This window comes from Bos indicus, chromosome 15, assembly GCF_029378745.1.
Source record: "Bos indicus isolate NIAB-ARS_2022 breed Sahiwal x Tharparkar chromosome 15, NIAB-ARS_B.indTharparkar_mat_pri_1.0, whole genome shotgun sequence".
Lineage (NCBI taxonomy): Eukaryota > Metazoa > Chordata > Mammalia > Artiodactyla > Bovidae > Bos > Bos indicus.
The window spans coordinates 45,120,064-45,592,304 of NC_091774.1; the positions used below are offsets into that span (position 1 = coordinate 45,120,064).

The 472,241-nt window shown below is 43.0% G+C and overlaps 13 protein-coding genes, 1 non-coding gene and 1 pseudogene across 30 annotated transcripts; 3 read left to right on the forward strand and 12 right to left on the reverse strand.

The window, feature by feature from the left end:
* The first annotated feature begins 11,931 nt into the window (after positions 1 to 11,931).
* LOC109568839 (olfactory receptor 5P6) lies at positions 11,932 to 12,859 on the forward strand. The gene has a single exon (XM_019974216.2). The coding sequence runs from the start codon at positions 11,963 to 11,965 to the stop codon at positions 12,857 to 12,859; it is 897 nt and encodes a 298-aa protein (XP_019829775.2). The 5' UTR covers positions 11,932 to 11,962.
* Positions 12,860 to 35,565: 22,706 nt separating this feature from the next.
* Positions 35,566 to 44,695, reverse strand: LOC139187142 (olfactory receptor 5P1-like). Its single transcript, XM_070803146.1, has 2 exons — positions 43,788 to 44,695; positions 35,566 to 35,593 (listed from the first exon to the last, which is right to left on the reverse strand). The coding sequence occupies exons 1-2, from the start codon at positions 44,693 to 44,695 to the stop codon at positions 35,566 to 35,568; spliced, it is 936 nt and encodes a 311-aa protein (XP_070659247.1).
* Positions 44,696 to 48,346: 3,651 nt separating this feature from the next.
* Positions 48,347 to 49,279, reverse strand: LOC109569441 (olfactory receptor 5P1-like). The gene has a single exon (XM_019974796.2). It carries the CDS (start codon positions 49,277 to 49,279, stop codon positions 48,347 to 48,349), a length of 933 nt encoding a protein of 310 aa, XP_019830355.2.
* Positions 49,280 to 63,002: 13,723 nt separating this feature from the next.
* On the reverse strand, positions 63,003 to 63,953 carry LOC109569430 (olfactory receptor 5P1-like). Its single transcript, XM_019974783.2, has one exon. The coding sequence runs from the start codon at positions 63,945 to 63,947 to the stop codon at positions 63,003 to 63,005; it is 945 nt and encodes a 314-aa protein (XP_019830342.2). The 5' UTR covers positions 63,948 to 63,953.
* A 19,060-nt stretch (positions 63,954 to 83,013) lies between these two features.
* Positions 83,014 to 83,946, reverse strand: LOC109569450 (olfactory receptor 5P1-like). The gene has a single exon (XM_019974808.2). It carries the CDS (start codon positions 83,944 to 83,946, stop codon positions 83,014 to 83,016), a length of 933 nt encoding a protein of 310 aa, XP_019830367.2.
* An 18,352-nt stretch (positions 83,947 to 102,298) lies between these two features.
* Positions 102,299 to 103,854, reverse strand: LOC109569431 (olfactory receptor 5P1-like; annotated as a pseudogene).
* Positions 103,855 to 121,732: 17,878 nt separating this feature from the next.
* Positions 121,733 to 122,665, reverse strand: LOC109569459 (olfactory receptor 5P1-like). Its single transcript, XM_019974821.2, has one exon. It carries the CDS (start codon positions 122,663 to 122,665, stop codon positions 121,733 to 121,735), a length of 933 nt encoding a protein of 310 aa, XP_019830380.2.
* A 14,942-nt stretch (positions 122,666 to 137,607) lies between these two features.
* Positions 137,608 to 138,724, reverse strand: OR5P2 (olfactory receptor family 5 subfamily P member 2). The gene has a single exon (XM_019974217.2). The coding sequence runs from the start codon at positions 138,696 to 138,698 to the stop codon at positions 137,736 to 137,738; it is 963 nt and encodes a 320-aa protein (XP_019829776.2). The 5' UTR covers positions 138,699 to 138,724; the 3' UTR covers positions 137,608 to 137,735.
* Positions 138,725 to 156,955: 18,231 nt separating this feature from the next.
* On the reverse strand, positions 156,956 to 158,609 carry LOC109569262 (olfactory receptor 5P4). The gene has a single exon (XM_019974575.2). The coding sequence runs from the start codon at positions 158,052 to 158,054 to the stop codon at positions 157,116 to 157,118; it is 939 nt and encodes a 312-aa protein (XP_019830134.2). The 5' UTR covers positions 158,055 to 158,609; the 3' UTR covers positions 156,956 to 157,115.
* A 12,550-nt stretch (positions 158,610 to 171,159) lies between these two features.
* LOC109569216 (olfactory receptor 5P4-like) lies at positions 171,160 to 177,828 on the reverse strand. The gene has a single exon (XM_070803724.1). It carries the CDS (start codon positions 173,768 to 173,770, stop codon positions 172,832 to 172,834), a length of 939 nt encoding a protein of 312 aa, XP_070659825.1. The 5' UTR covers positions 173,771 to 177,828; the 3' UTR covers positions 171,160 to 172,831.
* Positions 177,829 to 200,321: 22,493 nt separating this feature from the next.
* OVCH2 (ovochymase 2) lies at positions 200,322 to 224,611 on the forward strand. The gene is made up of 16 exons (XM_019975838.2): positions 200,322 to 200,471; positions 203,771 to 203,880; positions 205,815 to 205,906; positions 207,689 to 207,861; positions 208,218 to 208,313; positions 208,545 to 208,696; positions 209,786 to 209,975; positions 211,110 to 211,133; positions 213,296 to 213,386; positions 214,041 to 214,165; positions 214,926 to 215,066; positions 215,440 to 215,570; positions 221,115 to 221,208; positions 221,931 to 222,062; positions 224,196 to 224,277; positions 224,500 to 224,611. Exons 1-15 carry the CDS (start codon positions 200,384 to 200,386, stop codon positions 224,270 to 224,272), a joined length of 1,716 nt encoding a protein of 571 aa, XP_019831397.2. The 5' UTR covers positions 200,322 to 200,383; the 3' UTR covers positions 224,273 to 224,277; positions 224,500 to 224,611.
* Positions 216,496 to 416,764, reverse strand: PPFIBP2 (PPFIA binding protein 2). 14 transcript variants are annotated; one of them, XR_011570863.1, is made up of 28 exons: positions 416,552 to 416,764; positions 383,470 to 383,563; positions 360,968 to 361,182; positions 328,484 to 328,576; positions 324,213 to 324,326; positions 312,551 to 312,682; positions 303,561 to 303,743; positions 300,223 to 300,315; positions 294,974 to 295,085; positions 291,089 to 291,150; positions 289,659 to 289,734; positions 288,467 to 288,570; positions 286,373 to 286,440; positions 284,739 to 284,796; positions 283,805 to 283,846; positions 280,779 to 280,917; positions 279,587 to 279,619; positions 279,029 to 279,167; positions 278,246 to 278,374; positions 270,265 to 270,415; positions 269,871 to 269,982; positions 269,569 to 269,657; positions 269,159 to 269,281; positions 267,810 to 267,935; positions 266,970 to 267,158; positions 265,887 to 266,063; positions 221,843 to 263,798; positions 216,496 to 221,129 (listed from the first exon to the last, which is right to left on the reverse strand). XR_011570863.1 is itself a non-coding variant. In XM_070803729.1 (28 exons), exons 2-28 carry the CDS (start codon positions 383,531 to 383,533, stop codon positions 262,579 to 262,581), a joined length of 2,961 nt encoding a protein of 986 aa, XP_070659830.1. In that variant the 5' UTR covers positions 383,534 to 383,563; positions 416,552 to 416,763; the 3' UTR covers positions 261,567 to 262,578. The 14 variants fall into 14 exon arrangements, 13 of the variants coding, with proteins under 13 accessions (XP_070659830.1, XP_070659826.1, XP_070659835.1 ...); XM_070803729.1 differs by lacking the exon at positions 216,496 to 221,129 and having other exon boundaries at positions 261,567 to 262,650; positions 263,733 to 263,798; positions 416,552 to 416,763; XM_070803725.1 differs by lacking the exon at positions 216,496 to 221,129 and having other exon boundaries at positions 261,567 to 263,798; positions 383,470 to 383,560.
* On the reverse strand, positions 230,935 to 231,041 carry LOC139176189 (U6 spliceosomal RNA). Its single transcript, XR_011560645.1, has one exon. It is a non-coding gene; the product is annotated as a U6 spliceosomal RNA (small nuclear RNA).
* CYB5R2 (cytochrome b5 reductase 2) lies at positions 246,020 to 256,558 on the forward strand. 4 transcript variants are annotated; one of them, XR_011570865.1, is made up of 11 exons: positions 246,020 to 246,146; positions 247,956 to 248,102; positions 248,346 to 248,418; positions 251,391 to 251,497; positions 251,771 to 251,900; positions 252,418 to 252,501; positions 253,192 to 253,277; positions 254,297 to 254,396; positions 255,282 to 255,364; positions 255,974 to 256,076; positions 256,327 to 256,558. XR_011570865.1 is itself a non-coding variant. In XM_070803739.1 (10 exons), the coding sequence occupies exons 1-10, from the start codon at positions 246,126 to 246,128 to the stop codon at positions 255,989 to 255,991; spliced, it is 849 nt and encodes a 282-aa protein (XP_070659840.1). In that variant the 5' UTR covers positions 246,020 to 246,125; the 3' UTR covers positions 255,992 to 256,558. The 4 variants fall into 4 exon arrangements, 2 of the variants coding, with proteins under 2 accessions (XP_070659840.1, XP_019830423.2); XR_011570864.1 differs by having other exon boundaries at positions 255,282 to 256,076; XM_070803739.1 differs by having other exon boundaries at positions 255,974 to 256,558.
* A 3,188-nt stretch (positions 416,765 to 419,952) lies between the features above and the next one.
* Positions 419,953 to 450,306, reverse strand: OLFML1 (olfactomedin like 1). The gene is made up of 3 exons (XM_019975544.2): positions 449,739 to 450,306; positions 446,711 to 446,999; positions 419,953 to 421,762 (listed from the first exon to the last, which is right to left on the reverse strand). Exons 1-3 carry the CDS (start codon positions 449,865 to 449,867, stop codon positions 420,972 to 420,974), a joined length of 1,209 nt encoding a protein of 402 aa, XP_019831103.2. The 5' UTR covers positions 449,868 to 450,306; the 3' UTR covers positions 419,953 to 420,971.
* Between the last annotated feature and the right edge of the window lie 21,935 nt (positions 450,307 to 472,241).

Genomic DNA, 472,241 nt, shown 5'->3' on the forward strand with positions numbered 1-472,241 from the left:
TAGCTAGTAGGAACTCTGAAAGAATCCATCCAGAGGTGAAGAAAGAAAAAAGCATGACATAGAACAAAGAAAGATGATGTGATCTTTGGGATGCCATCAAATGTACAAATATTAGAATAATTGCAGTTCCAAAAGGAGAGAAGAAGGAGAAGAGGGGAAAGAAGGTTTATTTTAAAATATAATAGCTACAGGCCAATATCACTGATGAACATAGGTGCAAAAATCCTTAACAAAATTCTAGCAAACAATTCAGCAACATATTAAAAAGATCATACATCATGACCAAGTGGGCTTTATCCCAGGGATGCAAGGATTCTTCTATATCCTCAAATCAATCAACATAATACACCACATTAACAAATTGAAAAATAAAAACCATATGATTATCTCAATAGATGCAGAGAAAACCTTTGACAAAATTCAACATCCATTTATGATAAAAACCCTCCAGAAAGCAGGAATAGGAGGAACATACCGCAACACAATTAAGCTATATATGACAAACCCACAGCAAACATTATCCTCAATGGTGAAAAATTGAAAGCATTTCCCCTAAAGTCAGGAACAAGACAAGGGTGCCCACTCTCACCACTACTATTCAACATAGTTTTGGAAGTTTTGGCCACAGCAATCAGAGAAGAGAAGGAAATAAAAGGAATCCAAATTGGAAAAGAAGAAGTAAAACTCTCACTGTTTGCAGATGACACGATCCTATACATAGAAAGCCCTAAAGACTCCACCAGAAAATTACTAGAGCTAATCAATGAATATAGTAAAGTTGCAGGATATAAAATTAACACACAGAAATCCCTTGCATTCCTATACATTAACAATGAGAAAACAGAAAGGGAAATTAAGGAAACAATTCCATTCACCATTGCAACGAAAAGAATAAAATACTTAAGAATATATCTACCTAAAGAAACAAAAGACCTATATATAGAAAACTATAAAACACTGGTGAAAGAAATCAAAGAGGACACAAATAGATGGAGAAATGTAACGTGTTCATGGATTGGAAGAATCAATACTGTGAAAATGAGTATACTACCCAAAGCAATCTATAGATTCAACATAATCCCTATCAAGCTACCAATGGTATTTTTCATGGAACTAGGACAAATAATTTCACAATTTGTATGGAAATACAAAAAACCTCAAATAGCCAAAGCAATCTTGAGAAAGAAGAATGGAACTGGAGGAATCAACCTGCCTGAATTCAGTCTCTTTTACAAAGCTGCAGTCATCAAGACAGTATGGTCCTGGCACAAAGACAGAAATATAATCAATGGAACAAAATAGAAAGCCCAGAGATAAATCCATGCACCTATGGACACCTTATCTTTGACAAAGGAGGCAAAAATATACAATGGAGAAAAGACAATCTCTTAACAAGTGGTGCTGGGAAAACTGGTCAACCACTTGTAAAAGAATGAAACTAGGACACTTTCTAACACCATATACAAAAATAAACTCAAAATGGATTAAATATCTAAATGTAAGACCAGAAACTATAAAACTCCTAGAGGAGAACATAGGCAAAACACTCTCTGACATAAATCACAGCAGGATCCTCTATGACCCACCTCCCAGAATATTGGAAATAAAAGCAAAAATAAACAAATGGGACCTAATTAAACTTAAAAGCTTCTGCACAACAAAGGAAACTATTAGCAAGGTGAAAAGACAGCCTTCAAAATGGGAGAAAATAATAGCAAATGAAGCAATGGACAAAGAATTAATCTCAAAAATATACAAGCAACTCCTCTAGCTCAATTCCAGAAAAATAAAAGACCCAGTCAAAAACTGGGCCAAAGAACTAAACAGACATTTCTCCAAAGAAGATATACAGATGGCTAACAGACACATGAAAAGATGCTCAACATCACTTGTTATTAGAGAAATGCAAATCAAAACCACAATGAGATACCATTTCATGCCAGTCAGAATGGCTGCTATCCAAAAGTCTACAAGCAATAAATGCTGGAGAGGGTATGGAGAAAAGGGAACTCTCTTAAACTGTTGGTGGGAATGCAAACTAGTACAACCACTATGGAGAACAGTGTGGAGATTCCTTAAAAAACTGGAAATAGAACTGTCATATGACCCAGCAATCCCACTGCTGAGCATACACACAGAGGAAATCAGAATTGAAAGAGACGTGTGTACCCCAGTGTTAATTGCAGCACTGTTTATAATAGCCAGGACATGGAAGCAACCTAGATGTCCATCGGCAGACGAATGGATAAGAAAACTGTGGTACACATACACGATGGAATATTACTCAGCCATTAAAAAGAATACATTTGAATCAGTTCTAATGAGGTGGATGAAACTGGAGCCTATTATACAGAGTGAAGTAAGCCAGAAAGAAAAACACCAATACAGTATACGAACGCATATATATGGAATTTAGAAAGATGCTAATGATAACCCTGTATGCGAGATAGCAAAAGAGACATAGATGTATAGAACAGTCTTTTGGACTCTGTGGGAGAGGGCGAGAGTGGGATGGTTTGGAAGAATGGCATTGACACATGTATATTATCATATGTGAAACGAATTGCCAGTCCAGGTTTGATGTATGATACAGGGTCCTCACATCTGGAGCACTGGGATGACCCTGAGGGATGGGATGGGGAGGGAGGTGGGAGGGGGGTTCAGGATGGGGAACACGTGTACACCTGTGGCGGATTCATGTCAATGTATGGTAAAACCAATACAATATTGTAAAGTAATTAACCTCCAAAAATAAATAAATAAATAAAATAATAATAAAAAAAATATAATAGCTAAGAATGTGCCAAACCTGAGGAGAAATATAGACATCCAAGTTCACGAAGCTAATGGAGAACCCTATTATCTCAATGCAAAAAGACCTTGTACAAGGCATTTTGTAATGAAACTGTCAAAAATCAAAGATAAACAAAATACCAAAAACAACCAGAGAAAAAGATTGTAACCTTCAAAGGAACCCTCATTCCAGTAGATTTCTCAGCAGAAACCCTACAGTCTAGGAAAGGATGGAATGATATATTCAAAGTATTGAAAAAATTGCCAGTCAGGAATACTCTATCTGCTAAAGTTATCTTTCAGAAATGGAGAGATAATTTCCCAGACAAACAAAAGCTGAGGGAGTTCCTAACCACTACATCTGCCTTGCAAGAAATGCTGAAAGGAATTCAAGCTAAAATGAAAAAGTATCAGTTAGTGACTTGAAAACATATGAAAATATAAAACAAGCTGATAAAGATAAACACTCATATCTAGAAAACTCGAACTATAATATGATAGTGTGTTAACTACTGAACTATAGGATAAAGATTAAAGGAAAAGATTATTAAAAATAAATCTAGCATTATAATTTGTTAGTGAATACACAGTATCAGTTAAGTTCAGTCGCTCAGTCATGTCACACTCTTCACGACCCCATGAATTGCAGCACGCCAGGCCTCCCTGTCCATCACCAACTCCCAGAGTTCACCCAGACTCATGTCCATCGAGTAAGTGATGCCATCCAGCCATCTCATCCTCTGTCGTCCCCTTCTCCTCCTGGCCCCAGTCCCTCCCAGCATCAGTCTTTTCCAATGAGTCAACTCTTTGCATGAGGTGGCTAAAGTACTGGAGTTTCAGCTTTAGCATCATTCCTTCCAAAGAAATCCCAGGGCTGATCTCCTTCAGAATGGACTGGTTGGATCTCCTTGCAGTCCAAGGGACTCTCAAGAGTCTTCTCCAACACCACACTTAAAAAGCATCAATTCTTCGGCGCTCAGCCTTCTTCACAGTCCAACTCTCACATCCATACATGACCACAGGAAAAACCATAGCCTTGACTAGACGGACCTTTGTTGGCAAAGTAATGTCTCTGCTTTTGAACATGCTATCTAGGTTGGTCATAACTTTTCTTCCAAGGAGTAAGCGTCTTTTAATTTCATGGCTGCAGTCACCATCTGCAGTGATTTTGGAGCCCAGAAAAATAAAGTCTGACACTGTTTCCACTGTTTCCCCATCTATTTCCCGTGAAGTGATGGGACCAGATGCCATGATCTTCGTTTTCTGAATGTTGAGTTTTAAGCCAACTTTTTCACTCTCCTCTTTCACTTTCATCAAGAGGCTTTGGAGTTCCTCTTCACTTTCTGCCATAAGGGTGGTGTCATCTGCATATCTGAGGTTATTGATATTTCTCCCGGCAATCTTGATTCCAGTTTTGTTTCTTTCAGTCCAGTGTTTCTCATGATGTACTCTGCATATAAGTTAAACAAGCAGGGTGACAATATACAGCCTTGACGTACTCCTTTTCCTATTTGGAACCAGTCTGTTGTTCCATATCCAGTTCTAACTGTTGCTTCCTGACCTGCATACAGATTTCTCAAGAGGCAGGTCAGGTGGTCTGGTATTCCCATATCTTGAAGAATTTCCCACAGTTTATTGTGATCCACACAGTCAAAGGCTTTGACATAGTCAATAAAGCAGAAATAGATGCTTTTCTGGAACTCTCTTGCTTTTTTGATGATCCATCGGATGTTGGCAATTTGATGTCTGGTTCCTCTGCCTTTTCTAAACCAGCTTGAACATCAGGAAGTTCATGGTTCACATATTGCTGAAGCCTGGCTTGGAGAATTTTGAGCATTACTTTACTAGCGTATGAGATGAGTGCAATTGTGCGGTAGTTTGAGCATTCTTTGGCATTGCCTTTCTTTGGGATTGGAATGAAAACTGACCTTTTCCAGTCCTGTGGCCACTCCTGAGTTTTCCAAATTTGCTGGCCTATTGAGTATAGCACTTTCACAGCATCATCTTTCAGGATTTGAAATAGTTCAACGGGAATTCCATCACCTCCACTAGCTTTGTTCATAGTGATGCTTCCTAAGGCCTACTTGACTCATATTCCAGGATGTCTGACTCTAGGTATGTGATCACACAATTGTGATTATCTGGGTCATGAAGATCTTTTTTGTACAGTTCTTCTGTGTATTCTTGCCACTTCTTCTTAATATCTTCTGCTTCTGTTAGGTCCATACCATTTCTGTCCTTTATCGAGCTCGTCTTTTCATGAAATATTCCCTTGGTATATCTAATTTTCTTGAAGAGATCTCTAGTCTTTCCCATTCTGTTGTTTTCCTCTATTTCTTTGCATTGATCGCTGAAGAAGGCTTTCTTATCTCTTCTTGCTATTCTTTGGAATTCTGCATTCAGATGCTTATATCTTTCCTTTTCTCTTTTGCTTTTCGCTTCTCTTCTTTTCACAGCTATTTGTAAGGCCTCCCCAGACAGCCATTTTGCTTTTTTGCATTTCTTTTCCATGGGGATGGTCTTGATCCCTGTCTCCTGTACAATGTCACAAACCTCATTCCATAGTTCATCAGGCACTCTATCTATCAGATCTAGGCCCTTAAATCTATTTCTCACTTCCACTGTATAATCATAAGGGATTTGATTTAGGTCATACCTGAATGGTCTAGTGGTTTTCCCTACTTTCTTCAATTTCTGTCTGAATTTGGCAATAAGGAGTTCATGATCTGAGCCACAGTCAGCTCCTGGTCTTGTTTTTGTTGACTGTATAGAGCTTCTCCATCTTTGGCTGCAAAGAATATAATCAATCTGATTTCAGTGTTGACCATCTGGTGATGTCCATGTGTAGAGTCTTCTCTTGTGTTGTTGGAAGAGGGTGTTTGCTATGACCAGTGCATTTTCTTGGCAAAACTCTATTAGTCTTTGCCCTGCTTCATTCCGTATTCCAAGGCCAAATTTGCCTGTTACTCCAGGTGTTTCTTCACTTCCTACTTTTGCATTCCAGTCCCCTATAATGAAAAGGATATCTTTTTTGGGTGTTAGTTCTAAAAGATCTTAAAATGTAACATCAAAAATATAAAAGTAGGGAATAAATGATGGAACTTATGAATGTGAAAAAGTTATCAGCTTAAAATGGATTGTGTATAAACTCTGTGATAATCTAAAAAGCAGAAACTTAGAGTAGGTTAACAAAAGATAGAGAAAGGGAAAACAGAGCATGGAAAAGCACCATGGAAAAGCACCAGTTTATAAGGATAAGCAGAAACAAAGGAAAAAAGAAACAACTGAATTACAAGAGTGCCCATAAGCAATTAATAAGAGAACATTACCAAGTCCCTACATGTTAATAATTACTCTAAATGTAAATGCGTTGAATTCATCAACGAAAGCCACAGAGTGACTAGATGGATTAAAAAAAAATAACAGGCAAGTACATGCCGCCTGTAAAAGACTCACTACAGATGTAACGACATGCATAGGCTCAAAGCGATGAGATGAAAAAAGATATTCCATGCAAGAGGAAACCGAAAGGAAGCAGATATAGCTCTGCTTCTATCAGACAAAATAGATTTTAAGCCAAAAATAATAACAAGATGCAAAGAAGGTCACTATACAATGATAATGCGATCAATTAGTGAAGAAGATGTAATAATTATAAGTATACATGGAGCACCTAAATATATTCAGTTCAGTTCAGTTCAGTCGCTCAGTCGTATCTGACTCTTTGCGACCCCATGAATCGCAGCACACCAGGCCTCCCTGTCCATTACTAGCTCCCGGAGTTTACCCAAATTCATGTCCATCGAGTCGGTGATGCCATCCAGCCATCTCATCCTCTGTCATCCCTTTCTCCTCCTGCCCGCAATCCCTCCCAGCATCAGGGTAAATATATTAAGCAAGTGCTAACAGATCTGAAGGAAGAAACAGGCAACAATACAAGACTAGGACAAGATTAATACTCCATTTAAGCAATGGATGGATCATTCAGACCGAGTATCAGAAAGGAAATACTGGACTTGAACCATATGTTAGATCAAGCAGACATATATAGGCTAAGACAAATATAGAAATTGGAGAAGGAAATGGCAACCCACTCCAGTATTCTTGCTTAGAGAATCCCATGGACAGAGGAGCCTGGCAGGCTACAGTCCATGGGGTCACAAGAGTCGGATATGGCTTAGCAACTATATCATCATCATCATATAGAACATACCATTCTATGGTAGCAGAATAACACTCTTCTTAAATGCACAGAGTATTTTCTAGGATAGATAATTTGGTGGAATAGTCTTATCTATCCTAGATCTATCACAGTTCTGAAGGGAGAAACAGGCTCTGGCATTGCAAGCAGATTCTTTACTGCTGAGCCTCCGAGAAAGCGCCTGTACCATCTAGTCTGCGATTAATTCTTTCTAGTGTTTTTTTTTTTTTCTTCCTTTCAGCTATTGTATTTTCAACTCTGATCAGTTCTTTTTATATTTTCTAGTTCTTTGTTGAAATTCTCAGTATGCTCCTCCATTCTTTTCTAAGTTCAGTGATCATTTTAATGACCATTGCTTTGAACTCTTTATTAGGTAAATTACTTATCTCCATTTCATTAGGGTTTTTTTTTTTTCCCCCTTCCTTGGGGTCTTATCTCATTCCTTCCCTTGGCATCTCTAATTTTCTTGAAGAATTCTCTAGTCTTTCCCATTCTATGTTGGGTGGTCTGAAATACCAGACCTGTATGCAGGTCTCCTGCGAAACCTGTATCTACCTCAAGAAGCAACAGTTAGAACCAGACAAGAAACAACAGACTGGTTCAAAATAGAGAAAGGAGTACATCAAGGCTGTATATTGTCATACTGTTTATGTAACTTCTATGCAGAGTACATCATGGGAAATAACGGCTTGGATGAAGCTCAAGCTGGAATCAAGATTTCCGGGAGAAATATTAATAACATCAGATATGCAGATGACACCACCCTAATGGCAGAAGTGAAGAGGAATTAAAGAGCCTTTTGATGAAGGTGAAAGAGGAGAGTGAAAAAGCTGGCTTAAAACTCAAAATTCAAAAAACTAGGATAATGGCATCTGGTCCCATCACTTGATGGCAAATAGATGGGGAAACAATGGAAACAGTGACAGACTTTATTTTCTTGGGCTCCAAAATCACTGTGGAAGGTGACTGCAGCCATGAAATTAAATTAAGATGCTTAATCCTTGGAAGAAAAGCTATGAAAAACCTAGACAGTGTATTAAAAAGTAGAGACATTACTTTGCTGACAAAGCTATGGTTTTTCCAGTAGTCATGTGTGGATCTGAGAGCTGGACAATAAAAAAGGCTGAGCACTGAAAATTGATGCCTTCGAATTGTGGTGTTGGAGAAGACTCTTGAGAGTTCCTTGGACTGCAAGGAGATCAAACCAGTCAGTCCTAAAGAAATCAACCCTGAATATTCATTAGAAGGACTGATGCTGATGTTGAAGCTCCAACACGTTGGCCACTGATGCGAAGAGATGACTCATTGGAAAAGACCCTGATGCTGGGAAAGATTGAAAGCAGGAGGAGAAGGGAATGACAGAGGACGAGATGGTTAGATGGCACCACTGGCTCAAAGGACATGAGATTGAGCAAACTCTGGGAGATAGTGAAGGATAGGGAAGGCTGGCATGCTGCAGTCCACGGGGCCACAGAGAGTCGGGCAGGACTGAGCAACTGAACAACAGCAACAACATATCTCATTCTTTAATTTGGAACATATTCCTCATATTTTCATTTTGTTTGACTTTCTTTGTTTGTCTATGAAATTAGGTGAAACATTACCTATCCTGGTCTTGAAGGTGTGTGCTTCTGGGGGAGCATCCCTTTGCAGTCTGTGTGTGCTCAGTGGCTTTGATGGGAGATCTGGATCTGAAACTAACAAGGACCATGACTTCTCCTGGCAGCCACCACCTTGGTGGGAATTAGAGCTGGAGACAGAGGGGCTGAAGTCAGAGCCTGGTGTAAGCCATGGATTCTCCTGTGGCATGATGGTGGTTGCTGCATTGGTGGGATATGACTGGAGCCAGAGGGGCTTAAACTGCAGCCTAGAGAAAGCTGAATCTAGTCTTGAGACATTCTGGCAGTCACACATTGGTGGGGGGTTGGCAGAGAGGCTGTAGCTGGATATGGGGTGGAATGTTCTGGGGCAATCTGGCAGGTTAGCCAGAGCACCAGGAACTTTTCAATCTTCTACCTTTGCACTGGGATGGAGAGCAAGTGAGTCTGTGGGTGTACTCTTCGAGAGCAGATCTCCATTTTCTACAGCCTTCTGGTAAGCCCCCCTGGTTTTCAAAACCAGGAAATGGGGCTTATCTTCCTGATGCTCAACCTCAGGGCTGGGATGCCCAATGTGGAGCTGAACCCCCTTCTTTTTAGGGAGAATCCCTGAGCCTGTGATATTCTCTTCCTCCTCTGGGTTGCCCACTGCGGGTGTGGGTTCCAACTCGAGCACTTCTCTTGTACTCGACTCTGTGTGGTTCTTTGTTTGATCATAGAGTCATTCTTCTAGTCTTCAAGTTGTCCTCAGAGAAAATTGCTCTATTTGTATTTGTAATTTTGATGTGTTTGTGGGAGGAGGTGAGCTCAATGTCTTCCTAATCTGCTATCTTGATTGCACCTTCCTCTACCATTTTATATTTGAAGTTTAGTTCTTAACCTGATATATTAAACTTAGAACCAATATTTAGTTATGAGATAATTGATTATATTTCCAATAATTATCAAATGGAAGTGTACAACTAGATAAAAACAAACAAACAAAAAATTTGATTGCTTGAGAATTGACAGACCCCTCAAAGATCAGTTACATTTGTGTGAGGTGCACTGTTCAGTATTCACTTGAGACTGTGATAATGACCCTAGGTGCTGTTGAATTCACATTTGAATCCCGAGAATCTTCAGAGATTTATCCTCAAAGGCAAATAATGAGATAGCACAGATGTTATATTACAGCAATGAGTTTGAATTTATTACTGCAAGATGAATGAGTTCTCATTTTAAGAGGTAAAATTTTTGGCTTTTATAAGTTAATCAGTTATACTGATTTAGCACGCATGAACTGATTTTCCAACACCCACTTGAGAACATTTTACTCTCTGAAGTTGTATCTGTACTTACAAATCACAGTGGAGAAATTGGGCAGATGTTATCCAGCAGTAATGTAGCAAATAATCTTGAGTGAAAGTTGCTCAGCTGTGTCTGACTCTTGGTGACCCCATGGACTATACAGTCCATGGAATTCTCCAGGCCAGAATACTCGAGTAGGTGGCCATTCCCTTCTCTAGGGGATCATTCCAACCCAGGAATCAAACCCAGGTCTCCCATATTGCAGGTGGATTCTTGAGCAGATGAGCCACCAGGGAAGCCAGCAAATAACGTTAGTTGAATTAATCTAAGTTTCAGTCATCTGCTTAGTGTATGTGCTGTGCTGTGCTTAGTCACTCAGTAGTGTCTGCTTCTCTGAGACCCCCATGTACTGTAGCCCACCAGGCTCCTCTGTCCATGGGGATTCTTCAGGCAAGAATACTGGGATTGCCATACCCTGCTCCAGGGGATCTTCCCAGCCCAGAGATCAAACCCAGGTCTCCCATATTGCAGGTGGATTCTTTACCACCTGAGCCACCAGGGAAGCCCGAGAATACTGGAGTGGGTAGCCTATCCCTTTTCCAGGGGATCTTCCTTACCACAGAATCAAACCAGGGTCTCCTGCTTTGCAGGTAGATTCTTTACCAGCTGAGCTACTGGGAAAGCCCACTTAGTATATAAATAGGCTTAATTCAAGTGATAATGATTCCTCATTTTTTCACGCATAAGACCAGAAAATTACATAGTCTTTCAGTGATATTTAAACTTGGTATTTAGCCAATAAGTATTTTTTTTTTGCCAATAAGTATTATACTATAAAATTCACTAACTTTAAGATGCTTTGAGGACTTAACTGTTTGTAAATATCTTGGAAAAACTTCCTTTATTTATTGTTTGGAAGACTTAAGCTTAGAGGCAACCAGAGGCTTTAGACAAAGTTGGAAATATAAAGTCAAAGAACTTGCAGATGAGTTTCAAGCTGGCAACTTGCTGGGTGAAACTGAGCACACTTCTTATCTAACCTGGAAACTTATTCAGCAGTATATTATGTTGAAACTAATATTATTTGTTCTATTTTACTCCAATGTAACATCATGACATTAGGAAATAATCGGATTTCTTTGAATGTGTGTAGTTTAATTATGTCCTAGATATTAAACATGTAACATTTTGCCAAGAGAGTATATTGATGTTTCAAACTAATTGAAACACTTAGTTCTTAATTATAAATGTTAAATAAACATAATACATTTATAATAGCTGATTTCATTTATAACTTTAAACTTCCTTTCCATTTCTTCTTTGTCCTATTAAGAAAATTGTGTTTCTCCATTTAAAAATGTGGTCTTGTTTTCAGAGAAATTGTAAACTTTGTAATTAACTAGTTATCTCATTTATACTTTACCTTTCTGAAAGTAGGAAAGTAATTTGCTATCCACCCATATCCAAGAGACTTGACTTCATCGTAAGTATTCTCTAATTTCATTTATAGTGTACTATATAGTTACTGAAGGAATGGACTGGATTCAAGCTACCAAGATGAGTCACATCTTGATTTTACCACTTGCTGTGCAAACTTAGCTGTTATATTGCTAAAGTCAGTTTCATCATCTATACATGAGATAAAAATACATATTATTTTATATAAATTAAAATAGAACTATATAGAAAATTATTAACCCAAGCCCTGCCATTTAGTAAATATTCAATAAATGTTAACTATTATATAAAAAGAAAAAGATACACATTATTTGAAGCAGGTTTTCCAGTGTTACTACTGAAAACAATGTTTAGCGTATAGAATATTCATTATATAAATAAATAAACTTTTCTACTCTAAAATTTATATAAAGATAAAAGAATATACTTTTTTTACTCTAAGGTAAAAAAATTCGTCCAAAACCATCTTGAAAATAATTTATTTCGATAATAACCTCTGTGTATTAAGAACAAGGAAACCATCCAGTTAAAAATGTCTTTAATGTAATGTTTCATCGCAGGTTCATTACAATAGGAGCTACCTTTTCTCATGGATTCCCTGGGGCATGGGAACAGTACTGCAATGACAGGGTTCATGTTACTGGGCTTAACAAATGATCCAGTCCTTCGAATCATCCTCTTCATGATCATCCTCTGTATCTACCTGGTGACCATATGTGGGAATCTCAGCACAATCATTCTTATCAGAATCTCTTCTCAGCTCCATCATCCCATGTATTTTTTTTTGAGCCACTTGGCCTTTGCTGACATAGGCTATTCATCTTCTGTTACACCCAATATGCTTGTAAACTTCCTGGTGGAGACAAATACCATCTCCTATCCTGGATGTGCAGTCCAGCTTGGTTCCGTTGTTTTCTTTGGGTCATCTGAGTGCTTCCTTTTGGCTGCCATGGCATATGATCGCTTCGTGGCAATTTGCAGCCCGCTACTATATTCTACCAAAATGTCCACACAAGTTTATGTTCAGTTACTCACAGTGGCTTATGTAGCTGGTTTTCTCAATGCTTGCTCTGTTACTATTTGCTTCTATTTTTTACTTTTCTGTGGACCAAATCAAATCAATCATTTTTTCTGTGATTTTGCTCCTTTGGTGGAACTCTCCTGTTCTGACATCAGTATCCCTGCAGCTGTCCCCTCATTTACGGCTGGCTCCATCGTTGTGATCACAGTGACTGTCATAGCTGTATCCTACACCTACATCCTCATCACCGTCCTGAGGATGCACTCCACCAAGGGGCGCCACAAAGCCTTCTCCACCTGCACGTCCCACCTCACAGCAGTCACTCTGTTCTACGGGACCATCACGTTCATTTACGTGATGCCCAAGTCCAGCTACTCAACTGACCAGAACAAGGTGGTGTCTGTGTTCTACATGGTGGTGATCCCCATGTTGAACCCCCTCATCTACAGCCTCAGGAACAATGAGATTAAGGGGGCTCTGAAGAGAGAGCTTTGTTAAAAAACTTCTCACTTCCTGCTCTGTGCATCCATCCTCCTAAGTTTTTTAATCATTCTTAGGATCATTACTCTGAACTCTTTTTTGGGTAGATTGCCTATCTTCACTGGAGAAGGCAATGGCAACCCATTCCAGTACTCTTGCCTGGGAAATCCCATGGACGGAGGAGCCTGGTAGGCTGCAATCCATGGGTCACGAAGAGTCTGACACGACTGAGTGACTTCACTTTCACTTTTCACTTTCATGCATTGGAGAAGGAAATGGCAACCCACTCCAGTGTTCTTGCCTGGAGAATCCCAGGGACGGGGGAGCCTGGTGGGCTGCCGTCTATGGGGTCGCACAGAGTTGGACACGACTGAAGCGACTTAGCAGCAGCAGCAGCCTATTTTCACATCACTTCTTCTGCAGTTTTATCTTGTTTTTTCATCTGAAACATATTCCTCTGCTGCCTTATTTTAAGCTGCTATTTATGTTTTTATATCTGTAGTGCGTGTGTGTATGCTAAGTTCCTTCAGTCGTGTCTGACTCTATGCAACCCTGTAGACTATAGTCTGCCAGGCTTGTCTGTCCATGGGATTTTCCCATGGGACTGGAGTGGGTTGTCATGCCCTCCTCCAGGGGATCTTCCCTACTCAGGGGTCGAACCCATGTCTCTTAGGTCTTCTTCATTGGCAGGCAGGTTCTTTATTACTAGTGCGTCCTGGGAAGCCCATATCTGTGGTTGAACCTTGGAGAACTGGCCCTCTGTAGGAGGCATCCTACGCATCCCAGCAGTGCATGCTCCTCTCATTCCCCAAGCTATATGCTCTAGGAATCCCCCTAAGAGGGTTGCGTGAGTCCTTCTGTTGTGGTGGGCTGACTATGCCAATAGTCTGGTTGGCTGCCAGGTTCAGCCTTGTATGGAGGCTGCTGGCTGCTGTTTAGCAGGATCTGGTCATGAGATGGCTGGCTGTGGAACCCTATGGGGCCCCAGGGCTAGCAGTGGCTCACTGGTGGGTGGATCCAGGGTCCTGAAGACTCTGGGACTGTTGTCCACCCACTGGGAGGTGAAACCAGGCCCTGGGTTAGTGCTGGTCTACTGGCAGCCACACTCCAGGGTCCAGGGGTCCTGGATCTGATTTCAAATCATTGGTAGGGGGATTTGGGGGTCCTGAAGTTTGCATTGGTCAGCTAATGAGCAGGGCCATGGCCTAGCTTGTCTCAGGTTAGGATCTGGTCTACATTCTCATGTCTGTATCCATGGGTGAGGCTAGTCTAGGGGCTTATGCGGACTTTCTTGTGGGAGGGGCTAGTGGTGAGTGGAGCTGTGTCCTGGGCTGCATCTAGAGGCAGCTGTGGGCTCTTTAGTCTTTAAGCAGCCTGTCTGGAGAAGGCTGGGGCTGTGTCTCCACCCAGCTAGCTGCTTGAACTCAGGTGTCTCAGCACCTGTAGGCTGTTGGGCTAATGAGCTGGAGGAAAATTTCCAAGATGGCGCTCGCCAGCATCAGCCACTACCAGCACCAGCATCTACATGATAGCGTCTGCTCCCAGGAGAGGCTGCTGCCAGTGTCTTTGTCCCCAGAGTGAGCCACAGCTGCCTCCACCGCCTCCAGGAGACTCTCCAGGATCTGCAGGTAGGTCTGGTCCAGGCTCTTACAATTACTGCTCTTGCCTGGGGTCCTGTGGAATTTTGTGGGCACCCTGAGAAGAGTCTCTGTTTCCCTAGCTCTGAGGGGCTCCTGAAATTAAACCCTGTTGACCTTCAAAACCAAATGCTCTGGGGGCTCATCTTCCTGGTGCTGGACCCCTAGGCTGGGGCTCAGAATTCTCGCTCCTGTGGAAGAACCTCTGCAATATAATTATTCTCCAGTTTGTGGGTCGTCGCTCAGCTTGGGGGGTGATGGTGTTTGGTTATATTTTGAGTCTGCCCTTTTTACCTATTTTGGTGCTTTCTTTATATTGATACTTTTAGTTGTAGAAGATCTTCTCTGGTAAGTTCTAGTCTTTCTCACTGATGGCTGTTGTGCAGATAGTTGTGATTTTGGTGTGCTCCTGAGATGGAAGTGAGCTCAGGGTCCTTTTACTTTGCTGTCCTGGCTGCTCTCCCTAAGGTTGAAATGACCTTTGAAGTCATCTTTTCCTGTGTGATGAAGACTGCTTTGTTTTCCTTTGTGCTTAGCCTCTCTCCACTTACTTATAGTCCAGAGACCTTGTACCTAGCCCCTCAGACCACAGTTTCTGCTGTGCTGACAACTCAGCTTGGGGGTGAAGAGAGAGCTTGCTAGAAATGTGTGTTCTTAATTTGTTTTTTCTTTTTTTTTTTTTTTAGTATTTGATATAATGATGTACCATAAAATAATAATGAAAGGACAAAGAGTGTCTCTGGTCAAAACATATTGGTCTATATGTTATTAGCTAATGTGAAGGCTCTTAGTAAAGGTCGGGGCTAGATTTTTCCCATATCAGAGAGTAAACTAGAGGCCCTTAAATAAACTGAAATTTAATTCTTAATTAGTAACCCAAACTGGTTAACATGAAAAAATAATCCTTTGAAAATTCTTTAAAGTTTTATTCATATTTTTTCAAAAGTTGTATTCTGGTACAAGTCAAGGAAAGCTATTGGACTGTCAAAACTTTAAGACTGGGTCCATTTCAAAAGTAGCTTGTCCTGGAATGAGTATGAAAGTTATAGTTATGACTGAGTATATTCTGAGAGGAGACAACCAAGTGGAGCCAGACAGTGAAATTATTAGAGACATTCTTTTTGCATGGATATCTGTTGGAGATGGTGTTTTTGGACCCCCCCAAAATCTGTTCTGTGTTCTTAGGTCTGACTCCAGCCTAGTTATAGGAGACTTCATCAAGAACAGAGTAGATGCTCCTGACCAAACCTGCTGTGAATTCTGCCAGGTCAAAAACAGGTGATTTCTTCGTGGAAATAAGCAGGGTTCCTGAATTCCTAGGGAGTGATAAACAAGCTCTTTAAGTGACTTGTTTGTGGTCAAATGCACAGCCTAATTTTATGTGTCAATTTGGCTTGGCTACAGTGACCAGTTGTTTGGTCAAACATGAGTCTAGATATTGCTGGGAAGGTAATTTTTAGGTGTGACTAACATTTAGACTTTGAATAAAGCAGATTACTGTCCAAAATGTGGGTGGCCCTCATCCAATCAGTCGAAAACCTTAGGAGAAAAAACTTAAGTCCTCTTAAAAAGAGGGATTCTGTCTCCAGGCTGCCTCTGGATTCAAGACTGTGACATCAACTCTTTCTGGAATTTCCAGTTTCCTGGACTGTCCCTTGCATTTTGGAATTGTCAGCTCTCATAAATGTGTGAGCCAGTTCCTTTAAAACCACCACCATCACAGTGGCTCTGTTTTCTCTGGATAATCCCAGCTAATAGAACTCTAACCATCTCTCCTTTCCCCTCTCTTATTGTCTTACTACTCATTCTCCATATTCCAACCATGGCATAAATCTAACAGATTAATTCCTTTGTTAATATCCCCCAAAGACTTTAAGTAAAGGCAACAATTCTTAACATGTCTTACAAAGTCCTGAATGTGGCCCCTGTTACACTTCTCTCTCAACACTCTTCCTGCACTCCCCAGACTCTCAGACTCTATGTATTATTGATCTTCTTTTAAAACCCATAAATATATCCACATTCTTTGCCACCATAGGACCCTCTCACGTGCAGTAACTCTACTTGAATGCATTTTCCCCCTCACCTGGGTAACATCTACTTAGGCTATCCATACCCACTTAAATGTTTTCCATCCTCCTGGAAACCTTCCTCAGGCTTCAGACCAAATTAAATACACCTGTTACCCCTCTGAAGCACGCTGCATATTTTTAAGAATACTTGGTGCACTTGCAGCTACAGACTCAGTATTTGTTTTCTCCAAAATGCTGGACTCTTCATACCGACACCTTTAATGTCTTGCTTTTCCTCTGTGTCTGTTTTTACATGATTTCTGGAACATAGTAAGCATCAATGTATATTTAAAATGCATGAATAAAACATTAATAAATGAATGGATGAATGAGGTTTTTGCCCTAACATGAACCACTGACTTGGCAGCCTTTGAATCAATTGAATGTCAGCCTGATTCAAATTGACTGAATGTTTGTGTCAGATCCTGCTACACCTATAATAGGCCTTTACACAAACCCATGCGCACCACAATTACACCACTGCCTTGACCCTGTTTAACTCAGATTGGCAACTATCGTTTCAGCCTGTCTTAGTAAAAGCTATGTAATCACTCTGCTGAGTAGTGTCTCCCTTTTGTCTTGGCATGGTTGGAGACACAGAGGAGAGTTAGAATTTGTACAAGGCAAATGTTAGCGTAGCAGTAGCAAGAGTGTTAGCAAAGGAGCTAACAATAGGAGATTGTTCATTACCTTCCAGTTACGGTTCTTAGTAATTTACAAGTAGTGACCCAATTAATCCTCAGAATAACCCCAAAAGGTGTTTTTTAATTCATCCTTTTTAGAAGCTGTAACTGAGACACATAAAGGTTAAGCAAAATTTCAGGGTTACAAATATCCTCTTAATATTCTGATTTCTTTTAAGGTACATACTTTCTGTAGTCAGGCAGAATGAGGGGCTCTTTGAAAAATACTTCACCGCTAGAGGGACTTTCATTTGTGACACATTTCATTTCTTTCTGTTCAAAGTATGCAGACTTCTACATCTGGATATGTCAGGTGAACTTGTATTAGACCAAATTTCTGTCACAAAATCAATAAGAAGCTAGAAAAATATTGTTAAATGTTTGAAGGCATAAACTTCCCATTTCATAGAAGATGAAGTTGCTGTATACCCCTTAGGTTCTCCCTCTTATTAAAAACATCCCTAGATAAAACAACAAACAAACTTAGGAAGATCATAAAGAAGATGGAGAAGGAGGCAGACTCCTAGGGACTTTACACCCGAGGAAATCCCATAGGCCTGAGTCCCTGTGTTTTCCTATTGCTTGCATACATCCTGGACAGGATGCTGCACAAGCCTCCAACCCAGAACCACAAAAAGACAAAAAGTGTTCAAAGATAAGTCTGTTCCTGCTAGCCAAGGAACTGGGAAAAGGGTGACCTAACAGAATAGAAAACCTTTTGGCAATACCTGCCCTACTGTAGACAAATGAGAGGAAAACCATACCTGTCTCCTACCTGCAGGATTCACTGGGGCCAAGTAGGGAGCTATTTTTTACCCGCCTCCCCAACCTTTGATTTGTCTGCTGGGGTATTGTCATGGGGATCCAACAGGGAAATGAACCTCGCCTGGTCATCTGGCAGCAGTGAAAAAATGTGAGGGGGTACTAGTTGGTACTCTACTTCCCTATAATGATGACCCTACCCTTGTAAGTGAGGGCTGAATGGGGATCTGAGTTCCACCACTACCTTCAACAACAGAGCAGTGTGAACCAGCTCTCCACATCCTCCCTTCCCTAGACGCAGGGAGTCCAGCGAGGAACTGACCTTACTTGGGAGAGAGGAGATGTGCAAGGCAGGGGGTGTTACCCTATAATGGGGAAGGAGACAACAGGGCAGTGGGAAAAGCTGAGCTTGTCTCTCACTCAACTGCCAGGAGGCAGTGGGGTCAGCACTCCATTTTTGGCCAAATCTGTGTGCTCAGCAGGAAGCTGAAGTCACACACACATACCCACACCCTAGTAGCTGCTGTGATGGGGGACATCCTTCTATAAAAAGACTGAATCTGATCCAGAGTCTCTTAATATGATATCCTAAATGTCTCTGTTACAATAAAAGTCACTGTCATACCAAGAACTAGAAAAATCACAGTTGGATGAGGAAAGGCAATGTATGCCTACATCAAAATGAAAAGGATGCTGAAATTATCTGACAAGGATTTCAAGGCGGCAGTAAACAAAGCTTCAACAAGCAATCATTGAAATTCTATTTCTTTGTTTAAAACATTTCAGCAAAGAAATAAAATTATAAAATATAACCAAGGGAAATTTCTAGATCTGAAAAACATAATCACTAAAGTTAAAAGGAAACAATGGGATTAAGCAGAAGTGTCAGTACTGTATATGCCATCTGCATATCTTCACAGACTGAGTCACTGCCCTGGGCCTCAAATAGACAAAGCCAGCAAATCCATAGTGTGTGCACACCACAGTGAGAAGCAAGTTGAGAAGGCCTTATACCTCCCCTTGGCAGAAGGCATCTTCATGACTATGAACCCAATGAAGACATAGGAAATCATAATTAAAACAAAGCTGCCCACCAACACAAAGTCAGCATAAAAGTAGCCATTTCACGAGAGAGTGTAGTCACAAGCAAGGCAGACCACAGCCAAGACATCGCAAAAGAAGTGCAGGATGGTGTTGGAGTCACAGAAAGACAAGTTGAATACAATGGTGATGATGCACACAGAAACCAGGAACCTAACCACTACCCAGTCTGCCAACATCAGTTGAAAGTAGATCTTACTGGTCATGAGGATGGAGTAGTGGAATGGGTTGTAAATAGCAGTGTACCAGTGATAGGCACGGCAGCCATGATGAAGCAGTTATTGCCGGACAGGAAGAACACCTGTGTGGCACACTCAGGAAGGGAAATGGACTTGCTGTCTGATAGCAAGCCCAGCATGTAGGGGATGATTACCGTAGTGATACAGGTTTCTTTAAAAATTTTTTTTTAACTGGAGGGTAATTACTTTACAATATTGTGATGGTTTTTGCCATACAGCAACAGGAATTGGCCATAGGTATACATGTGTCCCCTCCCTCTTGATCCCCCCTCCTGGCTCCCTCCCCACTCCATCCCTCTAGGTTGTCACAGAGCACCGATTTTGGGCTCCCTGAATCATACATCACACTCCCACTGGCTATTTTATACATGGTAATGTATATGTTTCAATGCTATTCTCTCACCCCCCTCTCCTTCCCCTACTGTGTCCAAAAGCCCATCCTTTATATCTGTGTCTCCTTTGCTGCCCTGCACACAGGATCATCAGTACTATCTTTATAGATTCCATTGCTACTGCTACTGCTAAGTCACTTCAGTTGTGTCCGACTCTGTGCGACCCCATAGACGGCAGCCCACCAGGCTCCCCCGTCCCTGGGATTCTCCAGGCAAGAACATTGGAGTGGGCTGCCATTTCCTTCTCCAATGCATGAAAGTGAAAAGTGAAAGTGAAGTCGCTCAGTCATGTCCGACTCTTAGTGACCCCATGGACTGCAGCCTACCAGGCTCCTCAGTCCATGGGATTTTCCAGGCAAGAGTACTGCAGTGGGGTGCCATTGCCTTCTCCAATAGATTCCATATATACGCTTTAATATATAATATCTGTCTTTTGCTCTGACTTACTTTATTCTGTATAATAAGCTCTAGGTTCATCCACCTCACTAGAATCGGCTCAAATGCATTATTTTTTGTAGCTGAGTAATATTCCATTGTGTATATGTAAGTGGTACAGGTTTCTGAAAATGAGAGACCACAGAGGAAAAAATACATGGGGGTTTAAAGGTTGTGATTGAGCTTTATGGCCACCATTATGGATGCATTTGTGGCTAGGATGGTCATATGGGAGAAGAAAGTCATCACAAAGAGGAGATTTTGCATGTCTGAGAAACTGGAAGATTCCCCACAGAAGGAATGTGCTCAGTGTGGTTTGATCACCCATCCTCCTGGTGCACACAGCAACTTTCCTCTAAAGTTACAGGATTATTGAGATGAAGACTCTGAGATGAATAGAAACTATCCTATATACCAACGTCACCTAGACTTTAATCAAGGGGAGGGACCTGAGCTTCAGGGCACCTCTTCGTGGGAGAGTCTTGAGAATGTGATGCTAAATGCAGTTGACTGAAGTCAAGTTCAGGAATTAGAGTAGTGAGACTGATTCTAGTGTGGGAATCTGCATAAATGACATAGAGTGAGCCCAAATGTCTTCTTGGATTATACTCACAAAAGCATTCTTCTCTCTCTTTTCCAAAATGTATCTGCATGTAAGAGGGAAATATAATAAAATTACTTTGTTCTCACCCACAGGATTTTGTAATGCTACATTTTGCAAATGCTCTGTCAGATGGAATGGTAACCTGGAACTCAGGAGTGCTTCATAAACTATTGACTGAATGAATAATTAAAGCATTTAAATCACTTATAATATAACTTAAAAAAATTAGGGAGATAAGTGAAAATTTTCCAAAAGAACTTTGAGTTTTCCTTCAATGAAATCCTCTCCCATCAGTTTCACCATGCAGTGACTCTGAAAGTAATGATTGTGACAATGACCTGACCACATAAATGAATTTAACATATTGTGACTTCTACTGGGCTTCCATTCATGGTAATATTTAAAACTTGAAATATATTTAAAATATCATTAGTTCTTAATATATATCAAATATATATCAATAACTTTAAATTCTTAATAATTTCTAATTGAAGGTTTTTTCCAGATTCCTAATACAATATTGGAGAAGGCAATGGCAACCCACTCCTGTACTCTTGCCTGGAAAATCCCATGGACGGAGGAGCCTGGTGGGCTGCAGTCCATGGGGTTGCTAAGAGTCGGACACCACTGAGCGACTTCACTTTCACTTTTCACTTTTCATGCACTGGAGAAGGAAATGGCAACCCACTCCAGTGTTCTTGCCTGGAGAATCCCAGGGACGGCAGAGCCTGGTGGGCTGCCATCTATGGGGTCTCACAGAGTCGGACACGACTGAAGAGACTTAGCAGCAGCAGCAGCAATACAATATTAATGGACTAGCTTGGAGTCAAAATGATTTTGAAGGTAATGTCTCAGAGTGGCGTATTCTGGTCATAATGTTCTAATCAAATTTTGGCTTTTTAAGCAAAATCTCCAGGACATTTTCTAGCAAAGTGGTTTGCTTTGAAGTGCAGACCAGAATGGAATAAACTCAAATTCCTCAGATCAATTTTGTAAATAATATTTCTATTTCAATTTTTCATTAAACATTTGCTCTCATAAGAGGTGAAGACAGACATGAAAACACTCTGTAGAATTTTGATTTTAACTTCAGTCATTGTTGAAGGGGAAGGGGAGGGGAAAAAAGGGAGGAATCAATGGTGGAAAATGAAGGAGTGTGCAAGAGAAATAGAGAAACACCAACTGGATTATTCTATAAGACTAACACATTTGAAGAGTTACTTTTTTTTTTTTTTTTTTGCACTGTAGCTATGGGCAAAGGACAGGTAACCAGCACCCACTTAATATCCATAATATGTCAGACAATATGCTGGGGCTAGACAGAGCTGCCTGACATAGTCCTCACAAGTCTGGGAGCTTAGAATTTCTATCTTGATTTTATAAACATAAAATGAGTTTTAGAGTGGTTAAGTGATTATGGAAGTTGTGAATTTATTCAACACATATTGATTACATGCTTATGATGGGCCAGAATTTACACACATGAAACACAAAATGTAACCAAACACGTAGGATCTCTATGATGAAAAAATGAATGGCTACTTTGGATTGTGGAGTCAGGGAAGCCCTTGAGAGCATTAACCGCATGGTTCACAACCAATTCAAACACCCTAAGGTGGGAAACTCATCTACCCAAGCAATCTTTCTAGACCCATGGCTTGTCTCTGAGACCCTTCCAGTCTCCTCTGAAGGTTTTTGTCTGTTTACCTCCAAAGGAAACATTTTTCCTTTATTGCTTTAACTATCACTTACCTTGTACGACTCTCTAATTCTCACTTCTACCGTATAGGAAGCTCCCATTTCCTTTGACACATTTCCAGGCCAAAATGTCCTTCATGTATTGAATGTAAGATTTTCAGAACAGAATTGGTCATATTTCCCCCACATGTCAGAGTTCCCTCCTGCACTTCCTGAGTGAGTTACTTGCAAACATCAGAGAACTCCATCAGACCCCAGTTTTGGTTTCTTTCTCATATTTCTGTATTTAAATTCAGGGCCAAAATTCCAGGTGTCCTTTCGCCATCACCTTTCTGTTGTTGCTCTTTGTTTTTATTCTCTCTGCTCTTGTCCTAGAAGTATCCAATAGGGTAAATATGATACCTAGGTAGTTTTCCATTAGTCACAAATTTGTTGCATTTTTATTCACTGCATCATGACCAGATATTCGATTCCTAAACAGAGGATATATTAAGTCACTAATGGTATCCAAAATAGTGAATAGATACACACTGATTATAAGAGGAAACCAAACACCCCAGTATGATATCTGATGCTCAGCACAAATGGATCCCTAGATACTGCTCCTGGCTGTTGCCACCACATCCCCCTGCCTACTCCACACTCAAACCAGACAGCAGTGCCCTCTGTCTTCCAAACACACCACGATCCTTCACGCTGCTCTGTTTTTGCGTGTGGTGTCCCCTCTGCCTCAGCCTCCCCTCTTCTATTTTACTTCTATTAGACTTTTGCTCATTTTTCAGAAACTAGCCTGAGTTACTTTGATTTTTCATCCTCTCTTGTTCACATTTTCTAGATTCCAGGAGCCTAACTAAAAAATGTCTCCTGCTTTCTACTCCATCACTCAAATGGATTTTTGCCACAATCTCTATTCTTTCCCTCTCCTGGTCCTTCACCTCTTACCAGCTTTTCTATGTTCAATCTGCAATCACTGTACATCACATTTTAGATTTTTAGATATCGTCTGCTTACAAACTAGGTAATTCTGCTGCTGCTGCTAAGTCGCTTCAGTCATGTCCGACTCTGTGCGACCCCATAGACCGCAGCCCACCAGGCTCCCCCATCCCTGAGATTCTCCAGACAAGAACACTGGAGTGGGTTGCCATTTCCTTCTCCAATGCATGAAAGTGAAAAGTGAAAGTGAAGTCACTCAGTCATGTCTGACTCCTAGCGACCCCATGGACTGCAGCCTACCAGGCTCCTCCGTCCGTGGGATTTTCTAGGCAAGAGTACTGGAGTGGGGTGCCATTGCCTTCTCCAATTATGATGTTTGTAGTGAAGAAACTATGGCCTTAGCAAGTTACTTAAGTTGCCAGAAGTGATACAGCTGGTAAGTGCACATGTTTTACATAAACGCAGAGAGGCAGTGAGAACCTAGAGAGTCACTTACTTGTGTGGCTAATTAATTTTTAGGCTTCCCTCAGTGCAAATGCCCTCACTTCATCTGCCTCCAACCTCTCCTACGTGGGGACCATCCCCCTGTTCCAAAAAAAAAAAAAAATTGTATATGCTTCATGACTCTTCTACTATGCACATGTTTTCTTATAGTGTTCTTCCTGCCCTTTTCTGACTGCTAAAAGAGCATTCTTAGAAAGACAATTAAAATGTCACTTCCCTTGAAATTCTCCTCAAACCTTCCTATGTGTGTTAGCCATTTCTTCTTCTTCTTCACATCAGTTTATTGTGAGGAGGTTAGGTTTTTGCTGTTTGGGGTTTGTGCACGTGTGTCTGCATGTATGCTTAGACAGAGCAGAGAGTTGCTTTAAAATTTTGTATGCCCCAACTGCATCTAGAGCCTAGTGACTGTAGAATTTTTACTAAGGTTAATTCGGAGGCTACAGGGCCAGGGTGGGGGTGCGGGGGCGGAGGTGTGGGTCAGGAACAACCATATTCTTCAGAAAGCCTCCAGTCTTATACTTCAGAGCATTTATTAACTCCTCTTCAATACACCACTTGCTCTACTTAGTACTAAAGATCGTTGATTTCTTTCTAAATGGTTTTAAGAATACTGTCACGTAGCATCGTGAATACATGTATAGATGCTTTCTGCATTCTTGCTGAACTTGATTTACAACCACTTCTCAAAACTCCAGCTATGGTTGTTTAAAATCTGGGAGAAAGAAACTACCATTTTTGAATTCTATACATGATCCCCATTTACTGTAGTATCAAATTACAATTGACCTGTATAAGTGGTCATCACCAAGGGCCATAGAAAGAATGGCTAGGGGAGTTTTATGCAAACAGTGCATCGCCACCCATATTCGTTACAAGTTTTTTGCAAGCCTCTCCAAGGGGAAATGTCTGCAGAATGAGGGTTAGGTACTCTGCATAATCTTTATTAATTTTGGATGAGAAATTTTGACTTTTATCATGCTCTTCTTTTCAAATTGAGAGTCCCTTGGACTGCAAGGAGATCCAACCAGTCCATTCTAAAGGAGATCAGCCCTGGGTGTTCTTTGGAGGAAATGATGCTAAAGCTGAAACTCCAGTACTTTGGCCACCTTATGCAAAGAGTTGACTCATTGGAAAAGACTCTGATGCTGGGAGGGATTGGGGGCAGGAGGAGAAGGGGACGACAGAGGATGAGATGGCTGGATGGCATCACTGACTCGATGGACATGAGTCTGAGTGAACTCCGGGAGTTGGTGATGGACAGGGAGGCCTGGCGTACTGCGATTCATGGGGTCGCAAAGAGTCAGACATGACTGAGCGACTGATCTGATCTGATCTTTTCAAATATGCTGATAACATTTTTTTTTCATATATTTTACAACAGTAATAATAGAAAGTTATGTCAGCATGGCACTGTTTCCATTCTCCCCTATCACCCTGTCAGGCACTGGAGAACAAGATTTATAGGTTTTCTCAGTCTTTCTGTTTGTTTAACCAAGTTTTACCCTCTCTATTCACCTGGCTTTTGCCTTGAGTTTACCATTCTGTTCTCTTTTTTGTTCTTGAAAGCCTCCCCCATACAATTTTCTGGGTTATGTCTCTACCAGGAGGAGGGAATTGAAAATTCCCTGTAATTTTACAGGGAATTGTAAACACTGTAAATTTCAACACTGTAAGTTTCCAGCTTATCCTTGCTTATAGTTTCTTTAATATAACAGGATGTTAATACCAAATGGGCACTTGATTATTAGAAGATATAGAATATTAGAAGATATCAGATCAGATCAGTCGCTCAGTTGTGTCCGACTCTTTGCGACCCCATGAATCACAGCACGCCAGGCCTCCCTGTCCATCACCAACTCCCAGAGTTCACTGAGACTCATGTCCATCAAGTCAGTGATGTCATCCAGCCATCTCATCCTCTGTTGTCCCCTTCTTCTCCTGCCCCCAATCCCTCCCAGCATCAGAGTCTTTTCCAATGAGTCAACTCTTCCCATGAGGTGGCCAAAGTACTGGAGTTTCAGTTTTAGCATCATTCCTTCCAAAGAAATCCCAGGGTTGATCTCCTTCAGAATGGACTGGTTGGATCTCCTTGCAGTCCAAGGGACTCTCAAGAGTCTTCTCCAACACCACAGTTCAAAAGCATCAATTCTTCGGCACTCAGCCTTCTTCACAGTCCAACTCTCACATCCATACATTACCACAGGAAAAACCATAGCCTTGACTAGATGAACCTTTGTTGGCAAAGTAATGTCTCTGCTTTTGAACTTGCTATCTAGGTTGGTCATAACTTTCCTTCCAAGGAGTAAGCGTCTTTTAATTTCATGGCTGCAGTCACCATCTTTAGTGATTTTGGAGCCCCAAAAAATAAAGTCTGACACTGTTTCCACTGTTTCCCCATCTATTTCCCATGAAGTGGTGGGACCGGATGCCATGATCTTTGTTTTCTGAATGTTGAGCTTTAAGCCAACTTTTTCACTCTCCACTTTCACTTTCATCAAGAGGCTTTTTAGTTCTTCTTCACTTTCTGCCATAAGGGTGGTGTCATCTGCATATCTGAGGTTATTGATTTTTCTCCCGGCAATCTTGATTCCAGTTTGTGTTTCTTCCAGTCCAGCGTTTCTCATTATGTACTCTGCATATAAGTTAAATAAACAGGGTGACAATATACAGCCTTGACAAACTCCTTTTCCTATTTGGAACCAGTCTGTTGTTCCATGTCCAGTTCTAACTGTTGCTTCCTGACCTGCATACAAATTTCTCAAGAGGCAGATCAGGTGATCTGGTATTCCCATCTCTTTCAGAATTTTCCACAGTTTATTGTGATCCACACAGTCAAAGGCTTTGGCATAGTCAATAAAGCAGAAATAGATGCTTTTCTGGAACTCTCTTGCTTTTTCCATGATCCAGTGGATGTTGGCAATTTGATCTCTGGTTCCTCTGCCTTTTCTAAATCCAGCTTGAACATCAGGAAGTTCACGGTTCACGTATTGCTGAAGCCTGGCTTGGAGAATTGTGAGCATTACTTGACTAGCATATGAGGTGAGTGCAATTGTGCGGTAGTTTGAGCATTTTTTGGCATTGCCTTTCTTTGGGATTGGAATGAAAACTGACCTTTTCCAGTCCTGTGGCCACTGCTGAGTTTTCCAAATTTGCTGGCATATTGAGTTCAACACTTTCACAGCATCATCTTTCAGGATTTGAAATAGCTCAACTGGAATTCCATCACCTCCACTAGCTTTGTTCGTAGTGATGCTTTCTAAGGCCCACTTGACTTCACATTCTAGGATGTCTGGCTCGAGGTGAGTGATCACACCATTGTGATTATCTGGGTCGTGAAGATCTTTTTTGTGCAGTTCTTCTGTGTATTCTTGCCATCTCTTCTTAATATCTTCTGCTTCTGTTAGGTCCATACCATTTCTGTCCTTTATGGAGCTCATCTTTGCATGAAATGTTCCTTTAGAAGATACAGTGTTACAGAAACCAGTACTCAAGAAACCAAGCACCACACTCAGAGAGTTGGAGAACTCAGGTTTATTTACACTGGCAGGCCCAGAGGAGTTAACACTCCAAGCTCTGAGCCCCAAACAAAGGGATTACAGAGTTTTTATAGACAGACTATAGTGGGCAACACTAGATGTTAATAGGTTGGTTTAAACTAAGGGGTTTTGAGTGTGTGAGAACAGCAATCAAGATGGGAGGGGAATGCCTGACCTTTACACAGACAGGCATGATTAAGCAAGTTTGCAGGGGCCAGGCGATTGCAAAGAGCAGGACAAGGATGAGTGAGATAAACTCCAGCTCCTAGTATTGCAAGTCCCCACTTTCTGAGACTACGTGACCTACGTGACCTACGTGATCTAGACTTTGCAAGGGGCAAGCTGAGTTACAGAGGCAGAGGGAGAAGGAGATTATGCAGAATTTTAACTTTTCCTTTTCAATAGAATAAAAATTAGAAGATATACAATAATCCTAAAGAGAAAAAGCTCTAAAATTCCCACCTTTCACAGCAGGATAATCACCTTCCAATTCCTTAAAATCATGCGTTTATTAAGCTGGAGGAAGAACTGACAGTCTTGCAATTCAGGTGTGGCTTTCTGCAGTTCTTGTGATTTCATGTATTCCGTAATTCAGGGGAAAGTTTTAAGGCTGCTTTTTTCCTTTGAATGTCTGTGAGTATTCCCTCTGACATTAGAGCCCGTATAACATAAAGGTTGTATTTTGCATTCCTTAAAAAAGATTTTAAAGAGATTCCTCAGGCCATCAGAGACCATTATTTTGAGACTACTGCTTTAGATACCAGGCATCTTGTGCTCTGGCGATCTGTTATCTCATGTGATGTTGTCAAAAATGTTTTTTAAATCCTGACATACCATAGAGAATTTTTTAGTGATGCTTCATTTACGATCCTGAATAACAATTGAAGTGGTGGAAACTCAACTTGTTTTTAAAAAAATATTGGGATGTAGATGGTTCCCTCAGGGATATTTTGTCTCCTACACAATATTGTTTATGTTATAATTCTAAAAATTTGCCATCTCTCAGGTTTCCTCTTCCTAACACACAGGGCAAGGGAATGGCATGGCATGAGAAGCTATTGCTGGGGGAAACATTCAAAAAAAGAAAGTAGAAGAGAATGAACACACAATCTGAGCACTTTCTAATGAGGTGGCTCTGCTGGGAAAGACCTTGTTGAAAAAGAAAATACTCAGTTATTGATTGCCTGTGTGACATCCACAAATTGCTCCTGTTTGCCTTTATCATCAGCTTTGGCTTTTAGAGTCTTCCCCACCACCATGTGTTATCTTCTGCCTAATGTACTATCAAGTCTTGTCTCTAATATCTGCTCTCATAACCTCAAAGTTGTGGCAAGCCACTCAATGTACCATCTCCTGATTAAATTCTACACCTTCCTTGTTCTGAAGTCTGTTATGTCTGAAAATTCCTTTACCTATCCTGCTTCTCTCTTCCTTACAGTTTTTCTCTGAGATTATTCCTCACCAAATAACTTGCATACAATTGCTGGCTAAAACTCTGGTTTTGGAGAATTTGTCCAGGGACAGTCTCAGTGCATACATAGGAATGACGACAGCATGCACTTCATTATTCACAGCCAAATTTTTTTTTTAAACTTTACATAATTGTATTAGTTTTGCCAAATATCAAAATGAATCCGCCACAGGTATACATGTGTTCCCCATCCTGAACCCTCCTCCCTCCTCCCTCCCCATACCATCCCTCTGGGTCATCCCAGTGCACTAGCCCCAAGCATCCGGTATCATGCATCGAACCTGGACTGGCATCTCGTTTCATACATGATATTTTACATGTTTCAATGCCATTCTCCCAAATCTTCCCACCCTCACCCTCTCCCATAGAGTCCATAAGACTGTTCTATACATCAGTGTCTCTTTTGCTGTCTCGTACACAGGGTTATTGTTACCATCTTTCTAAATTCCAGTCCGGGTTCGATGCACGATACTGGATGCTTGGGGCTGGTGCACTGGGACGACCCAGAGGGATGCTATGGGGAGGGAGGAGGGAGGAGGGTTCAGGATGGGGAGCACATGTATACCTGTGATGGATTCATTTTGATGTTTGGCAAAACTAATACAATTATGTAAAGTTTAAAAATAAAGTAAAATTAAAAAAAAATAAAGATGAGAAAACTAAAAAAAAAAAAAAAAAAACTCCATATATATGCGTTACTATACTGTATTGGTGTTTTTCCTTCTGGCTTACTTCACTGTGTATAATAGGCTCCAGTTTCATCCACCTCATTAGAACTGATTCAAATGTTTTCTTTTTAATGGCTGAATAATACTCCATTGTGTATATGTACCATAGCTTGCTTATCCATTCATCTGCTGATGGACATCTAGGTTGCTTCCATGTCCTGGCTATTATAAACAGTGCTGCAATTAACATTGGGGTACACGTGTCTCTTTCCCTTCTGGTTTCCTCAGTGTGTATGCCCAGCAGTGGGATTGCTGGATCATAAGGCAGTTCTATTTCCAGTTTTTTCAGGAATCTCCACACTGTTCTCCATAGTGGCTGTACTAGTTTGCATTCCCACCAACAGTGTAAGAGGGTTCCCTTTTCTCCACACCCTCTCCAGCATTTATTATTTGTAGACTTTTGGATCGCAGCCATTCTGACTGGTGTGAGATGGTACCTCATAGTGGTTTTGATTTGCATTTCTCTGATAATGAGTGATGTCGAGCATCTTTTCATGTGTTTGTTAGCCCTCTGTATGTCTTCTTTGGAGAAATGTCTATTTAGTTCTTTGGCCCATTTTTTGATTGGGTCATTTATTTTTCTGGAGTTGAGCTGTAGAAGTTGCCTGTATATTTTTGAGATTAGTTGTTTGTCAGTTGCTTCATTTGCTATTATTTTCTCCCATTCTGAAGGCTGTCTTTTCACCTTGCTAATAGTTTCCTTTGATGTGCAGAAGCTTTTAAGGTTAATTAGGTCCCATTTCAAATATAAGCACTGGGTTCTGATTACTGGCCCAGATTCCTTCTCAGTGAGGAGCTAGTTGAAACCCTTATCTATCATTGCCAGTCATACAGACTGAATTTCTGTCTATGAGACTAACTGCATGTATCTTTTGTGGTGCTAGGATTTCTGCCTCCAGCTAAATAGCTCTAATTAGTAGAGTTGGTACTTTTTTCTTATGCATCTATTCAGAGGACAGTTATGAATTCTGAATTAATATAACTGATTTTCTATGGATGTCTGTGATATGATCTGCTGAAGGCAGAGGAGGCTGCATGTTGTGGCTGTTTTGTCTCTCTATTTAGATCATCAGTCTATTTTTGCTGTTATTTTCAGCCACTACTCTTCCAAATGCAATGTAAGTTAGCTACAGGAAGGGTAATAGGAATAACAGTGTCATTTCCTGTTAGAAAATGGAACTACAGTCATGTAATTCTTCCCAATTATGAGGAAATGTGTATGTCAGATTTTTTAACTAACACTTTTAACCATCTTCCTAGAAATGGAAAGAGAGCATTAATCAAGAACCAGTATATATATATTTTTAAAACTTTTTTTTTGTATTGAAGAATACCAGTTAACAAGCAATGTGATAGTTTCAGGTGAGCAACTAAGGGACTCAGCCCTATGTGCACATGTATCCATTCACCCCCAAACTCCCCTCCCACTCAGGTTGCCACATAACATATTGAGCACAATTCTACATGCTACCAGTATATTTTTCAAATTGAGCAGAAATTAGGAAATAAAGCAAGACTCAACTTATTTTAATAGCTTTCAATAGCATTCTCTAAATGTAATGCAATAAAGCTGGAAATCAACAATAAAAGACAACTAGAAAACACTCATATATTTGTAAATGAATTAGCATACCATTAAAGAACACCTCAATCAAAGAAAAAATCAAATGGAAATTAGAAAACAACTGAATCATACATATAAAACATATATATTTAGATATATTACTATATATATATATATATATATCAGTTCTTGGAAGGAAAGTTTTAATAGAAATACTAGACAAGAAAAAAATTAAAATCAGTAACATCTGTGTTAATTTTCATTAGTTGAAAAATAAAACCCAGGATTGTAGCATAAAAAAATGATAAAACAGCAGATATTAAAAGAAAAATCAACACAATGAGACTTCCCTGGTGGTCCAGTGGTTAAGACACCACACTTGCAAGGGACATCAGTTCAATCTCTGGTCAGGGAACTAAAATCCAGCATGCCATACAGTGACCAAAACAAACAAACAAAAAAAGAGGGATGCATTTGTAGGTCCTTTAAACAAAATCAACCACACAATAGAGAGGACCAAAAATGCTAAATATTCGATTTTTATGGTGCTGTATTAGACTTATTGTGCTAATTTTTTTTAAAGAATAGAAAGTCTAAATAACCAATACAAGGAAGGTAAAAGTGGATGTAAGTACAGATTGGTGGATATTGATAGTATTATGAGTAATGGTGAATCCCAGAGTAATTAGGCAAGAAAAAGAAACAAAAGACATCCAAATCAGAAAGGAAGAAGCAGAACTGTCACTGTTTGCAGATGATATGAAATATAAAGAAAACCATAAGACTCTACCATGAAAATGTGAAAACTTTAAATTTTGTGTTGGGATATAGCCAATTAACAACGTAGTGATAGTTTCCGGTGAACGGTGGAGGGATCCAGCCTGGTATATATTAATACATGTACCCCTTCTGCCCCAACTCCTTTCCCCTCCAGGCTTCCACAACAGTGAACAGAGTTCCATGTGCTATACAGTAGGTCCTTGTTGTTTGTCTATTTTAGATATAGCAGTGTGTACATGTCCACTCCAAACTCTCTGTCCCTTCCCCTGACTCTTCTCCCTGGCAACCATAAGTTCATTATCTAAGTCTGTGAATCTATTTCTATTTTTTAAATAAGTTCATTTCTATCATTTCTTTTTAGATTCCACATAAAAGGGATGCCATATGATATTTCCCCTTCTCTGTCGTGCTTCACTTACTATAACAATCTCTGGGTCCATAAGTGTTGCTGTAAATGGTCTTATTTCTTTCATTTTAAGGGCTGAGTAATATTCCATGGGTGAATTTAACTCAGATGACCATTATATCTACTACTGCAGGCAGGAATCCCTTAGAAGAAATGGAGTAGCCATCATGGTCAACAAAAGAGTCTGACATGCAGTACTTGGATGCAATCCCAAAAACGACAGAATGATCTCTGTTCGTTTCCAAGGCAAACCATTCAGTATCACAGTAATCCTAGTCTATGCCCCAACCAGTAATCCTGAAGAAGCTGAAGTTGAACAGTTCTATGAAGACCTACAAGACCTTTTAGAACTAACACCCAAAAAAGATGTCTTTTTCATTATAGGGGACTGGAATGCAAAAGTAGGAAGTCAAGAAACACCTGGAGTAACAGGCAAATTTGGCCTTGGAATATGGAATGAAGCAGCTGCTGCTGCTGCTAAGTCACTTCAGTCGTGTCCGACTGTGTGCGAGCCCACAGACGGCAGCCCACCAGGCTCCCCCGTCCCTAGGATTCTCCAGGCAAGAACATTGGAGTGGGCTGCCATTTCCTTCTCCAATGCATGGAAATGAAAAGTGAAAGTGAAGTCGCTCAGTCATATCCGACTCTTAGCGACCCCATGGACTGCAGCCTACCAGGCTCCTCCATCCATGGGATTTTCCAGGCAAGAGTACTGGGGTGGGGTGCCATTGCCTTCTCCGTGGAATGAAGCAGGGCAAAGGCTAATAGAGTTTTGCCAAGAGAACGCACTGGTCATAGCAAACACCCTCTTCCAACAACACAAGAGAAGACTCTACACATGGACATCACCAGATGGTCAACACCGAAATCAGATTGATTATATTCTTTGCAGCCAAAGATGGAGAAGCTCTATACAGTCAGCAAAAACAAGACCAGGAGCTGACTGTGGCTCAGATCATGAACTCCTTATTGCCAAATTCAGACTTAAATTGAAGAAAGTAGGGAAAACCACTAGACCATTCAGGTATGGCCTAAATAAAATCCCTTATGATTATACAGTGGAAGTGAGAAATAGATTTAAGGGACTAGATCTGATAGATAGAGTGCCTGATGAACTATGGAATGAGGTTCGTGACATTGTACAGGAGACAGGGATCAAGACCATCCCCATGGAAAAGAAATGCAAAAAAGCAAAATGGCTGTCTGGGGAGGCCTTACAAATAGCTGTGAAAAGAAGAGAAGCGAAAAGGAAAGATATAAGCATCTGAATGCAGAGTTCCAAAGAATAGCAAGAAGAGTTAAGAAAGCCTTCCTCAGCGATCAATGCAAAGAAATAGAAGAAAACAACAGAATGGGAAAGACTAGAGATCTCTTCAAGAAAATTAGAGATCCTAAGGGAACATTTCATGCAAAGATGGGCTCGATAAACGACAGAAATGGTATGGACCTAACAGAAGCAGAAGATATTAAGAAGAGGTGGCAAGGATACACAGAAGAACTGTACAAAAAAGATCTTCACGACCCAGATAATCACGATGGTGTGATCACTCACCTAGAGCCAGACATCCTGAAATGTGAAGTCAAGTGGGCGTTAGGAAGCATCACTATGAACAAAGCTAGTGGAGGTGATGGAATTCCAGTTGAGCTATTTCAAATCCTGAAAGATGATGCTGTGAAAGTGTTGAACTCAATATGCCAGCAAATTTGGAAAACTCAGCAGTGGCCACAGGACTGGAAAAGGTCAGTTTTCATTCCAATTGCAAAGAAAGGCAATGCCAAAGAATGCTCAAACTACCGCACAATTGCACTCATCTCACACGCTAGTAAAGTAATGCTCAAAATTCTCCAAGCCAGACTTCAGCAATACGTGAACTATGAATTTTCAGATGTTCAATCTGGATTTAGAAAAGGCAGAGGAACCAGAGATCAAATTGCCAACATCCACTGGATCATGGAAAAAGCAAGAGCATTCCAGAAAAACATCTATTTCTGCTTTATTGACTATGCCAAAGCCTTTGACTGTGTGGATCACAATAAACTGTGGGAAATTCTGAAAGAGATGGGAATACCAGACCACCTGATCTGCCTCTTGAGAAATTTGTATGCAGGTCAGGAAGCAACAGATAGAACTGGACATGGAACAACAGACTGGTTCCAAATAGGAAAAGGAGTTTGTCAAGGCTGCATATTGTCACCCTGTTTATTTAACTTATATGCAGAGTACATAATGAGAAACGCTGGACTGGAAGAAGCACAAGCTGGAATCAAGATTGCTAGGAGAAGTATCAATAACCTCAGATATGCAGATGACACCACCCTTATGGCAGAAAACGAAGAGGAACTAAAAAGCCTCTTGATGAAAGTGAAAGTGGAGAGTGAAAAAGTTGGCTTAAAGCTCAACATTCAGAAAATGAAGATCATGGCATCTGGTCCCATCACTTCATGGGAAACAGTGGAAACAGTGTCAGACTTTATTTTTTGGGGCTCCAAAATCACTGCAGATGGTGACTGCAGCCATGAAATTAAAAGACGCTTACTCCTTGGAAGGAAAGTTATGACCAATCTAGATAGCATATTGAAAAGCAGAGACATTGCTTTGCCAACAAAGGTCTGTCTAGTCAAGGCTGTGGTCATGTATGGATGTGGTCATGTATGGATGTGAGAGTTGGACTGTGAAGAAAGCTGAGCGCCGAAGAATTGATGCTTTTGAACTGTGGTGTTGGAGAAGACTCTTGAGAGTCCCTTGGACCTCAAGGATATCAGCCCTGGGATTTCTTTGGAAGGAATGATGCTAAAGCTGAAACTCCAGTACTTTGACTACCTCATGCGAAGAGTTGACTCACTGGAAAAGACTCTGGTGCTAGGAGGGACTGGGGGCAGGAGGAGAAGGGGACGACAGAGGATGAGATGGCTGGATGGCATCACTAACTTGATGGACGTGAGTTTGAGTGAACTCCAGGGGTTGGTGATGGACAGGGAGGCCTGGCGTGCTGCGATTCATGGGGTCACAAAGAGTCAGACACAACTGAGCAACTGAACTGAACTGAACTGACTAATATTCCATTGTCTATATGTACCACATCTTCTTTATACATTCTTCTGTCAATGAACATTTATGTTGCTCCATGTATTGACTATTGTAAACAGTGCTACAATGAACATTGGTATACATGTATCCTTTAGGAACATGTTTTTCTCTGGATATGTGCCCAGGAGTGGGATTGTAGGGTCATAAGGTAGCTCTATTTTTAGTTTTTTAAGGAACCTCCATACTATTCTCCATAGTGGCTATACCAATTTATATTTCCACCAACAGTGTAGGAGGGTTTCCTTCTCCCCACACCCTCACCAGCATTTATTTTTTGTGGATTTTTTGATGGTAGCCATTTTGCCTGGTATGAGGTGCTATCTTATTATAGCTTTGATTTGCATTTCTCTAATAGTTAGTGATGTTGAACATCTTTTCATGTGCTTCTTGGCTATTTCCACAGCACCTCTGAAGACTGACCTGAATCAACCAGTTTAATAATCATTTTGAAGGCAATTTTACTGTCTCTTCTCAGTATGAGCTCCTGCCACATAATTCACTAACCAACTTGCCTAGATAATAAAATCTATGCAACTATCATCACTTAAATCTAACTCATTCTTAAAATATACTGAATAGATAAAGATTATGTTTCCTGTTTTTTAAATGGGAAAATAGTAAATGCAGTCCAAGTCTATGTAAAATTTCACCTGAAAGAGATTTTGTTGTAACAGAAACCAAAATTGTGTCATTAGCTTTGGGACTGAACTAAGGGTAGAAGTGGAAAGAGCCTTGGGGAGACTTTTATTGACATCTGGAAGGTTCTTATAGATAGTGTGGGTTTGAAAAATAGTGAGGAAAATATTTTAAGCATTAAAGAAAAGACACTTGACAGGTAGTGGTGGAGTATTTGTCAGTATAGTCACTTGAGCTTAAATGGAAAATATAAAGGATGCCTTATATACTCTTGAATTTGACTGAGAAGATTTCTAGGAAGAATGTAAAAAATTCTATCTAGTGTCTTATAGTTGCCTGTGCTAAAATGTAAGAGAGTTGTGAACTACAGAAGGATTTTTTGGTTCTTTTGAAAAAATTTAAAAACATAAAAGGGAGCCATATCTTGCTGAGTTTGAAAATAAGGCTATTTCTTACTCCCATTATCTTCCAGAAAAATATTCTCAAGGTAAGAAATGGCTTTAGATCAAAGATCAGATCTGGTTTGAGCTGTAAGAGCCTTTGTTAAGACTTCAGAAAGATCTAAGACCTCACTGACTCAGCTATACGAAAGTCATTCTAAGAATCTTAATGGCATGTTTCATAGACTTTTTTTTTTAAAGCAGTTTAAAAAATCTCAAGGGGATTTTCTCACAAAATACCAGAGGAAGAGTTATTTGAAAGAGATTTATGGGTATGGATTTTGTATAATGGAATCAATTTAAATCTGATACACAGAAAGCCCACAAAGTTGTTTTTAATAGCTGTGTTGACATATAATTCACATTCCATGCTAGTCCCCAATTTAAAGTGTACAAGTCAATGATTTTTAAATATTCACAGATATATGCAGGCATCATCATGGCCTATTTTAGAACACCTTCATCACCTTCTATAGAAATCCTGTATCTTTTAATGTCATCTCAGATGCCCCTGGCCATAGGCAACCACAATCTATTTCTGTCTCTATATATTTCCTTATTATGAACATGTCATGTGAGTAGAATCCTATAATATGTGGTCTTTTGTGACTGGCTTCTTTCACTTAGCATAATGTTTTCAAGGTTTATTTATGTTGTAGGATGCATCAGTACTTCAACACTTTGAATGGCTGAAAAATGTCCCGTTGCATAAGACCACTTTTTGTTTATCTACTCTTAAGTTGATAGACCTTTGACTTGTTTCTTCCTTTTTTTTTAATTAATTTTTTAAATTGATGTTTCTTCCTTTTGTATGCATGCTAAGTTGCTTCAGTGGGTAGTGTTTGACTCTGTGCGACCCTATGGACTGTAGCCTGCCAGGCTTCTCTGTCCATGGGATTCTCCAGGCAAGAATACTGGACTGGGTTGTCATGCCCTCCTCCAGGGGATCTTCCCGACCTAGGGATCAAACCTGCATCTATTGTGTCTCCATTGGTAGGTAGGTTCTTCACCACTGTGCCACCTATCTATAAGACTCTACTGATACAGGGTAGAAAATCTGCAGTAAATACTTCTGTTCATAAAGATGGAATACAGGAGTCACATAGAAACACCGGCCCATAGAAATTTTAAAATCCACAAGACACATGTTGCTATTTTTCTGATCAGAGTCCAATCCTACTCCCTGTAATAAGTCTCTGTGGCTCTTAGCTCTTCCTTTTGGGCTTTTAATTCTGTCCTCTGAATCACTCTTCCTTTTCCAGGGGTCGCAAAGAGTTGGACATGAATGAGCAAGTAACCACATACACACAGAAGTCATTATTGAAGAAATGAGACAAATGGAACCAGAATTTCTGCCTCGCAAAATAATGCGTATAATAATATGATTTTGAGTGACTTGTTACACAACTATAGTACATCACTTTCCTTCAGCTAATGTAATTCCCAAAGCCTCCAAATTTCAGAGATATCTTCAACTCTTTTTATTTTTAAACTTCCACACTAATTCATCAGCAATTCCTTTTTGGTCCTTTACATAAACTGGATCTTGACCAGGTGAATTTCTCTCTAAGTACACTGCAACCCCCCTAGCCTAATGCATCATCATCTCAGATCTTGACCATTAACCTTATTGGTCCTCTACTTCCACTTCCCTACAATCAACTTTTGAAAACAACCAGAGTAAACTTTAATAATATATTCACATTAGGTTAGTAGTTTCTTTTTTAAAAAAATTATTGGCTTCCTGTTCCTTTTACAACAAAAGTCAAACACTTTGCCATGGTTGATGAAGCTCTCCATGAACTGTTTCTGTGTATCTCTTTCCTCCTGGTTTACCATGGCCTCTCTATTGCTTGAGATTGTCAGAATCTTTGCACTAGCTGTTTTCTGTCTAGCAGTTTTTCCTCTGGTCTCTATATCAGTGGGTCTTTCTTATATTTCAACATTCTACTCAACTACCACCTGCAAGTGGCCTTCCTTGTCATACTCTCTAGGAAATCACTCGCACCGTTACAATTACCGTCTATAAATTATACCATCCCAATTTACTTGTTTCTTCCAACCACTTATATGTTCTATATTTATATGGTTTATTTATCCTCTAGAGTCTCTCCCTTCAAAATCTAAACTGCATGAGAACTCTGTGCCATTACACATTATATATCTGTTCAATTTATCAACATATCTTCAGTGCTTACTCAGTTCTTAGAATATAATAAAGGCTCAGCAAGTGTGGATGAATGCCTATCCCACATCTGCACATAAAATAACCTAAAGACCTTGATCAAATGCTCCTTTTGTATACTGAGGTCACAATGTCAGGAAATTATCAATGTTTGAGGTCCCTCCTCCACTTCCCCCCAGCATTTCTCCTAAAGATGCCAAGAGATATATGTAAATTTTAACTGATCAGGAAATTATTTTTTGTCACAGTAATTCCCATTTAGCAAAGCTCGGATATCTGATATGAAATACAGAGACCTATGAACGCTCTGCGGAGAAGGCAATGGCACCCTACTCCAGTACTCTTGCCTGGAAAATCCCATGGACAGAGGAGCCTGATGGGCTGCAGTCCATGGGGTCGCTAAGAGTCGGACACGACTGAGCGACTTCACTTTCACTTTTCACTTTCATGCATTGGAAAAGGAAATGGCAACCCACTCCAGTGTTCTTGCCTAGAGAATCCTAGGGATGGGGGAGCCTGCTAGGCTGCCGTCTATGGGGTCACACAGAGTCGGACACGACTGAAGTGACTTAGCAGCAGCAGCAGCATGAACGCTCTGAGATATGGGTCCAAAATATCCAGAGGGAAACTGGTTCTATATTCAGGACTTTTATTTTATTTTATTTTTGCTATTATTTTCTTTTTTTTAATTAATTTTATTTTATTTTTAAACTTTACATAATTGTATTAGTTTTGCCAAATATCAAAATGAATCCGCCACAGGTATACATGTGTTCCCCATCCTGAACCCTCCTCCCTCCTCCCTCCCCATACCATCCCTCTGTTGCCCTGAGTGTCTTTTGAGGTGTAAATGTAATATTGGATTTACTATAAACACCATTTCTAATTGTCCTGTAAAAATCCCAAATGCATCCTGACTCCCATGACTTTTTGGAACTTAGTTATGTTACATAAGTAACATAAGTTATGTAACATAAGTTATGTTACTAAGTTCCAAAAAGTCATGGGAGTCAGGATGCATTTGGGATTTTTACAGGACAATTAGAAATGGTGTTTATAATAAATCCAATATTACATTTACACCTCAAAAGACACTCAGGGCAAGAGATGATATCGATTAAAGGTGAAAATGTGAAGCCATATATTGCTGAGACTACTCCTGTGTTTAGAATGTGACAAGATCAAATGGAAGCTTGTAAACCTGAATAGCCTTACCCTGGAGGACCTTTTCATATGTTATGGTGATGGACTGAATAATTATCAATGACCCAGTGAAATTCTAACTTCATTCGTTTATGATCATTTCTGTGAGGGGTCCATAGCCACATACAAGGGTGTGGAATGTGACATAATAGAAATAAATCTTTGGTCTCTATCCCCAGTTCCTAACACAGGGCTCTAAAACTCTTGTAAGTTCCTTAAAGACAGGGGTGCTGGATGCATCCTTTGTTCAAATATTTGTTCTTTAACCCTGGTTCCTGACACAGGGCTCCAAACCCTTGGAACTTCTAGTGGGTATCATTTGTTTGAATGAGGAGACCCTCGGTGGGATTCTGTATAGCTTCTGGATGAGGGCTGGTCATCAAAAAGACCAAACCATGATGAGAAGCTTTGAACTTTATGTCCACACCCTATTCTGCAGGGAGGATGGAGAGGATGAAGACTGATTACATAGCCTCCACGAAAATACTAAACTGTGTTGTGCTTCCAAGTTGAACAGATCCACATGCCAGAAGGGTTGTACGCTCTGACTTTCTGGTGATGGAAGCTCCTACCCTGAAACCCTTTCAGACCCGATGCATTATATCTATCTGACTGTTAATTTGTCCTTTATAATATCTTTTATGATAAACTAGAAAATGTAAGCAAATGTTTTCAAGAGTTTTGTGAAGCCATCCCAGCAAATGATCAAACCTGAAAGATTGTTGTGGGCCTCCCTGGCTTTGTAGCCAAGTTGGACAGAAGTGGGAGACCTGGAGACCTGTTGCTTACAGCTGGTGTCTGGAGGGAGGGCAGAGTTGTGGAACTGAGCCTTATATCTGTGAACTCTGACAGTACCTCCAGACAGTCATGTCACAACTGAATGAAAGAATAGAGCTTCAAGTTCATATCTAGATATTTAAGCTACATATTATTTTTCAACTGGTTGGTATGGAAGGCAAAATCACTACATATTTTTGTAAAATGTGCTGTGAGTGGAGAATAATGGATCCCATTAACCATTATTTAATAATTTTATGTGTTTTAAATGATCTTTGTTACCTTTTATTATTTGTTATATATTTTCCACTTAAAATTTGTGATATTATAGATAGAATACACTTTATTGTGGTACATTATAAATATTTTCCATTTTATTAGTTTTTAAATTATGTTTTCCATGCCTCACTTCTCTTGCTCCATTTTGCTGAGACAAGGGCTTTTATGATCAAAGTGTTGCTTCCAGGTGCTTTAAAGAGTTGCCTCAGTATTTGTTCTGATAGGAATTCCTATACTCCAGAAAAATCTCTCCTCACCTTTCCAGTTGTGATGTTAATATGGGTGGCTTATTATATAAGAAATACACTTTAGTACAATCTTAGACAACATTTCTAGCCTTTAAAATAGATTCTAATCTCTTAATAAATCTAGATTGTGGAACTATAGCTGTTGTTAACATATTAATTGCAATGCTTAGAATTAAAAGATGCTCTTTAAAATTCCTACAGATAAGGAAGACTACATTGTACCAGATGGGAGTGTTTGTTATTAACGTGTTTAAATATGAGTAGACTTCCAGTCAAATCATGTGATTGTGGTGTCCAGACCTTATTTTCTATAGATAGATAGAAATCAATCCAGTTTTCACATTCATTTCCTTTTTTTTTTGGAGTCTTCACAACCTAGATCTTCTTGGGGTAGAGTTTGTTCAGAAGACTTAAGAAAGGAACAGTTTAGTATTGCTGATCCTGCTCAGATCCTTTAGATCAGTGACAGTGCTGAGGTCATTGGACTGATTGTGGCTCAGATTTTAGATCAAGGGCATGGAATCCAAGGACTTGATGCTGTTAAATCTAGAAGAATTGAGTTCACATCTCTCCAAACTCTTGGTACTCTCTAGCACTCAATATACTCATCTGTAAATTGAGGCAAATTTATGACACCAGGAACATGGGATTACTGTGAAAAATTAAATGGAGAAGCATAGTGCTTTTGGATCTAGGCTTTCTAGATTCAAACAGTGGTCCCACAACTTCCTAGCTGCATGATTTTGAGTGATCTACATGATGTCTCTGTGCCACAGATGATTCATTTGTAAAATAGAAATAATAGTACTATTTCACAGGGTTTTGGGGGCTTCCCTAGTGGCTCTGTCAGTATGCAGGAGATGTTGGTTCAAATCCTGGGTCTGGAAGATCCCCTGAAGAACGGCATGGCAACCCACTCCAGTATTCTTGCCTGGAAAATCTCATGGACAGAGGAGCCTGGTGTGCTACAGTCCATGGGATTACAAAAAGTTGGACATGACTGAACCAACTGAGTTCCCAAAGGATTTCTATGAGAAGTCAGCCAGTTAACATCCCATGTGCTTAGAATAGGGTTTGGCACATAGTTAAGTACAAATTTTGTTTGCTAAATAAATGAAAGAAAAAATCCTAGAAACCCACAGGTGGGTTATTATAATTATACATAATATTGATAATTATTAATATCATTTTTACTGATTTAAAGTCTCTCCCAGCTGGTTTACAAGTGTATAAAATTGAGAGTTAGAAGTAATATATTTTTAGTACAGCTATTGTGGAAAACAGTATGGAGGTTCCTCAGAAAACTAAAAATAGAGTTGGCATATGATCCAGCAATCCCCCACCTGGTCATATATCCAGACAAAGCTATAAATAAAAAAGATAATGCATCCCTCTGTTCATAGCAGCACTATTTATAATAGCCAAGGCATGGAAAAACCCTAAATGCCCATTGACACATGAATAGATTAAAATGTGATGTGTGTGGGTACACACACACACACACACACACACACACACACACCCCAAATAATACCAATTAAAAGGTGCTTACTCCTTGGAAGGGAGTTATAACCAATCTAGACAGCATATTAAAAAGCAGAGACATTACATTGTCAACAGAGGTCCATCTAGTCAAGGCTGTGGTTTTTCCTGTGGTCATGTATGGATGTGAGAGTTGGACTGTGAAGAAGACTGAGTGCTGAAGAATTGATGCTTTTTAAGTGTGGTGTTGGAGAAGACTCTTGAGAGTCCCTTGGACTGCAAGGAGATCCAACCAGTCCATCCTAAAGGAGATTAGTCCTGAGTGTTCATTGGAAGGACTGTTGTTAAAGCTTAAAACTCCAATACTTTGGCCACCCGATGTGAAGAGCTGACTCATTTGAAAAGACCCTGATGCTTGGAAAGATTGAGGGCAGGAGGAGAAGGGGATGACAAGGATGAGATGGGTGGATGGCATCACCAACTCAATGGACATGGGTTTGGGTAAACACTGGGAGTTGGTGATGGACAGGGAGGCCTGGCGTGCTGCAGTCCATGGGATCACAAAGAGTCGGATACAACTGAGCGAATGAACTGAACTGAACTGAATATCAATTGTATGTGGAATCTAAAATATGACACAAATGAATATATCTGTGAAGCAGAAACAGACTCTCAGACATTGAGGACAGATTTGTGGTTTCCAAGGGGGAAAGGGAGCAGAGGAGAGAAGGATTAGGAATTTGGGATTAGCAGATCGAAACTAGTATATATAGAAAGCGTAAACAACAAGGTCCTACTGTATGGCACAGGAACTATTAATATATATAATATCCTGTGATAACCATAAAAGAAAAAAAATATGGAAAAGAATATATATGTATACATGAGTCACTCTGCCGTACATCAGAAATCACCATAACATTGTAAATCAACTATACTTCAATAAAATTTTAAAAGTATTATGATTTCAATTTAAGCAATTGGTGTGATGCTGCCAAACAGAAATTTCTAGATCACCTGAAATGTTAAGAATGGATCCTAAGAATATATTCTGACACTTGCCTTTCTCAGGACCTCCTTTACATCTCTGTTCCTCAGACTGTAGATGAGGGGGTTCAACATGGGGATCACCACTGTGTAGAACACAGACACTACTCTGTTCTGCTCAGTTGAATAACTGGATTTGGGCATCACATAAACGAAGGTAATGGTTCCATAGTAGAGAGTGACTGCGGTGAGGTGAGAGGTGCAGGTGGAGAAGGCCTTGTGTCTCCCTTCAGTGGAGCGCATCTTCAAGATGGTGTTGAGGATGCAGATGTAAGAGAGAGCTATGACAGACACTGTGACTGCAATGATGGAGCCAGAAGAGATGGAAGGGATAATTTCAATGATGGAGACATCTGAGCAGGAAAGTTTCAACAGAGGGGAGAAGTCACAGAAAAAGTGGTCTATCTGATTTGGCCCACAGAAAGACAGAGTCAGTAAGCAACTAGCAAATGTGCAAGCATTGACACACCCACCCAGGTAGGATACCCCGACCAAGTCGACACAGACTCTGGGGGACATATGGGTGGAATAGAGCAGGGGCAAGCAGATGGCCACATAGCGGTCATAGGCCATGGCAGCCAACAGGAAGCACTCAGCTGTCCCGAACATGACGACAGAACAGAGCTGGGCTTCACAGCCAGCAACAAGGAGGGGCAGTCTATGTCTGAGGAATCCTATAAGCATTATAGGTGTGACTGATGTGGAATACCCAATGTCTACAAAAGCCAAATGACTGAGGAAGAGGTACATGGGGGTGTGAAGATGGGAAAAACTTCTTATTAAAGTGATTATGCTGATATTGCCTATTAAGGTGACAACATAAATGCCTAGAAATACCACGAAGAAGAGAACGCAAAGTGTAGGATCCTCTGTTAACCCCAAAAGGATGAACTCTGTCACACTGGTGTGGTTTCCAGCCTCCATGTCCTCTGGGAATTGTTCCTGTTGAGGGAAATGTGAATGTTCATTTGTTTAATGCATTCATTCTACACATTTCCAGTTTTCTTTGGCTGTTCCTAAATTTCTTTGGTTATTCCTCAGAGCTACTCACACTGATTATTTCCTCTTCCTAGTCTGTAAATATGGCACTGTGGATGATTTTTTGATTATTTCTAAATCTACAATTTAGCTCCCCACTTTATTCATTTTTATACTTCCACTGCTAGTGTCCCTACTTTAGCTGAGATCCTGTTCATTTTTCCTTTACATTGATCTCTTTACCTCCTTGTCTTCATACTTGTGTTCTTATAATTCACAATGTATTTGCCAAAGAAATCTCTTCATGAAATTAAGAGCAAGTTTTGCCAAAGGGATTCTTTTAAGAATGTCATGATTTTTTCAGGCTTTAGGAGGAAACCTAACCTCTCTAGCAGAGGAAAGTGTACACTTTCTGATGTATCCTCTGCATATGACTCTTTGCTTTCTCTGGATATTTCCATCCAACCCTTGCACTAATCCAACCTTCCTGAACTCTTTAGAGTCCCCTCAGTGAACTCTACTCTCTCTGGCCTTTAATCCTTGTTCTCCCACTTGGATGGCCTCAAACCTCCCACCGTCACACCCTGGGTGGCTTCTGCTCATCCTTGAGATTGATTTATCTCCAAATCTGCCTCTGCTTTCTAAGAATTAATCAGAAAACTTTCCTTTGTGTTGATATCACACTTTGAAGATGTCTAGACTGACATTATTTATAATAGAGTTATGGGTTTTGTTGTTGTTGTTGTTTGTGTGTTTACATTTCACCACCCCCAGTTAATACAGATTCTCCTTAACAATGGTGTGTTTTATCCCTGTGTCACAAATGAGTAGTGCTTGAGAGCAAAGTGTGCTGAAGAGAAACTTGTTAAATGAATTCATGCATGATTTATACAATATAATGATTATACCATGGGGAACCAGAGATGAATAAAATTTAGGTTCCCTGTTGAGAGAAACCAAGTCTTATAGAAAAGAAAGAGATTAAATATGTATTAGTATATAGAAAGTCTGTTAGTGTGGCATAAATAAAATAATTGCTTATGTTGTTTCTAAATTGAATAATTATATTGGGGAAAAACACTTGGAAATTAAAAAAAAAAAATTCCTCTCAAACTGGCTACTGTCACACAAGTTAACTATTACAAATTTGGTAATTATTTCCAGGAACTTTTTTCCTTTGTATATTTTAATATAACTATTATAACATTGCAGATGAAAGTTTAATGTCATTATTTTTCTTTGCATTTCATATAAAAACTTTGTTGTTTAGTTGCTAAGTCATGTTCAACTCTTTTGTGACACCGTGGACTGTAGCCCACAGGCTCCTCTCTCCATGGGATTTCCCAGACTGGGAAATTCATGTCTCTTACATTGACTGGTGGGTTCTTTACCACTGAGCAGACAAGGAAGCCCATAAAAAGTTTATTACATTATAATTCCTCACATAGTGTTTGAGAGCTTCATAATAATGAGTCACTAGCCCCCTGGTGGCTCAGACAGTAAAGAATCTGCCTGTAGTGCAGGAGACCCAGCTTCGATCCCTGAGTTGGGAAGATCCCTTGAAGAAGTGAATGGCAACCCACTCCAGTATTCTTGTCTAGAGAATCCCATGGACAGAGTAGCCTGATGGGCTACAGTCCATGAGGTCACAAAGAGTCTGAGACATGAGTGAGTGACTAAGACTTCTACTTACAGCCCTTAATTTAATCACCCACTGTTTTTGGACACATAACTGTTCTTAACTTTTAACTATAGGAACTATTGTAATCCCACATGTTGGATAAAGTAATAGTGAGGCTAAATATTGTAAAATATGACACATTCCTATTTATTTAAGGCATAATTCAAAAGTATGTTCTGTGTTCTCCATTGAGTATCTCCATGATTTACAGTAATGAAAATATTAAATCAACATGTTAAACTATCTTCATTGTTTTGTTTACTTCTTGGCTGTAGTTTCACTAAAAAGCTTAGTACTGTCTCCATGTTTTGCCATTGTGTTGTGACAAAGGCAAAGTTCTTCTGTTTTGAGACAGTCCTGAGAAAGTAGAATTAATGATAAATTATTAAGAGAATAAACAGAAATCACTACAGTCCAATGTAACATTTGGAGCTGTATTAAAGACTCAATGAAAATATTAAAAGGTTATACTTATTAGAATGAGAAGTATAGAAATAATTTTAAAATGTTTCTGTAAGAAAGTATTATAAAATGAAATAAGTTAATCTGAGATTTACTCTCGAGATTTGAAAACTTCACTTATGTACACTTTTCTTTCCATTAATTTCAGCTAAATGTAGTTAAATTCTGAAGATCTACAAATTCTTTTTACCTGCATTTTCTTTTAATTTTTCACATATAGTTAAAAACAAAAGAGAATTTTACCTACTATTCAACTTTAACAATCATCAAAATCCATATGGATTTATTTTAATTATGAGGCATATGTTAATAGTATTGACATATTTGGGGCTTCTGAGGTGGCTCATTGGTAAAGAATCCACCTGCCAATGCAGGAGATTTGGGAGACACAGGTTTGATGTCTGAGTCAGGAAGATCCCCTGGAGAAAGAAATGGCAACCCACTCCAGTATTCTTGCCTGGGGAATCTGACAGAGGAGCATGGAAGGCAACAGTCCATGGTATTGCAAAGGGTCAAACATGACTGAGCATGCATGCAGGCACACATTGACATATTTGTAATCATGTATATATTACATTTTGTAATTTGCATATTCACTTAGTTGTATCAATCAAGTATGAAGAAAGCTGAGTGCCAAAGAACTGATGCTTTTGAACTGTGGTGTTGGAGAAGACTCTTGAGAGTCCCTTGGACTGCAAGGAGATCCAACCAGTCCATCCTAAAGGAGATTAGTCCTGAGTGTTCATTGGAAGGACTGTTGTTAAAGCTTAAAACTCCAATACTTTGGCCACCCGATGTGAAGAGCTGACTCATTTGAAAAGACCCTGATGCTGGGAAAGATTGAGGGCAGGAGGAGAAGGGGATGACAAGGATGAGATGGGTGGATGGCATCACCAACTCAATGGACATGGGTTTGGGTAAACACTGGGAGTTGGTGATGGACAGGGAGGCCTGGCGTGCTGCAGTCCATGGGATCACAAAGAGTCGGATACAACTGAGCGAATGAACTGAACTGAACTGAATATCAATTGTATGTGGAATCTAAAATATGACACAAATGAATATATCTGTGAAGCAGAAACAGACTCTCAGACATTGAGGACAGATTTGTGGTTTCCAAGGGGGAAAGGGAGCAGAGGAGAGAAGGATTAGGAATTTGGGATTAGCAGATCGAAACTAGTATATATAGAAAGCGTAAACAACAAGGTCCTACTGTATGGCACAGGAACTATTAATATATATAATATCCTGTGATAACCATAAAAGAAAAAAAATATGGAAAAGAATATATATGTATACATGAGTCACTCTGCCGTACATCAGAAATCACCATAACATTGTAAATCAACTATACTTCAATAAAATTTTAAAAGTATTATGATTTCAATTTAAGCAATTGGTGTGATGCTGCCAAACAGAAATTTCTAGATCACCTGAAATGTTAAGAATGGATCCTAAGAATATATTCTGACACTTGCCTTTCTCAGGACCTCCTTTACATCTCTGTTCCTCAGACTGTAGATGAGGGGGTTCAACATGGGGATCACCACTGTGTAGAACACAGACACTACTCTGTTCTGCTCAGTTGAATAACTGGATTTGGGCATCACATAAACGAAGGTAATGGTTCCATAGTAGAGAGTGACTGCGGTGAGGTGAGAGGTGCAGGTGGAGAAGGCCTTGTGTCTCCCTTCAGTGGAGCGCATCTTCAAGATGGTGTTGAGGATGCAGATGTAAGAGAGAGCTATGACAGACACTGTGACTGCAATGATGGAGCCAGAAGAGATGGAAGGGATAATTTCAATGATGGAGACATCTGAGCAGGAAAGTTTCAACAGAGGGGAGAAGTCACAGAAAAAGTGGTCTATCTGATTTGGCCCACAGAAAGACAGAGTCAGTAAGCAACTAGCAAATGTGCAAGCATTGACACACCCACCCAGGTAGGATACCCCGACCAAGTCGACACAGACTCTGGGGGACATATGGGTGGAATAGAGCAGGGGCAAGCAGATGGCCACATAGCGGTCATAGGCCATGGCAGCCAACAGGAAGCACTCAGCTGTCCCGAACATGACGACAGAACAGAGCTGGGCTTCACAGCCAGCAACAAGGAGGGGCAGTCTATGTCTGAGGAATCCTATAAGCATTATAGGTGTGACTGATGTGGAATACCCAATGTCTACAAAAGCCAAATGACTGAGGAAGAGGTACATGGGGGTGTGAAGATGGGAAAAACTTCTTATTAAAGTGATTATGCTGATATTGCCTATTAAGGTGACAACATAAATGCCTAGAAATACCACGAAGAAGAGAACGCAAAGTGTAGGATCCTCTGTTAACCCCAAAAGGATGAACTCTGTCACACTGGTGTGGTTTCCAGCCTCCATGTCCTCTGGGAATTGTTCCTGTTGAGGGAAATGTGAATGTTCATTTGTTTAATGCATTCATTCTACACATTTCCAGTTTTCTTTGGCTGTTCCTAAATTTCTTTGGTTATTCCTCAGAGCTACTCACACTGATTATTTCCTCTTCCTAGTCTGTAAATATGGCACTGTGGATGATTTTTTGATTATTTCTAAATCTACAATTTAGCTCCCCACTTTATTCATTTTTATACTTCCACTGCTAGTGTCCCTACTTTAGCTGAGATCCTGTTCATTTTTCCTTTACATTGATCTCTTTACCTCCTTGTCTTCATACTTGTGTTCTTATAATTCACAATGTATTTGCCAAAGAAATCTCTTCATGAAATTAAGAGCAAGTTTTGCCAAAGGGATTCTTTTAAGAATGTCATGATTTTTTCAGGCTTTAGGAGGAAACCTAACCTCTCTAGCAGAGGAAAGTGTACACTTTCTGATGTATCCTCTGCATATGACTCTTTGCTTTCTCTGGATATTTCCATCCAACCCTTGCACTAATCCAACCTTCCTGAACTCTTTAGAGTCCCCTCAGTGAACTCTACTCTCTCTGGCCTTTAATCCTTGTTCTCCCACTTGGATGGCCTCAAACCTCCCACCGTCACACCCTGGGTGGCTTCTGCTCATCCTTGAGATTGATTTATCTCCAAATCTGCCTCTGCTTTCTAAGAATTAATCAGAAAACTTTCCTTTGTGTTGATATCACACTTTGAAGATGTCTAGACTGACATTATTTATAATAGAGTTATGGGTTTTGTTGTTGTTGTTGTTTGTGTGTTTACATTTCACCACCCCCAGTTAATACAGATTCTCCTTAACAATGGTGTGTTTTATCCCTGTGTCACAAATGAGTAGTGCTTGAGAGCAAAGTGTGCTGAAGAGAAACTTGTTAAATGAATTCATGCATGATTTATACAATATAATGATTATACCATGGGGAACCAGAGATGAATAAAATTTAGGTTCCCTGTTGAGAGAAACCAAGTCTTATAGAAAAGAAAGAGATTAAATATGTATTAGTATATAGAAAGTCTGTTAGTGTGGCATAAATAAAATAATTGCTTATGTTGTTTCTAAATTGAATAATTATATTGGGGAAAAACACTTGGAAATTAAAAAAAAAAAATTCCTCTCAAACTGGCTACTGTCACACAAGTTAACTATTACAAATTTGGTAATTATTTCCAGGAACTTTTTTCCTTTGTATATTTTAATATAACTATTATAACATTGCAGATGAAAGTTTAATGTCATTATTTTTCTTTGCATTTCATATAAAAACTTTGTTGTTTAGTTGCTAAGTCATGTTCAACTCTTTTGTGACACCGTGGACTGTAGCCCACAGGCTCCTCTCTCCATGGGATTTCCCAGACTGGGAAATTCATGTCTCTTACATTGACTGGTGGGTTCTTTACCACTGAGCAGACAAGGAAGCCCATAAAAAGTTTATTACATTATAATTCCTCACATAGTGTTTGAGAGCTTCATAATAATGAGTCACTAGCCCCCTGGTGGCTCAGACAGTAAAGAATCTGCCTGTAGTGCAGGAGACCCAGCTTCGATCCCTGAGTTGGGAAGATCCCTTGAAGAAGTGAATGGCAACCCACTCCAGTATTCTTGTCTAGAGAATCCCATGGACAGAGTAGCCTGATGGGCTACAGTCCATGAGGTCACAAAGAGTCTGAGACATGAGTGAGTGACTAAGACTTCTACTTACAGCCCTTAATTTAATCACCCACTGTTTTTGGACACATAACTGTTCTTAACTTTTAACTATAGGAACTATTGTAATCCCACATGTTGGATAAAGTAATAGTGAGGCTAAATATTGTAAAATATGACACATTCCTATTTATTTAAGGCATAATTCAAAAGTATGTTCTGTGTTCTCCATTGAGTATCTCCATGATTTACAGTAATGAAAATATTAAATCAACATGTTAAACTATCTTCATTGTTTTGTTTACTTCTTGGCTGTAGTTTCACTAAAAAGCTTAGTACTGTCTCCATGTTTTGCCATTGTGTTGTGACAAAGGCAAAGTTCTTCTGTTTTGAGACAGTCCTGAGAAAGTAGAATTAATGATAAATTATTAAGAGAATAAACAGAAATCACTACAGTCCAATGTAACATTTGGAGCTGTATTAAAGACTCAATGAAAATATTAAAAGGTTATACTTATTAGAATGAGAAGTATAGAAATAATTTTAAAATGTTTCTGTAAGAAAGTATTATAAAATGAAATAAGTTAATCTGAGATTTACTCTCGAGATTTGAAAACTTCACTTATGTACACTTTTCTTTCCATTAATTTCAGCTAAATGTAGTTAAATTCTGAAGATCTACAAATTCTTTTTACCTGCATTTTCTTTTAATTTTTCACATATAGTTAAAAACAAAAGAGAATTTTACCTACTATTCAACTTTAACAATCATCAAAATCCATATGGATTTATTTTAATTATGAGGCATATGTTAATAGTATTGACATATTTGGGGCTTCTGAGGTGGCTCATTGGTAAAGAATCCACCTGCCAATGCAGGAGATTTGGGAGACACAGGTTTGATGTCTGAGTCAGGAAGATCCCCTGGAGAAAGAAATGGCAACCCACTCCAGTATTCTTGCCTGGGGAATCTGACAGAGGAGCATGGAAGGCAACAGTCCATGGTATTGCAAAGGGTCAAACATGACTGAGCATGCATGCAGGCACACATTGACATATTTGTAATCATGTATATATTACATTTTGTAATTTGCATATTCACTTAGTTGTATCAATCAAGTATGAAGAAAGCTGAGTGCCAAAGAACTGATGCTTTTGAACTGTGGTGTTGGAGAAGACTCTTGAGAGTCCCTTGGACTGCAAGGAGATCCAACCAGTCCATTCTAAAGGAGACCAGTCCTGGTGTTCTTTGGAAGGACTGATGCTAAAGCTGAAACTCCAATACTTTGGCCACCTCATGCAAAGAGTTGACTCATTGGAAAAGACTCTGATGCTGGGAGGGATTGGGGGCAGGAGGAGAAGGGGATGACAGAGGATGAGATGGCTGGATGGCATCACCGACTTGATGGACATGGGTTTTGGTGAACTCTGGGAGTTGGTGATGGACAGGGAGGCTTGGCGTGCTGTGATTCATGGGGTCACAAAGAGTCGGACACGACTGAACAACTGAACTGAACTGATGTCCCAATTTCCTGAATAATCTTCATAATTGAAATGCTGGATAGAATATATGTTCAACTCAAGTGTGGTGTTCATGGAGCTTCATATTCAGTCTCTAATAACTTTTCAAAATGTATGTCCTTATATCTTCCTTTCAACTTGTGCTTTAGAGTCATGAACATTAACATTTTCTATTCAGTGTTATTGGTTCTAATTTTTGTAAAGAGACAATATTCTGCTTAAAATATTATTTTAATTCTTAAAGCGTGAAACACTTAGCAAAAATGACAAATATCAATACAAATGTCTTCAAAATTCTTGAAAATTTCTTGCTTTAGAATAGAAGAGTATTTAGTATTTCTATTGGTGGGTCTTAGTTCTTTGACAGAATCTCATCTGAGGACTGAGCCAAGCGCTGAGCACGTGTGCTCTTTGCCTTCTGATTCAAGCAGAGTTCAAGGAGACTAACTCTGCATTCACTGTGCACAGAGTGTGAGCTTCAGTCTGTGCTGAGAACAGTCATGGATACTGGAGATGAAAAACTCAGATCCTTCCAGTGTCCATCTGTTGTCACTTCCACATAACACTTAAATCTCTCTGTCATTTTTTTGTTTCTGTTTTTTGTAAAATGGGAATAATTGTTCCCATAAAGCAACTTTGCTGTGAGATTAAAAGAAATGATATCCATCTGCAAAATCTTTAAAGGTGTTTGGCCAAACATTAGAGCTAAGTAACTATTTTCATTAAGTAAAAATGAAGAGTGGATAGATTTTCAATTATTTAAAATTTTTATGAGAAGCATAAATTTTCTTTCAACACATGTCAGAAAATTTTTCACAAATCCAAAAGAGGTCAGGAAGCATGGTATCTGATGCCTTCTTAGTTCTGGACCATGTCATTCATAGTTATATGCATAATCTAGCAGCTGATTCTTGCCCTTTCCTTCCTCTCCACTGACTACCTACCAGTCTTTCTAGAGCTCTGTGGCATCCCATTTATGCTTCCCTATTTGGCTCAGGGATTCTGACTCTTCCCAAAAGTTTCCCTCAATGAATGGGTTATGTTTGATAATGACCAGGGGGAATAGGGCTAAGAGCCTCATAAACCTGAATATCAAGTCATTTCTTTCTTATTTCTTTTTCATAGCTGCAGTTACACAAGCTTAGCAGTGGCTTTGACTGTAAAGACCCTCCACACTGCACTTGGGGTTCTAATGGGAAGTCTGCTTTGGGTGTCCAGATGACACCCAAAATTCTGCAGTGCAAATATATTTTTTTCTCTTAAAATTTTTTTTTAATTGGAGGATAGCTGCTTTACAATGATGTGTTTCTTCCGTACAACAGCATGAATCAGCAAAAAGCATACATACGTCCCCTCCCTCTTGAACGTCCCTCCCACTCCCCATGCATTCCACTCCTCTAGGTGTAACGGAACACTGAGCGGAGCTCCCTGGGTTATGCAGCATCTTTCCACCAGCTTTCTGTTTTACATTTGGTAGTGTATATGTTTCAGTGCTACTCTCGTGATCTGTCCCACCCTCTTCTACTCTCAGCTGTGTCCGCACGTCTGGTCTCCATGTCTGTGTCTCTGTTCCTTGCAGTGCAAATCTTGCTGAGGCCACAGTTTCCACAGGGGTCACAAAACAAAGTTGTTGAGTTTCTTTCATTTTTAATTTCTCATAGAACAAGTGAAAATTTAAATTATTTAAATAAAATCCATGATTACTGCACTCACCTTTTACAGCCGGAATTGCTGATGCTGATTTCCAAAGAGAACTGTGTGAAGCAGATGTTTTCCACTTACGTGTGTAGTAGTTGTGCACTGAATATCTGACAATGTCAATTAACCAGTGAATGCTCTCCTCCATTAAGGAACATGGTTACTTACATACATTCTGTGAGGATGAGTGCCTTTTTTGTGTGTTGGGAGAGAAAGGAAGGCTCTAATAGAATCCCCTAGGACTGTTGTTGCTTGTCCCTTTGAGATGAATTCCTGGAATTGTTCTCCAGAAATGACTCTTGGAGCCAGGTATCTCATTAAGGTGGCATAAGTGGAAGGTCCAGTTCCTAACAAAAGGTGTATCTCTGAGGATCCTGTTGGAAGCTTTGTTCAGAAACTTGGAGAAAAAAACCAAGTTTGAAATAGAAATTTGGTGGGAGATGGGGACCAGAGTCAATGCTATCAGGGCTCTAATTTCCTCTCTGTAGCAAAAAATTTCCTTTAGTTGAGAACATCAGGTAGTGGGGAAAGTCCTGGAGTAATATGAGTATGCAAGAAGAAAGTAAGCAGAGCAAAGCACAGTCCACTATTACTCGGTGTATTTATAGTCCTTGGGCTGGTGCTGGTTGGCAAACTACTTATTGTCAGTCCAGGACCCAATAAGAACAGGAGTTGTGGGGAACCATTTATATTCTTTATAGAAATTTTAGAAAGTAATTTTAAGGGTGTTGGCTTCAGTAATTTTTTAATATGGGTTTATAATTTGTATTTTAGTTTTTTTTTTTTTCAATAGTCCTCATTTTACTGTTTTCCTAAAAAGTACTGACTCATGGATGCTTGGTAAAAATTGATCCTTTATTTAAATAGCTTAAGAAATACTAGGTATGGCTTTTGTATCCAGGAGTCCTGGGCTGCTTTGGTGCCTCAGATGATAAAGAATCCGCCTGCAATGCAGGAGACCTAGGTTTTATCCCTGGGTTGGGAAGATCCCCTGGAGGAGGGCATGGCAACCCTCTGCAGTATTATTGCCTGGAGAATCCCCATGGACAGAAGAGCCTGGCGGGCTACAGTCCATGGGGTCACAAGAAGTCCAACATGACTGAGCAACTGAGCGCACACAATCATGGGTTCAGTGTGAGGTGTATGAATCCTTTAAAATTGTTTTACTTCTTTGAGACTCAATTTTATGATTTGTAAAATGAGGTTAATAATTCATATTTTATAGTCTATTCATGAGATTTCAAAGGGATAGCACATAATTATCCGGAAAAGTTATCTGACGTTATTGATGTGTCTCAAATATGTGACAAATGGAATGAAGTGCCTAGAAGTATAGACTGTGATAGGTCACACTCGCCAGATTTGGGAGGAGCCCTGTTACCTTTTGCAAATTGTTCTATTTTATCCTCAATCCCAACTACTTCCTCCTTTGAGAGTCATGACATTCCAGCTATGGGACCTCCTGTCTGTTATTGATCTCCCTGTTTTCCTCGTCCCCTGAGGACTTTAACACCTCCATGATCATTTTCTTTTCCATCTCTATCTTTGTCATGAGTGAAGGCAACTTCTAATCATTTGAATATTTCAACTGACAACTTGACTTCAAATTTCTTCTACTTTCTTGATTTCAATTACTTTCATTTATCCATAGTCTCCTTATGAAGCCTATCATATTCTTATCCTAAATTTCACTACTTTTCATTTTTGTTCCACAAGTTCAATCTAAACATGTGAAATTACTGCGTTTAAGCTTAACCAAAGGTCACTAGAAATAAAGGTACAGTCCAACAAAATTGAGTTTACTGAGTCAGTGTAGAAAGGGAGGACTCTCTTAAGTAACTACCACATGTCTCCTGACAGTTGACAGAAAGCACATGCCTTCTGAAAGATTTGGATTCTTAATGAAGGGAGAATGGCATTGAAACATGTGTAATATCATATATGAAACAAGTCACCAGTCCAGGTTCGATGCACGATACTGGATGCTTGGGGCTGGTGCACTGGGATGACCCAGAGGGATGGTATGGGGAGGGAGGAGGGAGGAGGGTTCAGGATGGGGAACACATGTATACCTGTGGCAGATTGATTTTGATATATGGCAAAACCAATACAATATTATAAAGTTAAAAAATAAAATTAAAAAAAAAAGGATAACAAGGAGGGATTAAGTGCTGTGGGGTTCAGTTCTGAACAGGTTCCTGATTCTGTGGTGAGAGTAAGAGGAGGGACTAATCTGAAGTTGAATGCTGTCATGAAATGCTGGCAATTTAGCAATTGAGTGCCTCTTGCATTAGGTAGGAAGAGCATTTCAGGTTTGGGTATATTGTTGATTACTGAAAAATTAGATCATTATGACATTGTTAAAATTGCTGCATAAAAGTTGAATAAACAATGTTTCGGACTAAATTTATTGCTAGATTATTCTATGTCCATCCTCCCAACCTGAAGAAAGACATATTTGTTTTTCTTTTCTAGTCTTTTTCTTTTTCTCATTGTGTTTTTCTAGAAAATATTTACTTCTCATTATTTACTAAATCTATTAATATAAACTGTTCATAATATCTGTTTTTAACCATCTTAATATATATAGAATGTGTAATTATGCCCCCTTTTGCATGTGTTATTTAGATAGTTAAAATTTTTGGCTTTTCCTTGATAAATACTCCTACGGGTTTTTCAATGAATGAAACTGCAAATTTATGAGTCTGAATGAACTCCGGGAGTTGGTGATAGACAGGGAGGCCTGGCATGCTGCGTTTCATGGGGTCGCAAAGAGTCGGACATGACTGAGCGACTGAACTGAACGGAACTGATGGAACATTTTTCTTTTTCTTTGATTTATATTTGTTCATTACTCATATATGCACATATATTTTTTGCCCATGCTGTGTGGCTTGTGGATCTTACTTCCACCACCAGAGGTTGAAACTGTGCTCCCTGTATTAGCAGCACAGGTCCTAACCACTGAACCGCCAGGGAATTCCATATGCTTTTTTCTTATTTATTGTTGTTCTTTTATAAGCTTCCTGAGATGAAGCTTATATTTTTGTTCTCAGTCTTCCTTGAGGTTGGTTTCCAACCCTTTATCTTGAGCTATGTTAAGTCACTTCAGTCGTGTCCGACTCTGTGTTGACCCCATAGACGGCAGCCCACCAGGCTCCCCCTTCCCTGGGATTCTCCAGGCAAGAACACTGGAGTGGGTTGCCACTGCCTTCTCCAATGCATGAAAGTGAGAAGTGAAAGTGAAGTCGCTCAGTCATGTCCGACTCTTAGTGACCCCATGGACTGCAGCCCACCAGGCTCCTCCATATTTCCCCTTCTCCAGCTTTTTTTTTTTTTTTTTAATTTCTTAGCAGTTTTGAATGACGTCATGAATATTGTGAATGACAGGTTACAGATAGTCTGGATGGTGTTATAATCCTCTCAAACATATTCACTACATGAAAGTAGAACCTATACCTGTTTAGTCAGTGATGCATATTTGAGGATTTTCTGTTTTTTGGCAATTATGAGTAAAGCTTCTGAAAAATCTCCATATAGGTCTCTGTGTGGACACGTGTTTTCATTTCTCTTTGACAAAATCTTAGGATTGTAATTGCTGGGTGTTATGGTTAGTGTATGTTTTTAAGATACTGCAAAACTTGTTTTTTTTTTTCAAAATGGCTATACCATTTCACATTCCTACCCGCTTTGTATTTCAGTTCTATTTACTCTGGGTCCTTAACAGGATTGCTATTGTCACTTAAAAAAGATAAGCTATTCTAATATGTGCATAGCATTAAGTCTTTTATTTTAATTTACTTCCCTTTTGACTGTGTTAAGAATCAATTTCAAGTTCTTCTTAGCTCTACTTCTCTGTTGATGGTAAGTTTGTTTTCAATCTTGGCTATTGTGGAGTGGCCACAGGACTGGAAAAGGTCAGTTTTCATTGCAATCCCTAAGAAAGGCAATGCCAAAGAATGTTCCAACTACTGCACAATTGCACTCATCTCACATGCTAACAAACTAATGCTCAAAATTCTCCAAGTAAGGCTTCAACAGTACATGAACCATGAACTTCCAGATGTTCATGCTGGATTTAGAAAAGGCAGAGGAACCGGAGATCAAATTGCCAACAAGTGTTGGATCATCAAAAAAGTGAGAGAGTTCCAGAGAAACATCTATTTCTGCTTTATTGACTACGCCAAAGTCTTTGTGTGGATCACAACAAACTGTGGAAAATTCTTAAAGAGATGGCAATATCAGACCACCTGACCTGTCTCCTGAGAAATCTGTATACAGGTCAAGAAGCAACAGTTAGAACAAGACATGGAACAACGGACTGGTCCAAATTGGGAAAGGAATACATTGAGACTGTATATTGTCATCCTGCTTATTTAACTCATATGCAGAGCATGTCATATGAAATGCCGGGCTGGATGAAGCATGAGCTGGAATCAAGATTGCCAGGAGAAATTCCAGTCCTGTGGCCACTCCACAAACACCCTTATGGCAGAAAGTGAAGAGGAACTAAATGAACTTGATGAAAATGAAAGAGGAAATTTAAAAACTTGACTTAAAACTCAACCTTCAAAAAACTAAGATCTTGGCTTTTGGTCCCTACATTTCATGGCAAATAGATGGGGAAAGAATGGAAACAGTGAGAGATTTTATTTTTGGGGGCTCCAAAATCACTGCAGGTGGTGACTGCAGTAATGAAATTAAAACATGTTTCCTTGGAAGAAAAGCTATGACCAACCTAGACAGCATATTAAAAAGCAGAGACATTACTTTGCCAACAAAGGTCCATCTAGACAAAGCTTTGATCTTCCCAGTAGTCATGTATGGATGTGTAAGTTGGACCATAAAGAAAGCTGAGGTTGAATAATTGATGCTTTTGAGCTGTAGTGTTGGAGAAGACTCTTGAGAGTCTCTTGAACTGTGAGGAGATCCAACCGGTCAATCCTAGAGGAAATCAGTCCTGAATATTCATTGGAAGGACTGGTGCTGAAGCTGAAGTTCCAATACTTTGGCCACCTGATGCGAAGAACTGACTCATTGGAAAAGACCCTGATGCTGGGAAAGTTTGAAGGCTGGAGGAGAAGGGGATGACAGAGGATGAGATGGTTGGATGGCATCACTGATTCGATGTACATTAGTTTGAGCAGGCTCCAGGAGATGGTGATGGACTGGGAAGCCTGGCATGATGCACTCCTTGGGGTCACAAAGAGTTGGACATAACTGAGCAACTGAACTGAATTAAATTTTATTCTTTTTTGGTCATTTGTTCTTGTGAAGGGTCCATAGCCACAAACCATGGGGTGAACTGTGACATAATATAAATAAACCATTGGTCTCTGCCCCCAGATCCTAACATAGAGCTTGAAACTCCTGTAATTTTCTGAATGACAATGGTGCTAGAAGCATCTTTTGTTCAAATATTTGTTCTTTAACCCTGGTTCCTGACACAGGGCTGCTAAACCCCTTTGAATTTCTGGGTGGGTGTCTTTTATTGGAATCCCCCTTGGTGGGATTCTGTATAGCTTCTGGATGAGGGCTGGTCATGGAACTTTACATCCATATCCATTTCTGCAGTGAGAATGGAGAAGCTGGAGATTGATTACATAGCCTCCATAAAATACTAAACTATCTGGTGGAAAGCTTTTAAGTTGGTGAACAGATCCACTTGCTGGAAGGGCTATATACTCCAACTTTTGGTGATGGAAGCTCCTGCCCTGGGGACCCTTTCAGACCCAGTGCATCATGTCTCTCCATCTGGCAGTTAAGTTTTAATTATCTTAATAAAGACATTATTATTCCTTTATAATATCTTTTATGATACACTGGAAAAATGTAAGCAAATGTGTTCAAGAGTTTTGTAAACCATCCCAGCAAATGATCAAAGCTGTAAGAGAGTTGTGGGACTCCCTGACTTTGTAGCCAAGTTGGACAGAAGTGTGGATACCATGGAGACCCATTGCTTGCAGTTGGTGTCCGAAGGGAGGGAAGAGTTTTGGAACTGAGCCTTAAATCTCTGAAGTCTGACACTACCTCCAGGCAGTTAGAATTCACAACTGAATGGAAGAATAAAGCAGTAGGTTGGTATCTGGATATTTAGACTATATATTATTTTCCAATTGGTTGTTATGGAAGGCAAAAACACCACACATTTTGTAAGGTGTGCTGTGAGTGGAGAATAATGGGTCCCATTGCCCATTTAATAATGTCATGTGTTTTTAATGATCTCTGTGGCCTTTAATATTTGTTTTATATAGATAATATATGCTGCTGCTGTTAAGTCGCTTCAGTCGTGTCCAACTCTGTGCGACCCCATAGATGGTGGCCCACCAGGCTACCCTGTCCCTGGGATTCTCCAGGCAAGAACACTGGAGTGTGTTGCCATTTCCTTCTCCAATGCATGAAAGGGAAAAGTGAAAGTGAAGTCGCTCAGTCCTGTCTGACTCTTCGCGACCCCATGGTCTGCAGCCTACCAGGCTCCTCTGTCCATGGGATTTTCCAGGCAAGAGTATTGGAGTGGGGTGCCATTGCCTTCTCCAAGATAATATATAGCAGTATATTATAAATATTTTCCATTTTGTTAATTTTTCAATTATGTTTTCCAGGCCTCACTTCTCTCACTCCATTATGCTGAGACAAGGACTTAGGATCTAAGTGTTGCTTTCAGATGCTTTAAAGAGTTGCCTCATATTTGCTTCTGTTGAGAGTTCCTATATTCCAGAAAAGTCTCTCCTCACCCTTTCCAGTGGTGATGTTTATAAGGGTGCATTATTATACAAGAAATAACATTAGTACAATCTTTGGCAATATTTCTAGTTTTTAATTAGATTATAATCTCTCTATAAATCTAGACTATGGAACTATGATTGTTGTTTACATATTAATTGCAATGCTTAGAATTAAAGATACCCTTTAAAATTCCTATATATAAGGAAGACTACATTGTGCAAAATGGAAGTATTTGCTTTTAATGTGTTTAAATAGGGATGGACTTCCAGTCATATCATGTGATTGTGGGGTCCAGACCTTATTTTGTATAGGTAGCTAGAGATCAATACAGTCTTCACATTCTTCTCCTTGTTTTGTAGTCCTCACAACCTAGATCTTCTTGGGGGTAGAGCTTGTTCAGAAGCAAAGGAACAGGTTAGGCTTGCTGATCCTGCTCAGATCTTTTAGATCAATAACAGTGCTGAAGTCTTTGGACTGATTGTGGCTTGTAGAGTAGGTCAAGGGCATGGAATCAGAGGACTTGATGCTGTTAGACTTAGAACAGTTGAGTTCATATCTCTCCAGCTAGAAACTATTGGTACTTTCTAGCACTCGATATTCTCATCTGTAAATTGAGGTAAATTTATAACAGTGGCATCATGGGATTACTATGAAAATTAAATGGAGAAGCACAGTGGTTTTGTAACCAGGTTTTCTGGATTCAGACAGTGGTCCCACAACTTCTTAGCTGCATGATTTTGAGCAATCTATGTGACGTCTCTGTGCCCCAGATGATTCATTTGTAAAATAGAAATAATAGTACTGCTTCATAGGATTTTTATGAGAAGTCAACCAGTTAGTATCCCAGTGTGCTTAAAATAGGGCCTGGCACATTGTAAGTACAAATTTTTGTTTGAGAGACAAAGAAAAATCCAAGGTAACTACAGGTGTTAATACATAATAGTAATAACTATTACTATCATTTTACTGATTTTAAGGTGTCTCCCAGTTGATTTATAAGTATATAAAATTGAGAGTTAGAAGTGATAATGTTTTCCATACAACCATTATGAAAAACAGTACAGAGGTTCCTCTGAAAACCTCCTCAGTATGGAGGTTGCCATATGATGCAGTTGGAGAAGGAAATGGCAACCCACTCCAGTGTTCTTGCCTGGAGAATCCCAGGGACGGGGGAGCCTGGTGGGCTGCCATCTATGGGGTCGCGCAGAGTCGGACACGACTGAAGTGACTTAGCAGCAGTAGCAGCAGCATGTGATACATCAACCCCACTCCTGGGAATATACCCAGACAAAACTATAATTCAATAAAATAATGCACCCCTATGTTCATAGCAGCACTATTTACAATAGCCAAGACAACAATGTAAATGTCCATTGACAGATGAATAGATAATGATGTAGTATATATACCAAATATATCAGTTATATGTGGAATCTAAAATATGACATAAATGAATGTATTTATGAAACAAAAATAGACTCACAGGCATAGAGAACAGACGTGTGCTAGCCAAGGGGATGGGGAGTGGGAGAGGGAAGGATTTGGAGTTTGGGATTAGCAAGCAGATGCAAACTAGTGAATATAGGACCACAAGGTCCTACTGTATAGCCCAGGGAACTATATTCAATATCCTGTGATAAACCATAATGGAAAAGAATATGAGAAAGAATATATATACATATCTGTGAGTCTCTCTGCTGCACATCAGAAATTAACATATTATAAATCAACTATGCTTCAATAAAATTTTAAAGAAGAGGTATTGTGTTTTCAGGAGACAGCAATGGCACCCTACTCCAGTACTCTTGCCTGGAAAATCCCATGGACGGAGGAGCCTGGTGGGCTGCAGTCCATGGGGTTGCGAAGAGTCAGATACAACTGAGCGACTTCACTTTCACTTTTCACTTTCATGCATTGGAGAAGGAAATAGCAACCCACTCCAGTGTTCTTGCCTGGAGAATCCCACAGAGTCAGACACGACTGAAGCAACTTAGCAGCAGCAGCAGTAGCAGCAGCAGCATTGTGTTTTCAATTTAAGCAATTGGTATGCTACCGGTAAACAAAAATTTATAGGTCATCTGAAATGTTAAGAATAGATCCTAAGAATATATTCTGACACTTGCTTTCTCAGGGCCTTCTTTACATCTCTGTTCCTCAGACTGTAGATGAGAGGGTTCAACATGGGTATCAACACTGTGTAGAACAGAGACAGCACTTTGTTCTGCTCAGTTGAGTAGCTGGATTTAGGCATCACATAAATGAAGGTAATCGTTCCATAGTAGAGAGTGACTGCAGTGAGGTGAGAGGTGCAGGTGGAGAAGGCCTTGTGTCTCCCTTCAGTGGAGCACATCTTCAGGATGGTGTTGAGGATGCAGATGTAAGACAGAGCTATGACGGACACTGTGACCACAATGATGGAGCCAGAAGAGATGGAAGGGATAATTTCAATGATGGAGACATCTGAGCAGGAAAGTTTCAACAGAGGGAAGAAGTCACAGAAAAAGTGGTCTACCTGATTTGGCCCACAGAAAGACAGAGTCAGTAAGCAACTACCAAATGTCCAAGCATTCACACACCCACCCAGATAGCAAGCCCCAACCAAGACGACACAGACTCTGGGGGACATATGGGTGGAATAGAGCAGGGGCAAGCAGATGGCCACATAGCGGTCATAGGCCATGGCAGCCAGCAGGAAGCACTCAGTTGTCCCAAATGTGACCCCAGAACAGAGCTGGGCTTCACAGCCAGCAACTGGGAGGGCCAATCTATGTTTCAGAAGTCCTATAATCATCATAGGTGTGATGGATGTGGAAAACCCCATGTCTACAAAAGCCAAATGACTGAGGAAGAAGTACATGGGAGTATGAAGGAGGGAACAGCTTCTTATTAAAATGATTATGCTAATATTGCCTATTAAGGTGATGACATAAATGCCTACAAACACCACAAAGAAGATGACACAAAGTGTAGGATCCTCCGTTAACCCCAAAAGGATGAACTCTGTCACACTGGTGTGGTTTCCAGCCTCCATGTCCTCTAGGAATTGTTCCTGTTGAAGGAAATGTGAATGTTCACTTGTTTTTTGTTTTTTTTTTTTGATGGAAAAGTTGTTCAGTAACTATGTTTGATAATTCCAGATTGAGAAATAATGTTGAAATGCTAAAGATAATTTCCCCTACTTTACTACTGGTGATTCTACCAATGAGAAATTACAAATAAAGATATATCAAAGCTGCACATGCTTGTCTCTCCCACACAAGCCCTCAGAATTGAATTTTATTCTTCTGTGTTAACACTATTATTTGATAAAAAGGCTTGTTTTCCTTTTGTTTTAGGAGCTAAGATGGTAAACAACTGCTCATACTACTTAGATTTCCTTCTGCAAATAGGAAACAATAAAGGAATGAAGGAAAGGAGAAACAAGAAAGGAGAGAAAGGAAGGAAAGAAGGAAAGCTAGGTTAAAAATCAGTAAAAGTATCAATATTACCAATTCTTTGCATTAGATTTATAAGGCAGTGAATTATCACAATGTCATAATGACCGTGTTATGTCTGAAGGACAGAAAGAGTCTACCTGTCGTAGTTTCATGCGGGAGACACAGAACTCCTGGATCAGAGACAAAAACTTTTACCCACAGCATAGCTGGCAGCCACTTTCTATTCCCAACAGTTACTCGTGTTTTTGAAGTCCTATGGGACTCAGGGAGATGTAGGCCAAGGTGGATGCTATGCATGTAGTACTTTGGCTTCACAGCGTAAAAACCTGTGCTTCATAGACCCCAGTCATAAAGTACTTTAAAAAAATGCCTGAGATTTCCCTAGTGATCCAGTGGTTAAGAATGCACGATACTGGATGCTTGGGGCTAGTGCACTGGGACGACCCAGAGGGATGGTATGGGGAGGGAGGAGGGAGGAGGGTTCAGGATGGGGAGCACATGTATACCTGTGATGGATTCATTTTGATATTTGGCAAAACTAATAAAATTATGTAAAGTTTAAAAATAAAATAAAATTAAAAAATAAAAAAATAAAAATAAAATAAAATTACAAAAAATAAATAAATAAATAAAATAATATGCTAAAAAAAAAAAGAATCTGTCTTCCAATGCAAGAGACGTAGGTTTGATCCCTGATCAAAAGAACTAGGATATCACATGCTGTAGGGCAACTAGAGAGCCTGCATACAGTAACTAGAGAAGACCCCAGCGTTACATTTAGAGAAAACCTCACATCTCAATGATGACCCAGTGCAGCCAAAAAGAGAAAACCAGAAAACAAAACAAGCAAACAAACAAAAAAGCATTCTTAACTTTGCTCCATAGGAAGACATTATTCACTTGTTTTATGCTTTCTTCCTACACATTTCCAGTTTTCCTTAGCTGTTCCTGAATTTATTTGGTTATTCCTTGGAGCCATTCATAGTGTTTTCTTCCTCTGCCCGGTCTGTAACTATGATGCTGTAGATGATGTTTTGATTTTTTGTTTCTTTGCTTTTTACATAAAAAAGAATGATTTAACCTCACTCTCTGGCAGTCTCAATTTTATTCTTTTATTTATCCACCATTTACTTTAAAACACCTCTCTAACTCTGAATCTTAGAACTCTCTTCTACTATCCAGATACATAGTTTCAATAATTGTTTGGAAGTCTCCAGTTGAGGATCCAAGAAATACCCTAACTCAGCCTCCTCCAGACCAAACCCATCCCTTCCTTGGACCGCTCCTCCTGTGTTCTGTATCTGTGGAATGATACCACAATCCACCCAATCTCTTGTGTCTGAAATATGCAAGTGGTCCTCATCTTATTCCTCACATTGGACCACATGTAATAAAATCCTAATGATTCTATCTACAGTTTTGTTCCCCATTTATTTATCCATCTCCATACTTCCACTGCTAGTGTCCCTGCTTTAGTTGAGACTGTGTTCATTTTTCCTCTTTATTTTATTCATCTATTTACCTCCTTGTCTTCATTCTTGTATCCTTATAATTCACAATACATCTGCCAAAGTGATCTCTTGCTCAAATCAAAGGGTGATACCGAAGGCATGCTTTTAAGACTCTCATGGTTTCTCCAACCTGCAGGAGGAAACCTAACCATCTTAGCAGAGGACAGTGTACACTTTCTGGTGTGTCCCCTGCCTCAAACATTTTGCATGTCTCTCAGGGTGTTTCCATCCAACACTTGCACTAATCCAACTTCCTGAACTATTTAGAGTCCCCTCAGTGCACTCTACCCTCTCTGGCCTTAATCTTTGCTCTCTCACTTGAATGGCTCTCCAGTCTCCCACTGTCATTACCCTGGATGACTTCATTCATCCTTAAGATTCATTTATCTGCAAAGGTTTCTTTGCCTTCTAAGGGACAATCAGAAAACTTCCCTTGGTGTTGATATCACACTTTGAAGTTGTCTAGTTTGCCACTGTTTATACCTGGGTTATGGTTTTTGTTGTTGTTTGCATTTTTACATTTTGCTACCCCCAATTAATATACATTCTCCTCAACAATGATGCATTTTATCCGTGTGTCACAGATAAGTAGTGCTTGGGAACAAACTGTGCTAAAGCAAAGCTTGCTAAATGAATTCATGCGTGATTTGTACAATACAATGAACACACTGGGGAACCAGAAATGAATAAAATTTAGGTTCCTTGTTGAGAGAAACCAAGTCTTGTAGAGAAGAAAGACATTAAACATATTATTAATGTATAAAAGGTGTAAGTAAAATAACTGTGCTGTTTCTAAATGAAAATCATATAATTACATTGAAGGTGAACACTTGAAAATTCAAAAGAAACATTCATCTGAAATCTGGCTACTATTACACAAGTTAATTATTACAAACTTGGTATTTATTCCTATGAATTTTTTCTTCTAGTATATTTAGATGGGCTTCCCTGATAGCTCAGTTGGTAAAGAATCTGCCTGCAATGCAGGAGACCCTGGTTGATTCCTGGGTTGGGAAGATCTGCTGGAGAAGGGGTCGGCCACCCACTCCAGTATTCTGGCCTGGAGAATTCGATGGACTATATATAGTCCATGGGGACACACAGAGTTGAACATGACTGACTTTCACTTCACTTAATCCCTGGTTTGGGAAGATCCCCTGGAGGAGGGCATGGCAACTCATGCCAGTATTCTTGCCTGGAGAATCCCATGGGCAGAGGAGCCTGGTATGCTACAGTTCATAGGGTCTCAAAGAGTTGGATATGACTGAAGTGACTGAGCACACACACACACACACACAATATATTTTAATACAACTTCTATGATATTGTATATGGAAGTATAATGTCATTATTTTTCTTTGCATTTCATGTAAAAGGTGTGTTGTTGTATAGTCACTAAGTTGTGTCTGACACTTTTATGCCCCCATGGACTGTAGCCTGCCATGCTCCTCTGTGCAAGGACTTTTCTAGGCAAGAAAACTGGAGTGGGTTGTCATTTACTTCTCCAGGTGATCTTCCCAACCCAGGGATCTAAACTGTGTCTCCTGCATTGGCTGGCAGATTATTTACCAATGAGCCACCAGGGAAACTCATAAAAAGTTTATCACATTATAATTCCTCACATGATATTTGAGATCTTCATGATAATGAAGTTACTAGTAATAGTGAGTTACTAGAGATGATGATAATGAGTTACTAGCCCTTAATTTAATCACCCACTAATTTTGGACACGTAACTGTTCACAACTTTTAACTGTCAAAACTGTTGCAATCCCACAAATTGGATAAACATCAGGAGGATAACATTACAAAACACACATTCCTAGATATATAAGGCATAATTCAAAAGTATATTCTGTGCTCTAATTTGAGTATCCCCATGATTTACAATAATGAAAATACTGAATCAACCTGTTAAACTATCTTCATTGTTTTGTTGACTTCTTGGCTGTAGTTTCAGTAAAGAGCTTAGTACCTTCTCATGTTTTGCCATTGTGTTGTGACAAAGGCAAAGTTTTTGTGTTTTGAGATAGTCTTGAGAAAACAGAATTAATGATAAATTATAAGAGACTAAACAAATTACTACACTCCACTGTAATATTTTCATGGTTACTAAAGAATGAGTGAAAATTATAAAAGAAAGTTATATTTATCCAAATGATAAGCTTAAAAATAAATATCTAAATAAATAAATAATATCTAAAAAATAAATAAAACATCTCCTTTAGCTTCCTTTAACTTGTGCTTTTAAGAGTCATATAACAATGACATTTTTTATTCAGTGTTATTGGTTCTAATTTTCATAGAAAATTTTCTGTTGACAATATTTCAATTCTTAAAGATTTAAATATTTAACACAAATGATAAATATCAGTACAAATGTCTTCAGAATTCTTAATTTCCTAAAAATTTCTTACTTTACAATAAGAAAGTATTTTGTATTTCAAGTGGCAGAACTCAGTTGTTTTACAGAATGAATTGTGAGATATAGTGAACCAATAGTTGAGAATCTATGGCTCATTAAAGAATGTGTTCTGATTGGTCTACATTAAACACATTTAAATTACTCTAGTGACAAGCAAGCTTACTGCCAGGGGTGTTAGATCTATCATGAAAAATATGTTTTTAGTTTTATCATTTGATCCTCAATGAGTTTTAATGGCACAAATCATCTCCTTTCAGTATCAAAACACCAATATACTTGAATATAGCCGGCACACCTCCACTGCCTTCCATTCTCCAAAATTAACATTCATAGAATCTCTGCCCATTCTACCTGTGGCATGCTTTTCCCATCTGTTACATTTCTCCTCTTAGCCTCTGAACATACGCTTATCTGAGGATTGAGCCAAACACTGGGCAGCATGTGTGCTCTTTGCCTTCTGACTCAAGCAGAGTTAAGGGAGGCCAATCCTGCATTCACTGTGCACACAGTGTGAGCACAATCTGTGCTGACAGTAGTCATGGATATTGGAGAAAGAAAACTCGGATACTCCCAGTGACACTTGCACATGACACTTAAATCTCCCTGACTTCCAGTTTGTTTTTTTTCAATTTGTAACATGAGAATAATTGTCCCCATATAGCATCATTGTTGTGAGATTAAAAGAAATGACATCTGCAAAGTATTTAAAGGTGTTTGGTCATACATTAGAGCTAAGTAACTATTTTTCATTAAGTAAAAATGAAGAGTGGATAGATTTTAAGTTATTTAAAATATTTATGCGAAGTATAAGATTTCTTTTAACACATGTCAGAAGATTTTTCACAAATCCAAAAGAAGTCAGGAAGTATAGCATCTGTTGCTTTCTTGGTTCTGGACCATGTCATTCGTAGTCATATGCATAATATAACAGCTGATTCTTGCCCTTCCCTTCTTCTCTACTGGCTGCCTATGGGTCTTCCTAGAGCTCAGTGGCATCCCACTTATGCTTCCCTATCTGGCTCAGGGATTCTGACTCTTTCCAATACTTTCCCTCAACAAATAGGTCACATTTGAAGACGATCAGTGGGCATAGGGCTAAAAGCCCCATAAACCTGCATATCAAGTCATTTCTTTCTTATTTCCTTTTCATAGCTACAGTTACACAAGCTTAGCAGTGGCTTTGCCTGACAAAGACAATCCATACTTCTCTGGGCTCTCCTGGGAAGGTCTTCTTTGGGTGCCCAGAATGATCATTCTATGGTGAAAATCTTTTTTTTTTTTTTTTTTTTGCTCTTAATTTTTTTTTTAATTTGAAGGTAGTTGCTTTACAACGTTGTGTGGTTTCTGGTATACAACAACACGAATCAGCCAAAAGTATACATATGTCCCTTCCCTCTTGAACCTCCCTCCCATCCCCTACTCCATCTCACCCCTCTTGGTTATCACAGAGCTCTGAGCTGAGGCCCCTGTGTTATACAACAACTTCCTATTAGCTATCTGTTTTACATATGGTAGTGTATATGTTTCAGTGCTACTCTCTCAGTCTTCTTCCCTTTGCTGGGTCCACATGCCTGTTTTCTATGTCTGTGTCTCTATTCTCTGCAGTGCAAATATTGCTGAGGCCACAGTTTCCACAGGAATCATAAAGTTGAGTTTCTATTATTTTAGTTTCTCATTGAAAAATAAAAATTTAAATAAAATCTGTGACTACTGCATTCTCCTTTTAGAGCCAGACTTACTTATGCTGAATTTTGAAGAGAATTTTATAAAGCAGATGTTTTCCACTTACTTGTATAGCAGTTGTGCACTGAATCTCTGACAGTGTTAACCATTGAATGCACTCCTCCGTTTAGGAACACAGTTACATACTTTCTGTGATGATGAGTGTCTTTTGTGTGTATTGGGAGGAAAAGAAAGGCTCTAATGGAATTCCCAGGGCTATTGTTACTTGCCCCTTTGAGGTAAATTCCTCGGACTGTTCTCCAGAAGTGACTCATGGAGCCAGGTGTCTCATTAAGGTGGCATAAATGGAAGGTCCAGTTCCCAACAAAAGGTATATTTCTGAGGATCCTGATGGAAGCTTTGTCCAGAGACCAGGAGGAGAAACTGTTGAAATAGAAATTTGGTGGGCAATGGGGACCACAGTCAGTGTCACCAGGGCTCCAATTTCCTCTCTATAGACAAAACAGTTTCTTTAATTGAGAACATCAGGTAGTGGGGAAAGCCCTGGAGTAATATGGGTCAGTTAGCAGAAAGTAAGCAGAAGAAAGCAGAGTCCACTTTACTCAAAGTATGCTAATAGTCCCTGGGCAGGTTCTGGTTGGCAAATTATTTATTGTCAGTCCAGGTCCAAATAAGAACAGAGGTTGTGGGGAACCATTTGTACTCTTTATAGCAATTTGAGAGAGTAAGTGTGTTGACTCCAGTAACTTTTTAAAATTGGTTTATTCTGTTGTATTTTAGTTTTTCTTATTTTGTTAGTAGTTCTCATTTTACTATTTTCCTAACAAGTATTGACCCATGGACACCCAGGGGAAATGATCCTTTATTTATTTTAAATAGTTTGAGAAACACTAGATGTGGCTTTTGTACCCAGGAGACCTGGGGTCAGTTTGAGGTGGATGAATTGAGTGAAAGTTTTTAACTTCTTTGAGACTCAATTTTATGACCTGTAAAATGGGGTTTAAAGCTCACATTTTATAGGCTATTCATGAGATTTCAGAGTTAACATATAATTATCTAGAAAAGTTACCTAAAGTTATTGTTGTGTCTCATATGTGACAAATGGAACAAAGCTCCTGGATATGTTACATTTTGCAACTTATTCTATTTTATCCTCAGTCCCAGATACTTCCTCCTTTGAGATTCAGGGCATTCCAACTCTGGCACCTCTGGTACCTAACCCTAATTGATATCCCTGCTGCTCATCCCCTGAGAATTTAGCACCTGTGTGACCATTTTCCTCTCCATCTCTGTCTTTGTCATGAGCAATGGCAACTTCTAATCATTTGAATATCTCAACTGACAACTTGATCTCAAATTTCTTCTCATTTCTTGATTCTAATAATTTTATCCATAGTCTCTTTATGAAACCTATCATATTCATAAATTTCACTAATTGTCTTTTTTGTTCCACAACTTGAGTGTAAACGTGTGATGACCATGTTAAAGCTTAACCAGCCAAAGGCCACGAGAAATAAACCGATAGTGCAACAAATCAAGTTTTTTGGGTCAGCACAGCAAGGGTGGTGGTTTAGTTGATAAATCGTGTCCGACTCTTTGCAACCCCATGGACTGTAGCCCACCAGCCTCCTCTGTCCATGGGATTCTCCAGGCAAGAATACTGGAGTGGGTTGCCATTTCCTTCTCTAGGGATCTTCCCCACTCAGAGATTGGACCTGGGTCTCCTGCATTGCAGGCAGGATTCTTAACCAACTTGAGCCATCAGGGAAGCACAGTAAGGGAGAACTCACCAAATAATTACCACATGTCTCCTGACAATGGATAGAAGGCACATGGCCTTTTGAAAGGTTTGGATTCTTATTGAAGGATACCAAGAAGGGATTAGGTGTCGTGGAGTTCAGTTCTGGACAGTTTGATGATTCGGTGGTGAGATTAAGAGGAGGGACTAACCTGAGGTTGAAAGTTGTCATGAAATTATGACAGTTTAACATTTGAATGTCTCTTGTATTAGATGGGAAGAGCATTTCAGGTTTGGGTATATTGTTGGTAAGAAAGCAGTAATTACTGAAAAATTAGATCATTATGACATTGTTAAAATTGTTGCATAAAAGTTGAAGTAATAATGTTTTCTACTAATCTTCTTGATAGATTATTCTATGTCCTCACAGACTGAAGAATGACAAGATTTTTTTTTTCAGTCCCACAAACTGTGTTTCTCTAGAAAATATTTCAATTCAGTTCAGTCGCTCAGTTGTGTCTGATCCTATGGACTGCAGCACGCCAGGCCTCCCTGTCCATCACCAACTCCAGGAGTTTACTCAAACTCATGTCCATTGAGTTGGTGATGTGATCCAACCATCTCATCCTCAGTCGTCCCCTTCTCTCGCCTCTGATCTTTCCCAGCATCAGGGTCTTTTCCAATGAGTCAGTTATTTGCATCAGGTGGCCAAAGTTTTGGAGTTGCAGCTTCAACATCAGTCCTTTCAATGAACATTCAGGACTGATTTCCTTCAGTGGACTGTTTGGATCTCCATACAGTCCAAGGGACTCTCAAGAGTCTTCTCCAATACCACAGTTCAAAAGCATCAATTCTTTGGTGCTCAGCTTTCTTTATAGTCCATTCTCACATCCATACGTGACTAATGGAAAAACCATAGCCTTGACTAGACAGATCTTTGTTGGCAAGGTAATGTCTCTGCTTTTTAATATGCTTTCTAGGTTGGTCATAACTTTTCTTCCAAGGAGTAAGCATCTTTTTACTTCATGGCTACAGTCACCATCTGCAGTGATTTTGGAGCCCCCCAAAATAAAGTCAGCCGCTGTTTCCCCATATATTTGCCATGAAGTGATGGGACTGGATGCCATGATCTGTGTTTTCTGAATGTTGAGCTGTAAGCCAACTTTTTCACTCTCCTTTTTCACTTTCATCAAGAGGCTCTTCAGTTCTTCTTCACTTTCTGCCATAAGAGTGGTATCATTGGCATATCTGAGGTTATTCATATTTCTCCCAGCAATCTTAATTCCAACTTGTGCTTCATCCAGCCCAGCGTTTCTCATGATGTACTCTGCGTATAAGTTAAATAAACAGGGTGACAATATACAGCCTTGACATATTCCTTTTCCTATTTGAAACCAGTCTGTTGTTCTATGTCCAGTTTGAACTGTGGCTTCCTGACCTGCATATAGGTTTCTCAAGAGGCAGGTCAGGTGGTCTTGTATTCCCATCTCTTTCAGAATTTTCCACAGTTTATTGTGATCTACACAGTCAAAGGCTTTGGCATAGTCAAAAAAGCAGAAATAGATGTTTTCCTGAAACTCTCTTGCTTTTTTGATGATCCAGCAGATGTTGGCAATTTGATCTCTGGTTCCTCTGCCTTTTCTGAATTCAGCTTGAACATCTGGAAGTTCACGGTTCACATAATGTTGAAACCTGACTTGGAGAATTTTGAGCATTACTTTACTAGCATGTGAGATGAGTGCAATTGTGTGGTAGTTTGAGCATTCTTTGGTATTGCCTTTCTTTGGGATTGGAATGAAAACTGACCTTTTCCAGTCCTGTGGCCACTTCTGAGTTTTCCAAATTTGCTGACATATTGAGTGCAGCACTTTCACAGCATCATCTTTTAGGATTTGATAGCTCAACTGGAATTTCATCACCTCCATTAGCTTTGTTTGTAGTGATGCTTCCTACGGCTCACTTGACTTCACATTCCAAGATGTCTGGCTCTAGGTGAATGATCACACCATCATGATTATCTGGGTCATGAAGATCTTTTTTGTATAGTTCTTCTGTGTATTATTACCACCTCTTCTTAATATCTTCTGCTTCTGTTAGGTCCATACCATTTCTGTCTTTTATTGAGCCCATCTTTGTATGAAGTGTTTCCCTTGGTATCTCTAATTTTCTTGAAGAGATATCTAGTCGTACCCATTCTACTGTTTACCTGTATTTCTTTGCATTGATCACCGAGGAAGGCTTTCTTATCTCTTCTTGCTATTCTTTGGAACTCTGCATTCAAATGGGTATATCTTTCCTTTTCTCCTCTGCTTTTGTTTTGAGAATTCTTTATATATTTTAGATAGAATTCTTTTTTTTTTTTTTTTTAACTTTACAATATTGTATTGGTTTTGCCATCCATCAACATGAATCCGCCATGGGTGTACACGTGTTCCCCAATCTGAACCCCCCTCCCACCTCCCTCCCCATACCATCCCTCTGGGTCATCCCAGTGCACCAGCCCCAAGCATCCTGTATCCTGCAACGAACCTGGACTGGCGATTCGTCTCTTATATGATATTATACATGTTTCAATGCCATTCTCCAAAATCATCCCACCCTCACCCTCTCCCTCTCCCACAGAGTCCAAAAGACTGTTCTATACATCTGTGTCTCTTTTGCTGTTTCTCTTCTTTTTATAGCTATTTGTAAGGCTTTCTCTGACAGCCATTTTGCTTTTTTTTTTTTTTTTTGCATTTCTTTTTCTTGGGGATGGTCTTGATCCCTCTCTCCTGTACAATGTCACAAACCTCTGACCATAGTTCAACAGGCACTCTGTCTATCAGATCTAGTCCCTTAAATCTATGTCTCACTTCCACTGTATAATCGTAAGGGATTTGACTTAGGTCATACCTGAATGGTCTAGTGGTTTTCCCTACTTTCTTTCTTTTTTTTTTTTGAACAATTTAATATTTATTTTACAAAGCTGACATAACACTGATATCAAAACCTAAAAAAAGAAAAAAAGGGTTCAAATAGATCAAATCTAGCAGTAGATACAGAGAATAATACACATGGCCAAGAAGGGTTCATTCCAAGAATTTAAAAGAATGGCTTTATTTATTTTTTTTTTCTTTGGGGGATTGTTAACCAGGTTTTTATTCGAGATATTCCTCCTTTCTATTCTTTTTTTTTTAATTTTATTTTTAAATTTTACATAATTGTATTAGTTTTGCCAAATATCAAAATGAATCTTTAAGTCTGAATTTAAGTGTGAAAATATTTACTTCTCATCGTTTACTAAATTTCAGTTCAGTTCAGTTGCTCAGTCGTGTCCAACTCTTTGTGACCCCATGGACTGCAGCATACCAGGCTTCCCTGTCCATCACTAACTGCTGGAGCCTGCTCAAACTCATGCCCTTTTAGTTGGTGATGCCATCCTACTAAATTACTAAATTTATCAATATAAATTTTTCACAATATCTGTTTTAACCATCTTAATATGTGGGCAGAATGTGTTTCTATATCCCTCTTCGCAAGTATTATTTGAATAATATTTTACCTTTTCCTTAATTAATATTTCCATGGATTTTTCAATTTTATTAATCTTTTCAATGAATTAAATTACAAATATATTTTCTCTGTGGGGCATGTTTTCTATTTCTTTGATTTATATTGTTTATTCATTACTCATGTTTTTTTGGCCACGTTGTGTGGCTTGTGGATCTAACTTTCCCCACTAGGGAGTGAACCCATAACCCCAACAGTGGAAACATGGGTCTTCACCACTGTGCCGCCAAGGAATTCCATATGCTTTCTTCTTATTTGTTTGTTGTTCCTTTTCAAGCTTCCTGAGATGGAAGCTTACATTTCTGATTTCAGTCTTTCCTTGAGGTTTGTTTTCATCCGTATCTTGAGTATAGACAATATATCCCCTCTCTTATCTGTAATTTGTCAGCAACTTTGAATGATGTGCTGGCTATTGTGAAGGACAGGTTATAGTCTGGACTGTGTTATAATTCTTCAAACATAGTCATTGCATGAAAGCAGCACCTTTACCTGTTTAGTCAGTGATGCACATTTTCTAGGATTGTCTAGGTTTTGGCAATTAGGAATAAAGCTTCTCTAAATATCTCTATGTAGGTCATTGTGTAGTCGTGTGTTTTCATTTCTCTTTGACAAAATTTAGGATTGTAATTGATGTGTGTTATCGTTAGTATATGTTTATGCTGCTGCTGCTGCTAAGTCACTTCAGTCATGTCCGACTCTGTGTGACCCCATAGACAGCAGCCCACCAAGCTCCCCTGTCCCTGGGATTCTCCAGGCAAGAACACTGGAGTGGGTTGCCATTTCCTTCTTCAATGCATGAAAGTGAAAAGTGAAAGTGAAGTCGCTCAGTCGTGTCCGACTCTTAGCCACCCCACAGACTACAGCCCACCAGGCCCTCGGTCCATGGGATTTTCCAGGCAAGAGTACTGGAGTGGGGTGCCATCGCCTTCTCCAAGTATATGTTTATAACATACTGCATAACTTGTTTTTTCAAAATGGCTGTATCATTTGCATTCCTACCAGGTTTGTATTTAAGTTCTATTTGCTCTGGGTCCTTTCCAGGATTGCTATTGTCAGTTAAAAAAAAAAAAAAAAAACCCTGTTCTAATATGTGGGTAACATTAAATCTTTCAATTTAATTTGCACATCCCTTTTGACTGATTGTGTTAAGAATCAGTTTGAAGTTCTTCTTAGCTCTACTTCTCTGCTGATGGTCAGTTTGTTTTCATATCTTGGCTATTGTGGAGTAATGCTGCAATAAACGTAGGAGTGCACATGTCTCTTCAAACTCCTCTTTTCATTTCCTTTTTCTTATATACCCCAAAGTGGAATTGCTGAATCATGCATAGTTCTAATTAAAAAATTTTTTTATACCTCTGTGCATTTCAACTAGCAGTCTACAAAGATTTCCTTATCTGCATATTCTTGCCAACAGCTGCTATCTCTTGTTGATAGCCATTCTAAGAGATGTGAGATAATATCTCATTGTGGTTTTGATTCACATCACCTTTGTAATTAGCAAACAGCATGTTTCATGTTACTGTTGGTCATTTGGATGTCTTATTTCCTTTAAAGATTTTACTTTTAACTTTATTATTTTTTATTAAAGTATGGTTGATTTATAATGTTGTATTAGTTTTAGGACAGCGTAGTGATTCAATATTTTCATAGATTATATGTTCATTTGAAGTTATAAGATCTTGACTGTATTTTCCATGCTGTATAGCTTATTTATTTTAAAAATATAATTTCTGTATTTGTTTTTGCTCTGCTGGGTCTTTGTTGCTGTGCATGGGCTTTCTCTAGTTGTGGCGAGCAGGGGCCACTCTTCATTGTGGTGGCTTCTCTTGTTGCAGAGCATGGGCTTTAGGGCTTTATCTAATTGAATGAGTTATAATTTGACACACTGAAAGCCATCTAAGTTTTTAAAAACAATTTTCTTGAGATATAACTCACATACCAACAATTAACCGATTTAAAGAATACAAGTGAATAGTTTATAGAATATTCACAGATATATGCAACGGTCACAATGGTCAGTTTTAGAACAGTTTCATCACCTGATAAAGAAATCCTACATCCTTTAGAAACACCCCACACACCTCATTTCTAGAATCTGAACTAGCTTTAATAATTTGTTTACAAATAGATGACAGTGTAAATAACATCTGGGGTCCTGAGGTTGGGTCATAGGAAACACCGCACCTTCCTTTTTATTCTCTTGGGAGACTTGCTAGAGTCCTAAGACACCATGTGAGAAATTCAGCTACTCTGCTGGTAAGACCATAGAGAGAGATTGTAAGAGTTGTGGAGAATGAGAGGCTTTTAAGCCTTCCCGCCAAGATACCAAGCATCTGAGTGAAGCTACTTGGACTCTTGACCAGATGCCACTTGAATATCACCTAGTGACTCCTATAAATGCATGTGGGGCAGGTGAAGTGACTCACAATATAATACAATAAAATGGCTTTGAGTGACTTGTCATGCAGTCATAACCTACATATTACTTTTCTTCAGCTAATAAATGATATACCATTCACATTCACCAAATAATCTAAACCCCCAAACTCCAGAGTTCTAAACTCCTTTTAATTTTAACCTCTCACACTAACACATCAGCAAGTCCTTTTTGATTCTTTACCTAAGTGAAAGTGAGAATTGCTCAATGGTGTTCAACTCTTTGCTACCTCATGGACTATACTACATGGAATTCTCCAGGCCAGAATACTGGAGTGGGTAGCCTTTTCCTTCTCTAGAGGATCTTCTCAACCCAGAGATCGAACCCAGGTCTCCTGCATTGCAGGCAGATTCTATACCAGCTGAGCCACTACAGAAGCCCAAGAATATTGGAGTGGATAGCCTATCCCTACTCTAGAGGATCTTTCCGACTCAGGAATCAAACTGAGGTCTCCTGCATTGCAGGGATAAACATATAGTTTAGGTAAAGAGGGCTTCCCTTGTGGCTCAGCTGGTAAAGAATTTGGCTGCAATGCAGGAGACCTGGGTCCAATCCAGGGGTTGGGAAGATCCCCTGGAAAAGGGAAAGGTTACCCACTCTAGTATTCTGCCTGGAGAATTCCATGGACTGGATAAACCATGGGGTCACAAAGAGTCAGACACGACTGAACGGCTTTCACTTTCTGCTTATGCAGTGTTGTTCTTCACAGAAACTATGTTGAATAGGTGAATTCCTCTCCAGCAAAACTGCAACCACCCTAGTGCAATGCGGCAGCATCTCAGATCTTCACTAATAACTTTATTGCTTCCTGTTCCCCCTTATCTCTCTCATGATTAACAACAAGAATGATCTTTAAAAAACATTCACATTGGAACTATTTAAAAAACATTTAATGGCTTTCCATTCCTTTTATAGTGGAATTCAAATATTTTTCCATGGCTAATGGAGCACCTCATGATTGATCCTTTCTGTGTATCTCTCCTCCTGGTTTGCCATGGCCTCTTTATTTCTTGAGCTTCTCAGAATCTTTGCACGTGCTGTTTTCTGTCTGCAACTTTCTCCCCAGTATCCATGTCAATATGTCTTTCTTATCTTTCAGCATTCTACTTAACTGCTACCTCCTCCCAGTGGCCTTCCCTGTCACACTCACTAAGGATTCACCACCCATACCAGCAGTTACCTTTTATAAGTCATATCAACCCAATTGATTTGTCTCTTCCATCCACTAATGTGTTCTACATTTATAATGTTTATTTATTCCCTAGTGTCTCTGCCACTAAAATCTAAACTACATGAGAACTCTGATCTGTTACACATTATATCTCTGTTCAGTTTATCAAAATATCTTCAGTGCTTACTCAGTTTCTAGAGTATAATAAGAGCTTAACTAGTGTTTTTGAAATAAATGAATGAATGACTATCCCATATGCTGTGCTGTGCTTTGTCGCTTAGTCGTGTCCAACTCTTTGTGACCCCATGGACTGTAACCCACCAGGCTTCTCTGTTCATGAGGATTCTCCAGGCAAGAATACTGGAGGGGGTAGCCTATTCCTTCTCCAGGAGATCTTCCCGACCCAGGAATCGAACCGAGGTCTCCTGCATTGCAGGCAGATTCTTTACCAGCTGAGCTACCAGGGAAGCCTGACTATCCCATATATACATGTAAAGTAACCAAAAACCCTAGATTAAATGTTCCTCTTGTAGTTGGAGGTCACTGTGGCAGGGAATTATCAGTGTTTGAGGTCTCCTCTTTAACTTTTCCCTAGAATTACCATAATAAATATGACAAGAGATATCTATAGATATTAACAGATCTCAAAATTGTTTGTCACATAATTCCCAATTAGCAATGCTCACATGATAACTCAGGTAAAATACAAAAGACCTATGAACACACTGACCTCTGAATTATGGGTCCAAAATGCCCAGAGGGAAGCTAGTCTTGTATTCAGGACTTGAGAGTTCACATAATTAAAGCTCCAGAAGTCATGTGAGTCAGTATGCACTTGGGATTTTTACAGGACAATTGCAACTGTTATTTATGAAAAATTCAGTATTCTACTAAAGCCTTGAAAGAGACTCAAAGCAAGTGATAATTCTGACTTCTAGCTCGATTAAAACAGATGCCTGAAAGAGTGCAGCCATGTATTGCTGTGTTTAGAACCTGACAAGATAAAATGGAAGCCTGCAAATCTGAATAGCCTAACTTTGGGGGACCTTTTCATATGTTATGATGATGAACTGAATAGTTATTAATGACCCAATAGAATTCTAATAATATGCCAGTAGCTTCATTCTTTTATGGTCATTTATGGAACCCTATGTGAGGGTTCCGTAGCCACATAGCAGGGGGTGGAATGTGACATAATAGAAATATCTGTGGTCTCTACTCCCGTATCCTAACACAGGGCTCTACACCCTTGTAATTTCCTGAATGACAGGGGTGCTAGAAGCATCTTTTGTTCAAATATTTGTTCTTTAAACCTGGTTCCTGACACAGGGCTCCTGAATCCATTGGAACCTCCTAGGTGGTAGGAGTGTCTTTGTTTGAATGAAAAGACCCTCGGTGGGATTCTGTACAGCTTCTGGATGAGGACTGGTCACCAAAAAGATCAAACTATGATTAGAAACTTGGAACTTTATGTTCACATGTGTTTCTGCAGTGAGGCTGGAGAGGTTGGAGACTTTTTACATGGCCTCCATAAAGATCCTAAGCTATGAGGTGGGGAGTTTCCAATTTGGTCAACAGATTCATGTGCTAGAAGGGTTAAGTAAGTGAAAGTAAGTGAAGTCGCTCACTCGTGTCCGACTTTTTGCGACCCCATGGACTGTAGCCTACCAGGCTCCTCTGTCCATTGGATTCTCCAGGCAAGAGTACTGGAGTGGGTTGCCATTTCCTTCTACATTCCAAATTATACATTTCAGCTTCCTAGTGATAGAAACTCCTGCTCTGGAGACCTTTCCAGACCTGGTGTGGTGTGTCTCTCCATCTGACTGTTAATTTATCCTTTATAATATATTTTATGTTAAACTGGTAAAGGTAAGCAGATGCTTCAGAGAATTTTGTTGAGTCATTCTAGCAAACTCTCACACCTGGAAGAGGCCTGTGGCAATCCTTGACTTTGTAGCCAAGTTGGACAAAAGTGTGGGTACCTTGGGGACCCATTACTTGCAACTGGTGTCAGAAGGGAGGGCAGAGTTGTGGAACTGAGCCTTAAGCCTGTGGAGTCTGGCCCTACCTCCAGGCAGTTGGTGTCACAATTGAATGAAAGAATAAAGCATCAGTTTGATGTCTGGATATTTAGAACATACCAGTATTCCAGCTGGTTGGTATGGGAGGAAAAGACCACAAAGTTGGTGTCAAGAGTGTTGTGGTTAGGGAAAGTTTTCTTTACCCATTATTTGATCATTGCACATGTTTAATTTATCCTTGTTTCATTTAGCCTTTGTATGTTTCCACTTAATTTTGCGATTTTATGATAGATACTCTACATTTTAACTTCAGCTTCTCAGTCATGTCTGACTCTTTGCAACCCCATGGACTGCAGCACACCAGGCTTCCCTGTCCATGACCAACTCCTGGAGCTTGCTCAAACTCATGTCCATTGAGTCAGTGATGCCATCCAACCATCTCATCCTCTGTTGTCCCCTTTTTCCTCCTGCCTTCAATCTTTCCCAGAATCAGGGTCTTTTTCAATGAGTCAGTTCTTTGCATTATGTGGCCAAAATATTGGAACTCCAGCTTCAGTGTGAGTCCTTTCAATGAATATTCAGGACTGATTTCCTTTAGGATTTACTGGTTTGATCTCCTTGCTGTCCGAGGGACTCTCAAGAGTCTTCTCCAATACCACAGTTGAAAAGCCCCAATACTTAGCAGAATTAACTTAGCAATGTATTATAAATAATATCCCATTTGCTTCTTTCTATGTTTCCTAATCCTTACTTGTTTCACCCCATTATACTGAGTCAAGGACTTTTATAATCTGTCTTGCTTTCAGATGGTCTAAAAAGTTGTGTCAGTATTTACATTGAGTTGGGAGCTCCTGAACTCCAGAAAAAAGCCCTCTTTGCCCTTCTGGTCTCACAATCTTGGCAACACCTCTAGTTTAATGAATGGGTATTAATTTTTTATATGTCCATGTTATGGAACCATGAATGCTGTTAGCATATTAATTGCAATGCTTAGATTTAAGATACCCTTCTAAATTTCTACAGCTAAGGAAAGCTACATTATGCCAAATGGGAGTATTTGTAACATGTCCTTAAATATCATTAGAAGAAAGTGTTAGTCGCTCAGTCATGTCCAGCTCTTTACAAGTCCATGGATGGTAGCCTGCCAGGCTCCTCTGTCCATGTGATTCTCCAGGCAAGAATACTGGAGTGGGTTGAATTCCATTCTCTAGAGGATCTTCCCATCACAGGGATTGAACCCAGGTCTCCTTCATTGCAGGCATATTCTCTACCATCTGAGCTAAATATGGTTAGACTTCCAGTCAAATCATGTAATTGTGGTGTCCAGACCTTAATTTCTATAGATATAAACCAATCAGGTTTCCATTCTCATCCTTGTTTTTGGAGTCCTCACAATCTAGACTAACTTGGTAGTAGAGTTTGTTCAGAAGACTGATTTAAAAGAACAGCTATAGGCTTGCTTGTCCTAGTCAAATCCTCTAGATAACTAACAATGCTGAAGAAAGGCATAGAATCAGAGGACTTGATTCCAACTGAATTAGAGACTTGAGTCCATATCTCCCAAGACAAGCTATTGAATATCTCTGTGACTCAGCAGTTTCATCTGTAAAATTGAGGTAAATTGTTAATAATCAGCATCATGAGATTTCTGTAAAAATTAAATAAAGAAACATAGTGGTTTGAACTCAGATTTTCTGGATTCAGAAACTGATTGCACAACTTTCCAGCTGCATCATTCTGGGCATCTACTTAACCTCTCTGTGTACCAGATAATTTATTTGTCAAATAGAAATAATAGAACTACGACTATATGGTTTTTATGTGAAATAAGCCAGCTAATATATCATTGTGCTAGAACAGGGCCTGGCATATTATAAGTAGAGATTATTGTTTGCTAAATAAAGTCCTAGGCATCTAAAGATGTTAATACGTAATAGTGAAAATAATTGCTGTCATTATTACTAATTCCAAGATGCCTACCAGCTGGTTTATAAGTATATACAAATGAGAATAAGAAATATTTTGATTTCAATTTAAGCACCCAGTAAAGCAGTATTTAGTAGGTCCTAAGTGTGATACTGGTAAACAAAAATTTATAGGTCATCAGAAATGTTAAGAAGAAATCCTAAGAATATATTCTGACACTTACCTTTCTCAGGGCCTCCTTTACATCTCTGTTCCTCAGACTGTAGATGAGGGGGTTCAACATGGGGATCACCACTGTGTAGAATACAGACAGCACTTTGTTCTGGTCAGTTGAGTAGGTGGATTTGGGCATCACATAAATAAAGGTAATCGTTCCATAGTAGAGAGTGACTGCAGTGAGGTGAGAGGTGCAGGTGGAGAAGGCCTTGTGTCTCCCTTCAGTGGAGCGCATCTTCAGGATGGTGTTGAGGATGCAGATGTAAGAGAGAGCTATGATGGACACTGTGAATGCAAGGATAGATCCAGATGAGATGGAAGGGATAATTTCAATGATGGAGACATCTGAGCAGGAAAGTTTCAACAGAGGGGAGAAATCACAGAAAAAGTCATTTATGTGATTTGGTCCACAGAAAGACAGAGTCAATAGACAACTAGTAAATGTCCAAGCATTGACACATCCACCTAGGTAAGATACCCCAATCAAGAGAGCACAGACTCTGGGGGACATGTGGATGGAGTAGAAAAGGGGCAAGCAGATGGCCACATAGCGGTCATAGGCCATGGCAGCCAGCAGGAAGCACTCAGCTGACCCAAACATGACCACAAAACACAGCTGAGCTTCACAGCCAGAAGCAGTGATGGTCACTCCTTGTCTCAGGAATCCTATAAGCATCATCGGTGTGACGGATGTGGTACACCCACTGTCCACAAAAGCCAAATGACTTAGAAAAAGGTACATGGGGGTGTGAAGCTGGGAACAAATTCTTATTAGAATAATTATGCTGATATTGCCTACTAAGGTGACAGCATAGATTCCTAGAAATACCACAAAAAAGATGCCACAAAGTGTAGGATCCTCTGTTAACCCCAAAAGGATGAATTCTGTCACACTGGTGTGGTTTCCAAACTTCATGTCCTCTGGGAATTGTTCCTGTTGAGGGAAATTTTAAAATTGATTAAAAAAAATGTTTTCATTCTACACATTCTTGGTTTTCTTTGGTTATTCATTACACTTATTCATAATAATTTCTCCCTCTGCCTAGCTGTAAATATGGTGCTGTATAGGATTGCTTTGTCCCTTTACACAAAAGAAGAATGATTCAACCTCACTCTCTGGGAATTCAGTTATATTCTTTTATTTATCTAATGTTTATTCTAAAACCCCTTTCCAAACTTTATTTGTAGAAAGATCTGTCTCCCAAGATCCAGGTCTATAGTTTCAGTCATCTTGGAAGTCTTCAGTTAGAAATCCCACAAATACCTCAAACTCAGCCTCCCCCAGACCAAACTCATCCTTTCATTAGACCATTCCTCCTGTCCTGTGTTTGTGGAATCCACAATCCACACAATTGCTCATGTCTGAAACATGGAAGTTGAAAGGTTGTTGCTGAACCATGAAAGATGCTGGGATTCTTGTGCTCCAGAGGAGAAGAAGTCAATTTGGGACCAGAGACAAGGTTTGATCATTCAGTTTTTGCGTAATAAAGTTTTATTAAAGTATAAAAGAGATAGAGAAAGCTTCTGACACAGACGTCAGAAAGGGTCATAAAGAATGTCCCCCTGCTATTCTTTAGCCAGATGTTATATAGCTACTAGCGGTCTGCTAATTAGAGAATGGAAATGTCTCAAAACTCAGAGACTGGCACCAGGCCCCTCACCCACAACATGCTGTGGTGGGTCATCCAGGGCCATAAAATGATTGACAGGAATCTTGAAGAAAGGTAGATTTCCATACAAATATATAGTTTCATTAACATAGATTGGGAGAACAATGTATAACATATTGGTTTGCCAAGTCTGTTCTGAGCCTTTAGGCAGAACCGACTTGAAGACAGAGTCTCGGGTAAATGCATAGTACATTAACATAGCTTAAGACAAACATTTCCATGAGAAAAATGCATTGGTTAACTCAAGGTTTGAGAAAAATTCACTTGGAACCAGGTATCATTATGGCAACACAGAATTTTAAGATAAACCTCTTTTTAAATTTGTATAGAGATGGGGAAAAAATATAGCACTAATATGTTTCCTCCTGCCACGTAAGAGAGAGAGAAAAAATGTCTGACACTTGCAGCCTATGTCCTCCATTTGGAGACCCCTGGCCTTCCAGCCTGTTATCCTCTCAAAGTGATCCTAGCCTTCTTCCTCTCATTGTACCACATCTAATAAAATCCTATTGATACTATCTACAATTTAGCTCTTCATTTTATTTATCCATTCCTATATTTCCACTGATAGTTTTCCTACTGTAGGTGAGGTCCTGTTCATTTTTCTCTTTTATTTTATTCATCTGTTTGCCTCCTTGTCTTCATTCTTGTGCCATTATAATTCATGGTACATCTGCCAAAGTAATCTCTTGCTGAAGTAAAATGGTGATGCCAAAGTGATCCTTTCAAGTCTTTCATGATTTCTTTGGCCTCCAAGATGAACCTACTCTTCTTAGCACAGCACAGTGTACGCTTTCTGATGTATCACCTGCATATGACTCTCTGCTTCTCTCTCAGGATGTTTCCATCCAGCACTTGCACTAATCCAACCTTTTTGAACTATTCAGTCTCCTCCGTTCATCTGTCTTATTTGGCCTTTAATCCTTGTTCTCCAACTTGGATGGCCCCCAACTTTCCATTATCATTACCTTGGGTGACTTCTACTCCTCCTTCAAGTTCATTCTCTACAAAACCTACTCTGACATCTAAGGTATAATCAGATAAATTTCCTTTTTGTTGACCTCATGCTTTGAAGATGTTTAGATTGTGTTTCTTTGTACTAAATTATGGGATTTTGTTTTGTTTTTTGCTTGCTTACATTTTATTCCTCCCAATTAATACATAGTCTCCTCGAAATGGTGTTTATTCCTGTATCACAAATAACTAGTGTTTGGGACTAATATGTGCTGGAGAAAACCTGTTACTAGAATTTATACATGACTTGTATAATGCATATGCCAGGTGGAATATACTTCCCAATTCCTTTGTACAATATTTATGGAGCTTTATATTCTATCCTTAGTTACTTTTTGAAATGTATCTCCCTATATACTTCTTTGCTAATGTTAGGTAGTTAGAATAGGAAAAGGAGTCCAGAATGGTGGTGGCTAAAAGACAAGGAAGGGAAACACTCATGAAAATAGAACAAAGGAAGGTCCGAGGACCAAAGTGAAGACCTCAAGTAGAACAAACAGCACTCCTGGCTAGCCCAATTTACATAGGGAAGGCCCAGGGGGAGGAGGAAAAACACATAAAAAGAGGAACCAAAAGGCTGGGGTCTCTCTGAACTGCTCGCTCACTTGCACGTGCTCTCTTTTGCTGTCACGCGCGCTCCCTCTTTTTTCTCTTCACGTCTTTTGGGTTGGCATGCTCTCACACCTCGAGGATGTATTTTCCTTTATTTTCTAAATAAAACTGAGCTGTAACACGGAGCTGTAATACTGGTCCATCCAAGAGCTGGTCCCTTGCTTCAGATTTTTGTTGTGATGAGACAGAACCCAGGAAATTACAAACTCCCACGACATCTACTTTTGTGCTTTTAAGAGTCAGGTTAACCCAACCCTGTGATTCAGTGTTATAGTTTCTAATTTTCATAGAAAGACAGTTTTCTAACAGCATTATTTCAATTAAGGTTTGAAACATTTACCATAAATGATAAATATAAGTACCAAATATCTTCACAATTCTTGCTGCTGCTAAGTCACCTCAGTTGTGTCCAACTCTGTGTGACCCCATAGACAGCAGCCCACCAGGCTGCCCCGTCCCTGGGGTTCTCCAGGCAAGAACACTGGAGTGGGTTACCATTTCCTTCTCCAATGCATGAAAGGGAAAAGTGCAAGTGAAGTCACTCAGTCATGTCTGACTCTAGTGACCCCATGGACTGCAGCCTACCAGGCTCCTCCATCCATGGGATTTTCCAGGCAAGAGTACTGGAGTGGGGTGCCATTGCACAATTCTTAATTTATTAAAAATTCCTCACTTTAGAATAGAGCATTTAGTGTTTCCAGTGGTGGAGCTTCAACAGAATGAATCATGAGATATTATGAACCAACAGCTGAGAACCTACAGCTCATTCTTCCTTAAGTGCACTTAAATTACTCTAGTGACAGGCAAGGTTACTACCAGGCGTGTTAATTCTATGAATTCTATGTAAAAAAAAAAAAAATCTGTTTTTGGTTTCTCAATTGCTCTCTATGAGTCTAATGGCACAAACCACCTCCTTTCAGAGTTTAATGACACAAACCATCTCCTTTCAGTGCCAAAGCAATGATACTTGAATACAGCCAGCACACCTCCACTGCCTTCCCTTTACTAAAATTAACATTCATAGACCCGTTGCCCATTCCACCTGTGGCATACTTTCCAGAGCCCTCCCTGTTTTGCTCTCAGCTTCTGAACATACTCTCAGTTGAGGACTGAGCCAAGCACCGAGCAGCATGTGTGCTCTTTGCCTTCTGACTCAAGCGGAGTTAAGTGGGGCCGATCCTGCATTCACTGCGCACACAGTGGGCTTCAGTCTGTGCTGACAGAAGTCATGGAGACTGGAGATGGAAAGTTCAAATCCTCCCAGTGGCCAATTATTTTCACTTGTACATGACACTTGAATCTCTCTGATTCTCAGTATTTTTTTTTTTTTTGTAAAATGGGAGTAACTGTCCCCATATAATATCTTTGTTGTGAGATTGAAAGAAATGACAGCTGCAAAGTATTTAAAGGTGTTTTGTCATACATGAGAGCTGTGTTTTTCATTAAGTAAAAATAAATAGTGGATAGATTTTCAGTTAGTTAAAATTTTTATGAGAGGTATAATATAAATTTTCTTTGAACACATCAGGAGATTTTCCACAAATCCAAAAGAAGTCAGGAAGTATAGGATCTGATGGTTTTTAGTTCTGGACCATGTCACTAATAATCATATGCATAATATGAGAACTGATTCTTGCCCTTCCCTTCCTCTCCACTGACTACCTAGGGATCTTCTAGAGCTCTATGTCATCCCATCCATGCTTCAGATTCTGACTCTCCCCAATCCTTTCCTTCAATGATTGGGTCATATTTGTTGATGATTAGGGGTCATAGGGCGAAGAGCCTCATGCAACCTGAATATCGGGTGGTTTCTTCCTGGTTTCCTTTTCTTTTTTTTTTTTTTAAATTTTATTTTATTTTTAAACTTTACAATATTGTATTAGTTTTGCCAAATTCCTTTTCATAGCTGCAGTTACACAAGTTTAGCAGCAGCTTGGCTGCCACAGACCATCCACACTTCTCTGGGATCTCCTGGGAAGTCTATTTTGCATGCCTGGAATGACCTTTCTGCAGTGCATATCTTTTTCCCCTTAAAAATAGTTTTTTTTTTTTTTTTTAATTAGAGGATCATTGCTTTACAATGTTATGTTGGTTTCTTGCATACAACCTTATGAATTAGCCATACGTATACATACGACCCCTCCCTCTTGAACCTTCCTCCCACTTCCTACCCCATCTCACTCCTCTAGGTTATCATAGAGCACCAATCTGAGCTACCTGTATTATACAGCAACTTCTCACTAGCTATCTGTTTTACATATGGTAGTGTATATGTTTCAATGCTACTCTCTCAATTAACCCCACCCTCAATTTCCCTCCTCTATGTCCACACATCTATTCTCCATGTCTGTGTCTCTAGTCCCTGTAGTGTAAACCTTGCTAAGGCCACAGTTTCCTCAGGGGTCACAAAACAAAGTTGTTGAGTTTCTTTTATTTTTAATTTCTCATTGAGCAAACAAAAAAATTAAATTATTTAAATAAAATCCATGATTACTGCACTCACCTTTTAGAGCCAGATTTGCTGTTGCTGAATTTCAAAGAGAATTTTAGAAAGCAGACATTTTCCACTCACTCTTAAAGCAGTTGTGCACTGACTACCTGACAATATTAACAAGAAATGCTGTCCTCCATTTAAGAACATAGTTACATACATTCTGTGATAGGGTCTTTTTTGTGTATTGGGAGGAAAAGAAAGGCTCTAATGGAATTCCCCAGGGCTGTTGCTGCTTGCCCCTTTGAGGTAAATTCCTCGGACTGCTCTCTAGAAGTGACTCATGGAGCCAGGTGTCTCATTAAGGTGGCATAAATGGAAGGTCCAGTTCCCAACAAAAGGTATATTTCTGAGGATCCGGATGGAAGCTTTGTCCAGAGACCAGGAGGAAAAACTGTTGAAATAGAAATTTGATGGGTGATGGAGACCAGAGTCAGTGTCACCAGGGCTCCAATTTCCTCTCTGTAGAAAAAAACATTTTCTTTAATTGAGAACATCAGATAGTGGGGAAAGCCCTGGAGTAATATGAGTCAGTTAGCAGAAAGTAAGCAGAAGAAAGCGGAGTCCACTGTTACTCAAACTATACTAATAGTCCCTGGGCAGGTGCTGGCTGGCAAACTATTTCTTGTCAGTCCCTGTCCAAATAAGAACAGGGGTTTTGGGGAACCATTTGTACTCTTTATAGCAATTTGAGAAAGTAACTTTAAGTGTATTGACGCCAATAACTTTTTTAAATGGGTTTATTCTGTTGTATTTTAGTTTTTCTTATTTTGTTAGTAATTCTCATTTTACTATTTTCCTAACAAGTATTGACCCATGGACACCCTGGGAGAAGTGATCCTTTATTTAAATAGTTTGAGAAACACTAGATGTGGCTTTTGTACCCAGGAGACCTGGGGTCAGTTTGAGGTGGATGAATTGAGTGAAAGTTTTTAACTTCTTTGAGACTCAATTTTATGATCTGTAAAATGGGGTTGATTATTCACATTTTATAGTCTATTCATGATATTTCAAAGGGTTAATACATAATTATCTAGAAAAGTTACCTAAAGTTATTGTTGTGTCTCAAATATGTGACAAATGGAACAAAGCTTCTGGATGTGTTACATTTTGCCACTTACTCTATTTTATCCTTAGTCCCAGATACTTCCTTCTTTGAGATTCAAGACATTCCAACTCTGGCATCTCTCGTACCTAACCCTAATTGATCTCCCTGCTGCTCATCCCCTGAGAATTTAGCACCTGTGTGACCATTTTCCTCTCCATCTCTTTGTCATGAGCAATGGCAACTTCTAATCATTTGAATATCTCAACTGACAACTTGATCTCAAATTTCTTCTAATTTCTTGATTCCAATAACTTTTATCCATAGTCTCTTTATGAAACCTATCATATTCATATCATAAATTTCACTAATTGTCTTTTTTGTTCCACAACTTAAGTGTAAACATGTGTAATGACCATGTTAAAGCTTAACCAGCCAAAGGCCATGAGAAATAAACCTATAGTGCAACAAAATCAAGTTTATTGGGTTAGCACAGCAAGGGAGAGCTCTCCAAATAATTATCACATGTATCCTGACAATGGAGAGAGGGCACATGACTTTTGAAAGGTTTGGATTCTTATTGAAGGATACCAAGGAGGGATTAGGTGTTGTGGGCTTCAGTTCTGGACAGGTTGCTGACATGGTGGTGAGATTAAGAGGGACTAATCTGAGGTTGAAAGTTCTCATGAAATGATGACAATTTAACAAGGCTATGGTTTTTCCAGTGGTCATGTATGGATGTGAGAGTTGGACTATAAAGAAAGCTGAGTGCCGAAGAATTGATGCTTTTGAACTGTGGTGTTGGAGAAGACTCTTGAGAGTCCCTTGGACTGCAAGGAGATCCAACCAGTCCATCCTAAAGGAGATCAGTCCTGGGTATTCATTGGAAGGACTGATGTTGAAGCTGAAACTCCAATACTTTGGCCACCTCATGCGAAGAGTTGGCTCATTGGAAAAGACCCTGATGCTGGGAAAGATTGAGGGCAGGAAGGGAAGGGGATGACAAAGGATGAGATGGTTGGATGGCATCATCGACTCGATGGACATGGGTTTGGGTAGACTCCAGGAGTTGGTGATGGACAGGGAGGCCTGGCATGCTGTGGTTCATGGGGTCGCAAAGAGTCGGACATGACTGAGTGACTGAACTGAACTGAACTAACATTTGAATGTCTCTTGTATTAGTTTGGGAGAACATTTCAGGTTTAGGTATATTGTTGATAAGAAAACAGTAATTACTGAAAAATTAGATCATTATGACATTGTTAAAATTGCTGCATAAGAGTTGAAGAAACAATGTTTTCTACTAATTTTGTTGTTAGATTATTCTATGTCCATCCTCCAAGCCTGAAGAATGACAGGGATGTTTTTCTTTTTCAGTCCCACAAACTGTGTTTCTCTAGAAAATATTTAATTCTCATTATTTACTAAATTTCAGTTCATTTCAGTTGCTCAGTCATGTCCAACTGTTTGAGACCCCATGGACTTCAGCATGCCAGGCTTCTCTGTCCATCACCAACTCCTGGAGCCTGCTCAAACTCATGCCCTTTGAGTTGGTGATGCCCTCCAATTAAATTACTAAATTTATTGATATAAGTTTTTCATAATATCTGTTTTTAACCATGTTAATGTGTGGGCAGAATGTGTTTCTATGCCCCTCTTTGCATGTATTATTTAGATAATTAATATTTTACCTTTTCCTTAATTAATACTCCTATGGATTTTTCAATTTTATTAATCTTTTCAATGAATTAAATTATAAATATATTTTCTCTATGGGGAATGTTTTCTATTTCTTTGATTTATGTTTATTCATTACTCTTTTTTTTTTTTTGGCCATGTTGTGTGGCTTGTGGATCTTACTTCCCCCACTAGGGATTGAACCCATGACCCCAGCACTGGAAACCTGGGTCTTAACCATGGGTCTGCCAGGGAATTCCATATGTTTTTTTTGTTATTTATTTGCTGTTTCTCTTCAAGCTTCCTGAGATGGAAGCTTACATTTCTGATTTCAGTCTTTCCTTGAGGTTTGTTTTCATCCGTATCTTGAGTATAGACAATATATCCCCTCTCTTATCTGTAATTTGTCAGCAGCTTTGAATGATGTGCTGGCTATTGTGAAGGACAGGTTATAGTCTGGACTGTGTTATTATTCTCTCAAACATAGTCATTGCATGAAAGCAGCACCTTTACCTGTTTAGTCAGTGATGCACATTTTCTAGAATTGTCTAGGTTTTGGCAATTAGGAATAAAGCTTCTCTAAATATCTCTGTGTAGGTCATTGTGTAGTTGTGTGTTTTCATTTCTCTTTGACAAAATTTAGGATTGTAATTGCTGTGTGTTATGGTTAGTATATGTTTATAAGATACTGCAAAACTTGTTTTTTCAAAATGGCTGTACCATTTGCATTCCTACCAGGTTTGTATTTAAGTTCTATTTGCTCTGGGTCCTTTCCAGGACTGCTATTGTCAGTTAAAAAAAAAAAAAAAAAGCTATTCTAATATGTGGGTAGCATTAAGTCTTTCAATTTAGTTTGCACATCCCTTCAATTTGAAGTTCTTCTCAGCTCTACTTCTCTGTTGATGGCCAGTTTGTTTTCATATATTGGCTATTGTGCAGTAATGCTGCAATAAACGTAGGAGTGCCGATGTCTCTTCAAACTCCTCTTTTCATTTCCTTTTTCATATATACCCCAAAGTGGAATTGCTGAATCACACATAGTTCTAATTTTCTTCATACCAATGTGCACTTCAACTAGCAGTGTACAAAGATTTCCTTATCTGCATATTCTTGCCAATACCTGCTATCTCTTATCTTGTTGATAGCCATTCTAAGAGGTGTGAGATAATATCTCATTGTGGTTTTGATTCGCATCACCTTCGTAATTAGCAAAGAGCGTGTTTCATGTTACTGTTGGGCATTTGGATGTCTTATTTTTTTTCCTTTAAAGATTTTACTTTATTTTAACTTTATTTTTAACTTTATTATTTTTTATTAAAGTATGGTTGATTTATAATGTTGTATTAATTTAAGAACAGCATAGTGATTCAATATTTTCATAGATTATATTTCATTTGAAGTTATAAAATCTTGACTGTATTTTCCATGATGTAAAATATATCCTTATAGCTTATTTATTTATTTTAAAAATATAATTTCTGTATTTGTTTTTGCTCTGTTCGGTTTTTGATGCTGTGCATGGGCTTTCTCTAGTTGTGGTGAGCAGGGGCCACTCTTCATTATGGTGGCTTCTCTTGTTGCAGAGCTTGGGCTTCAGGGCATGCAGGCTTCAGTAGTTGCGGTCAAGGACCTAGGTTCTCCAGGGCATGTGGGATCTTCCTGGTCCAGGGATTGAACACATGTCCTCAGCATTGGCAGGAAGATTCTTAAGCACTAAACACCAGAGAGGTCTCACTTATTTATTTTATACATAGTAGTTTGTGCCTCTAACCCCCTACTGCTATGTTGCCCCTCCACCCTTCCAAACTCCCACTGATAACCATTATTTTATTGTCTATGAGTTTGTTTCTGCTTTGTTATATTCACTTGTGAATTTTTTAATTATTATTATTTAAAATTTTTTTTTATTTAAAAGTAAATTTTATTTAAAATTTTGCTTATTTTTGGCTGTGCTGGGTGTTTGTCGCTGCATGCATGCTCTCTGGTTGTGGTGCGCAGGCTTCCCATTGTGGAGCCTGGGCTCTAGGGTGTGTGGGCTTCAGTAGTCGTGGTGCAAAGCACAGTAGCTGCAGCTCGCGGACTCTAGAGCATGGGCTCCGTGCTTGTGGCATATGGGTTTAGTTGCCCTAAGGTGTGTAGTATCTTCCTGGAACAGGGAACCCATGTCCTCTGTAATGGCAAGGGGATTTCTAACCACTGAATCACCTGGGAATTCCTATTATATTTCTTTTTTAAGTGAAAGCAGGTTTATTGAGAGAGATACATACCACATAGGCAGAATGTAGTCCATCTCAAAAGATGAAAGCAGCCTATTTTATTTTTTAGATTCCATGCATAAGTGACAGCATACAGTATTTGTTTTTCTCTGCCTTATTTCAATAAACATAATACCCTCTCAGTCCACCATGTTGCTGCAAATGGAAGAATTCCATCTCTTGTTCTGACTGGGTAATTTTTCATTGTGTATATGTAAATGTGTGTGTATGTATGTGTGTATACACACATACATATATATATATATATTATTCTTTGAACCCTTTTTCTGATAAATTATTTATCTGTTTCATTGAAAGTGAAAAGTGAAAGTGAAGTCGCTCAGTTGTGTCCGACTCTTTGCGACTCCATGGACTGTAGCCCACCAGGCTCCCCCTCCATGGGATTTTCCAGGCAAGAGTACTGGAGTGGGTTGCCATTTCCTTCTCCAGAGGATCTTCCTGACCCAGGGATCGAACCCAGGTCTCCTGCACTGTAGGCAGACACTTTACCGTCTTTTTTTTCTTTTTTCCTTGTTCTTTGGTACAAATTTCTCTGTCTTCTCATCTTGCTTAACTTTCTCTATCTCTATGAAATTAGGTGCAACAGTTACCTATTCCTGATCTTGAAGAGGTGTCCTTGTGTGGGAGTGTCCTTATGTAGTCTGCGTGTAACCAGTAGCTTTGGTGCAAGAGCTGAATCTGAAGTGGGCACATGTCATATCTTCCCTCAGAAGGTGCTGGCAGCTACCACTGTCGTGGGATGTAGGGCTAGAGATGCAGGGGCTAGAGTTAGAGCCATACATGAGGAGTGATGTCTCCTATCCTCAGTGGCTGTCACTACCCTACTAGGGGCAGGGTCAGCTCCCAAGGTAGTTATGGCTGCTGTAGTCTTGTTCAGATGCTGCATAGATCCAAGCCAGCTCCATCCTCTCAGACTGCACAGTCTTATCAGCAACCACAACCTTCACCCTAGTGTGGAACTGTGCTGGAGCCTAGGGGTGATGGGGCAAACATTTGGCATCAACCATATGCCAGGGTGCTTGCTGGAAACCACTCACAGTCCCAGGCAGTTTCAGTCTGCTTCTTCTGCCTTGTTCCCAGGAGTAGGCAACAGTGTGTATGTTCTCCATGAACTGATTTTAGGTTTTGTACAGCCTTCCTGCAAGTCCCTTAGTTGTCCAACCAGCTAAGGAAACTTGTCTTCCCAGTGTCAGAACCTGGGCCTGGGGGGCTCAGTATATGACTCAAACAGCTCACTCCCTAGGGAGGATGTCCAAGCCCATGTAATCCTGCTTCCCTGGTGGCTCAGAGGGTAAAGCGTCTGCCTACAATGCAGGAGACCCGGGTTCAATCCCTGGGTTGGGAAGATCCCCTGGAGAAGGGAATGGCAACCCACTCCAGTACTCTTGCCTGGAAAATCCCATGGGCTGAGAAGCCTGGTAGGCTACAGTCGGAGATGACTGAGTGACTTCACTTTCACTTTTTCTTATATTAATATCTCTAACCTTAATTTCTTCTGTGAGCTAACAGATATCTGTATTTGGCAATAATAGCCATCTTAATGGTAAGGAGCCCAAAATGGAAATATTCGTATTTCCACATCAACCACAAAAATTTATCTTCCCATCTTGTGGCAGATTAAATAAAAACATACAACTTCTTTGCCATTCTTCCCATAGAGATGCAGCCTAATTTATTTCCTTTGAATCTGGACTGATCTTCATGGTATGCTATACATGTAGAATATAGTGGCAATAATAAACTGAGAATATTGAATCTTGGTGATTGGAAGTTTTAAAGCCTTTGCCTGGGTATCCTGGAAGATTTCTTCATGGAGCTTTGAGAGGTCAGAAAGATATTTGACTACCTCCATGAAAACCACTGATCTGAAGGAGATCAGCCCTGGGATTTCTTTGGAAGGAATGATGCTGAAGCTGAAGCTCCAGTACTTTGGCCACCTCATGCGAAGAGTTGACTCATTGGAAAAGACCCTGATGCTGGGAGGGATTGGGGGCAGGAGGAGAAGGGGACGACAGAGGATGAGATGGCTGGATGGCATCACCGACTCGATGGATGTGAGTCTGAGTGAACTCCGGGTGTTGGTGATGGACAGGGAGGCCTGGTGTGCTGCGATTCATGGGGTCGCGAAGAGTTGGACACAACTAAGTGACTGAACTGAACTGAACTGATGAAAACCACGTGAGAAAGAAACAGAGAGAAAGAGGTGACGAAACCAAACCTCCTACTCTCCCCCTTTTGTCACCAGGCATGTGAATGAAACCATCTTAGATTCTCCAGACTAGGCCAGCTGTCAGCTGACCATGACAGAGCAATCTCAGTAAAGGTGGGAGACACAGAAGACTCACCCCTGGAATCTCACAGCCAAGACTCGCCTTAATTCCTGAACCATAACATCCTAATATATAGTGGAATAGGCGTTACTTTAAACACTAAGGTTTAGAGTCGTTTATTATGCAGTGTAGAACAGCTTATCACAACTTGACACCTGATAGGGAGATTTTGCTGTAACAGAAGCTGAGTTCATATGGCATTGGCTTTGAGACTTGATAGTGGGATGAAGTAGAATCAACCTTGAGGAGACTTTTAGCAATATCTGGAATGTTCTTATAAGGTGGAGAGGGCATGTAGGGTAGTAGGAAATATTTTTAAAAGTTAAAGCAAAGAAGACACTAGCCAGGCAGTGGTGGAATGTTTGTCAGTATTGTCACCAGCCATGAAATGGAAAATATAAAGCATACGTAATATGCTCTTGGGTTTGGCTGGGAAGATTTCCAAGAAAAATGCTAAAAATACTATCTATGTCTGATAGCTGTCTAAGCTAATGTATAAGAAGAGATATATGAACTTATGGAAAGGATTTGTTTGATTCTTGAGAAAAAAAATTAAAAAAATAAGGAAGCCATATTTTGCACGGTTTGTAATTAAGGCTGCTTCTCATCCCTAATACCTTCCAAAGAAAAGATTCTCAAGATAAGAAATGGTTCCAGATCAAAGGTCAAATCCAGATTGGAGTGATAATTTTCCATGTCAAAATCTCAGAAAGATTTAAGACAATGTTGCCACTTTCAGTTATACAAAAGTCATTCTACGAATCTTGATGGTATATCTCATACACCATGTCTTTGTAAAATATGAGACTTTTAAAATCTTAAGGGAACTTTCTCATAAACACCTCAAAAAACTGCAGAGGATGAATTATCTGGAAGAGAATTATGAGAGTGGATTTGTCTAATTGAATGAATTATAATTTGATACACTGGAGTTTTTTTAAAAAACATCTAAGTTTTTTTTAAACAGTTTTGAGACATAACTCACATACCAACAATGAACCCATTTAAAGGATACAAGTCAATAGTTTATATAGACTATTCACAGATATATGCAATGATCACAATGGTCAATTTTAGAACAGTTTCATCACCTAATAAAGAAATCCTACGTCCTTTAGAATCACCCCACACACCCCATTTCTAGAATCTAAACTGACTTTAGTGATTTGTTTTACAAGTAGAAGACAGTATAAATAGTGTTGTGGGTCTCCTGAGGCTGGGTCATAGAAAACACTGCACCTTCCTTTTTATTCTCTTAAGGACTTGCTAGAGTCCTAAGACACCATGTGAGAAATCCAGCTACTCTGCTGGTAAGACCACATAGAAAGATTTTAAGACTATGGAGAATGAGAGGCTTTTAAGCCATCTGGCCAAGATGCCAAGCATCTGAGTGAAGTTACGTTGGATTCTTGAGACATGCCCAGATGCCACCTGAATTTCACCTAGTGATTCTTATTAATGCATGTGGGGCAGGTGGAGTGCTGAGCCCGATCCAATTAAAATTCCTGAGTCACAATATAATTGCTGCCGTATATAACCTACATATCACTTTTCTTAAGCTAATGAATGATATACAATTCACGTTCACCAAATAGTCTAAACCCCAAAATTTCTGAGGTCCTCTTAACTCCTTTTAATTTTAACCTCTCACACTAATTCATCAGCAAGCCCTTTTTGAATCTTTACCTAAACTAAATGTTGAATAGGTGAATTCCTCTCCAGCAAAACTGCAACCACCCTAGCACAATGCGGCAGCATCTCAGATCTTCACTAGTAACTTCACTGCCCTCTGTTCCCCCTTCACCCTCTTATGATTAACAAGAATGATCTTTAGAAAACATTCATATTGGAACTATTTAAAAAAACACTTAGTGGCTTTCCATTCCTTTTACAGTGAAACTCAAATATTTTTCCATGGCTAATGGAGCACCGCATGATCGATCCTTTCTGTGTATCTCTCTCTTCCTGGTTTGCCATGGCCTCTTTATTTCTTGAAATTCTCAGAATCTTTGCACGTGCTGTTTTCTCAGAATCTTTTCACTGCAGCTTTCTCTCTAGTCTCCATGTCAATGTGTCTTTCTTATCTTTCAGCATTCTGCTTAACTGTCACCTCCTCCAAGTGGCCTTCCCTGTCATACTCACTAAGAATTCACCACCCATACCAACAGTTACCTTTTCTAAGTCATATCAACCCAATTGATTTGTCTCTTCCATCCACTAATGTGTTCTACATCTATAATGTTTATTTATTCCCTAGTGTCTCTGCCACTAAAATCTAAACTACATGAGAACTCTACTCTGTTACACATTATATCTCTGTTCAATTTATCAAAATATCTTCAGTGCTTACTCAGTTTCTAGAGTATAGTAAGAGCTCAACTAGTGTTTTTGAAATAAATGAATGAATGACTATCCTATATGCTGTGCTGTGCTTGGTTGCTTAGTCGTGTCTTCTCTGTCCATGAGGATTCTCCAGGCAAGAATACTGGAGTGGGTAGCCTATTCCTTCTCCAGGAGATCTCCCCGACTCAGGAATCGAACCGAGGTCTCCTGCATTGCAGGCAGATTCTTTACCAGCTGAGCTACCAGGCAAGCCTGACTATCCCATATCTACATGTAACATAACCAAAATGCCTTGATTAAATGTTCCTCTTGTAGTTGGAGGTCACAATGGCAGGAAATTGTCAATGTTTGAGGCTCCCTCCTTAACTTTTCCCCAGTATTGCTATAATAAATATGCCAAGAGATATCTATAAATATTAACAGATCTCAAAATTGTTTGTCACATAATCCCAATTAGCAATGCTCACATGATAACTCAGGTAAAATACAAAAGACCTATGAACACACTGACCTCTGAATTATGGGTCCAAAATGCCCATAGGGAAGCTAGTCTTGTATTCAGGATTTGAGAGTTCATAATTAAAGCTCCAGAAGTCATGTGAGTCAGTATGCACTTGGGATTTTTACAGGACAATTGCAACTGCTATTTATCAGCCATTCAGTATTCTACTAAAGCCTTGAAAGAGACTCAAAGCAAGTGATAATTCTGACTTCTAGCTCAAAACAGATGCCCAAAAGAGTGAAGCTATGTATTGCTGAGGTTACTCCTGTGTTTAGAACCTGACAAGATCAAATGGAAGCCTGCAAATCTGAATAGCCTAACCTTGGGGGACCTTTTCATATGTTATGATGATGAACTGAATAGTTATTAATGACCCAATGGAATTTTAATAATATGCCAGAAACTTCATTCTTTATGGTCATTTGCAGTGAGGGTTCCATAGTCACATAGCAGGGGGTGGAATGTGAGATAATAGAAATAAACCTGTGGTCTCTGCCCGCCACCCCCCCCCCCTCCGTTACTAACACAGGGCTCTAACTCTTGTAATTTGCTTATGACAGGGGTGCTAGAAACATCTTTTGTTCAAATACTTGTTCTTTAACCTTGGTTCCTGACACAGGGCTCCTGAATTCATTGAAACCCCCTAGGTGATTGGAGTGTCTTTGTTTGAATGAGAAGACTCTTAGTGGGATTTTCTATAGCTTCTGGATAAGGACTGGTCACCAAAAAGATCAAACCATTATTATAAACTTGGAACTTTATGTTCACATGTGTTTCTTCAGTGAGGCTGGAGAGGTTGGAGACTTTTTACATGGCCTCCATAAAACTCCTAAACTATGGGGCAGAGAGCTTCCAATTTGGTCAACAGATTCCCAGGCTAGAAGGGTTATGCACTTCAGATTATACACTTCAGCTTCCTGATAATAGAAACTCCTGACCTAGAGACCCTTCCAGACCTGGTGCAGTGTGTCTCTCCATCTGACTGTTAATTTATCCTTTATAGTATCTTGTATCTTAAACTGGTAAATATAAGCAGATGCTTCAGAGAATTTTCTTGTCATTCTAGCAAACTCTCACAGCTGGAAGAGGCTTGTGGCAATCCTTGACTTTGTAGCCAAGTTGGACAAAAGTGTGGGTACCTTGGGGACCCATTACTTGCAATTGGTGTCAGAAGGGAGGGCAGAGTTGTGTAACTGAGCTTTAAGCCTGGAAGTCTGGCCCTACCTCCAGCAGTTAGTGTCACAATTGAATGAAAGGATAAAGCATCAGTTTGATGTCTGGATATTAGAACATACCGGTATTCCAGTTGGTTGGTATGGGGGGAAAAGACCACAAAGTTGGTGTCAAAAGTGTGATTAGAGAAAGTTTTCTTTATCCATTATTTGATCAGTTCACATGTTTAATTTATGCTTGTTTCATTTAGTCTTTGTATGTTTCCACTTAAAATTTGCCAGAATATGGTACATACTCTACATTTTAACTTCAGTTCATTTCAGTCTCTCAGTCATGTCTGACTCTTTACAACCGCATGGACTGCAGCACACCAGGCTTCCCTGTCCATGACCAACTCCTGGAGCTTGCTCAAACTCATGTCCGTTGAGTCAGTGATGCCATCCAACCATCTCATCCTCTGTTGTCCCCTTCTCCTCCTGCCTTCAATCTTTCTCAGCATCAGGGTCTTTTCTAATGAGTCCATTCTTTGCATCAGGTGGCCAAAGCATTGTAGCTTCTGCTGAAGCTGATGAGTCTTCTCCAACACCACAGTTCAAAAACCTCTATACTTAGCAGCATTAACATAACAATGTATTATAAATAATATCCCATTTGCTTCTTTCTGTGTCTCCCAATCCTCACCTGTTTTGCCCCATTACACTGAGTCAAGGATTTTTATAATCTAAGTCTTTCTTTCAGATGCTCTAAAAAGTTGTCTCAGTATTTACATTGAGTTTGGAGTTCCTGAACTCCAGAAAAATCCCTCTTCACCCTTCCAGTCTCATGGTGATGATGTAGATTATTATGTAAGTAATACATTTACCACAATCTTTGGCAACACTTCTAGTTTAATTAATGGGTATTAATTTTTTATACATCTAGCTTATGGAACCATGAATGTTAGCATATTAATTGCAATCTCTAGAATTCAAAGATACTGATTTAAATTTCTACAGCTAAGGAAAACTACATTATTCCAAATGGGAGTATTTATTTGTAACATGTGCTTAAATATGATTAGAAGAAAGTGTTAGTCGCTCAGTCATGTCTGACTCTTTACAAGTCCATGGATGGTAGGCTGCCAGGCTCCTCTGTCCATGAGATTCTCCAGGCAAGAATACTGGAGTGAATTGGATTCCATTCTCCAAGAAATCTTCCCAACACAGGGATTGAACCCAGGTCTCCTTCATTGCAGGCAGATTCTCTACCATCTGAGCTAAATATGGTTAGATTTCCAGTCAAATCATGTAATTGTGGTGTCCAGATCTTATTCACTATAGATATAAATCAATCCGGTTTCCATTCTCATCCTTGTGTTTAGAGTCCTCACAGTTTAGACTTACTTGGTAGTAGAGTTTGTTCAGAAGACTGACTTAAAAGAATAGCTTTAGGCTTGCTTGTCCTATTCAAATCCTGTAGATCAGTAACAGTGCTGAAGTCCTTGGACTGATTGTTGTTTAGAGCAGATCAAATGCATGAATCAGAGGACTTGATTCCAAGTGAATCAGAGACTTGAGTCCATGTCTCTCAAAACAAACTATTGAATATCCCTGAGACTCAGCAGTTTCATCTGTAAAATTGAGGTAAATTGTTAGTAAGCAGCATAATAAGATTGCTGTGAGAATTAATTGAAGAAACATTGTGGTTTAGACTCAGGCTTTCTGGATTCAGAGACTGATTGCACAGCTTCCTAGCTGCATCAGTCTGGGCAATCTATTTAATGTCTCTGTGTGCCAGATAATTTATTTGTCAAATGGAAATAACAGAACTATCATTATAGGATTTTTATGAGAAATAAGCCAGCTAACATACCATTGTGCTAGAATAGGGTCTGGCATATTATAAGTAGAACTTACTGTTTGCTAAGTAAATTAAAGTCCTAGGCATCTACAAGTTAATATGTAATAGTGAAAATAATTGCTATCATTATTACTAATTCCAAGATATCTACCAACTGGTTTATAAGTGCATATAAGGGAGAATAAGAAGTATTATGATTTCATTTTAAGCAAACAGTAAATCAGTATTTGATAGGTTCTAAGTGTGCTATTGGTAAACAAAGGTTTATAGGTCATCAGAAATGTTAAGAACAAATCCTAAGAATATATTCTGACACTTGCCTTTCTCAGGGCCTCCTTTACATCTCTGTTCCTCAGACTGTCAATGAGGGGGTTCAATCTGGGGATCACCCCTGTGTAGAACACAGACACTACCCTGTTCTGCTCAGTTGAGTAGCTGGATTTGGGCATCACATAAATGAAGGTAATTGTTCCATAGTAGAGAGTGACTGCAGTGAGGTGAGAGGTGCAGGTGGAGAAGGCCTTGTGTCTCCCTTCAGTGGAGCACATCTTCAGGATGGTGTTGAGGATGCAGATATAAGAGAGAGCTATGACAGACACTGTGACCACAATGATAGGTCCAGAGGACATGGAAGGGATAATTTCAGTAGTGGAGACATCTGAGCAGGAAAGTTTCAACAGAGGGGAGAAGTCACAGAAAAAGTGGTCTACCTGTGTTGGCCCACAGAAAGAGTCAGTAAGCAACTAGCAAATGTACAAGCATTGACGCACCCACGCAGGTAGGATACCCCAACCAGGAGAACACAGACTCTGGGGGACATGTGGGTGGAGTAGAGCAGGGGCAAGCGGATGGCCACATACCGGTCATAGGCCATGGCAGCCAGCAGGAAGCACTCAGCTGTCCCAAACATGACCACAAAACACAGTTGGGCTTCACAGCCAGCAGCAGTGAAGGTCACTCCTTGTTTCAGGAATCCTATAAGCATCATCGGTGTGACGGATGTAGTACACCCACTGTCCACAAAAGCCAAATGACTGAGGAAGAGGTACATTGGAGTGTGAAGCTGGAAACAGTTCCTTATTAAAATAATTATGCTGATATTGCCTACTAAGGTGACAGCATCAGTTCAATTCAGTTCAATCGCTCAGTCGTGTCCGACTCTTTGTGACCCCATGAATCGCAGCACGCCAGGCCTCCCTGTTCATCACCACAGACTCATGTCCATCGAATCAGTGATGCCATCCAGCCATCTCATCCTCTGTTGTCCCCTTCTCCTCCTGCCCCCAATCCCTCCCAGCATCAGAGTCTTTTCCAATGAGTCAATTCTTCGCATGAGGTGGCCAAAGTACTGGAGTTTCAGCTTTAGCATCATTCCTTCCAAAGAAATCCCAGGGCTGATCTCCTTCAGAATGGACTGGTTGGATCTCCTTGCAGTCCAAGGGACTCTCAAAAGTCTTCTCCCACACCACAGTTCAAAAGCATCAATTCTTCAGCGCTCAGCCTTCTTCACAGTCCAACTCTCACATCCATGCATGACCACAGGAAAAACCATAGCCTTGACTAGATGGACCTTTGTTGGGAAAGTAATGTCTCTGCTTTTGAATATGCTATCTAGGTTGGTCATAACTTTCCTTCCAAGGTGTAAGCATCTTTTAATTTCATGGCTGCAGTCACCATCTGCAGTGATTTTGGAGCGAGCCCCAAAAAATAAAGTCTGACACAGTTTCCACTGTTTCCCCATCTATTTCCCATAGATTCCTAGAAATATCACCAAAAAGACACAAAGTGTAGGATCCTCTGTTAACTCCCAAAGGATGAACTCTGTCACACTGGTGAGGTTTCTAAACTTCATGTCCTCTGAGAATTGTTTCTGTTGAGGGATATTTGAACATTCATTTTACAAAAATATTTTCATTCTATACATTCTTGGTTTTCTTTGGTTATTCATTACACTTATTCATAATAATTTCCCCCTCTGCCTAGCTGTAAGTATGGTGCTGTACAGGATTCTTTTGTGCCTTTACACAAAAGAAGAATGATTCAACCTCAGTCTCTGGGAACTCAGTTATATTCTTTTATTTATCCAATGTTTATTCTAAAATCCCTTTCCAAGCTTTATTTGTAGAAAGATCTGTCTCCCAAGATCCAGGTCTATAGTTTCAGTTATCCGGGAAGTCTCCAGTTAGAAATCTCACGACTCAAACTCAGCCTCCTCCAGATCAAACTCATCCTTTCATTAAACCATCCTCCTATGTCCTGTGTTTATGGAAGGATACCACAATCCCCCAAATCTCTCATGTCTGAAGCATGGAAATGATCCTAACCTTCTTCCTCTCATTGTACCACATCTAATAGAATCCTATTGATACTGTCTACAATTTACTCCTCCAATCTATTTATCCATTCCTGTATTTCCACTGCTAGTGTCCCTACTGTAGGTGAGGCCTTATTCATTTTTTTCTTTTCTTTTATTCATCTGTTTGTCTCTGTCTTCATTCTTCTGCCATTATAATTCACAGTACATCTGCCAAAGTGATCTCTTGCTGAAGTAAAAAGGCGATGCCACAGTGGTCCTTTCAAGTCTTTCCTGATTTCTGTAGCCTCCGAGATGAAACGTAACCTCCTTAGCACAGCTCAGTATACACCTTCTGATGTATCCCCTGCATATGACTCTGCTTCTCAGTATGTTTCCATCCAACACTTCCACGAATCTAACCTTCCTGAAGTATTTACAGTCTCTTTAGTCCATCTATCTTATTTGGCCTTTAATTCTTGTTCTTCCCCTTGGATGGTCCCCAACATCCCACTAATATTACACCAGGTGACTTCTACTCATTCTTCAAGTTCATTTCTCTACAACATCTACTCTGACATCTAAGGTGTAATCAGATAAATTTCCTTTGTGTTGACGTCATGCTTTGAAGATGTTTAGGTTGCCATTCTTTGTACTGGATTATGGAATTTTGTTTTGTTTTTTGCTTGCTTACATTTTATTCCTCCAAATTAATACATAGACTCCTCAAATGGTGTGCATTCCTATATCACGAATAACTAGTGTTTGGGAGTAATATGTGCTGGAGAAAACTTGTTATGTGAATTTCTGCATGATTAATATAATGCATATGCCAGGTGGAATATACATCCCAACTCCTTCATTTATGGAGCTTCATATTCTATTCTTAATTACTTTTTGAAATATATCTCCCTATATACCTCTTTGCTACTTTTGTGCTTTTAAGAGTCATGTTAACCCAACCAGTGTTTTTCTACTCAGTGTTATTATTTTTATTTTTCATAGAAAGACAATTTTCTGCCAACATTATTTCAGTTCTTAAGATTTGAAACATTTACCATAAATGATAAAAATAAGTACCAAATATTTTCACAATTCTTAATTTATTAAAAATTCCTTACTTTAGAATATGAGCGTTTAGTGTTTCCAGTGGTGAGACTTCGACAAAATCAGTTGTGAGGTATTATGAACCAACAGCTGAGAATGTACAGCTCATTACAGAATCGTTATATGTTTTTGATTGATCTTCCTTAAGTGCACTTAAATTACTCTCTAGTGGCAAGCAAGGTTACTGCCAGGAGTGTTAATTCTATCATGAAAACTATGTTTTTAGTTTTATGAAATGTTCTCTATGAGTTTAATTGCACAAACCATCTCCTTTCAGTATCAAAGCAATGATACTTGATTGCAGCCAGCACACCTCCACTGCCTTCCCTTTACCAAAATTAACATTCATAGACCCGTTGCCCATTCCACCGGTGGCACACTTTCCAGAGCCCTCACAGTTCTGCTCTCAGCTTCTGAACATACTCTCAGTTGAGGACTGAGCCAAGCACCGAGCAGCATGTGTGCTCTTTGCCTTCTGACTCAAGCGGAGTTAAGTGGGGCCGATCCTGCATTCACTGCACACACAGTGGGCTTCAGTCTGTGCTGACAGCAGTCACGGAGACTGGAGATGGAAAGTCCAGATCCTCCCAGTGGCCACTTGTTTTCACTTGCATATGACACTTAAATCTCTCTGACTCCCAGGTTTTTTTTTTAATTTATAAAGTGGGAGAATTGTCCCCATATAACATCTTTGTTGTGAGATTAAAAAAAATGACAGCTGCAAAGTATTTAAAGGTGTTTGGTCATACATCAGAGCTAAGTAACTATCTTTAATTAAGTAAAAAGGAAATTTGGATAGATTTTCAATTGTTTAAAATTTTTATGAGGCGTATAATGTAAGTTTTCTTTCAACACATCAGGAGATTTTCCACAAATCCAAAAGAAGTCAGGAAATATAGGATCTGATGGCTTCTTAGTTCTGGACCATGTCATTCATAATCACATGAATAATATGACAATTGATTCTTGCCTTTCCCTTCCTCTTCACTGACTACCTAGGGAACTTTCTAGAACTCTGTGGCATCTCTGGGGATGCATCTTTGTGGCATTCATGCTTCAGGTTCTGATTTGGGAATTATGACTCTCCCCAATCCTTTCCTCAATGATTCGGTCACATTTGTTGATGATTAGGGGTCGTTGATGATTAGGCTTAGAGCCTCATGCAACCTGAATATCAGACAATTTCTTCCTGGTTTCCTTTGCACAGCTGCACAAGCTTAGCAGTAGTTTTGGCTGCCACAGACCATTTACACTGCTCTGGGGTCTCCTAGGAAGTCTGCTTTCGGGACACAGAATGACCATTCTGCAGTACATTTCTTTTTTTTTTTTTCCTTAAATTTTTTTTTTAATTAGAGGATAGTTGCTTTACAATGTTGTGGTTTCTTGCATACAACCTAATGAATAAGCCATACATATACATATGACCCCTCCTTCTTAACCTTCCTGCCACCACCTACCCCACCCCAACCCTCTAGGTAATCACACAGCACCAATGTGAGCTCCCTCTATTACCTAACAACTTCCCACTAGCCATCTATTTTACTTGCGGTAGTGTATATGTCTCAGTGCTACTCTCTCAATTCACCCCACCCTCTCCTTCCCTCCTCCATGTCCACAAGTCTGTTTTCCATGTCTGTGTCTCTAGTCCTTGCAGTGCAAATCTTGCTAATGCCACAGTTGCCACAGGAGTCATGAAACAAAGTTGTTGAGTTTCTTTTATTTTTAATTTTTCATTAAACAAACAAAAATTTAAATTATTTAAATAAAATCCATGATTACTACATTCACCTTTTAGAGCCAAAATTGCTGTTGCTGAATTCCAAATAGAATTTTATAAAGCAGATGTTTTCCACTTACTTTTACAAGCAGTTTTGCACTGACTACCTGACAGTATTAACCGTGAAATGCTCTCTTCCATTTAGGAACATAGTTACATACATTCTGTGATATGAGCATTTTTGTTTGTTTGTTTGTTTTTTAATGTGTGTTGGAAGGAAAAGAAAGGTTCTAATAGAATCCCCTAGGGCTTTTGTTGCTTGCCCCTTTGAGATAAGTTCCTGGGACTGTTCTGCAGAAATGACTCATGGAGCCAGGTGTCTCATTAAGGTGGCATAAATGGAAGGTCCAGTTCCTAACAAAAGGTGTATTTCTGAGGATCCTGATGGAGGCTTTGTTCAGAAACTTGGAGAAAAAACTGTCAAAATAGAAATTTGGTGGGAGATGGGGATCAGAGTCAGTGCCACCAGGGCTCTAATTTCCTCTCTGTAGACAAAACAGTTTATTTATTTGAGGACATCAAGTAGTGGAGAAAGTCCTGAGTAAGCAGAAAGTAAGCAGAACAAAGCACAGTCCACTGTTACTCAAAGTGTATTAATAGTCCTTGGGTTGGTGCTGACTGGCAAATTCTTTATTGTCAGTCCAGGACCCAATAAGAACAGGAGTTGTAGGGAACTGTTTGTACTCTTTATAGCAATTTGGGAAAGTAATTTCAAGTGTGTTGACTCCAGTAATTTTAAAAAATGAGTTTATATTTTGTATTTTAGTTTTTATTATTTTTTGCAGTAATCCTCCTTTTACTATCTTCCTAAGAAGTATTGACATATGGATGCTTAGGAAAGAGTGATCCTTTATTTAAATAGTTTGAGAAACACTAGGCTTGCCTTTTGTATCTGGGTCCAAAGGGACTCTCAAGAGTCCTCTCCAACATCACAGTTCAAAAGCATCAGTTCTTCGGTCTCAGCTTTCTTTATGGTCCAACCCTCATATCTGTACGTGACTACTGGAAAAACCATAGCTTTGACTATACAGACATTTGTCAGAAAAGTAATGTCTGTGTTTTTTAATACACTGCTTAGGTTTGTCACAGGTTTTCTTCCAAGAAACAAGTGTCTTTTAATTTCATGGCTGCAGTCACTATCTGCAGTGATTTCGGAGCCCCCCAAAAATAAAGTCTGTCACTGTTTCCACTGTTTCCCCATCTATATGCCATGAAGCAATGGGTCCTCATGCCCTGATCTTTGTTTTTTGAATGTTGAGTTTTAAGCCAGCTTTTTCACTCTTCTCTTTCACTTTCATTAAGAGGCTCTTTAGTTCCTTTTCTCTTTCTGCCATAAGGTTGGTGTCATCTGTATATCTGAGGTTATTGATATTTCTCCTGGCAATCTTGATTCCAGCTTGTGCTTCATTCAGCCTGGCATTTTGCATGATGTACTCTGCATATGAGCTAAATAAAAAAGGTGACAATATACAGTCTTGACACACTCCTTTCCCAATTTGAACAGTCTGTTGTTCCATATTCGGTTCTAACTGTTGCTTCTTGACCTGTATACAGGTTTCTCAGGAGGTAAGTAAATGTGGTCTGGTATTCACATCTCTTTAAGAATATCCACAGTTTGTTGTGATCTGCACAATCAAAGGCTTTCATGTCGTCAATGAAGCAGAACTAGACATTTTTCTGGAATTCTCTTGCTTTTCCTAGGTCCAGTGGATGTTGGCAATTTGATCTCTGGTTCCTCTGCCTTTTCTAAATTCAGCTTGAACATCTGGAAGTCTCAGTTCATGTACTGTTGAAGCATCACCTGGGGATATTTGAGCATTACCTTGCTAGCATGTGAGATGAGTGCAATTGTGCAGTCATTTGAGCCTTCTTTGGCGTTGCCTTTCTTAGAGATTGGAATGAAAACTGACCTTTTCCAGTCTCTAGCCACTGCTGAGTTTTCCAAATTTGCTGGAGTATTGAGTGCAGTACTTCCAAGGAATCATCTTTTAAGATTTGAAACAGCTAAACTGGAATTCCATCACCTCCACTAGCATAGTGATGCTTCCTAAGGCCCACTTTACTTTGTATTCCAGGATGTCTGGCTCTAGGTGAGTGCTCACACCATCATGATTATCTGGGTCATGAAGATCTTTTTTGTACAGTTCTTCTGTGTATTCTTGCCACGTCTTCTTTATATCTTCTGCTTCTGTTAGGTCCATACCATTTCTGCCCTTTATTGAGCCCATCTTTGCATGAAATGTTCCCTTGGTATCTCTAATTTTCTTGAAGAGATCTCTAGTCTTTCCCATTCTATTATTTCCCTCTATTTCTTTGCACTGATCACTGAGGAAGGCTTTCTTATCTCTCCTTGCTATTCTTTGGAACTCTGCATTCAAATGGGTATATCTTTCCTTTTCCTCTTCTTTTCACAGCTATTTGTAAGGCCTCCTCAGACAGCCATTTTGCTTTTTTGCATTTCTTCTTCTTGGGGATGGTCTTGCTCCCTGTTTTCTATACAATGTCACAAAGCTCCATCCATAGTTCTTTAGGTACTCTGTCTATTAGATCTAGTCCCTTAAATCTATTTGTCACTTCTACTGTATAATCTTAAGGGATTTGATTTAGGTCATACCTGAATGGTCTAGTGGTTTTCCCTACTTTCTTCAATTTAAGTCTAATTGGCAATAAGGAGTTTATGATCTGAGCTGCAGTCAGCTCCCAGTCTTGTTTTTGCTAACTGTATAGAGCTTCTCCATCTTTAACTGCAAAGAATATAATCAATCTGATTTTGGTGTTGGCCATCTGGTGATGTCCATCCTCAGAATCTTCTGTTGTGTTGTTGGAAGAGGGTGGTTGCTATGACCAGTGCATTCTCTTGGCAAAACTCTATTAGCCTTTGCCCTGCTTCATTCTGTACTCCAAAGCCAAATTTGCCTGTCACTCCAGGTGTTTCTTGACTTCCTACTTTTGCATTCCAGTCCCTTATAATGAAAAGGACATCTTTTTTGGATGTTAGTTGTAAAAGGTCTTGTAGGTCTTCATAGAACTGTTCAACTTCAGCTTCTTCAGCATTACTGGTTAGTGCATAGACTTGGATTTCTGTGATATTGAATGGTTTGCCTTGGAAACGAACAGAGATCATTCTGTCATTTTTGAGATTGCATCCAAGTACTGAATTTCAGACTCTTTTGTTGACTATGATGGCGACTCCATTTCTTCTGAGGGATTTCTGCCTGCAGTAGTAGATATAATGGTCATCTGAGTTAAAATCACTCATTCCAGTCCATTTTAGTTTGCTGATCCCTAGAATGTCGACTTTCACTCTTGCCATCTCCTGTTTGACCACTTCCAATTTGCCTTGATTCATGGACCTAAGATTCCAGGTTCCTATGCAATATTGCTCTTTACAGCATCAGACCTTGCTTCTATCACCAGTCCCATCCACAACTGGGTGTTGTTTTTGCTTTGGCTCTGTCCCTTCATTCTTTCTGGAGTTATTTCTCCAGAAAGAGTTATTCTGATAGTCAGTTATTTCTGATCTCCACTAGCATATTAGGCACCTACCGACCTTTCGGTAGGTAAGAGTTCATCTTTCAGTGTCCTCTTTTTGCCTTTTCATACTGGTCATGGGGTTCTCAAGGCAAGAATACTGAAGTGGTTTGCCATTCCCTTCTCCAGTGGACCACATTTTGTCAGAACTCTCCACCATGACCTGTCTGTCTTGGGTGGCCCTACACGACATGGCTTAGTTTCATTGAGTTACACAAGGCTGTGGTCCATATAATAACAATAAACTGTGGAAAATTCTGAAAGAGATGGGAATACCAGACCACCTGACCTGCCTCTTGAGAAACCTATATGCAGGTCAGGAAGCAACAGTTAGAACTGGACATGGGAAAGGTTGTTGTTGAATCACACAAAGATGCCAGGATTCTTGGCCTCCGGAGGAGAAGAATTCAATCTGGGGCCAGAGACGAGGCTTGATCGCTCAGAGCTTTTGTGTAATAAAGTTTTATTAAAGTATAAAGGAGATAGAGAAAGCTTTTGACATAGCATCAGAAGGGGGCAAAAAGAGTACCCCCCTGTTAGTCTTCAGCTGGATGTTATATAGTCACTAGTAGTCTGATAATGAAAGAAAGCAATGTCTTAAAACTCAGAGTGGCACCAGGCTCCTCACCCATAAGATGCATTTTGGGATAATCTTGGCACCAAATGGTTTATCCTGGGCCATAAAATGATTAACTTGAATCTTGAAGAAGGGCAGACCACCATACAAATAGTTTCATTTACATAGATTAGGGGAACAATATCTGAGTATAACATACTGGTTTGTCAAGTAGGTTCTGAGCCAAGAGGGGGAACCGACTTGAAGACAGAGTTTGGGGTAAATGCATAGTACATTAGCATAGCTTAAGACAAACATTTCCATAAGAAAAAGGCATTGGTTATCTCTAGGTTTGAGAATAGTTAATTTCAGGTGAAACCAGGTGTCATTATGGCAACACAGTATTTTAAGAGAAACCTCCTTTTAAATTTGTATAGACAAGGAAAAAATATTGCTAGTTTGTTTCTTTCTGCCGCTTAAGAGAGATAAAAATGTCTGACACTTGCAGGCTATTTCCTCCATTTGGAGACCCCTGGCCTTCCTGCCTGTTACCCTCTCACGTGGAACAACAGACTGGTTCCAAATAGGAAAAGGAGTACGTCAAGGCTGTATATTGTCACCCTGCTTATTTAACTTATATGCAGAGTACATTATGAGAAATGCTGGGCTGGAAGAAGCACAAGCTGGAATCAAGATTGCCAGAAGAAATATCAGTAACCTCAGATATGCAGATGACACCACCCTTATGGCAGAAAGTGAAGAGGAACTAAAAAGCCTCTTGATGAAAGTGAAAGAGGAGAGTGAAAAAGTTGGCTTAAAGCTCAACATTCAGAAAACGAAGATCATGGCATCCGGTCCCATCACTTCATGGGAAATAGATGGGGAAAGAGTGGAAACAGTGTCAGACTTTATTTTGGGGGGCTCCAAAATCACAGCAGATGGTGACTGCAGCCATGAAATTAAAAGACGCTTACTCCTTGGAAGGAAAGTTATGACCAACCTAGATAGCATATTCAAAAGCAGAGACATTACTTTGCCAACAAAGGTCCATCTAGTCAAGGCTATGGTTTTTCCAGTGGTCATGTATGGATGTGAGGATTGGACTGTGAAGAAAGCTAAGCGCCGAAGAATTGATGCTTTTGAACTGTGGTGTTGGAGAAGACTCTTGAGAGTCCCTTGGACTGCAAGGAGATCCAACCAGTCCATTCTAAAGGAGATCAGTCCTGGGTGTTCTTTGGAAGGAATGATGGTAAAGCTGAAACTCCAATACTTTGGCCACCTCATGCAAAGAGTTGACTCATTGGAAAAGACTCTGATGCTGGGAGGGATTGGGGACAGGAGGAGAAGGGGATGACAGAGGATGAGATGGCTAGATGGCATCACCGACTTGATGGACGTGAGTTTGAGTGAACTCCGGGAGTTGGTGATGGACAGGGAGGCCTGGCGTGCTGCAATTCATGGGGTCACAAAGAGTCGGACACGACTCAGTGACTGAACTGAACTGTGGTTCATGTGATCAGATTGGCTAGTTTTCTGTGGTTGTGGTTTCAGTCTGTCTGCATTCTGATGCCCTCTCTCAGCACCTACTATCTTACTGGGGTTTCTGTTACCTTGGACGTGGGATATCTCTTCATGGCTGCTCCAGCAAAACACAGCTGTTGCTCCTTGCCTTGGGCGTGGGGTATCTCCTCTCGGCTGCTTGCCACTCCAGCGCCACTACGTTGTTGCAAATGGCAGAATTCCATTCCTTTTTGGGGGGCTGGGTAATATTCCACTGTAGGTATCGTGTGTGTGTGTGTGTGTGTGTGTGTGTGCGTGCGTGTGTGTGTGTGTATCCTTGTTAAAAGTCTCACTTTGTTCATCTATTCTTTTCCCTGGTTCAGTTACCAGTCTTATTACTAACGGTTCGAACTCTTTTTTCTGGTAAATTATTTATCTCTGTTTCATTAGTTTTTTTTCTTTGTTTGTTTTTTGTTTGGTACAGATTCCTCTGTCTTCTCATTTTGCTTAACTTTCTCTGTCTATGAAATTAGGTGCAACAATTCCCTATTCCTGGTCTTGAATTGATGTCCTATTGTGAGAGTGCCCTTAGGCAGTCCAGGTGTACCCAGTGACTTTGGTGGAATAGCTCAATCAGACATCAGCACTTGTCACATCTTCCCCCAGAATTTGGTGGATACCACCATGGTGGGATGTAGGGCTGGAGATGGCAGGGATAGAATCTAGAGCCAGACTTAAGGAGGGTTGTCTCCTATACTCAGTGGCTGTCACTGCCCTACTGGGGGCAGTGTCAGCTCCCAAGTTGGTTGTGGCTGTTGTAGGTCAGATGCTGTGCTGGTTTTCAAACCAGCTAAGGAGACTTGCCTTGCCAGTGTTAGAACCCAGGCCTGGGGTGCCCAATATGTGGTTCAAACAGCTCGCTCCCAAGGGAAAATGTCCAAGCCCATGCAATCCTCTCCTCTTCTGTGTTCACCACTAGGTGCACAGGTCCAGCCCTGATCACTTCCTTTCCTGCCCTACCTGACTTTATGTGGATCTATCTTTATAACTGTCGACTAAAAAAAGATGCACAACTTGAGTCCTGCGAGTTAAGTTTCATTTGAGGCACAATGAAGACTGCAGCCTGGGAGGCAGCACCTCAGATAGCTCTGAGAAACTGCTCCAAAGGGGCAGTGGGAGGAAAGTCAATATATAAGGTTTTGGTAAAGACAGAGTTCAGTACCATTTGTAGCTTAGTCAGTAAAGAATCTGCCAGCAATGCAGGAGACCCGAGTTTAATCCCCAGATCAGGAAGATCCCCTGGAGAAGGAAATGGCAATCCATTCCAGTATTATTGCCTGGAGAATCCCATGAACAAAGGAGCCTGGCAGGCTACAGTCCATGGGGTCGCAAGAGTTGAGCACGACTTAGCAACTAAACACCAAGCACTCATTTTACAAACGGTTTTCTGATAGTCATGAGGATCTGTTGTCACCATGAAGGGATTTAGTGCTTTTCTAGATGTGGGGAGATACAAATATTGAGATCATAAAATCTGTTCCTAAAGACATATATTAAATTAAAAGACGCTTACTCCTTGGAAGGAAAGTTATGACCAACCTACAGGATGGGGAACACATGTATAATTTTTTTAAATTAAAATTGAAAAAAAAAAAAGCAGAGACATTACTTTGCCAACAAAGGTCCATCTAGTCAAGGCTATGGTTTTTCCTGTGGTCATGTATGGATGTGAGAGTTGGACTCTGAAGAAGGCTGAGTGCCGAAGAATTGATGCTTTTGAACTGTGGTATTGGAGAAGACTCTTGAGAGTCCCTTGGACTGCAAGGAGATCCAACCAGTCCATTCTGAAGGAGATCAGCCCTGGGATTTCTATGGAAGGAATGATGCTAAAGCTGAAACTCCAGTACTTTGGCCACCTCATGCAAAGAGTTGACTCATTGGAAAAGACTCTGATGCTGGGAGGGATTGGAGGCAGGAGGAGAAGGGGATGACAGAGGATGAGATGGCTGGATGGCATCACTGATTCAATGGACGTGAGTCTGAGTGAACTCCGGGAGTTGGTGATGGACAGGGAGGCCTGGCATGCTGTGATTCATGGGGTTGCAAAGAGTCGGACAGGACTGAGCGACTGAACTGACCTGAACTGAAAAGACATCTAACTATCTAAAGACCTGTCCCACCAGTTTCCCTGGAGCACAGCATGCCTCACTCTACCCTGAACTCCCTAAGAGCTTGTTGAAGGTCAACAGCTGCAGCAGCACAGGGTTCAATCTCTGCAGAGGCAGATGGCAAATGACCTTGTTGTTCAGTTGTTGGCGATGCTCTTGGCAAGTGTCAGTTTGTAGTTGACAGAGCCTTGGCTGTACAAGAGTCTTTCTACTGGTCTCCAGTTTGTTTACAAGGAGTATTGCTCTACATGTGGAGGTATTTTTATGTATTTAGAGGAAAGGTGTGCTCAGACTGCTTCTACTCCTCCATCTTGATCTACACTTGTTTGGTCCCTAATTTATATTAATGTCTCTAACCCTGATTTCTTCTGTGAGCTAACAGATATGTGTATTTGGCAATAATAGGCATCTTAAATGTAATGAGCCCCAAATGGAAATACTCTTTTTTTTCACACCACTCACAAAAATTTAACTTCCCATATTGTGGCAGATTAAATGAAAACATAACACAATTTCTCTCAACTTAGGTAGAGATTCAGGCTACTTAATTTCCCTTGATCTGGACTGACTTTCATGGTATGCCATACATGTAGAATATAGAGGAAATAATAATATGAAAATGTTGAATCTCAGTGATAAGAAGCTCTGAAGCCTTTGCTTGGGTTTCCTGGAAGATTTCCTCATGGAGCTTTGAGGTGCCATATAAGAAATTTGACTGTTGCCATGAAAATCACGTGAGAGAAACAGAAAGAGGGGACTAGGTAAACCAAATTCTCCCCAATTTGCACCAGGCATATGAATGAAAGCACATTATTTTCCCAACTAGGCCAGCTGTCATCTCAACTGACAAGCAATCTCAGTAAAGTTGGGAGGCACAGGAGACTCACCACCGGAATCTCACAGCCAAGTTGAATCATGACATCCTAAGATATTGTGAAACAGGTGTTACTTTAAACACTAAGGCTTACACTAGTTTCTTATGCAGTGTTAAACAACATTAAGGCTTGAAAGAGGTTTTGTTGTCACAGAACCTGAGGTCATATGACATTGGCTTTGAGACTGCATAGTGGGGTGAAGTAGAAGGACCATGGTGAGACTTTTAGCAATATCTGGAATGTTCTTATAAGGTGGGGAGGGCCTGTAGGATAGTAAGAAAAATATTTTTAAAAGCGGAAGAAAAGACATTTGCCAGGCAGTGGTGAAATGTTTGTCAATATTGTCACCTGGGATGAAATGGAAAATATAAAGGACACCTAATATACTCCTGGGTTTTGCTGGGAAGATTTCCAGGAAGAATGTTAAAATTTCTATCTAGTGTCTGATAGATAGCTGCCTAAGCTAATGTATATGAAGAAATATGTGAACTATGGAAAGGATTTATTTGATTGATTCTCAAGAAAAAAATTCAGAAAAATAATAAGGATGCCATACCTTCCTACGTTTGAAAATAAGGCTACTTCTCACCCAAATACCTTCCAGAGAAAAGTTTCTCAAGATAAGAAATGGCTTCAAATGAAAGGTCAAATCCAGATTGGAGTGGTAATTTTCTGTGTTAAAATCTCTGAAAGATTTATGACAACACTGCCCCTTTCAGCTATACAGAATTCATTCTAAGAATCTTGATAGCATGGGTCATAGACCCTCTCTTTCTAAAATATAAGACTTTTAAAATCTTAAGGGAACTTTCTCATAGCTGCCTCACAAAGCTCCAGAGGGAGACTTATCTTGAAGAGAATTAAGCAGTAGATTTGTTTGACTGAATGAATTATAATTTGATACACTGAAAGCCATCTAAATTTTTTAAAAAACAATTTTCTTGAGATGTAACTCAATACCAACAATTAACCCATTTAAAGTAAACAACAGATTTCAGAATATTCACAGGTATATGCAACCATCACCATGATCAGTTTTGGAGCGGTTTCATCACCTGATAAAGAAATCCTACATCCTTTAGAATTGACCCACATAACCCTTTTCTTGAATCTGAACTGGCTTCAGTGAATTTTTTTTTACACATAGATGACTGTAAATGATGCCCTGAGTCTCCTGGGGCTGGTTCATAGGAAACACAGCAGCTTTTTACTGTCTTGGGACATTTGCTAGAGCCCTAAGCCACCATGTGAAAAATTCAGCTACTCTGATGGTAAGACCATATGGAGAGACTCTTTAAGTAAGACTCATGGAGAAGGAGAGACTTTTTAGCCATTCTTCTAAGGTTCCAACAGAGAAGGCAATGGCAACCCACTCCAGTACTTTTGCTGGAAAATCCCATGGATGGAGGAGCCTGGTAGGCTGCAGTCCATGGGGTCGCTGAGGGTCAGACACGACTGAGCGACTTCACTTTCACTTTTCACTTTCATACATTGGAGAAGGAAATGGCAACCCACCCCAGTGTTCTTGCCTGGAGGATCCCGGGGACGGGGGAGCCTGGTGGGCTTCCGTCTGTGGGATCGCACAAGGTCGGACATGATCGAAGTGACTTAGCAGCAGCAGCTAAGGTTCCAAGCATCTGAGTGAAGCCACTTTGGATTCTTGAGACATGCCCAGGTGCCACCTGAGTATCACTCAGTGACTCTCATTAATGCATGCAGGGCAGGTGAAATGCTGAGCCAAACCCAATGAGAATTCCCGACTCACAATATAATGTAAGATAATAAAATGGGTTTGAGTGACTTGTCAGGCAGCCATGGATAACCAGCATATTACATTACTTCTGCTAATAACTGACAAACCGTTCACATTCACCAAATAATCTGAGCCCCCAAATTACAGAGGTTTCTTTAGAAGACTATTAGAACATTAGAACTGTCAAAGAGCCGTTTAATGTCTTCCCATTCCTTGTAGAGTGAAACTCAAGCACTTCTCCATGGCCAGTGAAGCAGCCTGTGATTGAACCCTTTCTGTGTAGCTCTCCTCCTTGTTTACCATGAGAGTCTCAGAATCTTTGCACAAGCTGTTTTCTGTCTAGCAGCTTTGGTCTTTATTATCTTTCAACATTCTACTCAACTATCACTTGCTCCAGTGGCCTTCCCTGTCATACTATCACTAGGAGTCACCACTCATACCAGCAGAGTTACCTTTTATAAGTCCTATCAACTCAACTGATTTGTATCATCCTGACACTCATATGTTCTGCATTTATAATATTTATTCCCTAGTGTCTCCCCGACTAAAATCTAAGCTACATGAGAATTCTGTTCTATTACACCTTATATCTCTATCAATTTATTAAGACATCTGCAGTGTTTAGTTTCTAGAATATTATCAGGGCTCAACAAATATTTTTGAAATGAATGAATAACTATCCCATATTTACATGTAAAATAACCAAAAGGCCTTGACTAAATGTTCCTCTTGTATTTGGAGATCACAATGGGAGGGAATTGTCAATGTTTGAGGCTGCCTCCTCTTTTCCCAAGAATTACTCATAAATATGTCCAGAGATGGGCTTCCTAGGTGGCGCAAGTGGTAAAGAATCTGCCTGCCAATGCAGGAGAGGTAAGAGATGTGAGTTGGATCCCTAGGTTGGGAAGATCCCCTGGAGAAAGAAATGGCAACCCACTCCAGTATTCTTGACTGGGAAACCCCATGCAGAGGGAAGCCTGGGGCTATAGTCCATGGGGTCACAAAGTGTCAGACATGGCAGAAGTGACTTAGCACACACATGCGAAGAGATAAATATATAAATCTTAACAGATCTAAAAATTATTGTTTGTCACATAATTCCCAACTAGCAATGCTCATATGATACCTGAGGTAAAATACAGACACTCTGACCACTGAGATATGGGTACAAAATGTCCAGAGGGAAGCTAGTCATGTATGCAGGGCTTCAAAGTTCACATAATTAAAGCTCTGGTCATACTAGTCAGTATGTACTTAGGATTTTTACAGGACAATTACAACTGCAATTTATTAAAAATCCAATATTCTACTAATAGAAGAGATTCAAAAGAGACTCAAAGCAAGTGATAATTCTGACTCCTAGCTCAATTAAACCTGATGCCTGGAAGAGTGAAGCCATATGTTGCTGAGACCAAAGATTAAATGGAAGCCTGTAAACCTGAATAGCCTCACCCTGGGGGACCTTTTCGTATGTTATGATAATGAGCTGAATAATTATTAATGACCAAATGGAATTCTAACAGTGTGCCAGTATCTTCATTCTTTATGGTCATTTGCTATGAGTGGTCCATAGCCACATACCAGGTAGTTGACTGTGACATAATAGAAATAAATCTTTGGTCTCTACCCCCAGTTCCTTACATAGGGCTCTAAAACTCTTGCAGTTTCTTGAATGAAAAGGGTGCTAGAAGTATCTTTTGTTCAAATATTTGTTCTCTAAACCCGGTTCCTGACACAGGGCTCCTGAATCCCTTGGAAACTCCTAGGTGATAGGAGTATTTTTGTTGGAATGAGAAGATTCTCGGTGGGATTTTGGTATAGCTTCTGGATGAGAGGGTTCAGGATGGGGAACACATGTACACCCATGGCTGATTCATGTCAATGTATGGCAAAAACCACTACAATATTGCAAAGTAATTAGCCTCCAATTTAAATAAATTTAAAAAAAAAAAGGACTAGTCACCAAAAAGATCAAACCATGATTACAGACTTGGGACTTTGCATTCACACATGTTTCTGCAGTGAGGTTGGAGAGGCTGGAGACTTTTTACATAGCCTCCATAAAACTCCTAAACTATGGGGTGGAAAGCTTACAAACTGACAACAGATTCATGTGCTAGAAGGGTTATACACTCCAGATTATACACTTCAGCTTCCTGGTGATAGAAACTCCTGCCCTGGAGACCCTTCCAGACCTGGTGCTGTGTGTCTCTCCATCTGGCTGTTAATTTGTTCTTTATAATATATTTTATGTTAAACTGGTAAATGTAAGCAAATGCTTCAGAGAATTTTGTTGAGTCATTCTAGCAAACTCTCAAACCTGGAAGAGGCCTGTGGGAATCCTTGACTTGTAGCCAAGTTGGATGGAAATGTGGATACCTTGGGGACCCATTACTTGCGACTGGTGTTAGAACGGAGGGCAGAGTTGTGGAACTGAGTCTTAAACCTGTGAAATCTGACTGTACCTCCAGGGAGTTAGTGTCAGAATTGAATGAAAGAATAGAATATCAATTTGATGTCTGGATATTTAGAACATACTGGTATTCCGGTTGGTTGATATGGGGGAAAAAATACCACAAATTTGGTGTCAGATGTGTTGTGGTTAGAGAATGTTTTTCTTTATCCATTATTGGATCATTTCATGTTTTAATTTATTCTTGTTTCATTTAATCATTGTGTTCCCACCTAAAATTTGCCAGAATATCACAGATAATCTACATTTTAACTTAGCAATGTATTATAAATAATATCCCGTTTTGTTTCTTACTATGTCTCCCAATCCTCACTTGTTTCACCCCATTACACTGAGTCAAGGACTTTTATAATCTAAGTCTTGCTTTCAAATGCTCTAAAAAGTTGTCTCTGTATTTACATTGAATTGGGAGTTCCTGAATTCCAGAAAAAAATGAGGGTAGATTATTATGTAAGAAATACATTTACTACACTCTTTGGCAGCACTTCTTAATTAAGTTTTTTATAAATCTGGATTATGGAACTCTGAATGTTATCACATTAGTTCGAATGTTAATTCAGATATGCTTTTTAGCTTCTACAACTAAGGGAAACTACATTATGCCAAGTGGGAATATTTGTTTGTAGTATGTGCTTAAATATAGTTAGACTTCCAGTCAAATCATGTAATTGTCATGTCTAGACCTCATTTTTTATAGATGTAAACCAATCCAGTTTTCCCATTCTCATACTTGTTTTTGGAGTCCTCACAACCTAGACTTACTGAAAGCAGAGTTTTTTCAGAAGGCTGATGAAAAGAAACATCTTAGGATTTCTTATCTTGCTCAAATCCTCTAGATCAGTAACAGTGCTGAAGTCCTTGAACTGATAATGTTTTACAGAGTAGATCAAGTACATGGAATGAGAGGACTTGATTCCAAGTGAATCAGAGACTCGGGTCCTTATCTCTCAAACTGTTGAATCCCTCTGAGACTTGGTAGTCTCATCTGTAAATTGGGGTAATTTTTAAATAAGCAGCATCATGATATTGCTGTGAAAATTAAATGATGAAGCATGGTGGTTTAAACTCAGACTTTCTAGATTCAAAGACTGAAAAACTTCCTAGCTGTATCATTCTGGGCAATCTATTTAATATCTCTGTATCAGATAATTTATTTATAAAATAGAAATAAGAACTACTAATGTAGGATTTTTACAAGAAATAACCCAGCTAATATACCAATGTACTTAGAATAGGGCCGGGCATATTATAAGTAGAAATCATTAAAGAAAAAGTTCTAGGCATCTGCAAGTGTTAACATGTAATAGTGAAAGTAATTACTGTCATTTTTACTGATTTCAAGATGTCTCCCAACTGGTTTATAAGTGTATATAAGTGAGAATTAAAAGTATTATGATTAAATTTAATCAATCAGTTAAGCAGTATTTGGTGGGTGGGCTTCTCTGGTGGCTCAGATGGTAAAGAAACTGCCTGCAATGCAAGAGACTCTGATTCAATCCCTGGGTCAGGAAGATCCCCTGGAGGATGAAATGGCTAGCCACTCCAGCATTCTTGCTTGGAGAATTCCATGAACAGAGGAACCTGGCAGGCTATAGTTGATGGGGTTGCAAAGAGTCGAATACAACAGAGCGAATAACACACAGACACACACAAATGTAATGCTGATGAACGAGCATCTGAAATGTTGGGAATGGATCCTAAGAATATATTCTTAGAATTACCTTTCTCAGGGCCTCCTTTACGTCTCTGTTCCTCAGACTGTAGATGAGGGGGTTCAACATGGGGATCAACACTGTGTAGAACACAGACAGCACTTTGTTCTGGTCAATTGAGTAGCTGGATTTGGGCATCACATAAATAAAGGTAATTGTTCCATAGTAGAGAGTGACTGCAGTGAGGTGAGAGGTGCAGGTGGAGAAGGCCTTGTGTCTCCCTTCAGTGGAGCGTATCTTCAGGATGGTGTTGAGGATGCAGATGTAAGAGAGAGCTATGACAGACACTGTGACCACAATGATGGAGCCAGAAGAGATGGAAGGGATAATTTCAATGATGGAGACATCTGAGCAGGAAAGTTTCAACAGAGGGGAGAAGTCACAGAAAAAGTCATTTATATGATTTGGTCCACAGAAAGACAGAGTCAATAAACAACTAGTAAATGTCCAAGCATTGACACATCCACCCACATAGGAAGCCCCTACCAAGAGGACACAGACTCTGGGGGACATACGGGTGGAATAGAGCAGGGGCAAGCAGATGGCCACATAGCAGTCATAGGCCATGGCGGCCAGCAGGAAGCACTCAGCTGTCCCAAATGTGATCACAGAACAAAGCTGGGCTTCACAGCCAGCAACTGGGAGGGCCAATCTACGTTTCAGGAATCCTATAATCATCATAGGTGTGATGGATGTGGAAAACAGGGTGTCTACAAAAGCCAAGTGACTGAGGAAGAGGTACATGGGAGTCTGAAGCTGGGAACAGCTTCTTATCAGAATAATTATGCTGATATTGCCTACTAAGGTGACAACATAGATACCTAGAAATACTACAAAGAAGATGACACAAAGTGTAGGATCCTCTGTTAACCCCAAAAGGATGAACTCTGTCACACTGGTGTGGTTTCCAGCCTCCATCTCCTCTGGGAATTGTTCCTGTTGAGGGTAATTTGAAAATTCATTAAAAAATGTTTTTATTCTATACATTCTTATTTTTTCTTGGTTATTCATTACACTTATTCACAATGATTTCTCCCTCTGCCTAGCTGTAAATATGGTGCTGAACAGGATTTTTTTTTTGGGGGGGGGGAGCTCTTTTTTTCACAAAAGAAGAATGATTCAATCTCACTTTCTGGGACCTCATTATATTCTTTTATTTGTCTGATGTTTATAATATCTTTCCAACCTTATTTCTAGAAATATCTGTCTCACAAGATCCAGTTATATAAGTTCAGTTATCTTGGAAGTCTCCAGCTAGAAATCCCACAAATACCTTAAACTCAGCCTTCTCCAGACCAAACTCACCGTTTCGTTAGACCACTCCTATGTCCTGCGTTTGTGGGATGATACTACAATCCACCCAATCTCTCATGTCTGAAACACGGAAGTGACCCTAGCCGCCTTCTTCTCACTGTACCACATCTAATAAAATCCTATTGATACTATCTACAATTTAGCTCTCCATTTTATTTATCCATTCCCATATTTGCACTGCTAGTATCCCTAATCATTTTAGGCCCTGTTCATTTGTCTCTTTTATTGTATTTATCTGTTTGCCTCCCTGTCTTCATTCTTGTGCCTTTATAATTCACAGTACATCTGCCAAAGTGATCTCTTACTGAAGTAAAAGGTAATGTGAAAGGGATTCCTCCAAGTCTTTCATACTTTCTTTGGCCTCCAAGATGAAACCTACCCTCCTTAGCACAGCACAGTGTATGCTTTCTGATGTATCCCCTGCATATGACTCTTTGCTTGTCTCTCAGGATGTTTCCATCCAACACTTGCACTGATTCAACCTTCCTGAACACTTTAGAGTCCCCTTAGTGCACTCTACCCTTTCTGACCTTTAATCCTTGTACTCTCACTTGGATGGTCCCCAACTTCCCACCATCATTATCCTGGGTGACTTCTACTCATCCTGCAAGTTCATTTCTCTACAAAATCTGCTCTGACATCTAAGGTGTAATCAGAAAAATTTCCTTTGGGTGGACATCATGCTTTGAAGATGTCTAGATTGCCATTCTTTGTACTGGGTTATGGGATTTTGTTTTGTTTGGTTTTTGCTTGTTTATATTTTATTCTTCTCAATTAATACATAGTCATCTCAAAATGGTGTGTATCCCTGCATCACAAATAACTAGTGTGTGGGAGTAAAATGTGCTGAAGAGAACATGTTAAGTGAATTTAGGCATGATTTGTATAATGAATATGCCAGATGGAATATATGGCCCAACTCCTTAGTACAATATTCATGGAGCTTCATATTCTACCCCTAACTACTTTTTGAAACATATATCCGTACACACTTCTTTACCACTTTTGTACTTTTAAGAGTCACATTAACCCAACCATGAAATGTTCTATTTAGTGTTATTGTTTCTCATTTTCATAGAAAGATAATTTTCTGCTAACATTATTGCAGTTCTTAAGATTTGAAACATTTACCATAAAGATAAATATAAGTATAAAATATATTCACCATTCTTAATGTCTTACTTTAGAATATGAAAGCCTTTATTGTTTCCAGTGGTGGGATTTTGACAGAATGAATTGTGAGGTATTATGAACCAATAGCTGAGCATCTTCAATTCATTAAACAATGTGTTCTTTTTGATTCATCTTCTGTAAGTGCACTTAAATTACCCTAGTGAGAGTCAAGCTTACTTCAAGGTATGTTGGCTCAATCATGAAAAATCTGTTTTTGGTTTTTCACTTGATTCTCTATGTGGTTGGCACAAATCATCTCCTTTCAATATCAAAACACTAATACTTGAATATGGGCTTCCCTGGTAGCTCAGTTGGTAAAGAATCCACCAGCAATGTAGGAGACCCTGGATAGATTACCGGAGAAGGGATAGGCTACCTACTCCAGTATTCTTGGGCTTCCCTGGTGGCTCAGATTGTAAATAATCTGCCTGCAGTGCAGGAGACCTGGATTCGATCCCTGGGTTGGGAAGATACCCTGGAAGCTGGCATGGCTACCCACTCCTGTATTCTTGCTTGGAGAATCCTCATGGACAGAAGAGCTTGGTGGGCTATAGTCCATGCAATTGCCAAGAGTCAAAGAGTCAGACAACAACTGAGCAACTAAGCAGAGCATGCCTTAATTGCCTCCCCTTTTGAAAAATTAACATTCACAAATCCCTTTCCCATTCATTCCATGGTATACTTTCAGATCCCCCACGGTTCTGCTCTTAGCCTCTGAACATACGCTTATCTGAGGACTCAGCCAAGCACTGAGCAGCATGTGTGCTCTTTGCCTTCTGACTCAAGAAGAGTTAAGGGGGGCCAATCCTGCATTCACTGTGCACACAGTGTGAGCTTCAATCTTGCTGACAGCAGTCATGGAGACTGGAGATGGAAAACTCAGATCCTCCCAGTGACCAGATATTGTAACTTGCACATGATACTTAACTCTCTGACTCCTTGTTTCATTTTAAAATGGGAATAATTGTCCTTATAATGCAGCTTTGTTGTGAGATTAAAAGAAATGATATCTACAAAGTACTCAAAGGTGTTTGATCATATATCAGAGCTAAATAATTATTTTTCATTAAGTAAAAATGATGTGTTGGTAGGTTTTCAATTATTTAATTTTTGATGAGAAGTGTAATGATTCATAACTAATTCTTGCCCTCCCTGTCCTCTCTGCTGGCTACTTAGGGTTCTTTCTATAAACATCCTATTGATGCTTCTCCAGCTGGCTCAGGGGTTCTGAAGCTCAAATATCCCTTCCTTCAATGCATTGGTCACTTTGATGATAGAGAGAAAGCGTAGCCCCCTATGCTCTGTGCCTCATCCAACCTGAATATAAGTTGATTTCTTCTTGATTTCATTATCATAGCTGCAGTAATAGAAGCTTAGCAGTGGCTCTGACTTCTGCAGACCATCCACACTTCTCTGGGGTCTCTTGGGCAGCTTGCTTTGGGTGTTCAGGATGACCATTCTGCAGTGCAAGTTTTGCTGAGGCCAGAGTTTCAACAGGACTCAAGAGCTAAAGTTGTTGACAGAGTTTCTTTTATTTTTAATTTCTCATTGAATGAATACAAGTTTAATAAAATCCATGACTATTGCACTCACCTTTCAGAGCCAGAATCGCTGATACTGATTCCAAAGAGAATGTAGTAAAGCAAATGTTTTCCACTACATTTACAAGTAGTTGTGCACTGAATACCCAACAGTGAAAACCACTGAATCCTCCCCGTCTATCAAGAACATGAGGGTGGGTGTCTGTGTGTGTGTGCTGGGAGGAAAGTGAAGGCTGTAATAGAATGTGATGGATCCCCTTGGGCATTATTACTTGCCCCTGTGAGATAAAGTTTCCTAGGTCTGTTCTCCAGAAGGGACTTGTGGTATGTGTCTCATTAAGGTGGCATAAGTAGAAAGTCCAGTTCCTAACAAAAGGGATACTTCTGAGGATCCTGATGGAAGCTTTGTTCAGAAACTTGGAGAAAAAACTGTTGAAATACAAATTTGGTGGGAGATCAGTACAAGAGTCAATGCCACCAGGGCTCTAATTACATCTCTGTGGACAAAAGTTCCTTTAATTGAGGGCTTCAGGTAGTGGGGAAAGTCACAGAGTAATAAGAGTAAGTACACAGAAAAAAAGCACAGTCCGGTATTACTCAAAGCGTAGTGCCTGGACCGGTGCTGGCTGGCAAACTGTTTACTGTCCGTCCAGGACCAAATAACAGTGGGAGTTGTGGGGAATCATTTATATCCTTTATAGCAATTTGAGAAAGTAATTTTGTGTGTTGACTCCAGTAATCTGAAAACTGGGTTTATACATTTATATTTTGGTTTTTCTTACTAAATTTTTTTAATAGACCTCATTTTATTATCTTCCTAAAAATATTCACCCATGGATGCTTGGGAAAAAAGGGATCCTTCATTTAAATGGTTTAAGAAATACTAGGTGTGGTTTTGTAGCCAAGAAGCCTGCATTCAGTTTGAGGTATATAAATTCAATAAAATTGTTTAACTTCTTTGAGACTCAGTTTTATGATTAGCGTGATTAGGAACTTGTACTTTATAGGCTTGTGTGATTTAAAAGAGAAATAAACTAGAAAAGTTATTTGAAGTTATTGGTGTGTCTCAAATATATGACAAATGGAACAAAGTTCCTGGATGTGTTGGCTATGATGAGTCACACTCACTCAAGTCGGGAGGAGCCTGTTACCTTTTGCAAATTATTGTGTTGGGCTTCCCTGGAGGCTCACACAGTAAAGAATCCACCTGCAATGGAGGAGACCCTGGTTTGATCCTTGCATTGGGAAGATTCCCTGGAGGAGAGCATGGCAACCCACTCCAGTATTCTTGCCTGGAGAATCCCCATGGACAGAGGAGCCTGGAGGGCTATAGTCCATGGTTTCTCAAAGAGCGGGCACGACCGAGGAACACAGCACAGCACACACATCCTCAGTCCCAGATGCGTCCTCCTTTGAGATTCATGACTTTCCAGCTATGGTACTTCCATGCTGCTCCTCAACCCTCGAAGACTTTATCACCTGCATGACCATTTTCCTCTCCATTTCTGTCTTTGTCATGAGCGAAGGCAACTTCTAACCATTAAACTAGCTCAACTGACCACTTAACCTCAAATTTCCTTTACTTTTTTGACTTCAATAACTTTTGTTTATCCACACTTTACTTAGGAAAACTTTAATCATATTCATACTTGAAATCTCATTAATTTGCAGCTCTATTCCACCACTAAAATAAAAATATGTACTACTATGTTGTCAAAGCTTAATCAGCCAAAGGCCACCAGAAATAACCTATAGTCCAACAAAATCAAGATTGTTGGGTCAGTGTAGTGAGGGAGGGCTCTGCAGAGAAGTGTCACATATCTCTCAACAATCGAGAGAAGGTACAGGAGCTTTGAAGGGTTTGGCTTCTTATTTAAGTATATTGAAGAAGAGCAAGAGGTTCTGGATTCAGTTCTGAGAGTTTGCTGTTACTGGAGGAGGGATTGGATGCTGTCACATAATGATAACAATTTAGTAGTTGGGTATCTCGAGTAATAGAAATAACATTTCAGGCTTGGGTACACCATACTAAGAAAGCAATAGTCACTGAAAAATTAGATCATTTTGGTATTTTTATAGTTGCTGCATAAAGTTGGGAGAAACATTTTCTACTAACTTTGTTGGTAGGTTATTCTGTGTCTCTCCTCTCAGCCTGAAGATTGATGGATTTTTTTTGTTTTTCAATCCCAGAAAGTTTTGTTTTTCTGGAAAATACTCATTTCTTATCATTTACTGATATAAAATTGTTCATACTATGTATTATTTTAACTACCTTAATATCTACAGAGTGAGTAGTTATGCCCTCTTTTGTGTGTCTTATTTGGTTAATTAATATTTTTGCCTTTTCCTTCATTATTCCTATGTGTTTTAATCTTTTCAATGAATGAAAATATAGATTTATTTTACTCTGGGTCAGTTTTGTTTTTAGTTCCTTTATGCTCTTTCAATTCTTATACTTGAAACTTTTATAGTTTCTTTTCAAGTTTCCTGAAATGCAAGCTATAATTTTGTTTTCAGCCTTTCCTTGAGATTAGTTTCCAAACCTTTATTTTGAGTTTGGACCATATTTCTATAGTTTTGTTTGTTTTATTATGTGACAGCAATTTCAAATGATGTTGTGGATATTGTGAAGGACAGGTTTTAGAGTGTCTGGACTGTGTTCTAATCTTCTCAGTAATAGTCACTGTATTAGTGTACTACCATTTATTTACCTATTCATTCAATAATGGACATTTGAGGATTTTCTAGGTTTTGACAGTTATGAATAAAATTTCTATAAATATCTCTATATGAGTCTTTGGAAATGCATTTTCATTTCTGTTGCATAAATACTTAGGGTTGTAACTGCTTGGTGTTATGGTTAGCGCATATTTATAAGAAACTGCAAAACATTTTTTTCAGAATGGCTGTACCATTTTTGCATTCCTTCCAGCATTGTATCAAGTTCTGTTTGCTCTGAGTCCTTTTCAGCACTTGGTATACTCAGTTGAAAAGAAAAGCTATTCTAATATGTGTGTAGCCTTAAGTCTTTTATTTTAATTTGCATTTCTCAATATGCCAGCAAATTTGGAAAACTCAGCAGTGGCCACAGGACTGGAAAAGGTCAGTTTTCATTCCAATCCCAAAGAAAGGCAATGCCAAAGAATGCTCAAACTACTGCACAATTGCACTCATCTCACACGCTAGTAAAATAATGCTCACAATTCTCCAAGCCAGGCTTCAGCAATATGGAACCGTTAACTTCCTGACGTTCAAGCTGGTTTTAGAAAAGGCAGAGGAACTAGAGATCAAATTGCCAACATCCGCTGGATCATGGAAAAAGCAAGGGAGTTCCAGAAAAACATCTATTTCTGCTTTATTGACTATGCCAAAGCCTTTGACTGTGTGGATCACAGTAAATTGTGGAAAATTCTTCAAGAGATGGGAATACCAGACCACCTGACCTGCCTCTTGAGAAATTTGTATGCAAGTCAGGAAGCAACAGTTAGAACTGGACATGGAACAACAGACTGGTTCCAAATAGGAAAAGGAGTTCGTCAAGGCTGTATATTGTCACCCTATTTATTTAACTTATATGCAGAGTACATCATGAGAAACGCTGGGCTGGAAGAAACACAAGCTGGAATCATGATTGCCAGGAGAAATACCAATAACCTCAGATATGCAGATAACACCACCCTTATGGCAGAAAGTGAAGAGGAACTCAAGAGCCTCTTGATGAAAGTGAAAGTGGAGAGTGAAAAAGTTGGCTTAAAGCTCAGCATTCAGAAAACGAAGATTATGGCATCCGGTCCCACCACTTCATGGGAAATAGATGGAGAAACAGTGGAAACAGTGTCAGACTTTGTTTTTCTGGGCTCCAAAATCACTACAGATGGTGACTGCAGCCATGAAATTAAAAAATGCTTACTCCTTGGAAGGAAAGTTATGACCAACCTAGATAGCATATTCAAAAGCAGAGACATTACTTTGCCAACAAAGGTTCGTCTAGTCAAGGCTATGGTTTTTCCTGTGGTCATGTATGGATGTGAGAGTTGGACTGTGAAGAAGGCTGAGTGCCGAAGAATTGATGCTTTTGAACTGTGGTGTGGGAGAAGACTCTTGAGAGTCCCTTGGACTGCAAGGAGATCCAACCAGTCCATTCTGAAGATCAGCCCTGGGATTTCTTTGGAAGGAATGATGCTAAAGCTGAAACTCCAATACTTTGGCCACCTCATGCGAAGAGTTGACTCATTGGAAAAGACCCTGATGCTGGGAGGGATTGGGGGCAGGAGGAGAAGGGGACGACAGAGGATGAGATGGCTGGATGGCATCACCGACTCGATGGACGTGAGTCTAGGTGAACTCCGGGAGTTGGTGATGGACTGGGAGGCCTGGCGTGCTGCAATTCAGGGAGTCGCAAAGAGTCGGACACAACTGGATGAATGAACTGAACTGAACTGACTGAAAATCGTTTTCCTCTTCAAAATTTGTTTTAGGTACTCCAAGTTCGTCTATTTTCCATAGAAATTTTTAAATGTTTATCAACTTACACACACACACACACACACACACACACAAAACCCAGTAAAATTTTTATTGCTATTGCATTGAATTTATAGTTCATTTTAGGGAGAAATGACACCTTAATATTTGGTGCTTTTATAAATGATAATAATTTAAAATTTTATTTATTATTTTTTGGCCTCTCCCTGTGGCTTGCAGGGATCTTAGTTCCCTGACCAGGATTTGAACCTGGGCCATGGCAGTGAAAGCACTGAGCCCTAACCACTGAACCATAAGGAAACTCCTTAAAATTTATTTTTAATTTTCAGTTGCTTAGTGTCAGTATACAGTTGATTTTTTAAATATTGACCTTGTATGAAGTAAATTTATTAAATATAATTATAGTCAGTATTTAAAAATTAATTTTTTGAATTCTCTACAATCATTTGCAAATGAAAAAGACTTTTAAAAGGAAATGATACAAATGAACTTATACAACAGAGATTCACAGACTGAGAAAACAAACTCATGGTTGCCAGGGGGTGGGGTGGTGGGGTTGTGGGGGTGGGGAGGGATAGTTAAGGATTTTTAGAAGGTAATGTATACACTGCTTTATTTAAAATGGATAACCAACGGACACGACTGAGCTACTTCACTTTCACTTTTCACTTTCATGCATTGGAGAAGGAAATGGCAACCCACTCCAGTGTTCTTGCCTGGAGAATCCCAGGGATGGGGGAGCCTGGTGGGCTGCCGTCTATGGGGTCGCACAGAGTCGGACACGACTGAAGTGACTTAGCAGCAGTAGCAACCAACAAAAACATATTGTATAGCACATGGAACTTTGCTCAATGTCATGTGCCAGCCTGGATAAGAGGTGGATTTGGGGGAGAATGGATACTTGTATATGTATGGCTGAGTCCCTTCACTGTTCACCTGAAACTATCACAACATTGTAGTAATCAGTTATACCCAAATACAAAACATTTTTGGTGTTAAAAAAAAAATCAACAGCATAGAACAGAAAATTCAGAAACCGGTTCACACAAGTATAGCCAACTAACTTCAAACAAAATTACAATTCAGTGGAGATAAGATAGTTCAATGGAGAAAAGATAGTTTTTTAATAAATAGTGTCTCAATAATTGGAATAATTAGAATTTCATAGGCAAAACCAAACAAACCTCAACCTAAATTTCACCTTATACAAAAATACAGTCAAGATGGATATGGACCAAAATGTGAAATGTAAGATTTTCAGAAGAAAGCATAGAGTTACTCATGATCAGGGTTATGCAAAAAGTTCTTGACACCAAAAGTCCAATAAACATATCAAAAAATTGATAAGTTGGAAATATCAAAATGCAAGTTAAAAGCGTAAATAGATACCATTTAGAGAAAACTAATAATATCAAATGTTGGCAAGATTGTGAACCAATTTGACTCTCAACATTGCAAATGGGAATATAAAACAGTACAATCACTTTGAAAATAGTTTGAAAATTCTAAAAGCAAAAGCATATCTCCTAGAAATTCCACTCTTAAGTGTTTACCTAAAATAAATGAAAAATAATGTCCACACAGAAATGATTCAAATGTTCATATCAACATCATTCACAGTAGTCCCAACTGGAAACAATTCCCACCAACTGGAGAGTAGATTTAGAAAAGTGGTATATCTATACAATGAAATACTACTTTACAATAAAAAGCAAAACTGTGGATATATAAATTATTAATGTATTTGTATATATCAAAATAATTATGATTATGATTAAATAATCATAAAATAATTATAAAGTTATAAAAATAATTATGATTAGACAAAGAAATCTCTATATACTGTATAAGAAATAATATAGTGTATATGTATAAGAAATCCATAGTGTATATACTATATACGCCTCATCTTACAAATTTACAGAAAAAAGAAACTGATTTATATTGTCAGAAAACAAATCATTAGTTGTCTCTAATTAGTTGTCTCACCTAAACAAATCATTAGGTGTACAGAGAAAATGCATTGCCGTGGGGCAGAAGGAATCATTGAGAGATAACTGAAACGCTTTTTTGTTTGACTGTGGTTCCGGTTTAATGATTAAATGGGTAAATATTATTAAATCATCCATTTTAAATGGATTTGCTTATTTTACTGAAGGTTATTATACTTTAGAAAATATTTTTTAAAAAAGCCTACAGTTTGGATATATAGAATCTTTATTGTGTGATGACATTGTTCTTCATATTGACTAGTGTGTTGGTTACGTGGGTGTACACATTTGTCAGAACTCTCCAAACATATACCTAGGTTTATGCATTTTGCTATATATAGGTATCCTTCAATGAATAAAGTAACAAAAAATTAAAAATTCCCCTTTTGTCATTTTAATGGGGTTTAAGAGGGTTATAAAATTGGATGCTTGTATTTATTTCATCTTTACCCAGAAGTCCCTGATTCCATATGAGTTTTAGAATTAATTTTTGTGTTCTCTAAAAAAAAAAAAATCCATTTGGAATTTTATTTAGGATTGCATGCGTGTTAGAGATTAATATAAGTAGAATTGACAACTTTGTTAAGTTTCTCAACCCAGATCATAATATGTATTATTTTTGGTGCTTTTTGATTCTTGCATTGTGCTTCTACTGATGCATAGAGAATGATCAATTAGCAGCTTAAACCACACATACATACTATACACACATATCTTTCATTTTTAATGTATTTTACTACATCATATACATCAAAACTAAATCTTAGAATTTTTTCCTCCGGCTTATAATTTTTCCTTTAGCTTTTTATTGTGGCTTAGGTCTGTGGACAACATATCTTTCCAGGGTGGTTTGTCTGAAGATATTTTAATTGTTTCTTTATTTTTAAAAGGTAGTTTTATAATTATAAAATTTTTTGTTGAAAGTTTATTTTCCCTTTTACAGCTTTGAATATTTCATTCAAATAGATTTTGACCTCCATGGCTTTTTTTTTTTTTTTTTTTTTCTGATTAGAAATCAGGCATTAATTATATTAGAAAGAAAGTGAAAATGTTAGTTGCTCAGTCAGGTCTGATTCTTTGCAACCCCATGGGCTATAGACTGACAGGTTCCTAAGTCCATGGAATTCTCCAGGCAAGAATACTGGAGTGGGTCGCCATTCCCTTCTCCAGGGGATCTTCCCAACCCAGGGATCCAACCCAGGCCTTTGCATTGCAGACAGATTCTTTACCATCTGAACCACCAGGAAAGCCCAATTATATCAGAGTTCCCTGCATATAATGTCATCACATATGTTTTCCTCTTGCTGCTTTCAAGATTCACTTTGGTTTTCAGTACTCTGCTATTATGTTCACAACTATGAGACTAAGTGTGTGTGTGAGTATGTATATGTATGTATCTTTTTTGGGATTCACTATGCTTTGGGATTTTTAGGTAAGTTTTTTTTTTTTAAACCAGATTTGGGACATTTCAACCCTTAATCCTTAAATTATTCTATGGCTTTTTTTTCCTTTCCTCTTCTCTGGGATTTTTTTCTCCTTCCCTGGTGGCTCAGACGGTAAAGTGTCTGACTGTAATGTGGGAGACCTGGGTTCAATCCCTGGGTCAGGAATATCCCCCGGAGGAAGAAATGGCAACCCACTCCAGTACTCTTGCCTGGAGAATTCTACGGACAGAGGAGCCTGATGGGCTACAGTCCATGGGGTCGCAAAGAGTCGGACACGACTGAGCGGCTTCACTTTCACTTTCTCTGGAATTTTTTTCTCCTTAGATACTTTATTATTTTATGTTATAATTTTTTTAAATTTTCGTTTCTAATTGCTTGTTACTGGTATTTAGAGAAATAATTGGTTTTGTCTCCATTTTGCTGCTGCTGCTGCTGCTGCCGCTAAGTCACTTCAGTCGTGTCCGACTCTGGGCGACCCCATAGACGGCAGCCCACCAGGCTCCTCTGTCCCTGGGATTCTCTAGGTAGTATAGTCATCTTCACAATATTGATTCCTCCTACCCAGGAACATGAAGTATCTCTCATCTGTTTATGTCATCTTTGATTTCTTTCACCAGTTTCATAATTTTCCATATACAGGTCTTTTGTCCCTTTAGGTAGGTTTATTGCTAGATATTTTATCTTTTTGTTACAATGATAAATGGGATTGATTCCTTAATTTCTCTTTATGATTTTTCATTGTTAGTATACAGGAATGCACGTGATTTCTGTGTATTGACCTTACATCCTGTAACTTTGCTGAACTCACTGATCAGCTCTAGTAATTTTCTGATAGTTTCTTTAGGGTTTTCTATGTATGGTATCATGCCATCTGCACACAGTGAGAGTTTTACTTATTCTTTTCTGATCTGGATTCCTTTTATTTCCTTTTCTTCTCTAATTGCCATAACTAGGACTTCCAAAACTATGTTGAATAATAGTGGTGAGAGTGGACATCCTTGTCTTGTTCCTGATCTTAGAGGGAATGTTTTTTAGCTTCTAATCATGGAGAATAATGTTTGCTGTTGGCTTTTCATGTATGGCCTTTACTATATTGAGGTAGCTTCCTTCTATACCCATTTTTTGAAACATTTTTATCATAAATGGGTGCTGAATTTTGTTGAAGCCTTTTTGTACATGTATTGAGATGATCATATGGTTTTTATCTTTCAATTTGTTAATATGGTATATCATATTGATTGATTTGTTTATATTGGTATATACCAATATAAACCCAACTTAATCATGGTGTATGAGATTTCTAATGTGTTGTTGAATTCTGTTTGCTAGAATTTTGTTGAGGATTTCTGCATCTATGTTAATCAGGGATATTGACCTGTAATTTTCTTTTTTCATGTTGTCTTTGCCTGGTTTTGGTATCAGGGTGATTCTGGCCGTGTAGAATGAGTTTGTGAGTGTTCCTTCCTCTGCAGTTTTTTGAGAGAGTTTCAGAAAAATAGGCATTAGCTCTTCGCTAAATGTTTGCTAGAGATCCCCTGTGAAGCCATCTGGCCCTGGGCTTTTATTTTTTGGGAGATTTTTGATCACTGTTTTGATTTCAGTGTTTGTAATTAGGTTGTTCATAATTTCTATTTCAGCAAGAAAAAAAGGGAGAAAAATCAACAAAATTAGAAATGAAAAAGGAGAGGTTACAACAGACAACAAGAAATACAAAAGATCATAAGAGAATATTATGAGCAACTATATGCTAATAAAATGGACAACCTAAAGGAAATGGACAGATTCTTAGAAAAGTTCAACCTCCTGAGACTGATGCCCATATATCTTAATGATTCTGTTTCTGTTGTCTGCTGTTTCCACTGACTCCCATGATGTGTGTAATACCTTATTTCCTTGGTGCTGGTCATAATTTTTCAGTGTGTGTTGTTTATCCTGTTTAATATTTAGTAGGAATAATTGAGGCTTGAGTTATTCATTTGATTGTTCAGTTCACTCAGAAGTACCACCTGTGCTTGACAGAACCTTATACCCAAGTTGAAGGCTTGAGACTCTCTAGATCTCCAGGGCTGCACATAAGTGCAAGACTTGGTCACTGGGTTTCTGCTTATCTTGAGGATATATGTTACACTTATCCCCATAATTCTTATCTAGTTGTACCCTAGGCTTTGATATTTGTTCCACCCATCCCCAAACATCACTGAATGCAAACCTGGGATGGTAACACTTCCTTCTTGCCTGTCAAATTCTCTCATTGCTGAAGCATATGTGAGTGTTAGGTGTACTTCTCTGGATTCTCACAGTCCCTGGTAAAGCAATTCCTTATACTATAATCTCTTCTGTGATATTTTATCTTAAGCATCCTATCATTTGTTTTTGTTGTGCTCACCATGGAGTTGATTCAAATTACCAAACCTGTCATAATCCTAAAGGTAAACATGAGTGGAATATTAGACTTGCACAAATGTACACAGGTAACATCCTGTACAATAGGCAGTGAGTGTCTTCACCTCAGATGTTACTCAGATGTTAGCTTCCCAATGAGGTCAACACTGACACTTCCTGCGCTGGCAGGTTAAGCTTCATTACTCTGTCTGCTTTTTCTTTCTCTATACCCCTACCCCCTTCAAATAGTCTGAATCACTAACTTGTTGGTTTTATTATTACGCTTATGCTATGAAATAAATACTGCTGCTGCTGCTGCTAAGTCGCTTCAGTCGTGTCCGACTCTGTGCGACCCCAGAGACAGCAGCCCACCAGGCTCCCCTGTCCCTGGGATTCTCCAGGCAAGAACACTGGAGTGGGTTGCCATTTCCTTCTCCAATGCATGAAAGTGAAAAGTGAAAGTGAAGTCGCTCAGTCGTGTCCGACTCTTAGTGACCCCATGGACTGCGGCCTACCAGGCTCCTCCATCCATGGGATTTTCCAGGCAAGAGTACTGGAGTGGGGTGCCATTGCCTTCTCCAGAAATAAATACTATGAGAGAAAATATATTAGGTGCTTGTAACTTCTATTTCCAATGGCCTGTGACTGTCTCTGGAATACAAGAGTAACTCAATATGCTTTTTGAATGTATGAAAGAATAAATGAATGAAGGAGATGATTAATGCCCCATGACTCTGGGAGCAAAAATATAGAATCTGTGCCTGAAACATTAAAGAGGGACAGGAAAGCTCAACAAATTCAGTTGTCATCAGCACAGAGAGGTTGATTGAGCATCTCCAGGAAACAGTTACAAATTCAGGGGGAAAAATCCAGTTCCTTCCAGCTTCCTGAGAGAAGGATGTAAGCCTGACCATGAACAAGTCACTCCAAGAGGTTGTTCCACTCAGTCCCTGAGGAGTTTTTTTGGTTGTTCAGTCACCGATTTGGGTCCAACTCTTTGCAACCCCGTGGACCACAGCACACCAAGTAGGACCCTACTAATTCCTAGAGAGAAATCACTGTTGAACCTGACAGAATTCACAAGTCAGTCAGGGACTTCTGTTCTTCCCTGGGGATTCTCTGGGTGGTGACTGGAGCCAGAGACTAGGAACATAGGCCAGAATTTATGGATCTTAAAGTCCATGCTCAGCATATACCTGAGAGAACAGGTATATGTTCTGTTCTGCTTCCTGCAGAACGTCTCCAGAAACTTTCAGATTCCACTTTGTCATTTCCTTTCAGAATGTACACAAGCAAAACTATAGTTATCTTCTTATTACAGAATAGACTGCAGTTGAAAATGCACACAGGCTTAAATGTTTGGAGACACAATAATCCTATGGTAGAGTACAATTTTGGAAAAAATATATGAATAACATTTTTAAATGATTTTAAAAGATGAAATATGTTTATATGAACCAATTTTTTTCTTAATTGTAAGTTTAATTTTATTAAAGGAAACTTACTATGGGTCTTTGACTCACAATTAGGTATCTGAAAATCTTCTCCCTACCTTTACTAAAAGATAGCAACCAGGATAATGTGATGGGTATATTTAAACCACAAACACTTAATTTCCTCTTATTATTATATATATGGTATATTATTGTATCAAATCCTATGAAATAACAGGCTTCACTAAGAAAGTATTTTTCTGCCAAGCTCTCTTCAGAGCCCCCTTAATCTCATTGTTCCTGAGGCTGTAGATGAGGGGGTTCAACATGGGGATCACCACCATGTAGAACACAGACACCACCTTGTTCTGGTCAGTTGAGTAGCTGGACTTGGGCATCACGTAAATGAACGTGATGGTCCCATAGAACAGAGTGACTGCTGTGAGGTGGGACGTGCAGGTGGAGAAGGCTTTGTGGCACCCCTCAGTGGAGTGCATCTTCAGGATGGTGATGAGGATGTAGATGTAGGATACAGCTATGACAGTCACTGTGACCACAATGATGGAGCCAGATGTAAATGAGGTGACAACTGCAGGGATACTGATGTCAGAACAGGAGAGTTCAACCAAAGGAGTAAAATCGCAGAAAAAATGATTGACTCGATTTGGTCCACAGAAGTGTAAAGAATAGAAGCAAATAGTAAAAGAGGAGGCATTGAAAAAACCACCTATGTAAGCCACTATGAGTAACTGGACACAGATTTGTGTGGACATTTTGGTGGAATAAAGCAGTGGGCTGCAGATTGCTATGAAGCGATCATATGCCATGGCAGCCAGAAGGATGCACTCAGTTGACCCGAAGAAAACAGCTGAACCAAGCTGGATGGCACATCCAGGATAGGAGATAGTATTTGTCTCCACCAGGAAGTTTACAAGCATATTGGGTGTAACAGAAGATGAATAGCCCACATCAGCAGTGGCCAAGTGGCTCAGGAAAAAATACATAGGATGATGGAGCTGAGACGAGATTCTGATAAGAATGATTGTGCTGAGATTCCCACATATGGTCACCAGGTAGATACAGAGGATGATTATGAAGAGGATGATTCGAAGCACTGGATCATTTGTTAAACCCAGTAAAATGAATCCTGTCATTGAGGTACCATTCCTCTGCCACAGGGAATCCATGAGATAAGGTAGCTGCTACCAAAATGAACCTAGATAAAACAATTTATTACAGAAGTTGTAAATTTGATAATTTCATTTTCATTAGTACAGATATAGGATGTGATTATAAATAAAGATATTCAAGAATCAGTGCATATTTACATGCAGTTGTGAGACTATTATTTTCAGCAGAATTACCAGAAAACTTTCTTGAAATAATCTTTTACCTTATGTATCATATTGCATCCAAAATGCACTTAAAGTGAATTTAAACTCATAGAACAAATATAACAAATGAGATGGGGAGGGAGGAGGGTGGAGGATTCAGGATGGGGAGCATATGTATACCTGTGATGGATTCATTTTGATATTTGGCAAAACGAATACAATTATGTAAAGTTTAAAAATAAAATAAAATTTTAAAAAAATCAATGAGTATAATTTAAAAATTAGAAAAGAAATGTGTAGGGTTTTGTAATAGAGATTTGATTAATAGCTAAATTTTATTATATGCTTACTAAATTATAAGCATCAATTTAAGCATTTTATATTTATATGCTTATAATTTAGTATGTGTGTGTATATATAGTCTATGCTTATAATTTAGTCTGGTATTTAGTATATATATAGTGGATGTTTATAGTCTATTTTTCATCAAATATTTATTTTTATTATTTTATAGGTGAGTAAACTGAATTTGAGGAGGTTATATAAGTTGTACAAGATTATATAGCAATTGATAGAATCAAAATATGAAGTCCAAAAAAATCTGACTACCCATTTCCTCTAGTAACCAGGCAATATATAATACTGACTACAAAGTCCAATACACCTGGCAATGAGTGTATAACAGACTATCCTTTAAGCCTTCTGGCAGTTATGTATATCTCTTTTATACATAGTTATGTATTTCTAGTTATGTATTTCATAATATTTATCCCTTAAAACTTTTTTAAAGGAGAAATAAAAATGTTCTTGATAGTATAACAGAAACCAATTTCAAATTAGGGTTGTGGATTTTTTAAATTAAAAAGATTATTAGGTAGTTTGAAATATTGATGTAATTACTATGCAAAAAGCATGATTGATATAAGTACATAATTAAAATACATTTATTCAAACAAACCAAATTACTTCCTACTTTAACAGTGTTTTCTAATTGGACTATTTATAGAATGAAATTGGAGAAGGCAATGGCACCCCACTCCAGTACTCTTGCCTGGAAAATCCCATGGATGGAGGAGCCTAGTAGGCTGCAGTCCATGGGGTTGCTAATAGTCAGACACGACTGAGCGACTTCACTTTCACTTTTCACTTTCATGCATTGGAGAAGGAAATGGCAACCCACTCCAGTGTTCTTGCCTGGAAAATCCCAGGGACTGGGGAGCCTGGTGGGCTGCCGTCTCTGGGGTCGCACAGAGTTGGACACGACTGAAGAGACTTAGCAGCAGCAGCAGAATGAAATATTTTCAACATAATCTATAACTGAATAAAACGCGGTTCAAAATCTTAAGAATGATCACCTAGTTAGTGGTCCTCATTTCTGAAACTGCTGACTTAAGTCCTGAGCTTTACGTGATGTGTTATTCTCTTGAAGCTAAAGCAACAGATCCATAAACAAAATAATTCTTTTTACAAAAATAGATATAATATCTTTCAATTTTTTAATCTTCAATTGAAATCTTTAAACACCAGTAAATGCCCAAACATCTCTAGAGTAAAGTTACTAGCATTATGTTGGAGTACCGAGTTTGGAGAGTGTTGAATGGCCATATGAGTTTCCTTGTTATAGATCAGGAACAAAGGATCCTTGTTATGGACTATGCTTGAAACTGACTACGCATGAAATTGATGGCGGAAATAGCTCTGTAGCTAACATTACCTACCAGTTGCTTGATTAAAACTGCCCTGTTCCCCAACTCTAACTTGTGAATTCAGAGACAACTTTAGGGAGTAGAACATTCTCAAATAGTAAATGAAAATCAGTACAACAGATTCATTAACAAAAGCTAAAATCTTACCTCCTGGAATAAGAATTCATCTTTCTGTAACAAATCATGGTGATTGTGATTATAAAGCTATCTTTAATTTTTGTTTGCCTTTGGAAGTAAATCTCTGAAGAATCTAGAGATTCAAATGTGAATTCAAAAGCAATGTTGAAACGTCATTATGTTCCATAGTGAATACTGAACAGTTCAATTCACACACCAGAGCAACTAATATTTCAAGAGTCTTTGAATTCTCAAGTGGTCAATTTATTCTTTTGCTTCTATTGAGATATTTATACATACGTCTATAACCTTCATTTAATAATTTACTGGAAAGTACAATACAATAAATTGTCTTAGAGATAAACACTGGTTCCAGATTTTCTTTGATATTTCCAATTAAGAAATAGTACTAAATTTCAGGTATAAAAAGGTAATTTTAGATTTATCCATTCAATATATGTTTTTTTATAAGTAATCTATATTGATATTTATAATACATGTTATTAACTACTTTGGGGTAATATGTTGTAGAATATGATGGAAAGTTGAATTTTAAATAACAAAAAAAATTGAACATGTGTATTAATTATCTTAAAGTAAAAAAGCAAAAGCTTAAAAGTCTTCTAGAAAATTACAAAGTAAAGGGATGACTTCTAGATAAGAAATAGTCTCTCACTGTCAGCAACCTTAAAGCAATCCATTTCTGAGTTGTACCTTTTAAGTAGATGGATAGTAGTACAATATAGGTATTTTCAACCCTAATATTCAATCCCAAATTAATTCTCTTGCTAATCCTAAATCTCTCCTATATCAGCCTCTTAGGCTTTGTTTTTGAGAAACTGGGATTTGCCATCAATGAAATGGTAAGAACAATCAATCATTCAGGGCTCACTTTTGCTAAGAACGGTGCTTAACTGTTTTCACATATTTAATTCTCTTGACAATTTTATGATGTAGGTACTTTTATTATCCTCATTTATCAGATAAGAGAACTGAAACTGATGAACTCAAGCAACTTGTACTGGATGGTTCTGACTCATATTGATAGTTTCCCATTTTCAGTGCTACTGACTAACAGCTTCACTTTAATGCTTGCTGCATTCCTTCTCTGAAACCCAAGACCTTCTAGGAAGGCATTAGAAGTCTGCTCAGTCCAAAAACAAGTGCCTCCCAGATATGGAAGAAGCTATGGCCCCAGGGCAACTCCAACCAATGGAGGCTAGGATTCAGTACATAGACATTCTTCTCCAGTTCCTTATATGATCATTTCTAAAAAAGAATCTCTGGGTTTGCACACATCCCTAGGAAATCAAGCCACTGTCGCCATAGCAGGACCTTTGTGATACAAGCAGGAGGAGCAAGACCTCAAGGAGAGAATGGAAGTGTCTGATTTTCAAAAATGAATGAAGAGAATCTAAAATGAGAAACATTGGTTTAATATAAAAAATATTGTATTCCTCTTCAGTTCAGTTCAGTTGCTCAGTCATGTCCGACTCTTTACAACCCCATGAATTGCAGCATGCCAGGCCTCCCTGTCCATCAACAACTCCCAGAGTTCACTCAAACTCATGTCCATCGAGTTGGTGATGCCATCCAGCCATCTCATCCTCTGTCGTCCCCTTCTCCTCCTGCCTCCAATCCCTCCCAGCATCAGAGTCTTTGCCAATGAGTCAACTCTTCACATGAGGTGGCCAAAGTATTGGAATTTCAGCTTTAGCATCATTCCTTCCAAAGAAATCCCAGGGCTGATCTTCAGAATGGACTGGTTGGATCTCCTTGCAGTCCAAGGGACTCTCAAGAGTCTTCTCCAACACCACACTTCAAAAGCATCAATTCTTCAGTGCTCAGCCTTCTTCACAGTCCAACTCTCACATCCATACATGACCAAAGGAAAAACCATAGCCTTGACTAGACGAACCTTTGTTGGCAAAGTAATGTCTCTGCTTTTGAATATGCTATCTAGGTTGGTCATAACTTTCCTTCCAAGGAGTAAGCGTCTTTTAATTTCATGGCTGCAGTCACCATCTGCAGTGATTTTGGAGCCCAGAAAAATAAAGTCTGACACTGTTTCCACTGTTTCCTCATAAAAAACTAGGAAAAAAATAAGGAGGTTCACCATCACTACTTTTATTCAGCATTTTACTGGAGGTCCCAGCTATTTATAAAAGACAACAAAAAATTTAAAAAGTATGTAGTTGAAACAGGAATAAGTGAAACTGCCTCCATTTGTAGATGTGTTCATGCAGAACATTCTAAGAAATCTCTAAAACATGTACTATAACTCATTTAGTAAGATCACAGGATAACATTCTTAATATATAAAAAATTTTATTTTTGTATACTCCAACAAACAATGGAAAGATTAAAATAAAAATGTATTTCTATTTTGTAGATAAGATTGTCTATACCAATTTTTTTTTCAGATTCTACAAGTATGTGTTAATGTACGATATTTGTTTTTCTTTTTCTGACTGACTTCAATTCTGTATGACAGTCTCTAGGTCTATCCATGTCCTTACCAATGACCCAATTTTGTTCCGTTTTATAACTAATATTCTATTGACTATGTATACCACATCTTCTTTATTTATTCCTCTGCTGGATATTCAGATTGCTTCCATGTCCTGGCTACTGTAAATCATGCTGTAATGAACATTGGGGTGCATGTGTCCATTTGAATTATGGTTTTCTCTGGGTATATGCCCAGAGAAAATTAATTTTAAAAAACTAAAAAATAAAAGGAAAAAATAGAAAATATTTGTTTAACTCTATTCAAAGAAATAAGGAAACTAGGTGGGAATGGATGAATTTCTGAAAAAATAAAGTGATGAAAGTTACTTCAAAACTAATATGCACTTTTAGCGTGTCAAATTCCAGAAATAATACAGATACCTGTCAAAGAGCTACTCTTTTCAACCCCAAGGAAGGAGTATGCTAGATGATTTCATAATGGACTTCCACAAGTCCTCAAAAAGCAAATAATTGAAATGCTGATTAGAGCATACTGCTGCTGCGAAGTCGCTTCAGTCGTGTCCGACTCTGTGCGACCCCAAAAACAGCAGCCCACGAGGCTCCACCGTCCCTGGGATTCTCCAGGCAAGAACACTGTAGTGGGTTGCCATTGCCTTCTCCAGTGCAAGAAAGTGAAAAGTGAAAGTGAAGTCACTGAGTCTTGCCCGACTCTTAGCAACCCCATGGACTGCGGCCCACCAGGTTCCTCCATCCATGGGATTTTCCAGGCAAGAGTACTGGAGTGGGGTGCCATTGCCTTCTCCAGAGTTAGAGCACAGACAAAGATAAATAGCTTTGAATTTATGCAAAGCACAGAGGTGGAAGGTGCTGTAAATAACTGAATCTGAGGCCACTTGAAATAAGGGAGAGGCTGTAGGGAGGGCTGGGCATCTGAGGCCACATTGTCTCATAGCACATCCATATGGTGAGTGACATTCCCAATGTTGTAGCTGGACTCAGGGACTGAGATGGGAGAAAAGAATCAGGGGCTGGTGGCAAAGTCCTTAATAAATGAGAAGAAACTGGATGGTTAGTAAAGGACTCTGAGGAAAAAGTGGTATATTGTTTCATTGCTGGATAGTATTGGTGTCAATAAGTGAAACATTATGTCATGAAGATTGCTGGTAAATGATTTAGCAATGTGGTGAGGGGCTAGGAGGATGTCAACCTTGTGTGCAGGTGTTTGTAGAATTGGGAAGTGAGCAACTTCTCTTCAGTAGAGCTGAGAAGGCCCCTCCTTGGATAGCTAGGTTTGGTTTAGATGGAAAGGTAGATCATGTACTTTGTGAGAAGCTGATAGGTGGAATAGAAAGAAGATTTCAGAATCAAAGTTAAACTTATAGGAGAAAGCTTAGCAAGGAAAGAGAATTTTGAAGAGACAAAGCAGGGAGTTGTGTATGAGTGAGTACTTGTGAAAAGAGCTCCCAAATGGCTTGCAATTGGGATTCACATCACAGTTTCATTGATTGTAGGTAGTGTCAGAGACTATTGGGTCTGTGGTTCTCATTCTTTGCTCAACATTGAATTAAAGTTTGGCTAGAGTTCTCTGACCAGCCATTTCACAAACTGCATCATTCCATTTTCACAAATTTCCCTGCTAGTGTGAAAAATCTCTAACTCCTCATATAATTATCTAAACTTTTTATTTCATTATTTAAGTCCCCCAATTTTGACCAAATTGAGTTTATCTTTGGGGTGCAAGTTTGGTTTAACACATGAAAAATCAATGTAATATATCACAGAAACAGAATGAAAGCTAAAACCACATGATCAGGTCAATAGATATGGCATATTCACACAATGAAATGTTATTCAGTCATTAAAAAAAATAAGGAAATGTTGCTATTTGTGACAACATGGATGTATCTGGAGACAAAGGAAGTTAAATTCAAAGTAGTAGAGAATAGAATAGTAGTTACCAGTGCTGGGGAGGTAAGGGGAATGGGAAGATGTTGGTCAAAGGGTACAAAGTTACAGTCATGTAGGATGAATAAATTCTAGAGATTGAATGTAATATGATAACTATAGTTCATAACACTGTATTTTACAGTGGAAATTTTCTAAGCGTCAATTTAAGTTACTCCTTTCACACCTGAAAAAGATAAGATGTGAGGAGATGAATATGTTCAGTTCAGTTCAGTCACTCAATTGTGTCCAACTCTTTGCGACCTCATGGATCACAGCATGCCAGGCTTCCCTGTCCATCACCCACTCCCAGAGCTTACTCAAACTCATGTCCATCGAGTCGTTAGCTTGGTTGTATTTATCAATTCACGATGTATATGTATGTCAAAACATCAGGCTGAACACTTTAAACACGTAAAATTTTTATTTTAAAAGTCTTAAAATTGTTTTAGAGGTTAAAAAGAACATGGCAACTAGCACTTTATATCATATCATTTGAATGGAAACCATTGTGTTTTTAAGAAACATTTCTTTGATTGTTGTGAAAAATATATAACATGCTCAACTTTTGTTTCCTCAGTTCATAAGCTAGTGCTAGGAATAAAGGAGACACTAAATAAATAATTCATTGATTAGAATTAATGTTTAACCAACAGATACTAGTTGAATGCTTGCTCTGTACCAGACACTGTACTTTGAGTTAAGGATAATTAGTTCAACCTCCCACATTACTACTTTTACCCACCCACCAAAGTTTCTGCAACTGCATTTCCAACTCTCAATGACCAGTTAACTCTTTTTTTCCTTCATGTCTCAGTTTAAATGTCATTTCCCCAGTAAAGCTTTTCTTGAGCCTCACAAATAAATGCATTTGCCAAATGATATTATGTGAAGTAGAGACAGAGCATAAAGATACAACCTGGGGCTTTTGGTAGTGAGGTGGGGTATACATAGAACTTTGAGGTCAAAGATGCCTAAGACTTGTGAGGCCACGATACTGGCGAGGGAAAAGAAAAACAAAACCTATAGAGCAGTGAGCCTGAAATTCTATATATAATTTCTCATTATGGAATTTGACTACTTCCAAGTTGCACATGGGTTTGTGAGATATCAAGCACCAAGTGTAAATCAGCTTATGAGAGCTTGAAGATCTTAGCAGAGATTTGGGCATTTTGCAGCATTGGTTTCATAGAGTTTGGTATATACGCTGTTTAAGGTAGAGGGGACCCACAGCTCCATATACTTTTGGGAGTCCTGAAATACTACACCTTAGGAGTAATTGCTACATCCTAGGAACAAGGTCAAGCCAGAAATAGATCATCTCCAGCAAAGCACAACACCCAACCTACACTGGAAACACCATCACTTTCTATTAGGATGCACCTTTAGGAATCATACTGTACCTGGAGACATCAGTCCTTTTTTTAATTTGAATGACCCCTTTGGGCACTATGTTTTCATTTCCTCAGAGGGATCAAGCTAGTGCTTTATTTTCCTGCCAGAATAAAATTGAATACGTTATGGAAGAAGGTTAGCTCATCTAGAACCTCTAAAATGTTTAAAAAAAAAAAAAACATATCTATTCTTAATTGAAGGATAATTGCTTTTCAATATTGTGTTGGTTTTTGCAAAACATCAGCATGAATCAGCCATCGGTATACCTATGTTCTCTCCCTTTTGAACCTACCCTCCATCTCCCTCCCCATCCTAACCCTCGAGGATGTTACAGAGCCCCAGTTTGAGTTCTCTGAGACATACAGCAAATTCCCATTGGCTATCTGTTTTTATGTATGGTTATGTATACATTTACATGTTACTCTCACCAAACATCCCACCCTCTCCTTCCTCTCTCCTCCACCATGTCCATAAATCTGTTCTCTATGTCTGTGTGTCCATTATTGCCCTGCAAGTAGATTCATCAGTAGCATCTTATCAGTACCATCTTTCTAGATAAGTCATAGAGGATCTTGTGATGGTTTATGTCATGGGCTGTTCTGCCTATGTTTTTCTCTAAGAGTTTTATAATCTCTGATCTCAAATTTAGATCTTTAATCCATTTAGGGTTTATCTTTGTGTATAGTGTTAAGTAGAAATGGAGTTCTTAGAAGAACTGGAGTTCCTTAGAAGAAATAGAGTAGCCATTATAGTCTACAAAAGAGACCGAAATGCAGTACTTGGATGCAATCCCCAAAATGACAGAATGATCTCTGTTCATTTCCAATGCAAACAATTCAACATCATGGTAATCCAAATCTATGCCCCAACCAGTAATGCTGAAGAAGCTGAGGTTGAATGGTTCTGTGAAGACTTACAAGACCTTTTAGAACTAACACCCCAAAAAAGATGTCCTTTTCATTATAGGGAACTGGAATGCAAAAGTAGGAAGTCAAGAAACACCTAGAGTAACAGGCCAGTTTGGCCTTGGCATACAGAATGAAGCACGGCAAAGGCTAATAGGGTTTTGCCAAGAGAATGCACTGGTCATAGTAAACACCCTGTCCCAACAACACAAGAGAAGACTCTACACATGGACATCACCAGATGGTCAACACCAAAATCAGATTGATTATATTCTTTGCAGCCAAAGATGGAGAAGCTCTATACAGTCAGCAAAAACAAGACCGAGAGCTGACTGTGGCTCAGATCATGAACTCCTTATTGCCAAATTCAGACAGAAATTGAAGAAAGTGGGGAAAACCACTAGACCATTCAGGTATGACATAAATCAAATCCCTTATGGTTATACAGTGGAAGTGAGACATAGATTTAAGAGACTAGATCTGATAGAGTGCCTGATGAAATATGGATGCAGGTTTGTGACATTGTACAGGAGACAGGGATCAAGACAATCCCCAAGAAAAAGAAATGCAAAAAAGCAAAATGGCTGTCTGAGGAGGCCTTACATATAGCTGTGAAAAGAAGAGAAGCAAAATGCAAAGGAGAAAATGAAAGATACACCTATTTGAATGCAGAGTTCCAAAGAATAGCAAGGAGAGATAAGAAAGCCTTCCTCAGTGATCAGTGCAAAAAATAGAGGAAAACAATAGAATTGGAAAGACTAGACATCTCTTCAAGAAAATTAGAGATACCAAGGGAACATTTCATGCAAAGATGGGCTCAATAAAGGACAGAAATAATATGGACCGAACAGAAGCAGAAGCTATTAAGAAGAGGTGGCAAGAATACACAAAAGAACTATACAAAAAAGATCTTCATGACCCAGATAATCACACTGGTGTGATTACTCACCTAGAGCCAGACATCCTGGAATACGAGGTCAAGTGAGCCTTAAGAAGCATCACTACAAACAAAGCTGGCAGAGGTGATCGAATTCCAGTTGAGCTATTTGAAATCCTAAAAGATAATGCTGTGAAAGTGCTGCACTCAGTATGCCAGCAAATTTGGAAAACTCAACCATGGCCAGAAGAACTGGAAAAGGTCAGTTTTCATTCCAATCCCAAAGAAAGGCAATTCCAAAGAATGTTCAAACTACCACACAATTGCACTCATCTCACACACTACTAAAGTAATGCTCAATATTCTCCAAGCCAGGGTTCAACAGTATGTGAACTATGAACTTCCAGATGTTCAAGCTGGATTTAGAAAAGGCAGAGGAACCAGAACATCAAATTGCCAACATCCGTTGGATCATCGAAAAAGCAAGAGTTCCAGAAAAACATCTATTTCTGCTTTATTGACTATGCTAAAGCCTTTGACTGTGTGGATCACAACAGACTCTGGAAAATTCTTGAAGAGATGGGAATACTGGACCACCTTGAGAAATGGCTCCTGAGAAATCTGTGTGCAGGTCAGGAAGCAACAATTAGAACTGGACATGGACCAATAGACTGGTTCCAAATCGGGAAAGGAGTATGTCAAGGCAATGGCACCCCACTCCAGTACTCTTGCCTGGAAAATCCCATGGACGGAGGAGCCTGATGGGCTGCAGTCCATGGGGTCGCTAAGAGTCGGACGTGACTGAGCGACTTCACTTTCACTTTTCATTTTCATGCATTGGAGGAGGAAATGGCATCCCACTCCAGTATTCTTGCCTCGAGAATCCCAGGGACGGGGGAGCCTGGTGGGCTGCCGTCTACGGGGTCACACAGAGTTGGACACGACTGAAGCGACTTAGCAGCAGCAGCCACAGCAAGGCTGTATATTGTCACCCTGCTTATTTAACTTCTGTGCATAGTACACCATGAGAAACACTGGGCTGGATGAAGCACAAGCTGGAATCAAGATTGCCGGGAAAAATATCAATAACCTCAGTTATGCAGATGACACCACCCTTATGACAGAAAGTGAAGAACTAAAGAGTCTCTTGATGAAAGTGAAAGAGCAGAGTGAAAAAGTTGGCTTAAAACTCAACATTAAGAAAACTAAGATCATGGCATCTGGTCCTATCACTTTATGGCAAATAGATGGGGAAACAGTGGAAACAGTGTTTTTATTTTATTGTATTTTATGTTTGGGTGGCTCCAAAATCACTGCAGATGGTGATTGCAGCCATGAAATTAAAAGACGCTTGCTCCTTGGAAGAAAAGCTATGACAAACCTAGGCAGGGTATTAAAAAGCAGAGACATTACTTTGCCAACAAAGGTCCATCTAGTCAAAGCTATGGTTTTTCCAGTAGTCATGTATGGATGTGAGAGTTGGACTATAAAGAAAGCTGTGCACTGAAGAACTGATGATTTTGAGCTATGGTGTTGGAGAAGACTCTTGAGAGTCCCTTGGATTGCAAGAAGATCCAACCAGTCCATTCTGAAGGATATCAGCCCTGGGTGTTCTTTGGAAGGAATGATGCTGAAGCTGAAATTCCAGTACTTTGGCCACCTCATGCAAAGAGTTCACTCTTTGGAAAAGACTCTGATGCTGGGAAAGATTGAAGGCAGGAGAAGGGGACAACAGAGGATGAGATGGTTGGATGACATCACCAACTTGATGGGCATGAGTTTGAGTAAACTCTGGAAGTTGGTGATAGACAGGGAAGCATGGCATATTGCAGTCCATGGGGTGACAAAGAGTCAGACATGACTGAGCAACTGAATTGAACTGACCTAGAATTCTACCTAAAATAGAAATCTCTCTCAAAAATGAGGGTTCAATAAAGATCATTTTATAATTTTTAAAAATCTACTAAAATTCATCACCAGAAAACTTGCCTTAAAAGAGAAAAAATGTTTTTTTTAAAGCAGTAGTAAAACTAATGTAAGGTTTAAAGAAAGGAGTGAAGGACACCAAAAGAATAAATATATAGGAACCTAGAGGAGGTACCGGAGAAGGCAATGGCACCCCACTCCAGTACTTTTGCCTAGAAAATCCCATGGGCGGAGGAGCCTGGTAGGCTGCAGTCCATGGGGTCGCTAGAGTTAGACACAAATGAGCGACTTCACTTTCACTTTTCACTTTCATGCATTGGAGGAGGAAATGGCAACCCACTCCAGTGTTCTTGCCTGGAAAGTCCCAGGGATGGGGGAGCCTGGTGGGCTGCCATCTATGGGGTCGCACAGAGTCGGACACAACTGAAGCGACTTAGCAGCAGCAGCAGCAGTCGAGGTACCCTAGATGAGGGAATAGCTTTGAGAAATAATTAAGAAACTCAATTGACCTACATGGGTAGGTAGATAATGATACTGTCTTACCACTTCTATGGCCTCAGATTAAAACAGAAAAAAGAAAGAATATCCTCTTATAGAACACCAAATAGCAACTTTATTGAGGTATAATTTACATATGCACAATTTAGGTATACAGGTTGATGACTTTTGGCAAATGTATACACTTTTGAAACCACCAACTGAGTCACAATATACAATGATTTCCTCACCCCTAAGGAATTATCTCTTGGCCCTTTGCTTCCAGTCTTCTCCAACACTCCACTACAGATAAGTGTTTTGTGGAATCTCAGAAATGTCAGTAATTTCATAAATTCTAATCCACATCAGATGAACATCTTCCTGAAATTTATATAGACTGTCTTTAAATATCAGAACAATTCAGGATCTTTTACAGTTTCCCCAAGTTCAAATCCTGCCTTTTATTAATATGTAACAATCTACAACCCATAATAAGTAGGAAACTTCCCCAAAAAAATTATGCGGAGGATTTTTTATTGTTCCTGCAGGGGTGTCCTTGACCCTTAGTTTTGGGTACACTGTTTAGGAAAGACACTTTTTTACCATTCCTGATATATTTTCCCCAACTTTTGGAGAGGCATCACTAGCATAACACTCCTGACATCTAAGCCTTTGCTTCTTCTTCCTCTAGGAATAAATTAGTTGATGGTAGGTTTTGAACAGAAAACTAGATATGCGATTGTATTCATTTGTAAGGGCAGTGGTACCAAAATACAATAAATGAGCTATCTTAAGCAACAAAATCAAGATTTAATTCTTAACAGAATTAAGACTCGTTGGCAAAGACCAGGATTCCAGGAAAGACTGAAGGCAGGAGAAGGGAACAATAGAGGATGAGATGGTTGGATGGCATCACCAACTCGATGGACATGAGTTTGAGCAAGCTCCGGGAGTTGGTGATGGACAGGGAGGCCAGGCGTTGCAGTCCATGAGGTTGCAAAGAGTCGGCCATGACTGAGTGACTGAACTGACCAAGCAACAGAAACATATTGTCTCACAATTCTGGAAGCTATAAGTCCAAGATGACTGTGACAGGAGAGTTGGTTTCTTCCAAGTGCTGGGAGATCTGCTCTGTGCTTCATGCTTAGCTTCTGGTCGTTTGCTGGCAATCTCTGAAGCTTCTTAACTTGTAGAAGCATACCCATATTTCTGCCTTTATCTCCACATGATGTTCTTTCTGTCTGTTATCTGTGTCCAAATTGTTCTTTTTAAAAGAAGGATAACAGTCATATTGGATTAGAGGCCCAGCCTGCTCCAATATGACTTCATCTTAATTACATCTGAAAGAACCTTGTTCCCACTCAAGGTTATATTCTGAGGTACTGGTGGCTAGAATTCAACATATGAATTTTGGAGGGACACAGTTCAACCCATAACCATCTCAGCACTCCTTCTTCACCCTTTCTCTTGCGACTGAGCCTGGCTTCAGTGTTCTTGACTGCTCTTGGTCATGCCATAGCTGATGGGTAAAGGCCTAAACTCATTGGGGAGGTCTGTTTCCATTACTGCCAGTGACAGAGAAGGAAAGAGACTCAAATTCTGGGATTCAGGACACAAAAATATATGTGTTCATACATATGTACCCCATTCTCTAATATAACTCTTTGATTCATACAGGTAATATTTTGCTCTCCCATGTATCTTCTCTTTTTGTCATTTCCTTAGCTGATTTATAATTTAGGAGGAGAAGATGTGTATCAACGTATATCCTCTCCAATAAAGACTGTAGCAGTGCCACACCTCACTCCCTACATCTGGATGACTGCAGTGTTTGAATTCCCTTAGAGTGGAAAAATGAAGGAAGCAATCTCTGCATGGATTTATCATAATCTACCAGGGAGTGTTTAAGGGTCTACCCAAAGAAACTTAGATAGGAAGAGGTCAATGTGTGATGCATAGAAGGAAAGGGATGGAGGGGGGAGCTGACCATTTTGATGGGTGTGCAGTGAGGATCACCCCAAATTTGTTGGAGTACTAAACTTCAGAAAGATTTATCATTATCATTTATTGAAGAAGGAACATAGGAGAAGAAACAGTTTTGCAAAGAAGTCAGTGAGGGAACACTGAGTTTGAGAGTCTTGGAGAATAGGCCAGTGAAGAAGTTCATTGATCCTCCAAGGAAGGTTGTATTCGGAGATAGGGACACTGCCACACAGAATTTGTCTGACATTATTAATATGCTATAAATAAAATACATTAGCTAAAATCTTAATCATAATCATCGTGAAGGTATATAGGAGGAAGGGAATTGGTTCAGAGGCAGCTACCATAACCAAACTAGATGATAAGCACTTTGGAAAAAGGCAATGGAAGTAGCAACAGAGGACAACTCCTTAAGTAATGGTACAAAGTAGGTGGCGGATATTCTTTGCCTAAACCATGATTTCATATCTCCTATCTCTCAACTGTTGTTAAAGTCCCAACAACCCAGTCTCCCACTCCAGGGAAATGTCAGTGTCCAAAATCTCATTCTAGTAGCCATCTGCTAAGATGGGCTGTGAGAGGAGTCAGCTGAAATTTATAGAGTTTCTTCTGTGCTGTCTGGGTTGGATTTCTTAATTGTCAAACAGAGGATTCATGATCTTTTCTCTGGCTCAAGTAAAGTAAAAATAAACAAAAGCTTTTCTGAGACACTAACAATGTTTCCAAAAGTTGAATTATTCCTTTACCAAGGCAGGGAAGTAGTACCTTTAAGGGTGTACCCTGAACTGCTGACTTGTCAATATTATTGTCTATTACATGCTGTTGATGAGAAGTTTCTTTTCCAAATGATATTTTACAAGATGGTATACAATTAAATTTGATCATTGAGGCCTCTCTAGATTTAAATAGGATTCTATAATTGGCAAGGGGGATTTTAAATAGAAATTATTTTTCAAAGGTGTTCTCAGCTTGAAGAATCCATATTTAGTTTTAACCAAGCAAACACAAATAGCTGTGAAAAGAAGAGAAGTGAAAGGCAAAGGAGAAAAGGAAAGATATAAACATCTGAATGCAGAGTTCCAAAGAATAGCAGGAGAGATAAGAAAGCCTTCTACAGCGATCATTGCAAAGAAATAGAGGAAAACAACAGAATGGGAAAGACTAGAGATCTCTTAAAGAAAATTAGAGATACCAAGGGAACATTTCATGCAAAGATGGGCTCGATAAAGGACAGAAATGGTATGGACCTAACAGAAGCATAAGATATTAAGAAGAGGTGGCAAGAATACACAGAGGAACTGTACAAAATAGATCTTCACGACCCAGATAATCATGATGGTGTGATCAGTTACCTAGAGCCAGACATCCTGGAATGTGAAGTCAAGTGGGCCTTAGAAAGTATCACTACGAACAAAGCTAGTGGAGGTGATGGAATTCCAGTGGAGCTATTCCAAATCCTGAAAGATGATGCTGTGAAAGTGTTGCACTCAATATGCCAGCAAATTTGGAAAACTCAGCAGTGGCCACAGGACTGGAAAAGGTCAGTTTTCATTCCAACCCCAAAGAAAGGCAATGCCAAAGAATGCTCAAACTACCACACAATTGCACTCATCTCACATGCTAGTAAAGTAATGCTCAAAATTTTCCAATAGGTGAACCGTGAACTTCTAGATGTTCAAACTGGTTTTAGAAAAGGCAGAGGAACCAGAGATCAAATTGCCAACATCTGCTGGATCATGGAAAAAGCAAGAGAGTTCCAGAGAAACATCTATTTCTGCTTTATGGACTATGCCAAAGCCTTTGACTGTGTGGATCACAATAAACTGTGGGAAATTCTGAAACAGATGGGAATACCAGACCACCTGATCTGCCTCTTGAGAAATCTGTATGCAGGTCAGGAAGCAACAGTTAGAACTGGACATGGAACAACAGACTGGTTCCAAATAGGAAAAGGAGTACGTCAAGGCTGTATATTGTCACCCTGCTTATTTAACTTCTATGTAGAGTACATCATGAGAAATGCTGGGCTGGAAGAAGCACAAGCTGGAATCAAGATTGCTGGGAGAAATATCAATAACCTCAGATATGCAGATGACACCACCCTTATGGCAGAAAGTGAAGAGGAACCAAAAAGCCTCTTGATGAAAGTGAAAGAGGAGAGTGAAAAAGTTGGCTTAAAGCTCCACATTCAGAAAACTAAGACCATGGCATCTGGTCCCATCAGATCAGATCAGATCAGTCGCTCAGTCGTGTCCGACTCTTTGCAACCCCATGAATCGCTGCACGCCAGGCCTCCCTGTCCATCACCAACTCCCAGAGTTCACTCAGACTCACGTCCATCGAGTCAGTGATGCCATCCAGCCATCTCATCCTCTGCTGTCCCCTTCTCCTCCTGCCCCCAATCCCTCCCAGCATCAGGGTCTTTTCCAATGAATCAACCCTTCACATGAGGTGGCCAAAGTATTGGAGTTTCAGCTTTAGCATCATTCCTTCCAAAGAAATCCCAGGGCTGATCTCCTTCAGAATGGACTGGTTGGATCTCCTTGCAGTCCAAGGGACTCTCAAGAGTCTTCTCCAATACCACAGTTCAAAAGCATCAATTCTTTGGTGCTCAGCTTTCTTCACAGTCCAACTCTCACATCCATACATGACCACAGGAAAAACCATAGCCTTGACTAGACAAACCTTTGTTTGGCAAAGTAATGTCTCTGCTTTTGAATATGCTATCTAGGTTGGTCATAACTTTCCTTCCAAGGAGTAAGCGTCTTTTAATTTCATGGATGCAGTCACCATCTGTAGTGATTTTGGAGCCCAGAAAAGTAAAGTCTGACACTGTTTCCACTATTTCCCCATCTATTTCCCATGAAGTGGTGGGACCAGATGCCATGATCTTCGTTTTCTGAATGTTGAGCTTTAAGCCAACTTTTTCACTCTGCACTTTCACTTTCATCAGGAGGCTTTTTAGTTCCTCTTCACTTTCTGCCATAAGGGTGGTGTCATCTGCATATCTGAGGTTATTGATATTTCTCCTGGCAATCTTGATTCCAGCTTGTGTTTCTTCCAGCCCAGCATTTCTCATGATGTACTCTGCACATAAGTTAAATAAACAGGGTGACAATATACAGCCTTGACGAACTCCTTTTTCTCTTTGGAACCAGTCTGTTGTTCCATGTCCAGTTCTAACTGTTGCTTCCTGACCTGCATACAAATTTCTCAGGAGGCAGATCAGGTGGTCTGGTATTCCCATCTCTTGAAGAATTTTCCACAGTTTATTGCGATCCACACAGTCAAAGGCTTTGGCATAGTCAATAAAGCAGAAATAGATGTTTTTCTGGAACTCTCTTGCTTTTTCCATGATCCAGCAGATGTTGGCAATTTGATCTCTGGTTCCTCTGCCTTTTCTAAAACCAGCTTGAACATCAGGAAGTTCACAGTTCACATATTGCTGAAGCCTGGCTTGGAGAATTGTGAGCATTACTTTACTAGCGTGTGAGATGAGTGCAATTGTGCAGTAGTTTGAGCATTCTTTGGCATTGCCTTTCTTTGGGATTGGAATGAAAACTGACCTTTTCCAGTTCTGTGGCCACTGCTGAGTTTTCCAAATTTGCTGGTCTCATCACTTCATGGTAAATAGATGGGGAAAGAGTGGAAACAGTGTCACACTTTATTTTGGGGGGCTCCAAAATCACTGCAGATGGTGATTGCAGCTATGAAATTAAAAGATGCTTACTCCTTGGAAAGAAAGTTATGACCAACCTAGATAGCATATTGAAAAGCAGAGACATTACTTTGCCAACTAAGGTCCATCTAATCAAGGCTACGTTTTTTCCAGTGGTCATGTATAGATGCGAGAGTTGGCCTGTGAAGAAAGCTGAGCACAGAAGAATTGATGCTTTTAAACTGTGGTGTTGGAGAAGACTCTTGAGAGTCCCTTGGACTGCAAGGACATCCAACCAGTCCATTCTAAAGGAGATCAGCCCTGGGTGTTCTTTGGAAGGAATAATGCTAACGCTGAAACTCCAGTACTTTGGCCACCTCATGCGAAGAGTTGACTCATTGGAAAAGACTCTGATGCTGGGAGGGATTGGGGGCAGGAGGAAAAGGAACAACAGAGGATGAGATGGCTGGATGGCATCACCGACTCGATGGACATGAGTTTGAGTGAACTCCAGGAGTTGGTGATGGACAGGGAGGCCTGGCATGCTGCAATTCATGGGTCACCAAGAGTCGGACATGACTGAGCGACTGAACTGAACTGAAGCAAACACACATTTTAGTGATACACTTAACTTTATACATGGTCTTTTATATTTACAGAAGCTTATCACAGTTAAAGCAATAAAGTTAGTGATATATGTATGTGTATGTATGTTAGCCACTCAGTCATGATAAGTATCAATAAAAATATCCAGCAAAAATATCCCCCAAATGAATAGTTTGTGATGTATAGATTTATGTCTGATTTAATTCAGAAAAACCAGTGTACTCTGGCCACTAGTTTTCTCATAGCCTCTTTCACCTCCTTGTTCCTCAGACTGTAGATGAGTGGGTTCAACATGGGGACCACCACCGTGTAGATTACAGATGCCACTTTGACCTGATCAGCTGAATAGTTCGATTTGGGCATCACATAAACAAATAAAACTGCCCCATAAAACAAAGTGACTGCAGTGAGGTGGGAGGTGCAGGTCGAGAAGGCCTTCTTCCTCCCCTCAGTGGAGCGCATCTTCAGGATTGAGTGGAGGATGTAGCTGTAGGACACAATTATGGTAAACAGTGTGCTTATGAGGACTGATGCTGAGGAGATGGCTGGAGATATCTCAGCAATATAAACATGGCCACAAGAAAGCTTCAAGAGCGGGAAGAGGTCACAGAAAAAATGATTGATTTTATTTGGTCCACAGAAGGAGAGATTCATCAAACAGCCGGTAAATGATGAAGCATTCATACAACCACCCAAGTAGGAGGCCCCCAACAGGAAGAAGCAGACCACTGGGGACATCTGGGTGGAGTAGAGCAGGGGAGAACAAATGGCCACGTAGCGATCATAGGCCATGGTGGCCAGCAGGAAGCACTCCGTGGTCCCAAAGGCAACATCAGAGGCAAGCTGGACTATACAACCAGTGATTGGGATGGCAGTTCTCTCTTTTAAGAAACTCATCAGCATAATTGGTGTAACTGATGTGGAATACCCAATGTCCACAAAGGCCAAATGGCTAAGGAAAAGGTACATAGGCGTGTGAAGCTGTGGGCTACTTTGGATTAAGATGATTATGCTGATGTTTCCCACTATGGTAACTACGTAAACTCCTAGAAAAGTCACAAAGAAGATGGCACATAGTGTCACATTATCCGTTAATCCCAAAATAATGAAGTCTGTCACTCTTGTGCGGTTTGCAGCCTCCATCTGTTCATTTAACAGTGCCTATTGAAATCAGAACCACAGGAGATTAAATTGACTGGAATGACCCTACAATTTATATGCATACCTAAGCATAACCTAAATATAATCTTATACATATTTCAAATGGTAAATTTGCCTTATTTACAGAGTACTTTGTGCACATAAGCTTTCTTTTCAGTTTCCATGCAAATATTAAAATTGAAGCCTCAGTTACCTTAGGAGTCAGCTGTTTTATTCCTATGTGTATACCATGGAATAAGTCTTACCTGTGTGCAAGGGAGATATGCAAAGGAATGCTTATAGCAATATTGATTGCAATAACATGAACTGTAAATAACATGAATGTTTATAGAAAGAGCAGCTCTTGATATTTCAGCCCCATCCCAAGTATACCTCTAGTCAGTAATCTCTGTCTTAGTAAATGCTGTCTCTGTTTAACCACTGATCAGGCCAAAAAATATGATGTTAACTTTGACATCTCTTTCTTACTTGATCTTTTTCCTGGAATAAAAAAAATTTGATAGCGAGGGCTGAAAGGTGTCCATGTTCAAGATGAAAAATGGAAGTAGAACTTTTACTGTTGTGAGCAAAACTGCCTGGATGTTTTGCAGAATCATCCAGGACTTCACTTCTATACCATACCTTTTTATACTTATGGGATTGTATGAAGCAATACGAAGAGTCTAGATACTTTTATCTAGACTTTTTTTATGGGCAAGGATTAAATGCAAGAAAACTGAAAGATTTGGGAACTTGGATTAATTATGTTTTGGTTTCTTCAGTTCTATTAAGCAACTACAGAGAAATAAACAGGGGCATATGATGAGGATAAGAGGAAAGGGTAGTTATAGAAGTTGAGACAAAGTGAAGAAAGCTAGGAAACTGGACTGAAAGATTAGCACTTCAGAATACTGGTCCCTTACTTCAAAATAGATCACACAGATCAAGGGCAGGTGAGAATGTATTAATTACCTTCAGACATTTCCATGATTCCTCGAATTTAATGATCAACATACTCTTATTAATAATTTGTTTTTTAAAGAACCTCTATCTCAAGGATTAAGAAAACATATAAGCTATGATAAACCTAGACAGTGTATTAAAAAGCAGAGACATAAATTTACTGACAAAGGTCCATATAGTCAAAGCTATGATTTTTCCAGTAGTCATCTATGGATGTGAGAGTTGGACCATAAGGAAGGCTGAAAGCCAAAGAACTGATGCTTTTGAACTGTGGTACCAGAGAAGACTGAGAGTCCCTTGGACTGAAAGGAGATCAAACCCGTCAATCCTAAAGGAAATCAACCCTGAATATTCATTGAAAGGACTGATGCTGAAGCTCCAGCTTCAATATTTTGCCCACCTAATGTAAAGAGCTGACTCATTGGAAAAGACCATGATGCTGGGAAAGATTGAAGGCAGGAGGAGAAGGGGGTGACAGAGGATGAGATGGTTGGATGGAATCAATAACTTAATGGACATGAGTTTGAGCAAATTCTGGGAGATAGTGAAGGACAGGGAAACTTGGCGTGCTGTGGTCCATAGGGTCACAGAGTCAGACAACTTAACAACTGAACAAAAACAAAAAAATGTATATACATACAATCAGCAACCACAAACATTTTACTCAGTGTTATATGTGAATCATGACAATGGCATGCTATAGTATGAGTAGTACCAAGATTACGTACACGTGAAGTGTTGATTGCTCAGTTGCGTCTGACTCTTTGCGACTCCATGAACTGTAGCCCGCCAGGCTCCTCTGTCCATGAAATTCTCTAGACAAGAATACTGGAGTGGGTACCCATTCCCTTCTCCAGGGGATCTTCCCAATCCAGGAGTCAAATCTGGGTCTTCCACATTGCAGGCAGATTCTTGACTGTCTGAACCACCAGGGAAGGATTATGTAAATGAATGATCAAATTCTGGCCATTTAAACTAGACAAAGACCCAAACCTGAAGTGAATTGTATATGTTTAAAGAAAATAGATGTATGAAAGACACAAACGTTTTGAAAGTTAGATATGAGTGCCAGTGTGGAAGGCAAAGGGACATGCAGAATACCATGGACTTTGGAGCCATGCAGACCTAGGATTCGTTTCTAGCTCCGCCTCTATCTATTAAATCATAGGCAAGTTATAAGAAATGTTTGCTCTTCTGTTTCCTTACCTGTGAAGATGAGAAAATAATACATACCTCATGAGATTCTTAGGTTAAACCACATGATATTGGCGATTACTCATAGCGCTGTTTATACAACAAATAAATGCTCAATTACTAATAATTGACCTGAAATAAATAACTTGTAATTTCTGATACGTAGAAGAGAATCAACTATTTCTGTGTTCTTAAAAAAGAACAAGTGTGCACTAGTGATATATCCACGGCAACACTAGCGATAGTCTTCAAGGATTTGTTGCTGTACAGCAAGGCGTATTTAAGTGAGGTTGGTGTCATTTGGGATAAGGCCCAATCACCTAGGTCACTTGTAATTATTAATTACTTCACTTGTTTTGGAAATCTACTTTGAGAATCCATTGGGACAGAGAAATTATAGGTATATATCTACTGGGACAGAGAAATATTGTGCAAACATAATTATGTAAAAATGTATGAACAAAATATTTTCTCAATACCTTCAAGTTCTATTTATTTTTTGGTTAAATGGAAGAAATGAAAATTTTTATTTCATTAAATTGAAAAACATAACATTTTACTATCCTTAAAATTGATTATTAGATCAATATGACTAATACGGTTGTGACAATTTGTGGTTCTGAAATGCGGCTATATTCAGTGGTCCAGATTTTCATACCACCTGTATTTAGAGATAATTTGGGTTTGTTACTACAATTTAGTTTACAAACATACATCTAATGGAATTGGAGTATTGTTATCAACATAGAAATTGACACACATTTTTAAAAATCATATGAGTTTTCCACATGTATTATAGGTTTATACTAGGGCACTTGAGATACACACCAGGCTTGTTGGCAGTAGACACTGCTGCTGCTGCTAAGTCGCTTCAGTCGTGTATGACTCTGTGCACCCCTATGGACAGCAGCCCTCCAGGGTCCTCTGTCCACAGGATTCTCCAGGCAAGAATACTGGAGTGGGTTGCCATTTTCTTCTCCTGGCAGTAGACATTGCTCACATGCAAAGTCTTCTCTCTCCCCATTGACCTACCAACACGTGTGCTTTCTAATAGAAAATGAAGTTCACACTAACATTTTTCTTATCACTCTGCCACATTTTCTTATCACAGCTGCCACACTGACTAACAGGTTGTCCAGGATACATGGTCACAGTTGATTCTGGCTGTGTTCTTAGATCATGGCCATATAGCTGAACATTCTCTAGCTTGAAGATCAGGTTCCTTTGATTTGGGGCTTGAAGAAACTTATAGATCAATAACCTTCAGAACAAAGGTAAGCCTGATAACCTACATCAGGAGGCTCGAACAGCTCAAACACCTCTACTCCAACAAGTTAGGAAATGGACATGCCGCAAGGTTCCATCTGTCCTAGAAAGACATACCTCCATTAGGCATTAAGAAAGCCCAACTATGGCTCATAAGAGATACAAAAACCTTCCAGATGACATCTGGAAGAATTAAATTCCCTTCACCCCTGCCCTCCTCCTAATATTTTGTTCACATCACTTGATTAATATCCATTATAGTTGAAGACCTTACTCTGTCCCTGAAGTGACAATGCAATGTCTATGGCTAATTATTTTTGTATCCCTCTTTGATGATGCAGTGTTGGGAATATTGTTGTTCTTGTTAAGTCACTCAGTAGTGTCCTACTCTTTGCAACCCCATGGACCGCAGCACACCAGGCTTCCATGTGCTTCACCATCTCCTGGAGTTTGCTCAAACTCATGTCCATCGAGTTGGTGATGCCATCCAACCGTCTCATCCTCTGTCGCCCTCTTCTCCTTCTGCCTTCAATCTTTCCCGGCACCAGAGTGTTTTCCAATGAGTCAGCTGTTCACACCAGGTGGCCCAAGTATTGGTGCTTCAGCTTCAGCATAAGCCCTTTCAATGAATATTCAGGGTTGATTTGCTTTAGGATTGACTGGTTTGATCTCCTTGCTGTCCAACTGAATCTTAAGAGTCTTCGGCAGCACCAGAGTTCAAAGGCACCAATTCCTTGTCATTCACCCTTTTTTATTCTCTAGCTCTCACATCTGTATATGACTATTGGAAAAACCATATCTTTGATGATATGGACCTTCTTTGGCAAAGTAATGTCTCTCTTTTTTTTTAATGCTGTCTAGGTTGGTCATCTGCATATAGATGTTTTTCTGGAACTCTCTTGCTTTTTCCATGATCCAGCGGATGTTGGCAATTTGATCTCTGGTTCCTCTGCCTTTTCTAAAACCAGCTTGAACATCAGGAAGTTCACGGTTCACATATTACTAAAGCCTGGCTTGGAGAATTTTGAGCATTACTTTACTAGTGTGTGAGATGAGTGCAATTGTGCGGTAGTTTGAGCATTCTTTGGCATTGCCTTTGTTTGGGACTGGAATGAAAACTGACCTTTTCCAGTCCTGTGGCCACTGCTGAGTTTTCCAAGTTTGCTGGCATATTGAGTGCAGCACTTTCACAGCATCATCTTTCAGGATTTGAAATAGCATCATCTTTCAGGATTTGAAGGACACCATCCTTATGGTAGAAAGTGAAGAGGAACTAAAAAGTCTCTTGATGAAAGTGAAAGAAGACAGTGAAAAATTTGGCTTAAAGCTCAACATTCAGAAAACGAAGATCATGGCATCCAGTCCCATCACTTCATGGGAAATAGATGGGGAAACAGTGGAAACAGTGTCAGACTTTATTTTGGGGGGCTCCAAAATCACTGCAGATGGTGACTGCAGCCATGAAATTAAAAGACGCTTACTCCTTGGAAGGAAAGTTATGTCCAACCTAGATAGCATATTCAAAAGCAGAGACATTACTTTGCCAACAAAGGTCCGTCTAGTCAAGGCTATGGTTTTTCCAGTGGTCATGTATGGATGTGACAGTTGGACTGTGAAAAAGGCTGAGCGCCGAAGAATTCATGCTTTTGAAGTGTGGTGTTGGAGAAGACTCTTGAGAGTCCCTTGGACTGCAAGGAGATGCAACCAGTCCATTCTGAAGGAGATCAGCCCTGGGATTTCTTTGGAAGGAAAAATGCTAAAGCTGAAACTCCAGGACTTTGGCCACCTCATGTGAAGAGTTGACTCATTGGAAAAGACTCTGTTGCTGGGAGGGATTGGGGGCAGAAGGAGAAGGGGACAAGAGGATGAGATGGCTGGATGGCATCGCTGACTCGATGGACGTGAGTCTGAGTGAACTCCGGGAGTTGGTGATGGACAGGGAGGCCTGGCGTGCTGCGATTCATGGGGTTGCAAAGAGTCGGGCACGACTGAGCAACTGAACTGAACTGAACTGAGGTTGGTCATAGCTTTTCTTCCAAGGAGCATCTTTTAATTTCATGGCTGCAGTCGTCATCTGCAGTGATTCTGGACCCCAGAAAATAAAGTCTGTCACTGTTTCCATTGTTTCACCATCTATTTGCCATGAAGTGATGGAACTATGATCCATCACTATGATCTATAGCATCAATAGGATGCTATGATCTTATTTTTTTGAATGTTGAGTTTTAAGCCAGTTTTTTCACTCTCTTCTTTCGCCCTCATCAAGAGACTTTTTAATTCCACTTTCCTTTCTGCCATAATGGTGGTGTCATCTGCATGTCTGAGGTTATTGATATTTCTCCCAGCAATGATTTATCCCGCCTGGCATTTTGCATGATGTACCCTGCATATAAGTTAAATAAGCAGGGTGACAATATACAGCCTTGACATACTCTTTTCCCAATTTTGAATCAGTCTGTTTTTCCATATCTGGTTTTAACTGTTGCCTCTCGACCTGCATAGATTTCTCAGGAGGCAGGTAAGATGGTCTGGGAGTCCCATCTCTTGAAGAATTTTCCACTGTTTGCTTTGATCTACACAGTCAAAGGTTTTCGCATAGTCAATGAAACAGAAGTAGATGTTTTTCTGCAATTCTCTAGCTTTTTTGATGATCCAGTGGATGTTGGCAATTTGATCTCTGGTTTCTCTGCCTTTTCTAAATCCAGCTTGAACATCTGGAAGTTCTCAGTTCACATACTCTTCAAGCCTAACTTGAGCATTACTTTGCTAGGAAGTGAAATGAGTGCAATTGTTCTGTAGTTTGAACATTCTTTGGCATTGAACTTCTTTGGGACTGGAATGAAAACTGAGCTTTTCCGGCCTTGTGGCCGTTGTTGAGTTTTCCAAATTTGCTGGCATATTGAGTGCAGCTCTTTCACAGCATCATCTTTTAGGATTTGAAACAGCTCAACCAGAATTTCATCACCTCCACTAGCTTTGTTCATAGTGATGCTTCCTAAGGTCCACTTCACTTTGCATTCCAGGATGTCTGGCTCTAGGTGAATGATCTCACCATCATGGTTATCTGGGTCATGAAGATCTGTTTTGTATAGTTCTGTGTATTCTTGCCACCTCTTCTTAATACCTTCTGCTTCTGTTAGGTCCATACCATTTCTGTCCTTTATTGTGCCCATCTTTGCATGAAATATTCCCTTGATATCTCTAATTTATTTAAAGAGATCTCTATTCTCTCCCATTCTACTGTTTTCCTCTTTTACACTGTTCATTTAGGAAGGCTTTCTTATCTCTCCTTGCTATTTTCTGGAATCTGCATTCAGATGGCTATATCTTTCCTTTTTCCCTTTGCCTTCTCTTCTTTTTTCAGCTATTGTTAAGGCCTCCTCAGACAACCATTTTGCATTTTTGCATTTCTTTTTCTTGGGAATGGTTTTGATCACCACTTCCTGTACAATGTTATGAACCTCTGTTCATAGTTCTTTAGGCACTCTGTCTATCAGATCTAATCCCTTCAATCTATTTGTCACTTTCACTTTCACTTCACATAAGGGATTTGATTTAGGTCATACCTGATGGCCTAGTGGTTTTCCCTACATTCTTCAATTTAAGACTGAGCTTGGCAATAAGGAGTTCATGATCTGAGCTACAGTCAACTCCTGGTCTTGTTTTTGCTGATTGTATAGAGCTTCTCCATCTTTGCTGCAAAGAATATATTCAGTCTGATTTCAGTATTGACCATCTGGTGATGTCCATGTGTAGAGTCTTCTCTTGTATTGTTGGAAGAGGGTGTGTTCTCTTGGCAAACTTTGCTAGGCTTTGTCCTGCTTCATTTTTTACTTCAAGGCCAAACTTGTCTGTTAAGTCTCTTAACTTCCTACTTTTGCATTCTAGTCCCCTATGATGAAAATGACATCTTTTTTGGATGTTAGTCTAGAAGGTCTTGAAGGTTTTATATAACAATTCAACTTCAGCTTCTTCAGCATCGGTGATTGGGCCATAGACTTGGATCACTGCGATATTGAATGGCTTGCCTTGGAAACAAACAGAGATCATTCTGTTGTTTTTGAGATTGCACCCAAGTACTGCATTTGAGACTCTTGTTGACTGTGAGGGCTACTCCATTCCTGTCCAGTTTAGTTCACTGATTCCTACAATGTCAATGTTCACTCTTGCCATCTCCTGTTTGACCACTTCCAATTTACCTTGATTCGTGGACCTAACAATCCAGGTTCCTATGCATTATTGTTCTTTACAGCATCAGACTTTACTTTTAGCACCAGACCCATTCACAACTGGGCATATTTCTGCTTTGTCTCAGCCTCTTCATTCCTTCTGCAGCTATTTCTCTCCTCTTTTCCTGTAGCATATTGGACACCTACCGACCTGGAAACATCATCTTTCAGGGTCATATCTTTTTGTCCTTCCATACTGTTCAGCAGCATGCTGAAGTGGTTTGCCATTTCCTTTGCCAGTGGAGCACATTTTGTCAGAACTCTCCATCATGACCTGTCCGTTTTGGGTGGCCCTACACGGCATGGCTCATAGTTTCATTGAGTTAGGCAAGGTTGTGGTCCATGTGATCAGTTTGGTTAGTTTTCTGTGATTGTGGTTTTCATTTTGTCTGCCCTCTAATGGATTAGAATAAGAGGTTGGTGCAAGCTTCCTGATGGGAGGAACTGGCTGTGGGGAAAACCGGGTCTTGTTCTGGTTGGCAAAGCCATGCTCACTAAGTCTTTAGTCCAATTTTCTGCTGATGGGTGGGGCTGTGTTCCCTCCCTGTAGATTGGCCTGAGGCCAAACTTTGGTAGGGGCAATGGTGGTAATGGTGACCTACTCCAAAAGGACTTATGCCAGCATGCTGCGCCTCCCAAGACTGCTATAGTCAGTGCCCCTGACCCTGCAGCAGGCCACTGTCAACTCATGCCTCCGCCACAGACTCCCAAGCACACACAGGCAAGTCTGGCTCAGTCTCTTGTGGGGTCATTGTTCCTTTCTCCTGGGTCCTGGTGCACACAAGGTTTTGTTTGTGTCCTCCAAGAGTCTGTGTTTCCCCAGTTCATTGGAAGTTCTGTAATTAAATCCTGCTGACCATCAAAGTCAAAGTCCCTGGCTATACTCAGTCCCTCTACCAGATCCCCAGATTGGGGAGTCTCTTGTGTGGCCTAGAACTTTAGCAGCAGTGTGAGAACTTCTTTGGTATGATTGTTCTTCAGTTTGTGAGTCGCCTACCTAGCGGCTCTATAGTAGAACTAATGGCCACCTCCTTCAAAAGGATTTGTGCTACACACTACACCTCCCAGGACTGCTATTGCTGGAGCCTCTGTCTCCGCAGCAGGCTGCTGCTCACTCATGCCTCTGCAGGAGACCCTAAAACACTCAAAAGCAGGTCTGTCTCAGTCTCTTTGGGGGTCACTGCTCCTTTCCCTTGGTCCTGGTGTGCACATGGTTTGTTTGTGCCCTCCAAGCAGCTCTGGTGGCTATGAGGTTTGATTTTGAACCCCCTTCCCACCATTTTGCTGCAGCTTCTTCTTTGCCCTTGGTCCTGGGGTATCTTTTCTTGGTGGGTTTCAACATTCTCCTGTCAGTAGTTGTTCAGCAGCTCATCACAATCTTGGAGTTCTCACAGGGGAAGATGAGTGCACAACCTTCTACTCCACCATCTTGGATTTGATTTGGGAATATAGGTGGCAGTAAATAGATATTTATTAATTTAGTGTTCAACAATTTTTAAAACAGTCTTTCTGTCTGTCATACACTGTGCTATGACCTAAAGATAGATACTCCCACATCTCTCTCTTTACCCAACTACAAACCATTTTATAATTGTATCCATCACTCAACCCCTTCCAGTGAAAGACTAACTTCTAGTCACCTTAGATCTCAGGTTTAAATAAATTTATTTCACTACTGAAACCTCCCCTGATACCTTAGACTAAGTCACATTCTCCTGGCAAACAATTTCATAGAATTCTGAAATATGTTTTACACTTGCACACTTTTAATTGTATAGGTACTGTAGTGAATAATTGCATGATGTCTTTTTTACCCACTGTCCTACAACTTCCATGAGGAAGGGGTCCTATCTACCTTGGTCAACACTCTATATTTAGAATATTGCACCTTACCTGGTACATAGCAGTACTAAATGAATGAATGAATGAGTGAATAAATAATCTATTTTTAATGTTTATTTTATTGTGATAAGAACAGTTAGCATGAGACTTATTCTCTTAATGGGTTTTAAAGTATACAGTATAATATTGTTGTATAGATAAAATAGTTTATAGCAGATCTCTACAACTTATTCATGTTGCTTAACTGAAACTTTATGTCTATTGATTTATGTCTCCTCATTTCACTTGAACCTCATCCCCTGAGAATCATCATGCCATCTTGTTGCAGCTTCTCCTGTGAACTTGACTCTTTCAGATACTTTATAAATTAGAATCATGCAGTCCTGTCCTATGACTGGCTTATTTCACTTAGCATAATGTTCTCCAGGTTCATCTATGTTATCACTACTGCAGAATGCCTTTCTTTTTAAGACAATAATATTCCATTATTATTCCATGTCTACCAAAATTTCTTTATCTATTTCTCTGTTGGTGGATATTTACATTGCTTCCATATTTTTGGCTGCTGTTAATAGTGCCACAGTGAACATGAGAGTGCTAATATCTGAGATACTGATTTCAGTTTTGTTTTAGGTAAATATCTAGAGGTGGGATTAGTAGATTATATGGTAGTTCTATTTTTAATTATTTGAGGGACCGTCCCACTGTTTACCATACCAACTGCATCATTTTTCATTTCCCACAAAATTGTACAAGAGTTTCCTCCTTCTCCATATCCTCGCCAATACTTGTTGTCTTGGTTTTGTTTTACTTTGTAACAGCTATCCTGATATTTGTGTGGTGATATCTCATCCTGGTTTTGATTTGTATTTACTTGATGATTAGTGACGTTCAGCACCTTTTCATATACCTGGTAGCTACCTCTATGTATTCTTTGGATAAGTCTATTCGAGTTTTTAGCCCATTTTTGAATCGAGTTATTAGTTTGTATGCTGTAGAGTTGTATTAATTCCTTACATATTTTGGAAATCAACTCCTTATCAGATGCATAGTTTGCAAACATTTTCTCCTATTCAATAGTTGTCTTTTCACTCTTATTTCCATGCTGTGCAGAAGCTTTTTAGTTTGACGCAGTCTCATGTGTCCATTTTTATTTTTATTGCCTGTGCTTTCCATTTGGTATTAAAGAAATCACTGCCAAAGCCAATGACATGAATCTTTTTCCCCTATGTTTTCTTCTAGGGGTTTTATTCTTACAGTTTTAGGTCTTACATTTAAGTCTTTAATCCATTTTGAGTTGATTCTTTTGTATAGACCAATACAATTGTCAATTGTCTTACACTGTATGTGTGCACTGTGGCATATATATTACATTTTCTTTATCCATTTATATGTTGATGGACACTTAGGTTATTTCTATGTCTTGGATATGGTGAATAATGCTGCAGTAAACATGGGAACACATGTATCTCCTTTGAGATAATGTTTTCGTTTCCTTCAGATATATATCCAGAAGTGGTATTGTTGAATCATATGATAATTCCATTTTAACTTTCTATTTATTCTTGATTCAGTCTTAATAGTTGTTTGCTTCTAGGATTTATGCATGTTTCTAGGTTATCCAATTTGTTCACATACATTTATATTAATCCCTTATGATACTTTTTTATTTCTGAGGCATCCCTTTAATGTTTCTTCTTTCACTTATGATTTTATTTATTGAGCCCTCTTTTTTCCTTAGTCCAACTATAGATTTGTCTACTTGGTTTATTTTTTAAAATTCAGTCTTAACTTTATAGATTTTTAAAATTATTTTTCTGTTCTCTATTTGATTTGTTTCTGCTGTAATCTTTACTATTTCCTTCCCTCTGCTAATGCTGGGTTTTTTTCTTCTTTTTCTAGTCCCTTGAGATATAAAGTTCAGTTCTTTATTTTAAATTTTTCTTCCTTTTAAATGTAGACATTTATCACTATGAGCTTCCCTTTTGGTACTACATTAGCTGCATATCATCAGTTTTATTAGTTTCATTTCCCTCTTCATTTATCTCAAGATATTTATACATTTTCTTTTGATATTCTGTGACTCAGTGTTGTTCAAGAGTGTGTTAGCTTCCATGTATTTGTGAGTTTTTTCCTTTTCTCGATGTCATTGATTTCAAGTTGCATTCCATTGCTGTTGGAAAAGATACTTATATATAACTAGTATAATTTCAATTTTCTTAATTTTGTTAAGAACTATTTTGTGATCTCATATGTGGTCAGTCCTGAAATGTGTGCTTGAGAAGAATGTGTTTCCTTCTGCCATTGGGTGAAAAGTCCTGTGTATGTCTGTTAGGCTCACTTGGTCTGTTTGGTTGTTGGTTTAGTTGCTAAGTCATGTCTGACTCTTTGGACCCCATGGACTCTAGCCCTCCAGGCTCCTCTGTCCATGGGATTTCCCAGGTAAGAACACTGGAGTGGGTTGTCATTTCCTTCTCCAGGGGATCTTCCTGACCCAGGGATGAACCCGGGTCTACTGCACTGCAAGAGGCCTCCTGAATTATAGGTGGATTCTTTACTGACTGAGCCACCAAGGAAGCCCCTCTTTGGTCTATAATGTTGTCCAAATCTGTTATTTCTTTACTAATTTTCTGTCCAGGTGTTCTGTACATTATTGAAACTGGACTATTTAAAAATACTATGATTGTATTGTCAATTTATCCTTTCAGGTTTATCAATATTTGTTTCATTTAGGTGTTTTGATATTGAGTGCATAAAAAGTGAAAGAGTTAGTTGCTTAGTCACGTCCGGCTCTTTGTGACCCCATGGACTATAGTCTGCTAGGCTCCTCTGTCCATGGAATTCTCCAGGCAAGAATACTGCAGTGGGTAGCCATTCCTTTCTCCAGGGGATCTTCCTGACCCAGGGATCAAACCTGGGTCTCCCACATTGCAGGCAGACTCTTTTACCACCTGAGCCACCAGGGAAGCCCCTGTTGAGTGCAAATATATTTACAATTGTTATATTTTCCTGTTGAATTGATCTTTTTATCGCTATGTAATGATCTTCTTTGTTTCTAGAGACAAAAGTCTTTATAACTTAAAGTCTTCTTTGATGTTAGCAGAGCCACTAAAGTGAGTTTCTTGATTTTTTACATGGTATATTGCAAAAAAGATGGAAAACTGTTATCAAAATGTCTTTCTCAAGGCTTCTCAAGAATTTAAATAAAAAACTTTAAATTATACAAACCCAAGAAATAAAGAAGAAAATAGTAAAAGTTGAATATAAATTATGAAATAGAAAATTAATGTACAGTGCAAAAAAGCACAAATCAAAATTTTATCCTTTGAAAATACTGATAAAATTGATAAAAGACTAGCAAGATTTATTAATAATATGTATAGAAAATACAATATTGAAAATAGAACATTACATATCTTATGGAAAATAAAAATAAAATATAATTTTGAAATATAAATAAATTGGAAAACTATTTTTAAGAATATGTTATCAAAAATGATAAATAAATTGAGGAACTAGATATTTCTTTATTCATTAATGAAAATGAGACTTATAGTAAAAATGTTTTCTATAAAAATGGAAAGCCCAAATGGCTTCACCATTGAAGTCTTACAAATATTATAGGTATAAATATCACTGATCCTATAAAAAGTTCTTCTGAGAACAGACAACAAAGAAATCCTTTCCAAATCATTTTTATATTTTGATATCCCCACTTGTAAATTTCAAGAATGGAAAATGATATGCCAATTTCTCTCACAAACAAAGATGCAAACATCCTAAACCAAATATTAGGAAATCAAAGCCAATGATAATAAGATGAATAAAAATGCAACCAAAGTTGGGTTTATTTCAGCAATTCTAGATTGCTTTAATATTCATAAGTCAAAGTGATACTTTCATATCTGAGTTAGAATGTACAAGGATATGAAAAACATTTGATCATATGGTAACAAGAAAAACCTCAAAGAAATGAAGATCATATTTATGTATTCGATGAACTAGGAGCAGAGGATTCAAGAAAGCCTTCATGAAATGACATCTATATAGGTGAGCAGATTGCACACCTAAGGACAAGTGCATAGTCTCGTCTGCCTTACAGAGACACTTTGAAGGGAAGAAAAGGCATCAGCCAATTCTTGATGACAGTATAAATTGTCTGCACAAATAGAAATTTAGAAGAAACCCAAATGTAAAAATGGTAACAGAAGTAGTGGCAATAAACATCTTCTTGAGACATATTACAAAGAGGGATGGCAGGTATATTCTATGTCTGCATCAGCCAAGGGTCTTAATCTGTAATTTTATACTCTGAAAATGCCAACTAGCTTGCTAAAAGAAAGCTCCACTATGTCTTAACCTCCATTCCTGCCCACTACTCCCCAGTAGTTTTTCCTACTACTCAAAGGCTTGTCGGCAAAGGTTCAAGCTGAACTTTGCAAAACAAGCTTTGCAAACCAACCTTTGAAAAGTAGGAGAAACTTAAGGGAACTCTCAAAGGCTAAGCCTTCAGGATTTCTTTATTATCTGACTGAGTCTTCTGGTGGCAAAAGTGTAGAACAAATTCTTTTGGTCTGGCTTAGATTAGATGGGAATGAAGCTTTTCTAGACTTCAGCATCACTATTCCCAAAGAAAATAATAACCCTGTATGAGAGAAACCAAGTCTTCCATAGAAAGTAATCTGCACTGCCCACACCACCATCAGTTGCATTTCTAGTTGCGTATATGATGCCTTTTGAGATGTTAATTTATAAGATGACTTTTTAAACTGTATAATTTAACAGAAGAAAAAAAAAAAACATCCTCTAGTCAAACTCTCTAAATAATGAACAGAGAAGAGAAGAAGTAAAAATATATTCTCTAGATATCCTCATCCTGAAATACACACATTTCATTTGAACCTAGCAGATTTTCACAAAAATGCTGTACTCTGTGAATCTAGAAAATTATAAGTTAAAATTGGCATTAATCAATATTTGGGCATTTTATGTTTAAGATAGGTCTTCACATAAAATGATAAGACTAATGGACAACATAAACACTCATCGTGTATGTTTTTTAATATTTATTTTTATTTATTTGCTGGGTCTTAATTGCAGCATGCAGGATCTTTGATCTTCATTGCAGCATGCAGGATATTTGGTTGCAGCATGTGGGATCATTCCCTAACCAGGTCCTCCTGCATTGGGAGTGTGGGGTCTTAGCCACTGGATCACCATAGAAGTCCCCATCCAAAGTTCTTGAAATTATTTTTTTGCAGTTTCTGGATTCACATTGCATTTGTTTCAAAATGACTGATGTATTTTAGTCATCAGTTTTCTCATGGCCTCTTTCACCTCTTTGTTCCTCAGACTGTAGATCAGAGGGTTCAACATGGGGATCACCACTGTGTAGAAGACAGATACCACTTTGATATGGTCAGGTGAGTAGCTTGACTTCGGTATGACATAAACAAATGTGACTGTCCCATAAAACAAAGTGACTGCAGTGAGGTGGGAAGTGCAAGTAGAGAAGGCCTTGGACCTTCCCTCTGTAGAGCACATCTTCAGAATTGAGTGGAGGATGTATAGATATGAAACAATTATGGTAAACAGTGTGATTACAATTATTGACCCAGCTGAGATGGCAGGAGATATTTCGGCAACATAAACATGGGTACAAAAGAGCTTCACTAGTGGTGGCAGGTCACAGAAGAAATGGTTGATTTTATTTGGTCCACAGAACGTCAGGCTCAGTAAACATCCGATAAATGATGAAGCATTCACACATCCTCCCAGGTAGGAAGCAATCAGTAAGATGACGCAGACCCTGGGAGACATGTGTGTAGAGTATAGAAGTGGCGAACAGATGGCCACGTAGCGATCATAGGCCATGGCAGCCAAAAGGAAGCACTCAGCTGTTCCAAAGATAACATCAGAGCCAAGCTGAACTATACAGCCAGCAACTGGGATAGTAGTTCTTACTTCTAGGAAACTCACAATCATAATAGGTGTGACTGATGAGGAGTAACCAATGTCCACAAAGGCCAGATGGCTGAGGAATAGATACATTGGGGTGTGAAGCTGAGGGCTTCTGTGAATTAATGTGATGATGCTGATATTGCCCAATATGGTAGCAACATAGATTCCTAGAAAAACCAAAAAGAAGATGGAGCAAAGTGTAGGATGGTCTGTTAACCCCAAAATAACGAATTCTGTCACCATTGTGTGGTTTCCAATCTCCATCTTACTTGGAATGATGCCTTTTGAAATGAAAATCAGTGGATATTAAATTAAATGGAAAGATCTCATAATTCACATATTTACTTTACCAGACAACCTATCAAAAAAGATAGAACATTGATCTCAATTTAGCCTAATGCTAATACTTTACAAAATGTTCCCAAATATATTTACATTATTCATGATTTGACGATATTAATGTACACTATCTTAGTCCAAAGATACTCTCAAAGTACCAGTGGCTCAGATCAGAACACACTGGGCACTCACATTTGTATCATTTGATCAAAGCAATGATGTTTGGAAATTTGATGAGAGTCAGAGGTGAAACATAATCACTTTGCTAGTATTTAACTATATCCATATTTGTATTACAATTATATTATAGTATAATTAATAGAATGTAATATTGTTTAAATAATATCTGTTTCTTGGTCACATTGGTCACTCTCCAGCCCCAACACAGGTGAGACTGTGAACAGTACATGCCAATGCATGATGGAAGGAAATGCCCTGTCTCTCTTCTGAATCAAATTAAATTACCAGTGGGTCAGTCTCTCTCTTTCATTAAGAGATATATTAGCATAATACATTTTGAAGGAGGTCACCATTAACTTCATTACCTCTGCCATGGTTTGGTCTCAGGTCAAATAACAGGGAGGGAACACAACCCTGCCCATCAACAGAAAATTGGATTAAAGATGTATTGAGCATAGCCCTGCCCGTCAGAACAAGAACCAGTCTCCCCCACAGTCAGTCTCTCCCATAAGGAAGCTTCCATAAGCCTCCTATCCTTATCCCTCAGAAGACAGACAGAATCCTCAGAAAACCACAATAACATAAAACTAATCAAACTGATTACATGGACGACAGAATTGTCTAACTCAATGAAACTATGAGCCACCCAAGATGTGTAGGGCCACCCAAGATGGATGGGTCATGGTGGAGAGTTATGACAAAATGTGGTCGACTAGAGATGGAAATAGCAAACCACTTCAGTATTCCTGCCTTGAGAACCCCATGAACAGTATGAAAAGGCAAAAAGATAGGACACTGAAAGATGAACTCCCCAGGTTAGTAGGTGCCCAATATGCTACTGGAGATTGGTGGAGGAATAACTCCAGAATGAAGAGATGGAGCCAAAGCAAAAACAACTCCCACTTGTGGATTTGACTGGTGATGAAAGTGAAGTCCAATGCTGTGAAGAACACTATTGCATAGGAACATGGAATGTTAGGTCCATGAATCAAGGCAAATTAGAAGTGGTCAAAAGGAGATGGCAAAAGTGAACATCGACATTTTAGCAATCAGTAAATAAAATGGTCTGGGATGGGTTAATGTAATTCAGCTGATCATTATATCTACTACTGTGGGCAAGAATCCCTTAGAAGAAATGGAGAAGGCTTCATAGTCAACAAGAGTCTGAAATGCAGTACTTGGGGGCAATCTCAAAAATGACAGAAAGATTGTTGTTTGTTTCCAAGGCAAACCATTCAATATCATAGTAATCCAAGTCTATAGCCCAGTCACAAATGCTTAAGAAGCTGAAGTTGAACCATTCTATAAAGGCCTACAAGACCTTCCAGACTAACACCAAAAAAAGATGTTCTTTTCATTATAGGGGACTGAAATGCAAAAGTAGGAAGTCAAGAGATACCTGGAGTAACAGACAAGTTTGGCCTTGGGAAAAAAAATGAAGCAGGACAAAGCCTAGCAGAGTTTGCCAAGAGAATGCACTACTCATAGCAAACACACTCTTCCAACAACACGCGATGACTCTACACATGAACATCACCAGATGGTCGATACCAAAATCAGATTGATTATATTCTTTGCAGCCAAAGATGGAGAAGCTCTATACAGTCAGCAAAAACAAGACCTGAAGCTAACTGTGGCCTCAGATCATGAACTCCTTATTGCCAAATTCAGACTTATAATGAAAGTACAGAAATTCACTGTACCATTCAGGTATGATACAAATCAAATTCCTTATGATTATATAGAGGAAGTGAGAAATAGATTCAAGGGATTAGATCTGATAGAGTGCCTGAAAAACTATGGATGGAAGTTTGTGACATTGTACAGGAGGCAAGGATCAAGACCATCCCCAAGAAAAAGAAATGCAAAAAGGCAAAATAATTGTCTGAGGAGGCCTTACAAATAGCTATGAAAAAAAGCTAAAGGCAAAGGAGAAAAGGAAAGCTATACCCATCTGAATGCAGAGTTCCAAAGAATTGCAAGGAGAGATAAGAAAGCCTTCCTCAGTGATCAATGCAAAGAAATTGAGGAAAACAATAGAATGGGAAAGACTAGAGATCTCTCCAAGAAAATTAGAGATACCAAGGGAAGATTTCATGCAAAGATGGGCACAATAAAGGACAAAAATGGTATGGACCTAACAGAAGCAGAAGTTATTAAGAAGAGGTGGCAAGAATACACAGAGGGACTATACAAAAAAGATCTTCAAGACCCAGATAACCACGATGGTGTGATCACTTACCTAGAGCCAGACATCCTGGAATGCAAAGTGAAGTGGGCTTCACTTCACTTTGAAGTGAAGGAAGCATCACTACGAACAAAGATAGTGGAGGTGATGGAATTCCAGTTGAGCTATTTCAAATCCTAAAAGATGATGCTGTGAAAGTGCTACACTCAATATGCAAGCAAATTTGGAAAACTCAACAGTGGCCACAAGGACTGGAAAAGGTCAGTTTTCATTCCAATCCCAAAGAAAGGCAATGCCAAAGAATGCTCAAACATGGAACAACAGACTGGTTCCAAATTGGGAAAAGAGTACATCAAGGCTGTATATTGTCACCCTGCTTTTTTAACTTATATGCAGAGTACATCATGTGAAACGCAGGCTGGATGAGCACAAGCTAGAATCAAGATCACCAGAAGAAATGTCAATAACCTCAGATATGCAGATGACACCACCCTTATGGCAGAAAGTGAAGAGGAACTAAAAAGCCTCTTGATGAAATTGAAAGAGGAGAGTGAAAAAGTTGCCTTAAAGCTCAACATTCAGAAAACTAAGATCATGGCATCTGGTCCCATCGCTTCATGGCAAATAGATGGGGAAACAATGGAAACAGTGACAGACTATTTTCCTGGACTCCAAAATCACTGCAGATGGTGACTGTAGCCATGAAATTAAAAGACGCTTGCTCCTTGGAAGAAAAGCTATAACCAACCCAGACACCATATTTAAAAGCAGAGACATTACTTTGCTGATAAAGGTCCATCTAGTCAAGGCTATGGTTTTTCCAGTAGTCACGTATGGTTGTGAGAGTTGGACTATAAGGAAAGCTGAGTACTGAAGAACTGATGCTTTTGCATTGTGGTGTTGGAGAAGACTCTTGAGAGTTCCTTGGACTGCAAGGAGATCCAACCAGTCCATTCTAAAGGAGATCAGTCCTGAATATTCATTGGAAGGATTGATGCTGAAGCTGAAACTCCAATACTTTGGCCACCTGATGTGAAGAACTGACTCATTGGAAAGGTCTCTGATGTTGGGAAAGATTGGAGGTGGGAGGAGAAGGGGATGACAGAGGATGAGATGGTTGGATGGCATCACCGACTGGATGAACACTAGTTTGAACAAGCTCCTGGAATTGGTGATGAACAGGGAAGCCTGGCATGCTGCAGTCCATGAAGTCTCAAAGAATAGGACATGACTGAGTGACTGAACTGATTAAATATAATACAATAAGATAGTGGTGTCTCCTGTTAGCCTGCAATTTGAGGGAATATAGAGAACAGAGAATATACCAGAAATATACTGGAAATGAGAGAGAAACATGTGTTGTGTTCGGCCACACTGAGTTTCCAGGGTTAATTTGTTAGAGCATAACATCACCTAATCTGATTAATATATTAATAATTGTATATTGGCAGGAAATGAAATTGTGTATAGAGTTTAATCCTGAGAGCAACATGAGAAATAAACCCACTTTGTATTGTTAATTGTATTTTAGGTACTGTACAGACCTAATAAAGAACACATTTCATAGTCATACATTAATAAGGTATATATTAGAATATGTTGGAAAAATGCCTACATATGTATATTATACCAGTCACATGAGATCAAAAGAGTAATACACAAATGTAAAAAAAATCAAGAAGTCTTTTCACCTAAAAAAGTTAATGAGTAATCATGAGTTTATTACTCATGATTATGAAACCATTAATCAAAAGTTAATGGTTTAATCATGATAATGCAAAAATTAAATCAAGCTTTCAGTTTAAGCAACACTGTGTATATGAAATATCTGAAAATTTTTTCAACAAAATACTTGGATAAGCTGTTAAATCTTTTTAATTGTTAAATTAAATTGTTAAATCTTTCTAATTGTAGCCAAAAATGTTGTGAGAGCTGATAATCAGCAAAATAAGATGAAGCAGAAATGCAGCTATCTGGACACACATGCTAATCTCCACAACTTAGAACCAAATGCTTTAATAGCTGTGCAGACTTTGGATATAAGGGATTGGTAAGACTGCAAGTTGGAGAGTTTAAACTGAGACTTTGACACCCTTCTCCACATTTGTACTCATAATTCAAGGATCTTTTCCTTCAGCCTCACTGTAATGATAGTTAACTGGTAATAGTAATATCCTCTTACTAGCCAAGTGGATGAAAAGGAGAATTTTCTGTCTCTTCTTTGACCTTTGGAGAAATAAAAGCAACAAACTCCTATCTAGGAAGTAATTGAATTGGTTTATCCTGATACAGGTTTGGGATCTGACTTTACATTCTTTGTTTAGTGTAAAGTGTAAAACCCCAAGTTGAGTTATCATAAGTCATGCATAGGCAGTAATGTAAAACAGATTACTGTAATTCATTAAAGATGTGATATATCTGCAGTAGATTAAAGATGAATGCAAGTATTGTGCTTCTACTCCCATTGAAGAGGGAGTCAAATTCCCTACTACTCAGTTTAATTAGGACTTAGTAACTTGTTTGACAAGCTGAAGTGAAATATCACTCCCAGAATACTGGGAGCTCTGAAGCTGGGACCTCTTGCAGATTTTTTTTAGGATTCTTGGAATATTCATCTTCATCCCTCTGGGAGCCCAACGTCATGTTGTAAGAAGCCTAAGCACCCACCTGGAGTGACAATGTATAGTTAGTTGCTCCAGTTGATAGCTACATACAGCTGCACTCCCAGCAGATAGCTAACATTAACAACTAGAAAAAACAAGGGAATTCCCAAAGAACCTCTATTTCTGCTTGGCTATGCTAAAACCTTTGATTGTGTGGTTCACAGCAAACTCTTGAAATGCTTCAAGAGATGGGAATACTGGACCACCCTACCTGCTTTCTGAGAAACCTGCATGTAGGTCAAGAAGCAACAGTTAGAACAAGACATGGAACAACAGACTGGTTCAAAATTGGGAAATGCGTATGTTAAAGGCTGGATATTGTCATTGTGTTTATTTAACTTCTGTGCAGAGTACATTCAAATGAAATGGTGGGCTGGATGAAGCTCAAGCTGGAATCAAGATTGCCAGGAGAAATATCAACAACCTCAGATATGCAGATGATGCCACTCTAATGGCAGAAATCATAGAGGAACTAAAGAGCCTCTTGATGAGGGTGAAAGAAGACAGTGAAAAAGCTGGCTTAAACTTCAACATTCAAAAAAATAAGATCATGGTATCCAGTCCCATCACTTCATGGCAAATAGATGGGGGGAAAATAGAAAAAGTAATAGATTTTATTTTCTTGGGCTCCAAAATCATTGTGGATGATGACTACAGCCACAAAATTAAGAGATTCTTGCTCCTTGGAAGGAAAACTCTGACAAACCTAGACAGCATATTAAAAAGCAGAGACACCACTTTGCTGACATCAGATCAGATCAGATCAGTCGCTCAGTCGTGTCCGACTCTTTGTGACCCCATGAATCGCAGCACGCCAGGCCTCCCTGTCCATTGCTGACATAGATCTGTCTAATCAAGACCCTAGTTTTTTCAGTAGTCGTGTATGGATGTAAGAATTGGACCATAAAGAAGGCTGAGCCTTGTAAAATTGATGCTTCTGAATTGTGGTATTGGAGAAAACTCTTGAGAGTCCCTTGGACTGCAAGGAGATCAAACCAATCAATCCTAAAGGAAATCAACTCTGAATATTCATTGGAAAGACTGATACTGAAGCTGAAACTCCAATACTTTGGCCACCTGATGCAAAGAGCTGACTCACTGGAGAAGATCCTGATGCTGGGAAAGATTGAGGGCAGAGGAGAAGGGGGAAACAGTGGATAAGATGGTTGGATGGCATCACCGACTCAATAGACATGAATTTGAGCAAACTCTGGGGGATAGTGAAGGACAGGGAAGCCTGCAGTTCTGCAGTCCATGGTGTCACAAAACACCAGACACAACTTAATGGCTGAACAACACCTATCCAGTCCAGACTAACTCTTCATCGGTAACAATGAAACTCTAAGACACTGAAGTAATAACTTCAAAAGCTTGAGAGAAAACAATGGCCAACAAGATAATCTAAGGCAGAACTACAATTGTCTGGAGACATTTTTCAATCTGTAAATCAATAACTAGAGGTAGCTTAAAGAAAATAAATAGAAAGAAAAATTGCAATATACATCACAACAGAACATCAATAAGGGTTTTCAAATCAGTGAAGAAAGAAAGAAAATGAACCAGAAGGAAGGTCTTAATACACAGGATAGAATGTTGTATAAATATATGACAAATATTTGAATAAGTACAAACAAACACTGAGTTAATAAAGCAAGGATTATGCTTACTTTGGAGATAAAAGTAATAGTAAAGCTAGACTTCTGGATTGTAGAACAGCATATAGGAGTTTAGAAATCATCATTCCTTCTTAACAACAATATAAAGCTGAATAAACTGACAAAATAACAACTTTTCTCAGTCCATAAGAGAAGTGACATTACAGGGCAACACACTGCCCCCTAAGTTGGAAAGACAGACAGGTAGCTACAGAGGATCACACCTTAGTGGAACAGAAATTCATGAGTAGAAATCTCCTAAGGAATCACTACTCGGTTAGGAAACCCTTAAATGTAACTGATGAATTTCTGGAGGCTCAGTGTAGACAAATTTAAGAAATAAAAACTCCAAGGGGCTCAGTCATGTGGGGTACCTCACTTAAGTGTTTTACTTCCAGGAGCTCTTACCATATCCTGATAGCAAGCATCACAGAAAAATCCCCTCAGACTTCCAACAGGGGAAGGAAAGAAAGGAAGCATTCTGAAATATGCCAGCGAGTTCTGTCCTTCTTTACGGGGTCTATCCTCAGGAGAAACTATTCAACCAGAGCCTAAGCTACTTGCGATAAGGAAAATACACAACTCCAGCCCCTTCTAGTCATTCTGTCACTCTGAGGAGAAAAAACTGAGAAGCACTGGTGAAATTCACAGTCCAAGGCATAGACTCAACAAAAACTGAAACCAGTTATAGGACTGTCAGAGAAGGCGATGGCACCCCACTCCAGTACTCTTGCCTGGAAAATCCCATGGACGGAGGAGCCTGGTGGGCTGCAGTCCATGGGGTCGCCAAGAGTCGGAGACGACTGAGCGACTTCACTTTCACTTTTCACTTTCATGCATTGGAGAAGGAAATGGCAACCCACTCCAGTGTTCTTGCCTGGAGAATCCCAGGGACGGGGGAGCCTGATAGGCTGCCATCTATGGGGTCGCACAGAGCTGGACACGACTGAAGTGACTTAGCAGCAGCATAGGACTGTAGAACACTTCCTCATCCCCCACACCTTACCATGACATTACTAAAGTCCTGTTTACTGAAGTTTCTTTTACCCAGTATATTATGTTTGCCATTAAAAAATTTGTTTTCAAAGCATGCTGAAAGGCAAAATGTCATCAGGTCCAGAGTCAGATATGGCAGGAATGTTGGCATTAGCAGACTAGAAATGTAATTATCAGACCAGAGATGTCCCTACAGATCCCATAGATATCAAAATGGTAATTAAGAAACACTATCAATGATTTTATGCCTGTAAATTTGATAACCCAGATAAAATGAACAAATCCCTTGAGTATACAATCTACTAAAACTCACACAAGAAGAAATAGATTATCTAAATAGGCTTATATCTATTGAAGATGTGGAATTAAAATTAATAATCTTCCAAAACAGAAGACACCATGTCCAGATTGCCTCACTGATGAGTTCTATCAAGCACTTATAGAAGAAATTATACCATTTATTTACAATCTCTTCCAGAAGATGAAATCAGAGGGAATACTTCCTAATTCATTTATGAGAACAACATTATCGCTAGACAAACACAAGTAAAAAAACTATAGAATAATATTTCTCAAGAATAGAGATGCAAAAATACCCAACAAAGCATTAGTAAATTGAATCCCACAAAATATAAGACACAGATCTACATATTCTAGAAGTGGTTGAACAAACATGATCTGGGAGACAAAAATAAAACTCTCATAATACGTAGGTAGTATCATAGTCTGATACGTAAGGAAATTCAAAAGAGTATATACATTAATTACTGTGTTTAACGAGCCTGGCAATGTTTTGATATATAAGATCAAAACAAAAATAAATGACAAAATTCCACTTCCAGAAGGATGGAGGAGAAGTACATTTCCCTATTCTGCTTATTAAGCATAATTTAAAACTCTGGATATCATATATGAAACAAGCATAAAGAGACTCTGAAAGTGGAGAATGAAATACAAACTTCTAGAAACCTTAGGATCAAAAGAATGACATGGAAATGAGTTCCCAGGGTTTTCTTTTTGTCTCTTTTATCCCAGACACGGGGCTGGCAAAGCCAGCAACTTAGAAACACCAACAGGTGAAGACCAAAAAATAGCTCCAACAAAGTTTAGTTCTTTCTAACCAAAAGACTAGGGTGGGGGAAACCTAGCAAAACTGAAAACTTTTGGACAATAACTGTTCTACTCCAGCCTAACATCACACACACACCCCACACTACCAAAAAAGGATAAATGTTCTATTACAGGTAAGCATCACATACACACAACGGAGTTCCGTTCCCATCAGAAAAGGATGAATGAGGAGCCTAGACATTCATACTCACCAGGATATAATGAGGTATCTCAGCCCTCTACTAAGATTGTGTCAGGAAAGTCTGAGTAGGAAACTGAAACCTTCATCTCTGCCACTCCCCTTTAGGCCACTCTGTCAGTGCCAGTCCCCATCTGACAATAATAAGGTAGCACCCTCACCATTCTCCTTTACCCAACAGAGCAGTTTTGGAGAAAGCCAGCAACACAGAAGATTTAAGGAAGATACAGAGTCTCATAATGGAATACCCCAAAGTCAAGGATTCAATTAAAAAGTCACTCATCATAACAAGAACCAGAAAAATATCAATTTGAGAAAAAACAAATAATAGTCACCAGTGCCAAAATGACAGAGATGTTGGAAGTTTGGAATTATCTGACAAGGATTTTAAGGCAATCACCATAAAAATGCTTCAACAAGCAATCAAAAATGTAGTTGAAATTTTTTTTTAAATAGAAAGTCTCAGCAAAGAAATAGAAGATACAAGGAAGAAACAAACGGAAATCTTGAATTGAAAAATACACCCCAAATAAACTCAGTAAATCAGCTCAACAGTAGAATGGAGGGGATATGTGAAAAATCACTAAAATTGTGGCTAAAACAAAAGAAAAAACATTCAAACAGTGAGAAAGAATGGACTAAAAAAATGAGTAGAGACTCAGGAGCTATGGAACTGTAATCAAAGATCTAACATTTGTATAGTCAGAGTCTTAGAAGTAAAGGAGAAAAAAGGTGGTATTGAAAAAATATTTGAAGGAATACTGACTTAAACTTTTTCAAATTTGGCAAAAGACTCAAACCTATACATTCCAGAAGTGTTTGAGAAAACATCAAAGAGGATAGTCCCAAAGACATCTGCACCAACATATATAATAATCAAATTTCTGAAAACTAAGAACAAAGAAAAAAAATTGAAAGTAGTGAGAGAGGAATGGCACCTTACCTATAGCAGAAAACCAATTCAAGTGATAGCCAATTTATTATCATAAACTATAGAGGTTAGAATGAAAAAAATTAAGTGCTAATGAAAGAAACTGTCAACCATGAATTCTATATCCACCAAAAGTGTTTTTCAGGAGTAAGGAGAAAATTGAGACATACTCAGATGAAAGGAAAGTAAGAGAACTGATTACCAACAGACATATCCTAAATGAATGGCTAGAAGAAATTTCTTAAACATAAAATAACTAATAAAAGAAAGAATATTGAAACATCAAAAAGCAAGAAAATAAAACATGATAAGTAAAAAATATGGATAAACAGAATACATGTTCCTTCTCCTAAGTTTTATAAACTATGATGATCATAGCAAAACTTATAAAGCTATCCGATATGGTTCTTAAAATATGTAGAAGAAATACTTAAAATAATTGTATAATTAACAGGGAGATTAAAGAGACATAAAGGGAAAAAGACTTCTACTTTTCATAGCAATTCATATGATTATGCCATATGATTACAGGTTTTGTCATTACCAATAATTTTATCAATTCCATGATAGTAATTTCAAACATCCCATTCTTTCAGTATCAACTCTAGGTCCATTATGCAAAATTTTTTTGATTCCACTGAAAGCACCAATCACTGATGCATCTATATTTTCCAAGTCCAGACTCTGCCCTCTGTTCTGTTTCTACATCCCTTCTGACCTAGTTAGATTCCACAGATCATCATTATAAGCATTGCTATGCTTACATCTCAATTTCCTTGCTGCCCTTCTCTCTATTCTCATCTAAGAAAAGTAACTTGTGGTTGAAAGCACTTTTCATCTTATGTACACCTATACTCTAATATCAAACTGTGTCTTGAGAAAAACCAAATACGTTGACTAGTATCACTTTAGGTTATGACAGCAATCTTTAAGTTTGCCTACATAGATGCCCAGATATACTATATTTTCCTAGTAAATTCATTTTTAAACCTTCCATTCCATCCTTATGTCTCATAAAGAGTGAGTAAACTGTGGTCTATAGAGATTTGAAAAGTTCATCATTGTCATATATGTTATTGTTAACTAAGCTCAAAACTAGAACCTATATTCCATTCCCTAATTGTTGACTACAGCTGAAAGCACATAGTTCCCATGCAATCGTCCAAACAAGAAAATCAAATATCATAATTCATACTGGATTTATTATATCTGGGAAAATATCTGAAGGGGGACAAATTATTTTTTCATTTAAAAATATTTATTGAACACTTTGTATTTATCAAACACTCATCTAGGTATTTGTGAGCTTCTTGAGCTTCACTAAAAGAAACAAGAACACTGCCCTCGTACATTGTACATTCTATTGTGGAGGGCAAACAATTTGAAAAGAGGAAAAAATAAGAGTAAGTAAGCAAGAAATTTTAGACAATGCTAAGTGCCATGCAGAGAATTAAAATATGGTGATTCGATAATGAATTTGTGGCTGATTTTAAATTGGTCAAGGGACTTCCCAGGCGGTCCAGTGGTTGAGAATCCACCTTCCAATTCAGGGGACTCCAGTTCCATCTCTGGTTGGGGAACTAAGATCCTACATGTTGCAGGGCAACTAAGCCCAAACTCTGCAACTACTGAGCCCGCACACCTCAACTAAAGAGCCCTGTGCCACAGCAAAGAGCCCACACACTGCAACAAAAGATCCACACACCACGACTAAGACCTGATGTCTTAGTTGTGTCAAAAAGTGACATCTTGACCTGATGTCAAAAATAAATAAATAATACAAATAAAATAAATTTATCAGGAGAAACCTCTGTGTAGAGGGAATGACTTAGCAGCAGCAGAGGGAACATTTGAAGTAAAGTATAAATGACACAAGTGAAGATGAAGTTGGAACATTCTAAGTGCAATGGGAACAATAAAAAGTTTTAAACTGAAAGTCATACTCTAATTTACTTAATAATAAGATAATTCCAGCAAATCTAGGGGGACTAAACTGTAGAGGAGTAAGAGAATTAGCAGAAAACCTTGCTAGAATGTTTTATCAATAGTAGTCCAAGTGCAGTATGATGCTGGCTTGGGTGGCAGCAATAAGGAATGAGAACAGTGGGCAGATTAGAGAAATAATTGATGTGTTAAAGAGTAATTTGTTGTTGGGTCAAGAGAAATGTGAAGACAATGCCAATATAAGAATTTTTTTAAAAGAGAAGAAGCTCAACTAAACTGCAGCTACCTATAGTTTTGAGGTTGTTCCAGGATCCCAGGAAGAAACAAGCCAGACCACTTGAAAAAGCAAATACAAAACAATGAAAAAAATCAGCAAGTACTACTAAATATCAAATAGTACATCAGAAACCCTACTATCAAATATCAAAACCTGCTACTGGAGGGACAAGAAATGTCATCAATTTTGAAAGGAACAGAGTTGATCATGTGTAGACTCCTGAACTGCCAATTGGAACATTTCCTACTTAAAAAAAAAAAACCTCAACATTGAAATCTTCCACTAAATACACAGATAAATAACTATCAGTACTTTATTTTCACCTGATTCTTAGTCAGCTATGAAAACTTCATACTCTATGAAGCGATAATTAAAATCAATGCAATTAATCAAATATTTATATTAATTAACTTCATAATAATAATGTAAGAATGCTATATCTCTGGGCTTCCCTTATGGCTCAATGGGTAAAGAATCCACCTGTAATGTAGGAGACACAGGAGACTCAGGTTTGATCCCTGAGTCTGGAAGATCCCCTAGAGTAGGAAAAGGTAACCCACTCCAGTGTTATTGCCTGGATAGAGAAGCCTGGCAGGCTAAGAGTCAGACATGACCGAGTGACTAAGGACACGAGCTAAACCTCTGGTTTCATTAATTAGTCTCAGGATTGTGTCAGAGGCTCAAAAGACACAAATCTATAATAAATCTTATATTTGTGTAAGAAAATATATACATGAAAGACTCAGTTGAATTCAAAATATGATACGAATGCTGGTATGATATAGAAAGCATGACATACAGGGCTGCAATGAAAAGAGAAGATTTCAGAGCCAAAAGATCTAGGGATAAAATCCAGGTCTGCCACTTACTAACTAGGTGATCTTGTAAAAGTTACAAAATCTTTCTAAGATGCAATGTCCTTATTTTAAAAATTGAGAAAATAATAATACTTACTTCACATGGTCACCGTGTTAAATGGTATAGGTTAACACACCTAGCAATGGATGACAATGAATGAATAATTCATAAATGAGAATCATGTGAAGTAAGTAAGTATAAGCTTCCACTACCAGTGCAAAAGGACATTTATAAATCAACAACAGTGGATGAATGTTACCTACTTGTCTACCGTTATGATGGAGACAGACTCGAGGAATCACTCGTGTATAGCAGGGCTTATTTTTGCAGGATTTAGGAGCATTAGAGTACAAGAAAGACCATAAATGCCTCAGCATCAGACATACACAGGTTTGTTAATATCCTATTGAAAATCCAGTGGGAGAAAATCTAATGAGATTGAGAAAATTAGATGTGTCTTCATGTTCCTACATGATTATGCTTGCTAAGATATTTATTAAGGTCTCAAGGGCTTCATTTATTCTCTTTATTATTTACATACACATTATAACTACAAAGATCTAATTAGGTTTGAAACTTGATTCGGACCAATATAATTAACATAGGCTATGCTGTGATCATCTGTGACATTTCTGAGAAGCAATCATGACTAGGTACCTAGAACTATTTTCTTGAGCTCGGTCCTATGGTTCCTGTTTAGGCATACCTGGGAAAGTGCAGGAAGAGTCAGATGCTTTTCTGTGTGTCAAAATGACCCACAATTTAATTCAGACTTGGCATTTCCCACTTATCATAGGGTTTCCTCAAATCCTGAATTCTTGAGATAGATGCCGAATTATCAAAAATACTTATTTCCCATAATAAAAAGGAAGCAGACTCATAAAGAACAAACTAGTAGTTACCAGTGGAGAGAGGGAAGCAGGGAGGGGCAATACAAGGGTAGAGGAGTACAGGTAAAAACTATTAGGTATAAAATAAGCTATAAGGATATATTGTACTACACATGGAATATAGCCAATATTTTATAATAACTGTAAATGGAATATAACCTTTAAAAATGTGAATTACTGTATTATATACCTGTATATGATATTGTACTGTCAGGCGAGTGTATACTCCTCAGTTCTGTCTCATCACAACAAAGATTTGGAGTGACGGACATTAAAGCCCTCGGCGTGTCACAGCTCTCGGGTCTTGGACAGACCATGTTATTTAAGCCAATTTATTCACTCTCCTCTTTCACTTTCATCAAGAGGCTCTTTAGATCTTTGCTTTCTGTCAACTGCATATCTGAGGTTATTGATATTTTTTCTGGCAATCTTGATTCCAGCTTGTGCTTCATCCAGTCCAGTATTTCTCATGATGTACTCTGCATATAAGTTAAATAAAGAGGTGACAATATACAGCCTTGACATATTCCTTTCCCAATTTGGAGCCAGTCTGTTGTTCCATGTCCGGTTCTAACTGTTGCTTCTTGACCTGCATACAGATTTCTCAGGAGGCAGGTCAGGTTGTCTGGTGTTCCCATCTTTTCAAGAATTTTCCACAGTCTGTTGTGATCTACACAGTCAAAGGCTTTGGTGTAGTCAATAAAGCAGAAGTAGATGTTTTTCTGGAACTCTCTTGCTTTTTTGATGATCCAGCAGATGTTGGCAATTTGATCTCTGGTTCCTCTGCCTTTTCTAAATCCAGCTTAAACATCTAGAAGTTCACAGCTCACATACTGTTGAAGCCTAGCTTGGGCTTCAACAATTTTGGGCTTCAAGTAATTTTGAGCATTACTTTACTAGCATGTGAGATGAGTGCAATTATGTAGTAGTTTGAACATTCTTTGGCATTGCCTTTCTTTGGGATTGGAATGAAAACTGACCTTTTCCAGTCCTGTGGCCACTGCTGAGCTTTCCAAATTTGCTGGCATATTGATTGCAGCACTTTCACAGCATCATCTTTTGGGATTTGAAATAGCTCAACTGCAATTCCATCACCTCCACTAGCTTTGTTTGTAGTGCTGCTTCCTAAGGCCCACTTGACTTTGCCCACTTGACATTCCAGGATGTCTGGCTCTAGGTGAATGATCACACCATTATGATTATCTGGGTCGTGAAGATCTTTTTTGTATAATTCTTCTGTGTATTCTTGCCACCTCTTCTTAATAGCTTCTGCTTCTGTTAGGTCCATACCATTTCTGTCCTTTATTGTGCCCATCTATGCATGAAATGTTCCCTTGGTATCTCTAATTTTCTTGGAGAGATCTCTAGTCTTTCCCATTCTATTGTTTTCCTCAATTTCTTTGCATTGATCGCTGTGGAAGGCTTTCTTATCTCTCCTTGCTATTCTTTGGAACTCCATTCAGATGGATATATCTTTCCTTTTCTCCGTTTGCCTTTCACTTCTCTTTTTTTCTCAGCTATTTGTAAGGCCTCCTTAGATAACAATTTTCCCTTTTTGCATTTCTTTTTCTTGGGGATGATCTTGATCACTGCCTCCTGTACATGTCATAAACCTCCATCTATAGTTCTTCAGGCACTCTATCAGATCTAATCCCTTGAATCTATTTCTCACTTCCATTGTATAAGCATAAGGGATTTGATTTAGATCATACCTGAATGGTCCAATGGATTTCCCTACTTTCTTCAATATAAGTCTGAATTTGGCAGTAAGGAGTTCATGATTTGAGCCACAGTCAGCTCCTGGTCTTGTTTTTGCTGACTGTATAGATCTTCTCCATCTTTGGCTGCAAAGAATATAATCAATCTGATTTTGGTATTGACCATCTGGTGTTATCCATGGGTAGAGTCTTCTCTTGTGCCACAGGCTCCTGGACACACACAGGCAAGCCTAGGTCAGTCTCTTATGGGGTCTGCTCCCTTCTCCTGGGTCCTAGTGTACGCAAGCTTTTGTTTGTGCCCTCCAAGAGTCTGTTTCCTCAGTCCTGTGTAAGTTCTGGTGGCTCTATGATGGGGTTAATGGAAACCTCCTCCAAGAGGGCTTATGCTATACCCAGGTCTACTGCACCCAGAGCCCCTGCCCCTGCAGCAGTCCACTGCTGACCCGTACCTCTACAGGAGACACTCGGACACAGTTCTGGCTCAGTCTCTGTGGGGTCTACGGGTCCTGGTGTGCACAAGGTTTGTTTGAGCCCTCTGAGCATCTCTGGGAGGTATGGGGCTTGTTTCTAAACACGATTTTGCCCCTCCTACCTGGATGTACTCTAAGAAGTAGAATTACTGGGTCAAAAGGTTTATACAGTTTAAATTCAAATAGATACTGCCAAATTAAACTTTTAAAAAATTGTATCATTTTAAAATAATGTTTTACATTAATAATCTATTAGATTAAATTTTTAGTTGTTTATTTGATCTACTAAGTTCTGAAAGCCTTACATTATGATTGTAGATTTTTCAGTGTTTCATAGTCTTTTCAGATTTTGCTTTAAATATTTAGACACTGTATTATCAGTTATATAAATATTTAACACTACCCTAAATTCCATGCAAATTAGGCCTTTTGTTTTTATAAACCCTTTAAAAATATCTGTGTTGATTTGTTTTTCATCTGCAGTATCTGAGCATATACATTCCCTCACTCCTTAATTAACCATTGGTATTGTCAAACTTGTCCATGTATACATCCTATTTCTGTTCATTCACATCTCAAATTTTAATGCTTTGTTGACATTATCTACCAAGGTTTGGAATTATTTTGTTTCTATAATTTTGTTTGTTCGTTCCATCTTCTTGTGTTTTTGTGTTTCCTTAGTTTCTCTCTCTCTTCATCCAGAAAAATATGGATTGTGCGAAATAAACATGTTGGTGTGTTTCCATGATATGAAAATGTCTCTAGATTCCCTCTTGCTTGAATCATATAGTTTTAAAATATAGAATTTTGTATAGATAAGAATTTCCCACCTCACAACTTAAAGTTGCTTCCTATCTTCTTGCCTCCTACATTGCTGATGAAAAGTCTGATATCAATATTCTGTCCTTCTGGAGATAGACATTGCTACTTATAGAAACGTTCAGAGTGTTTTCTATGTTTAATCACACAATTTTAAAGATAGCACTTTTGTGTCACTCCTCATACTTGGTACTGAAGGAGATCTTTCTCATTGCAGACTCTTGTCTGGTCAGCACTAAAATGTTTTCTTTAATTATGTCATTATGCATTACTTCTCATCTCTCACTTCTCCATTTTCACTCTGTCTCTGTGACTCCCACTAGATAAATGTTGAAGCTTCTTGATCTGTCTTCCTCAGCTTTTACCTTTTCTTTTCTTTCTTCTACACCTCTTTGACCTTTTGTGCTACATCTTGGGCATATTCTTCAGTTTTGTTTTTTGTCTCACTAATAGAGTCCTCCCTTCCTATGTCCATTTGGATGTTTAACTCATCTGTTGAGGGTTTGTTTTTTTTTATTTCAACAATAAACTTCTCCAACATCTCAAGTTGATTTTTATGCATGTAATATATTCTTATTTTCCTCTGAGTATATTAATTATACTTACTCTAAAGTCTTCATTCTAGTTATTTTATTAACTCCTTCCCTTAGGCATTGGATCTTCTGATGATTACATTTAGTGTTTTCTTTCATAGCACTGGGTTTTGTTTTATTTTTTTCTTGATGATTAACTCTTTCTTGTTATTTGGTCAACTTTATGTTTTCAGTTATCTATTAGCCTTTATATGGATGCCATAAACATTTACCAACGCTACCTCAGTGCCTCTGAGACAAGATGTACTGTCAGATAGGAATTCCAAGGGGCTGGGCTTCTGAATTTTTTCCTATTCTTATTCTCTCTGGATGCTGCCAGCCGTTTGGAATGCTACCTTTGCTACTTGGACCCAAATAATCCTTTGCATTTCCCTCCCAGGGAAAAGGCCTGAAACAGATTCCTGTTTGAAGTAAGTTAGAGTGAAACAAATTAAAGTGCCTAATTTCTCTATTGGGATATCTCAGAAAATGACCCTATTTATTGTCCAGTAGATTTCTTCTTCTCACCTTACTACTGCTTCCAAAGCACTATCATTCTAGAACTTTCTCAGTAGTTTTCTCCTTTAACTTTGCTTCAATTCAGTTTCATCTGCTTTTTATCTTTCTAGGAATACTAGTAATTTGGACCCATTAAATATCCTTTTCTGGTTTTCTAGAATTGCTATTAGTTCACTGATTTCATATACATTTCTTATCATGAATTTGGATCAGGAACAAGAAGTTACAATATGCTCTCAGGTTGTCACTTTAATCCAATCTCTAGGTGGGAGTCATGGACTCTGTCTTTATAGATGTCTTGTTTAATCCCTGTTGGACAGGAGAAAGCACACTTGACCCTGAAGCCAAGTGAAAAAGGGAGATTGTGAGACAAATTGTAAAATAATTAAGGGCAAGCAGAGAATGCAATGAGAGCAATCAAAAACAATGAGGCTGTTATTTCAAAACATCCAGTCTAAAATGGAAGAGATGATTTGGAAATAAGAGGTGTTAATGGAGAGAAACTGTAAAAAGGAATACGTGCATCCCTCTCTTCACACTGTGAGTTTTAAAATACAAATAAGAGGATTCCAGGGAGGAGAGAGGTTTAATTATGTCCAGGAATTTCAGGAATATTGGGGAAAGGAAGAGTGGGAAGGGTGTTCCCAGAGGTAGTAGACATAGGGGATGTATAGCAGAGAAACAAACTCGGGCAAAAGTAAGGAAGTCAGAAGTATGAGAAGAAAGGGGGAAATGGCACATGGATTTGCCCAAGGCAAGGCTGAAAAGCAAAATTTCACACACTGGAAAGAAGGTAGAGGAAAGGAAGTTGGACAGAGATTGTGTTTGCAAGTAGAAGAGACATAACTAGCTCCAAAATTCAAGATGAAAACTTTATGCGTTACACTTCTAACTCAGAAAGCTTTCTCCTAGATACTAGTGTTTATGAACACCAAACTTTGGTAGTGCAATAGAGGAAGAGGATCAAGGAATATGGAGGTTAGTGAGAAAGCCAGAGAAAGAGTAGTTTAGAACAACAACAACAACAACAAAAAGTCTCACAAGCATAAAATGAGAAAGGAGGTTGTATTATTTTTCCATAGAAATCTGGTTTAAGAGAGAAATTGTGCAAATGCATCTTTATTTTGTGCAAATTTTGAGACAAGTGATTAATGAAAGCCAAAAAAGAAAGAAAAGGGAAGGAAGAAAAGAGAGAGAAAGAAAGAAAGGGGAGGGAGGGAGGAAGGAAGGAAAGAAAATAGAAAGGAGATTGAATCCTCCTGGTCTGCCAGAGAAAAACAGAAAAGGTACATAAGGAAACTTTCATGGACTTAGTTGACATAATAGTATGATTACAGTATGAGGATGAGGAATCAAAAGGCATAAATTGAAATCAACACTCCAATATTTAGTAATTGTCTAACCTTGGGAAAGTCTATTTGAATCTTATATTCCATATTTGTAAAATATGGATAAAACCAGATTGGGATTTTCTTGAATATCTAGTGGGATAATATGCTACAAGGATTATTTAGATTGTACTATGTTACATTACTTCACAATGATACTAGAAATATTAGTTGATCATCTTTAGAGGATGCCAGAAAATGACTCATTATTCTTCAAAATGACTGATAAAGAAAAAGAAACAAGTATTTGTCTTATCTTTCCAATATCAAATATACTGTGAGGTACTTAGAGAGTTGATGAAAAAAAATCTTTATAAAATAGTTCTAGTTGATAAACACAGAAGAAAAAATAAAATTAGAACATCATCATTTTATAACCATTAATTAAACAGTGGATCTAGGCAATCATTATCAAGGGCTATTTAAAATCATTAAATGAAAAAGTATGAGGAACTTTGTACTGAATGAGTCTGAACCCACTTACTAATTTTAAAGTCATAGAAAGGACAATCAGACATTATGTGCCTCATGATATGATGCAATAGGAAGTATACAAACTTACTATAAAATTTCTTGCCAAAAAAATCTAACCTCAATCTGATTAAGACTCTATCTGGATGTGCCTATCAGCTCACAGGTCACACAGAGGTCATAGGAACACATTAGAGGAAATAGTTATGTAATCAGTGAAACACATAATGTAGAAAATTCTAGAGGACTAAATAGCCAATTTCTTCAACAAAAATAATTGTATGAACAAGAGAAAAGGAAGTTATAGCTTTAAAATACATGACATATAACAACTAAATGAAATGAGCAGAGCACTTTTAAATTTTAATAACACAATTGTAAAAAAAAATTCTAAGACAATTGGGGAAATTCAAACACCAAATTAAAAAAAAAAAAACATTTATTTATGGCTGCAGGGGGTCTTCATTGCTGTGCACAGGCTTTCTCTAGTTGCAGCAAGCAAGGACTACATTGTGGTGCCTGGTCTTCTCATTGCACTGGCTTCTCTTCTTTCGGAGCACGGGCTCTAGACTGTGGGCTCAGCAGTTGTTGCACACAGGCTTAGTTGCTCCCCAACATGTGGGATCTTCCCAGACCAGGGATCAAACCCGTGTCCCCTGCATTGACAGTGGATTCTTAACCACTAGGCCACAGGGAAGTCCCTCAAACACCAGATATTTGATATTAAAGAATTATCAGTTTGGGGGTTAATAATGATATTGGTTTCCCAGGGTCTCAGTGGTAAAGAATCTGCTCACCAATGCAGGAGATGCGGGTTTGATCCCTGGGTTGGAAAGATCTCCTGGAGGAGGAAATGGCAACTCATTTCAGTATTCTTGCCTGGAAAATTCCACGGACAGAGGAGCCTGGTGGACTACAGTCCATGATGTCACAAAGAGTTGGACACAACTGAGCAATGAAACCACCACCACCAATGCTATTTTGATCATGTTTTTATGAGTCCTTATAAGGCAACCCACTCCAGTGTTCTTGCCTGGAGAATCCCAGGGATGGGGGAGCCTGGTGGGAGGCTGTCTATGGGGTTGCACAGAGGCGGGCACGACAGAAGTGACTTAGCAGCAGCAGCAGCATAAGGTGTATACTGAATTGTTTGTAGATGAAATAAAATAATTCAAATTAAGATTGTAGATAGAAATGCTTAAGACACACCAAAATGCACTCATCAATGAATTTGGTAAAGTTTCACAATACAAAATTAATATATAGAAATCTGTTGCAGTTCTATAGCTATGAACTATTAGAGAAATTAAGAAAATAATCCCATTGACCATTGCATCAAAAAGAATAAAATAACTTGGAATAAATCTCTGTGGAATTTAAAGACCTATACTCTGAAAATGATAGAACACTGACAAAAAAACTGAAGACAATACAAACATATGGAAGATATACCTTGTTCATGTGTTAGAAGAATTAATATTTTTAAATGATCATGTTACCCAAAGCAATATATAGATTGAATTTAATCCCTATTAAAATGCCAGTGGCATTTGAAAAGACCCTGATGCTGGGAAAGAGAGAAGGCAGGAGGAGAAGGGGACAACAGAGGATGAGACGGTTGGATGGCATCACCGACACAATGGACATGAGTTTGAGTAAACTCCAGGAGTTGGTGATGGACAGGCAGGCCTGGCAAGCTACAGTCCATGGGGTTGCAGAATCAAACATGACTGAGTGACTGAACTGAGAATAAATAATTCTAAAATTTGTATTTAAACAAAAAGACCCAAGCAGAGAAAACAATCTTGAGAAAGACAAACTGAGGTGGAGATATAGATGCTCCTTGGTTTCAGACTGTACCACAAATCTACTGTCATCAAAACGGTATGATATTGGCACAAAAACAGACACACAGATAGACAGAACAGTATAAATAGTTCAGAAACCCACTCACTCATGGTCATTTAATCTACAACAAAGGAGGCAAGACAGTACAATGAGGAAGAGATGGTCTCTTCGGTAAATGATGCTGGAAAAACTGGATAGCTGGATACGAGAGAACTAAAACATTCTCTCACACTGTATACAAAAATAAACTCAGATGGACTAAAGAACTAAATGAAGACTGAAAACCATAAAGTTAGTAGAAGAAAACATAGGCAGAACACTCTTTGATATAAATTATAGCGTTGTTTTTTTTGATCTATCTCCTAAGGCAAAGGAAACAAAAGCAAAATTAAACAAAGGGGAACTAAGTGAACTGAAAAGCTTTTGTACAGCAAAGGAAACCATCAGCAAAATTAAAAGACAACCAACTGAATGGTGGGAAATATATGACTGATAGGGGTTAATATCCAAAATATGTAAGCAGCTGATACAGCTCAACATAAAAAAAAAAAAAAAAAAAAAAAAAAACCTAACTGAAAAATGAGCAGAAGACCTGGATAAACGTTTTTCCAAATGTATATAGGTTGCCTATAGGCACATGAAAAGATGTTCAACTTTGCTACTCATCGGATAAATTCAAATCAAGACCTCATATCTGTCAGAATGGATATAGTCAAAAAGACCACTCTTAACAAATTGCAGCAAGGATGTGGAGAAAGGAAGCCTTTGTTGGAGGGAATGTAAATTGGTGCAGTCAATTTACAGTGGAAATAGTTTGGAGGTTTCTATAAAAACTAAAAATAGAACTACTCTATGATCCAGCAATTCCACTCCTGGGTATATGTCCAAAGAAAATGAAAATACTAACTCACAAAGGTACATGAATCCCAGTGTTCACAGCAGCAGTATTTACAACAGCCAAGATATGGAAGCAATCTAAGTGCCCATCAGTAGGTGAATGGATAAAGAAGAAGTGGTATATATATATACTATGAAATATTACTTAGCCATAAAAAAAATAAATTTTGCCATTTGCAACTATATGAATGGACTTGGAGGATGGGCAATGCCAAAGAATGATCAAACTACTGCACAATTGCACCCATCTCACATGCTAGTAAAGTAATGCTCAAAATTCTCCAAGCCAGGCTTCAGTAATACGTGAACCGTGAACTTCCAGATGTTCAAGCTGGTTTTAGAAAAGGCAGAGGAACCAGACATCAAATTGCCGACATCTGCTGGATCATGGAAAAAGCAAAAGAGTTCCAGAAAGACATCTATTTCTGCTTTATTGACTATGCCAAAGCCTTTGACTGTGTGGATCACAATAAACTGTGGAAAATTCTGAAAGAGATGGGAATACCAGACCACCTGACCTGCCTCTTGAGAAACCTATATGCAGGTCAGGAAGCAACAGTTAGAACTGGACATGGAACAACAGACTGGTTCCAAATAGGAAAAGGAGTACGTCAAGGCTGTATATTGTCACCCTGCTTATTTAACTTCTATGCAGAGTACATCATGAGAAACGCTGGGCTGGAAGAAGCACAAGCTGGAATCAAGATTGCCGGGAGAAATATCAATAACCTCAGATATGCAGATGACACCACCCTTATGGCAGAAAGTGAAGAGGAACTAAAAAGCCTCTTGATGAAAGTGAAAGTGGAGAGTGAAAAAGTTGGCTTAAAGCTCAACATTCAGAAAACTAAGATCATGGCATCTGGTCCCATCACTTCATGGGAAATAGATGGGGAAACAGTGGAAACAGTGTCAGACTTTATTCTGGGGGGCTCTAACATCACTGCAGATGGTGACTGCAGTCATGAAATTAAAAAACACTCCTTGGAAGGAAAGTTATGACCAACCTAGACAGCATATTGAAAAGCAGAGACTACTTTGCCAACAAAGGTCCATCTAGTCAAGGCTATGGTTTTTCCAGTGGTCATGTGTGGATGTGAGAGTTGGACTGTGAAGAAAGCTGAGCGCCGAAGAATTGATGCTTTTGAACTGTGGTGTTGGAGAAGACTCTTGAGAGTCCCTTAGATTGCAAGGAGATCCAACCAGTCCATCCTAAAGGAAACCAGTCCTGGGTGTTCATTGGAAAGACTGATGCTGAGGCTGAAACTCCAATACTTTGGCCACCTCGTGCAAAGAGCTGACTCATTGGAAAAGACCCCAATGCTAGGAGGGATTGGGGGCAGGAGGAGAAGGGGACGACAGAGGATGAGATGGCTGGATGGCATCACCGACTTGACGTTCATGAGTTTGAGTGAACTCTGGGAGTTGGTGATGGACAGGGAGGCCTGGTGTGCTGTGATTCATGGGGTCACAAAGATTCGGACACGACTGAGTGACTGAACTGAACTGAACTGATGCTTAGTGAAATAAGCCAGACAGAGAAAGACAAATACTGTGTGTTATCACTTATATGTGGAATCTAAAAAATAAATGAATATCACAAAACAGAAACAGACCCACAGATATGAAGAATAAACTAGTGGTTACTAGTGGGGAAAGGGAAAATAGAAGGGGCATGATAGGGAATTTAGGGGTACAGCTACTATGTATAAAATAAACTAGAAGGATATATTGTGCAGCACAAGCAATATAACCGATATTTTATAGTAACTTTAAATGGAGCATAACCTATAAAAATTTTAATCACTGTGTTGTACATCTGAAACTAATATAGTATAGTGAGTCAACTATACTTCAAAAATACATATAAAATTATAGAGTTGTAAAAGATATAAAATGGGCCAAATATAAGTTATTGTTGAAGAAAAGTGATAGGTACATGGAGGTTTGTTACACTATTCTCTCTTCTGTTAAAGAGATTTAACACAAAAAGTTAAAAGGATAAACAATCAAGTAGAAATATGAGCAGGGGATACAAAACTATAATAACTGGAAAAACAAATACTAATTACCACTAAATACATCTGAAATATTTGATGTCACCAATAATTAGGCAAACTAAAAATTAACAACAGTGACGTATGGTACAGGTTATATCTTTGCACATAATGAGAAAGTTGATACATCAACTCTACAATGTATTAGGTTCCTAGACTTCTGTCTTTTCACTCAGTGATCCTTACCTTGCTTTGGGGCCACAGAATGATTGCTCCAGCTTTGACCATTTTGTTCATTTTTCAGGAAGGAGGAAGGGGAGAAGTCCAGAGCCAAAAGATTTATGTCAGCTGAGTCCATCTAAACTTTTTTAGAGTATCCCTTGAACCCTAAGTCAACAAAAAGAGCTCAGTAACAAGGCCTGTTCATATACAGAGGAAGCTGGAAAATGTCATTTGTTTTGTGTTTAAATTAGGCACTTTGAAGAACCCAACAAAATCAGGGTTCTATTACCAAGAAAAAAGGGGTGAATATACATAGGATATGCAACCAGAAAACTTCACCCTATAATTTCAGATTAGTCATTACTATTGTTACTTTGTGCTTGGTTATATTTATATATATATTTATATTTTTATATTTTTCTTTATACTTTTTATATTTTATTTTATATATATTATAGATATTTTTTCCTTTATTCATCATGGCCTCTTACATCTCTCTCCTTCCTTCTGGACTTAGTTTCTTCTGATATACTTTCTTCATTTATTGGATCTCTTATCAATGATTGCTGATATTAAACCCTCTTAAGTGGTTTTCTTTTCCCCCAAAAAATATCTTTATTTTACTCTTATTCTTAAAGCATCACTTAGTTGGGCATAAAACTCTAGGTTAATCCTCAGCTCTTTGAAAATATTATTTTCTTTCTGTTTGTGGATAAAGCCTCAAATGATGTTCGAGTATCCTTCTTTTCATAAGGAAGTCTTGACTCTTCCCTAAATTTGCAGGTCTCACAAACTTTAGGTTTTAAAACGTCTTTGTTTGCATGTGTATTAGTTGTCTGTGTTATATTTTTATAGACTTATTTTGTAGAGGGGTATAAGTTGGCACATGAAAGAGACTTCTAGTTTGACATTTCTGTTTTGGGCAGGTAATTTGTAAGAGTTGATAGAAAATTTTTCATATTGCTATGTGGTCACATAGGGCATTGGCCAATCCACAGGTGCCTCTTACACAGTGACTGCATCCCAAAAACTCAGCCAAGGAAAAGGAAGACAGGTATAATCAGAGCTTCCTCCCTGTGCCACATCATCTACCAGGTATAGAAATCAAGGTAATTTAATTTTGCCTTCCACAAATTCAAAAAATGGTGAAAGAATGCAGTTCACCAATACCTCAATGAATAGTATCCTAAATTGATTTCCTGAGTGTGCTACCAAATTATCTTTCCTCTAACACATGGCTATAACCATCCATTTACATTTGGAAAACAAGAGAAAGACAGATGTTTCAGGATATTCTGATAGGTTATTTGCAAGCATGTAGGAGAGTCTATCATTGCAAATGAGGACAACTTTGATATTCAATCCTCTTGTAGAACATGATAACCTGTCCTAAGAAGCAAGTACTGTTTGCAAATGGAAGCCTTAAGTCACCAACCTCTTGGCTTGCCAGATAAACTCTGGGGGAAGCAATGAATTGATGTGGGTGTAAAGGGACATGTACTATTGCTTGATCAAGACTATGCTTCTGTGGTTGACTCCCCACATCTTTCAAAGATCTTTGCAAGAAACCACATTCAGAAACATCATTTGGACATGGTTGAATGCCTCATGTCTTGGTTAATGAGTAACCTTCTTTTAAGTTGGTATATTTCTGCTCTCACAAAGCTTTCTATTTTGGTTCTCTTCAGTCTCTCTAAAATTTCAGGGAAAAATTCTGAGTTTCAAAATGCATATAAGCAAGAGGAAGCTCATTTTACTATTTGGAATAATCTTTTTGGAACAGAGTAAATCTGCAACTCTCTCTCTCCCCAAAGGTAAGTTCTAGGAAGTCTATCACTATCTTTGAAGAAATAACCTTTGCTGGCAGTGGGTATTACAGTTTCACTCCATATTCCTTTGGGAGAACAGGAGAAGCAAATATATTCTGGAGATCTAATTAGATTTCATGTAATTAATTTGGACTTCTCTCCTGCAATCATCATTGGAGAAGGAAATGGCAACCCACTCCAGTGTTATTGCCTGGAGAATCCCAGGGACAGGGGAGCCTGGTGGGCTGCCGTCTATGGGGTCGCACAGAGTCAGACATGACTGAAGCAACTTAGCAGCAGCAGCAGCAGCCTGCAATCATCATATTAAAGTGAATAGAAAATTTATGGAATACAAAATACAACTTGGATAAGTTGCACTGATCTGGAAAAGACTGGAATTATTCATTTATTTGAACACATTCTACAATCCCATCTCCTTTAATGGAACAAATTCGAGAAATGAGCATAAATTTGGAAGCATTTGTAATCTTTTAAAAAATTATACTTTTTACTGTAGTTTGGTCTTCCCTGGTGGCTCAGCTGGTAAAGAATCCATCTGCAATGCAGGAGACCTGGGTTCAATCCCTGGATTGGGAAGATCCCTTGGAGAAGGGAAAGGCTACCCACTCCAGTATTTTGGCCTGGAGAATTCCACGGAGCGTATAGTCCATAGAGTCACAAAGAGTCAGACACAACTGAGCAACTTGCACTTACTGTACTTTATACAATATACTGCTATAAATAGAAGGTGTGAAGCCTGTTTACTGCAGTATATTTTGTATATAAATGATGTTTTTTTCTTCAAGTAACATAAGCTAAGAACAGTTCTTGGCAATCTTCTTCATAGTCAGATTTGTACTTCAAGAATCATCGTATTTTTTTATTTTTCCTTCAATGGGTTCAGGAAATACTAAATGTTATGTATACAAAGGTATTTATGATTCAGTTAACTGAAACAGCTAGAAAATAAGCTTTTGATTCAGCATTATGCCTGCTCTGGATTCAGAATCAAAAGACAGGGTTACATCCGTGCTTTGTCATTAATTAACTGTGCATCTCTTTGATTCTTCATTTTCCCATCTGTACTGTGGGGATAATAGTGCTTGATTTATAGTCAGAGAATGGAAATTAAATGAGAAGCTATTTGAAAAAGTTTTGGATATTTTAACATATTGATCTAAATAGCTATGCTTTCACAGATATTTTCTCAAGAAAAGTCATTTGTCCATCCTTCCAATTTTTCTAAGTGTCCACTGTATGCTAGGAATGTGCTAAGTGTTGGAAATACAGAGATGAATAAAACAGATTTTTTTCATTTTCATAGTAAATGAGGATACAGGAAAAGAATTTTCTATCCCACTATTTCATGGTGAAAACTATAAAAAGGGAGAGGAAAGGGTTTTACACAGGAGAGACACTTAAGACAGTTTGAGGAAATCAAGAAAGACGCCTCAATTGAAGTGATCTCCAAGCTGAAGAATAGGGATTAGAGGATTCAACTAGGTAAAGAAGTGGGGCAAATGTGAGGCAGGGCATTCAGGCCTTCCAAGAGAACATGTGGAGAAGAATGACCTGCAGTAGGGACAGAAGGTGGATCTTCCCTGATTACCAAGCAGAATGATAAGTACATGGAGGTTCACTTATACTGTTCTCTCTACTTTTGGAGAGATTTTCACTTTTCCATCACAAAAAGGTAAAAGCATAAACAACCAAGTAGAAATAGGAGCAAAGATATAAAACTTCAATACATGGAAAAATAAACACTAGTTACTAGTAAATAAATTTGAAAAATTTGATGTCACCGATAATTAGGCAAACTAAAAATTAACAATGCATTTTAAGCATCTTAATCTAGTCCATCTCTTAGCTGAGGAGTCCAAAATAAAACAAACAAAAAAAGGCAGAACAAACATTTGAGAGTAACTAAATGCAGATTTTTCAAGGATAAAATGTTTTTTCCATAAAAAGGAAAGGGTTCTTTTTCCCATTACCTAGTAATCCTTCTCCAGAGAAGGCAATGGGAACCCACTCCAGTACTCTTGCCTGGAGAATCCCAAGGCTGGAGGAGCCTTGTAGGCTGCAGTCCATGGGGTCGAAAAGAGTCGGACACGACTGAGCGACTTCACTTTCACTTTTCACTTTCATGCATTGGAGAAGGAAATGGCAACCCACTCCAGTGTTCTTGCCTGGAGAATCCCAGGGATGGCGAAGCCTGGTGGGCTACCATCTCTGGGGTCGCACAGAGTCGGTCGGACACGACTGAAGCAACTTAGCGGCAGCAGCAGTAACCCTTCTACCCTAACACCATTCTAGTATGTGAATTAACGTACCGTCTCCTTTCTAGTCCACTATCATTAAACAATCTGTTACTTTCCACTCTTAGAATTAAATCTAATATTTGACTGTGCCAGGCACTACTGACCATGATCAGAGACTTCATCTCCTGGGTCAAGCAGAGGGAAAGATGCTAACACAAATACAGTGAAAGGCAGACTACAGGGGCTTCTCTGGTGGCTCAGTGGTAAAGAATCTGCCTGCCAATACAGGAGACATGGATTTGATCCCTGATCCAGGAAGATCCCACAGGCCATGGAGCAACTAGGCCCATGCACCACATCTACTGAGCCTCTGCTCCGGAGTCTGGAAGACACAACCACTGAGCCCATGTGCCCCAGCTACTGAAGCCTGCAAGCCCTAGAGCCCGTGCTCCACAACAAGAGAACCATTGCAATGAGAAGTCTGTGCACTGCAACCAGAGATACAGTGCCCCGCTTGTCGCAACTAGAGAAAAGCCCACAGAGCAGCAAAGACCCAGCACAGCCAAAGAAATACATAAATAAATAAAATTACTTTTTAAAAAAGTTTAAGGCAAATTGTAGTATCACCCATTCAACCAATTAATTGAGCAACATCTGGGCATCAGTCTAGTGGATTTGAAAGAATAACCACAATGGAATGTAATAAGTGACACAGAAGCACAGAGCGCTCTGAGGAGCCTGTAAGGGGCCAAATGGCTTAGAATCAAAAGGGGACTGCATTCGTGCTAACCTGGTGGAGATCTACCTCTAAGGCCCTAAATCTTCATATCTGAAACGTAGATCTTCACAATATGCAGGTTCTATGTGAAAAAGCTGAACAATTGCTTATACTGCAAATCACAGTAAATCCCACAAGTAATTTAAAGCCATTTTGTACTATTTCTACCTGCTCTATGTCTTCCAGTATTTCTTGCTCGGAAGAGTTTCCTGTATACCTCAGAACTAAGAGCTATCTAATCTCCAAATTTTTGTCTTTGCCCTCCCCAGTTTCCACTTGTGGGCAGAGTCCAGTGAAGTCACAGCCTTTGAATTACCTGAACATTTTCAGTCGCATCGTTGGGGGAAGGCAAGTGGCAAAGGGTTCCTACCCTTGGCAGGTGAGTCTCAGGAAACCTTCTCTGGTGGGATTATGAGCTGCCTCAATTGGATCTCTCAGAATCCCATGCTACTCATCAGTATGCTCCGTTCTGCTTAGTTCATCACCAGAGATCTCATGAGTGTGTACAAGGATCCAAGAGCCTCCTGATGTTCGTTAGTTGACTTCTAGAAAAGATGTGTTCAGAATAGTTACAAGCACTATTCTCTGACTCCAAAATTTAGAAATGCCATCCCAAACTTTCAGTCCCTAAGACAAAAATCCCGCTTCAAATTTGTAATTTAAAAAATAATTTTCTGATTCAATAAACATATTTAAAATATACCTATCTTGTTATCGTTAAAGATGATGAGGGAAGTCAAAGGTGTCATATCCATGGGTCTACTTTATGTTTGGGGTGTAAGGTTCATACCTATACCATAGGGCCCTTCAGAGAACAATCAAGAGTTTATAGTATATAGTTAGTCTCCTTAGTATACAGTTGGTGTCCTCAGAATTCTGTGTCAATGTAATTTCCTGGTCCTTCTGTGCCTATAGAAACAAGTTTCTGCTTCTGCCCCTAGACTATGGTTTTCTCATTTATCATCTTTGAAAGTCTCCCAATTTTCTTTACCCTGGGACCCATCTTGTCTCTTCATTTTGTAAGTAGAGAGATAGTTTTTTATTTTCACTTCTCTGAGTCAGTCATATTAACTTTTATCAGTGGATATTTAGCAACGATTGGTTGATTGAATTTTTGTTCAGTGGGTGATGGAATGGCTGAATCATTGTTATTTGATTAACTGATGAATTAATTATTTGGTTGAAGAGTTGGTTTATCAGTTTCTTACTTGGTCAATTAGTTGGCCAGTCATTTCAGAAGTTCACATTTAAATCATAGTCACAGATTCACAGACCTTTACTTACTTGTGCTTTATTCTATTCTTAGCCTTTTCTCTGTACTATTTGTTTTAATTGCTCATAGAAAAAATTTTGATCAAAAAGGAGACAATTCTAAAAAATTGCTTTTTTCTAATTCCAACAATGGAAGTAAAAGTATTTATTGTACCCTCTAAGTCATGTTGGAGTCAAGCCAAGTATCATGAGCAGGATAGGATATGATAGGGAGAGGGAGAGGGTGGGAAGATTTGGGAGAATGGCATTGAAACATGTGAAATGTCATGTATGAAACGAGATGCCAGTCCAGGTTCAATGCACGATGCTGGATGCTTGGGGCTGGTGCACTGGGATGACCCAGAGGGATGGTATGGGGAGGGAAGAGGGAGGAGGGTTCAGGATGGGGAACACATGTATACCTGTGGTGGATTCATTTTGATATTTGGCAAAACTAATACAATTATGTAAGGTTTAAAAATAAAATAAAATTAATTTTTTTTAAAAAAGCAAAAAAAAAAAAAATTTACTGCAGAGATTGATCTAAAAATAAGATTGAAGAAATTGTAAAGGTTAAATAGTTAGACTGTTAAGAAAGCAATAAATCCAAACTATTTCTCTGGGATACCTAGAGGAATTGGAACAGACTTTGGAAGACTCCCTTAGCCCTCACCTTTGTCTTTATCCCAGACTTTTTCATCTGGTCTATGCTGTATCTTATGTCCCTCTCTCTCTCTCTCCATTCACAGATATCATTCACATTGTTAGAGTAACAGACTGGCTGAGCATTATCATATAAATAAATAACCCCAATTTTTGCTACCAGCTTGCTAAAGCCTCCAGTGAACTACCTCTCTTGTGGACCAGGGGTGGGAATATTCTGAGTCTGGCTTTGCCCTTCTTTCTGAACTATAGTGTGCTTGGTCTACCCCTTCACAGTTCATGATTTCTGATATTTATGAGTAAGATATCTGGGTCTCTTTTTCAGAATATGCTCAGTCTCCAGATCTGGGGGGATCCCAGGGCATTAACTTGCTCCCATTTAAGGTCTTTGTAACTCAGGTGTCTCTGAAACAAAGGCAGAAGCATGTCTGTGGTGGGACCATCATCTCTCCACAGTGGGTGATCACGGCTGCTCACTGCGTTGCAAACAGGTAAGGAAAGTCCAGCCGATTGATAAAGGTCAGATTACCTTTCTTCTTCCTGGGAATCAGCAGCAATAACTCTCTTAAAATATGGGATGGTGCAATGATTGCTTAAGGGAAGACATGCTGGTTGCATAATATACATAGGGCTCAAAGACCTTGTCAAGGGCTCTAAACTTGATAGAAAACATGCATTCCTTATAGGAGTGAATACTTTGATATTTAAAATGACTGGATTAATAAAGAATAATATCCAAGTGAGAAAAAAAAGCATCACAAAGATAGATTTGTGAAAGTTCTCCCCTAGTTTTCTTAAATTCCAATGAAAAAACCATCCAGCTCATTATGCATCTTAATAAATGAATAAAAGAAAACAAAAGGAGGCCAATAAAACATGAAGAAGGCTTCTGTGTCTTCCTTCCTATTGATCCTGGTTCTCTGAACTTTAACAATTTCCATTTTTATCCATTCTCTTGTGTGCTCCAAATGTTCTATTGTTGCCAGTGTTCTTGATACGCATAAAGCAGCACTCAAGATCGCGTCCCCCTATTTTCCCTCTTTCATTTCATGTCTGCAAACATCTCCTGGATATTTCCTTAAAGCTGTACGCTAATAGCTATCAAAGATACAAAGATGACTCAGAGGTGAACCCTGCCCTCCGAGAGTTGATTGTTTAAAGAAGAGTCAACTGATAATTTCACTGCAGTGTGGCATGTGGTTAGGCTAGAAAGATGCTAGGGAAGTATGCCAAGAGAAAATGATGCCTTTTCCAATGTTGTATTAAATCATCTTTTCTGGATCCCCAGAGATCCCCTTCTAGATCCCTAAGGTCTTAATCCACCTCAATGCATGCTGTCAAGTTCCTTTCAGATACCTTTGCAGCAGGTAGAAGTAATATAGGTCTTCAGTCTTTCCCATGTTAGATCTCTAAAATACAAACACGAAGGAAGTAAGGGAAGATCCCCTCTTCCCATTACTGCAATCAGTCCCAAAGCTCTGAGTGTGCATACTCTCTGGGATATCAGAGTTATGATGCTATTATGTCTTTCATGGTATGCATTATGTATTAGATCTCTGGCATTAAAGCAGCCTTCTTGATGAGAATCACCAAATACTCCCAAAGGATATCAGTGATACCCTGTATGCAAGACAGCAAAAGAGACACAGATGTATAGAACAGTCTTTTGGACTCTGTGGGAGAGGGCGAGGGTGGATGATATGGGAGAATGGCATTGAAACATGTATATTATCATATGTGAAACGAATCGCCAGTCCAGGTTCGATGCATAAGACAGGGTGCTCGGGGCTGGTGCACTTGGATGACCCAGAGGGATGGGATGGGGAGGGAGGTGGGAGAGGGGTTCAGGATGGGGAACACATGTACACCCATGGTGGATTCATGTCAATGTATGGCAAAACCACTACAATATTGTAAAGTAATTAGCCTTCAATTAAAATAAATAAATCTATATTTTAAAAAAAGAGAGAGACCAAATCAACCATCTGGGGTAGCTTCAGATCTCTGAATTACAGTGTATACACAAACCCTTGGATGCTTAACAAATAACATTGCAAAGTATTCAGTTTATCTTATTACTAGTTCCCCATGAGGCCACTTTCACTAGTCCCCCACTCACACTGGGAACCTCTACATTTGGAATCATTTTTCTGTTCAGTAGCTGCACACATGCATTCTCCATCCAGCTCATTTTGAAGAGGTCAGTTTGTCAACCATTACAACTGTACTCAGCTTCAGTGAAATCCATCCCTTTTACTCTTTCCTCCTCATAGAAATACTGTATCAACTTTCAATGTTACTGCTGGTGAATATGACTTGAGATATGTGGAGCCAGGAGAGCAAACCCTCACCATTGAGACCATCATCATACACCCACACTTCTCTACCAAGAAACCAATGGATTATGATATCGCTCTTTTGAAGATGGCTGGAGCTTTCCGTTTTGGTAAACATTTGAAGTTTACTCTGAATTGTCCACCCCATGTTCTCCAGAACTTCTGTTCCATAGCACAGTTACTAAAGTATAAATTATGTAGCATGTGCCCAAAATTTCTGGATCATGGACTTTGAGACAGAAAATCAAGGTGGGGTTCCCCTACCTGAAACTCATTTTGCTTGTGACTTTAGAGATACAATTAAGTGGAGTCAAGAAAGAGTCTGTCTTTCTTTGATAAGAGACCCCTGGAGGTGCCAGAGACATCACAAGGCCTTGGGGGATCCACCTAGATGCCCACTGGTGAGTGGCTTGTGGTGTCTCTCCCCCATGAATGAAATGAGCCCTGCCTTGCTCTTTTTCTTCAGATCAGTTTGTGGGGCCCATGTGTCTTCCAGAGCCAGGGGAACGATTTAAGCCTGGATTCATTTGTACAACCGCAGGCTGGGGCCGCTTGAGTGAAAGTAAGAACTTCCGTATTCTGCTCTTAATCTGATATCAGAACTTTCTGGTAGGTAATCAGAAAATAGAATTTTTAACCTATTTGTAAAAGACCATGTGTAAACATTTTTAAAAATAGAGAATGCCACATTGTACTTAAAAATTCAAATCTTTCCAAAAGACACAAGCCTGAATGGGGCATCTTCAATGCAGGGAGGTGAAAGAGTACCCTGCTGGGGTTCTGTGTTTTCTAGATGGCATCTCTCCGCAAGTCTTGCAGGAAGTGAACCTGCCCATTTTGACCCAGGATGAGTGTATTACAGCTCTGTTGACCCTAGAGAAACCCATCAGTGGGCGGACCTTTCTCTGCACAGGCTTCCCAGATGGAGGAAGAGATGCATGTCAGGTAGGTGGGAGTGGTCGGGCTGACAGGTCCCAGACAGAGCTTCCCTCAGATTTGTCATCAGATGAGAGGCTGAAATAAGGCTATAGGAAAGACTAGACTCTGGGAAGAAGGATCAGGAGTGAGAAGGGAGGTCAAGTCAAAATAAAGGGACAATTTCCTTCACTGTTCACCTGAAATTATCACAGCATGTTTAATCAGCGACCTGGGTTTGATCCCTGGGTTGGAAAGATTCCCTGGAGAAGGGAAAGGCTACTCACTCCAGTACTCTGGCCTGGAGAATTCCATGACTAGTCACTGTATAGTCCATGGGGTCCAAAAAGTCGGATACGGCTGAGTGACTTTCACTTTCATACCTCAATACAAGATAAAAAGTTCAAAAAAAGAAAAAGCTTCAGGCTCCAGAAAGAGTATAAATCTGTTTAAAATATCAAAAGTATTCATAATTATTAGTGACATCATAATGATATTTCCAATGTGTGTATGTTATCAAATACCTAGTTTCTAAACTTTTTGGTGACTGTCAATGATATCTCTTGGTTATTTATTACCAATAAATAACTGATTTGAAAAGACAAAATTAAAGGGACAGTTTAAACAACCTGTTTTTAGCAAGGACTGTGATTTCAGAGGAGGTCTTGTGCTCTTTCCAAAAGACCAAACATTGAAAATGATGCCAACAATGAACTCAGAGTTCTCCAGCCTGAAGGACAGGTGGCTCCTTCCTACTTAGAGATTTCTGGTTTGTGTATAATGGGAGCTTTTCTTTCTCTCCGTCCCTCCTGCCAACCAGGAACTAAGGTCAATATGACTACTGGACAAAACTTCTCTGAGTCTGTAGGATGAGACAGGAGAGGGAAACAATGTGATGTCTGATGAAAGCCCCAGATGGGGAAGGAGGAGGTGGATTTGGTGGACTCCAGTGGTATTTCAGGAGCGAATGTGAATTGTACTTGCCTGTTCTCTCAGGTCCTTGAGTCCAAAGTATTAGAAGCGAAGAAATTCATTGATCAATTTATTGACCTTTGTCTAGCATCTTTGTGGGGCATAGACACTGACAACGATGGTAACAGAGATCTTTTCTCCCTACAGGGAGACTCGGGAGGTTCCCTCATGTGCCGGAATAAGAAAGGGACTTGGACTATGGCTGGTGTGACTTCCTGGGGTTTGGGCTGTGGTCGAGGCTGGAAAAACAATCTGCAGAAAGATGATCAAGGATCCCCTGGGATCTTCACAGATCTTACTAAAGTGCTTTCGTGGATCCACAAACACATCCGAATTGGTAATAAAGCTAAAACATAAGGTCAAGAAGCTAGGGAAGGAGAGAACATCAGCAGAGTCTAGGCAAGTCAAGATCATTGAGCAAACAGACTCTGCTTTCATTCTGAGTGTCTCGCATAAGGATTGTGGTATTTACTGAGTCTAAAAAAAGGACCAACTATGATTCACACAGCATACAGCTATTCAATGAAACATGAGTACATCCATCCTAGACTTTGTCAAATTTGCATTTAATTGAAACTGTCTCAGCTGGTGATATGTTTCCACCACTTACTTCTCACTTACTGTGCTAGCAAGATTCAGCAAGCTGTAGCATAGGTTGGTGGTTATCAACCAGGGGGAATTTTGCCCCTTCAGGGGACAATGACTGGAGACATTTTTGGTTGTCACAACAGGAGAGAGAGGAACCACTGGTGTCTAGTGGGTAGGGGGCCATGGATGCTGCTAAGCATCCTACAAGGCACAGGAGAGCACCCCCACTCCCACCCAGCAAAGAAGGATTCAGCCCCAAATGTTAATAATGCTGTGGCTGAGAAGGCCTGACCTAGAGCCAGGTACAGTAAATCTGAAAAGGCCAAGGTCTATATACATCCTTCTACTAGACTGACCAATGAGTTAATTGAAACTTCATTTTTTTGCCTCCAAATCCAACTTAACTGGTGGCTTCCAACCTCGATAGGACTTATGTTCTTCCCAAAGGGGTTAATTCAAACTAGTTCAGGAAAAACTTGTGATTGTATTCACGTTTATGGAACACTCACAGGTATTTGAGTCCTCAGTTCAAGTCATAGCTACCTCAGCATCTCTTTTGTGATTATGGGTACGTTATTTCCATCTCCAGCCTTTCTTTTCATGAAAAATTAGAAGGGTAGCCCAGATGACCTCTTCTTGCTTTGCATAATCCCCAAGCCAATGAACACACTTAATAAAGAGAGTGAACCATTTTCTTAAAACACAAAGGCTCCTCTGCTGCTTTGTCAATTTATCCCTTCTGTTCTCTCCACAGATTATATTTTCATTAGTTGCAAACTGACTTAAAAACCTCTGCACTTTTGGGCCAGGGAGATGCTAACTTCTTGAAATATTGTTCAAGATACCACAAACCTTGAATCCCATCTTTCTTTTTCTTTCCCAGGGAAGCAGAGAAAGAGCTCCAGAGGTGGGTATTTTTCATCGCCTGCTCTTCTGGGAGCATGAATTAATCTCTACTATTTCTGAATATCAGTTCCCTTTATAATCAGAAGTCTTCCTCTGCAAGAGTTCTCCATACTGACTATGCATGACAACACCACTGGGCACACTCGGTCATTCATCCCCAGCCAGTGAGGGCGCACCCTCACCAGCAGGAGCCCACACTCCCTCCCAGTTCACTTCTTGTCAATCCAGAGCTCCAGCTCAAGTCAACAAACAGTTGTCAAATTCTCAGTTTGGATCTCAGACATGAGGGAGGAGGTGAAGTGGATAGTGGTCAGGTTTCTGAGCTCAGCTTGTTCAGAAAGCACAGGGAAGCCACCCCAGGGTTACATTGCAAGTCTTCAGTGAATTCACTCTGATTTGGTGCAAGCTCCTTTCTGCCTCTGAACCTGAGTCTCCTTATCCGAAAAGGAAGCAGTTTGGACCAGATGGTCTCAAAGGCATCTTTAGCTCAGCAGTTCTGTGAGCCTGTGGAACCAACTCCAAAGAGCAAAGTGGGAAAAGAGTATCCTGAGAGCTCAGTGGAGAGAATGGCTGCTTCTAGCTGGAAAAAGACAAAAAGACACGGGAGGCTTTGGAGCACAGACATCTTTTAACCTGAACCTTAGAGAATAAAGGATGAATAAAATTTTGTCAGGTGGGGATGGGATACAGGTAAAGAAAAATATTCCAGCTCAAGGAATCATTCTTATCAGAAGATGGGTACTAAAAGATGAAGATAGGAAAATTTAGGGTGTAATCTTGCCTGGAAAATCCCATGGATGGAGAAGCCTGGTGGGCTGCAGTCCATGGGGTCGCTAAGAGTCGGACACGACTGCGCGACTTCACTTTCACTTTTCACTTTCATGCATTGGAGAAGGAAATGGCAACCCACTCCAGTGTTCTTGCCTGGAGAATCCCAGGGTCGGGGGAGCCTGGTGGGCTGCTGTCAATGGGGTCGCACAGAGTCTGACATGACTGAAGCGACTTAGCAGCAGCAGCAGAGACCCAGTAAGTCAAAGCAGCTAAAGTGTAGGATATGTGAGGGATTTTATGATACAGAAGATTAAACATATAACTTGAGACCAAATTATGGAAACTTTGAACACCAGTCAAAAAAATTTAGATTTTATTGAGTAATAGGAGTTGACTAACTAGATAAATAGATTAGAGCTATACTGAATTGCTATAAGAACTGTACATAGGGAATAAACTGGAGGAGAAATAATGCATAGTAGAATTATGAGATTATGCATTAGTTCAAGAGATAAGAAAATAAGGCTTTATTTAGGGCAATGGCCAGAGAATGAAAAGGAGGGCATAGAAATAGGATGAACTAGGACTGGATAGTCACTAAAGTTAAGGATGGTGAGAAAAAAGGAGTGGAGGATGACACCAAATCTCTGAGCATGAAAAGCTAAGAACACAAAAATATTCAAATCAGAAGCACATGCAGTTTTGAAGACCCAAAGGAATTCTATTTGTGTACTCTTGCCTAGAAAATCCCATGGATGGAGGAGCCTGGTAGGCTGCAGTCCATGGGGTCACTACAAGTCGTACGCAACTGAGTGACTTCACTTTCACTTTTCACTTTCACACAATGGAGAAGGCAATGGCAACCCACTCCAGTGTTATTGCCTGGAGAATCCCAGGGATGGCAGAGCCTGGTGGGCTGCCGTCTATGGGGTCGCACAGAGTCGGACACGACTGAGGTGACTTAGCAGCAGCAGCAGCAGCAAGTTTAAGAGGAAGAGACCTATGAGAGGGTTGAAAAATCAGAAGTTTAGGTAGACATAATAATTAAAACTGAGAGTGTGAATGAACTAGGTCAGAAGGCTCATGTAGAGAGAAATGAAAACTCAGAACAAAACCTAGGAAATACCTGCATCTGCAGAGTGGATTTCTGGGGTCAGAGAAAGAATAGTAAAGGAGAAGAAATCATAGAATCTCAAAGTTAAGCAAAATCTACAAGGAACAAAAAAAGAATAAAGTGTCACAGAAGCCAAGACAGGAAAAGATTTCATGGAGAAAGGAAGGGTGCATGAAGAAGAGTCAAGGGGTCCCAGTGTCTGTGTGTATTCTGGAGGGAGAGGGCTGCTGTGGCTAGCCATCACTGTTAGTCCTAATTCTCATGGCTTTCCCTCCCAGCCACGTGCAGTGAGCAGGACCGCGTGGTCAGAGCATTGGAGGGGGACCTGCACTTCCCAGAAAGTCCCTTCCTATATTATGAGAGCAAGCAGTGAGTAGCCCCCACTGCCACCCCTGCCCCAACTCCCACCTCTAGTTTTTTTTTTTTTTTAACTTGTTTTATATCGGAATAGAGCCAGTTACTAATGCTGTGATCATTTCAGGTGGACAGCAAAGGGACTCAGCCATACGTATACATGTACCCATTGTCCCCCAAACTCCCTTCTCATCTAGGCTGCCACATAACATTGAACAGAGTTCCCTGTGCTTATATAGTAAGATCTTCTTGGTTATTCATTTTAAACTTAGCAGTGTGTACATGTCCATCCCAAACTCCCTAACTATCCCTCTCCTCCATTCTCCCCCCACCACCCAGCAACCATAAGTTTGTTCTCTAAGTCTGTGAATCTGTTTTGTAAATAAGTTCATTTGTATCATTTCTTTTTAGATTCCACATATAAGGGATGCCATACAATATTCTTCTCTGACTTCACTCAGTATGACAATCTCTGGGTCCATCCACATTGCTGCAAATGGCATTATTTCATTCTTTTCAATGGCTGAGTAATATTCCATCAAAAATATGTGCTGTATCTTCTTTATCCATTCCTTTGTCCCACCTCCAGTTTGACTCTGCCCCACTCATTGGACTGTGACAGCCACTTTCTGCCTGAAAATAATACCCTCTCAATGTGTCTACCTGCAGACAGTGTGCCTGGACCCTGTTGGTACCAGAGGAAATGCATGTGCTCCTCAGTTTTTCCCACTTTGATGCAGAGTCTTGTGACCATAATTACCTGTCAATATATTCTTTAGAAGACACACTTATTGGTGAGTGGATTTTCACATTGTCAAATGGACACTATGCTATTACTTAACGGGGCCTGGTTATAATATGTCTAGCCCCAAGGCATTTATAAACAGCACACTTCCTGTCTCCACTGTTGAGACTTAGAATTGATGGTGGAAAGGAACGCAATCTGAGCCTGTGTGAGGGCTGGAAGGCCACAGTGCATTTCACTTACTGCCTTTGCTTCCCATGGAACCAGGCTTCCTAGACTCATTTGCCAGACCTGGTACCCATCGGGAGTAAAATGCAGATCTACAGCTGTGCCTCTCAGGGCCTCTCGGGCAGAATGCTGCTCTCCTGAGCATGAAAATAACCTTTACCTGCCTCATCCAGCTCAGAAGGAAGACAGCAACAGATAACCACAAGTCGGAGACAAAAGTTACTTATGTAAGAAACAGAAATGGAGGCGCATTCCTGTGGTTCTAAACTAGAGATGGTATGGTCCGTCCCCGCTTTCCCCCAGGAGACCTTTAACAATGTCTCAGGAGCAATTTTTGGTGGTCACAACTAGAGGGAACGTTGCAAAACAATTTTGCAGCCAGGATGCCGCAAAACATCCTACAATGTGCAGAACAGCCTGAACACACAGAACGTTCCAGTTCAGAACATCAGTAGTGCCAAGGTTGAGAAGCCCTGATTCAGACAAGCCTGCCCTGTCATGAATGTTCAGGAACCTGTAAGTCTTTTAATGGGTGCTGTTTTCTAGGCTCTGAGCAAAGACTCTCCTTTCTTATTTTGCAGCGAAATTCTGTGGAGAGAGACTGGCTTCATCAGTTCTTGTTGGCTCCAACGCTATAAGGCTGAGCTTCATCTCTGATAACACAGATAATGCCGTTGGGTTCAATCTCACCTATAAAGCTGTTAAACCAAACTACCTTCCTGGTAAAACTGTTTACTCTTATCATACACTATGCTGACCTTTTGCAGAAGTTGAGGCCCCATAGGAATTAGATGATGGGTGGGGAAACCACCAAGGCCCACTGAGCTCCACAGCAAAGAAGAGCCCTAGGTCAGTGAGACACGGGGTACGGGGGCTCTTCGTGCAGTCTTGCAAATGCATGCTTGTTGCCCACCCACATGAGCCAAGAGAGCTTGATGACTTCTCCAGAACCAGTGCACAGACCTCCCCCTTCTTGATGGCTCTGCCTGAAGAGCCAGTTCAGGCATCTTTCGTGGGGGACACAAGGGTGAGAACAAAGAGGTCCCCTCTGTCCACGGTGATGCCACTGCTTGGACCTTCTCCTTTGTATTGCAGATTCTGGCTGTGACTCCTTAACGATCCTGTTTGAAGAAGGCCTCATACAGAGTCCTCACTATCCTGAAGACTACAGCAACATGGCCAGCTGCAACTGGGTCTTTCAAGCCCCCAAACATTATCTAGTTAAGGTACCCTTACTTGGCTGTGGATCTCCACAGAATCGCTTACATGGACACCATGAGGGCAGAGGCTTTTATCTGATGCATTTGCTGCTGTATTCCTTGTACCTAGAACCTAGCACCTGGCACACAAATCTCTTGATAAATACTTGGTATCAGACCGGCGTATTCTGTCCTGCAACTACCCACACTTGCCACTAGATGGCAACTGTGCGCTTTCAGTTCAGTTCAGTCGCTCAGTCGTCTCCGACTCTTTGCCACCTCATAAACTGCAGCACAGCTGCTTCTCTGTCCATCACCAATTCCCGGAACTGACTCAAACTCGTGTTCATCGGTGATGCCATCCAATTATCTCGTCCTCTGTCACCCCCTTCTCCTCTTGCCTTCAATCTTTCCCATCATCAGGGTCTTTTCAAATGTCAGTTCTTCACACCAGGTGACCAGAGTATTGAAGTTTCAGCTTCAGCATCAGTCCTTCTAAAGAATATTCAGGACTGATTTCCATTAGGATTGACTCGTTGGATCTCCTTGCAGTCCAAGGGACTCTCAAGAGTCTTCTCCAACACCACAGTTCAAAAGCATCAATTCTTTGGCGCTCAGCTTTCTTCACAGTCCAACCCTCACATCCATACATGATCACGGGAAAAACCATAGCCTTGATTAGACCGACCTTTGTTGGCAAAGTAATGTCTCTGCTTTTGAATATGCTATTTAGGTTGGTCATAGTTTTTCTTCAAAGGAGCAAGCGTCTTTCAATTTCATGGCTGCAGTCACCATCTGCAGTGATTTTGGAGCCCCTCAAAATAGTTTCTCACTGTTTCCATTGTTTCCCCATCTATTTGCCATGAAGTGATGGGACCAGATGCCATGATCTTAGTTTTCTGAATGTTGAGTTTTGTTGTTGTTGTTTCTCTTTTTTTTTCTTTTTTTTTCCTTTCTTTTTTTGTCTTTTAGAATGTTGAGTTTTAAGCCAACTTTGTCACTCTCCTCTTTCAATTTCATCAAAAGGCTCTTTAGTTCTTCACTTTCTGCCATAAACATGGTATCATCTGCATATCTGAGGTTACTGATATTTCTTGTGGCAATCTTGATTCCAGCTTGTGCTTCTTCCAGCCCAGCATTTCCCATGGTGTACTTTGCAAAAAATTTAAATAAGCAGGGTGACAATATACAGCCTTGTATACTCCTTTCCCAATCTGGAACCAGTTTGGTGTTCCATGTCCAGTTCTAACTGTTGCTTCTTGACCTGCATACAGATTTCTCAGGAGGCAGGTCAAGTGGTCTGGTATTGCCATCTCTTCAAGAAATTTCCAGTTTGTTGTGATCCACACAGTCAAAAGCTTTAGCATAGTCAATAAAGCAGAAATAGATGTTTTTCTGGAATTCTCTTGCTTTTTTAATGAGCCAAAGGATGTTGGGAATTTGATCTCTGGTTCCTCTGCCTTTTCTAAATCCAGCTTGAACATCTGGAACTTCATTGTTCATGTACTGTTGAAGTCTGGCTTGGAGAATTTTGAGCATTACTTTACTAGCATGTGAGATGAGTGCAATTGTGTGATAGTTTGAACATTCTTTGGCATTGCCTTTCTTTGGGATCCAGTCCTGTGGCCACTGCTGAGTTTTCCAAATTTTCCTAGTTTATTGAGTGCAGCACTTTCACAGCATCATCTTCCAGGATTTGAAATAGCTCAACTGGAATTCCATCACCTCCACTAGCTTTGTTCGTAGTGATGCTTCCTAAGGCCCACTTGACTTCACATTCCACGATGTCTGGCTCTAGGTGAGTGATCACACCATCGTGGTTATCTGGGTCATAAAGATCTTTTTTTGTATAGTTCTTTTGTGTATTCTTTCTACCTCTTCTTAATATCTTCTGCTTCTGTTAGATCCATACCATTTCTGTCCTTTATTGTGCCCATCTTTGCATGAAATCTTCCCTTGGTATCTCTAATTTTCTTGAAGAGATCTCTAGTCTTTCCCATTCTATTGTTTACCTCTATTTCTTTGCATTGATCGCTGAGGAAGGCTTTCTTATCTCTCCTTGCTGTTCTTTGGAACTCTGCACTCAAATGGGTATTTTTTTCCTTTTCTCCTTTGCCTTTCACGTCTCTTCTTTTCACAGCTATTTCTAAGGCCTCCTCAGACAACAATTTTGCCTTTTTCTTTTCTTTTTCTTGGGGATGGTCTTGATCCTTGTCTCCTGTACAATGTCATGAACCTCCGTCCATAGTTCTTCAGGCACTCTATCAGATCTAATCCCTTGAATCTATTTGTCACTTCCACTGTAAAATCATAAGGGATTTGATTTAGGTCATACCTGAATGGTCTAGTGGTTTTCCCCACTTTCTTCAATTTAAATCTGAATTTTGCAATAAGCAGTTCATGATCTGGGCCACAGTCAGCTCCTGGTCTTATTTTTGCTGACTGTATAGAGCTTCTCCATCTTTGGCTGCAAAGAATATAATCAATCTGATTTTGGTGTTGGCCATCTGATGATGTCCATGTGTAGAGTCTTCTCTTGTGTTTTTGGAAGAGGGTGTTTGCCATGACCAATGTGTTCTCTTGGCAAAACCCTGTTAGCCTTTGCCCTGCTTCATTTTGTATTCCAAGGCCAAATTTGCCTGTTACTCCAGGTATCTCTTGACTTCCTACTTTTGCATTCCAGTCCCCTATAATGAGAAGGACGTCTTTTTGGGGAGTTAGTTCTAAAAGGTCTTGTAGGTCTTCATAGAACCATTCAACTCAGCTTCTTCAGCATTACTGGTTGGGGCATAGACTTGGATTACTGTGAAATTGAATGGTTTGCCTTGGAAACGAACAGAGATCATTCTTTCATTTTTTAGATCAGAGGCAACTGTGTTCTTTACTTTTTGCCATTTTGTCCAACTGTGCACTTTACTTTTTGTCGTTTTTGAGTTGCAGAGGCAACTGTGCACTTTATTTTTTGTTGAAAAGCTGCCTTTACCTTTGTACCAGGTTAACTTGTTCCATCAATGTCTAGTCCTTTCAAGAAATAAGTATTTCTTCCTTATTAATTAAACTGTTACCAAACATGCTGTGGGACGTAGATAACAAAAGTGCAGAGCAGAACAGGTTCAGGTACTAGCATAATGTGTCGCAGGAGGGGTGACAGAAGGCGAGGCTGAGATCAAGGTGTGGAGGGCTTTAAATGTCAGGATACAGAAAGTATTCAGCCTTCGGCGGCGGTGTTTCGGCCTTCTGTTTGCATGCTTGTTCACTTAACACTAGTGCGCTGTCTGCAGACATGCCTTCAGGAAGATGGTGCTGCAGTCAGGGGAAGGGTGGAATTAGCATTTACTTAGAACATTTTCTCTTTAATTATTGAAAGCAAGAAAGTATATGAAGGAGACAAAGTAGATTATAATACAATGGGGAAGCAGCAAGGGTGAACAAGACCTAGAAGTTCTTGTATATTTGAGGCCAAAAAAAAAAAAGATCTGACCTAGGAAAAACCAAATTGGTGCAGTGTTATGACAGTCCAGAGAAGAGAGCTTTTAAAACAAAAAACAAAACAAAGAGGTATGGCTAATAGCTTGAATTTCCCACACAAAGTTAGAATTTGAAGAGAAGGAGGACTCCTCCCTTCCTTGGCTCCCCTTCCTTTCCCTCCCTCCCTCCACCACCTCTTCTCTTGATATATCTTGATCTCCTTCCCTCTTTTCTCTCGTCCTTCCACAGAGAAACCATTGTACAGCTCTGAAATCTTTTGTTCTTTTCAAACGTGCATTTAAATGTTAACAAAGTAAAAAGACAGAACTTTTTTTAAACATAAGGAGGACTGAGCGCATTATCCAGTCCCCAAGTCACCCCTCATAAAGAAGGTAGAATAATTGAGATGGACAATTGAAAGGAGGTGGAGGTGGTGGCATCTGAAAGGTCAGGTGAGGTCAGATGTCAGTAGTAGAATGAGATCACACAGGTTTTAAATGTGAGAAGACACAGAGGAAGTAAGGCAAATATAGCTGTTGTCTTTCTAAAAGTTCCTGAAACCCAAGCGGAGTCAGGCAGACAGTTCAAGAAGCAGTGAGATTAAGGGAAGCTATGTAGTGGCAGGGTTTCCCTCGTAGCTCAGTTGGTAAAGAATCTGCCTACAATGCAGGAGACCCGGGTTCGATCCCTGGGTTGGGAAGATCCCCTGGAGAAGGGCATGGCAACCCACTCCAGTATTGTTGCCTGGAGAATCCCCTGGACAGAGGAGCCTGGCAGGCTACAGTCCATGGGGTCGCAAGAGTCAGACACGACTTAGTGACTAGACCACTACCACCTTATAGTGACCAAGGAGAAAAGATGAAGTGTGAGCATATTTCCAAAAAGAGGAAGAAGACAAAATTTAGTTGAAAGTCTAAACATACAAGAGCTAGAAGTGATTCAAAAACACCTGTGCAGCCAGTACGCTGAGTGCTGCGTCAGTGAAAAGCTGCGCTCACATCCGCCAGCGGCAGCATCGCCCTGCAGGACCCATTTGAGACAGCCATTTGTAAGTTGCTGTGACGGGTCATGACTATGTGCACACCATTTGACTCAAAGGGAAAAGAGTCTATTTTTATTATTCATCATAAGTTTTATGGCTCTGCATGTCCTATTCACCAACTTTGAACATTTTAAATTCTAAATTTTAAATATTATTGATATTAAACAAAACAGGTTTGTTGTTATTGCTCAGTCGCTAAGTCATGTCCAACTTTTTGCAGCCCCATGGACTGCAGCACAGCAGTCTTCCCTGTCCTTCACTATCTCCTGGAGTTTGCTCAGACTCGTGTTCACTGAGTCAGTGATGCTAACTAACCATCTCAGCCTCTGCAACCCCCTCACTTTAAAAAATATTTTTAACTTTCTTTATTTATTATAGGGATTATAGATCCCCTGTGTGGGAAATTTCTGGTTTAAAAAAGATTTATGTAATTTTCCTCCTTTTTTAAAACCTCTTTCCATAAGACATAATGGTCAGAGTAACTGAAAGTATCTGTTTCCAGAAAGAATTCCAGGAAGGATTTAAGAAATGTTTGAGTGAATCCTATTTCTGACATGTCTCCTTGATCCCATGTCTTGTGACCATGAATCATCATTTGGCTCCATTTTTGTCCCAGACATACAGGCCTCTGTGTCTTTTGCCGAGTGTTTAGGATCCATTGAATCCCCGTCACATGCGTGTATAAAATCTAGACTGCTACCCCATCATTTCTATCTCCCACTGCTCCTCTCTTTAAACTCAATTGGTTAGGGATATCAGATTGCTTGAACATTGTTCTTTGAAGTTTCTTTGTTCCTCTAAGGAGGCAGCTGGGGAGCTCAAATATTTGCGCGTTTTCCCACCCTTACATTTGGCCCATAGTGGGGTGCTTACATGTTTCGAGAGGTTTGGGAGCCTGTGGTTTAGCATCTTTTCCTAAGTAATATAACTCATTCACGAATGCCTGTTACCTTTCTCATCTTGCTCCAGAGCAAGCTGAACAACTGAAATTCTTCTGCTTGATCAAAATCAGTTAATGTATTCATATTGTCAACTCTAAATGTAAAGTGGAGCCTTCTCAGCTTTCATTTCAGGACCTAAAAATAGAAGAAAATGGAGACTGCACTTCCGACTATGTGAGCGTGCACAGGGATGTAGAAAGGAAGAAAGAAATAGGTTTGTGCAGGGGCTCTGTATCAATCTAGAGGGGTGGGATGGGGAGGGGATGGGAGGGAGGTTCAAAAGGGAAGGGATATATGCATACCTGTGGCTGATTCATGTTGAGGTGTGACATAAAACAACAAAATTCTGGAAAGCAATTATCCTTCAATTAAAAAAATAAATAAATTTTAAAAAACAAAGAAATAGGTTTGTGTTCCCTGGGAGCCTCCAGTTTGCATCTGGATCTGGTCCTTCTTGGGAATCCTTTTAGGGAATAAACAGGATGTGGCTCAGTGTTCCTTTCCCTGCATCATCTCCATCCTTCCCTGTGCTCTCATCACCTCTCCTCCTTCTCCCCAGTTGTGGGGGGAGGCATGGAGCGAGGGTGGGGAGAGCTTCAGGGAAAATCAGAGAACCATTTGAATGGAAGGCCCACGTAGACTAGGGGTCAGAGGGGAAAGTGCCATTGAAATAAGCCCTGTGGCTGGAATCAGCTCTCTTAGTGGCATTCCCAATGGGGGTATTTGGGAGATAAACAGAATTGAAATGTTAGCAGGGTTAAATATGTAGTACAAAGAAGCAGTATGCCTTTTCCATTTTGAAGATGAATTGTGACATCCACCGGAAAAGTTTATTTCTTAACAGTTACCTGAAGGACAATCTTTTTTCTTCTATCCACTGCCATGTCTATTTGCTGGGCCCTTGATCCGGTCGTGCCTGGGCTGGGCTTGAACCAGCTCGGCTGTGTGGCTTTGCTGTCCCCACCCCCGTGGTGAGCGTCACCAGGGTAATGTCCATCAGCTTCCAGTCCAATGAAAACGCGAACTTCAGAGGCTTCCAGGCTACAGTTTCCTTCATTCATGAAACAGGTAAGAGGACGGAGGTACCAACTCTGAGTCTCATCCTCCTCATGTGGTAAATAGAGCAAGCTTTAGAGCTCGGCCTGGGTACAGTCAACTCTTTTTTCACCGAATCTGTGAACCCTGAACCACTGCTCCTGGGGTAATGCGGAGGAGCTAGGTTCCTATCAGCCTCTGGTTTTGTTTGTATTTCTGTTTCAGGTCACCTTATTTAATATACATTGCTGATTCATTAACACTGAACTCACTCACAGCCAATACCACTGTAACCTGTGCCTGAACAAAGCTTATCCATCACAGGTATTTTCTCTGTAAGGCACGACCCAGCCTTTTTGCACTTACGAACACTAGATGGCACTGGAGCGCTATGTTTAGGGCCATTTCAACCACCAAAAAAAGCACGAAAATGCAGAGACGCGTACTAGTGACTAAGAGTGAAGCAAGTCAGAAAGAGAAAAACAAATATCATAGATTAATGCATATAAGGGGAATCTATAGAATGGTACAGATTATCTTATTTGCAAAGCAGAAATAGCGACATAGATGGAGAAAACAGATGTATGAATACCAAGAGGGGAAGGGGGATGGGGTGGGATGAATTGGGAGATTGGGATTGACATATACACACCATTGATACTATGTATAAACTAGATAACTAATTGAGAACCTACTGTGTAGCACAGGGAACTCTACTCAATGCTCTGTGATGACCTAAACGGAAAGGAAGTCCAAAAAAGAAGAAATATATATGTGTTCAGTTCAGTTCAGTCACTCAGTTGTGTCCGACTATTTGTGACCCCATGGACTGCAGCACGCCAGGCCTCCCTGTCCATCACCAACTCCTGGAATTTACTCAAACTCATGTCCATTGGGTCGGTGACGCCATCCAACCATCTCATCCTCTGTCATCCCTTTCTGCTCCTGCCTTCAATCTTTCCCAGCATCAGTGTCTTTTCCAATGAGTCAGCTCTTCGCATGAGGTGGCCAAAGTATTGGAGTTTCACCTTCAACATCAGTCCTTCCAATGCATATTCAGGACTGATTTCCTTTAGGATGGACTGGTTGGATCTCCTTGCTGTCCAGGGGACTCTCAAGAGTCTTCTCCAACACCACAGTTCAAAAGTGTCAATTCTTCGGTGCTCAGCTTTCTTCATAGTCCAACTCTCACTTATATGTGTATGTATATATATTATATATAGATATAGATAGCTGATTCACTTTGCTGTACAGCAGAAACTAGTACAACATTGTAAAGCAACTATAATGCAATAAAAATTCATTTAAAAGTAAGTAAAACATTTTTAAAAAGTAAATAATTAAGGTGATAAAAAACAGCAGCATGCCTGAAAATGAAAAAACAAAAGTACAAAAATACAAAAAGCAAGACAAAACAGAAAATGGTGCTAGCAGACCCATGAAAGCACACTTGTTTACACTGCGAGAGCTGAAACAAGACAACGGAGTGTGGCTGAGACCTCAGCCAGGACACATGCTTCAAGTAACTCAAATTTTTCATGCTCTGCACATGTCCGTGAATGCCTGTGAAAGTGCCAGGGGGATTGGTTTTGAATTAACAAATAAATGTTAGCAAGTGGGTGAATTTGAAAATTCGGAATCCACAAAGAATGAAGATCAACTGTATGTCTGAATGTTGACCTTTCCTTACTAGATGTGTGACCTAAGTGTCCCTTAAGATTCGTCCTCCTCAGTCTTATTATGGGAGAGTAATAAACACATGATAAGAATGTAGCAAGGATTAAATCAGACAAGATATGGTTGGTCAGGAGCCAGGGTGTGTGACACACGAGGGAGGCTCAGAGACATGAAGTATTGTCACTGACCCCTGGTCCCTGGACACCAGAAGATTCAGCTTCCTTCCAAGCTCTCTCACCCATGAGCACTCTGTCCAAATCCTAGAAAGCTAGTTACTGGCTTCTCAAGATGTTCATTCTTTTTAAGTGATAAATAGCTGCTTATGGCAAACCCAGGTTATAGTTAAAACACTCCACTTTCCAGTTCAAATACCCATAAAATCTAACTGACGAGATGCCCCCAGAATTCTAACAATAATAATTTTCTGATAAACCCTAAACACTGACCTTGTTTGCATGATCTGAGCACTTGTATTATGCTTATACACAGATTTCAACATCTCTGGATTAGAGAATGAATCCGTGTTTCTGGAGACATGGAATGTACCACCTGAAAGAATCCAGTGATTCTGGTAAGCTGTTTTGGAGAACATGACCATGAGAAGCACATGCAGTGTATTAGTCCAGGGTTCAACCAAGAACCCCCACAAGATAATATTGGAATTCTAATGTCCAGTATCTAAGGACACGTTTTATGACCTTATTTGGAGACAGTGTGTTTACAGAGGCAATCAAGTTAAAATGATATCATTAGTATGGGCCCTAATCCAATATGACTGATATCCTTATAAAAGGGGTAATTTGGAGAGAGAGACATGCGCATATGGAGAAGGCCACGCGGACATGAAGGCAGAGACTGGAGTGATGCATCTTTTACGAACCAAAGGATGCTGAAGATGGCCAGCAAAACGCCAGAAGCTAGAGGAGAGGCCTGGAGCAGGCTGTCCATCATCATCATCTTCATCCTCAGAAGGACTCAACCTTCCCAACACCTTCCTCTCAGACCTCTAGGCTCCAGAACTGTGACGCAATAAATTTTTGTCTAAGTCGCCCTGTCTGTGATATTTTATTATGGTAGATCTAGCAAGTTTATTTGCCAGGAACCGGCTTACGGGATATTTGGGGGCTGACTAAGCAAGTCTGTTTATAAGGCAGGCAGGCAGAAAGGGAAGATCACAGGACTCTGGAATTTCACAGATGTGGGCTGAGGCCATTCTCCACAAGCTGAGTGTCTTCTCTCTTCTGGGGAGCCTTCTGTGTTAAGGCCTTTCCAACTAATGATGTCAGGCCCACTCAGACAATCCAAGACAGTCTTCCCTACCTAAAGTCAACTGATTAGGGACTTTAATTACATCTGCAAAATCCCTTCATAGCAACATCTAGACTAATGTTTTATTGAATAACTGGAGGCTGTAGCCTGGCCAAGCTGCCACATCAAAAAAGCCGTCACATAGAGCTGGATGGGATGCGGTCACTGTCCCTTTGCTCAAAGCAGCACTGAAATCACAGAATCAAATTCCCAATCCAAATATTCATTCAGTAGGGTTGGGTAAATAGTTGGCCAGATCTGATCTGACTTACAAGATCCATCCGCTGCAAACAAAGTGAGTGAACTGCTATGTCTGTATGCAGGTAAGCATTGAGAAGCTGGGCTTTCTCTTTTCCTTGTTTCCCCTGTAACATCACTGACATCCACGTGTGGCATCCAGGTCCCTGTGGGAAACATGATGAAGGGGCAGTAGAGGCTGAGGGTAAGGGAACTTTCCAATTGCCATTTTGATATTTTGTCTAAAGAAAAATCACCTTATTTTTAACTAAATTTTTTAATTTTATAAATTATCTGACACGTGGAGCACAGAAAAACAGAGTTTGGTGGGTAAGTATTTCTTTTAGTGAGGAGGGACAGAAGCAGTCTGAATTTTCTGGATTTTGTTTTTTGGCTTGGACGGCATGAGTCATAGAAACCCCGGGTGGAACTTCTTTGTGGTGTATCTGCAGCGGTTCCTGCTCTTGGCCACCAGGGGGAGATATAGTCAACAAAGTCTTCTCTCAGCCTGACCTACACAGGATATCTGCCAAGGAGTCTCATTACTACTCTTGGCTAGATTTTATTCATCATTTTATTCCCAGCACCTATCACAGTGCCCAGGACACAAGAAATGCCAAATAAATATTTGATGAATAAAAGTAAATAATCCACAAATAGCTCCAGTAAGGGAGGCTTTCCTGATTCCCTCTCACTGAACTCCCACCTACATTTAGGGGTTTCTTCCCTTATACAAATACACAAAAACTTACAAAGGATAAGATAAAGAGTTTACATGTGTCCTGTTTTAAATAGCACACCTAAACTGGATTGCATAAGTCGTCCAATAAGCTATTGTGTCTTTCACTTTTATTTTGAAAATTTCCAAATCTACAGAACAGATAGAAGAATAATACAATGAACTCCTGTATATATTCCTCAACTGTTGACATTCTGTCACGTTGTCTTGATCCGGTGCCCTGATTTGGTGTCCTCTTTGGATAAATCTCTGTACCAGAGCCCAGGGCATGGGGGAGATAAGTACAGAGAACTACATAGGTACTAACCTAGATGTCGTAAAGGGATTTATATCCTGATGATGAAAGTTACACGTACAGAGAGAGACTGCGTGTGTGCTCATTCATACCCGACTCTCTGCAACCCCATGGACTGTAGTCCACCAGGCTCCTCTGTCCATGGAGTTTTCCAGCAAGCACAGTGGAGTGGGTTGCCATTTCCTATGCCAGGGAATAGAGTTGCTGCTGCTGCTGCTGCTGCTAAGTTGCTTCAGTCGCGTCCGACTCTATGAGACCCCATAGACGGCAGCCCACCAGGCTCCCCTATCCCTGGGATTCTCCAGGCAAGAACACTGGAGTGGGTTGCCATTTCCTTCTACAGTTCATAAAAGTGAAAGTGAAGTCATTCAGTCGTGTCTGACTCCTAGTGACCCCATGGACTTCAGCCTACCAGGTTCCTCTGCCCATGGGATTTTCCAGGCAAGAGTACTGCAGTGGGTTGCTATGTAAAACTAAAAGCATCGGAAACATAGATGGTGTTAGATGTCAGGATAGCAGTTATGCTTTGGAGGCATACTGACTGGACTGGACTCCTGAAATGTCTTTAGAGATTCTAATAGTCTAAATCTTGATCTGGGTTCCAGCTGTACTTCTTAGAAATTCATTTAAAGTGTTTTATTATTTGAGTATTTTTCTGTGTGGATGTTACTTTAATAAAGTTGACAAAGTGAAAGAAAGTGAAGCCACTCAGTCGTGTCCGACTCTTTATGACGCCATGGACTATAGCCTACCAGGCTCCTCCATCCATGGGATTTTCCAGGCAAGAGTACTGGAGTGGGTTGCTGTAAAGTTGACAACAAATTGGGAAATGTGCACCAAAAACCACAATACAAGAAAATCCTGAATGCCAGAAAATACAAGAAATAACTTCTGAGAAAATTAGGACACTGCTGTTTGGGGCTATTTGATGAAGAAAAATAGGATGTGAACTTTATTCCATACACTGTGGGGAACCTTGGATTGTTATAATCAGGGGAGTGATATAATCCAAACAAGCACTCTTCAATGGTTAATTTGGGAGTGAGAGGACAGGGAGAGATTAACCCCAGGGAGAGTAGTCCAGGTGAGCAATGTTGAAGATCCAAGCTCAAAGACAAAAGATGGATTCAAGATATACTGTGAATATAGGATCTAAAGTGTTTGGAGACTTGATAAGTGGTACCAAAAAAAAAAGGCAAGAGAGAGCTTGATGTTTTACTCTTGGGTAAAACGTCATTTCTAGTTATATATAAGTTATGTGTGTGTGTGTTTGTATATATATATATATAATTTCTAGAATTCAATAAGCATTTCTCATTATTTCCAGGTATCATTAGAGTTCCCAGTCCAAGGGAGATGCTCAGACCTGGACTTGATGATGAGGAGGTTTCATGGGTAGCTAAGTTGTGTCTCGCTGGCCCCTTTCCAGGTGGGCTTTGCAGCACCGCTCTCTCTCCCCCTTTCCAGGTCCCTTCCCAGGCAGATTGTGGGAGGCAGGAGGCCATGGTCAGTTCTTGGCCATAGCAGGTCAGTGTGCAGATTGCCACCAAGCATTGCTGGGAAGACCAGGTAGTCACCCTTGCTCGTTGCTTCACCAATATGTAAGTACACCTGGGGAATGGAGCATGGTGGAAGCGCGTGGTTTAACTTGACTGATCATTAATTTTTCAGCTACCATCTCTGATATCCACTAGGGTCTGCTGCTGCTTTCCCATTCACCACCATCACAGGCAATCTGCTTCCCCAGCAGAACTTGAGTTCCCGAGTGCTTGGGAAATTTCTGCCCCTTCACACTATTTCACACTAAAATATGCTTCTAGTATATTTAAACTAAACAGAAGGCTGGTTTTTGGAGATATATTTTATTATACCTCTCTTCCTAAGATCTTTAAACCAGAAATGAATATTGAATTTTTTGAAATACTTTTAGCATCTATTGTAATGACTGAGTGATTCTCTCCTTTGACTTATTAGTATATTAAATCTATGTTAATAGGTTTACTAAGGGCTTCCCTGACGGCTCATATGGTAAAGAACTGGCCTGCAAAGCAGGAGACTTGGGTTCAATCCTTGGATCTGGAAGTTCTTCTGGAGAAGGAAATGGCAACCCACTCCAGTATTCTTGCCTGGAGAATCCCATGGATGGAGAAGCCTGGCAGAGTTAACATTCCTACAGTTCTGAATCCCACTTGGACATGATACATTCATCTTTCAATGTACTGTTGGGCTCTGTTACTAATGTTTCATTCAGATTTTTGCATCAACATTCATAATTGAAATTGACTTACAGTGGAGGTTCTCAAAATGTGGTCTGGAGACCGACGGGGATCTCCAAGATCCTTTTAGGGGGTCTGCAAGGTCAAAATGCTTTTCATAGTAATTGCTGTTCAGTTGCTAAGTTGTGTCCAACTCTTTGCCACCCTGTGAACTGCAGCATGCCAGGCTTCCCTGTAATTCACTGTTTCCTGGAGTTTGCTCAAACTTATGTCCACTGAGTCGGTAATGCCATCCAACCATCTCATCCTTTGTCACCCTCTTTCCCTCCTGCCCTCAATCTTTCCCAGCATTCCCTGGTGGCTCAGATGGTAAATAATCTGCCTGCAGTGCAGGAGACCCGTGTTCAATCCCTGGGTTGGGAAGATCCCCTGGAGAAGGCAATGGCTACCCATTTCAGTATTTTTGCCTGGAGAATTCCATGGACAGAGGAGCCTGGCAGGCTACAGTCCATGGCTTCACAAAGAGTCAGACATGACTGAGGACCTAACACTTTCATAGTAATGTTAAGACATACTATCCCCTTTCACTCCCATTCTCTCAGGAATGTGTCATAGAGTTTTCTAGAGACTACATAATGTGTGATATCTCAACAGACTGCATGTAAAAAGCGGATAGGAAGTTCCATCTGTCTTCTGTTTAGTCAGACGTTAAACAGTTTTGAAGAAATGGGAAACAATGCCAGTTTAATGTAAATTTTTTTTGTTTTGGAAGATTTGGTTATTTGAGTACATGTTATTTATGTTAACACCTAATAGTTCTATTGTAGTTATCTTTAAAAAGGCATAATCTAAACAATTTCTGCTTTAATTTCTAACATGTTAACTATTGATAAATATTACTTCCATAAACAAAAGCTCTTTAGGATTTTCAGTGATATTTTTCAAAGTGTAAAGGTGACCTGAGACCAAAAAGTTTGAGAACCACTGGCTATACTTTTCTATCATCTGCCTTTGTCAGATTTTGGTATCACCATTCTTCATGAAAAGAACTGGAGAACACGCCTTTGATTTAACTGAGGTATAATTGACATGTAACATATTAGTTTCCAGTATAAAATATAATCATTTGATATTTGTATTTTTGCAAAATGATCTCTGCAGTAAATGTAGTCAATTTCCACCACCCTGCATGATTACAATTGTTTTTCCTTGTGATAAAAACTTTTAAGATCTGTTCTTTTAGCAACTTTCTCTTAGCGCTTTCCTTCTTGCTCTATGCTGTGCATAAACTTACAACGGGAGAATAATAAATAATGATGTCATGTGATTAAATATACTAGCCGTCTACTCCTTGAAGATGCCAACAGTAACTTTCTCAATTTCTTTCCTGGTTACTAGTTTTTAGGTTTAAAAATGTCACCTTCACTCAATTTTGATCTTTTATCATCTAGTAACAGCTATAACACTCAGATTTTCCTACTAATTGCTTTGTGTTGTACAAAATATTTCCCCATGATACCTTGTGATATTTTCTACTTTCCTTGGATATTTTCAAAATCTTTAAAAAAAATTAGACTAGCCTAGTATCTTCTCATTTTATAGAAATTTTATTTTTATTTCAGAAAACTGTTTGGTAATTAACCTATTTCCTCTGGCTGCACCCTCTTGAGTCTCTTCAGCTGACCCAGACATGCAGGCTAACCAGGGCCTTGAGACCGTGGCTCTGAGTTATTTCCTGCAGATGATGAACATGCATAGCTATAACCTTTAGAATGAGGCTGCAAGTCTTGATTATGCTCCTGTTAGAGCTCTTAACTCATCAAATGATGTCAAACAGACTGCTTCATGTTCCTGAGCCCTAGGATCATCTATATACATAGAGAAGAGAGCAGTCTCTAGAGCCTCGCTGGGCTTCTGGAAGGAATGGCTGCTGCCTTTACTGCAGTGGTCAAGATGGTGGCCTTGCTTTCCCTCTGATTCTAGGGCTCCTTGGAGAGCCACCTCCTAACCCCAGATTTTTTAATATGTATATATTTATTTCACTGTGCTGGGTCTTAGTTGTGGCATGTGAACTCAGTCATGGCATGTGAGATCTAGTTCCTTGACCAGGGAGTAAACCCAGGGCCCCTGCATTGGAAGCATGGTTTCTGAGCCATTGAACCACTAGAGAAGTCCCCTAACCCCATATTTTCTTAATGAGGCCATATCTGTGATTTTTTTATTATTATTTTAATTGGAGGATAATTACTTTACAATATTGTGATGGTTTTTGCCTTACATCAACGTGAGTCAGCCACGGGTACACTTGTGTCCCCCCATTCTGAACCTCCCTCCCACCTCCCTCTCCACCCTATCCCTCTGGGTTGTCCCAGAGCATTGGCTTTGGGTTCCCTGCTTCATGTATCCGACTTGCACTGGTCATCTATTTTACATAAAAATATGGAACGCTTCACAAGTTTGTGTGTCAGCCTTGCACAGAAGCCATGCTAATCTTCTCTGTTTCGTTCCAGGTTTAGTATATGTGCTGCCGAAGCAAGCACCGTATCTGTGATTTCTTTTCTTCTCACTTTCTAGTTACCTGGGTGGTGAAAGCAAGCATCCATGATTTGGCCAATGGCTCCCCTCAGGTAAGAGACCTGGGTGCCTCCCTTCTCTCCAGCCTGCCTGGTCACCAGCACCACTGTGACTGCCGCAGCCCCACAGATCGTGGGCCTCCCACAGCATTGACCAGAGGCTGGTCATTCGTAGATGTCTCTGGCCCAGAGTACAGGATTTGGACTGAGTCTCCCTTCTCTTTATAAAAAGAGAAACAGGATTTAAGAGCCAATTCCAAGTTTGTCGATTGTGTCTAGCTTCACAGTCGAGGCCCTCTTCCTCTCCTGGGAACCCTCTACTGCCCACAGGCCAGCTTTCCCTTGTTTCCCACCCCGCAAGACTGTAGAACAAGCTACAGTCATTTAGGAATCCCTCCCTGACGCCCATGTCTGCCTGGAGCCACGCGGGCACTTACAAGGGGCAGTCTGACAGCATCCCACACGGTGACCAGGTGCCCTCACTTCATGCTGTTTCCTCTTCAGAGGGAGTTCAAGCACTCAGGCTCCATGAGCCTCCCTTCTTCCATGGGCTTATTTACCACTCCTTTTGTCTTATTAGAAAAGGTCCATCACCTAACTCGCAAGCTACCCTGCGTCCTGCGGCACCCCTGCGGACTACCACTTGGCACCACCGCAGCCGGTAGACTTGCTTCACTTGAATCACCACCTTCTTCCAGCCCGAGTGCCTGTGAGAGGTGATGGGCAGCTGCTTCCAGCATGGGGCACAGCCACAGGATAGGGGCCCCCATCCAGGTCTGCGATCAGCCTCACACGAGTGTCCCGGGAACCTTCCATCCCCACAGCCCTTCACAGACTCCTGACTTGCACACCTGCTCTCAGCATCTCTCACACTGCCCCTGACGTGTGAACAGGTGAGGACCCTTACCCTGTGTTCACGAAAAGAAACTGAGGCTGATAAAGCTGAAGTGACAGTCAGACAACTGCAGAGACAGAGCCTGCACGAGACTCAGCTTAAGCCCAGCCATCCTTGCACGGCCCTGCTTTGGGACGAATTCCACACTGCTCTGGTGCTGTGCCACCCTTCCCAGCCCACAGTTGATCCCTTGTTCATTCATTATTTTCCATGGTCACGTGCAAGTCTTCACTGAGTGCCATCTTTTTGCCAGACTCTCAGTTAGGCTCTGGAGACACCAAAGCAAATAAAACAACCCATGATTTCTAGCATAGGGTTTACGAAGGGTGTGCCGCTGTCCTCAGTACAAGGTGATAAACACTGACATACGTGAGAACTGTGTTCAGAGGGAACGAAGAGAAGGGAGTGACTTCCTAGAACTATCAGGGAAGGCTTAACTAAGGATTAGACACTTATGCTGGGTCTTAAAAGAATCAGAAAATATTTAGGGAAACAGAAGGGAAGGCTTTCCATGCAGAGGGACTGGCACGAACAAGGGATCAGAAAGGCTGTGCAGAGGGATAGTCAGGGCAAAGGGGGCAGTCCTATGAATCTGGTGCTTTGACAGGGGGAATTGAGTGGAGATTACCCTAAATTACAGCCTGAGTTCCAGTTGTAAAGGGTCTTATGTTGGTGCTAAAAATGTTAGACTCTATCTTGTAGCCAACAGATGGGAACTATTGCCCTTCTAGCACAGGGGGGAAAGAAGACCTGTATTAAAGAAAAACTACTCTGACAGTAGAGAAGATGCATAGATGTAAGAGCCCAAATAAAATATGCTAAGGACTATAAGGGTGACAAAAAGGAAAAAGTAGTTTCAAAAAACATTGTGTCCACAGATTCAATAAGATTTGATGACCAATAATGCTTAAAATGGAGGAAAGAAAAAGTCACACACATATGCAAATAGCTTCCAGGTACCTGACTCAAGTGACTGAGTAGATAAAAGCTAATCGTTTTTTACCACTAGTACCACCCAGGAAGCTCAAACCATAATAATAGTTGACATTTATTCCTTACTCTGGGCCAAACCCTTTATGTGCATATAATACTCTCAGTAAACCTGAGAAACTGGTACTATTCTTAACCCTAATTTTACAGATGAAGAGACTGAAGCTCAGTGATCAATTTCTTTGCTCCAGCAAGTGGCCTATAGGGATTCCAAGCCAGGACTGTCTGAAATCAGAACTTGGTGCTCCTAACCACTATACTATACTGCCTCTGCATGTGCTCTTGGCCCAAAAAAGAAATATCATAGCAGAAGCAGATGTGGGGAGGGTGTGAGGGGTACAGATGAATTAAGTTTGTATCAGGTAACTTTAGAGATACTTGTGGGATGTCCAGCTACAGATGTCTAGGGATTAGGAAAACAGCCAGGGGTGATGTGATTTGAGAGGTGGCAGATATGGGTGAGGGTGAGGGTTGCAGCCTTGGAAAAGGCTATTTTCAGAGGAAAAGGAGCAAAGGGAGAGAGGAGAAGCTGAGGAAAGGCTGAAGGAGTGAGCAGAAGGGGAGGGGGAGAAGCAGGACAGAGCATGGAAGCTGGGGAGAGAGCTTAGGTTTCAAGAAAAAGGATGGTCAATAATGTAAAATGCTGGACAAAATCTAGTCCTGTAAGAATGGGGAAAGAGGTCTTTTGATTTGGCCGTTGGCAGCTTGTGGGTAATCTCAGTAAGTCAAGATTCCATGTCTGATGGCTCAAGAAGGAGAATAAAGAGGAGCTGACAAAGAAGCCACAAGAGAGATAGACTTCCCTTTCTGAAGAATGGTCTCCAAGTACAGTGGCTTGTTTCTGGGCTGCTGATGCTCCTGGCTTCAGGATTCACGGATGTAGACTAATACACCAGCATGATCCTGATAACCACTTATTTCTCAGCCTTAGTCTTTGAAGGGACTGTATTAAAATCATGTAGTAGGCCCTCTTTCTTATTCTCACAGCCATCACTTCTTATAAATGTTTCGGGTAATATAATTTTCTTTGACAGCTTGCCAAGAAACATCACACACCTTTTAATTCACACAGTAGAATCCTCTTTCCCTTTGTCTTTACAAATAAAATGCCCAAATATCCCTTAAAAATATATGCCATTTTTTTCCTAGACATTAATTGACCTTAACAAAGAGATTTCTTGCCTTCAAGGTGGAGAGAAGTCCAACAAGTTACTGCAGCTCAGCATCGTCATCCTTGCCTCTGAAGCTGCCAGGTCCTAGCGCGTCCCTCTCTCCATGAACGCTGTGGACAGCGCTGTGGCTTCCCTTCTCGGGAGGCACAGATTCCTGCTGGTACACTCTCCACCCACCGTCTCTCTCCTCTCTCACAATGCTCATGGGGGACTGGGGAGTTGGCAGCCTGTGGGAAAGACTCTAGTTGTCACCTGGTGGCTTGGTAAGGGGGCCTCTAGTGGAGCTGCTGGAACAATGGGAGGTTAGAATCTCCAGGATGCTCAGGGACCCTCTGTAGACAGTTTTAAGGACCTTCTTTTGAGATTGGAATAGTCCTTTATAAAAGCACTGTTTTTGGATTTTTCAGAAGCATCCCACTCCAGATAGGAAATAAGGAAAAGGATCTTCCTTTTACATTTTCAGGGTTCAGTTTCCTTTCTCCTTGCTTCCAGAATCAGATCACTACTGATTGCAGCATAGAGTAGGGCAGCCAACTCTATGGCTTCAAAAGATCTATTTCATCCTATTTGGACAGGTAGACTGTAGTCAATAAATCATGCATTCGTTGTTCCTCCTCAGTTCTCACAAGACTTATTATTAACACATGTAAATTTTGTGTGTTAATAATTGAGGTTTCCCAGGTGGTGCAGTGGTAAAAGAATCCACCTTCCAATGCAGGAGACGCAAGAGATGCAGGTTCTATCCCTGGGTCAGCTTACTGGAGCTGGAAGCAGGGAGGGAGGGACGGCGAGTTATTATTTAAAAATTACATAGTTTCAGTTTTTCAAGATGAAAAAAAGTTATGGAGAAGGATGGTGATATTGGTTGCACAATAATAATGTATTTAATACCACTGAACTATACAGTTGAAATGGTTAGGATGGTAAGTTTTATGTTACATGTATTTTATTACATTTTTTTAATTGGAAAAAAAGAACAGAAAACACCATGATGTTCTCAGAATTGACCCCCTTAAAATGATTAAGTTTTTGTCATCTCCTCAGACTTTTTATACCTGGATCATTCTCCCTCACTATAAATTCTTTCTCAGGAATCTCTTTAGCCCTAAGCAAATACACATCTGCTAATTCCATCCCATCCCTGTTCAAACATCCCTGGAAGAGTCTGAAACCACTTGGACTCAAGCTGAAACCCATTCCTACATAAGAAAATTAACTATGTCCTATAGAAAATTAACTATGGACTATAAGTCCATACACCATAATTATTGGGGTTAATTTCTGTGTTACACATAAGATTCTGGGCACAAGATCAAAAAGTAAGAAGAAAGAAGTAAGAAATAAGCTCTTAACGCTTGTTGAAGCTTGATTTAAGAGCCAATGAAAAAAATGTTTCTGTTTCAGGGACGGTGTCTGGCTCCTCAAACGAAGTCCTGGAGGTGCCCAACGAGTCCAGGTCCTCAGCCCTGTCAGACCAGAAACTCAACTGTGTCAAGATTTTCTCAGTGAGGAGGCTCCTGGAAACAAGTCCCAGGATCAGCGGGAGGATATATAAACACAAAGGTGGGTGTTTTAATGCAGGGCTGGGCAGTGCACTTCTAGTGAACGGAATATGTGATATGGGATATGTACATCCACTCTTCCTAACTTCTGCTGCCACACTTTTTTGAAGGACAAACAGGGACCAGGCATCACCCTCAGGGGCAGCCCCGTCACTCTTCCAGTAAGCAGAACGCTCTGATGCCAAACAGGGTAGCAAACACCGGAGCTGAGCCCTGCTCTCTGACTTCCCTTCTCTCAGGTTCCATGAATACCCATCTCATGTTAACAGTCTGTCTTCAGGATAGACTGTAATACAATGACTCAGGGCATAGATTTCTTAACCATAGACACATAGTAGTGCTATGCACAGTATACTGCACCCTAAACAGTGTGATCAGATTCAGGTATTCCCTAATATCCACCATCATCTATTTATAAGCAATGTCCTGGATTGTAATGAGACTAGCCCAGTGCCTGCATATAGTAGACATTCAATGATGGTTAATAAAGTGCCACCTGTTACAGAAAGCTGCTGCTGCTAAGTCGCTTCAGTCATGTCAGACTCTGTGCGACCCCATAGACGGCAGCCCACCAGGCTCCACCGTCCCTGGGATTCTCAGGCAAGAACACTGGAGTGGGTTGCCATTTCCTTCTCCAGTGCATGAAAGTGAAAAGTGAAAGTGAAGTCGCTCAGTCGTGTCTGACTACTAGCGACCCCGTGGACTGCAGCCCACCAGGCTCCTCCGTCCCTGGGATTCTCCAGGCAAGAACACCGGAGTGGGGTGCCATTTCCTTCTCCAATGCATGAAAGTGAAAAGTGAAACTGAAATCACTCAGTCATGTCTGACTACTAGCGACCCCATGGACTGCAGCCTCCCAGGCTCCTCCATCCATGGGATTTTCCAGGCAAGCTAGTCTCGCTCATTATGCGTCAATTCAGGTCATCCTTGGGAGTTCTAGGGCCACATGAATTTGCCCTTGTAGACAATCAACACACATAGTAGGCATTCTAGTTTTCTTAGAATAATATTTGCTTTGAACACTATACATTAACAAAAGTGGAATCGGGAAGATTTGAACTACTGTTACACGACTGTACTGTTGTTGGCGTCCTGAAAACCCATTCCAACAAGACTGTGGTTCCAAATAGTTCTGAATGAAATCAGATTGACTTGAAACAAGATTACGAACATGACAGTGTAGTTGAAATAATGTTTTCTCAAAAATAAGTATTTTGAACCACTGCCGTTTATCAATAATTTTAATACACTCTGGAGTATTTTATACACCTTTTCACATCTTGAAAAAGTTTTGGTGTGTTTTTTTTTTTTTCCCTAACTTAAGGGGTGGGGGAGGCTGACTTGCTTTTATGCCACTAATTCCTGCCCAGGTCATAATATAAATATCCAGAATAAGAACTCTAAAATGATGTATTGCAAGGGGCTAGTAGGGCTTTTCTTTTTGATGGGATATGGGTGCTCTTTAGGCTCTTATTAGATTTCTCTCTTCATTTAATCAACAAACATTTGTAAGTGGCTCTATCTGAATCAGGTATCTAGTCACAAGGGATACTTCAGTGAGCAAAATGGACAAAAATCTAGTGGAGATGGGGAGGCAGATAATAAAGAAGTAAAAAAAATACAGCAGTTAGTAATAAATGATAGAGTGAAATAAATCAGGGATGAGCGATAGTGAATGCCAAATAGAAGGATGTTTGCAATTTAAAAAAAACTATGGTCCAGGGAAAACTGATAAGGAGACATCTGAGAAAAGATCTGAAGGTGGTGAGGGTGAAGGCTAGGCAGATATCTGGAGACTAAAGCATTCTAGCCACAGAGAATGGCAAGTGCTAAAGACCTGAGGTGGGAGCATGTCTGAGATACCAAAACCCACCAGAAGGCCAGTATGCCAGGAGAGGCATGAACACAGGGAGATCAGAGAAGCTGGGTGGGAAGGCAGCTTGTGTGGGACCTTATGGGCTAGTGGAAAGACATTGGGTTTTCCTCCAAGTGAAAAGACATCAAGTGGAGAAGCAGGGCCTCAACCCATCTAAACAAGTTCACTCTTGCTCCTATGTTGAAACTAGACTGCTGGGAGAAGGCATGGGACAAAGCAAGATCAGTTGGGAGACTATTGCAATAACCAGGGTAAAACACTGACATCTGAGTAGAAGCAGTGGACGTGGTGAGAAGCAGATAGACATTGAACTAAGAGCCAACATGACAAGATTGAATTAAGGTATGAAAGGAGAAGTAAAAAATGACCCCAGTGGTTTTGACCTGAGCAACTGGAAGTACAATGCTGCCATTTCCTGAAATGAGATGTTTTGAACAATGTATACTAACCAACATGGCAAAGAAAGGATCTGAACTATTTACATATGACTATATTGATCTCGGGTATTCTCCTCCTGAGATGACTTCCTTAGATGGCTATAAGGCACAGGATTCTGGGGGAGAATTGTGACTTTGTATCTGATAACCTTAAGTCTGAATTGCCTATTGCCACTCAAGAGGAAATATCAAGTAGACAGTTGAATATATGAACATGGAGTTCAGGGGAAAAGATCCAGCCTGCATTATGTAGAATAGGTTGATATTTAAACTGTCATAGGACAAAATTGCCAAGGAAGCTGAGATCTGCGATCTGGAGCACTTCAATGTTTACAGGGGGTAGAAACGAGAAGGAATTGATGGAGAACTGATCAGTAGGTTTTGCACCATTGGCATATTGAAATTTCAACAATGGTGGTGAGAGTGAAAGCTTTTTTGGAGTAGACTCAAGACAGAATGGGATAGACAGATTTGAAGATGATGTGTACAGGTAACTCCTTCAAGAAATTTTATTGTAACTGGAAACTCAGAAATGGAATAGCATCTCAATGTAGGTATGGAAGTCAAGAGAAGGTTTTATAACTTTTTAAATTTTTTATTTATTTATTTTTGGCTATGTTGGGTCTTTATTGATGCCTATGGGTTTTTTCTAGTTTCAGAGAGTGAGAGCTACTCTTTATTGGGGTGCACAGGGTTCTCCTTGCATGGCTTCTTTTGTTGCTGAGCACGGGCTCTAGGCATGGGCTTCAGCAATTGTAGCATGTGAACACAGTATTTTTAGCTTGAGGGCTCTAGAGGTGTGTCCCCTGCCTTGGCAGGTGGATTCTCAACCGCTGGACCACCAACTTTTTTTAACATGAGAAAAATTACAGAACACATGTACTCTGCCAGGAACTGTCAAGCAGAGAGACGGAACTGATATTGAAAGGAAAAGATGGAAGAATTGCTGGGGCAATGTTCCTTAGCAGATCAGAGGGGAAGAGAACTTAGATGGGACTATGGCAGGTGATACACAGTAACAGGAGGGAAGGCAGAGAAAAAAGACGCCTTTCTACACTTCTATACCATCTGAGTTCTCTTCCACAATGGAAGAAGCTTACACTTGCTATTCATCAAACTGCAGGCTCTGAAAGAGCCTGAAATCTCAGTACTAATGACCCAATTACAGTCCTTTCTCCAAAAGCATCATTTGACATTTCTGGGCTTCGGTTTGGCAGCTGAAAAATGGAAGGTTTCTTTAAATTTGAAGTCAGGAATTGAGTTTAAGTTTGTATGGCTCACGAACAAAATGTTTTTTATGCATTGACTGTATCATGTATTGCCGTGGTATAGGAGAAAGACCTACATTCAGGAACATGGCCCTGTGTCTTAGCTTTGTGACCTTGCACAAGACATGGAATCTCTTGGAGGTTCTTTATTCCAAACTAAAGTGGTCGTAAAAGGATCACAATAGTTTCAGAGAGATATCTTCTACTCTGGGAAGTGCTTTGTAAACCCTGCAGTTCCATGAGAAAGAATGTTCTATCACGATTCTCAGAACGGAAGCTTTAGCCTGGTTTGTTCCATCTTCACTTGTTATTGCTTTCAAAAAAAGAAAAAAAACAGAAATTGCTGATTGTATGCAACTAGGAGATAGGAATGCCTTCTTCCATATCTTTCTTTGGGACATTTCCCCCTTCTCCCTTGCTGGAGACCAGCCTTTCTCCTAATATAGGTCTGAGGCTCCCAGACCAGGCAGGCAGCCACAACTGCCTGTGTAGGTGGAACTCCACCCCTGGAAGCTTCATTTGCTGTCCTGGTTACTCCCTATTGTCTCCACAGCCCAAGCTGTGAACTCACAATTACACACTACCTTCTGGAGGCTCTACCCCAGCCCCGGCACAGCAGATGCTGTTTGGGAAGAGTTGAAGCAACTGCTATAAACATTGAGGGGAACTCAACTAGCATCACTGGTGAAGCTCTGCCCACAAAGCTGCTCAGGGAGGATTCTTCTGGGTGTGGGAGGGACAACGGGCACAGGACTCCTCAAGCTAGTCTCCTTTTTTGGAATGTTTTTATTTTCTCTCTCTTTATATATATATATTTTTAACTGAAGTATATAGTTGATATACAGTGTTGTGCTACTCTCTGCGATATGGCAAAGTGATTCAGTTTTACATATATGCATACATTCTTTTTTATATTCTTTTCCAGTTATGGTTTATCATAGGATATTGAATATAGTTTTCTGTGCTATATGCTAAGACCTCGTTGTTTATCCATTTTACGTATAAACATTTACATCTGCTAACCCCAACCTCCCACTCCATCCTACCCCCAACCCCCTCCCGCTTGGCAACCACGTATCTGTTCTCTATGTCCATGATTGTTTCTATTTAATGACACTGTCTCAAGCTATTCTTTTGATTCCTCCCAAAGATAACTGTTTTTGGCAAGTTCTGGTCACTCCCAGGGTCTCAAGCCTTTTGTCTTTATAAAGTCTTATCCCATCAGGCCTGTGTCAGCCCCAAATTGCCAGGAGCTTGCCAAAAGTTTTTCATGCCACATTTCTGTTCTACAAGTCCAGGTTGAAACATTCCAGAAAGCAAGGCGTTACTATTGCTTTATGTCCATTTGCAGGGCTCAGTGTTGAATTCTGATCAGGTAGCATAAATATTGTTGCTGTTTGGTTGTTCAGTCATATCCAACTCTTTAGCGACTCCATGGACTATAGCCCACCGGGCTCCTCTGTCCAGGGGATTTCCCAGGCAAGAATACTGGAATGGGTTGCCATTTCCTTTGCCAGGCGATCTTCCTCACCCAGTGATTGAACCCAGGCCTCCTGCTTGGCAGGTGGATTCTTTACCACAGCTCCACCAGGGAAGCCCAGCATCAATATACTTTAGTTTAAAATCCTTGAAGAGGAAAACCAAGGAAACTCCAATTCAAGTAATATTCTGCCTAGGTCATGGTTGATTGCTTGAGTTCTCCATCTGTGTTCTCTTATAAATTTCACCCTAATCAACTAAATTTGCCTACCAAGGTCCTTTGTTCAGGATGACACTTTTGGACAATGCACAGAGGACAGGAGAGAGCCAGGGTGCAGAAGTGGTAGAGTGGGTGAGCTGCTCACGTGGCCTGGCAGAGACAAGTTGAAGTTGTGGCCAGGCAGCAGGAGGCTGCTAAGACTAAAAAAAGATACCCGTACTTAGAGCAAGGAGAACATCAAGATCAGAGGCCAGTGCCACTTCCTGCCTTCTCTTATCCAAATTACAGGAAATATATTTTTAAGTAAATCTAAGTATAAATGAACAAGTCCTAAGAGACTTGTGGACAAAGGTTCATATAGTCAAGGCTATGGTCTTTCCAGTACTCACGTACAAATATGAGAGCTGCACAATAAAGAAGGCAGAGCGCTGAAGAATTGATGCTTTTGAACTGTGGTGCTGGAGAAGACTCTTCGGAGTGCTTGGAAAGCAAGGAGATCTAGCCAGTTAATCTTAAAAGAAATCAACCCTGAATACTTTTTGGAAGGACTGAAGCTTAAACTCCAATACTTTGGCCAGCTGACACATTGGAAAAGACCCCAATGCTGGGAAATATTGAAGACAGAAGAAGAGGGGGACAGAGGATGAGATGGTTGGATGGCATCACTGATTCAATGGACATTAACTTGGGCAAACTTTGGGAGATGGTGAGTGACAGGGAAGCCTGGCATGCTGCAGTACGTGAAGTCGCAAAGAGTCGAACACAACTTGGCAACTGAATAACAAGAGACAAAACCAATTGTTCATTCAGTGTATTAGTTTCCCATTGCTGCTGTAACAAATTACCACAAATCTACTGGCTTTAAGCAGCACAAGTTTATCCTCCTATAGTTCTTTTTTTTAATACTCATTTGGCCGCATTGGGTCTTAGTTGCAGCACACAGGACCTTCACTGAAGCCTGAGGGCTCAGTAGCTGCGATGTGTGGGCTCGACCATTGTGGCATGTGGGCTCTTGAGCATGTGACCTCTCTAGCTGCAGTGCTCAGGTGTAGTTGCCCCATGGCACGTGGGATCCTAACAGCGTCCTCTGTGTTGAAAGGCAGATTCTTAACCACTCTGCTACCAGGGAAGTCCCTCCCTTACAGTTCTAGAAGCCAGAGTTATAAAATCAGTTTCACTGGGCTAAAGTCAAGGTATCAGTAAAGATACTTCCTTCAAAGGGCTCAAGGGGAAAATCCTTTCCCTTTCCCTTTTCATCTTCTAGTGGTGCCTGTGTTCTTTGATTTCTGGCCCATTCCCCCATCTTCAAAATATGTCATTTCAATTGCTGCTTCTGGCATCACATCACCTTCTTATCTGTCCCTTCCTATGTCCTTCTATTTAAAAAAAAAATATATATATATATTTATTTATTTGGCTGTGCCGGGTCTTAGTTGTGGCATACGAGATCTTTTAGTTGTGACATGCAGGACCCTGGTTGCAGGATGTGGGACCTAATTCCCTGACCAGGGATCAAACCCAGACCTGCATTGGAAGCATGGAGTCTTAGCCACTGAACCACCAGGGAATTCCCTCCTGTATCCTTCTTATAAAGAATATCATGATTGTGTGGGCCCATGAGACAGTCCAGGACAGTCTTAACCCAAAATCTTTAACTTCACTGCAGCTATAAGGCAGCATTAGGTAGGACTGGGATGTGGTACATTTGGGTGACTCTTACTGAGCCTACCACAATTTAAGCTTAAAATGGCCGGAGTTGCTCATTTGTTCAAAGGATAAAATAGAAATAAATCATTTTCAAAGTTAAAAGCTAGTGAAAAGCCCACAACAAGCTGGTGGTTTAAGAAGCACATACTCCAAACATCAACTTAGCGCACCAGTTTACCCCAGGGAATTCTCAACAATGAGAGAGGCTCGGTACTGTTATATGGGCTCAAATAGTGACAACAGATGTTCATTCTTTCTTTCTTCTTTTTCCAGCAAACACTTGCTGAGGGGCTTCTCTTTGCTGGGCTCTCTTACCAAGCTGGGGATGTGGGGAGTGAGACATATGCTCATGGTCTATTTCAGGAAATGAGTAGAAGATAAACCAAAATCTGGCCACACACAAGCATCTGAGGGACACATATAAAGTGTGTAGAAGAGCTGAAGAGATAGGGGAATCATCACCCTCTTGAAATTACTGGGTGGCCAGATAAATGCCTGCCTTTGTGGCTCAGACAGTAAAGAATTTGCCTGCAATGGAGGAGACCCGGGTTCGATTCCTGGGTCTGGAAGATCCCCTGGAGAAGGGAATAGCTACCAACTCGAGTATTCTTGCCTGGAGAGGAGCTTGGCAGGCTATAGTCCATAGAGTTGCAAAGAGTCAGACACGACTGAGTGACTAACACTTTCCCTTTCATCCTGCCCCAAGATTAAGGAAAGCAAGATGTGCCATCTGGCCCTCTAGTCACACAGAGGGACCATGCTATGCAGGGAACATGAGAAGAGAGGATAGAGGATAAAGGCAAAATACTAAGAAAGCCATAGAACAAAGTGAGGCATCTTTAGATTCCAAAGTCAATAAAGACTTTTAATTGAATCAAAGGGAAAAAATAAAGTTCATTCATTCATGCATGCAATAAATCCTAGGCACCTTTCTAGGAGTTAAAACAAAGTAAATCCTGTCCTCATGGAGCTTATATCCTGGCAGGAAGAGAAAGACAGTAGGCTAGTAGGTAAGATATGCAGTTTATCATCTGGTGATACATCTTACAGAGACAAATTAAGCAAGCAAGGCATACAGAGTACTTTCAGAAAGGATTGGTTCTTTCTTCAGTATTTCTGGAGCATCTACCGTGCATTGTATTTATAAGTATCTACTCTGTGTCAGCCAGTGTGCTAAATGCTACGGGGCAGAGATGAATGCATTCACTCCTTTGTTAAATATTTATAAATGTTATCTACATGACAGTCACTGTACTAAGCCCTGGGGACACAAAATCTCTGCCATAGTGGGATTTCCAGACTAATGTGAGTCAGACATTTAACAATTAAATACTCAGAAATAGCAGCTACAAACCAAAGTAACAGCTATGAATAGAATGTAATATGTACATCTCCTTAAATTGGGGCATTGGAACAGGCATCTCTAAGGAAGTAATATTGGAACTAAGACCCAAATAAGAGTAAAAGATATAAACAGTTGTTATAAACTATTGCAATTAGAGAACTATGGCATTGTTACAGGAGATGGGCAACTAGATCAATGTAAGAGAACAGGGAGGCCAGAACTGGACTCATAAATAGGTAACAACTGATATATGACAGCGGTGGCATTGCAGGTTAGTGATCAGGTGTGAGCAACACAATAAATGTTACCAAGACAATGCATAATCCATATAGAAAAAGTTGAACTGGATCCCTACTTCACATCGTACACAGAAATCAATTCTGGGTGATTGAAAAACTTAAAAGGAAAAAACTTGAAGTCTTGCCAGAGAAAATATAGAATATCTTGACCTTGGGTAGGAATAGATAATTGTGGGCAGGACTTCCCTGGTGGCTCAGACGGTTAAGCATCTGTCTACAATGTGGGAGACCCAGGTTCGATCCTTGGGTAGGGAAGTTCCCTGGAGAAGGAAATGGCAATCCACTCCAGTACTATTGCCTGGAAAATCTCATGGACAGAGGTGCCTGGTAGGGTTGCAAAGAGTCGGACACGACTGAGTGATCTTCACCGTAATCACTGTGGGCAGGAATCCCTCAGAAGAAATGGAATAGCCATCATGGTCAACAGAAGAGTCCGAAATGCAGTACTTAGATGCAATCTCAAAAGCGACAGAATGATCTCTGTTCATTTCCAAGGCAAACCATTCAGTATCATGGTAATCCAAGCCTATGCCCCAACCAGTAACGTTGAAGAAGCTGAAATTGAACGGTTGACGGTTCTAGGAATAAATAAGTCACAAAAAGCACTAACCATAAAGGGAAAAAGATTGAAGATTGATACATTTGACCACACTAAGAGGACAAACTTCTATCCAAAGAGGGAGGGAGAAAGAAAAAACACTACCAAAGAAAAGAAGGAAGAGTAGTTGCCAACTAGGAGGAAACATTTGTAACTGATATAATTGGCAAAGAAGCAATCTCTAAAATATATATGACTCCTAAAAATCGGTGAGAAAAAGACAACTCAATACAAAGATGGGCAAAAGTCATAAGCAAGCACTTTTTTTTTTCCAAAGAAAGAAACTCCATGAGAAAAACGTAGGATGTTCAACCTCCTTAGTAATTAGGTAATAAAATTAGTTCACAAGCCATCATGTTACAATTAATAAGTAGTCAGAAAAGTGTCTGACAGTGATATCCTGGCACCTGCCGGTGGTGGGGTGGGGGGCTTCCATTATGCATGTGCCTGTGGTGGTGTGTGGGGCTGGGAGTGGAGTCCATTTCTTGGCTTCTCTGTCTTACTCAGGCCGGGAGGCAGGGATTCACCCTTGCCACTGGCGATGGGAGAATTGATGGGGGAGGGGATCACCAAAGTTCTGAAATTTGCTGTGAAGTCCCCCCAAAGCTATCTACGCCTGCCATTCTGCACCCTCTTTGGGCTTGTGTTGGGTACCTATCATCTCTCCCAACAGAGAATGAATGAATGCTTTGTTCTCTTTAACTCAATCACCACCCGCCCCGTCCAAACACCTGGTCAAGGACTAGGCTCAGAGTAGGAGCTCATTATGGATGTCTGCTGTATATATTTCTGTGCTTTCTGAATTGGAGTGGATTCCCATTTCTTTGACCAGCAGAGCCTTCCTCCAGCCTTGCCACAGGTGTAAACAAGCAAGTAGAGGAAGTTCTCCACCAGAGCTGCTCAGCGTGTCCGGCGAGAGGACCGGGATACGGAGGCAGCCACGTAATAAACAAGGGATGTTAAACGAGAAGCGAGGCAGCCCCCAGATCCCAGCGCGGGGCCTCAGCTCCGCCCTGGAAGCCCCTGGATTGGGGTCCTGGGGACAGGGCTGGAGCAGATCCGGAATCCCGTGAGAAAGAAGCTTCGGAACCCTGGCCCTCATGGTGGGGACGACGGAGGGGCCCACCGCCCGTCCCGGGTGCCCGTTTCCAGGCCTAGCTTCTGTTGGAGTCCTCCCGGCCTCCCAGACAGCGCCCCTTCGACATGTTCAGCGGCTGGTTCCGGGTGGGTTCCCAGTAGCCGGGGGCCTGGCAGGAAGCGGCCAGAGAAGCCAGGGCGGGAGCCGGGCAGAGTCCCCGGGACCCCCGCAGGCCTTGAGGAGCCCGGGGACGGTGTTATCCCGGCCGGCCTGGGAGGGGCCGGCACTGGGCGGGCGGAGCCTGAGAAGGCCCAGTGTGGGGCGGGGATCTCCCAGCCTGAGAAGAGGGCCGGGAGGACCTTTCCCAAATCCACCCGCCGGCGGGCCTCTCGCTGGAGGGGTGGCAGGGTGGGGGGCGGATGCAGGAGCCCCGCGGAGTCCCTGGCAGGTGAGTGCCAAGGCCTCACTGGCCTGCCTCGAAGGGTGTGGGTGTATCCTGGGTGCTAAGGTAATGGAGTATCCCAAATCAGCTGTTACAGAATTCAGTTGGGGCCCTCGCTTGGTGGCAGGGAGAGTGCCTTTTCCACTCGGGTTTGCGTAGGAGAGTATAAGGCACAAGCTTGATTCAGTGGCCAAAGAATGGAGAAGAGGGAACTAAGTTCACAGATCAACTCCTTGCCCACCTGGCAGTATGTATTTAGAGTAACAAGGATAAAATGCATTAGTCTATGGGGAAGGGGCAGGGCTTTTTTTGAGGGAGTGGGGTGCTACCCCCTTTTTATCCATTTTTGGTCCTAATGTCTGGTCCTGGCTACTAATGCTGTGCTGTGCTTAGTCGCTCAGTCATGTCCTACTCTTTGTGACCCCATGGACTATAGTCCACTAGGCTCCTCTGTCCATGGGGATTCTCCAGGCAAGAATACTGGAGTGGGTTGCCATGCCCTCCTCCAGGGGAACTTCCCAACCCAGGAATCAAACCCAGTCTCCCGCATTGCAGGCAGATTCTTTACTCTCTGAGCCACCAGGGAAGCCCAAGCATACTGGAGTGGGTAGCCTATCCCCCCTTCTCCAGGGGATCTTCCTGACCCAGGAATCAAACAGTGATCTCTGCACTGCAGGTGGATTCTTTACCAGCTGAGCTACCAGGGAAGCCCAGCTACTAATAGGTGTGTCATTTAATATGCTCATATAGTAAAATGAGGACTCAGGGTCTGCTGGAGTTCAGATTCATTGCCATTGTGGTCTCAACTGGTTCCATCTGTTTTTTTCTTTTTTCCTTTTGTGTGTGCGTATAACTTCCTTTATCTCTGAACTCTTCAACTTAAAGATTTATGTCCACTCCTGCTAAGGGTGGGTGGGGTGGGAGTTGGCAGGTTGTGAGCAAGGACACTCTTGCTAAGGGTGGGAGTTGGTGGATTCTGAGCAAAGACCTGGAGCAGCTCTGGCACCAGGGGTACTCACCCCACCCCTACCTCTGCCTTAGCCAGACCTGGAAGGAGGGAGTAGGGGAGGGGAGCCCTATACCTCTTAGATGTCAACAACTAATCCCCCCTCTTTAGCTCTGTCCCTGAGGATTGAGGCTTTCATTCCAAATTGCGTATTAGAAGCACCCCCTCCACCTCAAGGGAGAGACTTCCAGGGCTTGCACCCTAGACTGCAGCCAAAATCGAGACAGATGGGCTTGAAAGGCCTGGTGACATTAGCACTTCTGGGCCATCTGGCTGGGAGTTTAGAACCTCCCAGCTAGTCTGATCTGCAGCTGGCCTCTTCCCACACTCCAGGTCCACCCGAGGCTCAGCCTGCCTTCCATTCTGGTACCTTTACCTCTGCCTAGCTTCTTTCAGGCACAGTCCAGCTTCACACGTGTCTTTGGTGTGGAGAGGATTCCGCCGTGCCTGAGGGCTGTCCTGCCTAGGGCAGGCAGGACCTGAGGGGCCTGCTCACACTGTGTCCAGGAGGACCCGTCCCTGCTCTTCGCTGTCACTGTTATTGGGATCACCGTGCTCCTGTTTGCCCGGAAGAGCAAGAACGTGATGAAGAGTCGTCACATCACCTTACAGAACTCTGATACCAAGTACCCGCTGCCTTTGATTGAGAAAGAGGTGATGGGGCAGCCCTCCCCGTCTGCTGTCAGGGATGGGGGTGGGGTGATGCGAGAGGAAGACAAGGTGTAGGGCATGCGGTGGCTGGGGAGGCCAGGGCAGTGGGGTGGGCCCTCGTGGCCTCTGGTTTGCTCCCCAGAGCACACACGTCTGTGTATGCATGTGGAGAGCTCCTTTCCCAGGCATCTGAGCTGCCCAGCAAGACTTCCAGAAAGCTGACAGAGCCTGTCTCTACTTTATCAGCAAATCAGCCACAACACTCGGAGGTTCCGCTTTGGACTGCCCTCCCTGGACCATGCCTTAGGGCTTCCTGTAGGTGAGTGGGCTTTTGTCACCACCGGGAGCACTCTGCTCCCATCAGAAACTTGGCTGAGGTGCAGAGGTTACCCTGCTACCTTGCTTGAGCCACATAAGCTCTGAGAGGTGGGGAGATGGGCTTGGGGACGGTCCATTCCCTCTCTCATTGTTCCATTTGGGCTGACACAAAACTGATACTGTAATAAGCATTGAAAAGAAGCACCTCTAGAGTCAGAATGTCTAAGATCCCATTGTCAGCTCCTTGCTGTGCAACTCTAGGCAAGTCCCTCACCTCTCTGAGCCTCTGTCTATAATATGGGGTTTCCCAGGCCTGTCTGCTACTGGTGGTATTGTGAGAAGGGACGGATGGATGTGAAATTCAAACTGTAAAGTGCTGTGCACTTGGGAGGGATGGGAGGAATTGATGTTCCCCTATGTAGGGAGAAAGGTCCTGAATGTTTGGAGAGGCAGGAGGAACTGGTGTCCTCCCCCCAGCCCACTACATGGATTCTCAGCGGGGGCTTCAGACCCATGCACACAGAGATACCCGTTGTGGGTACAAGCCTCAACAGTCCTAGAGTTCCGAGTTAATGCCATTTCTAATCTGTACCACCAGGCTTCCCGGGTGGCACAGCGGTAAAGAAGTCACCTGCCAATGCAGGAGATGCAGGTTTGATCCCTGGGTCAGGAAGATCCCTTGGAGTAGGAAATGGCAACCCACTCCAGTATTCTTGCCTGGAAAATTCCATGGACAGAGGAGCTTGGCGGGCTACAGTCCATAGGGTCACACAGAATCGGACATGACCGAGCAACTGAGCACAGCAACGCCAATCTGTACCACCACCAGATGGCTGAGTCAGTCTTAGTCTCTGCTAGGCCCAGAGCCTGAAACTTTGTACAGACTGCTAGTGCTGTTTGCCTTCCTGGTGGAGGTCCTCATCCAGAGCCTGCTTGTCCTGTGTGCAGGGGACAGACGTTGACGTCATCTCTTCAAGTGAGGAAACGACCCACCAGGCAGCCAGCCTGGCCGCTGAGCCTCCTTGCTGCTTCCTCTCTTCTTCAGCCCTAAGAGCTGAGTGTCAGCTTGCTTTCCAGCCCGCTGCCTGGCCTCTGAGGCCAGTCCTATTGGCAAGAAAACTAAAGAATGAATAGAAACTGCCATGACCCACTCTCCTCAGTCCTGGTGTGGGCAGGGCACAGTTAGTGGGAAAAGTAGTTTAGAGGCTTCTGGGAGAGTCGGCTATGAAGACTCAGAGTGCTCATGCGTCCCAGCTCTGCTGAAATAAAGCTGGTCAGAGATGGGGGCTTGGGACCAGTTGTGCGGACCCATTTTCTCTGAGGTTGCCACCACGCCAGGCCCAGGTTGTCTGCATCTGAAAGAGCCTTTCTGAGGTTTCCAGCATCAAATGAGCTCTCAGCAGGAAGCTGCTGCAGGTGTTTATTCCTGGGTATCCCTGGTGTCCAACCAGGCCATAGCCAGAGACATTGAGCCTGTCCTTTTTAAAATTTTATTGAAGTAAAGTTGATTTACAATGTTCTGTTAATTTCAAAGTGACACAGTTTTATATCTTCTTCTTCATATTCTTTCGCATGATGGTTTATCACAGGATATTAAGTATAGTTGGCTGTGCTATACAGTTAAGACCTTGTTGTCTATCCATCCTAAGCCTGTTCTTTCTTAACCCATAGTCAGGCTTCAGAGCCCCTCAAAGACTTTGGTTTATGCCCCCTCCATCCTTTTCCTCCTTCCCTTCTCCTCCTTCTCCCTGGATCTCTGCTTCTGTCTGCATATGCTCTCTGTCCTGTGCACACACAGCTTCTCCCTCAGATACTCTGGCACAGAACTTCCTCTTGCCATCTCTTAATTGCAGCTTTTGACCTCACCACTATTGCCTTAGTCACTTAAGTCTCCCAGGTTGGATCCAACAGAAACCTGAGTGGCCCAGCTCATCATGTGATGTTGGATCCATAAGACTCTGGCCACCGTGGTCCGCTCATGTCTACCCTTGAGAGGCAGAATTACATGGTTCAAAACTTCACTCTGCCCTTCAGCAGAGCCATGGGCCAGGGAGACACAGTGCTTCTGCTGGAACTCATGGTCTATGGATATGTAAATCCTGAGGCTGCACATACCTGTGAGCCCAGGCCTGCTCCATCCCAGGCAGCAGGATACAGATGAGGGGGCTGTGATTCATTCATAGACCCCAGTGATAAAGGAAGCAATGACTTATTAAGGCAGCATGTTTTGCTTTAAAAAGGAAATACTTTTCTGTAATTCTTAATACTCAGCCTCCAACTTTAGTTAGCTCTTCCTGCTCCACAGAGTACTTGGACACAGTAAGCACACAACAGTAGGTTTCTAGTCAGTGAAACTCACAACTGCACTATGACGGAGTCAGGGCAGATGTATGGGGTGAAGTGACTTGTTCAGGGTTGCACATGTGATAAGGGCAGGCCTAGGATCCAGGCATCCAGGACTTGGACTCCACTCCTTCTTGGTCCTCCTCCCATGCGCCCTGCCACAATATGCACCCCCTCACCCCTCGAAGCTCAACTCTTTAGAGCAGGAGTCCCCAGCCATGATCAGGTACTGGTCCGTGGCCTGTTAGGACCCGGGCTGCACAGCAGGAGGTGAGCGGTAGGCCAGTGAGTGGCGCTTTATCTATATTTACAGCTGCTCCCCATCGCTCACACTATTGCCTGAGCTCCGCCTCCTGTCAGATCAGCAGCAGCATTGGATTCCCATAGGAGCCCAAATCCTAGCCCTAAAGTCACAGTGGAACATCCTGAGATTGCCATGAAATGGAAATAAAGTGCAGAATAAACGTAATGTCCTCGAATCCTCCCCAGACCACTCTCCTGCCCTGGTCTGTGGAAAATTTGTCTTCCACGAAACCGGTCCCTGGTCCCTGGGGCCGCTGCTTTAGAGAAACCCTTGGTCCTGTTTAGGCTGGCCCTGCTCAGTCTTAACATTTGGTGTCTTTTCTGTAGGTAACTATGTTCATCTCTTGGCCGAAATTGACGGTGTTCTGGTGGTCAGGGCTTACACGCCTGTGTCCAGTGATGACGACCTAGGCTTTGTGGACTTAATCATCAAGGTAAAGGATGCCTGCCACGCCCAGCTGCCTCACTGTCACAAGCCTGTTCAGGGTAGTGGGTGGAGAAGGGGTGCATGCCCTGGATAGGGCTTCCTGGCAGTGTCATTTAACAGTGAAGCTGTTTCCTAGTGAAGTCTTCAGGGGTTGCTCAGAGCAACCGTGAGCACAGTGGATTTGCTCTTCACAGTTTCTGGTAGCAAATATATTCCTGAGTTGTATGTGGCTGCAGTCTCGGGTCTAAAGGTGTGAAAACTGTGCTGCTTTATTTTTCAGATCTACTTCAAAAATGTACATCCTAATTACCCAGAAGGGGGGAAGATGACTCAGTACTTGGAGAACATGAAAATTGGGGACACCATCCTTTTTCAAGGGCCATCTGGGTGCCTGTTCTATCATGGGTCAGGTACTGGGAGCTTCACACTAGGCCTCCAGCTGGGAGGAATATCCCCACTCTTGTTGCATCATTCTAGAAAACTCCTAAGATTTGAGTCACATGCTCTTGTCCTTGAAGTCATACATTCATTCACATACCCACTTTATGAGAGTTCATGAAGGTAAGGCGGTGATTTGGTATTTCCTCATCACTGTATCTCCAGCACAATGCCTGATACACAAAAGGCACTTGGCTATCGCTGAAAAAATGGATAAAGGGTTGATGGATGGAAGGAATGCACACTCATCCATTTACTCACACACTCATCACTTACTCATTCACTAGCACGGGTGAGAGTGCTCTGTGAGGCTCCATGTTAACTTCAGCGTGCCTTCCTCCTTCCTCAGGAGAAAAGATACAGTTATTCCCCAAGAATGCCCCCGCTCTATTCCCGCTTTGGGCCCTGGTGGGCCAGGGCTGGCTGAGGAGGCCCAAGATGATCTTTGTGCAAGTTGTAGACATGAGAAGTACCCTCTTGTGATTTCAGGGAAGTTTGTATTCAAGCCATACAAAACGAGTGAGCCCGAAACTAAACTGGTGCATCACCTGGGAATGATTGCTGGGGGCACAGGTAAGAGGGAGCTGGGGGCTTCATCCAGGGTGAACCCTGAGACCTCTCTCACTTTGGAGTCATGGTCCTGGAAGAGGCGATGGAAGAGATTCTTTCCCTGGCTGTTTGAAATGGGGATACAAAATCAATGACAGTTCTTGACTCTGACCCTGGATGCCCTGCTCCCCTTAACCAACATGGGGGCTACAGCAGGGGCCCCTGGAGCTTCTAAGGTGAGTTTGGGGGGCAGGCTGGGCTGGCCCACACGTGGGCTCCCAAGGGCTCCTGGATCCTATTCAAGCCCAATGCTCCCTATCCCTTGAAAATGAATGCCTGAAAGAGGAGAACAATCATGTAATGTGAACTACTACGCGCCAGGCACCATAATGGGCATTTTAAAAAAACTACCACATTTACTTGTCATTGGTTCTCTTTTACAAACGAAGACACTAAAAAGCTCAGTGAGGGAGCTGGACGGAACATGCAGTCCAGTTTCAAAGCCGATGCTGCCATGTGAAAATGAGAAGGGCTTTTGATGGACTATTGCATTAGAAGAGAAAACCAAGATGAAGGGTAGTTCTGCACTTTGAGTTTTGGGCACAGAAGTGAGAAAAGTAATTGAGATCAAGGCAACCTGTGAAGCTGCTGCAGAGCAGAGACTATGGGCATCAGGGGGAGGGGAAGCCAGCCTGCCTGCTCTCTGTGTTCCAGGGATCACGCCTATGCTGCAGCTCATCCGCTGCATCGCCAGGAAGCCCAGTGACAAGACCGTGATGTCCCTCATCTTCGCCAACCAGGTCAGTTCTGCTAAATCAGCCCTGAGCAGGGAAATAATGTCCCACTGTTGTGGCCCTTCCCTGCTCACCGAGCTCATGCTGATCTGTGCCTGTGGCTGTGGAAGGGCTTACTGGGCTCAAGGAGGGCTGCTGGCAGCCAGAGAAACTGAGTCTAGGCACTAAGCTTTCCTTCTTTAATACATAGTTCTGTGCTTTTCCCCAATATAAAATCATAGATGCCTTTAGTGGAAATTTCGGGAAATACAGAAGCATATAAATAATTTACTTCATTTTCTTGTCTTTGTCCTATACGTGCTGTATAGTCACAATTAGTTTTTCATTTTTTTCCACTCAACATTACCTCACAGGCATTTTCTTCTCAGTCTATATCAAGTTGTACCATCATTTACTAAGTCTCCTTTTCCAGGCTATTCTCAGTTTTCATGGTTATACATGATACAGTGATGAATAACTGTGCCTAAGCTTGATCACAGTTGGATTATTTTCTTAAACAGAATCCTAGACGTGAGATTGTTAGGACAATGATTGTGACAAGTTTTAAGGTCCAGGACTCGTGTGCAGCAAATCTCTGAGCCTGCAACAGATCTTCTGGCTTTGCTCACTTTCCCTAGTGGGGGCTACAGCCTCTGTCTTCCTCTGCAGTAGCTCTCCAGTGCTGTAGATTACATATAGTGTCCTATATCACTGCCTTAGCCCCTTGCATTCCCTGCAGGAAATCCTGGGTCATTGGAGTTTGCCTTGCCTGGCACTCAGGGTGGATGCAGGAGCTGGGCCGGGATGCCCAGTGCTCAGACACAGCCTTCCAGGTGGAGGGCAGTCACCCACCGCTTCCCTCCACCAGAGGGTGTTTGTGGTGCCGGAGCCTCAGCAGAACTTGTTGCCCCAGAGTCTGCAGGTAGCACTTGAGCTAGAACTGGAGGACTGGCACAGGAGTGTGCGGACCCACGTGCTTAGTGTGGGGGACAAGTAGGATGCCCTGGAGGAGCTCGGCTCATGCTGCTTTTTTTTATTTTTCCAAGACAGAGGAGGATATCTTGATGAGAAACGAGCTGGAAGAAGTTGCCAGAACTCATCCAACGCAGTTCAACCTGTGGTACACGCTGGACAGGCCTCCTGTTGGTATGGCCCCTTTGTCCCCACCAGGGGTCAGCTCCAACCTTGGACCCAGCCAGGAGCCAGTCCCTGGGGTGGTTGATTGGTTGTGAGCTTGGTGGCTGAAACCTTGGGCTATGTCCCTACTGGGAATTTGAGGGACAGACGATTTGGGCTGACTTGTTTGTAAGGGCAAGGAGAGAGTAGGTGTCTGCATCTCAGCGGCACTCCACACACTGCCCTGTGACAGAGGGATCCCTGGGTCACATTGAACACCCACTCCACACAGCATCCCATAGAGTCATCACTCACTGCATCCAGTATGGCCACTTAGCCCTTCACCTGGCACCGTTCACCTCACCTAGGACAGCAGTCCTCGCAAGTTGAACCACAGACAGTGGCCGCAGCCCCAGCCAGCACCCAGCCGCCGCAGTGCACACCGCACCCCACAGAGCCCTCACACTGCTGGCAGGTGGCCTCTCCCACACAGCGCTGTTATGCCTGTCTTGTCATAGAGCCCTCTGGCCAGCAGAGGGCGCCACCCAACTGCGCCGGCTCCCAAACACCACCGCGTCCTCTGCCGGGCACAGTTCCCGCTCTCTGCCTGGATTCACACTACACATGGGTGCATCTGTCTCACTGCACTGTTCACCCTGTCAGTGCTTACAGCCGGCAGACACCAGCCAAGGACTCAGAATCCCAGCAGTGAGCCTGGGATCTGGGGTAAATACTTACGAGGGCTGCCTGGACCCACCCACATCCTCTACTCTCTCAAGTTTCTGCAGAAACCAGTAGGACAGATGTCTAAGCTTTGGCCAACAAAGCTCCCAGGCTTAAGGGAGGGAGGGTAGGAGGCCTGGGGTCAAGGATGCAAACTGGCTCCTCCAACAGTTTTTTTATGCTTAACCTCAGACTGGAAGTACAGCTCAGGCTTCATTACCAAGGACATGATCAAGGAGCACCTCCCTCCTCCTGGAAAGTCCACGCTCATCCTGGTGTGTGGCCCACTGCCCCTGATCCAGACAGCTGCGCACCCTAACCTGAAGAAACTGGGTTATACCAAGGACATGATTTTCACCTACTAAAGCCTCTCTTGCTCTTTCCAAATTTGCCCGGTCCTGTTCATAGTTCACAGTGAGCTCAGCTTCACCACGTTAAACTGGGAAGTATCCAAAGACCCTTGTCATGTACCCTCGGGTACGCTGGCACTCCTCTTTTGGTGTGGTTCGAGAGGCAGGAGATAAAGGGGCTTCTGGGGCCTCCTTGCCTGGTGAGGTTTGAAGGCACTCCCTTTCAGTGTCTTTTCCCATAGTTTAGTGAGATAAAATTCAGTGCAAGGCAGATAGCCCATTAGTGTGGGTCTGAGGGTGACCCGCTGGACAGGTAGAAGGCCTTGGCTTGCTCCACATCTGAACTGGCATCTTGTGCCTTGGGAGGTCAGAACTGTCAAAAATGCTGGGGCAGAACTCCAGCAGAATCCAAGCGGGGTCACGTCAACTTGTGATCATTTCTCTTGACCCCCTTTTTTCTACAGTGCAGTTTTTAAGGTCAGACCTATTAGAGTGCTCAGGCGCCCTCCACATGCACTCTTTCCTCTCTTGTAGGAGACCCTTGAAATGTGAACAGTGTTTAAAATACACATCAGGGCAATAGTCAAGGTGGGCCCCGGGAATACTAGATTGCTTGTACTCGGCACAACAAATGGAGGTAAGAGGTGCGTCTTTGTTAGCGTCCTCTAAATGCCAAGTCCTATTCTGGAGTGCGGTGGGTTAGGGGTGGTTATTACAAATACCTGTGTATTAACTTTGTATCCTGCAACTTTACTGAATTCACTGATGACCCCCAGTAACTTTCTGGTCCTGCCTTTAGTACTTTCTATATATAGTCATCTGCAACAGTGACAGTTTTTAATTCTTTTTCAATTTGGATTCATTTCCTTTTTCTTTGATTGCTGCAGCTGGGACTTCCAAAACAGTTGGATAAAAAAAGTGAGAATGGACAACTTTGTTTTGTTCCTGATCTTTGAGGGAATGCTGTCAGCTTTTCACTGTTGAGTATGATGTTAGCTATACCTAGCCATGAAAAGCTATGTATAGCCTTTATTATATTGATGTATATTCCTTTTATGCCCACTTTCTGGAGAATTTTTATCAAATGGATGTTCAATTTTATAAAAATCTTTTTGTGCATCTGTTGAGATGATCCTGTGGGTTTTATTCTTCAGTTTATGAATATGGTGTATCACACTGATTGATTTGTAGATATTGAAAAAAAATCTCTGCAGCCCTTGGATATTCCCACTTCATCATGGTGTACAATCCTTTTAACGTACTGTTATGAGTAGGTTTGCTAGTATTTTGCTGAGGACTTTTGCATCTATGCTCATCAGTGATAAGTGTTTTTAATTTTCTTTTTTATTATAATTTTGTCTGATTTTCATTATCAGGATAACGGTTGCCTCATATAATGAGTTTGGATGTGTTTCTTTCCCTCCAGTTTTTTGGAATAGTTTCAGAAGGGTGTTATCTCTTCTCTAATGTTTGATAGAATTCATGTGTAACTTTTGTTTGTTGGGGGAGAGTTAAAGTTACTAATTCAAATTTCAGTACTGGTAATTGGTCTGTTCATATCTTCTTTCTTCCTGGTTCAGTCTCGAGAGATCAGACCTCTCTAACTTTGTTCATTCCTTCCAGATTGTCCACTTTGTTGGTGCATAGCTGCTTGAAATAGCCTCTTGTAATCCTTCGCATTTCTGTGGTGTCAGTTGTAACTTTCATTTCTGACTTCACTGGTTTAGGCCTCTCTTTTTTTTTCTTGATGAATCTTGGTAAAGGTTTAGCAATTTTTGTGTATCTTTTCAAAGAACCAGCTTTTAGTTTCATTGATATTTTCTATTTTTTTGTAGTCTCTATTTCATTTGTTCCTGCTCTCATCTTTATGCTCTTTCCTTCTGCTAACTTTGTGTTTTGTTCCTTCTTCTTTCGTTAGCTGCTTTAGGTGTAAGGTTGTTTGAGAACTTTTGTTTGCTGCGTAAGCCTGTATCACTATAAACTTCCCTCTTAAAACTGCGTTTGCTGCATCTCGGGGTTTTGGAACATTGTGTTTTCATATTTGTCTCTAGGTATCTACTTCCTCTTTGATTTCTTCAGTGATTCATTGGTTGTCTCTTTTAACAGTCTTTAAGTCTATTTCGTCTCTAAGTATTGCTACTCCAGTTTTCTTTTGATTTCCATTTGCATGGTATGTCTTTTCTCCTCCTCTCGCTTTCAGTCTATAAGTGTCCCTAGATTTGAAAGGAACCTCTTGTAGGCAGCAAATACATGGATTTTTTTGTGTCCATTCAGCCAGTCTGTGTCTTTTCTTTAGACCATTTACACTTAATTATCAATATATATTTTCTTACTGCCATTGTGTTGTTTTGGATTTGTTTTTGAAGGTCTTTTTCCCCCCTTTTGTTTTCTTGTGACTTGATGACTATCTTAAGTGTTACGTTTGGAGTCCTTTGTATTTATATTATAGATTTTTGGTTTGCAGTTACCTTGAAGTTTTTGTACAGCAGTCTGTATGTATATATGATTAAGTTGTTGATCTCTTTCAACTGCATTTTAAATACCCTGCATTTGTACTTTCCCCACCCTCACAATTACTCTTTTTGACATTTTACATCTAGTTGTTTGGTATATCCCTTAATTGCTCATTGTGGATAGCGATGACTTTACTACTTCTGTTTTTATCTTCCCTACTAGCTTTGCGGGAGGCTGATTTCATACCTTTGCTGTATGTTTGCCTTTACTGGTGAGTTTTTCATTCCATAATTTTCTTATTTACACTGGCAGCCTTTTCTTTTTCCACTAGACACGTTCCTTTAACATTTGTTGTAAAGCTAGTTTGGTGATGAATTCTTTTAGCTTTCGCTTGTCTTTAAAGTTTTTGACTTCTCCTTCAAATCTGAATGACAGCCTTGGTGGGTAGAGTATTCTTGGTTGCATTTTCCCTTTCACACTTTAAATATATCATGCCACTCCCTTCTGACCTGCAGAGTTCCTGCTGAAAAATTAGCTAGTAGTTTTATGGGCGTTCCCTTTAATGTTATTTGCTGCTTTTAGTATTCTCTCTTTAGCTTTAATTTTTGTCATTTTGATTACAGTGTGACTTGCTATGTTTCTCTTTGGGGTTCTCTGCATTTCCTGGACTTGAGTGACTATTTCTTTTCCCAGGTTAGGGAGGTTTTCAGCTATTATCTCTTCAAATATTTTCTCGAGCCCTTTCTCTCTTCTCTTTTTGGGACCCCAGTAATGCAAATATTAGTGTGCTTGATGTTGTCCCAGAGTTCTCTTAAACTCACCTCATTTCTTTTCATTCTTTTCAGCAGTGGTGGTTTCCTCTGCCACCTCATTCTATCTGAATTACTATTCGTATGTAAGCGGTAGGTTAGTTACATTTCTTGACCTTGGAGAAGTGGCCTTGTGTAGGCAGCATCCTAGCAGTGTATTCCTCTCCTTACCCAAGCTCTATGTTCTAGGGCTCCCCCAAGAGGGCAGCATGGGTCTTTATGTTGTGGTGCATTGGGCTTGGATGCCCTCCTGGTCTGGTTGGGTGTGGCTTAACCCAAGGAGGCCCCAGGGCTAGTGCTGGCTCACTGGTGGGCAGAATCAGGGTCACAAAGACCCTGGGGCTGTTGCCCACCTGGTGACAGATGAAACCAGTTCCTGGGGTTAGGGCCAGACTACTAGCAGGCAGAGCTAGTTCCTGAAGTCTGACTGGAAGGCCAAGGACCCTAGAGCTTGAGATCATTGGTTCCTCACACAGTTGGGCATGGGACCTGGGGTGTCCTGAAAGGTTGTGTTGGTCTATTAGTGTTCAGGGCCCACCTGGTCCCAGGGTATAGTCTGGCCTGCATTGGGGAATTGTACTTTTCTTGCTTTACAAGCCAGGTCTTAGCCCTCTGGTGAGTTGGGCTGTGTTGAAGGATAAACCCAGAGGCAGTTGTGGGCTCTTTAGTCTTTAGATAGCCTGTTTGCTGATGGGTAAGGCTGTGTCCCCACCCAGTTCTTTGGCCTGAGGTGGCCCAGTAATGTTGCCTGTAGGCCACTGGGCAGGGTGTGGTCCTTGAGCTACTATGCCAAGCTGTCAGCTGCCACCGTCAACCATGTTCAAGCTCCCTAATGCTCCCGGGTATGGCTGCCACTCGTGTCTCTGTCCCCAGCATGAGCCACACCCGCTCCCTTCCTCTCCAGGAGACTCTCCAAGACCAGCAGGTAGGTCTGGCCCAGGCTCTTAACAAACTACTTCCTTTGCCCTGTGTACATGGAGTTTTGTATGTGCCTTTAAGAATGGAGTCTCTGTTTGCCCCAGGCTTGTGGGGCTTCTGCAGTTAAGCCCCACTGGCTTCAGAAACAGCTGCTCTGAAGAGATCTGACCAGAGCCCTGGGCTTGGGGGCCTGACGTGGGGCTCAGAACTCTTGCTCTTGTGGGAGAATCCAACATAATTATTCCCTAGTCTGTGGGTCACCCACCCTGGGGAGGTGGTATGGGATTTGATTGTACTGCAAGTCCATCCTTCCTACCTGTTTTGTCATGGTTCCTTCTTTATGTTGTTAACTGTAGAAAGTCTCTACGGTCTTTTTTTTAAATCGATGGCTGTTCTGCAGATAGATGTGATTTTGGTGTGCTCGTGAAAGCAGGTGAGTTCTGGGTCTTGTTACTCTGACATCTTGGCTGCGCTCCCCTCTGCTGAGCCATAAATCCCATGCGGATTTTGTTCTCCAAGTTACAGACGTGGCAACTTAGACATGAAGCTGTTGTCCCTAGGTCATTCAGCCAGTAGGTGGCAGAGCTGGGCTTCAAACTTAAGTTTAACTCCAAGTTGTTCACTTTTTGCAAAAACTGGCATAGTAGTAACATTGTTTGAACTTGATGTCACTGGATTTCTTATGCCACTGGATTTCTTATGCACGTGTATATGTGGGTAGCAGGGCAGAGTGAAGGGATACAGGAGAGAGAGAGAGAGGAAGACAGCTCAAGAGAATTCTCTGAAGTACAGTGGTGCAGTATTCATAGGTGGCGTAACACAGGTCAGTCTCTCAGAGGGCCAGTGGGGGCTGGGGGAGATGGTGGCAGCTTAGCTTTCATCCATCCACCTGTTGAACTCATCCTCAGTGAGGTCCCTACTCAGAGAAAGACACAGTGCTGGGCACTGCACGATGAGTAAGGTAGGTCCTCCCTTCAGACGTTTCTTTTAAACACAAATTACCATGCCTGTCCCCTGCTTTAAGCCTCTCATTGCTTTCAGTACTCCCTCCCTGGACACCGTGTGTCTCCAAGGTCAATTCCAGGAGGCTGGCTTACAAAGCCTTTCTTGATCTGGGCTCCAGCTGACCTCACCAGATCCTTCCTTCCTTCCTTGGGCCTCCTTCTCTGGCCCAGTGGTCATCAACTAGAAGGGAGCTATTGGCATCTGGAGGGAGAGACCAAGGATGCTGCTAAACATCCTAGAGCACACGGGATGGCCCCAGCACAGTGACTTGCCAGACCGCGGTGCAGGGGTCAAGAAGCTCTGCTCTTGTCATACCAACTTCAGGTACCTCTTTGGGCATGCTGGGATGGTTCGGGTCCATCCGCCTGGAGTGCCTTTCCCCTCTGGCATACTTGGCCCTGACTCATCTTTCAAAAATTCAAGGATCACCTCTTCCTTGGAGCCTTTTCAGTCCCCCTCCCCAGTGCTCCGTTAAAAATGACAATTTGCTGTTTGGGGCTGTAGACACTTCTATTGGAGCCTCTGTAACGCTCAGCACACGCTCTTGTCTGAAACAGACCTGTACTCCCACACTGGACCATCCACACCCTCAGGCAAAGACCTTGGCATTCACCCCTGTATCCCCAGTGCTCCTTGGCCCAGAATGGAAGGTATTTAACCTGCACGTGTGAGGGAATGAGACGATGCGGAAGGCTCTTACTCTTGTCTGCAGGGGCCTGTCCGTAGCAGATGCTCAGTGAGCTTGTGCTGCGCACGGGTGCAGAAAGGTGCCACACCACTTCAAGGAGAGCCAGGAGGTGCTCAGGTCAGACAGCACCATGGCGTGTGGACCTCCAACCCTCAGTGAAAGCCTCCTGAAAGAGGCTGGGCTGATCTGAACCTCGGCAGACAGGATTCAGCCTCGTGACAGGGCGGAGGAGAAAAATACATTTCGGAGAGGGAACAGTAGGAGCCATGGCTAGAGCATGGGTTCATGAATGCTGACGATTCAGAGGGGTCTTGGGTGCTAAGGCTTTTGAATGCTAATCTGTGGTGGTTGCAGAACTGAATTCTTGGCAGGATGAAAACAGTACCTGCAGGGATGGTGCAGAGAACACCCGGAGGGGACCAAGTGGGAGACCCCCTGCGGAGGAAGTTAGAGAGATGAGGCCAGAGCTAGAGCCGCCACAGGGAGGAGTTAGGGCCATTGCTCGGGGGTGGGGGGGCGGGGTGGAGAAGGCTGGTTGGGAGGGTGAGGTATGGCTGCTGAGCAGGCGCCGCTCCCTGAGGTAGGACATACTTGAGATGTCTTGCAGTGGAAAGGGCCTTCCACTCGAGGGAGCTGTTTGATCAGATAAATTGCCTCTTAGGCTGACGAGGGAAGGGAAGTAGAGATGTCTGCTCAGGTGCTGGGAGGCCCCGCAGCCCTGAGAACCTGAGACACCACTGCAGAAAAGGGCAGCCTTGTCAAGGAAGTCCATTCCTCCTTCCTTGCTGTCAGTCACTCCCGCCAGATTCCTGGGAACGGAAATGCACTACAAGCTTTCATACGGAAGCATCCCAGGAGGGGGCTTCCTACCCCTTCCGTCAGCTCAGAACATTCCATATTTTTTTTTCCAGCAAAGCTTTTGTGACTCATAGCCCTTCCCCTTTGGTGTAAGAGCCCCCGGCTGTCGCTAGGGATGGCGTGAGTCGTTGAGTGTGCGGGGGCATCTCACTGCCCTCCCTGCAAAAGCGCTCTACAGTGCACTTACAAAAGTACAAAAGCTGTGGTGGAGAGCACAGCACAGCTGGAAACCTGTGGGCCACCTCGTGGACATCTGTTCCACAGCCTCGCGTTGTCCTGTCAGCACCCACGTCAGAGACGCCCTGGGGCCCAGTCTGGGCTCTGTGGGTGGCCGTGGGCCAGCTTCCCATCGAAGCAGAGTTGGGACCCACACACGTGCCTCACTGGGCTGCCAGCCATGAAGAGAGTCATCTCCAGTCCTCAGATCTGGGAGTGGCCAGGCAGGAGTCGGTCAGCAGCTGGTCCTGGCTCAGCATCGTCTGAAAGGACACGGCCGAAGACCCCGCTCAACAGCGTTCAACAGGTCAAGGCTGCCCTGCGGCTGCTCCATGGGGAGCAGCAGGGTCCTGGGTTGGCCCTGACACCAGCGCCCTGTAGGTTCATGGTGTCCCAGGGACACCAACACTATCAACAATAGATTGCTCCTACCTTTAAAGGTGCCAGTTCATGGCCACCAAAGGTCTGTGAGAAGGACAAGGCTGGGTGGGTTCATTTCAGTGTGCGAGCCAAGAAAAAACAAATTGACAAAAGTGATCCTGATTGGACTCAGGGAGAGCCCCCCCGACCCCCAGTCTTGTCTTGGGTTCGGCCTTTATAATCTGCTCAGTAAACCAGCAAAGGCCTCAGCGAGGTGGACGCTGTGGCCAGTGGGCTGATGCTGGGGCAGTCCAGAACTGAGAGGCGCTGGGAGGCACTGGGCCTCACCAATGCGATTCTGTTCTCTGGTCTTTTTCTGCCAGCTCTGGTCTGCCTGCCGGCCTGGAAAGGAGGATGTTATCAGCCCTGCTTGACAGACAGTGACTTGCCCAAGGTCGCAGACAGGGACAGTCAGTCTCCCTCCAGAGTGGCTCCTCTCCCCTGGGTCTGAGCTGCTTCACATGGTACAGTTTGTCCCAAGTGGACATGCCAGGATGGGCTCGTGCCTGTGAAGTCCGTAAAGTCAGAGGCGTGACAGGAAATGTGTGTCTCATGAGCAGAGAGGGCAGAGCCCTGTCCATCAGGCAGGGGTGAGGCCTGGGCTTTGGGCTGACGAGGCAGGTGACCCAGAACTGCTGAGTATCTTGGTCTCCTCACCAGCCCTAGGCCTGGACAGAGGGCCTGAGACCTAGGACACTAGCTGGTTTCGGCTCAAGACAGGTCAGTGGAGAAGGCCTCTGGGCCTCTATCTGCCTCAGGGCTGGCTCACCTCCAGCACCAGCCCCCAGTCCCGTCTGCTCTCCCCCAGCAGGGGCGCTGGCACTACAGGCTCTGGATTAGGCAGGGGGGCTAAGCCAGCCCCACACCAAACTCCCGGGGCCTCCCCAGCACGGGTCCTACTATAGAGAGAGGGCCAGAGTCCTACCGTGAGGCGGTGAATGTCTTGGGAGAGGAGCCCTATCTGCGTCACGGTGCCTTCCGAAGGTGCCATCTGTAAAACGGGTAGTGGCCTGGTCAGTGCTCGTGGACTAAGCTCGGGATTCGCAGAGGTGGCTTGCAAGTCCTATCCTGCCTGGGCCTGCTCCCCGGGAGAATGGGCAAGGAGTGGGCCAGGCCCTAGGGAGCGACACATGGGCGAAGCATGCACTGCTCGTCCCTGGGGAGAGGCAGAGCTTCCACTGTCCCACACCGTCACATACACTCCCACGTTCCCACTTCAGTGCCAGCTCTGAGGGGACACAGGAGCGGGGAGAGGCAGAGCTTCCACTGTCCCACACCGTCACATACACTCCCGCGTTCCCACTTCAGTGCCAGCTGAGGGGACACAGGAGCAGGGAGAGTGGGATGAAGGCCTTTCTGATGCTGAACATACCGACAGTTTCTGGCACCAGCAGGACCTCAGACACTGATGCCCCAGTGTAGGCATAGCCAAGTATCCTCACTGCCAGGAACCTCCGGCCCCACTTGCTCAGGCAATGCCGGTCTGCTCCTCCTCCCCTAAACCTTTGTGGACATCACAGATTTGCCCTTTGAGGGCACTGCATATAACCCATCATTTTACAGGTGGGAAAACTGGGCCCCACCAAGAGATTCAGGACTTGCACAGGCCGCACAGAGTTAGTGACATCACAGTCCCATGCAGGGTTTGAAAGCAGGCACATGCAGAGAGTCTCCCACCAGGACGTAAGAAAGGAACAAGGGGTAAAGCCTGCCCTGACTACAGCTCTGAACTGCCGTGCCCAGCTATCAGCCCCGGGGAGCACCTCTCGTAGTCCCGGCCCTGGGATCAAACAGCAGCCGTGCTAACAACTTCCAAGCCGGTGCCCACATTCCTTGCTAACTGGACTTCAAAGGAGGCCGGGAGGCCATGGCCTGAGGCTGCTGGTACTTTGCATTGCCTCCATCTGGAACAGAACCAGAGTTCAAACTGGGCTCGTGAGGCCCTGCCGCGGCCACCAGTTATGAGGCTGCTGTCCGGATTCTGCAGACAAGGCCCAGGGGACACAATGGAGCCAAAAGCTGCACTGGGCCCAATTGGGATTTCATGAGCAGGAGCCCAGACTGGCAGGTGCGTCCCTCCCCTGTCCTTGGCCAGACCAGGCCCGGCTGGAAGACCCACTTTCAGTCAGTCAGCCTCTAAATCAGGAGGCCAGGTCTGTTCCAGCTCTGCCAAGACAGAGCAACCCCTACACAGGCCCAGGGAGGGCAGTCACAGCAGAGCCCACACAACGCACGCAAGAACACAGGCCTGCCAGCAAGGCAGGCTGGCTTCCCCTCACCAGAATGGAAACCAGCTTCGGGGTCTGCACGACAGCAGAATGTGAGATGCAAAATGCCTCTGGGCTTCCCACTGAGCGGTGCACCCTGAAGTGAGGCCACAGGCTCCTCCAAAGGCTGGGAGGGGGTACCTCCTTGCCCCATCCCCCTTGCTCAGGACACTTGCAAATCACAGCCCAGCTCAGCAGTGTGGGCTCTTGAGCAGCACTCCAGCTGTCAATGTGCCCACCTCACTCCCCTGGACACGCTTAGAGATAGGCTGTGCTGCTCGCTTTCTACATAAATACGGGTTTTATTACCGAAAGAAGAGACCACCTCTGAATGAAGTCACGACAGTTCCGTTGTCCCCACAGCAGAAGGCCCTGCTCTGTCCCTGCAGCCAAAACTCTGGCCACAGGCCCAAGGCACTTGGGACTGCCCTCCATGGGGGAGCAGCTGAGGGGCCTGAGAGCTGAGCCCCTCGGGGTTGTCTGCAGTCTTGGCACGTGTGTCCAAGCTCAGGCGTGGCCACCAGTGCTATAGCTGGACATTCAGACTTACCGAAAATGTACAAGCATCCTAAAGTGTCTTTCCTTCTGAGTCCCCAAGTCTGGGCCCTTAGCAAGGATGCAGCTCCATACCTGGCCACCCGCAGGGTTCGGAGAAAGACGCCCAGGGGTGCGCAATGGCTGGAATGTTCTCTGCGGGTCATGCGCACACGCGGGGGTGAGGTGAGTTACATGGTGACACACACGGAGTTACTGTGAGCTCTCAGGACGCACAGACAGTACAGGTGACAGGGGCATCAGCTAATCGGTCCCACCTGGTCCAACCCGTCCAGTTCAGGGGCATCAAGTGTGCTGAGGCCCCGGGTGCCACTGTAGGCCCTGTGACCATCACCAACACTGTTGCTGGGCTCCATTGGGCAAATGTAGTCCGTCGATTCATCAAACTTCTTTTTTCTTATGTTTCCAAAATGTGAAAATCCCAGCTTCCTTGGCTAAAACACAGCAGATGCAAAGTGATAAGAAAGAGATGACTGAGCTGGTATGCAGCTACCCTGACAATACACTTTAGAGCAGGCCTGTGAGGGAAGGAATATGGCACACTGCTTCTAGAAAACTCTCTTCACAAAACAGCACTCCTGGAAAGAACTGGCTTGCTGGGGAGAGGCCAACAGATCAATCGTCCTGAGCAAGCAGAGCTGCTCCTCCAAGGCTCGGTGCCCAAAACTCTTGCCCTGTGATGTTGACATTCCCTGGGAGGAGTCGGGGCTCCCTGAAGATGCTGCAGTCTGTACAGAGGTCAAGCTCACAGGACTTGGCACCACACGGGGAGCACTGCCCACCTTCTCACAGCACCTAGGGCAGCCACACAGATAACCCTTCCTGCCTGCTCCAGCACCGGAGCTGTGCTGAGTTGGCAGGACAGCTCAGGCAGGGGGGATGTGTGAGATTCAGAGCCCCACTGAGTGGTGCTGGTGCTTAGATGACCTCGGGACCTCTGCTAGCTGTGTGCTGGCCACCTTCAGGGCTGGCTGCCGACGGGGCCACTCATTGAGTTGGCAAGACAGCTCTAATTGGCACAGGGCACCCACACTTGGGAACTTGTCTGCTTTGCAAAACGAGTCAAGGTAACATCAGGAAAGAGGACTGGATGCTGCCTGCACATCATTTCTGTATAAAGAAACCTGCACACCCTTGGACTCAAGGGTGGCTGGGAACTGGCCTAACAAAGAGTAACATAAAATCAAACCAAAGGTAGAAGCCAAAGCAGAAGTCACGAGAGCCTCCTCGTCCAGGCAGCCCACTTGGGTTTGGCACCAGGTCCGGGCTTATCTGCTGCCCAAGTTAAGGGGCAGAAAGCAGGTCCCTGTGGCCACCCCAGAAAGGGTCTGGCAACTCACCCGGACTTTGGCTGTGGTGGTCAGTGGTGTGTAAGCAGGTGAGGTCATTTTCTCTCGCTTCTCCTGCTCAGCCTCAGGGCCAATCAAGGCATTGAATTTGGTGGTCAGGTGACGTCTGAGGAGCGTCTTTTGTGGTGGGATGTTGAGAAGCATGGCCAGGGTGTCCCCTGTGAAGCGTGGCTCTAGGATCTAAGAAGAAACAAGACAAGTCAGCCAGTGATGACCACCAGCGCTTGCAGGTGATGACACTGAGAAACAGGCCCCCATCGACCCAGGTGCCTTGAGGGCACTTGTCCTGTGTCCCCACCCTGCTTGCTTCCCGGCACGGGCCCGACTGTGCCAATGGAGAGCTGTGCCCTCTTAGCCAAGGCTGTCTCCCTTCTCATCCTTTGTCATCCAGGGTCCACTCCGGATGATGGCCAAGCCACCCCTTCCTCATTTCTCTGCTAGCTTTGCCTCTTGATGGCGCTGAGTGCTGAGACAGATCGTCCCATGACAAGCAAGAGGTGACACCTAGGTGCCCTCTCCCTGCCCAGCCCCGTGTTCCTCTAGCAGCAGGTGGAGCTGCCTCGTTAATGGGCAGTTTTCATGCAGACCCCTTGTCCTGCACTCCTCTGGGCCTGTAGCAGAGAAAGTCTTTCCAGAGCCCATCTTATTTCCATGAAGCCTATTAAATCTCAGCCACAACAGACCAAATTCTACTTTGAAATTTCAATTTATGCAAGGAGTTCCGATGAAGTATCAACTTTCTTACTGGGATGCATGTCCAGCCCTTAGACGTCAGTTCCTGAATACCCCAGGAGCACTGAGGCAAGTGGACCAGCTCAAAGAGCCACTCACAATGAGCCCTCCGTGGACGCCACTCCCACGAAGGTTGGGCGCGTATTCCGCCAGGTCCACGGACCGCAACCACTCCATCACCCTGTGGTTGGACCACTGCACAACTTCTGAAGGAGAGAGGTTACTCTGTGAGAGGGGAGAAGGAGAGTGGAGAAGTTAGGCCTACAGGTCCTACCAGGCTCCTCTGTGGAGCCAGCCCCTATGAGTCAGTCAGCCCTAGACGCCTCACCCAGGCCTTCCCTTATGCCTACAGACCCGGGCCTCCATGCAAGCTGCCTGAGAGCCTGCCTAGTTTCCAAGAAATTAAGCTCTCGCTCAACCTGCAGGATCTTCTTACTCTGAGATATCGAATTCCAGAATCCCGTTACTCCCTGACTCTCTGATTACTTCAAGACTAACACATGAAGGCATGGAGTTATTCATTCAGTGATGCAGAAGCACTTTAAAAGAGGACTACCAATGATGAGCTGAGTGTTTTATAGAATAAAGATCTCACTGGCGTGGCCAAATGTTTTTGGAGAATACACATTAAGATACTTAGACCTAAGTGCCCTCAAGTGGCATCTGGGTCTTCAAAATGCCCAGCACTGTGCCTGACATATAGAAGGCATTCAAAATGTGCTTTGTTGAACAGGAAGAAAAGAGGGGATGGAGAGTACAAATAGGAGTTTTCAATCCCCTGGGAAGTGACAAACACCCCATGAGGATCCTTTCCAGACCATACTCTTAAAGCAGGGTTGGACTCAGTTCCCAGAACACAGGAGGCAGGGTGTTACCGACAACCTTGTAGAAGAACTCTGAGGTTCATGGAAGATTATGAGGGAATTCCCCAGGCTGTGGGTTGCTGTGTTTACCGCTACTATTTCTTCTCTAGCAAAACCTGCTCATGGATTCCCTGTGAATCTGGAGCTGCAGGTCAGTTAATGTTCTACCTACCCAGAGATTCTGAAACACCTGGTTTCCTCATAGGCTCTTTTCCACTCCTCTGCATACTCTGACACCATCTTTCCATTTTGTCTCACCACTCTCCCCTCTCTCTCCTTTGCTTCACCTCCTCGTCCCCTTTAATCGTTATACACCTTTAAAAGACTTGCTGCCACTGCCCTCCAGCCCATAGCATGTATCGCCCCCAGGGAGATGGACGTTGGAGGTATAGTGGCTGCGATGGGACACAGAGTCCAGGCCACAGGCATGTTGGGGCATCATGAAGCCCTAGCAAAGGGAAGAATCCATAGCACCATGGTCCCAAACGCAGCCACTTAGTGACGATAATGTCCCGGCTTTCTAACTCCCTATCTTACAGGTGTCCTGGCTCAGGGCTACCTGGACAGGTAGCGCCCTGCCCTTACCTCATCAGCCGGCCGCCGGTGCAGGCAATGAGGGTTGAACTTGTTGACGTGCAGCACGTGAATGGCACATTTGATGCTGAGATGATGTAGTTGGCTGGTGACTTTTAGGAAGAGGAGATCATTCTGGAAGAACAAAGTTTTGGTGCATGAACCAGAGCTTCTGAAGTGACAAACACCCCATGAGGATCCTTTCCAGACCATACAATACAACATGGACACAGCAACAGTTCTCCTTGGCACAATAGTTTGTACTTCGCTACTTGGGGCATCTTATGTGACAAATGACACTGTTTTAAGACCTTAAGGATATGCTGGAGGTGGTGGAATCAAGTGTAAAATAACCTCCCTGGGGACGCCCACGTTGAGCTGGGTGCTCATAGGGACTGAAACACTGGAGGAAGAGCCCTCACCACCGTCAGGTACTGCAGCATCCGCCCGTCGACTCTGGATTCATGAAACTGGTCTTTGTACTGGGGTAAGCCAATATCATCGAGCCAACCTACACAAATGGGGAAGTAAGACTTGTGAAAATCAGAGACTGTGGATGCAAAAAACACATAAAAAGAAAGCAGCAGCAAATTATCATTCAAGTTCCAGCTGTGTTTCCCCTAAAGTTTAGTAATCTGTCTGCCTATCCCAAGGAGACAGCTGCCTTTGAGGCACACATTCCCAGGGAGCTGCCAGAAACATACACACATCTGCCTGTCCTTACGTGTTACCCAAATGTGGTCCAGCAGTGCAGACTTCTCCTCCTGCTTGGTGTTGATGGCTTTCACTGCTAAAACCAGCTTTTTCCTGTGAAGGGGGTGCTTAATTCCCAGCTCCTGAAAGTGAAAGATGGAGACGGCTGTGAAATCTCAGCAGGCAGCCCAGCTCTCAGAGGCTCCTGTGTCTGGGTGGAGATCCTCCACTGGGTGGAGCATAACAGCAGACCTCTGCCCACCGCCCTGGGATCAACCTGCAGCAACAGAATCTTGGCCTCCTTTGCCCATCTTCCTACGTGTGGGCATGTTGTCGGGGTGGTAGGTGGGAAGGAATGGGGGGAATTCATCTTCCCATGCATTGGTTTGGGGAGAAATAGGAGCCTCCTCACCCAGGGCTCATACCTTTTCCATGTCCTGAGGGGTAGCTGTCAGTAAAGTGTGGCCAGAAGTCACCCATTGCCTCGCAAAGATCACATACTGAGCCAGGCCGAAGTCCTCCAGCCACGTGCATACACGCTCTGTGCTCCACTGGGCAAAGGGGGCGTTGGCGTCACTGGAAGCAGGAAATGACCCTGTGAGCATGAGCGCCTGGGCTCCATCTGAACAGTGCCTCACAAAAAAGGACCAGGTTTAAACACACAACCCCCATAATGGGATCCAGTTGAACCACAACATACTCATTCAAGATAGACTCTTGAGTGTCCTGGGATAACACCTGGTGGGAATCTCAGATCTGCAGCTGCTCACAGCTTGGGGCAGTTATATGTGCCTCAGGAAGCTGTGCTCAAGAGCGTCACTGATGGCGCAGTGGTAAAGAATCTGCCTGCCAATGCAGGGGACACAGGAGACATGGGTTTGATGTTGGGAAGATCCCCTGGAATAGGAAATGACAACCCATTCCAGTATTCTTACCTGGAAAATCCCATGGACAGAGGAGCCTGGAGGGCTACAGTCCATGGTGTCGCAAAGAGTCAGACACGACTGAGGTACTTAACACACACATACACAGGAAGCTGTGCTCACACGAACACGCAGTCCACATACATACACACTTGAACCAAAGCCGATTAGGATTTAGATCCACACCTGAATCATGTTTTACATAATGTTTAATATCATTTTTACCAAAATGCTTAGAAAGCTAGAGAAAGAGTATCAGTACTCAAACATTAAAAAAAACTCCAATTATCAGTAGTTAAAATCTTATTTACTGATGAAATACTAGGAGCATTCACATTAAAGGCAATAAAAAGACTTTTATCACACTAGTAACACTGGTCAGAGTTGCAGTGAGTATAAGAAGAGATAAAATAAAAAGCAAAAATATAGCTATTAGAAAGGTAGAAATAAAGCCACTCTTTTCAGAAAGACATGATTGTCTACCTAGAAACCCCAAGAGAACTCAGTAAGGTGGCTAGTTATAAAATACACATATTCCTAATATTTACATGACATACATGATTTTCTATATACCAATGCACAGACACTAATATTGTTGTTAAAATAATTTTAAATCCCACTGATAGCAACCAAAATTATAAAATGTCTAAGTGCTGCCTTTACGAGAATTGAGTGGGTCCTTGTGTGTGGAGATGGGGGAGGTGGTAATGATGACACTCAACTGAGCAGCATAAAAAGGATATGAATAAATGAAGAGCTAGATCATGTTCCTAGACAGGAAGCCTGGGCTTTACAAAGCCATCAATTCTTAAAGACATCAATTTTTCATTTAAAGTCTGAATATAATGGCACACTCAAATCCCAGTTGAGTTGTGGGGGGTGGGGGGAGGTTGACAAAGCAACTTTACATCCTTTTTTTTTTTAAATAAAGGTGGATTCATGGAATGTAGAAGACTGGCTATTCCAAAAGACTGCTTCTAAGGAAGTACTTCTAAAATGCTGGTTAAAATAAAAATTTTTTTTATGCCTGAATGAGGCATTAAAAAATTCCTTGAAAGTGAGAGGATTTCTTAAAGAGTCAGGATGACCAGGAAGCACCATGTTAGAACTAATGCAGGAGATGATGTGTGCCTTAGAGCAGGTGCTGGTCACTCAGCCTGGAGCCTAGGTTTCTAACAAATCATGAATAAGTGCAGATCTAGGTTTTTTGAGACCTGGAACTTATAAAATTTGGGGCGGGGGACCTCTTTAAGAATTGAGTGCAGATGGATTATGTGAATACACAATTTGAATACAAAATTAAGAACAAAAGGTGTATTTAGAATTTAAAAAATCACAAAAGTTACAAATCTAACAAAAACGTAAAAGTATCATGGAATCCAGAAAAATAATGTTTTTATTAATTCCAAATACACTTCTATAGTGCTTTACCTTCATATTTGGTAACTCTGCTTGCTTCATATGTCAACAACTCAATAACACAGCTGTCCCTCTGTATCTGCTGGGGGATTGGTTCCAGGACCCCAAAGACACCAAAATCCAGGGATGCTCAAGCCCTTTAGATAAAATGGCATAGTTCATTCAGCCCTCTGTATTTGTGAGTTCTGCATCCATGGATTCAACCAGTAGAAATCTGATATGTGGTTATTTGAATCTGTGGGTAGGGCAGGGCTGTATTTTCTGTGAGAAGCTTAATTCCACCTTCCTTCTAGCACAATGGACCAATGTTTGTTATTTTGATAGTTTTTTAAAAAATCCTTTCAGCTTCACAATTTAAAAATGGTATTGTTAAATACAATTTTAGAATCATTAAATTTAGGAAAACTATCAAGTGTCCTTTAGATACAAGCTGTAAAATTCCACAGCATTCAAGCTTTCTGGTGTTTCTTAAATATTTTTTGAATTGACATTTATTTAACGTCCCTGTGGCTGTTGCATATTAGGCAACATCATCTTGGTCAAAGTTAGTATATCATGTAAAATCATCAAGAAATTTGATTCACTTTATTGAACAACAATCAAGGAACCTACTCACTATTTTGAGTATATCATGCAAGTGTGGGGGTGGATAAAGCACAAGCTGGAATCAAGATTGCTGGGAGAAATATCAACAACTTCAGACAGGCAGATGATACCACACTAATGGCAGAAAGCGAGGAGGAGCTAAAGAGCCTCTTGATGAAAGTGAAAGAGGAAAGTGAAAACACTGGCTTCAAACTCAACACCAAAAAACCGCAAATCATGGCATCTGGTCTCATCACTTCATGGCAAACAGATGGGGAAACAATGGAAACAGAGGCCGACTTTATTTTCATGGTCTCCAAAATCACTGCCGACAATGACTGCAGCCATGAAATTAAAAGACACTTGCTCCTTGGAAGAAAAGCTGACAAACCTAGACAGCGTATTAGAAAGAGACATCACTTATTTAATTACATTTATTTAAAAGAGAGTTTCTTTTAATTTCAGTGCTGACAAAGGTCTGTCTAGTCAAAGCTATGGTTTTTCCAGTAGTCATGTACAGATGTGAGAGATCATAAAGAAGGCTGAGCGCCAAAGAACTGATTCTTTCAAACTGTGGTGCTGGAGAAGACTCTTGAGAGTTCCTTAGACAGCAGAGAGATCAAAGCAGTCAATCCTAAAGGAAATCAACCCTGAATATTCACTGGAAGGACTTATGCTGATGCTGAAGCTCCAATACTTGGGCCACCTGAGGCAAAGAGCTGACTCACTGGAAAAGACCCTGATGCTGAGAAAGATTGAAGGCGAGAGAAGGGGGTGACAGAGGATGAAATGGTTGGATGGCATCACTGACTCAATGGACATGAGTTTGAGCAAACTCAGGGAGACGGTGAAGGACAGGGAAGCCTGGCGTACTGCAGTTCATGGGGTCGCAGAGAGTCAGACATGACTTAGCAACTGAACAACAACCACAAATTCACTATTTTTGTTTGGAATTTATCTGTTGCTCTTGGTGAATTATTGCATTTGGTTTGATCTGGGATTTTTTGTGTATATATTTTTCTTAATATCAGACTAGTTTCTTTTAATTTCAGTGCTCACTTTATCACTTTTATTTCACATTCTATTAGCTTTTAATTTTAGTTTCTAAGTTTCTGGGAATTGGGAAGAAACAAATGTTCTACATATCAGAGAGACATTTTAGTTCTGAGGTGAAATAGTGTTTTTGAGACTGTAATTTGAATGCCTCTGTCCTGTAGACCTTTTCAAAACATCCTAGAGCTTTGACATACTCCTCTATTCTTAATCATATTCCCATTTCTCGCTTTGTGAATGGTCTCTGCTCTCCTAAGCCTGTGGTATTCCCACAATAGCAAACCCAACCTTCCCACCTCCTGGGGTTCTGTCAGTGCCAGGGTCTCCCATACTCTGGTCCGGGGCTGAACATGGTGTTAAGTGATTTAGAGATGACAGAGAAAAGTACCTTTCGTATACAGCCAAACCACTTGTTTTACTAACATGCTCCAAAACATCTTTCCAAATTGCAGTTAAAATGATGTACGTGCAATTTATCAAACAGGCCATTCCCATGGTGGATGGAGAACACAGGGTGCCCTTACCATTGCACGTATTTCATTAGTCCTTTTCTGAAAAGAGAGGACTTCTGTTTTGAATAAGCACCAAGAGAACCAAATCTCCTGTTTGGGATTATGCAAATCTGATGACTGGAAAGACTTCCCACAGACTAGCTTCTGGTTTTGTATATTTCAAATGTTCTTTCTTTTCCCACTACCTCATACTTCTGAAACCAAATGCCAGAGGACAAGTTCGTTTTGGAACAAGATCTCTGACTTTGAGTCTCTGCGTCAGAGCGCTGGGCACACTGGCACACTGGCAGCCATTTTTATAGTAGGACAGCTAATTAATGAAACCTTAGTAAGCTAAACACGAAGGGACTGCAAACCACATCAACATAATTCCACCAAACCCAAACTAAATGGATTCCCAACTCAACTTCCCCTAAGTCAGCTCTCAAGAATGCCCACGGCTATTCCAGTGTCATCTGATATTAGTCTAAGCATAGACCAAGGGGAAGTTGGAGTAAAGAGTCAGCAGTCTCAAAACTGTGTTTGAAATGTCTTACTTATGAAAAAATTTCAACACAGGGCTTTGTCAGTACATTGGGTGGACCCTCTCTGGACTGTGGAAGGGGCCCAGACAAGTAAATGACCCTGGGACAAAGGCAGTGAGATGGGGTCTGAGGCAGGGAAGCACTCTGATCAGAGACTCCTCATAAGCTAGAGTCACTAAGACAATACACTCTGTAGACGAACTCAGAAAACCCCTCCAGAGATGGGGGCCAAACGTGTGGCTTTAAAGTCTGGCTGACTTAAACATTTACACTCTACTTTCTCTTGGGGAAAAAAAAACTGTCACTGCACGTCAAAATAAATCTCTAAATAGATGACTTTTGAAGTTTTTAAAAATTACTTTTAAAAAATTCATTGTTTAAAACCAGTTTAAAAAACATTATTGAAAATTTTTAAAACAAAATAATGAAAGACATCACAAAGGAAAAGTTGGTAACTTATTGTACACAAACCTAAAAATTTCATATATCAAAGAAAAGTCTGCAACAAACCTGAAAAATGATCTATCACAATTTTTAGATGTGGCTTAATATCTTAATATACTGTATAGAGAACAAATAGAAATTAACTAAAAGATATTCATAACTAAATAAAAATGGGCAAAAATGCTCACAATTCACAAAAGAAATAAACATGTAAACAAAATTAACAATAAGAATATAATTTGAGGAGGCCTATAAAACTAGAAGTTTAAACAAAGAAAAGCTGCAAGTAGTTAATGCTGAGAAGGCTGTAGGTGCAACAAGCACTCACTGTACAGCAGTGCTCTGTGTGTGTGTGTGTGTGTGTGTGTGTGTGTGTGTGTATGACTCAGTCATGTCTGACTGCGATCCCATGGACTGTGGCCAGTCAGGCTCCTCTGTCCATTGGAACGTAAATCAGCAAAACAGGAAAATTTTTAAACATGGATTCTTCTATAACCTGAGAGTTCCTATAAAACGTCATTATCAAATACTATATTAGCAAACAACTGTTCCACTGGAAAAAAAAAAAAAGAAAGGATTAGGGTTGGAGACTTTCAGTAACAATGAACTTTTCCTATACGAATATTGGTGACAATATTTTTTAAAGGCTACACCTAAATATCTATAAACTATAAATACCAGAGAGTATTAGCATATAATTATATCACACTTCTGTTAAAGAGTAATAAAGGCCTTTCTTTCCCACCAGCAAGCTCATTTTTGTTACCACAAGCACAGCTGTGATAAACATACAGTCTTATCAGGCCTTCATTCCCATTCTCCTTGTCATCCATTGTTACTGTTAACAAAGCACAAAGACATCCAAACAAAGCAACTCTGTGGTTAGAACTGCAGTTCTGCCTTTGGCAGAGAAAGTTCCCCACCCTGGCCGCCCCACACCCAAGTGACTTGGCAGACGGTGAATGGGCCCCTTAACCAGGCAGTCCTGCTCTAAGGAAAAACGCCTAAGGGTCTTAGAGAAGTTCTTACACCCAACCAATGATCCCCTCTTCAAAAATAAATCCAAAGGAAAGCCAGAAGTGGAACAAAATTTCATCATTCAAACTTATGATGGCTTTATTTTTTCATCCCAGAACCATTAATGTCTAAGGTCAGAAGACTGCCAAGTAGATTAGAATACTCATGGAATATATGGAAAGGCTTCCTGTGGCTTATTTTCTAATGGCTCTGAACTGGTCTCTGCCTTCTTAGACCATATCCTTAGATTCTCTAGTCTCTAAAAACTAACATTTGCTGAGCATTTACATTTCTGAATAGAAAGGTAAACACGGATCCACAACCCTCGCAGAGCAGGACCAGGAGGGCTACGCATCCTCGGGTTTTCTCTGCAAGACATCTGGAGGATGGGTCTGGGGACACTCACCGAAGGTCCTGAGAGTGTACATGGGAGAGCCTGGCAAGGCCTGGGAACCTGAGGGGGCTGGGTGGGGAAGCAGGCTATGTCCACACATGCTCCCTTCCGCAGGGGTGCAGGTCTGTGAACAGCATGCCATACCAGGGAAACATCACTCCCCCCTCACCAAGGTCTGGACTGTTGTAACTAGAATTAGTCTGCAAGTTGTGCACATCTTAGTCCTACGTGCACTTGCCACTGGTGTCTGGCAGTCTCAGGAGGATGAAAATTAAGAGGGTTAAACCTTACATTTTGGAATTCCCTGATGGTACAGAGGATGAGAATCCGCCTGCCAATGCCGGGAACACAGGTTTGATCCCTAGTCTGGGAAGAGCCCACAGGCCATGGAGCAACTGTGTTCATGCACCACAATTACTGAAGCCTGTGTACCCTAAAAGCCCACACGCCGCAACTCCTGAGTCCATGTGCTGCAACTCCTGAAGCCTGTGTACCTACAGCCTGTGCTCAGCAAACAAGAGAAGCCACCATGAGAAGCCTGAGCACCGCAATGAAGAGTAGTCCCTCACTCACCGCAACTAGAGAAAGCCCACGCGCAGCAATGAAGACCCAGCGCAGCCAAAAAACAAAAAAATCCTTACTTTTTACTGTTTGGTTAAATTTAAAATGTCACAGTCCAATCTTGAGAAAGGCCCCCCAGAGCCTGTTCATGGCTAAGAAACTCAGACTTTAGTAGGAGATATTCCGCTGGAGATGATATATCGTGGGGATCATCTGATGGGAGCAGAGGTTATGGAAAAGGGTTTCCCTAAGACACAGGACTAGAGGTTCACCTGGGCAGGTCAGAAGGGAGAGGCTCTTCTCAGAGTAGGGAGATTTGGGGAAAGCGGGGGGATAAAGCTGGTGGCAAGAGGGTGTCCACCAGGGCGATCTTTGGAAAAGTTTTTTGTTTTTTTTTTTTTAATGCTTTTTTATTAGGGTGTGAGGGGAACAGTTGTATGAAAACCTCCCATTCTGATCCCCTGATAAGCCCTTCCAAGCTGCCCCTGCAGGAGGGTTTGGTACCGTGTGTCATGAGGGATCAGGGCAGATCTGCCTGCTGCCCCCACAGCCTTTTGCAGGTCTGTGTGAAAGGAGGGGCTTCCCCAGAAGCAGGCCGTGCTCTTTCTACCGGTCTCCCGGGGGAAGGGGACCCTTGAATGTGGCCAGCTGACGCCAGGGTTAAATTGGAGGAGCTCACGTGAGCCTCATAAGAACTTTCACAAGCACTTGTTTTTGACCCCACACTTCTGAGACTGAGGTTTACTCGTGGGGCTGGAGTGCCGCCTCCCTGGCTGTAGGCAGCCCCTGCCTTTGCCTCAGTGCACCTAGAAATAAGCATGAGCAATGTCCACACGTGTCAAAGGGATAGAGCTCTGGCCTAGGGGCTCCTGCCTTCCATCTCTGGAGGCTCTGGGGCATCCAGCCCCCATCCCCACTCCATCCTGGGCAGGATTTTACATGGTTCTTTGCAGATGGACTGGAGGGAGCCTTACCTTTTCTGAGCCTTGGGGTCTCTGGTCCTGGACAGTCTTGGCCCTGCAGTTGCCCGGAGCCCACCTCGTCGAAACTCGGCCACCCCTGGAGCATCGGTGTTAAAGTTTCCTGACTGAGTCCTTCGGATCCTGTGTGGACAGGAATCCATGGAGACCATCAGAGGGCAGACTGGAAGCCTGAGGTCAGTGCACTCCCCCTACATAGGGCCTCACAAGCCACACCCAGGGCTCTGGATGGCCCTGCTTCCCAGTGCCTCCCCTGAGGGCCAGCATCAAGACCCAGCCTCAATTCTAACCCTGCTTCTAGGATGGGGTCCCTCTCCCTGAGGGGTCAAAGTGCAGGTTGCTGCCTGGGAGGAGGCCCCAGTTTCTGCCTTATTTTGCAGACTGGGTCACCAAGGCCAGCAAAGACTCAGCACTCTATCTTCAAAGATCGCTTAAGACACAGATTGAGCCCTAAGGAGGAAGAAATTGGTCTCACCCATGCATCTCTCCAAAGCACATGAGGCATAAGCTGCAGAGGATGTTCTCAGGGTCTGTGGGATGGACTGATGCCTAAAATGAATGACATGTAAGGCAACTGGCTATACTTAAGGGGTGCCTTTCATAGTTCTCCTTCTCTGGGCCTTAAAAAATAATTCAAAGTCTTCTCTCTACATGTAACCACTCTGTGCTTACTGCTGTTCCAAAATCTAATTAAACAGGAGGGTTATGGAGACACTTTGCTCAGCCAAGAATATTAATTCTGAACAATGTAATTAATGATCATCACCACCAACTTACTTTCCCCAGAACTTCTTGATGCCTTTGGGGCTCCGTTTACCATCTGGTGTCAGGGGAGACTGGGGGCTGGACTCGGTGCCCGATGACATGGATGAGTCATTGGCCATGGCAGTGTCATCCCAGCCACTTTCTGTGTCTCCTGAGATTGAAAGAATGAAATGACATGTGAATGACAAGAAGGAACCTGACCTCTGCAAACCTTATCCCCAAGCCTGGGCCATTCCCTCAGTGGGAGTCGAGAATAGTCTGCCCAGCCCTGCTTTCAGGGCAGAACTTTACAGCAAGATCTCGGAGACCAGTAGGGGCTCAGGCACATTCCAGGTTTTCTCTCTGGGGAGTTAGTGAGCTTAAGGCTTCAAATCTGGGTGAGCAATGTCTTCAAACGGGGCCCCAGTACTTGCAGGATAACTCCAGCAAGGAGCTTCCTCTCTCTCCCCCCAGGGAGACGCGGGAGTGCAGGCAGCAGGGGGACCTGGCTGAATGTTTGGAAAAGGGAGGGTGTCCCAGGAGGCAAGCAAGGGCATCTCACTCTCCACCTCACCTGGAAGGGTACAGTACCTAATACGGGGGCACTGACACTCCGGCCACGGTCTCCAGCCAACCAAGAAGCAGAGAAGCCACATGAAGAAGCAAGAGAGGCCAAAGTCCAGCCCAACAGAGTTATAGGGAAGCAAAGAAATAAACAAGAGTCATCGAGCAAGAGGGAAAAACTCAAACAGGAAGAAAAATAATCCCACAAGGAAGGGTGGGGGTGAAGGGTGACTGAGCCTGACCTGCAGGGTCATGCAGTGAGGGGACCAAATGCTCCTGGTGCCACTTCCTGGCAGGTAAGGCATCCACACACATGGAGGGAGAGGGGCAGCTGTGAGGGCCGAATATGCCAGGCCGCCCACTGCTCTTGTGCACATGCCAGAGCTCACTCAGATCAAACTACAATGATCCGAAGCTGCAGGAAAGTCCAGTCTGAGTGTCGCTAGGACACATTCATTCAAGGGCTTATCTGGAGTTTCTGCAGCCAAAGGCAGTACTGGCCAAGGGCAGAAGCCTGTACATTGGCTGGCTCGGAAACAGCCAGAGATGAGGAGTCAAGGGTGGGGAAAGCTCTGTCAGGACCAGAATGCTCTGGTCTTCTAGCACCCACCCACCCCGCCCCGCTACCAATCTGCTGCTGCTATTGGAGAAATACAGCCTATTGTGCAAAGACCTCCATCAGATCCTAAGCACCAAAAGGCTACTGGTGGACTGGCATCCTTGCCCACTGACTCCACTTCTCTAAGGAAATGCTCTTCCTTGGAAGAGCACATAATATCACCCTACTGGTAAGAGAGAGGCTGCAGAGAGGAAGGCAGAGACAGGAAAGAGATCAGGAGGCAGAGGAGGAATGGGGAGGGCCAGGGAGGGTGGAGTGTGGTATCTAGCAGGGAGGGAAAGAGGAAAAATAGGAAGGTCAGGAAGGAGTCGAGAGAGGAGGAACAGAGGAGAAGAGAAAATGGGGGTAGAATAATCACAGGTGGAAAGAAGGTGGGCACACACCCTGATTCTCTGGGCTCTGGAAGGGAACAGTGAGCCCAGAAAGACAGCCATAGTCTCTGGACATGGGACCACCCTGAGGTACGACTTGCCCCGTCCGCCCACCCCCACTGCTCTCCAGCTGTGGGCTGTGGTGGGGAGGGTGCAGGGACCTCGTGCAACAATGGAAGTGCCAAGGCCGAGGCACCAGAAGCCACCAGCCTGGGGTCTGGACACTCACTCAGCCTCAGCGGGCTGCTCCCTGCGGGGTCCAGTGGGGAGGCGGTGGGTGGAGACTTGGCAGCCTCTCCGTTGGGCGTGGATCCTGGAAGCTTCCCAGGTAATGTGGGGTACTTGTGCTCCGCCAGGAAAGGGCCATCCTAAGGGAAGGAGAGGGAGGGAGATGTTCAATTAGCTGTCACTCTCCAGCTCAAACCCAGTTAGGAAATCTCTGGATGCAGGAACAACTCGCTTTTCTTCAAGAACCATCTGTAAACTGAGGCCAACTCGAAGACCCCTCAAAGGTCATTTACTCTAGGCCAGGCAATAGGACCAGAGCTCCGAGAAAGAAACTTGCCCAAAGCCGCATAGCGAGATGGGGACAGAGTCGAGCTCAAATCGAGGGCTGACAGAAGCCATGTCTGAACAGAAGGCGAAGCCTTTGCTGTCTGGCCTTGTGCTCAGAGGTTAAGGAATCAACAGACGAGAATTACCTTTCAAGCTCTCTGAGCATACAAACCAGAATTCCAATAAATGTTATACCTATTGCTTTACCCTATAGATAATATTATCTATTGATCGTATTTATATATTACAATAATAGTTATTTTGAAAGCAGCAGGTTAAGGTGAAGCGAGAAGGTAAGAACACAGTCAGGGGAGGTGTCAACAGAAAGTGGGTCAGAGGGCCGCCTGCCAGCACGAAGTTCCCCGGGAACTTGGGGTCACAGTCTGCGTGAGGTTCAGTCCAGGGCAGTGGGCCCTGTGCTGACTCTGGCCATGGAAAGGGTCCCCAAAAGAAAAGGTGATTCGAGATGAAGAAGAATTGCACTTAAAAAAAAAAAAGAATTGCACTTATTTGGTCAAGAAGGATTTAATGGGCCCTAAACCCACAAACCCGAGGGAAACACAGTAGTAAATTCATTTGAGTGAAAAGAAAAGAGAAATTAAAGCAATGTAACCAAGGGAATCAATTGTGGATCACTTGATCGGACACAGAAGTAGAAAAGAAGAAAGATGAAACCGATTTCAAAACGAACAAGTCAGAAGAGTAGTGGGAGACTTCAGTGACTGCGATTCTTTCATTTAGTTAAAAGCCAAGTGCCCAGTAAATTTCTGAATTTACTTTCCTTATAAAGGCATGCCTTGGAAATTGTTTGAAACTCAATTTAGTCATTGAAAACTGAATACTAATCCTATATAAATCAGCTCAGAAAGGAGAGAGATGAGAATAGTGGGCTAAATTTTCAAGGGGTTCTGAAGGAACTGGCTGGTAAGGGAGAAATAACTGGAACTTGAAGAGATGGACACCACACAGTCTTTAAGTTCATGATGATCCATGAGGGACAGATGGGACCTGTTAAGATTTATGATCAACAGCAACAGTTTCCAAACACCAGCCCCGACACGGGCTGGTTTATAATCACCTGGGACACTTGTAATATAAAAACCCAGGTCCCACTGCACCCATGAATCAGCCCCTGTGGGAGTGCACCCTGGGAGTCTGTGTTTTTAACATGCGTCTCAGATTGCTCTGACGCACAGTCAGACCCAGGAACCACTGACTGTGGGGAAGGCAGCATTCACAAATTTTTGACAGCTAAAGGGCATGGCTCCAAAGTTCCATTTTATACAGGAAATATGGGAGTGGAGAAGGGTTCAGAAACACATCCTGCCGTACCATCATACACACTCCTCTAAGACAGGGCAGAGACAGCCGAGGCTACCCCCGAGGGCTGCCCTAGGAGCTCGCTGGAGAGCTGAGACTTACAGAGGGCAGAGCCTTGTGGAAGAAGGCTTCAGAGGCAGCTCAGGCACATGAAAAAGACAGTGAAAGAACCAAGGGCACTGGAAAGGGCTCTCAGCTCTGCTCAGCCAAAAGAGACGCTGGGAAGGAAGCACTCATTGCTGGAGAAGGCAATGCAACATCAGCACACACACAGGGGAAACGGAAGTGCCCGAAGCCAGAACTGCACTGCAGTCTCTGAGAAGAATGACCCTGGTCAGGGGATGGAAATCCCAGGCAAGGAGCAGCAGACGGCTGAAGACGGCGCTGCCCTGAAAGGGCACAGAGGCAGCGCCCTTGAGCAGGAGACCCAACGCTGGGAGTCAGACCAACTTGGGCCAAGTTCTTTCTCTTTAGCCCCTCATAACCTCCATTTTATTGTTTCTAAACAGAGAATAACAATTTCTGCCCCTGGCCTAGCACATGAGGACATAGAAGCACAGAGAATATCATACACCCGAGGTCTACAGTAACAGCAGTTAACGACAAGATCAGTCCCTGGAGCGAGGAAGGCAGCGGGCAGACCCCACCTACACCAGGCTCAAGTGTGGTCCCGGCACAACAGAGAGGACTCACTGCTCGCTCCAAGGATATGGACTAGGACCTTTAAGGGCCTGTGAATGTGCACAGGAGATGATAACTGAGAGAGGGCCTGAGGGACTCCACTTCCAGAGCTGTCAGGAGCAGGGGAGACTGACTCATTGCGTGGACTCCACAGGGAGAGCCCATCAGTGGAGGCACATTCTAGGGAAGTCCAGACGTGCATCTAACGGGGCTGGAGAAGAATACAGAGGGTGTCTTACAATGTCATGAGTTCTTAGTCCTAGAAAGCAAAGGCCAGACATCCACATGTAGGGACACTGCAGAAGGATCCGTGCGCCTGCGCTGAGTGTGCCCCTGGGTGTTTAACCGTGACTTATCACCACAGAAAGGACGAGAGCGGTCTCACTCCTCTGCTTGTGTGCTGAGATCATAACTTCTCCCTCCCCAGAGATCAGAACAACTCTGCCTTAAAAACGGATTTCTCAGAGCCTGTAAGATGGGGGAGATAAGAAGTCCTATTGCACAGATAAGGGAGATGAAAGCACAGTATCCAGCTGAGGGCATGGAAGAAGAAAGCAGGAGAGGAGGTTTCATCTTTTCTTTTACCCCTTACACGTAACATATTTTAAGGTTACTAAAGCTGTAACTTGCTAAATGAAAAGACCAGCAAACAGCGCAGCCTCATACAGACAACAGGGACATGCGGTTAATGTATAATACCTTGGGTTCTACCACGGGGGAGGGCTGGTTCCCACCGACACACTAGGGGACGGCAAGGAGCATTTCAGTTATGTGGAGAGAAAGAGACCCGTGTTAGTCATGGCAGCAACTCAGGGCCACCCGCTGGCCTGGATCTGCAAGGTTCACCCCTCGCTCCCTCCCCATCTCTATGTCAGATCAACACAATCGGTGGAGGGAACACAGGTCACTGTCTAACGGCCTGGACAGACCGCAGGGAGCCTGAGGCACGTGATGGAACAAAGCCACTGCAGGCTCCTGCCTTCCTGGTTTCCCACTGTGGACCCCAAGGGATCTACGCAGTAAGGTCACTGGGGTGCTCTACAGGGCAGCACCCCTGTGTATCCAACGACCTCGCTGCCCAAGAATCCGTGACCCTCCTCTCCAGCACAGGGGCACCCACGTGGTCAAGGGCTAGCCCCATATAAGGAACCACAAAGCCCTCCTCCTGTCTTTTTAGACTCTTTAAGAAGCTTCCTCTCCAATCTTCTACTTTATTCCATAACCCACTCCCAGGGGCATCTTTATCCACATTATATCCTCATTCAAAACCTCTGCAACATTCCAAGTGCCCTGGGGAAATAGGGCCAGGATTTAAGAACTCTGGCTCCATCTGACTCCCGCCTCTGACCTTACCGCCTCCTGCTCCCCAAACCATTTCTCCAAACCTACCCATGCCCACCTCAACATCTTTTCTCATCAACTCCAGGCAGTGTGTTCTGACTCACCGTGCCTTTAGGATGCCTTGGGCCATAGCTGACCAGTTTTCTCAAAATGTTCATAAAATTCCTGCCTCCTCAACAACTTGATAAAAGCCTCCATCAGGTAGGGACAGCGCCTGGCCTGCATGTCGCGGCACTGTGCTGACCTCAAAGAAATAACTCAGTCATCTTTATGGATAGACTGACGGACTGACCTTGTCCACAGATTCACTTCTCAAGTCTTCGAGACTACAGGAGAGTTTTTTCTGAGTCCTGGAAAAACACAAAAGAAAATAAAAAAGGAAACAGTTACTGGAGGAGGAGGAACGTAGTATCATTCGTACAGAGGATATTTCAACATTTAACTGGTATTCCATCCTGGGCTCAGAGTCAAGGTCAGGAAAAAACTCAACACCCTCTCATCATAACTGTTACATGTAAGATGAGTCTGGCCCACTCTGGGGATGGTCTGGTCTGACCATGTGTTGGTAATGCATGAGAGCATCACTGAAATCCAAATCAAAAGTCCTTGACAGTCCTCAAAAACCAAGAATACACAATTCAGTGGCATCAGTGGGCACTGGCTATTGTGTGGTCATAAGAGAAAGCCAATGTCTGTGGAGTCAAAAGAGAGGAAAAGGGGCCAATACTGCCTGGTCTGTGAGTGTGAGAGAAATCCAGGGAGGGAGGCCGTGCCACCTGCGAGTGGAGATGAGCACGTCGGCCACAGCTCAAAGCATCACCCGCTGGGGTCCTCTGTCCCTCTGCTCCAACTCTGTGAGCCCTGAGCAGTCTGCTCAGAGGAATCAGCTTTCTCGGGCACTATTTTGCAGAGAAGGGAACCAACTGGATAGAGAAGCGGCACCACCACCCATGGTCACAAGGGTTACCTGTGACAAGTCTCCTTGGCAGTGATACTTCTCAGTTCATATGAATAAATCAGCATCTGTTGCTACATTAGTCTCTTATGAGTCTAGTCAGTGCGAGTCACTCAATGTTGACTTCATTCTGAGTGAACTCATCAAGCAAATTTCTTATTCTGCAAAACTAAGAATTGGCCAGTCGCCATCCGTGGCATGACTGCTTTCCTCTGAGGCTAAAAGCTCAGTAACAATGGCTTTATGGAAAATGGGGGGTTCTGAGTGCCTAGGCTCTGGAGACTCAGTGCCCTTCTGGGGAAACTCCTGTCACTTGGCTGAAGGACAGCCTGCCCTTGGCAGTGGAGCTCCAGATCCCTGTTCCTTGGAAACGTGTTCTCAAGAGCTGACATCAGTAACTAGAAGTAGGTTGATTTTCGAAGGTATCAGTCAGGAGGCAGTTGGTGACCACATAGGCCAGCCCACAATAAGCTCATTGCTATCTGAAGCTTCCTCAAAGCAACTGGACCAACCTCCCTGTGAGGAGAAAAGGCCCTCCCTGGAGAGAGAGTGGAGTGTTGTCACAGGGCTGGCCTCCCTCTGAGAGCAGGAAGGCCATGCCAGAGCTGCTGGCAGCAATGACAGGCTCATGGCGTGGGGCACTCTCTGCTCTGAGGAGCCCCTGGGGGCACAGAGAAGATGCAGCCCCCTCCCCGAGGCCCCAGGCCCTGGCCAGAACTCCTCTCAGTGACAAGAACCCGGCCCCTCGGCCTGTGGGGAGGGAAGCCCTTCTGCAGCAGGGGACATGGGCATGGTTCATGACTGCACCACCTTTTTGGCCCTGCTGTGACCACTGCTGGGCCTGGAGTGCTGCCCTGACTACGGGAGGGCAGGTGGGCCCAGGACAGGGTGGCTGTGATCACCACCTCGTCTGGAGCCCTGAGAGGGGCCTGAGAGCACAGCAGCTTCACGGAAACGCTTGGGCCTCCTACCTGGTTTCCAGTGATTTCTGCGGTAGTGGGGGTGGCCCCGCCGTGGGAGGGCTGCCTCTTGGAGACACCTGCATGGGAACCAGAGTCACTGGAAAGAACAGTCGCTGCCTGGAGACCGGCCTCCATCCTTTCCCCTTGTTTGGACAATTCCTCCTGGGGAGGCACGTCTCCCGCCCTGGGTATAGCCACGGGGGGTACAGCAACACTGGTGCCTTGCTTTTTTAAGATGCCAACAAGCAAGATATATTGAAAGCCATGGCCAACTTGCCTCTCCTTCTAGGGCCCAAGCTCACATCCTTGCAGTAGAGTCCTGACCAGTTAGTCCTGACACCCGAATCCCTGCGCCCTGTCCTCTTTGAGCTTGGTTCGAGCTTTTCCTTTCATTCAGTGAGCCACTGTGCACCTTGTTGTAACTTAGCCAGAGTGGATTTCTGTTTGCAATGAGCAACACTGTAATTCATACAGTCAATCAACAAACAGGAGCAGCATCCACTGCCTGACAGGCCATCAGGGAGGTGGGTAAGTTAATTAGGATGAAAGATCAATGCAACACTCCTATAATATATTAATAGTATGGGAACGGAAGGGACCCTTCTCATTGGTGGGAAGGTCAGGGAGGCTTCAGAGGGGAGAAACTTAAGCTGAATCTTGAGAGATGAGAATGGGCTTAGCAAGGTCAGAAAAGCAAGGGTCTCACAGGTGGAATGAACGCAAGCTAATGGTGGTAGACAAGGACGCAATTTAATGTCTTCACTGACTTAATGGCTGTCTTCTTTAGAGCCTGGTATCTTCCTGGTCTATTTAGAAAGAACTCTGGCATTATAGTATGTAGTGTTGTTAAAAGCCTGGGCTTTTGGGTTCAAGTCTAAGTTCTGCTACCCACTTGCTATGTGACCTAGAGCAGATTACTTACCCTCTCTGAGCCTCAGCTACGGCACAATAAAAGAAGAATCTTTTATGGGGTGTCATGAGGCATAAATGAGGTGAGTCATGTACAGTGCTAATCACACCGGTACTGGATATCAGTTATTGCCACCATTGCCAGCAATCTGGGGTGCTTGCTCTGACTACCTAACTGGGCCACCAGGTGACACATTTGCCCCTCCCTTAATTAAAAGGGTTTAGCTGGACTAAGCCTCCTCAGTGTGACTGTTCTGGAGTTTTAAGAACCTTTTAAATTCTGGGCTGAAGTCCCTCCTCCATCTGAGATCTGTAACTACAAGTTTATTTGCCCAGTGTATCTAGACTAAGTCCAGAGGCAGCCATAGAACTGGACCAAATTGTAACAAGAGAAAAGGAAATCTGCATGCTGGCTACAGGGAAGAGAGGTTGTCTATGAAACAGGAATGTATCACTTCAAAAGTTCATTATCCCTCCAAATGTGCAAGATGCATTCATTAAGAAATATTTGTTGAATACAACTGGGTATCAGGCATCACTGCAGATCCTGGAGAGGCAGTGGTAAATAAAAATACCCCTTTGGTCTATGCTCAAATTCCAGAGAGTAAAGGCAAAAATAAACAAGGAAACCAATTGAAAAAGAAAAGTTGGGGCTTCCCTGGTGGCTCAGTGGTAAAGAATCTGCCTGTCAATGCAGAAGACATGGGTTCTATCCCTGGTCTGGGAAGACTGCACATGCCACGGAGCAACGAAGCCTGTGCACCACAACTACTGAGCCTGTGCTCTAGAGCCCGGGAACCGCAACTACTGAAGCCCATGCGCTCTAAAGCCTGTGCCCGGCGACAAGAGAAGTCCGCACCCCACAGCTAGAGAGCAGCCCACGCTGGCTGCAACTAGAGAAAAGCCCTCACAGCAACCAAGACCCAGCATGGCCAAAACAAAGCTTAGAAAAGAGAAAATTCCCATCCTCAGAAGTCTAGTATCCACTCTGCTGTTCTCCCCAACAGGAACACAGGCCTATGCCCTGGCTCCTTCCACCCTCAGTGTCTCCCCAAAGCCTCTGCGGTGACTCCACTGGTTTAATTTTTTTTACCTGTCAAGATTTATACCTGGCAGGTTCCTGATCCTCCCCCAGGTTCAGGGCAAGCTCCCGGGGCCTGCTGAAACCCCACATCATTAATGGAAACACAGTACCTCTGATTTAAATAGGTCTTCGGGGCCTTTATTCGCAGTGTTCCAGTTCCTGAAACCTCCCTCCAGGTCTTCCTCATTGATGGAGAGAGTTCTTTCTGAAGGCCCTGGAAGCATTAATGCAGATCATTACCACGACATGGCTTGTTTAGAAACCTATAATTGTACCACAAAATTCTAACACAGTCTCTCCTTCATTAAGAGGGATAAAGAAAAACATTAAGGGACATTAAAAGTGTGATTCAGATCTAAGCAAGGGCTTCCAGGAGGCCGTTTCAAGGTCAAAGCTCAAGCTGGGGGAACCAAGAGAAGTCCCCACCCCCCAATTATTCCTCTCCAATCTTCTCATTCCTTGGCCACAGGCATTCAGGCCCTCACCTAACCCAAGATCCAGAAGGATTAGAGGAAATTAGCCTGTGACATGCGTGCAGGGCTGGCAGTGGCCCTGGGTGACAACCGGCAGCCACAAGCCAAACTAGGGGTTGGCTCTTCCCCAAGAGGGAGCAGCAGCTCAGCCCGAATGAGAGGTTCCTGAGCACCCTCATAGCAGCCCTCTCCTGTGAAACAGCTGCTTTCTCGGGATCTGTAATGGGAGCCCGGGTCAACAGCGTGACCAACAAGGCAGCCATCGGGCATCTGCCCCAGGGTGCCCACACAACACGGATGCTGCCTGGGCAGCAAGTATGAAACACAAACAGCTCTCCCTGCCCTGTGACTTCCTATGGGAACCCAAGCACCCAGAAACTCAAAGAAGGCTCCCCGAGTGTCCTGGCCACTGCTAGGGATGCTTTTAGACTCTCCAGGAGGTGGATAGGCTCTAATTCCCAGTGAGGGTACTAAATTGCCTTCGGATCCAGGTTTGGCTACACTCACTGCCTCTAAAAAGTATGCCAGGCAGATGCACAGATCTCCTGAGGGTGGGGATTCCCAGTGGTTCAAGTTGAAGGCTTTCTTCTCTTGATGGTCTGGAAAGTTTAGTCCCTGGAAGTACTGAACTGTCTGCCATTTGACAAAATTTCTGGAAATCAAGAGCTGCCAGTTTCCCACCATCCAGGGCAGTCTAACCAGCTCCATCTTCCTGCAGAGCATTTTTCCAAATGAAAATGAAGACTCTTCTGGCAGGACTGCCCGGCATTTAACACAGTGGAGATGGAATACCTTGGGGAGAAGATGGTAAGCTCCCCGCTGCTCTTACCTTGGGTTGCCATCACGATCTCATTCACCCTTCGGTACTGGTTTAACAGCCCCGTAAGCTCCTCTATCCGACGGTCCTGTCACAGGGCAAAACAGATTACCATGTAAACAGCAACACTGGCACCTGAGGCGATTTCATGTGGGGCCCAGGCTACGTTCTGCGCACACAGAAAGGAAAAGCTGGGTGGAACCTCTAGAACACCTCAAAGGGAGACAGAGTGCCCAGGCCCTGGGTTCTCAGTGGTCTGCCTCCTTGGCCGTCGTAAACACTCCTGCTCTCCCTGAAGGCTAGGAGTCCAATCTCTACTTATAAAACAACCCCCATTTGACACAGCCTTCGAACGTCTCAAACGTTTCCTGAAGCAAGAAACTGTCTCCCTACCCCCCTGATGTAGCCACTGAAACCTGCCTCCTGACCCAAGTACTGTCCTCTATTTGCCGTTGCTTAGTCGCTCAGTCATGTCTGACTCTTTGTGACCCGATGGACTGTAGCCCTGCCAGGCTCCTTCTGTCCATGGGATTGCCCAGGAAGAATACTAGAGTCAGTTGCCATTTCCTTCTCTAGCGTATCTTTCCAACTCAGGGACTGAACCTGTGCCTCCTGCTTGGCAGGTGACATTCTTTACCACTGAGCCACATGGGAAGCCCATTGTCCTCTGAAGCTACATGCCAAAAAAAAAAAAAAAGACTAAAATAAAGCTGTCATATTTATCTCAATACCTAAGGAGTCTGAGATTCCTTACATAACAGAGGAAATTTCCGGAGGGGATCAATTCTTCCCCAGCAAAGGCTGGGGACTTGGGACGACACACGAATTTCAGAGTTAGATAAACGTGGGTATGACCTTGGCTCCGCTATCTGCTGTTACCTGACCATTGGGCAACACTACTCAAGCACTTTGAATCTCGGTTTCCTGGTCTGTAAAATGCAGGGCTGTGATCCTTAGAGCTGACCTTTGTGCCAGATAGGTGCTCTGTAGTATGGAGGTGGCTATGTTACGATTGTACAGGGATTCAACGTGAAGGACAAAGAAGGCTGATGGGTCTGTCCCAGTTTTATGAAGGGTCTATCACCAGATGATGAACATGGGGGATTGATTGGTGGATGGCTCTAAAGTTTTGTTAGGAGTCTGAGCAACAGCTATGACATAGGCAGTAACCCCAGTGTATTTTTTTCCCCCAAACCAGCCTGAACAGCCATGGCTTTACTCTGCCTTTGAGAGATTCCATTTAGGCAAAATTCCCAGGCATCAAAATCAAAAGCAGGTAACTGAGCTGAGTCTCCAGGAAGCAGAGGTGGATCTCCTGACACTTCCCTGAGTCAGTGTCCTGATGGGCACAGCCCTGCCCAAAGTATCAGAGACCAGAAGGGAGCAAACAGAACCAGGAAGGTCTGCAGGGAAAGGACAGGGCGGCTCAGTGGCCATCTTACCTTGTCTTCATTGGCAACAAGCAAAGTTTCCATCCCCATTTTCAGACGTTGAATTTCTTGGTCTAAAAGAATTTAAGTGTAGGAAGAATTATTTACATAAAATGCAGACAACTAGTTCTACCTGCTAAGATGCTACAACTTTCTGTGTGAATCAATTATACATCACTCCTTACTTCTTCAAAGAGCCCAGGATGGTGTCTGGCACACAGTCAGTCTCATTAAATATTTATTGGATAATTCAACCAATTAACCTGGTATTTTGTCTTCTCTTTATAGACACTTTTTTTGGGGGGAACAAAATGTCATTTACTCAAGGGTGTCGTAGAAGAACCCCCAAACTTTCTACAATTGATATCCCAGAAGAAAATTGACATTTATTCTTTATAACTTGAGTAAGCAGGTACTTGGGCTGCTAACTAGTTTCAGAGAGAATCAAAAATCACACAGTCCCATGGATTATACCAGAGGAGAATTTAAAATGGGAAGAAAGAGTCTCCAGCCAAAGAGAGACAGGGAAAGAATGATTATGTAAAAAGAGCCAGGTACCTGGCTCAATTAGGAAAGGCATAGTCAGAATTGACTAACAATGTTTAATTGGATCTATAAATATATTGAAACAAACTCTACAGTCAAGGAAAACAGTCTTAGTTCATCATAAACCTACAGAATTTCCCTATGGGCCCAGGGGTCTTTGTCAGTCTGTGGTAGATGACAGTTGTCCTTCTCCCACTCTGGACCCAACAGAGACTCTTTGGAATTCTTCACAGACTAGTCTGGAGAGCCAGGTCAAAGGACAAGGCCTAAATGGGCTGGGAGTCATTCCGCCAAACAGGTGGAGGTCTAGGAATTAGCTATTTCAAATCCTGAAAGATGATGCTGTGAAAGTGCTGCACTCAATATGCCAGCACATTTGGGAAACTCAGCAGTGGCCACAGGACTGGAAAAGGTCAGTTTTCATTCCAATCCCAAAGAAAGGCAATGCCAAAGAATGCTCAAACTACCACACAATTGCACTCATCTCACACGCTAGTAAAGTAATACTCAAAATTCTCCAAGCCAGGCTTCAGCAATACATGAACCATGAACTTCCAGATATTCAAGCTGGATTTAGAACAGGCAGAGGAACCAGAGATCAAACTGCCAACATCCACTGGATCATCAAAAAAGCAAGAGAGTTCCAGAAAAACATCTATTTCTGCTTTACTGACTATGCCAAAGCCTTTGACTGTGTGGATCCCAATAAACCGTGGAAAATTCTGAAAGAGATGGGAATACAAGACCACCTGACCTGCCTCTTGAGAAATCTGTATGCAGGTCAGGAAGCGACAGTTAGAACTGGACATGGAACAACAGACTGGTTCCAAATAGGAAAAGGAGTACATCAAGGCTGTATATTGTCACCCTGCCTATTTAACTTCTATGCAGAGTACATCATGAGAAACGCTGGACTGGAAGAAGCACAAGCTGGAATCAAGATTGCCAGGAGAAATATCAATAACCTCAGATATGCAGATGACACCACCCTTATGGCAGAAAGTGAAGAGGAACTCAAAAGCCTCTTGAGCAAAATGGAAGAGGAGAGTGAAAAAGTTGGCTTAAAGCTCCACATTCAGAAAACAAAGATCATAGCATCTGGTCCCATCACTTCATGGGAAATAAATGGGGAAACAGTGGCAGACTTTATTTTTTGGGTCTCCAAAATCACTGCAGATGGTGACTGCAGCCATGAAATTAAAAGACACTTACTCCTTGGAAGGAAAGTTATGACCAACCTAGAGAGCATATTAAACAGCAGAGACATTACTTTGCCAACAAAGATCTGTCTAGTCAAGGCTATGGTTTTTCCAGTGGTCATGTATAGATGCGAGAGTTGGACTGTGAAGAAAGCTGAGCGCTGAAGAATTGATGCTTTTGAACTGTGGTGTTGGAGAAGACTCTTGAGAGTCCCTTGGACTGCAAGGAGATCCAACCAGTCCATTCTAAAGATCAGTCCTGGGTGTTCATTGGAAGGACTGATGCTAAAGCTGAAAGTCCAGTACTTTGGCCACCTCATGCGAAGAGCTGACTCATTGGAAAAGACTCTGATGCTGGGAAGGATTAGGGGCAGGAGGAGAAGGGGAGACAACAGAGCATGAGATGGCTGGATGGCATCACCAACTCGATGGACATGAGTTTGAGTCAACTCCAGGAGTTGGTGATGGACAGGGAGCCCTGGCGTGCTGAGATTCATGGGGTCGCAAAGAGTGGGACATGACTGAGTGACTGAACCGAACTGAGGAATTAGCACATAGTTTTTCCAAAACAAAGCCCCATACCCATCCCAAACTGGATCCTACAGAGAATAAGTATGTCAATGTAAGTAAAGTTCAGGAGACAAGGGAACAAAAGCACGAATGGGCACCCCATCTCCTCTGGATGTCTGCTACAGCCAACAAGAGCAGGAAGAATGGATTGACAGACTTTGTGTAAATAGACATAGGGATACATTTTTCAGAGGAAGGTATAGAGTGCTGCTTGGTGTCTTAGGCTCTTGGTGGTTTGTGGAGTGAAGGGTGGTAAGCTCCAGATGAAGACTGCAAATCTTGATGCTTTGGGCAGGGCCTAACTGGAACAAGGCTCTAAAGATCAGCTCCAAGAGGTACCCGAGGCAGGCCCTGGAAAGTGTGGTCTGTGGGGAGGCACAGGGTGCAGGGGGAAACCTGCCTGACCTGAAATCATGGCCTGGGGAGTTCTCTATCCAAATTTAGCATCATAGATAGTCTAGAGTATCTTAGGGGTCGGCATCCTCCACATTAGACCATGGGAGATAGATGACACACTCAATGGCTGGTGAAAACACTGAGAAAGGCTGGTGGAGGGATGAGCATATGTGTCACTATTTCCTTCTCCAGCCTAAGCCACTGTTTCAGGGCTGCATGGCTGCCCACCCCTGCCAGGGATCCAAGCTAAGTGGTGTTGAGGCCCGGAGGAGACTTAGTAGTGGAGCCAGTTCACAGGGCCACATGACCTTCTCCAGCAACACTCTGAAGCTTGAGGGCAAGAGGAGAAGGTGGAAGGTGTGTGATCATTTTGTATGTAAGGCAAACAACTGCAAATATTAAATACACATGAATAAGAATATTTGAGGATTTAGCCTCTATTTTTAATCAGCAAGACTTGAACTCCCTAGGGACCATTCACTATCCTTTCATTTATTCAAAAAATATTCCTTGGCAGCTATGGGCTGAATGCTGTGTGAGGCTCTGTGGATATGCTCTCAGGTAAGACAGTCACAGTCCCTGCCACCAAGGAAGGATGACAGTCTATTCAAAGGGACTTTAAAAAACACAGCACTGGTTATAGTAAATGCTATGAGAGAAACAACAGGAATGATGATTCTGAGAAAAGTAGGGGCACCTAGTTGAGGTAGGATGGCCAGGTTAGGTCTTTCCGAGAGCTAACACTTAAGTTGAGATCCAAAGGACGAGAAATGATGGATTTGTTTCGTCACTCTGGCCCTTGAGTGTGTATCAGGCGGGGAACCATTCCATGACCAAATGAATTGCTAAAGCCTCTTCTGTGGCGATGACACAAAGACAAGTCCTTGCACTGAAGGGGGAGTAAACACTCCAGAGGAAGAGGCCCAGAGAGCCCCAGTGGTGACGGCACATCTGAGGAAAGCCTCCAGAGGTGAGGCCTCGAACAGGGAAGAGTTCACGGCCATGGCTCAACAAGAGAGCTGGGCTTTACAGACCCATGCGTGCACACACGAACATACACACATGTATGTGCACACCACGTGCCTGCTCACACAGCTGTTCACATACCCAGAGACTCACAAGCCCACTTATAAGAGAGAACCCAGGCTGAGGGGCGACTGCACTCTGTCACGGCCGAGCCAGTTACCTTTTTCTGCGTGGTCACTGTGCAGAGCTGCTGACCTGGAGAGCTGGCTGTGCAGACGCTCAATTTCTGCATCCTTCAGGGCCACCTGCTCTTGCAGCTGGGCTACCTCAGCCTGGAAGAGAAAAAGGCATCCAACCAGCTCAGAGGGACCACCAGACCATAAGAAAGCAATTCCAGTCAGAGTCCAGAGCCCATGGGTCCTAGGACCCGTTAGGAAGTTAACAGGTCAGAGCAAAGTAGGAAGAGGCGAGCAGTGAGAGGTGTTTACCGCCCTCCCCACAAGGTGGCGCTCTGGGGAATAAACATGCTCTTCCTGGCCATTCTGGACACTGGCCCTCCCCTCTCCACTTCCCCACCCTGCTCTGACCATCCTAGCTGCTCTTTCTCCTGCTTCTTCCTCCCTGACTGGACTGAACTCTTTCCCTCCCCTGCCTTCTGTAGTCCACACACCACTGAGGCCTGAGGAGGTGCGAGTGTGTGTAATTGGAGGGCTGCCCTTGGTCCAAAGATGAATTCTCTTTCTGGACATGGTCTTCTTCCTCCCAAGATACTCCTGCGACAGCATGTATGTACACCACTGTAATAAGTACGTGCATCTTTCATTTTTCCACCCCATACAGGAAATACAGTGGAAAGCAAATCACCACAAGTAGATAATGCGTGAGCCGAGTTCCCTCCCTCAAACTCTCCCACCCTGAATGCACAGTCACTGCCTCAGCCCAACCTCAGGCACCGATGCTCCTTTCCTCAAATGTAATTACATAAAGCACTCAGGTATGCTGAGTGGACATACTTGTGTAAATCAAGCATGTGAGTACAACACAGGTGTGCACACATTCATATAGGCAGCTGCACTGGGTGGTACCCAAATGTCTACCGAGTACAGCAGATTAAATTTCACACGTAATAGGAGGTGAGGTTGTTCCTGGGGCTTCCCAAGTGGCTCAGTGGGTAAAGAATCCGCCTGCAATGCAGGAGACGCAGGCAGACACGGGTTCAGTCCCCAGGTCAAGGAGATCCCCTGGAGGAGGACATGGCAACCCACTCCAATAATCTTGCCTGGAGAATCCCATGGACAGAGGAGCCTAGCAGTCTGCAGTCCATGGGGTCACAAAGAGTCGAATATGACCGAGCATGCAGGCACACATGAGGTTGTCCCTGCCTTTCATACTCATAAGAAAATCAGAACTGGGTGGGTGCCATCCTAAGAGATACACTGGCTTTGGAGTCAAACAAACTTGGATTCTCTCATTTCCTAGTTGGGTAAGTGGTTTAGCTTTTCTGAGTCTTGGTTCATCTACAAAGCCAGGAGCATAGCATTTAGCTCATGAGCTGTAGTGAGGAGTAAATATGATAGTAGTTACAAACAACTTAGCCTCATGCTCTGTAGGCAGTAAGGCCTCAATCAGTGCTACTTCTATTGTTGTTCTCATCCTATTCCTTCCCTTATGGATAGCTAGTTAGTTCTCTGAGCATCAAGCCAGACTAAGAAAGGGGGTGAGAACTGACTCCCAGCCAGACAACAGCACACACAGCAACAGCTTCTACTCTGAGCACCCCTCCCCCATGGTAGCCCAGTGGTGTCCCACCTTAATTCTGCAAGGTTATGGTATGGACTTGTCCTTTCATGAGGTCATCTTTGAACAACTCAAGTAACCAAATGAGCACCGGCCTGTTGGTGGCTTTTCCTGTGTTCAGTTTCAGGACACATGGATGGAGTGCACATTGCATTCTTACATCAACCCTTACTCAATCCTCACAGGAAACCAAGGGATGAAGAACTATCCCTGTACATCACTGGGGAGAAAGCAGGAGCAGTGAAGGATTTGACTGAGGATAGACAGATGAGGGCTGCTCTTATGGGGCTAGGGCACCCAGAGCCTTCCTCCAAGGGTCTGGACAAACCTTCCTTAATGTCCCCTAATTGGGACCAGGTGAAAACAAAGAGGTGGCAAGGAGTGGGTTTCCTTACCTGAAGTCCCTACAGAGCACTGTCCCTCTGCCTGGCTTCCACCCACAGAGTACGGAGAGCCGGGGCCAGATGTGCCAAACGGTTTGTGGAGACTTGCAGTTAGGTGGCACCTTCTCACAGCTAACTCAGGGCCGTGGAGCCCATGGGCTTATAATTAATGGTGACAGTGGCTTCAGAAAACATTAGCATTGTCTGTGTGCATGCTGTCTCTCCAGTAGTGTCTGACTCTGTGCGACCCTATGGACTGCAGCCCACCAGGCTCCTCTGTCCATGGGATACTGCAGGCAAGAATACTGGAGTGGGTTGCCATGCCCTCCTCCAGGGGAATCTTCCTGACCCAGGGATTGAACCTGCATCTCTTACGTCTCCTGCATTGGCAAGTGAGTTCTTTATCACAAGCACCACCCGGGAAACCCCTTAGCTCTGAGACTCGATCCAAATGCCTCTCATTTCTATAGTGAAAAATGAAAGTATTAGCTCAGTCGTGTCCAACTCTTTGTGACCCCATGGACTGTAGCCTGCCAGGTTCCTCTGTCCATGGAGTTCTCCAGGAAGAATACTGGAGTGAGTAGCCATTCTCTCCCTTCTCCAGGGGATCTTCCTGAACCAGGGAGTGAGCCTGGGGTCTCCTGCATTGCAGGCAGATTCTTCACTGTCTCATTTCTGTAAGGGCCAGACTAATCTTGGAAGATAGTCTCTTAACGTTTCTTGCAACTTCTACACCCATTTCTCCCCTTCTTTGCAGATAGGGCGAAATCTAGTTTCTGCTAGGAATCCGCATACCTGATTCTTGTCTGCAGGCCTCACAGTGGACACCAGTGACGTCCAGGGGCCGATCTATCAAGGCAGAACCCAGGCTCTTCTCTCTGAGGCCTGCGTCCGGGTGAGGTCATTTATTTACAACTCTACAGACCAACTGGCTGGGTGCCCCTTCCTGTATGCCAATTTTCACAGAATAGGCCAGAAATGACAGGTGCTCTCTTATGCTCAGAGAGGTGTCTGTTCCAAAGCTGGGAAGTCTACAACAGCGCAGAGGCCCTGCATCTGACCATCAGAAAAAGTATGGTACTTCCATGGCCACTGAGACTGGAGTTGTGTGGCAAGAGGTTTGGGACAAAGTCATGCAGACCGGTGCCAAGCAGAGACGGGGTGCTCCATCTCCCTTAATTAAACCCAGGGACCAGGCCCTATAGCCACTGCACTGCCACATTTAGGGACTAAGAAGCTTTGCACAGAAAACTAAAGAACTTTAACAAACAAGACAGGTTTCAATCGCAGGAAATTAGGATGACGGAATGACACAGACCCAGATCAAAACCTCACCTTGGCCACTCTGAGCCTGTTTCCTCAGCAGAAAAATGAAGATAATAAATCAACCGACCTCGCTGGGTTACTTTATGGCCCAAATGAGAAAACGTGTGCAAAGGGCTTGACACATCCTGGCACAAAGAGGGGTTTCAGACCTGGTGGTTATTAAATAACCCTTAGTATCTCAAAGGTCTATGTGCCAAGGCAGAGCGCTTTGGTGATTTAAGAGCTACTTGGTTTTATAATAGAAGGCGGTGTGTATAACTTTAAAGGTTTCACCAAGACAGGACTTGCTTGAGTGGATCATAGTGATGGAAGGTTCCGAGATGTTAGAGAAACAGTGTTCCTAGAACTGGGGCCTGGGCCGCATAGAGCATACAAGGGGACACTTAGATAAAGACAGAGCAGTAAGTGAACAAGCAGATTCTCCAGCGCTGCTGCTGAATAGCTATAAGATCTGGGGAAAGTTACCTAACTGCTCTGTGCCTCAGCTTCCTCATCAATAAAGTAGTTAAGAAAATTATTTACACTTATATATACATCAACATCGCAGAGTTTTTTTTTTTAACAATATGGTATAAAATTGTGAATAAATTATCAACACCAAAAATTAACAGAGAGACCCCCATCCTCCAAAAAAAGAGAAATGCCTGGAAGGAAATATTAATAGTGGTTATCTCCTGGGTGGTATACGAGTGATTTTTACTCCTTTAAATTTTTGTGATTTAAAACTTATATCTAATGATCATTATTGTTTTTATAATCACTTAAAGTTATAGAAAAATAAAGTATAAACTAGATGTTGGAAAAAAAAAATTCTAAGATGAAAATGGGCTTCCCTGATAGCTAAGTTGGTAAAGAATCCTCCTGTAATGCAGGAGACCCCAGTATGATCCCTGGGTTGGGAAGATCTGTTGGAGAAGGGATAGGCTCCCCACTCTAGTATTTTGGACTTCTGTTGTGGTTCAGCTGGTAAAGAATCCACCCGCAGTGCGGGAGACCTGAGTTCGATACCTGGGTTGGGAAGATCCCCTGGAGAAGGGACAGGCTACCCTACCCATTTCCGTTATTCTGGCCTGGAGAATTCCATGGACTGTATAGCCCATGGGGTCGCCAAGAGTCGGACAGGACTGAGCGACTTTCGCTTAGCAGTAAGATGAAAATGCCTACGGGACTACCTGGTGACGCCTGTGGGTGGCGCTGCAGAGCTCTTGGCGGAAAGGCAGGCGTGTGTGCACCCTAGGTAGCCCAGGCCAGTTCCTCAGGCAGGAAAAGTTGCTTCAGGTTTTAAGGTTTCCTTCCCTTAACCCCAGATCGTCCTTCCTCTGCTCCCAAGGAAGTCTAACTCTGTATTTTAATGTGAAATTTCCTATTGCTTAAGTGCAAGCTAATTTAAAGTTTTAAAATACAGTGTTCTGGCCAAGACAATAAATGTGTGGGTTGAATCCATTTCAACTAGTAGAGAAAATGAAAGAAGAAACAAAAGAGGGAAGGATAACACTTATTTTGCAAAAATAATATATCACTGGTATCCTTTAAACAGCAAGCTCCTCAGTTCAATAGAAATATGGTTTGGTTGGGGAAAAAAAAGACAAGTAGATATTTTTAGGAATTGCTAAAAATAAAGCATGCCTCTTTTTAGAAACTGATTACTACAGCAGAAGGACTGCTACATTTAAAACAATGCAGCCAAGATAATGTTGGCCTTCATCTAGCACCTCAGCCTGGGGGTTGCTGTGGGACGCAGAGACTGTGACTTCAGCAACTCATAATCTCGGGGGCTTTCTCCAGGGGAAGAGCCCTCCTGGATTTGCTCCATCTGCTCACACAATCTGCACACTGTTACCTATGCATACAATGGGGTCAATTCACATTTCTCAAGCTAAGGCTACTGCACCCCCCAGGCTCGGACACAGACCCTCCCCACGGGGCTCAAAGCCTCTCCATAAACAGCAGGCCTGCCTCTTACCTTGGTGGCCTTCAGTTTCCATTCATACTGATTCCGTTCATTTTCCAACTCTTCCACCTTGATTTTGAGGTGCCGGAGCTCCTGAAGCAACTCCTAGACGAGTGAGCAAGACAGAGTTCTGATGGTTAAAGAGCAGGGTGTTGCCAGGATCTACAATCCTGCATAATAAGCACATGCACAGAGGATGACGCCAAGGCAGGAGCCACCACATCAGGCTCCGCACTGCGGCTGGCTCCGATCTTTAAAGATGGCCGGTTCTTGCTTCAGGAAGAGCTGCGTGCCTATTACAAAACAAAGGCCTGGAGTTTCAGACATAAGGAAGAGAACATTTTTTCTTTTAGAACCTGTTCCCCTCCACCTTTCTAGCATCTGCATTCCCTGTAGGGGGTACCCAAACCATGCACACACGTGTAAAGGACAGGAGAGGTAGGGTTTGGGAGCAAGAGAAACAGAGATGCAAAAAACAAACAAAAACAAGGCAGCTTCTTATAGACAAAGGGACAGGAAGCATGCTAAGTGGGAGCATCTCTCTGCCTGGCCTAAAGGGAGGGTCAGGGAGGAAGTGACAAGCCAGGAGGATAGAAATCAAACACTGCAAGGTCAAATGCTCAAGTGTGAAATGTAAAGGCTGGCCTGGGTGTTCTAGCTCTGAGGAGGGAGTTGGCTTGAAGAAAGGAGGAAGGGGGGAGGCATCTAGGGAGAGGGCAGACAGGAAGCATGAAGGCAGACAGCCTGTTGGGCTGGAGCAGGGGATGGGCAGCCTTCAGTGGGAATAAGGTCAGGAGATAAGGTGGAACCTTACTGTAAAGGCTGTTGGATGAGAATATAAAGAATTCTGAAGCCATTCTTTAGATCGTATTATAGGAAGCCATTGAAGGTTGCTGAGTGGGAAGGTGACATTTAAACAACTTGCTGATGGTGGAGCTGGAAATCAGGCCTGTTATCTTCTGACCCCAGGGCCCCTGCTTTCTACAGTACCCCTTAGTACAAACACCACTGTCCCAAATCTAGGGTCCTTTAACAGACAAATGGTCCTGTTGACTGGTTTCATTCAGAAAAATTAGCATAAAAGTGATTACTTCCACAGACTTTCTGAACTCCAGACTCATGTAACTTTCCACTTAACATCTCCACATGGATGGCATCTGGGCCTCTTCCAACTGTCATGGCCCAAGCGGAACTCTCAGTTCCCGTTTTTAGATATCCTTGTCTCACTAAATGACATCTCCATCTTGTGTCAGAAACCCAGGATCCCTCCTTGGCATCTCTTTGGTCTTTCCCCCCAACATACGTAATCTACAGAGCCTTGTAAATTCTACCTTCAAGGAAACTGCCTGAGTCTCTTGTTTAACTCCAACCCCACTGTGGCTACTCTGATCCAGCAGTCAGTGCTGACAGCCTGGACAGTCTCTCTGCTGGCTGGTCCTCTGTCGTCTTGCCCTTCTTGAATCCACTGGCCCCATGGTATCCAGGGGAACAATACGATTGAAGCACAAGTCTGATCTTGGCCTTCCCTGCTCTTCAAAGATCATGAAATGTAACCCGTGACCAACACAGCTGGGCCTGACCCTGCGCCCTGACTCTTGTATTACTAGCTCTCCCCAGGTCTACTCCAGCCACACCCGTACTTGTTAGTTCCATCTGACTTGGGCCCTTGCACCTGCAGCTCCCTCAGTCTGGAGTTGTCTGCCAGGTTAATCCCTGCCCATCCTTCAGACTGCCTTGAGCAAAGCTATCCCAACCTCCACACTTCCTCAGATCTCCCTTCTATACTCTTGTGGTATCTGTATCATCTTTTACATCATTTGCAATTAAACATTTACCGGTGTGACTGCTAGTGGCTAGTTATCCTCCTATATTGTGAACTCCATGAGCTTTGCTAACCTCTGGCACATAGTCAAGTATGCATTATTTCTTGATGAATGAACACATGCAACTCAAGCCATCTATTAACTGGCCTGGAGCTCTTTGCATTCTGAGACAATCCACCGGAAAGTGACATCGCTTCCACTTGAACTGTGTAGGTTTTACTAAGATTTTTTTTTTAACTAAAATTTTTTTTTTACTAAAAATCTTTACTAAGATTTTTTTTTTATAAATGAGGTGAACATTTGTTGCTGCCCTTAAAAAAAAAAGTCTTCCAAGCTAAGATTATTGCCTCCTTGATCTGCAACATTAGACTTTAAGGCCTGTTGTGACTTGTAACAGATCCAAGATCCTTTTCTGAGTCTAGCTGTGCTTGAGGGGGATTCCAAGCCTGCTGATGGCAGAACCCAAAGTGTGCAGGTTACTGCTGAGGTGCAGCCATTATGGGGACACCGAGCAGGACCATCTCCAGGCTTGGGGACCTCTGGGGCCCAGCCTCTTCCTTCTCAACTATTTGTTGCCCATCATGAGCTATTAGCACTGGTGCCCACTCTCATTTCTCTCACAAGTCTTTCTGGGGTGACCCGCTCTCCATGGGGCCAGCACCCTGTCAGAGCTCCCCTTTCCAAATCTGCACCTCATCTTGACTCTCATTTTCTTCCCCACCGAGCCCTGTCCTCTCATGCCCAAGTCAGAGTAGAGATTTTTCAACACGTCTCATAGTTGAATATAACATCACAGCAACTTCCTACAGACGTGGCTATCATGACCTTGACCTTCTCGGTCCTCTTCAGTAGGGAGCATTGGGGGCACAGGATCATGGCTGTGCAGCTGCCATCACAAAACACTGGTGACACCAGTGTGAGAGGTCAAGTCTAGAATCCCAGTCAGATACACTCCACAGGCCCAGAGGTGGTGAGATCCCGCAAACGTGATCATGTGGGAGAATTTCCCCCAGAAACTGAGACGATGACAGTTGTCAAATATACGGAAACTCGTGTTCTATTTTCTCACTGGGGATAAATCCCTTTAAGTATAAACTTGAAAGGATTCTTTCATGATGCTATTTTTTTCTTAAAAAAAAAAAAAAAAAAGAAATCACGTGAGACGAAACTTCATTTAATCTCCCAGCCCAGGAGGAAGAGCTGGTCAGACCTGGGACGGGAACTCCTGAAGCTTCCTTTTATACCAATGCCCCATCATTTGGGGCACCTGACACAGCTCACTCCCAGCCCTGAGGCAGATAAGTGCAGTCGCCGTCAGAGGGCTGGCCTCTCCTGCTCAGATGCTGCTGGGGGAGTGTCACAGAGCTCAGCTCACGTCCCCCAAGGGGAGTCCCAAGCTCTGCCCAGAGGTGACTGCAGATCCATGTTAAGCTAGCACACACGGTTCTGGTTAGGAGATACCCCGGTCCCTCCGCCATGAGACGCCCCACACACACATGCGCCCATATACTTAAGTGTGGTGCCTACAGGTGACCCCTCCCCGTGGGCACAGTCCTGGCCGCAGGGCTGGGGCCGGGCCGCACCGTCGCCGGCCGCCACCTCCTCAGAGTAGTCCCTACTGAGAGAGAGGCGCTCTTGCATCTGCCTGTGGATGTCCAGCTGCAGCCTACACATCTGCTCCTGCAGCTCACTGATCACATTCAGAACCGACTGTAGGAAGGAAGAGAGAGGAGAAAAAAAGCACTCAGCGTCAGTCTGCACTCACACGCGGAACTCCCTGGGAAAGCAGAACAGGACAGAAGTGTGCAGCGGGGCACCCGGGGGTCACTGTCCACGACCACCTGCTCTCTTCACAGGAACCAAAAGATGCAGTGTTTTCCCTCACCTGCCCCATCCGCAGGACTGTCTTGCAATTTGAACAACCCCCTTAGCAATGCCTTCGTGCCATACTGGGGGCCATCATTACCTGTCCAGGTCTGAGATGCAGAGTCCAGCAACAGCAGAGATGGGCATACATGTGGACACACCCCTTCTACACACACCAACTCCTTCCCTAAACATACCAACACCTGAGTACCAGGGACATACAGCACACAACATGTTCACAGGTCCCCAACCCTAAGCACTCCCTCACGCCCAACACCACACCTGACTCCTCTGAAGCCTCAAGAACATTTTGGCCTTTTATGTCAACTTCAGAAAAATACTGCAAATTTTAGAATTCATACCTACTTAGTTCTGAATCTCTTGGACTAGCAGCTCCACTGGGCTTTTCTTTATCTACTCCACAGACATTTAGTGCCATTCTTCAGGGACCCAAGGCCACGGTAAGCAGCGGCACTCATGGGTGAGTGAGGAGAAACACACAAATAAAAATCACAAATGGTTATAAGTGCTATGCCAGGAAGACGGCGGGGCTTTCAGAGAGTGGGGAGGGACTAATTCTGCCTGGGTCAGGTCAGAGATGGGACGAGTCTCAGTGATGTCAAGTAGGCACATTCTAGACCCCTCACCTGGGTGGGGGTAAAGGAGACGAGGAGTCAGGGACTGGGTGATATGGTAGATGACGGTACTGCTCACATCAACAAGATACCCGAGAGGCTGGGGAAGACTGTGGGCAGAGTGAAGGAGATGGCTGCCAATAGATCTAAACAGAGCCCAGGGTGGTCAGGGTGGCAGCCAATCACAGTGGTTAGCCCCTTTCTGCCCACCTTTACTGATGTTCTAAGCACCGTGCTGAGGGGTCTGCCCCCTGGTACCTGCCCAGGCATGCAACGTTTTCCATCCCCAGTAGAAATTGTGTTTTGTTTAAAAAGAAAAGCTCCTCCCTGCTAAACCTTGTTGGGTCCAGGTGGCAGCTTGGGGCTGAGAGGACACTGGGCTTGGGCCCTACGCCAGCCACTCCACTTGAACCTGGGGAGCTGAGCGGCAGGCATGGCTGTTGTAAGCGGGCCCCTGGCCTCCTGGCCACTCTGCCCTGGAGCCAGCTCACCTAAATCAGCCTGGAGATGGCCCCACCAGATTCTGTCTTAACCCAGAATCAGCGTCAGAAGGTGGGCCGCCCTTGACTCAGCTGACTTTGGTAAACAGCTTGCATGGTGCCTGGCACACAGGAGCCTTCAATAAATGGGAGTTCACTTTCCCCCAGTGCTTCTCCTTTTGCCACCAAGTACTTGACCCGTAAGGAATGAAGGAGAGAAACTGGGAGAGCAATCAAAAACATCTCAAGGTCACAGGACATAGTGAAGACCTACGTGACATTGATCACTGACAACAAAAGCCCAGGCATGCGTCCCATACAGGTCAGTCTTCCAGAACCTTTAGTCTTTCCTAGTCACTGGCCCTGCCTGTCATCAGACCTGTTCTTCTCTCGCTTATGTAAGTTTCAAGAACTTTGCTGCCCTCACTCTTCTCTTGTTCCCTTCATTGGTATCTCTCTCAAGTGAGGGGTCTAGACCCACTGACCCTGATTTTCATCACCTCATCCCCACCTCGTCTCCAGGCAAATGAGCTGGAGCTCTGTCTCCACCACACAAGGGGTCAGTACCGGCCTCCTCATCAGATCCACACATGTGTTCTCTGTCCTCAAGCTGTGTGGCTCCCTCTTTTTACTCCTTACCTTCAGCAACTCTGAACTACTCAGGTTCTTCTGGCCTCTCTTTTACTCTTTTTCTGCCAACCTATCCATCACTCCAGCCTGTGGGTCTTCATGAATCCCAATGTTTAGTTTTTATTTGGCTTCCTGTCATCACAACTTCAAGTCCTTCTATTTCAGCATCCAAATAATGGACTAAAAATGCTCACCAGGCAGGAGGACTAAGAGCAGATGACATGACCCTCTACAAAAAAATCTTCCTAGCAGGAATCTTACGGCACTGTTCATTATCATTTCGGTACCAATAAGATGCTTGCTCCTTGGAAGAAAAGTTATGACCAACCTAGACAGCTTATTAAAAAGCAGAGGCATTACTTTGCCAACAAAGCTCCGTCTAGTCAAAGCTATGGTTTCTCCAGTAGTCATGTATGGATGTGAGAGTTGGAAAGCTGAGCACCGAAGAATTGATGCTTTTGAACTGTGGTGTTGGAGAAGACTCTTGAGAGTCCCTTGGACAGCAAGGACACCCAACCAGTCCATCTTAAAGGACATAAGTACTGAATATTCATTGGAAAAACTGATGCTGAAGCTGAAGCTCCAATACTTTGACCACCTGATGTAAATAACTGACTCATTTGAAAAGACCCCGATGCTGGGAAAGATTGAAAGTGGGAGAAGGGGACGAAAGAAGATGAGATGGTTGGATGGCATCACCAACTCAATGGACATGAGTTTGAGTGAACTCTGGGAGTTGGTGATGGACAGGGAGGCCTGGTGTGCTGTAGTCCATGGGGTCGCAAAGAGTCGAACACGACTGAGCAACTGAACTGGTGCCTATTTTGGCATTCATCCTAAATTCCTATATCTTATCCACAAGACTTATCCCAAGCAGTGTTTCCACATGTGATGCCTCACTAAAGTGGGGATTTTCCGGGCCTAATGCTGCAAGATGTACTCCTGGCGAAACCAGTGAGGCCCAACAGACATGACTCACTCTTAAGAGACACAGACCCCTACTTAGTCTTCTAGCTTCTCACAAACCATCACAGGGTTGACTTCAAACTCAGCAGAATGAATTTTGTAGAACCCTTCTTTCTTTGCCATTTTGAAAAAAAGAGGAGGAGTAGAAAATGGTTACTTCCAGTTTTTTTAGCAACTCACTGATTTCTCAGATTCCTTAAAATTCACTCACAGCAAGCACTTGTGCACCTGTGAGAAGCATCAGCGGAACCAAGCCCATTCTTTCTTCTGACCTTCTCGCTGAGCGTGTGACTTTAAAGGGAAACCTCCCTATCGCCCTAGGCACTGGCCCTTTGAGTGGGGTTTGCCCTTCCTGATTACTGTTCATACAGGTGCACTTTCATTTGTCTTTTCGACCTTTGGTACAAGCCCCTTTGAAAACTATAGTTTCTTTCAGGTATCTCTAAGCTTCTCCTTTTTATTGGTATTATTTGTGAGGTTACACAGTCAGAAATAATTATATTTCTAAGTAGTTCAATATTTTTGAGTCATCTCTTCTTTGTCTGAACTTTCAAAGGTAAGCTTTACCAAAGTCTACAGTGCATGGCAGTCTATGGTGAGTTTCCCCTCCTCCACTGTCATGAATTCTCAAAATAGCAATGGCCACTCACTCCCAAGATACTCTTCACTTCTACTTCATAAACTAGTTTCTAGCTTTGCTTTAGCTTTAGAGCCAGAGTGGGAGTTTTCCTGGTTTATCTACATTCAGGGCAGAAACTAAAAACAAGAGGGTAGGGAAGAAACAAAAACAAAAAGCAGCCTTTCGATACTTAGGTGTTTAGCTGAAGGAATCTTTTGAAAGTAAAAGCGTGAGTCGCTCAGTCGTGTCCGACTCTTTGAAACCCTGTGGACTGTAGCCCGCCAGGTTCCTCTGTTCAGGAGATTTCCCAAGCAAGAATGCTGGAGTGCATCGCCATTCCTTTCTCCAGGGAATCTTCCCAACCTAGAGACTGAATGTGGTTGTCCTGCATTGCAGGCAGATTCTTTACTGTCTGAACCACTAGGGAAGCCTGGAGTAGTCTTTTTAGGAACTCTCCAAATTGCCACTCCCTCCCATTCCTGTCCTTTGTCTGCCTCCATCAGTCTGGGGATCTGTATTAGGAGTGCACCCATTTTCCTCCTCTGCTTCCTGTAACCACGTGGTGCAGCCCAGCAATTCTGAACACTCTCCTCTCAACCTCCTATCCATGTGGCAGTGCTGCTCTCCAGTGTGTGCATCCTCAGGCCTGCCACTTCAGTGTACTTTAAAATCCTTATTTTCAGAGCCAGCCCATCTCTTCTCTCAACAGGTCTGTCTCTCTCCCATTCGGTGGAGCCTTTTGTCGCAGTGTTTCCGTTCTCAGGCCTCATGTCATGAAGTCCAGGTGACATTTATGAGGTTCTAATCACTGCTCTGTAATCTCAGCTCATTTTATTTATTCCTCCTGCTTTGCTAACCATCAAATTTCTTTTTTTTAATGGCACTTTTCTGTGTGAGACTACTGGGCAGCTCCCATAATCAGTCTTTCCTATGCTACCCTACCTGTTAAACTTGTTCACAGTTTTACTTAGCTGTTTTTCTCCCTCTTACTTCATGCTCAGTTTAGGACCATCCTGGCACTCTGACACATCAGGGTGGGAATACCACCTCCACACCTGTCAAAAGGTCAAATGCATGTACCCTTTGACCCTTGAATTTCACTTCAATATCTTCACACATTTACAAATTTATTCACAACAGCATTACTTATAAGAGCAAACACTTGGAAACAAATGTCCACCCAAAAAAGAGAAATGGCTAAATGAGGGTAGAGAGTGAAATAATATATAAACATAAATACAAATGAGGAAAAAAAAATTTAATGTGCTTGATATGAAACAAACTCTGACTGCTCATTAAAAAAGAGAAAGGCTAAAGTAATGTGTATCTGTGCAAAAATGAGGAAAATAATTAATCCACCTAAATTTGCTCATCCATACATAGGATAACTCTGAAGCATACAAAACAAACTGACAACACTGGCGCCTGCCTGCTGGCCGGGGAAAGGCCATGGAAGAGGAGATTTTGCTGCGTTACCTTTCTGAACTAACTTATGTGAGTTGTTGGAGTATAATTCCTATACAAATAAAAATGAGTAAATAAAATAAAATACAGAAAATAAAAACAAGAATAGTAAAACTTTCCTAAGTCAGGCTAGCACCTCTCAGAGCAAACACAATGATCCCAGCCTTTGCTCTGTACTCCAAGTCCATCATTCTGATTGCCCCAGTTCAGAAATCAGAACCCTTCCTTTCCAAAGTCCCACCCATAGGAAGAAAGTAAGCATGACAGCAGCATCTGTGCTACAAGACATTCCATTTTCTGCCAGGAAATCCTAGAGACTGCTTCTGGTTCTCTTTGAGATATTCCTGACCCATCGGGCTGACTCCATTTCCCAGCACACGCCAGGCCCCTGGTCCCCTTTTGGAAGGCTGCTTTGGTACTACACGCAGAAGGGGATGCAGCTGCAGGCCTCGCTGCATACCCAGTGCTGGAAGCCAGATGCCCTTCTCCAAGGAAGATCTCTCCAAGGGCTGTGACTTTGATAAGTGCGCCACCCAGAGGTTTTCCTTTGTCTCTGGATCCCTTTCTTTCATGTCCCATCCTCCTAATTGTGGTATCACTTTTCGCACTGGTCACTTTTCCTATCATCCTACTTTTCAGGCATAAACCTAACAGACCCAAACACGGGTCCCCTGAAATGACCCAGAACCACTGCAAAAGGCTCAGAAGAAAAGGTACAGTAAACAGGAAACCCAGTATTCACCCATGTCTCACAAGGGTCACCAGTGACTCCTGAGTGAGCTGGCTGTCAGGATTGTATTCGTCTAACAGGAAACCTACACCTCAAAGTCCTCGGGTTTATATATGAATATTTGTAATCACTTTGATACTGACTATAGGGCAGCAGGATACTGGCTTAGGATAAATCCTGAGCTACACAGAGAAAGTTTGTTCAGATCTGGCTCAAAAGACCTCAAAAGAAAAAAAGAAAAAAGTCTTGCCTCTTTCAAACTGTAAGCAATCAGCTGAACCTTAAGCTAAGTGCATTCACTAGAAAAACAGCAGCAGCACAGGATGAGAAGCAACATTCCCTTTAATCATGCTCCTACGCCCTCAGTGACCTGAGCTGGCCAAACATCTCACACAAAACAAACACCTTCACACACAGGACAATAGTGCAGCTTAAGCAGCCCTCCGCATGGCTCTGAGCCTCAGATGCTCCAGAGAGTTACAGACAGGAGTGTTGGGTCTCAACATACCAGCAAAGATCCTGTTCAATTACAAGAATGAGAAAGTTGTTTCAGGTCAGGGGGCTGGTCGCTGAATTTCACAAGTTTCAACAGCCTAAAAAATTCCTCCACGTGGAAGGAAACCTAATGCTTGTACTAGCAGCTGGGAAGGGCTGTTATCTGGTAGAACTGAGGCCAGGGGCTTAGGGCTTATGGTGCCCCATACATGAACAGCCTAATGGAAAACAAAAACAAAAACTCAGACTGAACAATCATCCTTCAGAAAAGAAAAAATAAAGCAAACAGTAAAATGACTGCATTAGTGGTACTCGGCCTAGAAGTGGGGGCTCCCCTTCCTTATCCAGAAAGGAGCTGAACTGATCCAGCTCAGTGCTAACCCAGCATTCTGCTGCCATGAACTGACTCTAAGGCTCACGCACACACACCCATATGTGGGCCCACACCCACTACAGTGACTGGTTCAGAACAAAGCACTTGAGCCAAATTAGCCCAATGAGATGCAATCCTGGGGAACCTTTGAAAGAGAGAATCTCTCTATGCACTATGCCACTATAGTAGGCTCTAAGGCTACCTCTGGCCACCTTCGTCACACGTGGGAGAGCCTTCCTGAGAATAAGGCTGGTGCGTGCATGCTCATGTCTGACTCTTTGCAACACCATGGACTGTAGCCCGCCAGGCTCCTCTGTCCACAGAATTTTCCAGGCAAGAACGCTAGAGCAGGTTGCCATTTCCTTCTCCAGGCGATCTTCCTAACCCAGGGATCTAACCGGCATCTCTTATGCCTCATGCATTGGCAGGTGGATTCTTTACCACTGAGCCATCTGGGAAGCCAAGAACAAGGATGGAACAGAACCAAATGAGACATTAAACCTGATTTCTAATGACATGGTGAAGCCAACTGGATCTAGTGAGATCAGCTTTTAAAACCCTAGACTGTTCCAGTTGTGTGACTTAATAGTCCCCCCTCTTTCCTTTCTTTTCCTTCCTTCTTTCCGTGGTTTTGGTCTCTATGATTTTAAGTCTTCCGCCCCCAAGTCTAAATGTATATTCACATGTCTTGAAATATTGGTAAAAGAACTCTACATCTGGAGAAAATCCAGTTGCTTCTCTCTGAACATTGAAGAAGTATAGTCTATTCAATTGACACTTCACACAGATAAGCTTTCAGTCTGTGTGAACTCTGCAGTCTGTCAATAATGTAGCTAGGTCTACATTTCCATTTCTTGCATGCTCAACAACACAATCAGTAGTAACTAATAAAAGCTTGCTATCCAGCACTATCCTAAGGACTATACATACACATGATGTCCTTCCTTCCTCAGAACAACTGAGCAAATAGCAAGTATTGCTAATCTCCATTTCACAGAAGAAGAAACAGAGGTTTGCGGGGGCAGGGTTCAATTACTTTTCTAAGATCACAGAGCTACTGAGTAGCTGAGCTTGGATTACAGCCAAGAGATCTGATTCAAGAGCGTGCACTCTTAATCCCTGGAAGATGGTGTCCTCAGCTTAATGGAGATAAATTTTATTTTGGCAACTATACCTCTTACTAATGAGCATGTTCTCAAAAGCAACACAAGGAATATGCCCCACATATTAGCAGTGTCTCCATCGCCAGCATTTACCCACACAAATGTGCCAGGTTTCAGAGGACAATGATGTTTGTGCTTAATTGAAAGGAACAGTGTCCATCTTTAGATTTTAGATATGCCTGAATGGAAGCAAGGATGCCAGATCATACGATAAAGACTTAACTTTTGTTATTTTTTTTTCTGATTTCATAACACAATTACCCATTTTACAGATAAAGAAATGGAAGTTCAGAGAGATTAAGTAGTTAACTTGCTGAAATTCAAAGAGGTATTAACCAGTTAGGTCAGTTAATTGAGCTAAGGCATTTCTAACCCTAAAGGCTGCTCTTCTTGTCACATCTCACAATGCCACATCTCAGAATGCACAGTATACAAACGGAGAGGCTTGTGGGTAGAAACACACAGAAGGTGGTTATATTAAGTTAAAGCAGACTGTTCTGAGCTCTGAGCCTGAACTTTATTCAAAACATTTATCAAAAAAAAAAAAAAAAACTATCTGGCATGCTCCAGTCAATGGCGTATGAAGCCTGAGAAAACATAAACCAAAACAAGTCACAGGAAAACATTCTCTAAGAGAAAGCCTGTTTACAGGCTCACCCACAGGAGCCATCAGGAGAAAAGAAACACAAAATCTAGGGGCCGCAACTGGGTCACTGAAATGCATATTAAAGAATGTCTCCAGGCTCCATGAACAATGACAGTGGCCATCCCAGCACATGGTCATCTCTCGCAGGAGACCTCTTGTGTCCCTCTGAGTCTTGTCTGCTCCTTTCCATCCTTGCCAGCAGCCTGAGGGAGGATAAAGCCTAGAGCCAAAATGGGGTGGTTTGGGCACTGCTGAAATCTGCAGCCACAGCAAAACCCGATAACTTGGTATTAACAGATCACTGGGTCTCTGATGTATAGATGTTTCTGGCACTCAGTGGCTGTCAGGCATGGGGTTGACCAGATGGCCTGAGGCCACATTAGGATAGCTTCCCCTGATCTGAGTTTAGAGTAGTATGGGTCCTCCCCAGAATGTGGTTTATCGCACTCACCTCTGCTTTTTTCTGCTTCTCCTCCTGCTCTTTCTGTTCCTTCTCCATGCCCACCAGCTTGAGCTTCAGCTCAGACACTTCGGTCATCAAATTGAGCTTCTGGGTCTCAAGAGATGTACGACTTAGTAGCTCCTGCAGGCAAAAACAGATCTCAAAATCATAAACCTCCATGGCAGTAGGAACAACTGTAACTCCATTCATAGCACATAAGGCAGTCTCTACATTGTACATTGAAACTGTTACATGTGAGTCACACTTCTCTCTGGGACAGGCCTGTGTTGATGGTGGGTCACTCAGGGATTGCACAGTTCCTGATCCTATCCTCTGTGCTCTGAGAGTCAATGTGAGCTACGTTTCTCAAGAAAACACATTTGTCCATAGAAACCATTATTCATTATTTCTAGGTTAGAGAAAAATAGATGGGTTGGCTCAGAGAACAAAATTTCTCCATGTCTATTTTTAAAGCAAAGGCAGCAGATTCTCTGCACCAAAATAAACAAACAAAAAACAAGCTAATGTTAATAATATATGTTTCAAAACCAAAGTCTCCATATCATCTCCTGGGCTTAGTTCAATATTCAGCCCAGTCTTCCACACATCTCACTGTAAGACCTCACTGCAATGAACCTAGAAGGGCGCTAGGACATAAAGCAGATATTCGGTTATTATTTACTGAATAGTTACAGTATAATCTTCTGTGATATGTATCTTTCCCAGTAGTCCTGCCAAGCCTAAAATAGTAGCAGAAACAACCTGCCATTAATGCACTTAATAAGCATAAGTAAGATGAGAAACAAAGGTGATAGGTGAAACACCTGCTCAGCACTACTAGGAATTATGAAGGATCTCAAAAGCCAGGCGGACGTCCCGTCGTCCAGGGGTAACATTTCTCCATGGGCAAAAAGGCAATGTTCCACGAGATCCCAAATCCTGCCACCCAACAGACACTGGACACACAAGTCCGGGCAAGGAGACTATGATATGGTCCTCAGAGGCCCTAGAAAGGTAACCCCTGACGTGAGCAGGTGGAAAGGACATCTTGCCATGGTCTGAACTTTCTGTGTCATCTTAAGCAACCCAACCCTAGTACAAGAATGGTGATATCAACAATCTGACCCTACAGCCACAATTTCATGTGTTCCGAACCGTCTTCAACTCATAAAACCAAACCACATGAGACACAGATTTTTTAACTTGGACAAGATGATTTCCTAGGCCAAAGGCCGTCAGTATCGCTGAAAGCCAGGCTACAAACCGTCCATTTGCTAACCTGAGGGAGTAAGTATCTAGAACCCAGAGAATTCAGCAAAATGAGCTTTTCACTAGGCTGAGGAGGCCAGCTCTTCCTGAGCCAGCCAGATGTGAAGCTGGCTTACAGGGCAAAGGTGGGGCTGCTTGGTCATGAGGAGTTAGCCAGATAAGGGAGCCCAGTGTTGAGAGCAGGGGTGGGTGGACACAGATTCACAGAGTACCTCCTCTGTGCTCAACACTGCTGGGTGCTATACATATACTATCTCAATAAACCCCCACCCAGGGACTAAGCAGTCAACATTATCACCCCTATTTCAAGATGAAGAAACAAGCCCAAGATTTATTGGTCCTTTCATCTACTTGAGGCAATCTGCAAATAGACAATTCAAGTTAAAAAATAAGTTGTAAAAATTAAAGCAGGTAAGGAAAGAAGATGAAGCCAGAGTGATTTTTGGCATAAAACTCAGACCCTAAAGTTCTATTCTTTATTGGTGATCAATATTATCTATATTGATGCTTTTGAACTGGGGTGTTGGAGAAGACTCTTGAGAGTCCCTTGGAGTGCAAGAAGATCCAACCAGTCCATCCTAAAGGAAATCAGTCCTGAAGATTCATTGAAGGACTGATCCTGAAGCTGAAACTCCAATACTTTGGCCACCTGATGTGAAGAGCTGACTCATTGGAAAAGACCCTGATGATGGGAAAGACTGAAGGCAGGAGAAGGGGACGACAGAGGATGAGATGGTTGGATGGCATCACCGACCTGATGAACATGAGTTTGAGTAAACTCTGGGAGTTGGTGATGGACAGGGATGCCTGGTGTGCTGCAGTCCATGGGGTCGCAAAGAGTCAGACATGACTGAGCGACTGAACTGAACTGAAAGTTCTATTCACAGCTAGAGATTGAGTACAATGTGTGCAAATTGAATACAATGAGTGCAAAAGGAAAAAGGGATGATTCTAGAACTCTAGGATAGGATAGGATAATCCTATCCATAGTCCATAGGATAGTAACAATTGCTTTGGAGTGCTGAGAACTGAGAAAATTTTCTTCCATGAGACTTCAATCATTTGTTCAACTATCAGATGCCAAGGTCTAGGGACAGGAGAGTTAAAAACACAGCTCCTGTGGAGTGCTTGAGTCTTTTAAGATGGTATTTATGCAGTCATCTATTGTCTAGTGGTCAAGATATAAGACAATATCCTGACCTCGATATTGACCCAATATACAATATCTTGACCCAATCCTACCAAGACAGGTGGGATTCAAAAAAGCTTCAGAAGGCATCTCTCTTGAAGATAAGAATCTACTCTGCTTCCTTTATTGCCAGAATCCCTCTGGCTGTTTTAACTGCCAGGTTGTAACTGGTCATACCAATGTTAAAGTTGACAAAGATAATGTTCAAATTGGTTGCATTAAAGTTCCAATAGCATTCCAATTGATAATACCAGGGCTCTGATTGGTCATACTAACCTTCCAAGTGGACATTTCAACTAGACACACCAACGTCTTAATTAGAAACCTGGAGTTGCTTTATTTCACTTAGCCTACTGTTAGTAAAACTTCTACCTACTATCTCCTAGCTTGCATCTATTAGCATGTGCTTCCCCCTTTCATTATCATCACCCCAGTCTTTGTCATTAATATTGAGAAGTACCATCCTAGTCCCTGAACTCAAAATCAGCCTTTGCCAGTCTTATCCCAGCCCAGCTCCACCTCCTCATCTCCAGGCCCAGCAGTCTCCAGCCATTGTTGTGTACTACGACCCCTATCCTAGTTCCCATGTGTGTGCTTAGTCACCCGTCATGTACGACTCTCTACAACCTCATGGACTACAGCCCGCCAGGCTCCTCTGTCCATGGGATTCTCCAGGCAAGAATACTGGAGTGGGTATCCATTCCTTTCTCCTGGAGATCTTCCCAACCCAGGGACTGAACCTGGGTCTCCTGCATTGCAGGCAGATTCTTTACCATCTACTACCTGACCCTCATCTTTATCCAGAATGTATGTGTTTTGCTTCTAAAATCTTCAACTCTGAAATTCTCTCCTCTAGCCACAATCCTCTGACCTTTCAACTAGCACTTTTACTTACTCAAAACATCTTTAATTTCAACTTCTGCGGCTACCAGTTACTTAATAACTCCCTATTTTCCTAGTTTATCAACTTCCTTTATGCAGTATTTGCCTCCATAGCCACCGTATACCTTAAGGCTTATCATTTCCATTGTACCATTTCTCCAACTCATTCTTGCCCCTAGGTCTGAAGTGTGTTTGCTTCACCAGTGCCCAGTCCGTGCCAAACCTCAAAAACTTTTGCCTATGTTTCTACTCCCCACGGCCTGAGAACTGCTGGTAAAAGTCACTTAATGATGCCAATTTGTTTCCACACAAATTTACTCTATCTAATTACAGCTGATGTTCCAACAGTGCCTGGCAAAACTTGTATTCATCTCTGGCTGGTTTCTTTCAGAGATTGTTCCAAATCTTTTCCATTCTCTTTGAGCTCTAAACCCCACCCTATTCCCCTCTTCTCCTCAAATAACCTCTCCTCATATTTACTGAAAAGATTTTTAAAGATCATCTGATCAGTCATTGAACTTACATCCTTCTGTTTCAAAGTTTCCTGGAATCATCCCTTATTTGTCTCTCTTGAATCATGTCTAAGAGAAAGCAAGCCCACACCTCCTTTCTGAGGCTAGCCTGACACGACTGAATGCAACCGTCAGAACCTCTGTGAGGTTCTACCATCTTAAGAACTGTTCCCGAGTTTGACAGAAAACAACAAAATTCTGTAAAGCAATCATCTTTCAATTAAAAAAAAAAAAAAAAAAAAAGAACTGCTCCCGAGCCCAGTAAGTCTTCAGGTTGCACAGTAAAAGCATATGTTAAAAGATACATAGATTCCAGAGTTTTCTTCTGAACTGCCCCACCTGACCCACCTTCCTGTGGCTGAACAGTCCTCCACGCCATCCTCACTCAGCTTGAATGAAGACTCAGGTTACTCCCTGGTTAATCAGTAGTAGCGCTGGGCTTTGTTCTGAGTCCTAGTCCTGTTTCTCCCTCTAGCTGGTAGAGCAGAGTGAAGCCTGCTCACAGGGACCTGGGCCCTCCCTCACCTCTGTACTGCCTTAGAGGAAGTTCCCACCAAGTCTGGGCTACTCTAGGGTAGGGCCATTAATCATCCGATCTGACAGGCATTTAATCTCTCCCTCACCATCAGCTTCCATCCCTCAGGCTATAAACATGATCAAATTTCTGACATTTGAAAGAACCTTCCCTCTTGACCTCCTTCCCCTCCAGCGACCACCATCAGCTCCCTAGCTCTTGGACTGGGCAGGCATACTCTGTGTGTGGTGTGAGTGTGAACACTGGCTCTCTTTCTCTCTCCACTCCCTTCTTCCCCTCTCAGCCAAGCCCTGAACAGAATAATCTACTCTTGCCGCCTCTTCCTCATCTTCCTGTTACTTTTCAAGAATCTGCATGCCTGTAACGTGGCTTCTGCCTTCAGCGGGCAGAACACAGAAACTGTCCTGGCTCCGGGGACCAATGCCCACACTTCCACTTCTCAGCTCTCAACTCACTGACTCACCCTGAATCCTCTCATCAGTATAACCCCATCCTCCCTTTCCATTCCCCTGACCTTTCTTTTTTTCTTTTTCCTGTCATTTGCTAGCTTCTTTTATCCTGGTTATCCTTTAAGAATGACATTCTTGGATCCTGAGCGCCCATCCCCAAGACTGGAGTGATTTCTGGATTCAGCCTCTTTGTCTAGAAGGTTGGGCACCTACTCAGCCCCACGGGGTGGGATCCTGCTGGGATCTATCCCAACCACACAGCTACTATAATGTGTGGGGGTGGGGGCAGTATGAGCAGGCAGGGGGCTGGAGATGAGAAGCAACGGTTTCATAACGTGTGTTCTGATTGTTTCAAGGCTGCCTGTATAAATGAGAGAAGGCAGGGGATAAATAGAGGGTGGTATGAGATGAGGGTGGTTTGTGTTTCTTTCTATGAAGGGCCATGAAACTGGATAATGAAACTTTAGGAAGAAAACCAATAAATAAAATTATCACCCACCCCCCTCACTTCACCACGATCAGTAATCTCTTCCAGAAGGGCAAATACATCTCCCTTCTTGGAGATGAAAAAAAAAAAAAAAGCTTCCCTCTCAGAGCAAACGGCCATTTCCTTTTTCCAAAGCTCAGAGTCTGAGTGGGGCTGATAAAAAGAGCTTGCCTTTCAACTAGGCTCTCCTTAAAGGGCCACATCTTGAAGCAATTACCTCCATCTTTAAGTGTGGAACCTGACCCAGGGAGTTACTGGCCAATGATGGAGGGCTGTAGCCAGACTGGCAACCTGAAACCAGAATGAGAGTATGGGCCACAGAAAGACTTGAAAGGAAAAATGTGTCCCTTTGCCCTTTGAGGTAAGAGGCCGAGGCCTTGCCGGGAAGTCTCTTTCAGGGAGAGGGGCTCGTACTCAAGCTGGATTTGACTCAGTCCCCACTAAATCATCTCCCTGAACCTCAGACCCTCTACTTTATCTGTAAAAAGGGACAAAGCACCTACTTCGCATTGTGGTCTGGAAATTCAACAGCAAATGAGATAAACCTGAGGAAAGCAGTTATCTGCCTCATGAATCTCCCATGGGGAGTTTTAGGGAGTAACTGGCAAATCCCTGTTTTCTTCACTCATGACTCAAGTGCCCTTGTCTCCCTGGACAGATTTGTGTTCCACAGGAGCATGTGCATAGCTCTGTTTAATGTCCTTTCTGAGGCAGAAATACCTTCCTTAAGGTGCTCTTTAGGAATTTATGAACTGGGTGCTGACGACGCTTTGCTGTGTTCACACATCTGGGCACACTGGTCCCTCACTCGACTCAGGGGCTGGAGCTGAGCCTAGGTCCTGCACTCTCCTGGCCGTTATGCGATGGTCCAGTTTTTACAAAACTGGAAGAACTGTACTACAGCTCTAAGAGGTGGACAGAGCAGAGTCCACACTGTCATCCTCATTCTCTATAAATAAGAACATAGGTTCACTGACTTATCCAGATCAATCTCAAGTGTTAAATCTGTACAAAGTCATGTCTGCAGACTCCAAATCCCCTCCATTTGTCATTCTCCACCCGTCACCTTCCCTGGTGGCTCACAGGGTAGAGAATCTGCCTGCAGATTCCCACCTGCAGGAAACCTGGGTTCGATCCCTGGGTTAAATTTCATTTAAATCAGTTGCATGGCAACCCACTCCAGTATTCTTGCCTGGAGAATCCCCATGGACATGGGAGCCTGGAGGGCTACAGTCCGTGGGGTCGCAAAGAGTTGGACATGACTAGGTGACTAAGCATAGCACACACCTCACCTAAAAGGCAGCCAACACAAATGAGGTTACCTGATGCCTGGAGCTCCAGGTCAGGTAGGAGGACTGAAATAGAGCCAGGGGTCCTTCCCAGTTTCTCCAAAGCTGGACTGTGTCTTCCAAGGAGCTCAGCAGCCTTTCCTCCTCCCACCTCAGATTCCTTATCCTTTCTCCTTCTTGGCACTAAACATGGCTTCTGTTCTTGACATTGATTACATCTGCTGACGGCCAGTCTCTGGAAAGTACTCCCTTTGGCTGCCAGCTCTGTATGAAAGCTCTTCTCCACTGAATGCACTGGCTTCTTCCCTGAAATCATCACCCTCTGGAGAAGGGTCAGCAATCACTGGCTTCTTCCCTGAAATCATCACCCTCTGGAGAAGGGTCAGCAATCACAGGCAGAGGAACCTCCCAGAGAACCAACGGAGGCTGCTCTAGAAAAAGCCACCAGGGACTTCATGACCTGCTTAAGGAACCAAGGGGCAAATTTCAGCCCTGTGGGCTCCATATTCAGACCAGTTGTACAAGACCCACTTGTACATTTCCTGGGAACCTTCCTAATGAGGAAGGTTCCCTGGGGAATCTAGACATGCTCAGTGAGCCAGAGACCATACCAGAGTAGGTGTTACCACAGTCAGTCCTAAGGGGTACTTATGGATGCTCCGTTCCCACCCTATGTTCTGCAACAGACTACAGATAAGAAGTATTTTGCCCTCAAACGTATCCATAATCTATGTGTATCTCACGTAGCCCTGTCTCTGTGCTGATTCTGTTTGGTCCTGATTCACCTGTCTATCCCTATAGGTCTTCATGCTCTCCCTTTCTGGAGACCAGATGGTTAAGTGTGTAGAAGAAAACAGATGAGAGCTAAGACATCAGTAGTCATGTACAGATGTGAGTTGGACCATAAAGGAGGTTGAGCGATGAAAATTTGATACTTTCAATTTGTGGTGCTGGAGAGAGTCTCTGGACAGCAAGGAGATCAAACTAGTCAATCTTAAAGGAAATCAACCCTGAATATTCACTGGAAGGACTGATGCTGAAGCTGAAGCTCCAATACTTTGGCCACCTGATGGGAAGAGCTGACTCATTGGAAAAGACCCTGATGCTAGGAAAGATTGAGCGCAGGAGAAGGGGATAACAGAGGATGAGATGATTGGATGGCATCAGCGACTCAATGGACATGAGTTTGAGGAAACTCTGGGAGATAATCAAGGACAAGGAAGCCTGGCATGCTGCAGTTTATGGGGTCATAAGGAACTAGACACAACTTAGTGACTGAACAACAACAAAGAGATCAGCACTTAGGAGAGGGGGCAGGCCAAACCAGGCTGAGGGGGTCCTTGGCTCACAAGTCAGGTGTGAAACTAACTTCCTCTCTCTTGGGATCCTGGAGGGAAGCTGACATTGGTCAGGAGAACAGTTGTGGGGAGAGACAGCACAGTGGGGTTTGGAGCCCATGGATGCACGGGGTTTGGGTTACGTGGTTGAGTATGAGTTTCCTTAAGTCTACCCTGCCTCAACAGTGGTCTTCCAGCTGGCCCAAGGGGCCAAGTCTGGAATCAAGATCAGAGGTCCATGGGCCAGGTTTAGCCTGATGGTAAATATTGTGTGTTTCAAACTTTTTTTCTTTTTCCCATTGGTTGCCATTAAATTGGTTGCCAATTTTTTTTTTTTAACACATTATTGGGAATTTTTACAGACACTAATACCTGTTGCAGCTGATTTGTTATGTTAGTGAATAATATTGAAACACTCGAGTCAATAGCATTCAGGTAACAAAAGACATATTAATATATCTCTGGTCGGTAAGATGTTAAAATAGAAAGACCAATCTTTAAATCCTTATATGTGAATTCCCAGCTTCTTGTGAAAACTAGAATATCTAGCAATACTGGGCATCCATGGGCAGTCAGCTGCCACTTCAGACAGGATGTGTGCAAAGGGCAGGGCTGCTAGGAACGCATCCCCAAGGGAAGCAGTGTCCCTGTGCAGTCAGCAGCCCCATGCTCCTTCAGAGCTCCTGGGCCTTTAACAGGAGGCCAGGTTGGCTCAGGCAAGATTGGTCTTGAGGGCTGGCAGAAAGAGGCAATTGTTTGTGTCCATTTTCTGCCTCAATGACATGAGTCATGCCTGCTTCTACCATGAGCCCGGGGCCCAAGATATCACAGTCAGATCAAGCAAGTCTCTGCCTGTCCCCAATTAAGAGGACACTTATGTACACACTCCAAGCTATAGATGGCATTACATCAGCACTGTGGTGCAAGAATTAGCATCTTTTCAAACAGCATCAAGCAGATTTCCGAGAAGCATTAGCACACGCAGAACATTCAATGTGGGACTTAGAGCTGGCAACCCAACCATCTCCAGTTCAGGCACCACCAAGCCCAGCAAACATGAGTGGGAGTGGTGCCTCAGAGGCCCCATAAGAACTGAACTCAGAATCCTCCAGGAGAGGAGTGCAGTAGCACACTGCTTTCATTTTACCCTTGAAGGCTGAGAGAACATGGTCAAAGTTATGGGCGTAAAAATAACTTGGTTAAGTTCAGGAAGGTCTTTCAGCCCCAGAGGGAGCAAATAAGACCTACTACCCTCTAAAATCTACCAAGCCAAGACATCCACCTATGGTACATGCAAACCACATGACTGCCACCTCACCCACAGCACACAAGAAAGAAGATTTAGAATATAAACACGATGAAAGGGGTAGTTGAACTTACAAGTTTTTTAAAAAGTCTAAAATCCGAACTTCTCTGGTGGTCCAGTGGATAAGAATCTGCCTGCTAATGCAGGGGGCAAGGGTTTGATCCCTGGTCTGGGAAGATTCCACATGCCACAGGGCAACTAAGCCCGTGCACCACAACTACTGAGTCTGCGCCCTAGAGCCTGTGCTGTGCACCAAGAGAGGCCACCAGCACGCAGAGCCTGAGCACCACAGCTAGTGAGTAGCCTCTGTTCGCTGCAACCAGAGAAAGCCCTTGTGCACCAATGAAGACCCAGCACAGCCAAAAATGAAAAACAACAATTTTTTTTAAACGTCTAAAATCTAGTCTATGGGATAATGCTCAGGAGGACAAGGCAACCTCCCTGAGGTGGGGCTGGGAGCCAACATTGAACTTCTTGGTACAGAGACTCAACAAGGAAGCAGAAACGTTGTCATGAGAGGGGCGTAGGGGGGCCCTGGAAGAGCAGAAGGACGGTGGTCAGAGAGCTCAGGTACCACAATGGACCATGTTGTGACCTCTGATTATGTGACTGGTTGCTCACCAGGCACGACTTTCCTGAAGCATCAGCCTTTTGCCATTTTTCTGACACGTTCCTTTCCACACGCAAGTTTTCCTGGTCTACGTCTGTCTAGGTTCTTTTTTTTTTTTTTTTTTAAACAGCATTCCGTCATCTTCCTCCCTGGTGCTCGTCCCAGAACTGCACCTTCTGCCTTCTTGAAAATATAATCTAGTGGGTTGTCCCATGCACTCCTGTGAAAATGCTTTTCTGCTATTTGAGATTTTTCCACCAGGCTATTTTTTTTTTCCTGAGTCTTCAAAAGGAAGATTCAGCTTTTAAAAATAAAAAGAACTCCTATTGCTATTCAGATTTCCAGGGAATATGATGAGCAAGAGAAATGGCACACAATTTAAACAGAAAATCAAATGAAGCCAAGAACATGGTAACTTATTAATCAGCAGTGAAAGGATAAACTAAAAACAGTTTCAGAGCTGTTGGAACTAGTTTCTACAAAGACATTTGCATAAAAATACTGATTATTTTTTTTTAAAGTTCCTCAAATGCACTCAAAGCTAATACCTGGGAAATAAGACACTTATCCTGAGACCAGACGTTATAGTCAAAGCCTGTGTTCATTACTATTCTGTAGAGAAATAATTTGAATTTTATGCTGACCAGTAAAAAAAAAAAGTTAGAACTTGGGGGAAAGGATTATAAGCAGTCTTCTAATTGAACCCACTCATTTTAAAATAAAGACTTTCATTCTTTAAATAACTAGTGAGCACATTTTATGTGCCAGGTACTATACCAAGAGCTACAAAGTATACACACATAAACTTCAGTAATGGTTTATTTTTCAAAATAACTGAAATGCAAAAATAATGCAAGTTAAGGAAACCTATTAACTAGATATATCACATTAGTTCATAAAATACAACTTCTAATTAGCATCTCAACAGATTCTAAAAACACTTGACAAAAATTCAACACCTCTTCCTAAAAATTGTTGCTCATTATTTACAATGGGGTCAGATTGTTCAGGAAGTCAATTAACTATAATATTTTTACCAAAAAAAAATCTTTAAGTGATAGTAAAGACAACAACAGCAACATTTAAAAATGGAAAAAAAAAAAACACTCCCTCTATGATGTTAAGCATAGAAAATCTGAGAACTAAATCATATCTCTGGTACAAATATGTTTTGTATATCATATGTACACATAGCTAAAAGGACCAATGAGAAACAAGAAGACATTTAAGAGATCTTTTTGAATGGTAAAAGAAGAGCTAATTTTTTTTTTCATTTTGATACATATTAAACTATATTCAAATATTATTTATGTAATAATGTGATCAATTTTATCAAAGAAAGGCACACAGAGCAAGTAGGGGAAGAGTGAGGGTGGAAAGAGGCGCAAAATAAGCTCACTGACTTTCAGAAACCCCAGATGCCACTCATAGGGCAAAGGCGGTAGCAGGGCTGTGCCAGGACCGTGGGCTACTTGGTCACGAGGAGTTAGCCAACGTGTCCCATGTGGTTGGCGTGATAAGATGAGGGGGAATTGCCAGCCGAGAGCTCCTCACTAAACCAGGCCTGGAGAAAGTACCTTGGGGATCTGTGGAACCAGCCCGACAGGTTATTCCTCTCAGGCCTGCCCTTCCCCGCCCTCCCCCTCTGGTTTCACCTGCTGTGTAAACACCGCAAGCTGGGCGTCCAACCGTCCCTGCAGGCAGGACTGGAAAGGAAGCAGGGAGCTCTTCAAGCTGGACCCAGAAAGGGGCTCACCCACACGAGCAGCGGCAGGACCCAAGGCCCTGGGCCTCACCCGCCCGTACCTGCTGAAGCATCTCTTCGGCAGCATTGAGTTTCACCTGGTGCCCTTCCAGACACACTTCCAGGTCCCGAATCTTCTCTCCCTGGGCTTCCACTTGGTCTGTGAGGACACTCACCTGTCCCAAGAGATAAAGCACAGGTTGAGGATCAGGACTGGCTCCCCACACACCACTGACTCTGGATGCGAGAAGAATGACCGTTCTTTTTGGCGGGTGGCAGGTGGTGGAAATGTCCTAGATGAAGGAAACCCAGGTTATTTTCTTACCTGGCCGGGAAGTCTCAGCCACCACCCTGACAAGGTTGGTCACATTTCCGGCTCTTGACAGACTCAGGGGGAAAACACCCAGCAGCCACAAGAGTGGCCTCCGGGCTAGACTCTGGCTCCCTGTGCCTCCAAGGGCTCTCTCGGCTGGCTTGCCAGGGCTTCTGCCACTTCACGTGGAAGCACAATCCAAACTTCTGTGCAGATGAGCCAATGACCTTCCCCCTCTCATCAGGGTGTGAGGACCGCTCACCTATCAGGCAAGGCTTCTGAAGCAATTAAGGAATGTGGGATGTAAAGGGCATGTATTAGCACTGACAACACTTGGCTGCAGAGAGGTTTTTGCGCTTCACAGGCCAAAACATGACTCTAAGTCATAAATATATACAAGCCACACTGCATAGACAGTGGCAGGAAAACAACTGTCTTTCTGAAGAACAGTGAGACTGTCTATTGGAATTGTTAGTTCATAAAAATCCATTTACAATAAGTCATTTAAACTGCACCCGAAATACAGATTGAGAGGATTTTCATAGCCTTCTCTATCAGCAAACAGCCTCAGGACCCTTTTCCTTGTTTGTTATTAAAAGGTGACTCAGAGCAGAAAGAGGAAGAAAGCGCCTGAGAAACCTCTGCCAAAATAAAGAAATCAAGTACTGGTAAACTGAAATCCTCTATAGCCTTCTTGTTTTTAACCAATGGTTGACTCATCGCTATTTACATATACATGATGGTAAATTATTTCTCTGTCTGTAAAGGAAAGATAGCTGGAGCATGAGCCTTAGTGTGAATTCCTTTATGAGTGTTTAGACAAAATTTATGAATTATAAGGCTCCCTTTTACAGAGGAACTAATCTTAATGAATATGGCTGCTTTAAGTCTTTCATTTTTATGTTCCTAAGTGATTAATGAATCATTGAAACATTCCTGGAGCTGATGCATGGTGTGCTAACATTTTGATTATAATCCCAAAATGGCACCTTATCCTTGCTGCCTAACGTGATCAGCAGTCTGGGCCTTTCCAACTACTTACTCTACTTTCAAAACAGTAGCATTCCAGGGGTGGCCTTTGCTCCTTGGGTCCCAGAGTTTCTGTTTGGGAAGGATATGCTGTGATTAATCTGACTGTGAAGACTGACACCTAAAGAGTCTGTACCAACTGTAGGGTCATGCACTGGGGTACCCAGAAGAACAATGCATGGTCTCTGGCCTCCTATAGCTTATAGGCCAACTACTCATATGACTCAAGATACACAGGGCTACAAATACTCTGAACATGAATATTCAGTCTAAGTTATGAACGGAAAGGTGTAGAAAATTGGGACAAAATATTTAGATTCTAAATGTGACCTTTATTCAAGAAAAATATTTTTTGAGCCCCTACTACATGCTAGAAATAATCTTAGAAACTGAGGGGATATAAAAGAAGAAGAAGGGAAAAAAAAAAAAAAAAGATGACAATCCTTGCATTCAGAAGGTACATTCTAATGAAGATATATTAATAAAAGACTTCGGTTTTATTTGCTTTTAATTCTGGAGGCAGCAAATTTTGTCCTGTCTGATTCCCCTTGTTCTTCTGCGGGTAAACCCAGGAGAACGTTCTGGACCAAGGGCTCCAGTGAGTTGGGTCTGGCTGAGCTGCCTTGTGAATTAAGCAAGGCTCTCCCATGCTGGGGGTCATGCCCCTTCCATGGAGCCTCTAGAGACAGGGGTGAGCACGTAAGAGCAACTCTGACAGCCTGTCCACAAGCTCCTGGAGGAATAGAAACCACTACAATGGCCAGAAGGAACCTGACACCCTACAGTCCATGGGGTCACAAAGAGTTGGACACAACTTAGGGACTGAACAACAACAATCCACTTCTGACTTTTCTTGTAAGCAGCTTCCCGACTATGCTAGAATTATTTTAATAAGGATTATTCAAGAATTTGGGATTTTAAAACTATCAATGAGAGTACTTCTGTGTTAAACTGTAGTCCTCTAAACTGCTGTGGTTGTTTAGTTGCTAAGTCGTGTCTGACTCTCTTGTAACCCTATGAAGCCCGCCAGGCTCCTCCTGGCCGTGGGATTTTCCAGGCAAGAATACTGAATTGGATTACCATTTCCTTCTCCAGGTACTCTAAATAGGAATGTCTTATTTCAGCCATGAAGGTTCCTGGTTCAATAGCTTGCAATTTCATGCTGTTTGTAGCAAAATTCTAAATTGGACACTTTCATTAGTCATGTCATTGGGATGGAGGTTAAAATTACACACCCCTCAAAACATCTGCACTCTATGCTCTATATAATCTGGCCCCAGCTACCTTTCTGAAGGCATTTCCCAGGCTTCTTCATGGTCACCAGCTCCAGCCACACAGGCCCTTCCTGTTCTTCGAACACACCAAGATCACTCCCACCTCAGGGTGTGCACGGGATAGACCACCTCCTCTGCCTGGAATGTGCTTCTCCCAGTCTCCATGGGGCTCCCTCCCCAGTTCCTTAGGTCTCCTCCTCTCAGGGAAGTCTTCCCTGACTACACAGTCCTTATCCTTCTTTATTTTCTTCCATGATATTTATCATCACCGGAAATATATTGTGAACACATACACACACACACATGCATGGAAGCTCGAGACAAGGACTTTGTCTATATTCTTCACAGCTACCTCCCCAGCACCTAAAACCAGTGTCTACTGAGTTGTGGGCATGCAAATATTTTTTAATAAACAAATCAATGAAGTGAAGAAAAAAAATCCTTGGATGCAAAATTGTGTAGTTGTATATTTGGCCTGAGCTTAATTTTTTAAAATAGGGGGACAGGAGAAATAAAAAGATTGGAAGAAAAAGCCAACGTGTTAAATTCTTTTTGATGTCCCAAAGTTTCTAAAATAATCGTATATTCTATCAATACTTCCATTCATAAAATAAAGTGAAATGAATAAAGAAATAAGGTAAAATAGAAGGGAAAAAGCCAAACATACTGTAGCCTCTAAACACTAGTACGAACTCTAAGCTAAGGCCCACAGTCTAGGGAGAGGCCCAGAATCCTACACCTGCCTCCTCCCTTCTGTTCCACTATCAGTCTTAACCACCACCCTCCAAGCTTTTTAGGAGCTGGGATTAGGATATTAGTCTTATTATTCTCCAAATCATCAGTCACAGTGTCTGATGCGTGAACAGCACTCAGCTTTTCAGAATGCGAAGCAAGTTTTCAGACCCGAAACTATCTTTGACTCTGTTTCTGAAAAGTTGTGTAGTTCCTTTCTTCAAAGTAAAGAATCCGCCTGCAATTCGGGAGACCTGGGTTCTATCCCTGGGTTGGGAGGATCCCCTGGAGAAGGGAACATCTACCCACTCCAGTATTCTGGCCTGGAGAATTCCACGGACTATAGTTCATAGGGTTGCAAAGAGTCAGGCATGACTGAGTGACTTTCACTTTCACTTTTCTTCAAAGTAAGAGAGTCACCAAAGGCTTATTAACCCATGTTAACAGCTCCAGGGGGGTTGGGCTCAAAGTGATCAGTTTGGATCCAACTTCAGATGAGTTGAGACTGATCCTGTACACATCCATCCTTGGGCTTTTAAAGAGGCTTTGTTTTACTAATGCCATGGAGACACATCTTATCTCCTTTGCAAGACTCCTGGAGGACAGGGCCCCATTTAATCAGCCTGGTCATAGAGCTTCCAGTGCATAGAGGCAAGTACTCTCATCAGATCAGATCAGATCAGATCAGTCGCTCAGTCGTGTCCGACTCTTTGTGACCCCCTGAATCGCAGCACGCCAGGCCTCCCCGTCTGTGATAAATAAATGAATCCATTCACAGCCTCCCAAAGCCAAGGTCAGAGTTAAACTGTGTCCCCAGTTACTTTCTGCTTTGTTTCAGGAAAAGTCTTTTGAGAAACATACACTCTGGGAACAGGAGATACCCCACAGAGAAAACCCTTAGTACTTCCCTCCCATTTAAAGCAGCTACTGCAATGCGGGAGTTGGAGGTAACACAACAAAGTGATTCCCACCAGAAAGGACTCACCTGTAATATGAGGGACTCCTTATCTCCTTCTAGGCGTGCTAAGCGTTCCTGGTACGTTTCATTACCGGCAGCACTGTGGTGATTTACCTGGGACTAAAGGGGAAAAGGAAAAAATACACACTTAAAAGGCTGGCAAAACATCTTACCAACTTCCAAATGAAGTATGCAACTGGTGAAGACAGTTTCACTGATTATCTATGCAAAACAACCTACCTCAACAGGAAACCACAAGATGTCGAAACCACTTCAACGAGGACCAGACTAGATGCCAGCGATAGGTGTGCCATGAAAGTTGGCAAAACCACCCCCTGGATGACCTCACCTTTGGCTAGAGAGGCTTTCATGAACTCCAGACTCGGCGGTGCTTGACATGACTGGGCGTGTTGGGTCTGGTTTGGTTGGAGGCACAGCCTGCCAGCGGCACCAACAGCAATAAGGGTCCACCTCTTTGAGGAGACCAGGGAGCTAATACCATTCACCAAGGAACCATATGGGAACAACTCCGGAACAGACCTCCTCTCCTGACTCTCCTGCCAGGGTTCTCCAAAGCTGAGACACACCTTACAGCATGCAGATCCATCCTGAACATTGCAGAGAGCATTAAGGATGAGGGATGTCAACTGCAAGGCTCTTCATCCACTCACATGTTCCCTTCTGGGAATGGACAATCCCACCCCTCAATAAGGGCTGTGACAGCCAGGGTAGCACATGGAGTTGCTGCAGTGCTAGAGCTGAGAAGAGTAAGCCAAGATGAAACATCCTGAGAAGAACCCAAATGACAGCCAGAGGGATCTCCAGGGCCAAGCAGAAGGAAAACACAGGAAATACAAAGAAGCCAGAAACCATGGAAATCAGAGGTGAGGGAGGTTTGATACAGCAAAGGAGAGGCAAATCTAATAAAATGTCTTGAGCTAGAGACAGGAGCTGCAGTCACTTTCTGGGTGTGTCTGCCCTGGTTGTAGGCAGGGAGGAGGGAGGTGGCTGCTAATGGAACTGAAGTGGACCAGCATCTCCCACACACCCTTCCTTCACAATGAATTTAAGGCCCAAATCAGAACCACATTCCAACCTTCAGACTGCACTTTCCAATCCTCTTTCATTAAGAAAAGACATCACCTTCCTTCCCTTGTCCTGTCCCTTCCCCAGTGCACTGCCTAGGTGATGGCAGGTGGTGGAGCCAGGCCTGGCTCTAAAAAAGAAACAGGGAACAAGAATTCTTTATTCAAGCCTTGGAGTGTCACTTGTGAGAGAAGCACCAGCTGTTTGTTGAAGGTACAGTGGGCGGGCGAGCTCAGGGGCCATTTCCCAGGGCAGCTGTGCCAGACACAGGCCAGACAGACAGGGCACCCCTGCCACTGCCTCTTCCTCCAGCTCCTCTCCAGTCTGCATCTTGTCCATTGTTACGGACGCTCTTTCATATCATAAACAAAGGGCCTTGACAATCACCAAAGGCTTCTCTGTGTTGACAGCAGTTTATTATTATTCCATTAATCCATATTCCAGTCATCACATGGTCAAACATTGACTAGTATCCAAAGATATAATTATAACCAACTTTTTCTCAGAACCTAACGAGAGAGGAAAATAGTTCTTAACAGCAGGGCAATTGCTTCTATGTCCAAGAACTCACATGATGGCGATTTTCAGAGGAGAGAGAAAATGGGAAGGACCCAAGGCATCCAAGTGAAGCTGTGCATGTCCAAACCCAGTGCCAAAGTCAGCACGTGCACAGGGCCACCAGCACTGGCACCTGCCACTTGTCCCGCAGGAGGTGAAGAGAAGGCTCCTTCCACAAGACTCCAGTAAACTACCTCACCACCCGGGCCTCTGTCAGATGCAGTGGTGTGTTCATGCAGTAAAAGATCTACACACAATCACCCAGAGAAGCAGCTAGTTGACAAAAAAAAAGTCAGGAAGTTGACATCGTAAATTCAGTTAATACACAAACTGCATGCACAGAGTCATAGAAGTAGATTTAAAAAAAAAGATCTGAATCCACTCTAGCAGCCAATGGGAAAAGGGAAGCACAATTGACTTAAAAGATGCACAGATTAGTATGAGAAATTCCAGGTGACTCTAGGAGAAGAGCAACTCTTCCTAAGGAAGGGAGAAACTTCCCTTCTTTTCACAGAGAGACTCTGTGTAGTGGGATAAATAATATTCATGGTGATAGCCTCACAATAAACAGAGCCAAGCAGAACTCACTGCTCTCCTACGATGCTCTCAAATAGGTCAAAGGTTAGTAAATTCATGGGCCAGAGATCGAAACAATTCCATGGAAACCAATACAATGTGGTCCAAGCACTGTGCTCTAGACCCAAAGCAGGCAGTAAGGCAGAGATCACCATGTGCCAGGCACTGTTGAGACCACTTTACATTTACTAATTCATTTAATCCTTCCCACAACTCTGCCGCTGCTGCTAAGTCGATTCACTCATGTCCGACTCTGTGTGACCCCATAGACGGCAGCCCGCCAGGCTCCGCCATCCCCAGGATTCTCCAGACAAGAACACTGGAGTGGGTTGCCATTTCCTTCTCCAATGCATGAAAGCAAAAAGTGAAAGTGAAGTCGCTCAGTCGTGTCCGACCCTCAGCGACCCCATGGACTGCAGCCCTCCAGGCTCCTCCATCCATGGGATTTTTCCAGGCAAGAGTACTGGAGTGGGGTGCCATTGCCTTCTCCGATAGATTAGGTTAGTAATTCTAATTCCCAAGGAGTTATGAAGTGGTCAAACAGACTGAAAAGTTTAACCGAGAAAAGAGAGTTCGGTCCACATACTTTGCCCATTTCTGGTCAGTTCCAGAAGGAGACATTGGGTGCCTCTTGGCATTGGCAGGTCAGTATAAACCCGCGACAGGTTTCTGCCATAAGCCGTATGAGATCACCGTGGAACCGCAGAGCAGGGCTCCTCACAACTCTGCTAACAGGGTGCTATTTTTATTCTAATTTTACACTGAAAGAAACTGCCGTGCAAAATGTATGGACAAGGCACAAATGGATTATTTGTTTAAGTTACTACATATTAAATAAGTAAGCTCTCTGTTATAGCTTAATTGAGGAGCAGATCAGTATAAATTTTGTTTCATACATTGGGATTGTATGAAAGTTCACTTAAAGTATAATATTTAAAAATGCTCTATGAACCTAAATATTCTTTAATAGAGAAGTGGATTAAAAAAAAAAAACTACAGTTCACCCATATTATGTACAACTTGTAGCATCTTAACATATGAGGCAGGTATTTACGAACCATCCTACAAATAAAAGACATACTGGATAGTGAAAGTAGCAAGATTCAAAGAATCATACAGTGTGATACTAGAAAAAATACTATGCAGGGACTTCCCTGGTGGTTCAGTGGCTGAAACTCTGGGCTCCCAATGCAGGGGGCCCAGGTTCGATCTCTGGGCAGGGAATTAGATCCCACATGCTGCAACTAAGACCAGGCACAGCCAAATAAAATAAATATTAAAAAAAATACTATCCAGTTCCATAAGTATTGATATATGTATGAAAATAAATCAACTGTCTGGAAGGTTACAGAACAACCCTTAACAGTGCTCTCTTCTGGGGAAATTTCTGGGCTATGAATAGCTAAGACTGGGAGGTTTGGTCAAGATTGGTTTTTACTTTAACCACAATAATTGAGCTTTTTACAAAAATATATTTACACAAGTAATTAAAATACATTTCAAAAGCTAGAAGCACTGTTTGAGAAACTAGAAGAGTAGTTCTAGGAGCTTTTTTCCTCCCCCAACAGACTTGAGTGGCTTCCCAGGTGGCACAGTGGTAAAGAACCTACCTGCCAATGCAGGAGACCTAAGAACCACCGGTTCAATCCCTGGGTCAGGAAGATATCCTGAAGGAGGAAATGGCAACCACTATTCTTGCCTGGAGAATCCCATCAGAGGAGCCTGTAGTCCATAGGGTCTATAGTCCATAGGGTCTCAGAGCTGGACTCGACTGAAGCAACTGAGCACACACACAGCGGACCTGAGGGGCATGTCCTCTGCTGGCAGCCTGCCCGTGTAACTGCTGCTCATGGCAGGAAAGTCCTTCCCTCGACCCAAGTCACCATTCTAGAGGAACAGGGCATCTTCCTCTCATATAGTATGCAAAAGTCACTGTTCTTCTCCAGCAAGTTTTTAAAAGGCATTAAATAAACAGCAGTGAGACAATGTCCCAGACAGAAGTCTGCTGTATTATCATCCTTTGCTTTTGGTAAAGTTCAAAGTCCTATGTTTTCTCTTCCACATAAGGTTGACAGCTCTCAGAAAAACTGCACACAAACCTTAACCAGGCACAGACCAGGATAAAATACCACTTCTACTTGAAGAACCTGGAAAGCATCAGAAAACAGGGCCAAGAAGATTACTTTAGAATCACCTTATTGAATGCCAACACTTATCAGCCAAAGGTGTGGATTTGAGCTTTAGTGAATAAATGCATTCTGCCTTCCAATAATTAAGCAATAAGTTCAGTCACTTGTTGGCATCATTCTTGGATTATAAAATGTCAGTACCATCAGGGCATTAAAAAGCCAGATGGCTATGAAAATTATTGAAAAACAATTAAAAAGACAGAGTTGGGACACAACTCTGTTTTGCCACACTTTAAGAAGAGCTTGCTTGTCCGAGGGTACACCTGCTTCCTTAATTATAACAGTGGCATTGTGGTAGAAGGTTTGGATCAATACTGAGATCATCAACTGGATCCCTGAGTGATTCCAAGGTTTGGGAGTCTCTGAAAAGTCTGGTCCATATTCTCTATTAGGTAAATCGGTGGTAGAGCAGTTGCCCAGCTCTCCATGCATGAAGTCAGAGAGAGAGAACCATGTCAACATTCCAGTGAGGAGGAGAAAGTCACACTGAATTCTGAAGGAATCTAATAGAAAATGCTAAGTTTCTATTTCTCCCCATCTGGGACAGCAAGTGATCTAAAGAGAGTTCTGTACAGTTCTATCCTATTAAGGATGCTCATCCCATTGATGAATATAATTTTTTTAAAAAAAGAGGTCATTGTTCAACTCATTGTTAGCCCCTAGGCTGGATCTATACAATGAAATTCTGATGTACTAAGGTGTACTACACATATATTTGATCAAATTTTCTCCTCTTCTCTTTTGATGGTTATTTCTACAAATGTGACAGAGGGGAAAACTGAATCTTCTCATCCAAACTTTCCATGACTATAGCTATTCTTAAAACTACAATTCATGTTAGTTACCTGATATAATGTTTTGTGGGACCAAGAGATATCGTGAAGGCACGGGGCCTGTGTATCCTGCGGAAGCGAAGCGGCAACTGCAGATTGCCGCTGCCATTCCTCTCGCATCTCTTACTGAGGGATGCCACAGTGACATATACACCCTCTCATATCACAGCAATGAATCAGCACGGGTGTTCTTGTGTGTATATTGTCAATAGTACAGAAACTTTAGCCAAGACTATTGAAGCCAAGCCACCTTTGCTTCTATCAAAGCTTTGCTATCAAGAAGCTCAGCAAAGTCTTGGATAAAGGAATCCATCCTGTAAAACCCAGATCTCTCCAAGGGAAATATAAAACACAACTCAGGAATACCACATCTTCCCCAGATGCTCAACATCTCTAACAGAGAAATGCAAATCAAAATTACAATGAGGACTTCCCTAGTGGTTCAGTGGTTAAGAATCTTTTTGCCAATGCAGGGGACATGGATTTGATTCCTGCTCTGGGAAGATCCCACATACCACGGGGCAACTAAGCTCGTGTGCCACAACTACCGAGTCCCCGTGCCCTCAGCAAGTGAAGCTGCTGCAATGAGAAGTCCATGCACTGCAACTGGAGAGTAGCCCTGGCTCACCGTAACTAGAGAAAACCTGGGCACAGCAACAAAGACCCAGCACAGGCTTAAATAAATCAATAAAATTTAAAAAGAAAAAAACAATGAGGCACCACCTTACACTGGTCAGAATGACCATCACCAAAAAGTCTACAAATAATAAATGCTGGAGAGGGTGTGGAGAAAAAGAAATCTGCCGATTCTACTGATAGGAGTGTAACCTGCTGCAGCCACTAACAGTATGGAGGTTCCAATGTGACATATTCTTATAATGGAGTCTTACTCAGCCGTAAAAAGATAGAAATAATGCCATTTGCAGCAACATGGATGGACATAGAGATTATCATGTTAAGCAAGTCAAAGACAAATATCATATAATATCACTTACTTATGGATCTAAAATATACCAATGAACCTATTTATAAAACATAAACAGACTCACTTTGGCCACCTAATGTGAAGAGCTAACTTATTGGAAAAGACCCTGATGCTGGGAAAGATTGAGGGCAGGAGGAGAAGCGGGTGACAGAGGATGAGATGGTTGGATGGCATCACTGACTCAATGAACATAAGTTTGAGCAAGCTCTGGGAGACAGTGAAGGACAGGGAAGCCTGGCACGGCTGCAGTTCATGGGGTTGAAAAGAGTTGGACGTGACTGAGCAACTGAACAGACACAGAAACAAACTTATGGTTACCAAGGGGAAGGGGGGAGGGAAGGAATAAATTAGGAATTGGGGATTAACATACACACACTAGTGTACATAAAACCAATAAACAGCAAGATCCTACTGTATAGCACAGGGAACTATGTTCAAAATCTTGTAATAACTATAAAAGAATCTGAAAAAGAATATTTGTGTCTATATAACTGAATCACTTTGCTGTATAACAGAAACACATTATAAAATCAACTATACTTCAATTAAAAAAAAAAATTATTTCCCAGGCCTTGAGAATGATATTGGTGAGTCCTCAGGAACAGAGACAATACAGCATCTTGACTCCTACAGGCCGTGGCTCTCTTTCTAGAAGACCCAACATGCTGTTGATGCTGGGACTGGGCAGGCCTAATGTACAGCTCCAGCAGTCAACAGCCTAGAGTGGGGTTGTGTTCTAAGCCATCTCTAAACGGAAGAGAGCGGCTTCACGACGAGGGAGCAGGCATGCAGGTGATCTATGGCTGGGGGTCATGGAGTTGAGCACGGTAGCTCATCAGCCTCAGTCATTAGGAGAGAAGTGGGAGGGTGGAGAGAGGGCTGTACGGGCCCAGGAAGCATAGGACTGACCACCAAGATTCCAGCATGAGCAGAGTCTCTATAGGAAGGGCATTTGGGGCTACACAAAGCTTAATCTGAGTCCTGCCCCCTACCTCTTCCATGGGTCAGTGAATATGGGGTTTACCCTTGGTGAAGTTCCTCATGCACCAAGAGCTGGATGTTAGCAGACTTGAGAAATAACACAGGTTTTCCATATCTTGGGGGTGTTGCATTTTTATTTGGGATAGGCTATTTAAGTTATCAGAGAACATTTAAGATGCCCCCTCAAACCCTCATCATTAGCTGTTTCCTCAGTTTCCCTCTTGCTTTCTTGCGGAGAGAAAACCACAGGCTGGGATCATTACCTTCGCTGTAACTATTTGGCACAAGTGAGGGTTGCCATCTTCTTGGAGATTTTCTCACCTTTCCCAGCCTCTGATGTGAAGCTTGGATGGTTGAACCCTTCCTCTGAATTTTTAAACTGAGGAACAGAAAATGGTGGCAGTTGTGCTAGAAGGCTCTGAGGTTGTCCGTGGCCATGTCTTTTTCCACATGGAGGAAGTTGGTTTGTGACAGGAGTCAGCTATGAAGCCAGCGTTCATGGAAACACAAATGAAAGCCACGAAAGAGATTGATGGCATTCTCACCCTGGTTCTTGCTGTCCAAAAACAATGATATAACCCTGCCCTTCCTGTCGGTCTCCTGTCGGTCCCCTGTTGGGCTGTAGTGGCTCAAACCAAGTTTCAGTTACATGCAACCAAAGTCCTGGCTAAAGCATTTGTCTCAAATGGTGATCAGTCCAGTAAGTGAAATTTACTCCTGTGGAAACACACTTACTAGAAAGCATTCCTGCTACTTGGATATAGTACTGAATTACAAAGGGATTCTGCCTACTGTTTCCTGAATTGCTTGAACTGGCAATTGTTAAGAAAGAATTGTCAGTTCAGAGCCAAGTATAGTTAAAACCAGGATTATCATCAAGGGCTAACAGGGATCTGCTTTGTGGCACAGGGTGTGTCTGTGTGGGATGCATGGGGATGAAAGAGGCACCCATTCTCCTTTGTGTGTGAAACAGGTGACTTTACTTCCACTACCTGTTTGCCTCCATTCTTACTTCTCCAGTAGAGCAAGAAGGTTAAGAAGGGAATAATACAAGATGCATTAAGCCCGTGGGCATCAACTAGATGTGTGTAGAGGAGAGATGAAATAAAGAAAAATAGGTTAAAGCACAAAAAAAAGGAACAGGAATCTAAACTAGGGCTAAAAGACACAGGGTGGATGGGTAATGAATAAATGAAGGGCAATAAGACTACAAAAACGGGGACTTTCTTGGTGGTCCAGTGGTTAAGAATCAGCCTTCCAATGCAGGAGACATGGGTTCGATCCCTGGTCGGGAAACTAAGATCCCACGTGCTGCGGAGCAACTACCAAGCCTGCACACTGCAGAACCCATGTGCTGCAACTAGAAAAGCCCACGCACCACCACAAAGACCCAGCACAGCCAAAAAAAAAGAACACAAAATACCTAACGACATGTTTAAGAAGTTATGTTGAAAAAAAAAAAAGAAGTTATGTTGAAAGAATAACATGCCCTATATAGCTGTACAAATGCCAGGTCTGAAAGCTGCAGCTTCCCTGCTCCCATCCTTTGCTAATCTGGACTTCAAGGCAGGGGGTCCCCGGGGAGATTGTTGGGAGGGGGCTTCCATATTCATGTACAGAATTCCTACAGCCTCCTCCTCCAAAATGCAGAACCTCCTGTGCAGAATGACAGCTGAGAATAATCAGGAGGCGAGGCTGCATTAACCATGCACAAGCTCAGGTAGGTCACCTCATCTCAAGCTTAAATAGAGGAAGTCATACCTCACAGAGGGGCCCAGAGGGTCAATTAGGTCATTAAACACAAAGACGTGTGGGAATAAATGCGCACAGTGCTCTTCAGAGCAAGATGCTGCTCTAATGCTTCCTTTGTGTAATATAAACAGTTTTTGAATGATCATGGAAACATGGAACTCATTTAAATGGCTTTGTTTAAGCTAAAAGACCAAAACATAGTTAGATACAGCTCATCCCTTGTACTGTCGGCTTTAATTAACTCATTCTTTTTGTGCAAGAGAACAAAAAAAAGGCAACATTTCCCATAGACACCTATGAAGTATCTAAAGATTTGAACAAACAACCCAAGGGAATAACCCAAATGCGTTGGGGCTGGAAAGAAACAAAGTGCCTAAGGAACAACAGAACCCACTGTCAGCTAAGAGCTCTGGATTCATGCCTGCGGTGCCAACATGAGAACCTGTTCTTTCCATTGTCCCTGAAAACATGCCCATGTTCAGAGTCATATCTACATGGCCACAGTCTTTCTTTTCTATGAGCATCCTATGCTACGCTATGCTAAGTCACTTCAGTCGTGTCCTACCATACTATAAGTCCTCCGTGCTACATACATGCTTATGATCACCACAAAGAGAATTTCAATAGTTAATAATGACTGACCATAAATACTTAAATTTTTTTTCTGTTCCAATCTGAAACTCAGGTCAATTAGTTAAACATGAGTTTTCCAGCTGAACCCCCACTGAGGCCCCTGGCAGCCTCCTCAGAGTCATCACCCTCTGACTCTAGTGAACAGTCAGATTCCCCAATGCTTGCTCACTCTTGGCCTGGTCCCTCCATTGTACTGAGTAGCTTGGCCAACGGATGGCCATATTAGGTCTCTGCAGAGTTCTGGAGGGGGTGAGTGCCACAGATGCAGGCCATGAGGAATCCCCAGGAATCTGACTCTTTCATGGGCTGGCTGGCCTCTGCTGGGAGGGTGCGCCTTCTTCCTGTGCTCTGGTATATCCTCAGGGGTGTTGAGTGAGGGCAGTTCTGCAGCATTCCTTTGGGGGCGTGTCCTAGGGGACCTCCTGTCAGCATGGCACCTCACTGAATATGAGGAAAGAGCTGGTTCCAGAACAGTCAAGTGGGGTGAAGGAGAGGTCGCATGGGGGTGTCATTTGGTATGCGGGCATGAGTGTGGGAAAAGTCTAAAGCAGTCAGCTCCCCAGTGAGACAGCTCCAGTCATGTTTCCAGGCTGCCTAGTCAAGGGGATCATATCAAATCCAGAAAACCCATCTCAAGGGAGCCATGGCTGCCAGGTCCAGGGAGATGTCCAAGTCACTAAGGCTATACTTTAAGCTTAGGACCACCACTCACATATCAAGCTTTTTAGAAACTAGGAAAATGTAGACCTTAAAAAATAAGGGTGAGGGGGCTTCCCTTGTCCAGTAGATAATAATCTGCCTTGCAATGCATGGGACATTGGTTCAATCCTAGGTCTGGGAAGATCCCACGTGCCACGGGGCAACTAAGCCCATGTGCCACAACTACTGAACCTGTGCTCTGGAGCCTGGGAGCTGCAACTACAGAGCCCATGTGCCACAACTACTGAACCTGTGCTCTGGAGCTTGGGAGCTGCAACTACAGAGCCCATGTGCCACAACTACTGAACCTGTGCTCTGGAGCCTGGGAGCTGCAACTACAGAGCCCGTGTGCCACAACTACTCAACCTGTGCTCTGGAGCCTGGGAGCTGCAACTACAGAGCCCATGTGCCACAACTACTGAACCTGTGCTCTGGAGCCTGGGAGCTGCAACTACAGAGCCCATGTGCCACAACTACTGAACCTGTGCTCTGGAGCTTGGGAGCTGCAACTACAGAGCCCATGTGCCACAACTACTGAAGCCCGGACACCCTAGAGCCTGTGGCACCCTGGAGCCTGTGCTCTGCAACAAGAGAAGCCACCACAATGAGAAGCCTGCATACAGCTAGAGAGTAGCTCTCGCTCACCTCAACTAGAGAAAGCCCATGCGTGCAGCAATGAAGACCCAGTGCAGCCAAAAATAAATAAATTAAAAAATAATAAAATTACACATTAAAAAGGGAGAAACCAAAAAATTTAAAAATAAAAAGTAGATCATAAAAGCTACAATTCCTTTTACATGGTTCAGGTGTAACAGACAAGGAAGCCAAATGGAATGAGTGCAGGAAGGTGCTTGTAAAAAGGAAAGCCTCTCCTCAATATTCTGGTTAAGGAGTTTAAGGGCCTTCTGGCAGTTATTATAAAGCCACTTTTTCTAGATAAGGAACAGCTAAGCCAATCCACTATCTTTGGCACAGAGCTTCTTTGAAATGCAGTGTGAACAGAGCACAATCAAATCCTTAGCTACCAGGACTCCAGCAAGAGAGATCTTATCCTGACTTTGACCTCCTTATGCCCTTGGTTGCAATTTTGTAAGAGGTGACTGAGGGTTGCTAGTGGGGTCATCACTATCAAATATTTCACCATTAGGGAAGAGCAAAGCAAAGTTCACAAATAGAAAATTAAATATGGGGTCAACCAATGTTTATGCAATCATGTTTCATTCATTTATCTATTCAGTGACTCAAATATTCCTGAACACCTATGAGGTGCCACGCTCTGTGCTAGGCAGTCCCTGCCTTGAAAAAGCTCTGTAGTTGTACAGTTAGATGTCATAAGGCAGCAGGAGTGGCACAGGGGATGGACGAATCAATAATACTTTCAAGGGAGTGGAGAGGATTTATAGTGGAGTCCTCACTTGAAAGACTGTCTTGAAAACAATGAAGGAATTCCCCCAGGAGAAGAGAGAGACCAGCACCTTTGGAAAGAGTCTTCCTGATACAGCTAGGCTATCCATGAAACCATGACAATTGCCACCCTTCACTACTCTGGTCTCCAAGAACACAGAAAACAAAGGATGTCTTGAAGACTGTCTGTAAGCTTTCCAACCAAGGAGCTGGTGTGATGTACATGAAGGCTTGTAATTGATCATCCTGGAAAGTAGAATGAGGAAGAGAGAGGAATGCATTTGATTAACCAAGATATTGTTCCAAAATAATAGCCTTGCATGAGCTTAGTCTCTGCTCAATTCTCTTGATCACATGGCTGGACGCATAAGGAACCTACAACACTTGACTATAGAAGTGGTATTTATAAGTGTGTTGGTATCTTGCAAAGGGATTATATTAAAGCCAGGAGCACAGTAAAAACAGGAGCCTCTTTGAGTAGTGCTCTTTCCTCATCTTGCCAACTCCAAACTTAATTCATGATTATTAAAAACACCCATCAGAGACGGGCAGCATCAGGTGTCAGGGTTGGGGATAGCAGGGGCACTGTGATTGTTTTAATGATTCACTTGGAATCATTAGAAGCAAACTTCCTGATGCTTCTTGGCTCGGGTCAGACAATCCAAGAATCAAACAGGCATGCAAGATCCATAGGTGGAAAATATGTGAGTAGGTAAAGGCCAAAGTAAGGGGCTGGTCCTTTGGTCACAAGAATTTTATTAGCACTACAAGATGCCCAAATGGGAATGAATTCTAGGGGAAATGAATGAGAAATGTTGCTTGGGAACTAGAGGTGATAACATTACAGAAGAACTTTGAAAGCTTTCTTAGGGACAAAGCCAGTGTGAAGTGGGTTTGGGGGTAAGTAACCAGGAAGGAGTGCAGATGGTGAGTTTTTAGCCTGCTTTCGATTTCAAGATTCCCAATGGTGAAAGGAACGTTAAGTTCTATAAGGCAGCATAGAGAGAGAACATAGTCAGAGTTTTGTTTTTCTCTAAGAATTACAGAGGTATTTTCTGCCAAGGACAAGGGACAAGTAGGCAGGGCCGAGTAAATAAATAGAAGAAACAATCACAGAACAAGAAGGTGTGGAACGGCTTTGGGTCAGGAGGACAGGATACCAGGATAGCCTTGGCAGAGAGAAGGGACTCTTGACCTACGAAATCAAAGGAAGCTAAAAAATAATGGTTGTGAACACTGTTACATTTTGTGGTGAAGGGGAGGGAAGATGAGATACTCATCTATATGTGGCAAATTTCTTAGTAGGTGGTAACATCAAGTGAGAGGGGGTCAAAGTTGGGGACCCATGGAAAAGTATGAAAGAGCTGATACTGGGATGAGGTGGACAGAGAATGCAGGGAGGAGTCAAATGATCACCCCCCGCCCCGCCCAGCCCCACCCACCTACTCACCCACCACCACCGCCACCACCATCACCACCACCGCCACCACTGTGCTGTTGCCTGCTCACAGAACTACCAGTGGCTGAACTGCTCTAGAGAACCTGCAAGCTGCTCAGCAAATGACCCTGGTATGATGCCACTTTGTTAAACCCTGCTGGGAAAGAGGCATGAGGCCCTCTTCAAGCAGCTGGTACACGGGAGTCACAGGTGCTGGTGGTCAGAGATGGCAGAATCTGAGCTCCTAAATTATATTGGGGAATATGATGGGTAGGCACACTGGGTGCATTGGCTAAAAATGGGATGTACTCTTGGGAAACTGGGGACAGCTAGAACAGGGGACATGCCTTTCCCTGGAGGAAGGCATGGCAACCCACTCCAGTAGTCTTGCCTGGAGAATCCCCATGGACAGAGGAATCTGGAGGGCTATAGTCCATGGGGTCACAAAGAGTTGGACACTGAGACACTAAGCACAGCACAGAAGAACCTTTGGGTAGCCATACCCACTGTCACCCTCCTTCTGGTCTGAAAATACCTCTGTCCAGAATCAAGGTTGGTCACATGACTCTGGAATAACCAGAGGCTGTCAGTTGTGGCCAAGGTGATCATCATCGTAACACCTAGGAAGCATTTTCTAAGCACTTTACAGACATTGAATTACTTATCCACATTTTACAAACAAGAGAGCTGAATATCAGGGAGATTAATCAATTGTCCAAGGTCACACAGAGCTGAGATACGAACCCAAGGAGTTGGACGCAGGGATCTGTGCTCTTAGCCAGTAGGAGCAGCTGTCACAGAAGCCGCTGCCTACTTCAATTTCACTGCAGTCTGACTTGAGAGCAAGACAAGTCAATGTCTGGGGCCAGGATGTCTTCCCAGCTCTTCTGGCCCAAGTGGCCAGGCTACTGGATCAACCATTTGAGCACCAGATGACACAGTATAAGGCTTACATTAACAGTCTGACCTCATTCCACATTCTACTACAGAACCCAAGACAATTGCATGGAGGAGTCATGGTGATTCCATTTTTGACTTTTTTTTTTTTCAGGGGGGAGGGGTGGTAGACAGGGTTATGACTTTAGTTTGGAATTCAGTTTCAGCAGAGTTCTAGAAGCCAGCAGCAGTATCAAGATGCTGACAAATGCTGGGGTTTCTGCTCCTGGGAAATAGCTCCTGCTCAGGGAACAGTGAGTGAACCCCACAGACCCTGCTTCTAGCTATTTTAAGAGGCCCTTTCAGGACTATGTGGGTTAGAGCCACTTGGATCTCAAAGCAGGGCAGGTGTTAACTGTTCGTGAGTCAGTCAGGAACCAGATAGCTGAACAGCGGAGGCCCTCTGGATGCTTGTGGCAGATTACCTTATCTCAGGGCTCTGCCTATTGGGGAAGGAGCTGGAGGACCAGCCCTGGTCAGCCTTCTCTCAGTAGCCATAGCCAAGCTGGCCAGAACAGTAGCCACTGGGGCCTCTGGCTACTCAGAGCGGGCCAGGTCCCAGCTGTATCCCACAGGGCTTTGGTTTGAAACTGTGACCTAAAATGTGGAAAGGGGCCCTAAGTGGAAGGAATGATGGCCTCTTCACTCCAAGGAGAGAAGAGAACATACCATCTGCTCAAGATCTCCCTTCCTGGTTATGGCCAGTAGCAGTTAACTTTTATTGAATGTTCCCTCGTGCATGGTACTCTGCTAAGCATTTGACATGCATTATCTTACTTGACCCTCATAAAACCTGTATGTGGCAGGCACTTTTATCTTCCTTATTTTATAGATGGAGAAATCCAAGATTTGAGGTAATCTGCCTAAAATCACACAGCAAAGCCAAGAGCCCAACCTAGGCTTTACTTCAAACTGCATGTTCTTAACTAAAACAACATGTAGTATCCCATCCCCTAAAGGCCACAAAACAATGTCTCTTTTCTCACAAATGCTTTCCTCTATCTCAGTGCATTCTTGGCCATAAACATCTCCCTTACAGCTTCCAAATTCAAAGACTGTCTTGCTCCGAGGCATTACCCTCTTGGACTGGTGCAAGAGCAAGCGTTCCTACGCTACCAGGTCACAATTCTGCCACAACCACCCCCTCTGCACGGGAACATGAAAGAGCAGGTTTCCATCTTCAAAAACCTGGGCTAAGGACTTCCCTGATGGCGCAGGGAATAGGAATCCACCGGCCAACGCAGGGGATGCAGGTTCAATCCCTGGTCTGCGAAGATTCCACGTGCCACAAAGCAACTAAGCTGCATGTCACAGCTACTGATGCCTGCACGCCTAGAGCCTGTGCTCCACGAGAAAAGCCACCACAATGAGAAGCCCGAGAACCACGAGAGGAGTAGCCCCTACTCACTGCAACTAGAGAAAGCCCACACAACAACAACAACAAAGCAATGAAGACCCAGCGCAGCCAAATAGAAAAAAAAAAAAACCTGGGCTAAGAGAAACCTGCTCTCTAAGCCACTGAGGCTTAAGAAAGCATGTGAGAAGCGGTGGGTGAGCCAGGCAAATGGAAAGTACTGGAGACTCGGGCTGGAGTCCAGTAGGTGCAGTACAGGGACGAGGTCAGCAAAGGACACAGAAGGCAGGGAGTATACCTGGGAGCTCATGGGAGTAGATATAAAAGGTGAAACTGAAAGGTAAGTTGAGGCCAGGTTAAAAAAGTGTCTTAAATCTCACCAGGCAGAAAACTCTGAGCTTTCTCATTCAGACTAAGGGCAAGTCCTAGGCTTCTGATCAGGGTCACAGGATGAAAGGGAATTTGGTTTTTGTTTTTTAAGGGGATTTTAAAAAGAAGAATCTGACAGTAGTGTTTCAGCTACAAAATAGGAAAGATATCAATTATACTGCCTATGACATATCTAATATTTTGTGCACTTTTTTTAATGCTCCTTAAAACTAGAAGAAAAATATGTTTTGCTATGAGTCACCTACAGGGGGTCTGAAGTCTCCTCACCTAGCGCTTCCCTTCCTTCCACGGGAGCCAGAGCTGCCAACCTGGGCCTCAGGACAGAAAGAGCCTTCTTACATTGCCTCACATGCAGGATTCATTTCTCTGCAGACAGAACTTCTGCACAACATCTATCCCAGCAGCTAGGACACTGCGTAATCCCAAGCATATCATAGCTGCTGGTCCCAAGACCTCCCGGTTAAAGAACTTCAGTTGGATACAGGACAATAAAGACGAAGTGATGGGAACAGCACTTCTTATCTCCTCCAAAACCTCTTCAGTGACGTTTTTACAATTCTTAAGACAATGATGTGAATCTTTGCCAAAATATCTGGTCACCTCAGCACACTCTTTGGTGACTGCAATGACCCCATTCCAAAGCTGGACAGAGGCTGAGCACAAACAGGATTCCTGCTGGGTTCTAAACCCATAATTTTCTACATACTTGGTCGAAGAAATGAGGGTTGAGAACTGGACTGGGAGACAGAACAGGGTTGAAGATCAGGCTGCACCACTAATAGCCATGAGGTTCTTAGCCTCTTGGACTTTTTTAAATGAGGGGTTTGTACTAGTTGATCCCAACAAACCCTTGAGCTAATTTGGTTCATTTGCCTTGCTTTTCGCAGCACAGCTTACCATACACCACATCATAGCTAGAGTAATTTTCTTAAAATACAAATTATATCCCTCAACATATCTCATGCCACTTCCAAGCAGCAAGTCTCCCATTATACAAACCCTGTCCCCCACAACCCTGCCCACTGTCCTCCCTGTGCTGTGTGCTCCTGGACCCGCCCACGTCTCCCCTCCATCACTGAGTTCAGACATGTGTTCTTTACCGCATTTTTCACCGGACTCACTCCTACTTCTCCTTCACTTTTCAATGAAGTGTTACTTCCACAAAGAGGGTCCTGACCACTCTTTCTCAATCAGTAATAGTCCTTTGGGATGGCCACTTAATAGTTCCTCTTCTTGGCTGTTTCTATCAACTTGTAAATTTCAAGCTTATTTCCTGGGGACTGTTTAACTGCCTTCTCCCAAGCACTGTATGGAAGATCCACAAGAGCAGAGACTGGTTCTACTTTTTTGCTTACGATTAGACACCCAGTACCCAGAACTGGGTAAGTATTTGCTGAGTGAGAGGTGCAGAGGATGCCCACAAAAGCCAGCAGGCCTAGTGTTGGAGTGTGGAGGTCAAGGACCTTCCAAGCCGGGCACTTCGTGTCCCTCCTGTTCTACAGTGTCAGATCTCTTATCTGTCAGCTGCTTTTGCCCTTCCTGCTTCTGGAAACATCCTGCCTCCATGTGAAAATTAATGGATACCCATCTTTGCCAGTTCAGTTGTTGTTTAGTTGCTAAGTTGTGCCCGACACTTTTGCGGCCCTATGGACTGTAGCCCACATCAGGCTCCTCTGTCCATGTGGTCTCCAGGCAAGGATACTGGAGTGGGCTGCCATTGCCAGTTCAGAGATGGTGACAAAAAAAAGCAAGAGCATGGCTTCTGTGAACGTGGATGCAACTCCAGCCCCCAACATTCGCCCACTGTCACTCACCCCACACACTCATGCTCACCCCTAAAGAGTCGACAGGAGCAACTTGAAACCTAAACCCTTGGCCTCTGGAAAACATGCAGAACTCCCGAGGGCCTCCCCCGGAAACGCGGCAGCTCTTTCGGCTGACAGCTGACTAATCTCCACGCCGGATAACTTCCAAGAAGGAGAGAAGCCCGGTATCTTGTGAACCCTGTGCGGTTGAAAGGCAGCGGCTTCCTCTCCGAGTCCTCACACCAAAAAGCGGCAGATGCCTTTTTCTGACCACGGTGTTTGGACCCTCCAACTGTTCAAGTGCCAGAGTCAAAAATAAGGAACTTTTCTCACTTCATTGTTGCCTTTCTGCACAGAGGCTCATTCACTAGAATGTCAGAGGAGAAACAAAGACAGCTGACTGTTTTCTCCCCTAGTATCTATAATTAGATTCTCATGGAGAACTTGGCGGCAACAGGGCTTCGCTGGACAAACACCTCCTCCCTCAATACACACACACACACACACACACACACACACACACACACACACAGTCTCTCTCCTCACTCATCTCGACGGAGACCCACACAAAGCAGTCAGTCACTTACCCGCTTCAGCCACGTGAAATGCTTGTAAACATCAATGTCCCCATCCATGCTGGGCACCCATGTCAGCAGTTAGATTCCTTGGTTGAAAAAGCCCTATTTCTGGCTGGATACCAAATTCGCTCCTCTTTCTTGTCTCTGCCCCCTCCCCCTCAGGAACGTCAAGCCGTGTTCAGATTTCCCCACGTCCCTGGCCTGCGTCCTTCAGCCTTGCCCTGAGAGGTTTCAGAGACACAGCAGCTCAGACCAGACCGTGCTGCTCCCGTATCCGCCCCCACAGACGCACACAGGCACCAGCTCTGGGACGCAGAGCCTGCAGAGTGAGGGAACCTAGCAAAAGGTGGGGGAGAAAGACAGACTTGGACAAGAGTTGTAAACACACACACACACGCACACACACGCACACACACACACAGGAACATTCTTTTTGGTGATAATACCAGAGGCTGCCAGAGGGAAACAGTCCTGAAGAAAATTCCTCGTCTGGCTTCCCCCTTCTGGAGTGGCTGGAACTCATTAGGGAGAGACCCCGGTTTCCTGTCTCTGCTCCATTCTGCATTTACCCACAGGCTCCCAGCTGCTCTTGGTTTATCTGGGACTGGGGAGAGGACTAAAAATAAGTGCAGCTCTTGGAGGACTGCTGGTTCCCACACACAGCCTGACCCCCACCCAGCAGCCCACGCCTACCCCTTCTCTTCCAGGCCGGCGTCGGGCTGTGCCCTGAGGGAAGCTGATTGTTTCCAAAAATGAACAGATTCAGAACCAGCTCCAGTTCGGCTTCTTGGCCCGGCTGGGGGTTTGCCATCCTGGGTGCTGGCGGCACCATCCGGTGTTGCCGCCTTGGAGAGCTCTGCTGCCAGCCGTCGCTCCAGGGCTCCCTGAGGCCGCATTCTGCACAGGGACAGGTGGGAAAGAGCGAGTCCCAGGCATGCCTCGCTGTTGGTCCCCACCCCAGATGTGTGTCCGTGAGGTCTAGGGAGCGCTCTGGGTAGGAGCTCTGGGAAGGCAGCAGCCTGAAGAAACGGGGAGCTGGGCCTGCCTTCCTACTGGCAGGTCCCATGCTGGCTTTCCAGGGTGGTCTCCCCAGCACTCCCCACATGTTGACCCCCTCCTCTTCACATTCCCACCTCCTTTGAGAGCTCTCTTTAAAACAGCTTTTCTCCCTTGCCCAGCCCGCAACGTGTGGCCGTTGGCTCTGACTGGTTATGAAAGCGGTCTTTGATGTGGGTACAAGGGGAACTGTGGTTACATGCAAGGGCTCTGAGCTCCGCTGCCATAAATGACTTGCAGACACACATCTTGTGACTGTGTGGGCCTTCCCGGCGCACCTTGGGGGTCAGCAGGGAGTTTCCTGGAGCTCCCAGCCTGAAGAGAAGGCATGCCACTTATCATGGTATCTTCGCTGTCCACAACCCAGAAGCAGGGCCTGAGGACAAAGCAGCAAACACGCACAGTCCCCCACAGGCTGGCCCCGTCCACAGAGAGCACAGAGGCGGCAGGAGGAGGGCTCTGGCCAGCAGCTGGCCCGAGGGGGAGGAGTAGATTCCTGGAGACACACCCAGATCAGAGGCCAGGAAGAAAAAGCAGGCTCAGCTGCCCATGCCCTGAGCTCTATAGCCTTATTCTGGCCTCTGGCCCAGTTCCAGAGTGCAGTGCAGGCCCGACTCGCCGAGGTCCCCTGACCTGGACTAGGGCAGGATGTGCTAGTCCAGATCCCTAAGTTTGCAGGGGTAGCTAGACCTTTTTTTTTTTTTTTTTTTTTCCTGTCTAAAAACCTGGAAAAGTCTTCATTTTGGTCAATACATATTTGCCCAGTATCCAAAGCAACTGAAACCAACTTCCTGCTCTGGGCAAACGAAGAATTTCCACGTGGCACATAATAAAGGTATTTCTGGGGTGCTGTGGAGGAAGAAGCAAAGTCAACTTGAGGGTCTGTATGGGGAAAGGCCTGTACACCCTTGGAGAAAGACTGGTATCCTTTGGAAGGTTCCAGTGTGAGAGGAGAAAAGGGGACTGGGCAGCAATGTAGCTGCCTTCCACTGCACGTGGGCTGGCTCCCTGGTACCCATGCCCCTCCCCACATCACTCAGGTACTCAACCACACCTGTTCCCACTTCAGACAGGAGGACATGTGTCTGAGCTCTGATTCACAGCTCTAGTTTCTACACCTAGCACAATTCTTAGCACACAGTAACAACTTCAATGATCTCTGAATGAAAGAATAAGGCTCAAATGGTGAAACTGGCAAGATAAGCCTGAAATTACTTGGAGGGAATGAGTTTCCCAGAGGTAAAGATGCTTGACTCAGAAAGGAGAGAGAGGGTCAGCTTCATCTATTAGCTCAATTCATGTGTGATGAATTGGAGGTTGGGGGGCAAGAAAGGGGGAGAAGGGGGAAAGAGAAGAGGGAGGGGAGGAGGAAGGGAAGGGGAGGGAGGGGAAGCATGGAATGGGAGGGGACATAGAGAAGGGGAGTGAAGGAGGGGAGGAGGGAACGGGAGGAGAAGAGACAGACAGGAGGCAGGAGGGGAAGAGAGAGGAGAGGAGGGCGGAGAGGAAGAGGGAGGAAATCCAGATAAATTGCAGCTAAATTCTTGACATATTTTTATGGTACCCTCAAGTAGTAATTCTTACCTCAGTCCTTTTTTGTTTTCCTTTGAAACCCTAAATTTTATATTGTAATTAACTCAATCCACAAATAGCACGCTAAAGGCATAGGATCAAACCCATAGCTGCGCCCCCTCACTCAGAAGGCCACCCAGCCAGGGGCTCCTCACAGTGAATCACAGAGGGGCTTTGGGGGATCAGACAGGCTCTTGACTACGTCCATAAAATGTATACAAAGCACTATGAGTATGTATAAATCACTATTTCTCTGAAATAGTTTTCATCAGATCATCAAAATGATCCATGACTCCCCAAAGATTGAAAGCCTGGGTTTTATCCCATCTAAGTAGTTACTTGGAAAGGATTAGGCTGCCCTTATTAAGCATGGTGGGGGTGGTCCCACTTCTACGGTACTGCCCTGTGAGGCAGAGCCTCAGGGACTCCCTGGATCCATCACTAAAGAGAGAAGTCTTCAGGAGCCATACAGGATACACCAGTAAGATTCATTACAGTGACCCTATAGCCCTCAGAGCCTTCCCAAAAGCAACTCAAGGTCAGTGAGACAACTCATTACTGTCTGGAACATGAGGCAGCCAGCTGAGGGCAAAGAGCAGGCACCTGATCATTTGTGGGAGTAAAAACACACCTACGAGGCCGGAGCCATCAGTGAATTCATCCCAGGGTCCAGTGGGGAGACCTCAGGAGGGCTGCTTATCTGGCTGGAATCCCATGTACGCGGGAATGACTGTGGATGGAGCTCTGAGATTTGCTCCTCCTGCTGGCAGCCAGGAATCAGGCACAACTGTGGACAGAGAAGGGGCATGAGCTAGTCAGCTGACCTCTGGCCTGCATCCTGAGCTCCAGCTCAGGGCTGAGCCTTGGTCTCTGGGCCATGTTGATAGGTGCCAGGACACCCTGATACGTCAGATACAGGCTTATGTCCTTCAGCAGGCACACTGCACCATAAGCCTACCTCTGGGGAGAGGAAGGGATGGCCTGAAGACCCCGGTCCTTGGGCTGCAAGGTCCTGCTTGTGCAACAGCATCCTGGCCCCATAGCCCAGGTACCCACAGTGTCCAGGCATGAAGATCTGTCTCCAAAACGGGTAACAGAAGGGGTGGCACACTCTGCCTGTAGAGGGCCAGATGGCAAACATTTCAGGCTTTGCGGGCCATATGGTTTGTTACAGTCGACTCTCTCATTTACAGCACAAAAGCAGCCACAGCTAACGTGGAAGCCAGTGAGGGTGGCTGTGTTCCAGTGACATTTTTTGTGTGTGTGTGAACAGTAAGATTTAAATTTTACATCATTTTCACATCACAAATTAGTCTTATGAGTTCTCATCAATCACTGGAAATCACAAAAAATTATGCTTGGTTTTCAGGGAATAACAGATAGGCAGCAGGCCAAATACAGACCCTAGATTGCTGACCCCCAGGTGAGGATGATGTCTCTCTCTCTATAATGAATCTCCAGGGACAGAGGGTACTCTTGTAAAAATGCAGATTCAGGCCCAGCAGGTTGGGAATCGGGCCCAAGACTGGGCATCACTAACAGTCTCCCCAGTGATGCTCATCCTGCCAGTATTAATGACCATATTTGAGGAGTGCTGCTGCTGCTGCTAAGCCGCTTCAGTCGTGTCCGACTGCAACCCCATAGACCGCAGCCCACTAGGTTCCTCTGTCCCTAGGATTCTCCAGGCAAGAACACTGGAGTGGGTTGCCATTTCCTTCTCCAATGCATGAAAGTGAAAAGTGAAAGCGTGTCACTCAGTCGTGCCCGACTCTTAGCGACCCCATGGACTGCAGCCTACCAGGCTCCTCCATCCATGGGATTTTCCAGGCAAGAGTACTGGAGTGGGGTGCCATTGCCTTCTCCGATTTGAGGAGTAAAAGGAAACTATTTTCAGAAGTTCCTTGGAGCACAGGCTACTGAGCAGTTTGCCTTAAGTACGACTCCTCCTGAGCCTTCCTACCTGCCTGAAAGGGCAGGACGCCTGGCGCTGTGGCTCTGGCATGCCCTCTTTGCAGGCAGAGGGTGGGCGGGTGTCTACATGCTCAGACCTCAGGTCATGCTGACCCGGCAACATCGCCCACCATGTCCCCTGGGCCTCGAGCAGGAAATTGAGTGGGGAAGGATTTATTTGCTCTTCCACCAGTGTTTGCACATTCTTGCTCATTTATAAACATTGGTTCTTAGGGACTGAACTAGTCTCAAGTCAGGTCTGAAAGAATCCAGATCTCCAGAATTTTAGTAAGGTACAATTACTTGGAAGAGGCAAAAAAACAAACAAACAAAAAAAAACAAACAAAAAACCCCCCCAAATTCAGGAAAATTAAAACTGCTAAGTTTGCAATGGCTGAAGGCCCCCAGTCTGGAGCGTTATGCCAGGAAAAAAAAAAATACTTTCAAAATCCCTAAGGTATAGGAAACCTCTCTAGGACAGGGCCTGAAAAACACAGGTCAGGAAATGGAGAGCCATCCTAAGCAATAGTGTGCCAGTAAAAGGCGCTGGGATTAAAGGTGTCTGGAGAGAGCTTCTTAGCTTTGATGATGGAAGGTCAGGTCTGTGCTCCTAGGACCAGCAGTCATCCCTATGGTCTCCTCCCCCAAGGAGAAGGAGGGTGGGCTCAAGCAGTGGAGGCATCCCAGGCCTACCCTTTGTCCACTGGCTTCCAAGGAAAAGAATCGTTTTTGCCAGCTGACTCAGGTACACTGTCCAGCAACTTCATTAATGAGAGGAGCTTATGTCCTCTTTCTACGTGGCTGGCGGAGGGTGAGGGGAAGCAGGCAGCTATTTTCTCACAAAAGCGGGTTCCTTGAGCTTCAGACTTTCCAGCATTTGTCCCTGACTCCCATCTAGTGGCGTTTTCCAGTACTGCACAGAGACAAAGGCCCTCCTCCAACCAGCACGCCGGCCCAGCGTGAGTCCATCCGGAGAGAGAAGCACAGGAGAGAAAGTACCTACAAGTCTGAGCTCTCAAGTTCACACCTATAGAGGGACACACACTGGAAACTGACTCACAAAAACCTTCACTTTTTTTTTTAATGAAAAATAATCACCAAATTTCCCCTTTTCTAACATCCAGAAAGCCAACGTTTTCCTATATAACTCCTGCCTGTAACTTTTCAAAATGAACGTGTTTGCCACACAAATACCCCATCCATCTCTTACTCCAGGCCCTAGGTGGAGGACAGAGACACAGAGAATTGCAGGGCAAGCTGACGGCTTATAATTCATAAAACAGCTTCTCCCCGTGCTTTTTTTTTTTTTTTCTTTCTAAACTCTGGCTTTTCAATATGGTGAACAGATTTGCTCCTCTGGTCAGAATGAAAGACTGCAGGCTGACTCTGGCAGGAACGCAGGGGCTTTGTCTGAGGAGCCGCCATCTGTGACAAGGTGGCTGAGCGGATGGGGGGCGGGGGGTGGCCATGTGCCCTCCTGGGCCTGGTCTATTTCCTTGTTTCTGGAGAGTCTGATTAAGAAGGTAACTGAGGGCACATGAATATCTGATATACAGACTGACAGAGGTGAGACCCAAGATGGGGTTCACTTCCCCGGACCTGCCAGGCAGGCTCAGAGGAGGCTCCCTGGTCAGGGCATCCCATTTCACCGCTCCAGAGATGATGGCCTCGGCTGAGCCCTGACACGGAGCAGCTATATCAGGAGAGGTTCCCTAACCTGTCTCTACTTTCCAAACTTAAAGGTCCAGACTGAGGGACTTCTCTGGTGGTCCAGGGGCTAAGAATCCACAGTCCCAATGCAGGGGGCCCAGGGTTCAATCCCTGGTCAGGGAACTAGATCCTGCATGCCGAAACTAAGACCCAGCACGGCTAAATAAATAAATATATTTTTAACAAAAGTCCAGACTGAGGAAGGCAGGGACTGATGGCTACCAGGGGGCTGCTCTAAAGCCCTTTAACTGCAGGACTGGAATGCGTGGCCAGATCCTACAGAGGGATTGTCAAACCAGCTGTTATTTCCAGTAGGGAAACTGAGTCCCAGAGGAGGGAAATGAGGTTCACCCACGTCCACATGAGGGTGGCACAGAGCTGGCCTTTTGGCTCATCCCTCCCTCCGACACTGCCTCACCTGGTCCATTCTCTTCCATCTGCCTGAACACGCCGAGCAGGACACCTGCAGCCTGGCCAAGGAGAGTCTGGGTTCCCCCAGGAGGCCAGGCCTGTTCCGTGAACCCCGCTTCCAGAAAGTAGCACAGAATACAGTCCCTCTGGAGGGTCTCTGCCAAGCTCTCCCCTTACTCGCCCTCCCCTCTGCTGCTTCTGGGTTTACTTGTCTTTCCTCAGACTTTAGCCCCTGAAACCTCAGGTCTTCACCAAATACCCCATGGACCCACATCTGAAGTGATTAAACAATGGGACAGTCTGGTGCCTTGTGGATGAAGAATGCATGTACCTGGCTATTAGAGAAGCCCCCAGAGACACTCCATCTGGAGACTCTGCTGGCTCTGGTATCGCTTGGGCATCTCCCAGGAACCAGGCTCACTGGGTCTAATCACCCCTCCCTTTCTCACTCAGTTCAGTCACTCAGTCATGTCTGACTCTTTGCAACCCCATGGACTGCAGCACACAGGCTCCCCTGTCCATCACCAACTCCCAGAGTTTGCTCAAACTCACGGACATTAGGTTGGTAATGCTATCCAAGCATTTCATCCTCTGTCGCCCCCTTCTCCTCCTGCCTTCAATCTTTCATAGCACCAGGGTCTTATTGGTTGGCTTCTTACTAGTTGGCTGTTTACAGCCCCTTACGGGCTCCACTCTCCCTGAGGGCTTTACCCCCAGGTCACCACAAGCTTACCTGCATGGAGGGGAAAGAGGTGGCCCCCTTTTGGAACTCAGCTCCATTCCCATCACAGCAGAGATGCTGCAGCCTTCTGGCATGGGCCTCAGCTTCATCTCCTGAAAGTCCTGACCCTGAGCTTGGCCTGGTCTGCCAGCAATGAAAGAGGGGCTCAATCTTATACTGTCAAAGGGTGGCCTCACTGATGCTACTCTGCAGGCCAGGCTCCATGAAGCCTGCTTGCCTTGGACTTCAGGAAACTTTCCTGTACAAAAGCCCTGTCCAAAGCTCCATGGTGTGCCACCAACTTTGAGGATAAGCCCAGAGTTCAGACACAGATACTGAAACTGTGCCCCACAGAGTTTACAGAAGCTAATAATAGAAATTCTTGAATTTGTCTTATAGAACAACAGATAAGGGAGTAGCTTGTTAAAACTCTCTTGCTTATAAACTGCCCTCATTGATTAAGCTCACTTGGTTTCTTTCTTTCCTTCCATTTTCCTCCCTTTAACAGCGTATCTTTCCAGCTTCACACAGCCCAGCTGTTTTCCAATTACTTGGAATCATTACCTGACCAGCATGAGCTGGGCAGGGGCTGGTTAGCACCAGCCTAAAGCTGAGTCTGTGCAGATGTCTGAATGGCCTTTTGACGTCAGGGGATTGGAAAACTCCACCCTCCGACGATGCTAAGGGTCTCCAGCTCCAATATGTGGAAACATGAACCCAGACGCACCTGCACAGAACGCGATTTCCTCACAGTCACCTCTCCCCTAAGACCACCCTGCTTATCCCATAAATACTCCAACTCCCTCACCTTTAGTGAGGTAGATCTGAGACACAGTCTCCTGTCTTCTCAGCTATCTTGAGAATAAACTCTTCCTTAGCTGTAAACTATGGTACCTCAGTGTTTGACTTGTTGTGTGTCAGACAAACAGATCTGGTTGGGTAACAGTACTGTTCCTTTCCCAGGTGGTTCAGTGGTCAAGAATCCACCTGCCAGTGCAGGAGATGCAAGAGACACAGGTTCAATCCCTGGGTCAGCAAGATCCTCTGGAGGAGGAAATGGCAACCCACTCCAGTATTCTTGCCTGGAGAATTCCATGGACAGAGGAATCCACGTGTCACAAAAAGTCAGACACGACTGAGCACGCACTGATCCTAGAACAAGGGAATCCAGGCCCTTTGTTCCTTTTATCACTGAAGCCCCAGAGGGTCTCCAGCATAGAGAGCCCCCCCACACACCCTTCCAGACCTAAAGCCTACTCTTCCTCATTCTATTGGCTGCCCAGAAAGGGAGGATCCTATTTTAGGCCCCAAAGCTCTGGAAATATGCTCACAATCCAGTTACCCCTGAATCCTGGGCAGTTCTGTTCCACTTGTATTTTTACCACAAGTCTGGCCTATTTATAACTATTTCCAGGCCAAGGATCCTTGCTGATGGCCACTGTGCCCACCCCTGCCAGCACCCAGCAGAGGAGGAACCAGCCCCACTGTAAAGAAACACAGCTGCCCACACACAGTCTTTCTGACCACAGTGTACTAGGACCAGAGCTCCCTCTCCACTTAAGATGTAAGGGCAGAGGCCCAGGACGAGTCTGCTGTTTGCTGTAACCACCAACCACTCCCCTATACCCACCATGGCCCCTCCAGCAGCCCCTGTTTCTGTGCACTACAGTCGCCATCATCTGAGCCTGAAGATCCCCATTGCAGCTACTAATGAACAGAAGACTGCGATTCCTACCACATGATCCTCTCCCCTCTCACCACAGCTAATTATTGGCCCTTGGGTGGACACCTGACCCAAAGGCAGCTAGTCCATATCTGAGTGTAAGTGAAAATGTCTTTAATTTCTATTTCTTTTGCATTTAACATTTCTTCTTATACTTGGAGGACTTAGTGCAAAAATTGAGAATTAGGTCAATGAGATTCTCTCCTTCGGAGGTTAACACACATATATAGAAAACATGAACTTGTCAATGAACAAGAAAACTAACATCAAACCTAAAGGAAGTGTGGCAGTCACCATGAGCTCTCTTCCTAAGGGCCATTCGTTTCCCCTACTTCTTGGTTGCTCCCTGACAGGGGTTCCCCTCCGCTGTGATGAGAGTGCCAGCCTCCCTTGCAGCTAGGGTACGCACATGCGAACAGATCCTGACCACTGGGACCATATGGGAAGCTGTTGGGAGGTTTCAGATAGAGGTTTTCCTCCCCAGTTTATAAGAGGAGGACATGTTCTACCTCTGGACACATCTATCTGTGTGAAGGGAGGCTGCCCAGAGATGCAAGTAGCCTTCTTGCAACTTGCCCTGCTTCTTAGGGCAGCAGTACCCCAACTTTTTCAGCACCACGGACCAATTTCATGGAAGACAATTTTTCCATGGGTGGGGGTGGGGTGAATGGTTTCAGAATGATTCAAGCTCATTACCTTTATGTGCCCTTTGCTGCTGCTGCCACCAAGTCGCTCAGTCGTGTCTGACTCTTAGCAACCCCATGGATGGCAGCCCACCAGGCTCCTCCATCCATGGGATTTTCCAGGCAAGAGTACTGGAGTGGGGTGCCATTGCCTTTATTTCTAACCTAATGCCACTGCTGATCTGACAGGAAGTACTGGTCTCCAGCCTGGAGGTTGGGGACCCCTGTGTTAGGGGACATATCTGAGGAAAAACCAACCCTTGAGCATGGGGAGGGAGAAAGATAAGAAAAGTCAGTGTCTTTGAGGTCATCCCAGAGCCACTGATTTAACTCTGGGACCATCCATCCCCTGGACATATATTAGTTACATATAACTAATACATGTATTATTAGTTATATGTTAGTTACATATATATTAGTTATATGTTAGTAACATAACATATAATGTTAGTGACATATAAACCTCCTTACTGTTCGTATTTTATTGAGAAAGAATCCCCACTGACAGATGTCATGAGGAAGAGCTGGGTCATGCTAGGCCAGATTATGACAACTGAGGTTTATGACGAAGGAGAACAGTGCAAACATCCAAAGGATGCACAGATACCATGAATGAGAAATGAGAAGGCACAAGCCTGGCTTCAAGCTATCTTATTAGTTCCAATTCTGAGTCACATGTGTTTTTGTGTGTCTTTTTTTTGGGGGGGGGGAGGGTAATAATTAGCGTGAGTCTCTGTGGTTTAAGGCAGTGCTTTACAAACTTTAAAGTGAATATGAATCACCTGGAAATGGTTCAGTGGATTGGAGAGGGGAGAGGCAAAGTCTAACGTTTTTTTTTCTTTAAGACAAGCTATCAGGGGATGCCAAAGCTGCTGGTCCATAAACTACAATTTGAACAGCAATACCTTCTAATTAAAGTACCAATCTAGACTTCCCTGGTGGTCCAGTGGTTAAGAATCTGCCCACCAATGCAGGCGACAAGGGTTTGATCCCTGGTCTGGGAAGATTCCGTATGCCACGGGGCAGCGAAGCCCGTGCACCACAACTACTGAGCCCAGGCTCCACAAAGAGAAGCCACCGCGATGAGAAGACCACGCATGGCAACTAGAGAGTAGCCCCCCTCACCATAAATAGGAAGAGCCTACACACAGCAACAAAGACCCAGCGCAGCCAAAAATAAATAAATAAAAGTACCAACCTAAGGCAATCTAAAATTAATCTGAAGAGGAGCTGTGGGTTTATTCACTGCCTTGAATTCTATTTCCATACAGATAAGACCTGCTATGAACTGTGTGTGCACCAGATTGTAAAATGACTTTAAATCTGGGAAAATGAAAATACACACAGGTGGTCTCTGTCCAGAATCAAAACCTTAACAACCAGCCCTGGTATCTTGGAATGTTTATATGAACTTTTGACCCCGCCCCCCTCAAAGTACACCACTCATAGGTTGCTGATGGCCATAATTACTCCAAAAGATTTATGAATGCAACAACTTTTAGAAACATCTATCCCAAGGCAAGCATTTCCCCAACGGTTATAAAAAGCCACCAAAACAGATCTGCAAATCTTGAACGCAAGCTGTTTTCTGGGATGGGTCTTGCAAAACCAACCACCACCACGACTACTTTTAGATCCAAAATAGTTTTTAAGAATCTCTTTTGGTAAATTATAAAAGTTAGATCCTTATTTCATACCACACACTAAAAAGACTGCAGATGAATACAAATCAAACTATAAACCTACTGGAGAGACTATCCAGGTGAATATTATTTGATCTGAGGTCGGGTAGGGCCTTTGTAGAAAGAAAAGAAGCTCAAATAGGAAAGACTGATAAAATTACAATTCTTTTATAATTAAAAAAAAAAAAAAAAAAAAACCCACCAAAAACAACATTTAAAAACAAAAGAGAGGAAAAGGAACACCACAAAGCAAAGAGCTAGTAAAAAGTCATTAAATATAAGAAAAGCACTAAAACCCAAATGGGGTCAGGGAGGCAAGAATACAGATGCTAACAGATCAGACTATAGCAGGCACAGCCAAGAGACTCAAAATAATCTCTGAGTTATGTATGTGAAGAAAATATTAAAACTATTTTCTTAACTGGTCTTTTAAAAAGGATCTATCTGGGACTATGTTTTATAACTTAATATATGAGGACAATTCTCCATATATGAATATGTGTATTTGGAGAATGAATTTGTTTTTCATATTGGGGTATAAGATCAAAAGTTTGGAAACCATACAGAAGAATAAATATTAATAAGTTTATTTAAAAATTCAGCCTTTCTACTAAACAAAGAAATGGAAAAATAAAATGAAACTCTCTTTCCTATGAAATTAGCTGTTTTTTCAATCTTAGTGCTTGTTGTTGATCAGGATGTACCTCAAGCCCTGCCAAAGAAAATATAAATGGGCAAAATCTTCCTGAAAAGCGGTTTGGAAAAAATGTGTCACAAGGCTTAAAGATATTAATACCTTTGATCAGAGTTTGCCAGACTTAGCAAACTGCATGAAACACACTTATTAAAAAATATTATCTAAAATTCCAACTTAACGGAACATTCTGCATTTTATCTGTTAAGCCTGCTTTAACTATTATTCTACTTTCACGAGTCCATCTGAAGAAAATATTTAGAGATAAATATTTCTAGACAAAGACAGTCTCTACAGCAATGCCACGTTACTAGTGAAAGATTAAAAAATATCTCAATTCAATATTAGAGGAATGGTTACATAAATTCAGGCCTATCTGTACAAGGTAAATATACATAGTCACTGAAAATTATGTATTGATAGTCTGTCTTTATCCTGCTTCATGCAGATATTCACAAGTGTTGCTGGAAAACTGTTCAGTGTTTCCTGCCCTGCACTGGCTAGAAATGGTACATATTATACATGTGCACCGTCTCACCTTTTAAAGTTTAATAAGCTTTGAGTTCCAAAATGCATCTAGACCCAAGGATCTCAGGCTGATGAATTATGAACCTATATCATTTTCTAGAGGCTTCATAAAATTTTCTGTAAACACTGCAGCCTGAGTCAGTACTAGCAGAATTGCAAGGAGGGATAGATGCTGATGCCAGGAATAAAGTGAGCTAGAGAGTCGCAGCCACACAAAGAGGTGAGCAGAAGATGGTCAGATATGGCAGGGCAGAAGCCAGGACCAGCATCATAAAGCAAACACAGAAATAGCCAGAGCATGCCTCTCTAGGGAGGCTAAGGGGATCCTCTAGCTGGGGAAAAAGAGGACTAACCTACCTAAGCCATTCCCCGGCAACTTCCAACCTAGTTAAAAGAGTACGTGGAGGGCTTCCCCAGTAGTCCAGTGCATGGGTTTGAGCCCTGGTCTGGGAAGATCCCACGTGCTGCAGGGCAACTAAGCCCATGAGCCACAACTACTGAGCCCTCTCTCTGGAACCTTCGAGACAAAACTATTGATCCCACATCCTCTGGAGCCCGTGCTCCACAAGAGAAGCCACTGCAATGAGAAGCCCACATACACAACTACAGAGTAGCCCTAGCGCCCACTACAACTAGAGAAAGCCCACATGCAGCAACGGACCCAACACAGCCAAAAATAAAGAAGCAAATAAACAAATAAAAAGAGCCCGTGGAGAAGCAGGTTGGGGCTTCTATTATCAGTCTGAGAGGACCACCAAGAACCATCTTCATGGGGGGTTGGGATGAGAAGCTGGTCTGCAAACCAGAACTGTACAGGCCCACCCAAGACCCACCCAGGAGCCTTCACCTTCCTCTGTGGGCAATCTTGGTTGCTGCTGTAACTAATTACCACAAACTCAGTGACTTGCAATGACACAAATTCATTATCCTACAGTTATGGAGGTCAGAAGTCTGAAATGGTTCTTATTGGGCTAAAATCAAGGTGTGGGTAAGACTGTTTTCCTTTCTGGAGGAGAGGCCAGTTTTCCAGCTCCTGGTGGCTGCCTGTGTTCCCTGGTTCTTGGTCCTTCCACCTTCAAAGACAGCAGCGGTCGGGGGGGTGGGGGGTGAGTCCTTCGCCCATTCCATCACTTCAACACTGACTCTTCTGCCTCGCCTTCCTTTTACAAGGACGCCAGTGATCACACTGGGCCCACCTGGATAACTCAGGCCACTCTTCCCACTTTAAATTCAGCTGATTAGAAACCTTAATTCCACCTGATTCCTTCCCTTCCACCACGTATGGAAACTTATTCACAGGTTCTGGCAATCAGGATGTAAGCATCTTCAGAAGATCATTATTCTCCCTACCACACTGGCATTGGCATGTTACAGAACCCTAGGTTGACAGCCCATGTAACGAAAATATTGAACAACACATATCATGAACATGATAAAGAATTCATCAGTGTTCAGAGGAAGGCATGCGGATGTGACTATCAACGGACTCCTGAAGAGGAGGAGCTAGGACACCCCAGATAAACCTGATGGCATTCCACGGGCTCCGTGACTGTGCTCCCCTACCCAGGCCATGGGCCTACTCACCGAGCTCTCCTTGAACCATTCCTTTATGTAGGCAGCTGTGGGGCCCGGGATCTGGCTCAGGAGGGCTGCCCTCTCCTGAGGATGCTCCAGCATCTCCAAGGCCAGCCTCAAGTCCTCGACGAGATGGAGCACTGGGAAGGGGTTCATGTAGGAGCCTGGGGAAGTCGGTCCGGGCTCACAGGTACCATCACTAATATCTGCCCCTGTTTTAGTTCCTGGAACAAGAGAGAGGTGGGAATCCGGGTGAGAATTGTGGATGCCATGGGCAAGGAACTGGTAAAGAGCAAAGTTAGTGAAAGGGAAAGGGAGATGGATGGATCAGAAGACTAGATGACCACTTCCATCTCGCAGAATCACTCACAAAGTGAACTTTGCAGAAATCATCTTTCATCCTGGGTTGGGCATGAGAGAGAGATGACTGTGCCCATTGTGACTGGCTGGAGGAAGCTCACATGCTCAGACAAGTGGGAGGGCACAGCCAGAACTTACCTGCAACTAAGTACTTGTGTGCTGAAACAGTGAGATGCCAGTCCCCAGCTGTGAGATGAATAAATGTGTCTTCTTTGAACTTAAAGTGGTAAACTGTATGCACAGAGAGCCATGCATCCTTGTGTGCGCATTCCACCCCCTCACCCCAAGGTGGATCCTCACTCCGGGCTGGTCTAGTGACTTGCTCTGATCAACAGGATGCAGAGGAAGTCATGCTGCGTGGGATCTGGTGAGAATGAGTAAATCAAAATCTTTCTAGATCTTCCCGGTTGGGCGATTCTATATCCTCTGATACACTCACACCTTTGACTCATATTTAACTCTGTGTGTATCCTTATTTCATCTCCCTTCATGGACACTGACGTCTCTGAGGGCAGAGCCCCTGTCATCAGTGGCTGACACAGTTATCGTGCCCCCTGCCCAGTAGACTGTGAGGGGAACTGGCTGAATGTCTGTACATATGTTTGGATGAATAGCTAAGAGGAAGAATGCCTGATTTCCACAGAGATCTGGGATACTGGGTCAGCTTTTTCTAAATTGGTATGTCCCAAATAGGACTGTGTTTGCCTTCCTAAACCCCACCATTAAAAAAGAAGGGGAAAAAAGCCTTCTTTGCATAGATGGTGATATATTTTCTAAACCAAAACTGGGGCAACAGAGTCTAACAAAGGATTTCTGTGCTTCTTTCATCAGTTAAGAAACATTTTAGAAAATATGGCTCATGGTGGAATTTCCAGGGCATTTGAATTGTTTATAAAGCCAACAGAATAAAATACTTGAAATCAGGACTCTTGCTGGAAAATGTGGGCTGTAGAGCCACCATATCCACGGTTACACTGCAGGCCTGTCGTCTAATTCCAGGTTCCTCTACTCTCTCCAAAGCCAACTTCCTACTTGCCATGGCAGTCTTTGGAATGAGAAATCCACACAGAAGGAAACAATTACTTTTAGATTGCTGGTTTGCTTTCTGAAAGTGCAGGTTAGAGGGAATTGTGGATCACAATCCACAAACAAGTCCGTGGCTCTGGGGAGCTAGGAGACGGCCCCGTTACCCCCACTCTGATGTGTGCTCACCAGTTTCTGGCTTCTACAAATCCAATTAAGAGTTGCCTAGGAAAGGTCACAGTCAAAAACTTCAGGAGAGAAAATGGACAGAAGTAGAGCAAGACCCCCAATCTCTAAACAAATGCTAAGTCATGCCTCTCCATCCTGAATACACTCCAACACACACACACATACACACACACACACACACACACATATTTACAAATGTAGGATAAGTCAGGCCAGAAGTATGTGGGAAGACTGAGATTTTCATTCATTTTCTATCAGTGAGGCCTTGGACAAGTCCCTTCCATTCTGTGGGCCACTCCCTGCCCCTAAAGCCTTGGGATTTTTTCTTACTTTTCAAATATTTTACGTGTGTGTAAAGGTGTATGAGTGCATGTGTATCTGTGTCCATTTTTGCATGTAATGTGTACATACATAAAAGACTTTAATTTCTATTTCTTTACAATTTACATCAATATATAGGCTCAGAAAATGGTCCAAAATGGTGAAACTTCTTAGGCCTAGCACTAGCAAAGGTAACAATTACCCAGAAGACTCAATTCCACATGCCACACACATTCTCTACAGCCAACTGACGGCTACGGAAAAACTACAATCACAGAGGCAAACACACAAAAACAGGACTATCAGACGCAACAAATAAGAAAATGCATACCCTCATACCTGGTTTAACAAAACAAAAGTGACAATAACAGAAGGCAAGATGTTGATCCCTAAAGTGCCTCTCAGAAAACAGCAACTCACCTCCTGTTCAAGCCCTAATAGAGTTTCTCTTTGGGGGCAATCTCTCAATTACTTTATCTTGAACAATAAAGCATTCTTTGGAGAAGATAGATTAACACAAAGGGCTTCAGTTTTATATACATACTGAAATCCTCTACAGATGCCAGAGTCCCACCTCCAGGGTTCTAGTTTGATTGGTCTGAGGCTGATCTGGGACAACGAAAAGCTACCCAGGTGATGCCAGTGTGCAGTTTAAGTGGAAACCATTGACTAGCACATCAAATTAATCAATGCCAAGTTTTGATGTTTAGGAAGGACACTCCTGAGAATTTTTATCTGAAGCACATTAAAACCAAAATTTAATACAGATTCAGTAATTGTTAGGGGGAGATGAAACAACCCAAAATGCAAGTATAGGATTTTATCGAAAGCCTTTCAATGGTCATGTTCAAAAGCAACTAAGTATGTGTAGCAGTTACTAGGATTATTCAGAAATGTTTTGGATCTCCTCCACTTCAGCTCATACTGGGACAACACTTCTGCCCCTTGAAGCTACTCACAGCCACGTGACTTCCTCTGACCAATAAACATGAAAAGTGACATTGTCACTTCTAGAAGAAGGTCATTAGGAACAAGAACACAATTCCTTTTATCTCTTTCACTTGCTCTGGCCTCTGGCAATGGTGGGAACTGAATCTACCCATGTTCCAAAGAGATGATGACATAGACCAGAGCCCTAAGCAGACCCAGGGCAGTGAGGGAACTTGTGGTCTAAGCTGTTTCAAGGCAACTGATATTGTGGGACTGTTTGTTACTGCAGCATGACGACTTAGCCTGTCTTCATTTACGTGATGTATGTTACACAATTCAGAAATACGTACATACAAACAAGGTAAACTTTTTAAAAATGATCTTTATCATACAAATGGGGTTCTTCAACATGAGATGAAATAATTGATGACAGCCTTGTATGTGAATTTTCAAAGTGCTGTGTTTACAACACTTAAAAGTAAAAATATGGACTCTCAAACTCTGCACATCTAAAGCGTGATGCACGTTGGTAGCTCCAGGACTACCTGGGAGTGTGGTGCAAATGCAGACTCTCAGGCCCCACCTCCACATTTTATCAACATCACCAAATGCTCTTCAACTGCTCTGGGATGCTATACTTTTATTCAGAAACTAGCTCTTATAATGACAGAAATAGTATGTTCGGATAAAGGTAAAATGGTTGAATAAAAGTATTATTTAAAATGTACTGGTGAGACAAAAAATTTGTAATTTTTTGCAAATTAGTGCCTGTAAATACACATGTGACTAAATCAATATTATGAGTACTTGTCTATTTGGGAATATATTTGGACATATGTTTTACCTAAAAGGAAGTTAAAAAGGAAGATGTAGAAACGTTAATGAAAGGACAAGAAAGCATGAGAAAAGAACAGAAAATTTTGAAAAAGAACCAACTGGAAACCAAAACACAAAGAATACAGTTACTCAGGTTAGAAAATGAAGTGCATAGGTTAAACAACAGATAAGAGAATTACTGGAATGGAAGGTGGAAGAAGCTATTGAAGCAGAGGCGAAAGAGAAAATGGTTATGGATTTATCACCAATAAAATCTTCATTCGGGCTTCCCTGGTGGCTCAGTGATAGTGAATGTGCCTGCGAAAGCGGGAGACACATACATGTTCCATCCCTGATCCAAGAAGACCCCACATGCTGCAGAGCAGCTAAGCCACAAAAACTGAGCCTGTGCTCTAGAGCCTGGGAGCCACAACTACTGAGCCCACATGCTGCAATTACTGAAGCGCCCTAGAGCCTGTGGTCTGCAACATGAGGCCACCACAATGAGAAGCCCGTGCAACATAACTAGAGAAAAGCCCTCGCTGCAAGCAAGACCCAGAACAGCCAAAAATAAATAAATAAAATTAAAAAAAAAAAAACCTTCAGTCTTCTCAGTTTAAAGACACACATTGAGTCCCCAAAGGGATACATTAAAACAAATCCTAGCAACAACACAGTGAAACTGAAGAACAAAGATAAAAGAAATTTAAAAGCAACCAGAGATAAAAGATATTCTACAATTAGACTGTCAAAGACTTCTCATCAGCAGTAAGTCCTGATAACCACAAAATATCTTCAGGTAGCTACCAACCTATAATCTGTACAAGATAAACTACCACTCAAGATTTAAGAATAAAATAAGGACATTTTTCACATAAATGATGCATGCAATTTATTACTGGCAGAGTATTTCTGAAGGGATTTTAAAAGATCTACTTCATGAAGCAGGAAAAACTGCACCAACTAAAAAGGAGGGGGATAGAAGAATCAACTCTGTCAGAGAAGTTGTTTAAACTGTTCACTAAACAAAATAAACACTGTCAGTTTAAAAAACACACATGGCAGGGGAGAGGGGCGGCTCTGAAGAGTGGTTGAACCCAGGGTCTGTTTCCCCAGGGCCAGCTGCAGCCGCCCCCTGTCTCTCTTCCAAGACAAGCAGAAGAAAGACCATGTGAGAACACAGTGAGAAAAAAACAGTCCACAAGCAGTTAGAGAGGTCTTACCAGAAATCAACCCTGCCGGCACCTTGATCTCAGATTTTTCGGCCTCCAGAACTATTTTCCATTTCTTCTTGATGCTCTTCAGTGGTATACAGTATGGCAAAATGTATATGACAGGAGTATTTATAGATAGCCGTTACTTAGGCAGAGCCTTTGAAATAGAGAGAAGCTGCAGCTTCACCCTCAAGACACAGATCTGCAGCCCCTCGGGCACCAGACACCTCCACTGAAGACCCAGAATGGAGACCACTGGACCACATGTCCTGTACATTCTCTAACAACTACTTAGACCTAAGGTCTTTATTTCAACATTTTTCTTTGAGAGCTAAGACTAGTTTATGAAATATGGGATGATGAAAAAAACTTGGATTTTGAGATCCAATGGATTTAGTATTTTTTCCTAATTATGCTTTCCAGTTAATCTATGCCTCAATTTTCTGTCTATAAAAAAGGGATAGCAACACTGTTTATCTTTCACAATTTTCATAAAGATTAGGTTAAATAATGCATTATGATATCTGATAAAAAAATAAATGTTCAATGAATAATAATAAATAGCACAATACTTGGGGGACTATAAGTAAAGATGATACCAGAATACAAAACTATGGAAGACGGGGCACTGATGGGAATTAAAGCATTCTAAGACTCACGTACTACTGAAGAGGAAGACAATTATTCTATAAAGATATTTGTATTTCACCTTTGTGGTAAGGATTTGTGCTAAAAATGTAAGGATGAGCATTAAAAATACAGAAATAGATGTTTGACTTTCTAACAGAGATATAAAAACAACTTGATCAATACAACAGAGGCCAGCAAGGCAAAACCAAAAACAAGTTAAAAAAAAAAAAAAGTTAAAAAGAAACAAAAACATAAAATGGAGAAATAAGCACTTACCTATCTATATACTACCCTACAAATAGCTGTGAAAAGAAGAGAAACGAAAAGCAAAGGAGAAAAGGAAGGATATAAGCATCTGAATGCAGAGTTCCAAAGAATAGCAAGAAGAGATAAGAAAGCCTTCCTTAGGGATCAATGCAAAGAAATAGAGGAAAACAACAGAATGGGAAAGACTAAGAGATCTCTTCAAGAAAATTAGAGATACCAAGGGAACATTTCATGCAAAGATGGGCTCGATAAAGGACAGAAATGGTATGGACCTAACAGAAGCAGAAGATATTAAGAAGATGTGGCAAGAATACACAGAAGAACTGTACAAAAAAGATCTTCATGACCCAGATAATCACGAAGGTGTGATCACTCACCCAGAGCCAGATATCCTGGAATGTGAAGTCAAGTGGGCCTTAGAAAGCATCACTACAAACAAAGCTAGTAGAGGTGATGGAATTCCAGTTGAGCTCTTTCAAATCCTGAAAGATGAGGCTGTGAAAGTGCTGCACTCAATATGACAGCAAATTCGGAAAACTCAGCAGAGGCCACAGGACTGGAAAAGGTCAGTTTTCATTCCAATCCCAAAGAAAGGCTATGCCAAAGAATGCTCAAACTACCGCACAATTGCACTCATCTCACACGCTAGTAAAGTAATGCTCAAAATTCTCCAAGCCAGGCTTCAGCAATATGTGAACCGTGAACTTTCAGATGTTCAAGCTGGTTTTAGAAAAGGCAGAGGAACCAGAGACCAAATTGCCAACATCCACTGGATCATGGAAAAAGCAAGAGAGTTCCAGAAAAACATCTATTTTCTGCTTTATTGACTATGCCAAAGCCTTTGTGTGGAACACAATAAACTGTGGAAAATTCTGAAAGAGATGGGAATACCAGACCACCTGACCTGCCTTTTGAGAAACGTGTATGCAAGTCAGGAAGCAACAGTTAGAACTGGACATGGAACAACAGACTGGTTCCAAATAGGAAAAGGAGGACGTCAAGGCTGTATATTGTCATCCTGCTTATTTAACTTCTATGCAGAGTAAATCATGAGAAGTGCTGGGCTGGAAGAAGCACAAGCTGGAATCAAGATTGCTGGGAGAAATATCAATAACCTCAGATATGCAGACGACACCACCCTTATGGCAGAAAGTGAAGAGGAACTCAAAAGCCTCTTGATGAAGGTGAAAGAGGAGAGTGAACAAGTTGGCTTAAAACTCAACATTCAGAAAACGAAGATCATGGCATCTGGTCCCATCACTTCATGGAAAATAGATGGGGAAACAGTGGACACAGTGTCAGACTTATTTTTGGGGGCTCCAAAATCACTGCAGATGGTGACTGCAGCCATGAAATTAAAAGACGCTTACTCCTTGGAAGGAAAGTTATGACCAACCTAGATAGCATATTGAAAAGCAGAGACATTACTTTGCCAACAAAGGTCCATCTAGTCAAGGCTATGGTTTTTCCAGTGGTCATGTATGGATGTGAGAGTTGGACTGTGAAGAAAGCTGAGCACCGAAAAATTGATGCTTTTGAACTGTGGTGTTGGAGAAGACTCTTGAGAGTCCCTTGGACTGCAAGGAGATGCAACCAGTCCATTCTGAAGGAGATCAGCCCTGGGATTTCTTTGGAAGGAATGATGCTCAAGCTGAAACTCCAGTACTTTGGCCACCTCATGCGAAGAGTTGACTCATTGGAAAAGACTCTGATGCTGGGAGGGACTGGGGGCAGGAGGAGAAGGGGACGACAGAGGATGAGATGGCTGGATGGCATCACTGACTCGATGGACATGAGTCTGAGTGAACTCCGGGAGTTGGTGATGGACAGGGAGGCCTGGCGTGCTGCGATTCATGGGGTCACAAAGAGTCGGACATGACTGAGTGACTGAACTGAACTGAACTGAAGGATCACAGTCTTGTCATGGCAAAGGGGCTTGGGTAACTGAATGAAGCGACACACACAGCTGAGCATCTTTTCCACTTTGGCCCAGTGGTTTCATTCTTTCTGGAGCTATTAGTAATTGCCCTCCGATCTTCCCCAGTGTTTACTCTTTGCAACCCCATGGACTATAGCTCACCAGGCTCCTCTGTCCATGAAATTCTCCAGGCAAGAATACTGGAGTGGGTACCCATTCCCTACTCCAGGCAATCCTCCTGACTCAAGTATTGAACCTGGGTCTCCTGCTTTGCAGGTGAATTCTTTACCATCTGAGCCACAAGGGAATACACTGGACACCTACCAATCTAGGGGATTCATCTCCTGGTGTCATATCTTTTTGCCTTTTCATACTGTCCATGGGATTCTCTAGGCAAGAACACTGGGATTGGTTGCCGTTCCCTCCTCCAGTGGACCATGTTTTGTCAGAACTCTTCACTATGACCCATCTGTCTTGGGTGGCTGTAAGCATGCTCATAGCTTCATTCAGTTACCCAAGCCCCTTTGCCATGACAAGACTGTGATCCTTCAGTTCAGTTCAGTTCAGTCACTCAGTCGTGTCCGACTCTTTGCGACCCCATGAATCGCAGCACACCAGGCCTCCCTGTCCATCACCAACTCCCGGAGTTCACTCAAACTCATGTCCATCGAGTCAGTGATGCCATCCAGCCATCTCATCCTCTGTCATCCCCTTTTCCTCCTGCCCCCAATCCCTCCCAGCATCAGAGTCTTTTCCAATGAGTCAACTCTTCACATGAGGTGGCCAAAGTACTGGAGTTTCAGCTTGAGCATCATTCCTTCCAAAGAAATCCCAGGGCTGATCTCCTTCAGAATGGACTGGTTGCATCTCCTTGCAGTCCAAGGAACTCTCAAGAGTCTTCTCCAACACCACAGTTCAAAAGCATCAATTTTTCGGTGCTCAGCTTTCTTCACAGTCCAACTCTCACATCCATACATGACCACTGGAAAAACCATAGCCTTGACTAGATGGACCTTTGTTGGCAAAGTAATGTCTCTGCTTTTCAATATGGTATCTAGGTTGGTCATAACCTTCCTTCCAAGGAGTAAGCGTCTTTTAATTTCATGGCTGCAGTCACCATCTGCAGTGATTTTGGAGCCCCCCAAAAATAAAGTCTGACACTATTTCCCCATCAAGAGGCTTTTGAGTTCCTCTTCACTTTCTGCCATAAGGGTGGTGTCATCTGCATATCTGAAGTTATTGATATTTCTCCCGGCAATCTTGATTCCAGCTTGTGCTTCTTCCAGCCCAACATTTCTCATGATGTACTCTGAATAGAAGTTAAATAGCAGGGTGACAGTATACAGCCTTGACATACTCCTTTTCCTCCTATTTGGAACCAGTCTGTTGTTCCATGTCCAGTTCTAACTGTTGCTTCCTGACCTGCAAATAGGTTTCTCAAAATGCAGGTCAGGTGGTCTGGTATTCCCATCTCTTTCAGAATTTTCCACAGTGGGCCTTAGGAAATATTAATATGAACAAAGCTAGTGAAGGTGAGAGAATTCCAGCTCAAATATTTAAAATCCTAAAAGATGATGCTGTGAAAGTGCTGTACTCAATATGCCAGCAAATCTGGAAAACTCAGCAGTGGCCACAGAATTGGAAAAGGTCAGTTTTCATTCCAATCCCAAAGAAAGGCAATGCCAAAGAATGTTCAAACTACCGCACAATTGCACTCATCTCACACACTAGCAAAGTAATGTTCAAAATTCTCCAAGCCAGGCTTCAATAGTATGTGAACCATGAACTTCCAAATGTTCAAGTTGGATTTAGAAAAGGCAGAGTAACAAGAGATCAAATTGCCAACATCCGCTGGATTATCGAAAAAGCAAGAGAACTCAAAAAAAAAAACCCATATACTTTTGCTTTATTGACTACACCAAGGCCTTTGACTGTGTGGATCACAGCAAACTGTGGAAAATTCTTCAAGAGATGGGAATACCAGACCACCTGACCTGCCTTCTGAGAAATCTGTATGCAGGTCAAGAAGCAACAGTTAGAACCGGACATGGAACAACAGACTGGTTCCAAATCGGGAAAGGAATACGTCAAGGCTGTATATTGCCACTCTGCTTATTTAACTTCTATGCAGAGTACATCATGCGAAATGCCGGGCTGGATGAAGCACAAGCTGGAATCAAGATTGATGGGAGAAATATCAATAATCTCAGATATGCAGATGACACCACCCTTAAGGCAGAAAGTGAAGAGGAACTAAGGGGCCTCTTGATGAAAGTGAAAAAGGAGAGTGAAAAAGTTGGCTTAAAACTCAACATTCAGAAAACTAGGATCATGGCATCCGGTCCCATCACTTCATGGCAAATAAGTGACAGACAAATGCAATGACATGACATGCATGACATGACAAGGCAAACAGTGACAGACTTTTTTTTGGGGGGGGGCTCCAAAATCACTGCAGATGGTGACTGCAGCCATGAAATTAAAAGACACTTGCTCCTTGGAAGAAAAGCTATGACTCACCTAGATAGCATATTAAAAAGCAAAGACATTACTTTACCAACAAAGGTCAATCTAGTCAAAGCTATGGTTTTTCCAGTAGTCATGTATGGATGTGAGAGTTGGACTATAAAGAAGGCTGAGTGCTAAAGAATTGATGCTTTTGAACTTGGTGTTGGAGAAGACTCTTGAGAGTCCCTTGGACTGCAAGGAGATCCAACCAGTCAATCTTAAAGGAAACTAGTCCTGAATACTCGTTGGAAGGACTGATGCTGAAGCTGAAACTCCAATACTTTGGCCACCTGATGCAAAGAACTGACTCACTGGAAAAGATCCTGATGCTGGCAAAGATTGAAGGTGGGAGGAGAAGTGGAAGACAGAGGATGAGATGGTTGGATGGCATCACTGATGGTGGACATGAGTTTGTGTAGGCTCCAGGAGTTGGTGATGGACAAGAAAGCCTGGCATGCTACAGTTCATGTGGTTGCAAAGAGTTGGACACAACTGAGCAACTGAACTGAAATGCCTTACCAATATGATGATGTTTTTGTCATACCATCACATTCATGTCATTTGTGTCATCAACATGAATTGGCCATAGGTATACATATATCCCCTTCCTCTCAAACCTACTTCCATCTCCCTCCCCATCCTACCCACTAGGTTATCACAAAGCACCAGCTTTGGGTTCCCTGCATCTTACAATAAACTCCCACTGGCTATCTGTTTTACATATGGTAATGTATATGTTTCAATGCTCTTCTCTCAAATCATGAAAATTCTTAAAGAGATGGGAGTACCAGACCACCTTCATGTCTCCTGAGAAACCTGTATGTGAGTCAAGAAGCAACAGAAGAACTGGATATGGAACAACAGACTGGTTCAAAATTGGGAAAGAGTATGATAAAGCTTTATATTGTCACCCTGCTTATTTAACTTATATACACACATCATGTGAAATGCTGAGCTGGATAAATCACCAGTTGGAATCAAGATTGCCAGGAGAAATATCAACAACCTCGAATATACAGATAATCAAACTCTAATGACACAAAACGAAGAGGAATTGAAGAGCATCTTGATGATGGTGAAAGAGGAGAGTGCATTGATGTAGGTACTTTTGAGCAAAAAAAAAATTAAGACTAATCACATATACACACAATCTCTGGATAAAATGATTAAAAAAAACATTTGAACAAACCTATAAAAAGTTGAACCATAATTTGATAATTTCCCACAGCGAAAATACCAGGCCACATACTTTTACAAGTTAGCTCTAGCCAGTGTTCATGAAGTGAATGATTCTCATCTAATTCTTGTGTTCAGTATAGAAAAAGAGGGACTGTTCCAAACGGCTTCAGTAAGGATAGCTGCCAGTACAACTTATAAACCAGAATGTGAATGGTGACCCCTGTCACTAAACAATTTACAAAGGCAAATTACAAGCCTTCTCACTGATGAACTTACATATCAAATCCTAAACAGAAATTTATAGACTAAACCTCACAGTGTATAAAAATGACCCTCTCCCTTGGATCTCCCACATTGCAGGCAGATTTTTTACTGTCTGAGCCACCAGGGAAGCCCTACATATCAAATCCTAAATACAAATTTACAAACCAAATCCCACAGTATATTAAAAAGACCCTCTCCCTTGGGAAATGACAGATCGAGCAGACCCAAAATTAAAAACTATAGTGGTGATACAGCAAAAGACATATAAAGAACTATGTGCTAAACACTGGAGACGGTACATTGTGTTCAAGCACATATAAAGCCTTTTTTCAAAAATGACCATAGACTAGGCCATCCAGAAAGTCTCAGCAAAAATCAAGAATTGCTATTATGGGTACTATTCCAGTCTCCATATTTCTGTGGGAGGAGAGAATGGTTTCACCTATCTCCCCTCACTCAGCTTTTCCTCAACAGAGGAATACCCCTTCTGATGACAGAACTGAAAGATGGAATTCTCCCCTAGAGATGCCTGTCCCCATATGCAGGCATTATCTTCCAAGGAAGCTTTCTGAGACCAGCTCCACCCCCAGCAAGATGGAAGTTAGAAGTTTGGGATTACATTCAATTCAAGGAAGGGTGTAGGATGAGTGGATTCAAGATCTTGACTGTGGCTTCAGGTCAAGTTAAGGTTCCTAGTCAATTAAACTAATGATAAAGCTGATACTTTGATCTCTTTCTATCTGACTCCTTTGTTCCTTAAGCGGAACCAAATAAGCAGGGGAATAAATGGATGGCATTCTTTTTAAATTTTTTATTTAAGTATGGTTGATTTACAACATTTAAGGGATGTTCGTTATTACCTTTGTGGTAGAATAATGACCTTCCCAAAGATGTCCACATCCCATCCCTGGAAAGTATGGGTGTGTTTGTTACCTAATATAGCAGAAGGGACTCTACACATGTGATTAAGAATCATGAGATGGAGATACTATCCTGGATTTTTAATCATATGAGCTCTTAGAAAAGGGAAGCAGAAGAATAGGTCAGAGAGATGTGACATGAGGACTCGCCCTGCCACCGCTGGCTTTGAAGATGGAGGAAGGGGTTGTGAACCAAGGAAGGTGATGGTATTACAGCTACAATAGGGCAGGTCATGACAGACTAGTTGTACTCAGAAAAATCCCAAAGGACACCCTAAAATTAAAAAACACAAATACATATACTTTTTAAAGCAACTGAACTGAAGGAAATTTCCAGAGCTCAGTAGCTCAGGAGAAAAAGAGCATTTGAGCTGATGTTCCTGGCACACCTGGGCTTGAATGGGCTGCTTGAGGAGACAGGAGACAAAGTTTAGGGCCAGAGCAAAGGGAGAGGTCAAATGGGAGACCTTTGCATAAGGCCAGGAAGCAAAGGGCAATACCCTCAGCCTATCACTAGAAAAAATCACCGACTGATCTTGGCCTTGATGCTGGAATATGAACACACATAAAAAATTCTATGTTTTCAAACATTAAAAGAAGGGTAGGAGAAGTGAAGAAAGAGAAGTGCAGAAATAAAAAAATAAAATAGTTGATAAACAAATGAGACCTAGTCAACATAAGCTTTCACATAACAGAGGAAACCATCAACAAAAAGACAACCTAAAGAACAGGAGAATATATTTGCAAATGACACTGCTGAAACGGATTAATTTCCAAAATATACAAACAGCTTATGCAACTCAACAACAAAAAAGCAACAACCCATTCCAAAAAGGGCAAAAGACCTAGCCTTTTATCCATAAGACATACAGATGGCCAACAGGCACATGAAAAGATGCACAATATCATCACTAATTATTAGAGAAATGCAGATCAAAACTACTTGAGATATCATCTCACAACTGTCAGAATGGCCATCATCCAAAAGTCAACAAATATAAATTTTGGAGAGGGTGTGGAGAAAAAAGAATTCTGCTGTGCTGTTAGTAGGAATGTAAATTGGTGGGGCCCTTGTGAAGAACAGCACGGAGAAACTAAAAATAGAGTTACCACATGATCCAGCAATCCTATTATTGGGCATATACCTGGAAAGGATGAAAACTGTAACTTGAAAAGATACAGGCACCCCAATGTTCACAGCAGCACTATCTGCAATAGCTAAGACATGGAAGCAACCTAAGTGTCCATCAACAGACGAAAGAATGGATAAAGATTTTCTACACACACACACACACACACACACAGAATGGAATATCACTCAGTCACAGAAAAGAATGAAATAACGCCCTTTACAGCAACGTGGATGGACTTAAAGATTATCACACTAAGTGAAGTTCAGAAGGAGAAAGACAAAAACCATATATCACTTAAATGTGGAATCTAAAATAATGATACAAATAAACTTATTTACAAAACAGAAACATGCAATGTTCTAGTCAAAGTGACAAAGCAAGAATCAATAAATTCCAAAAAGGATCAGAAACCGCTTTAACCGCTACAATTAAGTTAGTCAATTTTAAATACATAATATTATATATTATTGATTTGTTAAGCTGAACAGATAGATTCAAGTAAGAACAGAAAATGATAAAGAATATATATTCAAAGAAGTTAAATATGTCCATATATAAAGCATAAATACATAATGTCTATGTATATATAAGCATGGTTAGTTGTATGTGTCGATCTGGCTAGGTCACAATACTCAGATATTTAGTCAAATATTATTCTAGATGTTTCTGTGAAGATATGTTTTTCAGTAAGATTAACATTTAAATCAGTAGACTTTGACAAAGCAGACTGTCCTCCATAACATGGGTGGGCCTCACCCAATTAGTGGAAGATCTTAATAGAAAAAAAAAAACTGACTTCTCTGGAAGAAGTGGAGATTTGCCAGCAGATGGTCTTTGGACTTGAACTGCAAAACTGGCTCTTTCCTGGCCTTCCAGGCTGCTGGCTTACCCTGCAGACTTTGAACTTGCCAACTTCCACATTCATGTGAGCCAATTCCTTAAAATAAATGTCTCTTTCTCTCTGTCTCTTGCTCTGTCTCTCTCCACATACCTACATACACACACACACCCTATTGGTTCTGTTTCTGTGAAGAACCTGAGCTAATACATATACACATTTATCTATTTATAGAATAAATAATATACACACCTACTATGGGGACTGATCAGCAAAAATAATTCTTTGAAAACAGTCATTACAAACAACTAATCTCAAAAATATACAAGCAACTCCTACAGCTCAACTCCAGAAAAATAAATGACCCAATCAAAAAATGGGCCAAAGAACTAAATAGACATTTCTCCAAAGAAGACATACAGATGGCTAACAAACACATGAAGAGGCTCAACATCACTCATTATCAGAGAAATGCAAATCAAAACCACTATGAGGTACCATTTCACGCCAGCCAGAATGGCTGCGATCCAAAAGTCTACAAGCAATAAATGCTGGAGAGGGTGTGGAGAAAAGGGAACCCTCTTACACTGTTGGTGGGAATGCAAACTAGTACAGCCACTATGGAGAACAGTGTGGAGATTCCTTAAAAAACTGGAAATAGAACTGCCTTATGATCCAGCAATCCCACTGCTGGGCATACACACTGAGGAAACCAGAAGGGAAAGAGACACGTGTACCCCAATGTTCATCGCAGCACTGTTTATAATAGCCAGGACATGGAAGCAACCTAGATGTCCATCAGCAGATGAATGGATAAGAAAGCTGTGGTACATATACACAATGGAATATTACTCAGCCATTAAAAAGAATACATTTGAATCAGTTCTAATGAGGTGGATGAAACTGGAGCCTATTATACAGAGTGAAGTAAGCCAGAAAGAAAAATACCAATACAGTATACTAACACATATATATGGAATTTAGAAAGATGGTAACAATAATCCTGTATACGAGACAGCAAAAGAGACACTGATGTATAGAACAGTCTTTTGGACTCTGTGGGAGAGGGAGAGGGTGAGATGATTTGGGAGAATGGCGTTGAAATATGTATAATATCATATATGAAACGAGTCGCCAGTCCAGGTTCGATGCACGATACTGGATGCTTGGGGCTGGTGCACTGGGATGACCCAGAGGGATGGTATGGGGAGGGAGGAGGGAGGAGGGTTCAGGATGGGGAACACGTGTATGCCTGTGGCGGATACATTTCGATATATGGCAGAACCAACACAATATTGTAAAGTTTAAAAAAAAAAAAAAAACTATTAGATAACTTAAAAAAAAAAACAGTCATTAAAAAATACTCTCTGGAAAGACTGATCAAAAAATAAAGAGAAGGCAAACAAATAAGCAATACTAGGAATAAATACAGATATAACAAGTGTAGCAGATCTTAAAAAGATAAAACACAATAAGCAACCATATGCTAACAAAATGGAAAATACTGGTAAAATACACAAATATCTAGAAAAATACAGCATGTCAGAACTCAATAGAGAAAAAAATTAAACCCTGACTATCCCTAACCATTAAGAAAAGACATGAGGAAATACAAGGTCCAGATGGTTTTGCAGGTCAGTTCCTATAATTTAAACTATAAGCAAATATTTAATGAACAAATGATAATTCCAAATTTACTCACACACTTTAAGAGAATAGAAAAGGAGGCTGGAGATGTGGGCTCTGCCAGCAAAGGTAAAAAACAGAATGTAGCTGTTCAACAGGGCTCCCGGCCCCACTGTGGGCCATCTCAACCTCTTTACGCAAAGGGCAGCCTTTTGCGTGTGTCAGCCCGCTAGACACCTCCAAAATTCTGCCGACTCTCCTTGGGTCAGTGTCAAAGTAGAGGACTTTCAACTTGAGTCCTGACTGGAAAACAGGTGGCTTTGTTACTGATGACCACTCCACACTGATTGGCCTTGGAGAGGCTGGATATAAGGCCAACTAACTGTTCAGACTGTGGGTGCATCATCAGCCTTGAATGCCACAGCTAAAGTCATTCATGGGCCCACACGAATAATTCCAGTCTTGATTAGAACTTTCTCTGCCCTCACACAATCTTGAAAACAAACAAAAAAACCAAAAAATGGACACTAATCAGAGTTGGCAGAGGGATTTCGCTGGTCTAGTGGTTAAGACTTCTTCCAGTGCAAGGGGTACAGTTTCCAGTCCTGGGGAGCTGAGACCTCACATGCCTTGAGGCCAAAAACCCAAAACGCAAAACAGAAGCAATATTGTAACAAATTCAATAATACTTTAAAAAAAGAAAAAGGTCCATATCAAAAAAAAAGTCTTTAAAAAAGAAACAGTTGGAAGAAAGGCCCAGACAGAGCAACCTCTTTGTTCAACTGTCATTAAACAGATTCCTTTTAACTGTTCTCCATCGATGGGTATAGCTTGTAGATAACCCCATGAGTAACCTCCCGCACAGTGAAGAGAAATAAGTGGCCCTCTGTGTCCTGACCAGGGGTTCTCTGGTCATACACACACACACACAGCCCCCGGAGCAGCCACTGACCCCATTAGCCCACAGATGAAGCCCTACACAATATTAGTGTATGTGGTTGTTGCTTAGGGTCATCCACAGGGATGCAATTAAGCAGCATAGCGTTCAATTTCAATCATCAACACTGTAATTCAATTATGGTATTATTTGTAGGCTGAATCACAGGGACTAATCAAGAGGAAGACCAGATCAAAGGTTAACATCTTACTGGAACTTATAATACTGGTCTTTTGTATTAGAAACAACTCATTTGGACAAAGGTTCTGGGTTTTCTAAGTCACCTTGTCCTAACTTTCTGGTATAAAATTCTTGGGTCCTAATTAAATACAATCACATTCGGGATACACCCCTTCAGATTTCAAGAATTCAGCTGTTTTCACTTCATGTTTCTGCTTCATTTCCTACTTCTGCTTAGAAGGCATTTCTTTGTCTCATGTCTCCAGAGCAGACGAATGCCTGCTGATGATGGGGGTCACCATGCTTGCCTCTGCAGGGGCGTATTGGGCACTTGTGTATCAGGATGTCCTCTGAGTTCTCCTGGCCTGGTTGCTTCTGCGAGTGATCATCTCTTGCACCATCTGTACTGTTTACATTGGTCACAAGAAGAGGGCACTTTTTTTTTTTTGCATTAAAGGCTTAATTATATACACATTGATATCACATGCCCTAAGTATACTCTTCTGGAAACTCTTTTGGAAAGAGTTTTGGAAAGTGAAGAGTAGCCTGTCATACTGTACAGTAATTAATAAGGGGAAGTTCTGGTTATACAGTGTTATAATCATTAATAATCATTACTGAAGGAAATTGTGTCCATTTGAGTAGGAATCCATTTGTTTCTACATGTTGCTGCTGCTAAGTCACTTCAGTCGTGTCAGACTCTGTGTGACCCCATAGATGGAAGCCCACGAGGCTCCCCCATCTCTGGGATTCTCCAGGCAAGAACACTGGAGTGGGTTGCCATTTCCTTCTCCAATGCATGAAAGTGAAAAGTTAAGATGCTCAGTCGTGTCCAATTCTTAGTGACCCCATGGACTGCAACCTACCAGGCTCTTCCGTCCATGGGATTTTCCAGGCAAGAGTACTAGAGTGGGGTGCCATTGCCTTCTAGAGTTACACTATTACAATCATTGATCATATATCAAACTATACATCTGATCAACTGCTTCAAGTCTAGTCATCATTTCCGTTGAAGGCTCAGTCATATACTTGGTAATACAAGAAATAATAATCTTGTGAAACAAGCAAAATACAAATGGTATAGTTAATAACACTAGTGGAATTAAAAGTAAATATTTTAGCCATGAGCCTCCCACACCAGTTTTTTTTTTTTAAAGATTGTCAAGACTAGGAAATGGGTCACTTACAGCAGAAATCTGATTTTTCATGTGGTTCAAATGTGTTACATTAAAGGATTTATCAGGTACAAAAATACAGCATTGAGTTTGAGTTACAGCACAGATATCTCCCTGAGATGCTGTAAGGTGTCAAGGGTCTTGCAGTTGTGTAGCACTGCCTTTCTCATCATAGAGATCTCAGAATTCAATAGGCTAACAGCCTACATAAATGCTTGCTATTTAGGGCACGCAGGAAGCCCATAAAAACTTCTTCACTAAGATAAGCATAACTGTGTTTTCATAAAGTGAGAGGATGCAGTGGTTTGAGTCCTTTACCAGCTAGAAGTAGTACTTGACACCCTTCGACTTCAAATTAGTGAGAGAATAGAAATAAAGAAAGGACAATATAAATGTTCACACAAAGACACAACCCCTACAGAATCTGTGATTCATGATGTTGGTGCCACAGTCTTCAGCTTCCTTCTAGCTGCTCTATGCTCAAGCAAACAAGCTCTTACTTGGAAGTTGAATGTAGAAGGGAAGAGAGCAAAGCCAGTGTGACCAACAGACTGGGGACAAGGACAGGACTGGACCCTCCTCCTAGTGAACTCCCTAGACAGCCCTGCAGAACCCCAGGGGCTCTGCTGCACATCACCATGAGATGAACCCAGGAGTGAAATGAGCCAGGAAGACATCTGGATCTCAGATAGCCTGGACTCAAATCTTAGTTCCGTCATTTACCAGCACTATAGCTCGGGTGGCAAAAATACTGTCAGTAGTCATATCAACAAAACCAAGGTAATTTAGAGCTGGTGAGCACTCACTAGGTAACAGGCACTATTCTGAGTGCCTTCTTTACCTTAATTTAATCCTCCCAATAACATGAGATGGCACTGTTATTACCAATGTCTATACACTATGAGGAAACTGAGGCTCAAGGGGATCAAGCAATTTGCGCAAAGACTCCACAGCCAGTAATAAGTGGCTGAGCTGGGATTCAAACTCCAACAGTCTAACTGCAGTTTACATTAATAACCACAAAAATCCCTAAGCTCTTTGGCCCAGTCAACTTGAAAATGAGGATGGCTTTAATAATCTTGAGGAAAAGTATCCCATACAAAAGCATTCAGTAATTATTATTCTTTTCATCGCAAATGGCATAGAACATATGCCCTCCAGATACTCGCTAATAACCTCAGTGTTGAATTATCTGCCAAATAGCTCCTGTCAAATGTCTGGGTGAGCCAATTACTGCTTAAGAGATGGCTCACAGGACATGCTAACCACAGAGTCTTCAAAAAAAAAAAATTAGTGATTTATTATTCCACAAGAATGAGCCAAAGACACAAGAGAGAAAATAATCAATGAAGTTCAGCATGCAGACAGACAGGGGATAGGTACAGAAACCAGTAACTGCCACCTAATAAATGAAAAGGGGAGCTTATTCACAGAAGTAAATCAAATACACATGGGACCCAAACATCTATTAAGCACATGTTCTGTGTTGCCCTGGAGATGCACCAGCAAAGCCTCTGCTGCCACAGAGCTTACATCCTGGTGCAGGAGGCAGATAATAAACAGATGAATATGAACCTAATGGGTCAGATGGTAGTAAGTTCTATAAAGAAATAAAAACAGGATGCGAGGATGGGGGGAGGGATGTAGGGACGCTACATGAGAGAGTGTCAGGGAAGGCCTCTGCATGGTGACATTTCAGCAGAGACCTGACCTCAGTGTACTTGGAGAACATTCCAGCAGAGGGACAGCAAGCACATAGGCCCTGAGACAGCCTATGCTAAAGCAAGACAAGCAGATGGGAGGTGTGGGAGGTGCAGCCACACAGGCAGCCAAAGGCCAAGCGCATACAGCACTGCTGCTTATAATGGGGACTTCAGATGCTTATCCTGAAATGCGAAGCCACTGAAGAGTTGTGGGGAGAGTGGTGTGACCTGATTCCTCCACTGCTCTGTGGAAGACAAGGTGGCAAGAGCAGAGCAGAGCAGAGCCCACTCAGAGACTCTGCGTTAATCTTGTAGACCCCAGGCGAGCCTAAGAGGCATGCACAAGCCTTAGCTAGACAATGAAAACCACAGCATGCAAATGGGTGAAATAAGGACCTGAATACATGAGAACTCAATTTATCAAGAGCTGACACTTTATCAGTTCAGTCGCTCAGTCGTGTCCGACTCTTTGCGACCCCATGAATCGCAGCACGCCAGGCCTCCCTGTCCATCACCAACTCCCAGAGTTCACTCAAACTCATGTCCATCGAGTCGGTGATGCCATCCAGTGCTTACTATATGGCAGGCTCTGTGTTAAGCCCTTACATGTATAAGCACAGCAACCTTCTTAGGTGGGTTCTATTATTATACCCATTTTAAATATGAGGAAGCTGAAGAACATATCATGCAGGTAACTTGATGCACAGCTAGGTTTTGAAACAAGCAGTCTGGCTACAGGTGTTCCTCCAACCAAAGAACTCCTTGGAATGTTTTAGACCACCTCTCAGCAAAACTCTTGTATCTGTTCCAGAGACGCCCAGGGAGCCCTTCCAGAAGGAGTCTGCCAGGGTGGAGGCCTAAGGAAACAGGAGAAGGAGGGAGCACACAATGCTGGAAGGGAACAGGAGGGGAGTTCCTGGTTCTGCTCCAGGAACCACACCCACCGCAGGTCCCTGACCAAGCCAAGGCCCCAAGTATTCAGACCCACAGTCCTCGCTCACAGACGGAGGGGACCGTGCCAGACGCTTTGTCATTTCAGGGGTGTCTGCGTGGGGAACTTCAGAGGCAGGAGGAAGTGACCCCACATAGGCTGCCTTCTTTAGGAGGTGTCCCACTCACCTGTCCCAGCTGTCTAAGAGCTCCGCCTGCTCCAGGGGCTCTCACAGTCTCCTTCTTGCCCCTGGGCTGGGGGCTCGGCAGTGCTGACCACCTGAGCTAGTCTGATTCTGTGACTATGATCTCGATGCACAGGAGACCCTGGAAACTTCCGGGGGAGACTCTCTGAAAAGACTGCCAGGAAACCCACACTGTTGTTCATCTCCTCTCAATAGGGCTTCCGGGACCCTAACCTGGAGCAAGACATCCCAATCTCCAGAGTCTCTGAAAACCCGGATGTTGGTCGGCGTCCTGAGGACCCTTTCTGTTCACTGAGAAATTAAGAGCCTGACAGATGACAGCTGGAACACGTCATCTGTGCACCACAACATGCAGAAGTTTCAAGGCATGGAATACCTACCTCCTCTGCCCCAGGCGCAAACACCCAGGACCCCCAGTGCCTCGGGTGTCTCTCTGCAGGATGGAAGGACAGACACCGGGCAATGTCAGGTGCCCTGTGCACGCCCTGGGTTCTAGTCACACTCAGCCCAAACATGACTCCTGCAGCCATAGCTCCACACAACAAGGAGCAAAGTCCCAAAGAAATGCCCAGTCAGCAAATAAGGTCACTGACTTGTATCAAGTAAGGACAGAAAGAAGGCCTGTGACCTGCAGAGAAAAATTTCCAATGACAGGCTCGTTCCAATCAGTACGGGCTTCAGTTGTCCCCCAAAAATGAGTTAATCAGCCCAAACAGCCCATGGCAGTCCTTTCCAATTAAACAGCTTTGCTGGATCTTTTCAAGAGAATGTTCCTAACTGGTTCACACAAACATGAAGCCAAACAGTTGCAATAATATGGCATAAAGAACATTCTTCAGGTGATTAAGTGAATCAATACAAAACCACTTCCTGACAGACATACTGGAGACCAGCCAGGGAAGGGAAACGACACCGGTGTTAGAGGGCAAAGTCTGCAATATTGCAAGTTTCAGCTTGACTGAAACCATGCCGTACTGTGAAAACTTCATGATAAAATCAGTGCCACTGCACCTGTTGCAGCCAGGATCCAAAGTGGGACAGTTATTCACGTGCTAATATACGGCGCAGCCGCAGTCTCAGCAGAGACCTAGACCCTTACCAGCTATCAAAGAGTCTGAGTTTGCACTGTTGAAAGACAGCGCAAAAGAAATCCAACAGGGGCCTTGTCTCTGCACCCAAAAGAGAAGTCCAGTGAGAGGAAAATGGTTTCTCAGTGCGGAGGTCGCCAGGACCCCTGAGCATACCTGCGATGATTCCGTCCATCTGCTCCAGGGCAGCTTCTAGCACGTGACTGGCGTCAGAAGCCATGAGTCCTTGTCTCTCCTTTGTCTCCTTCTACTGAAGATTCAAACACAGCACAAAGGAAAAATTAGAGTATTTCATGTTACATACCCAAGACCACTGAGCCCTCTCATTCCACCACGGTAACTGCACTCTCATAGGAATCTGAGTAGCCCACAGTGGGTTTCTGCCACCTTCCAGCATGGGTACTCCATGAATCTTTAGCAGGTGATCCCACTTGTTTCTGTCACGAAAAGCCACTGGGGCTCTCCAGGGTCACCTGTGGCAGCGAGGTGGCGATTACCACTGCCACCATCATCACAGTCCCAGCTCCAGAAGCTGCAGCCACCCCGGGGAAGGCTCGAGGCTCCCCTAGGGCTGCAGATCGCACACAGCTAGCGAGGACTCCATCGGGACGTGCCCTGCAGCCCTGGGTCACAGCAGGCATTTGTGGTCTTATACCTGCATCTGTCCCACTACTGAGGTGCTCTCCTAGGGCAGGTATGATCCAGGCTGAGAGGCCTCAGCTCCCACTTTCACTTCTCACGTGGGCCAGTGGGCCCCGTCTAGGAAGGTTTCAGGCACACTGTTGGGGGAGAGCACAGTCCCTTACCATTTTAGTCCTTCCTACTCCACCCAGGACCATTCAAGGCGCAGAATCCCATCTTCTCAGCACGGAAGAATTTCTCCAAAAATACACTGTCTAGCCATTTCCCTGATGCTGGGCCTCCCTTCTAATGAGAGAGGTGGCAATTGGTTCCATCTCCAGACAACTCTGCCTCTCAGCAAGGTCTTTAAGCTAGACTGTCTTCCTGCAGCCTCGTCTCATTTTTCTTACTTCCCACCCTCTCCCTGGGTGTCAGGCAGAGACTTACAAGAGCAGTTGTAATTCTGAGATTTAATTCGCATCTGTAAACTGGAGGCAGGTGCTATTGTTTGTCTGCTCATTCAGCAGAGCCCACATGTGTGCCCAATGGGCATAAGTGCTGTGGAGAACAGAGGCAGGGCTCCCAGATCCAAGGGTGGATAGAGCAGGTCAGGCAACACGAGATCTGTTGCTCCTTTCCCCCACAGAGTTACATCTTCAGAGTGAAGAGAGGAACGTGAGCAACCATAGGCAAGTGGTTTGGAGAGGGTGTGGATAAGGATGTCCAGACCACAAAGAACCATGCTGAATGGCACCAGGCAGAAACAGTCAAATACTCTGGGTTCAAAGCTGCCTCTGCCATTTCCTGTGTGATCTCTGAACCTCAGTATCCTTTTCTGTAAAGTGGGGAGGATGACAGTACCAAACTCATAGAGTTGATGTCACAGTTAAATGAGTAATTAACATTTCATTAAAAATGCAGGCCTTCCATGTAGTAAGGGCTCAATAAACATTGAGCCACCAGGGAAGTTCCAATAAACAGCCATTTTTAAATGACATATTTGTGCCAGGATAGTTCACAGGATGAGGGACTTTAAAGTGGGTCAGGTTTAGGGAGGGGGAACCTAGGTATGTCCAAGAGGCTGGCCCTGTGGGGGAGGTAGGCACAGCAAAGCAAGGTAAGCAAGTTGGAGGGGGGAGGGGGAGGGCTCTGAGTCACAGGGGCAAAGGCCAAAAAGGGACAGAAATGCAAGAACCAGGGTGCAGTCAGCTCAGGGGAGTGAGAATGGGGGCTCGTGGAGGAGGTGGGAGCCTCCCTGGCACCTTGGGGCCATGGCAGGAGCCAGGCAGGCTGCAGCAAGGAGCAGCCAGGTGGCTCAGAGCACACACGAGTGTAGGTCTCAGGGTCTGAGTGGAAGTGAGGCTGGGGGGTGGGGGTTGGAGAAGAGGCAGCAGGAAAAGGAAGGAAAGAAGAGGGCCAGTTTCAGCACCTTCACCTGCTTAGCCATACAGACAGTACAAGAGTGAAACCCATCCTACCCTCCAAGGCCTCCCCAACCACTCCCAGGAAGAAATCCAAAGTCCATACCATGACCTGCAGAAGCAGCTCGGCAGTATCTGGCCGGGACAACCCCACAAGGCCTGCCCCTCTGACCTCCCTGCTTTGGCAGCCTCAGGCCCTGTCCACTTCCCCAGCACTCCGAGCCCCTCTGCCTCCCCTGAAACTGCACCTACCATTCCTCTGCCCTGAGATCACCTTCCCGGGTCTCTGCACGGCTGATCCAGCCTCATCCTTCAGGCCTCAGCTCTGAAGTCTCTTCTCAGAGACGCCTTCCTTGCACACCTGCATCTGAAGCAGCCCCTTGGCAGCACAGCAGTTCCAAAGTGTCTCATCCATCTATGCTTCCTCGCTGACTGGCCTTGCAAACCCTCTGCCTGGAAGCTGGCGACCCTGTCTGCTTTGTTCACCGCTGTGTGCCCAGCAGAGTGACTGGCCCAAGGAAACTTAAGAGTAAATAGTTGTGAATAAATGATAGATCTGTATGGGCAACACTGCTTAAACCCTGCTGTGCTGGGCACTGGTGTGGAGGGGACATTGATGAATCAGACCTCAACCCTATTCCCTCAGACCACGCAGTGTAGTGGAGAAGACAGAATTAGGAATAATTAGGATGCAATGTGAGGTATGCTGATAGAGGCTGGCATGTAGTTTCCCTGGCCCATAAGGGCTGAGGAGGAACTTTCTCAGCAGATAAGGGTGATTCCAGGCAGAGAGGGGCAGTGTGTGAAAGGGAAGGAAGCGTGTAAAGACAAGATATAGGTGGCAAACGTCAAAACGGTCGGCAAGATTATACAGGAGCACCCAGCTGCTCACTGTGAGTCAAAGCCCTCCACGGGATTTACGTAAGCGTGACTCGGGCAATTCAACAAGAGCAGCTTGGGAATCACACCCACAGCATCAGGGACCTGTATGCGTGCTGGGCAGCTCAAGTGGCCTCAGGTGTAAACTTGATAGAGATTTTTTTAAGAGAAGGACCTTGTATTTCAGTAGACTGGCTCCACTGGGGGTCTTAGTCCTGGGGTGCAAGGTGAGAGATCAGTTAGAAAGTGCCGAGCCCTTTAGGACACCTGCAACAGAAGGGCCATAAAAACGACCCACAGGCCCTCTGCCTAAGGATGAGTGTGTACTTGGCAGATGGCAAGTTGGGTGGACCCGTGGGAGCTGGCAACAAGTGAAACATGAGTCAAAGGTGTATCATCTTTACGGTCCAGAACCTGGGCCAGTAAGACTGGGAGTGCTCAGGAGCCGGAACCTGCTTTGGGCAACTGATGAGCTCAGTACTGGGTCTAAGGTGATGGCAGGATGCAGGGAGAACAGGCTCTGCCAGCCCGTGAGGAGTCAGTGGTGTGAGGTACCGGGGGAACCGCTGAAGGGCCAAACACACCACAGGAGTGACGTCTCCAGGCCCATCTGTGAACACGGACACTCTGATTGAACAGGGAAGCCATGATTCCGTTTGCCAACCATTCCCTTTCTGGCAGCCTCAGCCATTTTCTCCCCTCACCAGTTTGGAGCTCCCCATCAGTAACGCACCCTGGGACAGTCCCTGCTCTCAAGGAATTGGGGGTCTCAGAAGCAAACGTGTCATCCAGCTGAACTCAGTGTGTCTGTTCACCCCCACAGTGACACAGCACCTCCCCAGGAACCTGGGTTCGTCGGGGATGTGGAGGTTAAGTGCACAGAGCACCAGCAGCTGCCTGCGAGGATGACTCCTCAGAGAAGCAAGGTGATGAGGGTGCACCGGGAAAGGCAGCAACCCCAGGGCTGGGAAAGAGAGCAGGATCCAGGACAGCCCCCAAGCAGGTGGTGGGGAGGGGAAGTGAAATCGTGTTCGTCACCCGTGAGAGCAGGCTGTGGCAGCCACTCAGGCAGAGGAACTGATGGTGTGCCCTGAGGACTTGAAGGCACCGCCACAAGCCCAGGAAAGAGAGGTGCAGGCAGAGGAGGACATGGTGCTCTTAACACCATCTACTGTCTACTGACAGTAGCTAAACTGGCCAAAAGCTGTTTTCTCTCTGGACACTTGGACTATTAACAGAGCCCTGCATTTGACCCTGACGAGCTGGCAGTCTTCTCACACCAAGAAACTGGCTCACACCGAGCTGCAGAGATAAGGTAAGGAATGTTGTTTAAGGAAAGGTGTGGTCCATTGCTCATGCATCCTTCTCTTCTCCCACAGGCCTCTCTAGATGCTGTCATCCTCCTACCTGTCATGGTGCCTGATGTTGGGCTCCCCTCAACAGACCCTCCCCTCTGCTACCAGCCAGGGAGGAAACCACCGTGCAGCTGTGAGTCCAGCTGTGATAGGTACCAGAGTCAAGTGATCTGCACCACACAGAGGGCTGTTTGGCACTTTGAACTTGAATAAGGGGCAGGGTTAGGTGACATTTAGAAAATGAGCCACAATTAGCCACCCAACGCCTGGTGGCCTCTAAGGCAGTTACTTAGATACGGTATTAACTACCTTTGTGTTCAGCAAAGGAGGATCAGAAGTAGGCAGGAACAGCTGACTAAGGTAAGGCTTGAGCAAGTAAATCTTAACTTGTCTCCATCCAGGCTGAAATGCAAGCTGCCATTCCATTTAGTAAAGGTGGTTAGAGATGCCAAGTGTTTTGGGCAGGCTCAGAGTGTCCTGGCTGGAGGAATCAGGAATAGGTCTCCAGTCCTGGTCCCTCCAGCGTCTGCTGACTCCTCACAGCAGCAGACAGACGCGCCCCAGCATTCCTGTACAAAGCAAGACCCGGGGAGGAACCCTCAGCCAAGAACCCACCACCACTGAACTCAGATCCATCTCAGACCTCTCCGGCCCTCAGCGGCCAACAGGTGGTAAAGAAGTATCACCACATACTTTGTGGTTTGTTGCCACAAACCGGAGACTTTCCCCACAATTTACTGGTCATCCATAAACCACAGCGGCTGGCTCTTCAAATGGTCATTTAAAGGAATATCTGTTTTTATTCCTAAGCTGAGGAGACAGCTTCTTAAAAGTATATGGGAAACTTCTATCTTTGGGATAATAGAGCAAGAAGCCATTTTTAGCATTAAAAAATAACAACAATAAAGATGGAGGATGATATACAAAGACAGCTGATGGCAGTGCCTACATTTTCTATCATATCCCATATCAACCAAGATTAAGGTTCTTTTTTAAAGGACAAATAAGAAAGAACGTAGGGTTTATAGCCTGACAGTCTTGAGTTAAAACCTGGGCTCTGCTGCATGACGACTGTGGGCCTTTAGGCAGATTACTTAACTTCTCTGAGCCTCAACTGTCTCATCTATAAAATCAGTATAAAACTGACACCATTGTTATGGGCAAAAGTAAACAAGAGACAGAGCTCAGAAAAATACAGGAGATTGAAGTCAAACATCTAATTTAGCTACCACTGAAACAATAGTAGAGGAATTTATTTTGAAAGACATAAGCCCACAAGGACATGGAGAATGTGATAAGGGACACAAGGGAGATGCCAGGGCAATAGATATGCAGCAAGCAGGAAAGGGCAGTGGGTCCATGCGGGAGGGCTTCCAAAAGCTCTGAAAGACTTCTTCAGTAATAAGAAATTAACGGAATAGCTAATGCATCGAAACAGCTTAAGAAATTTATAAAGTTGAAGAATTTAATTCCATGATAAGAAAATGCAAACCAAGCAATGACAAAAGAACTCCGAGAAAACCAAAAATAACATTAGTCCTTGCACCAAAACACCGCATATACATGGATTTAACAGAAATGGCACTGACGGATGTGGGGATGGAAAAGTGCTTGTGAGTGATGGCAGCAAGATTGGAGGGACAGCTGATTCATCTTCCAGGGTGGGAATTCAGAAGTCACCAGATAATGACAACTGAAAAAAGAATAAAGTAGCAGAACAAGCATTTTTTCTAGTATCATGGATAAAAATACTAAGAGTTTGAAGTGGCTCCATCTCAGGAAGAGCAATAGGGGTGTGCAGATGGGGAGATGGCCACTTTAACAAATCGTATACAATTATTTGAGCCTTCATATTGTGCATATATATAGTAGTGATTAAAAAAAACAATCAGAAGGATTAAAAGAGATAACGTGTGTGGTGTGCCTGGCACAGAGTCGAGATTTGATTGATTACTGGGTACTCATTTCTCCTTGTAGCTACTGTATATCAGGCAAGTGTCTGTAGCTGCCTGCTGAGAGTTTATCCAACATTCTCTCAGTTAATCCCCACGTGCCACTTAGGAATTATTCTCCCCCTTTACAGACAGATAAAGCAAAGTGTCTGAGGATTCGCCCCATTTTTCCTCCCTTCCTTCCACTTTTCCTTTGAGGTAGGAACCCACCTAGTAGAGGGCTTTGAGCACAGGAGGGTCTAACTTACCTTTTAAAAGGATTATTTTGGCTGCTGCTTGAACTGGGGGTAGCGGGGTGAAGAAGTGGGAAGGGGTGCAGCAGTGAACACAAGAAAACTAGGCAAGAGATAAAGGTAGCTTGGACCAGAATGCTTGTGGTAGATGTTCTGATCCTTAATATATGTTGAGGACAAAGCTTGTAAGCTCTACTGATAGGCTAGGTGTGGGCAGGAGAAAGTGAAACCCCAGGCTTTTGCCCTGAGCTTCTGGGAGAGTGGGGAGAACTGTGGGAGCAACAATGCTGGAGAGGGTGGGGTGGGAAGGGTGTGAAATTAGGAGGTTGGTTTTGGAAATATTCAGTTTAAGATGCCCAGGGACACCTAGAGAGAGATGCTGAGTACAGTAGCCATTTGGAAATTCAAGATATTTGGAGAAATCTAGACTGGAGATATTCTGGGAACCGTTTGCATAAAGGCAGTATTTGAACAACCACAGGAAGTAACTTAAAAAATAGTGTAAGACAAAAAAAAAAAAGAGGCTCCAGGACTCTTTGAAACACTCCAAATGTGCTGTCAGGGAGGAGAATCAATGAAAGGGACGGAGGAGGAACAGCCAGGAGAACTGAGACAGGGGTGCAGCATAAACCATGTGAAAAGTTAGCAGCCGAGGACAAAACCAGGGGTGCCACGTGCTGCTGAGTCAGCCCAGAGGCCATCTTCTCTCCAGCGACTCGCTGGGGGTGACCTCACCTGCTCCACAACCTCACCTGCCCCGGCCTTACCACACCCTGGACGGCAAGAGCCTGACTGACTGCCCTGCCTCCAGACAGCCTCTCCACTCGCCCTGCACTGCAGGCTCACTGACTCAACGCTCCTCAAACCTTCGTGTTAGAAGCACCTGGAGAGTTAATGGCGCAAGAGGCTCAGGTGATCCTGAGACTGACCAAAGTTGATGGAATGCAAACACAGCTCCCAACCGGGCACTCAACTGCTTGTGGAGAGTTTCAGGGTCCCACCACCAGCCAGGGTAGAATTATGATTCTTACCAAATTGATTCAACCTACTCAGCTGCAGCTCTACGTGTCCATCATACACCATGGCAAACCTCAGCCCCATCCCAACCAATGTCTTACCATTAGCAGGCAGATTCTAAGCATTAACTGTCTGAATCCAGGAGCTTTCCAGCTTTTATGCCCATGCTGGTTAACTTTCCATCTTCTCTTTGAGCCAACTCTTCCAGAAAACCCTATGTACAGTCAGGTCACTTGAGATGGCTGTTCTCTTGCTCTCTGTACATCCTCTGCCCAACCAGTGCTTGCTTCACCCTTATCTTAAGTACATGACTGACCTTCCTGCATACTTGCCCCAGGTAATGATAGTGTATCAAAGGGCTGGTGAGGGGCGTGTCCCTCTAGTGGTTTCCCGGTAACTAATGAGCCCACCTGACATCAATTCCCCCTATAATTAGTAATCTCTTTCTCCCGGGAGCAAAGACTGCCACCATGTCCTGCCTGCTGTCTGCTGTACAGGGTAGGGAGTCGCTCCAGGACCTTGCTTCAGACATGTAAGCAATTCTGTTAAACTACTCATGTTTGTATCTCTATTATTGACTCTGGGCTCTTTCTTTGGTCTTGAAGCTGGGCAAGCACAGGCCTTACAGGCTTACAAAATGCACCATGCTTAACCTGCTCACCTAAATGTGATCACCCCATCTTTGATCTTGCAGGAAAAGGCCGAGAGCAGCTCGGCACAGCCATCTCCCTGCAAGCCTTCCTTGTGACTGGGCCCCTGAGAGCATCCCCCCTCCTGGCCTGGGAAATCCCATGGACAGCTGAGCCCGGCAGACTATAGTCCAGGGGGTTGCAAAGAGTCGGACACGACTTAGCAACTGAACAACAAACATAAAACAGCAGGAAACTAAAGCCTGGAAGGTTGTGGGGGCTTGGAGGAGGAGTGGCAGCAGGTGGCCCACCACTTTCCCCACACCTGACACCCACCTCCCTCCTTCTTGGCCTCACACTCAGCAGGCCCCAATACATAGGGTCTTCCCCAAACCACCTCAGTGATGCCACCACAGTCTCCAAGCCAGAAACCCAGGGGTCAGCCCTAGCCTTCCTGTCCCTCACCCACATCCAGTTGGTCACCGTGCCCAGTAAAGTCTTCTTCCTCACCCACTCTCTGATCTGTCCTCTCATCCTCATCTGTCTGGCTTCAGGCCCCATCGTCTCCCATCAGAATGGCTGCAATGGCTTCCTGGCTGGTTTTCCTGCCTGCAGGAAAACCCATGCCCAACTCATCCTCCACATTGAGTCTTGCACAAATCTAACCATAGTACCTCAGCTCTTGTACAATAATTCACCTGCTTCCTGTTACCCAGGAAACCACCCAGAGAGGAAGTTAAGGACCCAGGAGATAGTCGAGTGTGTGCTCTGTAGCCAGGCTTCCGTTTGAAGCCACTTTTTTCCCATCAGGGGCCAGACCTTGGACAAGTTCCTAGCACACTGAGCTTATTTCCCTATCACAAAATGTAGGTGGAAACATACATGTGGTAGGATTGTGGACATTCCATGAGACAATGCATGTGGAAGCCCTTTGCATATAACTGGGTGAGAGTTTACAACCACAGCAGTTAAAATTCCTTAGATACAACAGCCAAACTGGTTTTACCCTCACTGCCTTTACTCTAAGGCTTGCTCAGGATGCAATGTTTTTGGCCAAGACCCCCTTCCCACCTGCTCCATTCTCTCTCCTCTTTCAAGGCCCAATTCCAGCATCACTGATTCCAGGATCCTCTTCTTCCCACAGATAGAAGTGACTGCCCAGGCTCGGTTCCCCTCTCCTTGCTCATGCCACACTCCCTCATAGAACTCTCTAGAGCACTAGCCATGTGGGGTCCTTTGTCTGAGCAGTAGCTCCTAGTGGGCAGAGCCATGTCTCTGAGCCCAGAGTGGGGCCCAGCACCTGGCCCATAGCAGCCAGTCAGCTACACTTGTTGGATGGATGAAGAGAACCACACATTTGTCTGAGGAAGGCAGCTGGAGGCTGACCAGGAGCAAAATTCCTTTCTGTCTGTGTATCAGTGAAACAAGTTGTCTCCTTCCAAAATACAGCTGGACAGGGACAGGATAGACATTCCCATTCCAGAAGGGAAAAAATGGAAGAATAAAGGTCACTAGTCTTGACTGGCGGAGAAGGCAATGGCAACCTACTCCAGTACTCTTGCCTGGAAAATCCCATGGACAGAGGAGCCTGGTAGGCTGCAGTCCATAGGGTCGCGAAGAGTCTGACAGGACTGAGTGACTTCACTTTCACTTTTCACTTTCATGCATTGGAGAAGGAAATGGCAACCCACTCCAGCGTTCTTGCCTGGAGAATCCCAGGGACGGGGGAGCCTGGTGGGGTGCCGCCTATGGGGGTCACACAGAGTTGAACACGACTGAAGCAACTTAGCAGCAGCAGCAGCAGTCTTGACTGGAAGCTGAGAGGCTCCAGGGATGGCAGGCAAGTCTGCACACGGGACCCTGAGGCCGGCTGAGGTCCTGTCCAGCCTTGACGTCTTTGTCTACAAGGTGACGGGCCTGATGGTGCAGAAAAGCATCACACCTGGCTGCAGGGCCATGGCAGGGCCCACAGACACCTACGCAGTATCAGGACCCAAGGACGAGGCCACGGCCATTATTTTTCCACCAGGACAGAGGAGGCAGACACAAAGAGACATCCTGTCAGGACACTCCAGAGGAGTTAGAGCAGGGTAGAGGGACCTGGATACTGAGAAAGCTACCATCAGAATTGGTGACTGCCTTTCTGAGTCTAATAAAAGCAAAGAGGTGGAGCCTTGATTTCTTTTGTCAGTGAATAGAAGCTTAAACAGCCTAAGAAAAACTGCACAGAAGAAAATAAAAGAATGCCACTTAAGGTGAACAAGCATGTTTAACTTGTCCTCATCTAATCACTGTATCAGTCACTCTAATAACAAGCATTTGTTTAAAGCTTTTGGCTGCAGAAATGTTTTTCACACACAAGGCTTCTCATTCCCACCTAAACATCCCAGATCAGACTGTTCAGATTAGTGACACAGTTAAGCTGAGCCCAGTGGGTGCCAAGATCCCTCAGACTCACCAAAGGGTCCAAAACCTAGGTGCAGGCTGGAGTTGCAAGCTGGCAACAACGGACAGATGCAATATTTCTTGCCTGGTGTCTTTTTCCTGCTGTACCAGGTTAGTGAGTTATGTGCGCTGGGCATTCCCAGCCACTCCCTGTTGGGCGAGTTCCAAAAGATCCCTAAGAATATCTGTGCTGGAGCCCGGATCTGCTGAACCCACAGGAAGGAGTCCTTTTGCTTTCTGGCCCTTCCATTTAAAGCCCTGCCCAGCTCCTGTCACGTCACTGCTCCTCCAACAGCCTCCTTTGGCACGTCTGAACCCAGATGCTTCCACTTAGCATTTACCCCAAAAGCACTCACCCTTCTCACCAAACCACAGCCCTTTAAATAGGGCTGCATGATCCCAAACAGCTCTTCCACCAATGCGTCATAGGGGATTCAGTCCCAAAGCTGAACACTATTCTCTGAAGAAAGGAACGAACAGCACCGGGTACTGAACCTCACCTCCAGACACCAGAGTCTGACTCCCCTCAGCTTAGCTGTTCCCCAGATGCAGGACTGGCATGCTTCTCTTCCTTGGAATGGCAGGCTTCTTCAGAGAAACGCCACCCCAAAGACAGGAGCATGAGACACAAGCCCCACCCACAAGGAGGAGCAAGGGGCCTGGTTGGGAAATGGGTGTGAGAAGGTGTGAGAAGGTGCGAGGTTGTCGGGCTCACACCCAGACAGCACAGCAGACATCCAGGCTAAGGGACAGGGAGAGCCGACATTGAGTTTCCTTCACTGCTTCTGCTTTACCTGCCTGACTGTTCTCACTTCCCATTTTCTGCTCTTGACTTTCCGCCCCCAAGCTGGTCTTTTCCCCCAATTCAAGGATTTATTATTGTGTAAAGAGGCCACAACAATCTCAGGGATCAAGGCCATGGGCCTTAAAGTGAGCCTGTCAACGAATGGCTTGGGCAGATCTCAAAGGACAAAGGATACAGGTGCTCCATCAAGGAGAGGAATTGGGAGACCAGGTGATGAGGCAGGAATCTGAGCTTTTGGGAGGAGTGGGATGGGGAGCTGGACAGTGTCCATGGGGCAGAGCATCACCAAGCCCCCCATCAGTTTGCTCCTCAACACTGTGCTTACGACAAGTACATCCGTATCCTCACTACAGCCACCCAGAGAAGTCGGGATGGGAGGTTCTTCTCCTTCCTGCCGAGTCTCAGAAGAGTCTGTCTGAGGGTGTCCCCATCAAGGCTGGGATGTGAAGGACCAGACCAGACAACAAACATCTCCCCCACTGGAAGATGTAACTGAGACCGTGGTGAGCCCCACAGCTGGCCAGCCACCGTCCATCAAATGATGGCAGTTCCCACCACACTAGTGCAGTCTCCATCTAGCTGTAAAAGCCACCTGTCTCGAAGGTCACAGAGGGTTTCCACCCTCCCTCTTACAGAGGCAACAGCCCCTGTAAATAGATTTTGTCGTCATTATCTCATTTAATCTTCTTGGTAATATAGAATCCTGTGAGGGATGTAGTACAGTTATCAGCCCCACCAACAAAAGAGGCACCTGAGATACAAAGATATTAAAACAGCGCCAAGGTCCCACAGCTGAAGTTTACCCGCAAGGTCCTGTTTTTCACCTAAGTCCGCATCTGCTCTCCCAGCCATACTGCCCTAACCTGCTGATTTGCTCAATGCAGTTAAAGAGCTGGAAGATGGCCAAGTTGGTTTCCATGTCCAAACCAGAAGAGCTCAAACCGCTACAAACATGAGACTAATCACTGCTCTGCGATTTTTCATGGGGACTCTGCCCATTGCCCGCCTCTAGCTCTGTTACAAGACAGTATCTTACCTGAGAAAAGACAGACAGAAAACAGTTCTCATAAAAATGTACAACCCCCTCGCAAATCAATATATTATTTCTTTTGGATTATCTATTTAACAAATACTATTTCCCCCCCTTTCATCAGTGAAACACTGTGGTAGATGCTATGAGAGGAAAAAAAATAGTGAATTTAAGACTGTGATTTCTCTCCCCCAGACCACGAATCTTTCATCTCTCATCCATGTCAATTAGACTATGAAGGCTTCGTGTAGAATTTGGCCTCTATCTAGGATCTGTGAGCCAAAGCTAACAAATCTTGTCTTTTGCCAGCTTAGACTTCAGAAATTCATAAATTAATGGTCTAATTTTAAAGCAGCCATGGTATGCTTTTGTGAAAAGAAAAACATCATTTCCCTGAAATTCCCATCCTCTCTAAAATTAAGTTCAGATGGCAATTAACTGTGAGATGTCAATTCTCCGATGTCACTAGCTCAACAAGTAAGTTTGTATTAGTTTCAGAAAAGTGGAATTGCGAAAATCAGCCATTTCCTGAGAATCTTATGGACAATGAAGTTCACCTTGTCATCCATTCATTCAAGCTGATCAACATCCAAGTGGAAGCTCCTGGGTGCCTGGCACCATGGAGACCCTGGGGATTTCCAGGGAGAAAGACAGACAGACACGCACACACACGCACAAAGCAACAACACAGCAGGAGGTGTGCTCCTGGGAGAGGGAAGTTCAGCAGAGTCAGAGCAGGGCAGCAGCAGGAGGAAGGAAGGACCAGTGCAATGTGGGAAATCCTAGAAGGCTTCATGGAGGAAGTGAGATTTCTCCAGGTGGACTGCAGGCATTGGTGCAAATACATTGCAAGACTAAAGAGCATACTTTCAAGGTATGGGGAGAGGTGGGTATACATAGAGCTCCCTGTGGCCAGAGAACAACTGGGAAAGAGTGGCAGCAAATGAGCCCAGGACTAGCCTGTGAAGGGCCTCTCACAGGATCTCACCCTTAGAACTTGGCCTTTATCCATCAGACACGGGGAACCACTGACAGGAGCTACCTAGAAGCTGCCTGTTCTTCTTCAGCAATAATGCAGAAGCAAGGAAAGGAGTACCCCAAGACTGTATATTGCAATCCTGCTTATTTAACTCATATGCAGAGTACATCATGCAAAATGTCAGGCTGGATAAAGCACAAGCTGGAATCAAGAATGCTGGGAGAAATATCAATAACCTCAGATATGCAGATGACACCACCCTAAATGGCAGAAAGCGAAGAGGAACTAAAGAACCTCTTGATGAGAGTGAAAAAGGAGAATGAAAAAGCTGGCTTAAAACTCAACATTAAAAAAATGAAGATCATGGCATATGGTCCCATCACTTCATGGCAAATAGATGGGGGAACAATTGAAACAGTGACAGATTTTATTTTCTTGGGCTCCAAAATCACTGCAGATGGTAACTGCAGCCGTGAAATTAAAAGACACTTGCTCCTTGGGAGAAAAGCTATGACAAACCTAGAGAGTGTATTAAAAAGTAGAGACATCATTTTGCTGACAAAGGTGCGTATAGTCAAAGCTATGGTTTTTCCAGTAGTCATGTATGCCTGTAAGAGTTGGACCATAAAGAAGACTTAGCACCGAAGAATTGACGCTTTCGAATTATGGTGCTGGAAAAGACTCCTGAAAGTCCCTCGGACAGCAAGGAGATCATCAAACCAGTCAATCCTAAAGGAAATCAACCCTGAATATTCACTGGAAGGACTGATGCTGAAGCTGAAGCTCCAATACTTTGACCACCTGATGCGAAGGGCCAACTCATTGGAAAAGACCCTAATGCTGGGAAAGATTGAGGGCAGGAGGAGAAGCGGATGACAGAGGACGAGATGGTTGGATGGTATCACCGACTTAATGGATATGAACTTGAGCAAGGCCTGGGAGATAGTGAAGGACAGGGGAGCCTGGTGTGCTGCAGTCCATGGGGTCACAAAGAGTCGGACACGACTGAGTGACTGAACAACAACAATGAAAGCAAGGACCTGGGGGAAGGGTCCTTCTCAGAGAAGCTCTCAGGGCTCAATGGAAGCCTCCTCCCGGAGTAAACCAGGCTGTGGCAGCCTGTTCCCTCCCCTTCCCCGCCTCAGGAATCCTCCAACACTCTCCCCGCTTCTCTGACTCACCTTCCCCTTTCACCACACCCTCATTTGGACAGTGAGGATGGAGGCCTCTTATTCCGGGCCGTTTGCAGTCAGCATACAGGACCATCCCCTAAATCTCTGCCTGCCTCTCTCCTCCCACACCCCCAGCTGCACCAAACCTGCTCCAGGGTTCACTCTGCCTCCCAGACATGAGGGGGCGTCGGTCGGGAGGAGTCAGGACGAGTCGTGGTCAGAAAGGCAGAGTGAGCTAGAGAGCAGGTGTCTCCCCTTCCTCCTGCTCACCGACATGAAACCACGCATATAGCTCCATCAGACACTCTTGCACCCAATCTTTAACCTCGAACTTCCTTCCTCTCAGACTCCTCTTGAGCAAATGCCCATGCATCTTTAGGAACGGGATCCCTCAATTCTCTTTCCACCTCAAACCTCCCCTGCGTCCCCTCTGACCCCCTAATCTGTCACCCCTGAGGCCCAACCTCTTAATTATTCCCTCTCTGGGCTTTTTATTATTTAATTATTCCCTCTCTACCCCGCTTCTGCTCTTTCCTCCTAAACCCTACAGACATCAAAGCCTCTGCCACCCTAAAACACTTCCTTGGGCCCGCATCCCACAGCTACCATTTCATGCTCCTTCTCTGCCAAAGAGCTCACCTCCCACTCCCTCCTTGATGAGATTTCCACTTTCACACCTGAAGGGCTCTCTCATCAGAGCTTTTTCAGTTCTGATTTCCCTGAGGGGCAGCACGTGCAGGGTGAGTTTAAAGCACAAGCTGGAGAACCAGACTGCCTGGGTCAGAATACCCGCTCCCTACCCTCACTGGCTATGCACAAGTCCTAGGGTAGGACGCCTGCTCTCTGGGCCTCCGCTTCCTCATACAGATGAGAATAATAAAAGTACTTCCTCAAAGGTGGTCGTGAAGGTTAAATGAGACCAGTGATCAGTCAGCATCAGCTGGGATTGCCTTCCTTGGTAAACCCCAGGGACTCTCCTCCTCTGGCATTTGGGAACAAGTGTTCTCGGGGTCCTTCCTTCACTGAATGCCCTGCACTTCAGCTGCTCTCACTGCACGGGTGAGAGGGCTGATTCTTGTTTCCTTCTATGGTTTCCCCCTTGGACAGACCATATTCCATCTCCGTGGTTATAACTCATATAACACTAGAATGTTCCTATATGCTCCAGACCCAAATACCCAAAGACTCACCAGCTTTCTGGCTACATTTTAGCAGTCCCTGAGATTCAGCATGATCGGAAACACTCAGCATGGTCCTGCCCCGACTTGAGAGCTCCAAGCCTCCTGGAACTGCATACCCTGAACTTCTTGGGGTTCTCCCCTCTGCCTCCCGCACCTTCACACAGAGGCCACGTCCCTGGGCCTCGCTCTCTGAAGGGTGTGCTTCTCGGTCTCAACCTTCCCACTCCAGCTGGGGTTCAGGTATTCAGAACTAGACACTGAAGGGCCTCCTCTCACCTGAGCAATACCTGGCCTCTCCCATGACAGTCCAAGCTCCGCAGTCTGGCATCCAAGCCTGATCCCAAATTATCCTAGACATAGGACAGTAATAATAATGGCTGCCATTTGTTGAGCACCCACCCTGCTTTGAGTTAAGCAAGTGTATGTTATTTCCTATCTCAATAGTCAGAACTGTTACTCTCCAAATTTTATAGTCAAGGAAACTGAAGCTTGGAGACACTAACCACGATGGGAGAATCACACAACCAGGGAGTAGATGAAATGGGATGTGAACCCAGGCAGTCTGATCCCAAGGTCATTTTCTTTTTTTTTTTGGCCATGACATGTGGTATGCAGGATCTTAGTTCCCCAACCAGGGACGGAACCCGCACCCCCTGTACTGGAAGCACAGAGTCCTATCCACCGGACTGCCAGAGTTCCCTCCAAGGTCATGTTCTTAATCATTCTGCAGCACTTCTTTTCCAAGCCTGGTCACTTCCAACTACATCTTTCTGAATTCCTGATACTCCAGCCACAGGACAGCACTCTCATTTTGCCATGCCTTTTCATGTTGTCCCCTCAAGCTAAAGGTCCTTTCTCCAGTCTGTCCAACAGGACTAATTTTTTAAGGTCCATGAGTCTCCTTCCTCTAAGATAGCATTCCTACCATTACCTGTGCAAGAGAACTTCTGCTGAGACCCAGAGCACATGCTCACACCTTCATTCCGTTTCCATTTCGTGTTGCCACTGGGGAGAGCCAGTGGGAAGACCGTGCCAGTCTGTCTATCCTAATCGTTTTCACTGAGGGCAACTGAGTATCTGGTTGGTGGGAATGCGAGAAGGAACTGAGCCGTGCAGCCCAGGCTTATCCTTCCCTCTGTTTCCAGGGCTGCCTTGCCAGAGGGAAGTGGTCCAGGGAGATCCCACATGCTGCGGAGCAACTAAGCCCATGTGCCACGGCTACTGAAACCTGTATGCCCTAGAGCCTGCACTTGCAATGAAGAGCAGCTCCCACCATGCCCCACACAGCAACAAAGACCCAGCACAGCCAAAAATGAACAAATAAACTAACATTAAAAAAAAAAAAAGGATACACTGAGAGTGCTATTAGCCACATTCTCTAAACACCTTTATTAGCCCTGGAACTGATATCTTGGTCTCCACTTGTCTGACTCTTGGTCTTATTTTTCAATTAATGCCAAACTCTGAGGGCATTTAAGTGGTACACTTACCACACACACCTGCACTCTGACAACCAGGGTCACTTTCAGTGAAGAATGAAGCAACAGTGCCCACAGAAGGACTGGTCAGGGTGGGTCTGTGGCACAGATACACCATCTCTGGGGGTACGAGCAGTGATCACTACAAGGCAGCCCTGTGGCAGCCTGGGGTGACATGCCCCCATCCACAGGGTGCCTTCTCTCTGGGAGCCTGGCTCCCCAGCCACCTGCAGATGACCTTGCAATTCACTTTCCCAGCTGTGGTCATGCCAGGAAGGTGGTGTGGGAAAACAGGCATTTGTAGTAGCCACTGGATGATATTGGCCAAAGTAAATACGTCTGTTGGTGTCTGGTTTATAGCCCAGCCCTGTCAGTCTAGTCAGCATGAATCAGACCCCAGGCCACAAGGAGCCTCGGATGAATGGAAGATGAGGGTGTCTGACCCAGCACACCAACCTCCACATCATCCTCACCTCTGTCCTCTCCCCGTCCACACCCACCTGTCCCCGGGGCAGACAGAACTCTACCCCACTGACAGGAGCCTCTGGTGGCGGGTGGGGTGGGGGGGTGTTTCCTCAGCCCCAGCACACACTGTCCAAAGGCAGCTACCCTCTCGGTTCCTCTCATGGCAGAGAAAATGGACACACACACACACGTGCACACAACTTTAGGCCCTGGGAAGAACAAATGGACATCAAGTCATTTCACCACCTGGACCTGATGGTAGACAGATTCAGAGACATGCTGCAATGCAGACTCAGCTTGAATACTTTCAAAAGCCTTATCTCAAAGATCACCCCATAAAAAAACAGAACCAGTGAGAAGTTAGTGTGGAAGCTGGGTTCTGGGTAAGCAGATTCATTAAACTATTCCTTCCACTTGTATGTATGTTTGAAGCCTTTTAAAAAACAACACAAGTTTGCTTATTTCTTTAATCCACCACTTAGGGATCTAGACTTTTCCAGAGAGTGACACCAGATTCTACCTTCCCTTGTGGGTTATCAACAGAATGGAGATATGAACCTAAGTTCCTGACAATGCAGACAGTGCTCCTTCTGCAGGGCCGTTCAGCCTCGCTGAAAGTCCTCACATCTGAGCAAACTCTCACCCACCACCGTCCAGACCCTCACTGTCTCTCGTCTTGATTTCCAAAGCTGTTTCCCTCAACTTCCTGCTTCTAGTTCACCATTCTTCAACCCATCTTTCCCAGAGAAAGCAGGGTAAGTTTCCCGAAGCTCCTGACATTCCTCCTCTGCTCTCAGCCCCTCATGGCTCTCCACTGTTTCAGAACAAAGCTGCATGCTGAAGCTCTGCCATCAAAGTTCTCGGGAAAGACCCGCCTCCTCAGCTGCACTTCTCACCGTGCTCTCCATCACCTGCTGTTGTTAGTCAGTCATGTCCGACTCTTTTGCAACCCCAGGGACTGTGGTCCGTCCAACCCATGGGATTTTCCTGGCAAGAATACTGGACTGGGTTGCCATTTCCTTCTCCAGGGGATCTTCCCAGATCCAGGGATCAAACCTGCATCTCCTGCATTGGCAGGAGGATTCTTTACCACTGAGCCGCCTCTCAGTCACTTCCTACTCCCTCAATACAGAATGGTTTTCCTGTTTCTCTATTTCCTCTGTTTGGGATGCTTTTCTCCATCTGTACTTTCAAAACTCACCCATTCTAAGTCTTTATACAAATGCACCAACCTGAAGAAGCCTTTCCTGACACCCCTCCGCCAGGGCCCCAAGGTGTTAACTGCCTCCACTCTGCTCCTGACACACCTGCACTCCCCTTTATCGTCTCCCTTCCAGCTCTATTTATGTGATTTCTCAATATATCTGGCTCCCCTTCCAAATTAAGATGCTTGAGAGCAAGGAGGATGTGCTATTCACTTGTCTCCTCAGAGAACCACAACCAGTATCCACTTCCGTACTTTCACCACGCCTGAAGCCCCTCTCTTTGTGGTCTGATACTCAGAGGCGAAAGCAGCTGTGCCATAAGAGGAACCTGGCCATGGTTGGTGTTGGCGTGAGCTAACTGATGAATGCAATTATAGTCACAAAGCACCAATGGGAGAAGATGTAACTTCCCTTAATGGATGATAAAACCAGGCATTTCTCTTGATTCTATTATTTGAGAGTGCTAAGCAACAAGGAAATAAACAGATCTGAACTGGCAAGTTTTCTCTATCATCTAGAGTTTCGGGGCCTCGTGCATAACTTTCGCCTTCAGCCAGCTACCTCCTACAAGCCTCCCAAGCTGCCTGGGGAGGAGCACAGGCCCCAGAATTTTGGCAGGCTCCTGGTAAATACTAATTGAATTAATCAACATTTATTCTGTATTTTGAACCTTCATTTCAACATGTGTTAAAGAGTTTAGTTTTGAAACAATGCAATAGCTTTCTTTTTGTATATAAAAAAGTTTAAACCAGTAGGAGACAACCAAAGATTCCCTTAAAGACAGGATGTGTGCACCAGCAACAGCCTGGCTCCTGCCTCGGTTAGCGGAGAAGGGGGCTCTCTCTGTAGGCCCAGCTAGAGTGTTAGTGGAGGATTAGCAACTCTGTCTTCCCTGGAGGTCTGAGGGGGCATGGAAATTGGGTGAAGACACCATGCAGAACCCACTGCTGCCAGAGAGAATATAGGGAATAGTCTGGCCTAGACTGTTCTGGGCTGAGCCTTTGGATGAAGCCAATCACACTTCCTCCACTAGCTGGGCTGAGTCTACCTGCCTCTTCTGGTCCCTTGGCAGAACTGGCAGTGATGCCTCTCCAACCCTCATCATGACACCTGGCCTTGTTCCCTGAGAATCTGGGAAACACCCTGTTATTGGGGACACCCTGGATTGTGCCCCCCTCTCCCAAACTCAGATGTTCAAGTCCTAACCCCTAGGATCTCAGAATGTGACTGTATTTAGAAATAAGATCTCTAAAGGGGTAATTAAGTTAAAATGACATGATTAGGGTGAGCCCTAATCCAATATGACTGTGTCCTTATAAGGACACAGACGGATATGGAGGGAAGACCTCATGAAGACACACGGAGGAGATGACCATTCACAAGCCAAAGAGTGGGGCCTCGGAAGAGACCAATCTTGCCGACTCCTTGATCTTGGACTCCTAGCTTCCAGAATCACGAGAAGAAAAAGTTCTCTTGCTTAACCCAGTTAGTCTGTGGTTATTTTGTTAAGGCAGCCCTAACAAACTGACACATTCCCCCATCTGATCTTGGGTACATAACACATGCCCCCATCTGATCTGGGAAGCATGCTGGGCAAAGCTATGGGAAGAAGGCAGTCTCCTCTCCAGAGACAAGGGTTTCTGTTCTCATCCACTGGTTTTCTCTTCCCTCTCAGTCTAAGAGAGATGGCTTTGCATCTCCAGACCTTAAACAACATCCAGGTAAGGACAGTTTCTAGCAGTCCTTTCTCTCTTTTCTTTGTAAGTCAGCTCTGAGTCAAGTCATGCCTGGGGATGAAGACCATTCAATGAGGCCATTGGTATGTTGTAGGTAGGAAACCCAAAGACCTCACAGCTTGACCAGCTGTCAAGCTGCATTCAAGGAGCCACGAGTCCTAAGCCCAGCCCTCTTCACTTCAAGGCAATTCAACAATCCAGCGTTTGATGGGTGAAGGGAGGGGCTAAGCCAGTCCCCTTAACCTCAGCTCACCAATCACAAGACACTTGCCACTCAGATCATTTCCCTCCCTTAAGGGCACTTAGGCCAGAGTGGCTCAGGGACTTTCCTAAGAAAAGCGATCCAGGAATCCCCTATTTGCACACACACTCACAGGCCAGTGGGCTGGGGACTGCCCTGCACGAGGTGTCGCCTCCCTGGGCATCCATGAGGTCTGGCTCCTGGCAGTCTGTCAGTCTGATGGCAGGGGAGTGGGAGCACATATAAGAGCTCCAGGGGGCCTCTCTTCCATCTTTCTCCACCGTTCTTTTCCATCAAGCAGGGCCATTACTTCCCCATGGGAGACACCCGAAAAGTTCCTCGGTCTCAAAGTGGAAGGTGTGGAAGCTTGTGTGTTGTAAAGTGGCCACAGAAGGGGAAGGCAGTCCTGACACTAGAGGCCCAGCGCCCAGCCCAATACGGGCTCCAGGTCTCTGTGGCTCCTTCCTCCTTCACCTGAAGGAGCAGAGCACAATGCAAGAGTCCAGGCTTTGGAGTCAGACTGACCTGGGGTTCAATCCTGGCTCTACTACTTAGAGCTGGGCTAGTTTCTGACCTTGGGTAACACAGATTAACCTCTAGGTCACTGTGTACTGGAGGTATTACCATCTGTCTCACACAGGGCTGGTCAGAGGGTTAGGAGTGGGCAGAGAGTCGACCACATGGCTCAGAGCCTGGCCCCTCTTGGAGACCGTCTCCCCACTGCACTGTTCTGTTAGCCAAGACTCCGTAGCAGGGCTTAAATGTTGGGATCCAGAAAAGATACATATGCAACATTGACTCCCTTTAAGAAACTGCCAAATCTCCTGAGGCCAGCCTGCAATTAATTAGGGGGACCCTGGGATACAACGTAGTGCACATGCTCTGGGCTTTCTAGTCTCTCTAGCAAGGCCTTCAGAAGGTAAGGTTCCTATTGATGACATGCTCACTCTTACGGCACCTTGGCGCCGTCCTCAGCCATTCTGCCAGTCCCACCCAGCACTTAGCTTAGGCAGGGGGAGAGGCAGAGTGTACGATGCTCAAGGGCCGTCTGGAGGCAGGCACCTGCCAGAGAAGTCACAGCTGGGGAGATGGACTTGGGGATCCCAAACACGGAGGCTGAATTCCAGGGGTCGAGAAAAGGAAAGACCAAATCCTGACCATATCCATGGAGCTGGAGGTCCCCAGCCCCAGGCACTGAAATGGCCTTGCAAGGAGACAGCCAACTTGTATTGGTGTCCCAGAGAGGCCCACGATTGCTCCCAGTGGACATCACACTCGCACAGACACCTAGAGTCAAACAGGCAACACTCCCAGTTTCCATTATGAACAGTTTCCATACACGTGTGTGACAGGGATGCAATGAGATGCGTGCTTCGTGTGGCCTGTAGAATCCTCTTGGGAATGCCATTCCTCGCTTGATTGTAACCAGGCTTATTTGAAATTCTCTTTCAAGAGTTCCCTGGTGGCCTAGTGGTTAGGATTCCAGGCTTTCACTGCTGGGACCCAGGTTCAATCCCTGGTCTGAGAACCGAGACCCTGCAAACTGCACGGTATGGCCAAAAAAATTAAAAGTAAACTTTTCTTTGAAATGTAAGTAATCATGACATGTGAGGCCTGGATTTGTGACCCTGGAGCAGCCCCTAACAGTTTCCCAAGTGTTCAGGATGAGCAGACAGGACATGAAGGTAGAGCACTGTCCCCCCTTAAGTGCCCTGTTAACGCGAGATCCCAAGACACTGCAGCCCACGTACACCCTCCTTAGCACATCAGCCTTCTTAGGCAGTCTTCTCTGGCTTCCTCCCTGGGCTGAGGGAAGCCTTCTGATTAGAAGCCTGAAGGACTCCAGGACTGCCCTGAGGACAAAAGCTGGGTGTGGCTGCCAGGGCTGGGTCTGGGTTCTCAGCTCCAGGAGGGAGGCTGAACTGAACAAAAGCGGCCCTGTGTAAGCCTGATTGATCAGCAGTGAGGACGGCAGACTCCACAGGACACAGGAGAAGAAAGAACTCCCAATTGCAGCAGGCAGCCACCAGCAGCACCCAGCTGCTGAGACCCTGAACACGACACTAGGGGAACAATGCGAACAATGCTCTCCCTTCACGCAGGTATCCCAGTGCCCACTCACACCCCTGCACAGGCAGGCTCCCAGCAAACGCTTCCAGAATAGTCTCCTCTCCCTCTCCACCTCCACACCTCCACCTAGGCTACCACCCAGGTTTCTCTCTCACTCTGACCCCACTCTTCCAACCTACCATCTTGCTTAACATCCCTTGACAGCCGACACCATAGGGGTCCTAACAGGTGGGGTATACGGAACCTGTTACTAATGATAAGGCAGCTAAAGTCAAGAATCTTTTTGTATAAATTAGAAAAGATTTTGGCTTATCTTGGATTATATTTTGAGTGGGAGAGAAAATAGAGGAATTCAGCCAGGAAATCAGCAAGTGCCAATGGCGCTCAGGAAACATCAGTTTCTGTGACACAATGTACTACTGTGCAACCTCCTGCTATTTTAGAGATTTAGTTTATAAATGTGTGTGGGCATGCAAGCGTGTGCATATATTACGTTGGAGCCAGTATACATCACGTCAACCTGGCCCTGTCCGCCAAGTGCTTCTAACAGGCTAATGCCGTCTGACCACCTTCCTGCCTCAACATGAAGAGCTGATCTTCCTGATAAACCTAAGACTGAATAATCTGAACTCTCAATGCGGTGGCACAATACAGTGGAAAGATCACGGGTTTGAGGATCAGGTACACTGGGCATCAGTCTTATTTCAGCCACTCGTCAGCCAGGGAACCGTGGGAAATTCACTTACCCTGAGTCAGTGTCCTCCTCAGCTAGAGCCCTGACAGGCTCCTGCGAGATGTAAGTGAGCCCACCTGATGCACGCTGCATGCTTAGTAAACGACAGTCTCTAGTCCCCGGATCCCTCACTAACCTCCCTCGCTCCTCCAGCTCTAGCCAAACCAAACCACTGGCTGTTTTCCACACATGCCCCTTAAGTCACCATCCATGCCTTTCTTTGTACATCGCCTTTCCCTCTGCTAGAAATGCCCCCCCATACCTCCATAGAAAGGGGTGTCTCTGGTTCAACCTTCCTTCAAGACACACCTCAAATGCCCTCTCCTTGGCAAGCCAGGTGCCCCAACCTCTCTTTTCTCTTGAGCATCCATTGTGCTTTCTTTGAGGTTATTACTGTCTACTTGGAGTGGGGGGTACATTCCTTAAATTCCATCCAGGTGGGGGACATGTTCTTACTCATCTTGTGTTCCCACCATAACAGTTTTCCACATGGAAGATGATTTTAAAAAAAAAATCATAAAAAATGACTGAAATAATAAATGAGGTCACAAGTCTATTGACTCTAGGATACTTAGGAATTATGTCCCATCTCTGCATCTAAAAGAGTTTTCCTAGATCCAGTGGGACAATGCTCATTTGGGGGCTTCCTTGGCCTCCTACCAGCCTTACCAGGCTCCCCTCCCTGCCACCCTGGCTGGGACTGTGTGCCTGTCAGGCATCCACGTTGCTTAACCACAGCACTCTCCATCGTCCCACCGCACGTCCCACCCAAAACCTCAGCCTACGTGAAGAAGGCCCTGCTGCCCACAGCCCTTCCCTGCCTCCTCTCGGGGCTGGGAGCTGGCTCTGTGGCCCAGGCTGCAGACAGTCGGTCAGAATTCCCGGGGTTGTGCCCACCGCCCTCCTGGACCTCTCCCTTCTACACCCGCCGTTCCCTCTAGGATGCTATGAGCTCAGTGTCTCAGACCACGTGGCCCTGGTCCTCCAGGTACCAGGACTCTGGGTTCTCAAAACCTTCAAGGAAGGGCCCATGAGTCTGTAAGAGCCTTTGTGCCCCAGCTGGGTGGTCAGGCCAAGGCATCAGCAGGAAATACACGCAGTGCAATCACATTGGGATCATGGCCTCGAAAGTTCAGCCCACAAAGGCACATCCTCAGAGCCTTTCCAGTCTCTCAACTCTTGCACTGGGTGGGACTTCAGCCTGTGACCTTCAGCCTATGCAGAAGCTTCTTCACAGCTTCACGGCCACCCTTCCCCAGCCTACCACCCTGGTTCCCCACCACCTACCCTGGCTGCAAGTCACTGCTTCTCTGCTCAGAAGACACCATTCATCCCTCCAGACCATACAGCACTTTTAGGAAGACCTCCAACTTTACTGAGCGACTTCCCTTTCACGTTTCACTTTCATGCATTGGAGAAGGAAATGGCAACCCACTCCAGTGTTCTTGCCTGGGGAATCCCAGGGACGGAGGAGCCTGGTGGGCTGCCGTCTATGGGGTCACACAGAGTCGGACACGACTGAAGTGACTTAGCAACAACAACAACAACCAACTTTATAGCAAAGTCTGCCTCCTCTGTTATTTTACGAATTCCTCTCTAGTCAATACTGGCTGGACAAAACCCTCTACAGGTAGATTTCAATACATGCTCTAAAACAGTCACCTGGCCCTAGAGAGAAGACTGAGTTATTTGGAATCTCTTACATCATGTCAAACTGAAACCTGCCTCTTCTGTAATCCTGTCTACCGTCACCACCGTGACTCCTCAGTCCTGCCCTCTGAGCAACACAGAGATGGCAGCTGAAATTCACAGTCACAACCCTTGTATTTTCTGTTTGTCCCAGGACCTTATAGGACTTACAAGTCAGGGATTCCAGTTTTGATGCAGTAAGGGGCTCTCTTCTACCTGCTCCCAAAGAGTGGTGCCCAGGGTACCACCTCCAGGTGTGGTCTGCCTTGGCCACTTCAGGGAAAAATAGGACGACCCCCTCCCCAGCAAGGTCTAAAGCCAGGACTTCTATTAAGGCAGCCAAGCTAAGCCAAGTTCTGTGGGCTTTTCTACGAGGCTGGGTGAAAATGCACGAATTGATTTTGGGAGCCTAAGGGCAGGACTTTGCCTTTACCCCGCCACGTCCCATCGAGCTGGTTTGAGCTCTGAGCTCTGTTTGTTGTCCTTGTCCCGCACGCTGGTGACTGGCCATCAGCAATCAGCCTGTCCCCTCACCCTGCCATGGACTCTTGCCTCCTGGACCTCCTGCTTACCTCCACTGTAGGAGTTACACCTGGAGGCCCAGACGATACTACTTGCCCCCTGAAATTTCATTATAAACCCTCTGGGTGATGGAACCCACTCCTCTTGACAGAGTCGATCTGCTAGGCTTCCTGAGCCAAGGAGGCTAATAATGCCACTTAGTACTTATGATGAGCCAAACACTGTAGCCAACATTTAATACACGTCATCATCTCACAACATCCAAATGAAACCGACCTATTATTGTTCCCATATGACAGGTGAGGAATTTCAAGCTCAGAGAGGGAAAGACTGGCTCAAAGGAACAACAGCAGGTCTGAGAAGAGCCAGGATTTAAATGAAGGACTGTCTGAGCTGGCAGAGCCCTCAGAGACAAGATAAGCCAAGTCCCCAGGGTGGCAGACACCCACCGCCCGCCATACCCTTGTCTGGAGGGTGGGTGAAGAGTCAGTTTCCTCATCTCCAGCAGCAGGGCAACACCTCTGTCAGAGGCTTTGTGCAGCTCCAGTGAGCCACGCAGTGAAAACCTAGCTGGCCGCACAGGGCAGTGGTGTCTGCTGTTACCGGGAGAGCGGCATTGCATCAAAGAACCAGATGTCTTGGCTGGTTGCGGGAAGAGCTTATGTAATAAAACTTTCTCATGACAAGCAGCCGAGGTCAGGTGTCAGAGCCAATAACTACTCCTTTGCTTTGGTAAAATGTCGAATTAAAAGAATCCTCCTTTCTCACCCGAATTTGAATTCTAACTTCTCCCCGCCCCCACCCTACACTAACCCTCATTCCTCCAGCCCCTCTCCCAGTTATTTACTGAATTTGAGTTTGAGACCACACATCCCAGGATGCCTGAGACAGTCTGGTCATCCCAGGATCACATCCAGCTCAGCATCTGCCTCCTTCTTTCGCTTGTGTCCCAGTTTGGACAATAAATTAAATTGAATATTCTGGAAACTTACACTCACACACTTTCCTTCCCTGGCACCTGTTCCCCTCGCATAAATGGGAATAACACTGCCCGCCTCAGGAGACTAGCCCTTTGTAAAAGCCACCAAAGCCAGAAGTTCCTCTCTGTCTTCCCTCTGGAGGCAGCTTTCTGAGGCCAGTCTACATACAGCTCTGTTTCATCCAGGAAGCAGTTCAGTGTCAAGCTAGCTGTTCATGCATAAACCTCTGATTTGGGGAAACACAGCCTGTTGCGGGAAGGAAACAGTTGCCCTAAGAGAGGAGTTGTCACGTGTGCATGCAAGGAACAAAAGTAACCTGTTCTTGGTCTTCCAAACCTGAGCTGTGGCTTTGCCCTTCTCTGCTCCCTTAGTCCCTATAGCAGATCCCCTGGCTCCTACACAACTCTATCTCTCTCTCTCTCTCATATACACACACATACCGTCAACACAAGGAGTTCCTTCTGGTGGGCTCTCTGGACCTTTCTATCAGGAGCAGTTGGGAGACGTTTGCTCAGAAGACCTCTTAGGACACCCCAGTGCAGTCATAGGAATGGTTCTCCTGGTCAGAGTGCTCCCTGCCCAGCCATAACTGAGTGGGCCATTCCAACCATGCTCACAAGGCACTGTGGATTTATGTCTTTAGCTGGGGTCTGGGTGGGGGTTCTGACTATGCCCACCAAAAATGCCCAGCGACCAGCAGACACTGGTGTCCCTGAGCCAGCAGAGCAATCCTGGGATTTGGGTTACTTCCTTGCCTACACCTGTCCTCATCCTGGGAGGAAACAGAGGTGTTCAAGAGCACAGCCCTGAAGGTGAGGGAGTGGCTGTGACAGGATCAGTTCCCCATAGCCTCACCCGGCTTGACAACCTCTTCCTGGAGGTTTGTTAGTAGGCCTGCCACCCACTCGACTCTGAATAAGCTGTTTCAGAGACAGGGACAACTCAAATCTCCAGTCTGCAATCTAGGGCTGTCACTGATACTTTAGCATGGGTGAGCAGGCTCATGCACACACTTTGGTCTCAGTAAAATACACACACACTCAAAACAAGATGAATTAGAAACTTGTCAGACCCAGCTACATAACTCAAAAGAACCAAGAGGCTTGCAAGTTTGACTCAAAGTTGAATCCCAGCGTTTCTTGTGTCTTTGTTTTTATTGGGCAAGTATCATATGCCAGGCAATCATCTAAAGGCTTCACATGTGTTAACCCAGCTCTGCCTTAGCAAACCGAGGTAACCACTGTGTCAGGGCAAAGGTAGGACTCATCCTGAAAGGCTGGGGAGCCTGGCCAGGTAGAGAGGTGTGGAAGGGAAAGGTAAGGAGGGGAGGAAATCCAACCTCAGGGCCACTGAGTCTCTTGGCAGCAGTGTAGATTCTAGAAAAGGCCTTCCCTCCTTAACGGACAGCTCTGTCCCTCACTCAACCATCTAAATCCCTGACACTGGCCCTACACATAGGTCTTTGCCTAGAAAAGGTTCTCAAGGTTGACCACCTTCCCCAGATAGGCATCCCCACCACCCTCACTCCAATACTACACAGGCAACCTCTCATAACTGTTTGGATGTGTCCCTAAAACTTGCTGGCAGTAAGGAGGGGGCAGGGTGGGGGATATTTGGGTCCTTAGAATACATCTTTCCATGGAACTGACGGATTGATGCTTGCATTCCCAGAAAAACCATTTAATACCCATGTACTTGCACTAAGCACTAACAAGTATAAGAGTGCTGATACCATAAAGCACTCCCTACTTCCCATCACCACAAAACAGAAAGATCTCATGAGCCTTCACACCCCCAGTGGCTTTGGCTGCTACAGACACTTCGCTCTGAGTCTTTGACCTTTAAGTCTCCAGCCTTAGCTGTTCTGCAGGCTGAATTTGCCCCAAACCTGGTCTCTTTCTCATTTTTCATTGCCTAATGGAGTCTCCATCTGGACTTTCCGATAGCGCTCATCTGTTCAAACCCACTGAGCTACATAGGACAGAACCCAGGGCCAGAGGGCCAGAAGGCCTGATTTCTGCCACCAGCAGCTGGGTGACCCTGGGTAGGTGTCTTTGGATGTCATCATCCTCACGGGTAAAAATATAGGGAGCATGCGAGAAACTACCCAAGGCTCCCTCCTGACTCCAAAGGGAGTCAACCACCCTCATCTCCCTTCCCCCTTCCAAGGAGCTCCTCCATGCTTTCATGCTGCTAACAATTGCTTCATTCTTCTCCCAGCAAACTAGCACAAAATGTCAGTGTCCAGTTTGACTATTTTCTCTCTCCCTCAAATCCCATCAGTCACCAAATCCTGCAGGATTTCTTGGCAAGCTCATTCACCTCTGTTCACTCCTCTCCACCCATTGACTTGATTTAGGTCCTAATCTACCGCAATGGGTTATTCCAACAGCACATTCTCATAAACCCCTCCCTGTCTCTCCAACCTGCCCTTCTTAGCCTGGAATCCTCCTGAAAGCACAGCTTTCACCTAGTCTCAAGGTCATCAACATTACATTTAAATTCTTTAACTTCAGCTTTCAAGACCTTCCAGGATCTCTCCCCAGCCTGAGACTCCAGCCTCACTTCTCCCAGAGTCCTCTCCCCATCTCACCCTATGACTCCAGCCCTGCAGGCCACTCATCAGGCTTGTCCTAGTCTTTCAGGTTCTGCTCTTGTTCTTTGCCTTATCTCCAGCACAAAACCATCTGCCTTTCCCCCTTTTACTGAAGGCAACACGGTAACACCACCCAGCTCAAGGCCCTCCTCTGCCACAAACTCTTCCTCAACATCTACTGAGAGTTGGGTGGAACATAAGGGCTGACGCAGCCCCAGGGCAGCTCAGAGTTTGGAGACGGTGTGGACAGAGAGACATGCAAACGATGTGCATTATGTACCACAGCAGAGATCGGAACCGGATGCTACAACAAAAATGACTTGGGGGTTGGGGAGGGAGAGATGTTTCAAGACTTTGATCTGCCTCCTGAAGGATTAGCAAGAGTTCATGCATCTTGCAGAACAGAGACAAAAGGACTTCCCAGGAAGAGAAAATAGTGTATGTTAAGGTAGAGAGGCACAAAATGTAGAAATTGTTAAGCTACTCGGTTTGGGGAACAGTGGAGATGCAGCTGATGAGTCAAATTATTGCCAGCCTCTGTGGAACTCTGAATGCCAAACAAGGATGGTATACTTTATCCCTTTCAGAGGCAAGCCTATCCCATCTTGTCTATACCTTCCATCTACAAATGTGTTACAGAAGCCAAGATTACTACACAACATGGAACATGATGACTAAAAGCACTGTGCACAGTGAAAGCTGTGTTCTTGTGTGCATAAATGTGTTTGTGACTGAGAGAGGAAATCAAAGTAAGACTTACAAGGAAGCACCGTAGTAAGGACTACCTAGGAGCACTAAATAGAAATCATAAATTTCCCGAAGATAAAGCTGAGAGTGAGCAGCACCCTGGAACTCTCAAAGCCTTGAGGCGATCTAGGTCTAATGGTAAACAGACGCTCTGAGATGGCATCTCTTAGCAGAGTACTCACTGCTTGAGAGATAAGAACGGCCCTCATGAAGATCTGCAAGACCTGGCTTTCAGAGTCTATAAAGGATACAGCCCGCCCTTCTGGGACCAGCAGTGGATTCTGCAGAAACGGAGACACAAAGGTGTCATCAAGTGTTGAAACCGAAGAATGATGCTAGGAAAACAAGTGGAACTGCTCTGAGGAAGGAGGAAGCAGGAAAAATAGTGACTCAGGAAAACACAAAGCTGCCAAGAGTTTCAGCCTAGTTGTGCCCACACCAAGTGATGACAGTGTGACATCTTTTTTTTTTTCCCTGAGTGATATTTCTTTAATGAGGGTGTTCAGTCTGGGAACTTAATAAACCTTTAAGTTTATTGCCTCAACATTTAAATGCCTCAACGGTGCTGTTCATATTAGCTATTCCTTCCCATGTTTTGCAAAAGGGGATCCATCAGATTTCAAGCAGGAGTGTCATGAACAAATCTATGTATCAGGAAGGAAATGTTATTGATAGCCAAGTGAAAAACAGCTTCCAAATATTACCGCAAATCTGACAGCCGAAAGGCTACGCCATTCCTTGTCCAAAGCGCAATTCTTTCAGGACTGTTCCTCCCTCCTCACTTCTCCATCTGGCCCCCTAGCCCACAGATTCTGTCTCTCTAGTCTCTCCTACCTGTATCCTCTCCGGGATCCAGCACAGGCCCTAGTCACTTCTATCTTAATTGATCTTCCACTGGGCTTGTCCAACCCCAGGGTCTCTCACCTAGCAGTTTCCATTTGGCCTTCATCAGAATCACAGAGGAATTTGGTAAAAACATGCCAGACCTACTTAATCTGAGTAATTTAAAAGCTCCCTAGGCAATTCTGAGGCTCAGCCAGGTTTGCAAACTTTTTTTTTTTAATCCTTGCTATAGATAAGTGAAGGGGCTGCACTGCTGAGAACTTCCGAGAAAAGCAGAATGTCAGGTTCCACCCCGACCTAGGAATCAGAATTTGCATTTGAACAAGATCCCCAGGTGACTCTTAAGCTTGTTAAAGGTTGAAAAGCACTGCTACCAAGTGTTGCCAGATCATTCATTCCACAAATATTTACTGGGTTTTCTCCACCGGGCTAGAGGTTTGGGAGGCTGAAAGGGTCAAGGGCCAAGGTCCCAGACTTTAAATTCAGAGAACCATCAATCAATCTCCTGCTTAAAAGCCATTATTGAGGCTCATGATTTCAAAGCCCTGACTTCTCCACCTGGCCTTCATGGCCCGCTGGGAACAGGTTTCTTCCTCATCACCAGCTTTATTGTCTCTCACTTGCCGCTGCAGCCAAGCTGGGCCACTTGCTACTTCTCAGGCTATGAAGTGCTTGCCTGCGTACACAGTTCTCACAGGGCAGGTCACACTCTACCTACCTCTGCCCGGAGAAATCCTTCAAGGTCCACCATGCACATGTCACCGCCTTCCCGAAATTATCCCAGGTTTTACACAATCAGATGAAAGATAAATTCCCACAACACTTTGCTCATACCTCCTTCATAGCATTTATTTCATTCTACTTGTCAGGCACCTGTAGCACATAGCTGACCCAGTAAAGAGACCATGATGCTGTTTATCTCTGTAGTAGCAATATGCTAATAACTGGCACATCACTGAATCTCAAGTTCAGTGAGATACTGAACTTGAGATTAATAATGTATTATTAATCTAACAATATGTATTATTGTTAGATTACTAACAATAATGTATTATTAAGTATACTAACAATACTAACAATAATGTAGTATTAAGTAATACTAACTATACTAACAATAATGTATTATTGTTACTAACAATACTAACAATGTATTATTAAGTAAAAATTATGAATGAGTGTAGTAAAATTTCACCAGTCCCCCTCATCTCCCACTTCAAAGTCACCTAAATATGAATTTAAGCAGATTACATACAGACTACCTAAGCCTCAAGTAAAAAAGAAATAACCCCTAAATCAAGTATTTTTTCACGTAGTACAAATAACAATCAAAGACTGAACACGCAGAAGACGAATTTTGTGTACAGCTAACTGCCTTTGTTAGGCATTAAACGTCATAGAATGCCAACATAAAATTTGGTAACATTGCAGATTTGTAGTATAATTGATTAAGGAACTGGGAGAAAGAGATATGAGACAGGAAGTGAACGAAAATATACAAAGGGAGACAAACATCCAGCTGCTCTAAAAGTAAAAATGCTCTGGATTTGTTTTTTAAGAGGACTAAATGCTGGCTAGAGTGCCTGTTTTGATCTTATGCACACTTTGGAAGCCCTGGTCTTTAAATATATAATCTTATTTTCATCTGAGGAACAAGTGAAGGTCTGGAGTCAGGATGTCATGAAGGAGAGGAACACAGAACCATCCCCGTCTTGCCGTCTTTTGGGACGCAGTGGCTTGAGGTTTGGAAAAGCATGTTGCATTTTCCCAATTACAGTAGAGTTGATTTCTGCTAAGGCGTTGCAGCTGGACGCACGCTCTGGGGAACACCGATTTGCTTGGGCAAAACGGACCGTAAGCTTCCCGACCACCTTGGGCTATCTCTCTAGACTACGCCGCTGCTCCAACCAAATGAGCAGAGCTCTGACACACTACACACAGCTGGGATGACCAACCACCCCGCGCATCTCCAGGGCCATCCCGGCACCTGTAGGGGCGCGGACAGTCCGTAGACTTCGGACAGGACTGGGAGGAGACGCGAAGCAAATCCCCAGGAGTTATATTCGCCTCCCAATCTGGCAAGAGAAGGGGAGGAGGGTCCCCGCCCTCGCGTCTGGGACACACTCGGCGATCTCGGTTCCTAAGGCAATTCCCCTGCGGGGGCTCCCAGTTCAGCCTGCGCAGTGGGCCCGGGGGACGTGGGGAGAACCCACTGACCTGAGTGTTGGGCTCCTCTCCGGACAGCTCAGGTGTGCGGGCCTTTCACTTGTCCCCCCCAACCTCCGAACATGAGAGCCGAGAAACGAGTAGCAGGCCACTGACCCACCGACCAACTAACCGACCAACCAGCGGACCGACCGGCAGCGGCCGCGTCCGGAGCCCACGTGACGGGGGCGGGGACCCACGGGAGACTCGGGAGGCTCGTCCCGAAGCGCCCGCTCCCAGACCGTCCCACCTTCCCCCGGGACCGCCCCTCTGCCACGCCCCCTCCCCTCTAGGCTCCGTGGCAGCCCGCAGGGACCCAACCGCCAAGAGTTCCAGTTCCTTAGCGACCTGCCTCGTCAACCCCGCCCCTTCAGACTTGCTCAGCCCCCGCCGGTCCAGCCCCAGCCCCGCCCAGCCCCAGCTCCGCCTCCTAAGACGACTTTACCATTCCCTTAAGCCCCGCCTCTCTCTGGCGGCCACGCCCCTAGGAGCCCCGCCCCTGCTCTTGTCACCTCCCTCTCCAGCACCCTTCCGGCCCCGGTTGACGCCTGGCGGTCCTGGGCTCCCGGTTCCCTGGGCTTCTCCAGCCCTCGAGCACCGTTCTTTGGCCATAGGGAATAAAAGCGAAAAGCAGAAAGGGAACTTGTGTCGAGAATTGCAAAAAGAGATGTCATAGAAAGAATGTTTTAGAGGCAGTCCCAGCTTCTGGGCCCAGGCGATCTAGTTCAAATTGAGGTTGGCCTGAAGGCAATCTCATTTCTTGTCTCTGAGCGCCCCCAGTTCGGAAGACTGAGTCACCCTAGAATCTGGCCGCTCTCGAACCCCGCGACCTGGAGTGGAGGTCCCTCTAGCGGTCAGCGTCAATCAAAGGCGCCGGCACCCGTTCTTGTGAACAGCTAGGGACAAATAGTCCTGTCCTGTGCCCAGCATTTAGGCGGGGGTTCCACAGGCACAACAAAAGCTTTGCTGAGCACAGGAATGGATTGTAGGATCGGGGCAGGACTGGGCCTTTGGGGACCTAGGCCAAGGCCTTCCGCCGGTGTAGGGCATGAATCCCCTTTGGTGGTACTGCTAGATTGTTGCCCTGTCTGCGCCCACAAGACTTGGTTGCTCAGTTCAGCGGATTAAAATCCCTGTGGGCCTCAGATGGCATCGACACCAAGGACTCTGGCATAGTCCCCAGCTCTGGCAGGAGTCACTATCTCCCTAACCTCAGTTTTTATCTACATTTCTACAGGCTGGATTGTTCATCAACTCCACAAGACACATCTTTTTTTATATTATCCTGAAGGTCTGAAATTACCAGTGTGCCCAGAAGACTTGTACATGCGAACAAAACTTAAGCCACCCTGGCAAACATGAGACTCTGGTCACTGCAGGAACCCGGCCAGAGGCAGGCCAAGGGCAAAGCCAGCAGAGGAAGGCTGGGGCCCACAAGAGTTGTGTTACAACAGGACACTCTTCAGTTCACTTTCACTTCCTTAAAATAGCAGCTCAGAGGCTTTTATAGAGGAGGCTGCCATGGTTCACACGAGTTCATGGGTGTTTCCAAATCCTACATGTTATTGCCCTAGGGGACCCGCAGTCCTCAGAAAATGATAGTCTGTTCTTTAGAACTATACATTACTTTTTAAAAATCATCTTTAAAAATGGTATAAGTCACAGACATTGAAAATAAATTCTGGTTACCGAAAGGGAAAGGGGAATGATGAATAAATTAGGAGTTTGGGATTAGCAGATACACACTAATATATATATATATATATATATATATATATATATATATATATATAATGATAAACAAGGATTTACTGTATAGCCCAGGGGACTATATTCAATATTTTGTAATAACCTACAATAAAAAGAATGTGAAAAAGAAAATACTGCATCACTTTGCTGTACACCTGAAACTAATACAACATTGTATATCAACTATACTTCAATTTTTTTTAAGTGGTGTAAATCACTGATTTTCCTGCTTATTCACACTTTGGGACCATTTTAGGGGAGGGAACTTAAAAATCACAGCACTGTCTGGTCCCTCCTCCAGAGGCTCTGATTGAATGGTCTGAGGGTATGGCTTGACATCAGGATTTTTAAAAGCTCCTCAGGCGATTCTTAGGTGCGGTCAAGTTTAAGAACCACTGGTCTAGATCTTAGGACCTTCAATCCTCAGTAAAATCCAACAAGAGGCCAGAACTGAAAAGTTCTTCTGAAAGAAGCCCAAGAAGTGTCCACAGACCTACATGATTACCCCTGGCTCCCAGGAAACAAAGTGCCCTGTTAACAGGGGCTTCCAGGAGAAAATGTCTTAACCTAAAAGGTGATTCTAGCTACAGAAATTTAAGGCATGAGAGTGGGTTGTTAGTGGCAGGTGTGCCCTGCATAACTGTCAAAGCAAAGCCTATCACAGATGAATGGTAGACAGCACACAGGTAGCCTCTCTGCGCCTCCAAAGCCACCATGTATGCAGGATTTATGAGTAATCCCACTCTGATTAATTCCCCTGCTACCCTCATCTGTGAGGCACATTCCTTTTCCCTGTGAAATAGGTAATGTTATTTTACCCATGGGGCAGCAAATGGCCCCCAATCCATGGAATGGGTAATATCACCACATTTATTTATTCATATCTGCCTCATTCCACAATGGATTTGAGCTCTCTGTACCACTCTGTTAGAACTGTGGGTAACTGTGCTATGTCCATGGGCTTAGCAATTCCATTCTGCCAAACAGCTACTCAAATGCTATGGGAAAGAAAAAGAAAAAAACCCCCACCCCTCTCTTCACTGCCTATGGTCCCAGCCTGGGCTTGGCAGAGTTGGAAAACAGCTGCAAACAGAGCAAACCCTCTCATGTGACCAACCTGGGAAGACAGAGGCCCCAGCACATGACACAGACTGGCACCACAGCCTGCACTTGTGACCTGAACAGCCTGCAGTGAACAATTACGTGGGAAAGTTTGAAGAAGCCCCTCCAGACAGGCCCAGGTGGTCTCTGTCCCCTGTGCCACGTGGCACGCCTGCTGTGGCAGGGAGTCCCTTGCCTGCTATTTTTCATCCATCCAGATTCCAGAATACTTACTGAAGGCCTCAGTGAGTTGGGGATTGTTCACTGTAAATCCAGGCACGGGCAGCACTCCCTGAAACTTTCATGCTGAGGGCATGTAGGCAAATAGAACCTGATGAGGTTTATTTGCTTAGGGTCACTTTTATTGTGTTTCAGGCAGGAAGAAAGAAGCAGGGGAAGGTAAGGCAAGATGAGTCTACAGAACGGTCCTCAGCCTTAGGCTGGTTTTCTGGAGGAAGTAGCTTTTCAAAGGCCTACAGGAGGGTCTTGTGCAGGCATGAAACTAGCTAAAGAGGCAGGCCGTTATTTTTAGGCTGAAATGATTAACAAATTGCTGAGAAAAGTTGGGTGAACAAACATATATTTGATGCTTCCTTGGACAATGACAAGATTATGGGCTTTGCGGTCTTTTCTAGCTCTTTCCTTTTGTAGCTTTGGTACTTTGAATGGCTCACCGAAACCCTCTGTCTATAAAGGCTTGTCCCTGTCTATCTCCTAAGGGTGAGAGGAGTTCTAACACAGATGCAGACACTTTATAACTGGAAAGTGGTATTCAAATGGTAATATTTTCACTTTCTTATTACGACCGCCTTGCTTGGTGTAGGGACAGTACCAGGGGAAATCAAAATTAAACGTCAACAAGAAATATTACTTTACACTATTGATACTATGTATAGAATAGATAACTAATGAGAACACACTGTGTAGCACAGGGAATTCTGCTTAATGCACTGTGGTGACCTGAATGGGAAGGAAGGCCAAAAGGGAGGGGATAAGTGTGTATGCAGGGCTGATTCATTTTGCTGTTGTACAGTAGAAACTAACACAACATTGAAAGCAAGTATACTCCAATAAAAATTAATCCAAAAAATAGTACCTTAGTTGGGTAGTGAATAATAGGAGAATATCAATAGGCAACTGTAAAAGAGGAAAGAGCTTGGGCAAAGGCCAGAGGGGAGAAAAGCCAGGAGTATGAGGGTGTGGCCTACATTTCTAATGGCTGAGAAGGTGAGAGTGGGGAGAATTATTAAAGTACATGCTAAAATGCTTTACTAAAAAGAAAAGTTTGGAAGTAAGCTGGATCAGGATGTGGAAGGCCTTGAGCACCAGGGCGTTGGATGGGTAATGGAACTTCCTGAAAATTCCTGAATGACAGACTGTCATCTAAGCTTTTAGAAGATACCAAAGGCAACATCATCTAGAAAAGAATGTATGTGCATCCCCACTTGCAGCCCCTCATCTCCCTGTGTGCCATTAGTGGGATGCTATTAATATATTAATACTATAGTATATTGCAGAGGGGCCCTGGCCCCCCATCCTGGAGCGCAGCATCCCTGGCCATCTCCCTCCCCACTGTAATGCATCACTGGAGAGGCTGCTTTCTCCTGGTCTGGAGTTTGTAAATCATCTGATTTCCATCATTCCAGGCATAGAGGTGCTTATCTCTGGGGTTGTAATGGATCATGGAGTGACTTCTTGGCCGCCTGGGAAAGAACAAGTTGGGCAGATTCTCTTCCATGATGGTGCCAAGAGGATCATAGACACAGGTGATGCGATGTGGGCCATGGCCTCCAGAACTGTAGACCACATAGAGGACCCCACACAAGAGGAACGAGGCTTCAGCGTCCTGGCTTCTGCATGGAGTGTCCCATGAGTGTTCTACTCCCAGCGTGTCAGGCTCAATTTTTGTGAGAACCAAATGGCTGCGGATGCCTGGCCCTGAGTGGATGGCCCAGAGCCCGTGCTCATCCACAGCCAGGTCAATGTAAGTTGAAGGGGAGTGCTGGTAGGCCAGGGCTCTGCCTGCTCCTCCAAAGAGAAGCATCCGGTCTTCTACAATCCTCTTTTGCAGATTATATTTGATGATCTCATTGGGAGTCCCTTGGCTGTGAAAAAATAGGAAACCTTTGTAGATCACTTGGCCTGTTCCCTGCCAGGAATGTGTTAGAATCAGCTTCCGGGGGGCTGGCTTGATGCTATCTTCCATGAAGGCCCGAATATTGGCAAATTCCCAGACAGTGTTGTTTCTGGACCCAATGAAGACATAAACCTTTGGAGAGTCACTGACAGCATCTTTCATCCAAGAGCCATCTGTGTCAGTCGTCTTCTTCACTATTTTCAGAGACTTTATGCCCATCAGCATATTGTCACAGCCTAGCCACAAAGGAGGAAAAGGAGAGGTTACTTTATGAACATATGAGATGTCTGCTTTTCTCACAGATTGCTTTTTTTTTCCCTTCAGTGTCTAATATTAAATTATCACATAAAGATCAGTCAATGATTGTAGGATTCAATGAATCAAAGATTTTAAAGAATAACTGAGTCTGTGAAGGGAGTTGCTGTCCGGTTATAAGAGCATTCATTAGTTAAGTTAATCAAATCAAGATATAAACAACTATTTGCTGTGTCCTAGGCCCTGTTCACTCTCCAGAGCACTTCAGGTGACGCACTGAGTATGGAAGCACCTAATTCAATTGTGTTTGCCAAGATTTTACTAGGTTTCTGCTGTATACTTAGCTTATAGTACTGTCTTAGAACAGTGCTAAGTACTAAGGATAACAATTATAATATCAACCCTACAACGTGAGAAGATGACCTTCCAGGAAGGATTCTGATTCTTAAACTTTCTAGAACATTGTTGTCATTGTTCAGTTGCTCAGTTGTGTCTGAATCTTTGAGACCCCATGGACTGCAGCATGCCAGACTTCCCTGTCCTTCACTATCTCACTAAATTTGAGTTTGCTCAAATTCATGTCCATTGACTCATTACTTATTTACTCATGAATGCATGCATGCCTTTAGTCAGCTGACTCTGGATACCAACAAAAAGCAAGATACTAAGCTAGGTGTTATGAGCTGGGGGTACAATGGGCTGGGGTACAATGATAAATTAGGCACAGTTCTTGCTTAATAGGTGCCTGACTCTAGATATAAAGCTTAAAATGAATTTTTTTTCAAAAAAGAGGACAGAGAAGAGACATATCATTTGATACAGGGGAGAACCTGCCTTTGAGTTAGCCCTTGAAAGACACCTTGAAGGACATTCTGAGAGGGGTAGGAGAAGCTTTCCCAATAGTTAACAAAATTGCATTTGGGAAAGTCCTTCAAACTTAGTGAAGTAGTACAGTTTTTCATCCAGTATAAGCTAAATCCTTTGTGTATAAAACTAGATGCATAAAACAAACTAGTTGAAACCTGCTCTGTGCCTGGAACCTTGAGGGTGGAGCTAAGGAATATGGATTTAATTCTCCAAGAAGGTAGGGAGCTACTAAAGCTTTTGAATAAGAATGAAACATGGCCACTGTTCTACAAGACTAATTAAGCTGATAGTCATGTGTACAGTAGACACATGGGAAAGAGACTAAAATCAGGGAAACCAAGCAGAAGGTATTTCTGTAATCCAAACAGGATGAAGGGCTCTAAACTAGGTGGAGGAAGATGGAGTAAAAAGAAGGGGCCTATATTTCTCTAGCTCCTCACTGCCACTCAGACTATTACTCTCTCAAAAAACCCTTCCTTCTTTGATCCTAGATCAATTCAAAGATCTGCCTCTGCCCTTGAGAGCTGTGTGTTGGTGAAAAAAATCTCACATTGGTGCCTACTGGTATCATTACACTAAGGGGTCTCCAACGTCAACTGAGCCCTAAATACTATACTGCTCTCCATGCTCAGCCCATCTTCCACATGGCAGCTATCTTAAAGCCCTCCTTTTGCCCCACAACTAGCCCACCGATCCTTCATAATAACGCCTTTGCAAACATAAATACTACTAGACGTGAACTTCCTTGACTTCCTGCTCCTCACTTATAGACTTTTTCTTCAACTCCTAACCTTGCTCCCCTCCCACATATCTTAGAAGCAGCCATGTCATTCCTCCTGTGAAGACTAGTTAGTTCACCTACACTCCTGTCTCATCCTTTCCTGCCTTCTAGTTCCCTCCATGAATGATCCCCCTTCCCATCTCAGATTTCTCCTTCACTACCAGTTCTTTAGCTTGTAAATATCAATTCTCCCACAATTAGACACCTTTTCCAACTTCCTTCACTCTACCATGTTATAGAACTAGACTCTCCTATAGTTTGTACTCTCTGCACCCATTTCTTCACCTCCCATTCTTTCACTTCACCATAACTTCACAAAAATGACCCTTTAAAGCATGACCACAGACTTCCTAACTGAAAATGTCAACCTTTTATGTCCGTATTTTAGCTGACCTTTCTGTAGAATGGCAATATTGATTAGTTCCTCCTTATTAAAGGTTTTTTTCTCCCTCGATCTTTTAAACATATATATATATATATATATTTACTTATTTCTATTATATTTTTTGGCTGAGCTGGATCTTTGTTGCTGTGCGGGCTTTTCTCTAGAGGCAGCAAGTTGAGGCTACTCTCTGGTTGCAGTGCGTGAGCTCTAGGGCACACGGGCTTTGGTAGTTGTGGCACACTAGCTCAGCAGCTGTGGCTCCTGGGCTCTAGAACACAGGCTCAATAGCTGTGGTGAACAAGCCTAGTTGCTTCCCGGCATGTGGGATCTTCCTGGATCAGGGATCGAGCCCCCGTTTCCTGCATAGCAGGCAGATTTTTTACCACTGAACCACCAGAGAAGCCCTCCCTTGATCTCTGTGTCACCACAGAGACAAATATCTGCGTTCATCAGGTACCATTTCATTTTCCTCTTCTCCAGGCACACGTTCGCAGCCTCCTTTGTACATAAGCTGTACCCATTGATCTATGTCCTGTCCAGTGGGATGTAGACAGAAGTGGTGTAAGCCGTTTCCACCTGGCCCTTACATCTGCTATCTTCAAGAAGACCTCAGGGTCTTGGGATTCTCACAAGTTAGAGAGAGATATGGGTCAAGATTAGATGAATGCCACTTGCCATTTTAGAAAAAGTGGGTCATCAATTCCAGTCATGAGCTTGTTGCTGGGACTGCCCTGTTTATGTCTGTTGTGAGATGGGCATGTCACAGAGGCAGGGTGTGGTGGCCTGACTAAAAGCATGAGAAATCCTGTATGTCTCCCTCCAATCCTGCCGAGGTCTATATCATAGGTAGGAGAGGAAAGTCTTAAAAAAGCACAGGAAGTCTCTAGGTCTCCCTCACTGACTGCTATAGGGTGAAGTGGTGGAGTGACAGTTGAATGTATAACAGTCTCTTGAAGAGAACTGAACATTCCAAGGGCCTCCGCAAATCCTTCCAAAAGCTTCAATATAAGAAACTGGATGTGTCAGTGGGTTGTCATTTTGTTCTTAATAAATACATAGGTTCTCCAGGCCAACTGGAGGCCAACTGGAGTCAGAGGAAAAGAAATATGGTGAAAGGAGAGAGAGTGGACACAGTAGGAAAGATGTATGGCCAGAGAAGTCCCCGAGGTGGAGGTGAGTAAGCATTTGGCAAACTGTGTGTACTGACAGCTATTTGGGAACCAGTCATGAATGACAAGGAAAAAAAAAAATCCAGAAAGATGGGAGCACAAAGAAAAGCAAAGGTGTTCTGCAATCAAGAGAAGAAAGAGTTTCAGGGAGAAGTAGCGATCAAGTAATCAAAGTTTATTGAGAAGTTGATTAGGATGAAGACCAAGAATTGACTCTTAGATTTTGCAACGTGAAGGTTGTTGGTGACCTTGAGAAAAGCTGATCCAATGGAGCAGGCAGGGGGATTTAGACCTGTGGAGACCTGGAGCTGATCTGAGTAGCTTAGGGCATAATTGGAGGTGAGGAACCCTACCATAGTTCTTTAATCAATTCATCACCCACAATAACCGTACCTTCTTTTCGTTCCTCAAGCTTCCATCATAGCCTCCTCACTCTCCTAGGAAGATCTCACCTCTGATTTCACTAAGAAAACAGATGCAATCAGAGAACAATATCATCTCTGGTATGGATTACTGCAATAGCCTCCCACACTTCCATCCTTGACCTCAGAGGCCACTCTCCACAGCTGCCGAAGGTATCTTTGAAAAATATAAGTCAGATCATTTCCCTGTCTGCTTAAAACTCACCAGTGACTTCCCATCTGACTCAGAGTAAAGCTCAGCTCTACCTTCCTGGCCATCCGGGGCTGCCGGCCCACTGCCTCTCTGCCTTGATTTCTGCAAACTCCCCTACTTTGAGCATTTTGTTCAGCTACACTGGCCTCCCTGCTGTGCCTCAGACTGTGCCAAGCACACTCCTGCCTCAGGAAATTGGCACATTTTGTTCCCTCTGATTGGAACCCTTTTCCTGAAGATAACTACATGCCTTCCTCCCTCGCTCCATTTAGGTCTGCTCACAAATGCTCCCTCATTATCAAGGTCTCCTCTGATCACCCTATTAAAAATGGCAGCCCCCTTGTCCAGCTCCGCACAACCCCCTTACCCTAGCTCATCGTTCTCCCTAGTGCTTGTCATCTTCTCTCTGATATATTATAAATTCATCTGTTAACATATTTATTGTTCAGCTCCCCTCAATAGACCATAAACTCCATGAGGGCATGAGCACTGTCTCATCTGTTTCATTCACTGCTGTGTATCTTGCCCCTGGGATTGCAACTGGCACATAGGAAGCCAGTGTTTGCTGAATGGATGAGTTTTCCAACTAACCAATCTATTAATCAATTTCACATGAACCCACACTATTTGCCTTCCCTCCTGCTCTCTTTACTTTTGCAATGAATCTTGTTCCTCTCACCAACACAAGGGCTTAGCACCTGAAATTACCTCTGTTCTCCTGCCCAACAGTCTCTTCCTCCCCCTCTGTAAACAAACAGGTTACCAGATCATCTTAGAAGCTTTCTAGTGTGACCCCATTTCTCTGCTCCACTTTATAATAAAATTCCTTAAAAGAGGAGGTTCCTCACCTCCACTTACTCCCTAAGCTACTCAGATCAGCTCCAGGTCTCCACAGGTCTAAATTCCCCTGCCTGCTCCACTGGATCAGCTTTTCTCAAGGTCACCAACAACCTCCATGTTGCAAAATCTAAGGGTCAATTCTCAGTCTTCATCCTAATTAACTTTTCAGTAAACTTTGATGACCTGATTGCTACTTCTCCCTGAAACTCTTTTCTCTCTTGATTATAGAACACCTTTGGTTTTCTTTGTGCTCCCATCTTTCTGGATTTTTTTTCTCTTGGCATTCATAACTGGTCCCTTATCATCCACCTTTAAGTGTTTTGTCCTCAGACTTTTTCTTTTCTCTATTTATGATAACTTTCCAAGTAACTTCATTCTTTCCCATGGCTCTGAATAGCACTGTAAATTCTGAATAATGAATACATAAGAATTCCTATCTGGAATGACATCTTATCTGGATGTCTATTTAGCCCCAGACTTTTTCATCCAACTGCCTACTCCGTGTTCCTCCTTGGCTACCTTCAAACTTCTCTGTACAAAGCAGAACTCTTGCTTTTATTCCCCAAACTCTCTTCCTTTCCCCATTTCAAGCAAAAATCATCACTCAAATTACCTGTCCAGAAGTCATCTTTGATTCCTTTCTTTCCATCTCTCCAAACTGGCAAGTGCTGGTAGTAAACCTCTCTTTAACTTATGATGTTACACTGAAAATGCTCACTATATTTCTATATCCTCCTCTTTCCACCCCCTCCTTTCCCCCGGCACTCTGTGAATCCTCACCTTTTGCCTGGACTACTACCACCAATTTGTCTGAGTTTACTTTTGCTTATCTACAGAATGTTCTCCACAAAGCAGGACGAGTGATCTGTATAAAAACATGAAGTATGTGACTGACTTGCTAAACGCTTTTCCCTACCACTAACTTGGCCTAAAACATCTATCTGATTTGGCTTCTCCCAGTCTCTCAGACTTGATCCTCCACTCCCTCCCTATACTCCCACCTGGCCTCACTGTACCTGGCCTCACTGTGTGGAGATTTCATTGGCTTTCCTGCTATTCTGGGAGCTGTCAAGTTTGTTTCTGCCTCAGGGCTCTTGCACTTGAAATTCTTTCTGCTGGAAGTGTTCTTTTCTTTGATCCTCCACAGTCTGTTCCTACTCATCCTTCAAACCTCAGTTTCAATTTCAGATCCTTAAAAGGCTTCCTGTGACTACTGTATCTAAATTTAAAATGATCTTCTGTAGCATCTCTCTTATTTCCTTGAGATCATTTATTGAGTTTTGTAATTATGTTATCTGTTTTATTTACTGGTGCACTGTCCTTCTCCTTCACTAGACTATAAGATCCACAAAAGCAAGGCTTTTGTGTTCATGTTTGCTATTGTACTCTACTGCCTGAGAGCTCTGTGGGTTCAACAAACATCTATTGAATTAGTAAGGAAGGTAGGTTCATTCAAGCAGATGTTTTTCTAGGGTTTAAATAGTGCTGCACACCCAGAGTTCTGACTGCAGATGTCATAAGTAATAATAATTTGTAAAGCACTTTAGGGTTTTTATAATACTTTCAAATGCATTATTTAATTTAAAAACGTGACACAATATTGTCACCAAGGCAGCATATGGCAGGGATGTGGCTAGGGAGAACCAAGTCCTAGAGAGTCAGTCCTTCCAACAGTCATGCCATCTGTGGCTGCTCCCAGAGGACTTGCATGTTTCATACCATGGCCAGGACCAAACTTTGGGGCAAGCTATTGAAACTGAATAGAACCCTGTGGAGCTCCGAGGCTCAGAAGACTTTCTGTATCCCCTGTTTCTAGGGAATAGACTCCAGCCTCCATGACCTTCCCTGAGTTCCAAAGGGCAGACTGGAACAGTTGCTAACCAGGGAAGAGGGAGGCGAAGTCAAGAAACAGTAGTGCAGCCTTGGGGCAGGGTCTTGGTTGACTTCTAGAGATGCATATAATAGTATCTTTGAGCTCTCCTGCTGCCGTCTCTGGGGTCACACAGAGTCAGACAAGACTGAAGCGACTTAGCAGCAGAACTAAAATCCCTAACAAATGGAAGATACTCAGTTCAGTTCAGTTCAATAGCTCAGTCATGTCTGACTCTTTGCGACCCCATGGACTGCAGCACGCCAGGCCTCTCTGTCCATCACCAACTCCCAGAGTTTACTCAAACTCATGTCCATTGAGTCGGGGATGCCATCCAACCATCTCATCCTCTATCATCCCCTTCTCCTCCTGCCTTCAATCTTTCCCAGCATCAGTGTCTTTTCAAATGAGTCAGCTCTTTGCATCAGGTGGCCAAAGTACTGGAGTTTCAGCTTCAGCATCAGTCCTTCCAATGAATATTCAGGACTGATTTCCTTTAGGATAGACTGGTTGGATCTCCTTGCAGTCCAAGGGACTCTCAAGAGTCTTCTCCAACACCACAGCTCAAAAGCATCAATTCTTCGGCGCTCAGCTTTCTTTACAGTCCAACTCTCACATCCATACATGACTACTGGAAAAACCATAGCTTGGACTAGATGGACCTTTGTTGGCAAAGTAATGTCTCTCCTTTTTAACCTGCTGTCTAGGTTGGTCAGGTTGGAAGATGTTAGCATTCTTCAATCAAGAGAAGGTCACAGTTTGATAACGTTGAGAAGCTCATCAAGAAACCACCTGAGGCCGTATTAAAGGAGGGCAGGCCCTGCACACACCTTGATCCTTGTCAGCTACTGCTCTAGAACCACCAAATCCTCCCAGGTTAGGACTACAGTTTTTCAGGGGACCAGTCAGTTGTGTGCCCTTTTCCTGGCAAACCAATAAAGCTATTCTTTTCTACTTCACCCAAAACTCTGTCTCTGAGATTCAATTCTACACTGTACACAGAGGCTGACTTTTCAGCATCATTATGGAAGTCTCTCAGCCAATGGTTTCCACCATGCCCCATTACTGACCTGTTTTACCAGACTAGGGGATTGTTTCCCTATGGCCTCTGGGTCAGTTTCATCCTGGTTGGCCTGGGTTATAGAGACCAAATCCCTAGGAAAGGTAGAGAAGCCTGGGACAGCTGGGAACCTTAGAATAAGTTTCAAATATCTCAACATGGCACTCAAGGTCCTTTGTCTGCATTGCAGGAGCAGCTAACAGAAGGATCTCCCTCCATGCTGAACTCTGAGGACTATGCACTGTGGTGTGGAAGAGAGGGGGTGGGCTGCCCTGTTTACCAGGACCTATCTCTGCCAGGGCTCAGTATGCCTTGTCTCAGTTTCACCAGCTAAATCTGTCTCATGTGAATGCTCTCCTCTTCCCACAAGCTCTGTGATGACAGATGATGAATGAACAAGGATTTAGGACTGTATGTGATCACAGATACCTTTAATGGGAAAGGGGTGGTCCCATGGGCCATGAGAGAAGCTCAGAAGCTGTTCCCTATTGAGGAACAAGTCCAAAAGCTTGAAAAATTAATAAATACCTACAAATACATGTAATATGCTTGGTACTGTGATTAGGTACTTCTTTGCTTATCTAGATCTTATAGTTCATCTAAGTGGTAGATATTTTAATCTCTATCTTCCAAGCAAAAAAAGCAAAGTTTTGGATAAGTAACCTGATAGATCACCCAATTAAGGGAGCCTCTGAGCTGAATCTGAGCTGGAAGGCAGGGCCAGCCAAGACACCCCTAGCCCGGACACCCCCAGCCAGCCCAAGGGACATGGTGGATGGGCTTGTGGACATGGTGGGAAGGGGTGGAGAATGGGTGAGCCTGGGTATGCCTAGAGAGGAAGAAATGAAGGCAATGGACTCCCCAGGGCCTATTAGCAGGGTGATAAGATATCTGTCCTGACTAGGGAGCTCCCAGCCTGCCCATTCCTCTTGGAGGAAAGTCAGCAGACTTGCAGCCAGCTATGAGGGACTGTGGCTAAGAACAAGGAACAATCTATGTCTCATCAGTGATAAAATATTCATTTAAAATACAGCAGAAATGGGACTTTCTTGGTGGTCCACTGGTTAAGCTCCACACTCTCGACGCAGGGGGCCAGGGTTCAATCCCTGATCAGGGAACTAGATCCCACAAGCCACAGCTAAACCTGCATGCCACAACTAAGACCTGGCACAGCCAAATAAATAAATAGTTTTTTAAATAATATAATACAGCAGTAATTAATACAAACATTCTTCTTCCTCCTTCTACTCCTCTTTGAGGAAATAGCAAAACACGAGAGTGCTAGATGGTTTTGATCATGGAAACACAGTTCTGGGGGAGAAAGCACAGAAGTTTCCCCTGTGTGCTCCCTTCAGCTTTCTCCTATCGCTCGTAGCTGGAACCTGGCACTGGGAGTAGAGATCTCAGTGGTCTGAACTCCATTTGGTTCTCTGTGTGACTCCCTAAAAGTCCCTTGGTCAATCTAGCTTTTCCACCTGTAAAATAAGAGGTTTAGCCTGGATGTTGTACAGTTTATTCAGGTGAATATTCTATAATTTTTTCATAAATTCCTCTTCTTTTGGAATTTGGGGAGAATATACTTCCAATGTTTGAATAATGGGGAAAGTTAAAACTCCCTGTTGTGCCTCTCTTAGAAGAGATAATTAGCGGGACTAAAAGGTTGAGGAAGGATAAGAAATAAATTGAAAACCTTTGAGTCCAGCCAAGATGCAAATTATTTAACAGAGATACTGACATTTTGCAAATCAGAGAATGAAAATCTGTGGTTTACCCCTCAGGCAGAACTGTAGACAAGCAATTAGGGTAGAATTTGGCCCAAGGCCTCAGAGTGAATTCATTTATAAATATCACTTATTTGAAAGTTCTTAATATTTTCCCCCTTTTTCAATAGTAATACTCTCTAGACTTGGTGAGACTTTTCCCTCCATAAGGAATGACTCAATCAGAGTTATATTTTAAAAACAGTGATGTGGGACTTTCTGGTGGTCCAGTAGCTAAGACTTGGTGCTCCTATTACAGGGGGCCAGGGTTTGATCCCTGGTCAGGGAACTGGATCCCACATGCTATAACTAAAGATCCCACATGCCACAGCAAAGGCCTGGCACAGCCAAATAAATATTTAAAAAGAAAAAATAAAAACTGTGCTGGTTATTAGTAGAGAATTAACTTGGGGTAGAGGTGGAGGAGAGGGGAAACAGGGAGACAGGTGGAGAGTCTGTAAGCGTAATCCAGATGAGAAAAATCTATAGTGATGGGAATGAAAAAATGGGCACAGATTCAAGAAACAGAAAAAGAGAGGTCAGGTAACTGATGAGTTTGTGGGAACTGAGTGACAAGCCAGACTCAAGGTTGTGAGACAGGAGGGAAGGGGACGGAGCACAACCTTTAAGAGAATGGCATTGAGGACATGACAAAAACTGATCAGAACCGACCAGGCCCAAGATGGCGTAAGACTTGACTTCCACTAGGCCTTGATCCTCATTATACGCTCATTGTAATACATCAGCAAGCTAAACGCACGCCACCAGTGCCATGACAGTGCTGAGGCCAACCAACAAAAGGTAACATTTTGACTTCTTGGGACTTCCCTGGTGGTCCAATGGTTAAGAATTTGCCTGCCAATGCAGGCAACAAGGGCTCGGTCCCTAGTCTGGGAAGATGCCACATACGGCAAAGCCTGCTCTCTAAAGCCCACGAATCACAACTACTGAGCCCATGTGCTCCAACTACTGAAGCCCATGTGCTTAGAGCCTGAGGTTTGCAAGAAGAGAAGCCACTGCAATGAGAAATCCGTGCACCACAACGAAAAGAGGTCCCCGCTCACCACAACTAGAGAAAGCCCTCACACAGCAAGGAAGACCTACTGCAACCAAAAATAAATAAATCTGGACTCCTTCAACCACCTGAATTGTATTCATGTTAATAAACATTTGTCAGTACCTAGCAAATGACAGTTACATGAGGATGTAAAAAATGACAGCCCTCAGATGAGTAGTCAATAATAAAACTTCAAGTTATTTGTGTCCTGGAAACTAGTGGCAGTTATGCTTTTCCCCCATATTATATATATATATATATATATAACTTTTAAGTTTTATTTTGTATTGGGGTATAGCTGATTAACAATGTTGTAATAGTTTCAGGTAAACAGTGAAGGGACTCACCTATACATATAGATTTATTCATTCCCCTTGAAACTCCCCTACCATCCAGGAAGCCACATAACACTAAGCAGAGTTCCCTGTGCTATACAGTAGGTCCTTGTTGGTTATCCATTTTAAATACAGCAGTGTGTATATGTTCATCCCAAACTCCCTAACTATCCCTTCCCTGCATCCATTCCCCCAGCAACCATAAGTTGCTCTGTGAGTCTGTTTCCCACAGAATGCATTTCTGGTATGTCAGCATAGTACCCAGGGTCCTTCAGCTGACTTCTTCTGTCACTTCCCCACCACACTGGACTAATCAGTAATCACCAAGCTGACTTCTTCTGTCACTTCCCCACCACACTGGACTAATCAGTAATCACCAAGCTTGCCATGGCCTCTCACAAGTTTGAGACTTTGCCTCTACTTTTCCTTAGCTCATCTTCGCTAACTTAGGATACATCTTCTTGTCCTTCAAAACAAAATCTCTGACTCTTGCAAAGCAGCTACTTGCTCTTTTTTGTGTGTCCAAAGCTTTCTGTGCAGTCCTCTTCCAGGGCAATTCTTGGGCTGAATTGGAATTGCCTGCTCACTGTTTCCTTGCAAGCATTTTAGGCAGAATCTATCCTTTATTTGTCTTTTTATCCACAGGGCCTGGGACAGGGTACATATCTCACTCACTATTGAAATTCTTATTGCTTACTGACCAAACTCAGGAATCAGTTAGGTTCAGATGATGCAGTATTAGTCAGTTGCTACCACAATGCATGCTAGGCCAACTTAGAAATCAAGTAGATTCAGATCACAAGAGGTACATGTGGACAACAGCAAGTGCTATTGCACTGTCTAGAAAGCCTGATTAGATGGAAGACAGGAGGGCAGGAGGACCAGCTTATATGGAATGGTACTCAGTGAGCCATGGGAAGATCCGGCTCTGCAGAAGGGCTGTGAGTCCAGGGTGAGTGCTTAAACAGAGCCTGGCATACAATACATGCTCTATGTATTCTGATGAGTTGCACAGAACTCTTTAGCAAAACCACATGCTAAGTCCCTTCAGTCATGTCTTACTGTTTGCGACCCTGTGGGCTGTAGCCCGCCGGGCTCCTCTGTCCATGGGATTTTTAAGGCAAGAATACTGGAATGGGTTGCCATTTCTTTGTCTAGGGAATCTTCCTGTCCCAAGGTTTGAACCTGTCTGTGTCTCTTATGTTTCCTGCATTGCAGGCAAGTTCTTAACCTCTAGCGCCACCTGGGAAGCCCAGCAAAACCACATCAAAGGTTTATCTAGGTTCCCAACTCTAGAAGTATTTCATGGCACCCAGTACAGAGCCCTGCCAGCTTTCCTTTATTGGTGATTAGCCATTGAGTCTGAGAAGAAAACAGAGGATGCATGGCTGTTGGTTTGTATGGCTATGTGCTGCTCAACAGCATGGAGTGTGAGGAAGCTGGGAAGACCTGTGAGCAGTAGTGAGTGCACAGCTTCCACTGTGGGTCTCTATAGCTGGAGTTCAACACAGCCAACCTCCTTCATGTGTGTCCTTTCAGAAGAGGCCAACTTTCCATAACCTCCTTACCTTAGCTGGTTTTCTTCTGTAGTATTTAACCTCAATCTGACATATTGTAAATTTTCACACTAACACCCCACTCCAGTACTCTAGCCTGGAAAATCCATGGACAGAGGAGCCTGGTAGGCTGCAGTCCATGGGGTCGCTAAGAGTCGGACACGACTGAGAGATTTCACTTTCACTTTTCTCTTTCATGCATTGGAGAAGGAAATGGCAACCCACTCCAGAATTCTTGCCTGGAGAATCCCAGGGACGGCAGAGCCTGGTGGGCTGCTGTCTATGGGGTCGCACAGAGTCGGACACGACTGAAGTGACTTAGCATAGCATAGCATAGCATAGAATATTAGTTCTATGAGGGCAGGGCTTTTTGCCTAATGTGCTATGTTCACTGCTAGATATCCTGTCCTAGATTAGCATCTGGCACATACTACAATTTCTCTATTTTAATTGTAAATATGTTAAATATCTAGAGATGTTAACATACATCAACAAAAACTCTCTAGGGTCCTGAATAATTTTTTAAAAAATGTAATGAGTTTCTGAGATAAAAGTTTGAGAATTGTTGTCCTAAAGGATCCAGGCTAGTCAACACTCATGCACAAGTGAAGCATGGAACTGGCAGTCCTCCAAGGAATTTCTGATCAAACAGCCTCTGTTTTGCATTAGTTATCTAACTGTTGCGACATCTTAAGCATTTCAAGCTTATAATTATGAACTTTCTGCTTTTATTTAATTTTTATTTAAAGACTGAGCTGAGTTTTGGTTTCTGCATAGTGGGTTATTTTTTTTTTCTCCTTCAATATTCTTACTTAAACTGAAAAGGATGAAAATTTTCTCAGTGTCAAGGTGTGATACTGCCATCCTCCCATTTATCTAGCTAGAAAACAGAATCATTTTGACATTTTGCCATGAATTCTTCTTATACAATCAGTCATACTGATGCTGTTCTATCCTTTCTCAAAGTAGGCTGGTGTAGCACTTGCTGACCTCATCCTAAACTTTGCAGCAGCCCTCTTACAGGTTCTTCAGTCTCCCCTCAGTCACACTGGTGCTCCATCCATTGCCTTCATATAGATATTTGCATACTTAAAAACTCATCTTGATGACTGCCTCTTTCCCAAAGCAGCAAGACCAAAAGTCTCATACTGATGTTATTAGAGGTTCTATTGGAAGGATGGGCTCCAGAGCCAGACTTGAACTTGCTTTGGCAAAAAAAAAAACTTGGTGAAAGCAACCAGATCTTGGTATGCATGTGCCCTCTCCCTCAGACATCTTCCTCAACCATGAGAACAAGCCCAGGTTCACCTCCAAAAGATCAGATGCCACCTGGAGAAGAACCAAGCCACTGCAGCCAAGGCCGTCCTTAGCCGGTCATCCCCTGGGGAACGTGCCACTAACGGTGGATGCACGAGGGAGTCTGCCGGGAACAGCTAAGACTGGCCCAGGCTGACAGAACTGCGCAGCTGCCCCGTGGACTCCTGGGAAATAATCAATGATTGTTTTAGTCCACTAAGTTTCAAAGTGGTTTGTCATATAGCACTGTTGTGGCAGATACCTGGTGCGGGGCCAGGGTAAGGGAACTGTGAGCAGATAGGGAAACTGAGATGAATCTAGGGGGTGCTGCTTAGTCTTCAACATAGCAGGAAACTCTGAGTCACAGTTTCATCATCTGAATAGAAGTCATAATAGTATCTACCTAGCTGAGTTGTCATGGGTATTGGACAACATACCAGACAAAAGAGGCTTAATGGAATCCCTGGTAAATAGTTGCTTCCACTTTCCAATAAACTGGTCCTCAATGTCAGAAAATACTGAACCCTACTCTGTGCCAGGCACTGTGTTAGACTTGGGGAAAGAGCATGCACCGTGTAGAGAGGCATGGAGTATACTTCAATATACTATATGAAAGTAAGCTTTCAGAATAGCAGGTTCAACATAGCATAGAGAATCAGGTAGATGGGGATAGACAGTACTGGGACAAGACTAAGCGGGAAATGTTCAAAGCTGCTGTGTTCAAAACTTATGGTTACCAAAGGGGGAAGGGAGGGAGAGACAAATTAGGAATTTGGGATTAATAGATATGACAGTAATATACATATTAAATAAAAAACAAGGACTTACTCTATAGTACAGGGAACTATATTCCATATCTTGTAATAACCTATAATGAAAAAGAATCTGAAAAAGAATATATACATATAACCAAATTTTTCTATGTATAAAACTGAATCACTTTGCTGTACACCTGAAACACTGTGAATCACCTATACTTCAATAAAAAAATAATTTTTTTAAAAACGAAAAAAAAGGTGCTGTGTTCAATTGTTGGCTTATTATCTACTTTTATAAAATGGTAAATACAATAGATACAGTATATACTATGTCCGTGGTTTTTATTTAATCAGCAGATATTACTTTCAGAGAGAATAACAAAACAAATTATTTAAAGAAAGTTAGACTGGGGTCAATTGTAAAGGACTTAATGTTATTTTATGGGGTTTGCTTTACCCTGTAGGATGTAGTTGCCTTGAAAGATGATAAAGCAATGATAACCCTGGTAGCAATACAAGATGAAATCCTGGAACAGGAAGATCAGTTAGGAGTCTTGTACAATAATCAGGACTAGAGATGATGAGAGAGCAGGGTAGAGGTAAAGAATAAAGTTGAGGGATATTCAGAAGGAAGAATCTATTGGATATGGTGACTTATCAGATGAGGCCCAAAGGAATGCTCCTGAGATTCCCACCCCAGGAGTGTGTGGTGGGGCTCTTCTGTTAACTGAGCAAACAGTGGGGAAAGCAAAGGAATGTCATTGCTTAAAAATAAGTGAAGGAAAGGCAGGGAATTAAAAACCAAGGGTTAGAGGGAGAGGGGAGTTGACCCTTCTTGGCCAGGATTTGAAAGAATGATTTAAAGCAATTTGTTTATGAGTAGGAATCATCAAATAATGACCAAGAGGTGTGATATGGTGTTCACGCATGTCCCACAATAATGAGGTCCCTGGGTGCAGGCATTTAGTCTCAGAGCAGAGGGCTTCTACCTGAGGACCTCTGTGACAGCCCTGGAGATGGCCTGCCTGGCTCCAGTCCCTCCCTCTTATGAGCACCCAAACTCCCCTACTGCCAGTCCATTCTGAACGCTGGGGCCAGAATGATCTGAAAACACCGACCTGAGTCCGGACACTCACATGCTTACAGAGGAGTAAGCAAAACAGCATGGTGGGAACGGTTAGTACATGTAGGAGTCAGCCTGTCTTTGTTTGAATCCTCCTCTGGGATTATTAGCTCCTCACAGTTCACATGATTTATTCACGCAGTACCCTGATTTCCACATCTATAAAATGAAGATTAATTCTAATACTTATCACATAGGTTTGTTGTGAGAATTACCTGATATAATCCAATAAGGCTCCTTTAAATACTTAAAGATTACAAGGTACATCATAAGCACTCACTATTAACTACTATTATTCATTGTATTTTCATCCTCCACAGCTAGAAGGTGAAGAGGCTCGGTACAAAGGAGTTTAGCTTTTGTCTGTTTCTTTCATCTCCTCTCTACCACTTCTCCCTACACTAGACGTCTGCAGAACACTAAGCCCGATTAGGCCTATGGACCTCTATATGCTGGTCATTTGCTTGAAAGGCCCTCTACTCTCTTCTCCATTTAATTAGTTCTTTTCCAACATTAAAACTCAGCTTGAGACTTCTGTGGTGGTCCAGTGGTTAAGAATCTGCCTTGCAATGCAGGGGATGCAAGTTCAATTCCTGTTCAAGGAATTAAGATCCCACATGCCACAGAGCAACTAAGCCCTTGCCCTGCGACTGCTGTGTCCACACACTAATGCCTGCCCCTGTGCTTCTGTGACACCTTCCATCAGAGCAGCCATCATCCCATCTATTATTCTGGGTTTGTTTAGATGGTTTCCCTACTTGGCTGCAAGCCTCTTGAGGACAAGAATGTTATCCTAGTCAAAGTTCCAGTTCAAATGCCTGGCATAATGCCAACATATTTCTCAAATTCAGTTAGACTTCTGTTGAGTGAATGAATAAATGAATGAGTCATAGGGAGAATGAATGGGGAGGTTCACTCCACCTGGAGCCAAAAGCCATCAGCTAAAACAACTTAAGGGGGATTCCCTGGTGGTCTAGTGGCTAAGACTCTACACTTCCAATGTGAGATTAAATCCAGGTTCGATCCTTAGTCAGGGAACTAAGATCCCATGTGCTGCAACTAAGAGTTTGCATGCCTAAACTAAGAAACCTGCATGTCCCGACGAAGACTGAAGGTACTGCGTGCTGTAGCTGAGACCCGGCACAGCCAAATAAATATTAAATAAATATATTAAAAAAAAACCAAAACAATTTTGGGACCTTCTTTTAATACCTGTGTGATGGTCCTAGTGGTATCCTCATAGATCACAGGCCTTCCAGGTGGGTGCACAAGAAGTAGACTGGCCTTTTTGAATGCAGCACAGTGACCTATGGGACTCTCCAGTAGGCAGCATAGAATAAGCTGGATGTACACTTTTGGTATTGCTGCCCAGGACTTGTGAATGCAGCTGCTGTGTGTGTATGTGTGCACATACACACACACACAAACACAAGTACTCTCATATTCTCTTGCACTTACACCTGTGTATACACCTTTGTGGGAGATATTCTTCTCTGTTACAATTTAAGAGCTATACATCTCTCAATGTTTTGTTGCACTCATCACAAACTAATGGACCTTGGGAGTTGGCTCACAAATACATTTTATTTGGCTTCCAGTGGGATTTTTGCTTGTTTGCTTTATTTTGTTTGATTTTTAACAGTTTTGAATGTGAGGCACTCACATTTATACTAGCTGAGTGGATCCCAGAGGCATGTGAATTTGCAGCAATACACTTTTTTCTCTGAAACATGATCTAACAAAAGATATGAGTTATTTACTTCAGTAGGGAGAGGGTTATTGGAGGTTATTTGCAAGCACCCTTGCAAATAAAGGAGCTGGACTAAAACAGGAAATAAAATAATGCTATAATGACTTGTTTTGACTGCCTCAAGAATTTTTCTTTACAAGCTGTTTACAAGTTAAAAAGAGGTTAATACTATTCTGATTCACACAAGAATGGAGCCTGTGGAATCTGCCAAAGACTGTTAGTTAGATAGATTCTTAATCTGGGCATCTGAGCCACTGGTGCTTTGCCGTAAGTTGCCAAGTGCAATGCAAAATTTCTTTTTTTACTTATAGCAATTATAGTACCAAAGACTTGGAGTGACTTTGTAAGTTAAATTGTATTCAGGTAACTTTCACTCACTGCATTCTAAATTGTGTGTTAGACAGAAAGGGGGGGTGGTGGGGAAAGAAAGAAAGAGAAAGAGGAGAGTCTGTATGAGTTAGAGTTAAGATTCTAAGAATTTTACCTTATCCCCAAACATCCCTGGAATTGTAGACCTCACATGAACATCATTTGAGGATTACTTCTAAATAAAGGCTAAAACTAGAGGACACCTCTAGAAAAAAAATGGCTTAATTACAGAGCAACTCTACCTTATTTACTATCCCTAGCATCCCATTTAGACTGATGGTCAAAATTTCTTAGGAAATCTCCTAAGGCATAATGTTGAACTTTCTGAGAAAGTTATGATATCCTATCTTTCTAAGTTTTTCAAAGACACTCTCTGAGACGGCACGTATGTATGAATGAAACTCTTAATGTGACCTCTAGTGACCCTCCCTAGCCCATAATCCCATATTTGGCTACACAAGGGTTTTGACTTGAGTCTTAAGAATTCCTGTGGAAGTTCCAGAGTTGGCACAGTTCCAGCGGCCAAGGTTAGAAGACAGGAAGATGGGAGCCTTTTGGGAAGAAGGTGGGTAGAGGAAACAGCACCAGCTGGGATGCACAGAATTCTAAGGCTCCCACCCCCATGGTCATGCCCTACAAACTTCCTCCCCTTGAGTGAGGGCAGCACCTGTGAATATGATAGTTCTGCTTGACTAGGTTACATTACAAGACAAAACTAAGGAAATTCTGTAGATGTAATTAAGGTCCCAGGGACTTCCCTGGTGGTGCTGTGGTTAAGAATCTGCCCTTCATTGCAGGGGATGTGGATTTGATTTCTGGTCAGAGAACTAAAATCCCACATGTCTCAGGGCAACCATGCCTGCATGCTCCAACTAGAGAACCTGTGTGCCACAAACTGCAGAGCCCAGGCACTGCAACTCCTGAGCCCACATGCTCTAGAGCCCATGTTCCACATCAGAAGCCTATGTGCTGCAACTGGAGAAAAAGCCCAAGTGCCACAGCGAAGACTCAGTGCAGCCAAAAAATATTAAAGGTCCCGAATCAGTGGACTTTGAGTTAATCAAAAGGAAGATGATTATAGGTGGGCTTGACCTAAATCAGATAAAAAACAGGGGCTGAGCACTTCCCAAAGAGAAGCACTCTCCTCCTGGCCTTGAAGGAGCAACAACCACATTGTGGGCTGCCTGTGGAGAGGTGTGGCTTCTCGAAGCTGAGGGCCTCCATCCTACAACCCCAGGAAGGTGAATTCTGTCAACATCAATGAGCTTGGAAGAGGGACCTGAGCTCAAGGTGAGAATGTAGTCCAGGTAACACCTTGACTGTACCCTCGAAAGACTGTTGAACGAAATGTCCAGATAAGCTGTACCTGGACTCCTGAATCCACAGAAACTCTAAGCCAATAAATGTATACTATTTTAAACTGCTAAAGTTGTGGTAATTTGTTACACAGTATTAGCACAACTAACACAGGCAAAGCTACTAAGAGAAACAGCTCAAGGAATGGGGGAGGGGACAATATTTAAAACACAAACAGTGCATGGAAGGGGAATACACTGGCACCCCAAAGTCCATCCCTGGGCACAGAACCTCTGCAAACAATAGGTCAGAGCGACCCCATGGACTGGGGCCCACCAGGTTCCTCAGTCCAAGGAATTTTCCAGGCAAGAGTACTGGAGTAGGTTGCCATTTCCTTCTCCAGGGGATCTTCCCAACCCAAGGATGGAACCCGGGTCTCCCACACTACAGGCAGACTCTTTACCCTCTGAGCCACCAGGGAAGCCCACTAACCACACAGTTGGGATTGTTTACATCTTTCCCTAAACCAAGCTCTGAGGGGCCCGCTATCGGCATCTCTTCTATAGACAATTTTTACAGACTTCTCCTTGGCAGGTCCTGACCCTGGATCTGTGAGTACAGGAATGAAGACGTCAGGTATGTTCACATTCTGGTTAAGGTGTCAACTACACACAGATGTGTGTAGCTGAGTGTTAGTGCTGCCTCAGAAGACTGAATGAGGTGCTCTGGGAGCACTAGGGGCCAACCTGTCTAGTGGGGGCCCCAGAAATGTTCATGGAGAGTCCACAGCAATTTTGAGTCATAAAGGGTGGGCAGAAAAATTATATATATATTATATATATATAATATATATATATATAATTATTATATATATATTAGAGTGGTTTCCCCACCAGGGCTTCCCTGGGGGCTCAGACAGTAAAGAATCTGCCAGCACTGCAGGAGACCCAGGTTCAATCCCTGGGTCAAGGAAATCCCCTGGAGAAGGGAATGGCTACCCTATATATATATGTACAAAAATTGCTACTGCATGTGAGTGAGTTATGCGGGAAAAAGAGGGACATCAGCTCAGGCCACTTTGTGATGGGCCTTCCCCATGTAAAATGCTGACATTTGAGTGGGTTTGTTGCTGTTGATAATTGATGACAAACAACAAAAACAGTCTACACCGAGGAGTGAGAGCATCTGTGTGTGTTGTGGGAAGATGCACGTAACAGCGGACGGCAGCAGGAGGTAAGACCAGAGGCAAGAGAAGCGGTGAGAAGGCCAGCGCGGGATACAGGTGTGTTTCCGCTTGCTCCTTTGTCCCTGCTATGAGCACAGGGCCCACCCAAGAGTAGGGGGCAAAAAGTGCTTATTGAATCATAAACCGACAGATCATCAAAAGAGGGCTCCCAAGGCAACGGGCATGGAAGCAGCAATTCTGAAAACGCTGAAGGAGTTTTCACTCACCATGGAGCTGGGAGAGGGAATATTTTAGGCATCCGGGGTGTGAGGGATGAGGCAGAGGAGAGGGTTGTAAAAACAGAAAGTCCAGACTCAGGACCTCTGTTGAGCTCTAGGTGGAATAGAAAGGGGCCACCTCAAGGCCTGAGGGGTTTAGAGTGTCTCAGGGATCCAATCCAGCACCACGGTTCAGGCTTGGGGTCCTCCCTGACCCTCAGCATGAAAGTTCAGGCACATTCTAGCTCAGGCTACATTAGCAGCCACTCTTCCCTCCTGGTCAGCATTTTAGGGAGCTGTTCATTTTCCACTGGCTCATCCTTACCCTTATGCCTAATCCATAGACCCATGTTCTCCCTCAGCTGTTCCCTCTCTGAGTATTCCCAGATGGTGCTAGTGGTAAAGAACATGTGTACCAATGCAGGAGATTTATGAGACACAAGTTTGATCCCTGAGCTGGGAAGATCCCCTGGAGGAGGAAATGGCAACCCACTCCAGTATTCTTGCCTGGAGAATCCCATGGACAGAGGAGCCTGGAGGACTATAGTCCATAGAGTCACAGAGGTGGACATGACTGAAGTGACTTAGCATGCACGCATGCTTCCTCTCAGAAGGAGGAGGTTCATCTCAAGACAAGGCTGAAAAGGACCACTCACTTGACCAGTTTGACTAAGTGCTTCTTCTTGTAGATAAGGCACTCTCCTCTCTGTCTTATGACTCACAGATAAGATGTTCTTTTATCTACCAAAACCTAATAACTCCTCTGCCCATGCTAATAATCCCCCTGCCCATTCATTCATTTGTTCACTTAGTTACTCACTGACAAATATTTATTGAACATCGACAGTATTCTAGGCGCTGGGACTCAGCACTGAATGTGAAACACAGGATCCAGGCTCTTATATGAGATGAGGAGGCATAAAATGAACAGCAAGCAAATAAATGAACTAGAAGACCTCAGAGTAAAAAGTGCTCCAGGAAAAAAAACCCCAAAAGAGTGAAGTAGTAAGTGCTCCAAAATGTCTCCTGGGTTTCCTGTCTCAACATATTTCAGACCAACCACCCAAAGGCCTAAGCACCAAACCTAGGAAGCATCTTGGACTTACCCTTCTCACTTATTTTTCACATTCAATTATCAGTCACAAAGCCATGCCTATGCCGACTTTCAATGACTCTCAAATCCATCTGTCCTTCTCCACCCCACTGACACTTCATGCAGAGATGATAACTTGTTGCCCATTTACTGCAGCATTTCCCTAATTAGTGTCTCTTTAGTCTTGCCCTGTTCCCACCTCTCAGGGCTCTGCTTGCTGCTGCTGCTAAGTCACTTCAGTCGTGTCCGACTCTGTGCGACCCCATAGACAGCAGCCCATCAGGCTCCCCCGTCCCCGGGATTCTCCAGGCAAGAATACCGGAGTGGGTTGCCATTTCCTTTTCCAATGCATGAAAGTTAAAAGTGAAAGTGAAGTCGCTCAGTCGTGTCTGACCCTCAGCGACCCCATGGACTGCAGCCCTCCAGACTCCTCCGTCTATGGGATTCTCTAGGCAAGAGTACTGGAGTGGGGTGCCATTGCCCACTCTGCAGGGCTCTGCTTAAAATTGCTCAATAGTGGAGGGAGGCATAAGAAGGAGGGTGTGTGTGTATATATGTGTATGTGTGTATATATATATATATAAATAAACACACACATATGTGTATATACACATAGATATTCACATACATATAGGACAGAAACAGTATGGACATAATGGAAGCCAAAGATATTAAGAAGAGGTGGCAAGAATACACAGAAGAACTATGCAAAAAAGATCTTCACAACCAAGATAATCACGATGGTATGACCACTCACCTAGAGCCAGACATCTGGAATGTGAAGTCAGGTGGGCCTTAGGGAGCATCACTACGAACAAAGCTAGTGGAGGGGATGGAATTCCAGTCAAGCTATTTCAAATCCTGAAAGATGATGCTGTGAAAGTGCTGCACTCAATATGCCAGCAAATTCAGAAAACTCAGCAGTGGCTACAGGACTGGAAAAGGTCAGTTTTCATTCCAATCCCAAAGAAAGACAATGCCAAAGAATGCTCAAACTACCACACAATTGCACTCATCTCACATGCTAGTAAAGTAATGCTGAAAATTCTCCAAGCCAGGCTTCAGCAATATGTGAACCGTGAACTTCCAGATGTTCAAGCTGGTTTTAGAAAAGACAGAGGAACGAGAGACCAAATTGCCAACATCCATTGGATTACTGAAAAATCAAGAGTTCCAGAAAAGCATCTACTTCTGCTTTATTGACTATGCCAAAGCCTTTGACTGTGTAGATCACAACAAACTGTGGAAAATTCTTCAGGAGATGGGAATACCAGACCACCTGACCTGCCTCTTGAGAAATCTGTGTGCAGGTCAGGAATCAACAGTTAGAACTGGACATGGAACAACAGACTGGTTCCAAATTGGGAAAAGAGCACATCAAGACTGTATATTGTCACCCTGCTTATTTAACTTATATGCAGAGTACATCATGAGAAATGCTGGGCTGGATGAAGTACAAGCTGGAATCAAGATTGCTGGAAGAAATACCAATAACCTCAAATATGCAGATGACACCATCCTCATGGCAGAAAGCGAAGAAGAACTAAAAAGCCTCTTGATGAAAATGAAAGAGGAGAGTGAAAAAGTTGGCTTAAAGCTCAACATTCAAAAAACGAAGATCATGGCATCTGGTCCCATCACTTCATGGCAAATAGATGGGGAAACAGGGGAAACAGTGACAGACTTTTTTTTTGGTGTTGGGGGGGGGGCGTGGGCTCCAAAATCACTGCAGATGGTGACTGCAGCCATGAAATTAAAAGACGCTTCCTCCTTGGAAGAAAACTTATGACCAACCTAGATAGCATAGTAAAAAGCAGAGACATTACTTTGCCAACAAAGGTCCATCTAGTCAAGGCTATAGTTTTTCCAGTAGTCATGTATGGATGTGAGAGTTGGACTATAAAGAAAGCTGTGCACTGAAGAATTGATGCTTTTGAACTGTGGTGTTGGAGAAGACTCTTGAGAGTCCCTTGGACTGCAAGAAGATCCAACCAGTCCATCCTAAAGGAAATCAGTCCTGAATATTCATTGGAAGACTGATGCTGAAGCTGAAATTCCAATACTTTGGCTACATGATGCAAAGAACTGACTCATTTGAAAAGACCGTGATGCTGGGAAAGATTGAAGTTGGGAGGAGAAGGGGACGACAGAGGATGAGATGGTTGGATGGCATCACCGACTCAATGGACATGAGTCTGAGTAAACTCCGGGAGTTGGTGATGGACAGGAAGGCCTGGCGTGCTTTAGTCCATGGGGTCACAAAGAGTCGGACACGACTGAGTGACTGAACTGAACTGAACATATAGCTGATTCTCTCATGTTGTACAGTAGAAACTAAGACAATGTTGTAAAGCAATTGTACTCCAATAAAAAAAAAAAAAAAAACAAAAAAAACGAAAATCTTAAACACCCTTCAAACATTGTTCAATGGTTCTCAGTAGTTTCTTTAGTCAAGTTCAACCCTCTGAACTTGGCAAGCAAGATCTTTCACTATCTGGGTGCTACTGACCCTTCAGCCTTGCCCCCCCGGCACTCTCCTGCCCCACACAGCCTCCACTCAGCCGTCCCTGCAGATCTGTGTGTGCAAGTGCTACTTGCTTTTGATCTGTTGCCACTCTCGCTTGACTCGGCCTCTGCTTATCCTCTCTACTATGTTCGAAACTCAGATCAGAAGTCACCTCATTTGGGAAGACCTTTCTTATAAATGACCAAAGGAGCTTTTACAAGGATTACATGGAAAAGATACATGCAACGCTTGGCCTAAAGATGGCATTCAGCTGCTTATATCTTGTTTACCTGATGGAATTTTCTCATATTTGGGGCAGGCATAGTTAGCGCATAAAGTTTTTCTATTTTCAATGAAACCATCTCAGAATACAGCCTCTGAGGCATGGACTTATCTCCCTCATTGTTTTTAATGAGATGGACTCATGCACAGGAAATTTTCCTTCTCATTTATGATTTTGTTGCTTGATACTTGTTATTTTCATTTGAGCTCCTAATCCTTATTCTTAATGGCCTGGAAGTGATTCTGATGGATCCTAAGATTGGAGATAAATATCTTGAATATATCAGCATCCCAACAGCACAAACAATAATAATTCACAGCAGTCCTTGGCCCTGAGGATTGGCTGTTGCCATTTCCAATTTTATATTGCTTCTTGGCACACTCTCCCTACTCCCAGGGCACTGAGAGAATCCACCCACCTGCCACTCTCCATGGAAGGATGGGACCACACACCTCTACCAAACTAAGCCCTTTCTGGGTTGACTTCTGACACCATCACCCTGATCTTCTATGGAGGTTTTAGGAACTCTCTGAAAAAGGGAAAGCTGCTTTCTGAGAATACATTTTCCTTTGGATACCTGTTCCTTGATAAGATTTCTCTCCCAGCACGTGCCCACAAGAGCACACACCCAGTTCTTACTTGGTCGGTCTCCCTACCTATGTGAGGTCTGTGTTCTGAAAGTCCCCAGAAGGGGTGGTAAAGATGTGGCTCTCTTACTTGCATTTAGTAGCATCCGGATCCTTTGGTCTTCCTCAGCCTCTTGGACTAGCTTTTCTGCCAGCACCTTGTCCTCTGACTCTACACACGCGTCAGCTTCCCGCAGGTACTCCAGGTAGTCGATCTCCCGCTGGGCGCGCTCCACTCTCAGCGCCAGGTTGTGGACTGCGCTCTTGTACTCACTTGTGTAGGTGTGACATTGTCCCAACATAATGGAGATGTTTTTCGAGAACTCTTGGAAATCTTGAATGTATGCTCTCGTTGCTTGGGTACATTTCTGCAGTCCTTGCTTCAGTCAGAAAATAAATTCTCAAATTATTTCCAGTTATTTAAATTGCCCAAGTAATGTCAATAACTCTTATTCATAGAAACAGACTTTTAAAATACAAACAGCTAAAAGGGGGTGAAATTTAAAAAAAAAATCACCCATAATTCCTTAACTCAAAGAACTATTGAAACTTTGGTGTACACATCTTTAGGTTTTCCTATGCATTTAGTCATACACGTATAAACATATGTTAATGTGATTTTGCTACATGTTTGTTTTATAACATATTTTTAATTTGCTGATATATTGTGAACATATTTCAATACAAATTAATATATATTTATACCATAATTTTAATAACATAATTCCATTAAATTGATTAGAGTCTTTCTAATGAACATTTGGGCTTCCCTGGTGGCTCAGATGGTAAAGAATCTGCCTGCAATGTGGGAGACCCAGGTTCGATCCCTGGGTTGGGAAGATCCCCTAGAGAAGGAAATGGTAACCCATTCTAGTATTCTTGCCTGGAGGATCCCATGGACAGAGGAGCCTGGTGGGCTACAGTCCATGGGGTACAAAGAGTCAGATGTGACTGGGCGACTGACATACACATAAACATAACAGACATTTACATAATTTTCAATGATCTGCCACTCAAACAATGGTGAAGAAAATCTTTGTCTTTATACATTTATACTTCTCTGATTATTTGCTTAGGATACATTTCCAGATGTAAGCTCCATCCCCAGCACCTGGCACATAGTCACACTTAATATGAACTTACTGAATAAAAGAATAAGTTAAGGGGTCTTTCCTGGTGGTCCAGTGGTTAGGAGTCTGCCTGCCATTGCAGGGACACAGGTTCAATCCTTGGTCCAGGAAGATTCCACATGCCATGGAGCAACTACGCCCATGTGCCACAGCTACTGAGCCTGCTCGCTAGAGCCCTGGAGCCGCAACTCCTGGGCCCACGTGCGGCAAGTACTGAGGCTGGCTCACTGTGAGCCTGTGCTCGACAAGAGAAGCCACCACAGCAAGAAGCCCGAGCACAGCAACTAAGAGTGGTCCCCACCAGCTCCAACCAGAGAAAAGCCGTGCAGAGCAACAAAGATCCAGAGCAGCCAAAGATAAATAGCTTAAAAAAATATTTTTTTAAAAAGGAATAAGTGAATGAAGGAAATGGGATGGGTTTCTGGATCAGGATGTATACTTAAAGACCATCTGGTGGTTTACCAAAATGCTCTCCACAAAAGCTGTAAAAATATATACTTTGGACAGCAGGATGTAAGACTGTTCAGTGAAGAATGAAAGAGAGATTGAGAGAGAGAAAGGTGTGTGAGAGGGAGGGAGAGAGACAGAGATAGAAACAGAGAGGATGAGAGGGAAAGAGAGAGAGGAGAGAGAAATTGCCTAAATCTATCCTCTTTTATTCTTACCCCACCCCCACCCCACACACCCCTGGATGTGGGATCGCATCACTTGGCACATGTTTGCCTGGCCAACAGTGGAGCCACCCAGGGCTTGGCTTCCTCCTGAGGTCACCACAGTCAGGGTGGGAAGACCTACATGAATCACACCCTCTTCTTTTCAGTCCACATTCATAGCTATGAACATATCCATCTGTACTCAATACCCTTGTCTGCAGGCAGACTCAAGTCTTGTGGAAAGCTTGCAGGGATGAGACTGGCACTGAACCCCAAGGCAGGGCTGCGGCAAATGAAGAAGGACCACAGCTGAGCGTAATTCAGGCACACGTAAGAAAGTGAGATCGGGAAGGTCTCTGAGGAGAGAACCAGTGAGGCAGCGGCAAGAGGCCATTGGCCTGGGAACATTCCATCTGTGGCTCTCAGGCCTCGGATCACAGGACCTCAGAAACCCAGTGCAGCCTGCTCTGAGGAAGTGTTCTACCCTGGAATAGAACACTTAGTTCTATTTCAACCAAATAGTTTGGACTTAAAGAGTTTTCAGGAAATGTAGAAACTAAATACCAGAGATAAGCGTGTCTTTCAGAGAAGGGAAATAATTTATCAGAATTTAACTTGTACAAAAGCAAGGCGGGACATAAGAAATAGCTGATGTCCATGCCAGGGTGTGTTAAAGGTTAGGGCAGAGGGTTACATTTGCCCCAGGGAGTCTGTCCCTGCCGCAAAAATGTTGGGTTTTGCAAATTTTAATGAAGTGGCAGCTACAACACTTGGGAAAAAGGCCCTGAAACTTCCTCTCTAACACTGCTGAAACCTGCTCATTTCTAAAACCAAAGCCAGTTCAGCAAAAGAAGCACGAGCTTCTCAGGAAGCCAATATCATGACTATTTACAGTGACCTAAAGTCTCACCATTAAAAGATACAAAGAAAACTAAAATGTGCTGTCCTCCTGATATAGTAAAACATGAAGAAAACATGACCAAAATGTTTAATTTTCCTATTTTAAAAACTGAGCAATTGAATAATAACATTTTAGACATTTACCACCATGCCAGGCAAGGTTCTAAGTGGAATTAATTTATTAAACCTTCTGAATATTAGTAAGAGGTAAATTCTATTAATGGCCCCATTTTACAGATGAGAGAAACTGCCAGATCAGGTAACAGAGAAAACTGCTCAAGAAACCACTAGACAATGAAAAATATTCAGTGTACCCTTAGCAGTCTTATCATTCACTATCTGGAAAAACACATCCCAGTAGGTAGGGAAGCATGGGTAAGAAAAAGTGACTTCTGGGAGGCAGGTTCCCTGGGTCAGGGGCATGGATGCCACCTACCTCCAAGACTTGAAAGCGCTGATAGATATAGTGCACCATGGCCGGGTCCTGGGCGCGTTGCGGTGGGGGCAGGAAGGCCATGAAGACCAGAGCCCTGAAAATGCAAGCTCGCCTAAGAGCCAGCATCATCCTGCAAACCACCCAGGGCGGGAATCTCTTCTGCTGCTGCTTCTTGAAGAAGACTCAAGGGTTAGGGTGGTGGTCTCCTGCTTTCTAGCCGCTGCTGAGAAAATCCTCCAAAAACAGCCGGACAGCAAAGTCTGCTAGTTACTCCCTCTGATGCGTGATCTCACTTTGCAAACTGGTGATCAAGTCCAGCTGTTGGCAAGTCGTCCCTGGAGGCCTTGCAGGCCAACTCGGGGTAGAGAGTTCCCTGGGTCCAGCATCTGCTGCCATCACCTTTGACACATGGGGACCCTCTGCAGATAGTGGCTGCCCCCTCTTCAGGCATGGGTGAGTGTGCCTGGGGTGGGGAGGGGGGCCGGGAGGATTTCTCCCCTCTGCCCCGCTCTTTTCTTTTTACTTTTGCTTTCCTCCTCCCTAGAGAACTCTGCAGTCCAATCACAGCCCTGACCCCATACACACCACCCCCAACTTCTCAGAGCTGGACTCCCATTTTAGTTTCTGGCCAAAATTCCCGAGATCCTTTTCCCAGAAATCCTGATGGGAGACCCCACCCCGCCTCCAGACTCTCTTTGCATTCCTGCAGCTCTTAAAGGCACAGCAAGGGAAAAAAAAATGAAAGCTCTCTTACACCTCCGTCTTGGAGCAGGCAGGGCACAGGCCCCATTGCCCCTTGGGAAAGAGAGCTCCAATGGGCCACATGCCTAGCCACCCAGGGAGATAGCTGAGGAATCTGAAATTCAAGCTCAGAAGAGTTTCATTAAGAACCAAACAATTGCTGATACAGGGGCACTTTCAGAGCCAAACCATCACTAACTCTTCCTTAGTGAGGAAGTCCTTGAGTTTTTTCACTCTCCAGTAGCAGAGTTCCCTTCACCGGAAGCAACAAGCCAGCCATACAAAGGACTCAACTCACATTCTTAGTACAAAGTGGTAAATTCTTTCGATTTTTTGCCTTTTCTGTTCAGGCCTACTTATTTTAACCTCTCCTTCTGTGGTTGGGTCCAGTATACTCATGGTTCTTTCTCAATCACCAAAGTGGAGAAGGTTGGGGCATCTTTGAGAAGTGAAAAGAACTCTGACCAGGAGTCAGAGACCTGGGTTTGTATTTGATCCCTGCAAGAGACACTAAAAGAATTTTCCAGCGTTGCCCCTGCATGTCCTTGTTCCCATTAGTTGTTCCTCTACCTCTCTTTCAAGTGACTTTAGCCCCTAACTGTCCCTCCTCACCCTCTTGGTATCATCTCAGACAACAGTTCCTCATCCTTAAGAACAATCCCTATTTCTAAGAACTATCTTTGACAACGTTCAGGCCCCTATGTCTGCGGATGTAAGTGTACTAAGTCACATCATGTAAGGGGATGTGAGTACTGTGGGATTTTGGTGTGTTTGGGATGAAGGACAGAGAATGGGCTGGTCCTAGAACAAATTCTCTGTGGACATCAAGAGGCAAAGAAATTCTCTGAAATAGATGAAATTCTGCTCACCCTTCCTCTTAAATTCTCATTAAAAATACTGCCCGCTCAGCCTCCTTCCCCAAGTAAGAAGGCTCTTTTGGAAAACTCTCATACTTGCCTTTTTAAAATAAAGTTTTATGTCAACAGTGTCTGGTTGATTTTCTTGATGAATGCCTCAACTCCTAACTGTGAGATAGTGAACTAAGATGGATAAGATCCAGCGGAGGTGAAACACAATTTTTAGGAGGCGGCATTTTCCTGGGGTACACTTTTTCTTGGTTTTCTATAGCATGGTTACATTATTTTTACAATGAAATATACATTCAATTTGGAGAAGGAAATGGCAACCCATTCCAGTGTTCTTGCCTGGAGAATCCCAGGGACGGGGGAGCCTGGAGGGCTGACGTCTATGGGGTCGCACAGAGTTGGACACAACTGAAGAGACTTAGCAGTAACAGCAGCATACATTCAATACTAGAGGCTTTCCAGAGGGCACAGTGGTAAAGAATCTGCCTGCCAATCCAGGAAATGAAAGAGATGCGGGTTCGATCCCTGGTTGGGAGCATCCCCTGGAGTAGAAAATGGCAGCTCACTCCAGTAATTTTGCCTGGGAAACTATGGACAGAGGAGCCTGATGGGCTACAGTCCATGGGGCCATAAAGAGTTAGACAAGACTGAGCATGGATGCACACACATATATTCAACACTAATGGCATGTGGAGGATTACTGGAGACTCAGAACGAAGCAAGAGGCCTTATTGTACTATGTGTCCTTGGGCTGCTTCCAGGGCTGCCCTTGTCCACATGCCTCTGAAAGGAGCTCCAAAGAGCTTGGCCTCAGAGGCCCTTAGTTCAGTCCTGGCAGACACTCCCGCTCTGCCCCACACGCTCTCTCCTCATTCACCTGCTTCATAGAGACACACCTGGCCTCTGACCTCTAACTGCCCACACCTGGTCTTGCTTGGTGATTTTACTCTCGTGATTCCCAAGGCAGTAAAGTCTGCAGCTGGAACCCCTAACCCATTAGGATTGATGAGCCATGAGGCAGAACCAGAATGGAAACCCTCATGTTCTTATGACCAGAAATCTCACAAAGGAAAATTAAACTCACTTCAGAGATAATCACAGCTTTGACTGATATACAGTGGCCAACCGTGGCCTTTCTTATTCAGAGCAGACCTTAACTCAATGGAAAGAAAAGATGGCCTGGTGCCCTCAGCCTGCTGTTGGGATAAAATCATTCATTTGGCCCTTCTGCCTCCCTTACATTTAATCTCTGGCCTTGATCACTGCTGCAATCTCCTTAGGAAGGACAGTGGCCAAGCACAGTGACTCCCTTTTCTCCTTTGCAACTGAAGACCCCCTGGAGAAGGCAATGGCACCCCACTCCAGTATCCTTGCCTGGAAAATCCCATGGACAGAGGAGCCTGGTGGGCTGCAGTCCATGGGGTTGCAAAGAGTCGGGCAGGACTGAGAGACTAACACTTGTGTGTGTGACACTTGTGATCCTCTGCTCTCCTGCCCTGGTATCCTGAGAGAGGAAACTTAAGCCCTTGACAATTACGACCATGTCCCCAGTGTGGCTGGATCTGAGTCACTAGTCCTTGACCTGTAAGCCCAGCCCTGAGTTGCTATTTTTCCTTAAGGGACAAGTCAGAACTGGACACATCAACGCCCAGCCTAACCAGCCCACTGAGGCTGATCTCACTCAGCTTCCCAGTCCTCCTGGAATTCTTTGCTATCTTCATCACTGGTGGTCCTTTGGCTTGGTGCCTCCATATTAACTGACCCTACTGATTTCTAGAGCCTTCATGCATTGGAGAAGGAAATGGCAACCCACTCCAGTGTTCTTGCCTGGAGAATCCCAGGGACGGGGTAGCCTGGTGGGCTGCCGTCTCTGGGGTCGCACAGAGTCGGACACGACTGAAGTGACGCAGCAGCAGCAGGAGCCCTACTCCCTGCACCCTCCACTTTACTGAGAGGTGCTGGCTGGCTCTGGGAAAGTCTGTACGGAGGAGAACGTATATTCTTGGGAAGGCAGAGGCCAACTCAACAGCACCCCATCTGGGATACTAGAATTCATCATTTGGCTCTGAACAGGAAATCTCTCTTCTCTTTTTCCCCCTGGTTTTCCCTTTTATCTTTTATTCACCACTCCTGTTCCCCCACCCCCAATAGCTCATTGCCTTAAAATCATCCTCCAACCTTCCAACCTTTTACAACTAACTGCATTGTTTCCTGCTTGACTGAGTGGAGTGGTCTCTAATTACCTATGTCTCTTCAGATAAAACATTGGCTGCTTTTATGCCAAAAGGAAAGTGCTTGAAAATGTGACCTCAAGCCAACCCCTTGTGGGGAGGAAGAAATTTTTCTCTATCCTTCTAGGTTCTTCTGGCTGGTTCTGAGAATTAAATTGACATGAGACAGATTAATAGGAGAAAATCAAACAAAAAATTTAAAAATATATGTACATATGTGTATATGGGAGAAAACCCCAGGAAAACAGAGTAACTCACCAAAACGACTGAAGCTCTTACCTTAAATACCATCTTCAGCTAAAGACAAAAGTGGTTGTGTAGTGATTTAGGACTTCAAAAGGGAGGAAGGCAATATACATAGAGATGAACAAGCAAGTGTTTGGTAAACAAACGTTTGCTGGGCTTTGTAGAGACACTGGGCCACACAGAGGGATTTTAACAAATTTTCCTAGATTGCTTCCTATTTACACACCTAGTTCATACTTCCTTATCTATGGCCATAGCTCCCTTCCTGGAAGAGGTCCTCTATCTACATGCTTTTAGGCAATTAGGGCAAGTCAAATGATCTTTCAGTATCACAGTAATCCAAGTCTATGTCCCGACCAGTAATGTGAAGAAGCTCAAGTTGAATGGTTCTATTAAGACTACAAGACCTTCTAGAACTAACACCTGAAAAAGACGTCCTTCTCATTATAGGGGACTGGAATGCAAAAGTAGGAAGTCAAGAAACACCTGGAGTAACAGGCAAATTTGGCCTTGGAGTACAGAATGAAGCAGGGCAAAGGCTAATAGTTTTGCCAAGAGAACACACTGGTCATAGCAAACACTCTCTTCCTACAACACAAGAGAAGACTCTACACACGGACATCACCAGATGGTCAATAGAAAAATCAGATTGATTATATTCTTTGCAGCCAAAGATGGAGAAGCTCTATACAGTCAGCAAAAACAAGACCTGGAGCTGACTGGCTCAGATGATGAACTTCTTACTGCAAAATTCAGACTTAAATGGAAGAAAATAGGAAAAACCACTAGAACATTCAGGTATGTGAGTGAGTGAAGTCACTCAGTCATCTTCAACTCTTTGTGACCCCATAGACTGTAGCCCACCAAGCTCCTCCATCCATGGAATTTTCTAGGCAAAAGTACTGGAGTGCATTGCCATTACCTTCTCCAAGGGATCTTCCCGACCAAGGAATCGAAACCTGGGTCTCCTGCATCGTGGGCAGACACTTTACTGTCTGAGCCACCAGGGAATCCCTCAAATCCCTTCTGATTATACAGTGGAAGTGACAAATAGATGCAAGGGATTAGATCTGATAGAGTGCCTGAAGAACTATGGACGGAGGTTCGTGACATGGTACACAAGGCAGGGATCAAGACCATCCCCAAGAAAATGAAATGCAAAAAGGCAAAATGGTTGTCTGAGGAGGCCTTACAAATAGCTGTGAAAAGAAGAGAAGGGAAAGGCAAAGGAGAAAAGGAAAGATATACCCATTTGAAGGCAGAGTTCCAAAGAAAAACAAGCAGAGACAAGAAAGCCTTCCTCAGGGATCAATGCAAAGAAATAGAGGAAAACAATAGAATGGGAAGGACTAGAGATCTCTTCAAGAAAATTAGAGATACCAAGGGAACATTTCATGCAAAGATGGACACAATAAAGGACATAAATGGTATGGACCTAACAGAAGCAGAAGATATTAAGACAAGGTGGCAAGAATACACAGAAGAACTATACAAAAAAGATCTTCAAGACCCAGATAATCACGATGGTGTGATCCCTCACCTAGGGCCAGACATCCTGAAATGTGAAGACAAGTGGGCGTTAGGAAGCATCACTCAAACAAAGCTAGTGGAGGTGATGGAATTCCAATTGAGCTATTTCAAATCCTAAAAGATTATGCTGTGAAAGTGCTGCACTCAATATACCAGCAAATTTGGAAAACTAAGCAGTGGCCACAGGATTGGAAAAGATTAGTTTTCATTCCAATCCCAAAGAAAGGCAATGCCATAGAATGCTCAAACTACCACACAATTGCACTCATCTCACACCCTAGTAAAGTAATGCTCAAAATTCTCTAAGCCAGGCTTCAACAGTACGTGAACTGTGAACTTCGAGATATTCAAGTTGATTTTAGAAAAGGCAGAGGAACCAGAGATCAAATTGCCAACATCCACTGGATCATTGAAAAAGCAAGAGAGTTCCAGAAAAACATCTATTTCTGCTTTATTGACTATGCCAAAGCCTTTGACTGTGTGGACCACAACAAACTGAAAAAGTCTTAAAGAGATGGGAATATCAGACCACCTGACCTGCCTCTTGAGAAGTCTGTTTGCAGGTCAAGAAGCAACAGTTAGAACTGGACATGAAACAACAGAGTGGTTCCAAACAGGAAAAGAAGTTCGTCAAGGCTGTATATTGTCACCCTGCTTATTTAACTTATATGCAGAGTACATCATGAGAAACCCTGGGCTGGATGAAGCACAAGCTGGAATCAAGACTGCTGGAAGAAATATTAATAACCTCAGATATGCAGATGACACCACCCTTCTGGCAGAAAACTGAGAACAACTAAGGAGCCTCTTGATGAAAGTGAAAGGAGCATGAGAAAGTTGTCTTAAAACTCAACATTCAGAAAACGAAGATCATGGCATCTGGTCCCATCACTTCATGGCAAATAGATGGGGAAACTGTGACAGACTTTATTTTTGGGGCTCCAAAGTCACTGTACACGGTGACTGAAGCCATGAAATTTAAAGATGTTTGCTCCTTGGAAGAAAAGTTATGAACAGCCTAGACAGTGTATTAAAAAGCAGAGATATTACTTTTTATTTATTTATTTTTTTTGCTAGTAAACAACTTAGTCTTTTATTTGCCCAAGGGCAGCTGTCGCAGGCACTGAGGCCCTAAGACTTCAGAAGGGATGGGGGTTGGGGGAGCCATCCTGCCTTCCAGGTGCTGCCTGCCCTATCCTGCTTCCTGCAGGAGATGGGAGAGTAGATAAAGTGCACCCTTGTGCTGTCCAGTATTTCCTCAATTTTGTGTGTCAGTCGCTCAGTCATGTCCGACTCTGAGACCCCATGGACTATAGCCCATCAGGCTCCTCTGTCCAAGGGATTCTCCAGGCAAGAGTACTGGAGTGGGTTGCCATTTCCTTCTCCATAAAAAAGCAGAGATATTAATTTACCAGCAAAGGTCCATCTAGTCAAAGCTATGGTTTTTCCAGTAGTCATGTATGGATGTGAGTTGGACTACAAAGAAAGCTGAGTGCTGAAGAATTGATGCTTTTGAACTGTGGTGTTGGAGAAGACTCTTGAGAGTTTCTTGGACTGCAAGGAGATCCAACCCATCCATCCTAAAGGAAATCAGTCCAGAATATTCATTGGAAGGACTGATGCTGAAGCTGAAACTCCAATACTTTGGCCACCTGATGCAAAGAACTGAATCATTGGAAAAGACTCTGATACTGGGAAAGGGTGGGAGGAGAAGGGAATGACAGAGGATGAGATGGTTGGATGGCATCACCGACTCAATGGATGTGAGTTTGAGTAAACTCTAGGAGTTGGTGATGGACAGGGAGTCCTGGCATGCTGCAGTCCATGGGGTCACAAAGAGTCAGACATGACTGAGTGACTGAACTGAGGCTGAAATGGTCTTTCTGAGTCTTTTGGGACCTTAAAAACAATCAGCTTAAGTGGAACTTCAGTGGTGGTCCAGTGGTCAGTACTCCACGCTTCTGCTGCGTGGGTTCCAGCCCTAGTCAAGGAGCTAAGTTTGGGTGGTGCAGCCTGAAAATCAAAACAATCAGCCTAAATTAATCCTCTTGTCAAAGTGACACAATTTGGGGCAGCAAATTCTGCTCCTCTATACCCTCTTACTTTAGCTCTTATCATCCCCCACATTAATCCTCTACAAGAGCCACATCTAATTTCCCCAACATTCTCTATGAAATTTAAGACTTCTAGTTTTCCTACCACCTCCTCACCTCCACCCCAGGCAGAAAAACCTCCTCATTTACCTGTTTCCAGGGGCATGTTGAAGTCTGAATCTCGGCAATTTGAGAGGAAGGTTCATTTGGTCATGGGTTCCCTGATGGGGAGACGTGGGCTGGCTGCCCCTGGGGTGGCAGGGAGGAAGGAGGAGGAAAAGAAACATAGGCGTGTCATGGGCTGAACTGTGTGCCCCTGTGACCTTCAGATGTTAAAGTCCTAGCTGATTAGTGCCTGAGAATATGACTGCACTTGGAGACAGAGCCTCTAAAAGGGTAATGAGGTCACTAGGGTGGACCCTAATCTAATCTCACAGTGTCCTAATAAAAAGAGGAAACTTGAACCTAAAAAGAGACACCAAGTAAGAAGGAGGCCACCTGCAAGCCAAGGAGAGAATCCTCGGAGGAGACCAAACCTCTTGACGCTTTGAACCTGAACTTCTGGTCCCAGAACTGTGAGAAGTAATTTCCTGTTTTTTAAGCTCCCCAGTTTGTGGTACTTTGTTACGGTAGCCCCAGCAAATTAATGAGCATGCACTGAGTTGCTGAGGAAGCAATATGAGGACAGAAATGAGACAAACTGCAGTGGAGGTCTGCAGGATGCTCTCAATAAGTAAATTGATAAGGGAAGCGGTCCTCTATGTTCGTTCTTTGAGGTAATTAGGGGCAAGGTCAAAGGTCCTTCTTGAGTCTTGGGCCTTGATTGCTTTTAACTTGAAATAATCCAAATGCCAAAGAGCTTTTAGGGTGGCAAATTTTGCTCCCCTACGAATGCAAGACATTTCTGGGGCTGTATTCTCCAGAACAATACCTGTGGGAGGATGAATGGAGCATGAGTGGGCAAAGAGAGAAGTTAAACTGCAATGCAGCTGCAACACAGGCCCCAACCGATCCCACAAGGAGTTCTGGCCCTAGACGGGTCCTTCAGATGTGTCCTGCAAAGAGGCCAGGGGCCAATGCCTTCGCAGCCCACACCGAGCACTCAGTGGTGAGGGCTGTTCCTGGGAAGGGAGCGTATACAGCCTCAAGTGCAGCAGCTTCCTCTGGCTGAGGACAAGGCCTGGAGAAGGACTCAGCTGTGAGCCGTCAGTGGCAACACTCACACAACTCAGAGAATGAGTGTCCTTATCCTGAAGGGTAGGTTTGGGCAACATGCCATAGCACCCACTTCAGGAGGATAAGCAGAGGCCAGACTTTGCCACGTTTGTAAGACATACACACCAGATATTTTAATGCTATGGGGAGAAGAATGAGAGAAAATTAGAGCTTCAAGGAAGTGGGTTATACAAATAGATCTGTATTTCAGAGAGACCTCTCTGGAGGCTCAGTTTGGTTCAGTTCAGTTGCTCAGTCGTGTCTGACTCTTTGCGACCCCATGAATCGCAGCACACCAGGCCTCCCTGTCCATCACCAACTCCCGGAGTTCACTCAAACTCACGTCCATCGAGTCAGTGATGCCATCCAGCCATCTCATCCTCTGTCGTCCCCTTCTCCTCCTGCCCCCAATCCCTCCCAGCATCAGAGTCTTTTCCAATGAGTCAACTCTTTGCATGAGGTGGCCAAAGTACTGGAGTTTCAGCTTTAGCATCAGTCCTTCCAAAGAACACCCAGGACCGATCTCCTTTAGAATGGACTGGTTGGATCTCCTTGCAGTCCAAGGGACTCTCAAGAGTCTTCTCCAACACCACAGTTCAAAAGCATCAATTCTTCAGCGCTCAGCTTTCTTCACAGTCCAACTCTCACATCCATACATGACCACAGGAAAATCCATAGCCTTGACCAGACGGACCGTTGTTGGCTAGGTTAAAGCAACAAGACTGAATTCAAGGTGGGAGATGAGGACGCTGTAGTGGCTCATGGAGAGATCATGAGGGCCAGAATCAAAGTAGTGTCATCGGAGTGAGAGACAAATGGATGTTGTGGTATTGTGATTGATGATAAGAAATACATACATTCAGTCTTCCATCACTGTTCCTGGTTCAGAGATCCTAAAATCCTTGGAGGGTTTTTTTTTTTTTTTTTTTTTTAATGAGAGCCATGAAAGTGTCTTTTGTTATGTATGAGGTGGCTTTGGAAATCACCTAAGGATGGGGGCTGGTTGTTGGTGGAGCCGATCTTGTGATTAAAGTGTTGAAATTCTCGCTTCTATCCCCTTATCTGGGAGAGGGAAGAGGGGCTGGAAGTTGACGTTAGTCACCGATGGCACCACCAACTCAATGCACATAAGTCTGAGCAAGCTCTGGGAGATGATGAAGGACAGGGAAGCCCGGGGTGCTGCAGTCCATGGGGTCACGAAGAGTCACACACACTGAGCCACTGAAAAACAAAAGCCAATGGCCAATGATTTAATCAACCATGTCTCTGTAATGAGGCCTCTAGGAAATCCTAAAAGGAGAAAGAGTTCAGAGAGCTTCCTGGCTGGTGAACATGTGGAGATTGAGGAGAGGCTGACCCAGAGAGCAGGGAAGGGCCACGTCCTTTCCCCACGCCTTGCACTCTGCACCACTTCCATCTGACTGCTCCTGAGTTACATCCTTTTATAAAACACATGTCATCTAGTAAAATGTTTCTCTGAGTTCTGTGAGCTGCTCCAGAAAATTAAGCAAACTCAAGAAGGTGATTGTGGGAACCACTGATTGATAGCCAGATGGTCAGAAGCACAGGTGACGTGACAACCTGGACTTGTGACTGGCATCTGAAGTGGGACAGTCCTGTGGGACTGAGGCCTGAACCTATGGGACTTGACCCTACTCCCAGGTAGATGGTATCAGAATTGAATTGGAGGATACCTGGCTGATGCTGGAGAATTGGTGGTATGGGGGAGATAACATGCATTGTAAAGAACATCAAAGAACTGCAGAAGTCTTTGAGAAATATTAGAATATAGAATCAACAGAACTTGGTTCCTGACCAAATGAGGGGTAAGGAGAGGGGGGAGTCAGGCTGATGGCCAGATTCTGCATTGTTTCCAACAGCCTCCACGCAGACCCCTCTAGTCTACACTCAGACAGCAGACAGGGTGATGGAGACAGTCTGCAAACCTCATTATGTAATTCTGCTGTTTTGAAGCCCTGGCTGTCTGCCTATTCCTCCCTAATAAATTCCTCAGGCTCAGGGAAGGCTTTGCAAGTAAGTTACCCCTGAACGAAGATCTATAGCTGAAGTAGAAAGTAGGCCAAGGAGTGGGGGTGAGTGAGGTACCCTTCTGGTAGAGGTAGTGCAGATAGCCATTTAAGAATAGCTCTGGCCAGCAAGACACCTCTCAGGCTTGAGCATGCCTCTTTGGGATCTGATTTCTGCTACTCTGCTTGTGTTTGCCATAGGTTTCCCACTCAGCCCTTAGAACCTTGTGCAGACATACAACCCTGCTTAGACTAACTCCTAAAAGAAAGAAAGGCACCTTTCCTCTTGAGCTGGGCTCAGAACTGCCTCCAGAACTGGTCCCTTATCTAAACCATGCTCACTCCCATCTGGCAGCCAGGACATGCCACCTAGCAGGCTCTCTGAAAGACACGTGGAAATTCACACGGATGATGTACAAACATCAGCTCCATTACAGACACACATGCCCACTTCATGGATTTTAGCACTGACTTAAAATCTTATTTTATTTTGAAGGGCTCAGGGCCTTCCACCCCCCAGAAAGCTGGACAGATGTGAGCCCATTTCACTGTGGTTCAACACAGCCCACAAGCCTACAAAGACTGAGCCCTAGTCGTGTCAGTTTTAAAAGCCATGCATTGCTAAGGACACAAAGCTTCATTTCTCTATCCTTGCTGGGGAATGAGATATTCTTCATAAGCCAATTTTCAGAAAGCACAAATTTTTTCTTTCCTTGGAAAATGTAAAAATATTTTGAACCTTAAATATTTTCATGGAAATCTTCCCAACTATCTTTCAAATATTTATAGCCATTCGTTATTTTCTTTAAAAGCCAATTATTATTTTCTTAACAACATAAGATGACATTATGAAGATTAGCTATCATACTGTGTACAGGGGTCTCTCAGAGATTAAGGTATGTTGAGGCATTTGCTTTGGTACTTACTGGATAAGGACAACTGGGATTTTTAGTTCTAGGGTCTGCTTTTTATATTTTATCTTTTTCCCTTTCCTTCTCTGACTCACCCAATCCTTTTAGAAAAAAACTGGCTCATTATCATGCTGGTACCCTCAAATACTTTGACCACCTGATGTAAAGAGCCAATTCATTGGAAAGATTGCTGGGAAAGATTGAAGGCAAAAGGAGAAGAAGATGGGAGAGGATAACATGGTTGGATAGCATCACAAACTCAATGAACATGAATTTGAGCAAACTCCTGGAGATAGTAGAGGACAGAGGAGCCTAGCAGAACATGGGGTCTCAAAGAGTCAGACACAACTTAGCGACTAAACACAACCTTCAAGGCATGTGAAATAGTCTGGGATTATTTAAACTCAGGCTTCACAAAATATTTGAGGCTACTTCCTAATTGTACTACTTAGCTTCTCTGCATCTCCCCGTCTCCTGGGCTCATGATCTGTTTCTGTAACTCCTTCTGGCTCTGCCTTGTAATAGAATCTAGAACTGGATTGGGGCTCATTATTCAGAATCTAGAACTGGATTGGGGCTCATTATTCTGATTTCAGTCTTAGCACCTTTCTAGACTTTGGTGTCTAGTATCTTTACTCCAGGTTCATGCCTTAGTAGTGGGTAAGGGGGACCCAACTGAGTGACCCCAGTAGAGTCCTTTGGGACCTGCTCAGATAGGCTAACTTTGGAATCTCACTCTGTTCTCTCTCACTGTCTTCCAAGTGCTGCCCCAATACCATCTGCACTGCTCACCAATCTTTGCCCCAAGTTGCCCCAAGGAAACTCGGCCAGTTTTGACAGGCAGAGAAGGTCAGGAAGGACTTTTCAGGGTCTGAAGTTTGTTTTGTTTCCTCTTAGGCTAAATGGCAACCCATTCCAGTATTCTAGCCTGGAAAATTCCATGGGCAGAGGAGCCTGGCAGGCTATAGTCCATGGGGTCACAAAGAGTTGGACATGACTGAGTGACTATCACTCACTCACTGGGCTGTAAAGGATTCCCTGAATAGGGAGCATAAAACTCCAGAGGGTCTCCTACATTTCAAGAAGGAAACCATCTTCCTTTCTACCTCTGTTCCACTCTCAGAGAGACAGCAAAAGATAAATCTGAATCCTCGAGCCTCCATGATTGGAGGACGCTGGTCAAACCTTGAAAATGGAGGGGGGTACTGAATGAAGAGGGCAACTGAAATACCATATTGTCAAAAAATATCGGGGTTAGTACCTTTCAGTATACAAGAAAACCAGAGCTAGAATCCTTCAGAGGCTGGTTTTAGTGCCAAAAAAGGACAGTGCATGCGTGTGTGGGCGCTCAGTCGTGTCCTACTCTTTGTGACTCTATGGACTGTAGCCCGCCAGCCTCCTCTGTCCATGGAATTTTCCAAGTATTCCAAGAATACTGGAGTGGGTTGCCACTTCTCCCTCCAGGAAAAAGAATGTTAAGCATAGTTTATAATAAGCATGCTAAGGGATGGCTGCATGAAGCCAATCCCTTTTATTGAAGCCAATGTGCTATGAAAATAAGAGGACATGACCTTGCCCTCAAGGAGCTTATAATTTACTAGCACTCACACATACCCACACTCACTAACCCACCCACCCACTTAGCAATATAAAAGAATCCAGTTGTGAAGATGGGGGTTGGTGGCTCAGTCGCTCAGTTGTGTCTGACTCTTCTTGGCCCCATAGACTGTAGCCTGCCAGGCTCCTCTGCCCATGGAATTTTCCAAGCAAGAATACTGGAGGGGGTTGCCATTTCCTACTCCAGGGGACTTTCCTGACCCAGGGATCGAATCCCCATCTCCTGTGGCTCCTGCATTGCAGGCAGATTCTTTACCGCTGGGCCACCAGGTAAGCCTGATGATGTGGGTTTCAGTTCAGTCACTCAGTCGTGTCTGACTCTTTGCGACCCCATGGACTCTAGCATGCCAGGCTTCCCTGTCCATCACCAACTCCTGGAGTTTATTCAAACTCATCTCCATTGAGTCAGTGATGCCATCCAACCATCTCATGCTCTGTCATCCCCTTCTCTGTCTTCAATCTTTCCCAGCATCAGGGTCTTTTCCAATGAGTCAGTTCTTCGCATCAGATGGTCAAAGTATTGGAGTTTCAGCTTTAGCATCAGTCCTTCCAATGAATATTCAGGACTGATTTCCTTTAGGATGGACTGGTAGGATCTCCTTGCAGTCCAAGGGACTCTTAAGAGTCTTCTCCTTGTATGTAAATATGATGAGCTTGGGTGACTTGAAACAGCCTCCTCCTTTCTTAAGTTCTGTGATTTCCCCTCCACGTATTAATTTTCATGTTAATTTGCTTTTCTCATCTTTTCAAATCTTTGGATTATGTGAAAAGGAAGGAGGTGGAAATGAAGCCATAGGAAGTGGCCACAGAAACTAACTGCCATTTCAGGATGTAATAAAAAGGAACAGACATATTGCAGAAGGGACTTAAATTAGACAGTAAGAAGAGTGTTCTGAGAATTGAGGGGTAAGAGATTATTGAAGCAGGTTGGTATTTTTCTAGTGGATAATGAGATATTTGGGGAATCATTTCAAACTCTTTAGATATTTGTGTGAAGAAATGGGAAGTCCGGAAGAATCCCCAAGAAGGTAACAAACAAGACAGTCATATGTAAATGCTTGTGCTATGTCTAAACACCTATGGTACCCTCTCGCCCACACACACCCTCTCCTGTGCCACCAACCTCTTCATTTATCATTAACTTCAGTCTGACGGGAGTGAGAAATTCTCAAGATGCTCCCTTGATCTCACTCACCTCTTCCTACCCTCTGCCCTCCTCATTCCTGGCCTGAGTCCACTCAGAGCACAGACTTCTCAGTTCTGGGGCCTCTTTCCCTCACTCTGCTCTATGAAATAAATACCACATGCACCAGAGTCCCTGGATAGTGATCACTCTGGTTTGGCTTTGGAAACCCACCTGCCAGTTGCCTATGAACTGAGTCTCCCTGGGGGACAGTGTCCCAACTGGCACCAGTCAAATGCTGTACAAGGCAGCTGTGGCTGGTCAGGCTCAGGTGGCCTATTTGGAGTCTGTTCCTACAGGCCTGGTAACTTCATTTCAGCCAAAAGCCTCTGAAGTCTTGCCGATGTCTGCTTAGCTTGGGGATGTTTGGGAATGGAGGGTGGAGAGCTGGGGGGCGGGAACTAATTAATGGGCTCCAGGATGGAATGAGATGAGTGATTTCAGGTGGTGTGAGAGAAGTGGCTACAGCTGGAGAAGACGTGCTGGCTGGGAGATGACGTCACCAGCTGAGACTCCTTTCCCAGTGGCCCCTGGGGCCGGGTTGTTAGCATACAGGGTTGGGGTGAGGGAAACTGAGTCTCATCCAGGCTCCGGGTCTCCCCCAGAATAGGACCTACTTTTGGTCTCTCCCTCTCTGCTGGGCAGGTTCCAAGTAAGTGAGGCCTCTGGGGCCCTGTGAGCACTTAACCCCCTGGGAACAGAGCCCCAGGAATTAAAGCCAAGGGTTCGCCTGATGTCCCCAGAGAGCACCAGCTTGGGTGGTACCAGTTCAGGGTTCCAAGCCCAAACACTGAATGAAATATCCAACACAAGTATTTGTTTGAGCCTTTCTCCACTAGAGGGCAGAGGCTTTTCTGACTATGGCTAGGGTCCTAGTCCTTTTCCTATTTAGATTTCAATCAGAATTTACCAAAGGGGGAAAAAAAAATTGAATGAGCATCTACAAAAAGTGCCCACAAACCCTCTCACTTTTCTCCCTCCTCCCCTGCAAAATTGATATTCTCAACCAGACTGACTAAACAGATAGAATGGATGGAGTGGTTTTGTTTTCAAAATCGTTCCCACAGTCTGCAGAGCGTTAGACCCTAGAAATCCACACCTTAAGCTATGCTCATGGGGGCCTGGTGGATGGGCAGTGCTGGCTTGTGTGAGCTATGCAGTTTGGAGAAGGTACGTGCCCCAGACAGCTCTGACTTGATGTTATCAGGAGCACAGGGATGAGCTTCCCGGGAGTTATGGACAAATCCACAGAGCTTTCTGGGATCAAGATTTCTATTACAGCCGGAGGCGAGGAATTACAGGCTGTTGCTGAAGACGAAAGTCCAGGAAGGAGCCTCAGCATCTCCCCTCTTTCCTGCCCTGACTCTGAACCAAATGCAGACTGTCTTTCCCCTTTCTTCATCTCACATGGCTACATCTAGAAGTCCTTCTGCAGGGAGCTCTCTTTGCAGCTGCCCTCTTCCCTCCTTCCAGCTAAGAAGCAGAACAAGGATGAACTCTCGCGGGTGGATGGAGAGAATCTGTACTGGTATTTAATTCAGAATGGAATTTCCTCTGCTTTGAGGGTTTCAGTTCTGGTTTTACAATGCACAGGAGACATCAGTGATCATTAAAAGATTCTTCGGGAGATTCTCAAAATCAAATTCCTTTCATTTGTTAAAAATACAAACCCACAGAAAAAGGAGATCAAATAATGAAAGAGGTGGACAGAGAGCTGATGTTCATTGAGAATCAGAAAACCATCCTCCAGAGGGTATGCACTTGGGTGTCTGGGCAATAGGAATCTCAAACTGCTTGGGCTCCACCCTAGCCATACGGCTTTCCCTGTGACAGGCACAGCAGTTCCTCAGACTCAGGGACACACTGACCCAAGAGATGGAAGGAGCACAGAACAAACAGGCCAGCCATCATGTGAGAAGCAGCTGGGAGCAACTGGCGTGGCCCCAGCTTCAGAGACAGGAGCAGAGTCCTAGGGCCCAGCCCAGCCTGCGGCCCTCTCTGCTATGTTCTGCTATACCTTGTCTTTGTTCAGCCTTCCTCAGGCTAGCAATCCAGTTAAAAACCCTGCATGTGAGTGGCAGCCTTTCATCAGAAATGGCAGCCTGACAAACCCTCCACCTGATACTGTAGTTTTCGCTTGATCCTTTCTTGAACCTACATACCATGGCCCTGGAGAGGTAGAGTCAACCGTAGTGACTTCTTTCCTGGTTGCGGCTGTAGAATCTTGCATAAAATGAGGGCAGAGAGTTGCATGACTGAGGGTCATAGGAAGAACCAGAGGGCTCCTTGCTACAAGGAGATGCAGGAGCTTTGTTCTTGGCTCAGCACAGGGACCTGCTCTTCTAAGTCATTCCCCTCTGGCAAGAAGAGACTCGAAGCCCAGCACCAGCCTCTTCTGAGCTGGACCTGTGCAATGACTGCATTTCTGTCTGTGTGTGTCTGTGCACAGTGGCCTGGGGATACCAAGCATCACGAGGTAAAGATGAGTGAGGGGCTGGGGCAGGGGAGGAAGTTCAAGGCAGAGGTTTCCCATGGCCCTGTTTCTGTTGTGAGCTTGAGTCCTTTGGGGACTGCCTCTTCCAGGAAGACCTCTGAAGCCCAGAAGAGTGGGAGCCAAGTACAGCCACAGGCGCACTGCTGTTCTCCTTCGGCTGTGTCTGTGGTCTGCTTGCGCCAGAACCTACAAGGGTCCAGGCAGGGCCCCTTGAAGGCTGGGAGAGCAGCAGGAAGATGAGGGCTGGAGGTTACAGAGCTGGTCAGTGTTAGAGCAGATGCTCAGCTCCACCGTGGGCAGCGCTCTAATCAGCACTCAACTGGTCTGAGTTCCTTCTGCATCTTCTAGGACCAGCTGGTCTCTGCCAGTTTGTCTACCAGAATGAGGCACGTGTTTTATGATTAGGGCCCAAAGCAGTGAGATCATGCACTAGAATAGCTTCAAGTGGTGGGTAAAAGTTTAATCTTCCTTCCCAGTCCTTAACTCCTGCATAATTACAGCTTCAAACCTGAAATCTGCCTTCTCCAAACTAGTGATTTTACTTTGTTCCCTGGAGTCAGAAAAGGTCATAAGTTCTCCCCTCATTTACATAAATGCCTTTCCCCACAAGGACTTGCCCTCTGCACTTGGAAGCATAAGACTTGAAGCCAGCACTGGGGTCTCCTGAGTCTGCTCTCCTCTCCCAAGCCAGAAAGGGCCCCTCTGAAGGACTGTGGGTCCCCCTGAGGCTTCAGGCATAGAAACAGTCCTTTAAGAAGGAGTCTGCCAACAACTTTTAACCTGGACTGGGAACACTGATGTAAGGGAGCCATTCAACCAAATGTCAGTACTTGGTCTGCTGCTGCTGCTGCTGCTGCTAAGTCACTTCAGTCGTGTCCAACTCTGTGCGACCCCATAGACGGCAGCCCATCAAGCTTCCCCGTCCCTGGGATTCTCCAGGCAAAACACTGGAGTGGGTTGCCATTTCCTTCTCCAATGCATGACAGTGAAAAGTGAAAGTGAAGTCACTCAGTCATGTCCGACTCTTTGCGACCCCATGGACTGCAGGCTCTTCCATCCATAGGGTTTTCCAAGCAAGAGTACTAGAGTGCGGTGCCATCACCTTCTCTGAGTAGGTCTACCAGACAGAATAAGTATTTGAATAATCTACCGAACTTTTCTGGTTTTATGACTCTTTCAAGTCACAGATATAGCCCCCTTGGGTTTCCTTTGAGTCCACTGCTTATGTTCTTTGAAATTCCATCTTTATGTCCCCTAAAAATTCAAGATCAATAAACTTAAAACATACAAAAAAATAAAGAATATGGCATTTGGGCTGGCTCTAGAATTCCCCCCAAGCCCCTGCACGCACACTCAGTGGTTGACCTTGTTCTGCTTCTGTTTGGTGACACAGGTTCGTTCTCCTTTGCTTCGAATTGTTGGGGGAAGAAGAAAAGAGAGTCACCTTTCGGAGTGGGGAGACTCAAAACCAAGCGGCAGTTGCCGCTGGAATGGCATTATCTTGACCCGGAAGCCCCTGGGTTTGTGGAAGCTGCTAAGTGACTGCTGGTGGAGTGGAGGGGGGTCATCCGCTGGGGAGTTGTCACCGTGAAAGGGTCAGCAGGTGTTAACAGCACTCGTTAGGGCCAGCATCAAGCAGGCTGCTTCCTGAGGATTTCAAGTGTGGAAAACACCCGGAGGCAAAGTTTAAATGTCCTCTTGTTAATGTGACTCAAACAGATGCAATTACTTCAAAACCTATCAGTGCTGTTCAAGATAGTGTGACACTTCACTTTGCAGAGAACAAAATAAAATCAATACATATTTTTGAAAAATATTTACTTTGGTTGAAACGCTTTCAACCCCAGGAGTTCTAACTTGGAAAATAGCATTTAGTGTTCCTCTTTCATTTTGCACAGTAGCTGAGACACCTTCTTTTTTCCAGAGGGCTTACTTAGCCTAGGACCTCCTGGGTCTTATTCTCAATGAAACATTTCTGTATTCACTCTTTCTAGGCAGAAAACAAAATTTTAAATTACTGACCATAATGTTGGGACATAATGTGGCTTGTCTAAGAAAGTTTATGAGTCTTTTCGGATCCAAGAAGCCGAATGAGCCCTCCGCAGAGTTCCCATCTGAGTTTGCAGACACACAGGCAGGGAGAGCACATTTGTTTGCCTCTAAGAAAGGTATGGTTTATGGCAATGTTTTTCTTTATTTCTGACCTTGCTTGTAGTTACTAGCACACTTTGAAGGTAAAGATCACTTGAAAACTCTATTTTAGACAATATTTAATTAGTTCAGAAATTTCTTGAGGAAAACTTTGTATTTAAAAAATCATTACTTGTTTGAGATGAAGGTAAAACTTGTTTCTGGAAGATTCATTCACCAGTTTATATAGTCCATATGTTCATCTCTGAGGCCCTGAATACAAGTATCTTCAGGTATTTGAAGAAATTAATTTAATATTATCTGAAAGCTTTGAGTTTAGTGAATTAGAAAATTGTCTTTATTTGAAAATTCAAGATACTGTTGACATGCAAAAAGAATTCTATCTAAACTGTGAAAAAGTCAGTGTATTGGAGATGATGTTTCCTTAATAGGAAAACCCATCAATATTACTATGTCAAATGCTGGTTTGGAAATAGCTTTAATGCAATGGATAACTGTTAAAATAACTACAATAACTTTAGTATCGAGCCAAGATGATACTTGTGTGTGTGTGTGTACTACTTTTATCATTTGGAATCAAAATTTGAATTTTCAAAAATATTTTTAAAATGGATAAAAATGATACCATGCATTGTAAACTATAAGATGTGGTATTATCAATAATCTTCATATTGATAAATAGTTTTTAAAAAATTGTCTGGCAATGCTTATCCATTTCACAGAGAAGTCTATCTTATGATGGACTTTGGAGAGGCAGCATCAGTGAGTTAGGGCGACAGCCTCTGTGGCCCAGGTCTCTCTGGCCTCTTATCTACCAGGAGGAGGTACATGAGAATTCATCAGCTGGCCTGTGGATGAGATGGGGGACCCTGATGCCATTGAAACTTAGCCAAAGTATGGGACTTCAGGGCTGGCTCTTGATCCTCTGAGGCATTCTTCAATCTTGATCATTATTCCTTCCCGTGCCCAGAGCTCCTGGACACAGCAAGAAGACATTAGGGAGTGAGGGGAGAGAAGTGATCATACTGCGGGTTTAATTTACAGGCTGTAAGTCCAGGGAACCTAAGCAGCAGGTGACAAGTCAGCCTCTTGAGTGGTAGAAGTGGGCTCTGCCATTGTCCCTGAAGAGCCGTGATCTGTTCACGGGAAACTCTCTACTGACATCATCAACAGTGGAGGCAGGCGCGTGGCACTGACTGAGCTTCCTTCGCCTCACATCTGGGCTTAGCGGAGAGGACCAGGGCTCATCTTCCACAGCTCACAGTGTAACAGCAACCCTCTTTTTTCCCCCTATTTGCCTTGGAGTGCTCTGCAGGTCTCCCCTGGGATATTTCCTCAACTGCAGGGGTGATTTTTCTGATTACTGTCTTTCCTGGGCTTTACTATTTCACTTTCTCCATGCAGGTCAGCCTATTTGATATGCAGTTGAACAGAAGATAGAGTAGCTTGTGCTACAATGGTAGGGCTCCACTCTTCTGTGCCTCTTCTTTGGAAAGGGCATCTCAGAGACACTAGCATTCTCTGAACACTGCCCATGACTATTCTCTGGCTGAGAAGATAAGGTGCCAAGCAGTACCTTTGTGGTGGGCATCACTGGATCTGCAGTTAAGAAAGTGCCTAAGGTGGTTGTTAAAAGACAGTGAGGGGTTTATGGCCTCTCTTGGGCCCTAAGAATTGAAGGGGGAAGAGACTTGGAAGGCCCTGTCAGTGAGAAAACTAGAGACTCAGAGAAGGCTCACTGGCCACTCAGCCTCTCGTTGTGCTCAGGAATCTAGTGTATGAGAGATATTTTTCACAGGGATCTAGAATGGGACAGTAAAGCAAGTGTCCATCCTCTCTGGCTTGAGTGTGGGTGGCATTCTAGGACCCTCCCAGGCTGGACACTCTCATAACCCTCAGTGACCATCAGAGCAATGGTGGCCATGGGCAGCTAAATGGGCTGCAGAATTCTCAGGATCCACATACAAGTCGCAGACATTGTTTTTGGCCATACACGCATCCACAGTAACATCCTTTTCTCAGTTCATTAAGCCGTTTCTATAACTTTGCAAGTTCTGGCAAGGTGGCTGAGTTAGGAGGAGCCCAGGGTGGAGGGAAGAGCAGTGGACTGACTCTGATTACTCCATACAGCAGGACCGCTGCAGGAGAGGGAGGGGCGGAGTGGAGAAGGCACCGCGGCAACAGTAGCCACGTGAGGACCTCGTGCCAGCGGACAACTGGCAGAGGGATGCTTAGACTAGATTTGATAAGTTCCCTCTTTCCAACCTTCAGTGATTCTCTCTGAAGTCTTAAGAAAAGGGGCAAACAACCTCTGCTCATATACTTTGCATTTTCATTTCTAAGTATGTTCCCAAGCATGGGAATGTCTTGTTTGCACTTTTACTTTGGCAGTAAAGATGAGGGGGAAAAAGCATTCCACTCAAGCTCTTGAACAATCACTAGAATTACAATCTTCCTCCAGGCTTTCTTATGACATTATAAACTGTTTCAGTCACAACTATTCACTTTTCTTCGGCTTATGCTTTCTTGAAGTATTCATGGATAGCCCTTCCCCTTCTCCTCTGCCCCTTATTACACCCGCTTCACGCATGTTAACTAATGCATGTGTTTTTAAAGTGACAGCAATCCAGGAATCCCTCCCCCTCCAGTCCTATCCCCACTATCTCCAAAGTGGCACTGATGAGCCACGCTTTCTGGTATTTCCTTCTTTGGTAATTCCTTTCTATTGAATCTAGGCTGGCCCTATGACTTGCTCTTGACCCATAGTCTGTGGTGGGAATGACCCTGTGTTACTTCTGAGGTTATTTAGAAGAGCCTTGCAACATCTCCTGGGACATTGCCACATTGACTCTGGGAGAAGCCAGCCACTCCGTAACAAGTCTGATTGCCTAAAGACCTCCATGTTGTGAGGAAGCACAAGCTAACCACGTGGAGAGACTATGTGCAGAGAGGCGCCCAATCAGCCTTCAGCTGTTCTTGCTGTCCCAATGGAGGAGCCGCACATGGATGCAGAGTCCGCTAAGGATATCCTGCCCAGTCTGGCATTCAGATGATACCAGTCTCAGCTGCCATCTGATAGCAACCCCGAGACTCCAAGAGCGAGCAATCACCTAACCTCTGCTAACCCACAGAATCATGAAAGATAATGACTTGCTATTTAAACCACTAAGCTTTGAAGTGCTTTGCTGTGCAGCAATA

Excerpts from the sequence above, each read along its gene's own strand:
- CYB5R2 (XM_019974864.2), top strand. The coding sequence starts at position 246,126 with ATGTTCAGCGGCTGGTTCCGG. Across the intron at positions 246,147-247,955 it reads TGTTCAGCGGCTGGTTCCGG|GAGGACCCGTCCCTGCTCTT; the intron begins GTGGGTTCCCAG and ends CACTGTGTCCAG. Across the intron at positions 251,498-251,770 it reads TTGTGGACTTAATCATCAAG|ATCTACTTCAAAAATGTACA; the intron begins GTAAAGGATGCC and ends TTTATTTTTCAG.
- LOC139187142 (XM_070803146.1), bottom strand. The coding sequence starts at position 44,695 with ATGGAGGCTGGAAACCACACCAGTGTGACAGAGTTCATCCTTTTGGGG. Across the intron at positions 35,594-43,787 it reads GTAAAGGAGGTCCTGAGAAA|ACATATCCAGAGAAAAACAT; the intron begins GGCAAGTGTCAG and ends CCACTCCTGGGC.
- LOC109569262 (XM_019974575.2), bottom strand. The coding sequence starts at position 158,054 with ATGGAGGCTGCAAACCGCACAAGAGTGACAGACTTCATTATTTTGGGA.
- PPFIBP2 (XM_070803725.1), bottom strand. The coding sequence starts at position 383,533 with ATGGCTTCTGACGCCAGTCACGTGCTAGAAGCTGCCCTGGAGCAGATG. Across the intron at positions 289,735-291,088 it reads TTGTTGCCAATGAAGACAAG|GACCGTCGGATAGAGGAGCT; the intron begins GTAAGATGGCCA and ends GCCCTGTGACAG. Across the intron at positions 267,936-269,158 it reads ACCGGCGGCCGGCTGATGAG|AGTAACCTCTCTCCTTCAGA; the intron begins GTAAGGGCAGGG and ends CCCCTCTCACAG.
- LOC109569450 (XM_019974808.2), bottom strand. The coding sequence starts at position 83,946 with ATGAAGTTTGGAAACCACACCAGTGTGACAGAATTCATCCTTTTGGGG.
- LOC109569441 (XM_019974796.2), bottom strand. The coding sequence starts at position 49,279 with ATGGAGGCTGGAAACCACACCAGTGTGACAGAGTTCATCCTTTTGGGG.
- LOC109569430 (XM_019974783.2), bottom strand. The coding sequence starts at position 63,947 with ATGGAGGCTGGAAACCACACCAGTGTGACAGAGTTCATCCTTTTGGGG.
- LOC109568839 (XM_019974216.2), top strand. The coding sequence starts at position 11,963 with ATGACAGGGTTCATGTTACTGGGCTTAACAAATGATCCAGTCCTTCGA.
- OLFML1 (XM_019975544.2), bottom strand. The coding sequence starts at position 449,867 with ATGATGCTGGCTCTTAGGCGAGCTTGCATTTTCAGGGCTCTGGTCTTC. Across the intron at positions 447,000-449,738 it reads AGCGCTTTCAAGTCTTGGAG|CAAGGACTGCAGAAATGTAC; the intron begins GTAGGTGGCATC and ends TTCTGACTGAAG. Across the intron at positions 421,763-446,710 it reads CCGGATGCTACTAAATGCAA|GCTGTGACAATATGCTGATG; the intron begins GTAAGAGAGCCA and ends CTTTGTGGCTAG.
- LOC109569216 (XM_070803724.1), bottom strand. The coding sequence starts at position 173,770 with ATGGAGATTGGAAACCACACAATGGTGACAGAATTCGTTATTTTGGGG.
- OR5P2 (XM_019974217.2), bottom strand. The coding sequence starts at position 138,698 with ATGGATTCCCTGTGGCAGAGGAATGGTACCTCAATGACAGGATTCATT.
- OVCH2 (XM_019975838.2), top strand. The coding sequence starts at position 200,384 with ATGCATATAAGCAAGAGGAAGCTCATTTTACTATTTGGAATAATCTTT. Across the intron at positions 208,314-208,544 it reads CTGGGGCCGCTTGAGTGAAA|ATGGCATCTCTCCGCAAGTC; the intron begins GTAAGAACTTCC and ends TGTGTTTTCTAG. Across the intron at positions 211,134-213,295 it reads GCAGAGAAAGAGCTCCAGAG|CCACGTGCAGTGAGCAGGAC; the intron begins GTGGGTATTTTT and ends TTTCCCTCCCAG.
- LOC109569459 (XM_019974821.2), bottom strand. The coding sequence starts at position 122,665 with ATGGAGGCTGGAAACCACACCAGTGTGACAGAGTTCATCCTTTTGGGG.